This window comes from Bombus affinis, chromosome 16, assembly GCF_024516045.1.
Source record: "Bombus affinis isolate iyBomAffi1 chromosome 16, iyBomAffi1.2, whole genome shotgun sequence".
Taxonomy (NCBI): Eukaryota; Metazoa; Arthropoda; class Insecta; order Hymenoptera; family Apidae; genus Bombus; species Bombus affinis.
In genome coordinates, this window is record NC_066359.1 from 3140791 (window position 1) to 3615133 (window position 474343).

General features: G+C 37.3%; 42 protein-coding genes, 15 long non-coding RNA genes and 4 other non-coding genes across 134 annotated transcripts; 28 read left to right on the forward strand and 33 right to left on the reverse strand.

Moving 5' to 3' along the window:
* Positions 1–20908: 20908 nt before the first annotated feature.
* On the forward strand, positions 20909–23134 carry LOC126925382 (nuclear RNA export factor 1-like). 2 transcript variants are annotated; one of them, XM_050740859.1, is made up of 2 exons: positions 20909–21077; positions 21168–23134. In XM_050740859.1, the coding sequence occupies exon 2, from the start codon at positions 21267–21269 to the stop codon at positions 22839–22841; it is 1575 nt and encodes a 524-aa protein (XP_050596816.1). In that variant the 5' UTR covers positions 20909–21077; positions 21168–21266; the 3' UTR covers positions 22842–23134. The 2 variants fall into 2 exon arrangements, with proteins under 2 accessions (XP_050596816.1, XP_050596817.1); XM_050740860.1 differs by having other exon boundaries at positions 20918–21099.
* Positions 23135–38997: 15863 nt separating this feature from the next.
* LOC126925380 (homeobox protein 2-like) lies at positions 38998–42202 on the forward strand. The gene is made up of 4 exons (XM_050740857.1): positions 38998–39218; positions 39485–39671; positions 39783–41216; positions 41357–42202. Exons 1-4 carry the CDS (start codon positions 39182–39184, stop codon positions 41643–41645), a joined length of 1947 nt encoding a protein of 648 aa, XP_050596814.1. The 5' UTR covers positions 38998–39181; the 3' UTR covers positions 41646–42202.
* Positions 42203–42470: 268 nt separating this feature from the next.
* Positions 42471–44254, forward strand: LOC126925390 (holocytochrome c-type synthase). The gene is made up of 4 exons (XM_050740884.1): positions 42471–42706; positions 42923–43167; positions 43262–43617; positions 43700–44254. The coding sequence occupies exons 2-4, from the start codon at positions 42943–42945 to the stop codon at positions 43947–43949; spliced, it is 831 nt and encodes a 276-aa protein (XP_050596841.1). The 5' UTR covers positions 42471–42706; positions 42923–42942; the 3' UTR covers positions 43950–44254.
* Positions 44255–44394: 140 nt separating this feature from the next.
* LOC126925391 (histone-lysine N-methyltransferase SETMAR) lies at positions 44395–45979 on the reverse strand. Its single transcript, XM_050740885.1, has one exon. The coding sequence runs from the start codon at positions 45977–45979 to the stop codon at positions 45224–45226; it is 756 nt and encodes a 251-aa protein (XP_050596842.1). The 3' UTR covers positions 44395–45223.
* A 74-nt stretch (positions 45980–46053) lies between these two features.
* LOC126925387 (traB domain-containing protein) lies at positions 46054–49652 on the reverse strand. Of its 6 annotated transcripts, none has more exons than XM_050740879.1 (7): positions 49550–49652; positions 48084–48328; positions 47350–47561; positions 47091–47205; positions 46885–47021; positions 46401–46810; positions 46054–46319 (listed from the first exon to the last, which is right to left on the reverse strand). In XM_050740879.1, exons 2-7 carry the CDS (start codon positions 48319–48321, stop codon positions 46151–46153), a joined length of 1281 nt encoding a protein of 426 aa, XP_050596836.1. In that variant the 5' UTR covers positions 48322–48328; positions 49550–49652; the 3' UTR covers positions 46054–46150. The 6 variants fall into 6 exon arrangements, with proteins under 6 accessions (XP_050596836.1, XP_050596834.1, XP_050596835.1 ...); XM_050740877.1 differs by lacking the exon at positions 49550–49652 and adding an exon at positions 48774–49001; XM_050740878.1 differs by lacking the exon at positions 49550–49652 and adding an exon at positions 48701–49001.
* An 812-nt stretch (positions 49653–50464) lies between these two features.
* On the reverse strand, positions 50465–63567 carry LOC126925375 (DNA-binding protein RFX2). 4 transcript variants are annotated; one of them, XM_050740838.1, is made up of 17 exons: positions 63420–63567; positions 58606–58916; positions 58187–58367; positions 57853–57897; positions 57418–57523; positions 57258–57357; positions 56999–57154; positions 56536–56667; positions 56073–56254; positions 55513–55983; positions 55317–55438; positions 55148–55245; positions 54937–55092; positions 54650–54852; positions 54419–54572; positions 54287–54338; positions 50465–54208 (listed from the first exon to the last, which is right to left on the reverse strand). In XM_050740838.1, exons 1-17 carry the CDS (start codon positions 63535–63537, stop codon positions 54165–54167), a joined length of 2631 nt encoding a protein of 876 aa, XP_050596795.1. In that variant the 5' UTR covers positions 63538–63567; the 3' UTR covers positions 50465–54164. The 4 variants fall into 4 exon arrangements, with proteins under 4 accessions (XP_050596795.1, XP_050596794.1, XP_050596797.1 ...); XM_050740837.1 differs by having other exon boundaries at positions 58187–58379; XM_050740840.1 differs by lacking the exon at positions 63420–63567 and adding an exon at positions 59351–61021 and having other exon boundaries at positions 58187–58379.
* A 497-nt stretch (positions 63568–64064) lies between these two features.
* LOC126925395 (uncharacterized) lies at positions 64065–64518 on the reverse strand. The gene is made up of 2 exons (XR_007713919.1): positions 64372–64518; positions 64065–64295 (listed from the first exon to the last, which is right to left on the reverse strand). It is a non-coding gene; the product is annotated as an uncharacterized LOC126925395 (long non-coding RNA).
* On the forward strand, positions 64367–67413 carry LOC126925385 (sorting nexin-7-like). Of its 2 annotated transcripts, XR_007713917.1 has the most exons (8): positions 64367–64618; positions 64777–64932; positions 65035–65145; positions 65255–65419; positions 65494–65689; positions 65765–66039; positions 66118–66536; positions 66754–67413. XR_007713917.1 is itself a non-coding variant. In XM_050740870.1 (7 exons), exons 1-7 carry the CDS (start codon positions 64454–64456, stop codon positions 66475–66477), a joined length of 1428 nt encoding a protein of 475 aa, XP_050596827.1. In that variant the 5' UTR covers positions 64368–64453; the 3' UTR covers positions 66478–67413. The 2 variants fall into 2 exon arrangements, 1 of the variants encoding a protein (XP_050596827.1); XM_050740870.1 differs by having other exon boundaries at positions 64368–64618; positions 66118–67413.
* Positions 66467–71415, reverse strand: LOC126925373 (uncharacterized). Of its 2 annotated transcripts, none has more exons than XM_050740835.1 (10): positions 71238–71415; positions 70718–70836; positions 70367–70612; positions 70142–70257; positions 68682–70067; positions 68392–68601; positions 68199–68308; positions 67907–68121; positions 67585–67841; positions 66467–67520 (listed from the first exon to the last, which is right to left on the reverse strand). In XM_050740835.1, exons 1-10 carry the CDS (start codon positions 71397–71399, stop codon positions 67435–67437), a joined length of 2907 nt encoding a protein of 968 aa, XP_050596792.1. In that variant the 5' UTR covers positions 71400–71415; the 3' UTR covers positions 66467–67434. The 2 variants fall into 2 exon arrangements, with proteins under 2 accessions (XP_050596792.1, XP_050596791.1); XM_050740834.1 differs by having other exon boundaries at positions 70136–70257.
* Positions 71416–71465: 50 nt separating this feature from the next.
* LOC126925381 (vacuolar protein sorting-associated protein 33B) lies at positions 71466–74061 on the forward strand. The gene is made up of 6 exons (XM_050740858.1): positions 71466–71914; positions 71985–72208; positions 72287–72793; positions 72868–73098; positions 73182–73507; positions 73590–74061. The coding sequence occupies exons 1-6, from the start codon at positions 71757–71759 to the stop codon at positions 73851–73853; spliced, it is 1710 nt and encodes a 569-aa protein (XP_050596815.1). The 5' UTR covers positions 71466–71756; the 3' UTR covers positions 73854–74061.
* On the reverse strand, positions 73951–78100 carry LOC126925374 (eukaryotic translation initiation factor 3 subunit C). The gene is made up of 12 exons (XM_050740836.1): positions 77946–78100; positions 77538–77643; positions 77313–77445; positions 76937–77221; positions 76733–76830; positions 76536–76663; positions 76045–76455; positions 75761–75970; positions 75484–75637; positions 75204–75419; positions 74313–75129; positions 73951–74204 (listed from the first exon to the last, which is right to left on the reverse strand). The coding sequence occupies exons 2-12, from the start codon at positions 77628–77630 to the stop codon at positions 74071–74073; spliced, it is 2679 nt and encodes an 892-aa protein (XP_050596793.1). The 5' UTR covers positions 77631–77643; positions 77946–78100; the 3' UTR covers positions 73951–74070.
* A 92-nt stretch (positions 78101–78192) lies between these two features.
* LOC126925386 (dnaJ homolog subfamily C member 7) lies at positions 78193–81543 on the forward strand. Of its 5 annotated transcripts, none has more exons than XM_050740873.1 (11): positions 78193–78326; positions 78447–78514; positions 78814–78905; positions 78975–79099; positions 79177–79365; positions 79440–79558; positions 79627–79945; positions 80016–80181; positions 80255–80401; positions 80474–80626; positions 80716–81543. In XM_050740873.1, the coding sequence occupies exons 2-11, from the start codon at positions 78489–78491 to the stop codon at positions 80802–80804; spliced, it is 1425 nt and encodes a 474-aa protein (XP_050596830.1). In that variant the 5' UTR covers positions 78193–78326; positions 78447–78488; the 3' UTR covers positions 80805–81543. The 5 variants fall into 5 exon arrangements, with proteins under 5 accessions (XP_050596830.1, XP_050596832.1, XP_050596828.1 ...); XM_050740875.1 differs by having other exon boundaries at positions 78823–78905; XM_050740871.1 differs by having other exon boundaries at positions 78224–78357.
* On the reverse strand, positions 81538–84769 carry LOC126925384 (uncharacterized). Of its 2 annotated transcripts, none has more exons than XM_050740869.1 (5): positions 84668–84769; positions 83555–83935; positions 83200–83478; positions 82636–83129; positions 81538–82556 (listed from the first exon to the last, which is right to left on the reverse strand). In XM_050740869.1, the coding sequence occupies exons 1-5, from the start codon at positions 84668–84670 to the stop codon at positions 82406–82408; spliced, it is 1308 nt and encodes a 435-aa protein (XP_050596826.1). In that variant the 5' UTR covers positions 84671–84769; the 3' UTR covers positions 81538–82405. The 2 variants fall into 2 exon arrangements, with proteins under 2 accessions (XP_050596826.1, XP_050596825.1); XM_050740868.1 differs by having other exon boundaries at positions 84445–84769.
* Positions 84770–86083: 1314 nt separating this feature from the next.
* LOC126925383 (coronin-1C-A) lies at positions 86084–91221 on the forward strand. 6 transcript variants are annotated; one of them, XM_050740865.1, is made up of 6 exons: positions 86084–86177; positions 87743–87948; positions 88113–88594; positions 89652–90030; positions 90113–90358; positions 90421–91221. In XM_050740865.1, exons 2-6 carry the CDS (start codon positions 87751–87753, stop codon positions 90598–90600), a joined length of 1485 nt encoding a protein of 494 aa, XP_050596822.1. In that variant the 5' UTR covers positions 86084–86177; positions 87743–87750; the 3' UTR covers positions 90601–91221. The 6 variants fall into 6 exon arrangements, with proteins under 6 accessions (XP_050596822.1, XP_050596821.1, XP_050596824.1 ...); XM_050740864.1 differs by having other exon boundaries at positions 86086–86177; positions 87740–87948; XM_050740867.1 differs by lacking the exon at positions 86084–86177 and adding an exon at positions 86248–86296.
* Positions 91222–91401: 180 nt separating this feature from the next.
* LOC126925378 (glycerol-3-phosphate dehydrogenase, mitochondrial) lies at positions 91402–99932 on the forward strand. Of its 6 annotated transcripts, none has more exons than XM_050740853.1 (13): positions 91402–91582; positions 94186–94314; positions 95515–95671; positions 95743–95965; positions 96040–96203; positions 96276–96388; positions 96481–96674; positions 96766–97154; positions 97228–97478; positions 97554–97901; positions 97991–98089; positions 98140–98241; positions 98771–99932. In XM_050740853.1, the coding sequence occupies exons 2-13, from the start codon at positions 94228–94230 to the stop codon at positions 98903–98905; spliced, it is 2262 nt and encodes a 753-aa protein (XP_050596810.1). In that variant the 5' UTR covers positions 91402–91582; positions 94186–94227; the 3' UTR covers positions 98906–99932. The 6 variants fall into 6 exon arrangements, with proteins under 6 accessions (XP_050596810.1, XP_050596806.1, XP_050596809.1 ...); XM_050740849.1 differs by lacking the exon at positions 97991–98089 and having other exon boundaries at positions 98771–98953; positions 99127–99932; XM_050740852.1 differs by lacking the exon at positions 98140–98241.
* Positions 99611–100866, reverse strand: LOC126925394 (uncharacterized). Its single transcript, XR_007713918.1, has 2 exons — positions 100318–100866; positions 99611–100055 (listed from the first exon to the last, which is right to left on the reverse strand). It is a non-coding gene; the product is annotated as an uncharacterized LOC126925394 (long non-coding RNA).
* A 430-nt stretch (positions 100867–101296) lies between these two features.
* Positions 101297–106521, forward strand: LOC126925377 (transcription factor Sp4-like). Of its 6 annotated transcripts, none has more exons than XM_050740843.1 (12): positions 101297–101436; positions 101998–102253; positions 102755–102952; positions 103038–103352; positions 103430–103835; positions 103908–104092; positions 104174–104263; positions 104340–104630; positions 104717–104954; positions 105042–105519; positions 105592–105886; positions 106005–106521. In XM_050740843.1, exons 3-12 carry the CDS (start codon positions 102917–102919, stop codon positions 106167–106169), a joined length of 2499 nt encoding a protein of 832 aa, XP_050596800.1. In that variant the 5' UTR covers positions 101297–101436; positions 101998–102253; positions 102755–102916; the 3' UTR covers positions 106170–106521. The 6 variants fall into 6 exon arrangements, with proteins under 6 accessions (XP_050596800.1, XP_050596798.1, XP_050596799.1 ...); XM_050740841.1 differs by having other exon boundaries at positions 101302–101461; XM_050740842.1 differs by having other exon boundaries at positions 101302–101461; positions 101998–102249.
* Positions 106522–107129: 608 nt separating this feature from the next.
* On the forward strand, positions 107130–109768 carry LOC126925389 (WAS/WASL-interacting protein family member 1-like). The gene is made up of 5 exons (XM_050740883.1): positions 107130–107458; positions 107630–107918; positions 107979–108271; positions 108333–108978; positions 109454–109768. The coding sequence occupies exons 2-5, from the start codon at positions 107765–107767 to the stop codon at positions 109540–109542; spliced, it is 1182 nt and encodes a 393-aa protein (XP_050596840.1). The 5' UTR covers positions 107130–107458; positions 107630–107764; the 3' UTR covers positions 109543–109768.
* A 150-nt stretch (positions 109769–109918) lies between these two features.
* Positions 109919–113384, reverse strand: LOC126925379 (ATP-binding cassette sub-family F member 3). Of its 2 annotated transcripts, XM_050740855.1 has the most exons (9): positions 113172–113384; positions 112962–113067; positions 112572–112758; positions 112170–112504; positions 111587–112085; positions 111282–111505; positions 110852–111216; positions 110552–110772; positions 109919–110484 (listed from the first exon to the last, which is right to left on the reverse strand). In XM_050740855.1, exons 1-9 carry the CDS (start codon positions 113242–113244, stop codon positions 110338–110340), a joined length of 2157 nt encoding a protein of 718 aa, XP_050596812.1. In that variant the 5' UTR covers positions 113245–113384; the 3' UTR covers positions 109919–110337. The 2 variants fall into 2 exon arrangements, with proteins under 2 accessions (XP_050596812.1, XP_050596813.1); XM_050740856.1 differs by lacking the exon at positions 113172–113384 and having other exon boundaries at positions 112967–113067.
* A 191-nt stretch (positions 113385–113575) lies between these two features.
* On the forward strand, positions 113576–116149 carry LOC126925392 (uncharacterized). The gene is made up of 2 exons (XM_050740887.1): positions 113576–114028; positions 114675–116149. Exons 1-2 carry the CDS (start codon positions 113924–113926, stop codon positions 115281–115283), a joined length of 714 nt encoding a protein of 237 aa, XP_050596844.1. The 5' UTR covers positions 113576–113923; the 3' UTR covers positions 115284–116149.
* A 2169-nt stretch (positions 116150–118318) lies between these two features.
* Positions 118319–129972, forward strand: LOC126925372 (chromodomain-helicase-DNA-binding protein Mi-2 homolog). Of its 4 annotated transcripts, none has more exons than XM_050740832.1 (24): positions 118319–118562; positions 120791–120882; positions 120955–121077; positions 121160–121453; positions 121543–122091; positions 122185–122347; positions 122445–122630; positions 122702–122891; positions 122966–123339; positions 123421–123590; positions 123659–123884; positions 123981–124444; positions 124551–125004; positions 125072–125389; positions 125466–125774; positions 125855–126123; positions 126199–126290; positions 126348–126552; positions 126626–126898; positions 126971–127249; positions 127325–127572; positions 127642–127927; positions 128002–128311; positions 128393–129972. In XM_050740832.1, the coding sequence occupies exons 1-24, from the start codon at positions 118526–118528 to the stop codon at positions 128395–128397; spliced, it is 5916 nt and encodes a 1971-aa protein (XP_050596789.1). In that variant the 5' UTR covers positions 118319–118525; the 3' UTR covers positions 128398–129972. The 4 variants fall into 4 exon arrangements, with proteins under 4 accessions (XP_050596789.1, XP_050596790.1, XP_050596786.1 ...); XM_050740833.1 differs by having other exon boundaries at positions 122185–122338; positions 126366–126552; XM_050740829.1 differs by lacking the exon at positions 118319–118562 and adding an exon at positions 120111–120339 and having other exon boundaries at positions 122966–123348.
* Positions 129973–130304: 332 nt separating this feature from the next.
* LOC126925393 (prefoldin subunit 1) lies at positions 130305–131020 on the reverse strand. Its single transcript, XM_050740888.1, has 2 exons — positions 130891–131020; positions 130305–130692 (listed from the first exon to the last, which is right to left on the reverse strand). The coding sequence occupies exon 2, from the start codon at positions 130686–130688 to the stop codon at positions 130308–130310; it is 381 nt and encodes a 126-aa protein (XP_050596845.1). The 5' UTR covers positions 130689–130692; positions 130891–131020; the 3' UTR covers positions 130305–130307.
* A 1508-nt stretch (positions 131021–132528) lies between these two features.
* On the forward strand, positions 132529–137595 carry LOC126925718 (nardilysin-like). Of its 3 annotated transcripts, XM_050741549.1 has the most exons (14): positions 132529–132931; positions 133006–133094; positions 133228–133403; positions 133504–133617; positions 133684–133879; positions 133956–134161; positions 134236–134406; positions 134681–135024; positions 135094–135594; positions 135658–135808; positions 136101–136234; positions 136308–136686; positions 136765–137278; positions 137350–137595. In XM_050741549.1, the coding sequence occupies exons 1-14, from the start codon at positions 132615–132617 to the stop codon at positions 137517–137519; spliced, it is 3462 nt and encodes a 1153-aa protein (XP_050597506.1). In that variant the 5' UTR covers positions 132529–132614; the 3' UTR covers positions 137520–137595. The 3 variants fall into 3 exon arrangements, with proteins under 3 accessions (XP_050597506.1, XP_050597508.1, XP_050597507.1); XM_050741551.1 differs by lacking the exon at positions 132529–132931 and having other exon boundaries at positions 133205–133403; positions 133476–133617; XM_050741550.1 differs by lacking the exon at positions 132529–132931 and having other exon boundaries at positions 133205–133403.
* Positions 137596–137811: 216 nt separating this feature from the next.
* On the reverse strand, positions 137812–150524 carry LOC126925720 (constitutive coactivator of PPAR-gamma-like protein 1 homolog). The gene is made up of 13 exons (XM_050741552.1): positions 150386–150524; positions 149306–149694; positions 149060–149232; positions 148359–148986; positions 147435–148061; positions 147223–147361; positions 146642–146767; positions 146445–146562; positions 146079–146376; positions 145518–145762; positions 145097–145225; positions 144919–145022; positions 137812–144835 (listed from the first exon to the last, which is right to left on the reverse strand). Exons 2-13 carry the CDS (start codon positions 149511–149513, stop codon positions 144694–144696), a joined length of 2937 nt encoding a protein of 978 aa, XP_050597509.1. The 5' UTR covers positions 149514–149694; positions 150386–150524; the 3' UTR covers positions 137812–144693.
* A 1181-nt stretch (positions 150525–151705) lies between these two features.
* Positions 151706–155459, reverse strand: LOC126925721 (endoplasmin). The gene is made up of 4 exons (XM_050741553.1): positions 155289–155459; positions 155101–155187; positions 153923–154529; positions 151706–153827 (listed from the first exon to the last, which is right to left on the reverse strand). Exons 1-4 carry the CDS (start codon positions 155332–155334, stop codon positions 152171–152173), a joined length of 2397 nt encoding a protein of 798 aa, XP_050597510.1. The 5' UTR covers positions 155335–155459; the 3' UTR covers positions 151706–152170.
* A 376-nt stretch (positions 155460–155835) lies between these two features.
* Positions 155836–159983, forward strand: LOC126925722 (calcyphosin-like protein). Of its 6 annotated transcripts, none has more exons than XM_050741557.1 (6): positions 155838–156036; positions 156395–156761; positions 157777–157933; positions 158733–158910; positions 158981–159190; positions 159470–159983. In XM_050741557.1, the coding sequence occupies exons 3-6, from the start codon at positions 157779–157781 to the stop codon at positions 159569–159571; spliced, it is 645 nt and encodes a 214-aa protein (XP_050597514.1). In that variant the 5' UTR covers positions 155838–156036; positions 156395–156761; positions 157777–157778; the 3' UTR covers positions 159572–159983. The 6 variants fall into 6 exon arrangements, with proteins under 6 accessions (XP_050597517.1, XP_050597514.1, XP_050597516.1 ...); XM_050741559.1 differs by having other exon boundaries at positions 156633–156761; XM_050741558.1 differs by lacking the exon at positions 155838–156036 and having other exon boundaries at positions 156060–156530; positions 156633–156761.
* A 598-nt stretch (positions 159984–160581) lies between these two features.
* LOC126925723 (uncharacterized) lies at positions 160582–162224 on the reverse strand. Its single transcript, XR_007714088.1, has 3 exons — positions 161974–162224; positions 160865–161062; positions 160582–160770 (listed from the first exon to the last, which is right to left on the reverse strand). It is a non-coding gene; the product is annotated as an uncharacterized LOC126925723 (long non-coding RNA).
* On the reverse strand, positions 160701–160771 carry Trnag-gcc (transfer RNA glycine (anticodon GCC)). Its single transcript has one exon. It is a non-coding gene; the product is annotated as a tRNA-Gly (tRNA).
* Trnag-gcc (transfer RNA glycine (anticodon GCC)) lies at positions 161997–162067 on the reverse strand. Its single transcript has one exon. It is a non-coding gene; the product is annotated as a tRNA-Gly (tRNA).
* A 1683-nt stretch (positions 162225–163907) lies between the features above and the next one.
* Trnad-guc (transfer RNA aspartic acid (anticodon GUC)) lies at positions 163908–163979 on the reverse strand. The gene has a single exon. It is a non-coding gene; the product is annotated as a tRNA-Asp (tRNA).
* Positions 163980–165193: 1214 nt separating this feature from the next.
* Positions 165194–165265, reverse strand: Trnad-guc (transfer RNA aspartic acid (anticodon GUC)). Its single transcript has one exon. It is a non-coding gene; the product is annotated as a tRNA-Asp (tRNA).
* Positions 165266–165661: 396 nt separating this feature from the next.
* LOC126925871 (27 kDa hemolymph protein-like) lies at positions 165662–169486 on the forward strand. Its single transcript, XM_050741860.1, has 4 exons — positions 165662–166048; positions 167783–168274; positions 168355–168523; positions 168614–169486. The coding sequence occupies exons 1-4, from the start codon at positions 166003–166005 to the stop codon at positions 168822–168824; spliced, it is 918 nt and encodes a 305-aa protein (XP_050597817.1). The 5' UTR covers positions 165662–166002; the 3' UTR covers positions 168825–169486.
* Positions 169487–170447: 961 nt separating this feature from the next.
* LOC126925299 (interferon-related developmental regulator 2) lies at positions 170448–174364 on the forward strand. The gene is made up of 6 exons (XM_050740680.1): positions 170448–170728; positions 172129–172607; positions 172683–172936; positions 173001–173244; positions 173328–173543; positions 173635–174364. The coding sequence occupies exons 1-6, from the start codon at positions 170695–170697 to the stop codon at positions 173719–173721; spliced, it is 1314 nt and encodes a 437-aa protein (XP_050596637.1). The 5' UTR covers positions 170448–170694; the 3' UTR covers positions 173722–174364.
* On the reverse strand, positions 174356–177537 carry LOC126925297 (uncharacterized). Of its 6 annotated transcripts, none has more exons than XM_050740677.1 (7): positions 177395–177537; positions 176178–176905; positions 175971–176102; positions 175739–175903; positions 175493–175657; positions 175360–175376; positions 174816–174926 (listed from the first exon to the last, which is right to left on the reverse strand). In XM_050740677.1, the coding sequence occupies exons 1-7, from the start codon at positions 177456–177458 to the stop codon at positions 174923–174925; spliced, it is 1275 nt and encodes a 424-aa protein (XP_050596634.1). In that variant the 5' UTR covers positions 177459–177537; the 3' UTR covers positions 174816–174922. The 6 variants fall into 6 exon arrangements, with proteins under 6 accessions (XP_050596631.1, XP_050596630.1, XP_050596632.1 ...); XM_050740676.1 differs by having other exon boundaries at positions 174816–175281; XM_050740674.1 differs by lacking the exon at positions 175360–175376 and having other exon boundaries at positions 174356–174926; positions 175980–176102.
* A 218-nt stretch (positions 177538–177755) lies between these two features.
* On the forward strand, positions 177756–178705 carry LOC126925875 (NADH dehydrogenase [ubiquinone] 1 alpha subcomplex assembly factor 3). Its single transcript, XM_050741864.1, has 3 exons — positions 177756–177902; positions 177996–178119; positions 178196–178705. Exons 1-3 carry the CDS (start codon positions 177850–177852, stop codon positions 178589–178591), a joined length of 573 nt encoding a protein of 190 aa, XP_050597821.1. The 5' UTR covers positions 177756–177849; the 3' UTR covers positions 178592–178705.
* Positions 178706–178719: 14 nt separating this feature from the next.
* On the forward strand, positions 178720–183511 carry LOC126925291 (protein RRP5 homolog). Its single transcript, XM_050740653.1, has 6 exons — positions 178720–178871; positions 179018–179080; positions 179153–179708; positions 179779–183003; positions 183069–183234; positions 183312–183511. The coding sequence occupies exons 2-6, from the start codon at positions 179018–179020 to the stop codon at positions 183472–183474; spliced, it is 4173 nt and encodes a 1390-aa protein (XP_050596610.1). The 5' UTR covers positions 178720–178871; the 3' UTR covers positions 183475–183511.
* A 728-nt stretch (positions 183512–184239) lies between these two features.
* Positions 184240–185134, forward strand: LOC126925877 (uncharacterized). Its single transcript, XR_007714163.1, has 3 exons — positions 184240–184446; positions 184566–184669; positions 184761–185134. It is a non-coding gene; the product is annotated as an uncharacterized LOC126925877 (long non-coding RNA).
* Positions 185135–185742: 608 nt separating this feature from the next.
* LOC126925292 (uncharacterized) lies at positions 185743–201480 on the forward strand. 5 transcript variants are annotated; one of them, XM_050740658.1, is made up of 9 exons: positions 185906–186374; positions 191548–191912; positions 192605–192682; positions 194912–195106; positions 195587–196391; positions 198400–198495; positions 198908–199260; positions 199375–199700; positions 199878–201480. In XM_050740658.1, the coding sequence occupies exons 2-9, from the start codon at positions 191626–191628 to the stop codon at positions 200192–200194; spliced, it is 2457 nt and encodes an 818-aa protein (XP_050596615.1). In that variant the 5' UTR covers positions 185906–186374; positions 191548–191625; the 3' UTR covers positions 200195–201480. The 5 variants fall into 5 exon arrangements, with proteins under 5 accessions (XP_050596612.1, XP_050596611.1, XP_050596616.1 ...); XM_050740655.1 differs by lacking the exon at positions 185906–186374 and adding an exon at positions 185743–185891 and having other exon boundaries at positions 194912–196391; XM_050740654.1 differs by having other exon boundaries at positions 185905–186374; positions 194912–196391.
* Positions 193975–194912, reverse strand: LOC126925883 (uncharacterized). The gene is made up of 2 exons (XR_007714177.1): positions 194669–194912; positions 193975–194572 (listed from the first exon to the last, which is right to left on the reverse strand). It is a non-coding gene; the product is annotated as an uncharacterized LOC126925883 (long non-coding RNA).
* Positions 201481–201763: 283 nt separating the features above from the next.
* On the reverse strand, positions 201764–209637 carry LOC126925886 (uncharacterized). Its single transcript, XR_007714180.1, has 4 exons — positions 209515–209637; positions 209188–209242; positions 202647–202784; positions 201764–202435 (listed from the first exon to the last, which is right to left on the reverse strand). It is a non-coding gene; the product is annotated as an uncharacterized LOC126925886 (long non-coding RNA).
* A 210-nt stretch (positions 209638–209847) lies between these two features.
* On the forward strand, positions 209848–223279 carry LOC126925884 (uncharacterized). Its single transcript, XR_007714178.1, has 4 exons — positions 209848–211272; positions 211614–212620; positions 221722–221962; positions 222109–223279. It is a non-coding gene; the product is annotated as an uncharacterized LOC126925884 (long non-coding RNA).
* Positions 223280–224489: 1210 nt separating this feature from the next.
* Positions 224490–226939, reverse strand: LOC126925298 (DNA-binding protein Ets97D). Its single transcript, XM_050740679.1, has 6 exons — positions 226682–226939; positions 226165–226462; positions 225943–226093; positions 225799–225875; positions 225487–225721; positions 224490–225170 (listed from the first exon to the last, which is right to left on the reverse strand). The coding sequence occupies exons 1-6, from the start codon at positions 226717–226719 to the stop codon at positions 224653–224655; spliced, it is 1317 nt and encodes a 438-aa protein (XP_050596636.1). The 5' UTR covers positions 226720–226939; the 3' UTR covers positions 224490–224652.
* On the forward strand, positions 226933–227522 carry LOC126925888 (uncharacterized). Its single transcript, XR_007714182.1, has 2 exons — positions 226933–227063; positions 227145–227522. It is a non-coding gene; the product is annotated as an uncharacterized LOC126925888 (long non-coding RNA).
* Positions 227280–232948, reverse strand: LOC126925293 (uncharacterized). Of its 4 annotated transcripts, none has more exons than XR_007713865.1 (4): positions 230472–232944; positions 230186–230387; positions 229752–230129; positions 227280–228000 (listed from the first exon to the last, which is right to left on the reverse strand). XR_007713865.1 is itself a non-coding variant. In XM_050740662.1 (4 exons), exons 1-4 carry the CDS (start codon positions 232497–232499, stop codon positions 229852–229854), a joined length of 2436 nt encoding a protein of 811 aa, XP_050596619.1. In that variant the 5' UTR covers positions 232500–232948; the 3' UTR covers positions 229641–229851. The 4 variants fall into 4 exon arrangements, 3 of the variants coding, with proteins under 3 accessions (XP_050596618.1, XP_050596619.1, XP_050596617.1); XM_050740662.1 differs by lacking the exon at positions 227280–228000 and having other exon boundaries at positions 229641–230129; positions 230472–232078; positions 232151–232948; XM_050740660.1 differs by lacking the exon at positions 227280–228000 and having other exon boundaries at positions 229641–230129; positions 230472–232610; positions 232693–232944.
* A 1077-nt stretch (positions 232949–234025) lies between these two features.
* Positions 234026–237097, forward strand: LOC126925868 (solute carrier family 35 member E1 homolog). The gene is made up of 3 exons (XM_050741854.1): positions 234026–234597; positions 235087–235295; positions 235366–237097. Exons 1-3 carry the CDS (start codon positions 234270–234272, stop codon positions 235876–235878), a joined length of 1050 nt encoding a protein of 349 aa, XP_050597811.1. The 5' UTR covers positions 234026–234269; the 3' UTR covers positions 235879–237097.
* LOC126925296 (glutamate receptor-interacting protein 1) lies at positions 237035–240450 on the reverse strand. Its single transcript, XM_050740672.1, has 5 exons — positions 239044–240450; positions 238439–238959; positions 237936–238255; positions 237592–237813; positions 237035–237479 (listed from the first exon to the last, which is right to left on the reverse strand). Exons 1-5 carry the CDS (start codon positions 239561–239563, stop codon positions 237161–237163), a joined length of 1902 nt encoding a protein of 633 aa, XP_050596629.1. The 5' UTR covers positions 239564–240450; the 3' UTR covers positions 237035–237160.
* A 127-nt stretch (positions 240451–240577) lies between these two features.
* Positions 240578–253073, reverse strand: LOC126925289 (uncharacterized). The gene is made up of 6 exons (XM_050740652.1): positions 252924–253073; positions 247160–250833; positions 245113–245246; positions 243454–243948; positions 242984–243238; positions 240578–242850 (listed from the first exon to the last, which is right to left on the reverse strand). The coding sequence occupies exons 1-6, from the start codon at positions 253004–253006 to the stop codon at positions 242644–242646; spliced, it is 4848 nt and encodes a 1615-aa protein (XP_050596609.1). The 5' UTR covers positions 253007–253073; the 3' UTR covers positions 240578–242643.
* Positions 249359–257164, forward strand: LOC126925880 (uncharacterized). Of its 4 annotated transcripts, none has more exons than XR_007714169.1 (8): positions 249359–249500; positions 249566–249607; positions 249696–250325; positions 250428–250902; positions 250984–253483; positions 253571–256093; positions 256236–256472; positions 257071–257164. It is a non-coding gene; the product is annotated as an uncharacterized LOC126925880 (long non-coding RNA). The 4 variants fall into 4 exon arrangements; XR_007714170.1 differs by having other exon boundaries at positions 250984–251306; positions 252098–256093; XR_007714168.1 differs by having other exon boundaries at positions 250984–256093.
* Positions 254810–257075, reverse strand: LOC126925874 (calcium-independent protein kinase C-like). The gene is made up of 4 exons (XM_050741863.1): positions 256326–257075; positions 255340–255606; positions 255034–255065; positions 254810–254949 (listed from the first exon to the last, which is right to left on the reverse strand). Exons 1-4 carry the CDS (start codon positions 256481–256483, stop codon positions 254810–254812), a joined length of 597 nt encoding a protein of 198 aa, XP_050597820.1. The 5' UTR covers positions 256484–257075.
* A 794-nt stretch (positions 257165–257958) lies between the features above and the next one.
* On the reverse strand, positions 257959–261608 carry LOC126925301 (ran-binding protein 3). 2 transcript variants are annotated; one of them, XM_050740682.1, is made up of 5 exons: positions 261265–261608; positions 260930–260976; positions 260588–260680; positions 259494–260341; positions 257959–259419 (listed from the first exon to the last, which is right to left on the reverse strand). In XM_050740682.1, exons 2-5 carry the CDS (start codon positions 260943–260945, stop codon positions 259108–259110), a joined length of 1269 nt encoding a protein of 422 aa, XP_050596639.1. In that variant the 5' UTR covers positions 260946–260976; positions 261265–261608; the 3' UTR covers positions 257959–259107. The 2 variants fall into 2 exon arrangements, with proteins under 2 accessions (XP_050596639.1, XP_050596638.1); XM_050740681.1 differs by having other exon boundaries at positions 259494–260344; positions 261265–261606.
* Positions 261609–261733: 125 nt separating this feature from the next.
* Positions 261734–263496, forward strand: LOC126925876 (acyl-CoA-binding protein). Its single transcript, XM_050741866.1, has 4 exons — positions 261734–261884; positions 261974–262083; positions 262272–262386; positions 262756–263496. The coding sequence occupies exons 2-4, from the start codon at positions 262069–262071 to the stop codon at positions 262893–262895; spliced, it is 270 nt and encodes an 89-aa protein (XP_050597823.1). The 5' UTR covers positions 261734–261884; positions 261974–262068; the 3' UTR covers positions 262896–263496.
* On the reverse strand, positions 263143–278252 carry LOC126925869 (dnaJ homolog subfamily B member 6-like). Of its 4 annotated transcripts, XM_050741858.1 has the most exons (9): positions 278083–278252; positions 268811–268919; positions 268243–268352; positions 267295–267405; positions 266286–266462; positions 266012–266065; positions 265804–265930; positions 265513–265602; positions 263143–264868 (listed from the first exon to the last, which is right to left on the reverse strand). In XM_050741858.1, the coding sequence occupies exons 2-9, from the start codon at positions 268873–268875 to the stop codon at positions 264700–264702; spliced, it is 903 nt and encodes a 300-aa protein (XP_050597815.1). In that variant the 5' UTR covers positions 268876–268919; positions 278083–278252; the 3' UTR covers positions 263143–264699. The 4 variants fall into 4 exon arrangements, with proteins under 4 accessions (XP_050597815.1, XP_050597812.1, XP_050597814.1 ...); XM_050741855.1 differs by having other exon boundaries at positions 265804–266065; positions 278083–278250; XM_050741857.1 differs by lacking the exon at positions 278083–278252 and adding an exon at positions 271430–271666 and having other exon boundaries at positions 265804–266065.
* A 773-nt stretch (positions 278253–279025) lies between these two features.
* Positions 279026–302945, forward strand: LOC126925294 (calcium-binding mitochondrial carrier protein Aralar1). 8 transcript variants are annotated; one of them, XM_050740665.1, is made up of 20 exons: positions 286837–287075; positions 287142–287223; positions 292369–292425; positions 292537–292679; positions 292784–292899; positions 292969–293108; positions 293167–293313; positions 293386–293527; positions 293598–293691; positions 294081–294116; positions 294745–294835; positions 294959–295034; positions 295250–295368; positions 295444–295614; positions 295712–295852; positions 295933–296127; positions 296217–296319; positions 296964–297054; positions 297389–297562; positions 297626–302945. In XM_050740665.1, the coding sequence occupies exons 2-20, from the start codon at positions 287191–287193 to the stop codon at positions 297633–297635; spliced, it is 2079 nt and encodes a 692-aa protein (XP_050596622.1). In that variant the 5' UTR covers positions 286837–287075; positions 287142–287190; the 3' UTR covers positions 297636–302945. The 8 variants fall into 8 exon arrangements, with proteins under 8 accessions (XP_050596620.1, XP_050596621.1, XP_050596625.1 ...); XM_050740666.1 differs by having other exon boundaries at positions 286837–287005; XM_050740669.1 differs by lacking the exons at positions 286837–287075; positions 287142–287223 and adding exons at positions 289779–289943; positions 290023–290238.
* On the reverse strand, positions 280745–281717 carry LOC126925887 (uncharacterized). The gene is made up of 2 exons (XR_007714181.1): positions 281609–281717; positions 280745–281479 (listed from the first exon to the last, which is right to left on the reverse strand). It is a non-coding gene; the product is annotated as an uncharacterized LOC126925887 (long non-coding RNA).
* On the reverse strand, positions 285645–290927 carry LOC126925878 (uncharacterized). Its single transcript, XR_007714164.1, has 3 exons — positions 290786–290927; positions 288111–288553; positions 285645–286514 (listed from the first exon to the last, which is right to left on the reverse strand). It is a non-coding gene; the product is annotated as an uncharacterized LOC126925878 (long non-coding RNA).
* A 133-nt stretch (positions 302946–303078) lies between the features above and the next one.
* LOC126925882 (uncharacterized) lies at positions 303079–304980 on the reverse strand. Its single transcript, XR_007714176.1, has 3 exons — positions 304268–304980; positions 303969–304155; positions 303079–303890 (listed from the first exon to the last, which is right to left on the reverse strand). It is a non-coding gene; the product is annotated as an uncharacterized LOC126925882 (long non-coding RNA).
* A 5565-nt stretch (positions 304981–310545) lies between these two features.
* On the reverse strand, positions 310546–324475 carry LOC126925873 (venom allergen 5.02-like). Its single transcript, XM_050741862.1, has 7 exons — positions 324327–324475; positions 316707–316828; positions 316262–316343; positions 315292–315452; positions 314347–314447; positions 312257–312351; positions 310546–311226 (listed from the first exon to the last, which is right to left on the reverse strand). The coding sequence occupies exons 1-7, from the start codon at positions 324430–324432 to the stop codon at positions 311180–311182; spliced, it is 714 nt and encodes a 237-aa protein (XP_050597819.1). The 5' UTR covers positions 324433–324475; the 3' UTR covers positions 310546–311179.
* On the forward strand, positions 311164–328041 carry LOC126925881 (uncharacterized). Of its 4 annotated transcripts, XR_007714173.1 has the most exons (6): positions 311164–311300; positions 321517–321849; positions 322557–322950; positions 323051–324506; positions 326076–326177; positions 326278–328041. It is a non-coding gene; the product is annotated as an uncharacterized LOC126925881 (long non-coding RNA). The 4 variants fall into 4 exon arrangements; XR_007714174.1 differs by having other exon boundaries at positions 322557–324506; positions 326023–326177; XR_007714172.1 differs by having other exon boundaries at positions 322557–324506.
* Positions 328042–329715: 1674 nt separating this feature from the next.
* LOC126925879 (uncharacterized) lies at positions 329716–331557 on the reverse strand. Of its 3 annotated transcripts, none has more exons than XR_007714167.1 (4): positions 330832–331557; positions 330625–330744; positions 329970–330533; positions 329716–329863 (listed from the first exon to the last, which is right to left on the reverse strand). It is a non-coding gene; the product is annotated as an uncharacterized LOC126925879 (long non-coding RNA). The 3 variants fall into 3 exon arrangements; XR_007714166.1 differs by having other exon boundaries at positions 330827–331557; XR_007714165.1 differs by having other exon boundaries at positions 330625–331555.
* On the forward strand, positions 330163–355987 carry LOC126925885 (uncharacterized). Its single transcript, XR_007714179.1, has 4 exons — positions 330163–330288; positions 350667–352392; positions 354342–354734; positions 354812–355987. It is a non-coding gene; the product is annotated as an uncharacterized LOC126925885 (long non-coding RNA).
* Positions 342809–375386, reverse strand: LOC126925872 (acetylcholinesterase-like). Its single transcript, XM_050741861.1, has 4 exons — positions 375102–375386; positions 363122–363285; positions 352419–352576; positions 342809–346869 (listed from the first exon to the last, which is right to left on the reverse strand). The coding sequence occupies exons 1-4, from the start codon at positions 375369–375371 to the stop codon at positions 346745–346747; spliced, it is 717 nt and encodes a 238-aa protein (XP_050597818.1). The 5' UTR covers positions 375372–375386; the 3' UTR covers positions 342809–346744.
* Positions 375387–474343: the final 98957 nt, after the last annotated feature.

Genomic DNA, 474343 nt, shown 5'->3' on the forward strand with positions numbered 1-474343 from the left:
TTAATATCGATTTCTAGTCAATATTGTTCGAATTACATCGATTTACATACGAAATATTTAGGTACCTAATGGACGATACCTGCAACGTAAAATTTCATTCGACTTTGCCAAAATACATATCGATTTCTAATCAATACCGTTCGAATTACAACAATTTACATACGAAATATTTAGGTACCTAATGGACGATACCTGAAACGTAAAATTTCATTCGACTTTCCCAAAATTAATATCGATTTCTAATCAATATTGTTCGAATTACATCGATTTACATACGAAATGGTTAGGTACCTAATGGTCGATACCTGCAACGTAAAATTTCATTCGATTCAAAATGCCAAAATTCATATCGATTTCTAATCAATACCGTTCGAATTACAGCAATTAACATACGAAATATTTAGGTACCTAATGGATGATGCCTGCAACGTAAAATTTCATTAGACTTTCTGCCAAGTCCATTTACCTTCCACTAAGTGTGTTACGACAGCGCGTGTTTCCACGGCGAGACTATCACGCTGCTATGCATATTGCAATCCATTCAATTTCATTCGATCGTAACGAATGGATCGATGTGAAGAATCTAATTCACGTAGATCGTATAACCGAGATCGGTCGTTTGCTCGTGGCGATCGTTGGCGTTAGTTTTTCATGGATTGATCGACCGTTTTATGGCGTCGTAAATTATGCGAAGGCGTCAGTCAGTCTGGGCCCGGGGCCGGCTCGCATCAGATTCGACGGCTGGCCGGCTGATTGGAAAGGAAGAAAGCGAGAAGGACACTAATTAGCGATTCCGAGAAAGGGGCCCGTTTCGGACGGTGGATCTGGTCCGTGGATCAAATCCACGGGGGAGATGGCTCGATAGATCGGAGGTGTGAAGGCTGCTGAAGAAGTGTAAGGCATTCGAGAAATTCGTTGAAGAAATCGATAAACCTTTCGATCTCCGCTCGTACGGGAACGCCTGGCATTCCCTTGCTTCTACTCTTCCGCGATAGAACTCACGATCGACCGTGTCGACCAATGAAATTGACCAACCAACGAAAAACAAACGAATCTATAAGATCGGTCTGTCGGATGGTACTGAAAATCGCTCGATTCGCGATGAAATCGTCAAGCGGACGCGTCAACCGACGGATCGGAGGGTGCGCGAAGAGGAGGACCGTCGTGGACAAGGATTTTCTGGGAGAGAACGAGCCGGCCATGGGAATAAAACAAGGAGGACACTAATTAGCGATTCCGAGAACCGAGAACACGAACCGTGGCACGGCACACGGCCCACCTCTCTCTCTTTTTCTTTCTCTTTCTCTCTTGTTGTGGGTCTACGAGGCCCATAACACGCCGTGTCGGATCCAGCTGGAACCCGTAGCGATGCGATGCACCGGGAGGGGACGAAAGGTCGAGGAGCCGGAGGAGAAACCATCCGAAACATTCGGGCCAGCTTAGAGTGTCAACTGGTGGAATGTCTTACCCTTGACCCCTCTTCCACCGCCACGGCCGCTCGTTACTTTGTCTCCTCTCGCGAGTCCATATTGTCATCGGCCGGGTTTCTATCCCGAATTCCTGCCTGATCGCAGATAAACCACGGATCTTCGCTGGAATACCAGTGACACCGGAGCAAACTCGGCTACTAATATCGTTCCGATGGTCCTAACCTCGCGGCAACCCCGCGGGGGCAATCTTTTCGATCATTTGACGAAATAACTCTTCCGCCATTCTTCCACAAATTCCTGTCTCGCGAATCGTTGCGCGTGGCGTGAAGATCGTACCGTAAGTATACAACGTGGATATGAGAGATACCGTGTGAGAGCATTCGTCGAATCGATCCGGTCGCTATCTTCCGTATAGTTGGAACGCGCCTTCCTCTTCTGCTGGGCATTTTCGAATTTCGAAGCTGTGGCTCGCGCGTTGTATCACGTTGGATTTCCCAACAACGGTTTCGGGCTACGTGTGTGGCAACAGACACGTTTCCCGTGATCACGACACGGGGCATTAAGATTCATCCGAGTAGGTGTGAAGGCCGTGAAAGTCACGACGGCGGTTCGATTACAAATAAGGAAGCCATCAAGGGACCCTGTCAGGCTAATCAAACCGACGATGATAAAGATCCCACTTTCCCGATCGCTGTCGATTCCTTTCCAAGCGAGAAAATACGAAAGCGATCGGCCCATTAGCCGGGCAGCGAACGTTCCCAGGTGCAAGCAGACCTAATCGCGGAAGGAAAACAGATCCGTGTGAATCGTTTCGAGTAATAGTGTTATCAGACGCGAGCCGTGTACGACACGATGTGTTTCTGATACCAGGACCGAGCTACCTGAACCGTTCGGCCTAGAGAAGTCCTCGAACCGCTGACCATTCCGAACAAACGCGAAACGCATCCTTTCGGGTAGCTTGTTCGGATGCAACGCACGGTCAACCGACAACCTTTGCTCGGGGAATAAATGAAATTTTTCGAACATGATATCGTAAATAATATCGACGCCGATAAGCGTACGAATGAATGGCACCTGGTAGAAGAACAAGGAACAGGGTTGTCGCGTACAAGGTGGCTCGTGGATTTCCCTATGGCAGAATGTTACGGGAACTGTCGAGTGCCGGTGGAACCTACTAAATTGGAAATGCTGAACGAGCCAGGGCGTAAGTATCGACCAGGTTTCTGGTCGAGCAGGCGAACACGGAGATCGTTTCGTTTAATTAAGACTTGTTTTTATTTCTGGTAAACTCGTTCGGGTATTTTAGGAAGCCTCCACTGGACTTTCGATTAATTTATCCAGCTGACTAGCCCGCTGGATTCGGCCGGGCTGTTAAAATCGTGGAAAACCGCTGAAAACGGCCCTCTCGCGATTTTATTGTTCCGGTCGAACCACTGCGTAAAAGTGGTCGCGTCGTCCAGATCGAGGGAACAGCTTCGAATTTCATACGCATTATACGTTTCCAACTTTGCTTCGAGTTATTAAATATTTAAATTACGACAAACAGACAACGACACTTAAGGCGCTTCGCAACTCGATAACTGATATTAACGAACTACGTTCGTCCTTAGCGTTTGATTCCGTTGTCTCTCCTCTTCCTCTCCTCTCATCGATTATTCCCTCGCTCCCTTGACGAGTGACGACGCTGAATCATCTTCAGGTCTTCACAACGAAAAGACACACTTGGAAAGTATCTGAACGTCTAGGTGCCATGCGAGACTTTTATGGCCACATCGTGTGCGTTATACGGTACGTTTAACGACACTTTATTAACGTTACAAACGAATCCTGTTACGATTATATTCGATAAATTTGAAAACCATCTGAAAATGTGCGTAGAAATTACAGTATATCTGGTAACAAATTGTTACAGATACTTTAATCGTGCAACGAGTGCTGACCACGACTACGTAAATATCGAGCTTTATCAACATGTGTCTTATCAACATGTTGAGGTTGACTGATAGAGGAACCAGTGGATGAATTAAATAGAAAAATATATTGAAGTAAGTATAAGTACAGGTATGGTGTATGCTGATCCACATCCTCGCTCTTACAGTGTTACGATACAATAGGAAGATAGGGATCACGTTCATATATTCATAGCAAAGGACATTAGCAAAACGTTAACCTTGATGTGTAGCTGTAGCCGAAGGCTACAAGAAACAGCAATAGAATCTACTTAGAGCTCTTTTCTTTGTAGACCTTGTAACCGAAAACGAAATTTATATTCAAGGCCATAGTAATATGGTCCCCTCGTTATTTTCAATCTTTTACACTAAATTCTATTCTCTTCGTAACAGCAGTCTGCAGGTTACGGATATACAAACGAAAAGGTGTAGAGGTTTTCTTCAAGTAATTACCTTTATGGGGAACAGCATAGAAATTCTCCAACGATTCCAATCAAAAACTCTAAGATCCTTAAAGATGTATCTTGGTATGTCACCAACGAAACAATACATCGCGACCTTAGGATACCCACAGTCAAAGAAAAAATATCGAAATTCAGTAACAGATATAATATAAGAGTTAACGACCACCAAAACCCATTAGTTACTCAATTACTTGACACGACGAATCAGATCCGCAGACCCTTTAGATTTAAGCATTAGATTCAACTGGAATCAAACGTACTATAAACTCTTATAATCCAAGTTATAGTACCATGGCAAAATAATTTACTTATAATTCTAAATGAGAATTGATTGTAAAAGGTCTACCAAATGAAGAAAAAAGTAATTATTTCAACGCGTGTAATGGGCAGTTCGTTGTTTAAATATCTTTCTGGCCTCTGTGAAATATACTATAGTTGGTACATCTTTGGATTCCTTCCAAATTCTATCGATACGACCAGGATATGAAATAAATATAAGGACGCGTGTGTGTACAAGCTGCATAATACAAAAGAGACGTACAAGCGTCCGAGTACTTTCGTGAGGCCGTGTATCTTACCTCGGACCTTCTCTTTACCAAAAAGAAAGAGGAGCAAACGGAAAAGACGAGTTGCTGGTCGTGGCCAGTTTTTTGCCCAGGCAGGTAGCATAATGGCAAGGTGGCGTTTCTATTAATCGTTCAGTGGCTCGAGTGTACGCTCTTGTTAATAATAATTCCGCGGCGAACAGGTTGCGCCGCTTACGACGCATATAAAAGGGAACTACTGGATTAATAATTAGCGATAAGCCTGTCGGCCGATAGTTGCGCGCTCGCCTTAATATCCCGTTGCGAAAACCTCTTCAACCTGGGTAATTAAACTTTTAGCCATCTGCCGATCATAGCGACCGGAGAGCCATTCAGCTCGTTCGTCCCGGTGAAAGAGAAGCGGAGGAAGAGAGAAGACGAAAGGGCGAAACGTCGTCGACCTAAAATTGCGACGAAAGCAATAGGCGAAAAAAGAAAAGAAGAGGCGAAACGATTTGGATCGTTAAGAAAACGTGGACGACGCGTGGAAGGAGGTTTCGAGGGGGCTGGGAACAAGCGTACGGCGCGAAACAATATCTATCCGCGCCTGCCGGCTAGTTGGATGTGAAATACGCGGTGGAATATCGGGACAAAAGGAGAAAATCGAGGGTAGGAGAGGCGTAGAGGGTGGCGGGTAGCCCCGATTCTGGGAAACGTGTCCTGCCAGCTTGTTAGGTGTCCCCAACAGTTCTCTAATATATGACTGGCACTCTGTACCCTTTTTCGAGGGAGGAGGATGAGGGCTGTGCAGGTCCCCAGCGTCTGGTCCCAGAGTTTAGAAGAACGCTTACCTGCTCTCATCGACGGTGAGAGGAGAAGAGTGGTTCTCGAGGCTGATCGACGCATCCTCTCGGCGAGTATTACGCCATAATTAATGATGTTGCCGCGGCAGAGGTCTATTAGCGATCGATCGATTTGATCGAATAAGCGATGCTTCCTGCTAGAGTCGAAAAGAAAGAGAGAAAAAAGGGAAAAGAGAAGAAGAAAGAAAAGAAAGAAAGAAGAAGCTGCGTCTGATTTATACCGACGCGGAGGCCCTTCATTGATTTCCCTCGAATAAATTACCCGGCTAATTTACATCGAGATTACACGCACGCAAACTTTCCAGTAATTACGTCGTTCATTTTCCAAAGTATACGTACGATCGAGTAAAACGGAAATTGCACGCGGAGCCAGAGGCATCTAGCTCGACAACAAAGAACGTGCACGCACGTGGCCACAGCTTCCAAGATTCCTGGACAAATGAAGAAACGGTGAATCGATCGATCATCGCCGGAATCGATCAGACCGGGACACTCTGAGAGGGCCTGATGATGTCTAGTCACAACACCATTGTTTCAATGACCCGCTGCCCCGCCCGGTAGGTGGCAGCCAGGCTTCACATACTAATGAGCCGACCAGTTTCGAACATCATCAACGCACCGCGATGAGAGATGAGGTGTTGAGACGAGCCAGCCTTTTAATGCGGTTACGCCGCTTCCAGCCCGTTATCTCTCCGTTTACTTGTCGATTAAAAACGCAAGGATCACCAACGACGAACGATCAATACCGCTGACCGGTCCAACTGATCGCGCAGATGAAAATTGAACTTGTTGTTGGACTTGAAAACTCGACTTGTTCGAAGGTTGCCCCAAGGTCGAGTCCTGCAGGATCGTCCGGCATGACGCAAGAGTCCTCGTACCGAAAGCTGGGCCGAGGAAACTCGGTGCGCCTGTGCGTGGTCTAAAACGATCCAAGACGAAGGAAGGGAATGGAAATCGGTGACGTGCGTCGAGATCAGCGGTGAATGAGGCGCTAACGACCGGTGATTACGGGCGGGAATCCGTGGCAACACGCGTAAGAGCGGTTACGGAGGTAGGCCAGGGCCCGGCCGGAACCTGCGTGTGGCGGCAAATAATCAGCCGTGTAGGTGAGGATGTCCATCAATCCCGGAGCGCGGGACCTCCCGCGACGTTTCTCATCTTCTCGCCGAGCGACGTCTCTCCCCGACAGCGTCCTCCTTCTCGAAGGACTTTGGCCACGCTTCGGGAGAGCCGGTGCAAGATTGATGCGCCGGCGTAACGGCGTTTTTCGACCGTTTCGTGCCACCATCTCTCTGTCTTCGGCATCGCCAGACGAGAGCTGCTTACGAGTTACAAGCTATCGCCTCTGCTCGAGTATTTCCAGCCGAACGAAAGAGAAGACTAAACTGCATCGTCGTTTTTAAATTCCATAACGAGAGCCAAATGTCTGAGTTGTCCACGGTTACCGAAGGCGCCGACTGTTCCGGCTAAAGTCACGTTCACATCGGCCAACTGCGCTTGCAACGATCAGGCCGCGTGTTGAAAGGATCAGGACCAACGATAAAAGAACGGGCTGTTCCTAGTCGGACGACGAATCGATTCCACTTGGTTGACGCTGTGCTTGCACGACTGAATTTCAACTGTTCGATTGTTTTATCGCTCGGTGTGAACGAAGCTTAAGAGAGAACACGGCTCTCACGAATCGAACGAATCTAGTTCGTATTTGTTGGATTCGATGGCTGAGAGTTGGAGGGTTCGAGCAGATTATAGTCATCTTACGAAACGCGAAAGTAACGCAGAGCCACGTACAAGACGGGAAATATCTATAAATATTAGAGCTTGTACGCATCTAGTGAAGATTGAACGCTTTTCGCTGTCCCTGCTTCTTAATCGTTTTAAGGTAAATCTGTTATTATATTCGCATCGTACGCGCCTTATAATTAAGTTGCGGATATTTATGCATTTACAGGGAAAGTGCTAAATTATACAAGATAGGAAACTTAACAGCTATCGTAATATCAAGGGGAGGCACAACAAATTGCTGCTTAGGTTTATCGAAACCTTATTTAAATATAAGATAAACTTCTCCTTCCTTGTCACAATTTACGCGGCACCTTTTTTACGCGACAAATTACAACACAACTTACGCGGTAAATGTTACGCGCGACTATAATTTACACGGCCAGAGAATAATTCTCCTAGAAGTTTCAAAAGTGACGAGTGCACACAGTAATTTATTATTCCACGATATTGAAACGCGTCAGTGCTGCACGTTATAATGATAAAAGTACATTGCGTCGCGCCAGTCATCGAACGTGTACGCATCTTTCCTATCTTACCGACAGGCTCTATTTACGCGATTTCCGTTCGCGTGAAACGAATCTACGTGAAACGGATACTCCGCGTCAATCGACGAACGAGCGTACTTATCGAAGCCAAAGTTAAGGCTTTGTCGATCAACGTAACGCGTAGGTGCCCCTATATCTATGCAGCGTACGTTCCAAATTACAGAGAGCCACGTCACGCGAATCACTTAGGTTACACCAGTTCAGATATAAGGAGCACGAACAGTTCCATCTTCCTGATATTCAAATGCCATCGAGCGCCAAGCAATCGTTGCCAACGAGGATAACAATTTCGCTGGTGAAATACGAAAGATTCGTCTGGTCAAACAGAGGACCCGAAGGATGAGTAAAGGCGTATCGAGATTATCGCCGGTGAATCCGACGCGGCTGTAAAAGTGAAATTACACCGGCGGTGAAGTCGCTGGGAGAGAGGTTAGCCGAAGAGGGGAAGAAGCAGAACGGGCATAATGCGGGCCTGAAAAGTAGACAATGGACACTTACGGGGCCGAGAATGCGATAACTTTATACGCGATCGAGGTTTCGCTGGGTCGGGGTGGAGGGAGCCACAGAAGAGGCGTGGAGGATCACGATTTACCCATACAAAATCGCGGCACGTATGCCGCGCCGGTAATCAAACCCATAAATCCGAGGCATAAGCAACCTCTGACACAGATTCTCTTCTCTCTGGCTCTTTATCTGTTCGGCGCTGGCCCGCCGGTGGCTTGCCCGATCGCAGCCGATAAACACCGCTCGTTCGCACTCGATTTCCTTGTAATTATCGCTTCGGTGCTCGGTGGACGATGCTCGAGTTCCCGGGCTCGTCGTTTCTGACGATTCAATCGCTCCACCGATAATATTCCACGGTGAGACTTTCCAACTGGCTTCCACGTTTTTTCCAGAGAATCTTCTAACCAGCATCTTTCCGCCGTGCAACGATTAAACGGAGAAACGATGGAGCGAAAAAAAAGACAGGGTTTGCAGGAAATTGCAGGAGCTACGCGGATAAGAGAAACGCGACGTGGGGCGCACTCGTTCCACGTTGTGCTCGACAGACGAGTCGAGTGGAGTCGAGCGAAGTCGAGTCGAGTGTTTCGATGCATGTGCAGGCCGCGTGGTTGGGCGTGGTGATGCACGGCCGCCTATCGAACTGCTCTATCGCTAATAAATCTGCGGCTCAACTAGAATCTGCCTCGAGTTATGCGCGAATAACCACGGATCCGAGCCGTCGAAAAAACTTACACGCAAACTCTGCGAGAGAACCGTTCCGAGGGACGAGTTACGAGCATACCGAGACTCGTTCCTCCAGAGGGGAAGTCTCTAGGGTAAAACGTGCCTTCCGGAACACTGGCAACTTTCTACTCCGAGGTCTTTCGAATTTCGTAGATGGAACGATTCGTCCGAGATTTCCATCCTGATTTCTTTCCAGCGTAAAATTTGTTAAACCAACTTCGAAATTGTCGTTTAACGTTCGTTAAAAAGAGAGCGACCGCCAATTTCTACTCGGAACCATCGGTCTAGTATTATCAATCTGGTAAATAGTACTGGATCGGATCTAGGTATTTACATAATTCGTAATACCAGGTTCTAGAGAAGTTCAGACAGAGACTACTGCTGCCATCTATCGTGTGACGCGGTAACCCGTTCCTACGGCGCGTTCCTATGCAGCGTCAATTTTTAATAAACGAGACTTACCAGTAAATCTGCTCCATTCCAGATTCCGACTCCTCCGTGTCGTTTACTCTACCGTCGCTTCGCCTGGAACAAACGACAAGATTGGAAAATTCATTAATTCGAATGGTCGATTCCGTAACACTACGGCGCGTAATGATATTTAGCTGCGATTATTGCATGGTTTCAGGGTGCACAGGCGGTCCATCGATTCGGACAATTAAAAAGCGGGGAGGCAAGAAGGTTGGTGGATTTGTCATTGATTCCTGGCAGGTTTCGAGCCAGGGTAGCACACCCGCTAGGAAGTGGCCGAAGCGTTTGCCAGGACATCAATACTTCTACGCCGCGGCCATGAACCGGCACATTATTCGTCGATAATGTCTTTGGTCCGCGCCACAGGGAGATGCTAGTGAAAGATAAATTCTTTTCTACCGATTCCTTGTCTACTAATTCACCTAACGCTTCGTGGAACGTACATAATTGGTTTCAAAAATGTATTTCATTCGAAGGCAATCTAATGCAACAAGTAATTATATCGTCTTATAAAGTAAAATACCTAACCAACGCAGCCCTAAATTTAGGCTCGTATTCTACACTTTTGTCAGTCCTGTATCCTCTTGTAATTTATTCTTCTTCCTTGTCTCTTTTAAAGCCATTTTACGAAACGAAACGTCTTACTGCAAGATGGAATAAAATATAATAATATTACTATATAAATTATAATATTATTATAGTATTATAGTATTATTATAGTATACAGTGGTGTCTAGGTTATCCGAACTCCGTTTAACCGAAATTCCGTTTTATCCGAGATACTTTGAAGTTTACCATAACCTCGCCTTTTTCGAAATGTTGACACGAAGAGTAAGAGATTATAAATAGTCAGGTATCGTGAAAGCAGTGAATTAAACTTGCGGTCGATTTCATAATTAATTAAACTTAAATACACGTAGAACATTATATGGATAATAAATATACAAACACCAATAGACTTTTCCGTGTTATCTGAGTTTCCGATTATCCGAGGCAGGTCCGATCGGCATCGCCTTTGATAATCGAGATTCTACCGTAATTAGAAAATTAAATCTCGGTAGAAAATTGTTCTACTTACCGAGTATTATAATACCTTGTTATTATAATACTAATATTATAATTACATTATTTATATTTTATTACAATATACAAAATTATAATACTTTATATTATAATACTATAATACATATATATTACAATATATTATCTTATTTATATACTTTATTTTGTAACTACCATAAATTTGCTAAATTTCATACTATCTTTTCATTATTACTTAATTTACGAATTTAGTAATTATAGCAATAAATATACTAAATATTAGCATACAGGTTATTATGATACTAATACCACAATACTACTACTATAATGTTCTACAGAAAGCACTATGCTTCGGTTATTTCACGTATATTCTTTCATATTCCGTGCCATCTTCCGCCTCGAAATTTCCTATAAATGTACAAACGTCGACAGTCTGAAAAGAAAGAATCTAATAGTTCTGTAACTGTTCGATCGTCGATACAAAAAGGAAGTGGTTTGGGAATAAGTTAGACATATCGGTAACATAGACCACTTCCGTCTCAATATTGCCAGCGGCTGTTTATCGCGGCAATTTGCGGGACAGTTCGTAAGAAACTCGGGGCGATTGTCCCGCGGGCATTAATTGGCTACATTATATCGCTGTGCGCGCAATGCCAGGGAAATCGAGCGTGACGATCGACCGAGGCGATCTGCTCACGCTCGCGTACCACGCATAACCGCGAAGATACGAAAGGAAAATAATTTGGCGAGGCAACGTATCGAGAAATTGAAGGCGACCGTCTCTCGCCAGATACTTTTCCCGTTTTATTCTCCATCGGTATCGATGAATTTATATCGGTTAATTGCCGCAGCCTCGCTGGAACATCGTAAAGCATTTTACCATCTTTCAATTCCCAACTGTTTCTTTTCTTTCTTTTTCAACAAATACGAAGAACATCTCTGTTTTGGCTGAAGGAAACTGCAGCACTGCAGAGGAAGGGCTAAAGATGAAATAACAGAAAAAGAGGGGGCAGGGAAAAAATGAGGCAAAACTGTATCGAAGATAATGAGGGGGTAGCCGTGTGCCATGGTGATCGGGTGCATTCACCGCAGAAGAGGAATAACACGACGAACGACGACTATTATAGACGTGGCTGCAGGGAAGAAGAAATCCCTCGTGCAAAGAAAAACTCGTACTCGGCGCCGATTAAACAAATATTATATTTCTCGATGGAAATAACAAAGGTGGCTGGCTCCTTTGCAAAAAGCTTAGCGGGGGAGTTGAAAAAAAGGAAACGAAGAGAGCTTACGGAAAGAAATTCCTAGCGAAACGATCGAAGGCCTCTCTAATGGTCGCGGATAACTCCTAAAATTACACGATCCACGGGCACGAAAGTCGTGGTTTCTCTTCTATCTTTGTAGGTATACTTGAACGATCGGCTGCGGCGCGCAGCCAATAAATTTTTCACGTAACCTGTACCAATAAAATGAGATAGCGGGAGTAGAGAGAGGGAGGCATCGACGCGATCCTGAAACAACTATACTTATCGAGGATCGTGCCTCGCAGGGTCTGATGGAACCCCGCGTTTTCAGTCCCGCTTCTGTAATTACTATCCTCCTCTCGCGTATATACCATCGTTGCCTCTTTACTCCGGTTCGTGCCAAAAACGACAACCTTGCCCTTCCTTTCCCGCCCTGCCTCCGCCATGTCAATGTCTAATGCAAGTCCATTTCGATCTCTTGCATACGTTTGATCGACGAGTTTCGTTGCTCACGAAAACCATGCGACATCGTTAAGCCTCGTCTCCGCCGAAGCAACGTCGACCGAATTTTTTCCTTGCCTCTTGCTGCTCCACAAAACATTCCCAACAAACATCAACTTTCGGAAGGTGGATTTTAACTTAACAGTACAAGAACAAGTTGCTCCATGTTGCCTGAATGGAGACGAGGTTTTGCTTTCACGTGTGAAAAAACGGCTCGATTTGATGCTGAAACGACTCGTGTCTCAACAACCGATTACTTTAAATTAAAACGCGAAAGAAGAACGCGTGACCATTGGAAGTTTCAATCTGTTAAGAGGCCAGGCCCGAGTCGAGTTCTTCCTTTTCCGCGTATAATTGCTGTATTTAAATTCTCTATATTCTAACGCATGGTTTCTGCTGAAAAGCAAACCTCGTAGTATCTACACCTGCAACATTTCAATTCCACGTAGTTGCGATTGATTTGTTTTTAGTCTTCGTTTCGTGGATGATCCGGTCAACAGGTTAAATGGACTAAACCTAAGCAACAGTTTTCAGAGTTGGGGCAAGGAGCTTACAAGGGGCATAAGTAATTGGTTCCAACGGTGTCCTTACGGGGTAAGAACACAATAATTGTTACAATCGACTAATTTTTATTGATAGTAATTAAAACAGACAAACGAAACGAAACAAACCAAATGAATGTTACATCGCGATAAGTTATATTACTATAATGAAATTCGTATGAAATATATCTTCGAATTGCGAATTAAACGCGTCCATTTTACTGTACCAGAGAGGAGATCTTTACGGCTACGTACATTTTGCTATCTTCTTTTCTATTGTGCTTTCGAAGATATGTCGTATTGCTGCTTCGTAATACGTAGGTGTATCGATACAGCACGGTGTTTTTAACGTTCTTAAAATACAAGATAAACGAAAGAGGCTAGGAAAGTTGGTAGCCTGTCTGTAGCAGACTAATTACACTGTCACGAGGGCGAAACACGTAGCTAAAAAGAAGGGAAAGGGTGGAGGTATCGCAGCTTCTCGTTCGAACGCGCTTCTTTTTCCGCTGGAATTGTCGCTGCGGTCGGTTCGAGCGGCGATCACGATAAAAGCATCGGACAATAATAAACAATGCGTGAAACGACAAGTACAGCCGGGACATTCCGCGAGATGGTATCGCGGAGCGGCGTGCTAGCCAGCGGAGAGCGCAATCAATCATTCGAACCGGATAAAATATAAAATACGCTGCCACGGAACGACGACGGTGTACGCGACGCCCGGTGGCGATGTGTGCCCGCCGTTTTATTTATTTGCACGGTCATGCAAGTTCCGCGGAATTAACGTATTTTTTGCACGCGACCCGGCCACCAGGATGACGGGTCGATCCGCGACCTGAGCTTTTATTATCGCCGGGCTTAATGGAGGTTTCGCGCGCGACTACCACCCCCTTTCTACCCTCCCCCGTCCTCGTCCAAGCACCCCACGACATTCTGATCCTTTTAACAGTTTTCTTGAATAATCCTAGAGACACCGTCCATTCCGCTACTATCTGATTACACATCGGCCATAACCATGATTCGCAAAACGGTCGATACGATGCGATGGACACTTTGGAAAATGAGTTGGTCGACGCGGTGACCTCTCCAAAGTAATTTCAGACTGTTGCGAACTCGTTGCTGAATCACGCAGGCCGAGGATTACGCACCTGATCTTACCAAATATGTATACACCGCTGTTGATAAATACGTGGACACGTCGAGAGATTTGTAGTCGTAACTGGACCGCGGATATTGACGCGTTCATAGGGAACTTGAAAGTACAGAATCGCACAAAATGTGAGTGATACGTAGAAATGTATAAAGTATCCGGAAAGTATAGATTTGGTATGGTTTGTAGGTTCCACGTTTTCGATCATATTCCCGAAAATATTAGCTTCTTTTACAGACAAGTCTTTTACAACAACGCATCTTTATATAAACATGAAAGCTGATCTGCCGAACGTTGTGATCCTTATTTTGATAGAACAACATGATTCATACGTAATTCGATAAAATAATATAAAAGTGCATCCATTATCTCCTTATAAACGAAAGAAACTTTTCGGACGACCTAATATAAGCTTGCATGAAAATGTAGTCTAGTGATATCGTAACAATGTGCGAATTTGATCAGATTGAAGAAATCAGTGCCGAGTTATAATTAGACACTCGCTGTATTTTTATGAAATTAACAGAATGTAAATCTGAGTTATGTTAGGAAACGTTGCAATAATATTTTTTTGCATTGGCTATACAGGGTGTACAGGGAATACAGATATAAACCGATACTATATATGTACATATTTGCTATTTAAATATTACTAGCCGTGTCGCATGAATTTCGTCGTTATGTTAATTAACGTTGGAAGCTTTTCTATCAGTTTAGAACACCTTTGTTGATATCTATGTATCTTACAATTCGAAGATCAGAGAATCTGCGGATAAAGAGCTCGTCAAGCAACAGAAGAAAGGTGACAATTACGCGCGCCAGTCTTATTATTACTTATCGACCTTTCAGAATCAATTTAATCGGCTGATAATAACGTTCCGTTATACGTAACTGCGACGAGACGATGAAAACAACAAAATCATTGCAGCTTTGACTGTAGCTTTCCACACTGAAGAGTGTCTCGTGGAAAATAAACAAGCGACCGGATACTTTCGAGCGGCAGTGTATACATTTGAGCCTGAAAACTAAATCAGAAAGGACTGTTCGAACAATTAACCACTACAATAGTTCTCAGGATAATCTCTACGCGTATACACACGTATATATACGTGGAAATATATCATCACGTTTAACGCTGACTTTACTTGGCTCGATCAAATGACCGCTGTCAATATTTTATTTAATTTAATATTGTACATTCACTGTTATTTCTTTTGTTCGTTCAACTTTATGCAAATTCTTATAGTATTTGATTAATCAGTTTCAGGATTCAATTTAACATTGTACATTCATCGTCATTTCTTTTGTTTGTTTAACTTTATATAGATTCTTATAGTATTTGATTAATCAATTTCTAAATTTTTGTTAAATACACGAACTAATAAAAATCAGCAGTTTCAGAATTGATTTTAAAATTGTACATTCATCGTCATTTCTTTTGTTTGTCTAACTTTATGTAAATTCTTATAGTATTCGATTAATCAGTTTCAGGATTCAATTTAACATTGTACATTCATCGTCATTTCTTTTGTTTGTTTAACTTTATGTAGATTCTTATAGTATTTGATTAATCAATTTCTCAATTTTTGTTAAATACACAAACTAATAAAAATCAGCAGTTTCAGAATTGATTTTAAAATTGTACATTCATCGTCATTTCTTTTGTTAGTCCAACTTTATGTAGATTCTTATACCATGCGATTAATCATTTCCTCAATGTTTGTGAATAAAATGAACTAATAACAATGAGCAGTTTCAAAATTGAATTTAGAATTCTACACCCATTATTATATATGAATATTATATATACAAATTCATATATTATTCGATTAATCAATTTCTCAATTTTTATTAATAACGAATTAAAAAAAATGGTCGATTTCAAAATTGAATTTAGAATTGTACACCCATTATTATATATGAATATTATATATACAAATTCATATATTATTCGATTAATCAATTTCTCAATTTTTATTAATAACACGAATTAATAAAAATGATCGATTTCACAATTGAATTTAGAATTGTACACCCATTATTATATATGAATATTATATATACAAACTCATATATTATTCGATTAATCAATTTCTCAATTTTTATTAATAACACAAATTAATAAAAATGAGCGATTTCAAAATTGAATTTAGAATTATACTCCCATTATTATATATGAATATTATATATACAAATTCATATATTATTCGATTAATCAATTTCTCAATTCCCGTTGATGTAAGAATTTACATAAAGTTGGATGAGCAAAGGAAATAGCAACGAATGTACAATTTTAAATTGAATTTCGAAACCAGTCGTTTGACCGGGCCTGGTAAAATTAATGTCAAAGCACACGGTGCATACACCTAGACAAGTTTCCAAGTTTAATCTAAGGTGGATCATACCCTTAGAATCGAATGTTTAACCGCGTCATTCGGAAACAACCGACTCGTCAATTCGATCTCGATACGTCTCGTTTATTTTCCCTGACACGCGACGCTATAGAGAAATTTGCGTGCTCTGTCTCTATGATTCCGCGAGGGAAGATTGGCTCAGAAGGAAGGCGTGTGAAGCCACTTCGATCGTTATACACCTCGAACAGCAGAAAGCAAGAATTGATAAATTCGCGTATCAACTCTGTCCGTCGTGACTCGCAGAATTCTAACGCGTAACGCGTAACATAAAGAATACGTTCTAAGGAGTAAGATCGAAGATGAAGGAAAGAAGGGAAGAGTAGGTTCAAGGGCGGAGGATCTGCCGGTTCGAAATATTCGTGGAGCATAATGACGACTGGCGAGTGCATCGTGATGGATGGTACTCGGTGTATCTTGTATCGCGGCTACCACTTGCTTATTAAACTGTTCGGTATTCCCTGGTGGACGGGCGCAACAAGCCGACGCGCGGGGCCGGCCATGAACAACACGAGTTTCCAAGGGGAAGAAGCGGAGGAAGATCGATGCTCGTCCCGGCTCGGACCGAAACTTTTAATAAATGTCATCTGCTACCGAGGTAGCAGTCTCTTCTGACTCGTTATAAATCGCTACCGTGCGCTGCTCTGGTCTTTAAGGGCCGAAAATTATCTGATTCCCTGGAACCGACGTCGCCAGTCTACAGCTACGAATCTACTCGTCGACTTTGTAACGCCAACCTCCTTTGTAACGCGTGATCCGCTTCTACAATAACGATCTCGTTCCATTACTACTCGAAAATTGGGAAGGCTCTATATCGGTACTGTCATGGGGCCATCGGTAACGATTTCAGGTTTCATTACTTGTTCTTGGAATTTTTAATTCGATTTGGTCCTCTCGCTTCCTTCGTGGAGAACGTAGGATACAAGATGAAGTCAAACACACCGAATATTAATTTAACCTAGAACAATCGTTATGGTCGTTGGTAAACCAACGGTGCCATTTAAGTTCTATTTAAGTTAACGTTCAACTGCGATCGATATTTTCGATCAAACGTGTTTCTAACTGTCGTCGCAGGAAAATAGCGTAGTCTTGTTAATTTCTTGGAACCGACGTTCAAATTCCCTCCGCTTTTATTGATAAATTTTATAGTAATTTCTCTGAGTTTTGATGCCTATGGACGCGAAGAATCGCGTCTAATCGCCTGCTTTATCATTGCAAATAATTTCAGTGGAACGCGAACGACGCAGGAAGAAGGGAGGCAAGATAGAAAAAAAAGATGGCGTGGAGCGAGCTGCGCGAGAATCGACCGATACTTTTCTGTGGACACCCGGTACGAAACGGATGATTGCGCCTCGCGAACGCAACAGATCGCTACGTTATTATTTTCGCCAGTTATCGAATTAGATGTTGGCTTAACGGCTACGTACAACACGGTCTTCTTCGAGCAGTTTCATAGGCGTATATACGCCGCTCTTCTTTATCGCGTGATAGTAACGAGAGCATCAAACTTTAAAGATCTACTTAATTCAATTCGCCGACGGTTCGTCTCAGCCCTTTTTTTATTCTCTGTACTAGCATCTGATAAGAGAGAAAGAGGATTCTTCCTGGATCGATCGAAGCTCCATCTACTCCAGCCGTTCCGACTTAACAAAGTCCCTCGTTAATTCCCGAAATTGCTCGTAGCTACTTTTTCCTCTTGTCCCCTAAACCATCCAGCAAGAATTCACCGATCTCCGGATGAGCAACGATCTCGATTAGGGTTGCTAACGAAGAACGTCGGAAAATATAGATCGAGCGGGAATGAATCGGTGATCCTTTCCTATCCAGCAGGCAGAAATTCATCAATCGGACGTGATCTACTGCCGGAAGGAAAGGTAGGGACCTATGATCGCGACTCTTGCTCACAGCGGACTTTTGCATCGGCTCGACGCGGCTCAATTTCCTGCGAGAGTTGTAAATTATGCCGATTCCAGATCGCACCATGGATGACGCCCATGGGCTGCTCTCCTCGTCGAGCGCACTGCGCCTCTTCCACGGCATCGCCTTTTCCTTCTCCTCCTTCGCGCGCGCGCCTCCTTCTCTGTCATTCCGTCGTCCCACAGTCTTTCTGCCTTCCTATCCTTCCCTTTCTCGTTCCCTCTCTCGATTCCCACTCTTTTTCCCTCCCTATGATTCCCTTCGATGGCTGCGAACTACGAAGATAGGGGCATCCCCGAGATTACGGCTCACTCGTTACTACCTACAACGTACTTACGTTACTTTTAGAACTGCTTATTACTGTGATTACCGGCGCATAATGCGACGACCGAACGTTCTACAATTTATTATTGAATTGCTATAATACGGGCTACGATCCCGTGTGTATACACCACGTGGAAAACGTACGGTCTGCGAAATCTCCGCGAGATAACCAGCCTTGTCCCAGCTAAAAAGAGAGGAAAACGTGGCCCGTAGTTGAAACGCGAAAACCCCGCTTCCTACTTCTCTTGTGTTTCCTTCCTACGGCCAGATGCAACCTGGTTAAATAATCGCATAGGAAGAGAGATTTGATTATCGAAAAGCAGACGCACAGGCGTCTCCATTAAGATTTTTCTCCGTGTGGATCGTTTAAATCGCGAATTTAACGCAGCTCCGAGTATCTCGACTATGGCCCGTGGCCATTAGCGCAGCTGTCCGAGTCTGCTATACTGAGAAAAATATTCATCCGGTTGCTGGTACACGTACACGTAAGAATCCCTACGCTTCGTAGGAGAAGTACGCGGATCTTACCAGAGCGTACGAATCAATAAATAATTTATAATTATTTACGAACTCGGGTGTTCGTGCAAATTTATATTTTCATGAATATTATTTCGAAAATGGAACTTCGGAAGAAGATTGTTTTATCTAGTAAGTGCTGTAGAGGGTACTATACTTTGAATGTTTTATGCATTTTTCCATATTATGAGCTATCTGCGCATTTTATTTTCGAATTTCCTATAAATGCATGGAAAAGCGCACTCTACTCTAGTAACTAAGACAGGCTACAAATTTATATTATCTGTTGGAAAGCTTACGAATATTCCATTATTTATTGTATAGATTTACCATTTAAGTATCACCGCTTGCATTGTTGTCGCATATAAAATGTTTCTTCGAGGTTTCAATTTAGCTCGTCAATATCATTCAATCTTGTTCTATCGTTAATTATCAATTACACGGTGGAAGAAATTTACTATGAATCGGCACGTTCGATGTTAGAAAGATTTATAATAAAAATATGGAACTTCGTTATCGGTGTATATAGTCAAAATATTCGTATGATTTTCTTACGTGAACTTCAATTTGGAAAAAGCGCCACGAAGGTTTATGGAGAAAGTTAAAACTAGCATTTAAGAAAAGTTAAAGGCGTTTCCTACTCCACCTAAGTAATTTTCTACTACGCGAATTATTTTCAAGAGATTCGTAAATGGAGAAATTGTTCATCAACTCTGTTCTACGACTTTTTGAATTCTAAGATTGGACATTCCGGTTTCAAAATTTAATTTAAAATTGTACATTCATCGTTACTTCTTTTGTTCACTTAACCTTATGTAAATTCTTATATTAACCAAAATTGATTAATTTGATGAAATTGATTAATCACATAATATAAAATAAAATAATATAAAATAATATAAAAATTTACATATATAATACACATACATAATAATGAATGTACAATTTTAAATTCAATTTTCAAACCTGTCATTTGACCGAACCTGGTAAGGTTAGTGTTAACCATCTCGTAACATTATCCGTATCCGTGTTAATTACGAGGAGTGAAATCACCGGAGTTACAATTTATTCGTAATTTTGTAATTGGAGCGAAATTCTGTGAGAAGAAAAAGCTAACGCCCAGATACTTTTGAGCGGTAGTGTAACTAGCAGATCGTTGGACGCGGCGGATTTTTCGTTTTCGGTCTACGTGAAATGCGGAAGAGGATGCCCAAGGCGGCTTCGATGCACACTCACCACACGCTGACTCTGCCCCTCGGTCAAATCACCGGTCTCTCGATCTTCTATACCTCTATTTCAACGCTATTCATTGTTGTATTCGTGCGTGATTGGACGAGCTTCGCCGTGAAATAACACATTTAAAAGAGAAGCCGGACCACGCACCATTTCTAGAGCGGGTAATTCTCTCCCGATAACGTTACACGTTGCCCGGTAATGCATACGTGCTCGTCGACCAGCCATTAACATATCTGGTTACCCTTTCCTCGCGTGAAAATGCTTCGTGGTACCTGTTATTGGTTTTTCAACCTTTTTTCAGAATGATTTCATAAGGTACTTCGACGTCGAGATACTGATCTCTATCTGGATCCAATGTCGTGCACATCTTCACGTCCACGATTTCATAATTCGATTCTATATAGAGTCGGGTTTCAGAATATTTGTCAGGCATTTTTGACGTATGTTCATCGAGCAGAAACAATTATCCGAATTTCAATGGACCTTTTGTTCTCGCGATATCATGTTAACTCTGTAGAGAACACAGTTCTAAGTGTGCTCGAAAATTAAATGAACCGGAAATTTATGAGAAACGGCAGGTTTAACGGCAACTTATGGAAGTTTCTTACGTTCACAACGATATACAGAAATATTTATAGAAAGGTTTTGCAAAGTGTGGAAAATTTGTAAGGTTAATATGTAGTACGAAAATAACAGTTACGATATTTGACTGAAACAGTAGCAGGCATTTTAAACAGCTGAATTTATCGATAACCAGTAAGTGATCCTTTCTCAACTTCTTTCTTACTACTTCAGCCAGCAGATGTCGATGTACGTAACACCTACTATCAATGTACAATAATACAATATAAATTATCAACAATATTTAATAATATTAGTAATGAACATTTTTGAAACAAAAATAAATTTATCTTTTTTACCATGGATATCGCTGAAAAAGCGTAATGTAATTCGGATCTTTATTATGCGTACGATATAGTTTTGCATTGAAAAGTCTAACCTAACGATATAAAGAATAAAAATTTTTCCTTTTCAGGAACGTGTAATTTTCTTGGTATAAAATTAGAAGAATTTACAAAAACTTCATATGGATAAATATTTACTTAAAACATGTGGATGAATATGTAATAAAAAAATGCAACGAACAAGTTTGCCAATTGTGCCAATGCAACTGGATTCCTCCATTGCTATAAAAATAAGTATGGGAGGATCTATGTTCCAAGAAAGGACATTAATGGGTCGTTCAGATGTGTGGCACAAAGTTAAAATTCTGAAAGGAACTCAATACAGCAGAGAAAGCGTATTGAAAGCCATACTGAGTGCTATCGAACCAGCAGAATTGATCCCTGTTAAGTACCAAGCCAGTGGAGAAGATACCTTTTTTTTGGCACGTAATTGTGCTCATGCTCTGGACAAGCTATGCAAGACTAACTTAATAATCAAAAATCCAGATGGAGATCCACTGATCTTGATCGTAACTTTAGGATTTGCATCCATTCAAGATCTGAAATTCAATATTCAGCCATTGATCTTAACTGCTTTGACCAAGATGTACAATTCTAATAGAAAAACTTTAGACTTGTCAGAGTTTCATAAAGACTCTGAAATGTCTAACACCATATATTGTCCGTTATCTCAACAGAGAACTTTTTGTCATGTTTTAAAATTAACAAAGACTTCAATTGCCAAGGTAGAGCACCTGAATCTTCAGAAAAACGAACTGTTCAACCTGATTCCTATAGAAACTTCTGGTTTGACTTCTATAAAGTATCTGGATTTAAGGTACAATAACTTGATATCTATGGAAGCACTTACTCCTTTAAAAAATCTGTGTATACTGAAGTTATGGTTAGATGGAAATCCTCTCTGCGAAAATTACTCTAGTTCTAAACAGTACATAGACTCTGCTATGAAATACTGTCCCAATTTGTTTCAATTGGATGGAGTTTACATTAGAACATCTGGCCTACCATTCACCTATACTAATTACTTTAGAAATGAATCTAGGGAAGGGTTAGTCACCAAATTCGTCAACCACTTTTTCGCTCTGTACGATCAGAGGGATAGAACAGTTCTGAGAGGATTGTATTGCAAAAATGCATTTTATTCCATGAGCTTGGCGATTCCAGCAGCTGTAGCTCATAAACGGAACCTCGTTCAATTTACAGCAAGTAGAAATTTATTAAAAAATGTGGATTCAAATAAGAAACGGCAACAGCATCTTTATTACGGACAAGATAATATTCTAGTTAGTCTAAAGAGATTACCACGATCCTATCACGATAGAAATTCTTTTGTATTGGATATAATGTATGATGATGGCAAATGCTTAGCAATCTCAGTTTGCGGACTATTGAGGATCATTAGCACCACATCGCAAATTCTGTGGTTCAACAGAACGTTCATTATTCAAGCTGGTCCTGATCACGAATACAATATTATAAATGATCAGTACCTATTAGATTCTACTATACAAGAAATTCCACCAAATAATATAGAAGGAAGATTTCACGACGACATCGTACCATCGTGCTTTAGTGTAAGCGAGAAAAAAGAGTTAGTAGCCAAATTTGTAGACGCGACCAGGTTGAACACCGACTGGTGTCAGACTTATTTAGAAGAAGCTAAGTGGGACATAAGAAAAGCAATTTCGAATTTTATGAAGGACTATAAATCTTCCGCCGTTCCTAACGAAGCATTTCAAAAATAATATTGTTTGATATATAACAACGAAATTGTAAATATTATGAGGCAAAGTATAGGTAGGATTTTTATTTTTGCAATAAAGAGTATTTCCTTCTAATTCGTCATATTTTCTATTATATACAATAAATTTTAATAATTATTGTTTACTAATGCTCGCAATTATCTACATTCTCTCTCGTTAGTTTGAATCTGCGTTCAGTAGATGGCTCCACAATGTGAGTTGTGAATGATACAAACTACAAATGCATTAATAATTTCAAGAGAGATTTTATTTTCAATAAATCATTCTCAATTAAACACGCTATTTTTATTCCTACAGATATCCCTAAAACTTACATAACTCGAAGCACTTCCATTAATTAAAAAACGCCCACAAAAATAAGTCATACTGAAACCATCAATTATTCCCAGAGCTATAATGAGAAATGCAACGGCTTCGATAAAAACGAGATATCCTTGATAGAAAAGGACTTTTTCTTTCCCAAGTAGTTCTATGTTAGAATAAACCCAACACCATTATATCAATGAGTATGTCGTGATGTTACTCCTCTGGCATTTAGACAGAGGATGCTCACTGACTTCATCAAAAGGTTATACATTCAAGGATTACGCCGATTGCAGGAGACCCAGTGAATGAGTCAAAGAACTTTTATTCTCTTTCTTTTACCAAACTATTAATTGTTTATTCGATGGCTTATATAATAGTTATTTATTGCACGTTCGTCGGACGCTTGCTGATCATTAGAATGTCCTTTACAATGGCTAGCAGAAGTATCTGCACATTTGCCACAGAAATCTTTTATGTTAATATCACGCGTATTTTATAAAACAATTTGTAATTTCATTAACGCTGTAATGAGACTCTATTGCCATGATTACATTGGCAACAATCTAATCCAACCTAAAGATATATACATATAGAAGTTACAAGATATTTGCTGTTAACTTATATTTAGTAAAAAATTAATATACAGTACGAATAGTCATCTTAAGCGTGTAATTTAAAAATGATCTCACTGAATACTGAGATTTATTAGTATAATGGATGATTGGCTATTTAAATATTATTCTGATCTCCATAAAATATTATACTAGTATCGTCTTGCAACTTCTGTATACATTTCCAGAATCGTTAAAAATTTTTCCAATATTATTATGACAATTGGGTGTCATTACAACGAGCTAATGAAATTTAAAAATGTTTCGTATAACACACGTAATATGTTCATAAAATGTGTACGAATACTTACACGAGCCACTGTACGTTATAACTTAATCGGATGTTCGATTGCAAGATCCAAACGACGGAAAATTCAAATGCTATAGGTTTCAACTTTCAACGATCGATTATGAATCCTTGTGAAAACGTTTCTATGTCAACGCCGGTTAAAATGACAATCTACAGAACAAATCTACGAAGCAAATACAAGCGTGACTGAACTTTGTGCGTGACTTATAGATAGGTTAGAGGCTACTGTAAGATGTTCCTAGATTTAAAGGTTACCTTGACAGGGAGGATGTAACTCATGACCAACAGAATTTTATAATGTACTTTTTACTCAAGCAGTATTTCAGCTACCTATTCTTATTGTACGTAAAAGAAAATTAATTACATTTCAACATTTGAGATATTAGGCGGTATAACAACAGTGGAGAAAATAAATAGAAGTAACCCTGGCTTTCCTATCAGATTCACCGGGAAAATTGTGCAAAAGCGGAACAGGGACAGCCTAAACGAACGATCAGAGCCGGCGAAATAATCGTCCTCGCGTTTTCCTCCAGATCCTATCTCTCGGAGAGTGCTTTCCATTGCGCAACCAGGCTTCGTTTCCTGGTTCCATGGCAGGAAGATGCCACCAAGGAAAAAAATCCGCCTGACAATAACGCGTGTTACGCGATCGTACGTGTTAGTCGAGCAGCTCGCTTTACCAACAATTACGGGACCTGACGGCGCGCATACCTAGCGGTATAATAAAATGATCGTTGTGTGAAACTGCTGCCAGCCTCCCACGAGACTTTTGCCTGGTTGAAAAAGAAGTAACGGCTCCACCATTATTCCAGGGTATGCCCCCGGCCAATTACAACTTCCTTCGATCGACTTGTCTGCGCTGCTTGCCTGGCTCGTCTTCCTCAAGGTTCTTCGATACGAAAGTCTGGCTAAGAACCGCTGGACTGTGCGTGACACTGATCATCAATTTCGTAACGCTACACGGCACGCAGATCATCGATCAAATTCCGATAAGTCGGCGAGGACGGGCGCCTCTTCGTATCTTTCGTTGTCTATCGAGTGTAGACGAATCGTTATTTTGGGAAATAAATTTTCTACATCGCTCGAACGTTTGCATGGAAATTTCATTTTTTCTTTTTCTTTTTTTTTTTTTTTAGAATTAAGTTATCTACATCGTGCGAATCGATAGCGTGAAATTTGCATCGTAGATCCCTCACGATCGGAACTACTTAATTCAATAGGACTCGGAACCTCGCGCAAAGAGAACTATAGACGAAGAGAATCGAGGACAGCACGCGTGCCATTGTCTACGCATCATTCGACTTCACACTCTTTAGGGACAGGAACATCGCGAAAGTAGCCGATCCATTGAAGGAGGATTTTTCCTCGTAAGAGAGGAAAAAAAATCAGCCTGCGAAAGCGGCTGGAGTACGTGACAATGCCTTTAGGGGCACAAACTGTTTCTTAACATCGATAAGACTTCGGAGAAAGTCGAACCGTATTGGTCCCATGGAAATTCGTGTCTGAACAGGGAAGAGGATCGACGCTAGGAGGGAAAAACGAAACTGAAGGATCCAGCCGAGCGGGCAACGCATCCTTGTGCCAGATCCGAGGCTGCAACGACACATTCGTAGCACGAAACCGATGCTGCGATTTCGCGATTGCCACACGGAACGTGTCCGCGGTTCGTTTCTGTCGAAAACACGCGCTATCGTAAAATTCCATAGGATGGAAAATGAAAAAGAAAATCTAAAATACAGAGACGAGAGAGCCGATTTGCCAGACAGAAGCACTTCCAAGAGAACCGTAGGTAATTTCGTGAGATTTTCTGCGAAATGTGTAATTAAAATACAGCAAAGTTGCACCATTTCTCCCAGTAATGAATGAACGCTTCCTACGCTTCTCCCAATTAGCCTTCTGATCCGCTCTTTCTAATGAAACTCGCCTCCGATCACGCAACATCCCGCGCTTTCATCAATTTCCCTCCACTGTTTACGCTCTATTCCGTTCTAACATTTCCATACGGTTTTCATCTCGATCAGACTCGGTGAAACGTTTTGAACCAGACGTGCGTGATTATCTTGAACGACGATTTGCATAGGCACGAACCCCCGATTGGTGTCGTGCAAACACGAGATTAAAAAATCTACAACAAACTTCAATTAACATAATTTTACTTTTCTTAATCGAACGCGCGCTTTGTATCTTAAGCGATCAAGGCTATCAATGGTATCGAAGAACATGTAGAATATAAATTAAAATTCTATTCTATTCTACGAGAAACTTGAATCGAATCTAATGTGAGTCGTCGTCTGTTATATAATATTCGAATATCGATCGAGGGTTAAGGATATTTTTAGATATCGTTAGGTGCAAATCCGATATTTCTAGAGCATCGTTAGATCGAGAAATAATTACAGAGTCTTTCACTCGTCTTCTCGTAACTGTCCATGGACCCCTAGCGGAAATCTGTCACGAGAGTTGCGCGTTTGTCGTAGATTCTCCTACTTCGTCTACTGTCGCATCATTTTGCCCCGGATAGCCGATGGAAACGCGCGCTTACGCAACGGCTGAAAGGCTAATTTGACTAAAAAATGGCCCATTAAAGAGGTTGTAAACGCTTACTTTTCTTGTCGACTCGATATTACACGTTTGATCTTCCTAGTCTTCTAAATTCTACTTTCGAATCGCTCTTTCGGCGGAATTTTATTTTTATTTCAAAAATTTACGAACATCTCGACTTAATATATTTATCTGCTTTTACTTCGAAATGATGATCTAAAAATCACGCACATTATGGAAAAGTATTTCATAATAATTTATGTTACACGCGTACATAGAGTTTCGTAATATGAAGACAGTTGTACGAAAATTTATTGTTAGCCTACAGCGTTGTACAAAATGGAAATCCGATCCCTAAAGAACGTGTTAATATGTTACGCGTTGACAATCGTATCTTTAAATCTTTCAAAATTCTATAACAGTAAAAAGAACTGGCCTCGAGAGGATTACAGGAACACGAAGACTCTGGCCGTATTCAAAGAACGCTATCTTCGACACTCGATAAACGACGTCAACAATCTAGGTGGACTAAGGTTTGAAAAACAAAAGAAATGAATTTTGCAACTATGGTAACTCACGAAGGAATTCGAACACAGAAACGTGTTCATATTATGCACATCTTGAAATTGTATTACCGTAACGAGACACGGCTGTTATAATTATCACCACAGACATGATGAAAACTTGAAACAAATTTGAAATTGTATACAGAAGTCACAAGACATTTATTGGAAGCATTTGGCAAGGATCACCAAAGTATTTGTGCAAAGGATCAACTATTTGGTATATTAAAAAACCAGACAGACCCATGTTTAATCCATTAAGGAGCAGACAATAAATTATCACGCTATTACAAATATTCCAATTTACATTTTTACATTTTATAAACACGAAGAATCTAAGTGGGAGAAATAATGTAGAGAAAGGATATCCTTCTCATAGCCACGATACTAAGGAAGTAGAATTGAAAAGTGTTTGTAAAGAACACTGTAAGTGGCAAAATTAAAAACTTTTGACTTATTACTGAAAAATGTTCTACGTACTAATGAGAATACTGCGTAGCATAGAATTTAAGTGCAATTTCCATCCTTAAATAGCTGTTGCTTATTGATAGTTGTAAATGGTGTCAGAACGTCGCCTCTGTACAGAAAAGTATGAGTTTCATTTAGTCAATTGTTTGTTGGCTTTTGTCTATGCCATCTATCTAAATGAATGGAACATTTCCTCGGGTATTTTCTCCCGAGAAGCTTGTTTCTTCGCACTTGCAGTGTCTTCTACGAGCACACTTCGATCCTATGATATAAATTAACTGAGAAAGATTGCAAATTAAATGTTGCGTTATCGCAACGCTGGCCTCTGATGTATCAAAACCACTATTCCTATTGCATACTAACTTTTCATTAAATTTATGTTTGCAATAAACGTTTCATATAACTGACTTGTAATTTTTGTGTACATTTTCGGATTAGTTTCAAATTTCAAAAACTCATAGCGCATATGGTATATTCACAAAAGAAATCCTGCGATAGGAGTTTAAACATTATATTGTCCCAAAAGCTTCCTTTTACAAGGAAGTGATAGATGCACAAGATTTTTTTGTATCAATAAAACAAAATGGTTCATGTATAATTCAATAAAATAATATAAAACAAAAAATGTCGTGCATCTAACATTTCCTTATAAAGCTTTGCAGCAACAGAACAAAATGGATCGTACGTAATTCAATAAAATAATATAAAATGTCGTGCATCTATCATTTGCTTGTAAAACGAAAGTAAAACTTTTGGGACAGTCTAATATTTCCACGAGGCGCTGTACGTGGAAGAGGTCCAGGCAAACAGGAAGTTGGCGAGGTGATCATTTTTTCCATCCCAAAGTCAAGACTTCCCCACGAAGTTCACCAGCCAAGATCTTGCCTCGGAGGCGGAGGAATCCAGCCGCTCGTCTGGAAAGTCTCTCAGGACCGGCCGCTTGTATAACTTCCACGTTCCAGGCCGCGGAGGCTCCGCGTTTATGCAACTTTGCTCGGGGATTTGCGCACGCACGACACACCACCTTGTCCCCGTGTGTGTCCCGGTGAAAGTTACGCCGACCGACGGCGTAGAGCGCGACGACCCGCTGCCATTATCATATCGGAAGCTGGCCAGACTAAACGCCGTGCCCGTGGATCCTCCAAACGTACCGAACGAATCTCGTGGCGATTTCCAAGTGGAATCAGGTTCCATTAGTGGGAAATATCGATTGTTCTCTTCCTCGGAGAAAACAATATTGGGAAAGAAGACGACCGTTGTGCCAGCCGGCGTTCCCGATAAAAAGTGGAACACTTCCCATCGTTCGCTATTTGAAAATTGCTCGAAGCTCGCCAATAAGGTCGTCGTGTCATGGGAAAAATTTCTCTCGGAATATGATACACATGAAAATGTATCGCAATAAGCGTAACTCGAAATTTCTTCTTATTATTATTTGCTACTTATGGCCGCGTCAGCTACCGATTTATTACTGTTATTAACGACCATCATTTATCATCGTGCTACTCGCATACGCAAGCTTCTCATAATCTCAGGCACAGGGACCTTTGTTTTTCGTCAGCAAGAGACGCTATTAGCGTCTAACGATTCAGCGGATAGTCGCAGAGCGAGTTAGAAATTTCTTTAACCATTCGTAGGTGAACTTGGTCGTTTCTCGATGTCTGTGATGTTAGAACCGCGCTAGACGGTAGCTGGGACCTCATTCTCAATGGGACCACATTTTGAAACTTAAGTTTGAAGGTGCCTCGTAACGGCGTCGCGACCTGGTTCTCTGTCAAAGTCGTGTAAATACAGCCGCGTGTACTGTGTTACACGACGGTTGATTCAGACGAGACATTTGAACGGTAGAGACCTCGCGTGATTTACGGATAGTAGAGTCACGAAAATTTGTTTCAGACGACAAAGCATCGAGCCAAAGCGAGGATTACGTAAGAGAACGGCGACGAGTGGATAATCCTCTTTTTCACACGGAGTTGCACACTCTGTCACAATAACCAGCTACTCCGTAATTAAGACCTCGGGAGCGGCGTTAATTGCGCACGGTACGAGCTTTTCGTCCTGTAAATCGCGTCCCCGCTGTATCAATGAGCCCATTTCGACACGCCGTATCTTTTACACGGTTCTTCCTGCTAGTAAACGGACCTTGTGTAGAGACTAATCGGTTGTCGGGCCTTAAATTAACCAGATCCTTAATTAACCGACTTGTTTTCCGCTGGAATCGCTCGCGAATATCTGTAGACAGGCGCTAAGGCCAGCCTTAGCCGACCAATCGACCGAATCATCGGTCTGTTTCCTCGCAGGCAACCACATTTTCAACCAATAGCAGCGCCAGCCCTTATCAATTAAAAATTCTCTACAAGTACAGCGAATCGTGTACGTAAATGGTGCAACGGTTGGCTCAGGACAGGATCCAGGAGAAGGGTTAGCGAGCCGCTCATAGCTCAGGGGCCACGCGGATTTTCAGGATGATCGCCAGAGACAGACGAGTCGAGATCGCCTCGATGAGGATGCCTCCTCGAGCACTCGCCTTTTGCTTTCACTTTCTCACGTGGCGAAGACTAGAAGAGGAATCCCCTTCCCCGCGCCAAGTCGAGTCAACTGCGAGAGGATCCTCGTGCACGAGTTCGTCGTTCCATCTTCGCCGCTCACGTATGCAATCGTTGCGCGACTGTGTAATTAGCTACACCTTTCTATATGTATACACTAGCGCTCCTATGTATCCGGACACTTTGGTATGTGAATTGTACAAATGAAATTATACAAACGAAATAGTCGGAAGCAACAGGTACTATCTTTTTATGAAATCAACAGGATACACATGTAATCCATGTTACGTACTAAAAAACCTGGCAATTCATTGCGGTATTTATTATACTAGTATTTATTTGTTATACTAATAGAGGCGTTTGCTGTTTAAATGTCAACGTTGGGGGTTTTTCTATCTGTTTAAGGTACCGTTCTTAATCACCGTGTAATTAAAAGATTAAAGAATTTGCAGAAATGATGAATACCTTGTCAAGGTATTGACCATTACAAGCGCCCTTTTTATTATTAGTTTGTCCCGAAAATTCCTTTCGTTTTATGAGGAAATAGTAGACGCACAAGGTCTTTTTATTATTTTATTGAATTATGTATGATCCACTTTGTGGATCCAATGTATTTCCAATAGAACAAAATGGATCGTACGTAATTCAATAAAATAATCTGAAACAAAGAACGTTGCGCATCTGCTCTGTTTCCTTATAAAACGGAAGAAACTTTTGAGACAATCTAATATTATGTACTGACTTTCGAAATTCTATTTAATATTATCTATATTATCTATTTACTATGCGCTTATTATATAATTATAAACTAAAGTATGTATATACTTATTTTATTTATTTTATTATTATTTATTATTGCCTAGTCCGTGCCTTTCGGCTTTGGACGAACTTTCGGTTTTACATCTCTTATGTCTATTTCTCTTCTTATATGTCTACCTCCCCTCTTTTCCACTCTTTTCTATTGCACTCCCTTAATTATTCTATCTCTAAAAACTAAAACTAGAAACTACAATTATATAACGAGAGGTTATAACGAGACGAGGTTATAAGAGTTATAACGAGACGTGATAAAGTGCACGCGTACCGAGCGAAAATTCAAAGTCGATTTTCTCGAAAACAAAGCTTCAAATGAAAAATTTTTATCCTATATTTTCGACTTCTTTTTTCACGTAGAATCACCCCTTTTCCGCTTGTACCACCAGTTACCAACCACCCTGTATATACTTATTATATTATATAGTTATGATGATCATGGTGATTATGAAGAAACAACGTATTGTAATATAGAATACTAGATAAGGTAAATATTGCTCGAGTTTTCCAACAAATATAGTCGCAGATAAAAATAAGTGGACAGATAATGGAAGCTGTATCAATGGAGTTTAATCAAACTGGTACCATTGTTACAGTTATATACGTAAGTTTTATTTATTATACATGCCGAGTGTGATTCCTTATGAAATGAAAATGAAATGAACAAATTTTATTTCATACTTTGTTCCTATTTTATCATAAGCAATCGCCTCGTGTCCGCTTGTGCGTGTTATTCGCCCGCACCCTGTATATCCTTACAGTACATAGATTATTTTTTAAGTAACTGAAATTAACATTCATAATTTTGTGCAAATAAGCTACAGTCAACGAAACTTCATCGACGTCTGTCCCCGCTACCTGTATTTTTGTCTCCGGCTGTGTAACAAGTGGCTTATCGTCCACAGAGTATAACGTTCAATAATGTTAACTTTAAATATTTCCACCAAAGATTTCTCAAACAAAAGATTCTGATTCTGATCCTTTCAGAAGAAAAACTCGATTTGGACGAGATTTGTGAAGATTTTCGCCTCTGGACAAGCAATAAGAAGCTACAAAACGGTGTTTTTTTCCAAGAGGAAGCGTAATTGCGACAACGTAATCGACGCCGAGATGCAGCTGCGAGATAGCAGCTCGCGCACGCGAGAGGAATATTCAAAGAGAGACATTGCAGATAAGATGCTGACACGAGAGCCTTCGTATTGTGTTCGAGAGCCTGCACCACCGAAATTTCTCCGTTTACGAAGAGGAGCAAACCTCCAACGAACGTTGAAGCAAGTTTCGCAATACGTTTGTTCGAGCCGGCTGCAGTATTTAGGACGAGGAAATTAATTCTTTATTAAGTGAAATCTCTAAACAGACATGGGAAAAAGAAAAGTCGTAGACAAGTGGCGAGAATTTTCTCTCTCGGCAGGCGCATCGAATTGCGTAATCGAGGGTCGTAGGTCGGAAACGCGAGGCATCGATTTCTTCACCGACCTTCCTCGCCATTTTTAATCACCGGAACCAAACGATCGGATCGTCTCGTCGCGCTTCCATGTCGTCGCTGATCAAATTTTCTCGTCTTTTCGCGAAGAAACCACGGAAGCTCTTAACACCCGAAATTCTTCGATCCTCTTGGCTATTGTCGTTCTTCTATAGCCTGGAAGCTTCCTCGAAGCTCCAATATCTGGATCATCGTGCGCGATAATTGGCAACTAAGTGATTGCGGATTTTACCATTAGCTGGTATTGACAAAATCCGCAATCACTTAGTTGCCAAGCCAATAATTAGACTAGAGGATTTTTCCACGTTTATAGAAAATTTGAAGCTACAAAATGGCACACAATGCGCATATAACGTGAAAAACTGTATGTATACTCGTAAAATGTAGAAATTACAGTGCTTTCTGTGATACTTGGTAAACAATTCTCTACCGAGACTCCACTTTTTTAATTTTAATTACATTCCAAAATGCGAATTTCCATAAGAGACGGCGTTCTACTAATAATATTAATAAATTGACCGAACTTGTAAGTTGGAAATTATAGATTTCTTTCTTGTGACCTTGTAATGCGTCGCCTAATGAGATAATCAAACGTCCTGCAATCTGTAACATCTACCTGTAAACGATGATGTCAGATTAAATGGCCATTTCTGGACGTTTCTCCGGACGAAAAATTCTCTTGAACGTCCTGCAAGAATTCTTCATTCGCAAGGTAGTTAAATGGCTAGCAAATGTCCATAAAAGTCTACTAATAATATTAATAAATTATTAATTTAAATTATAGATATCTTTCTTGTAACCTTGTAATATGTCGCCTAATGAGATAATCAAAAATCCTGCAATCTGTAACATCTACCTGTAAACGATGATGTCAGATTAAATGGCCATTTCTGGACGTTTCTCCGGACGAAAAATTCTCTTGAACGTCCTGCAAGAATTCTTCATTCGCAAGGTAGTTAAATGGCTAGCAAATGTCCATAAAAGTCTACTAATAATATTAATAAATTATTAATTTAAATTATAGATATCTTTCTTGTAACCTTGTAATATGTCGCCTAATGAGATAATCAAAAATCCTGCAATCTGTAACATCTACCTGTAAACGATGATGTCAGATTAAATGGCCATTTCTGGACGTTTCTCCGGACGAAAAATTCTCTTGAACGTCCTGCAAGAATTCTTCATTCGCAAGGTAGTTAAATGGCTAGCAAATGTCCATAAAAGTCTACTAATAATATTAATAAATTATTAATTTAAATTATAGATATCTTTCTTGTAACCTTGTAATATGTCGCCTAATGAGATAATCAAAAATCCTGCAATCTGTAACATCTACCTGTAAACGATGATGTCAGATTAAATGGCCATTTCTGGACGTTTCTCCGGACGAAAAATTCTCTTGAACGTCCTGCAAGAATTCTTCATTCGCGAGGTAGTTAAATGGCTAGCAAATGTCCATAAAAGTCTACTAATAATATTAATAAATTATTAATTTAAATTATAGATATCTTTCTTGTAACCTTGTAATATGTCGCCTAATGAGATAATCAAAAATCCTGCAATCTGTAACATCTACCTGTAAACGACGATGTCAGATTAAATGACCATTTCTGGACGTTTCTCCGGACGAAAAATTCTCTTGAACGTCCTGCAAGAATCTTTCGTTCGCAAGGTAATCAAATGGCCAAAAACATGATAACATCCTCCTTTCATGTTGTGACTATGTTGTGCACAGCTGGTTTATTGATAATGTAACTTGTAACTTACAACCGAAAACTTCGCTGATAACGTTAGTTCGATTCCACGAGACGGCTGTGATGTTAAAATTTCATAGTTGCAGCAGCTTGGCCGTTTCTTTCCCTTTGAATTCCTCAACCATGCAAAATCGATCCTGAATTCTTTTCCATTGCGGATCGACTTAAACGCGAAGAAAGGAACTTTCTTCTGCCTCTCTTTTTGCCTTTTCTGCTTCTGCTTATTTCTTGCCTTACGCTCATTTCTATGTACGCTATAATTGCCATTATACAGGACGTAGGAGAACGCGTAGAATCCACCTCACCACTTGATCGTACACTTAAAAACAACGAAGAAAGTTCATAGCGAACTTAGCTTCTTTACGGAAGATGCTCGAAATGACCATCTGACTTTCCTTCTGTCGTCGAACCGGTTGCTGGTGTTTTCCAAACTTGTTGAAAAGCTTGTTCCATCCTGAACGTTAGTCTGTCGACGTTTTCATGAGCGTTTGCTCTTTTTACAAAATTCGTTACGTCTCATTAACGAACACAGACACAGCATACGTTTACATGGACTTTTCATCGCTTTTACGTGCTATAATCAGCTCTCCAACTTGTTACATTATATATATTATATATTATATCTTGTATTAGGTTCGTATCTGAATAAATAAATAGGCAAATTTGAATATCATAAATTGTCCGAATATCTTTCGATATTAGTACGTTGACAAAAAGTTCGACGCAGAATTAACCGACTCAGCGGCTGATTTCACCAGCGGAGCATCGACCAATGGATACGATAGTCGTGATGTCGATATATCTGTGCTCCAGTTCCTATTGCTTTCGCCGTTTCAACGCGATAAATCGTCGATTCGTGAGGAGGATTCGAGTGCACGTGCCGGAGGACGCTGCAGATCTTCCAGCCAGCTTTCACTAGCTCGACTCGGGCTGGAAGAGGAACGCGTACGAAGGGAAATAGGAAAAACGGGAGCTCGCGCACGCCAAGGCCGTACATCTAATCGCGTTCGCTCTTTCGTGCCGCCACCTTTCCTTCTTCGTTCGATCGAGCATGAAAATTACAAATACAAAAATAGCTCGGCCCGAGATATTTTTATACGACTACCCGCTCGAATATCTCGCGTGTAACGCGTAAAAAAGGATGCCAGAACACGAAGAATCGTTGAATATTAACAAGCCGATGTCCCATTCGGATTCCACGCTGTACATGGACTCACAATCTGCCATGGTTTAGAGAAAGACGCGACTTCGCGTCACACGCGAAAGTGTTAAAAAAGATAGCGAGACGGTGGCTGGACGAAGAGGTGCACGGGTCTGACGGAAGTCGAGTGTGTTCCCGCATACGCTTAGCACCTTTTTGTATCCGCTTGGGTAACGAGCAACATTCTCTCTTCTCCAAATCGCTATGCAAATCTACGTAATATCATTCCTCGCCGACAGTCGTGTAAAACCGAGCTTTTTTTTCTTCCAGATGTACACAAGTTCGCGAAAGTATTCCAACGTGCGTAGATAATTTCTGAGTGTATCGCGCGTACCGTACGAAACATTCTGAAACTTCTGTTAACGCCGTTAAGAGGCTCGGTCATCGCCATTATATTCGCAATGTTCGAAGCAAATTTGAAAATTGTATCCATCGAAGTGTATATCTCGCGGAGATCGTAGTATACTGAACAAACGATTATTCGTTACGTTAAAATAAACTGGTATTCCATAGGATCATCGTTAATACGCCTAAGATGCTTATCCTCGTTTCTATATATGTATATCTTTGTATTGGTTTCAAATAACAGTGTAACCATGACGATGTCTCGTTACGTAAATTTCAAAATGTTTTATACGACACACGCAGAAGAATCTTTCACGCTAAACGTACGAATACTTTCGTCTATTGCGGTCGTGGACTCCAACTCGTAGAATGATCGACGACGAGTGAATGATCCTCGCGCAATGATCGATACAGACATCGCGCCGGATCGCGAGGCAGACAATGAGCGTCCAGTTCGTTTCTAGATAAGCCTGTTTTAGATAAGGACGCTTTCATTTGCAACAAGTACAATTTAATAATCGCCTATGGAGTTATCAGGTTCGTAGCATCCCTGATAAATATCCTGGCGGGAAAATGGCCTGTCTGTGCACCCATGACCCCGCTTTCTCCATCGGTTCGACGCTTGGCAAAGAATGTCACGACGAACGTTCATACTCGTAGGCGTTCGCGATATGGACAAAAAAGACGGAAGCGTCTTCGAGCCTCTCCTCGTGTGTCTAACGTGTGTCTGATATACAGTGGCCACAAAAAGTATCGACACGCCATCGTATTCGTATTAATTATTATTTATCAATTAGGTGCAGGTATTTTGAATTTTGCATTAAAATTAGGTAATACTTTGGTAGCAAAAATTTGGTAGAAATGTGAAATGTAGAATCTGAGGAGAATGTGCTTCGCACAAGGTAAGGACACGTAGCAGTGTTTTTTACAGCCACCGTATCCGTGAATTTGGTATCGGTATCTGCGCTGAAGACCTTCGGCTTTAAAAAGAAAAGCGAAATCGCATCCGAGCTTCCACCGATGGAACGATAGAAAACTCAAAATTGCGCGAAGGCCGAGATGATCCATGTACGGTTTTTACGATCTCTATTAATAGATATGGAAGATGATGGGAAGAAAGGAAGCCAGGTAAAATTACAAGGAGCCAGCCGATCCATCTCCCACTATGGTCACGTTCCTCCGGCTGTAGGTGCAAATATCGTGCCATCTAAGAACGAGTCGAAGGCAACTTTCGCCCTCCAAGGCTGAGAAGATTCCTCGTCGCGAGCTCATCGCGCGTAATAGAGACGCAGATGGTCATTGAAAAACGGAATAGCCGCTGTCTGTGATGAAACTTTCGATTAACTCTTATTTACAGGCAGAAGATAGATCTCTTGCGAGCAGCTAAAACAGTATAAATCTAATTTTCATCACAACAGAATCAGCCGACGCTAATAAATATATTCGACACTGCTGTCCTTTGCTTATGCTTCCGCTAGTACAACACAGTTTCGCTTCTTTTCCGCTCTTCTACTTGAGATTCCAACAGCGTATGTAAAAGACGACAATAACAATTTTCAAAAAAAGATCCACGTTTATCCAATACGAAATACGAAGCTTCTCTAGAATACATCGACAGTCAGATATATTTGCAGTGTACAGGGTGTCACACGTTCGATGGTACAACCGTGGAGAGGGGATGGTTGCACATGAGAAAATAAGTCGAGAATATGGAATACGTGTTTTTGGAATAAATTTGCTTTCGAGAAAATCGACTTTGAACTTCTCCTAAATACGCATGAGCTTGACTATGTTAGACGGATCACTATTCTCGAGAACAAAGCCTCGAACGAAACAGATTTATTCCATATATTCGACTTATTTTCTCATGTACAGTCAGCCCGTCCACGACTGTACCATCAATATTGGGACACCCTGTATGTATACATTCATATTCGTTATATTCGATCCAAGAGTCTTGCGTAAGCCTGGTTTTATCATCGACGATGTTCTCAAACGTGCCGGAAACCACCTCCGTTTCACGCAGGATAAACAGAATGCGAGGGGAATTGCAAAATTTCGATTGTCGAGGTACGACCTCGATCTTCAGCTTGCCCGTGCTTCCTCTCGATTTCCCTTTATCCCTCGCCGCTCTCCAACCCTTTGATTCCTCTCGGACGATCAGGTTCCAGGCAACGAGAAGTCGGTCCATCGGTGGAATGCGACACAGCACTCCTTGGATGCGCCTTTCCAGGGGTCGAGACTCGATCTCGAGCTGGCAAAGGGCAAGAGACGACCGGTCGCGACGTACACCACGATTCCTGTGTCGATTCCAGCACGCTCCGACCGTCACCGATTTCGATGGTATCGACCAATTCATCCGATCGCAGATCCCTATCGGTATCTTGAACTGTAGACACTTTCGGAGCTAAGATCTCCTGTCGATCGACGATTTTTCCGTGTCCTGGCTGCGTCCCGCCGAATGATTTAATAGAAAGCGACTTTTACTGCCTGTCGCCTTCGTAACCCATCGATTTGTCATCCGAGAGAGTCTAACAGCAACGTCGATTTGTCATAGGAGCAGGTAAACCTTCTCTAAAGATCGACAAGGCTTGTCCTAGATCGGAGAACTCGCAGGTTCGTCAACTTACATCAAATGAATAATCGAAACAATTGTGAAACAATTAAACCACCGTATTGGTATTCTTGACGATATTTGATAGAAATCGAACGCTGTTCCATTGCGTTTATTCCTCAATTATCTCGTCGTAAATCTGTTGCTTTATTCGCGTCGTACGAGTTCCAGTCTTACAACGTGCTGTTCATTCTTACAAAAGTCAAATTTATTAAGTTCTTTTTAGAAATGTAACGAACAGTTGTCTTAATACATAACGTGTAGAGGCACGTATTAATTCACGTGTTTTCATAGTGTCCCTCTTCCTCTTTCAGATTCTGAGCTCCAAAGATCGCCAGGCTGTGCTTAAAAAGACGTCAGCGAGGACCTGAGAATGTTCGAAAAACAAACTCTATAGGAAGATGCGAAGAATGCGAGGTTACGATCGTTCTGCAGCTTTCATCAATAGTTTCTCTATGCAGGTCGTCACTGGCTGGTAGCATCTGCCTTCGGCGATCGAGCGGAGAGTGACGTAACGCTTCGTTACGTCCTCTACCCCCATCAGACACGTGTGCCTTCTCCTGGATAGAGGAGAGCCCCTACCTCGTCCACGGGCCCCAGAGGCGTCCTCCCGTGGAACGTTCCCCGCTGGGCATCCTCTTCTCGGTCGTGGCGTTCTCCTCGACGCTGCAGTCATCTCGAAGAGTCCCTTCGCGAAGGTAACGCGCGAGTGTCAGCTATCTTGTGGATCAACTGCTGTAGTGAACGGTTTAGTCGAAGAAGAAGACAGGATGAAATCGATCGGGAGACTCGTTTGCCTTGTATGGGGTACGTTTAGACGAAACTTTGGAGATTTAACTGAATTTCACGGCTGCTCCAGCGAATTTCTCTATCGCGATCCTTCGAGCGGAAAGAGACGCGTGTCGCGAATACGATTCTGCCAAGATGCCGTAAACGCGCGAAAAAAGAAGCATCAGCGCGAAGCGTGACGAGCCACTGGTTGCCGGGCGATTTTCCCTTCTTGTTGCTGGTGAAATTAATTATGGAAAGCGAAAGTTTACGACCTTTTTTCGATGATTCCCATTTTGTTACAGTGGCTGCGCTCGGAGCCTGTGTCTTCGGGCTCCAACGGCCACCACCCAGGTACTCGCAACAGTACATGCCGGAAACTTCCTTCACTTGTCGCAATAAGATCGTAGGAAGCTATTACGCCGACCCAGAGACTGACTGCCAAGTCTTTCACGTCTGTGTGTCCGTGTCCGGCACTATTCAGGATTACAAGTAGGTTATTCTGTGAGGAAAATTAATATTCCGCCCACCAACGCGTTCAAAACGATTTATTATAAGCATCTGTTGTTTTTTCTTTCTTTCTTTTTCTTTTTTTTTTTCAAGGTTCTTGTGTCCCAACGACACAGCGTTCGACCAAGAAAGTCAAACCTGCGCGGACTGGTACGACGTCGACTGCGAGGCGGCTACTCTGTACTACGCCAGCGATAATTTTGACCTGTACAGATTAGGATCCGGCCTGGAGTCGCTTCACTACGATAGCATACGCAGCGACGCCGAGCCCCAAGACCATCTTCAACGGTCTGAAACGAGTGACCCTGTTCGTTCGTCGGCCAACACTCTCAACAGAGTATCGTCGGGAAGCTTTAACGCCAACAGGGATCTCCGAGGCAGCAGCAGTGGCAATTTTTACAATAATAGAAACGGCAAGGATGAGGATTATGAGAGCGAGAAAAGCTACAAGGACGAGATTGCTCAAGAAAAAAAGAAGACCGGAGTGAGAAAGGTCAGCAGGAAGCAGCAGTACAATGACAATGGCAACAATAATTACGTAGCATCCAGTACTGCTGTACCTGCCGCTGCTCCTGCTAATCAGAATACTTATACCGGTTTCTATAGTGGTAATAATTACAATCAGCGAGCCAATGGTTTCGTATCGTCGACCAGTGCGAGGCCTCTAGAGAATTTCAACAGGAATCAACAAAATACGCAGAGATATAACACGCCGTCTTCGACGTACAGGCCCAGCACCAATTATCAGAATAATTACAACTTCCAGTCTCCTAGCACGACGACCAAAACGACTATTTACAACGCTTACAACACCAATCCCAATTACAATCAACAAAATACCGGTGGCTTCAGTCAGAGTACCACGGTGAAGCCGACTAGCTATAATAAGAATTACAATCAGAATTATAATAACGGCGCTCAGTTCACGCAATCCACAACCTTGCAACCTAGCACCAATTACCAGCCAAACGATTACACAAACTACCAGAGAAATTACAATAATATTCAACGTACAAATAATAACGTACCTTATCAGTCTACCACTGCTACACCTACCGTCTACGATAATAATTATAATAATAACAACAATAATTACAATAACAACAATAATAATGGACAGTACAGAAGTAGTACAACCATCAAACAGGATATCTCTCAACCAACCACTAAATATTTCTCTAGTTTTACAAGCAGCAGTTACGCCCCTACTACATATAGCCCAGCCACAAAGAAGTATATTCCTACTGACAATGCCCAGGCTCAAACAGCTGTGAGGACCAGCGAAAGCGGACAGTACTACGAAAAATCTAACCAACCTATCAAAAGTTCGTCTCAATACTACGACAGCACCAAAGCACCAAAGAAAGCCACGCAATACAACAATTACGATGGAACAAATGGGAAATACTATACCGAAACCAGCACCGGAAATTATGATCTAGCAAGGTCTTCGGTTGGAATTGGTTTCAGCCCTGCTAGTATCAATCATTTGGCTGAAACACCAAGGTCTACTACTCCAGTACCAAGGTATTAGATAGATTAGTACGCAATATGTACTTCTAAACCCGAGCCAACGTTCTCTCTATTAAAGAAAATACGTTTTTACATATTCTTACAGTTTTTGCTATTACTATTATTACTATTACTACTTTACTATTTTTACATAGGAGAATTTCTACAGCCACCACGTACAATCCCAACAATTTCAACTCTAATACCCAAAGATCGCCACAAACACCAACAACTCCTAGGGAAAGTACTTATGTTAGTGGATCCGCCAGACCGTTTTCATCCACGACGAGGTTACCTAGTACCACTACAACGCGACCAAAATCTGGGAAAAAAAATGACTACGACTATGCCTATTATGATAACACTGCTGGACTAGAATACGATAGTCTGGATCTGGAACACGTAACCGGAAACAAGGAATCAACGAAGATCGCAAGGAATTGATTCTTTTTGCTTTAATCGAATCCTTTGAGAACACACATCTATGCCACACGATTGAATAGGTTCAATTTCCGTGAAGCTACGGAACTTGCTGAATTTATGAATAATAGTGGCCAGTGTATTTGTCAAAATCGGCTTTCGATGATAGCAGAAGAAGAATATATTGAAAACCGATTTTGTTGTAAAGAGTAGATCGCCTTAAGTATAATATAAATAGTGATTTCTTAAAATCTAATAATAACGAGTATGTATTTCGATAGACCTGTTCTCTTTCTCTGATTTGTTCTTACAGTATTGTAGGCTAAAGAATTATGCGAGTGGAAAGTCCTTTTGCGTTAGAAATTACTATTTCTAATTTATCGATTATTCTGAAATTATTGTTGTTACTGAGAAAATATTATCTTATTAATAACGCAATTTTCTTATCGAAATTTGATGTCTTTTGTACATATAATGAAAGATGGTTTAAATCTAACGATAACGTCACTATTCGCATACTAAAATCTGCGGACTGAGTGTATATATTATATGTATTTTAATAAAAAAGCACTAAAAAATAATTCACTGTCTAATAAATTCCTTACGCCAAAAATTTCAAATTTGAATCTAAAGTTTTACCAATAGAAAAACGTATAACTTCCTAAAACTTGGTAGAATTATTAATTACATATTATTACAAACATATTACAAATATATTATGTACGGATATGAAAATGGAATAAATTTTTGTTTTTGCTAAAAGGATGCCTCAAATTATACACGAACGTTTGTTGTAAAATCTAAAAAGTTTCCTACTTTTAGGGAAAATTATCGTGACCTTAACAGAGATCACTATTACTAGTACTGCTAGAAATGACAGTGTGAAGTGTGACACAATCTTAAAAGGTTTGAAGAATTCGGAATTAAGATGTTCCAATTCTTTAAAGGACAATATCTCTAATTCCTAACATTTATTTAATATATTTAGAAACATCGTAATTTATTGAAACGTCCCCCTAATTTGATAAAAATAGGTGATCAAATACATTTACTTAAACATCGATATCACATGTTCATAGCTCTATGTAAGTATTAAAATCTCGCTTTTGCTAAAACACTAGTATATTTCACTTACTCTACTATATTTTCACTACTTACTCTAACATATCTAGTTGTGACATTGAAACAACAGAAGATGTAGGTTATTGCATAATCTATTTATAGGTTATACTTCAAATGGTCATAATTTTTATTTTCTTGAATGAAAACATAAGTATTCTAATTTCAAATGCTCGTTGCAGAAATTCTAGAACAAAGGAGAATGGGTAATGTAATGAATTCTGCTGTATTGGCAGCTGATGCAATTATCCCAACGCACCAGCAACAGATCTCAAACGCTCCATATCATGGAATACACAAACCTGATGGGAAACCTCCTCCAGAATGTCCTATGCACAAATCTGCACAGGACAAAACACCATCTACGTATCCCAGCGAATGTCCAATTAATGACATGGCTTCAGGAGACATTAATCCCCTTAATATGGTTAATATCCTAGTTAAAACAATTTAGAGTATCTCTAGAATGCCTCTTGGCATTAGTTCATTTCCTCTGAATGATAATTTAAACAAAATTTTAGATGCCGCCAGCTAATCAACAACCAGCACCAGATCAGCCTTTCCCATTGCCCACAGAGAGACAAGTTTCATCTATACCAAAAGCAGTGGGAGAAGGAGAGTTTTGGGTGTACCCTTCGCAACAAATGTTCTGGAATGCGATGCTGAGGAAAGGCTGGAGATGGCAAAAAGATGACATAACACCAAAAGACATGGATGACATAATAAAAATCCATAATGCCAATAACGAACTGGCATGGCAAGAAGTGCTTAAATGGGAGGCTCTTCATGCAAGAGAATGTTGTACTCCGAAATTGCGTAGCTTTGGAGGCAAGGCCAAGCAGTATTCGCCACGCGCTCGCATCCGATATTGGTTGGGGTGAGTTATGGTTATCAAGAAGAATAATTCACAATTATCCTTGATGAGTTTGACTAATAAACGTGGACCTATTCTTTTTTAGATATGAATTACCATTTGACCGGCATGATTGGATCGTAGATAGATGCGGAAAGGATGTACGATACGTTATAGATTATTATGATGGTGGAGCAGTTGATGAAAAATTTACATTCACGTTACTAGATGTTAGACCAGCTATGGATTCATTAGAGAACATTTGGGATCGCATGAGGGTGGCATGGATGCGTTGGAAATATAGTAACGAGTCAAAAGAATCGGAATACGCTACGAAAAACGAAGAAAAAAAATAGAACTTAATAGAACAAAAAGATATTAGCTTGTTGGTTAATTTTATGCTCGTTCTACGTATTACCTTTAAATAATGTACAGTTTTTAAAATACAGAAAACATAGTTACACAACAAACCAAAGAAGTTCACTAATGTTTAAGAAACGAAAAGAATATTAGATGCTTCTCTAGTGCTTTTCTTACTTACACAATTATAAAAAATCAATTTTAAAGTTAAAATATAAACTTCAATCAATCTCCTAAAGGTCAATTATTTTAATTGACGTATCAGATGTATATTCTAATAAATTGAAAAGATTTTTATAAATCCGAGACTTGTTTTTCTGTATATCACACTCCACTTTATTGTCAGCACTGCACATTATTTATACCTAACAGTATGGAGATTTAAAAAACTGTGTTCAAATATTTATATAGAGTAAAATTACACTATTAACAACATTGGTGTTACTTAAAACGCACGAATGTTTTATTTCGTTGGAAAATTGATATATACTGTGCTTAACTGTTTTGCTATACACGCATTCTTATATAATATGTTTTTAACATATATCAATTATTACAAAAATGTTTGGTACGTATATAACAAAGAATATTAAATCGAGGCTCGAGTAACAATGATATTGTATCATTCTTATTAGTTTTAGTTAGAGTAATATATTAGTACATCACCTTTTTAATTTCACTATAAAATCATGATTTTATGATAAATCATTTCTTAATTATAATTCACGTTATATCCTTAAATCTACTGAGAATCACAATCTTTCTTGTAATGATTTTTTTTTAATTTACAATATGTTAAAGTTAACAATTGTTATATTCACAAAAATATCCCTATCCCCATTATCTTTCCTAATATGTATCAGTGTAAACGAATACACAAGAAGGCTGTAATAGAAAATATAATTATAATGATCAAAGTAACATTCCTTTACTCTGCTATCTTCCTATATTAATAAGAAAAAATTATAATTTTTCTATACTATTAGCACACTAATTTTCTACACGCTATAACAAACATAATATCACGAATTTGATATTCAACTATTCATTTCTTACTAAAAATAAATATTCTTTCAGGATACTAACTTGTTGCAAAATAATATTATATATTTTTTTTTCTCGATAAACGATAAATAAACAACGAATAAATAAAAATTACCAAAACTCTTTTATATTTACACAACTTTATGATCAATCCAGATTCAATTCTTTCCAGTCGTACAAATTTACTGAAGGCTTTTCGATAAATTTATCAAAAGGCTTAACAGTCTTAAATAGTATTATGAGGCAGATAGCCAGAACAGTTGTTGGAGCCACAAAGACAGGGTGTATGACTGAGATTATGGACGGAATTAGTAACTCCGCCGGCATAGTTAAAAGTTATCTCTTCGCCTATCTCTATATCTCTGGATGCGAACAAACATAATCGAGGTACTGGTCCTTCGACTCGAATAGGTACAAGATTAGTATTTGGATCGCAACTATGATTGGAGTATCTTCCGATATTGCCAAAATATTTAGGATCTATGCACGTCACTATTACTCGATCCTCGATATGTTCCGAAACGACAAGAACGTAATTCATGGTATTTTTATTCGCTTCGACTCTACGCCTTGCTTCCTCGATACCTACCACCTCCCCAGCGTATTCGCAAATGAATTGACCTTTCTTAATGGGTTTACTCGTGAACAAACCGTGTCCTTTTCCATCGATCTCTGACACAATTAGACTATCCACTGGACCATTCTGTACCACTCTATTATTACAATTTTCTCCACAAGTACAATGAGGGTTGCACTCAACTATTGGCCCTGATAATTTTTCATCTAGTATACAATCATCTTTATAATTCGGCGAACCACGTGTACAGAAACAGTTGGAACACTGAATTGTACATGAGCAACCTAATGAATATTCTGATTCGAACTCTTCCAGATCTATTCCAGGACCTGGTATATTATGTACTGTGTACAGGACACCAGGTATAGCGTGTTCGTATTCATCTGCACAGGCAGTCGCCTCCATGATTATTACAATATTATATCAATTAAAAACCAGAAGAAAGTTCGACAGGATCTTTAAGGATAGGCAGCACAAAATAAAGGAAACAATTATTTTGTATTTGTTTCTTTGTCCTTGTTAAAAAGTATATGTTATATATCAATAAAGTGCTCTAAAAGTCAAATTCCAGCTATTCTACTTAGCACTGACCTCCAATAATCCTTCAAATGACGATTTGATTGATTGCAACGCATTAGAAGAAGGTAGTGATATAATTTTATATCCCATGTAAATCGTAGCTCCCAATAAGGAGGCTTTAATTGTAAACTTTAATATTTTGCTTGATAAAGGTTGAGGAGGTACTCTATAAAAAAAAAATATGGAAAAGAAGAGTAGGTATCCATAATGATACATCCATGAATACTTAAGTTAACTTTATATATACCGTATAATAGGCCATATATCAGAGGCTTTTACTTTTCCCCAGTTTTCAACAATCCCATCGATATGTCCTATGCCAACAACTCCTACAATTCTTGGTGGTTTTAGTCCTTCTGCAGTGTGTTGTGCTGCAGTAGCCATCTGAAGATGGTATGTAAGATATATATCCCTTTCTGTGACAAACGTTCTCTCTATCGCTGGGTATTCTTCTCTCAATGATGAAATCATTTGTTGTATCACACATTTCCGTTTATAACGCTCTACGTCTTGTTTACTGATACGAGAATCTAATCGTACCATTAACCAAGCCAGCTTTATTATTTCCCACCAAGATAATTGTCTCAACGCACGTTGAAATGTCACGTTAATCGAACGATCCGCTAACTGAATAATGCAATTTGGTACCTTTTTTGCCTGAAGAAGTACCGTGGAATTTATAATTATCTCACGTTGTTATTGAAATTCGGATAAAGTCTATTTTAGTATACCTCTTCGAACGCTGTACGAAATTCACCACCTGGTGGCATCCCAAGTTGCTTAACGACATGACTCACCATGCGGTATAACATAATATGCAACAATCCATTATAAACCCCATAGTGTCTTATTGTTTCAGTTAAACTTTCTGCAAAACGAGGTAAGTGAATGATATGCCAAAAGCATTGTACTTAAATAAACAATCTGGGGAACTTACTAATACTTAAATCTGTTGCATTACGATACAGAGCTTCCTCGTTAATGTTTATAACACCGATTCTAGTTTTACATAATTCAACTACAACTATGTGAGGCTGTACAGCCTGAATGATCTTTAATTGTAAAGAAAAAATATAGTTTTTAATTATCCTACTAGGGGTTTCCTACTATCTTTAAAAAAAACATATTGAAATGATCCTTGAATATTCTGAAATGTACTTAATATATCTAATACATATAAAATATAATTTATTTACCATTGCAACATCATTTTGGCTTTCAACACTGAAATGTGCTGTGCCTACTAAGTATAATTTTCCTCCTTCTGGTGTAGTAAGTAATGTCACTGTCTCTGGTAACTTCTCATCTATGCTTGCATCATATTCTGGTTGAATAAATGCAGCAATATCACTACTTTTATAATTACTTTCATTTTGAGTACTAAATCTCAATTGATGTCCAACAACTTCTAGAGCAAAAACAATCCTGTTTTAAATACAAGCCTTAGAGTACAAAATGTTCATAAATATTTCTAAGAAATGGATTTTTGTAAAGATAAGACCTTCTAGGAACTATTCTATAAGTGATGATGATACCTTGACGCTTTGAAAATTTTGTTTTATTTTTATATTTTACTGGCATTCTGAAAGCACTAATATACTACTGTATCAGATGTGCACTATAACTCAGTCAGTAGCTCAACATTGATTTTATTATCATATTAAAAAGACAAAGAGAGAAAGAAAAACCTCGCAGGTCTCCTTCTATGGAAACCTTAAAAGATCAGCTGTTTTAAAGTGCCTATTCAAGTGACTAACAACATACTTATAACGAATTAAATAGCAAATTCTATTAACAAATATCACCAGAAAATTAAATTATAATGAACTAAAAAATGGCAAGTATTTACAAGGAATGTTTTTTAATGAAATATCTTTGATGATATTATCATCACTAAGAATGCTTTGTCTAATCTTTTTTTTATTATCACCTTTAGTTTGATCCTCTTTAGTATCTATCGAAGATTTTGCAGTATCCAAATCAGGTTTTGATTTATTAACCGTCTTTACATCTATTTGCAACTCACTACTAATTAACTTTTCAAATGGAGTTGGAATATGTAAACTTCTATCATCATTAATATCATTTGCATCAACTACAAAGTATCGTCTAGCAACTAGCATATTTTTATTTTTGCCAAAATCTGTGCTCATGATATCTGAAGACATTTTATACCTAACAATTGAAAGTATATATTAAATTCAATCACTTTTCTAATTGATTTTATAGACTTCTTGAAATTAGAGAAAAATTTACTAATGCCATATGACAACTGATTGCAAAAAATTTGTCTAACATATAGTTAGATTTACATATTTAAAATTAATGGATTATCAAAATAAAAGCATCACTTAATGAACGCGAGAAAGTTCGTTGCAATTCTAAGAAAATCTCGAAGAAATTGGTTAAAAACGCTTAAATGTTTAAATTACTTTTTCCTATAACCTCAAGAACTAACAATATGGTTTTAATAATTGTATTATTCTAACTACCAAAATGGCTCAAAATTTGTTATAAAAATATTATGTTGTAACAGATAAACGATACCTTAGATATAGTTTCCTTTTACCGTAAATAGATATAATAAACAAAAACTATTAAGAAAAATATCTGGAACTACCTTGTTACTTGTAGATGACGTGTCAACAACTATTAAGATTAATTTTACAGAGAATGTTTGATTGATTTTCAATTATTAAAATAAATTGTTCTGCTAAATTTCATGAAGTGAATCAAGCTTATTGTTAAGTTTTCTCTTTTACTTATCCGCAAATACACAAAATATCGTATGAATGTATGAATAAAAGGCAGTGATATACTATCCATGTATACATTCTATACCAATTAGCCAACTATAGACAAACTATCGATTGTTGTCTCAACTTTAATTGCTTGTCATTATTATTGTCGTATAAGTCTAGAGATTTATATTTAACGTTAAAAATTATCCATATTAAGTAATGTGTATTATTCCCCTTTTTCTTGATTTTATTTTAATGCATGAGATATGATGTTAGATATGTTAGATACATATAATGAATAAAAAAAGATTTAATTTTCATACATATAAATTATTTTCTATTTCGAGTATCTGCCAAACTAATAATCGAATTCTTTGAAATTAATCACAATTTTATGGTAAATACAATTTGAAACAAAAGAAGTAAGGTATTGCGCAATGCTGATAATAATTAGGCTGAGAATACTTATTTATTTATTAAAAATTTATATGTGTAAAGATATACAGAATGTACTGTAATATGCAAGGAACACCTAAATGTTTATTATAATCTTTAGACAATGAAATAAATTTCTATTTACATTGCATTTCTTTAATTGTACTTATAAAAATTTCTTTAGTCTAATTATTCAAAATATTCAATATTATCCACTTACCAATGCAGTGAAACCTTGATTGTAAAAAATCAGGAAGATGAAATTCTCCTTGCTTTATGTTATTGTATTTTCTTCTTGAAGATATCTCGCGTTACTCTATCGTCTACAATAATACAAATAATATAACAGCTAGTTTATAATTCTGCTGTAAAAACGAACATCTATCAAAATTCAAATTATAAAAAAATGGTCGATAGAGGGTGCTGTTATGATTCAAATATAACGAACAAACTTAAATTGAATTCTTTTCGAACAATAATTTTCATGTATTATAATCCCTGCCATCTTTTCCTAATTATACTTCATCGTTGATGTAAAAAATTGAATAAAAAGAATAAAATTCTCGACAAATTAACAATGCTCGTGGAATAAAATAGATAAAGAAAACGTATAATATAAGAAAACAGCTTAGCCTGCATTAGTAATGTTTATGTTGATATTATAGTATTTTATATTTTAAATTACTCTTATTTATATCAATACTTACTCTTTAAAGTATACTATATACGAAATGAATAGAAACTAATTCAACTTCTCGAAATTTTGTGAAAAATTTGGAAAATTTCGTTCCACCGCGCACAACTACATAATATACAGACCGCGCGCAACATGGCGACTGAGAGAGCAGCTCACTCGACTCTGGGGTCTACATATGATTCGTGCGAAACGCGGGTAATTTTGAACGAGCAAAAACCTTAGTCCAACATTAATGATTATTGTATTGTTTACGTTGTAGGTATTTCATGTTTTGCAGTAAATATAAAAGTGAAATTAGGTGGTATCCGGTTGATAGATTTCAAGTTTGTTAAGTTATCTTTATTCTTTTAAATGTCCCTCAATGAATTATTTTAATGAAAAATTCTCGTCAACTAAATGGCTTATGATAACATCACAAATTAGATAACAAACGCAATCTTACAAGTTTTAAACATATATTTATTATTCAATTTTTTGTGATTCGCACATTCACACAGTTCTTAGAGCTTCTTACACCTCACATAATTTATATAAATTGTTTATCGTTTTGAGCTGCATTCAGTAAAAATAATCTTATTTAAGCAGTAATGAATGACACTCGACTTGTGCAAATCTGGAGGTATCAAAATATTTTCTTTAAGTTATAAGGAAAACGATACTTTTACTTTTCCTCTCTCAAGAGTATCTTAATTTTCTTCTTTTTCGTTTGTTCTCAGTGTTCATCTCTTAACAACGTAGTAAATCTTTTTTTCTGTCTTACAATTGGAATTATTTAAGGCCGTCTTCTTTCGCAACATAGGAAACTGTGTTAAGTTTGATCTTTTATCATCAACAACAAGACTACAATTGCTTGCACTTTGTGATAATTATGTGAAACTTACGAACAGCGATTCTATCTAAGAAGTACAAAGTACAAGTAAGTATCAATGAATACAGAACCGTGCAAAACATTTCTTTTTGTATAGTATCGTTTTTGTATAATATAATAAGACATTTCTATTTGATTTTGATTTTTAAATGCTGCATTTTGAAAATGAATTCGTTTAACACACATTTCTATATTCAATCATACTTGCCATCATTGCATGAATTCTTATTGACAAAAAAAGAAATATAGAAATTTCTTAAAAAGCCATTCTTATGCTAAGTACACATATCATTAATTTTTACATGTATAAGCTCATTATAGTTATGGAAATATTCTATCCTTTCCTTTTGCACACAAATAATATAATGCGCAACCAATGGTCAATTTACTGTGTGATACTCAATCCCTGTTCTCGACTTAAATCTATAAAAAGTTTGACTAGTGTATATATGCAATACTTTTATACAATAAATAAATAAATATATATATATATATAAATATATATATATATATATATTTGTATCCTATTCTCGTTAAAACTATTTACGAACATCGCAATGTAATAAATTTGATCAGTATTTAGTACCCTTTATTATGACCTTTAACAAAGTGAATTTTACTTTGGAAGAAATCTTTTTTTGCAAAAAAAGTCGTTTAAATAAATTTAAAAGAAATAACCGCGATTTTTTGCTCGATACAATATTTTTATAAAATGCATTCATTTCCTTTCATACATTCATTTAATTCTCTTTTCTACTCCATCACTTTGAAAAAACTTCCTAACTCTTTTTTACAAAATAAAATGCTATAAAAGAAGCCCTAAAGGAAGAGCATAACTATCTGTCCCATTCATCTTGGTCGTTTGGTCTCGATTCTTTATATAATCAAGATACAATAAAAAAATGTTCGTTTCTTTCTTGTATGAAATAAAAGGCACCAAGTTTTGCCAAACATTTAGTTTGTTCATAGGAGTTTCTATCTTTCAATTTAATATTGAATAAGAATATCATCCTACAGTGGATTTAAACATTTATGCAATTACTCATTTCCTACATTTCGAGATACGTTCTGACAGGATTTCTCTTGGAAAATCAAGCAATTCGTATATTTTTACATAATAATTCTCGATTTCTTGTAAAATACGTAACGTGCTTTCACAAAGTCTAATTAAACAATCTATATAGCAATGTTTTGCAATAAAAAATATGTTTACATCATCAATTTTGTATTTGAGTAAACTCGCATGCAGGTAGTAATAATTTTGAAAGATAATCTTTTAATATATTCAATATTCATTTCCGTAAATGTGCAAGCATTAATTGAAGTTTACTTCAGTGCAAATTTCTCAAATAAAGTACTTTTGTTTTATAAATATAGAATTATTGGAGTAATTTTCTGACATTTAGTAATAACCATAATAAGCAAATTACTGAAAAAATATGTCAAAACAAGTACACATCAATTTCATTGAAACTTTGTACTTCTCTCAAAGTATATAATAGTGTGTGTATATATTTGTTCATGTCACTAAATATATGGAATAAATGTACAATATGACATAAAATATGAGAAATTCAGAAATATCAAACTTTTTATGGAAACAAAACATAATAATAGCTATAAGTTTTTATGAACCTACAGTGTGCAACAAATTATACTCTCTCTTTCTCTCTCTCCCTTTCTCTCAATATACACTAAAATGCTTAGAAATAAACATATCAAATTAGAATATAAGTCTTTTGGTATCATATCGTAAGTCATAAATAATTATAGTATATCTCCATTAATTCAACTAATTTCCACATTTAGGAAGTGGCTGTGATATATATAATTAAATCTAATTATAATCATAAGTGATAAAATCATTATGTAACACGAAATCCAATTTCTAGGCCATCAGGCTGAATAAATACAATAAATGATGAAATCATACATAAAAAAAAAAGTATGTGTGTTTTCAACTTTTGTAACAACTTACATATTTTGACATGCTTTCATAAAATAATACATATATAACAAAAAAGTGTAACATGAAATTCACAATGTATACTTAAAATTTAGTTAGTTTTTACTACATAGATAAGTTACTTGAGTGTCTACAAATACAAATCATCTTCTGTAGTTAAATATATTAAAATTATGTAATAAATGCGAAATATGTTTGAAGACACTCACAGTTTTCACTGATACAATTTGCAATTTTATGTTCTTCTTTCTCTTTCGTATTAAATTTCAACAACTGTGCAATTCTCTGTCATACCATTCATATATATACATTTAATGTAAGAACTGTAATGTATATTCTATCAGTAAATCAAAACGATTATATTATACCATTACATTCGCCACTTTTCTCATCGCTGTTTTGTACTATTCGTTTAAAAGTACTGAAAGAATATATATAGAGTATAACACACAGACGGCTTACAACAGAACTTTTTTACGCAGCTTGATGTATAATTAATAAATTGCATTAAAAAATATGAATGTCGGAAATTTTTAAAACTGTTATCGATTATACCATTATAGTAATCTAATTTGAATTTGCTCCAGTAGGAACAGTTACTTTTCTTACTCTTTCTTTTAACAATACCGTCGACGGGGCGGATCTTGTAAAATGTTACTCAATTATTTGTGCAAAATAGAATACGTCGATATGAATTCTAGGAGAAAAAATTTTCTCCATAAAAAAATGTTCTCTTTCCGACTATTTTCTTTTGCACAAACTGATGTTTGTTATTTTAAGCTCACTCGACTTAATTTTCATGTAACATGCTAAAAAGTAAAGTACATTAGGTAGTACAAAGTTCAAGTTATTAGTGGTAAAGTTTAAGAATTTTCGGAATGCTCGGAAGCTTCAAAGGAAACGAAATTTATAGTCGAGTAAGCTTTCAATATTGAATACTATAAGGGCATGATAAGTTCATGGTCCCATACACATTTCAAGGATGTTTCGACTAGATGATACATTAATGTACTAAACATCGTGCCAGCGATACGTTATACTTGCATCATATACTCGTATGAAACGAGATTGCATTACATATTCCTACACATTATATCACACAAACTTACTTAGATTGTATATATCCTGGGTGTTCGTTATGCAAAAATCTTCTTTGTTCAAGTCATAATACAATAAGATCTCATCTTATATAAAATTATAATTTATGGGACTAGTGTGTTAGTAGGCCTGCATGCTCTTGTGCTAACGTTCCATTCTCAGGTGCTACTGGCTTATTTTCAAAACTAAAAGACGTAGGCACGCAGTTAGCTTAATTTCATACGCTTTGGTTGAGTCGTGTTTGACGCATCTAAAAAAACATTTCTAAATTACAAATTCCCTGTAAATGGATAAAATTCATGAAAAGTATTAAGCAAACATAACTTACCTCCATTAGAAGTGGCCCCAAACGCGCTAACTAAAGAGCAATTTTGACTTTTCTGAAAGAAAATAAAAACAGCTATTAATCCAATAATCATTAAAAATATTATATCTTACATTGTCTGACAAGAATACATACATCTCCCATTACTGCTATTGGAGTTGTCCCTGTGGCAACTGCTACTTGATGCTCAATCAAATAAAACATATACTCATCGTATAATAATCGAATTAGATGAAAAGATCCGAAACTTGCTGCGCTTCTTAAAGTAAGGTCACGAATAACCATGGAACTATTGAATGATTAATAAAATAATAATCAAAGATATAAGGAATTAATCGTAATCTTTTATATATTTGAAATAATTACCTATAAAAGGACCATTTGAGCAAAAATTGTCGAGCGGCCTTTGCAAATGTTGGCTTTTCCTCGAATGGTTTAAGAACTTGAGTTACAACGCTCTTTAACCAAATTGCCCAATCTTCCAATGAATTTTGTTGTTGTAATGTTACCTTAAAGTCTGCTTCCAGACGTTGTACCATTGCGTAATCGCATTGGCATACCCACGAAGCCTGTAAAATATACACATATGTATCTTTCAGTGTTAGAAGAGGTACACTTTATATTAAATTACTAAGCCTTAATAAATTAGATACCTGTTCTTGCACATTATGAAAGTCAACGCGATTCAGATCAGCTAGCATTTGATTTATTTGACTAGAATTCTGAAGCACTGCACGTGCAGCTTGAGCAAGATGATTCAATGATGTATAACGCCTTAGTGTCTGAGCAAACGCAGATACAGCAGTCAACTAAAATAAAATATTGTTAAAAAAGATATAATTCTTCATTATTTTTTAATACTACCTTTATTTGAGTCATTTCTTCAGGGCAATCAGCCATCGCTGACGTCAACCACGATTCTAGTCCTTTTGCAAAATTTCGGATAGATTGTGTTAATGAACCTGAAAATTGTACATCAATTGTTACCGTAATGATATTACAAATATATAATGGCGTGATCAATTCAACTCACTCGGTATGGGTCGCAACACATTAGGCATTAGTACTTCAACTAAATTTTGATAAAATGTATAATCAACTTTTCTTATGAAATCTTGAACTTCTGAACATTTACACATCTGATATAACTTAGTCCTAAATAAACAGTATAAAATGTCTTAAAATCTTTTTCAGAAATTTCTTTAAAAAATCGAGTATAAAAATCTTACTTTGATAAATATTTTTCTTCCTCACATTCATCACCATTATTATTGTCCTGGCTACGCCAAAATTCTCTCCAAAGACTTTCTACAGTAGCGAACTCAAAGTTGAGAACAGCATCTAAAAAGGCTTCACAATGTTCTCTGTATATACTACGAAACGTATCAATATCCTCTAACGTGCAATCTTCCGGAAGGGACGAACCATGTCCAACTATTATTTCTGGAAATTCTGGAATAGCACCACTCGCCTCACCCAGATATTGATGATATTGTGGCGGCGAATTGTTCGAAGAAATGTTCGTATTCGAATGCGCATTGTTCTCATATGTAGTATCTTGTTTTTGGTTCACGAATTTGAATCGTTTCGTTTGCGAATTTGTACCATGTTGCTGACGCGGTGTTCCATCTTCATTTAACATGACTAAAGGAGAACTGGGTTTAACACGAATTCCATAATAATGATACTTTGAGTTTCCCCTGTGGAAGATGATAGTGATTAAAACATAATCATTTACAATTAAAATACAATGCAGAGTGTATTTAGAAAAAACAATAAAGTCCTTTACCTTGTGCCCAATCGTCTGGTTCTTAAACCCAAAAAAACGGAACGTATTAATTTCCCAAAACTTGCAGCATTTACAGGATCTAACTTATTTTCGGAACAGTGACGTAGATAATGATTGTAAAGTGTGGATCTTGGAAGAGAAACACCATCTGCTGTTTCATAATTTTCAAGCAACCAATGAACCTGATTACATAAAATTCATTATAAACTTCAGAATCATATTATTAACGAACAACAGATATATAACACTATATACATGAAAAATCAGAAAATAAAATGCTAGTTCAAACTACATAACACCCACACATGCTAGTAGTATTTATGTTAGAAAAAATCTTTCTTGCATTATTGGCGAATCAAATTAAATTTTGAGCTTGTATAAAGCACCTCTAGAGAAGCAGTTTTGCATGCTACAACAAATTAGTACAGCTAAGCTTACAAATAGAGATTATGTATCAGCTTACTGTTGCTTGGGAAACTCTAGTGGCATGCGTCATATTTGCAGCTGCTGCTGCAGCATCTTCCACGGTGACAGCAGTACTTCCTGAATTACCGCTGATCAAGTATGCCCCTCCACCCCCGCTAACCACAGTTTCCTATCAAACACCCAACATACCAATACCACATTAAATCCCAATTTCGAAAAAGTAGCTTCATTATAGATCACCATTCGCTATTTAATATTCTAGAGCAACTTGATACAAATTTATATTATATAAAAAAAGAGTGTATATATATATATATATATATTGTCTACATATATATATATATATATATACATATATATATACATATACATATATATTGCATACATATTATATACATATATATATATATATATATATATATATATATATATACACAGTTTTGCAAAATTATAAAGAAATTGAAAGCAATGGGAACCATAAACATGCATTGCTATCTTACCGCATTTTCTGTCTGTGGACTAGCACGTGCAGCAGCTGCAGATATTAACGCGTGTGCTGTCGGATCCCCATCTACAACACTCTGTTGAATAAGGTACGTGCCATTGCCCTGGGATAACAATTGTCCAGTTGTAGAATTTGAACCCTGACCAGTAACCTACATGCAATGAAATATTATTCACGATAATACTAAAAGCCACACATTACGCTAGAATTACAGTTACATCCATTAATAGCAGATAAGATCTTTTATAAATTACCTGAGCATAAGTTACTGGTGTGGTTGCTGGTGTGTAGTACTGACTGGATGCAGGAGTATACATCGCTCCTGCTTCTCCAACAGCATATACAGGGTATGTCCTATGAATGATGAATTATAAAATTTAGTGGAACGATTGAATATAATATTGATATACTTACATCTGGCCATTTGTCGGTATATACGTAGAACCATCCCCCTCAACATATTGGACATAGGTAGGATGAGAAACCGACTCGGACCCCACCGCTTCCGGTTCACCAGACACTGAAACAAACGCGATATATTTCAATATATTTATATAGACAACACTTTCACACGAATTAAGCTTCGTGAAATGCATAATATTTAGGAGTTACGCAGCTGTATCTTGCCAATCACTAGAAAAAATAGAGTGCATTTAAGTAAGCTCTTCCACTCTTAAAATAAAATTTAATTTTAATTTATTTTTCTTTATTATTCATCCATATAAAAAACGTACTATAACATGCAAAATTAATTAATGCATATTAACAAATAATACATAACTTTTTTACAAGTATGTTGTACATTAGTAATGAAATAAATAATGCATGCTAATTATATTCTGCCCTCACCTACTGCCGTTGTGAGGGACGCGTAGGATGGTGAGTCACTGGTGCCTAGTGTGGTCAGAGTAGAAGAACAGAGGTGCATGTTTTTCAGCAGCATGGAAAGGGCCAAATCTCTACTCAAACACTATAATTTTTTTTCAAACTGATCCTGATACTCACCCCTAACATATACTTATAAGGAGTCTCTCGACAACTTATCACGATTTCTTTTTATATACATCAACGGTATTTTTTAAAACCAAGTTCTCAAATTTGAACATTTTGCAATTTTCGACTCGGCAATCGGCAATTTTGCGACTAACAGCTGAATTGAAATTAACTTTGGCTCAAAACGCACCTGTTACTGTAATAAAATGCGGAGATCCACTGACAATGGTACCAGCAGACGTGGATGCAGCGTCAGAATCAACAAGAGTATGCTGACCAGAATGGGTAGTATTCACTACAACTTGTGCTGTAACATGCGCTGGAGTACCTGTTGAGCCGTTGGAAGAGTCTGCAGCTGTTTCAAGCGGATCCTGAACCAATAACTAAATTATTATTTATAGTATGCATGTTCTCATGATCAACGGTAAATTTCTATATAATAATATAAATATTTAACACAGCTTCTTCATTTCCAATAATATCAAACATATATATAATTGATAAATATAAGGTTCCATACATCATGACAAAAATTTCTTTAAAACTTCTTTAAAAATGGAAATCTTTTAGCAAATAGAGAATTTACTAATACTATGTAGTTGAGCAAACCTGTATAGGTTGTAGATTATTTGGACTGGAAGGATCAGGGCTGGTAACAACAGTAATAAGTTGCTGTCCCCTCGTAGACTGACTCTGTGCTGCATTACCACTGCCACTGGAGCTGGAAGTAGTCACGACAACAACGCTTGGCTTAGGTTCCACCCCCACGGTTGTAGAGCTACCCCCACTGTTATTAGCTCTGGTGGATGCTGCGAGGGCATACTGGGCTCCTGTCGTAGTCATGGCAATCACTCCTTCACCTCTCTCTACTCCCACTGTATCACCACTACTGCTACCTCCCCGTTTATGAAGGGAAGAATCTGTAGACGTATACATATACAAATGCAATAAATATCAATAATGTTCTCCAACAGACTCAGCATAGGAAGAACTGCTATAAATTCTTTCTATATGCTTATGGCCGTTCTATAGAATGCAATCACTAAAGAAATATAATTGATTGATAAATAAAGGAAGCAAAATTACTATAAAATCTATAGATTGTTACAAACTATTCCACTTGATAAGTATTATGTACTACTTTTTAGAAAGTTCTCAAATGAAAATGAGAAAGATAAATATTTCGTAAATGAATAAAAATTTTATGTATATTTTGCTATGTAGATATATTATACAATGTGCAAGAATGTATTGATTATTTTTTATATTATAACAAATACGATCGTGTATAAGTATCGAAAGAATAACAATATAGTAGAGTTAATCATTTTTATTATAATAAATTTCAGAATACATATTGTATACGTTGATAGGCAGAAGCAGGGAACATAATCGAACGGTGATACCCGCGAATCGGATGTTAGTTATAGCGATAGATTAACAGACACCCTAACCTACATATAAGAAGAATCGCCTACGTAATTTCTCGCAGGTGTGTAGCATTCAATAATCTATAGATCAAAGAGAAGCCTCAAAGAGCGCTCGAATGAAACACGGCATTGTCGTTTCGACGTATGTGTAACAAGATGTATTGGTACACCCTGTACCTGTAGGGTGACAGGTACCAAACAATGTTTCAAAGGGAAGAAAACGAAAGGGCGAGGGGTAGTGGCTAAAATGTAGCATACGCGTGGATGGACATAGAACTCTTGTCAAGGGGATTGAAAGCATCGATAGGAAAGGTCGGATCATAGGTGCAATTAGAGAGTATTAAAACTCCCTGCTGATCAATAGCAATAAATTTTATAATTAGCCTACGTACCCGTGAAAAAGTTTCGATGGTACAAAAAAAATAGGATATAGAAATTTTTATTGTATATTCTATTGAAAAAAGATATATTAATTGTTTTCTTTGCAAATATAATATCAACATAAAACTATTAAGACACTATTAATGTAATAATTCATTTGAGAAAAAAATATATGAAAAATATATTATTTGATATCAGGTATTATGTTATTCTAGAAAATGGTGGTTTCATTAGAAAGCATACTGTGTATGCACCTGGCCTCTGTTATGCATGACTGCATGACTGATGCCTGAAAGTGTTCTGTAGCACACCTTATTTGTTATTTTACATTGCATGTTTCCCATATATAATATCACATATATTTATATACTTTCAAATATCTTAATATTACAAGTCTTATCTTACAAACATAATCTATACATTGAACAAGAAACATTGCAGTACTTGAAATTTTAAGTTTATTACAGCATCATTTTTAAAATAATTAGATGGCTGAAGGTGGGCTTTTTCTTTCATGCTTCAAGAAGTACATTGATAAGCCCATTTTAATTAAATGCTACACAGGGTTCCAAATATTAGATATCCCCCAGGTAGGGTGCACAATAAAATCATCAAAGCGTAATGCAATAGGGGAATATATAAAGCAAGAAATCTGCAATGATTTTCTCTGTGGGAGAAATTAATTAATCTTTGCTACAGCAAATACTTAGAAGATATACTGACCACAGAAAATATAACATTTTAAAACAAATGAAATTTTCAAATCAGAGGATTAATCTAATTGGTCCAGAGTCTTTTTCTGTAAATGTCTAAACAACCAAACGATTCATAGTCTTAACAGTGTAGTGTAAACATTTTCAACAAATCTTCACATAAAAAGACTAAACAGTAACGTATGAATGTCCATAGTACGATGACTCTGCATTAAGAAATATAATTACAAAACATGAAAAAATTCTCAGAACTATAAATCGCAGTTATTTGGATAATTCAGCTTACAACTATGAATAATCAAATTGTATCAACTGTCACTATACAAATACATATTGCAGATGATAAAATTAATAATATAGTAGAGTTTGATAAGACGCTAGTACGCTGTATGTTCGAACACGTTACGTTCTGTTTTCCGTAATCGTGTTTGGAAAATTCTATGAACACGCGCACAAACAATAGTAATTAGAATCGTAAGAATGCGCGGTTCATACGTTTCTTTTTTACTCACCTGTCTTCATGAATGGCGTGTACTTTCAACACGACGCCCGGACGCACTTGCGCGACCGAACGTGTCCCCCCACGTATTTCAATCGGGCTTTTCCCGTTCAAGGAACTGCCGTAGTTGTCACCCAGGAAACCACGCGGACAGCCAAGGCACCGTAGAAGTGGAAAAGCGGAGCAGCACACTCCGACAAACCTGTATATTTTGTTGTCGACGGCTGGTCGGAGTGTTGGTTGTCTGCTGCTGCGGTCGCCTTGACTACGGCATCACTGCCCGCGTCACAACCAGTACCGTACCTAATCTTCGTTTACCTTAGGGTGTTATAACTTCCCTATACATATATACAAAACAACCAATACTACAAACTATCACTATCATTTATGCCCTTTCAGAATATACTCTTTTATGTTTTTAAATTTTATTTTTTCAAATCAATGTTTTCTGATTAAGCTCACTATTTTTTCTAAATATTATTAAATTCGCTCTTCTCCTTCTCATTCTCTCTCTATACATACGCTCACAGAAGTATTCGAATATCCTTAGGAACTGTTATGTATATATTATAAAAAACATTTTGAAATTTCATTATTACTACAGTGAAACGTGACTATCGTGATTCATATTGGTAAAATTTGAGACGGATCTAAAAATATGCATAAGAGTTGCAAGATATTTATTGGAAACATATACTTTGCAAGGATGAGCACAGTATTAACAATCAATTATTTTCTATATTAATAAGCCATAATATTTTACCAGACCATCTTTAGCACTAATTTTATGTTTAAGACTACTATTCATTTTGTATACTAATTTTTTACTAAGTGTATGTTTGCAATAAATGTCTTGTAACTTTAATATACATTTTCAAACTCTTTTGATTTCAAACTCTATAATTATAATCACAATAATTGTGTCTCATTACAGTGCTAACAAATTTTCAAAAAGTTTTAAATAATGCGTATAATATATTCATAAAAAAAGTTTTGTGTTCAGTATTCAAATATTTTTGCGAGCTACTATATATATGTAATTCGCAAGATATAATAAGTAAATGTACTTTAGAATAAACGAAATGGTATTCGTCTTTTTTAACCATATTTTATTAAAATTTCGGCCATCTTCAAGTTCAATTTGATAGACAGTGAACTTAATTAGTACTAGCTTTTGTGTATGTTACATGATCAAGCACTTCTATCGCGACCATAGTTAAAATCATCTTATAAGTTACATATCCCGCAATACACAATGATATTTAGTAATTGGACTGCGGATTTTTATGTAAATTTATATTTTTGAGAATATAATTTAAAAAGTAGAATCTCAGTAAAAAATTCTTTTAACTATCAAGTATTACAGAAGGCACTATACTTTGAATACTTTATACATATTTTCGTATTACGTGCATTTTGTACAATTCTACGCTTTCAAATTTTTTATAAATGCATAAAAATCCGCGTCTATTAATAGTCAATTAAAATCGAGTAAAAAATTATTCTTACAGAATAATCATGAACCGGGTCTATAGAATTATTGATACGCCTATGAATAATGTCGCGCGTGCCCTTCTTCTACATTAACAGTCGGACTCGATTAAATCACTAAAATCTATAACATTCGTTTAGATAAGATTTTACTCAAGCTTTTTTTCTATAGGAATCCCCTTTTCGAAAAATGGCAAATGTAACTCATAAATAGAAACTGTGTTACATAGCAGTTAGTGTATGTGTGCGCAATCGCATATCAATGCGTAGCCTATATGTGATACCGACAAACTGCATTATGACATTTGCTTTGCTCCGATGAATAATCATTTAGATTAGCCGCTGATTTTTACTCGATTGCATATGCAATATGTCAGAGTATCTTTAATTCATCTTAATCTGCATTTAATTCGTTTGAATCAATCGATCATACAAATACACCGCGCTTTCACGTGGCGCGCTGTTCGAAATTGTCGAAGAATGAGAAATTGTAAATAACTGACCAATCATGCACAAATATAATTACTAGATTGCGGATTTTTATACATCTATGGGAAATCTAATGATACAAAAATACATCATGACGCACAATGCATATAATGTGCAAAGAAATATAAAATATCCAAAATAGAATATTTACTATAACATTTGATAGTAGATGAAACGAATTTCTATTTAAATTAGAAATTTGATTGGAATTTTATCTCTTTAGTTATGTTCATAAAAATATAAAAATGCATAAAAGTCCGCAGTCTATTATCGTAACAAAAACGAATAACCCGAATAAGATCTTCCTAAAACAATTAAATACGTTTACACTCAATGACAAAGATGTTATATTTTAAATAAACTTTCGCTGCACGTTTAACCTTCTAACAAGTGTAGGAAATATGTAAATGTAAAACTTACTTGACAACAAATTTTGAGATCGATAATAAATAATCGGCAATGAGGATTCTTCCGCCATCATTATGGAATATCTCTTGGAAAAAATGGAATTGTATTCGTCTTCTTCCTGCCACTCCATACTTTCGCGAAGTACACGCCAAAGTTTTAGAGTTTTAATCGCGGGAAAATCTGTCGACTGTATCCCGAGATACGGTTTCCACGGGCGTAAATTATTTGCTCTTTATTCCAGAATGTCGTAAATTTTTTCAACCACGCTTTATAACAACCGAAGATCAGATTATAGTTCTTCAATTACAGAGAGAACAATATACGATTTTTCTCTTATAAGAATCTAGTAAGAGAAAAAGTGCCCATAAATTATAACACTTATAGATTGTAATGTGGAACAATGATTAATTTGATTACGTGAAAATTAATTATATTCAAAAAAAAAGGATGGTCAAAAAATACCAAATTCGTGTTCCTTCAGACATCTAAAATTCTAGTCAGGCATCGGGCAGATAAAGGTACAACCAATATTTTATCGAAGAAATGTCATCTAAATAAAGAAAGGATGAAATATAGTAGCAATTCTTCGTATTCAATATATTCTCTCTTGTTTTAAAAGTAAGTTATAGTATAACTATAAAAACATATTTCATGGAATATTTGCCTTAATTTGTCGCGTTTTATTAATTAACAATTTGAGCAATATGTTTTTACAAATCGTTTGGAAGTTATCATCATTTGAAGTCAGAAAGTTCTAATTCGTCTTTTGGAGCACCGTCAACTTCATCTACATTTCCTCCAGCTTTCCCATCATATTTATTATAAATAATTGTACTTTTATGATAACTTAAAACTTATAGAATGACATCTTATTAGGATTTTAGAGACCTGAAAAGATACAGATTCATCACTTTTTGTTGACCACTCTTCAGTTTTTAAAACATGATCAATGTGCGTATCTTACTCGTGATTGACCTAATGCTGCGCATTGTGACGCAGGACGCAGTGCTGTTAAAGCTGTGTGTCTGTTGCTTGACAGTTTAAAGATGATGACTTCTTCGGAAATCGAGGTAGAGAACTTGAGTGAAAAGAATGTGGAAGATTCTGCAATTTTAGAAGTAAGCACAATGGCAGTCGGCGGTGTTATTAAGCAGGAAAGCCGCGATGTCGATTTTCTTTCGAATTGTAGCACGTCCGTCGAGGGTTCTGTGGTGAGGATATAACCTGTAATATCTTTGACAGTCACTGCATTACAACGATACAGAAATAAAAATCATGAGTTTTGCATAATGTCTTACTGTATACAATTAATAGCTTTAATTATTTACATTTAATATCGTGTTTTATTTAATGCAACTTTTATTTCCAGATAGCTTCTCCCTCCATTGACAGTTTCTCTACTCTACCAGAGCAAGAAATATCAGATTTTCAAACAGATTCTAGAGATCTACAAGTAAAAGTAGACAATCCTCAGAAGCATCTTGAAACGCTTGAAACTTATATTACTTTTCGTATAACAACAAAAGTAAGTTTTATTTCAAGTTTACAGTTATATATCTGTAGAGGATGATAAACCAGCATTGATAAAGAGCATTGATAGAATGATAAACTTTTTGCATCTTTTTAGTCCATGAGACCAGAATTTGAGGAAGGAGAATACATTGTCAGGAGACGTTACAATGATTTTATTTGGTTGCGACAAAAATTAGTGGATTTATATCCTACACATATCATACCAGTGAGCCATTATACATTTCTGGACCATATTAACTCTATGTTTACTTACTTATCCCCAAGATAGTTTTATAACTTATGAGAATGATTAAATATTAATATTATTATTACAGCCAATGCCTGGAAAACATACGTTACTTGCTCAGTTAGATCGTTATTCCAAAGAATTTATCATAGCACGCATGAAGTTGTTACATGTATTTCTTAACAGAGTTGTGAATCATCCAATTCTCAGTTGTGACAAAAATCTGTACATTTTTCTGACTACTAAACCTGCAGTAAGAATATTTTTATCTCTTATATATTTATTTCTTCAATATACTTTTGAATATTGTACTTCGATATCTTTTAGGAATTTCTTATACATCGTAAAAATCGTGGAAATGTTCTTGTTAAAATGACTGATTCTCTGCAAAATATCGCAAGTACATGTACCATGAAACAACGTCATTTTGAATTTGAGCAAATTCGGGATTATTGTACAGCTCTTAGCGAAAAATTAGCAACTGTAGATAAAATAAATCATCGTATACATAAGGAAAGACAAGGTATAACCAAAGATTAATTGACTCGTTATATTAATTACTTTTCATTATGATCTCAATTAAATTATGTTTTATTAGACTACTTGCTGGAATTGCATCAATTACATCCAATTTTCACCTTATGGGCAACTTCAGAGCCAGAATTAGCTTCCTTTCTGTTAGCTATTGCTAAAGCAATAGAATGTAATGCAGTGGCTCATCAGAAACTCTTAGAAAATGTAACGAACGAGGAACGAGAATACATTTCATATGTAGATGCAGTTAGAAATGCTTTATCCCGACGGGACTCAATGCAAATTGAATACGAAATGACCGTTGAAGAATTAGCAAAGAAAAGATTAGAGAAGGATCAGGTGCACTTTACATTTTATTTTTAAATGTATATATTATTAATAAATTGCGATATTTTATGATAGTAATTATTCAAATAGTTAATGGGTCATACGAGCGGTAATTCCTCAACCCAAAATTGGGGTGGATCGCTTTGGAAGGCAGAATCCCGTGACGAAAAATTAGAAAGACTCGGACAGACTATTCCACGACTAGCAAAGCAAACAGAATTATTGCAAGATCGTGTAGAATGTGCGAACGAAAATCTCCGAAGTGATTTACAAAGGTGGAACGTTGAAAAGCAAATGGATTTGAAAAATATGTTAATTTCAATGGCAGATCGACAAATTCGACATTATCAACAGTGTATGAATGCATGGGAAGAAATTCTCACTGGTTTGAAACTGGATGGAATAGGATCCGAAGTTAGCGTAGGACCACCTATCAAGATTCCCGTTTGAATTCTATAATCTTTCACTTTCGTACATACAGATAGTAATTATCTTATGCATTTATAAAGGTAAGAAACTTAAAGCCATCCTTCGCCAGTAATGACAAATATTTTATTGCATTTAAGAAACTGATCTTTCCAGTTTCATCGTCACTGCTTCAGCAAATTAAATAACTTTATCTCTCAAATCTTAAATGTTTTTTGTAGAAAGTACAATCGGTACTTATATACATTACAATACAGTGATTAGTCGCACACGTTGTGCACATTTATATATGTATTTCAGTTTTTCAGATATAAAAAGGTTTATGGTAAAATGGCTTTATAATACAACACGGTTACGCGAAGTTAACGCGAAAACGTAAATAAATGTATTTAATTCTACAAATCTAACTAGGGCAAATTTTAGCATAAAAAATTAATTAAGAAGTATGTTGAGATATATTTTTCCTTTGCTAATTAATTTTGGGACCAAGTACTAAATAATTTGTTACTAGTTATTCCATTTCTTTGAGACCATATACAATACATTCATTGACAATCAGTTCTTAGTTACTTATATCTGGTAATTACCAAAGTTTATCTATAATATATAGATAATCAATATATAGCGCTAGAATATAATTTACAAAGTTCAAGCAATCCGCTTGTAATATTCGTTGTATTATTATTCAGTACCTTTAGTCTACGTCATTAAGTTTGGAACAATCCATTATAGCGGCACTTAACAATCAACTTATTTAGGTAGTCTCGTGAAAAAAGCACAGTAAGAATCTATACAACGTGTTACATCTGTTGCTATTCACGCTTGTAATTAATAATTTTTTGAAATAGTATCATAAGTGTATGGGGTATGTTTCCAATACATTCAGTATATTGTACACGCTATCTTATTGATGATGAAACTCATAGATTTGTAACACTAAATAAATTATTGTTTGCGACATATCGTTTAGTCGATAATTATTTACTCGATCGAAGAGTAATTTGGCATCGGTGTTATGTAAAATTCCACCAGGTTATCCAAATCATAAAGTCTAGTTATAGATTCGCCTAAAAAATATATCATGTATTTTTTATTTTTTAAAATAATGTTTACTTCATTTGGAACGCTTACCTGCCAAAGTCATTTCATTATGCAAAAATCGTACTGTGTGCGCATATGGTTGTTGTATCTTTTCCCTTAATTTTGGCGCTAAACGTCTAGTCGGGTTCCATAATGGACTACGAAAATTTGGAACGTTCATACAATTTGGCTTCCACGATTCGGTTTTTACTTCTTCCAATGGTAATATATCAGTTATTCTATATTGACTTGTATTAATGTTCCATGTGAATTTGCATCCCACTTCATACTGTGTTCTCTCTTGAGAGCTACATTTCACCAAAATAAGTATTTGAGGTATAATGAAAATTCTTGAACATAAACTAGTACGAACCATTGAGTTTGACTACTAATTTCACTAGCCTGTATCTTCATTATTAATAGACAGATAATGTCACCACTTAACGCGCACACATCTATTATTTCTATATCATAATCACTACAGTGCCAATATTTCTTTTTAAATCTCATACAAATCCAGTCTGCAATATGATGAGAGAACGTTTCAATATCGAAACTTAGTTGATTTATCGAAACGCATGGTACTATCTAAAAATTCAATAATTGTTCAAATTTATCGTATCAATAAAAATTGAATAAAATCATTCAAATTTTAAGCATAATACCAATTTTTCAGCTTTGCTATTGCTAATCATTTGCATTTGAACATAACCAGACCCATGGACATGCATAGGAAGCACACATTGGTAACTCACATATCCTCCTGTTTCCTCATCTGTAAAATGTATATATATATGGATGCTTATGCTTGTTTTGTTTTATCTTAATTACCAAAAAATAATAAAAATTATAATATACCTTCAACATCTGTAATAACTGATATCATTTCATCATCAAGTTCTATGTAACTTCTCTTGAAATGTGCAGTGCATTTTATACTAGGATACTGTAAATTTATTTTTGGAACTAATGGCGAGGAATTAACAGAATACTTATTAGAACGATCCCTACTTATGCCTCCATTGGGTAGTTGATTCTGATTCAATGGACGTAGCACATTCTTTTCCGCTAATAAATTAAAATAACATTATTGACTTCATCTATCAATAAGATCGAAGTGCTCCCTCGATATGGACAATTCAGTTTACCTGAATCGATGATTACATCATTCGACAAACCAATATCCTGAGTAACGCTGAAATCATCCGTTTCACTCTGATCGGAATCCACCCAATGCTTCTTACCGTTTGGCAGTGCGGGTGACATTGTAGGAGAGGACGATATCTGATGTATTGAACAGCCACGATGTTTGAATTGATCCCGTATGTGCTTGAAAGGAACTATGTTCTCCGCATCCTCAGTTTCGTCGCAGAACTCGTACTTCTTATCAGCAAGTCTTCGTTTCCGGAATGAGCTAAGCTTTTCACAAGTCTCTTGCGCTTCGTCCGTGAATTCATACGCCTTTTCAGCTTCGAGGATAAGCTTATGCGTAGCTCTTGTCCTTGACTGTGTCGAATTCACAATGGGAGGAGGAGAATGTAAATTAGATCTTTTGCGTGGACTTGGATGACGAAAGGATCGTGACACAGGAGGTGACATTAACCGCGAAGAACATGAAGAGGATGGACTTATAGAGACCGAATGAAGAGGAGAATTAACAGAACTGACATTACTGTCCTTTGAAGCACCAGGTTGAGGAGAATTAGAACGTTGACTGCGCGTGCTTTTATGACTAGACTCTGAATTCCGAGTTCTCAAGATGTCTGAGGGTGGCGTGAGAATTGGCGAAGACCATGTCATAGTCTTGAGATCAGAAGGAAGTCTTTGTGGCGTAGACCGTGGGGAACACGAGGGATGCTTCACTAGTGTGATCAGATCACTACCGATATTGAGTTCCTGGGACATGTCCTCACAGAAGTCCTGTAAGATTTTGTCTCTGACAGAGATCGCTTGCTGTTCGGTTTGTGAGATCGAAGGACTACTGTTTCGACATTTACACTCGATGCTGTCGGAACACTCGCACGGCTTAACACCTACGACGTCAGCAGACTTATTTATATCACAGGCACAGTCGCTTTGATTGCTGCTTGAGGTATTTAATGAATCACGACCTAACTTATCATCTAATTTAATTGGTTCTTCTAAAAAGTCATGTTCTATACTCGACTCGCATCGCGGCGATTGATCCACCGCGCATTCGAGTGTGCCTACTTTCTCGTCGGAACTCTCATAACGTTCCACTGTCTTCGTGTAATCCAATTCTTCAACATCACTCATGTCTAACGGCACTGTGTCGGGAATTACAGTATCCTGTTTATCGCTAGACTTCTGGTTTTTTGATTTTGGAATGTCCAAGTCCACCCTGAGCACATGTAAAAAGTTGCCTGTGTTAACTACCACATGATTCCAGTAATTCAAACAGACAGTAGCACGGAACCTAGGATATGGAGAAATTACTTCATAGGTGGTATGGACAGTGAGTCCATGTTGAAGACAATTACACCGTACACAACCATCCCAGTTTGCTGCAAGCTCTGTAAAAAATTAAACGAATATTTTTTAATTCACTGCAATGCATTTTATATGTGTAATGTTATATTACCTTCACCTTCTTCTTCATAGGACGCTGCTACTTTTAAACAGTCCTTACAATTTTCAAGAGATGGTACTGTAGTTATTGTTAAGTACGCTCTATCTGTTGGTTGAAGGTGTAGCCAATTTGTACTAGAAATTTATGTTTATTAATTACTTTTACTTACTTCATAAATTACTTAATTTACTTTGTAAATTTGAAGACTTATCTAATAAATGAAATAATTAAATGAAATCTTACCAAAGACCATGTATCACTAGTTTATTCCTCTCCAGTGGCCATTGAGATATAACAATACTAAGTTCTCTGTAGATAGTGTAATTACCAAAAAGCGTGACTTCTGCAACTTTACGTGCAACATGATTTGGAGTAAAGGCCCACCAATGTAACAAGTATTTGTACAAAGAGGTAGTGCCATTCACATCCATGGTATATGTGTATGTAAGTAAAAACTGACCACATTGTGTCAATCCCATTACAATGTGTCTTCAATAATAATAATTATTGTTATTACAAGATTCTCAATGAAGGAACATTTTCTCATTTTACTACATTTCCTCTGATATAATTTTACACACGCAATAAACATACCCTGCTTCAAGTGCTGATTTTGGCATTACATGTAATAATGGTAAATGTCTCCATGAAGGTACAGTAGCAAACAGTCTTTCGTCTGAGGCATAGTTGTGCGCTGATAAACAACCTCTGATCTGTAAAAATTAACATTTTTTTATAATACTCTCCTCGTCCTTCCTCTCTAATTAACAAATTTTAAGAAATCACTGTTGCTCTTATATTTTTTTAATTTCTATTTCTTATAGGTATCACATAGTCATTAATTCATTTAATTTACAGTAGAGAACAAACAAGAGAGATTAAAAAACTTCATGAGCAAGAACAAAAGCACATTTTTTCTTGCATCCATAAAATATTAAACACTATGTATCATTTAACAACAAGCATACAACACCAAGGAACAACTTAAATTTTCTTCCTGGACATGTCTTAATTGTTTTCCTTTTTTTTCACATTATCACAGAATTTTGGCAGTAATTTGGAGTCTGTCAATTTCATTAACGCTCGTAGCAAGTTGAAGGTTAAGCAACATTACCTCTCTTAAAAATAGCTTCTGTAATAAATGTCTTTTGCTGCGTCGATGAGACAGGCATGGTTTCCGACCTACTATCACGTATTCCGATTTTTCGGAAGTAATATCAGAGACCCATTCATAGCAACAATCTGAGGTAGTATCGGAAGACGATGCGTCCGCCATTTTTAAATAACCCTACTGAGATACTATACGCATACGCGTGAGTATTGAAAGGATTGGAAAATACGTTTCACTCCGGTTTACGAAGCTCTGCCACATGGGTGCACTAGTCGAGTTGTTTGTTATGTTCCCTATAAAAGAAGTATCAATTTAATGTGATGTGGTTTGAAAATAACTTGCAGTCCAAAGAAATTTTGGTAGATGAATAAAACATTGGAATTCCATTATAGTTTTTAACTTTACATCGATATCATGTCATCGAACAAAAATATGCAGCATCTTCATAACTCATAGTGGTTAAATAATTTTGTTACTACTTATTATCAAATTATCGTAATTTATAATATATATTAAAAAGATATGGACATCACGTTGGATGATAGATTAAATGTATTACAACAAATAAGTCAACGAAAACTTGTTGAAATACTGGATGCGATTCCCGGAACCAAAGACTTAGTGATAGAACAGAAACTTATGAAAATTTTGGACAGTTTTGTAGGAGTTTCTGTACTCAAGTAATTATTTTAAATTAATGTGGAATGTTACTTTCTGAATAAATATCAAATGATATTATTTTTTACTTAGACGTTATGGCGTTGAAAAGATTTATAGAATGGAGCAAGGCTTGAAGCTTTCAAATTCTCAACACATCTTTTTGGTTTCAAGTGATTTGATTGCTTGCAAAAGGGTACTAGATCAGATACAGTCAGAAATTCCTTCAAATATTAAACCACATGTACAACCATACCATCATATTCTAGTTACTCCATCTGTACCCACTGTTCTTAATTCAATAATCGAAGAAGAAGGTGAATATTTTATTATGCAATTAAATAATCAATAGTTGTTTCAGTTCCATTAGGGTAAGAATGCAAATGTTTGTTTAGGATTATCTGGATTGGTTACATTACAGACATTATCTTGGGAATTTATTAGATTAGATGGGAACATCTTATCTTTAGAAAACTGTATGTTTATTGATCTTTACTATCACAAAGATACTACATTACTGCCAGCATTAGGACGTAGCTTATGGTCACTGCAACTTATACTCGGTTCTCCCAAATTAACACTTTCCTTTGGAAAGTACAGTCAGCAAATGTTCAAAATTATGGAGTCAATGAAACACTGTTTAGGCTCCTCTAATATAGAAAATGAAATAGGAGCTTTAATTATAATGGACAGGAATTATGATTTAGTTACGCCACTTTTAACCCCTGTAACTTACGCTGGATTATTACACGAAGTAGTGGAAATAAATGTTGGTACAGGTATTTTGGGCAAATCTCAAGTTAAGCTAGATCCAGATAAAGATCAAATTTACGGGGAAGTAAGAGATACACCATGCAGCGAAGTTTTTCCAATTTTACATGGGAAAGCTAAATCTTTAAAATGTATGTTCTTATATGTTTCTTTTATTAATTTATTTTTCATAAAAGTTAGCAGTATTTTTAATGGTTCATATCAGTGGAACAGAATGCGATACAAACAATGAAGTTATCAGAAATGGAAAGATATGTAGCAACGAGATTACAAAAAACTAGAGATCTAACGCGACAACTTGCTTTTCATATTTCTGCTTGCCAGCTGATAGCAGACACATTAAGTTCTGACTTTCAAACCTTGCAAAAAATAGAGAAATGTATGCTTGAGTGCAGAGAGAGGAAAGAGTGTTTGGGTCATATTGAGAGATATGTAGGTATGTAAATTCTTTTAATAGTCAATAACATTATCTTTTTTCAGATGATTTTATTCATCGCGATCTTACAACTCATTTTTCAGACGATCATCCACTGAGAACCTTACGTTTATTATGTTTATTATCGATTACAAGCGACGGAATTACCCAAAATGAACTGGACTCTATACAAAAACTTTATCTTCACGCTCACGGTTATAAACACATACCGTTATTTTATAAATTGCATAGTATAGGTTTATTGAAGTATAGGTCAGAAAATATTTTACACAAATTACCAAATTGGAATAGTGAATGGAATAATAATGCACAGAAGTTAAAGCTGTTACCCAGTTACTACAAGCAAATGGAGCAAAAAAGCCGTTCGTGTGCAAGTTACGTATTCAATAATGTTTACGTACCATTAATCGTTAGTAATATTATTAATTAAATTAGTTTACTTGATAATGTTTAATATTGAATAGTGTTGACAAAAATTCACATCTCTATAGGCTCAAATATTAAATATTGTTGTGAATCAAGAAAAGGATATTAAGAGTCTTGACGAATTAATAAATTTATCAAACTGCGTCATAAGTGGCCAACGTGGTTCATTATTACCAAAAATGGTAGTGATATGTATCATTGGTGGTATTACCTATGCCGAAATAACTGCTTGTCGGTTTATAGAAAAATCGACTGGGATTCGACTTGTACTAACCTCGGATAATATAATAACAGGTAATAAATTGCTGGAGAAGGTGCAAGATATATGAACATCTTAAAAATGATAATCAAAAATTTGTAACATTTATATATAAAGTAATTATATGCAAATAGTAGCAAACATGGAAGTATAAATATACACTAAAATAGTGATTAATTATTTATATAATGTTATTTTCGACATTATTCACATGAGTGTGTATACACGGTACAATGATAATTCACTGTTAAACGCTCACATAAACAATATTCAATGTTTTCTGATTTTTAATAATTTCGATTTTCTTCTCGATTACGATCCCGATCACGGTCCCGTCTCTGCCGGCCCCAATCTTGTCCCTGTCGATTGTAATTTTGCCTATCACGGAAGTTTCCTTGATTTCCTCTTGAGAAGAAGTTTCCTGTGACGTAAGACGTTCATCATCATCAGTATTTTACAATCATTTACAATACAAATCATTTTACAATTTTACAATCATTTAAAATTGCTTAAAGTTTTAATAGCTTACCTTGTTTCATTTCGAAAATACGTTCATTAGAATCGACAAAGTTGTTTACTTTATCGGTAAGCTGCAATGCTAGAGATTGTAAACGACTTGGTTCGCTACGATGCATCACAACCGTTTCTGTTGGATCATCTAAAGAGGCCATAAGTTCCTCGTTGATAATCATTTTACTAATGATGGAATGAACAACAGGTCGCTTCAGTTGAAACATCTCTGCCAATTTTGGCATAGAAATCGAATCATAGACGTGGGAATACGTGAACAAGTACGTTCTTAAAGCCTCTTCTTTGATTAATCTTGTGAGCATGTCACGAACTTTGTCCGCTTGGTAAAAGAGGTCCCACACTTTAGCATTCATTTTTTCGTTAATGATAAAATTATTGCAAGCCAACCAATTTCCATTGCGCATCGCTTTTGCCGCCGCGACAACGTGTTCTCTCATAGATTCTGGAGGTCCAACCAAAGACTGACGTTCACTTGATCTCAACTGTTGATAAAATGTCTTGGAAATCATTCTTCTCCTCGCATCAAATTCATGTGCAGCCATGTACGGAATTTCAATGAGCATGGCAGAAACTAAATAAACACACTCAAGGAGTTCCAAATTGATATGCATATGGAATGGCATTTGCCTTTGTTTTTCGATTTTTTCTTGTTCTTTGCTGCGTTCATGTTGTCTTTGAGGAAGAAGACCTTGTGCCAAGAGTTCCTTTACTTTACCAGTCACCATTAAATCAACTAAACAATTATGTGCGTCTTTAATATTTGCGTGACGGAATGCACATAAACCCAAATGAGCAATAGTTCTGTTGTATAAAATCTGTAATTGGAAATAGAGGGGAAAAAATTGATAAGAATATGGAAAAGCATAATTTCATTATAAAGGATACAAACTTGTGTAGCTGGATCGGAATGCTGAATGGTTTCTTGTAAATGAGACATCAGAATAAGATCACGTGCTTGAAACCAGTTATCGTGAAGAGCATGATGATAAACATGAGAAAGAATCGCACGAGTTCTAAGTCTGTCTGTCCCGTCATGAGCATAAACGTATTTACAAAGCTTCTCCATAACTTGAACAGATGTTGCAACGTCTAGACCAAGTTCTCCCTGAATATGTATATATTATATTCTTAGATTTTTATCTGTAAAATATTAATAATTATATACTTACTTCTTTTTGTTTAAGAACATTTGGATCAAATTTATAATATAGATGTTCAATTTTACGTAGGTATACGCGGCAAAGTTCAGAAACTGTGCCTTGCCTTTCTAAATATTCTTGAACTTTATCTATTATCATGGACACTTGTTTCTCATCTTTCAACCTAAAAAGATGGTGAATATTTTCGTCTACATTTTCAATTTACTAATTTATTTAACCCCTTCACGTACTTTAATGAGTCATAATCGCTGTACAGTACGGGAAGGGGTTAAATATATATACATACCTTTCTACATATTCATTACTGTGTGGATCGCATTCCTTTAATAACTTAGTAAATTCTTCATCTAAACGTTCTACTAACGTTAGCACACATCCATGTATTTTATAAGGCGGAGTTTCGTACTCTTCTGCATCCTCAGATACCACTTCAGCGATAACCATATCTTTCGTATTCAGAAGCATATCGAGCATTTCTGTGATACGTTCTAATATTCTGCAAAAAAATTATTTATTAATTCATAAATTGGGATGGTTTCATATTCTAAGAATTTAGAATATAATACCTACTTTGACCAATATTCAGGTTTCATTGCATCTGATACTTTTGGGTTATAATCGAAAATAGAGGACACGATAGAAAATTTAATTTTTACAGCTACTGCTGGTCCAAGATTATGAGTATCGGCTATGGATTGCAGTTCGTGTAAAAGTTCAATTTGTTCCCTTCGATCGGTACGTTTTTTACCGCGAGCCGCGATGATCTCAGAAAGTTTCTTCAAGACAGCAGCCACATTAATTTCTGCATCCTTCGCAAACATTTTCGGCTTTTCAGATGGAATGGCTACACCGCCTTTGACAGTTTCCCATTCACCTTCTTCGTCGTCTTCATCTTTCTTCTTCTTTCGTTCCTTTTCTTTACGTTCCTTTCGCTGTTCCTTTCGTTTTGTCTTATCTTCTTCTTCCTCTTTATCTGTCACTCTATTTCAGAATATGCCAATATTAATATTACATTAATTAATTATTACTTCCATCTATTTGTGTGAATGAGTTAAACATACTTTTTGATAAACCGTTCACGTATATTTTGATATTGACCTTCATCCTCACTACTTGTACTCTCACTATCTGAAGAACTACCCCAGTCAGATTCACTTTCACTACCTTCTTCTCCATCAGCCATGCTTTTCTGTAAAAGTATGATCTTGTTAATATAAAGAAAAGGAAGTCACAAAATATTTTATTACATATAACAAACCTTAAATTTAGAAGTATCTGGTTCACTTGCTTCTGATCCAGCCTTTTTGAAAGGAACTGCACTGTCCTCCTCTTCCTCAGATTCTATAACTTCCTCAGCTAGAAGATTTTAAACAATGATTAATTTTTATTTTAAATAATTAATTTAAAACATCAGTAAATATTATTGAATTATTATTGAATACTATCAGTGAAATTGACTCACGTTTTTCCTCCTCCTCATCATCATCCTGATCTGGATTTTCTCTGAATTTTGCTATATCTTCTTCAAAATCTTTGTTATATTTACGAAGTTTCTGACGCAGTGAAGTCAATGACTTTGAATTGTTTTTTGACATATTTTTACGACCCTCGCGATCTTCCCATACTTCATTGATGAAATCTTCCATTTCTACTAAACATCTGATGTAAAAACGTGGTGTTTGACCACCTTCTTCTTTTGCTATTACAGGCAGAGCTTTTTGATAAGCACGCATTAAATCCTCGAAACCTATAGTTACAATATGAATGATTTCAATTAAATGAATACTTTATGAATAATTTATTTTTGTTTAATATCATTAAACTTTGTAAGCACTTACTGGACAACATGCTGCTCATATCTTTGATCTTTTTATAATTTCTTATGAGCTTGATGAGATTTGCAATCTCTTCGTATCTTTTTTCTTTGGTTGATCGTACAACCCTCTTAGTTTCTTCTTCTTCATCACTGAACTGAAAAAATTTTACATTATGTAATGCAAATTTTGTATGTTTGCCATAGTATAAAAAAGGAAATAATGAAATATTATAATGCTTAAATTTACCGTGAAAGCTGTAGTTGGTGCTCGTTGAACCTGCTCCTCCTCGGAAGCACTATCAGATTCAGAATCTGATCCAGTAGCAAAGAAACGACTCATGTTTAGAAAAATACTGTGTCAGAAAAAAGGAACAAATTTAGTAAATGTCTAATACTTGAAAAGGTGATATATAAATGTATATACTTTATTATTAATAAAAATTTTTACATATATTTATTTATAAAATTTCATAATATAATATGATAATATTATGTGAATTGTGCATGTAATTAGAAAATCTGCTCTGTATATGCGATAATTCTTAAGCACATGGTGCAATAGTTTGATTAGTATTAGTTTACGTTGAGCACGCATTGCTATTAACAAAAATGATGTAAAAGTATATAAATTTTATTTATTCATTTATAAACTTACGTATTACAAAATTGATCGTTTTTTTCCCTTCAAATGGTTAAACTGCCACAGGTTATAATGACAACGCCATTAAAGGCTGATACATCATAAAATTGCTGTGATGAAAAGTGTTCCAAAAAAAGTGATGGAAAGTTTTCAAATTCTCCTTGATGTTTTTTTTTATTCAAATTATTATTAGGACAAAAATTTGATTAGTTATCGCACTAATAATTAGTATTAAATAATAATTAATCTAAAATTAAATTGGATTTTTAAACCATTTTGGATGCGTTTTGGAACGTGTATATACTAATTTCCTGGGATCATTATTACAAATGCGGCCCTTCTGTTGGTAGTTTTAAAGGGAGTAGGACTGTTGCACGAAGGGAATAAACCGATTGGGTTAGTACGTATATATTTTTGTTACAAAGATGTAAGTTTCATAATAATATAAAATGACTGTGTATAAACATAGGAATATCATATAATATCTCATGAAATATTACGCTTACTATTTTTCAGTCTTCTAGGAATATACACAAGTATACTTCAAAACATTCGACAATGTCTACTATTGCACAGTTTAAAGAGTAAGTAAAGACCGAGAATATATAATGTCGCGCTTCATTTAATTTATTAAATGTTACTTTTTTAATAAACAGAAATGATATATACCGTGGAATGATCGACCTCTTTCTTTAAATAATGTTCAAAATTCTTAAATATTCTTTATATCTTTTAATAATCGTTTTAATTTTATATTGACCCTATGTTTTTAATATTTTTTTATGGGGTTACATAATTGACTTGGTGAAAGATGATATGGCTTTAGTTTATATGATTATGATTATGGTTTATTAAATTATTCAGTGCAATATTAAATACATAGATGTTTCAGACATGCAAAAATGCAAACTGCCAAAGAACTTTATAGTGGGAAACAATACAAAGAAGCATTAAAAGAGTACAGTGAACTTATTGGTAAGTATTTGTTCAATTAAAAATTTAATGTTATGACCTTATGGATCAATAAAATAAATATCATTTTAGAATTATATCCAAATACACCACTACTTTATGCAAACAGAGCTGCATGTTACATGATGCTTGACAAATATCCTCCTGCCTTGAAAGATGCAAAGAAATGTATTGAATTGGATCCAAAAGTATACAAAGTACGTTAGACATAAAGATACATAAAAATACATTTAAAGAAATGAACATTCTTTTAATTCAATTCATTTACGTTTAGGCTTATGTAAGAATTATAAAATGTTGCCTGATTTTGGGTGACATAGTTCAAGCTGAGACTACTTTATCTAAGTTATTAGAGATTGATCCCGAAAATAAAGGCATTACCACAGAGAAAAAAGACTTAGAATATGTGAAAAAATTTCTTAAAGATGCAGATGCTGCATATAATGCTAAAGATTATCGTAAGGTTTGTGGCTCAACTTCTAAATGAACATGTACTTAGTAATATAGATAATAGTGTTTAACATATACTACTTACAGGTTGTATATTGTATGGATCGTTGCTGTGATGTGAGTAATCGTTGCACAAGATTTAAATTAACTAAAGCAGAATGTTTGGTATTCTTGGGGAGGTATCAGGAAGCACAGGAAATAGCAAAGTAATTGCTTTTTTCATGAACCTAAAGTAATCAAAATTATTTTATATTCAATATCAATGATATTTCAGTGATATCTTACATCTTGATAAGCAAAATGCAGATGCTATATATGTTCGTGCTATGTGCCTATATTTCCAAGATAATATTGACAGAGCATTTGCACACTTCCAACAAGTACTTAGATTGGCTCCAGACCATGCTAAAGCATTAGAAATATATAAGCGAGCTAAGAATTTGAAAAAAAAAAAGGAAGAAGGAAATGCTGCTTATGAAATGGAACAATATTTGAAAGCATATCAATTATATACAGAAGCTTTGACTATAGATCCTCAAAATATAGTTACAAATGCAAAACTCCATTTTAATAAAGCAATGGTTGCAGCAAAGGTATTATATTTTCATATTTTATTAAAATCGATTTTATAAAAATTACTAATATTTTCACTTAACCCTATAGTTAAATCGATTAAATGAATCGGTAACAGAATGTACGGAAGCATTGAAACTCGATGAAAAGTATCTTAAAGCACTCTTGAGAAGAGCAGCTTCTTATATGGAGCTCAAAGAATATGAAAAAGCTGTTCGTGATCTTGAAAAAGCGTATAAAATGGATAAAAGTTCAGGTAAAGAAGATACACATTTTACTTACAAAAATAAACACTTTTATAATAACATTAATTTATTAAATATTGACAGATAACAAACGATTATTAATGGAAGCTAAGTTGGCATTAAAAAAATCAAAAAGGAAAGATTACTACAAAATTTTAGGTATTGATAAGAATGCATCTACTGATGATATCAAAAAAGCATATAGGAAACGAGCGATGGTACATCATCCTGGTGAGCTTGAAAATGCGTTTCTATTCAGTTTATTTTAATTATGTTAATCTGTCTTTACGTCATTATGTACAGACCGACATCCTAACGCAACGGAAGGAGAAAAGAAAGAACAAGAAAAGAAGTTTAAAGAAGTTGGAGAAGCCTATGGTATTCTATCTGATCCTAAGAAACGGTCGCGTTACGATAGTGGACACGACATTGATGATGCTGAAGGTGGATTCCAAGGTACGCACAATCCGTAAATTTATGTTGGTATAAGATTTTAGACACATTTCAGTATATGTGGTATAATAATTAACTTTTTTTCTATATAGATATCGATCCAAATGTAGTGTTTCAAACATTCTTTCAACATGATGGTTATCAATTTCGTACAGACGGTTATACTTTTCACTTTGGTTAACAGCATTCCAAGGATGTTTTCTTCTACTGTCTTAATGTTTCAAAAGATCATTTCATTCTAGAGATGAATATATTGGATTTGTTTATCTTCCATTCATAGCACATCCCGTATTATCAGGTAGCATAAATAATATATATAAAACCTATTAGAGAGATATAGTTTTATATATTTATTTAAATAACTGTAAATATGTCTTATATGGTATTCTGATATATATGTAGAGTTTTTTGCAGTAAGTGTGAATGAATATTGAAAATCATATCAGTGATCTTCAATAGATATGTTTCTGACAAAGTATATACTTGTATTGATATATGTACTTATGAAAATTACGTTATAAGTTATTTTCCCTTACTCTATTCAGTGATGTTAAAAAGTATGCTAAATATCACAGCAATTAATCAATTTCCTCAAGTTACTTCATATATTATATAATGTTTGAATTATCTTTGGAATGATAAATGATCTTATACACGTCTTTCTGTAGAAATATATATTACATTGAATATCGTTATATTAAGCAATAAATTCTTGAAAAAGCATACGATCTTCATTTATAGTTACTGAAGCATAGAGTTAAGGAAATAACTGAATAAAATAAGAAAAATTATATTAAACTTGAGTATTACTTCGGGATTTAAAAAATAAGAAAATATGTTAAATATCTTATTTATTCCTTGACCAAAAAATAACATTGTTTATACAGTATAATCGTTAAAATAAAAGATCTTGCTCGCTATTTCATTGCTTTATTTATGTAGATACAAATTTTATTTTAAAAAAACATTAGTCATTTAAAATAAATTATCCAGTAATGACTACTTTTTTCTCCGAAGATAATAAGATTTCGGACGCAACTAGTTCTTCAGTTGTGTCTGTTATTTTTATTTCATTTTTGCACGCATCTAATGTTAACATCTAACGTGATTCATTATATTCTTTAAGTACGTATATAAGGCACGCTATAATCGTCACAGCTTAAAAATACAAAAAGATACAAAATTCCGGAAATTACATAAATCTGAGTTGGCTGAATCAAATAGCTCAAACTTAACGCACACAACTAAAACACATTTATCTAAAACTCACATAAAAATATGCAATAGCACCTATGTAGTTATACTTTTAACAAATACACGTGTATATCTAATATTTTATTAAAAATTGAAAGTTTACAGTTATTAAACAATTTTTCTAACATTTATAATGCAAATTTTCAATCATCGCTATATAAGATAGCACATTTTTATCTTAAATGTTTTTGGAGCTTTGTATCTTTTATGCTAATATTATTGAGCATGAAAGTACTATTTAAAAATATACTATGTTAGGTTTTTGAAGTACTTCGATTTTAGTTTAAGTAACTGATTCATAAAAAATAAGTAATAAATTAAGAAACTTTCCTCCTCCTGTTATTGTACAGTTTATATACTATAGCACTTCGTACTTTGTAAATCGAATATGGTGTTTGCAATCTTACACATACAGCATAAGTACTTACACATTCAAGCAATACTATGCTTAATGATATATACATATATACAAATAATCTACTAAAATCCTGAATTAATTTTGTGCTATAATAGAATATCATATTGAGACTATTTATTTGATTCGTTGTAGGATGCCCTACCCGCCAATTCAAGTAAGTAACGATCAGGATGATCTTTCCAATCTTTAGCAGTTAGTTTAACGGTCCTCTGCTTTTCTGCTTCCTTCACTTGCCACTTTTTAATTTCCAATTGACGTTCCCTGTAAAATATTTCAAATTAATTTTTTTATTGAAATCTATTCATCTTTATACAAGAGAGAAAACAAAAACAAAAGATACCTTAATTTCATATCTCCACAACCCCAAACTTCTAAGCTAGCAATCGGATAAGGTGCACCTGCTATACTGACTGAATGGAATGATTCATCTATACTAATATACGGCGAGCGGGGATTACTCCCGAACCGTAATCCATGAGGATAACCTCTGATACCAGTATTCAAGTATAATACTTTAGCTCCCTTTTCAATAACCCTATATGAAGGAAACAATTCAATGCCCATCGAATCTTCGTCGCCCCAATACAGATGACTTTCACGCCATTCTATCGCTGAACATATGCAGTATGTAGGACGCGAAGTATCTCCATCTGGATTAGCAATCCGTATGAATAAAAGAGTAGGTCCTCTATATCCTAATACATGGTAAAGAAATCGATTAGCTCCTGTTCCATGTTCTGAGCTATTGTACAATAATGTCCAGTGTCTAGGACACACATTGCCCATTCTCTTAGCTATGAGTGCATGAGTAACATCTTTTGGTGAATCATCTGTCTAAACATATATTTATCTTATTATTTTACAATTCAGTGAAGTATATATCAAATTTCAAATGAAAATATACCTGAAGATAACATTCGGGTAGTGTGCTTGATAATAACCACACGTAGCTCATAGGTAACAAAACTTGGGGAAAACATAAAGAATCTGGTTGCTCCAATATAGGTGTTGGTATCTCCAAATGTGGTTGTGGTTGTTCTTTGGATAAAAGAGCTTTACCATTTCTGTAAGCAGTTGTTAGTACATGTATTATATATCGATGAGGGCCATATATTAGACGTGGACAATGTTGCCAGATCCAGTTGCTCACATAACTCACAGACAAAGTATGTTTGCCATGAAACTGTAATACACATTCTATAGTTTTAGTTTCGTATAGGTTTCGGTTAATAATGCTAATAAATATTAAATTTACTAACACACGATGATACAGCTGAATCGATTATTTGACCTTTATAAATACAGGGAGAGGTTCCACTACTATCCATAGCAATACTATAAGAAATGTTCAATAAAGCCTTCAATCCATCAGGATTTATGCTTCCATCTCCTTTTATATCAGAATACATCTTCACATAATTCTCCAATACAGTTTGATCACTCATTACAGAAAGGAACTTCTCTGCTTGTTGTTTGAAAGAATTGGCACTCAAGTGCGTAGTATTAACATTGGCAGCATGATGGAGATAATTGAATAATTTTTCACCTAACTCTGGATAATTGGGGAAGAGATAGCGTTGAAATATAGATATTGTTATCCCATTTATACGTTCCTGTTCGTGAGTTAAATGAGACAAAATCTGCAAAATGAACAATCTAACTAATACATGCTTTCTAAAATTAATTTTAATAAATATTAAATCTTAATAAATCTTAATAGATATTATTAATGTTGATAAATCTGCAAACTAGAAAGTAATAGTATCTTATTTTATTAACGTGGAAAGAAGTGACAAACAGCTTTATATTTATTCACATTTTTTGGAAAAGACCAGAAATGATCTAAACTAATTTTTGCAACGCAAAAATATTATTTACAAAAAACATATTACATCAGCAACATGACATCATAAGTTATACGAATTATAAAGATTGTCAAAGGAAAAGTGGATCGAAAATAAATTAGTTAAGAAATAATTTGCATATTATTCGTGAACCATACAAGTCAATTTGCGTTTTTAAAATGTGAAACAAATATTTGTGACGATTAATGATTTTCAAAAGACGATCGACATACTTCTGCGATATATCGAATATATCTGTGTCGTTCGATTTACGACAAAATAGTAATTACAAATTGACCCTATACCTTCGCTAGACTTTCAATTGGAAAGAACTGCATGTGCGAATTACTTTCTAATTCAGTCCCTGAGGAACTTTTCGAAAGATTGTTTGCGTTTGCATTATCACCAACATGAACCACAGCATCAGCCTTCTTGGTGGATACATGTCCACCACGTGTTGCTTGATTACCCATTTCTACCAGTTTAATATTAAAGTATTAACAAATTCACTCTCTTATCTAAACATACCATCACTCACAACAACAAACATGCATACAACCATATGCAACTTTTTAGAATATTGTCACGAATGATACGAAAGCAAGTGTTGCATTCGCGACAAATCGAATCCCACCCGCCCCTCCAAATAATTTCCCTTTTAAGTATGTTCTATTAACTGTTCACTAGATTATGTTCGAAAATCGGATTGGTTAGTCAGAACTCAGGGAAGATAAAGCCGAATTTACACCTTTTCACTTTGGATGATTATAGCGAATGATTTATCGAAAAATAATATTTTCAGTTACGTTTTATCGTGAAGTGACCAATCAACAAAGTAAAGCTTATTTGGAATGAATTGAATAAAGCCAAATTTACATCTTTTTCACGGTAAATGTGAATAATGAAAGCCGGAGTATTTATACCAGATCAATGGTTGAATTCATTTCATTAGCTTAAAATATTCTTCAAATTTACTAAGTTGATCCTATAGATCTTGGAACAAAATATGATAGTTTCCTTCCCTGTCTTAAAGAAGACATTTTATTCCCCTGTTCCATTCTCTCATTTATTATTAAGATTTTTAATAAAGGATTGCCCAGAAAATAGTAAGAATCGGCCAAATCCATATTCATTTCGTATGATATATATCATAGGAGCGTGAAATGATTGCATTCAGTATATCGTACTTGCAATGGCATGGTCATAAGATAATGCCGTTTCACTACGAATTAATCATCCATTTAATTTATCAAAAGTAAAGATTGATCATTACTCATTTTAAATGAAACGCGGAAAAAAACGATGTTTTTTAATGAACTATCCGTGATGATCATCCAATATGAAAAAGTGTAAATCTGGCTTAAGAACGTACAGTGGCACGCAAAAATATTTGAGCACTTATCACAGAATCCTTTTGTGGATATATTACCTTCATTATACGAAACTTTTTGAAATTTTGTTAATACTATAATGAGACACGATTATCGTGATTATAATAACAAAGTTTAAAACCAATTCGAAAATGTATATAGAAGTTACATAACGTTTATTGAAAACATATATTTATATAAAAACTAGTATACAGCACGAATAGTAAGTTTTAAACATACAATTAAGGCTGAAGATGGTTTCACTATATATTGTGACTTATTACCAGACTACGAATTTTTATACAAATTCATATTTTTCAGAATATAATAAAAAAAGTAGAACCTCGTTAGAAAATTGTTTTACCTACTAAGTATTATAGAAAGCACTATACTTTATATATTTTACCGTATTTCGTACATTCTGTGCAATGGCAGCTTCAAATTTCCTGTAAATGCATAAAAATCCAGCTTAATGGAAATGTATCAATGACAATGTAAAAAATCAATATGCAGGAGACTCAAAAGTTTAAATATTACGCGCCGTGAGGCGCCATATTGCGTTTAGAAGCGCGCGCATCCATCATCCTCATTAGCGCGTGAGATTTGGGGGGTGGGGAGAGTTCTTTTCCAAAAGCGTGCATCGGCTGTCATCGGAAAAAAATTTCTCGGTGAGGATTCTTTTTACACACGTACTCTGAAAAAATTATCTAGGCACGATAAGTTCGTCGTGTTCACGGAAAGATCGGACGATTTTCTCTACCTCGTGTATATGTAACCCGCTTAATTCGTACGTATACAAGTGCTACAAACAAAAAAACAAGGGGGGTGAGACAAGAAACTAATCATAGAAAATATTTCACAAGTATACAGATTTATAACTGATAATGTGACAGAAGAAGTAGCTTCGGGGGTAGGTATTCACAGGAGCAGGGTGCGCACTTCCAAATAAGGTGCTCTCAAATGATCCAGTCGTTCGTGTCAATAGCGCTACTACGTGGTCGTTCACTGAATTACAACGTTATTGCTAGTCGGCGGGAACGTTGAAATTTCTCCGAGTGTTAATCGAATTAAAAAAAGGGTATTCGTCATCCGATGAATGCAGCTCTGCATTCTTATCTGTAAAATACGATGGTAATAGTTAATCGTGAGTCGTAGTTGCGCGTGAATATCTCTGTTGCGTATGTGCATGTGGCGTATACAAACACGTGGTAGATTAGATACAGTTAGCGCGAGAGAATAGCAGTCGGCGTCAACCCGTTGACGATAGCAGAACGATTAATCGGGACGTTGAAATTATTCCGTTATTTAGCTTTCTATTAGCACGTATATAGAAAATCAGTTTTTAGTTCAAGTTGTTTTAATTGATAAGATTTTCGTTTGTTTCGTCGAACGTACCGGGGTGAGATAAAAGAACGACATTCAGAGGGAATGATAGATGTATTTCTTTAAATAGTCGAAGGTAAATCGCATTTGTAATTGTGGTTTTGCTCACGTATCTGTAAAACAATTCTGCTCTACTTATCTCGTTCTTAAGTTGAACACAGATAATCTGATTTCTAATATGTTAATTCTTTTCACGAAGGATATTTCATTGGAGCACGAACGAAGAATACAATTGACCTAAATGCGTTCTCCAGCAGTGGGGAAATTTCGATACTCCCCCGGGTTGCTCCTCGATATTGGCATAACGTCAAAAATCACGATATCCGTGAATTTAGTGATCAAACGTTCGTCCGAAAATATCGAAATAACGAAGCATTTGGATTGCAATCCATGCCTTAGACGGGACCGGACGGAGTACAGTAATGTAAATTCAGGAACGCTATGACGATCGGTGTGAATCATCGTCGCATAAAAGCGGCGGCCGGTTTATTTCGGGTAGATCAGATCTATTTTTCGTTTGATCAATTATGGTCTATCAAATATTTCCGAGATATACGTGATAATTGGCAGCCCTGAGGTCGAGAAGACTGGGGGAGAAACATTAAACTTATAAACAGTAAAAAGTCGGGATTCGAAAAATATTCTTATTTCAGTCGCGCTCATTTCAACACGTCAAGGGTGGGGAATCTATTTATAAAACGGGGATGGTCCACGCGACGCCCACGTTGGCGGTGGACACGTAACAATAATTTATTAAAATAATCACAATAACCGGCACACGGCAAAGTACCATCCTTATTCTTTAGGTTAATCATTGTTCTCTTTGCTTTTTGTTTGTCACCGAAAGTAGGTGCAGATATGTCTTTCCGTGTGGTGCGCAGCAGCAAGTTCCGCCACGTGTACGGGACGGCTTTAAAACGTGAACAATGTTACGATAATATAAGGGTGTCGAAGTCCTCGTGGGATTCAACCTTTTGCGCCGTGAATCCAAAATTTCTCGCTATCATCGTAGAATCTGCAGGCGGTGGTGCTTTCATAGTCTTACCGCATAACAAAGTAAGTTTCACCCTCGATCTCCCTGTCATTTTCGTTTTTTTTTTTTTTTTTCAATTTCAAGTTAAGCACTGTATTAGTATATTATTTGTTATTTCATTAAATATTTAGCAAGTAATTCTCATGTTAATTTTATTATTTTGTATTTTATCTTTATATTATTATAGGTAGGTCGAATACCAGCAGATTATCCTTTAGTCGGTGGACACAAAGGTCCTGTATTAGACATTGCATGGTGTCCTCATAATGATAATATCATAGCATCAGGTTCCGAAGATTGCGTAGTTAAAGTATGGCAAATACCTGATGGTGGTATTTCTAGGACATTAACTGAATCTGTGGTAGATCTTCAGCTGCATCAGCGCAGAGTTGGCCTTGTATTATGGCATCCTACAGCATTGAACATATTGCTCACAGCTGGATCTGATAATCTTGTATTGATTTGGAATGTTGGCACAGGAGAAGCCATAGTACGAATAGATTGTCATCCAGATATGATTTATTCTGCATGTTGGAATTGGGATGGTTCCAGAGTAGTTACTACTTGTAAAGATAAAAAGATTCGAATTTTGGATCCAAGAACTGGAGAGATATTAGAAGAAGCCATTGCGCACGAAGGTAGTAAAGCAACTCGTGCAATCTTTCTCAGGTATGTAAATTTCTTTTCAGTAGGTATTTATCAATGTGGACGAGCCCTTTTAGCTTTTAATTATACATATATTTAATCACAAATATTTCTACCATTGTGCACATAAAAACCAATAAGTTTCAAATAAATGTTACCGAAATATGTATTTAGGAATAATGAATACCTTGATTATGCAAAACACTATCAACATATCTTCCACATTAAATAATCATCAAACAATATACATCCGCCTTTTTACACAATAAATGTAAGGGTAAATGTGATGTTTATCTCAAAACAGACTATGTTTATAGCAGGCTATAGTATCTTTTAATGACATGTGATTGATACTTCTATTTGCTCACTAAGAATACATTTATTTTTTATTATCACATGGTCTTTCCAATTTGTGTAGTGCGAGATTTGGTATTTTTTAATGGAAAACTTGAAGATTGAAAATGCAACTCGTCAGGGGGATGTCAGCTTAATAAATGCAAATATCAAGGTGTCCACTGTGTAGTATCCGCATAAAAGTTTCAGTAAGTATCGTATATATATCATTTAAAATATAACATTTCGTATATGTTGGCAAACAAGTACAGAATACAGTGAAATAACTATGCTAATATCTAAAAAAATCATTAATGCAGTTTTGAATGCTGGTAATATCTGTTTCAAAAAACGGACAGATCGATTCAGGTATATATATTTTACAAAATTCAGTGACAGAGCTGGTGCACTGATTTCTGCTTAAAATACAAATTAAAATAATTTGTTGCACAAAAAACACTATTTCTTAATAATTATTTTATTTGTTTCGTGTTATTTCACACGTGTGTATTTAATACAAAAGACACAATTTTCAAATGTTGTAACAAGGTGGATGTTATTCGGTTTTGATGATTAACTTGAATAAGATAATTCAAAAAACAGTAAAAGTAAATTATTAAATTAGAGAAGGATATAATATTTAAACATATATTTTATTGATTTGTATATTTTTGTAGGATCTTATATTTGTATGTATGAACATATATAAAACTGTATCCACAAAGATGTGTGTTTAATGTGTTTTCAGGGGAGGCTTGATATTTACCACAGGTTTCAGTAAAATGTCTGAGAGGCAATATTCCCTACGTGCTCCAGATATGTTAGGTGAACCTATAGTTATGGTCGAATTGGATACAAGTAACGGAGTTATGTTTCCTTTGTACGATTCCGACACGAATTTAGTGTATTTATGTGGGAAGGGTGACTCTGTGATTCGATATTTCGAAATTACCCCTGAACCTCCCTTTGTTCATTATATCAATACGTTTCAAACGCCTGATCCTCAACGAGGTATAGGAATGATGCCAAAACGAGGCTGTGATGTTAATAGCTGTGAAATAACTAGATTTTACCGGCTCAACAACTCAGGCTTTTGCCAGGTTATCTCTATGACTGTACCAAGAAAGGTACAATTCATACACAATCTGAATACCGAATAAATAATCGTTTTTCTTTTTAATCGTTTTAATATCGTTTACTCGTTTCCAGTCAGAATTATTTCAAGAAGATTTGTATCCTGATACCCCCGGCGACACTGCTGCGATTTCTGCCGAAGAGTGGGAAAATGGAACCGATGCAGATCCCATATTGATCTCTCTGAGGGACGGTTATCAACCCTCAGTAGCCAAAAACGAATTGAAAGTGCATAAAAAGTCAAATATATTGAGCAAAGGAGCAAAAGTTGCCTCCTCGAATTCTGCACAAAATACTACACAAGCATCGGCAGGCATTACTGTACGTCACTCGTAAGTTTATGCTTGACGAAATTGTTGAACATATGGTTGTTTGTTTTACAGGAAGAACTTTTAAAAGAATTTACGGAGGAAATACGAAAATTAAAAGCGGTGATTGTGAAACATGAGGGTAGGATACGGGTGCTTGAGTCCGCGGTTGCTCTTCAAATGAAAGAAGATGAAAGAAAAGACAAGTCATCTTCACCCACTGATAGAGAAGTACTTGCATCTGATGAAGTGTAATTTTTAGCTCACGTTTTGGGCTCAAGAGGATAATAAGAAAAGAAAGAAAACATAATTAATTGTGTAATAAAAATGATCATATATTTTGATATAACAATTTGTGTAAATAGTAGGTATTAGCTACGCTGTGTGTTTTGATTTTTTTGCAATGATTTTTGCTATTTATTGTACATCCATTCATCATACATCCTGTGCATTTGTACTATGTTTACATTTCTTATTTTGTTAGATTGTAGTCAACATGTGAATTCACTTGTTACTAGCATTAAGATTTCGGATGTTATTTTATGTCTAACTAATACACAAGACTTTTATGTATATTCAACCCTATAATTGTTCAGGATGAAACGAGTGTCTATCGTTTATAGAGATATATCGCTGTAAAATAATGAAAAATTATTTTATTTCTGGTATGAATAATACATAATTCATATGTAAGTTATGCTACATAAGATAACCAAGATAAAAAAATCACTATTTTACGAACTTTTGCGAGTAACAAATAATAAGGAACTGAGTATTTTTGACTAATCTGTTTTTTGACATCGTGAAAAGAAATCATTTGTTTTGTATAAAAAAAAAATGTGAATATAAAACAATATAATTGATTGAGAAAAATTTTATATATCTTTGAATGAAAAAATCCATTATTTTAATGTAAAAGTATATTATGTCATTTTCAGGATTTAATCTTTCTATCCACAGATGAAAAGAGGCGAATAAACTGATTTACGTTTTATTAGGCGCGCCATTCAATAAATAGAAAAATGTTCGAAAGATGTCGCTGAGGCAGTCAGTTTACATCTTTATTAAGTGTCGTTTGATCGTTCACTACGGTTCATTCGCTCGTGCGAGTCAGTGAAATGTGTGCCGGTATTCTCGTTGAATATGTCTATCGTTAATTTTTAGTTTCATATATCGCACTCACCACCACTGTGCGCGAGTGTTTTCAAGACTCTCATAGCTGTCAATTTGTTTCACAGTAAGTAGCGTTATCAGTAATGTCACAAATGTCAATTGCTACTACAGCAAAGAACATTCTATGAACTATTGCATATAGATAATAAACCATTCATTTTCATACTAAATTATTTTACATTTTTTAATGAAAAAATAAGGTGATGTTAATTATGAATTTTTTTTATAGAAATCCTTATAAACTAACTCCTATGATCACTGAAGTTTTAATTAGAAAAAGGTGGTGATACGTTGAGGTCGATTTATGTAACTGAAGAATGGATTGTTTACGAGATTTCATTCATTCATCCATATTGAAATAAGAGAGAGTTAGTGAATATTTTTCTTTTATTCCCACTCATAATATTGTGATGTATATCTGTATCGTATAATGAGTACAGTTACAATACAAATACTGATGACATTCCAAATCATTTGGCACGAGATTCAGATGCTATTTTAAAACATAGCTTTACGACATCGGTCTCTACATTTGCAATATACACATACTTTAATATTTATAAAAATTATGGAAATGTTATGACTCCGTTTGCTTTGAGAAAAACAATAGCATAAGATTCAACTAGTGTTAACTAGTTTCATCCAATCCAATCAGTTTCTCCATTTTCATAAGATATTTCGCATATGTTATATCCCGATATATCTGACATTCATAAAAAAAAGAGAAATAGTCAAAAAGGAAACTGAGAATGTTAGAATTTGCTGATTAATACGGCTTACGTAATTCCACGTGTTTTAGGGGACTGTCAAGGTCTCATAGTGAATAGCATAACGTAAATTATTTTTTTAATACTTGAAAGGCGAGTAACTCTGTGATTAGACAAGTGCCAATTATATGTAATAATTTCATATTTTCTATTTGTTCTTACTTTTTTATTGGAATTACCTTAATTCATGAATTAAGACGAACACGTCATCCGATAAAAAATAGTGCGTCAGAATCACGTGCATCTTGCTGTGTATCATATTTCAATTAAATATATAAATTACTTTTATTGGTTAATTATATTAATATAATATAACATATATAACATAATAACTCGAACATATGTACAAAAATTATTAATAAAAATGTGAAGAAAAGAAGTAATTAAACCGTCGATAGTATAGGGAATGATTATGCCTTATTTGCGTCAACGTTTTTTATTACTATTTAAAATAATCGCTATATTTATTACTAGAAAGTAGAAATGCGTTTTTCTTTACCTAATACATAATATATCTTTGAAACGTGCAATCATAATGCATCTTGCTAAAAATCGGTTAATATATCGTAGTATTTTTTGAAAAAAATTCCTGACATTCGAAGTTTTAACAAAATCGCAGACAAATAACCAATGATTTTAGTGAGCCTTGCGTATTACATCGCGTTATACTACGTTTACATAGTAGCTACATATATTCCGTATTCATTATCAATCATGTATTTTATAACTGATAATTCAACAGAAACCGTTGAATGTATGCAGCAAATTTATCAAGACGGATTTCCTCACTCAGTAAGAGTGAGTTCTAGCCGGTTAATTATAACACCACTATCAAGTAATTCACTTTGCACTCATGGCTCTTAATCACTAGACTAAAGTCTATTACATCATTGTATACGTAAGTAAGACAGTGTAGGTACGATGTCTCGTATGACACATTAGTATATCACATGATCCGATGCAAAAGAAATAAAGAATCGGTATGTCACGTTTAATCAGGACAAAAATATTCCGGGATAACTGCCAATAAACATTTTTAAAACTTAAATCTTTGCAAAGAAGCCAACGAACTATGTAACTCTATGCTTTCATAGCTGTATCAATATTTAAAATCATTGTACATTACATTGCTTTTTACATAAAACACATAAAAATGATCAAACTCAAATTTTGATTTATAAAAAATTAGGTTAAGTCCTCATCAATAACATTCTTGTCGTATTCCTTCTTAATACAGTAGAATTTCGTTTATTCGAACAAACAGGAGAACAAGGCTGTTCCGATAATAGTTCACTGTTCACTAAGTAGCTATTCTCTCCATCTCTTCTTATTAGTTGAAACATATTAGGATTGAAGTATTACAATTTCAACCGTTCCTCCTTTGACATATGGAATTTATTTTGAATAAAAATAAATAATTGTATGTATTAATATACTCATAAGAATAAGTGTTTGTACGTATTACGAAATAGTACGAGATTATGCTTGATCATAGTTCGGATAATGAAAGCTTAGTATTAATTTGTTCGAATAAACAAAATTCCACTGTATTTGTTTCCGTGTTACTGTTATTCAAATTACACCTGTTGATGTATTGCCAAAAAATCTAGATGGTGATTCACTAAATAGATCAGGGGCATTGATTAATCAACCGAAAGATTATATCTTCAGTTTTACAGCTATCAATTCGATTTATCTTATCATTTATCTTATCATTGTATAACGATATTTTTTCCTAATTTAACAAGCACTTATCATTCGTGTAGAAATTTCGCTGTTTAGCAACCCTTTGTCGTATCTTTCTATAATTATTTTTCTATTCCGTTCTCGTCTTACGTAATTTCTAAACCGTGGTTGACGTGAGCAACAGTAATACAAACGTATTTTCGTTTATTTCCAGATCTTTAGAAAAGGGTTGTTCCATCACAACAGACGTAATAAAATGGCATCGCTAAAACTATTAGTGGGTGGTGCAAGTGCTATCGGTGCTAGTGCTCTTACTTCTTATCTGTTAATGACCGATAATACCGTAAGTATAATCGACTTTATTAGATCGCTATTTCATTCTTTATTTGCTGGTTATGATTTCTTCTTTGTAAAAGCTAATCGTGCAAGGGATATGGAATTTTCCGTTTAAAACTCACTCGTGGGATTATGTTTAAAATCGCAGGAACAAAGACAGTGCTATATCAGCAAAGATGGATTTGTTGGGCCCTTTTTATATACAATCTTTGCAATCTGATTCTTTGCAATCAAACGTATTAACTTCTTCTTGTTAAAATTTTGATTATTGCTCTTGAATCTTTTTTTCTTTCTCGTTTCCTGATAATGTACAGCGTTTAAAAGAAATGCTATTTAAGTGCAAATATCGAAAGAGGCCAGCATCATCATCGCAATAAAATTTCAATCGTTTATTGCATTTTTCAGTTTGACTTATAGCTTAACGAAAGCTATTATAACTATAATTTACGCTGGCAGTCAAGGCTGTAGTGTTTCGTGTTACCAAGTTACCAAGTTAGCAGTCACGTGGATACCAAAATTTCATTGCTGCAAAGGTCTGTGCCAGGCCAGGACCAGCTATCAGGAATGCTCGTCTATTTTGATACACGATTGTTTTTCGAAGCTATGGCCCGTCTGAATATAGGATTATTTCATTTTGATTTGACGATATATGAAAAAAAGTTAAGGAAAATAAAAATAAAGACCAACGTAAAATATTTCATTTATTGTATGGATGTGTAAGCACGAGACCGATATTTATCAAACTTGATTATACCCGACAAATCAAATTGATACAGTGACACGAATCGTGATCGCAATTGATTCTATCACGAAGTGACTAAAGTTGATGATATCCAAGACGACACCGGTATAGGGTCATCTATTACGATAATTGCCCCATGCTCCTATACGATGATAAGCGAAGAATAGCTTTCAATCTGTACTAATAAATACGCGGGGAATGCTCTTTTGTTTTGGATGACCCGCTCCATCTCTAACTGTTTTATCGACTAGTATTATGTCATTTATGAAAACTGGTTTATAATTAGATGAATTTTATGGAATTTTATATTTTTATATACATAATTAAAGAAATAGAATTTAGATATAAATTTGTTTCATCCAATAAATATGATAATAAGTGCTCTACTTTAAATATTGTGCAAAATTTAAGTATTGTGCAAAATTGGTTGTAGTTCACGTGATACAATATTCCTTTATTTATTAGGTACACGCGGATGTACAGAAATCACGACCACCGAAAAGACCTTTGCCAACCAGAGAAGAACAAGTGAAAGCGTTGAAGAATCACGAAGAGTACGATGTTCTTATCGTTGGTGGTGGTGCGACTGGAGCTGGATGTGCGTTAGATGCATGTACACGAGGTAATGCGACTTTAAATAAATAAAAAACTTAAGTAGTTATTTATTAATCATGTGCTATTTTTAATTTCCAGGTTTGAAGACGGCATTAATCGAGGCAGATGATTTTGCTTCTGGTACATCCTCTAGAAGTACAAAGCTTATTCATGGAGGAGTCCGCTACTTACAGAAGGCTATATTACAACTGGATGTGGAACAATACAAAATGGTCAAAGAAGCTTTGCATGAACGAGCGTCTATGTTACACAGCGCACCTCATTTGGCTCATCCTCTGCCTATCATGTTGCCTGTTTACACGTATGTTATGACTCTTAATTTCTTTTACCTGTTCGATATGAAATTAATAATCAAAATCCACTTATCTTCAATAGGTGGTGGCAAATTCCCTACTACTGGTTTGGTATAAAAATGTATGATCTTGTTGCTGGAGGCAAGACAGTCAGATCATCGTACTTTCTCAGCAAGAGGGATGCGCTAGAATTGTTTCCCATGCTGAAAGGAGATAAACTTACAGGAGCTATTGTTTACTATGATGGTATTTCTATTGTGCTATTCTTTATCAACTCTTTCAAGCATGCTGTAATTTCATATTACTTTGATGTAACAGGTCAACAGGATGATGCCAGAATGAATTTGGCAGTTGCACTAACTGCCTCACGACATGGTGCCACGGTTGTAAATCATGTTAAAGTTGTTAATCTCTTGAAAGGTCTTGATAAGGTATTGGCATCAATATTATCTGATTATACGTATGTGATAAGAGCCATGTGAAGATAGATTGTTTATCGGAATAAAATTTTTTCTGCACAAAGGATGGTAATCGAGTCCTTACTGGAGCTCGAGTGAAAGACGAACTTACAGGTGAACAATGGGATGTGAAGGCAAAGGCAATAATAAACGCAACAGGGCCTTTCACCGACCATATCAGGAAAATGGATGACCAGAATGTTAAAGAAATCTGCTGTCCCTCTTCTGGTGTTCATATTGTTCTTCCAGGCTATTACAGGTGAATAACTGAATAGATTATAAAACTTGAACTTGGGAAGCATGGTTAAGAAAACTTACATTAATTATATGTATTAATTTCATTTTTATAGTCCCGATCAGATGGGTTTATTGGATCCATCAACGAGTGACGGCCGAGTGATCTTTTTCTTACCGTGGCAGAAACAAACGATCGCAGGAACGACTGATTTACCCTGCGAAATAACGCATAATCCGCGACCCACTGAGGATGAAATCATGTTCATTTTACGTGAAGTGAAGAACTACCTCAATCCGGACGTTGAAGTTCGTCGAGGAGATGTCTTGTCCGCTTGGAGCGGAATAAGACCTCTTGTCTCCGATCCAAACAAACCAAATACCCAGTCCCTTGCGAGAAATCACATTGTACATGTCAGTCCTACAAAACTTATCACGATAGCTGGAGGAAAATGGACAACGTACAGAGCGATGGCTGAGGAAACTATTGATATAGCTATCAAAGGTATAGTACATGATGTACGTGTACGATAGAGATTTGTTAAGTTTTATTTTTAATTTTCATATTATTTGTTAAGCCTGCAATTTAAAACCTGAAAGACCTTGTCAAACGAATGGTTTTCTCCTCGAGGGAGCTCATGGTTGGAGTCCAACAATGTACATCAGATTAGTACAAGATTTTGGCTTGGAATGTGAGGTTGCGCAACATATGGCCAAGAGTTATGGAGACCGTGCATTTGCTGTAGCAAAAATGGCTTCCCTTACTGGTAAAAGGTGGCCAATTATAGGCAAAAAGATACATCCTGAATTTCCATATATCGACGCTGAGGTAAATACTATCAATCAATTATTTTTGATATACCTTTCTTTATTCATTGTAATAATTAATCGCTATTAATTTTAGATTCGATATGGAGTTCGTGAATATGCGAGAACAGCAATTGATATGATTGCAAGACGATTGAGATTAGCCTTCTTAAACGTCCAAGCAGCACAAGAAGCTCTTCCAGTTATTATCGACATTATGGCAGAAGAATTACATTGGACACCGGAGGAAAAGAAAAGACAGCATAAAGAGGCTAGTGACTTCCTCGCTAATGAAATGGGACAAATGGTTAATCGCGCGTCTCGTGACAAAATTCCTATCAACCTCACGAAGGAAGAAATTCAATTGTATATCAAACGTTTTGGAATCATCGATAAAGACAACAAAGGCTATGTTTCCATTAACGACATCAGACGGGGACTTAAGGTTTGCATAAAATATAGTATTAATTTTATGCTAAATTTATTTTTTATTTTCTTTTTGTTTTCATTACACATGTAATTGTCGATGTACAGGTACTTGGCATAAAACTGAAAGAAGATGAGATGCACACTTTGCTCAATGAAATTGATCTCAATTACAATGGGCAAATGGAGTTACAAGATTATCTGCAGGTAAATTGTAAAGCATATATTTAATTGAAACATTTGTTTACCATTCGCAGTTGTTTGGTGACAAGGAAGTGCCTGGTGAAGAGCTTCATGAAATACTACGCGAAATCGACACTAATATGAATGGTCAGGTCGAGTTGGACGAATATCTTCAGGTCTGTGAAAGCTCGCACGCACGGATTTGTCGTATAGTCTTGTAGCCGCTTTCAAATTTCTTTTTTTCTCAAATTTCTTTTGTTGCATTATTTTACACATATATTTACATATCTTTTAACATTACTTAGGACTACTCAGTTTTAACAAAAAAAAAAAATAATCGCACAAAAGATCTGTTGGATAACGATAGATACCAGTAACATTTTTATTCCTTTATTTTATCATAATTTCTCGTAACAAATTTTTTAATATTCTCTTTTTTGTTGCACGAATAGTTTAGACCTGATTACATATTAATAGATTACAATAATCTAATCTAATCAAAGTGTGTCTTGTTCTGATGTTGTGACTACAATATTTCTATGAATATTCGAACCTCTCTACTTCTTTTACTTCTCTCTTTCAACATATTTTAGTATCATGCTGCTCTTGTGCCAAACTATGAAACTGTGATTATCACCAAGTTCATGGAACAAGGTTTCTTCTTGTTTCGAATTTTTAAAGCTAATTTTTCTCAATTTGGCGCAGATGATGTCGGCTATTAAATCTGGACACGTGGCATATTCACGTTTTGCAAGGATGGCAGAGATGGAAGAGGCGCAACACGAGAAAGATATGCTGAAGAAACAGATCAGTGTAGAGAGATCAGGCGGTGGACTGTAGGAGGTTCATTTTCTGTGGCATTGTACAATTTTCTGCACGCTTCTAAAAGTAATTTACACGTTCAAAACGCAGTTCTACGACGAATTCATTATGACAGAATCATTGTTCACTCTGAACTTCAATTGTAGCCCACTCTAGTACAAATACTCTAGGATTACTACTTTGTAGACCTATTTATCTTTTTTCGTACTTTATACAACGACTTTCTACCTTCGTTGCAGTTAGCTTGCAAGCTCAAGATAAACGAGATGAAGATAAGAGGGAAGATTTTAAGCGCGTAAATGTACATTAATTACGGCTGCGCTGAATCTTAACTATTTTAACGATCAACTTCGGAAAAAGAACACGACCATAACAAGAATTTCAATTTTAATATGTAAATATTTTTATGTACAGTGTTTCAGTTTCCATTAAGGAATAGAACAGATATGTTCTAATCTGTATATAAGTCTTTAAATGCATCAATATGATTAAGAAATGTATTTATGACTAGGTATATCATTGTATACTGAGTTGGTACAATTTTTAGAAAATTATATACTTACACGAACGTCGAGCATTTTAAATGCCATAATCATTGAACGTATGCTTTCATAATTACAAAGAGTTGATGTTACAGAAATTAAATTCTAGTTTAACACAATTAGAAAATGCAGTTTGGTATAAAGAAATACATGATGTTATTCTAAGTTTGTTACTTTAGACTTGTAACAAAATCGTCAAGCATGTATTGTGAATAATTTCCTGTTTAGGTACACATTACATATGACATAATCATACACGCCATTGGATTGTAAGCTCGATATTATTTTTAGAACTCTTGAAGAAGAATTTATTTATAAATTACGTTAATTGCTAATGTATATTAGTAAACAGTCTATATGTAGATTATCTGATTACTTAAATGTAACTACTTATTTAATTTATTGTTACTAACATCATGCAATTACGACATACGGTTGATGTTAGAGATTAATTTATTTCACTTGTCATTATCATTGACTTAATAAAAGCCATATTGGACTTATTTTACATCTCAGTCCTTCCAGATAAATATTTTATTTTTTGTCATGTCAAGTGTATACCACTTCTGTATAATACCCATTCCGTTTTATTGAATTAAACCTCATCAATATTTCCAGGTACCTACCTGAAAAATTCCTATTGCTATGCACCAGATAAATTTTAATGAAATAAATAGATTAACCATGAGTTCCATAAAGAGTACAAAATATAAAAAAATATTGATAAATTCATAACCTCAAATTGGAGCAGTATAAGATTATATACTTTTTGTTAAGTAAATTATTTTTATATCGTTCTGTATTCTGTATATTATCAATCTATCGAACTAAACGTAATCGATATTTTCATACACTTTTTAACGAGTACACTTTTTAAGAAGTACCCACTTTTTAACGAAATCAATACGTGAATTGAGTCTTAAGAAAAAGTGTAGAAAATACATATGATTGATCGAAAAAACATTGATTGGATCGCATAGAAATACAACTCACGATGAGCATTCGAATTTCATTATCAGTTTTGAGATGATTCAATGTTTTTTAAGAATGCTGAAATTCGAAATGATTCGAATATCATTCAATACTTCAAAACTCTTGGAAATCGTTCACGTAGATGCATTTCCAATATCTCAAACTTTCTAGATTATCTTTAATATTTTATACCAATGTATGTATTTGGATTAAAGTATTCAAAATGCTCTCAGATATTGACTACACGTTAAACTTTTAAGATTTAGAAGAGTTGCAAAACTTTCAAGGTCTAAGACTTTCATAAGTCTTAGGGTATCGAATCGTATTCGAACTGATTTGAATTTTCGCCACATTCAGATATTCGATGCGACTTGAAATGCTTGAGACAACCCATCACTACTTCCAATTAAAGTAGCCTTCAGGATTGAATCACATTCAACACATAACCTACTCGGCCACTCCATACATGGCCAACTAAAGCAAGAGAGATTGGTTTCGTGAAGCTTGTTTCTGATTATGAAAAGAAGGGCGGCGGCATAGCGAGGGAGTACTAACAGCTCCTCCCTTCTCCCTATAAACGTCGGCATCAGGCGATCTGTAGCGTTTCTATAATGTGATAGAGTAAGAAGGAGAGAGAGTGAGTTTGCTCTATAACAACGATATGCCGCGATGTTCGCGACCCTGCTCAAGCGTGGCCCTGACCGGGGGTATTGGTAAAAAGAGGGGAAGGAAGGCCAGAGAAAGTAGGAGGTGTGCATCGTTTATCCCTCTTCGACGGGGTGGGCGTCCGACGGTTTCTGCGTACGCCCCTGTCTAACGAACCTCTGCTCGGTGCCAACTATCACGAATAACCAACGACCAATCAGAGCTCTGATCCTCGCACTTGGCGTACGGCGACGTTGCCACCTTGTGTACCGCCCCACGGCGAAAGTAGTCCTCTCATAGCGGTATTCGTAGCCCTGTTTTCGCGAGGGACGGCCGACCAACACGTTGCGAGTCTACGTGCACATGTTGAAATCACGTTGAAATCGAATCGTGCGTAAGGTGATACAAAACCAACGTAAGATTGTTTTTTCGTCGGAAATTCTCGGTTATAGAGTATCCGCTAACTAATTTTTTCGTCGATCATCAGAAAGAAAAAGAAGAACATTGGCTTGTCCTATATCTGTACTTTTGGCGGCAACTTTGAACATAGCGTCAATCTTCTGGTGTTACCAAGGAAATTAGTTGAACCACAGTGGCAAAGAATTCGTAGTTGAATCTCGTTTGATTGTATTTCTTTTTGTAAAAAAAACATTTCCACTATAACAGAGCGTGTATCGACCAAAGAAGGAGGACGTAGATAGTCGACCGCGATCGCTTCGAGAATAGTGTGCGCGCGCGTACCACGCAACGCTTGAGTATGCACGTCGGTGTATAGATGTATACATGGAAATGCATTTCTAAAACAGCGAATATTTATATATAATATATATATATATATATATTCTAGCGAATATATGTATTACTTTAGATAACACAATAGTATTGTCCTGTATTTATTTTTCTGTTCATTACCAACTTCTTTGTAACCTACAATATTGTAAAATCTTTTAGGTTGAAGTTTAGTTATCCGTGATGTTCTATTATGGCCGTCTCAGGGACAGCTACGGGGCCGAACAGATGAAACAGGAAGCGTAGCGAGCTCGGAAGGCTTATCATCCTGGTTTTTGAGGGAAAAATCGAGTGGCGGGAGTACAGAGTGGACGTTTCTGCGGAGGAGCCACGTGCTGTTCGCGAGTTAGGTGGAGTCCCATGTGCAAAGTGGGTGGAGGCTGCATCGTGAGGCTGCCTTCCCCGTTATCGCGGGTAGGTGAGTGTGTTGGTGAGGCGGACAGTCGACAAACGACCGAGTGGGCGGGTGTGACGACATACAGTGCGCCTCTGTGTCGGTGGTTATGCGCGTCCTTGCCACGGTGGGCAATATTTCGAGCGACTGCGGGTGGGGCGGCAGGAACAGGGGCGTAGAGAGGCGGTCCTCGATTGGGTTCTCGAGGAGTGCTCTCTGGCCTTCTTTGTCTTCGGAGAGTGGTCTTCGCACGTGTCGATATCGTTTAAGTCGTTCGTGTTTCTTGCTCATTCGACGCTACGGCTTCATTCGCATCATTTTCACTTCATTTTCATTCAGTCACGATGTACCTGGGTCGCAAATGTCGTTTACTTTGACTCGAAATAAAAGAAAACGAAAAACGGAGCCAGATGTGGTGTTCAAGTGGCAGGGTAGTTACGATTGTAGCTATGTCGGTGGAGATTCATAGCTTAAGTAGTTATAAAGTAAAATAGAGCGGGTTTAACCAACTAATGAATTTTTTAGATTAAACGCTCTTCCAGCGGGCGTTTCCGTGTACCACGGACTAAATAGTCAGTCCTGTTTGGTATAATCAAGAATGGATTCCTAGCATAAGGGTAATCTGCATAAATTTGGCGTTGACGACGACCTTGTTTGTGTTAAGAATATACTGCACATATATTTATCATGAAACGAAGTGTGGATGGGAGAAGTATCAGTCAGGTGAGACGATTGAGAAATTTTATTTAATTATTTCTATAGAAGTAAAGTATGCAGAAATAAGGGGAGTGTTGAAATTATTTGACAGGAGGAGATCGAAGATCATGATCTCTTACAAACACAGCAGCAGCAGCAGCAGGATGAAGCTGAACAGCAACAACAGCAATTGGAACAGCAAACTGCCCAACCTCAAATTCGTTTCTTAACCACAAATGCAGCAGTTTTGCAGCAATTGCAGCAGCAACAAGATGTTCAACAACAAGCACAGCAACAACAGCAGCCACAAGTCATTACTTTGCAACAATTGCAAAATTTTGTGCCTTTACAGACTCAGCAACCACAGCATGATCAACAAAGAGCACAAACCATTTCTGTACAATCTTTGCCTCAACAATTCTTGCAGGTGAGAAATGCTTTTAGAAGAATATTAAATGGTTCGCTTTTTTTCTTTCTTCTTTTAAGATGTAAAAATTACTTCAGGGTGCTCAGTTGATCAGTACTCAGACTCAAGCTGCGCTTCAGCAACAGCAACAACAGTCTCAACAACAGCAAACACAACAACAATCGCAACAACAGCAACAACCTCAACAACAACTCAGTTATAGTGTTATACCACAGATGCAAACCGTTAACATTGATGGCCAAGAAGCACTTTTCATCCCATCCTCTGCTATGTCTGCTGCAGGAGGACATCATCAAAGCCAACCAACAATGCAGTTCGCCACTGCTAATGGCCAACAAGTTCAACTTGCTAGCCAACAAGTACAACTGGCTAATGGTCAGACTATTATTACACCACAGCCAGTTAGTTTGATAAAAGCACCCAGTGTCTTTCCTACTTCTATTATACAGAATATCACTGCGCAAACTGTTCAGTTACCAACAGGTATGTGTTCTATTGTTATCAGATTACTTTTATAAAAGATAGCAGATTTCATTAAATATTTGTTATATTCAGGGCAAAGTGTACAAGTTAGACCTCTTCAGTTCCCTATGCAACATGTTCAACAAACTGTGCCTGTGCAAGTACCAGTTACTGCTAGTAATGGACAGACAGTTTATCAAACTGTACATTTTCCAGTTCAAGCATTGTCCAGTGTTTTCAATGTGCCTGCCACGCAGATGATACCACAGATCACGCAAGTATGTTGATTACGCGAATACAAATTTTTGTGCGATAAGAATTGGTATACATATATTATTTGAAATAAAATTTATTTGTAGCAAATTCCACAAGTAGCTCAAATAATTACACCTAATGGACAAATTCAGCAAGTCCAGATTGCTAACATACCACAACTTCAAAGTTTACAAGTAAATATAAAAAGAAATAATACATCATATAACACTGTACGTTCATATAAAATTATCAAAATAATTTTGATATAAGAATCAACAGGTAACACAAGTAGCTCAGCAAGTTGCTCAGCAACAAGCACAGCAAGTAGTGCAACAGCAAGCTCAACCACAGGTTGTACAGTCTGTGCAGCAGCAACAGCAACAACAGGTGGCACAAGCTCAAGTGCAGCAGCAACAACAGCAACAAGTGCAGCAAGTTGTACAACAAGTTATACAACAGCAGCAGCAACAACAAGTTCAACAAGCGCAACAACAATCATCTACACCATCTTCAACTGTAGCAACTTGGAGCACAACAGTAACAACTCCAAGCAACGTTCAGGTGAAAGATTGTAGAAGATATATTAAGAGAGTTAATTATCTTTTATGTCTACAATTAAATGTTTATATTTATCGCATCTTCTATAGGTACTTGGAATCGGTGCACTTGGAAGACCAATGCAAGGAAGCAACAATGTAATTACCACAAAAGATGGACAGAAGATCGACGTACAGACGTTATCAGCATTAGCAAGACCACCAGAGTCAGTCGAGGGTGATATAAAAGTAGCCAGTATTGATGCTAGACAATTAGCTAGCGGCCAAGTTATACATATTCCTGCTGCTCAAACAACACAACCTGCAGTTCAGCCAATTACAATTGCAGGTACATTGACCAATGACTGTTAATTTGAATTTGCTCCATCTATAACTAGGAAAATCATATTAATATTTCAATATATATATCTTACAGGAACGCAAGCACAACAGCTAACTTTAATTCCTGCATCCGCGTTAGCAAGCTTAACTGCCCAGCAAGGTAACATGATGAGGAGCGTTGGTAACGGCAGTATAATGCAACTTCAACCTGCTGGTGGAATGAACGCGACAAATGGTTTTCTTCAGTCGATACCTGTGCAAAATATTCCAGGTCTAGGTAATGTGCAAGTTATACCTGCAAGTGCTCTTCAGCCCGCCACCGTTCAAACGCTACCTGCAACAGCAGCTGCACCGATTGTTGCTGCTCCAACCGTACAATTAGATTCGAACGATCCGACAAAGTGGCAAATTTTACAAACTCTTCAATCGAATAACGCGTTAACAACGCCCACCCCCTCATCACATCAGCATCAAGTAGCTACCGCACCGTCTGCGAATATCGAGACGGATTCTAATAAGCAACATCGTAGGAGGGTTGCTTGCACGTGTCCTAATTGCGGAGATGGTGATAGGTAGGATTTTAAAACTAATCTGTATGTGTTCAAGTTCATAACAATTTTATAAATTGAAATTCATATGAATAGGAATAGAGATATGACTAGAAAACGGCAACATGTATGTCACATAGCGGGTTGTAATAAGGTATATGGAAAGACCAGTCATCTTCGGGCTCATTTAAGGTGGCATACCGGAGAACGACCGTTTGTTTGTAGTTGGATATTTTGTGGTAAGAAATTTACTAGGTCGGATGAGCTTCAGAGGCATCGTAGAACTCACACTGGTGAAAAGAGATTCCAATGTCCTGAGTGTACTAAAAAATTCATGCGATCGGACCATTTGACGAAACATATAAAGACACACACGAAGATTCGGAGTACGGTAAGAAGAGTTGTAATCTGACTGGGATCAGTTCGGTTTAGAGATGAACGAAAAGAATGGGAAGCCGAAAATGTTGTAGGTCTATTATTATTTTTTCATAGTTTTCTCTCTATTGTAGGAAGCAGCTACTTCAACACAGGAGGGTTCCTCAGATAGTCAATCTTCCACTGAAGAAAAAATTATTATCGCTCTGCATAAAGATCCAGAGCAGTCTGATATAGTTATTACTGAACAGATGGATGAAATAAAGCCTGAACCAACGAATCATGTAACAAAGGAATAAAAATAAGAATTATGTTTTTTCCATATGGGATCCTTTACTGGAAGGTTTAGGAATAAAAAAGCTGTTGGTTAAAACGTTGGTTGTTAACAACTTCGATGAAAGATTTAAAAATCTAGATAGTGTTACATTGTTTATGTGAGCTCGCAAAAATTATTGCAATTATTTTTTGCGATGCAGCTAATGCAGAGGGGAAACTTTTTACAGGGATTATCGTAATTCAATATAGTGTATAATCTATTTTTGTATTGATGGGCGAATTTTGTAAATATGTATAATAATTGTATATTAATTGTAAAAAGAAAGATCTTTTGCACAAAATGAATTTTACACTTATAAACAGTTTTTAATATTATGACTCTCAAATATGTTCAGTCTTTCACCTTAATATAGAAAAATTTTATGCTATGTAGAGACAATAACTGTTGCATTCGATTAATCTTTTCAGGCTATTACTTGGATAAAATCATATACAGAATAAAAACCTAAAAGGTAAGATGTTTCATTGCTTTTATTTATTTATATAATGGCGAAAGTTTCTCTTTAAGAAAGAAGCCTCATTCTATCACCTATATTTGTATGTTATTATATACTAATTATATTCCTTATAAATTATAAATATGTATATATTGTATTTCAAATATTTCGTACTTCTTTTATATTTTAATATAACGCATAAAATATTACTTTTTATATAGTAAAAGTCTTATTTTAATACATCTTAATTGATATCTTATTTTTAATCAACTTTAATTTATGGAAATCATTTTGTCGGTTTTTTAATACATTAAAAATTAATGTTTTTACTTAACTTCCGGATTGCATAAACGAATAAGGAAACAATTACAATTGGAATGTTTAAAAACGGATGTGTTTTTCTATAGTGGAAAGCGAGGCTGCGGATCTCTTCTTGGTAGCCAATGGTAACATAGCTACAAGAGAAAGATACTGTTCTCATTTCACTGTTATGAGTTTAAGAGCTCCCAGGTGTAGTGTATTCAGGTGTATTCGACTCGACGTATGCATGTTCGATCGAATATGACTCGTCAATGCTATAAACAAATGGTCGAATTTTATCAAGATGTGCATTAATTCAATTATCTATACGTCTAACGAGTCGATTTTAATTTTTACCCGTAAGAAACATCAGTGCATCTGAATTTTTATCGGCCCTGGAAAAATTTGGAATGTTGTGGATTCTGTTCGTTCATAGTGAATCAGAAACGGATGCAAAGTGCGGTAGTTTCAAAGACTGTTCCTCTGGGGGGATAGAATCGTTTTATCAATTTTAGGTAAATTATTTATAATTTGTCTCATTATACTTACGACATATGTTCCTAAAGTATAAAAATTGCCAATACAAATATAAAATATCGTAGAAAATGTTGAAATTATTTTTTCGCTAACCTAATTGCACTATTTTCTGTGTAGGAGGTCTAATCTTATCTCAAAATGTGTTTCAGCCATTCTACATGCTACAGTTTACAATTTAATTTGATCATAAGGATCGTAATTCAGATTTATTTAAATTAATCGTTTTATTTTTATAATACGATTTTAACAGAGGTGGTAAATACTTTTATAAAAATTGAATAAGGATGCCTGCACCACCTCCACCTCCACCTCCTGTCTTCAACACATCTGGTTCTGGGATAGCAGATCAAGATAGAAATTTACTTCTTCAGTCAATTAGAGCTGGCAAAACTTTAAAGAAAACTATAACCGTAGATAAAAGTGCACCTGTAGTTAGTGGTAAGTTATAAAGTATGTATATTTTTCAGTCAGCGATACTTATTATTATTATCATTTTAGGTAGAGTTAGAGGTGAATCAGGAAACTCTTCTTCCTTACATAGCAAAGAAAATAGTTCTAATGTAGTAAACAGTGGCATTAGCACAAGTAATGGAGGTCCCATAGGACTAGGTGGATTATTTCCTACTGGTATTCCTAAATTGAAGCCTGTAGGATCTCGGATTTCTGGAGTTGAAAAGAACAATAGTAATGTTAATAATACAAACTTTGGTCAATCAACTATCCCTAGCATAAAAAGAGGTCCACCGCCAATTCCACCACCAGCCACTCAAAAACCACAACTATTTATTCAGGTAAAGATATCTAAAAAATTATATGTTAATATAGATTTGAAGATTTTGTGTCATATTTTAGAAGGCAAACTCAATGCCGGGACAAAGTACTGCAGACACTAGTTCTAATATGGAAGCACCTAAGGGATTTGGAAAGCCTACTCTTGCTCCCAAACCACCTACCACATCATCATCTGCATTGCACAAACCATCACCACCTCCTAAGAAATTAAACTTAACTGGAGGAAGTGTGTCAAGAGCACAAAGTATGCGATTGCCTAGATCACCTCCTGTACTTGCTCCAACTCCACCTTCCCTTCATCAGTCTCAGGATTGTCTGAACGAGACCCAATCGAGGCCTACGAATCGAATTCTTAAGCCTCCAGTCGCGAAACCTCCTTCTCCACCTACATCTAGATCAAACAATATACCCTCTACAGCAACTAGAGTGGCACCACCACCTCCTTCTAGAGTAACTGTTAGCGCTCCTTGTATACCACCTCCACCTCCGCCCCTTCCGCATCGTCCAGCTCCTACTCATCAAAGACTGGCCCCGCCGCCGCCGCCACCGCCAACACCTCCCACAAGGAGTTCTTCTATGCGCAACGGACAGACAATGAATGCTCTAGATTTAGAGGTTCGGTTCGCGGATATGTTTCATTCTATTGCGAATTTCCCGCCGCCGGAGCAATTTAAGGGGTTTACGAAAGTCTACAGCAGCAGAAATGGTGAGAACGATATGTTTAAAAGTCCATCATATTCGTTTTCGAATCATACTATTAGGCGGTATACTGCGGAGTTATTTTTATAAATTTGCATATCTAAAAATATTCATCATTTCTTGCATATGATTTACTACTGACAATGAGTCACCATGTTATATTCATATATCATAAATCAACTAGTTTGTATTGTTTCTGCTCATGAATAGAAAGTTTATCTCTTTGCATGTACATTTATGTGGCACAAAGTAAAATTAAGTATGAAAAATAAAGCACGTACTTATTTAACTAATTTAGTTGTTTATTATATATTACAATACAGCAATTAATACTAGGTGCTTATTTAAATACTTGAGCTAATTGCTTGCATTGCGTGATATGCATCTTCAAGATCTAACTGCATGTTAAAGTAATTACATGATTATTGAGCGAATTTAAGTTTTGTCAAGAGAAAAATAATAGAAGTATTTGAAAATTCCAGCTGCAAAACAACAAGCTCCTGCGCCACCCATGCAAATGTCTTCTATATCCAATACAATGGTATCATTAAATACTTCATCCGGAGGTTAACTGTGACAATACAGAACCACTTCTTTGGCACATTCAAGTAATTTGTTATATTTATTATGTTATATAACTAGTTTTAATAGTTTTCGAAATATTATTACATTGAAATGAAAGGTTTAGATGAAAGAAAAAGGAAGCAGAATAAAAGTATTAAAACTACTATGTATTATGAAGTATCATGAACATTTTATGTTTATTAAAAATAAAATGTTGATTTTAATGTTTTTAATTCCACAGCTCTACAAATTTCTCGTATAAAATTTTGATATGTCGTATTATTGAGATAGTACATGGTAAATTTAAAGAAAAGAACTGTGTTTATATTATATATATATCTTGAATGTAATATCCTGAATGGTTTTGTAATAAGGACAAAGTCTTATACTTTTATTTATAACAACGACTTTTTATTATTAACTAATGTACAATATTAAATATCAGAATTTTTTTAGATATAGTTTATTGTAGCTGGCAGTTAAACGATGTGAAACTTTCCTAGTTCTATGTTCTTGTAAGTTAAAGACTCAGTCTATTTTGCAAATTTCATGTTAATATGATGAAATATATATATATATATATGTAAACAATGATTCTTATAATGATCACGATTTTATTTAAAATAGACAATATAATATCCGCGATATCATCGATAAATAAATCAAAAATTTCCATTGTCCCAGTATAAGACAAAACATTCGTTTTTTTCTTGTATCTACTTGAATTAATCGAAATTTTCACATCGGTAACTTGAGTCGGGACAATACACAGACTGATAACGCAATTAAATTTAAACGATCTTTATACTTCAAGTTCCTTTTCAATGATCCTACGATACTCGTCAAAACCACCTTCGATGCATCGAACAGATCCTTCTCCGCATACCCAGAGTTCGGTGCATACCATGCGAATTAATCTTTCGTCGTGTGAAACTAATATAACACCTGCCTAGAAGATTATTCAAAATAGAATTTGCATAACATAAACTAAGAGAAAATTTAGGGCGATTTTTTACCTGACAAGTATTCAATGCTTTGCCTAAAGCTTCAATGGATTCGATGTCTAAATGATTCGTAGGTTCATCAAGTACCAAAAAGTTTGGCATTGCAGCACACATTAGTGCAAATGCTACTCTAGATTTTTGTCCTCCAGATAAAGAACTAATAGTCTGCAAAGCTAAATTACCACTTATTCCAAAGCTTCCAAGCATTCTTCTGTATTCCTCAACTGGTTTACCTGGTAATTAAATGAAGAACAAATTATAGAATTAATCTTTTAATGGTAGCATTTGTACAAATTAAAAATTAATTCACACCTGGAAAATGATTTTGCAATAGTTCAACTGGACACACACGCATATCAAGTTGGTCTACGTGATGTTGGCTAAAATATCCAAATTTCAAATTCCTATGAACATGCACTGTACCTCGCGTTGGGCTTAGTGCACCTGTTATGATTTTTAAAAGCGTAGTTTTACCAGCACCATTCTCTCCCACTATACAAATACGGGATTGTAAGCTAGCAGTCAAGTTCACGCCACTAAATATATACGAATTATCGACTCCTCCAGTATAACTAAAGGAGACTTCGTTAAGTTGCAATATTGGAGGACTTAATGGTTCAACATCTGGGAAACGAAGAGTTACTTCTCCTTCCTTCTCCATTGGTTTAAGTTCTGGTCTGTTAAAAATGATAAAATTTGAGCGTTCTCTGATCGTTCTCTAGATTAGATTTACTGAACTTACAATTTTTCTAGCATCTTAATTTTACTCTGTACACTAGAAGCGCGATTGGCATTGTATCGAAATCGATCAATGAATTCTTGTACATGTGCTCTTTTTGCTTGCTGAGCTTCATATTCTCTCTGTTGATTTCTTTCACGTTCCCCTTTAGTTTTTGCGAACTGTTCATAATTACCACGATACGCTTCAATTTTTTGTCCACGCAAATACAGTATATCGGTAGGAACCTGTTGTAACAAATATCATAAAATTAAACTTATTTATTTACAATGTATGAATAATATTCTTTAAAGCACACGAGTCTTTACCGTGTCTAAGAAGTTCCTGTCGTGAGAAACCACGAGTAACGTAGTTGGCCATGACTGTAAATATTTCTCCAACCAAAGTATGGCTTTAATATCAAGCATGTTCGTAGGTTCGTCAAGTAATAAAAGATCAGGTCTAGAAAACAGTGCCCTTGCAAGTGCTAGTCTCATTCTCCAGCCACCAGAGAAAGCTTTAGTTGGCCACGATTGTCTCTCGACAGAGAACCCAAGTCCTGATAAAATTGCACTAGCTCTAGCAGGTGCTTTATCTACTTCAGCTAACTGCATTGCTTCATATACTCTAGCTAATTCTTCGCCTAATGCATCTCCCGTTTTACCACCATCCTTTTCGATCGCCACTTGCAATTCTGTTTCCTTACTAAGTAACATACTTCTCTCTTGGTCGCATTCTAATACAGATTCGAGAGCAGAAGTATCGTTTCCGGCGACTTCTTGTTCTACATGTAAAACTCTTATATGGGATGGTATTCTCAACTGTTTACTGAAATGATTGAGATAAAACGATATTTAGAAGATTAAGTGAAATACGTAGAATAAGAAATTATTATAGTACACGTTTTAGTACCTAGATATCATTCTTAGTAATGTAGTTTTACCGAGTCCATTTCTACCGATAAGGCCATAGCGTCTACCGAATGCAAGTGTTAAGTCAGCTCCTTGCAATAATATTCTATCCCCATATGCTATATCAAAGTTTTCTATTCTAATGTCCTGGGCTTTATTTACACCACCTTTTGTCTCCATTCTACTATCCTTTTTACTCGTCATTTGACTCGCGCTAGCGGATTCTATACCTTGGCTTACAATATTAATTCGTCCACTTAATTCATTGTTACTTCTCTTTTCTTGTTTTTGTTGCAATTTTGCCTCTGCCTTTTCTAACTTCTTGGCATCTACTTTCTGTAAAAGAATATTTTGTAATCGAAGTACTATTTAAATATTAATTATCCACAGAATTATTTTTTACCATAGCATCATCTCTAGTAGTAACCCATATACTTTTTATTTGTTCTACTTGAGCTTCTAGGGTAGCAGCCATAGTACCCAAATGTACTGGAGCATTTAATACTTTGTTTACCCCATTTTTTCTCCTTTCAACATTTCCGTCATTTGAATTACCTTTTAGCATTTCCAGTAGCTTGACGCATATTTGTCTGCAAATAAAAAATTCAAAAATTCAAAATCAGAAATTTGAGCAAAGATTACGCAAGAATATGATTTAAAAAGTAAATATTGGAAAGAACTGTAAATTGAAACTGTAGCTGTAAGTTATAAAGTCAAACACAAAATAAACGATAGCAATAAAGGGTAATTGACAACATTATGAAAAGTGATAAGTGCGAACACGTTTACAGACCTAACCTCATTCTCTGGTTTTTCTGCAACCTCGTGTAATACCTCCCCTATTGCTTCGTAAACTTCGTCGCCATCCTCAAAGTCATCCTTTGAACTATCTAAAATACCTTTATGAGCACGGATATTTATGTTAGTTAGAAATATACGTACCACTTATAAACGAAATGATAAATATTTCGTATAACTTATAGGTTATTCTTTGGAAATATACCTTCTACATATTGGTATAGGTCGTCATCTATCGTGGGAAATTGACTACGAATATATTCTCCACAGACTGCCATGCCAATTAGCGTGTTTAACGAAAATGTCAAAACGAATTTACTTCGAACGATTTACAAAACGATATGCTTGACAGAACCAGACGTCAAAATTCCTTTGAACACTGCAAACACATGTTTACGCCATTTTAGAATGTAGTGCTGCAGTCAAAACACCATTCAGGCAGATTAATTTAAATTTAAATTACTTCCCAATGTGCTTCGTTCCGGCACAATTTTCTTTGCGATATTTTCAAAATGTGTCTCGTATTAATAATTTACAAAATATTCTTGCAATTCAATTTGGTGATTTTATATAGAATCTAATGGTAAAGTAGCCATTTTGAAGCTGTCAAAACGATTCTTGCCATTTGATTATGTGTGGTATTTGTCCTCTTGTGTTCTAACCGATTCGCTCGTGATTATTATTCAATTTTTATACTGCGATCTACTCACATTGTAAAGACTGCGTATAATCAGAAACGTCGAAGTTATTTCAAGTTAATTGAATGCACGACAAAGATTTATCACTATTATTCAAGAGAAAGATGTCAAAGAAAGTTGGTGGAAGTGATTCGAATTTTTGTAACGTCGGTCAGACTCTTTGCTTGATGATTGTTTAGTAGTACCGTTGTTGGAATTAGTTATTCTTATTTAAGTTGTTTGAAAAGAAAACGATACAGTTCTGTATAAAATAGAGAAAATGGCGACTGACATCGAGGAATCAGATACTGACGATCATGAAAGGCCAGCTCCTCCGAAACGGCAATGTACACGACTTAAAGGCAACGAGACGATTTGGGATATGGTAACTATTACGTATAGTTATAATAAATTAAATATTATATTAAATTATTCTAATGATATATAGAGTGATTCATAAATACATGTCAATACTTTAGAGAGTGAATCTATACATTAAAATAAGTAAAAGACATTATATGCATATATGTCACATATATTCCTTCATTTTTAATTTATGGATCATTAAAGAAAATGTTCAAAGTATCTGTCTTGTGCCTCAATATACTTTACAGTTATTACATACTTTAGCATTGTTATAATTATAATTAAAGCATACCTTGACATTATTTAAAGTTTATCAACTTTATCAATATCAATTTATTAATATTGAATTTCAGTTTTCAGTATTTTATTTTTACAAGTCTACTACTGTTCCAAAAGCGGGAAGATAAAAATTATAAACTTTACATAAATCAAAACGTGCTTCAGCTATATATGCAGAATATATATGCAATATATTAAGGCATGAGACAGACATGTTAAAAAACATGAAAATTAAGATAGAAGAAGAGATAAAACTGTCCTTTATATTAATCATATGAATCATCTTATATATTAATTTTATGTTTTATTTCTCTAAATAGAAATGAACAAAGTGTGATCATTTAATTTCTCAAAATATATGTTCCATTTAAGCATTCATTTTGTAGGAAAAAAATTCAGTAGGAAAAAAAGAGATGGTACAAGAAACAGAAAATGTAGAATATGACGATGCAGAGAGACAAGCAAGGGAAAAATTGAAAAGATGGCAAGCTTGTCAGGTGGCCAAAGGATATGTGGATAATACCATTAATGTAGTATTAGAGAATTACATTATGGTAACTTCATCCTCTTATTCCGTGGAGGAGTCCAGATTTCAGTTGTTTAGAGGAAACGATATGGAAGACACCGCAGTTATGATGGCAATTCGTAATCACGGTCTAGTACAATCTGGACAATCAGGACTTGTTTCTCAATCCAATGCTTTTTACAGTGACAAAGCTCCAGGGTATTGGACCAATAATGAATACACTGATGTGCACTGTTCCTGCCCCCCTAATAACATACAAAATGTTGGAAATTTTGAAAACTCTGTAGCTACTACATCTGCAAATTCATTAAGATTGAATGATTCAAAAAGCACAGAGGAATATAATAGGCTTGACTGGGATTTGGATAAAATTGACGAGAATGACCAACAAGAGAATTTTCTAGAAAGAGCTGTGGCAGAAGCTATAAAGAAGAAAGGACTGAGTGCTTTAAGCGTCGACTATGGTTGAGCAAACTAAATATTCCATCTTAATATATGATTATACAATAGCATTACGTATACCTTTTTATCTTTGCAAATCTATTTTGATTTGTATGGACAACTGCATAGATGACATTCATCAGAAGTTTTGCAAGTAATTGTATTCCATCGAGACAAGAAATTTTTATGATTATCTATTTCTTTATTTGTTACAGACAAATATATATATCTCTAGTTATGCATAGATATGTACCATATATATTCTAGATCGAAATATTTTTGACGAGGAATTAGATTTCATTAATATATAAAAAGATGTAGTACAAAGTTTTGTTCACGATTAATCGAACTGCATAAAATCAAAACTTTATTCATATTTGATTCGTTAAAAAAGCAGTTTTAACAATCTTAAAGGCTTGAATCTAAATATTCCAAATATGTACAATAATTTTCTAACATCGATTGATGGTTATTAATTATTGTTAAAATTCAAAGGTACTAATTCATTCCATACAGTATTGCTTCTATCCATTCCTAAAGACGATTTATTATATCTTTTTGTAAATTGTAATTCAGTGATATACATAAAACATGTTTGTTTTATAAAATTAGTATTACAGGCTTTAGAAAGAAGAGTGAATTTATTATACGTAAGAGTATTACAATTGCTTTCTTCTGACTTTTTCGTTTTGTATACGAAGGCCTTCATAATATGTATGTATTTCATCATCTGTAAATAGATTGTTACGTACGAGACGTATAAATAAAATTTTCATCCTCACGTTATACGACGGTACGTATCTCTCCAGCAGAGCATGTAACGTGTCCTCTATCGGTACACATAATTCATATTTCTAGCACTTATGAATAAAGAGGTGTAAACGCATATAACAACGTGTTATTGTACAGGGATTCTGCAATTTGCGATCTGGAAATGATACCTGTTAATACCTGAAAATCTACTTAATTTTGAGAGTAAACTGTTTAGTAATTCCTGTAGCTACAAAGCGAAATTATACTTGTCTGAGACTAAAACGATTGTCATGTACAGAACAACTCAGAAATCTACAGTATTTCAATGTGTAGGGCCAGATCATTTCTAGGTCATGCCATATTTGCATTCCTTCCCTGTAGAATTTCCTTTGTTAATTTACAACTTAATTTCAATATCAAAAAGGATCGTTACATATTTTAGCCTTTATTAATCTAATTTAATATTTATAAACATGAATCGCACGTATATTTTTCTCACTAGATTTATATATTTCATTTAATAAAAAGTATTATGAAGATGAATTGAATAACTAAAATCAGTTGAGTTATGTTTTTCTGGAACAAAGGTCGAAAAATTAATGAAATTAGATAAAGAATCGTAGATATATATTTAGTGCTAGAATCGTGGACCATACATGGACTATATATTTGATGACAGCGATAATAACTAATTTCCTAATTCAAATTTTTCCGTGGTGTGCTAGTCGCCCTTATTATTTTTCGTATTAATATTAACGAGTAATAAACGAGTAACCGTAGAAAATCGGCGGCTCATGTGTATTATAATATATACGTGCAGTGGCTCACAAAGCTACTCGTACATTTGCTACAGAAAACATATATTCCTATATTGTCCGTGTTATATGAAACATTTAAAAATTTTATTAACACTGTAATGAGACGCGACTGCCATAAGTATATGGACAAAATTTGAATTCAATTTCGAAATATGTAACATATATATATATATGTATATGTTACAGGATATTTACTGTAAACTTATATTTAGTAAAAAATTAATATACGGTATGAATAGTCAACTTAAACATATAATGTATTATATTAAAAGTGGTTCCACTGAATTAAACCTAGATTTATTAATATTGCCTGCTTGAATACTTTTGTTATCTCTGCAAAATATATATTTGTATTGAATATCTTGCAACTTCTGTATACATTTCTAGAATCATTTAATTATACCCATATAATTATCATTATAGCGCTAATGAAATTTTTAAATGTGTACATAAAAAGTATACTAATACATTTGTGAGCTACTATATGTATTTTTCTAATTAAAAATGAATATCATATTCAGGTAAAAAAAATACACATTGATTGCGTTCGGTTATCTTGTCTCCATCAAAAAGGTCGATACACGAGCATACATATACATGTATATATACATGTATATAATAGTACGTGCATGTAACTGCTCGGCCATTAATCATACCGCAAATCCGTATACGCATACTATTACAGTTTGCAACTGTACAATTTATATTGGACTGAAATGGTGGAATTCCAGAGAACTAATCATCAAAAATTTACAATATATTAATTTTCTTAATAGCGGGCATATATCATGCGATATGTATATACATATGTATAGATTGCAGATTTTTATCCATCTATGGGAAATATAATATGTATAAATATATAAAATGTTCAAAGTAGAGTATTTATTATAGTATTTAGTAGATGAGATAAATTTCTATTTAGGTTCCATTTCCTTAGTTATGTCCATAAAGATATAAAAATTCATAAAAATTCATAGTCTACATATGTATGTATACATATATACTTTATGAAAAGGTTGTATCTTATAATGAAGGTAAATATATTCCGAATCGATGAAATTTTTAAGCATCGGCAATAAAAACAACTAAAAACGTAACGAATGAAAAAGTGAGAAAAATAAGTAAGAGTAGGGGTCAGTATAGCGACTAGTACACAGAAATGCATTGCTATTGAAAAAGATCTCTTTTTCTAAAAATTAAAAAGCATATATTCTGCGGAATCAGAAGGGGGTAGAGAGAGGATGAAGGATAGAGGAGGGAAGGAGGGGTAAAAAGAAATAAATGCAACACGGTAGACTCGGGCAGACCATTGGTATACATTCAGCTATAGCGCGTTATATGTAACGGTGGGCGAATGGGGGAGATGAGGAAAAAGAAAGAGAGGGGAAGAAACGAACTCTCTGTGAAGGGTGGGAGGGGAAAGTGAGGGGGAGAAAGATCGCGACGCGATAGTGGGAGGGGGGGAAGAATGAGGAGAACTGACGAATCGCGTGAAAGAAGAAGCGTAGACCAGTAGGTGCACATCGGTGCACGTACGAGTGTGACGGCACGCCGAAACTGAAACGCCGAGAGCCACGAACGTTTAATGTCGCATTTCCGTACTATTTTTCTACGGTGAGCATCTTAGTCAGTGAGTGACTATTAATAATAATCTTGGGTGTTTTCTCGAACGTATAGTTTGTCGAGGTACTAAAGAATGGCATCCGATGAGGAGGTGGACGAGAGTTACGCGGGTAAGTGCGACGAGGGCACACTTGATCACGAATACTACCGGAAAGTTGTATCCTCGAGAGCACGCAGGACGCGCGCTTTTCGTACGATGGCTGCCATGTCAATTGATCCTTCTATGGTTTTTCACGCGCTGTCGCGTGTTGCGCGTTTCAACGTGATTTCTCCAGTGTTTTTGTCTAACTCGATGGCAGGTTAAATTGTCCAGAGAAAACAATTAACCTTTCAATTCGACAGGTCTTACATTGTTTTGTAAAGGAACAACTAACCTTCGAATTGTCAATAATCTCACGAACATGTAACGATATTCTGTTTAACGGTTTAATGTATCATACATATTCGTGTTGTATTTAACTGTCATGCAAATGTAACGAAATAATCATCCGAGTATAGGTTATTGTTTACATTCGATAGTTAAAGAGAAATCACATGGTTCTCTGACTTTTACTTATTTTAGATATTATTACAGTTACAGGTACATTAGTACCAAATTGTTGCCACGATTTCAACAAATTTTCTACAGTAATTACATTTTAAATCATACTATGATTTGATGCATCAATTTCGACAGCTAAATGATTTCTAACGCTTGAGTGAGATTTTTGCTTAAATCAATCACAAATTAAAAACTTGTCAAATATTGAATGTTGCACGGTGTTTTCGCAATATTTCATGACCCTTACATAATTAACGCTACATTATTTGATTTTTCATTGTACAATTAATCCTATGTACGCATTTGAATTTGTTCTAACCGTTGTTTTTTCAATGCGAAAAAGTCAAAAGGGTCACGCTGTTTTCTCATGCAAAGAAGTTTCAGTACAATCTTAATCTACTTCAACTGCGGAGTAATAAGATAATTTCATTCATCGTGTGTTTTTCAACGATCTGGAGGATTCCTATTTAAAATCCAATTTCTTTACAGAAAAAGTAAAAAACAATGTAAAGTGATAATTCTAATTTTCAGCGAAATCTTTGAGTAATTTCGTAATGCTAGCTTCGGTTTTCCGACCATCTGGTACGGTTGTGTGCGTATTCATTATACACACGCACACTATTAATCGTAATATATAAGCGACCGGTGCGAGCTTCTCGAGGATATCGTCTTCCGGGACTTACTAAAAATTGCAGCGGTATATCGTGATCACAGGTTCGATCATGGATTTTTTAGTATAATCAGTGAACGAACGAGATCAGAATCCGCGGCAATATTATGAATATAAAATATAGGCTTCTCTCTCTCTCTCTCTCTCTCTCTCTCTCTCTCTCTCTCTCTCTCTCCAATGTGGTGAGCCCTTTCGAAGAAAATGGCGGACGCATACTCTCTTACAAAGCATTCATCGAACGTGGATTAGTCGAAAATAATTTATACATTTCGACTGTCCAATCTTAATAGCTTACTCAATTTTCAAACGAGACTTATGCATGCGCGCAAACTCGCTTTTGTACAGAGAGCTTGTATTTATGCTGGTTTTATCATTTTGATCGCTTCGGAGGAATAAAAAATCGGTTTGTTATAAAACGTTACTATCGATTTGGCAATTATCAGTCCGCCGCCGTTTTGCTAGTCGAACGTCCCGTCCAATAACATTTGTTCCAATTATATGTTGCTCTCTCTTTCTTTTTCTGACTCAAGTATTTTGTATTACGATTTTTTAAGAAATATATTTTCTAAAGTGAATTGAAGCCGCGTATTACTCGGGTTTCTGGAAAAACGAATGGCAAAACATTTGTCGGTGCCATGTCGTCGCGGTACTGTGATGGAAAATAGTTCTTTCGACGGTTCGATTCGAAATATTTACATATATTTAATATATAGGATTAATTTGAATCCGTGGGATTATATGAAGTCATTCTTTTTAAAAGAATTGATAAATATATGTTTATACACTATTGCAGACAAATTGTAAAGTATTGATTTACATGAAATATTAATTTTGTTGGAAAAATATATGTATACATTGACTATTCTTGAACCTACATTGTAATGAATACAGATATTGATTTTATGTAAGTCAGAGGTAGCCAGTGAAAATGTAGCTTAGTATATCAATCATACATGAAAATCATTATATTAGAAATACTATAGAACATTATTTATTTCGAAAAATTATCTATTTCGTATTATAAATGACTTTATATATTTATTGATAATTGTATCTTAATGTCCTAATTAGTCCTTTTATTTTTTCTTAAAATAATTTCTTTATTTTTTAATGTAATGAACTTTTAGGAGAGGACGATATAGATGAAACTGGAGGTCAAGTTTCAAATATTAACCAACAAGTGGATGGTTCATCCGATGCAGAAGAATCTCAAAGACTAGTTAGTATATTATATACACATTACACATTGATTAAATTATAAACATTGTTTGAAACATTTTTTTTTATGCAGGAAGAAGATGATGATTATGAACCAGAGGAAAGAAAGAAGAAGAAAGGAAAAAAACGAAAAGCTCGTAGTGAAGATAAGAAAGGGAAGAAAAAGAAGAAAAAGAAAAAATCCGATTCTGGAGATGTAATTACTTTTATCTTATTTCCTAAAACATAATTAATTTACTGATAAAAATAACTTAAATGTTCATATTTTCTTTATGCAGGAAAGTGATTTTGGAGGAGGCGGTGAAACTGGTGATGTAGCTGGTGATGATAGTGACTATGCTGGAAATAGAAAAAGTAGAAAATCTTCTTCCAGGAAATCATCTAGTCACAATGCACCTGCTCCTCCTAGCCAGGAACCCACAACAGGAATGCCTACGATTGAGGAAGTCTGTAACACATTTGGATTAACTGATGTACAAATTGAATACACTGACGCAGATTTCCAGAATTTAACTACCTATAAATTATTTCAACAACATGTCAGACCACTACTAGCAAAAGAGAATCCAAAAGTAAATTTTTTGTAAAAGCAATGAGCTCAAGCGATTATTTTTTCGATATTTTATTTACTTCTGATATTTTATGTTATGCTTATTTTTAGGTTCCAATGTCGAAGCTTATGATGTTAGTGGCTGCCAAATGGCGTGATTTTTCTGAGTTAAATCCTCACACACAGCCAGATGCGGATGTATCTTCTGCAAATGTAGATGAAGATAGTAGAAATGCAAGGGCAAATCGTAGTGGTGCGGTCCAGGAAGGCGAAGATGAAGAAGACGATGACGAAGATAGTGATAGAAAACGGAAATCACGAGGATCGAGAGCGAAGAAGGGAAAGAAAGCTTCTAAAGTACCAACACTGAAGATCAAACTTGGAAAACGCAAACGAGGGAGCTCCGATGAGGAAGCAGAGGGTAGTGGTGTTGGTACTGACAGAGATTCAGACATGGAATTCGAGCAAATGTTGGCAGATGCGGAGGAACCTACTGGTGTGGATGGAACGAACAAAGGAAACACAGAAGAAAGTGGGGTTGAACCACCAGCAGAACCACCTGTTCGCAGGAAGGCAAAGACCAAAATCGGAAATAAGACTAAGAAGAAGAAAAAGACAAAAACCACGTCAAAGTTTCCAGATGGGGAAGAAGGTCTTCAGGTATAATTAGATTGCTTTTGACTAATACTGGTTATATTTTCTATGTCAATGAAACTTTTGAATTTTTTATGATATTTATATCTTTTTATGCAGACTGATCATCAGGATTATTGTGAAGTATGTCAACAAGGTGGAGAAATTATTCTATGCGACACATGTCCTAGAGCTTATCACTTGGTGTGTCTAGAGCCTGAATTAGAAGAAACTCCGGAAGGAAAATGGAGTTGTCCTCATTGTGAAGGAGAAGGTATTGCAGGTACCTTCCTTGTAACCCCAAACCTTCCATCCTCCCCAACACGCTGATGTGTATTCAACTATCAAAACGAATCGTGGATTATTAATTCTATTTTCAGGTGCAGCTGAAGACGATGATGAGCATATGGAATTTTGTAGAATATGTAAAGATGGTGGTGAATTGCTATGCTGTGATAGCTGTACTAGCGCATACCATACACATTGTTTGAATCCACCACTTTCAGAAATTCCTGATGGCGACTGGAAGTGTCCCAGATGTTCTTGTCCACCTATACGTGGAAAAGGTACTGTATGATTAAGACAAAGAATTATGCATCACATACTCATAACTAATATTTAATCTTTTATGTGATAGTTGCAAAGATCTTAACATGGAGGTGGAAGGAATGTCCAGAAACACCTTCAGAGGAGCCATCAACAAGTAAAGCTGCTCCTAAGCAACGTAGAATACGCGAATTCTTCGTGAAATGGGCAGATATGTCTTATTGGCATTGCGACTGGATCACAGAATTACAGCTTGATGTTTTCCATCCTCTCATGTTTAGGTATGGCACTTATTGAAAGGTAGTATGCTTAATCCTTTTTTTATGATTGTTTTAAATTTTACTGTGATCTTTAGAAATTATTCACGAAAATATGATATGGACGAACCACCGAAGTTGGAGGAACCATTAGACGAAAGCGATTCCCGAGTAAAACGTTTAAAAGAACAGGACGTTGCAACTAATAGGGATGAATACAATTTAGAGGAGCGATTCTATCGTTACGGAGTTCGGCCAGAGTGGCTTGTAGTGCATCGAGTAATTAATCATAGGCTTTCAAGAGATGGTAGAGCGACGTATCTCGTTAAATGGAGGGAATTAGGATACGATCAGGCAACTTGGGAGGATGAGCATGAAGATATTCCTGGGTTAAAGCAAGCTATCGAATATTACTTGGATCTCAGAGCTGCAAACTGTTGTGATGGTAGTTCGTCCCGCAAGGGCAAGAAGGGTGAGAAGAGTCGGTTAATTTATTTTTTCTTTTTACAATCACCATTATGAGCTGTGAAATGGACACATATATTATATTCAGGTAAAGGCAAGAAATCGAAGACTCGTGAACTCATCGATGACGAAGAAAGAACGCCTAAGAGGTATACTCCTCCACCTGACAAACCTACCACAGATCTAAAGAAAAAGTATGAACGACAGCCAGAATATCTGGATCAGACTGGAATGCAGTTACATCCTTATCAGCTGGAAGTATATATCTTATCTTCATTACAGTATTTATTTTTTAATGATTTTTTTATAATATCGTAATTTTGTAGGGTTTGAATTGGTTAAGATATTCATGGGGCCAAGGTATAGACACTATTTTAGCGGACGAGATGGGTCTAGGAAAAACCATTCAAACTATCACCTTTCTGTATTCATTATACAAAGAAGGTCACTGCAAGGGACCGTTCCTTGTATCTGTTCCTCTATCAACTATCATTAACTGGGAACGTGAATTTGAAACCTGGGCACCTGATTTTTATTGTGTTACTTACGTTGGTACGTACGTATATATGAACTTAATTAATGGAAATGTGTTTATTGATTTTTTCATTGCTAATTAATATTTTATATTAATATATTTATATATTTCAGGTGACAAGGACAGTCGTATAGTGATTCGTGAGAATGAATTGTCTTTCGAAGAGGGTGCTGTTCGTGGTGGCCGAGCATCGAAGATCCGATCGAATCAAATTAAGTTCAATGTACTTCTTACCAGTTATGAGCTGATCTCAATTGATTCTGCGTGCTTAGGATCGATAGATTGGGCTGTATTAGTAGTAGACGAAGCGCATAGACTCAAATCTAACCAGTCGAAATTTTTTAGACTATTAGCGTCCTATAATATCGCGTATAAATTATTGTTAACTGGAACTCCTTTGCAAAATAACTTGGAGGAATTGTTCCATCTTTTGAATTTCCTCTGTCGTGATAAATTCAATGACTTAGCTGCGTTCCAAAATGAATTCGCTGATATTTCGAAAGAAGAACAAGTGAAGAAGTTGCATGAACTACTCGGACCACATATGTTGAGGAGATTAAAGGCTGATGTATTAAAGGTATGTATTATGTACTATGTTGGTATGTAGGTATTATGTAGGATGTATTATATACTTTTTTTCACAAATTCAATATGTAAGTTATACTAATCATTTTTATTCATAGAATATGCCGAGTAAATCAGAATTCATTGTCCGTGTCGAATTATCGCCTATGCAAAAGAAATATTATAAATATATATTGACGAGGAACTTCGAGGCGCTGAATCCCAAGGGGGGAGGTCAACAAGTGTCGCTATTGAATATCATGATGGATCTTAAAAAGTGCTGCAACCATCCTTACTTATTTCCAGCCGCATCTCAAGAAGCACCAACCGCACCAAACGGAAGTTACGAAACGTCTGCATTAATCAAAGCAGCAGGAAAATTGGTTCTATTGAGTAAAATGTTAAAGAAATTAAGAGATGATGGACATAGAGTCTTGATCTTTTCTCAAATGACGAAAATGTTGGACATTCTCGAAGATTATTTAGAAGGAGAGGGTTATAAGTATGAAAGAATAGACGGTAACATTACTGGTGCTCAACGACAGGAAGCCATTGACAGATTTAATGCACCTGGTGAGCAGATAGTTTTATTGTATCTTTAATGAATCATCAACGGAAAATTAATCAATTTTTTTACCAGGCGCGCAACAGTTTGTTTTTCTACTTTCTACTCGGGCTGGTGGTTTGGGTATAAACTTGGCTACTGCCGACACTGTGATCATTTACGATTCCGACTGGAATCCACACAACGACATTCAGGCCTTTAGTAGAGCACATAGAATTGGCCAAGCTAATAAAGTCATGATCTATAGATTTGTAACTCGCAACTCTGTCGAAGAACGAGTTACACAAGTGGCGAAGCGTAAAATGATGTTAACACATTTAGTTGTGAGACCTGGAATGGGTGGTAAAGGCGCCAATTTCAGTAAACAAGAACTTGACGACATTTTACGATTCGGTAATGTCGTTGAAATAAAGATTATAAAATAGAATTTAAAATTATGGAATTTGTCTATAATTTCAATTCGTATTAGGAACTGAGGAATTATTCAAAGAGGAGGAAGGCAAAGAGGATGAAGCCATTCATTATGATGACAAAGCTGTGGCTGAATTGTTAGACAGAAGCAAGGAAGGTATCGAACAGAAAGAAAACTGGGCCAACGAGTATCTAAGTTCGTTTAAAGTAGCATCGTACGTAACAAAGGAAGGTGAAACGGAAGAAGAAGCGGACACGGAGATTATTAAACAGGAAGCTGAGAACACAGATCCAGCTTATTGGATCAAATTATTGAGACATCATTATGAACAACAACAGGAAGACATTGCCAGAACACTTGGAAAAGGTATGTATAATTTATTTCTTTGCCTGTAAATACTCCTCTCCACCTCTCTCTGGTCATTACAAAGTAATAATTATTTTCAGGTAAACGAATACGTAAGCAAGTGAACTATAATGATGGAGGAGTAACTGGAGACCAAAGTACAAGGGATGATCAACCATGGCAGGAGAATCTTTCTGATTACAATAGTGATTTTAGTGCTCCTAGCGATGACGATAAAGAAGACGATGACTTTGACGAAAAGGGTGATGGTGATCTGTTATCTCGCAGAAGCAGACGAAGATTAGAGAGAAGAGACGAAAAGGATCGACCTCTCCCTCCATTGCTTGCCAGAGTTAATGGAAACATTGAAGTAGGTTTACATAATTTTTCTTATATTTAAAAATTAATGAAAGATATATACTATAATATGGTTTTTTAAATCCAGGTACTAGGCTTCAATGCCAGACAAAGGAAAGCATTCCTGAACGCGATTATGCGTTACGGTATGCCACCGCAGGACGCGTTTAACTCTCAGTGGTTAGTTACTCGCTCGAAATGTATTCCGCAATCAGTAAATTTAAAGTACTGTTAAAGTATATTGTCGCATTTCAGGTTGGTACGAGACCTGAGAGGCAAGTCGGAGAAGAATTTCAAGGCCTACGTTTCCCTTTTCATGCGACATTTATGTGAACCTGGTGCGGATAATGCCGAAACATTTGCCGATGGTGTCCCGAGAGAAGGTCTTAGCAGGCAGCACGTTTTAACAAGAATTGGTGTAATGTCTTTAATAAGGAAAAAGGTAAAACATTCTTCAGTTGATTTTTTATTTTCTTCTTTTCCTTTCTTCTAATAATTTTTGTTTTATGTAATAGGTGCAAGAATTCGAACACATAAACGGATATTACTCGATGCCAGAAATGATTCGCAAACCGGTAGAACCTGTGAAAGTAGATGGTGGTGGAGAAGGAGCGACTGGAACTAGCAGTACCAGTGCAACACCAGCTACTTCTAATGCACCTAGCCCGAGTCCTGCTGCAACTCCAACGCCAACTACTATCCCTGGAAGTACGAATACTGACTCCAACAAGTCAAATTTAGACACGTCTGAAGTAAAAGAATGTAAAGAAGTCCCTAAGGATAAAGAAGTTAGTATAGTCTATCGTAAAAACTTAAATAATTCCAAATGAGTTTGTAGTAAAGGAAGAATTATTTTACAGAGTGCTGATGCGAAGGATGTGGAGGAATCAAAAGAATCTAAAGAAGAGGAGGAGAATAATACGGAAAAAGATAAAGACAAGGAGGACATCAAGAAAGAAGAGAAGGATGCAGAGGGAGAAACACAGGATAAAGAAAAGGATAAGACAGATGCTACAGATGAAAAATTTGTGGCGAAACACGACGAAAAAGTGGACAACTCTGAAAGCAAAACAAAACAAGATTCCGAGGAAGATGTAGTTATCGTTAAAGACGATGAAGAAGAAACAGAAAAGCGAGAGGTACTTGCTAGTTCGATGTTAAATCAGTGTAATTTATTTGAAACAATTAATAAGATTTCTAATATTACATTGTAGGAGAAAGATAATAAAGATAAGGACATAAAGGATTGTGATTCAGAAACGATGAAGCCCAAGCGCAAGTTCATGTTCAACATAGCTGATGGTGGTTTCACTGAATTACACACATTATGGTTAAATGAAGAGAAAGCTGCAGTACCTGGCCGTGAATACGAAATCTGGCATAGAAGACATGATTATTGGTTACTGGCCGGCATTGTTACACATGGCTATGGTCGTTGGCAGGATATCCAAAATGATATTAGGTAACAAATAAACAATAATAGGAAAATATATGCTTATTATAAACGTGTTATTTTAATATTATTTTGCAGGTTTGCAATAATAAATGAACCATTTAAGATGGACGTAGGCAAGGGTAACTTTTTAGAAATAAAAAACAAATTCCTAGCTCGACGTTTCAAACTGTTGGAACAGGCATTAGTAATAGAAGAGCAATTGAGAAGAGCCGCGTACCTGAACTTAACGCAGGATCCTAATCACCCTGCGATGAGCCTGAATGCAAGATTTGCCGAAGTCGAGTGCCTTGCAGAATCACATCAACATCTTAGTAAAGAAAGCCTTGCCGGAAATAAACCAGCAAATGCTGTGTTACATAAAGTAAACATATTTCTGTGGATAGAAAATAATCGTCTTCTTTCAGTAATTCCCCTTTATACATTGTTTCACTACAGGTACTAAATCAATTGGAAGAACTGTTGTCTGACATGAAATCTGACGTGAGTCGTTTACCAGCAACATTAGCTCGCATTCCACCTGTTGCTCAAAGACTTCAAATGTCAGAGAGGTCGATATTAAGTCGATTGGCAGCAACCGCACCAGGTGGTAGCAGTTCTCAGTCGGGTCAAGCAGCGCTGTTAGCGCAACAGTTTCCAGCCGGTTTCTCCGGCGGACAACTGCCGGCTACATTCGCTGGTGCGGCTAATTTTGGAAATTTTAGACCACAATACTCAGTACCAGGTCAACCACCACAGGGATTCACAGGTTCGCAACTTTCAGATTGCTAAAATCTAGATATCGGATTTCTAGATATAATGATTGTTACAAAAATAATTTATATTGCAGCTTGAATAGTAAATGGTTGATAAACAGTGGCTCAATCGAGAATTTGTAATAGCGCAAGTCATCACTACCTTTCGACGAGGTCCATGCGCGCTGTATTATTTTTCGTAAATTACAATTTCTAGCTGAATTTTATTAGAAGAGGAGATGCTCTATAACTTGACGAAGTAACGAAGACAAACACACACACACATACATATAGACGTAATACGTTACATCTAAATTACATTATTGCTGTATTTATTATATGTACATTCGGCGTTTAGCATCAAGATTATCATGTTTTTGTATTTATACATATACGGTCCTTGTAGAAAGCGGCATAAATTATTTTCTTAAGCTAATTAAGAGCATGATTTATATTTCTTCATCGACCGGCGTGTGTATCGTATCGTAACGATAAGTACGTTTTACTTAATAGAAACAAAAATAACAACTTATTTAAGAAACCAATATAGGTTTACATAAATTTATGCAGTTTAAACATAAGGTACGCTAATTAATTCGAGCGATTAATCGTTCGGCATAATTTATTCACAACTTCTTTTTGCATCAATATTTTCCTAATGGATGCCGGAAAGACTTAATTAGTTGGAAGCCTATCCCCGCCCGATATGTGTATTTGTGAATTCAGGGATTTCAGTTAGGATTGCATACTGAATACACAGAGTATCGTCATATAAGAGTACCGTAAATATGACGAACAATGGCAATCATCTTAGTTAAGACTGACATTCACGTGATGTATTCAGATTTCATTTCTTACACGATTTTACATGCTATTGTAATGCATGGGTTTGCATACTGAATAAGCAAGATTCTTTACACGTGCAAGCTTTAATCGTCAATTTTTCAGTTCAAATTTTTTAAAGAAACAGATATATCGTATTGTGTAAGTACCACGTTGCAGAGAACAGAGGCACGAAGTCTGTTTGATACTTAAATATTATAATATACACGGTGATACAACTCTACGTAATAAATACGTAATTCGACTCTGTAGGAATCGACAGTTTTATTAAAATGTCACGCCGGTGACTATAAAAATATGATTTAGATTTGAATTTGATAATACCGTGATTGTTTCATAAATATACTTTGTACATACTTGTCGAGTTACAGTCTACTGCACTACATATACTAAAATACATATACGCGTACATATTAATAGCACTTGCGTATAAGGTCAGAAAGCACGTCACATCCCATGCATTATATTAGTAAAAAAAAAAGAGGAAGAATAAGGAACAACTATAAATATAATTATGAAACACAAATACATTAAAAAGTCTTGAGTAAACATATTGTTCAATTTTTTCTATCCCAAGTTTGAGATATGTTAAAGCATTTTAATTTCTGAGTAATTGATCTGCCAAATTACTGCGTTGGCATATAAGATTTTAAGGGTAATTTAGGATTTAGCTAAGAAATTCTGAACGAGACTATGAAGATGAATGAAAGGAAAACGAGCGAGAGGAATGAACGAGTATAAAGTGAATTAAAGATATAAGCTGAATCACGGAATATCGTTTGTTGTATGTATTAATTCTGCTGGAATAAATTAATAATTAGAAACCACATTACTACTTGATGTATCTTTTTGTAGGTTCTTAAATTTTTAAACATATTAAAAGTTATAATAAAAAGTTTTATTAATTAGCATATAGACAATAAATAAAGGTTACAAAACGCTGTAAAGTTCATAAATACAATAGAACGATTAATCATAATTATATATTTCAAATTTTATAATTGTTTTGTTCATAATTTATATATGTTGAAAATGAAACATAATTTTATGCATAAGTTCAAAAATGCAATGATATGGTGAACAATAGTAATAAAAAATTAACATATGAAGCTTTTCTAACGCATATAATAAGGAAATAATTTTGGTAAAAAGGTTCAAAGCATATTTTTAACCAGACGTGTCTTTATTCTGTCTTTGTTGGATCATTTCCCTAATGTTGTTTTCACATTCTTTTAAGTTCTGTTGTAAATACGTTTTATTATTTTCTAAAGTCTTCACTTTCTCATCAGCATTTTTCATTCGTTTCTCGAGACCGGCCTTTATGCTATCTATGTCATCCAAAAGGAACATCCTGCCGACTGATTCGTACGTCTTTGTGTTCTCAGGATAAGAGGTTATCTCTTTCATTGTCAGCTCGGCAAATTGTTTAGATCGTTTCAATTTGTCAATTTGCAAATCTGCTAATTTCAATTTTTGCGTGGTATCAATCATTTTCTCGTGCAATTGCGAGAACGCTTTCCTTAACTCCTCATCCGGTTCCCTTGCCATTTCTCTGCAATAATTTCGATATTTATAGGTTAGAAAATGGAGTTGAATTACAGTTACTAGATAAATTATTTCAGATGATAATTCATTGTCAAGCAAACTAAAATATTTAATAGTTTAATCGAATATAATTAATTTTTCGTTTTTTAGCATTATTTATTTATATTTTCGAGCAAGTTAAAATATGTGATAGAAAACAAAATACCTTGTCAGTTCCACCTAGCGGGTTGATAAAAAACCTTCAAAAATCGTATTGGATTTAATATGCATACATAGAATACACACATACATATTTGGATCTGTTCAGTCGTAATGCCATATAAATATATCAAAAATTGTATTTTTATTTCCTGTAAATTATCGTTTACTTTACATTCTTAAATCTTTAATAAAAGAGAAATAGTTGTTTGAAATATAAAAGGTTATTTAATACACATTATATAAAAAAATAAATAAAATATCTAAAGTATAATGTTTCCTGTAATACTTGGTAGGTAAAATAATGTTCTATCGAGATTTTATCTTTTTAATTATGTTCCCAAAAATATGAATGTGAATAAAAATCAATAGTCTAATTATGATTATTTAATTTATTTCTACATCTAATAATTTATGTTATAACAACATTGATGTTGATATGATTAATAATATTTCAGTAAAAAAACTACTTTCAATAAAATAAATTTTGTAGAATATGTTGTAGTTATAGTAAGTTTTATAGTATGATCATGTTTTTTCAATAGTTATAAAAATACTTTTTTTTTGAAGATATTCTTTTTATCAAAGGAAAGATTACAGAGATATTTCAACATATATAGTTACATAGCTATATAGCATTTTTACAGAAATTCTTTTGTAGTATTATATTCTTCTGTTAGTATATTATATATGTACAGCATGTATTTAAGTTTATGACATTATATCTATTGAAATTCATAAAATGAAACGATTCTTCTTATATGAAAATAATGATCAAAATCTTTATAGATCATGATATAGCACAGTTTTATCGCTCGCTTTCGAATTACCAATAGGCGGCTGCTTTCGGACAACTCCGTGTAGCGCCGCCAATATTCGGCGATGTTGGAATGATTCTGATTGGTTCATTACTTGTTATCGCGAGGTCGGTATAAAAAGCTCACGAATTTGAAAAAATCCATTCATACTATTGCTTTTTCTACATATGTTAACGTTGATTCATTACTACATATAGTCGTTAATTACTTATTACTCCACGACACACTATTATGGTGGTTAAAACTACTAGGCAAAAACTACTAACAATCAGCTGATGCATTGAAAAAATGTTGTCACTACTATTCTAAATCTATTGTGCGCATATTTTTTATCTATATACATATGTACATTGTCTAACTTGAAGTGAAAAATAAAAAGTTCCTTTTCCTTATTCTTTTTATTTATTAAATAAAACAATTGATTTAATAAAGTGCCTATAATTGAATTTTCTAAGTTGTTTTTGAAATTAAATAAATGTATCATCGATACAAAATATTGCCAATAAGACTGTAACTTGATGTTTTTAGATTAACATTTGCAATTCATTCTACATTATTGCAAAATCATTTTGGATTGTAGAAAGTATAAATTGAATTTTGGATAATTCTATATTTCAGCGATTACTTTTAGTTTTAAATTGTAGATCAAGTTATTCCTGTAAAGGGTATTACAAAAAAGGAAATATAAATTGCTAATGTGTACTTTATATAGGAAACGAAAGATTTAACAAAAAAGAAGATTGTAAATATTATATTTACATAATATTGTAAATAAGAATATATATAAGAATACAATAAGAAAAGATTATACATATTTTAAGAAATTTGATATAAGTATATAAGAAGTATAATAGAAATAGATGAAGGTGGAATTAGATAACTAGATAGCTGGAAACATATTGCTCAGTCACGTATGGTAATGCGGTTTTGGAGGCACCTTTTCATAAAGGTTCTCCAATGTAAAGTTAATGTACAACCTGACACAACGATAATGCCAACAAGATCGATACAAGGTCCTCCTGAAAAAAAACTGAAACTGAATCAAGGCTCGATTAATTCGATACAAAACTCCAACATTCCTACCGAACATAACCTCAATATGGTCATTGACAAAATGCAAACAGAAAATCAAACACAGGAAACCTTCGTTTGCGTTTCAAAACAACCACGAGAGAAAGTTACATATTTAGAAACGCCTGTTAAGTCGGAGAACGACAAGAAAGAGTACAGGTAAAAAAAAAATAGTAGTGAAGATAGATGGTACATATGTTGATTATTTGTTTTACTTTTCTTGAATGTTATAGAGTGATCAAATTGGAAAATGGCTTGACTGCTTTGCTAATTGCTGACCTACACTCCTTTTGTACCCAAGATGATGAATGCACCGATAAAGGTAAAGAAAACAAATATATGTGTATTCAAAAGAAAACTTTATTTATGTTAGCACTTTTCTTTCACTAATTTGTTTTTATGTTATTATTTCAATTCATTAATTTATAAAAGTATAAATATTTGGAACTTATCAGAGGATGCAATAAATATTGAAAATAAAAAAGGAGATGAAAATGAAGAGACTGAAAGTGAAGAGGATGAGGAAGAAGAAAGTGGAGAAGAGAGTGATACAGAGGATAATGAATCAGACGATGACAAAGATGCTGATTCATGTGCTTGTACCAAACCAGTAAAAGGAGAAGAAAAAATGGTATCTTTTATTTCGATACACCATATGATGCTTAATCAATTTAAAAAAAATATGAATTATTAATATTCTTAGTGTGCTGCTACGCATATTTCTTACACAGGCAGCATGTGGATTAACTGTAGGTGTAGGAAGCTTCAGTGATCCACCAGAAATTCCAGGTCTGGCACATTTTTTGGAGCATATGATTTTCATGGGATCAGAGAAATATACTGAGGTATCCATTTCGAAAAAGAATCTTATATCTCCTGAAGTTTTATTTAATTTCCATGTATATTAACAGGAAAACGATTTTGATATGTTTATTAAAAAAAGAGGTGGATCAGACAATGCCTCCACTGATTGTGAATCAACAACATTCTATTTTGAAATACAAGAAGAGCATCTTTTAGCTGCTCTTGATCGTTTTGCTCAATTTTTTATTAAACCTTTAATGAGGAAGGATGCTATAACGAGAGAACGTGAATCCATAGAAAGCGGTATATCTTGAAAATGTGAAACATAATGAAATTTATTTAATTTAGTTAGTATAATAAGATTAAATAAACCATATAGAGTTTCAGATGGCCTTACCCTCTGACTATTGTAGACAAGAACAATTATTTAGTAGCTTTGCGCAGCCAAATCATCCAGCTACAAAGTTTTGTTGGGGTAATTTAATTACATTACGAGATAATGTAACTGATGAAAAACTTTATGAGGAGTTGCATAAGTTCAGGGAGCGTCACTACAGTGCTCACAGAATGAAACTTGCCATACAAGTTAGTCTTTTATTTTACTAAATCGAAATTCGTTCTCAGAAGAAATGATATTAACTTACAAAATTGATTTGCAGGCCAGACTTCCACTGGATCTGCTAGAACACTATGTAATACTATGCTTTGCAAATGTACCAAGTAATGGCTTATCACCTGATGACTTTACTCCCTTTAAGGGTACAGATTCGTTTAATACACCAAGTTTTAGAAAAATTTATAAAATGAAACCTATAAAAGATGTTTGCCAAGTATGTCTTCATAATTTTAGAAGTGATAACTAGACTGCGAATTTTTATGAGTTTATGGAAAATTTGAACTTGGAATTTGTTTGTGTAAAAATATACACAATGCATATAATATGCAAAAACATATGAAATGTCCAAAATAGTATTTATGATTAATATTTAGTAGATAAAGCAAACTATTTAAATTCCTTTTTGTTTAGTTACATTCATACAAATACAAACATGCATAAAAATTCGCAGTCTTAGTAATGGCGATTATATTTTATTTTGTTTATAGGTAGAGTTGACATGGTGCATGCCACCTCTTCACGATATGTATAAAAGCAAGCCGCATCACTATATTTCCTGGATCATGGGATACGAAGGAAAAGGTTCTTTGATTAGTTACTTAAGGGAAAAGATGTGGTGTCTTGGGATTTTCAGCGGAAATGCAGAAAGGGGCTTCGAACATAATTCGATGTACGGGTTGTTTAGTTTGTCTTTGATGTTGACGGAGCAAGGACATAAACACCTACCGGAAGTATTAAACGCCACATTCTCATTCATCAATTTAATGCGAAAAGAAGGCCCACAAAAACGAATTTATGATGAGATCCGCCAAATTAAGGAAATGAATTTTAGGTGCATTAAAGTGATCAATGATTGTTAATATAATAATTAGAATGACTAATAGATAAGGTTTCCTTATAGATTTACAGATGAATTTCCGCCAGTAGAATATGTGGAAGATTTGTGTGAAAATATGCATTATTATCCTCCTCGTGATTATATTACTGGCAGCGAATTGTATTTTGAATATAATGCAGAAGCTATACAAACTTGTTTAAATTATTTAACACCTAATGATGTGAACATCATAATACTTGATAAAAAATTCAATGATGAAGAATTCGATAAAGTGGAACCTTGGTTCAAAACTAAATATACAAATATGGAGATTCCTCAAGAATGGATAGAGTGCTGGAAGACTATGGAGCCTTTGCCTGAATTTCATTTACCATTACCCAATATGTATATCACGGATGATTTCAGTTTAATCTCGATACCACCTGGTGTACCAAAGTACCCCACAAAAATCTATTCAGATGAGATAACAGAAGTTTGGTACCGACCTGATCCGAAGTTCGGCTTGCCTGAATGTTATATGTATTTTTGTATCATATCACCAATGGCTGTTTGTTCACTGAAAGGGTAAATATTGGGAATCTTTATGAAAGAAGCATGAATTTTTTACAGAAATAATTACAATTTTAGCGTAGCTATAATGGATCTATTTGTTGCTATATTGAAGCAACTGTTAGTGGAAACATTGTATCCAGCCACGATTGCTGAATTAAACTATGCTATTTACACGAACGAAAAGGGTATTATGCTTAAAATGAATGGATTCAATCAGAAGTTACCAGTAAGGATACTTATAATTAGACTGTGGATTTGTATACAAATTCATATTTTTATGAATACAATACAATGAATACAAAAGAGTAGGACCTAGGCAGAAATTTGATTTACCTATTAAATATTATAAAGAATACTACACTTTGGATATTTTATCTGTTCTTTAATATTATGTGAATTCTATGCATTTTTGTATCTTTAAATTACTGATAATTGCATAAAATTTTACAGTCTACTTATAATAATTTTTTCCGAATAATTGCTATTTTGATTTAGTATTTTTTTATTTTTATTTGTAGCTTTTGTTAATGACTATTGCGAAGTGTATAGCTGATATTCCGACATTAATAACTAAAGAATTCTTCGAAGTGATGAAGGAAGAACAAACTAAGGAATATTATAATAACTTAGTAAAACCCAAAAGCTTAGTTCGGTAGGTAATGATTCTCACAAAGCCACAAACAATAAATTTAAGATGTTCTACATTTTTTTCATAATTGTTTCAGAGATGTAAGATTATCAATTCTAATGCTCGTCTATTGGACAGCCGCGGACAAGCATGCTGCCATTCAGAATGTGGAATTTTCTGAATTTCAAAATTTTGTTCAACACTTTACCGATCATATTTACATTCAATCTTTGGTACAAGGAAACATGACAAAAGAAGATGTGATAAAAAACATTCAAGAATGTGTAAAAGCACTGAAATGTGGATCATTGTTGCCTAATACTATGCCACATGTGAGGGTGGCGCAAATACCAATTGGTTCACATTATTGTAAAGTAAAGAACTTCAATAGCATCGATATAAATTCTGTTGTAATGAATTACTATCAATCCGATGTCTCATCTATTAGATTGTTAGTTATTATCGAACTACTAATTGTAAGTATAAGTTTAAATTATATTACTTTAAATTTATTGTACAATAAGTAGTAAATATTTCTATTAATTTTAACTTAGACGATTATGGAAGAGCCTGTTTTTAATCAACTTAGAACACTGGAGCAACTTGGTTACAATGTCTTCTGTCTATTAAGGGATACCTTTGGTATCCTCGGTTATACTGTCACAGTGTACACTCAGGCAGATAAATACAGCACCGAATACGTGGATAATAGGATAGAAGCATTTTTAGGGATGTTTAATAATATTTTGAAAGAGATGTCGGAAAAGGAGTTAGACAGCGTTAAGGAAACAATGATAAAATTAAAATGGTGTGCGGATATACATTTGAAAGAAGAGGTTAATAGGAACTGGTCAGAAATTGAAAGTGGCGATTACATGTTTGATAGAATAGAAAAGGAATTGAGTGTGATCGAATGTATCAAGATTGATGAGTTGAGGGAATGGATGAAGTCTCACACATTTAATGGGAGCAATTTCAGAAAATTAAGCGTGCATGTAGTGGGAACTGCTAAATCATCTGATACAGAGAATAACGAAGGTGTTGAAACATCAGCAAATGCAGCCAATTGTAAGTGCAGTGATTTTGTATTGTACTATATATTATACTATTAAATGAAAACGTTATCGATTTTTTTTCAGCCGATTCGGCTAAAAGAGACACAAAAGTAGAGAAATATGGGAAGGTAAAGTATTCATTGAATTATGTTCCTACTACAGAAGAGACTGACAAATCTTTGGTGCACATCACTGATATTGAGAAGTACAAAAACCAGCTGTACATATATCCTGTAAATCATACCACTTTATGATACTAAATAAAACTAATAAAATTTATAGTCATATTTAACAAAATTTTGAAATCAGAATAAAGATGCGACAAATAATGACGATGCATTGTTAATCATTCGTTCCATTTCGTTTAATTAATCTGGTACTTAAGAAATTATCAAATAATATTTTTAATAATTCTTATTACAATTTACGTTTTTATAAGATAACAGAGTATTAATTTGGGGAGTAACATAAAATTAAATTGAATAAACTGAATAACACATTGTGACGAAAAAACATGGACATAAAATGGAAGATGAACTCACAAAATTATCTTTTTCTTTTCTTTTATAGTTCTTTTAATTGTATTCAAGACATGACAACACGTTTTAATAAATCATTAAACTTCCGAAAATGTCAGCCAACCATCTCCGAGAACCTCTCACTCGAACAAGCTTTCTTTATAAAACCTCACTGAAAGTTTGTTTCCTTTATTTCGAACCGTGCAGTGTGTCCTGCAAAGCTTTCATTATTTTCCTCTTCAAATGAACAGAGAATCTCTATGAACCATTGCCGTTCTCTCTACTTTGCATGTGTGTCGTGTAATTGCATTTATACAAGAAAAAACGAAGATAAATATATATATTTTTTTCTTCAAAAGAAACAAACTTAAGATATCTGTCATTGGAGAAACTTCTCTGCTTGTTGGAATAAAGAAAAAAAGATCATTCTTTGTTTCCCGATATATAATCATTACCTTTTTAAGTGATTTTTTCAATTCATTTTTATTCTTTAAGAAAGAAAAATATCCTTTGTTCAGTCAGCAGAGCAGTCGTGTTCCAAAGAACAGATTTACAGTAAAATGTCGATGCAATTTGAATACTCTAAATTGTTACAACATCCATTAAAGTGCATTTTGCATTTAGTATTTCGAATAATTGTTGAATATATTGATTTTTTTTTGTTTTGTAGTATTATAGAGTTGCCACTACATTTATACAATGATTACCTCCTACTTTCCAAATATGTATCCGCTTTAAAAGTACTTTAAATGTGACTTTTTTTAGCTTTATAATAATTTTTGGTTGCCTTGTGTTTTCGCCAGCACTGATTCTTCCATCCTTTATTTATTTTTATGATTTGCCATTAACTTTCCATACGCCTGTTTCTAAATTAATCAACAATATGAAAATCTTTAACTTGTTCCATTTCTTTTTAAATATACGAATGGTTAATTAAATATCCGCACTTTGTTTTCTTTTCCTTCTTTTCCTTTTTCTTTTTTTTTTTTTTTTGTTTGGAAACATATTTGTTCTGGTTTTCCAATTAGCAAAAGCATAGAATCAGCTCTGCTTGACACTAGACATGAATGGGGTATATGTTACAACAATAATTTACAAGATGGAATAATCCAACAAGAATACATCGATTTGACTGTGTATTATAGAGAAATACAACAACTAAATGAGTCGACTAGGCAATACTGTCAATACCATAAACACATCTATAAATTACCAACTAATACAGCATGCCGTTTTTGCATACAGAAATCTTGCACACCATTCTGTTTCCAACTTCTATAGCAAATGCATATAAATAATATTCACTTAATTCTTTTCTATATAGATAAATTAAATTATTATGCTGCAATAGTTTGAACACTGTTATACCAACAAATAATAATTTGAAAAGGACTATAAATATATTACATTTAATTAGGACTTTTCTACTGTTGCAAATAATATGGTAATCACCTAGCGACCCATATAAGTTGAAAATAACGCGACCATCGGCAAAAGATCATAGCGCATGTACAATTTTACTCGTTTTCTTCGCATCTTTGTCTGCATAAACGTAAAGTATTCTTCCTGAATGTTTTCCTCATTTTGTTCGCAAAATATTGCTCTATCATGTCATGCGCTATACACTTAATCATCGACTATCTCGTCTTCTTACGCAGTAGAAAAACAAAAAGAGAGTAAAACAGAAAAAAAATTAAACATACAATGATTATAAATTGTAACATACAATGATTACCCTCTGTGTACGCTTGGTATTTTAATCATCTTATTGTTTTTTCATTGTTCTTGTTGCTTCCTTTAGCTATGAAAAATAATAGCAGAATATACGTTATGTAATATTTAATAAGAATATATAAAGACGGGGCCCACATACATTTGCAGCTACATTGATAAGTGTTTAATTCGTTACTTCATCTTTTTTTGGTTTTTTACCTTATTAATACTTTTTTTATTTACTGTATTTGCTACCGTACTTTTAATATATCTTGTTAATAGGGTATGCAAGCGAAAAACTATGGTAAAAAGAGAAACTTAAAATTTATGTATCGAGCATAGTCATAGCAACTCAGTATCACCTTCATTCTTGCCTTTTTTGATCTTCCATCGAAGACACTCTGTATTGTAATCTTTTTTCATTGCGTTGCTATCGAAAGTCCTGTTGTTCTATTAACACGAAGCTATGAGTATAGCATACATTAAAAGGAATGAAATCAGAAGAAAACGTTAAACGTTTTTTTTCTTTTTTTAATGCCTATCGGTTGCGTGCTTCTATCAGAGATACAGTGAAATAATAACATAAACTTATTATTCATTGATTTTTTTTGTGGCAATCATTTAAAACAAATCATTGAAATTAAATGATCCGCTCCATTTTTATGTTATATTTTTTTCCCTATGTACATATACATATATATGTGTGATTTTTCGCAAAAAGTCCTAAGGCTTTACTACAATATGATTACAAATCAAACGAAGAACGAAAGAGTAATAATAATAAAAAAAGAACGTACAATAAAAAAAATGAACAGATAGAGAAGAAGCAAAAGTTTTCATGATCTTTTCACAATGGAAGACATGATAAACCATGTCTGTTTTGAATGTTTAATCACTTGCTGTATCGACACAAAATCGAAATTTAATCAAATAAAAGTACAGCTATAATGTTGATTGAAAATAAGGAGAGAGAACAGTCCACTGGAAATTGACGCTTTCATTTACAATAAAAGTGCTCTTCTACAGATTAAAAAAAAAAAAAAAAAAAAAAAAAAAAACAAAAAAGGAGAAACAATATACATACAGTCGCTTAATTTACATTCTCGTTCGACTGTTTCTCATTTATTAAGCATTTATCATCATCAATATTCCAGCATCATCATCATCATATCATCATTGTTATCATTGTTTTATAGCAAGAGTTTAAAGATGTGCCTTACTTCGAAATATAATTAATTTTTTGTTTACCACAATGACACACAGTGTTCGAAGATCGAGTTTATAAATGGGATTTTTTCCTTTTTTTCCCTAAATACACAAAGAGAGGTTTATTCGTTTTATATGTTGGCTTATTGTGTTCACATTCTCGCACGGATACGTCCTCTATCGTTAAAGTTGTTTCGTGGGCCCCCTATATTTTGCGTGTTTTATCATCTTTTTTCATTTACTACATATTACAACGAAAAAGCAGGCACGAGTCAGACGCGCACCTGTTCTTTTTACGTCGATCATTTTATTCGCCGTTTTTACGCAAGTTTCCACTTCTTTCTTTTGCATTACATATTATATTTTGTTATTTTTGCGGTACTTCTGCTCTGTTGTATTGTTTTCTTTTTCAATAATATGGATTTCATATATATTTGCTTCCTTTTATTTATCCTTTATTTTTCCTCTTTTCCGTTTTTTCATTTTTTTCGTTTATATTCCGTATCGTGGTTTTGCTTGCTTTCGCTTCAATATTTAGTATATTTAAATTATTTCACTTCTTATGTTTATTGCGTTACCTCATATCAGTGCAGCAGCAACTGATTGTGTTTGTGTACCATCATGTTTTATACATATAGTTATATATATATTATGTCTTTTTTACCATTTCATTTTTTACTTTGTTTTATTACATATTTTGTATTCTCCGGTTTGCATATATCAGGATGATCGATTTCTCGGAAAGAAAATCTATCTTTACACGAAAGCGTAAAGTGGCATTTTTACTCTCAAATATTCATCCGTCGGATCTGAAACGTCTCTCTGCTTCTAGTTTAACATTATTATCCTTATTATTATTATTAATATTATCATTATCATTATTATTATTACGTTGGTTAGTCGTTTATGAGCGATTGGCGTCGTTTTAACTTTAAATTGTTCAAGAAAGATATACGGCGATCTTTTTTTCTATCATTTTCTTCTTTTTTTTTTATACGTCGGTGCACATTTTATATATTATATACCGTACTCAGAAAATAATGGATGGTGTGAATGCGTGTTATTAATTGATAATCAAATGATATTCATTTCTGCTTTTTTTAATTTACACAATTCCGTTCATTACGGGATTTGACTTTTTATTTCGTTTCATTATTTTCTTTTTGTAATCTTCAGCCTATTTTTCAAATCGCGTTGAGAAAACTGTTTATTATATGCATACACTGGTATAGCTTATATTGAAGCTGACATTTAGTTTCTTCTTTTTTTTTAAATATCCTTCCTATTTTTCATGTTTTATATTTTTTTGTTTTTTAGCTTTTTTTCTTTGTTTGCAAGCAACTCAGAACTTTGAGAGCTTCGGAGACACAGAAGAATTAATGAGATTTTCTATTAAATCACGGATGTCAAACATGTTCAATATACTATCGTCTCTTCTAAAGCACTTTTTCATTTTTTCCTCTATGCTTTTTTCCCTTTAAATCTCTTTTTCGTTCTCTGTACAGTACACTTTCTTCCTATGATCTTAGTCATTCGCTTCAATTCTCACAGGCTCAATTCAACCGTCGCTCAAATTATATAAAGTTTCTCATTGTCTTAATGCATTTTTTTACGCGATAACAAATCTACAAAAATATAACATTTTTATCTTATCTCTCATTATATTATCTCAATAAATGGTTTTCTCTCTCACAATCGCTTTCTCTCTCGCTTTCGTTCGCTCTTTTACTCAATTTAAATTACCTCTGCATTTTAGACGCATATCCTTTCTTCACGCCATTTTTACCTACTCTTTCTCTTCATGTTTTCATTCCATGCCATAAATAATCGTGTTCTGTCGTGCTGTCTTGTATCTCTGTCGTATGTGTATTATCATACTTTACTGATAAAAGAACCCACATTACCCTTCAAACTTCAATGATCTTTGGTAGAACGTCGTTTCGACTATTCTACACATAAATAGTATTTTTCATCTTCTTCTTTTAACATGATGATCTCCTAATTTGAACCGGTTCTTCGCGCGACAAAAGCGCAAAGCCACCAGACTCCTCTTTTATGTACACCAACCTTACGCTGTTGTTTCTAAACTATTTGTATGTACAATTAAAGGAGGGACACATATGCTTTCGAAAATATGCTACAAAAGGCAACAATACCTAAAATTTTTATCCGGAAAAAAAGAAAGAAGAAATAAAAATAAAAAAGAAGATAACACGTTTAGATTCTTCAATAGAATTATAAAAGATAGATATTTCTCTATGGCGCAACTAGTTATTGCTTTCTTTTTATGTTATTAACTGAGGTACTATCCAACCTGGTAATAGAATTAGAATAATGCATAGTGTAGCATATTTTCCAAGCGATACCGGAAGACCTCCGCAAGAATAACTCTTTCAGAGAACCTCGTCTTTCTATTTTATAAAAATTCAAGCCGATTACTCTCGCAATAAGCCCTCCGTGTGCCCATGAGTACATATCATACATGGAAATTTATAATTCGTTCAAAAGTCATTCATTCGTTTCTTCACCGACACAACAACAAATAAATATATCAATTCGCGTACACGCGCGTTCATTTTCTTATGTACCACGTGTGTGTACGTAAACGGACACGCGTTAACATTCCACATTTATATACATTTCTTATGTTTCTTTATATGTCATTCTCACAGTCACGCGTTTACAACATGTTCTCTCTCCCTCTCCCTCTTTCTCCCTGACACATACCATACACGCACGCACGTGCACACAAATGCACACATACACACGAGCGCACGTCGTACGCACGCACGCAAGCACACACACAAATAAAGCAATATTCTTTCGCGCTTATGTAATTTTCTCGCATATAGTGACTCCACGTACCTCGCACTCTATTGCACACATATTCATACACAATCATTCACAACTTACATATAATATGTAATCTATCGGGAATTTCTAATCTAAATCATATATAAATATATATTTTACCTATATGAAAAGCATCAGTCTCCATTTGCTAATGAATGTCTCAGTATCCTGCCTCGCGTTATCTACGAAACTCAGTAAAACTATTCGTGATACACTGTCCAGTCCAAATTTTGTCCATTCGTCCGTCTGTGATGTCTTAGAGCATGCGATTTCTGTCTCGTGCCTACAATTATTAGAGATCAGAGTACTGAGACTGTCAATGCGAGCATTTCATATAATACCGGAAAATATATATTTTCATTGTAAAAAAAATAATCACACTTCTTAAGAATTAAATACTTATAGCAGTTGACGACTTGTTCTCGTTCTTAGTAAAATTAGCGCACGCATACACTAATCAGTCGAGTTCATCCTTATGGTGATCCGAGCGGAGTAGTAGTAGTCTAAAAGCACGCTCGTGTTAGCACAAGCACGATTTCATTGTTTTTTTTAAATATTTTCTTCTTTTTTCTTAAATCATGTTCGTTTTCGCTCTTATCCTACACGCTGAATGGTACGTTTGGCAGTGAGGACATCGTATCGTGTACGTCGGAAATGGGTCTACATCCTTGTGGTTTTACAATATCTTCACATCGCGTTAACGATGCTTTTTTTCTTCTACATTAGTTTAAATAGTTTGGCCCCATCAGAGCTTTAGACATTGTTGAGTGATTCTGCGCGTAACATTTGAAAAGTTTTCCTCGTCATCCTCATTGTGCGAAAATTCAAGGCAATTTTGTGTATACATTTTTTTCACACACTCTCTCTCTCTCTCTTCCCTCTTTTTCCTTAAAGGGCAAACGTACATGAAAAAGAATTCTAAACCCTCCTTTTTCTTTTTGTTTATAAAAACAATTTTTTGCACGATCGAAAGTAATTGTGTCATATGCAATAATTATGATGCAACTTTCAAATGTCATTGGCGCATCATTACTCGTTTACACACACTTGTTTTTTCTCTAAGAAAATCCTTTTGATTGCAGTCTTGAGTCACATCCGGGAGTGTCTAAAAGTCGATATAAACGTGATGTATAAATACCTAATTCTCTGCGGTGACTGGAGCGACCAGCGACGCGTCACCCTGCCCTTTTTCTATTCCTTTGCCGTTTTCTACAGCATCCTCAAATTGGCCTGGTACTGGTAGTGCGTCTTTTAGTGTGTTCATATTTGAAATCGAGTCACTGGCAATATCAACAAACATGTTCATAGATGTTCAAGATGATTATTATATTATATTATGCATGCGAATATAAAATGAACTCACTTATAATCAGTTATTCCATCAACGTTATTGCCTCGCCCCCTGTTGTCTTTTTTGTTTTCGCATTCTTTGCTCTTCTTAACTGGAGTTTTCTTTTTACCAGTTATCTACACAATAATTCACTTTCACTATCTTTTTTTTAATGGAACAAATAAGTTGTATAATAAAGATGTCTATCTACCTTCATCTGCGTTTTTTTTCCACGACCTGCGATTTGTGTACGGTTGTTCCCTCGAGTTTGGAACGTGGGCCGGCCCATGGGGGTGAAACCACGAGGGAGACCATATTTAAGGCCACCGATTGAAGTCACCTAAAACATACATCTTAAAACGTTACACTGGATAGCTCCAATTTTCTTGAAGATTAATTATGAAGTATAGTTGTTGTCTTTTTTATTTGAAAATCACAATGTAACGCAAAAGTAAAGTAATCAAAAACTTAGAATAATGCTAATATTATGTTATATCAATTCATCTATTATAGACCAATGTCGCCACTACACAACAGACGTCTATCATTTCTGATAATTTTCTCTCACACATTAAAATGTTATCTTACTTTTCTCTTACTCTGTGCAAACTGTGCAGAAGGATACTACCTACCTGTGGCGGAAGCCGCCCGCGAGGATGTCCCTGTAGAGGCTGAGGTAAGCGGCCAGGTTGTCCATAGTTTGGACCCCATTGTCCAACAACAACCCCGGCAATTTCTAACTGTCCACCACGAGACGGTATAGGGCGACGCATTAATCCACGTTGAGGCATAGTTCCGTTACCTCTCCCGCGCATTAAGCCGTCGTTAATTGTACATCCGGCGGCCAGAATATTCTGTGGTACTGACATGCGAATACCTATTCGCAAAAAATGATTGAGTAAAAGGAAAAATATTAAATTAATACATAGTAAATAAAAGAATTGTGTAACAGCTTTGAGATTCGCAGACAAAGTCGAGACATATTAAATCCACGAAGCAATACAGCTGTATATTTCTTTCCTTCCATCCCAAAAACATACCATCAAACATGTACACGGTATGCTAAGATTATTGGAAGGGAAAAAACGACAAACTGAGGATTCGAACTTAAGACACTTGCTTATAAGATTTATCACCGAGCCACGATAGGCTCTAAGGTTTAAGAAATTGAAAGCATCTATTGAAAGATATACCTGGGCCAACTGGAGGTGCCCGAGCGAAAATAACATTGGTACCCTCTAAAATAGCTTTTTTCATCCGTTCGACTTTTACGATGCGATCTATGTGACCACCACAGAGTTCTAGTAAGTTTTTCGCAATCCTAGCACGAGCCAATGTATGGTGGAATAGTTTTCCATCAAAATATAACCACGGGCAGCACATTAACCATGGAATCGGTGCACCACAAGCATCGTTAGCTAAGAGAGCAGTCTCAACACCAGCCATGAATAAAGTAGCTAATTGGACTCCGCGTGACGTTACTAAGGGAAGCTACATAAAGAAGTTCAAGATAATATATAATTTTTATCATTAACTTAGTAAAAAATTATTCAAGTTACCTGGAGATCTTGTAAATACTGAGCGTTCATAAGCTCTGGCGAAAATGCTTGTGCAATAAAAGCGTCTAATTCCCAACGACGTAGAACTTTTATTTTATCCGAAAACGACATAATATATCTGTAATAAAATTAAATGTATTATAGAACAGTAGATTAATGAAAAAAAAATTTTCACAGGAAAAAGAATCATAAGTTACCTTAATACACAAGCCATGACTAAAAGGTGTTGCGGTACATAGGAAGTGTTTAACATAAGTGGTGTATCTGATTTCATACAAGTCAAGAATCCTCGTAAACGACGACGTTTGTCATCTATGCCCGTGCTGCAAATGAAAATTCCGTGTAGACTTCCCTTCTCATCCTCCAATAAAAATAACACGTTTACAGTCCAAGCCGAAAACGTACTTCCTTCCCGTACATCCCAGAAAACGATATGCATATACTTTGCATTAGCTGCTTAAAGAAACAGCACACATAAAAATGTAAGCTGTAACAATTCTTGTTTTCCCAATAATTTCTGTTAAATTAATTATGGTATTCAATCAAATTATTCCTTGTATATAAAACATGCATAATTTAATTATTTATATAATTAATATTAATTAATTATAAAAATTTAAACTCAAAATGTCCCTATATCAAGAGTTATATATTTTTTAATGTTAGACGCTCCTGAACCACGATCGGGTCAACTGACGGATAGGTCGAGAGTATTCTGACCCATATATAAGATACCAGACTGTGAACATGATAATTATGGCACAAAATAATTACATACCCAAACCATAAACGTTGAATCGTAGGAACGCCCCAACCAATTTGTTCTGCCTTTACAGGTTCTGGAGTCAGATATGGATTCGATTTAGACCATACCCACTCCTTTATTACAACATCTGGGACTTCAATTTTTTCACTATCTATTAATTCAAAATAATGTAGTACATATTCAATCCATTTCAAAGTATTTCCAAAAAGAGTTAATTTACCTACCTCCCTTCTCTTTACTCTTGGCAGCTAAATACATTCGGTGATGAAGATTGAATAGAATCGCGTATACCATTTGCCTGACAGGTCTATAAATAAGATGGATCGATGGAAATTCGCGGTGATTTTCGTCTTCGAGAAGAACGGGCAGTTTGATCTCTCCGGCAATGAGAATTTGATAAATATGAGGAGACATTAAGCCTTTTTGATGTCGTTCAGATGCAGTACGCATCACTTCTGGTACCGTACTGGGAATAGTCATCGTTTTCTCCACTTGTTTCGACGAATCAGCTGTCGCGTGAGATGGAGACGTAGCGGAAGAACTACTGCTCGAACTGGACGAACTAATTAGAAGATTGTGTGTACCATTTATAACGTGTCCATTGTTTTGTTCTTCCTCTGTCCTAATATTATCGTCTCCATGGCCCTGGATACCCGGTGGATCTATCACAATTTGTGGCGCGGACTTTGCATTTGCAGTAGCTTGCTTATATGCGTTTAAACTCTCTCGTTCGCTTTCTACAGTTTCGGACGCGAATCTTGAAGTTTCTAAATTCGAATCGGCTTCCGATGTTGACGGTGTTTCGGATAAATTTGACTGTTGCACGTTTTGCTTCGAGTCCAACTTGTGTACTGAAGTAATTAATTTGTTAAGATTAAAATATAGTAGTAAAAATACACTGCCAGGCATAAATATTAGGACACCAACTGATATTTAGTACAAATTACGTGCCTTTTACTGCTTTCTTTTTCTAGGTAGTATATTATAAATCTATTATTTCATTTGTTTAAAACTGTGTTTCATTGTGTAAAATACTAAATAAAATAAAATTTATTAGATAGATCTCTCGATAGTTGCAACAAATAGGCGTCCTAAATAACTATGGCCTACAGTGTTACATTGAGTTGTAAATTGAAGTAAGACTATACCTCTATTTGGTTTTACTGGTTTATAATGCAAAAATCCGTCTTTAGTTCCATTTATATAGTACTGAACTGATTGCCTCAATTTCGAACACCTCGGATCTGACAAAGATCCAAAAACCTTCTGCGAAACTACGTCCAATTCGACAGATGGTAAATCCCGAACAAAATTAGCGATCGTTTTAATCGTGTGTTCGACGTTTACTTTGTTCAGGTTAGTATTGACATTCAGTTTCTTATAAAAATCGGTTAAGTCTTGCTCAGTTAAAATATAATTTCCAAGTAATGCGGCTAGCAAGCATAATCTATCGGAAGGGATGTTCAAAGCTTTTAAAAGTTCCGGAAGAATGTACTCCTTGGTGTCGAGAGAGCCTTTGTACGTAAGTTTTAACTGTTCAGACGAGAAATATCGTGGAGGATCGAACGCAGCATATTCCGCATCATCAGCAATTAAGCCGTTAAAACTGTTCTCTCGACAATATGCGATTACTTCTTGATGATGATCGTCCATGCTACAGAGTACTGTAACATTTAAATGCCGCAACGCCATACGTAGACTAGTCCTTAAACAAACTGGCGGAGTCCACCAAATTTTTGGTGGTGGAGTTCCCTTGGTTGAAATATGTTTTAACACCTGAAAAGATATAGTCTTAAATTATATGAATTTTGACAAAATGTTTTAAACGTTTCAATAAACTATCACTTACATTATTTACTTTAATTCGTACTTGTAATTGATTTAGAACCCAGTCAGCACGTCTAGGAGATTCGAAACATCCATTAAAGAATACAGCTAATTCTAAACCTGACATTTCTGTTGCTTGTATAAGAACAGCTAAAAATTGCAACATTCTATTCCACTGTCCTCCACAAGCCCAATCTGTATGAAAAATTATTTCACGGAGTACTTTACTTAGTGTAATAACAATTGTACAGAAAAGATTTATATATACCTGAGAAGTATCCTCCATATAATCTATCTAAGCAGCACTCTCCATCAAGGACTAGTCTTAATTTTCCAGAATGTAACTGTTGTACTTTACCAACGCGATTATGTTGTCTTTGCGTAATGGTACGTGCTATTTTTAACAGATCCACGGGTACAGATCCACCTTGTACATAATTGCTATCCAAAAAGACTTGCAAATCTTGAATGCCCATTTTGTTCAAGATTCTTTTAGTGACTTACAGTTATTAATTAACCTTGGTTGATTAATCACGTAATGTTATGTTTTTCTTCTTTTTCTTTAATTTGTTAAATGAGTAAATAATTTTTTTATCTTTCGATTTTGGATATTTTTAAGATACGAAGAAATCTAATTTGAGTTTCAATAATTTCAACCTGGAAAACAAACATTATTCATTACTTGCACCTACTAAGCACCGCTTTCTATGATATTCTTAGGCCTAAAAAACAAATTTTTCAAGAGCTACCAGGAATACAGTTTCTAAAATTTATTTTATTTATAATATCAGACTGCAGACATGCTGGACCAGGGACATTTCCTTTTAAAAAAATGCAAATTCAAAAAACAAGTCAATGATTAACGATTGTATTGGTTGGTGAAATTGCTACAGAGAAATCTTCGAATTCATACATTAAATTTTATTCCGATTCGAGAAAAGGAATATCAAGATCGAGACCCTTAATCAAGGAAAACACTCGAGAAGTAAAAATTTGTCATATTCAGAAATACAAGTATGCCGACGCCATTTATTTTGTTTATATGTGACCATCCGTCTCGTCCAGTTTTCTTTCCCCGGTCAAGTCGATCGATTTGGTCCAAGACGATCGTTGCGACACTAACAAACGATAGCCAGCTATGATTTTCACCATCATTTCTCGCTTAATTGAACGTGCTCAAGAAAGAGGGGCTTTATAGACCGGCATGGCGAGAGTCTTCGTTCGTTGTGCAAAACTTACGCAAGGAATTCGCGCGGTTTCGTGACCAGTTTTCCTATACGAACGATACCATGCGAATTCTTGTTGATATCATTTAAACGATCGTGATCTGAAACGTGACAATACTTACGTTAAATTAGCGATAATCATCGTGGCCCCAAAGAAACACAAAACACACGGGCTTTGAGAGTAGGTGACGTCGGATTCGAAAACGGAAATGAGCGCTCGGCCGCGCTCGGATATCTACGTTGTTTGTCCTGGTTCCATGGGAATCGACTCCATCATTGGCTTGCCAACCAGAATTCATCGCGTTTACCGGAAATGAATAACTTAACATTGTTTTGAAAATACGAACTCATCAGGGAAACTGAAATTATCTTCAACAAGGCTATAATATTAGCATATAACTCATTGTACTTTACAATACAATAAGAAGCTAACGAAAATCAGTAAGATTTTCTCCCTCTCTTTTAATTGCAAAAATCATTGTATAAATATAGGGTGAACCATAAGTCACTTTAAACCATTTAAAAGTTGTATAACTTTATTTTTATTGCATATTTTTAAATTTTTGCCCTAGATTTTTAGTTTGTTTTTTCAAAGTTATAATGGAAAAATTCACAAAGTAGCAACGAGTAAATCCCCCCCAAAAAAGTAAAATTACTCTTTACGACATAACATCACACCAAACTGTAATTTTTGTGGATACGATTCACATTGATAAATATATAATCTAACCTTTGGGTTTTCAGTATCTCAAAATATGGTATTCTGTTTATTAAAACATATTCATTAAGGCGAAAAAAAACACATCTCACTAAAACAGCGTTAGAAAAACTGATTTTGAAAATAAAATTCAATTATATTTACTCGTTGCTCTGTTGTGAATTCTTGAGTTTTATAAATTTTCAAAAAACAATCTACAAACCTGAAACAAAAATTTAAAAATATATAATAAAAAATATTATACAACTTTTGTATGGGAAAGTGACTTATAGGACACCTTGTATTTAATTATTATATAATAAATGGCGCCTTCCAACGAGATTTTGCTTCACACATTTGGAAATCGTAAAACTTTTGACAATTGGTTTTGTCTATAAATTATTTTGTTTAAAGATTTTCTTTCATTAGCTAGATAATATCCTTGAAGTAATTACCAATATACCTTTTTCAACGTGTTGAAAATGCGATTTTTGATCCATTTCTTTTTATGAATATAAACTTAATCAAACTTTTTAAAAAAGCAAAAACAAACTTAACAATTGTAAAAGAATCTCGAAAAATTAATAATTGAACAAAATTTTCGATATCTTAGATAGATAGATTATAATTAAAAGATTATAATTATCTTTGATTGATGGAAAATCGTAAATTTCATAAAAAGAACAAAATTAATCGGTAATGGTTTTCGTATAAAGGAACGGATGCATGAACAATATCACAATAATCTTTTTTTAAATATCCTTTATACAAATACATTCATTCACAACACAAACATACTACATATATATATATTTATTGGATTCAGTCAGTAATTCTTTTCGCCTTACTTATATAAAAAGGTGGAAGATCAAACGAAATAAATTATGAAAATTGTTTTTTTACTAAAAATGGAACTTATGAGATTACATATTATTATAACGACAAACTTAATGAGCGATAAATCTCCTTTTTTCACCTTTAAATAATTATCATATCCTTTGATACGCTGTTGCAATGGTATTGGATTACAAAAAACAGTATGAAATGCTGCAAAGTGACATCAAAGGATATAGCTATCATACTTTTTTCTCCTCTGCACAATAGTTCATCTTTACTCGCAACAACACAGTTGCATCTTCAATGATAATTCACTATACATTGTATAGCCATACAACTAGAAAATTATAATCTAATGTGATACAATATTCGATTATAATTCGTCATGTTTCTCTTCGTCTTGTTCATCCTCATCGGCATCTAGATCTATGATTTTCTCCGATTCCTGCTTCTCTGTCGATCCAGATTCTTCTTCCTGCAGCTCTTCTTCTTCAGGAACTTCGTCTAAAGAAATACCCAAGGTCTTTCTCATCAGTTGCTCTACGCTATTGGCAAAACTGACAGTTTCTCTAAGCATGTACCCTGATCGAAGGGTAGCCGTTTTGAACATCATTAATGCGATATCTTTCGCAATCTGATCAGTGCTATCAAATTCAACTCTACGCAGAAGTTCCCTAATAAGTGGATGCCTCGGATTAATTTCCAAAGTCTTCTTCTGGTTTAAGTAGTATGTCTTCTGGGGATCGTCAGTCTTCTGATGAGCATTTGAAATGGCCAATCTCTCCATGTTACCTGTCCACCCAAACATACTAGCAACTAATGCACACGGGGAGTCCGTGAGACGTTCAGACACCTGAGCCTTACTAATATGATCCTTCAGAATATCATTTAACCATTTGACCAGAGGTTCAAATGTAGTTTTCAACTGTTCCATCCTTTCCTTGGCCTTCTTCCCCTCGTCAAGCGAAAAACCTTCTTTAGCTACATTCTGGAACTTCTTACCGTCAAATTCAGGGAGAGCGGAAATAGCATACTCATCGACTGCTTCGGTAAGGTATAGAACCTCATAACCTTTCTTATCCAGTCTCTCCACAAATGGAGATTTTTTTACTTCCTCTTCGGAAGAGCCAGCGATGTAGTAAATATACTGTTGACTGGGCTTCATTCGGGACACGTACTCCGACAATGACGTCACACCTTTCTGTGTAGAGGATTGGAATAGCAGAAGCTTGGATAATCTGGCCCTGTTCTGAGCATCTTCGATCACGCCTAGTTTGATGTTGGTACTATACTCTTTCCAGAATTTTTCATAATCTTCCTTAGGAATTTTTTTTATCATATCCAGCACTTTTCGAATCAGCTTCTTCTTGATTACTTTAATGAGTTTATGTTGCTGCAAGTTTTCACGTGAGACGTTCAATGGCAAGTCATCACTATCAACGATACCACGAATGAAGGACAAATAGTTGGGCATCATGTCTGTAAATTTATCTGTGATGAAAACTCTCCTGACATACAACTTAATATTGTCCGCTTTAGTGCCATAACGATTAAAGCTGTCACTTGGCTGAACTTTAGGAATGAAAAGAAGTGACTTAAAGGTGACTTCACCCTCTGCTACAAAATGGATCCTTGCTAGAGGGTCCTGAGTATCCTTTGTTAGTGCCTTATAGAAATCATTATAGTCTTTGTTTTCAACTTCAGATGGTTTCAAAGACCATATGGGTTTGGAATCATTTAATAGTTCCCAGTTCCAAATAGTCTTATCAATCTTTTTGGTTTTTTTCTCTTCCTCTGCATCTTCAACTTTTGCATCCTCCTCCTCATCTACTTTGTCTTCAACAAACTCTTCTTTCTCGCTTTCATCTTCTTTAGAAGGGGTGTTTTCTTCCACATCATCTTCATCTACTTGGACAACCTTACTACTCCAAAGGTAAATGGGGAAATTGATAAATTGCGAGTATCTCTTTACAAGATCTTTAATGGTATCCTCTTCTAAGAAATCTAATGCTTCATCCTTCAAATGCAAGCTGTAATTACAAAGCAGTTGAAATTAATTTCACGAATTTCGAAAAAAACAAAATGTAAGATCATTTTAAAATCATTGTAAAATCATTTTATTCACCTAACTGTAGTTCCTCTCTTCAATGTGTCTCCCCTAGGGTCGTCTACAATACTGTAGCTGCTGCTATCAGATTGCCAGATATATTGTTTGTCATCATTGTGCTTAGAGGTAACTACTACTGTATGGGAGACAAGAAAAACAGAATAGAAACCAACTCCAAATTGACCAATCATATCGTTCAAATCCTGAGCATTCGAAGTATCCTGCATTTTTCCTAAGAATTCTGCAGTTCCTGACTTTGCGATAGTTCCAAGGTTGTTAATTAATTCATTCTTGGTCATACCAATACCAGAGTCAGTTATGCTCAATATCTTATTCACTTTATCAGTCTTTATCCTAATTGCTAGCTCTGGATTGGTATCCAAGACATTTTTATCAGTGAGCGACAGTAGTCTGATTTTGTCTAATGCATCAGATGCATTAGATATCAACTCCCTCAAGAAAATATCTTTGTTACGATACAAAGAGTTTATAATGAGTCTCATCATACGATTGACCTCAGTTTGGAAAGTGAATTTCTCAGCTTTTTCCCTAAGTTCTTTTATCTGGGCAACATTTAATCCATCTAATTTGATTGCTTCCTCCTCTCTTTGAACTACCTCATTATCTGCAAAATGTATTTTCTTATTAAACCAAATTCCATCCATCACAGAATATTATAGAACTTGCAGAAAGTTATTTTTAACCCCAAATGTAAAGAAAAAAAGACATATGTTTCATAATGAAAGTTATCAGATAAAGATTCCATATGTATACTGTCATGCAAAAATATTTGGACACTTAATGGGATCTAATCAAATCATTGATCTTCTGGCACTTTATAAAATCATTGTAAGATCTTAATTAAACAGATATACTTAAAGTCACTTAACTTGGGTGTTTTCATAGAAGCAATTTTCATCCATTTCAGTTATTGCTTTTTTATTTATATTAACTAGTATCAAACTATTGTCCTTATCAATATGTATCTACTAACTGTATATGGCTGCCTTAGATAAGATTAGATGTAAAAATGAAATCAAAGAGCCTTATTTGAAGAATATTTGAAATAATTTGGAAGCGTCCAAATACTTATGCGTAATAGTGTGCATCTGTTTTATATCATAACTATCATGAATGATTAATCCGTCGATGTAGATGACGACAGAAGAAAAACCAGAATGGAAGAAGTATTTCACCTGTACGAGATCCTTCGCGGCTGGCACCCAAATCATTTTCCACTGTTCCCACATCCTCCTCGACCAAACTCTCTGCTTTAACGAATCCTAGATAACAAAAATGTATGTTGATGCTCTTGTTCGATTAATGGGTGCATTCTAACTTCGTTTTTTTTTTCTTTTGATTACACGCTTTTTATTAAACTTACCTGCTGCAAAAAACAGGACCGATAATAATAATAACGCCTTTTTCATTGTTACCGTGAAATATTCACGAATAATGGCAGGAAGAAAAAGTATATATCTCTAGATTCAATTCAAACACCTTGATCCGCTGTTTTATGCCGACTGTCATGTAATCTGACCTGCGACGCTTTGATATACTAAAAGGTGACTGTAGTAATCCACCAATAAAATGAATCCACGCAATACACGTCGACCAATGGGATACAAGCCGGCTGGAACTTGGTCCAAATGTCTTCTTCGGATTGGTGGATAGATACAACACATGGCATTTACTATTCTAGAATATTCCCTTGATATTTCCGATTTTTAATAATATATTTACTAATTAGTTTGTTTCAAAGCTACGTTCTTTAATATACAAAATAATTTGGTATGAAAACATCGTATTCAAAGAAATTTATAATTAATAAAATATAAAAAAATTCAACAATATGATAGTTACCGATAGGTGGTAAGCGTAATTTCGGCCAGTTGATAACTTATCATCTGTTTCTATGTCGGTAAAATCAATTCAAATTCTTGATCTTGAGGGAGTGCGCATTAGAATTTTATATTTTACTTTACTTATACCTAAATATGTGTTAGCAACGCGATAATATAACAACGCAATAGAATTTAAAATAATTATTAATCATTTTTAATTAAATATATTCTGTGTACAGTAAAAATTATTAATATATGTGCAATTAAAACGGATGGATATTTTTTGAGGTCAGAGCAATACATATTATCGTTATCTTTCTATATATCACAGTGTGATGTCACATCGTCGAGATAATTTCAGACGCAAAATTATTTTCATCATATAATACTGTTTGTCAACGAATAGTAACTAGATACATATTGTTCAACAGAATAGGTCCCCTGGGACAAAGACCGGATATGATCATTACTGTAACCTAATTACGCAATAAAGCAACTTCGAATCATTTGAACTTTAATACCAATTAAAATAACTTTACTTTTTAATAAACTAGTAGTAGAAAATTATTTTCTTACTCTCGAGAATCCAAATGCCGTTTTGGTGCTACACTTAACAATTAGACATAGAGTTTATTGAGGATTTTAGTTGCAGTAATCATGGGAGAGTTATCGACAGGAAATCGGTACTGGTGACTGATCACGCGTGAATTTTTTTCCGATACACATGTTGTGACTAGTCGGTCGTTATGGATACGTTTTCTACAGACTATCGTATGGTTTATGTATGTCGAACACACCTTGTTTTCATACGTGAATGTGTTTTATCTGTTCACGTGTGTAATCCAGTGTGTAGCGTCCTATAGAATGCGCGGATCCGCTTCCAGGGAATCCCTTGTCACTCGCCTTCCGGTTCTCCTCAAAGGAGCTACGAATTCTTTTCACTCTTTTTATCATCACCAGTGGATTAGAATTACTCTAAAAAAAAACAGTACATGCAGCTCCAAGATACCAAAGTAAGTTAAATCAAGATTAAATTTGATAAATAAATAAATTAGTATAGAAAGAAAAATTTCGAATTATTGTGATTAAGCCAGTCATTCTAAGTTACCGACATAAACAAAGTATTTTAGAGATCTTCAGCTCAGCACAACTACTTACAGCAACTGCTTATGTATAAAAATAAAAAAATCAAGATCTCAATCTAAAGGTCAATATCGATATTCAGATTTTAGATTAATACAAGCACTATATACATATTTTAGTGCAACTTGTTCCAAGGATGATTCTTTTTTCTGTATAACTGTTTTTAACGAATGACTCACTGATAATTATCTCACTGGCGCAAAAATATACTAAAATTTTACGGTAATTTACATCGTTCTGTCTTCGCTAATTTTATTACCAGTTATGGTAATTTTCGCTCTGCTTTCACGCTTACAAGTAATTGATGGAATAATTTGGCACATAAAACAAGAATCGTTCAACGATCGATTGTCTAATCGTCTGTGCGAAATCAATCCAATATTCTCATTCCATTTTTTCAACGGATCAGTTTCGACGAGTTAGTGTTCCTTTCTAGCTATTTAGTTAACCAAGTTAGAGCGGGACCTTCACGGCACCTTCGGAGAAATTAAATTGCGTCTAATTAACGAAACGATCGAAGTATGCACAGTGGGGACACGTTGTTGCCACTTGATATAGGGCACTTGATATTGCCACTTCATATAGGGCAAGGAAAAAAAACAGTGCAACGTTAAGAAATTGAAACCAACTTCCACTTCTCTTCCAATTTTCCCACCTCTTACTTATTTCTGTATTTATCTAATTAAGATAAGAAATTGCAAGGATTAATATACAAAAGTATATCTGGATTTTGTGGATAGAGCAATAGCAGATCCCTGGGATAATAGAGGATGTATATGTATAGTAAGAATAATCAGAAAATCCAGATATTGAGTACAGATTTTCTCTCTCTTTTTCAAACACCTGAGTCACAGTCATGAGTCATTGCGCGGATTTCTCTTTCAGAGATGTTCTTGAACAGACCACAGAGCGCAACAACCAGGCAAGAAACTGAGATGATCAATAAGGCCCAACGGGCCCTGTATAACACCACGGACTCCATAGAGAAACTTCGTTTGCTCTGTCTGGCCAGAGGTGCCAATGGCATCCTAGGGTTGGGCAGGTAAGTTAACAATTCCTTTTTTATTTATTATATATATATAAATTATGTAATCCAAAATTCCAAATTCATATTCGAATAACAGTCCTCTTTCGTGTGTAACAATTTAGCATAGCGTTATCCTATAACACTTAACAAGAGCTTACCACAAAATTCCATAGACATATAATTCATTATACAGGATGGTAATTCATGGTACAAATGAGGCCAGGGAGGTCTCAAAATAAAACGAAGATCAAAAATAGCAAAATTGTATTGGGAGTTTCGATTTTGAGACGGAGATCGAATTTGATCATTTGTGAAGTATATATACGTAAATTTGATTAATTCTCGACTGGATAGTAACCGATAATTGGCAGAAGGTTATTTTACATATGGGAATGAGTTGAAAATGAAGAATAACATTTTGTCGTCTAAGGCCTTGTTTTGGAGAAAACAAAATTTCAATACGTTAATTAAGAATTAACTGGACACACATATTAGGCAAATTCGATTTTCTCGAAAATAGGACTTCGAATGAAAAAATGTTACTCTATATTTTTGACTTATTGTCACATTTGGAATAAGCTGCTATTGATTATTACAAATTTTCAAAATCGATTTTCTCAAGAATGAACCTCCTACACAATTTTGTTATTTTTAATTTCCGTCTCATTTCGAGCCTTAGAATCCTTCTCATCTCATTTGTATCATAAATTACGGGCCACCCTGTATTATCCTATAACGCCCAATACGAATTTGTTATAAACTTCCAGAGAAACATGATAATTTATTATACTATACCACAAGTTAATTTATGCAGAGCTTTTCGTCGTATGGACGATGACGGAAACAAGAAGTTGAACCTAGATGAATTCACCAGAGGCCTTCAAGAAAGTGGTCTGGAACTTCCAGAGGAGGATATCCAAAATATGTTCACGAAATTCGACACAGACAACGATGGGAACATCAGCGTCGACGAATTCATCGCTGGCATAAGAGTAAGTGTATTTTCCGAATTGGATAATTCAATGAAGGTACTGGATTTTTAATAAAAAAAATTTTGTGTAGCCGCCGATGTCTCAAAATCGCAGGAATGTGGTGGATCAAGCCTTTAAAAAACTGGATAAAACCGGCGATGGAGTGATCACGATCGAAGATTTGAAAGGAGTTTACAATGTCAAGTGCCATCCCCGTTATATCAGCGGTGAAGAAAGCGAGGACAGTATTCTGAATAAGTTTCTGGCGAACTTTGAGCAAAATAACACCAGAGATGGCACTGTGAGTTTCTTCTTTTCTCTATTGGAAATTTTTATTATGAATAATAGTCGAATGTAATAAAATATAGTAAATTAAGTAATAAGTAGTAATAATGATAATTACTAAAATGATAATTGAATATAATAAAAATTAGAGTAACCAAATAATGATTAGTAATAATAATTATTAAAATAATAGTTGAATGTAATAAAGTAGAGAGATTGCTTTATCGTAACGGTGTAATCATTGCGATTAAAACTGATTTTGGGCGAACTGCAGCATTCATAATTTTCGTTACAGGTCACTGAAGAAGAATTTATGAACTATTACAGCGCCATCAGTGCAAGCATCGATCATGACGCCTATTTCGATTTAATGATGCGAAATGCATATAAACTCTGAATCTTTACACAGTCCTGCAACAAGGTGTTCCTTCAGTTCTATTTATATTGGTTTTAAATTTACGACTGTCGTGCTTAATGTCGACCTTTAAAGTATTCGCGCAACTGATAGTGGCTAATGAAAAATTTATGCGCAAACCCCTAGACAATTTGTGGAATACAGCAAACTGACTTATGTAATAATTCATGGTTACTAGCTTCGCCTACCGGCCGATTTTCACCCAATGCAATTAATTGATGACTAAGGTGTTCCATTAAAAAGCCAGCAAAATAATCCGTTAATCTTCATATCTATAACACTACAGTGTTTCTCAATCTGATCTAAAAACGTTTTTCGTGATTCTATTGTATATAAATTTAATCAATGTTAATTAATGTTCGTAATAAACAGAGAAAGTATTTATACGTTTAAACATTTATACACACGTGACTATTTTTCTGACTAGAATGTTTGGTCCAGTTTGAGAACCACTGCACCAAGTTGGCTATTTATATATTTGTATACACGACCATCTGTGAAATGTGTGCATAGCTTGTAAGGATAGAAGCTTGGTTACAGGGTCCAATGCAGCGAAGCAAGCACATATACTCATACTATAAAATAGTATGGCATTTCATGCATTCTTTGAGTAATACAATTTCACCTATTCAAGCCTTAGAAAGTAATTTCAAGCATTATAATTCTCAATCGGTGATCTTTTTCAATTTCACTCCTTCAATTACATATATTTTAAAGTATAAGAGAGTGTGACGAAAATTGAATACTTAATATTTAGTTGGCAATCCTTATACGAATACCTCAGCCATGTGTCACGATTTTCTTCGATTTCTCAAACGATTTTAATCTCCATTTAGTATCAATCCCTTTCAAAGTACTTCAATTAGCAAGATATCTTTATCCTGGTCAAAATATTTTCTAATTTGATATTTGATAGATGTTCGATAAATTATCACTTTTTGATAATACCAATCTTTATCTCATTTCTTTACTATAGATTAAATTATCAACTATGTTATTGTAACAATTGTAATGTTTGTTTAATAAATCAATAATATATTCTATGATATATGAAAAAAAAAACTGTTAAAATTATAGCATACTATAAAATTATAAAGAAAAAAGAAAAAGCTGCATCGGCCGGGAATCGAACCCGGGCCGCCCGCGTGGCAGGCGAGCATTCTACCACTGAACCACCGATGCTACGGAAAACGATACAAGATATTATGTAAAAATAGAACTAGTATGATCTAGTTTTAGATAATAAATTTTAATACAATCTGAACCAGTCCTCACCTTTAAATACTTTTGGTTGATATTGGCTTCTAAGATCCGTTTGAAAACTCCAGACTTATTTGTTGTATTTACTACAGTGGATCGATGTGCGGCAGACACAGTGATTCATACAAGTTTATAGTACAAATTTGCATTGTGCATCATATTTTTGCAGCAGGCCCTCAAAGAGTTTTCTCAGGCCGCACCCTCGCGAAGGATCTTTTTCGACAACAAACAACATATAAAAGCAATTATTAAAACATACAAACCTACTAACCTCAGGCCTAATTCAAACAGATAATCGATCATGTATATACATACATAAAAAAGATACACGCTGCTAAATCTGGTAATTAGATTTAACAGCTGACTTAATCTCATAACAACGATCATATATTTATGCATATAGGTGTATATATTATCTATGAATATAATAGCCTAATGCAAATAACAAAGTTGCCTTCTAAGCAATGTTATCAAGTTTAGTTATAAGTGCCAGTAAGAAATTTATTATAAGGAATCTTAAAAGAAAAAATTCATCGGAATATTTCTCCTGATTATGACATTGTCAAGCTGGCTTTTTCGCGAAAAGACTATTTTATACGTATTTTCCCCATTTATTTTCTCTAATAAAAGAAACATCAAATATTTGCACTTATTTCGAAGAAACAAGAAAGAAAAATCTGTGTTGCCATTTTCATACCCTAGCATTTGAATGACTTCTAGTTGATACTTAATGTATTATCATTATTATCACCTACATATGTATGTATATATATGCATATAAAAATACGCAGTCATTCAAGTGACTTGAAATCGCAGAGTTGCCAGATACCAAATTACATTATTTAAATAAAGAACACAGATATTATTTCAGTTATTTTACTTAATAGTCGTTATACAGTAAGAGAACATGAAGCCTTAAAAATATTCAGAACAATCGTTCAGTTTTCTATACTAATGGGATCTAGGAAGTGGTAGCGACACAACCTTAAAAGTGTAATAAATTAAGTCTTCTTAGGTATTACATCGTAGGTCACGGGACTGTCTGTTTTAAAATTGCAACACAGAGAATGATACACATAATGGTATAAAATAAAAATAAAACACAGTACGTAATAGAAACTTACAATTAATAAGGCAAAAAGTACTTTGCATCGGCCGGGAATCGAACCCGGGCCGCCCGCGTGGCAGGCGAGCATTCTACCACTGAACCACCGATGCTGTGTTGGAGAGGATAAAATACCTACAATAACTGATGTAATATGACCTATTTTTAGCTATTAGTAAATTTTACTACGAGTCTATTATCATGTTATATTTCAGTGCTTTCCAATCTTTATGCTACTACGCTTCTCCGAAAAAAAATCTTTTTTTGCGCCTCCCTACCTTTTACTTTTTTAATAGATATAATAATATGAACATATTCTAAATAATAAAAATTTTATTACGTAGAAGAGCTGAAAACTACAATTAACAGAATAATAAGATTTTGTTACGACATATACGTGCGTTACGATATGAAATTTTATTTGTTTGTAGATATTATGGTATAAAAATTAATATTTTATTAAAAAATTTTGGCACCTTCCTTGTAAATAGTCTAACAATGGTAATATTTGAGCATTTATTCTAAAACCGCAGGGAAAGTGTTGTATGCCCGTAATACTAGTTGCTGTATTTAAAGTAAAATGAAAATTTTTAAAAATATTTAAAAATCAATAGAATTACATATATATAAAGATAGTACAAAAAGTAAGTTTTCGTAGCTTTTGTAACGTCAATTCACATCAGAGACCAGGCAACACACTGCGGGCAGAATAGCATCCAGATGTCTGCACATCCTTGGCGCGTACCCTCAATAGTCTTAAGTACCCACCAGGGGTCTTGGAATTTTCATAGTTAAGGTCCTTCAGACCAAGCGAGTATCTCTTGCCTTAGATTTCCTTTTACGTTTATTGTTTACTAGGGAAAGCTGGTTTTTCTCACATCTGGTATATTCCGTTAGCAACTTTCTCACGAGGGTGGCTAAAACCCTTCCTTGTTCAACAACCTTTCTATTATCCAGTCGGAGATGGTATCTACTGCCCTCACTTCCTTAACCAAAATTAGCATCAACAAATCCGATAGTCCCGTGTCCTTAGACACACCTACCCCTAGCTTTCCTCCGACAGTATCGACAGTAAGACTCATTTATTCTGTATTCTTAGAATAGTCAAGATATCTTTACCGGTCTTTACCCTTATAACAGTCGCATACTTAACGTATCATTGTAACTAAGTTTTATATAACGTGGTTGGAGTGAATTGTGATTTATGTTAATTCTGTGTATATTTCGTTGTGATTGGTGAATTCGCAATAAAGTTTAACTAAAAAAACAAATTAATAGTTGTGATACGACTCAACTATTTTATTTCACTATCCAACCCTCGACACTAGAGGGTGCCATAAATTAAATCCTCTTCCGTACTACGTTGTGGGTTAACAGTTTTGCGACCTCTTTTCGGTTTTACTTAGAATATTTAATAGGAAACCAGCAGTATGTTTTGGAGAAATCATCTGTTCGTTTCTAGAATCAAAAATACACTTCCTGATATTATTTTACGACGTTCAGTTTCTTTGACTACAATTCAGTTCAGTTCGTTCACTGCTGCAGAGAACAAATGAAACGGGTATTTTCAATTAGTTACGAAATAACAATAATTTTTGTGGCTATTATCTTTTTTATTTCAAAACGACACTTTAATTCCTAAGTTAAAAGGTCAATAAAAAACATCTATCTATAAAAATTAACAGTTTCAGACAGTTCTTACGAAACAAAATAGCCCTGATATGAAAGGCAAAGGTTTCATTATCACGTTGAAGAGACTAAGAAGAGTCTTTCGCCTTCTTTTGTTCGGTATTCTACATTTTTGTATACAGGCTACTTTAGCATAGTATACTCTTACCAAATGTCGACAAAACATAAATAACTTTGCAGGCCGGTACGATCGAGTTACTCTTGAAAATATTTTATCCTTACATTAACTTACAAATATGATAAATTTAATTTAAAAAAAAAACTCTCCCCGGCGGGGAATCGAACCCCGGTCTCCCGCGTGACAGGCGGGGATACTGACCACTATACTACCGAGGATTGGATAAATGGAACTTCTATTTTAATGGTGAACTGAATTACATATATTTATATATGTTTAACATTATAAATTTTTTTATTCTAACAAATTTATATTGTTCACTACATTACTCTTTATGTTGAATTGCTGTTTTATTATTCATATGCACATATAAAGACTATCTTTCCTATTTTTGCAGCATTATCTGCAACAAAGTTCATACAAATATAAAACAGATCAAATGTCACATATCCGAGTCATTCCAATGAACAAATAGATAGAAACTTGAGAAGATGAAGCTTAAGCAAGATCGCTTAAGTTGTTATGTTGTTTACGTGAAACCTTGTGAACTCACCAGTGAAATATAACCCGAACTTCACTCACCAATTTCTTACTAATCGAACTCTCAAAAGATACATCAAAGGTATTCATTCACTGATTTGGTTGTAATCTTTCTATCTACTACTTGAAGAAGTTGCTAGTAAAGCTTTTAAAAGTGGAATATCAAAATATAATTCCTACTGACTTGTTTAAAATGGGATATTTTGATTGATTGAAGAAAATGAAATTGTAATATTTTTCCTGTGACTGTGCCCTACGAATTAAGGCCTAAAGTCACCCCTTTTCTATTGCGGAAAAGCACTTAAAAGGATAACACCACTTTAAGAATGTAGCGATTTATAACCTAATTTAATATTGCATGGACTTTACCATTGGTATAGACGGTATTCAAAAAGACAGTGTGTTGCATGCGGCCCTGATTGTCATTGCACCAATCAGTGCTGTTATTTGATGCTTTAATTTTGGACCTCGTTATATTGTCAAGGTTATTAAAAGCATATATGCTTAAATATATCACTGAAGTCTCTACTATTTATTGTAAGAATCAAATATTTGCAAGAGTAAAAGTATATAAGTATACAAGTATACAGTCGTATACAAAAGACTACAATAACAGCCAGGACACAGAGGACTTTATCTTACGGCGTGACAACGATCCTTGCATTTTCATAGCAAGGCCATTGTGTTTCATAACAGCGAACGAACTGAATTAAATAATTGTAGTCGGATATTAATCAAACATCTCAAAGTAGCGACAATAAAATATAATTTTGAGTATATTTTACGAAATATAGATATTTATTAAAATGTATATTTTTTACGTTATAATTATATAAAAAAGGAAAGAACGAAAACAAGAGAAAGTTATTTGAAAATTATGCAAAAAATGTACCTCCCCGGCGGGGAATCGAACCCCGGTCTCCCGCGTGACAGGCGGGGATACTAACCACTATACTACCGAGGAATCTATATGTCCAATTCTTTAAGTACATTTTATAAATGTATAAATTACCAAATAAATTATATCGATATTTGTTACATATAAAATATCCTAAAGATTGTCTAAATTCTATATCATTAAGGATTAATCCAAACTCTATAATTTTCTATGTAAAATGTCAAACTACTATTAAATTATATAGATATAATTATTTCAGTATAATTTATTCAATGCAAAATTACTTGTTTATTTTCAAAACAGGAAAAATTATGCAAGACAACTAGAATTACATTAGGTGATATATATATATGTGCATACATATACATAGAATCGAATTAAAATTAACACAGAAGCAAAGGTGGTATATGGAGCATATATACATACTATGCATATGAGATTTATATAAGCGGAGCGCGTGCGCTCAACAACTTAGTATCGGAATATTGTTCTCGGGAGTTACTACAGTATATCTCTGTCCTCCGCTTTCGAAATCACTGTGTCTCGCTCTCTTATCTCTCTTCCTTTCACTAATTTTCCGGACAACGCTGACACATCGGCGTACGCTTCTTATAATAAACAGAACAATTCGAATGCGCTCAGAGTGACACTTGTAGTGATGCGTAACTGAACGTACATTTCTATCTCGTTATTTCATCATATAAATACTTTTCTCTACTTTTCCGGATAGTACATAGTGTTCCGACATCGGCAAACATCTCCGCACAATCCCTGGTCGAACATATTTTAGCAACAAAATAGAAATGATCAAATACTCTACCACATTAACTGCCATGATATTCCTCTCTGGTAAGTTGCTACATGGAATTTTCTCCTTCCTATTAGTTAGAAATGATTAGATCGTTCTTTTTTGCATCTTTTTCTCTATTTTTTTTATTGACAGAATTCCTAACAATGATTCATGACACGCGATATCTTATAAAAACAATAAGGAGACTTGCGTGCACGGTCGATCGAGACGGAAGAAAAAATTTGACATACGTAAGATGATCGCATGAGCAAAGTCATGTTTACGAATGGTTTATTTTTTGTGTGATAAATAATGCCTCTAATAGGAAACGTTGTTTTATGAACAAACACGTCAGGGTTAAGTGTTACCAATCAAAACGCAGTTGTTTCCGGTTATGTATTATTTAAAAGAACTGGTCATTGTTCTATATCGAACATAGCAAACAGTCAAATCTCGAATCTTGCTTTCGACTTTATGATCAAGAAACGAAAATGACCTTCGTACATATTCGCGTAATCGATAACAATACGGTCATTGGGATTAAATGCAGTTACAGCGTATCAAATGCTCGTTTTATGGACATAATGTATGATCTCTGTGCAGATATTTAATAAATAAAGTACCTCACATAGATATTTACAAAGATAGTATAACGATCATGGGAATCATGTATTGATGGGAAGTAAAGTTAAAGACTGCATTGTTCTCTCCTTGTACCGGACTACTTATCATTACAGTACACGTGTGACGAACGCACAGATTGCACGTTGATTCAATCCATGCACTTTGTACTCTATGAAACTGCTTCAGTTTTTTACAAACAGAATATGCATAGAACACACAAAAACATATTTAACCTGGTACAAAATATATTTTGTATACTTTCCTTATTATTCAAATCCATTTTATCAGAAATTTTACGTTATCGTAACCTATAAATCGATGGTTTACTGTACAGCTATTATATGTTCACCTTTTGTGAAACTTGTGTTTTTATAAGTAACGAATAGTTCTTGACTGTTTCTTTATGCTGTATAAAAATTACATTTATATCTATTTTATAAATTTGTTAAAAATGATATTTTTGTTTGTTATATTATAGAGATATTTTTGAGGATCCATTTTTGACAGCATTGATAAAAATAAATACAATGCAAAAGGTACTTATTTAGGTATAAAGTGCAATTGAATGTTTTGAATTGTTTTTCTCGAAAACGCTAAAAGTGCACATACAATATTTGCGCTATATCGAAATATATTCGTAAAACAAGAGTAATTAAATTGATTCTAATTCTCACCGACATAAATACTAAATGGCAAAATAATTTAATTACTTTCGGAGATTACGCAGATAAAAAATAGATACTTTGTTGTTACAAGTCGAAGCAACAACCAATGCAAAGTCCACATAACATTTACTTCCTTTCTGAACAGGAAATGCTACAAAACAAGATTTTTAATAGCCGCGAAGATAAACGTTTTGGACTTCAGCATTTTAAAAAGATAATTAAAAGCTATATACAGCAATAAATGTTTTTCTAATCTAGTTAAAGATTTTATTGGGCTGATCGTTAAATGTTTGAACAGAGAATCGTTGGAAATTTACTATTAGTAGAATATTGTATTTTAAAAAAAGATTTGTATTATTTAAAAATTATTTATTTAAAATACATAATTAAAAATTATTTTAGAAAAAGGAAAAAAAGATTTGCATATAAATTAGAATTGCATAAATTTTTTTATACTTATATAAATCAATATATAAATAATAAATTAATTATTTTTCATTACAGGCTTTCTTGGACACACTATTTCTCAACAAGACCTGCCCAACGCGGAAGAAGTGTTAAACAAAGTTTCCAGTGCCATCAACTTAACCTCATCTAGTGGAATCCAGAATATAAATAATATCAACACATCTGGAATACATGTTCTGGAAGAAGCTACAAATGTTTTCAAACAAAGATGCGAGCAATATGGAGGAGACGGCGCATTCGAGAATGTTGAGAATGCAAGGGATAAATTCAAACAGTGCCTTGATTCGTTTGTTAACTACACAGCATTGGAGCAAGAAATGGAACAGTACAAGCCTACTGGAGATTTGGATATAGTGTTCAAAAAGTACTGCCAAAAAACTCCCACTCTTAAGCAATGTGTCAGAAATTTTACCACAGCAGTGGAACATTGTGTACAACCACAGGAACGAAAAAATAAAGAACTTGTTCATAATATTACAGATTCTCTCTTAAATTTTGTATGTTACAAAGAAGGAGATCGTATTGCTCGTATGTATTCTTTTGTTGGATCATTTAATACAGGAAACTAGTATCTAGCCATTGCTAAAAAGCATTTTAATTTCTTGCAGTTTTCATATCTGCTAATGGGCCAGAGTGTCTGAAGTCCAAACAACAGGAAATTCAACAGTGTATAAACTCTACGTTGGGAAGTTATATGATTCAACTAGATTCCAACACTGAAACTTTACATTTGTTAGATAATCTTCCACTCCTTGCCCTTGGAAATAAAGAATGCACGTAAGGATCAATGCATTTACGTATAGTAAATTGATGATAATAATAAAAAAGGCTATAAATATAAATTATTCTTTTTTTATGTATTTACAGGGACATGTTCAAACTTCAAAGTTGTATTGTAAAAGATCTGGAAGAATGTTCAGATCCAACACCAGCAAATATTGTAGATTCTATATTTAATTTTATTCGAAGAGCAACACCATGTCAGAATATGATGGCACCTGAAAGTGCTGCTTCTAACTTCAAAGTTAATTTACTAGTTACAATAAGTCTAGTATTTATGTCATTAAGATTTGTATAAAAGATTTAGTTCTAATAGAGTTTATGTACAAAGAAATTACTTTGGGAGATAAAAAGATTTTTTTTCTACAAATATAAATTTTACTATTCAAAATATTAGGTTTTCAATGAAGCATGATATGTGATACTTTTGAAAGTAAAAGTAACATTCCAATGTATAAAAAAAATAAATTTTTTTATCTTCAAAAATTGTTTTTACTACATTGATTGCAATGTAATAAACAAAATTTGTACTATTCTAATGATTCTGGTACCTCAGAATAGACTGACATATTTGTAAGTGTCCATCTGAATATACAAACAAATGTTAAATATAAGTTATAGCTACAGTAGAATCTAGATCTTTCTTCACTTTTGCTACATTTGGAATATATTCAATTTTGTACCATAGTAATGTAATCAACTAAATTCATACAGACTTGTAATATAACTACTATGAATTATATGCAATAACAAGCCTCATATAATTGTAATCATTTACCTCTAATTTATTGTAGCGTAAATACATTGTATCTTTTTACGTGATATTTAAGGCTAAATCATGTGTATATTCGTTTCTTCATTGTATATACTCTTATGTTATTATTACAATGAGAATGTATCATCGCGAAGCGCTTTTTTATATTCGAAAATATAAAATAATATACAATTTTTCTTATGTGATACAGATCTTTTTACAATAGTACATATTTATATATTCAATAATGATATTCGTACCTTATGATGTCCTATTGATTTTTATATCTCAATGCAGTATAGATTGATGTCTATGGTGCTATAACATTTAAGCAGTTGCTATAACAAAGTATAATGCCTTGTAAACATATTTATACAATCATCATTGAAAACTTTTCATGTATGCTATGTTTATTATATAAAGTAATTTGAAATTATATTAGCACTATGATGAGATGACATAATTATATTGATAAAATTTTAACCTAATCTAAGATATAGAAGTTGCAAGATACTTATTGCAAACTTATATTTAACAAAAAATGAATGTAAGTATGAATAATCACTTTATGCATTTAATAACTATCAAAAATGGTCCCACTGAATACTGAAATTTATTAACATTATAAATGATTAGATATTGTTGTTGTTCAGATGTTGTTGTTAGATGTTGTTCAGATATTTATGTAAAATATATACTTGTACTAAATATCTTGTAACTTATTTACACGTTTTCAGAATCGTTAAAAATTTTACCAATATAATCATAATATTTGGATTTCATTACAAATTAATAAAACTTCAAAATATTTCGTATAAGAGACATAATATGTTCATAAAAGATATTGACAGGTGTACAGATTCTTTTGCGAATCATTGTATTTTTATTTGTATCATGCATGCACTGGGCTAAAACGCCATTCAAAAGTTCATATGAACATTCCTCGAAATACGATACATGCGTTTCACATTATTACGCGCGAAACGCTCGAATAAATAGGGAATATCTTCTACTGAAACTGACAGTATCACATGCGCGATGGCTCAGTTGATGCAAACTGATTGGTCTTATTCCCCTGGTTTCATCAAATCGACCCGCTCATTGGCAAGCACGTGATTTTTATAGAAATATGTACCACATGCGCAATCAGTGTTTTGCGCACATTCGCCTACGTTCGGGTAAATTCGCAGCGCAGGTCGTGAAAGACAGTGCACTTGAGAAAGCCCATCGCAGGCTGTCTCGACGTGTATGTTTTGAACAATTTGCAACATGTTAATGAGTTTTTACCAGATTTTAATTAAAAATTCATGCAGTGTGTTCAGTATACGAAAGAAAATTAATAGTGCAAGACATTTACCCTCTTGATTAAGTATTTCTGTTAGTATCAATTGTGCTATAAAGAAAGTGAAGAACGATGCCAGGCAAAGGAGGTAGAAGGCGAAAATCCGGTGAGGAAAAGCTGCTTTTCGTTTTTCATTTCATTTCCCTACTGATTTATGAATGCAAAATGATCATTTTAAAATATCTTTAAGGCCAGGCGTCGGCCAAAAGAGTTTCGATTAACTTCGCGCTAAACGTTCTTTATTAAATTATCAGCATTTTCCTGGAATGACTCATCAAGCATTGGAAATGTTATTTATTTCGTCTTACGTCACGTGCTATATGGTCAGCTATTCCGATTATTTCAACGATATCATAAATAAAGTCACAAAATGATGTCGTGGCTGAAAAAATTGCATATCGATTTATGAAATTTCTGGCGGAAGTAACATCGTGACATTACCACCTATCCCCATGTGACTTTCATGCTTTTCGCACATGGGTTTGGGTTAGAGACAAAAGGAAAATTTTTATGTTCGAAATATTAAGAACTAACGATACCAATCGCTGCATTATTCGTATTGCATAACGAGATATAGAAAACAATGCGGAAATACTTGTTCTTTAAATATTAAATTTTTCTTTGAATCGCAAAATGTTTAATCAAAAAGAGACATATTTCGTATATTACAGAAGCTTACACGAAAGTTTAGGTAGATGAATCATGCTTTTAATAACAATCGATGCTTTTTTCGCATTATGTGTACTAAATTTAGATCGTCATACGTAGTATTCGATCCAATGTTATTTATCATTTACAGATTATTATGGTAGACTTATCATTTCCTTGATGCGAGTTTGAGCTGTGTAAATGTTACTTTTGCGTTTCATTTTACAAATAATAACGTTTATACTTTAAGAATGTTGATTATTTTTGTGCACATTAAAAATTGAAAGATTATAATGAGAAAAATCATACAATTTAATTCTACGTAATTTGATACAAGTAATCTATTTATACAAATCATACATATCATGCAATTATCAGTATGTGTCATAAACATTTGAAAAGTTGCATTCATCAGAATTGCAAATATCTATAATGAATGTGTAACACTTATATCACACAATGTGTTGTAGTAATTCTCTGGTTTACAATAAGTTATACAGCTGTTTTTTGAATGACTTTTTGTGGAATTATAATTTTATATAGATTGACTAAATTTTTATCTAGACAGTCACATGTGGTACAATTATTTTAGATAGCAACCGCTAACAGCTGTTTAGACTTCACATTATGTAATATGACATTTGCTTTTAATATCTGCTATATTTGACTACTATTATCTACATAAATTAAACACAGATATTGATCATTCATCATTTATATTATTGATCATTTTATCCTTTATCTTCTTTTCAATGTATTATTTTATATAATAAAAATAGAAACAATCTTGTTTCCCTTCTTACAATATTTTTTATTTATTAAATATTGCCTGTAACCAGAAAATCTCTTTGCCTATAGGTCATGCTGGAAAAAGAGCTGAGCTAACATCTGATGAAGATTCGATTAATAATGATGCATGCAGTATATCCAGTAGTCAATCTGACAATCGCAGCATGTTAGATGATGTGAATGATAATGAGGTTGATGAATTCGTGCAGCAAGAAGCGTTCGAGGAGAAACTGAAGGAAGCGATTGACGGTTTAACACAGAAGAGTGCAAAGGGCAGAACAATTTGCTTCAAAGGAATGGAAAAAATCTTTGCCATCAAGTACATTCCAGATTTCGTAGAGGATAGGAAAATGACCATCACAGATTCAGTGGAGCGGGGTTTGAAAAAGGGCCGTGGCGAAGAACAATCTACAGCAGCCAGATTAGGTACCTTGCTTTGTGTTCAACTGGGAGCTTTCGAAAGCGCAGAGGTAGTCTGTCGTGACTTGAAAAGTACTTTGACTCTTATCGCCAGTGACACCACGGCTTCCACACAAGCGCGTTCAGAGGTAAAACAAAAAAAAAAAAAAAAAAAAAAAAACCCAGTTCGATTTACATGCGAATAATAAATTATCCACTTACAGTGTTGTTGGGCTCTAAGCATGAATCAATTCTTATCGGGCAATGACGCGACCGCCACTATGGAAATCGTGCAATTACTGTCTACTATCTTTTCTGGTTCTTACCTAAAAGGGAATGGTGCTATAGCGACTATATCTGTGGAGGTTGCAGCGTTACATTCTGCAGCTATATCAGCGTGGACACTTCTTTTAACAGTAATGCCCCCAGCTGATATATATAATTTGCTTGCGAGCGATAGAACCAATAGTCACATGCCGTAAGTATCTTCAAACGGGCTAAAAAGTTGCGTGAAATAATAAAATTAACCATTTTTATTAAAGGTCCCTGAATAGATTATGCGAGTTACTAGAATCACCGCATTTGGACATAAGATTATCGGCTGGCGAGGCCCTAGCTGTAATATTCGAACTGGGTCGCGATTTCTCTTGTGATTACGAGCAAGATTGGTCGTTAGATCTAATTGAGGTACTAAAAGAACTGGCTACGGATTCGAACAAGTACAGAGCAAAAAAAGATCGCAAACAACAGAGAGCTAATTTCAGAGACATACTTCGTTACATAGATGTACGTTTCACAATAAGAATATTGAAATATTGTACGCAATCACCGTATACTGTATTATTGATGACATCTATGATTTTTATTAGGAAGACATTGTACCAGAAATGCATGTAAAATTTGGTCAAGAAATTCTGTATTTAGAAGGATGGTGTGCACGAACTCAGTACAACGCATGCTGTAGATTGCTTGGTCCAGGTATAAATATTCATCTTGCAGAAAATCAACTTCTGCGCGAAATCTTTCATCTTGGTAACAAAGTTTTACCGATACCATTAAATCAGAAAACGAGTAAATTAGAAAGAGTAAGTTTGCTAAATTTAATTCCAAGAGATTAATTATCATTAACTTTAAAGAAACAAAATAATTGAGTGAATTTTATTATAATTCATTTAGACATTGATGAATGCTGCTGCATTTAAGGCACGTACTATTCAACGTAATAAAAACCGGGATAAACGATCGGCAGCCTTGGCACCGTGATTCTTCAACTTTCTGCTTTTATACGCTAGATAATTTTTTTTCAAATAAGAAACACGATTAAATTTTTTATTTATTATAACCATTCTATAAGGACATTAGAAAACTTATTGCATACTATTCTCCACGATAATCTATTTTAAATTGTAAATAGAGATGAACAAAAAAACTGTTATACTTCAAAATGTCATTTAAATTGGGTAGATAGAAAATTTGTTTTAACTTGTTCTTAATTACAGTTGAATGTTGTTTAATACTATTTCAATTCTGTATATACAATATTAAAATATGTACATGCTACAAAACTGCTTAGTATCTATTATACTTGTTTTTCTCTATTGAATTTAATGATTATTGTTATGTTAGTATAATTTTGTAAAATTTACGGTATAAAAATAATTTTTTTCTAATTTTAATGATTGAATTATTATCGATTATTTTAACTTCTGTAATATTTAGAATGTACACAAAATTATACGCTAAATATTTGTATTAGATGTAACTATTTAAATAAGTTATGTTATTAAGAATCGATATATACAAATATATGAATTGGCATTGTACATAATTACATAAGTTATGAAATATAGGATAGGAATTCTTCATTATATATTATATTGATAAAATAAAGTGGAGATACTTGCAATTACTGTCATTTTATTATTTTACATATTCGACTATTGTACAGATCTGTGTACATAGCAATCCCCCTCAATCATCTTGAAATATGTAGTAAATCTCTTGTTTACATCATCAGTTATGTCAGAAAGTATAAATACATTACACGAATTGTATGTAATACATAAACTATCCAAACGATATTTTTCACGCAAATTACTTTATAAAAGTATAATTACTGCATAATCGCAATTTGTTTAATATAAAACACTTTTTGTAAGAATTTTTCCTTTTCTTCTTTTATGAGAACATCATAAATATAATTTTATCATTTGATCTCTAAATTCGTTTTCATTTAGCATGTGCCATTTGTATTTTAATATTTTAGATACCTCTTTTTCCGTATCTACATAGCTACGACTTGTTTCTTTAATCCACTGATAATGTTCTGGTGACCAATCCATAATTTTTAACCAATCTTCGTCGCATTTCTTTAGGATTGAAAATCTCCGGACGTACAAGCAACGCAAGTTCTTTGCTGTAGACACGATTTCTAATATCGTGGCGGTTGAAATTTTATCTCGAATCATCTACAGAAAAGCATTTATTAAATATACAAGTCTGTTGAATTATGAATTCAAATTACTACTCAAAACCTTTTTTTTGAGTTAGTTATTTGAAAGACAATTTGACAAATGTATTAGCTGAATACTAAGGAAACCAATCCGTGGATTAATGTAATCGTATGAAGTATTATTCGTTCAATAACCAAAAGCCCAGGCAAGTTATCAAATATGTCATGGTAAAATGTATCCCTCCCACTGATTGGCTTCCAAGTCATTGATACAGTAATTGATCTGAATTTAAATCTGTTGCCTTGTGTACTATTGACAAATCATTGATATATTGCCACACAACATATGTATATTAATAGATCCATTGAAGCTGTAAAAGATGTTTTTCATATTTTCAACTGTTTCTTTAAATTCCATTACATATGCAATCTAGTTAGATAAAACTTACACAAATAGAGATAAAGCCTTTTGTATAACAAAAATTCGAATGCATGCAATCACATTAAGAGTTAGAGTCATAGAGTCTGATTTTAAGAAAATCACTATATACATCAGAAATTCGTTCAAATACAAAGTGATACCAGTGTATGAAGATTCGGGCACATTTTGCAAAATTGTACTATTGCTTCATCCAATCTTTGCGAAAAATTTCTAGGCGTAAAATATTTGGTTAGACCTTTGAATGCATACACCCGTATTGTCGATTCGAAAAACGTTCCGTGATTAAGAATAGTTGAAGCTGAAATCTGAAATTTTTAATCTATGTAATTAATATTTGGATTATTAAATTTAACAAATATACGCAAGTAATCACAAAATATACTAACCTGTGTATTTGGAGTATTTAAAACTATACTATGACATGGAATACTCCCATGTTCTAACAAATCAATAGGCAAAAGTATATCTGTAGATTTATAACTTTCCACTTCCAAATGTACTTTAATGTGTGGATTGTTTTTTCTCATTTTTATCCAAGCTTTTCTTGTAGGCTAAATCAATAAAGATCAATTAAATTATTGTATTTGGAACCATGCTCTTTATAAAATTAATATTCACAATTAATACCAATCTCATTGTAGAATCTTTCTGGCTATAGCGATTTTGAAAGATATGAAGATGTTCTAATTTAGTATAACCAATTAAATCTATCACATCTTCATGGAGGTTTTGTGGACTAATGACCAATACCTTTGCATAAAATAAATATTTTAAGCTAAATAATGCATATGAATTGTGTTACATTTTTACCTTGAATGAACTTACATTTAAATTAATAAATACCCCTACATGTAGAAGGGGGCAATAATACCTTGTAGCATTGATTAGAATCAGCTTCGTCAATGTTTGCGTACAATTGGCACAGATATCATCCATTAAATGTAAAGCTTCTTTGGTATCTAACATAAGATCTATCAACTCCAAGCATTTCAAATTACGTAAATTACGCATTAGCCTTTTCAAGGCTTCTAGTAGTTTTCCACCAGTACCAAAAAGTCTAATACTAGCAGGATCATCTCTATATGCCATATTACAAGGAAATGTAAACTTAAGTCGTTGAATGTGAGTACCGACTCCTGCCACTGATGTATTATCTGATCCTTGTTTCTCAGTATACCAAGATATCATGTTCATGAATTCATAAAGATTATAAAAATTCAACATAGGGTTAAAAACCAGAGATCTGAAATTCTTGCCAACTTTATTCAAACATGCAGAAGCTCTCATATGATCTAGCACATATTGCCAACCACTATGATAGTTAAATTTGCCTCTAGTAAGTGTCGCATCCTCCAATGTAAACGTAGACCATACCCTTGGTAATTTAAAGGCACGATACCATGACCTACATACCAAAGATGCATAGTATCTTTCGCGAATAGTTAAGTAAGAAAAAATTTCCTCTAGAAGTATATCAGGCATTTTATCCCAGCAGCTATATACTTTATTTTCTCTATCATCTTCAGTGTCGTCTTCAATATCTATGTACAGCGCTATAAAATTAATAAACATTTAATTTTTATGATGAAATAAAGATTCTAACTAACTATACAATAGGAGCTACTTTAAATTTCCTTAATATCAAATTTATCAGAATGATTAAAATTCTTAATTAATAATTCTATTAATAATTAATCTAAATAATTTTTTATAAAAATTTTATAGATCTACAACAGTATATTTTTGGAAATTTGCATTTTTTATGAAGTATTATGGAAATAAAGAATATACGGATAAAGCTTCGCATTATGCGTATTTTCTTTTTGATTTTTCAAATAAAAGCTTTTACTTTGATCATCGGTAATTCTAATGTTCAAAATGTACGAAGTGTATATGACATATAATTATACGGTTAATAATTTTGTAAATGGATTTAAAAAATAATTATAACGCAATGATTCTATGGTAGTACGTAATTACTTACGTTTCATTTTGCCTTTTGACATTTATCATTCAATAACCTGCCACGTTTTAAGTCTTACCTCGATCTTCTTCGTCAAATTTCCAGCAGGCCTTGCTCATTTTCACTGTCGAATCGTTATCCATATCGTGACAAAATAAGTTAATTATTTCCCTCTGGTAAACTATTTTCCATACAATATTTCTAAAAATACACGAAAATTGAAAGAGGACGTTGCAGCTGATCGAACATCTCCATGATTGAGTTTGAGATAGGATATTGTTAGGTTTTATTCACTATTCTGAACACTATATTTTTGTACCGGTAAAAGTTTTTGATACTATTTGAATGGACCAATCAAATGATATCGATGACAGTCATAGATTATCGACAATATAGAATGGTTATAGTTATTCTGAGATTCCGGGTCATATGTTCATATAAACACAGTACCAGAGAGGTAATTTCCTTTCTAATTGACATTGATTAGTTCACAAAATAAGCAAGTAATTATTAAATATTAATTAGATTATTATAATGGTTTTGACCAAAGCTTTTCCTATCTTAGAGCGATTATTACAAAATACCAAGTATGTATTAAATTATATTTTTCACTATTTAAAAATCTTGCAGGGAAAAAGAATGTGTAGTTTACTTGATTTTCAAATAATTCTTTTTCACAGACTATTCCATACTTCAAGAACTAGCAAAGAATATGATGGACCTGGTAAAACAACAGTTGATATCATTAATAAGCAAGATAGTGTTGAAACACACAACAGATTTTTAATAACCAAATGTTTACCGGTATAAAACAATTTTGTTGCTCTTATAAAACTACTTGATAAAGTTGTATACTTTTAAGTATAAATTACTTTTATAGGTAGGATTTAAATTAAACGATAATTCATTACTATTGGGTCCTATTGTAATTTTTGATGGAACGATTCTGTCTTGGAATATCAGCTCTGCGAAGGACATAAATGAAGCAACTTTATCTTTATTCACTATTGTACATCCAGCACTAGATCTCATAGTTTTAGGTCTTGAAACTAATTATAAATATAACAGAGTTCTAAAAATAAAAAAGGTATTACTGAAATATAATATTAGATCTGAAATACTTCCGGTAAGACAAGCCTGTGGAGTATACAATTTTCTCGTAAGCGATGGGAGATACGTCGCAGCGGGTTTAATACCTCCATTACCTGACAAAACTAACCTATATTGCAGATTACAGCAACTACCGACCAAAAAGCGTAAACTTATAGATAAATAATTAAATAGTACTATGTATATATATATTAGTAATATAATATTTATAGGATAATTTTTATATCTGTATATTAATGTGTTGCGATATTAAATGTGAAATAAAATTTTATTAATCATATGTACAACTTCATTTTGTATTACGAATAGAGGAAAGTTGTGTTTCCGGTTATGTTACTAACATAACCTGTAAATATCAAACGCAACAGAAGTCGCCACAACGACTCACACCGTGTGAGAATGTAGTATTTTTTTCGCAAAAAGATAATTATTTAACACTGAAAAAGGTAAAATTTCAAGAAAATAAATCGTTAAATTCGACATATTATTATCTTCAATAATACTTTAACTCTGTACTTTATAGTTATACTTTTCTACAGTTTTTGTAAATTTTCTTTTTATAATGTAGTAGTAACATAATTATTTTTCATAGATGACGTTGAAAAACTTTCCAAGAGGTGGAAAAGAAATACAAAAAAGAAAACCGTCAGATTTGGTAAATTTATTACATATTTCCATCATATTTTAATATCTTAAAATTACTTATTCAATATTTGTATGTTAATAGTTATTTGCCAAATATGAGAAAATTGGTAAAAGGAATCGTGAGAAACAGAGAGCAAAGAAACAAGAAGAGGAACCAAATTTTGTTCCCAACACTGCAGAACGATTATCATATGCAACAATATCTGAAGGATTAGTGGTATTAGGATGTATTTATGAAGTGACAAACTACGATTTGCTGATATCTTTGCCAGGCGGCTTAATAGGTCGTGCCCAAATTACAGATATCAGTGAATGTTACACAAATTTGTTGCAAAGTTTGGTCAAATCACAAGATTCTCAGACAAACGAATTTAAGTCCCTTCCTGAGTTATATACCTGTGGAGATTATGTCGTATGTTATGTAAAAGCTATACAATCGCAAGAGAGATTGCAAATTTCGATATCTCTTGAGCCCAATCTGATAAATCAAAGTTTAGATGTTAATTATTTAGATAGTGGCTCAAAAATAGTATGTACTATTAGTAGTATAGAAGATCATGGTTATGTGGTAGATACAGGTTTAATAAATGTAAGAGCGTTTATTCCTACTAAGGAAAGTGGCAATGAAAAATGTTTGTGTAAGTAAATTTAAATAGTATATACATTTATGAAAAAAATTAACAGTTATTACTAAGAAGTCTTATGTAGTTCCAGGTAAACAGCTTCTATGCTATGTTAAAGAAGTCAAAACTAATGAGAATACTTCAACGATTACATTAACTTTGAAACAGAAGCTTGTTAAGGCTATTTGTGAAACAGAAATTAAATCATTGGACAGCTTGATGCCAGGCACAAAATTTAATCTTTCCATAAAGAAAGTTTTGTTTAATGGCTTATGTGTTTCATTAGATGAAAACAATGTAGGATTCATAAATCAAACATATTTAGATGAGCCCTTATCTAAATACTCAAATAATCTGAAAATTACTGGGACATTATTATATATTTTGCCAACCATCAAATTTGCATACTTCAGCTCGACGATAGATAAAAATAGAGACAATACTATTAAGCCTGGAGATGTTGTAAAAGAAGCTACTGTTCTATTCAGAGAATCTGGTGGAATAGTACTACAATTAGCTAAGAGTGGAATACGGGGATTCGTTTCCTTTAAAAGAACAAGTGTTGAATATGATACAATCATTGAAAAATTTGCACCTGGTACCACACATAAATGCAGAATATTATCATACAGCTGGTTAGATGGAATTTATATCTGTACCATGCAGCGTTCGCTGTTGGAGCAGAAGTACTTTTCATTGTCTGATTTTAAACCTGGCGACGTGGTAAATGTAAAGATTACAAATATCGATAAAGTGAATGGTTTTGTTAATGTACAATATGGTAAATTTAATGGGCAAATTGCACCAGATCATATATCTGACGAAGGTTTAAGTGCTTTAAAGAAGTTGAAAGTCGACAAAGAAGTAGAAGCAAGAGTCTTGTTCGTTCATATAGGCCGAAAAAAAGTATATCTCACTTTGAAGAGATCTTTAATAACGAGTGACTTGCCCATTTTAGCAAACATACAAGACGCGAAAACTGACTCAAAACACCACGCAACTATCATTCAAATACATAAGCACGGAATATTGGTAAAGTTTTTTGGGGATGTTAAAGGTTGGATTCCACATACTGCTCTCGACACGGAAACATCTAACATAAATTGGAACTATTCTATCGGAGAAACAATTTTAGTAAAAATTCAAACAGTGAACACAGATTCGGGAGAAATAACACTAAGTGTGGCTAATCAGGACATACAAGATGAAAAAGCAACATTCCATATTGGTGAAGAAGTAGCAGGCACAATAATAGAATCATCCACTCAAGGATTATATTTAAAAATCAGTAAAAATGAAGGACAAACTGTTAGTACAGGATTTTTACCAGCTGGTCACATGTCACCTTGTATGGAGATAGCAGCTTTACTAGCATCAAAATATGTTCCTGGTGATACACTTTCAGCTCTTGTATTTGCCACAGTACCTAGTTTAATTTTAACTAGGACTTTCGTAACTCAAGGAAGATACAGGAATTTTGAAAAACTGAAAATAGGAGACTGTATACCTTGTACGATCAAAGATATGGAGCCAGATGGTATAAGACTAATTTTACCAGTTGCAGAATGCACGCCATTTGGATATGTGTCCTATAGTAACGTTAGTAATTTTAATCTACTGCATACAAACCAAATTTTAATGGCAAAAATATATTCTATTAACAAGAAAAAACAACAATTAGGACTAACATTGTCGCTAAAGAAAATATACGATGATCTATCTGATCCTAAAAGTAGAATGGTGGCAGCATTGGATACATTGATTCTGTATTTTAATAAATTAGTAGAACTTTCAAGAAGTTCATATTACAAAAACAGACCAATTGCATCTGTAAAATTAGGGCAGAGAGTTACTGGAAAGATTGAAAAAATTACGGCTGATGGTTTGGTTGTTCAATTGCAGAATAACTTGCTAGGTATAGTGTCTAAGGATCATTACTCTGAGAATAAAAAAATAGGGGACAAAATTTCTGGAACGATTATATGGAAAAATTACGTACATGAGCTTGTCGAATTGACCACGTTATCGTCAATAATGCATAAAATAAGTGCCAAACAAGATAAGCAAATACAATTCCCTGATGGCAAATTGCTACGTGGTAGAATTTTAATGGTGACAAATTGGTTTATCTTGATATTCCTTCAAGGTATTGGTAAAGGAACTTTAGCTGCGATACCTGTACGTCGTCACATAAATGATTTACAGCCAGATCTAACACCTTATACTATTCATTCTAAAATTAAATGTTACGCCTTATTAAATTCCGAAGAATCCGATATTATGCCTCTCTGCATCATAAAATCTGCATTTGAAAAGAAGTATTGTGTGAGAGAGAAATCGGGTGATAATAATAACTTAAAAAGAAAGAAACAAAATCAAGAGAACGTGGTACTCACCAAAAAAATAAAAATTGAAAAGTTACAAGAAGTACCAAAGATGGAAAGCAAAGAGAAACGAAACAGAGAAAAACCAGAGAATGATTTAGAAAAGGAATATTCAAAGACAATGTGTGATGAACAAACAGGAGAAGAAAGGATTAAACTGGAAGATATCAAACCTTCCAAAAAAAATTTGAGATACGCACTTAAAAATGTTAATAATGATACGGATAACGAGCAGAGGTCAAGGACATCTGCGTGTGGATTTTTCTGGGATGACAACCCTGATTTAACTCTCCTTCAAGATAAAGACTCATCTAGCGATAGTGAAGATGAAATAGAGGAAAAACCAAAGCTGAAAAATAAGAAATTAAGCGCCGCTGAACGTCGAGAACAAGAAAGACAGAAGGAACATGAAATTCGTCAAAGAGAAGAAGCGCTCGCCAATAACCTATTACCAAATTCTGTAGATCAATTTGACAGATTAGTTTTAGCTAGTCCAGACAGTTCAATAGTATGGTTACAGTATATGGCATACCATTTACAGACGACAGAAATCGAGAAAGCAAGAGCAGTTGCGAGAAGAGCGGTGAAAACAATTAGTTTCAGGGAAGAGAATGAAAAATTAAACGTTTGGAATGCTTGGTTGAATTTAGAGTCTAAATATGGAATTCCTGAATCATTGAATGATGTTTTTCAAGAGGCAGTAAGGTCTAACGATTCACTAAAAATATACAATCACATGTTGACTGTTCATGTCGAGGCTGGTAGGCAGATCGAACTAGAGAAAACAATTAATACAATGATTGGAAAATTTAAACATATTCCCGAAATATGGTTTAATTGTGGAGAAGCTTTGGTAAAAATGGGTTTGAAGAATAAATCAAGACATATTATGCAGAGAGCATTGCAATCTTTGCCAGCATCTGAACGTATGTACACAACAGAAATAAAATGTTATAAAGAATAAAATACTAATATAATATAAATTTTACAGATGTAAATCTAATGGCAAGGTTTGCGATTATGGAGAACAAATTTGGGGATAAAGAGAGAGCACAAACTCTGTTTGAGCAAATTCTAAGTTCCTATCCGAAACGGGTGGATATATGGTCTTGTTATATTGATTCCCTAGTTAAATCTAATGATATTGATATAGCAAGGTAAACATATTGTTTCAACTATATTTTGTCTTTTTAATTTCATAGAGAATTTACCTTATAATAATTTGTATTTATAGGAAAGTTCTAGAGAGAGCAGTTGCTCAGACATTACCACCTAGAAAGATGAAGATCCTGTTTAAAAAGTTTATCAATTTTGAAGAACAGCATGGTACTCAGGAAGACGTGATTCGTGTTCAACAAATGGCTGTAGAATATGTAGAGAAGCAGTGTACAAAATGATAAAAAATAATAAAACATTTTGACAAGTATTTCATTACATCATGTGAGCAAAATCTTAATTACACAATACCTAAAAAAGTCCAGTTATGTAAAGTTTTCTACCACATATACAAAATACTATTAATATTGATATATATAAAAATGAGAAAAGTAACATAAATTGACATATTTATAATTTCTCTGATTTCGTAATGACAAAACCAGGAATATGTCTAATCAAGAGAAAAAATAAAGGATGAATATATGATTTCAATCAAAAGTTCTTTAGCATGTTAGGGACGCAACTACTCCACTGTACAGCAGTAGTTTTAGCTGACCGATTGTTACAACCGCGCCCGCACTATTGACTTCAGGTCTCGGCGACATTTGAATTGTGCCTGAAATTGTACTAGTTGGTTTTGTAGGTACCCAGGTAGATATCCTTATCCAAGAAGTCTTCGTTTTTGTACTTCCCGTTTGTGATTGTTACGTTTTGCGTCTATCTTCTTAAGCATCTTTGTTAATTCATGCTGCATCCTGAAGACAGTAAATACTGTAGATTCATATTGTTTCGATTCGAGATCTCTATCTGATTCATTTGTGAGACTCTGTATGAAGTGTATCGTCGATCAATTTGAAGAGAAACACGATTTAAATTTTTGGACGAACTACAAATTTTTAATAGCTAATAGCCAACATTGAAAAGCTAAATCAAAAACCGCGCGGTCAGCGTCTACTCCTTCGACCGTTAGGTCTTCGTGGCGCTTTTGACACTGGTGAAATGTAGTCATAAACTATGGATATAGAAATATGGATTATATTCGTAATTCGTAATGTAGTCACACGTGGGTTGCCTCATTGTCTGTTGTCCCGGTTTAGATGGTTCCCTCAGCTGGTTTAGGATCTGTTGCTCGCGGCCTGCGAAGCAGAAAAATCAGAGAGCGATATGTCTCATTAAGTTCCTCAGAATAAAATATTATGCCTATTTGCATGGTAAAGTTTGCATTCGAAAAGAAATACTCTGTATAAGACAAGTTGTGCGATAATAATAACTTAAAAAGAGTTGATATTTTTAATTTTATAGAGTGCTTACTTCATAAATGAATTTGTAGGAAAGTCCTGGAGATAGCACTTCTTTAAAGATTACTATGTAAAAGGATGAGGATCTCGTTTAAAATGTATATCCAGTTTGAAGAGCAATATGGTACTCAGAAAGGTCTGGTTTGTGTTCAGCAAATATTTATAAAATATGAAGATAAGCAGTATAACAAAGATAATAAAATATTTTGACACATATTTCTTTACAGGATGTCAGCAAAAACTTAATTATACAATATCTAAGAATATTTCGAAAGTTTACTTCTATTTTATTTCTACATATGCAAAAACATACTGTTAATATTGATATATACAGTGGCTTGCTAAATTATTTACATTTGTCACAGAAAACTTTTATATTCACATTGTGTGTTGTATATAAAACATTTTGAAATTTTGTTAGCACTATAACGAGATTGCCCTATTTATATTGCCAATTTGAAAAAATATATAAAAGTTTCAGGATATTTAATGTAAACTTATATTTAGTATAAAATTAATATACAGTATGTATAGTCACCTTAAGAGTATAATGTATTATATTAAAAATGGTCCCACTGAATACTGAGACTTACTAATGTTATGAATGATTGTTTATTTAAGTATTTTTATAATCTCTGCAAAATATATGTACATGTACTTGTACTAAATATCTTATAATTTCTGAATTTATTTTCAGAATCGTTTAAGATTTTAAAAATATAATTATGATAGTTGGATGCTATTACAGCATTAATGAAATTTGAAAATGTTTCGTATAATATGTGTATGGTGATCATAAAGGGTCTATCAATACTTTCAGAAGCTACGGTATAAAAGTGAAACAATAATATAAATTGATACGTTCTAATTATTTTTTTCACTTTATGTCAACGTTTCGAGAACAATACAGTTCATTTCTTCAGGTCTGCCCAAGTTACGATTAGAATATGATCGGAAATCGAGGAATTATGAATATGTCATCCAATAATCAGCGTTAAATTTTTTTTTCATATGAACTACATAAATTGATAGTTAAAAACGGGTTTAAATCGATCGTTAGTCGAATTTAAAATTGGAATAATTTGGCGCGATAAACTTGATTGGTAATCAAAATCCTCTTATAGCCGCGAGTGGCAACATTGGCTTCGAAGTTTCACCCTAGGCAAACGCGATGGCATTTTCTTGTGCGCTAGCGCAGAATGCGGTAGTCGCGATAGCGATGACTGTCAACGCGGAATTCGGCAATCTTGTAATCGCCATATTGTTTGCACACACGTTGTGTTAGCGAAGTCAGTGGTGATAATCTCGTGGTGTCTTAAGTGTTTAATAAGCCACGAGAGGGAAGCGTGGAAAAAAAGGTAAATAACTCGAGTAGCAAACTCGGTCGGCGGCGAAACCACACTCGTACCAAATCGTGTCAAAGATTTTTCCAGTAAGAACGAGCATCGTGACGTGATCTACATATAAAACCGTGTTGTAAATCGATCGTGTGTCTCGAGTCTCCTAGCGTCGAGCGACTATTTCCTCAGCTCAGACACATCGAATCGGAAGTTCCGAGTATTCGTCACGGTGTGTGACGTCACCGACAATTCCGAGGGATGGCTCGTGCTTTTCAGCATCGCGACGCATCACCTCTCCTCCCCTTTTTCTTTTCGTAAAATCTCCGTAAGAGCGTAAGCTAAAATTCCTTGCTACTCGATAAACGACGACATGATCGAGGGACCGCGAACGTGTTCGTCTACGTAACACTGACGTTTTCTAGTGAAATCGTGTACACATTTACTTTGGACGAATTAATCAAGTGAAAACCCCTATCTACTTGTGTAAGAGGCATACAGCCCGTGAGTATTTTCCATTTTATAATGAATGGCTCGTATGTGTGAAATATACGATTATATATATATACGGGTCTGTGGATTTTAACTTTGGAACGTGAGAAATGCCAAAGGCTCTGTGTCCAAATCAACGCGTCTTTCTTTCTCTTTCTTTTCCATCTTGTCGTCCTATCACTTTATCCTTGTCTTTCCTCCAATCGTCCCCCTTTCTCTCTTTCTCTCTCTCTCTCTCTCTCTCTCTCTCTCTCTCTCTCTCTCACTTACTCTCACTCTCTATTTCTTCCCTCCTGCGCCCAGTTTACCGTCTCTTTCTCGCGTTTTCTTACTCTCTGGCCTCGTGAACGCGGAGTTAGGTTACAAATCGAAACAGCCTGATAAAAATATTTCAAGTATCCAGAAATGTTTCCCTTCCACACCATCGCATCAGGCTGAAAACTTTACTTCAGGACATCAAGAATTGGTGACTAATCCCTATACGGGGTATCGTAGCATGGGTAGATAAACTTTTGGCGTTCTAAAAGGAAGTTTAACCTTGCTGCGATCCTTGAATTTTGATACTTCAATTTTGTTTTAATTTTAGCAGTAAAAGAGATTTATAGTATTTTAAGAAAATGTTTATCTTAAAATTGAGATGAGTAATTATGCATGCCAATAACAGTCTTCTCATATCTTACCTGAATTTGAAATATTTTTTAACGTCAAAAAATACCACTGGATAAAAAATGATCGAAAGAACGCAGCAGGGTTAATTGAGTCTATGAACTTGAAAATTGTATCGTCCTCGTATCAAAATCATGAATGTGCAAATTTTTCTGTAATTTTACGTTAAATTGTGAATCTCCATAATCTATTGAATCGCATATTCATGGCATTGCTATAAGAGGAACGATATCTTCAAGAAAGATAGGGAGAAATGGGAAATATATAGTACATATACAATGTCGAAAGAGCTGGCAAATCGTTTTGATTGAATTATGATAAGAAAACTTCGAATTATTTTAGATTTGAAAAACTGTCCAAGATTGAAATCTTGATTTTAATAGATTTAAACTCATACGATTGACGAAAGAGAATTCAGAGTTAGGTGAGAGAATAGGATACGTGTTGTACACGATTGTAGTATTTTAGCAACGTTTTCAATTCTTGTGACATATCGTATCGCGTGAATCTATTTGTTACTATAATCACTCATTGTGTTTTATTTCTTTCTCTTTTTTTACTCTCTTGAAAACGCAAAATAGAGATTCTTCATATTATAGTTCTGTATCCAAATAATAAACAATGTTTCTACGTTCCTTATCTTTTCTTTCTTCTTCCTTAGTCCTTTTTTTACTATTGTTTTCGGTAAAATCACATTTTATTCGATCACATTTGAGTTGAAGTTTCTTTTCTCTTCTGCGAAAGAAATTCAAATCAGTCATGGAAGTTTACATACGCTTTACGAGTTTTGTGTTTCCATAATACATTAACGTATTTTCAGAAGGTATTAAAAAAATGTAAATATTTAGCTTATAAAAATTTTAACATAGAATTGTATCAGAAATTACGAAATATTTAACTTTATCAATACCAGGAAGACTGTAAGACTTACGGAGTATTAATACATTACGAAGTCTACTTTTTTCTATAATTTTATGTAAGTATAAGCGTATGCATTCTTGTGAGGCATTGCATCTTCTATTCTTTATTTTATTTTTTAAATATGTGTCATACATTTAATATAGGATTTGATGCTAAAAGATATTGCTCTTAAATTTAAGAGGTGTATGCGGACTTTTGTGACTGGCTGTAGGTGTATGTGTCGCGTTATCTTATATAACCCAACGCGTTACACACGCACGGATACGACGAAACCGGTGTGCGAATAACTAAAGATCATAAGTGAATTCGATCGGTCCTATTAATCGCCTTACAAGTGCAGTTGTACGCAAACTGGAAGCATCGTCACGTGCGAGTGTACTCGTTACGCGCCTCACCTTTCACGCTTCTACTTACATACGTATTTTTCATATGGGTATTACAAATAAAACATGGTTATGTTCATGTTCAACTATGTACATCTTTCCCTCTCTATTATTTTTTGCCATCATATTTGCTTCAAGATGATCCATTGACTGTGAATAACATATCTTCTTTCTTTAATAAGTTTCTACATTGATCACTGAAAAAAAAAAATAGTTGGAGCCTTACCTCTTGTGCATTCTTTTTCCACATTTCGCAGCTTAAATAGGAAGAAAGAGACAAAAGGTATTAGCATAGTGACGTTGTTGTATACTACCTACCGATACCGACATTACCATCGTAGACGGTGATTTGAAATGCTAAAAAAAAATGCTAGGATATGTGTTCCACCTCGTTTTCGTTGCGTAAACGTATAATCTGCTCTGCCAGGGATCCACGTGTACTGATTCTTATGATGTAATAGGCGTGATCCATTGATCGAATAATGCGAACCGTTTTCTGCTCTGTCATCTGCGTTTCGAATTAAGTTTAAAATATTGTCACTTTCGTTTTTGCTATATCCATTTTAAACATGATTATATAAAGACTATCAGAGATGTTGATGAATGATTATTAGCTTAAAAAATTACACAATTTTGATCAATTCTCCGATTATTTACAGAAATATGTTTTTCCAAATTTAAAAAAAATTGCGAAGGATACTTGAGTACATTGAACGTAATTAATGAAATCGCACGCTTCAGGCATTTACTAGCAGGTTCGCATCATAAGATTAGTTACATAATTTCCAATTGTGCTCTTTATCTGATTACGTAACTGCGTTATTGACTTTGTGAAATATAAGAGATGACCCGTAATATCTTTGCCGTAATTTTTCAGCGAGATGCTGTTTTACGCACGCGATATATTTTTTCTCTTTCCTCCAGCATCTGACCTTCTGGAAGTTGAAAGAAAAATACTGACAAACTATTAAGCTCAATCATCTTGCGCGTGGAAAAAAACTTTAAAATGAAATTCGATATACTTTACCAAATGATTCGATCGAAATATTTAAAGGAAAGTAAATAATTTTACATGTTACACGATCTGCGAGGAAATTCAAGACGTTTCTCATATTGGTTTTGCGCGTCTGATGTATTCCGGTGAAAACTGGGATGGTTGCCAAAATCAAGGGAAAAATGTGGTTGCTTTCTTGACGCTAGGTATTTGGCAGAGACGTGGATTTTCTTCTTGGATGTTACGCGCGACTTTTACGCCATCATTCATTCCAGAAACAAAATTCGAAAAATTGTTAATAATAGATTGAAGATGGAATTTACTTAACTTGCGACGGTAAAGCAGTTTCCTACTTTTAATTCTTTTTTGCATTGTTACGTTATGGTCCCTGTCTATTAGGTTATAAATGTTTCTTGTTCTTCCATTTGAGACTTTAAAAAAGTATATACTTACCGGTCACGATATCTCAATCAAATTTTGAATTAGCAGTATCTTTCTACCTACATGTCGATTATCTTCACTGATTAGATATTTATTTTATATTTTATCAAATGTTTTCATATTTTACTCGAATCTTCTGTTCAACATTTGTGTTTCAATTGTTACTTTTAAAAAAATTTTTGAGAAGTTTTAATTCCAGAAAAGAATTAAACAGCTAGAATCTACTGTTAAAATACATTGTAAAGTGACCCAAAAACTATGTAAACGAAAATGAAAAGATACAAAATCTGGGACTGTATATCCTTTATGCGTTATATGTTGGCTATTAGTTAGATTTCTCGGTCATCGATCTTTCATCGAATCAAATTGATCAACGTATAGCAGAGTTAAAACAATAACACGCGTGCTGAGTATCAAGCAGTGCGCGGGTAGTTACTTTTTTTGCCGGCTCAAGGTCAGTTTGCTTTTTTTAGCACGACCCAGTAACCTCTGGCATTTCTTCATTTTGTATTGTCGCTCTTCTTCGCTGAATTTGACAGTTGGAGTATCGACGGTAAAGTTCCTTCTCCATATTGTAATTTATTCCACGTGGAGATAGAACTAATCAATATCCGATTAATCACATAACGCAATGCGGTTTCCGCTTTCAGCGTCCAGTGAGGATCCGTTATTTTTTCACGAACACCGGGTAGATTCTTCTATGGAAAAAAGGGGGACAAGGTGAAATAGCTTACTCGAGTTGCAAGGTCGACGCTGAAGCTGAAAATCGTTCTTGTTTCTCTCGTTCTTCGGAAAGAGAATGCTTATCGATTAATTTTTGGTCTAATTTTATACATAATGTGTGTCATTTGGATTATTAGAGTACTTTAAGCATACCTTCGAGTTTTGGTATGAAGATGTAAGTCTTGCAGATTTCAAAATGGGACAAGTAAGATAGTTTGTGTAATGATTAGATTTTTCTGGGTCAGACTGTTACGGATTGTATGGAACACGGTGTAGACCGGGGTTCGTTATATCTGGCCTCTATTTTATCGTCGTTCAACACTTCCAAAAGTCTTCTTACCTAATGCTCTTTAGTGGCTGACGTTTTATGGATCAGCCACGTCAGTTTGTTCGCGTACAATGTCAAAATCCATTTGCAAAATTGAACCAGTTCTGGTAAAAATCGATGTATTATATGTAAATTCTTTGATTTATGGTACTATAGAATGCAAAACCCTTGGGCTATCTACGATATTCGAATTTTATGACAACAACTAACCATATCTTTAGGAAATGCTCCTATATAGTTTTTTAAAAATGAATCTTCAGATATTCTCTTTACGATGATTATATACATATATATTATATACATGTTCATTTGTGATTTTCATGGCTTACAAATTTATTAAGAATGGTTCGAGGAAGAACAGAATTAAAATAACGTCAAAACTATCTTTATGTTAATTCATAAGAAACGAAATTTCCATTGGTTATTGTAGTGTGGAGACTTTTGCACACTACTTAGATTTACGATTACATTTAAGTCGGTTACACAGGATTCATACTTATCAACAGCTTCGTACATTCTCTTGAAACATGAATAAGTATAGATTAATCGATAAGGAAGAAACAACAGAATTAGAATGGAATAGTTAACAGAGTTAAATTCTTCCTGCAAAAATTAAACACACGCTCGGAATACTCGGAATTCAATTAGCACTCTAGTAATAAAAAATTGTTTAGAAAGTATCCCAGTCGATACACTGACCAATCTCTCCTAAATTGTGTTGGAATTCAGGAAAAGGTTTCTATAGAAGAAAGTCGAAAAGAGAGAAAAGAGAGAGAGAGAGATTGTGAGACTGGTGACCCGGGTGCAATGTCGTATCACCGTGGGGGCCAGGCGGGCGCCGTAGCAGTGTCGTACAGTACCAGTCCAATGGCGCCGCATTCTCCTAGCAGACGATGTTCCAGCGGTAACAGCGGCAACACCAGTTCCTCTATCGGCAACTCTACCTCGAAGCTGAGCACCTACCGATCTACTGCTTCGTCGTCGATCCTAGATCGACCGACGAACTTCTACTCGTCCTCGTCGACATCAGGCAGCTCGGGCTTTCGTTCAAACTATACAACCGAGTACAGGCGATCCTACTGCCCATCAGGCAGGTGAGTCTTTTTTCCTCTCTCGTCACGTTCTCCATCTTCCATGTTCCCTTATTCGGGATTCCATTAATGGATTCCAGGGATCGGCAATCACGTGCAGTTTGTAAAGATCGAAACTTAGGAACAAGCAAGTCTAACCCTTTGCTGCCCTCATATCAAATAGAACTCCAGACCTTTTATATTGTTTAAAGTCTAGAAGCATAGCAATACCCTGCTGATTGGCCACGTGGCTGAATCTGGTCAGTTAGCAAGGCAGTATATAATAAGAATTATGATCAAGCATATTATCTACTTTTTTCGTTAATTATATCTTACGTCCGCAAGGGGTTGGCCCGTTGATGTATTTGGAATATTGGCACTGAAACGATAGAAATTGATTGAAAGAAGTTGATAAAGAGGAAGATTGGTTAAGGGGAGGCGTTTTACTTCCGTCGATACTCCACTGACTGGTCGAATGCATGCTTCTCTTGACTTCTTGTCAATTACTTTGTTTCTTTGGACCGTTCAGGCTTTCCTTTACCACGGTTGGCCTTAGGCAAGCAGCTGATTATATCAAGTATTACACGTACTTCGATATTATAAATAATGTTTAATATTAGAACTAAACTCGTGGTTAGCGTGCTGCCGATCCCGAGCTTCTTGACAATGCGAAAAAGGAGGTTAATTAAATAGTTGATACTCGATCGGCCCTACAGTTTCTACTCGTCGGCGAACACGAGCATCCGCAGGAGTTACATGTCGGAGTACAGCCGGTCTCGCAACTCACCCACAAGGTGAGCAATCTCCGTGAACAGGGATATAAAACAGCCGGGGTCACTGGCTATGAGATCAAGGCCCTGATAAGTTTCCACCGATTCTGTGCAGTGTCTTCCTGGTTTCTCCCACATTTGTCAGCATTCGATTAAATAACTGTAATTGCTTGATGCACAACTAACGTCCACTTTCGGAATGGATTTCCTGAAATGCTAAACAATAGTTACCAGTTAGGCTGTTAACTATAGCAGCGCGGTTGTTGCTCGAAGCTATGGTTGTCAGAGACCACATGGCGGAAGTCCCTTGTCATCGATCTTTCCTTCCTTTTTGTCGGCCGATGAATCACGCTCGTGCCAATTGCGTTTCTCTATCGCGGGGAACGCGACAACGTGCATAAAATGGCTACGGGACGCACGTTATAAATACATCAGCCGGCAACAGGTATCCCAACGACACCCTTTACAATGCGCCAATTACTTTTGTTCGCGTCACAATGATTCAATTAGGAAGGCGCGACGTATGAGTCCCCGTTTCTATGGCATGGTTGAGGCGACGACAAACCTCGAGATCGATAGTAAATGGGCCGTATAGACTTGCACTGGCTGCCAAAGAACTAGTTATACACAGAAATCCTGTCTATCCACTTGCCATTGATGAAAGATGGTAGATATTTTGTCTGGCCTTTGGACAACAAAACTAGCTCCTCTTGCTTACTTGGCGTTAAACATGTGATTAAAGATCATAAGATCTGCCAGTCACATTGTGGCCACCATTTTTGGGAAGCATATCAATGGGATGATATACAGATGATAGAGGAGGCGGTTGCTCGGTAGCCTTGAGTTTTGATTTTGGAGTGGTTATAGAATTCGTGGAAGTGAATGTGACCCTCTATAACCAGAGTTTTGCCTGCTGACTAATTGATATAATTAAACTGCTTGATAGTAGTGGAATGATATAGAAGCTATGTCTGGTTATCCCGTAATACTTTTATACGTAACATTTTCAATATTCATATTCATTTTCACATACAAAATTCATAACAGAATCACAATATTTTGGAATAGTTGGACAACGTACTGTGAAAGATTTTTATGAACACATTTCTGTTAGTTATGTAACGACAACTAGTAACGATAAAAGATATTACTCGACATTATTTTCAAATGATCTGTTGCCACCTAGAGAGGGTGTGCTTAAATATACAACATTTTTGTTTGACAAGTGGTTAATATCTTTGCAAATTTTTGTAAATGTACAAGCAAATAACTGTCGATTTACTTTACATCGCCGTACGTCACTATGAACTGTTGAGAAGCTAGAGCAAAGTTTAACCTCCGTAGGGAATAACTGTCACGATAAACAGCCATGTGGATATAAATATATATACATACAATGTATTCGTGCTGGTCGATCGATCGCGATTGACGTGGTGGAAATGTAGCGAAAGGCCTTGACCTCGCTTCGAATTGTCTTCTGGTATGGTGTGTGGAGAGACGGGAAGAGAAGACAGTTACTTTCTCCCCGACGTCTCGTCCTTAACTAGATATTTAGCGCACATGTGCTCGAACGCGCACAAGAATGCGTGTATATTTTAAATATCTAGTGCGTATTCCCGGTGCTGTGTCCAAATCCACGAACGATGTCACGCGTCTGATTTGGTAACCTCCAAACCTCGAAGAGGATCTGATCAACATGTAGGTCAGCGGCATCGACCTGATCGTCTCGTGTACTTACCAACTTCCTTTTCTCTATTCATCAAGCAGAATTATTCTGATACTATTGCACCTTTCCCCGCTTCGTGTTCTCCTTCTTTTGAAACAGTTTTATGGTTTGAAACAGTTTGAAACAGTTTCTTGTTTGATTATATAGGAGTTCAGAGGATTGCTCGATTTTGTAGAACGGAGTATATTCTAAAAATTTGTTTAGACAAAGTGTTCAAGGAAACGTTCTGATTAAGAAGGAATAGATCGTTAATGGTTTGATAATCGAAAAAAGTCTATACTTACAATTTGATAAATCCAGCAGCCTCCGATTTATTTCATTATTAATTACTACTAACGTAGACAGAAGCGGAGTGCTTATTCATTTAGTTATATATGTGGGTTGCGCGTGCGTGTGTTTACGAACGTGTTTCGCGTATGCTGGCTGATGATTGCGTAATCTGGAGAAAGAGAGGGCAGCCCTTGGACGCGGGCCCAGACGAATGAAAAAGGATGTTCGCAATATTCACATTGGCTGAACGTTTGCAGGTCAGTTTCGTCGTCGACGTACAACAGCACGGGCAGCAGCGGTGGCACGGCCACGAATGTGACGACAAACGGCACCAGCGGCAGCAGATTCGGCTTGTCTACGTCGTCGTCCTCGTCGAACATCTCTGTCGGAAGTTCATCCAGGGATAGAGGGATTCCGGAGTCAAGGCTAGAAATAGCGGCAGATCTGATCAGGTACTCGCCGTCCGGTTACATACCGAATATCCGTCAAACGAGCAGCACCAGCAGCACTAGTGGAGCCCATCATCATCATCATCATCATCATCATCATCATCAGTGGAAGCATCATTCAGCCGGTTCCTCGTTGACGGAATTGTTCGGTGGCGACGATCGTGATATAGCCATCGAACGTAGTACCGGCAGAGATCATCGTCCTGAGTCGTCGCTCTCCTCGTCCTCCTCGTCGTCTTCCTGCGCCGTTGGTGGCGCACTTTGGTCCAGGTCAAAGAGAAGGCCACTGTCCAGCAGCACGGTGCTCAGCAGCGGGCATGCACGCGCAGATAGTGCCGCGTCGCCAGGCGAGGTAACGATTGACGAGCGCGGCACGATCCGCGACCTAGACGAGGACGACGACGATGACGACGATAACGACGACAAGGACAATAACACCGATGACGATCAGCATAACAACAACAGCAGTAATGGGAATATCAGCAGCGGCGGTGGGGACGCCTGTGATTCCGGTCAATATGGGATAATAAACAACAACGACCGCGAGCACGAACTCGATCACGACCCCGACCACGACCACGACCCTGACGACGACCACGACAAGGACGATGACGACGAGGACGACGAAGACAACAAGCTGAACAACCGGCATCATCGTCAACAACAGCAGCAACGCGGTGCTGCCTATCGGATTGACGAGGTTTCACCAGCTAAGCGTAACCTCTTGTCGCCTGTGCTCGGTGGCGGTGCTGGCGTTGCTGGTTTGATCGGTGTTAAGCTCAACTTGTTCACTAACCTAGCCACTAATCCGAGTAACGGCGGGCTGCTGATTAACAACAACGCTCGGAAGAATATCCAAGGGGCAAAGGAAGAGGAGCAGGACATCGATATCGAGGACGAGACTGCTAGAAGCGGTGGTGAGGTAATACACGGCATCAAGGACGTCGTCAACTCCATCGACGTGATTGCCTTCCTCCGTGGTGGTCGCACTGGAGATCCGGAGAGTCTCGAGGACAGTGAGCAGCAACGGAAAACGTCTACTTCGTACGGTATCGATCAGACCGGGTTCGTAGGCGGCAGCACGCCGCCCATCTTGCAAAACGGCGTGGCGGGAAGACCGTCCGGTACCTATGGAGACGACCCATCTGTGCCTTCCACGTCTAGGAGACCGGATGGTCACCTCTCGGGGACAACCGCGAACACTGCCAGTAATCTGACCTCCTCCTCGTCGCCCACTGCACCGTCCACGGCTCACCAAAATCTCTACCGCGGGGTCGCCGACCAGTTTGTGAGTGTCCTTTAGTCATTTCCGTTAATCATTCAATGGGAAGACATCGTAGTCTTGTCTTATGAAACTTTTACTTACTAGAAACATCAGTAAAAGTGTGTCCTAAGAGAACGAAGTATGACTTGCCCAGTGCTACATTGTGAACATCTCAAGATTTATTGGCTTCCGCCATTTCTTTTTTATAGTTTCTTCTGCTTTCCGTTAGTTGCTGTTTTAGGAACCTCGTTTTTATTTGGCATTAATGTAGCATATGCTATAGAATTTCGTTTCATTCTAATGTTCTATTATTAAGAAACAAATATCTGTCATTCAATGGCGCATAGTCTTACAGCAGCTTTAAATGCGGCCAAAAATGCATCCGCCTTCTTTTATACATGTAGAGGCGTGTGCCTAACTATGATGGATCATCGTATCTTGTAAACCGCCATTTTTTTCGACTCATGGAAAGTTCAGTGACTCCTAACGAATTCCTGATGGTATATAGATTTACATAGAATAGTGGTGGTAGATGGAAAAAGATGGACTATGAATCGAAACGTTAGGTTATGCTTTTCCATTGCTCATCTAGTCGCTTGTTACGAAACTAGTCTATGTTTTTCTTCGAGCACACGCCATTCTGTTCGACGGTTAGTCGCGAGAGCTGGCTTTTATTAATAGACCAGAGCTCTTCGGGCAGGGGAAAGAGTGCGAGAAAGAGAGAGAAAACCGGCGGTCAACGGATCTCTCATAACATAACGGTACCTAGTAGCAACGGGTGTTCTTTATGTCGAAGTATAACTATGCGTATGAAGTACACAACGTATTCTGGTGCATTCGCTGCTAAGAGCTGCATCGTTTCTGCAGGAAAGATCTTGAAGATCGACGCGGATCTTCTTCACGACACGGGCAATTTCTGTCATCGATGACAACGAGTAGCCTGCCAGTTTCAGACATCATTTCGACTATGGAGTGGGGAGAGACTATCCGAGTGGGATATCTCTGAATACTTACGAAAAGATTCGTGGTTGGCCGCAGAAACTTTCCTTCAGTTAACATAGATGTGATCGTTTGAACTTTGTGCCATTCTTCATATTCTCGTGAATTCTTGAAAGATACTTTCAACGATATGACGTCTATTTATTCGTTATGTTCATCTGACAACGTACTCGGAAGCTCGAGAGAAATAGAGCGTAGGTTGGTTAACGCAGAGGGACTGGAGGTTCTCGAAAGTTACACCGTGTAAACTGGCTTATACCCAACTGATAGGCTGGGGGTTGTGGTGCGTGTGGGTAGTGATTACTCTGCTGTTCGTGTACGCGTTCCTGTTGGGCGTTGCGGCTCCTCTGACTCCTCAGAAACGCGACTCTTTTGGTGTTTATTCAGTACAGTTCAACAGTTCCGCAGTGACCGCGCGCGCTACTCTACAGCCTCCAGCCAGTCGCACGAAGGTGAGTGTTCGTGAAGAATATAGGTACAAGAGATACGAAGAATATACTTAGTCCCGTTCGAGCACGCAATGATGTCGACGTCGTCGTTGGGTACCGATTCTTTTTCACGACTGTTCGACGCTTTAAATATTTACGCTGTCTTCCCTTTTCTGAATATATTATGTTGGGCGTACTTTCTGTTCGGAACAATCCATACGCTGAGGTTGAACACACCGAAAAATGTACGTACCGTGTGGTATTTCTTTTCTTTCAATACCGGTGATGCACATTACTAATCCAAATGCCGTGTTCTACATAATCGGTCCATAACTAACCGGTCTCTCTCTGTATAGCACGTATCCATCCCCAAGGTCATATCGACTTCGTGGTATGTGTGTGTGTGCGTGCGTATACATATATTCGTGTGAGATGCTCTTTATGCCGCAAGCTAGACACCGCCACCACCAAAGAAGTATAACTAGTCGTGCTTAGAACAGAGAACGCGACAGAATTTGACGGTTTTCGTTCCCCGTAGAGAAGTAGATGCCTAGAAAATAGTAACTCGGTTAGATTTAAAAATGTAACTCTTATCTCTATTGCAGGAAGGAAGCCCGACAAACAAATCAGCACGTAATCGGCTACAAGCGCATCGCGATGAGCGATGTGGACTAAACGGGTTGCGAAATATTGGAAACACAGTAAGTATACACTAATTATACATCAAGAATATGTACTTATGATTACATCAACTTTTATGCTGCGACATTGATCTGTGTTCGAACTTTGCATATAATTATTTATCCACAACAACATGTGTATTTACTAGTAATAGGAAAATGGATTAATTTGCGCCTTTTAAAGTTGAATGTGCTGTATAATCAAAGAAATAATTAATTAAAATTCAAGGGTGCAATATTATGACCATGTTACGCGTTGAAACGGGATATTTCTGTTTCTCCAGTTGAAGTTTCATTACTGCTATGTATAAAGTAGTTCTTAATACATTTCCTTCAGAATTTGCATGGTGCTGGACCCTACTTCTGCACAAAAAATGACATTAAAGACCATTTTGAAAGAACCGGTTTTTTTACTAGTGTTTCTGTCTTGCAGTGTTTTATGAACAGTGTAATCCAATGTTTGAGCAACACGAGACCGTTACTGGAATATTTGCTGAACGAACAGTACCTGGCGGACATAAACACCTCCACAAGCAGTATGAAAGGGGCTCTTATCAAGGCCTTCAATCAGGTGATTCACGAGCTGTGGGAGGTGGGCGGTGATCTCGTGGTTAACACGACGGCGCTTAAATCCCAGATACAAAGATTCGCACCACGTTTCATGGGGTACAGCCAACAAGATGCTCAAGAATTTCTCAGATACTTGCTGGAAGGACTACATGAAGATGTGAACAGGGTGACGGTGAAGCCGCAACCGATACACACGGATATTCCTGAAATGTACACGTAAGAAAACCTTAAATCTTATTTGTGGATACGGAATGTAAGAAAGACAATTATTAAGAATGATGACGTCTAAGGCTACTATTTATATAAATGTTGGTGATTTTTTATGAATAGCGACAGTCAGAAGGCAGTAGAGAGCTGGAAACGCTACCTGCGCAGCGAAGATAGTATGATAGTGGACGTGTTCGTGGGCCAATTACGTTCGTCGTTGCACTGCACTTCTTGCGACCACGTGTCGGTTACATTGGATCCTTTCTGGGATCTAAGCTTGCCAATACCAGCTAGAAGTGGTACAGTGAAGTTGAGTCAATGTTTGGAACACTTCACGCGAGAAGAGGTGCTCGACGGTGATGAAAAACCGACTTGTTCCAAGTGTCAGATGAGGAGAAAGTGCACGAAAAGTTTCAGCATACAGAAGTTCCCGAAGATTCTTGTTATTCGTATCCTTTTTAATTTTAGTGAAGATTAATGAAGATTAAACGTAAAACAGGCCATGGTTAGTTATTATGTGCTGTGAAATCCTATTATGTACTTGTTGAAGAGTAATTTCTTTTCAAATGTTGAAATTTGGATCGCGTCACTTATCTCATCATAGCTTCCTTAATGAAAATTTAAAGATTTAAAACGTTTTTCACCGATGGAACGATTCCGCAGCAAGTTAAACGTGATGGTAGATTTTCCATTGACAGGTTTGGATCTCAGTGCCTTTGCCGCGCCCAGAGTTCCGGGTTGTACGTACAATTTGTACGGTGTCGCGAATCACTCGGGCACAACGCACTCCGGCCATTACACGGCGTATTGTAAGCACCCATACTCGGGGGAGTGGCATGAGTATAATGACAGCCGTGTGTCCGTCGTTCCAGCGCGATCGGTCGTTTCCAACGAAGCCTACGTACTGTTCTACGAGCAACAGCCTCACAGTTCTCACTTGTAACCTTACGCCATGCCTAGAGTATAAAAAAGACGACCATCTTGCCTCTCAATACCTCAGTCCAGCATATAGTATAAAAAATGAAAACAGACAAAGAGAAAAGGAAAGGAATTAATATACTTTATCGCGTGGTATTGAAAAGCGACTAAACATTGAACGATGAGAAACGCTGAGGTCGTTTTTATTGAACATAAAAAGCGGATCGTGTGTGTATTGTGTGACTATTGGCGATAATCATGTTCCATTATAGCCAAATTTTTGTTTTTCTTCGTGGTTAGAGATATTCCACCGTGTTCCAGTCATTTTTATTTCGGCTTCTTCAGAAACCAGATGCTTTCGTGCATTTTTCAAAGAATCGCTGTGAATAATTCTCTAAAGATTAAAAAGATGCTTAGTATGAACAAACATTTTTGGAAGTTAAAGTTACAAACAGAAGGTCTCACCAGGATTCTCGAACCATCGTCTTCTCTTTCGAATCTTCATCGTTTCTCTTTATCTTTGACCTTTTTCTCTTCTAGTTCTTCTTTATATAGTTTTTTTTTTTTATATTAGTTCTTTTTTTATATGAAGTGAATGTATCATGTGTTTCAAGAACGAGATTTGCCAGACGAGTTTAATAGAAATATAATATATAAATTCATAACATTTGGTATTTGAAGAAAAACGAAGAGAAAATCATGACTTCGCCAAAAATCACGTATACGGAATAAAAAAAGCGCTTCGGATGTCTAGTTACTTTTGAATAGACGATATAGTAAAAAACATACATCTATCCTCACTCTTCACTGAACACCTGGCAATCTACAACTATTTACTTTTGTAAAATATTTTGTTTAATAATATCACACAGTCAAGAGTTATTTATTTAATTTATGGAAAGAAAAAACTGATAAAATATTAATATATTCGATATTGACGAATATAATATATATATATAAATATATATTATTATATACGTATTACATACCAATAAAAAATATAACATTAAGGGAAAAAATGAACATATGAAATAGTTTTTCTTGTATTGTACTACGATTTCCTCTGAAAAAAAGAATATGATAATAGCTCAACTATGTCCAGGTAATCGGAAGGAAAGACCTTAAATTAACGATTCTGAAAAAAAAGTCATCTAAAAATTATGCATTTTTTTGATTCTAAAATCGCGTTTAACTTTTTAAAAAATTGTGACATCGTATTTGGTGAGGACTATTGACTTTTGGAAATTACGAATCGGTTTTGAATAATATTGCTTCATTAAATAAATTCTTCAAAAAAAAAAACTAAACAAATTTATTAGTATACATAAAAATTCTTACCAACTTTGACTAATCCGGTTTCCATTACAGCGTAAAAGAAAGTTATTACGAGTGAATTGATGCATATGATCGATCACCCAAATCAAAATGTCCTTTCTATCCTCATTGGCCAATTTTAAAATTACTCAGTAGAAGTCAGTATTCTAAAATTACAATGGATTTCTATCACAAATAAATAATATTTTTAAACAACCTAAAATTCTTTATTATTAAATTGTAGAAAATTTATTATAAGTATTATCGAAGTTGATATTCTATCTCTTTTATTAGTATAAAAACTATACGAATTTGCTATTTTCCAATCGATAATTGCGCAAGCGCTATCCATCAGAAGTACAGAGTTGTTTGTCGGTCAATTCGCGATTATCATGATGCGGGATTCGCGATACAGATGGCGACGTTGCGCTCGTTAAACAAGTCTTGCCACGCGTGCCGGCGAAATAATGGAAATCATCGTCTCGTTGCCGGCTCGTGTACGTCGGCCTTCCCTTTCCTGCACGTATACATTGCGTACGGTGGTGTGCGCTCAACGTGCAGCCCGCATACACGTACACGTGCCCCGGGGGGTAGGGTTTCTGGATCCCTTGTTCTTTCCGCCGCGAAAAGAAGGGGTTTTTGCAATTGGCTGCCAGCCGTCTGTGTGCCGCGAATTCGCGAACGAGACACACGGTTCGAGTATGTGAACAGCCAGTGCACTCCGTCAAAGGATAATCCATCGCGAAAATATTTTCTGGACTGCATGCTCCTTGATCCATACGAGTTTCTGTAAAAAGATTTTGCTAGTTCGTGAGTGGTCACTACGTCAAATGAGAGTTATTCATCGGAACTTCAAGACAGCTCGATAGTCTCGAGATTCAGATTCGAGGGAGGGAAATTTGCGACCGGTAGTGATGGGAACAACGTATTCGCAAGCAACGGCTACGGTATTCTGTAAATAAAGGAACTGTTAACTATCTGAACTTACATATTTGTGAAAGTGTTATATAGTAGTATAGTATTTATTAATTTCAACCAACACATCTAGAAATGAACTTGGTTAACAGAATTATCTGCCTCATACTGCATTCTTCTAATCTAAAGTTCTTATTTGAGTCTTATGTGAAAGTGTTGTTATATAGAAATACATTTGAAATACATACTCGTGTTTCTGATATTTTGCAATGATCGACGAATCGGTTCCATCACTACCTCAAGATTCTGTTCTCCTTCAAGCTTCCCATGATTCTTTACGTTTTTCTCTTTATTGAGGTAGTACTCGCAGTAACTCAATAATGGATCTGAAATTACAAAGTGTGTTAATGAAATTGCTACAAAAATTAGAACAATTCATGTGTATATCGTTCGCGATGGGCACGCCAATTTCGTGGTACGCCCCTGGCTCCCGTCGTTGGGGCAGAGAGACACACGACGACGATCAACCAAAGGAACGAGAGAAGGTACCGGGTGTGCGTGAGGGCAGTGATCTCTCAGGGAGCGGCGACCTAACATACGAACGAACGGTGTTCGATAGATATAGGATATATACATCGTCACGTTCTTTTCTCCGTTGTTTCCTATGTCGTTGGATTTTCTACGGTTAGAGATGTCTACGCACGGGTCCATGGGATGCGGCGACGTTCCTGTTCTCACTGGACTACCGAGGTAAAGAACAGAATTCGCATTTCCGCTGTTTTTCGTGCTGCCGGTTGATTCTGGCACGCGTTCGCAATTGCCGATCAAATGGAACGGGATCAAGTTCAGTATGCGAATCTGACGAATCGACTCTAAGGAGAATAATCATAGTTAATGATTCGAATTATCAAAAATCGATACTTAATTTGATTTGATACTGCACACTTGCCTACTTTGGACAAAATAATTTGTTTGAATGTACACTACCATTCATAAAAATTTGGACGCTTGATACAATTAAAACATTTAAATTAAAACATTAATATTTTAATATTAATATTATATCTTTAAAATTACGATAGAAGTCTATTTCTCTACTGTTAATTCTTTGTTGTTTGCCATACCTGAGGTCAAATGTTTCACCAAATTACAGCTAGAATATTTTTTTTATATAAACTTGTCGAATGTGTTTGTAAACACATACTTCGCTTATTCTATGACTTAGTACGACGCTTATTTTCATTATTGGATAAGCACATTTAACGTCACTTAACTTAGGTTTTACTTTAGGATTTCTTACTTTTCTGTTTATATTAATTAATATCAACTACAGTTTTCATCAATATTTACTAAATGTAAATGGTTACCCGAGATTAGATTAAAGAGCTTTATTTGAAGAATATTTTATGTATTTGCGATTATTTGAAAGCGTTTAAATACTTATGCACGTTAGTGTACGTAATGATTCAAACGTAAGACGAAATACGGACTTTCAACGTTAATTTCCTTCTTTGAATGCTAATTACGTTCTTGGCAGTATTCTACGAGAATCGCAATTGTTTAAGATATCGAAGCGTGATATTAACAGTGCACAGGAATTTTTGAGTTCCGAGATTGATCGATACATATATCGATTAACATATTGACGAGATAACTAAAAACCGATCATCTCTATCGATCTTCTTATCGTCATTTGCAATCCTCGAGCCGATTGAAACGCGGGAAGCGACGTCGAGCAAGTTCAAGCGTACATAATGTTATCGGGCTATTCGATCGTGCGAGGTTAAAGAAGCAAGGAGAGTCCTAGGTTAGGCTAATGAGATCGTAAACCATAGAAGGTCGGGGTCATATGGTCAATTCTATTGTCAATAACAACAAAAGAGGTGATAACATATTAATAAGCAATTCATATCGAAGGTTAAAGGAAAACAGTAAATGACGTAATACAAATTACTTTAAACACTAATGACCACCGGCATGCGAGTACGATTTTCCATAATTAAAATAAATTCATGCAGTTTAGTTAGTGATTTTAAAAGAATAAGAATTTTTTGTAGTTATTTTAATTAATAATAGTACGATGTTCGAAATCAAACTTTTCGAATTCTCTGCAGAACCTCGATTTTGTATTTGGCCATGAATGCGTTAATATAATCACTAACGATAGTAGCGCTGGTCACCCACCTTGCGGCCGTTTTTTTCAATCTATTAAAATTTTATTGCATGCATTGTAATAAGTTTCTTTAACTACATAATTTCGTATTTCATGACTTATTGTAAATAATGTTAAAAAGCCACTCTGCTTAATTCTTCAAATGATACGTTTAATTTTATTACTTTTTTAAACGAATCGTACCTGAAACTGATATACAGTGGTTCACGGAAGTATTCTTACACTTCCAAAAACTTTTTAAGTATGTGCATACACATTACACAAAATATTTTGAAATTTCATTGGCATCATTTCATAACGGGACACGATTATCGCGATGGCACTGATAAAATGTGCAACAGATCTGAAAATGTATACAGATATTACAAGATGTTTATTGGATGAATAGTCGAGTATTCACATATTGGTAAGGCACGATATATGTATAATGAAATCTTTATCATCTTTAAGACTAACTGTATTTTTAAGGTTACTATTCATACTCTATACTAACTTTTTCACTAAATATATGTTTGCAACGAAAATCTTCTAACTCTTTCATACATTTTCGGATCGATTTCAAATATTACTACAATAATCCTGATAGTCGTATCTCATTACAGTGCCAACGAAATTTCAAATAATTTCGTATAATGCACATAATATATTCATAAAATCGTAAAATAAATTCCTTGGTAAGTATTCGAATACTTTCGTGAGATACTATACAAGATGATTTTCAATGGTTCATAGAATCTCCATCTCGAGTAAATTGGCGGACATTGCAATGTTCAGCCTGCACCGTCTATCCTAAACTTTTCTTCCCCATACTCTAGCATACGGGGCGGGGCCGTTGCAGTGCATCGAAAGAGAAATTTTTCCGGCGGTTGTTGGCCCAGCCCCACGACGAACGGATACTAGGGTGTTTCCCACATGAATGGCAGAGCAGTGGAGGCACATTGCAAGCAAGCTGCAGCGCTGCAGTAGGCCTGTGGGCCAAGGTTCTCTCTCTCTCCCTTTTCTTCCTCTCTTCCGTACTCCTTTCTACTTGCTTTTTGTCTTGGATATTCTCTTTATCTCGACTACTTTTACAGATGAAAAACTGCTTGCAACCAGGAACGAATCAACAATCACGACTAGGTATTTCATTATTATTTTTGGGATATTTTATTGAACTCTCCCATAACGTTATTTTGTTATTTTTGTGTCTTCGACGTTCAAGTTGCAGTTGCATTAAAATATCAATATATTTTTTATTGTAGGAAGTTGCAGAAACTTTAAAATGAGAAGTCACCCAATCAGCTGAAATGGCAGTTAGCCAAACCGCCTCATATTCCAGTTTTGTTTAATTGTTTAGCACGATACGTTTTATTTCCCGGATGCAGATGCACTCGGGGTCCCCTCCATTCAGCCACTCTTCTAAGATCTCCCGAAGTTAACAGGCGTGACCCTTTCCCTTCTGGAGTTTTTCATGCGGACCCACCTGGTCTTTCATTGGCCAGGGGCTAAATGAGAATTTTTCCGATATGGCCTGTTGGGCCGGCCCTCTATTTATACGTTTCCCCATCGATGGTAGCCACATTGTACTGCCGCTTTTATCGTTGCAACTTTTCTGTATCAAACAAATTTGTTTCCATTATTATTAATTCTGCAACCTTTCATCCTCTTTATGTTTCGAGTATATTATATTTTAAAATTTGTAGATATGTAAAGCGTTACTCGATGGAAAATCGTGCACTGTTACGGGAAAGAAATACGCCATTTTCTGTCTCTGGTCTGTCTAGCCGAAGAGCATCGAGTTATTCTACATCGGTGGAGGCTCACAAAGCTATGTATATACCTACTATCGATGCTGTGCGCAGTGCACATACCTGCACCGTGGTTACGCAGGTGTGCGTGACCTTTTCTCTTGCCGGGAATCGCTCAACTTTGCAGAAGAATCGCATTTTTCTGCGTAAGCTCGTTTCCCGTGTTCGATGGCAGGTGCATTCCTATACGATGCGTTTCCATCCTGATGTGTCGCTTCCTGTACCAGCTATATTTTGTTTTCATGTGCAAGCTTATTTTAGTTTTGGAGATACTTTGCGGTCAATTTGTATATTAGATGGAGGTTAGATAATACTGAATTCTTAACAATTAGTATCGATAACTTATAATTATTCTTATTTCATTTATAGAAGTCTATAGTTAACTTATAACTATATCTATTTTGCTAAACAACGACTACTAAACAAAGATCTAAATAAACTCAAGAGGAATATGATCATGCAAGAGAAGGAAAGTACAACTGGTCTTCAAACAAAATTTTCTCATAAAAAAAGGGGGAGTAGCGGCTGGTAGCCTAGTCGGTACATTCTGTATCGCTTTTTTCCGCGTCGTGGCAGCATAGCGTGCACACAGAGACGGTAGCGGTTGTCTGTAGCTAGGTTGAGGTTGCCGGAGGCCGCTTCTCGTCGTCTCTCGCTCGTCTAGTCGTGGCAAGGTGCATGCTCGGCATCGTGCACGCACGAACACGCAGAAAGCAATCGTTGGAGCAGCGTGTCTGGTAGGTACTATAGGGGAAACACTGGAGACCAGATGCATTCGACCGGTATTACTGTATATAATACTAAGATCACTTTTGAATAATGCGGATTTTCTCAGAAGTTGACGGTATAGCCGAGCCATACTCGATTCCATGAGTCACCATAAAGTTCTAAACTAAGAGAGACTTGAAAATATTACGAAGAATGTCCGCGATGAAAAATAATTGAAATCTAGATGACGAAATTTGGAGGAAATATACTGTCATAGATATTGATGTATCGGAAAAAGAGTTCTAGAAGGTTAAAACAGCAAAAAGAATGGCCGAAATGCAGTAGTAGAAAGGAATGCCCGTGCGAAGCGGAGATCCAACATGCGATGAAACCGGCCCTGGGAGCGCACAAAGCCGCGGGGGCGTTCATTTTACGCATCGACAGTAATGATGACGTTTTGTGAGCGCAAAAGTACAAATGCGCCTTATTCCACTTTGGTCTAATCTAACATATCCTTGTTCTCCTTTTATTTTTAGACCAGCTTGGAACTTCCACTAACAAAATAATACCAACCTAACCTATACGAACAAGTTCGAAAATCGTGCAATTTGAGGAGAATCATCAGGCGAATATTTAAGAGAGATATTGGAAACTGGTCGAAGAAGGGAGACAGAGAGGTTCCTTTACGTCCGCGGGGCTTCGGTGTCAACAGGTTTTATTTTTGCCCCGCGAAAAGGCCAAGGTCCTCTCCTGCCCCTACCGTGCATACCCGCCAACAGTCCCCTGCCCGCACGCCGCCCCTTTTCCCTTCTTTCCATCCGGATCCCCTCCATCGGCATCGTCGACGTGTCCTCGATAGGTGGGGAGGCTCCTGGGGGATGCTATGAAGAACCTTCTGGATTAATACCCGCACCTCAGGAGAATTTGCTCCACAACTCTGTTCTAAAGGTTCTATGAAGCCAATACTTTGATAACACAACAATTTCCTGTAAAGGATATATCTACTTATGGAATATTTCTTTGTTAATTATTTTAAAGTAACTAAGGGTCTAGAAGAGCGATAGACCGTGTTTGTAGTTTCGTCGTACATATAAATTCCAGGAGGAAATGCACAGGCAATCGGCCGCAATTGGGGTGATACAGGCAGAGTGCGACTGAGGGAGAGAGAGAAAGATAGAGAGAGAAATCGAAAAAAATAGCGGCTAGGGAATGGAGTAGATGACGGAGAGAAAAAAAACGACAGAAAACACACGAAATATAGGGGTATATGACAAAGAGGAAGCAAAAGGCGGGGAGGCGGGCAGAGAAGCAGAAAGAAAGAAAAAGATGAAAAATGAAACGGAAAGAGAACAAGCAGTCTAGCCCTGTATATGTGGATGGATGTGTTTGAGAGGGAGAGTCGAAGGGGACGAAGGAGCATGAGATGTAGCAGTGATAGGTTCGAAGCATCTTAGACCAATTAAGCACAAGAGTTTCTGTTCCTACCTTTTATTATTAATGTTATATTATCTACTATTTTAGAGATCCAAAATCAAAGTTTTCCAAGAGACACAACCTAGATCATCGAAAAATTCCAAACCATATTAAATTTTGAGATCTAGCCACGAGTCGGAATTATTTTTTCCATCAAAAATTGTTCAGAAACTCGACGCAGAGAGAGAAACGAGTGTCCATCACTAGACTGGAGGTTCAGTTGAAGCAAGAAGAACAAGAAGAACCAGGGAGTGCATTGAACAAGGACAGGTAGACAATCAAAAGGAGAGGGGATCAAGTCGTCGTGGTGAGCAGGGGAAGGGTTTTAGGGGGGAGGGAGTAGAGTGCAGCGGCCTGGTTGCCTATACTCCGCGTGACTATAGGTAGTCCGGCTAGGCTAGAGTCCGCGTATAATGTATTCTCGAATATCGTGCACTCTCTCGTGATCAATATAAGCTCCGACGGGGGCCGGAGATGCACGAAGATCCACCTCCTCCTTCCTCGACCCGCCCGGACGATGTTTTTTCGTGCGGAGTGCAACGCACGCTGGATCGCGAGAACTGCACTCGCTCTCCCCCTCTCCACGACTCTTTATTTCTCTCTCTCTTTCTCTTCTATAAGGGCTGTCTGTTCTTGTCCGATACTTACCGACTCGCTCTGCTCTTTCATCCTCGATTATATATCCGTGACAGTGTCGAAGCGGCTTGAAGAGGGGAGAGAAAGAACGAATATTATAATCTTGGGAATTATTTAAGTTCTCTCGTTAGAGGGAACTCATGTTTCTACAGTTAATGAATGATCAGATACGATGCTATGTGGTAGGTGTTGCATAGGTAACATTGCGATTAAAATGGCACAAATGTGGCAGCCATATTGCCTGGTAGAAGATCATAAATTTCTAAGTTTTGGTAGAATTTGTTGATCAATTTTTAATCGCTTTTTGAGAACAATATGTTTTATCTTGAATCTAATTACCGAGGTGTTTGAAATAGGCGTGAAATACCGAATGGCTGGAATACTGGTGGAAGGTGGCAGCGAAGCGTGATGGACGAAATCTTCTCGGCTCGATTGAGCGATATTCACTCATATGAATTAAAGTTTAAGCCTGCACACCTTCACCGACACTTGGCTCCTCTGCTTATTGACTCCTGCTGCCTCTCCGCGGCCCCTTGATCAATCTTTCGAGAGTAATGAAGCCTGTGACGACAAATATTTAACATACTGGGGGCCGAGCCTCTTAGAACCGCTTTGTGATACTTCATCTATGATCTTTGCGTCAATTAATTTTTTGTTCCGATTTAATCTTCGATCGAAGAAGCTCAATGAACAGAAGTCAGGGTATCGTATGTATATTGTAAATTTTATGGGAACAAGATATTCGATCGAGGCCAATACTCTTACGTGCAATTATTCATACTGTTGTTGCTACTACAAACAAGTCTAGTAATCCGATGGATGTTTCTTTTCAATCTCAGCCGGTTTCTTTCCCTTTTCAAGAAATACGAGGGTAAAAAAGAGAGACAAAAGGGCATGCACGGAAGGAAGGAAGAAGATAAAGATTGAGAGGCAGACTGACCGGAGGAAGAAAATTGGTAGAGGCAGGCTCGTGTACGTTCCAGAAAACTGGCCGCCATGTCGGCCTCCACCACCCCCACTACATACCTATATGCAGCCAGCAGCACGAGATATCGTCCATTGCACTTTTCAAGCTTTCATGTGAACGCACTATACATGTATACGCATGTGCTTCTGCCTATGTGGACAGGCGGCAAGCTCACACGTATCCAGCGGTAGCTTCCCGTAAGAGGAGAGTCCGCTCAGTGCACAGGAAAATAAAATCATCCGGTGACATTTTACTGTTACATCAGTCCAACATGAAATACATATTACGAATGTTACAAGATCTGCATATCTGTTAGTATAGCGGGGAATTAATCCCCAAGGTATAAGTATTCTTCGTCATTATGCACTCTAAGTATGAGGGTATAGAATATAATGCTTGACTTATCTTTCTTATAGGGAATTGAAATGATTGAAATAGAGGTAATAGAGGTACATAGAAAAGGACTGACATAGTAGCACATCCTAGTTTATCAATATTTAATATTTTTACTACTGGTAAAGCTCAAAGATGATAACTTACAGTCTTGTACAATCACTCAATACTGGACCTTTCAAAAGCGGTTCTCCGATTCTCCTTGAAAGAGTAACACATATATCGTTCGTCACAGGGAGATATAAAGGGTAAAATCATCAGTAAAAATTAAACAGAATCAGAAGGATGTCGCAGGTGGTATTTTCGCTGCACGCTGGCTGATTTTCTAAGTCGACCTTAGGCGGGATAAAAGGGGGAGGGGGCTGTCTCCCACTCAATTGCAACGAGCTGGCAACGCTATTGGCAAGTGGCAACGCTGGCCGACTGCACGAGGGAGGGGTAAGAGTGAAACTATAGTAATGTGGAGTGGGGTCGATGGTCCCCCACTGGTTACGCCACTGGCACTGAATTTCGCACGGTCTAAACGGAGAGTTGACTGAGAGGAACAGAGACGGAACACGACAGACCACCGACTGCAAGAGGGTGAGAGGGCAAAGACCAGACGGAGAAAGAAAAAGGGAGAGAAATAGAGAGAAGAGGCAGCCATGTGCGTCTCCGAGCAGCCTCGAAGCTCTCTGCAACTATACGAACGTTCGGCTTCGTTCCCGTTCTCCTTCGCGCCGAATTCGTGCTAGCGTGTAAGTACGTTTACCCTGTCGAGTCCTCCCACCTTCCTACCCCTCCGTCCAGCCAACCCAGTAGCCACCCCCTCTCAATCTCCGTCTCTGTTCCTCCACTTTCCACCCCCGCGGAAAAGCAAATTCTCTCCGTGTCACTGAACCCGGCCGTCTGACCCCGTCGTTCGGTTTTTCCGCACGAGATGCCTCGACCTCGTCTCCGGAAGTAGGATGAGACTCTCCTTTTTCACACTTGTGGTGTTTGTTACTACATAATTCTAAAAAAAAAAACTAATTTTTCTATATATGTTATCATTATAGGTACTTTATCTAACATATTTCATAAATAATTCCTGTTGCAGAGATATGAAATCTGGGAAGGTTTGTCACTGGAGTATGTTGCATCACACAAGGACCAATGAAATTCCCGGTGCATCAAATAAGCGGCATCCTTTTTTCTCCGCTCCTCGAGCTCCCAATGAAAAAGATGATGCGAGGGCCGACGCGTGTGGAACACGAAGTGCAGCCGGGACCGTGGTTGATCGTTGTCGGGGAGCAAAGGTGCAAGCTTGATAGTCCGCCGTTCCGTTCGTTCCGCCGTTCCTCCCGTCCGGGTTCCACCGTCCATGTCTCGGTTCGTTCGCTGGTTCAGCTGGCGTCCCACGGCACGCAGTCTGTCGCTGTCACCGACGAAGCTCGCTTCTTGTATAGCCGTATGCCCGAACAACCAGTACGTGTTCCTCCATCCGACGTTTTCCGTCGTTTCTTTATTTTTAAATATGTCTACGTAGAATTTCTTTGTGCTATTTCAAGTCCCTTTTCTACTAATTTTCTGAAAAAAGCACGGTGTTTTAACGAGTGAATTTCAGTCCCCTCCCGCGGTTATTTAACATGGTTACGTATTTTCAGAAACACTTCCGGTAGAGGAAACTCGATTATCGGATACCAACTGTCAAAGTTCTTCGAAAGTTTCAATCATTTTCTAGGGGAATTCTAGTTTTTTGAGATTATTCTGGAAGTATGGTGAATTTAAGCTCGAGAATATTCTTGGATACGATTTTCCCTGAAATCGGTCGCGCGAATCGCGATTGTGACCGTGACTGGAAGGTGACATGGTATCTTCCCATGAGTGACGCGGGTGTCCAGTAAAGTGGCAAGTGTTTTCTTCTCTCTCCTTGGATCTGGAGACGTCGGTTTTTCCCCGGTTAATTGTGCTGTGTGACGGGTGTGTGCGTGCAGTGTGTCCACACAGTGTATGGTCGACGTGGTGAAGATTCAGGCGAGTCCTTATGTAGCTCTGGAATATCTGGTGTAATCGATGAGGATAATTGTAGGAGATGTGCTGCAGGCAGAATCTATTATTTCATAGGTAAGTGAATAGCAAATAAGGCAATATATTATCTATTTACCTATATATTAGGTAATTTGTTAATACTTTAGGATACCAGTCCTTTTTATTGTTTCAATTAATCATGTTCATTAATATCTTATGGGTATAGGTTTTTATTTTGTGCATTTGAGTTTGATAACCAGAAGCTCTGGCTTTGGAAATGAACGATCGATGCAAATGAATGTTAACCCTAACTTCGGTGCACGTGGTATAGAGCGCTCGAGCAATTTATTTTTCCTTCACAATTTTCTGTTTTGTCATTCGGCCATACTTCTAATATTTCTTTAAATACATTTAAAATTTACAGTCGTAAAAATGCAGTTAACGTTTCTACATTAATAAAAAAAAAAGTTGGAGACTTTTGCAAAGAGAGGAGATCGATACTACCTTGCACCTTCCTACCGCTATTACAAAGCTACAAATCGGACAAACTTATAACCGTGTATAACTTCTGATCATCTGTATGTTATATTCTCAACTATAAAATTATTTTAGTTATTATTTTTTTTTAAATTGTTAATATGCAGTGAATTCTAGCGGGTTTTACTAAAATTTTGTAGATCATTTCATGAGGTAAATGATTCCTTTTGCTCTGTAAAGAATTCGCCTTGGTATATGGTGGAACTGCCGAAAGATGAACTTAAATTATCGAATATGATCGCAATTATTTATGCAAGAAAGGAAAGGGTCAGCAATGCTCTTTCTTCAATTTTTGATGCCTGCATAGAATTCCACGTTAATGATGGAAGGAAGTATTTTTCACCATAGAGTGATAAAATTAACCTTAACCTCTTGTTAGATATGTACATGCACTCGGGGTCAATGACATTCCCTGTTGTTTCATTTCCCCCTGTAGCGCATGCGCACGTTTTGACAGGTCCGAGGCGGCGAAGATGTTTCTAAGAGAAGTATATGTATGTATGTATGGACGCCAACATCTTTGTTTCGGCTCGGAATCAAATTCTTCACCTTTTAATAATACATTTGGCCGAAAAATGTGATTACAATGCACAATTTTCTACTAGAGATAAAAGAGATCCATAATCTTGCCAAGATCGTTGCTACGGTTATGTTGGTAATATATACCTCAAATAAAACTAAAAAAAATTCTATTTAGTTTCTCTCCAGATATAAAACGTAATTAATTTTCTTCGTTTACTTTAATAGCTTTAATGTTGAAATAATATATTGAATTCTCAAGCAAATTATTTTCAAAAGAATAGGAAGGTTAATGCATATTTCGACAGGAAACAGCGAAGTTATTCGTTGGTAAAGGTTCCGAGAAAGCATTGACAGGACGTAATTTAATTTCTCTTTCCAATGATAAAGAGAACGACTGGATACAGTCAGCGAGGTAGCCGTAATATTCCATTGTGTCTTGCTTTCCATATCAAGGGGCATTGGCATTGCTTTGTTTCTAGAAACATCACACATTCTTCGAGTCATGCCACTGTGTTGCAAATCATAGCGCAGGAGATAACAAAAGAGACATTGTACCGCGACTTGAGTTGCAGATATTATGCAGCCGAGGAAATTTATTGCGTTTAGAATCGTTTGAATGATTTTGTTTTAAAAACAGACGATTTGTCGTCTTTTTTCAGCTCGTGAGGGAAACAAATTATGCTACATACATATATTTTATCCACACGTTCTACCTCTTCTACTTGAAATTGTATTCTACCGACGCCATATTGAAATGGCGCGCTACAACTGAGCGGTTCCCGTTGAACCAAGATTACAGCAGCAGAATTATTTTTCGGTAAACAATATTACTGTTATATTTATGTGAATGTTAATTCACGTCTATATACCATAAAGCGAAATGTATAAATTACTTAAAAAATGGAAGTTATATAAATTGTAGGTTGCTTGTAATTTTGAAATACTTATAGTTTTTCTATATTTATTTTAGCGTAGTGGTGCGGTGTGGTTGACGTGTTTGCAAATGGCCTCAATGCTCGGCTCCTCTGCGTTTGTTTTCTCCTTCGTTCTTTTTCACCATCACGTGGCTGTGTAGATCGATCGAATCAACGTGCTTTGGATGTAGCAAAATGAGAATGCTAAAAAAGTATAGACCGCTGGAAGACAGATAAATGCACGAGAATTGGCGATTTATCACACTCTTGGAACTCGAAGCGCATTGTCGTTAGTTTCGATAACTTATCGGCAGCGATTGTTTCGAGTGAAAAAGAGACACGGCTGATGAAAATTAGAGGCTGACGGAAAATGCTTCGGGTTTGGACGGGGTTTTTTACAATTTTTCCTCCTTTCCGTCTCTCTAATCTTGTGGCAGTTCGCAACTCATATATATTAGTTTCTTCCCGGAACCAATATTCGATTCCTCTGGACACGCGATGTTTTTTGTTTACGGGACTAGAGACTCATAAAGTACGTTCAATTGATTCCAAATTGGGCCGCAAAGACGATAGGTTTTTTCCATGAATGAGAAGTCGAATGTTTTTTTTAGATTTTTCCCAGTCGGTAAGGTAGGCGAAGGATCGAGAATTGAAAGTTCGAATGGGAAGCTTGTACGAGGGGACACGAGAACCGAAAAAGACACCCGCGAGCGAGATCAATACCTCGCCGGTGCAATGTACTCCCGCGGTCTCCTCGTTGCAGCTCGATTGATTGTTCGCGAACGAAAAACGAGTGGCGAACGGAAAAAGCGAACCGGAAGTGAAAACCATCTATATAAGTAAAGAAGAAGCTGTACTTTTAATCAAACTTTAACACACGAGCTATGTGTGCAATTAATTTGGAGACTGGAGAATAAAGAGAAAGGAGGAAACTTAAATGTAATTAAGATCACTTTAGTAGTTGGTAAAACGTTTGGTTCGTGGAACTGAAAGTAATAATGATCGTGTAGTCAGTTCCCTGATCGGTCACAATGATTTTCACTTATTTTAAAATTATTCTGAAGTTTCTTTATATAATTTTTTAGTTTCTTATCGTATCGTGGAAAAGAAGAATGTAGCCAAGTTGGCGGCTTTTTCCAAATTGAATCGAAGCAAGCGGTGAGAACGCTAGGAAGGGAAGACGGAAACGGAAACTAGTTCCGGCCAAGATCAATACCTAAGTTGTGCAACAGACTGTCTGGCGCAAGCCTTGTTCCTTGCTTGCGTGTTCCCCGTGCGCGGCACGCAGCGTGCAACGCCTCGTTGCAACCGGTGCAACGTGCAATGCCACGATTTACTCGCGTCACGGACACACGCATGGCTACTCTTATCTAGCCGGCTATTGGCTAGGTCAGTGTAATTGATATTAAGACTCGATACTTGCTACACGTGTTTGTTAATCATAAAAAAATTACATTACATATAATTACATGTATCCCCAATAACATAAGATGCATATCCGTTTAATCAGTTGTTAGTTTGTTAGATTTTAATCACAGTAAAAGTTGCGTTCTAATCAATCTGTTTCTAATAATATCTCTTAATTGCGCACTAAAATTGAATTATACGAACGATATTTTAGATTCTTTAAGATATCTCAGTTAGGTCTGTGATTAGGTTCATGTTTTTTCTTGAGGGTGAGTCGTCGTGTGATTCACGAATTGCACTTGCTAATTTCCTATTCAGAACTCATGATACATCATCTTTGACCAGTATTCTAGCTTCGCATGATACTTGTATTTGTCTCTCCCGTTATCAGAAAATGATACTAACAGCCTGCTACGTCTCACAAATACTCCTGTTTATCTGAGCTATTTTTGCTGTTGTCGTGCGTCTGTTATTTTTAGGGAAACTCAAAGATAAAAATATTTTACACTTGAACATCTTATATTTCTATAAAACCAAAGAAATACTTAGATGTTATACCTCATAGAATCTAAAATAATATCAGAAAAGAGGCATGTATATACATACATATATAAAAATCTTAATATATGCCGTCTATCTTTAAATTAATCATAGAAGATAAGAGATTATGACATTTATGACATGACATATACATTTATGTAAAGGACAGTTAACTTAAACAAAAATGAAGATTGATCTAAGCATCGAAGAAATATTCCTGAAGGTAACAGCGATCGGCTGACGAAGTTCTGTAATGTAGCTATGGAGACGTCTGACATTGACAATGAACAATAATCTTGCGGTGTCGCGTTACACCTGCTGACTGTCCGCGTGTTCAAATCGGATGTAATTAACGCGACTCGCCAGATATTCGCAGATAGCGACAGAGCGTTAATTGGCACTGATTCGCGACACACAGTTCAAGGCCGTTGATAATTAGCTTACAGCTCGAGGACAGGTAATTGAAATTAATTGGCAACGCATGCCCTGGTGAGCCATCTTTCCTCTCTTCTTCAGGAACTTCCGCAGGATTACTGCTCGTGTCTCAAATTAAAAATTAAGAACTTTTGAAACGGCAGAAATAGTGGATATTTTTTGAACGATGAGAAATTGATGAATCAACACATCATCTAATAGCAAATTTTGTAATTGCATTATTGCAATTAGATGTTTCCTATTAATGGAATGATGACTGCAACTTTTGCTAATAAATAGCACATTATCAGCTGATAAGCCCAGACTTGTAAATTATATCGACGTTCATCGAACAACGCAGGAGCTCTGAGAGAATTTTCGTTGGTCGCCGACTGTGCGGTTTTATTTTTCAAGTTCGTTGCGATATTTCTCCGCCGATAAAGCGTAATCTTATCTTAGCGTCGGTCGACGGTTACGTAAGCAGATACGAATTTGGATTCTGGAGTGTGTCACAGACAGGATTGCCCTGCGACCATTTACATAATTGCAACAATAGGTCCGCGAGCAAAGAAACGTGCCCGGCATCAAACGATTTAATGGAGATATTAATTTATCGAATCAGGGATGGCCGACCTTGTTCCGATCTGTTTGCTGTCACTGAACCGACTTCGCTGAAAGGGAAACCTTATCTCGTTCGCATTTTTTAAGCTTCTTTCTGAAAATATTTTACTCAACAGCCTTTCTCTATTCTAGAGTTATAACAATTATCTTGTTGTAGGTTTATTTGATGTTACACTGAGGAAGTTCGAAGGATTGCAAGAGATAGAAGTAAACCGATGTACGTAAAGGAAAAAACATAGCGATTTCGAAAAAAATTCAAAGGGCAGGGTAACGATCGAGTCGATCCGATTGTCGGTGTCTCCCCAGGAGGCAAGCTACCTATTCTATACAGAACACCCATCCAGGCCCATAATTCGTGAGTTGAGAGAGGAGCGGGAGAGAATGCACGCAGTGTGTGTTCGATCTAGCCGGTCTCTAGTAGAACGCATGCCGGTCATTGGTCGGTTTGCTCTATATGGTGGGCGGGGATAGGCGTATGGGAGTACTAAATCGAACCATGGTGTCCCTTTTTTCTATCCCTTCCTCACCCCCTCCTAAAACACTCTCTCACCCCTCCCCTCAGCTGGGCCTCTCCCCCCCTGAGTGTTCATTCAGTTCTTCTCTGTCTTCCCCATAGTCGGTGGTGAACATTTGGTTTTATCTTCGTTACGCAAGTTTTCGACCAATCTGCCCGTGGTAAGTCGTTAAATCGAAGTCTGATCAAAATTCGGATCTTCCACTTCCTATTCTATTTCCGTCGCTCTTCTGTGAACTACATAGAACACCAGAATGCAATTCCAATGTTAAAAGATACGATTGTAGTTTTGAGTTACAGAAAGTGGAATCATGATAAAGTTCTCCTAATTCTCTGGATACATAGTACTCGCTACACATATAGTAAAATTGGGACATTTTAGCTTTAACGTATTGTAACTTTACTATGATACTATGTAACTGCAATTCGTTGAGAGCCAACGTTGAGACCAACAATGAAAGAAGCTATAAATTTCCCATTCAAGATATCAAATGCAATATCAAAAGAAGGTGAAGAGCTTGCCGAGGACACTGGAAACACGTTCAAGCGTAGGGAAGGCAGATGGTAGTTAGGAGGCCGAGGTAACGCATTATAACGGCAGTCTAGTTGCATCGGCCGCTGGTCCAGATCGGCTTGATACTCGCCGAGCTGCAACCGAAGGCGAATACACCTTCGGGCAGGTCCTTTTTCCTCGGTTCGCGGCTCTCGTTCCCCCAGGACAGGATTGACCAGTTCTCCGCCGATGCAAGCTCGCAGGATATTCAAATGCGCCTGGTTGGTGTCTTTCTGTGCTTCCTTTGCCATTCGTTTCTCTTTGTTTCTTTCATGCTTTTGGGGAGAATCTTGTGACATTTATTTGCTTAGTTAACAGGAGGATCCTCAAGCAAAAAGGAACTCTGTATATAGATACTGTTGTAAGAGAAGTTTTAGACGCCATATTGCTTTCAAAGGAAGAGATTAAATAACAATGGAATATTCGATAAGCAAAGGTTTTTACTTTCGTTATGATTCTAAGATGACATTTAAATTATGTTCTTTATTTCAGTTAATTCTTTTCCGAGGTAGAACTGAAAATAAATTTTATTTCGTAGGATTGTCGGTACACGTTGGTTCCGTTCCAAGATGGAGGACGCGCGTAGGAGATATTCCACCTGTTCCAGCAGTGGAAGGTCGATTCGCTTTTCAACGGGTTAAATCGATTATCGTTTCCCATTTGGCGACCTTATTCTCCGACTCCACACTCCCATTACCTCTCATGTGTTGCTCTGTGAACGTATTAAGGTGTGCCTTACATATCGGTGTCACTCGCCATGATATTACAATCCTTACAAAAACGCCACCTTTTTCTTTCTTTCGTTCTTTGAGAACTTATACGATATTAATTCTTTTCCGCTTGGACCAATCTATAATCTTGTACAAAAATGTTCGTCTTTCAAAGTCATTGTCAGTCATTTCCACTTCCACTGTACAGAATACGTTTATATCGTTTTTAACGGATTTAATTCATGTAATGCGCACGATTTTTTCTTAATTATCGAAATTTGTGATTATATACAGAGCATAATTATTCGCAAGTGTGTGTGTCTGTATAATACACATGTAGGTTGACTGTACATACGAGCGAGACCTGATCGCATCGTGTTGCTATGGGGACGTTTCTTCTTCTCTTCTTTTACTTCTCGCTCTACTCCCCTTCTCCTCTTTTTTTCTTTTCACCGATTTCTTGCGGTTTGCGGAGAAATCTATCTCCACCGCAACCACATTTTTTTAACCATGACGATGTACCAGCGACGACAATGGGAAGGAATCCGTGTCAACCTGTGTAATTAACTTCATGCCGGTAATTTACGATTTATGAGTGTTTGATTTCCTTCGCTCATACACGAATATATCCTGGTTCAAATTAGAATCGGGATGACTCAGGCTTTTATGAAGTCTAATTATTTTTTAATATATAATTAACGCAATCTTCGAAATTTAGAGAGCAATTGTATAAATGATATAGCATGAAGGGTCTCTACGATGATTGCACGAAGAAAATCTAGATTTAGTTTCTTAAAAAATTGGGAAAGCCTTGCAACAAGTTGTTGTAGAATTAAATAAGTTAGAGAAATGGAGGATGGTGAATTATGACATTAAATTATAATAATATATTTCAATAGACACTTTTCTTTTCAATTAGAAATTATATTTAGAGTTTTAGAGTGAAATTTGTTTCCTCTGCTTGCGATTTTTCTTTTTTAAAAAACAAGGATAAATACATGTACATATTGACGGGTTCTATGAATGTAACGTGTTCTATTGTCAGGCAGCGTTACATTCCGCGAAGCAAGCCGACGTGAAAATGTATCGGCAGAGATAAAGAATCACATGTTGAAAACTGAGTCTGCGCGTAAACAAAGAGGCAGCCAATATTACTGGAATCTATATGATAAAAGCTGTGATTAACGATTGAAGTTCAAAGAGAATACTAGCGGAAAAATAATGGAACACGAAGAGGTACTTGATTCCTTTACATCCTGTTGGGCTGATGTTCAAATGCACCACATACCATAATTTCGTTACTTATCCCAATAACATCCATCAATTTCATTCTCACAGAAATATTTTTCCTTTCCAGAATACGCCATTCCTTATAAAGCCAATTTCCGAAGCTGTTCCGTTTTACAAACTACAAATCTTCCTTTGTTTCCTGGTTTCTCTCTCCACAACAAGCCCAGCGATACTTCAATTACTTCCTGAAAATACTATCCACGACCTTAAGAAAACTGTCATGAAAAAATATTGCGTCCACTAAGTACATACCTGATTGTGAAGAATAGTATGCATAAAATCGTCTGAGGAAGCCACCGTAGCAGAGAATTTCTAAGACAATAAGGGAGGAATTAGATGGACGAAAAACTAAGGGCATCAATTTGGAAGAATTATTTCAAAAATATTATGAGCAAAGTGCGTTCGGCCCTGGGATATGCAGTTCATTCACACGGCTGTGTCTCGCTAAATATAATATGGCGGTGACCCCGGTCCTCCACCGTCGACTCTTCCCCCTCCCACACCCCTTGATCCCCCCCTACTCCATCCGATGCTTCCCTAATTCAACGCCCCTGTGATTACGTCTCTGTCCCCGCGCCTCCTCGTTCCCGAGACCATTCCACTTCGCTTCTTCGTATGTATTCCCTTCTCTTTTCCTTTCTCTTCACTTCGCTTAACTTCCTTTCTTTTCTCCCCCTCCCCCCCCGCCCTCCTTCGTCCTCCCCCTCCTCCCTCCTTACATTCTCGTCTTTTGCCCCTGGAGCTTTCTATTCTCTGTCTCTCGAGGAAGAAAAACCGAGCGAGAAGAGGCCTCTGATCCTCTTATCTTTCCTGTTACTTTTACGGTTGTTCCAGTCGTACCAACCAACGATGATTGGCAGACTTGCTTGCGAGCTTTTGAGCTTTGTATGCTTAACTTTAGTTCTCTTAGAAGTTTTATGATGAAACTTTGGGGATTCTGTTTCAAACGTGCAGTAAATGTTAATTAAAATTGATTGCGGTTAAATTGGGATGAAATCCATTCTTAGTAGATTCCATCGGAGATGGTTTTATGGATTCAGGATCATTTTGAGGAGAAATTACTTGTAGAGTTTAAGAAGGGATGTTTCCATTAATATCTTGCCGCTTTCAGCAAACTCGATGATCGACTATTAGTTACTAAAAGTTCTCTCTTTTCTTGTTTCTTTACATGGTAGGAGGAGACCAAGGATGAGCCGATTGCCGAGGAATCAAGAGAGGAGTGCAGCTTTTCGTGTAGCGTACATAATTCCCGCTCGACTACTCCTGCATCCAGGTCCTTCGCCGTCTTCCAGACCTTAAGATCCGTTCACAACGAACAATCTCAACTTCCCTGTGTTTCTTTCCCCCAAGGAAACTTGGAACTTCGAGATTTACAATTCAAATCCATGGTGAATTTGTCTTTAAATGAGATCCAAGGTAAAATTAATATTATTCGCTATCGTATACATGGGTATTAAACCTAAATAATATCTTTAAAATCGATTACTCAAGCACTCTATATTCTTAAGTATAACGTAACCAGCTGGTCCGGAATACTTTTTAATCTACGGCACATATTTCAGGTCCAGGTTGTAAAACGTAATCAGTCAGTTGGAAACGGTGCCTAACATCCCTTAGGGCTGCGTGAGGAGATGGCAGAGGCCATTCAACTGTCTACGAGGCAGCAGGCAGGGGATTTTTACAACGCCCGGACTCTCTACCTACTCTCCTATATTCTTCTTGCTCTTCTTTCCTCTCTCCATCTTCTTCGTCCTCTTCTTCGTCTTGTTTCTTGTAGGATAGCCCCGGCCCTCTTTTTCTATGCTCTCCTGATCTCTCTACCAGGCAATGGCGCAGTAAACCGGGGGCCTACGCGTGAGAAGTTTGATTCTAAAACTCGAATTATATCAAATTTCATATAAAAAATATTGCCTCTAAATAACAACTGTAGAATATGCTTGTCGATCGATAGATTTATTGATGTTCAACGAGTTTGACAATTATTGATATTCCTTTACACTTGACGAAAATCATGATTAAATCCTTAAGGAAGCAGCGATTTCAGCTGTTAATTCGTCAACTTAAATGAATCTCTTAATTTTGTTAACGTGTTGTTCTTATTATTCTACTTGGCAAACTATGCTTGTAGAAGAAAAATCGAAGAAACAAGAATATAGTATTTTTATTTGTTATGATCAAATGCTATTTTGTTAATTTCCAGATGCAGTCGCAGTATTTATCCACGGACAGTAGGAAGCAGTGAAAGGAAGCTGGGAGCACATGGCGGAACGATCCAGTGATAGCTGTTATCAGCTATACTTGATGATACTAACCCGTAGATCCGAACTTGTGGGCTTTTTTATATGTATACCGCAAGCTCCTATCTACCGGTACATGTAGTCAGGCCAGCATTTAAGCATTTCGACGGAACCTCCTCCTTCTCCTTCACACACCCCTCTGCTCTCCTGAAAGCCCGCAGCACTTTCGGTTATCAACGCGTGCATTTTTTGCCAAGTAATTTTCTCGATTGTATGAAAAGAAGTGAGAAAAGGCGTGTGTGACGAATGAAAGTAGGGATGAAAAGAGCAGTATCTACCGTTCTGTCACTTCCGGTTTACTGACCAATTAATTACGAATAGTAATGTAACAATAGAAGCGTCGTAAGTCTTGAAACACAAAACATGAATGTACTTACTTTGATCGAAGCTGATTTTGTCAAACCCGTGTTCTGAGATTAGATAGAATATGCAATTTGTTGAGGCATTTCTTAATTATTCGTATGTTACATAATTATTTCTTAATAAACATCGATATTATTATGCTTTATTATATTATAAACTACTATATTACTATATGATATATTATACATGAATATCCATGAAGGGATCGATTACGAAGAGGACAGCCACATCAGCGACGACGCCTGGGTGAGGTAGTAGGTTGTATAGTAGGGAATGGAAATTCGCGATATACGAAGTCCACTGTACAACTTGCTAACTTTCCCGGTCGTCGACGCCACAACATTTCATCATCCAGCGACATCTTCAAGAAGACACTAGCCGTATCGTTACTGAAAAGAAAATCGCGAACTTTATATTGAAGCGTGCATATGTTGGTAACCGCGCGTGTGCTGAGTGCAGATAGTTTTGTTAAAGAAGAACGAAGAAGATCTATCACCATAAGCGATGCAGTAATACCCATAGACATTACTCTAAGTTACTACATATATACATTTTCTAGTAGCTGTAACATAACTATAAGACAAGGAGATTATAAAGAAAACCATATAGAAGGTGGTGGCTCCTCTTAGATGATGAAAACGTGAATGCGTGGATATATGTACGATTAATAACGAATAAAAGAGGGAGAAAAGATGAAATGAGAAAAAGGGCAATGGCGGGCGGGCTGATTGTAAAGCCTGCCGCGTCGCCGGTCCCCTGAGACCCTAACTTGTGACGTCGCGACCGATATCTCACAGGCTAGATTCTCTGGTATTGGCGATGAGTGCTGCCTTTTGCCGATCAAAAGTCAGTCCTAGTCATCAGAGATAGAAAACGGCCGGAAACGTCGACGCTCTGTAAGCGGGGAAGTTAAAGAGACTCGACATTCTATAGATCTATAATCCACTATTACATGGTGCATCTTAAAAAGATACTGGAGTTCCCCTGTGAATATATAATGCTTTAACATTATAATTTCGGTATAGCATCAGAATATCTTGTAATAAAAGAAGGAACTATCTCTAAAAATACAGTTATATATTCACGTTAAAGGTAAAATATTTAGATGCATTTCAGATTTCCGGATATTAAGTATCCTACATATAGGAGTTACATACCGGATTGTAATTTCTAGTACTTCTCTTAATAAATATAATTAAATAAATCGTGATAATTAAATATCACGAACGCGGTTTTAAAGTAAGGGTGTATTTAATTAAGATAAATAGAAAAATAAACATCAATTTATGTGTTGATCTCTCTGTATTTCGATATACAATTAGATTGTCTGAACAATAATCTATTCTCCATCTTCTATTTTCCACTAAATATGTACAATTATTGATACAAACCACGCCCGAAGTACGATGATAAAAATTGTTGTGATTATAAAAAAATAGTATATCATCAGAAATATCTTGTGCCCTCTTCCACCAACCTACTTAACTCCGCTGCCGAATAACCTAAAACCTGCTTCAAATCGCATACAAACTTATATACGAATCGTTTCCCATGCACCTTTGAAATCATATCTCCATCGTAATAGTAACGCAACGCACGACTCAATTTTTCGTAATTCATTGATGGTTTGTTTTTACGCGCTCCCCAAAGTTGCGCTACCGCTTCCGGTTGATTTAACTTGAACTCCCCCTCAGTCCCGACCCATTGAATAGCACCTCTGTGCTCGCGATCAGTTAACAACTCCAATAAGAACTGCCATAATTGTATTTGACCACTGTTAACAGAACGACTCGATGTCGCTATAGTAATTGGTGTGGAATCGATGTTTTCTAAAGGAACGCTAACTACTCGCGCTTGTTGATTCACTACTGGTCGCGATTTTGTTGCCTTCTGGTTGCGAATTTTTATGGTTTTATCCACGTTATTTTCCGTAGGTGACGATGGTGGATCCTTCTGAACGATAGCTGCAAAATTGCGGAATGAATTAAATATTCAATCATGATTCGATACCATTAGATCACAAATTTTTATGCAATTTCATATTTTTGCATAAATTTTGCATAATTTGTTCATACTGAGAATATAATTTAAATAGTAAAACTTCAGTAGAAAATTGTTTTACCTACCAAGTATTATAAAAAGCATTATATTTTGGATATTTTATATATTTTTTCACATTATATACATTCTGCGCAATTTTGCACATTTAATTTTCTTTTAAATATAAATACATAAAAATCCGCATTCTAGATATCACTTTTTTTTAGTAAGTATACATACCAACAAATTTACACTTTCGAAGTAATTCTAAATGAGTCCAGAATACTTCCCCTGGGTCCAGAGGCACTTTAGCTTGGAATTCTTCCAGGGTGAGATTATACAATTGTTGACCTGTGATGTTCCAATCTGCTAATCTCACTGAGGCCAAATTAAATTGCCTAACTGCCCATTGAAGCCAGTGCTTAACGTGTGTCTGTGTCCATTCTTTTGGATCAGCTGGAATTTTTAACCGTTCCTGTATAATATATACAAGTGTATAGTCACCATATAAATTGAAAGTAAATTCGACGTTTAATTTTCAACAAATTATACTTGTTCTTTTTTGTATTGTGGGTCAACCATCCATCTTATAACATTTCGTTTGTTATCTTCATTCACTGGTGCGGATGCTAAGTAGTGAAAAATATATGTATTAAAGAAATTTCTACTGGTAATTTATAAATTTTCTCTATATACCATTGCTTTCTGCTAATTCTATATAATCCTCTGCAGGTTTCAAAACATCCACTATATTTATTCTCCTTTGTGTTGCTTTTATCTGAACATTTACTTGAACCAATCCCTCTCCTTGCACGCACTGATCAACCAAATTCTTATGGCTTTCTAGCTGAAGAAATAAATATAAGTGTAAACAAATATGTTACCAAATTCATTGGACTGCTTAATCACACTGATTACCATTTGTGCATCTTGGAGCCAAAAAGAATAATCTGTTAACTCTACTCCGAGTCTTTGTTCTAATAAATTTCTCAAGGTAGAGAGAGGCTCTCTGATATCCATATGTTGCATTAGAACACCTTCATTGCAATCCTCTCCATTTGCAGAGCCTTCCAATGCAAAGCTTGGTTCCACTTCTAAATCAGAACTTTCTTGTTGTAACTGAGCCATTATATCATCTTCCTGTGACAATATAGCTTCTGGTTCCATTTTAATTCGTTTTATCATAGCATAATCAGAATCGTCATCTGTGTCGAAACTGTACAAAACAAACAAATTTTAATTTTCTATGATAAATATCATAAACATTTCTGTAACGATATTATAAACATACATTCATATTGAAGTTTTTGAAACAATTTGCTTTTATTTTAATTACAATCAGATTATTACAAAAAGAAACTGCAAAAAACACTTGTTTATTGTAACAAATGCAATACGTTTTGTAAACTTAGTAAGAAATTTAAAAAAAACTAACCTCTTATCAGGACTTTTACGTCTGCTTTCCAGATCCATCAGAACGAAACAAAGCTGTCAGAGCTTCGTTAGATAAATATTAGATAATTTTTATCTTTACGAAATAATGATGATTTTTCTTACAAGGTTACAGACATTTTGTAACAGGTGTATGATCATAAACTACGAACTACTTCAGCGTCAACTCAAATTTAGAAGCAATTTTCCTATAGATTGCGCTGCAGTAAAAGTGCTGTAGCGGACTTCAGAGCTACTCTATGCCAATTTCAGGACAAGGAAGAACACCAGAAGAAATTTTCTCTTTGACCGTACCAATTTCAAGTTAAAGAAGATCCCAACTTTATCAACCGAAGAAGAAAACTGAATTATCAAAATTATCAATGGTAATACTTTGTTATATTTATACTTTATTACCCATTATTTTATCATAATGTACATATATTTCAATTATTCTATTTTTTTAGCAACGTACTCCTTTTTGTAAATAATTAGAGACGAGAATTTAAAGTATCCAGACATGTCAAGTACATAATGAAATTTGATTGGAATCTATTTTAAAGTTCAGTTTAGCGTTAAAGTTTTAAATAAATAAGTCAAGCTTTTCGTGATAAAATAAAGTTTTATTGTGTTATAAGAATTATTAAATTGTTAGAATTAATTGTCGAGATGCACAGATTGATAACCCTGATGTGATCGAAATTGTCTTTGAAATTGTTATGGCAGTACTTTTTGGCCTGAAGTCGGTGTACAGTAGCTTTGAAATTCGCTACAGTACAACCTTACTGCGTTGCAAACTAGCATCAGGATTATACATTTGGTCAGATTTCATTTCATTTACTCACAGTTGATGAAAGCATTTTAAAAATACAATATTTATTTAAATCTTACAAATACTTATACTATATAGAGACGCATAGCTCTTACAGTATTAGACAGTAATCATTAACCCCTTGCTCTACGATTTAAGTTCTAACAGCGCGTGCTGTAACCATCGGCAGGGTCAGTCAGATGTCGAACTATTTCATGATCTGGCTGAGCGTTCGAAGTTGTGCAAGGTGCAATTAATTTGATCATTGAACAAGATTTTTAAGGGTATCCTTTTAATATTTTTCCAGAAAATACACTTGCACATTCGAATGCGGCCAAGAAAAAAGATGTTTGTCGCATGTAGTTGGAAAGACGTACCACGAGTCTAATTCGTGTTTCTTATGTTTGGGACGAAAGACATACCCACGAGTCTAGCTCGACGTTATAGTTTAATGGGTTAATCTGATGTTAAGACTGCATGTAATATACTATTCTAATTTGCATTTCTTCCATCTAAGTAACAATAAATATTTAATTAGTTTATATTTATTAAATCTTACCCTTGACATACCAAGAACGATTCAATAAATGTTTACAATGATTGGCAGTGATTCTCTTCGCTTATAAAATTCAATTTATCCAAAATGTGTCAACAATAAAAAACAAACTATTGTTTTCAACAACAAAAAAGTATAAATTAACGTAATAAAACGAAAAATGTGATGTATATATTTAATGTGATGTAATATTTTCTAGAATTTTCTATTTTTATCAGAAATTTTATAACTATTTGTATACAATTTAACGGGTTGAATGCCACGTCAATTTTACAAAGTTTGGCCGTGGCGCCACGGTGAATTTTCTATTATGCAATACATATAATATTTAAACATTATCTACAAGAGATATATTACGGTGTACAACCCTCATTAATGAATTTATCTCACTGAGGTCACCGATGACTCTCATGGCGGTGAAGTGCGATTTCGCTCGATTCACTTATTTTTTGCGCTTATCAATTATCTCAAATTGTTTTTTCGAGTTGCTAAATAATTGTCCTATGTTGTTACGTCCCAGGACCTACCATAAACCATAATTTATCCCTCGGTCATACTTATTCAGATCCGCAATAATCCGAAACAACCGTCACAAGATTTAGTACTTTTACTTTTACTTTCAAGGCTCTTAATTGCCATCAAACACTTTTCAAGTCAAAACGTTCCTTAGGATTATTGTTCATTAAGGTAAAACACGGAAAAAGCAGGTTTTTCCTATATTCGACAGTCACTGGTGGGAAGCGCACATAATAGATCTATATTTTATGTATAAATAAAACTATTTTTCTATGTTTTATACTGCATTGATTTCGTCACACCACTGTAGTAACGATGGTAATAATAAAAAGTTTATAACTATTGACATTTGTTCAAATTATGTATTTGTACTAATCTTAGTGCGTCGGACACTGGTGTTCCCCACGGCGCCACGGCCAAGTCGAATGCATTCAACGTGTTAATAAAATAGTTAATGTATGTCATATACATTCATTTTACAAGTACAGTAGTGTTTCGCTAACTGTTTACGGATCGAGATCCTATACCAATTATTGAGACAAATATTTTACAAAATTATACCATATATATATATTTATTTATTTATTTATATATATATATATTTATATTTATATATATATATATATATATAATAGGTCCTATATATATATATAGGTCCATTTATATATATGTATTTATATATATATAATAGGTCCTATATATATAAATACATATATATAAATGGACCTATATATATATATATATATATATATATAGTCCATTATATATATATATATATATATATATATATAGGTCCATTTATATATATGTATTTATATATATATATAATAGGTCCTATATATATAAATACATATATATAAATGGACCTATATATATATATATAGGTCCATTATATATATATATAATATCCATTTTATATTATATATGTATATATATATATATATAGTCCATTATATATATATATATAATATCCATTATATATTATATATATATATATAGTCCATTATATATATATATATATATAGGTCCATTATATATATATATATAATATCCATTATATATTATATATATATATATAGGTCCATTTCACGAAATTCTTTCCATGAATTGGAGGTTAATGATCACTTAACGAAACAAAATTCCGGTCAATTAACGTAACATTACTGTAACAGTCTTTAAATACGTACTTACATAAATCGTGGAGTTAATTCATAAAAGACACTTCATTGTCAAATTTAGTTAAACATTTATCATTATTGACTTTAGAAATAAATTTGCGGCTCTGGTAGGATTAAATTACTATTTGTTTAACTAATGCTTTGAATGAAAGACTTTTTGTTTCATCTACTAAACATAGAACAGATTGCCCAGAAAAGTTTACTATATCCGCCATGGCGCCACATTCTAATAACTTTTGCGCGACTAGCATATGATTATTTTCAAGAGCATGGAAGAATGGCGTTCTTCCTGAGCGATGATCCTTCAGATTTATTTCTGCTCCCATTTCTATCAAAGCATTAATTCCATCTAAATTGCCTTTTAATGCACAATAATGCAATGGAGCCATTCCTTAAAACATACACAATTAGAGATCTTTTTACTTTTTATTTTTGGATATGCCTTACCTGTTGAATCCTCTCTGTTTAGTAGTTCAGGTTCTGTTACATAACTCAAAAGATATGATAAAAATGGAGATGATTGTTTGCAGGCTAAAAGTACTGCAGAGTCATGAACAAGTTCTGATAAAATTGGTTTTGCTCCAGCTTCTAACAACAATTTCACTATGTCTTTAGATGTTTCATTGATAATTGCTAATTCCAAACTTGTCTAAAAAAATATTATATTTATATTATTATATTTATATTATTATATTTGTATACTAATTGTATTAATGATTACACATGGATTTACCCTTCCATCTTCTGTTAATACATCAATACTAGTTTTTGAAGCTTCTAAAATTAACAATAATCTTTGTAGTTCGTGTAATTGGTCATTCACCACAGCTCGATGTATATTCAACATCCCATTATCATCATAATGCTGCATTTCATCATAGTCTCTTTCTATTTGTATAGCAACTTTTTTACATAAGGAATGAGGTGTTGACAATACTTCCTTCACCCTGTTCACATCAGTATTGTTATTAAAAAGTTCATTAAAACAATTATCGAAGTCCAGTGAATTTTTTTCAGATATTGTATTCTGTATACACATGGGGAACAAATCTATGTCGTTGATACTATTATTAAATTTAGGTTTGCACTGTATTTGCCTTTCTGTTTGCGTGTATACTTCTTGCATAACAGGAGGAAGATTAACAGTGGAACGTTCTGTTTGCTTTATTCTTTCTACGGTAGGTATATTTTCTTTCACTAATACAAAACTTTCACTATCAAGAAGTCCAAATACATCAGTTTGAATTTGAGAATCATGAACTGTTCTTAATATTTCAGGTGGAATAATTGGGACTTGCTTTGCTATACCTATTCCACATTCCGCAAGGGCATGCAAAGCCTTAGCTCGAAGTTGATCATCTTTTACACTAATTAGTGCTTCTTTAATTACATTTAAACACTCTGATAATTTTCCATTTTCCTCATTGTCTTCAGTTTCTTCAGCTCTTATTTTATTCTGATTCTTATTTTTACAAAACTTTGGCTTATTTCCTATCTCACTAAATATACCTTGAGTATTCTTATCAACATTTTTGTTATTTACAAGTACTGAAGTACAATTTTTCTCTTGTGTATTATTATAACATTGGCCTATAACTGTATTTTTTTCACATAGAATCATAACATCATCCTTATCATCATCACTTTCATTATTATCAGGTATTTTTGGTATAGAATTTGCTGGCTTTTTTAAAATACTTGTAAGATTTTGAATTTCATTACTATTTGGACTACTAGAATTTCTATTTGATACAATAATCTTTTTTGCAGAATGATTCCGTCCATCCAAATTAGAATGTTTTCTTTTTTTTATCTTCTCAGAAGATACAGTGATTTTATTAGTATTAACTTTAGTTGGAGAGATTTTCAACTTCTCACATCTTACTACTGGAAACTTCGATTTTGCTAATTGAATTATTGAGCTTCTATTATTTGATATATTTGTTTTTCTTGAAACATCATTATTTTCATTTCTTCTACTTTTTTCACTATTTTTGAGAATACATTCCTCTGCATTCTTTTGTTTATTTACTAATACTATATTATTCTTTCCTGCTTCTGTATTTTTTTCTGGGATACCTGGAATATTTTGCAAAAAGTTGTGCCTATTCTCATTTAATAGTAACAATTTGTTACTTTGATCCATTTTATTCACTTTAGCCAAGATATAATGCTTTTGAACTACGTTCTTGCTTTTATTTTGAGTTGCAGGCACTTTATATTTAATAGATGTTGATAATTCATTAGAAGAAACAGGCTTTACAACAAACTGCGTATGTGGTTTTGTGTAGCAAGATGATCCTGTAGTAGATTTCTGTGCTTCTGCATGTAACTGAGGTCCTAATGGTTTTAATAATGCATTTTGTGAAGTGACAGAAAAAGTGGTACCATTATTTTTTATGTAATTTCTACCTTGCTGGACCTTAGTAATCTTTGGGATATTTAGTAATTTCTTCTGAGTCAAAATTTGTACTTTAACTTCTCCCAGATCTTTGCCATCTTTTGTTTTTATCCTCAATTTCTTTATACCATTAGTAGACAATGTCTTCTTATTCTTCATTCCATTCAGACTACTTTGCACTTCTGTATTAGTAATAGTAATCGTTCCGTGATCTTTAAATACTGAACTACATTTAGACGAATTGATCGTGCTTGGAAATTTATGTGGCAAGGTGAATTCCCGCTTGCATTCTATTATTGGGATATCAATACTGGCCTCCTTACGGTATTTTTTTGAAGTTGATGATAGCAGAGGATCCATTTAAATGTAACTATCAGCAGAATTTCGAGGAGTTGTTGAATTCCACGTGGCGAAATAAGAAAATTATTGCAAAGCTGTTCGTATTACACATCGAATTATGTGACACATAACCTGCATACACGTAAATGGTAAAATATTACTTAACCTTGTTTGGCTATACGATCGTTTATGCAATGGAAAAGTTATTTCCTACCACTAGGATCAATCTTCATTCAAAACATCGATAGTATTTGGTTTTAAAAATATGCAACTAACGCCCGCTTTATACAAAACGGGACATCCCTCTATCGAGATTTACTGCCATCTATTTTGTGAAAACTGCGTTTAAGTTTAAGACCAGGAAAAAATCATCTGTTGACCTACTTTTTTAAATAATTTCTAATTATTGCGATTCTTCCTCAAACAAAATATGTGTATAATTACCGAGCATAAAATTTCCTGAGAAAAGTAGATAGATAAAATTAAAGTTTTAAGTAGTTTTAAGTTTTGCAATTAAATTCATATAAAGGTGCAATAATGGGAATGTAAAATAATGAATAAATTTAGTTAATCGAAGCTTCTAATTGAATGCATGCCTTTAATAGCTTTTATAAATAATTGTGTTACTTTTGTTTATTAATAACTTAAGAGCGTATTATAAAATAATTACATTTACATTCCTTTATCTATAGTGTCTATAGGGATTATGTGAGGTAACTACTGGTATTACTGACAACAAATTTTACTATTTTATTGACCTTACTATACTCCATTCAACAAATCGAGACAAGTGAGATAAATAAAACCCTATAACCAAAATCTTACGATAGGAATAGAACTACATTCATAAACTTGAGATATTATAGAAAACTGCTTTTCCGAATATTAATTTCTCAGATAGTAAATTGCCCATTGAATCAAAGTATGCGTATTATTTTCTCTCTGGTATTACATTTATTATATTATGAATAATTATAACAGAGATAAGTAGGGTTATATGTACAGGATGTTCTCAAAATTATGGTACAATTAGAAAGATTACTCCTTTATGAGAAAAGATTGGAAAACATGAAACAAAATTCTCTGGTGGACGGTCAAGAGAGTATAAGTCAGAAAATTATAGACAAAACAGTATAACTCAACTTATGCTTTTTTTTTTTTTTTACATTGTATCTTTGATATATATTGGCGTGTAAAAGTTTTCGATCTATATACTATTAGAATCTTAGATATAAAGCGGAAAATACATGAAATTAATTTGTACTATTAGAATCACAAGTAAAAGACAACAATGCAGAATATATTATAGCGTAGTTATTATTACTTATCGTGTTTTGATCAAAATTTATTTTTGCCCACTCACTAAAGAATTGGTTAGAACAAATTTCTGTTTCCAAAGAAATGGAATTAAATCGCAAAAACATTTATGCAACAGGCTACAACTTGCAACTTCCAAATTCACTAATACTATTAGTAACTTATTTTGCGAGATGACCCAGGTTCCTAAATACTCTAGCAAGTTGTGCGACTCGAGTGAATTGTATGCACGTTGATTGAACATGTTTCATTTCAATTCGAAGCGTGCGCCACGTGTTCCCGTGATATTACGCAAGGAGAGAGGGGAAACTCATTAGGAGGGAGAGAGAAATGCCAGCTGTGGACGCTGTGGTTAAATTCCATCTGTGGCAGCGGCCGCATATACCGATTAGTTGGGAGTATTGTGTCAACCGGCTGCGTAAACGTATGGAGTGATCACTGAGAAAATATTATAAGAGGATCGTTCGCGCAATCATGGACGATCGGCGGAACAGCCGCGAAGTGGTCACCATATTGTTCCTGTGCCTGCTCTGGTATGGAATCTCGAGCAGCAGTAACGTCGTCGGCAAGATGCTGTTGTCGGAATTTCCTTACCCGTTGACAGTAACCATGGTCCAGTTAACATCCATCACCGTTTATTCAGGCCCCTTCTTCAATCTATGGGGTGTTAGAAAATATTCCAATGATATACCCTGGGGATACTATCTACGGTTAATCGTACCACTCGCCCTGGGCAAATTCCTCGCGAACGTGTTCAGCCACGTCAGCATTTGGAAAGTGCCCGTCTCTTACGCTCATACTGGTATGAGATATTATTTTGACAGTCACGTGTTTCGCACGCAGATCCATCTTTAAAAATAAAACAAGCCGACCTTTACTCCTAAACGCGCGCGAGCTAATGCCACACAATCTATACCTTTGCATTGGGATAATGATGATAATTCTGAATGATTTTAATCGCTTCAATTGCTTGTTTACATATATTTATGAATGTTTGAAAAGAAATACTTTAAAACGTCTAATCTTTAACAACTACAACTTCAAGTTTTGCATAGTTGGAATAGATGTTATCTCATGATTTAAGTTGATAAATAATTCATTAATGAAGCAAATTAAAGATAAGTTTTTTTATCTAATTTTGCACTTCTGCCTACTAGATAAATACATGTACTTCTTCTAATTATTATCTAAAATTGTAATGCATACATTTTAGAACTAGTTTTTATGAATATGTTGCTTATTTTTTATTTTATAAATCCCATATATTAACTAAAGTTTGGCTCTGTCCCAGTGAAGGCTACAATGCCCTTCTTCACGGTATTTCTCTCAAGAATCATACTGAAGGAAAAGCAGACTTGGAAAGTATATCTTAGCTTAGTCCCAATCGTGGTAGGTGTGGCTGTAGCCACGCTTACAGAGCTCAGTTTTAATATGATTGGCTTGTTGAGTGCCTTAGCATCTACCATGGCATTCTCCTTGCAGAATATTTATTCTAAAAAGGTACTTAGACTAATTTAGCGCTCATATTATGACTGTGGATCTATGATACTAATGATATATTTGTTTTCAGGTGCTACATGACACAGGAATACATCACTTGAGGCTTCTACTCATTTTGGGCCGCCTGGCACTGATATTATTTTCACCTATATGGTTGTTATACGATCTGTGGAGGTTGATATACAATCCAGTTACTGGAGAATCTGCTGATTTAAGTTACTACATAATATGCCTATTAATATTAGATGGTGTGCTGAACTGGTTGCAAAACATCATTGCGTTTTCTGTACTGTCTATCGTTACCCCTTTAACTTATGCAGTGGCCAGCGCGAGTAAACGTATATTCGTAATCGCGGTAACTTTGTTCGTGCTTGGGAACCCAGTGACGTGGTTAAATATATTCGGTATGATGTTGGCCATACTCGGTGTGTTGTGTTACAATAAAGCAAAGTACGATCAGAGAATAGAGAAAGAGAGTCGAACAGCGCTTCCGAAGTATTATGATAAAGACCGTAACGGCAGCAATAGTTCCTTTATGGTAAATGGATGGACTGGAAAGAAGCATCAATTGCTTGCAGTCTAGTCTGAGTTATATTCGATTCATTTTATATGTGACAAGTTCATATGAGTTTTTTCTGTTGATATATGGTATCTCAGTTATAGTGATTCAGATATTTACATGGGAAGTATAAAGGGAAGATATAGCATTCTAGTTAAAACAATATACACGGATCAAAACTCATATGACGACAAAAATATTTATATACACGTACATATTTTATTAGTATTATTCTGCACAAAAGAGTAATTCATTTAGTACTCAAAGTTGATTGCCTTTTTTGTTCGTTTTAGGGATTATTTTAACCCCTTGCCGTACGACTTAAGTTCCGAATGTGGCCAAGAACAAAATGTGTTTGTCGCATGTAGCCCGAAGAACGTACGTTTCATGCTCGTTTTATTTATGATTGGCCTGAAGGACGTACCACGTTTCTCGCACGTGTCCTTCATGTTTGGCCCGAAGGACGTACCACGAGTCTAACTCGATGTTGTAGATTAAAGGATTAAGATGATTTTACGTTTATGTTATCTTGCTTCTCACAGGCGAATAGACTTGCTGGCAAGGTGGGACTATATAATTCGCGAAATTGTTAGCGTTCATAGCTAATTGCTGGGTCAATTAGCCTTTAAGATCGATTACATTCCCCTGTCGCGAAAACAATGGTGAATAGATAGAAATCGGATTTCAACTGTATCGATCGATATCGGGCGATATTCACACACTATCGATTAGGTTTCAAATTCAATACCTTCTTCCAGCTAGCTCAGGTGTTGTGGTTGAATATCATCAGCTCCTTAGGTTGTTATAGCACTTTAACCCTCTATGAAAATTTGTCTTGATAATACTCCCAGTAGACTTTCGCTTGTATGGACTATTACCACCGAAATAATATTTTTTCTATGTACCGCCCATATTAATATGTGAAGTTTGGAAATATAATTGGCGGAACGAATACAGTAAGGTCTTAAATATTGGACTGCTCCTTTTTGGATGCTAATTTAATTTAGATTCTCTAATTACAGTCGTTAAAACCGCGTAGTGCCTTATTATATTAATTCCAGCAATTATAGCTCCCTCTAGAAACTCTAGAAATAATTCGTGGAGGGTTAAATAAGTGTCACGTTGACGTTCTTCAAACGTGTGTTCAGATATGGTATGCGTGAATTGTATGCAGGAGATGTTCTAGCTGAAAGCAATCTATACATTTATTTTTATAAATAAAATACAGGTGTGTATAAAAATATACCAGATATGTTCACCACCATTTTCCTCGTTACACTGCTTCGTCACATCGATTTGCTCTCTTTTACGGAGTTTTTATAATGTTAGGAGGAGATACCGGTCGGGCTACGGTGAGGTCCAAACGTGGGCCAGCTGCAGCGATTAACGGGACAGCCAAGCAACAGTCGCAATCTTCTGTGCTGGCCTCGTTTACTCGCAGAATTCTGTCATAAGGTTTTAGAACGCCATCGCAGGGTCCTCCAGGCCGAAGACGATTTATATAAACTCCACGTTCATACAGACCATCGGATACGGAGAAGCCAAAGTCCTCGTATACTGGGTCCTTGTGTAAGGAGACGTGAACTATCTGTTGGGGCCTGTCTGAGTTGCTGCATTCCTGTGGCCTGAGAATGGGGAAAAGATTAAAATAAATTATTACTTTTAGAAAAATGCCTTTAAGTAAAAAACTATTATGTAATAAAACAAGAAAAAGAGTTTTATAAGTTCTATTCTTACCCAGGATAAGGAGGCATGTGTACATCCAGTTGACCACTATCCACCGAAGCTGTATCCCAAAGCCTTAGAATCTCCGGACCTGTCCCACTGTTTTCTCCTAGTTCTCCCCAAGAATCCACCGCGCTGTCAACACTGGGTAGACTCTCCCTAGCTGGTCGAAGAATTCCTGAAGGATACTGTTGCACTGAATCGCTTCCTATACTAGACTCCTTGCAGTACTCTCTATAAAATTCAATATTCCATCATTATTTCTCCATGCCATTTGCTCTTTACAACCTTAGGGGAGTAGGAAGCACTGAAGAGTTAAGAAGAGCTTAGTCGGTACTTGTAGGTCATATAGTTACCTGGTTTCCGAGGTAGGGTCCGGTTTCCTCACGGTCAGGGCGATAACCGAGTTTCCTGGTCGATGTAACAGCTGTGCGGCTTGTCTGAGGTCGCCAGGGTCTAGTTTTTGCCCGTCTATAGCTAATAGCCTGTCCCCTGGAGCTAGGCTGCCGGTTCTGTAAGCCAGAGATCCCTTACGGACCTCGGTAATGATCAAATCCTCGTTCACTGTGAGACCTACATCAGGCTGCCCGCCAATAGGTCTCGCTACTCGCACTGTGAACACTCCTGAGCTGGGAACAACTGGTCCACCGACCTTGTACTCCGTTACTAGCTCGATCTGTCGAGAAAAAGGAAACTTTAAATTTAAGAATTGTTCTCTAATAACCTAAAGATTGAAGTAAAAGAAACAGAAGAGGGAAAAGAATAAAACAATAGAATACGAAAAGATTTAGATAAAGTCGGCGCTTAATAAATAAAAATAAAATACGAAGAATCACTACAACGTAATTATGCTAATTACCATTTGAGAAGTTTCCAAAATGCCAGTTACCTCAGCTGGCTGAAGATCTCTGAGCATTCTACGATTAATTGCAAGAACTTTATCTCCAGGCAAAAGGACTCCGCTGCGTTCAGCTGGACCTCCGGCTTCTAATAGACTGACGACATAATTTAGACGATCTTCAGCGAGCTTTAAAGCAAGTCCAAATCCTTTGTGATCTGGTCTAAGGACCACAGTCAGGCTCTCTTTCGTTTGCAGAGTTTGATTGGAGGTTTGTTGCGCTTGTGGCTGCGCCCTCCTCTTGACGGTTCTCTGTGAAGCACTAGGAGGCCTAGGTAAGATCTGTAGCCTAGCTATGCGAGAGTCGAAGTTGTTTCTGAGCAGTTTAGCTGCTGTCACTGCATCCTGGACAGGGGTTTCGTCCACTGCTAATAGTTTGTCTCCAGGTTGCAAAGCGCCACAGCGATCTGCCGTACTTGCTGGTCTTAAACTTTCAATGTAGACTCCGTTTGGTGTTTCTCTTACTGTTAGACCCAGTTCTCCTGAAATTACATATATATGTAATTACATGTATACAAGTTAATTATTTAAGTTGAAATTGGAAATGCACTGTTCGATCAAGGTACCCGAGAGTCCACGTTCCAATTGCACCAGAAGGGAACCGGAAGTAGCTGCCCTGGCCTCTTCCATGTTAGCAACGTCATACTCAATAGTCAAGGAAGCCACAGGAGCATCGGAACTTCTTCTAAGCGCTCTTTGAGCCTCTGCCAAGGTCAAACCTCTCAATTCAGTATCATCCACAGCCAATAATCTATCCCCAGGCCTAACTCTTCCTTCTTTTGCCGCTGGTCCATCAGATTTCACTCCAGTCACTACCAGAGCTCTAGAAACTCCACCCCTAAGGGTAACTCCGAGACTTCCTCCTTCGCGTTCTACCCTAACCTGAGCTACTTTAGAGGAAACACTGGAAGGAGTGGATACAGGACTGTCCTGATCGTCTAGTAGCAAGAAACTGTGCGTATGGTAAGACTGGGATGTGATCTCGTCGGGTCGAGCTGAATCGGAACTGGCGGACGTGGCCACGCTTCCTGGCCGAGCACGGTTCTTATGCGAGCGCATGGTGGTCAGTCTCAGCGAACTGAACATCCTCGGCAGTCTATCCGTGGAGTATTCTACTTAGCACCGATGCTGTTTCCGTATCGAGTTATCATTACCATCGCTGAGGAAGCGCAGAAAAGATTCTGGTCTACGTCTTTTCGTTAAACATCCCTTTAAGGCACGCTTATTATGCAGTGAATGGACCGTCTGGTTTTCCACTTAAATAATTTCCATGGAACACCGACAAGGTTGAAACAACAGCTCACTAGATTCGAATATTTCCACGAAAATTTTTGGATTTCAACCGGGTACCACACTAAAACTATTACACTTCGTTTCACTACGATTAACTATCCATTAGACATCTACTAAATCGCAATAAATATCCATTTTAGAAACGATGAACGCGTTCAGAAGAGTAAGTACAACCTGGAGGAGCAGCAGGTCGTCAAGGAGCCGCTACGATCGGCAGATTCTTGTTGCTCGCGGCGTAAACAGCGCATCTGTGTCTTTGTTCGCGGGTTTGAAGAGCCGTCGACGATAGAAACTCGTCGTGGAGCGGGCGTACGGAGAACTGTAACGAGTAGCGATGCCTGTCGAAAATAGCCGCACGATGTAGGGCCGCAATCGTGGTAGCGTCGAGTCTATTTATAGGGGCGAGAGAGAAAGAGAGAGGGAGAGAGTGTGTGCGGCCCTGCGGGCGCCCCGCAGTCGCTGCACCGTCAAATAAGTCTGCACTTCTCGTTAAAAGCTTCGATTTCGAGCGTCTGTGTTCCCTCGAATACGTCGTAAAGCCTTTCCTCTTGGTTTCCACGCGTTTCAACCGTTTGCCCCTCCCAGATTTCATGGCCGGTATATTCTCTCTTATTTTTAGTTATCGATATCCGCCACGTCGAATGATATCATCAGTACCTAAAAGTTTTTTATGTAGCGGTTCGATGATCGGATTAGAATTTTGATTACCCTTTGCACAGCTTACGGAATTAGACTCTGTTTGGAACAATGAATAACTTTCAGAGGCGTAGGATTTATACAGGATTGGAAATGAAGCAGAGAACACACTTTTCCTTTAGTATTAATTTTATACAAAACTTGATACCTCGAGCGTTTCTAAACCATGAAAAACTTTGTCAAGGTATTAGAAATCCTCGCTATAGTTGATTGTTAACAATATTCGTTATATGAACGAAACTACAGACAGCTATGAGCGCTTTAAAAATCCTGTTCGAAGGTAAGTAAAAAATATTTAAATAACGACACTTTCGAAATAATCTGTTTATAACAGTCGGTCAAAGAGCAGAAAGTAAGAGGCCGCGGATTCAGGGTCCATTGACCGATCCTCTCGGTCGGTCGGTTTTTGCGGGCTCTTCCTACGACGTCTCTTTCCTCTCTAAATCTTTCCTCGTTTCAATTTCTCGAGCTGCTTAGCGTTTCGATTCATCCCCTTCCACCCTCACTGATCCGATCTCCGCTTCGCGGAACTGCGCGCGTACACCTTCCATCGTTCTTCATTTCTCGACCTTTCGCTCCCACGTAATCTGCATTGCAGGCTTCGTTAAATACCTTTTAAATTCGAAAAACTAACGGTCACAAATTCATACATTAACGATGGTTGGATATTCCTACGATCTTAAAGAAAGGTCCATTTATTTAGGCTTTTAAAATAAGAACAGACTTTCGAGTTTATTTTAAGTTTCAATTAAAGATAGCAATGTCCACGTTCTTTAGAGAGTAATTAATTATTAAGTGCGACCGCTTAACTCACCATCCGTGTCGGAATGATCCAATTGAATCAATTAACCGGCTAATGGGTCTATCAGTCAATGCTTTTTCTCCATTTCTTTTGCTATCGACCTCTACCTAACTCTAGGCTCCCTCTATATCATTTTCATGATTATCACTAATGCGATATCTACTAAATATTACGTCAGAATCGATCTTCCTTGTTAAATTATGTCGACAAATATATTATAGAATTAAATTGATTGTATTTCAGACATCTATGTGAAGTGTCCTGGAGTCTTCTTCAACGTGTCTCGACTTCGTTGCCGAATCGTGGTGCTTTGCCAATTCTACCGTGTGCTAAAGTTAGCGTATAGTCAGTGCGGAGCCAAGTGTGCGACCCGAAAAGCGAGAAGGAACACGAGGAAACGTATGGAGAAGAGAAAGATAGACGTGGACGGTAGACAGGATAGAAATAGAAAAAAACGACGAGTGGAGGAAAAATGGAAAAAAGGAAGGAGACATGAAAGGTGTAGGATTCATGAAAGAAAATGAAGTAAAGGTGGCGAAGAACGACGAAAACGAAAAGAAAACGCGGTCCTTTTATGAAAAAAAGGGAAGACAGGAAGAGCGAGAGCAGTCGTCTGTGGGTGGAAGACGCTCGAGACAGTATTTATCGTGGCCAAAGTAATGAGCCACTCGGAGTATTAATAACCTGACCGCGGTGTAACGCTAGAGGTTTAGAATAAACGCTGGAACGCGGTGCAATTAGAGGTCTGCGAGCATCTTCCGGTTATCTGATCGTGATATCTTCTTTCTAGAATATTTTGCTATTCATCACGTTAATTATAATTTAAGGCATGTTGTCTATTGTTTTATTTGAAATGTCATTGTAGCCAACGTCAGTAGAACTTTCGGCCCATCACGATTTTTGTTTAGAAAGAACGCTTTAAAAAACGAAACATAACATCCAATTGAATGAATCGGTTTTCTCGAGGCCGAGCTTGACTCTGTAAACACTAGAACCTCATTTAAGTTCCACGAATGGCTAATCTATGTGTCCTATAAACGCAATGCGGCCTCTATGTTATAAAAACCTAGCATTTATCATCGAGAGCGATTCAGAGATATTGACCCTTGCTAGAACCGCTCATAAAATATCTTCCCTGACGAATGCCGTCATCCTCGATGATTTCATCGAGACTCAGTCAATTGTCCGTCCTGATAGACTCTAAAGTAACATTCAGTTTTCTCCGTTTTCCAAGAAACGAGCGCAAGCACCTCTTCTATCGTTCGAATCAACTTTCAAATGATCATCAGGACCATTAACATCGTAAGGCAAGAACCACGTTGAATACCGCCAACGTGCGAATCTGTGAAGTCGTGGCACGTCTCTGATAGTTTCTTCAGTCTGTTGCATTTGGGTTTGTATAGGAAAACCCACGGAAGACGCCCTGGTCCATGGAGGTGAGGATCTGTTCAGGTACAGGAGTCAGTCGTGGTCTTTCAGCAGTGAATGCTGTGTCAAAGTACTTCGTATCTAAAGTATGCTCCAGGGCTGGCTTGAAAGGTGGTTCCAGTTGCCTCCTTTCTAATCTATCCCATGGCAATTGCTGAAGAAATGAACGTATTAATTGTTTTATGAAATTCACAGATCATACGAGAAGTTTCAATTGCACAGAATGGTCTTCGTCTGTGTTCGTGAATGGAGACCAGTCCGTAAATAGATTCTACAAGATTAATTACTTGGAAGAAAGAGTGCAGCGCAATTTCGTGACCAGGAAGCCTTTTCCCAGAGTCTTTTTCCAGAAGGGCGACCAATATGTCGCTGGAATCTTGGCTCAGGTAACGAGGTATAAACGGTCTTTCGTTGCATATACTCCAAAATAGCTCATCCTCGTCGCAGCCGGAGAATGGCGACTGTCCCGTGAGCATCTCGTACAGAAGCACGCCGTACGACCACCAATCTACCGCCTGATTGTATTTCAGTCCCTTTATGATCTGCAATGCGGAAACAGTCAGTTGGTTAACTTAAAGAGACCAACGAATCGCGGCTCTTTGAGCGTCGCTTTTAGTGTCTTAATTTTGGAACTTGGATTCCTTCGACAGCCAATAATTCCAATTAAATTAAATAGCTCGCTCGTGTTATTTGATAAGAGAAAAATGATTCTATTACACAAAGAATATTTTTTATTACGTTTGTCGTCTTCTTTTACCTCGGGAGCCATGTAATCAGGCGTTCCACAGAAGGTGTCGGCGGTTCTGTCGAGAAAAATTTGCAGCTTGCACATGCCAAAATCAGCTATCCTAATATGCCCGTCGAAATCAAGCAGCACATTGTCTAATTTCAAGTCTCTGTACACTATTCCTTTCTTGTGCAAGAAATTTAAGCCAGACCAAATCTCAGCTGCGTAGAATCGAGCTCTTGGTTCTGGGAAACGACCTGACTTTTGAATATGAAACATCAAATCACCGCCGTTCAGGTATTCCATTACGAAGAACAAATGGGAGTCTGTCTGAAAGGTGCAAAACAGGTGACAGAGGTATGGGTGCCTCGTAGCTAGAGTTAGGACTTTTCTTTCGATTAAGGTACACTCTACGTCGTCGTCTTCAAGAACTACGTCCTTCTTCAGGCACTTTACTGCGTATACACACTCAGTGCCTCGGAGTTCGGCTAACAACACTTTGCCAAAACTGCCTTTTCCCAGGACCTAAAGAAAAATAACAAACGTTATAACTTCTGCGTTTTTTTTTTTTTTTTAAGAAAACCAATTTTAGGAATTTTTTAATTTTCAAATCTTTTAAGTCTCAAAATTCATTGATTAACGTATCGTATTATTGGAAAGGATCTAACTTGGGATTAGATATGAATGAAATATCCACCGGGAGTGATTCTTATGAAATGACTGTAGTGGTCAAAAGTGAGGCAAGGTTCTGTTACCAGGTGGAAATCCAGGTCTGATAGAGTGAAAATGGCACACGGTGGAAAGTTCATGCGTCTAAAGCGAGAATGTCGCACGTGAGAGTGCCTCGGACTCGTTAAAAATAATTCGTTGCGTGCAGCTAATTTAGGTGAGTCTATTTGCGTGAGGTCCTTCGCAAAATTAAATTCGTTTTAAACTTTCTTCTCTATAAATTTACTCACTGATAAGTCACCTGACTATAAAACCCTATTATCTTTCAGTACAAATATTTCAAGATATTAAACTATCTCATGCCTAAAATTTATGCATAAGAAACTCTTCACTGTCGAGGAGATTTAAAGCTTTTTAACATCGTGATGGCGTTGGATCGAGCCTAGATTAGGAGGTCGAAGGTTCGTCGCACCTTCTAGCTTGGATCATTTCGCAAGGACACCTTGTGAATCAATCAAGTTGGGTTCACGTGTTACAGGTATACACGTGACACCGATTGGCTTTCATCCTTGTGAGCCAAGGGAGCTCATATATTTTATGTAAAGTAGGTACATCTACGAATATCTAGGAGAAGCCTGTATCAAATCAACTCATTGAGCAGAAAATCTAAAATCCTCTAAAATTTCCCTTGTTTAAACAATCTCAATTTTCTAATAACAAAAATATAAATGCTTCCCTCTGCAAAATTTCATAAAGTTATTTAGAATTTAAACAATTCTTGTTATTTCAGATTTATGTAGAAAACCCTGAAAGTTACTGACGCAAGTTTTTGATAGAAGAAAGATAATCCGTCGTAGACGAAGCTTTCCATCATCTCGAAGTGAATAATTTGGGCGTTTCGTCAGCCGGGACCTTGGCAGAGGCCCGAGAGTTGCACGCGCCACGGTAAACACGACGATCGTGGCTAAAATCTGTTAACGACCGCTTATAATGATGAACCGCCTTGGGCAGCAAACTCACTTTTAGGAAATTGAAATCCGTCACGGTGTACTTCTTGAACCTTGGAAGATTGGTGGCCGGTGGCGTAATCCTTCCACTAGGGAAATGGTCTGAAGAGTCTGAATTCCTCTGGTTGTCCGACGCCTGCGACGGTGCTGTGAAATTAAAATAGAAATAATATATCAATCGATCTACCGATTGGAGCAATTTATAAATGTCATGGTTAGTCTTATTTTCGCATCCATAAGGCAAACGACATTGAAATACTTGCAGTGCATCTCTTTTTAAAGTCTCAGGTCGTAAAAATTGCCTGTTTGAGATCTTAAACATACTTACTAATAAGTAAACAGGAACATGTAACTATTGGACAAGATTTGTAGAAAGAGAACGATCGTATTAGGTTCTCTTCCGGGCTCTTCCTGGGCCAAAGAACGTCTGGTTGCTCAAATGTTTGTCAAATCTCGATTAATAAGCAAATTAATTATCGATCTGACTTTGGCATATGAACACGCTGGATGTTGGCCGACTAGCATTTCCCAAAAATAGAACTGACCGTTTTATGACGCGAACGGGACACGAGGAACACAACATAAATGATCGATTAAGGGACAGGTAGAAAGATTATAATAGATATAAGCACTAGAGACCGATTTAACCACGGTATAATTTCATATTGCCGGGATCACGGTATCGTCTACCAGACTATTTTCTAGTCAGAGTGAATGGATTTATGACAGCCACGTGGAATTGCGGCAAACTCATAGATGAATACACTTCTTGAACCAGCCAAGTCTGACTGTACGGCCAATGCTTAAGATCAGATATGAAAAAAGTGAGAAATATTTTTTCCAAAGTAGCAAACATTGAAAAATCTTAGTTTTTCCTTTGATCCCTACTTTTAGCGGGTTGGAATAAGTAACTCACCTTTCTTGAGCGCCTGCAAGGCTTCTGCCACGAGTTTTTGGTTCAATCCACAGAGATTTCCAGTCAGTTTCTCACATTTTTTGTGACAGGCCATATCACAATCTATTTTTAAACGTTCTGGGTCTTATTCGTTTGATTTTATAAGAAAATACCTTTGATGCACCTTGTTTGTATGAAAAAAGGTAATTTAATGCGAGAACATAGGTCTCTCGCGGTTCTTCTGCTACTGATACCCAATAAACCCATCGTCCATCTAAATTTATCTCGAAACTCTTGTTTGCAGCATCAACTAATCGCGACTGCATTATAAAGTCTAGAGTATTGTTATGAAACCGCGCCACATCTTATAAATAGAACCACTATGGGCACAACCATGTGCATTAGTTTTAAATCAAGGTACTAAACAATAATTGACCATTTATGACAAATTAATTGTATCTATATCGAGATTTAAGAAAGTTATACATATATATATTTATTTATTTATTTATTGAGATATTGAGACAACGAAGAATTAGTGGAGACCATTTTAATAATTACGGTACTTCCTGTAAACAGACTGGTAAATAGTGTCGTTGACTTTATGACAACGACCTTACATAACGACGAAGAACTGGCTTCACGTTTGTAACAGGAACACGTGATACTGTTGGATCAGAGAATGTATCTGGATGTGGAACGGTTACGCAACAGCTGATTGTTTGCTGATACTCTGACAGCCTGACCATAAGACTTTGTATCTCTCTAGAATTTCATGCAGAAAATAGCTTATAGGCAATAGAGTGAATCACACATTAGTCAGAATAGTTACAAACAATATCTGTTAGTCACAAGTTAGCAAACTGCCATATTCTTAAGGAACTAGCTTTAATATTTTCAACGAATTTAATATATTTACGTTTATGTAAAATGAATCAAAAAGCCAATGGTTATCAAAAAGATATTGAAAACAGCACATTCCTCTGAACATAAACACACCACCCACACTCTGGCAAGACGGTAAATTTCTGCGAATCTGCAACAAACTTCCTGGCAGTTCGACTAAACAGAATCCTGGGATAAGGCAAACGTGAAAAAAATCGAAATTGTGCAATCTGTCTACACTAACAGAACAAACGATCCAAAAATACTATAGAATAAGTACTCGATATCCTTGGCGAACCGTCGAAGCCAGAGTCGTTACTCCTGGTGGAATTCATCCTCTTGTGCTCCGGGTCATCATCCGTACACGTGGATCCACTGCTCTCCGTGGTTGCCGTACTAGTGGTACTTCCGGTACTGTCACTGCTCACAGATGGCGTCCTGGAGTGATGCTTTTTCCTCTTAATCTTGGCTCGACGAACCTTAGACAAGTCTCTGGGTGTAGCAGTTAACAACGCCGATGGAGTCGTGTAAAACATCCTAATGAGATCTATGGGTTTCTGAGTAGGTGTATTATTTTTGGGATTAGGTTTGGCGGTATTCTTTACTTCTGAAGTTTTCAAGGCTTCCTGACTCTTGGCAGAACTTTTCTTGGTAGAACTCTTCTTGGATCCCTTGTTGTCTTTGCTACTCTCTTTCTTAGTAGAGCTTTTCTTGATCGTAGAAGATTTCTTTTTTCTAACCACCTTTTTCTTTTTAGAGGACTCTGGAGTATCTTCTGGACTGCAAATCGCGTTGGCTTCCTTGGAGGGCACTGAAATGATATCTTTCTCTTCGTTGACGTTAGAAAGGTCACTGTGATTGTTCCACTTGGAAATTGTCAATATTTCAATCTCTTGGTATTCGTTGGTCGGTGTTTTGGGCTCGTCCTCTTCATACAGAACCTCAGAACCGGATCTAGTCGGGGTGGGTGTTTCCTCGATGTTTATTACAGGCACAGGAATCTCAGCGGTCGGTGTGGAGACTTCGGAACCCGGAACAGTGGTATCAGGAGTATTCGTCATGGATTTAAAAGAAATAGTCGATGACCGAGAGTCTTCTCTCTTGAAAGGAGCCTTCTTCACGGTCGAGTACGCATCTTGGTCGATTGTTATAGATAGGTTCTTCTTCTTCTTTAATCCTTTCTTAGGAGTGGAATCACCTTTATCAAAGTCTGACTTTTCTGAAGTAGTTGAAAGCGTTCCAGTGCTGGATATTGTCTGTTCAGTCTTGAATTTCGACGACTCCTCCTCAGTCTTCCGCTCCTCCTCGATTACGGCGATATTACTGAACTCGGCTGGCGGAGTGGCGACGCTTATTTTAGGATCAGTCTCTTTTTTCTTGTCCAGCTGCCCGCTGCCGAGGTCCTCGACCGCCTGACCTGGCTCCGAACTCTTGGAACCAGCGAAATTGAATCCCTTGTTGGTCACTTTCGTCACTTTAGGACTTTCCGGTCCCTTAATCTCGCTCCAGAAATCTATAGATTCCGTGGACGTGCTTTTAGATAAGCTTCCAATCTCTCCAATTACCGTTGGTTTCTGTAAAAGCATTTTGATCATCAAATTTTCGTCGACGGATATAGACTGTTTTAAAGCATTTGGATCTATCTGTTCTTTGGTTGAAACAGGCGTAGAATCCACACTGATACTTCTGTCTAAAGCAACACTGCTCTCGCCAGGAGTATCGACCTTGGAAAGTTTAGTTCTCCACGGGATCTTGGGCTCTTTGTTTGTTTGCGTCTCAGTCTTTGTTGCACTCTGCAAATTGGCTTTTGCCTCCGCTTTGTTTTCTATTCTGTTACTCTCAGTCTTCTTCGTTGGCACCTTGAAGGGCAATCTTGAAACTTCTTCGACACCTTTCTTTACCATCTTTTCAACACTCGATCCATTCACTTTGTTGTCCTTGTCATCCTCTACTATATGCTTTCCTATCTTTTCAGCGACTTTTCTCGAACCTTCTGATTTTTGCGTGTCACCTTTGAGACCCTCTGACAAGGTCGTTTTAATCACGAGGTTGTTATTTGCATCGTCAAGGGGAGAGGAAGTCTTCGTTAATAGATTATCTTCTTTCAAGGACTGTTCAAGATGATCTACGTTCGACTCTTCAGTAGAAACACCTACTTTGGAGGCGTTCTTCAAGGTCACAGCTTTGTTCACCTTCTTTCCCGAAGATACGACGTCTTCGTCGCGTTCGGTTTTCGTCGGTTTTGCCAGGTACTGCCGTTCTCGTAACGTACACTTTGGCGCTTCTACGGCATTATTTTCATCCGTATTAATTTTAGACGCTTTTGGCAGCCTGTCCGCAGCCGATGGAAGCGCTTCGCTGGCGCTGCTCTCGCTCGCCAACGGCTCAACGCTTAACGTCACGTTGTTCTCATCAACCCTTGCGGTCATGGGATCGTCGTAGATCTTGGATTCTAATAATTCCTCCTTCTTCGCAGCAGAGACGACAGAGGACACTGGAAACTCTGGAACCTTTTTATCTAGAAATTCTAATTTCTTCTGCTTGGGAATTTCAATGGCTTTTTTCTGTATTACTTCTTTCTTCTCTTTTGGCAAGATTTTATCCTTGGAGGATGTCTTTTGGTTCGTATCCTTATTCTCTTCTTTGACATTTTCAGATGACATCTGATGAAGTATTTTTTCTTTAGAATACTTTGGCGTTTTCTTAACCTCTTCTGTGACATCTACAGGTAAGATCCGATTAATTTTTTTTTCTGCAAGAGACTCTGACGTTTTTTCTGGTTTCAATCCGTTGGTAATAGTTTCTAATTTTTTCAGAGGATCATTTCTTAGAGTCTCCGGTGGCGTCTTCACCGTGAAATACACGCTGTTTCTCGAAGTATCCTTTATATAGGGTTTCTTCACGGGTAACACGATTTCCGTTTCAGATTCTTCTTCATCCTCACGCCTGTCCGTCTTCCGTGTAAGTAATTTTTTAGGCACGGGAATTTTCACGCTTTCCCTGAACTGTTCCACGGGACTACTGTTCACCCAAATGGTAGAAAAGTCTCCGACACTGTTGCTGGCTTCGACCTTGAACATCTGCGGCCTCGAGCGCTTTCGAACTTTTTCCTCGTCATTCTCACTTGTTTGGACATCCGCAGAGGCATCGCTGGAGGTACTAGGCGTACGTTCCCTTAAATTTTCACCTCCCTCAGGCGGTGACGGCTTTTCGGTAGTTTTCTTTTTCTTTTTCACCTTTTTTAAGGTTTTCCTCACCTTCTGCGACGTAGCTTCCTCCTCATCTTGGGAGCCAGGCTCTCCATCAACGCTCCTACAGAAGATATGAACGGTCCTTGGTCCTCCAGGAGCCCCTTTCTTAATCAAAGTCCCTCTACGAACCTCGTTTTCGATCTCAGCTTGTTCTTCAGCGACCAGAGTATCCAATACCTTTGCCTGAACTTGAGCGTAAGTTACCTCTCTTTCTATCTGTTCAGGATCCAACTGTATATCCGCCGATGATCTTCTCCTCGTGAATCTTCTAGTAATTTTATTCTTTATCTGTTGCAGATCTTGACCCTCTTCGTCTTCTTCCGTTTCCAAACTGACTTGATGGAACAACTGCAAACGTTTCTCCGCTTCGTCGAGTTTCTTGTCCTTGATCAAGAACTTCTCGACCAATAATTCACCCACAGACTTCTCATGCCTCTCGTTATGTTGTCTCAGAGCAGGATTATCTTTCAAGGCTTGGCTTCTGATTTTGATCGTGGGTCTGTCACGACGTAGACGATTTCTTTGATGGCTACTCTCCTGAGTCAGGGTCCTCGGTGTCGAGACGTCGATGTCCGCGGTGTCGATGACGCGTCTAGGCCGGCTGGGCACTGACGCGGGAGAATAACGACGCAGAGTGGACAGTGGGGACTCAGAGATGGTCGACAGATGTGGCGAGTATCGGGACAGCGGCGAATGGAGCGGTCTACGCGAATAACTTCATGAAATTCTGGTTGCTAGGCAACGTGGATGCTTCTCTGGCAGTTTTTCTTTGGTATTTTTTTAAATAATAACATTCAAAGACCTTGAATTTGGAATAGAAAGAGCCTGAATATAGCGTATCGTTTGTTTATAGATGAGTCAAACACGAAGAAAGTATGCTAAGCTGGTAAAAATAATTTTTATCGTAAGGAAGGTTGACTGAAAAATAGCAAATCGTTGTTTGGACAGTTACATAATGTTTAAGAAGACTCGGCAATTTTTGTGTCGCGCAATTGCTTCGCACCTGACCTGATAAGCTTCCGATTGCATGGTCTCAATACCAGAAGCTTCTTCTCGCGATGCATTACATTGCAGGGATGGAAAGCGTATCGTGAACACTTGTTACGCGCGTTGCCTCTGAATTTGGCTTCGGCCATGGCCACGAATGATTGACAGATTTCGATTCATGAATCAGTTGTACGTATTTGAACAGTTACACGATGACAAACAAGTAGTAATTGAGCGCACATATGCTTCTACTGACCGATATTAATCACGAAAGGCGATTGAAACCTCTCGTCAGGTTTTTCACCAGTCACTCCTCTACAAAGTTTAAGCTATTGTCTTTGGTATAACATACCTTATTTAGATAAACAATTTTCCAATTATATTTTCTGATCATTTTTACATTCATCTAAATAATTTCCTATTTAAAAAATACGCTGTACGTAAGATATTGATTTAAATTGTTTAATATTTTTGTTGCATTAATTTTGTAAGTTGCTCAAAAAATTCAAAAAGGAAGAAATCTCTCTTAATTATTGTTTTATGACTAAAAATTCTATTTACTAATCCTCGGTATATTAGTATTAATCGTTACTTATAACGATTTTCCATTTATGTAAGAACAATAATTTTATTCCTTGCACATTATTTACCAACGTTTACATTAAACCTTATAGTGTTATAAAAAAGATAACGTAATTGCGGATTTTACTAGAGGATTTTTTGGCAATGCAACGAGTGCGACGGAGTTTTATCACGTGGAAACTACACGTCCAGACACTTGGCTATTTTTAAAGGCTAATATTTTCGATGAGCCCGCTACTCCTGCTGATCCTGATTTTGATTTACACCAATCCGCGGACTAATCAATTAATTGCCATCTCGCGTTTTACTAATAGCTTTGAGATTTGACAGATCGTCTGTCGTATTTATCGTTTGTCAAAATTCCGAGTAACATTCTAACAGAGTTATTCTGATTGCAGAGTATCGTGTGCGTAGAATTTCACGTCTGCTGCACCAGCATGTTCCGATCTATGGAATTTTCCTTTCATTTTCCATTGGCTTACTCAAAGGAAAATTGGGAAATGAGCTTGCTATTTTGGTTGGCTTCTTTATTGCTCCTCGCGCATTCACGTAACTAACCACCAGAGAAGCCTCCGCGACGACGAACGTCACTCCGCGACCAAGAATAATGGTCCGCGAAGGAAAAGCGGGGAAAGAAAGCGAAGAAAGGAATCGCTTCGTGGAACGCTATTTTCGCTTGGATTAGATGGACGATCGGGGCAAACGGGACGAACAAATGCAGCGGAATAATCAAAATCGAAGTGTGTGTTTGCCAGAGGATGGTACAAAATGACCGGTATTCCGAGAAAGTCCTTTGTTCGAAAAAGAAAAATCTCTTTAATTGTAGTGTAAAAGACGATGAACTAAAGAAAGCGCCCAATGAGAAATAGTATACGTATACATGTAAGACATAACAATAAGAAACAGTGTCTGTCATGTCATTTTATTTAGACGTAAAAGAAGAAAAATTGATACAATGAAGAACACATGTTGTGAAGAGGAACTAAAGAGGGCGATGAAAATCAAATGTAAACAGCTTAAGATAGAGTGAAAAAGAGAAAAAATCAAAATTTGTAAAAAAGAAAACTCTTTCATGATGAAACGCAAGAAATATCTCTGGCAGCAAAACAAATAATCAAAAATCAATGGAGGTATCTTTTGCATGAAGATAAAGAAATATAGTATACAGGGTATCTTAGGAGGGCTAAGAGGAAAGGAAAATAATTGGATGAAGAGAAAGCTTACCGTGGAGCACCGGTCATCAATGAACTGTGATTAGAGAAGGGTCCCCCATAGTAATAGGACAAACTGTCTCCGTAGTAGGGCATCGTGGCGATGATTATCCAATAGATTTACGCGTATAGTCGTCGAAGGGCTGGAATTCGAAGAGGAAGCACAAACGGGAGGCGCGAACAGTGAGCACGAGCGGTTCGACGCTCTCGAAGACGACTGAGTGCGGCACGGATCGCCGGCGAACGCGTTCTCAGGTGTTCGACGAGCCGTTCTCACGGTTCAGGGAGCCAACACCGACTGAGTCTAAGCCAGCGACCCAGTGTAATAATAGAAGTCTAGTATATGTGGCTTCCTAGCGTCTAACTATACTAGCTGGACTGTAATAACCCGTACAACGTCTCATTGCTTTTCTACAAATATTTTCCGTGTTGTAGCGTTTACGTGACTCATTGTCAGGACCAGAATTGAATCGTATCAACCGATTGTCAAACCTGATGTAACAAGCCTTTTCCCATGCGTTCCTATGGTAAACACCGCGAGGCATTTTACTAACGTAAAGAGACATAAAAATGGTAAAAGAGGATGATTATTGTTTTTCTATGATCGAACACGATAATACGAATTTTTTTAAATTTTAACGGTGAATGTTTCCGTTTCAGAAAATTGACAAGGACTCGAATACAACGTAAAGAATTGTTGACAGAAATTTTGGTAAAACGTATATTGGTTAAAATCACTCGTCACTATCATGCTGTTAAAAACACAAGAACAACATTGATGAAAGTCGTGAAGAATACCGAAAGACGCGCAATCATGCATCGTGAGGCTCGCGGTATAACATGCACGTCAAATTGCCAGGCGACGAATTTCGCGTCGTTGTCTCTGCAGCCGTGTAAAACGCGCAATGTGTCAGCGGAGCCACGGTTTCGCGTTGTTTTGTATTCGGCTATCGAGACCCGCGCCAAATGTTTCCTTCCTCGGTGCCTATTGTTACTTGTTCAGGGAAACTTAGAAATAGCCAACGAATGGCAACGAATTCTATTTCAAGTCAATTCTGCAACTAACTTTAGTTTCAAAATTTACTTTAGAAGTTCAATTTTACAAAACCCGTGATACAAATTTAAATTGCTATCATGGTGAAACTTAAACATAAGGTGCATCAAGGTGAAAAGGATATACATATGTACAAGATGATTGTTTTCATGAAAATTCTTTGGCTTAAATCTTACTTACCGTCGCATCTGAGACCTTGTCGAAAAAAACCATACAACATGGAACCGCAATGATCACAAAAGGTCGGTGACATGAACGTATAAGGACGAAACCTGTGAGGCACATCTACCTTGAAACGCTCCCTCAAGTACTGCCATCGAACAAGTATTAACAAAATTAGAACGATTCTGTGTAAGATTAGATGTTGCGTTACTTTGAACAAATAGCATAAACAGATGCAGTGTGGGCTACCAGAAATAACACATAACCGCTTTTTATAAAAATAGATATCAGATACTTTCACAAAATTTCAATGTCCTTACTACAAAAAAGAAAACACATATATATATAATTAGATCTGTTTTCAGGGACAGAAATTTGGATTTCGGGTTTTAAATTACTGGAAAATTATGTCTGAAAATATTCGGTATTTGGTAGAATTTACCGTTGCATCACGAGCAAACGTTTGCACACGGATTCTCGACGTTTAGAAATAGACATAAATTTTAGCATACAAGACAACATTAGGAACAGTGTTGTTTTCCATGGTCATGGATGATCTATACATCATTAAGCAAATAAACAAACATAGTTTCCTCGAGATATACATTGAACTTTTACCAAAAAACACCACTGATTCTCATCAAAGGAAATTGACAAACGAATATCAATTATTCTCATAAATCCTAAAGAAGATTTGTCGCTTGTACGGTGAAGTTGTATAAAGCGGATCCACTTACTATCGTGTTTTCGGACTCCCTGCCACTTTCCGGGCACTTGGTTAATAATTTATCATGGCACTTCTTGTGCACCGCTGTTTGGCAGGCTGAAACGCAGGAATGGAATATTAATAGAGGTACAACGTGGCCGGTACAGTCAGAAAAAGTACTGTCTGGGATATAATATTTACCTTGGCATTGATACCCTTGCTTTCCGAATCCCCTGCGACAAAGAGCACATCGCAGATTAATTGGAAAATACGCCGTACTTGAGGAAACCGCTGGCCGATACTTGAGTGATATGCCGAACGGCACAGTGCAAACTATTTTTAGATGTCCGCACGTACATCGTCAAAGCAGCCGTCTTTTACGATAAATCGAAACTCTTCGATTATTACTACGCTGTCTGAGAGCGAATGTTCTCGATAAAACGTGTGTTTGTGGCTGCTTTGTTTCCTCAAGACATATTTGTTTCATTTATGTTTTAAAAACTTTACCAAAGGAAATCCTTGCAAAAGGCGCAGAAGGTCGGTTGTCTGAAGAATTTTGCAACTAGTTTGTGACCTCGAACCACGTGCACCTTGTTATGTTTCACTGCTCCTCTTCTTTTCGTAATTGCTCCACCAATGTTGTTTTTCTCGCGTGCAGGGGACACAGATGCAGCCGCGATATCCCGTCGGGGAACCCTGGTTTTATATACATATGTTTTCCCTGTGGACGTTGTCGGTGGTAGGTCCGTTGGATTTAGTACTGGAATTCTGGTTCTGAAACCGTATCACGCCATTTTCCTTATGTCTTTCGATTATTGCTTTTACACGCGTATCTTTCAATGAAGGCAAAATTTAATTGGATGCTATAAACTCGTATTTCTCTCTTCAAAATCTATTAAAGAGCCATTAAAAGAATTTGACTTTTATTTTCCTTTAGTGTTTGTTGATTCAATTGTAGGCTTGTAATTAAAGTTGCTAATGTTTATTTTGAACGTGGAAATTTTAACACGAAGTTACCTCGATGGATTAAAGTGAAATATTTAATGAAAAATTTATTGCGGTGGACGAGATTCGAATAGCGGCTGTTCTAGTGGCAGATCTTACTGTGCTCTGTAGTAAACTCTGTAGTAAACATTGTAACATTTTTATTACAGATATTCTAGTTATTTCAGTTGTATTCTAAACTTCGCTTATGAATTTGGAAGTGTAAACTTGCAATTTGCCAATGCTAATTCTAAATCAATTAAATTTTCATACGAAGGTAATTCAAGCTTCTAAAATTTGTATATCTGAACTAAAGTATTTCATATGAAAATTTTGTTTCCAAAAGACAATCTGATTAAATATCTTCTATTAAAACAGTGTAAAATTGTGAAATCTATTTAACTATCAGTTAATTGCAGGTATTTTATCTGGAGGGATCGATTAACAACAGAAGATAACATCGAACAGTCATGGAACATTCAACGAGCTTTACCTACCGAATGGCTCACCTGTAAGTGTATCCTTCCGCGCCCACGCGTGCCTGCGGGCTCCTACGAGCCTGCGGACTTCTTCCAGCTCGCGGGCTTCTACGGTCCGCGGAGGACTTCCGGCCTGAACCACCGCCTGCGTTGCGCCTCTTCGCGTGAGCACCACCGGTGAACATCATTTTCCTATTCACCTACTTACTCTCTTTGCCTTCTGTCCACGCTAACTCTTTTGTCATTGATGACGATTCATTCAAATGCTTCGACGTCGAAAAATAACACTAGTAACATGCTAAACGTTCACGAATCAGTACCTGAATCACCGCGTGCTCGATCGTCGATGCTATCTTTTTAGTTTCCCGCCTCGTGACGCTCGAATTCCGGGGCACTTGGCCGCGTAATGCCAGAAGAATTCTCGTCCATCGGCCAGCAACATTTTCCTTTCTGTCCGCCACGAACAAGGCATCGGTCACTTCCAATCGATTAGAACCTACTGACTCTACCTTCGCGAAGAAATAGCGGGCAGAACACGTCACATTGTTAGTGAAATTATAATAGACTGTTCTCGACTAAAGAAATGGGTCATCAGAGGAATTGTGACCTTGATAAGTCAAGTCAGCAAGAAACGAAGCATAACCATTAAATCTTCTAAATCTCGATCATCTCCTTTATTGAGGATTACACTGGACTCCTTAATTGGCCATTTTAATTGTATTAACGGTATCGTTACTCGTCTGAATAAGTTCTGACAGTTGATTAACTTTTTCAGATTCGATGTCACCTTCACCACTGTTCACTTACCACTGATTTCAACGTTTTCGATCTTTGTGCACCAAATAATAATAATAATAATAATAATAAGAGCTACGATTATAATTAAAAAAATATGGCTTCCAAGCGAGAAGGAAAATCCCTGAGGTTATAATAAAACAGAAATTTTTGAAGGAAAAGGTTAGAAGACACCGAGTCTCTTCTTCAGTCTCACTCTTCTCACCCTTGGAAAGATCACACGTTTTTGATCAAATGGATGTATGACTAATACTCGTGAAAGGAAACGGTACATCGACTATGGAAGTGGAAGATGTCTCTTCTTTTCAATTTCCTCTTCTTAACGTGCCGATGTGATACATCGTTTCAACAAGAATGTGTCGCGACCAAAAGTAGTATTAACGATATTCAAACGTCAGCTACACGGTTTGATTGACTCCACACGATATTTGAATGCTGTACTTTAGTAAGTCTCTTTCGTTTTCTGAAAATAACGACTACTGATTGCTGTAATTTATGGAATACATACGATCAAATTAAAAACTATGGATCATCGCGTGGATGTTGATGAACATAGGAACTGGATTTTGACGCCTAAAACGTTGTGTAGCTTTGCACGAAACTCTCGAATCTATAAATATCAGCCTGTTGAATACCGCCCGCCATCGAGTCGAGTAGCGCCGCGCGCGGGAAATATTAGAATGCGCTATCCGGCGCGTTTTCCAGCCTGGAAAAGCGAATGGATTCCAGAAAAACTTCTGGACAGGTTAAAAAAATAGATCCATGTAATAGATAAGAAAAAACTTGTACATTTCAGACAAGCTTGACTCTGGTTGCTTTTTTTTTAAATAAGTTTGAATAGTATAAAAAAAGAAACACACACTAACGATTGATTTTTTTTATGCAAACGAATGTATTTGTTCGATGTGTAATTAACGATGTGTACAATGAGTTCGTTTCCTTACATGTCAAATACAGAAAAACAATTACTCATTATTTGTATCGTGAATAGAATTTTTTTCTACGTTAATTAATATCTTTGCTGTTCCATTACTGCACATTGCATTAAAGAGCAATTTCGTGATTGACTCCCCTCATTCCTCCTCGTGGAACAAACGAGCGATTGTCGTGTTGATAAATATCGTTAAGCAGAAAATTAAAGAGAGAAGCCGTTTTATACACAGCCTTTGAAATACCGCGAGGAAATTGTCCAATTTTCTTCGGTACTATATACATTTAAAGTAAAATACAAATAGTTACAGATTCGATCATGGAATAATCTGAACATTATGTGCTCGTGATAGAACCTTATGTAATATATGTTTCAAACAGGCTCACAACGTTATCTCGTCGATAAACATGTGTAGAGCTATTACTTTCGCTTACGGCGGAACTACATCTTAAATAATGTAACTAATCTTAATTTTCTTAAAAGCTACAATATTTATATATTTATATTTATGTATAGCGGACAAGGAATAGAGAAACCTAAATCGATACGAACATCGCTACGATAAAGATCCAAATGATTCTTATAAAGAGACTGATCACTGTAAACTAAAAACGCTGTTCTTCTTCAAAGCGTACAACACGGTTTCGTGACTGATTTGTGTGTGTATATGTGTATATGTGTGTTCGTATTATGCTATTATCAAAACTCCCTAGCCAGTGGTTTTCTCGGTTCCTTTTAAAAAACGCTCTTTGAAATTCGTGTAAAAGAATTATCGGTTGGGAATGATTAGAAAATATATACCAGAAAGAATTCGGCTTGGTATTTTCGCCTTTTTTGTCTCCTCTTGCTTGTCTGCAAACATTAGTGCACCACGGGATATATCATCGAAGTCTAAGAACTTCCACAAGGGGAAAAAGCGCGAATCATAGCCATAGTTCTATTGTGTATGAATTACTATAGAAACAAATAGGGCCTGATAACTTCGACGTAGTTTCCCGAATCTTGTTCTCACGTGTTAGCAACTTCTGCGTCGCGTACATTTAGATGATAACTAGCAAACAGCTCGCAGGGACGACTGATCGACTGTCACTGGTCAGTAGCTAATTTCTTGGGTTGACGTAGCTGTGCGCGTATTAGCCGCTCTTCCAACAAATCATGGAGTTGTTCCACTTCCTTTGGCGCTGCTTGAATAATGAAGATTCTGATACTTCCTTGAACATCCATCGCCGTTAATCTTAATGATTTAAGTGCCGCTCGTTCCGCGATCATTCCTGGCCATACTTTTGTGTTCATAATTAATCTCTGCGTTCCTGCAGTGCGTCCCACTAATCGAGATTCTTCATCGCGGTCGTTTAGCCTTAAAGTACCTCTACCTCTTTCTTGCCAACCGCTAGTAGCCTGAACAAAATCGGAAATTTATCGTGAATGAATCATTCTGAAAAATTGAAAGCAAAAATAATTCTTATACAAACCTTATCAAACGCGAAGAATTTACAGTTAATCTGAAGAACATTTGTTTCTCCTTCTTCACCAGTTAATGGTGTTATTTGACTATACTTCCTCTTATTAGCACGGTTTGCTTCTTCTAATTTTTGAGCAGCTTCGGTTAATGTTAGACTTGATTTGGAAGTAGTACGGCATGCTGCTGACGCACTGGAAAAAAGAAGCTCTGTGGAACCATTTGCATTTGTGCTTTCCTCCTTTTTTTCCTTTTTCTCCTTGTCTTCCGTTTTGTCGGAATTTTCTGCATCATTTGCAATCATAACACGTTCCTGTAAGTTCTGACCAAATACAAAGTTTGGTTCTGATGCACAAGGCGTTATTATAGTATTTACACTATCTTTTGTGCTTGTGCCTAGCAACGGGAAGGTGGGCTTCACTTCCTCAATTGGCTTGTCTTCCCTTTTAGCTTCTTTTACTTCACTTTTACTTTCTGTTACTTCACCTTTAGTTTCTCCTATTTCACTATTATCATTTTTCTTTTCACTCTTATCATCCTTTTCTTCATTCTTATCTTCCTTTGTTTCTGTTTTATTATTTTCCTTTTCCTTATTCTTTTCATCTAATAATGAATCTGTGACTTTTGCAAATGGATTCTGAAACTTAGCTGGTTGTAGATATACTTTAGTAGTAGGCTGACTGTTTGTCACTGTGCTCAATTGAGAGGGCCACAACGTGGATGACCTTCTTTCCTCAACTACGTTCTTGATGGAATCACTACACCCAAACGTTGTTCTAAACTTTGACGCAGCTAAAACTGGCTTGTTAGAACTCGAGGGTGATTCCTGGGTATTATTTTTTGTCGATGAACTCTCCATTTCTTCTGAAACAATTCAGATTTCATAAACTACTAGTCATAAATCATTACATGCAGGTAATACTTTCACCTATACTTTTCATAACCTATATGGTTTCCAACAAAAGTTATTGAGACTGGTCAGAAATTATGCTACATTGTAGCGAGATAACGAAAATATATCAAATATAGCAATTGTATGTAAATATCATAGAAAAAACTGATGATAAAGTTACGCATGTGGAACAAAAAATAACACTGCGTATTTACCACTGTTGGAATTTTCAGGTGAATCCCCCGGTGACTCTTGTGGTGGATCTACCTTTAAAACATAGGATGGTCGATTCGTCTCTTCTTTATTCTCTACATGAAATTCAAAAACAGATAGTTAACATGATTGTCAAACAAAATTATTTCCTCAATCTGTTGTAACGCTCTAGAGAGTAAATATTGCCGAAAAAGGAAGATACAGAAATACTTAGGATTCAAAGAAGAATAACATGGATAAAAAAAAAACGATGATTTTCTATGAATTTTCAATTATTATAATTTACATAATCGTGCAGAATTTATCGTTAATTTACTGTATAGGAAAAGAATCACAAAACGCACCCTTGCAGTCCGCCATTTTTTACGTGGAAGTGGTCAAGTGTCGCCATCTAGCCATATCCATTAGAAGATAAAAAAATATTCTCTACTACATATAATCCATACACAGATTCATATATATGTGTATATACAGTTATATATTTTACGTAGTAATAATATCAATATCATTAAATTTTTCTTCTTTCAAACGTAAAAACGTCATAATATCTAATCATTATATAACTTCTGTTTTATTTAAATTAGCAAAAGTTGACTAAATGACGTTGTTGCAAGATACAATTAACTAAAAATACAATCCAAAATATTAGTACTAAAGAAATAATTTATTGATTACTTACATTCATTGACTGGTCCTCAATTCTAGTTTATTACTAAACTGTGGATTTTTATGAGTACAATTAAAGAAATTCATCTACTACATATCATAATAAACGCTCTACTTTGAATATTTTATATGTATATTTTTGCATTACATGCATTATGTGGATCTTGCACCTTCAAATAAATGCACAAAAATCCACAGTCTATTTATTACATATTCATATATTGTTTATCCTCCTCTTTTTTAGACTTCATAAAATATTCTTAACGATTTGTATATATATTTAACCATAATCGAAGAAGATGGGAACCATCGAGAACATTTCAACATCGACCTTCCAATTTCATCTAAAAATAGCTTTGCTTTTTACGAAACGTTCGATTACTATTTGAATGAAGGTTTTTAATAATTATTCTTAATATCGTCCTTAATTTCCTTTGCATTCTTATTAGTATCGCTATTCTTCCCGCAATGTGACGTCATCAACTGCCATTAATCATATCAGAACACTATAATGTGCTTGCCACGGATGTAGAATAAAAATATACATATTACACAGGAACCTAAAGTTAAATTGAATAAAAATTTTGCTAATACCATTTTAACATACGATGGTATAATTATTTATTAATCAAGGTCTTGATGACATGAAAGTTTATTGGTTGTCGTGATCGTATACGTAGTAAGTACAGGAGTGGGAGAATGTTAATCGATTGTATTTCCAGGCCAACATTCTATAGATCCGAAACAGTGGTACAGTACGACAGTGAAATTCTTAAAGTTTCAAATCTTGTCTTGACATTTTTGTCATTAAAGCACAATGTCTCTCGATGAAGTAATTAATTTTATATTTAATTACGTTAGCGTAATAACATAAATAACATAAAATATTGTAATTAGACAATTTTTTGTCATAATTGCTTACTGGTTGCTTGAATTCTTGTACATACTTTGAATTTTTCCACAATTTCATTAAAAACAGAAGTGAAAATTATTCTTTTATTCTTGTATATTTTTTGCCAGAGATTTAACAAGGCTGCTGAGGAGGTGAAGGAATTGCGAGCTCCAGCTTCAGATGCTGACCTGCTTGAACTATACTCACTTTACAAACAAGCCACTGTGGGAGATTGCAACACCAGTATGTAAAACAACTTGTGATCATTTAGTATTACTTAATATACTTTGGCTGAAAATTTTTGGATCTGTTTGTATATTAGAAAGGATCTTGAATAGATCTCCAAAATTATAATATGATTACAAGCATGCAACAAGTTAAAATAGATATTTATTGTAATATTAAAATTATGTAACTACACTTTTGTTCTGTGGTCTTCTTAGTTTGCAATTTCAATTGCACAGCGAATGTTAATAGACCTACAGAAACCAAATTCAAAAGTTGAATAAGTGATGAGATGTTTTTAGGTGATTTCAAACTTGTAGAATTTTAATGAGAATTCTGTTACATCGATAATACTATTCTTTTCAAGGAAGATTTTAATTTCTCTAGCCAGGCCAGGCATGCTAGATTTTAGAGGCAAAGCCAAGTGGGATGCTTGGGACAAAAGGAAGGGTATGAGTCAAGATGCTGCGAAAGAACAATACATTCAGAAAGTGGAAGAACTGATATCCATTATTGGGAAGAAGTAATTTATAATACTGAACATTTATTTAAGCATTTTTACCAAATTTTGTCTTTTTTACATACTTATAAATGTGCAATGTATTGATTGTCTTTGATATCAAGGTAGTTGCAAAAATGTTAGAATACATTTTGAACTAATCTTTTTAATATTTGAGGAAACAATTCAATTGTCCATGCTGGGTATGGACAAAAATTGTTGTAAAAAATCATGTTATCTAAAAGGAATTGATATATCGAATTGATGAATCAATATTCTTGTGGTAGCTGAATTTATTTTGCTATCACTGATTAGCTATTTACAACGTCGATGCTGTTGACTTGCGAAGAGTCAATACATGTACTATATTCACTCACCGACATGCAACTGTTAACATATTTATCTTTCGAATACATATACACGAGTTTTAATACCACATCGAAGCGTATAACGGTGAAAATATAAAAAAAGAAGTAATCCTCCCTTCGTTTTGGATAACTTTTACATTTCTCGCCTATCTTCTTTGTATAAATATCGATTTATAAATGAATCTCACAATATGAATATTATAAATATCAGTAAAGCTGAGAAAAGAAGATCAAAATAAAGTGGTAAATACTTTGTTATAATTTGACGTTTTATACTAGTATCCCACCTTGAGATAAGTGTTGTTACAAACAAAAAGAGAGAACATCAGAGACGAGACATAGTGTTGGATATCGATAGAGAGTAATGAAATATACTACCATACATTAATGATGTATTTTTTTTCTTCTCCACGTTAAGTTTTAACATTTTTTTCCTTATTATATATACATACGCATGAAATTAACTAACATAAACAAATAGAATTACGACACATAAATTGCTTGTGAAAAAATATTTCCGTAACAGAAAAGCTTAGCCCTGTATATGTTTCAATTCTTTTCTCACGGATCGATTACAAAGAAAAAAAAAAGGAACACATTTCTTTCATCATGAATGTTTCATTACGAGTAAAAAACAAACGAAGGAAAAGATCCATTATAGAAAAATTTCTCGTAATACAATTTTATTCTTTAAGAACAATTGCTACGGCTGCAAGTCCATCGTGATGTCCTAAACGAATATACGCCTAATGAAATTCAGCCTCGTGTGTACGTGTATGTTTTAACAATTTAAGTTCGATTAAACTCAGTCGAAGTTTCTGTGTGAATGCACGCTCGAAATTCGCGCAGCTTACTTACAAATAAAAATCTAGCAATTATATAACTTACGACATAGTAAATTAATTGTCTAAGGAATCTAGGATAAGCGAAACTTACCGTATTAAACATAACACGCCAGACTTTAAACGGAAACGACGCGCTATCTATAAAACGCAACAGAATGTTCTGTAGTAACAACATCCCTCTGTTCCTTTGCAGAAAGAAGGGTCTTCTTTTTTCTCTCTCTTTCTCTCTCACTCTCACTCACTCTCTCTCTCTCTCAACAGCGAACGAGAATCAATTAAACATGCCACTTTCGATGCAAAATCTTACAATGAATTTTGCAGCGAATTTTTTTTTTTTTATTTATTGATCAAATCGAACATTTGTGATCAGTCAATGCTAATTCACGAAGTTTTTCTTTATTTTTTTAATCCCGATTATTTAGACAATAGCAAAAGCGACGTTGCGAGAAATGATATAATTTACAACATCAGTTCCGTAAATGATACACGTACGTACGTATATAATGTATGTTTATGTATGTATGCGTTTAATTCGAAAAAAAAGAATAAAACGAAGAGACTAAAATGAAAAAGATACGGACAAAAAAACGAATGAGAGAAGGCTGCAAAAGTGTTGCCTCTATTTTCTCTTACTCTTATCGTGCTTCTTAGTGAGAAGTGGATGATGGTGCGTCTTTATTCTGCTAGCCTTCTGATGGTCACCATGGACTGTTCTCGAGTTCTGGCCAGCCATCGAGATATCGCTGGCACTGTCGGTCAGCTGGCGACTAGTCGATGACTCGTCAAACCTGGTAAAACAGAGAAGGTAACAGAAACAAAAGCTCAAATAGCATTTGTCGCGGCTGTGTTTTGTTTAAGTGTTAGTTTTTTGAAATTAAGCAAGTTTTCCTGCTTTCTTTGTTTTAAACGGGCTCGATCGCTCGAGCTTAGAGATCCAATCACTGTCATCGAATTTTGTCGAGTAATCGCTGTTTCTCAAAATCTCGCTGCTCTCTTTCTTTTTTTAAAGTGATAAATAGAACGAATATATATATATATTCGTATATATATATATTCGTATATATATATACATATATGTATGTATTTTATCATTCTCTTGTTGTACAATGTGTGGAGAAGTACATCGACCAGCGGTACTACTACATTTAAACAATATTTTCTAACAGAATATTTCAACAATAAAACGAGGAAGTAAATTGACGAAGAGACGATCTAAATAAGACACAAGAATATTTTTAATTGTTAAATTAGCCGCGGTGCTCTTTTTTCTTTCATTTTTTTATATTCATATCAGGTAGATAGGTAGCAAGAACACAACATCTCGGTAGAGCGCAGAAATATTACTCGCAAACGTGACACGAGGACAGGAATTTCTCAATTGCCGAGCGGATATCGAGCGAACGTTCTTGATAGAGAACTGATTTAACTCTACGTTATTGATTGTGGCACGCCGTTCACCGTCTTCGACTTTAGCACATCATTCTCGTACGACATTACTGTTTCCTTTCCATTTTCGAAAACCCTGTAACAATCACAGATAAAAATCGTTATCGTTTCTGCACATCTTTCAGGTAATATACCAAAATTCTATCATAGATCTCAGGTTGTTTTACAAATATAAGTGACGTCTCATGTCTTGTCTTATGAGATCACCTACATACGATTTAATATCTATGATAAATTCTTTGAAGAACTCTTTTGTACGACGTATTATTGTTCTTACTTTTTGGTGGTGATCTTTTTGCCGTTGATAAATCGAGTTGAAGTACTTGTTCGTTTCACAGCACCTCCACCGCTGGTTCCACCAAAAGTCGTAAACGCATTGAACGAGGTGAAGTTTCCTGACGAACCTTCAAACAAGTTGTTGAATGGTGAGAAACCAAAGTGAGAAACTCCTAACGGGCCAAAGAATGACGTGCTAATGCTGTTACCGCTTGGATGACTATGCCTGTTTGGTCCGAGGCGTACACCGACTTCAGTAAGGTCTTTGGGACAATTAAAACACCAGTTAATCACATGGTTCTTACTACTATTTAAACATCTATTATTCGGTTAATTACTTGAACACGTTTTTATCATTCAGTGGATAAGGTAAATACATACTTATTTGCGTGCTCAAATATTTCATTCTATGTGTCTCAGGGTACATGTAGTTGATACTACACAGATTCACCGATCACAGACTAGCAGGATGGGTTTACTTACCTGAGAACAGATCCTCGAAAGAAGTACCACCAAAGAATTCTTTAAATACTTCCTCAGGGTCTCTAAACATGAAGGTACCAGTGAAGTGTGGATCAAAGTCGTCCTTGTGTCGCCTCTTACCACCGGGCATTTGAAGTCCTTCCTTTCCATATTGATCGTAGACCCTTCTTTTCTTTTCTGAAAAGCATATAAAACAATAAGCGATTATTACTAATTGTAAAATAAAAGTTGAAGGCAGATTGCTTGGTTTTATTTGCTCCAAATTCCAAGAAGCAAGTACTGCAAGGCTTATCAGGTTAGTAGAATACGCTGAATGATTTGTAATATCAATCTGAGGTCGTCCACCGCAAGAGCAAAATCATTAAAGAGGAAACGATCTTGGGAATCGTGGATGAATGAAATGAACGTAGACAGCCTTCGAAGAATTTGTGAAAACTTTAAGAGATCAAATAATTCCAATATTAAAGACTGTTTCTTAGTATAAATACGATGGAACGACTTAGTTCTTCGAAGATCTGCCTTTCATAGGAGGAAATTATTGGTAGCAACTTGATCGTTCTTGTGTTTTCAATCAGTCGAGCAATGGCAAAATTGTTAGAAATGCGGTAAGATTACAGGCAATATTATCTGCGTTTACGGCGACTCATACAAAGAGAAAAAAGTATCTTTCGAGTTTTCCACAAGGACTCGTAGAGAAACTGGTCAGGAAAACCTATTAGAGATTCCTGAGTCCTACGAGTTCGAGTAAGGAATGACTCTTTTAAGGCGAATGAGGGATTAGGGTACCTGACATATGCTGAATTTTTCGTCAGTAAAACATTTGCTATGCCTTAAATAATATTTCTATTCTTTGTTTATGTTCCGTTAAAAAAATATAAAAAAAAGTGAAAGAGAAAAAAAGACAAAATCAAATTCAAAATAAACAATAAAAATAAAATAAAATAAAACTGAAAGAAAACGAATGAAAATGTTTGGCCACTCTCAAAGTCTTTTTTCTCTTAAGTGGTACCGAAATATCGCTGGAAAGGAGAGTCAAAGAAACTCCGGTAGGTGAATCCACGGCCGGGCCTCGAGGATGCCTTCTGATACAATCGTTGGTCGTAGGTTCGTCTCTTCGCATCTGGACATCGAGCACGGTCACGAGAGATTGACCGGAAACAAACATTTCTGATTGAATTTCTCTTTTACTTCCTCCCACGTATGTCGACATGACAGGGTCTGTCAGTTGTCGCAGCGATGCTTCGGCTAAAGAGTTGCTCTCTGTTCAAGCCTGACTCGATTCTCGAGTTTCAACAACGCAACGTTTCGATCGTTCTTTTTACTAAATACAGTAGAAAGTTAACAAAAAGTTAAACTTCAAACTTAAAAACATAAAAACGAGATGGAACTTGCAAATAAACTCAAGAATCAGAGTTTCGGAACTGCGAGTACTCATTCGCAACCCTATTTCTCGTGCAATATTCTAGAATAAATTACTGTCAGAATATCATTTGTCCAATTGATTAAGTTCTAATATTATTGTTGGATAACGATTAATTCTCGCAGCTCCTCCTCCTCTTTGCTAGTATCAAGTGCTGGTTATGAAACAGTCATTCATAAGGGAGAATCGATTCGTTCTAGATTGAACTGCTGGCTCCCAGAATAAGTTGTACTACTTGGAGACCGCTCGAAAGAGATGGCTCATGCGAAATTCGGCTTTGCTGACAAGCAGGAGCTGCCGTCGTTCGTCTCCCGTTGGCATCGCGACGCTCTGTTTTCGTTACTAAAGCTAGCTCTAGCGTCGATTAATCGAAGCCGTAGAGAGACAGAGTCATAATTAGGACTATTATCATTTAGATAAAACGATTTAGAAAAATCTTCAGGTTGAAGACGATCGATTCTTCGGAAAAGGGTAATTTCAATAATAAGGTCCGCTTCGCAGTCGACAATAGGACGACGAGAAACGGTTGAAACTTACCGTCAATTAAGACTTCGTACGCCTCGGATATTTCTTTGAATCTCTTGTTCGCTTCTTCCAGGTTTTCAGGGTTTTTGTCTGGATGCCATCTCAATGCCAATTTTCTATATCTGTAAGGCAATGCTTTGTTTAATCAACCGACCAGCGATGCTTCTTTATAGTAGAACTTAAGAAGTCTCTTGACTCCCTCTAACCGAGAATGCTGATCGACTTTTGGATCAGAGCCAGCTGCCTCAACGGAGTTGAAATAAAAAGCCATTCATTCAGTCTTTCCCCACCTATCGCATTTACCATTCGTCTAATAAAATAGCACCAATGACAAACAAGTAATCACACTTATTTATGATAAGCTAATTCATTTGAACATACATATATATATATATATATATATATATATATATATATATCTATAACACATATCCTCGTTGAACTTGGATTTTTCTTCATAATTTTGTTTTAATACTAATCCAATCTTAGAATATTAAATGCAAGTTAAACATTCGAGTATTCTTGTACATTCTTCTCCGTTGATAACGGGCTGCTCTGCTCTTACTGAGCCATTACTTACGCCTTTTTGATGTCCCCGCTCGTGGCGGTTCGTTGCACTTCTAGTACCTTGTAGTAGTCAACCATCGTTCACAGTGTTCGCACTTGGGTGTTAGGACTTAGGCAACCACCTGTCGAGCAATGCAGAGAGACGGTTATAGTTGAGGTGATGGGCATGATAGGTGCAGAAGAATCACTCGAATATGTTTAACAATAAATAATTATTAGCCTATATTGGTATACACTTATGCATAGAACGCGCGATTACCAGTTCGAACTCGGCGCGGTACGTTTCGCTGTGTGATTCAAGTCGGATGATGATTACCTGAGATGTCGAGAAACTCGGATCCGTTATTACGACCAACTACCAACGATCAATTCGGACAAGCGTCTGACGACAGACTTTCCGTCACGATGCTGCTGCTCAGGAAAACTATGATTGGGCGAGTCTAAGGCTACGAAATCATCGGATTCGTTGAGGAAAGCCTTGGTTCGGATAGTGAGGGAAATGGACGTCGCTGTTAATTGGCTAAATTTTGAGTTGGTGGTTGTAAAAGGATGCTAACCACCCTTGAGAGAAAATTGCTTTACCTGAGGAAAGCAGATTTCTTGTATATTCCCGTAGTAGATGGTATGTATAGGGACTTTTAAGACAGACTATTTGTCTCTTTGGAGGACTTTAGCTATATAAATCCTAAGATTTGTAATGGCGGGTCCTTAGGCTAGCTGAAAATATCTGGTAAGAATGTATTGACATCTGGTAATCGCCTTGTTCGAAGGATAGGATCTTTGTGTAGCGAGCCATGGGACAGAAACCGTTGGAAAGTTTGCTGTCGAGTGCCGCTACATAGTAATTAGCAGACCAATTGGCAACCATGTAACGAGACACGAACGAATCAGAAGGGAAAGATACAGCTTTCGTTCCAACAGTTAGTTGCTTTGAACGAAAGGGGTATCTTTAGAAAAGACAGAAATCACATAGTGTAGTCTTGATAGTATAACGTACGACAGAGGTTTCTAAACTTTCCAAAGATTACGATAATCTGGCCATTATTTTTAGATCTCTTGGTATGAATTTTCTCGAAGAAAGAAGACCTATATACTTCCACATTTAGGATAGTTTTCTATGATGTTAACAAATTGAATGAAATATTGTTTCGACCAGTCGCGGGGAGACGCGATCTCGAAGAAGCGCGTCAACGGGAGTCGCAAATTCCCTTTACGACTTGAATAATCGACACCACGAATAGGTCGATCCCCTATTTCTGTTAGGATAATAGGAGTAGTTGAGGGAGTGTAACGCTGATTTTAACAGATTATAATATATATATTTCCAACAACTACGCACACTTTAATATTTGATACAATTGTGCGTATGTCGATTGTTAAACTACGAATGAGTACGGCCTGAGACTCTTTTCGTGTTGGCGAATGTAATTTGATGGTTGTCTAGCTGAGATTTAACTGTTTACTGCTTGTCCGCTCTCATGCCATTACGGAGGAAAGCTCAGTGTGGGTGGGTATTAGATACGAAGAAAGCGGATTGCTCACACTTTTCGTTAGGAAAGTGAGGGTAACGATCCGCGATGTCCATTGGTTATAACCCACGTTAATGAATGAGAATAGGTGGAGGAAGCCTTCTAACAACGTGGCTTGTGGATGACATTGTTCTGAGAAAAAACTCGCTTTTGCCATTAGGTTACTATCTACTTTCTCCGTAATTTGTAGGAGCACACGATAAATCTAAGGACCATACTGTTCCAAGGACCATTCATAAAACAGAACCTTTACAGGATTAGAGATCCCTGCAAGTTAAGGGGATTGTGTTAAAAAAATTAACTTCAAAGCGTTTACGTTTTATGGTGGGCCCTTAGGTTTATTGAGGTCAGGCAACGAGGGATGGTGTGCGGATTGTCTGAAAAACGTCATGAAGCAGCTGTTATCTATTAGATGATAACTGAATTAAAATTGGCAGATTAGTTGCAGAAACGGTCCTCGTGGATTTGACGTTGGAAGTGATTTCCAGTGGTACTCTCTTGAAAGGAACTTCCGACCACCTGTTGCCCACGAAGGCGTCTCAAAAGCGTTCAATCAACACGACGTGCTTTGTACAGTGAAAAGAGCGCTCGAGTTAATTCCTGGTCTGATTAAAAGCCGGCGAAAGTGACGGATCTCCAACAGGAGTAACAGGGGACTCGACTATTTCTTTGATGTTCTATTTCATCTCGTGGCTCGTCAGTTTCCCAAGGATCGAAGCAAAGAGGAAAAATAGAAAGTCGACGAAATTCTACAGCGAGGTAAAATCGAGATCGGTCCAAGAATCGTTGGAATGCACATCATTGAATGGCGACAGGCTGAGCGCCGGCAAAAAATACGCGGCGGACTTCTAAAATAGTTCCCACGTACTATGTAGTATTCCAGTGAACGCGCGAATATATTCCACCAAGTTAATTTTGCGTGCCATCTTCGAAATAGTCGGCCAGTCTTATATAAATGGCTCCTTTTGCGTCATGGAAAACAAAATTCGCCTATCCACCCAGTTAGTTACGTGTCTCTCTCTTATCTTAAAAGGATGATCGTTAGGTTTAAAAAATGAACTCGTACAAGCGTAAGTCTGCATCAGCTCAAAACTTCAACTTACACACATGCTTCTTCCTTCGCGTCGCACATCTTTCATCACTACTGAACCATACTGAGACTCGTTTCACGTGGACCGATCATCCTCGATAGCGATCGACTTTGAATTTTAAATAGAGCTGCGGTGACAATAGCGGAAGTGATTAAATTGGTACACAAGAGTTCACACAGGAAGTGAGAATGGAGCGCGTGAGAGAGTGCCCGGTGGAAAACTGAGGGCTCAAAGTCAAAGACTGGACTAACGAAAACGCTAAAGTTAGCCGAGACGTGTATCGAAAATAGTTGGAAACACGGAGGTGGAGGTCATTACGTTATCCCACTTCACGGCTCTTCTACGTCCCTCCCTCCACCTTGTGGGCAAGAAAAAGCAGCCTGCTTGCATTCTGCTCGTTCCATTACTTTGATCAACCAACAGGGCTATAGAATACATTGAATCACGTACACCAAAACAATCCATTGATCTCAACATCCAAAAAATGATATATAGAGATCCTCGAGTGAAATTGTGTCATTTTGCAAACGGATTTCTGGGAGGACCAAGTTTGGAAGCGGACCATCTTACGTTTCTAAATGATCGGTTTAAAGAACTACGCAAGAGAAACTGTTCGTTAAAGGTGTATGACTTCAGAAACTAGTTTTTCTGAATCAATGTGCTATGTTCGAGATTCTCGATTCTAATCGATTCCTGATTGTGGCTGGTGGTTCTAGCTGGAGTTCTCGCGTGAAATCGTTGGAGTGTGTTAGTAGGTGAGCAGGAATTCTCTCTGCGCGCCAGGTGGACCGCGTTTCATGTCCATACGCGATCGTCGACGCCACCTCCGCGATCAGGTCGAGGACGTTAGTCCGAGGCAATGCTATACAGGTTGTTTCCTATCTTTTCATCCTCGTAAATCTTCGACGTTCTATATAAAAATTAGACAAATATCGTCGAAACGTTTACGCTCGAGAAATATACAAATTTCGTGGATGCGAGGAAATCATCGGCTTCGATTATTAATATTGGCGAACGCAGTGGGTGAGAAGAGAGTCTTGCCAGTCCACGAATTAGGAAGCATCCTGTAGCTTATAATAAATCTGCAGTGATCACGGGAGGATCGCGAAATCCATGACTCACGCCAGTTTCGGTAGTGATTTTGGCCTGCCTACACGCAAAACCAGCGTCGCAGGTAAAACCACGCGAACAGTCATCGCAACGTGGGTCGTCGTGGGCGTCGTTCCAATAGCTTACCGCGAGAAGAACACCCTTCCACTTCATACGTTGTCCTTACATGATAATTCCATTCTCTATCCAAGCCATTAAGCCATTAATAATCTGAAATCTTAATCCGGTTTGCTTGATATTTTTCCAACACGCCTTCCAATCTCCATTAATTGTAAAAAATCAAAGTAGTTGACTTCTTCAACATTTCGAAGAGTTTCTCGAGTCTCTTCGCACTCTATAATCACAGAAAAAATTCTTCATGCGAGGCGAGAATATCGGGTCAGTGGCTTCTTCCGAGAAAAACAATGCCGTTGATGGAATTTTCCAGTTTCATCGATCGTCTACGTCGAAGTACCATGTAGCGTGGTCGTGTAATTGGAAAAGTAGATCAGCCAAAAGGAGCTGGCGATTTAGCGGCGTGAGGAACGCGGCTGGAAACGGGTCTTCGATATTTAAAATTCACCGGCGCCTCGAGAACTGGACTCGATCGCCTTACGTAACATGCAATTCCGAATGTTTCGGATGCCTATTGTGTTCGTAACGCGGCCGGGAACGCTGTCGGCCTTATCAATCGACGGCCGCATTGGAAAATCTTGTTCCGAGAAGTGTACAGCCCCTAGACAATATTCTTCCAAAATGAAGCTTAAATTTAACTAAAAACTATTCTGAAGTATATCTAGCTGATTCATCTGCTTTAAATTCTTCTTGACAATTGGAAGATGGTACCGTCGAAATTTGGATAATTCTCTTGAATGATTTTCTTCTTGTAATTAATTTCTTCGTGCGATCTGGAAGATACTCAATCGAGTTGTTGCAGTTAGTAATCGGTTTACTATGAAGAAATGAAATGCCTAGGCATCCGTTGATCATTAATAAACGCCACGTACCAGTTTTGGTCTTGACATTCGTCCAAACATAATCGTCGTAGTCGAGAAATGATCCGGGCACTACTCCAAGAATGGAAAGATCGGCTACAAGGCGGTTTCGTTGCTCTAATGCTGGTTGTAAATCACTCTCTCGTTTCAGATACCATTTTTCACACCTTCAAACTTTCACGTACGGAGTATTTACATCTTCTGCGCTTGTATTATCCTCTTTTATATCATACTGTTCGACCTTTGTCATATTTAGCTATTCAGGAAGATACAATGAGTTTTACGAATTTAGAATTCTTAATTTAATATTTCTTCTTCATCTGTGATATACCTTGAAAATTTCAGATTAGTAAACAATATAAGAGGAAGATCAGAGTTCAACATGTAAAATACGATTAATAGGAAGGAAGTTTTTTGTTAATGTGACGCTTTATATTTCCGGTTCGGTACAGGAAAAATTATCGATCGTGAAGCACTGATTGACGCGCAATATTTGCCTGAAAACGTGCCCCCGCAGAAAACGCGCGTGGCAATTATGCGCGAGTGCACACGTATCGTCAGCGTGACACTTCCGTTTGCTAGACTGCTCCTCGTTTTACAAAGTCTCGTCAGGGTTTAAATGACATGTTTCTTTAAAATGACAGATTTCTTAGAAAAAAAAGCAGATACACAAACGCATAAAAACCGTCCTCCATCAATCACCAATTAAAAAGATAGAAATTCATCGTCGAGAATACCAAATAGATATTTGAAGAATGACGTGGTAGATTTTATGAGTGAAAACTATCCTTAGGCAGCCGACAATTTATTTTTTTATCGGTGGAAATTAGAAGTTATAGATAGCTACAGAAGTTCAAGGTCACTGCAGAATACTCCTCTTCTATCACCTCTCATGAAGACTCATTTAACAAAAATTGTGGAATTTTACATGAATAAAAGTTCCTCGTAATCGCAAGCATTTCCAAGAAAAATGTAGCGCGATGTGGGTAGGAATAGATTTACTCGGCAAATTAGTCATAGAAGAGCATAACTAAGCGATCAAATGGAAAGAGCGACGTAAAATTGATCTCTGGAATCGATAATCTCCACGAGGTGTCAAATGAAATATAATCCGAATGTATAATCGATATAAATGAAATATTTGGTATTGCTATTGACAATATATAGTAGATGGCCAATTTAGATTAGATTAAAATTGAATATTTAAGAGTATTTAATTTCAAATTATTATTCTATATCTTCCTCGATGTCATTGATACCTTCCAGCATTTAAAGTACAGAACGCACACGTTGAATTGAGTAAAATGAAATTATGTTAATTGAAATTGTCATGGACATTTAATCTCATCTATAACTAGACGATATCAATTGAGAGATTAAAAAATCAATTGGGGGATGAGGAGACGATCTCGCTCTACGATTTTTATGGAAAACAACGAAGACGTAGGAAAGAGGGAGAGAGACGGTAGGTGTCCTTTTGCGCTCTCCCGAGAAGGTGTGACGTCAGTTTTACATATTCGGGCAGTGTGAGCGACGTATCGAGGAAAAAGGATCTTGAGAGGCTGTTGCCTGTGTTGGTTACCGGCAGAAGGACGATCTCGACCATCCTTGTCCGTTTAAAATACCATTCCGGCCGTTTCCTTTGTCTCCCGTGGCGTCGAGCAAACAATTCCGCAGCCTCCGTGTGACTGAAACGTTTGCTAACAATGTATCACGCTTATTTCAATCTACTTTCTCATCTACTATGTACATTTCAAAATAATCAGTGTGCGTCACCTGGCGTTTAAAAAAGAAATTCAGTAAGAGAAATCCCATTTCTTCTTGATCCCTTACCAATTGATACTTTACATTCGGACGAGTGTACCATGCACCGGCTATTTCTAATTCATCGATTTATCTTCAGATACTATATAAATATACTGAGACATTACTGGCAGCTACGATAGTGGTGCACACAGTTGCGCGATATTACGTAATCGGGTCCATTAAATGTGCCATTTCGTTCCTCCTTATTCGAAGGATCAGTCGAGCCTTCCTCTTCTAGCTTGGTGTCTGCTTTTGGGAAGACAATGCATACGCAACACGTGTTGCGCTAGGTCGCTGTTAGAAAATGTCGGTTAAGTGCCAATAGAAGGGTCTAGGACAACCTCAGAGAGCGCTGTTTAATTTTAGTTGCGTATATCTCTATGGATCCGCGCACCTTTAATATCTTTTATCGCATTTCAATTACATTCTTCGCCAATAAGGACCTTCTTAGTAATTAATGATGTGATGTAATCGTTCCATACAGAGATTGAAAGAGGATGGTAGGCTTTGTTCTCCTCTTCCTTCTTCAACAGAGTCAAACTTAATGCAGAAGCGGTTAGGTGTACTGTTTGGGAGATTGGAAAATACAGTTGTGTTTATAAGGAAACGCTATTGGTCGTTGCGAAATCGTCGTCCCCATTGATAGTGGCAGTTGCGATTAATTATTGAAACACTGCTTTCAGATGTATGCAGATACATACAGATAATTAAGCCAGTTGCCTTTCTAAGTGACACTTTATATTGTTGAAGAAGATTGGACATACAGACAGAGAGATTCGAAAGTGAAAATCTGATAGCGTGTGCCTTCTTGACTCTGAAATATCTTTTGTGTTTTTGTTTCAATATGACTAGAAGTTCTTTATTGTATAAGGATGAATGTATTAAGAAGAAGAAAAAAGATAAAAAATAACCTAACTTCATAAAAAATTCTAATGATTGCAAACTAATCGCAAATCACTTGTTGCATCCTGCGGTCAATAATAATAAGGTGTCTTCATCGACTTTTGTGTAGATGTAATTTGTGGTAAATTGTACAATATAAATACACAACAATATTAGAATACAGAAGTAAGAGAACAGAATGCATAATGTTGTAGAATACAGAAAGGCATAATATAGAAACTGAGGTGTCTGTCCTGTGCTTAAAATAACATGACAAATACAACTTCATGTTTACATGCATACAAATATAATAATCAAAATACCTTAATGCAATATAAGATACTTTGAAGAACTGTATAATAATAGAACATGCATTCGAAAGTAGCTTTTAAAATTATTGCTGAACTGTTATCATTTTTCTCACATTACTGAAACCTATTAGGATATAAGATCTCAGTATAAATAGAACTACTACTGTATTTGATTTAAAAATTGTTTAGCTTCTTTTTTTTAAATGTAAATGTACTATAGTATTTATTATTATATTACTATACAATGACTCATGAAAATATTTCAACAATTACCATAGAAATCTTTTATGTCCATATCGTATATATTACATAAAACAGTTACAAATTTCATCATAACTAGACATGACTATTAGATAAATTTTAAACCAATTTGGAAATATATATTGAAACTACTAGAAACTATAGAAACAAGATGTTTATCGCACACACACATTTAATACAAAATTAGTATACAGTATTCGTAGCCATCTTAAATATATAATAAATGTTAAATATAACTCTATTGAATATTGCTTATCAATATAACAAATAATTGGCTGTTTAAATACTTTTATGATTTGTGAAAATTATATATTCGTACTTAATATTTTGCAATTTTGATATATATTTTCCAGTTTGTTTCAGATTTTACCAATGTAATCATAATATTTGTATTTCATTACAGTGCTAATAAAATTTTTAAATGTTTCATATAACATGCATATATTCATAAAAGATATCTATGAGTATTCAAATACTTTCAAACTGTAATACAGTTAAAATTAGGTTTAAGATTTGGATGTATATATAGATATTCTAACTGAGTGTATTAATTAGATACATTAGAACCTATAGAATCACCATACCTTAAATTATCCCATTAACTTTAACAATACCGCATGGATTGAAAAAATGGCATGAATAATTTTCATAAACACGTGTTATAAATGATAAATAACAATTCGCGCAATACCGTGGGAACCAGATCAATCGGCCAAGGTGCTATAGTTTCACTGATACAGCATAAATCCAGGAAGCTAACGTGAGCGTAATTCGAAAAATGCAACATTGGCATCTAAAACCAGCTTTTTATTGCAGCGCAAATTCTCTCGGAAGGGTGGAAAATGGGGAAAGACTCGTTATGGTGGTTGCTAGGGATGCAACTAGATGTTTTCATGTAGACGCGACACACGTTTCCACAAAATTTCCACGCAAATAATATTTTTCGTGACAATGATTCAGACCGTCGCTCGCTTATCTTTTATCTAGTAACACTAAACCACGATACGGGCATTATCGACGTTAAATGACACGAGTAGTCTTTTTCGTCTAGGACTGTAATAGCTGTGCAAACGTTTACGATACAATTATTGCTCGTAGTATCTACAAATGCGTTGTCACAGCGCCTAAAAGACGTATGAATTGCAAAATTATGAAATCACCAAATATCACGTACGAATTAATACGTTGCAACGTGTTATTCTGGAAATTTTTGAACGAAACCTGTTCCACGACGTTGAAACGGCTGCCCTCGACGACGTAGTTTTCGAGGTGATAAACGGTCGAATTATTTCGAGAAAATACACGAGATCGAATAACTTACCGAAACGTGGCTCCTGCTTTTTCTTCGCTGTTCACACTCGACAATGAATTTTCCGCGAGAAAACGAGTAATTGTTTTCGTTTCGATCGAGAACGAGACACACAGTGGACGTGAAGCGACAATCTCACGAAAAAGTAGAGAAATGCAACTATCGTCTGAAGTTGGCGCAAACAAAGGTCGATATCCAATATGGCCGACCGTTTCGATTTTTCTAGAGTTGTTACGTACTTCTCTTTCAGCTGCATCACCACAATAGACTATCTACGACGATATACGATTTAAAATATTTTATCTCGTCTAGAAAATTTTCAATCTCGTAAGAAGGTTAAAGGTATAAAAGATAATATAGTATTAACAAATATCTCCGTTGGATTGGAGTAACAGATTAATTTGAAAATTCGTAATTGATTCGTTTAATCGTTCCGCGAAATACAACCTTATGGAAAAATAAATCAACTTCATCTACATTTTTTACAACTTTCCCATCATATTTGCCATAAATGATTATACTTTTATAGCACTTTAGGATTTATGACGTGATGCCTTATTAATATTTCAAGTGCCTAAAGGTATACAAATTAAATTTGTTACTCTTTGACCATCCTTTTTTCTGGCGTCAACTACCACAATAGTATCTATTATAACATTCTATTTTATTGTCGACCGATTAAAAATTTTGTTATTCAAACTAAATGGAGATTAAATTTTCAATTTAAACAGTAACTAGAAACGGAACTAAGGTGATTCATTAAAGGTATATAAACAGATAAAACGAGTTTATTTAGGAAAACGTAGATAAACGTAGATAACTCTTGAGAGATAACTCGATCGATAATGAAACACAATATTCAAAAAGTAGCGCGCTTTTGAAGCTCGCCAGTGCCACTAGCGAATGATAGAATGATCGACAAGATGGCGTTAGTTGACTGGTTGACGCACAGTAGTATGGCAGCTTCCGTTTCGTCAAGTGTTTTCAAAGAACAGGTGAGCGTTTCGTAGAGTGCGTCGCGACTCTTTGGATAGATTGACGGTGAAGAAGCTCACTACTGAGTTCCCTCTGGTGTTGTGGCCCGGTGTGTGACTGTGTGTGTGAGAGTGTGTCGTCGAACGTCGATTTGAAAAATTCCAAAGTTGATTTTTATAGAAGCGAGCCTGTATCGTTCTTTAGGTGTCCTGAATCTTTTGTCCTCGAGTTTTGCGACAAACTCGTGCGTGCAGGGACCGATCGAGGTAAAAGCTTCCTGCTGGGAATGTTGATGGACTCGCTTCTCGTTCGAGCATCCTGCCAAGAGGTGGGTAAGTTTTGCCGATCTGTTCACCTGGTTACGCGGTACGCCGTCTCGACATAACGTTCGCTCGAGGTACACCGTCTTTCTCAAAATTGAGATGCTTCTTTCCGGCTTTATTCATGCTGTTTATTGCTTGCACCTCGAACGATTGATTTTCCGGTTATGCCGAATTTAGATCTTTTCACTTTGGATGATCATCACAAATAATTTTTTTATAGTGAATGTGAAAGATAAAAGCTGGAGTATCTATACAGTTTACTGAAATATTCTTCTTTAGGTTGATCCAGTAGAATGATAGATCTTGAAACGAAGTATAGTCTTTTCTATTCTCCTTTCTTAAAAAATACGTCTTATTCTCCTGTTCCATTCTCTTATTTGTTATTAAAATTTGTAATAAAGGACTGCCCAGGAAATGGTAACAATCGGCCAAATTCATATTCATTTCGTGCGATACGTGTCATAGAAATGCGGACTGGTGATCTAGATATGTATTTAGTATAACCGTACTTATAACAGCATGCACGCACATTATAAAATATAATTAAACTTGTCCGAATCGTCTCACTACGAATGAATCATCCATTCAAGAAATCAAGAGCAGAGATTGATTTTAATCTATTCACTAGTCACTCTGGATGAAACATGTTTTTCGATGAATCATCCGTGATGACCATCCAAAGTGAAAAGGTGTAAATTCGGCTTTAGCTTGATTTTCATCGAGCTCTGCCGTAGAGACGGAAGCGGTACTGGCCGAGTGACATCTGCATCGAGTTGGACGTGTCCACGAATGGCGGTGCGAATATCGATCCTCTGGAGTCTCCGGCCGCGAGGCCGTCTTGTTTTCGAGGTCACCAGGACTTCAGTCGCAATCCTCACTCTCGATCTTGATATCTTCGTCGCAATCCCTCTTCTTTCCCTTTTCACGCACCCTTTTTTCACCAAAGCGTCTATTATCATTCCCTTTATCATCCCCTCGCCTTCTCTTCCATCTAATGTTACTGGATGATTACTATGATTGTTAACATCCTGTGTACCACAGATTGCCCGTAGCGATGAATAGACGACATGTACACCAAAGAATCTGTTTTTTTTTTTTACCATTGATAACATGTACGATGTACAGTGACTTATGAAAGTCTTTGAACATAATATTGAAATTTCATCAAAACTGTAATGAGATTCAACTACCATGATTATGTTGGAAAAGTTTGAAATGAATGTAAAAATACAACGGCTACTACGATATACAATACTTGATACAGTATGTGTTGCAAATTCTCAACTAGGCGACGATCAGTCAGGTTGCAATTGATCGGTTGATATCGTGAACGTTATTAACGTTCAAGGTGGAGAGGTAGATTATGCCGAATAATATTATGTTTAGTTGATTTATTTCCACACTGTAGTATAACATGGAGAGTATAACATGACGCCCTGATGAAGACTCTTTGAAGATTGGTTGTAAAAGCCGCGCCTGGTCCTTATATGCTAACTCTCCGTCCCAGGGTTTTCATGAGGAGGGAATCTATTCTTTCCAATCTTGTACTTATGTACCCTCGTGGGCGCATTTCCTCTGGTGTTGCTGATTGATACTAGATGTTTACTTTAGAGCGAACCCATCGAGCACTTAGTGCTGGGTGGGTGTTAACTAGCCTCTCGATGAAATCCGCAAAGTGTAGTTTACGCAGGAAATGTAAAATTCTATTTACCGATTTCTGGGGCCCGCACATTTAGGGTAACAGAATAACAGTTCGATAACTACGAAACTTTCGCTAGTTTCGAAGTTGTTTTGGAAAGATATTTCGAGTACCTCCACACTGCACTGCGGTAGACGATTGTATTATTTAGGTGTTGAGATGACAATCTAAGGTAACTGGGGAATAGTGGAAAAGTAACTAAGCAGTACAGTAACCTCGATGTGTAAGAATTTTGGCGCATAACTTACATAAGTGGTCGAGGAAATCGCTGAAAGTGTCCTATTTCTAGAGATGCAGGAACAAGCGTGGGGAATGCAGACATTCGATCCAAATCGAACGATATATGTACTACTACTTACAATCGCTTTGAACGTGATGAGCGCAATAATCCTTCTGTGTTGTACTTTCAAATCTTATTTTCAAGTACCGATTGATATATGACATTTTGCATCGGAAACAAAATTTATAAATTTCCAAATTTTTATTTTCTCCTATCTTATCGATATATACGATATTTCGATTAATCGATATACGTACTTACATATCGATTTATTTTCTTGCATCAAAAACAGAATTTAGATAAATTATATATCTACATATTCGATATTTTTATTGGTCGATATACACATGTATCGTACATAGCTGTATCGATTATTGATATGTCTCTGTATCGAGCAATCGATATCCCTCGATCATATTAAACATCGAGAATGCGATTTAGTGTTCAGACGTCGCCATAAATAATTTCTTGAATCCAGAAATTCACGTAATAGTATTCTTATGAGTTTGAATGTCTTTTATTCCATTATCGAAGTATCGAAACAAATTGTCGCAGTAGGTTCTTCGATTTCGTATAATTTTTCAAACGAAAAAAGCGCTGTATTACGTATTTCATTCCTCTTACAATAAAACAGAGATATTTTATTTATAGAAACAGTTCGTTATTCATCATATTTCCATCTTATTCTTTTTTCGTTTCAATGAATACCATTGGTGACGTTAAAGTGCGCTGGAAACCAGTAGAAACCGGTATCACTTTAGCGATCTAACGAACTGTATTTTCAGATTGTGCTAGCAGCGTTTGTTGTTAAGATACAGGAAGGAAATTAATTGCAGATTAACAGCCTCGACTATACACGTGACAAACAATTACCAATCTATCGTACTTGCGTAAATTTTAACAATAACAGTAACAATAATATTGATAGAGAAAGACACATCTCTTAGCGTAATATGACACTCAACGAATATTATCGCAGTATACAGTCTGTTTTTCTTTTCTTTGTTGCGGTACTTTCTAATCGCTCGTTCTTGAGTAACACCGTATATTATTTAGTATTTGGAAACTGCGTGCGTTGACCGGTTCGTTTATCGAACTCCCAGCGAGGCTTTTTTATCGTGTCCCGGATTTCACAACACCCGTGTTTATTGTCTACTTTTATCGTGGAAAAACAAGCTGAAATATGACGAGATTCCTTAACATGTAATAATCTAGTTACTAGAGCAATATGCGTTTTTTATCGATTTCTCAGATTTTGATGAATTTTATTTATTTGCCGATTACTTTTATTTTTTAGGATTATTAATAGCGAAAAAAATCGATTACAAAAGAAGCATAAGTTTACTTCCTGCAGCCAGTACACGAACTTTAAGCTTGAATCTCTAAAAAGTCGGCCAGAGAAGGCTAAAGTCGCATTATTTCGCAAGCGATTTAAATCCTGATTCCGCGACCTTCGTCGCCATTTTCCTATCTAAAAGCAGTTATTGCTCGAGCAATTTGTCACTGAATATAAAATATTATTTTGGAAAACGTAAAATGTGCTTATCGATGCATCGATAGTTTTCTTTAGGCTTGATAAAGGTTGGTAAACATCAGAAACGTCACGCACACGACAATTACGATTACTTCAAGGTCGTATTCACATTGGCGATAAACATTCGAGGTAATCAACTGAAATCGTCTACTTATTTTAATTCATTCGCCACGTATGTAATTTGTACAGCAGATGAGTGGTAGCGACTGTTCCTACTGGTGAATCAATTTTATTATCGGTTCCAGGAAGATCTGTCGCGAAGAATACACCGCATTGCCGTAACTGTTTTCTGCGCAAGTCATGATTTTTCTCAAGATAAAATACAACATCCGATCGCGACTCGATAATTTCGTAATACGTAAAGATTTCGTATCGACTTGCGATTTCGCTTTGACATAATTTGATAAATAATCATTGGGCTGTCAGCTGATAATCTATTAGCGGGAAATTATATAATGAGATTTAATATACTGATAAGAATTATTGTAGCACAATTAATGAAGAGATAAGGAGCATTTTAGGTTTTTGCAACTTTAAAATTAGGATAGTAGCGTAGCGTTACAGATAAGAAAATACTGAACTATGTTTTCTGATGATTCGCAGTTTGATATTAATAGTAGTTAGTTGATGAAATGATTTTGTAATTAATATAAAATTAAAGGTAGTTTCAGACGTTTATTGGAACTTTCATAATTGAGTGGAATGTTTTTTTTTGGTCTGATGATGGAGTTATGGAGTCAATAGCCTTTGGTGGCTTACGAAAGCTCGCAGTGGAGCGGTTCGCAGACCGAAAATACTGCGACTCGAGATTTTCAGGCCGTGCTAATTTCGACCATCGTATTTTGCGCGAACAACATTGCGTAAAAACCATGATCATCCAGTCTCGTCTAGTTCTACTTATTTTTTCTTTTCCTCAATTAATTAGATAAAAAAATCTCCAATTTTTTAAATCTGTTTTAGTAAGTAATCGGCGTGGAACGATAGCAGCAATTGCTGAATCGGTTCAACGTTGAATCTGATCGACGTTCTGAAATTTGGAAGTAAAGAGAAGATCGTGATGTAGCGATGAAGAGATTTGTATTTTTTATTGGAATGGTAGTTTTGTCCAACAATATATATTACTGTTGAGGTTATTAGATGTATAAAGAGAGAAAACGCGTGGATAAAGTGTAAGGTAGAAAATATATATTTAATAGAGAAGTGTATTAATAAGTAGGAATACAATTTGAGCTGGTCCAGATCCGCACGCTAGCAGTGTTACCTTATAACTGAAAAACCCCGAAGCCAACGTCGCCTGTGTCACGTAAAATAAAAGGAAATTTTAAAAGAAAGAAGAAAACTTTATTTTTCCTTCGTTTATACACTTATAAGACACTTCTGAGCTCTAGCCGTGACCGTTCGAGAGTGAGACTCTTACAATCTTTTTACTTTCGGTCACATCTGTTCTCTCATTATCCCCACTACCCTGTAGGCGTACATGACCGTTGCTACGCTTCTAGAACATTTGGTGGAAGGACCGTTAGACCATAAATGAATCCTCAGGTACTCCGACAATATACATTGTCGCCAAGGTCGCCATGTGTTTCCCTCATCGGTCCATCGGGTTCGAGGTATGCCGACCGGGACACCATCCTGCCCGCGGTGTGTGTGTGTGTCCTGGTCTCTGATGTGATTTACGTTACACCTGTCTATTGTTTATGGTCTGCCCTCGTGCCAGTCTTTTGTCTATATGGTGTCGATGGCTTCAGCGCTTGAGAAAACTGAAAAGACCAGATGTAGAGTTTTCGTAGAAGTGGTGACCACTTCAACACCCTCCCTAAAACTCTATATCCCTGCAAACAATTATATCTTAATATTTTTCTAACTCTTGTCGCAAATATCTGAACCTTGATTTTGTCAATGTCTTCACAAATACGTTTGCCAGCCGCCTTTCTCTTTTCCATTCCAATTAATTTATTACTAAAAACAAACTACGACAAGACTAAACAGATCATGTAGAGTTTTTTTTTTTTTTAGAAGTGATAACCAACCGACAATTATAAATAATATAGGACGCGAGATTTATATTCGGGGCAGTATAAATACGTGTTCATACTATCTTCTAGCACAAGATACAGTCTACATATACTTTTATACGCTGGATACGTGCCTAAAGGCACCTCTTGGTCTTCGATTTCTGCCGTAATTTCACCCTCTACCTTCACCAATGTCTACCGTTATTCTAGAGTATAGTCATCTATAGCGAATAACTGAACCTGTATTTAATATTCCCTAGGATTCCATAAGATATAAGATATAAGAATAACATAATAATAATAATAAGATGTAAGATATAAGATATAAGAATAACATTCCATAAGAATGTTAAAAGAAAATGAAATAACTACGGTATCTATAACGTTAAGTTTGAAATGATACGAGAAGGAAGAAGAGAAAGAAAATTGAAGATAAAAGTAGAACAAGGGAAGCAGGAACCGTTTATATACAATGAATTGTGTACTGCTGTCTCGTTGAAAAGGCTCGTCGTTGACCTGAAAACGCCGTGGAATTTTTTTCCGAAACGTACAGTTTTCTAGTAAAATGGTATGCGTTTCTCTCACGATTGCGAGATTCATCCTGAGTTCAACGCTGTTCCCTTCGCATTGACCCAATTTCTTTCGCATAACGCGAGGCCTGGATATGGGTATTATTATCCCAGCCACGGCATTATTCTACCGTGAATTCGTTCGATTTACTGACGAACTCGCGTTACCTTTTCAATCCTATCTTCAGATAATTCCCACTTCTTTTTTTATTTTTTAAAATCGATAGAGGTACGTTTCAATTTTATATTTATCGGGACGCATCTGCGATGCGCTTTATCTACAGCTAATTTGTTTCATCACGTTGTTGACATCCTTTGGTTTGACAAATCTTGATCATCTTTCAAAAGAGTTAGACTAATATTTACAAATAGAATCTTCTTTCGAGTTAACAATTATTTTTAGAAATATTTAAAAACTGGCAATTCCGGAAATGTAGATTTGTAATATAGATTCTCTTAAAATTGATGATTTTGGAAATATAGCTTCGTAACGTAGATTTTTGAAAGGTTTATGGCTTTGGAAATGTAATTTGAAATATAGGAAATTTAGTTTGAAATTAGCAAGTAATATTTTATTTGAAAATGTATTAATATATCGAATTACCTGAACTTTTCAGAACTTTTAAGAGGAGATACACGTTCCACAAGAGCATAGTACGTTGTCAAGAAGTCTTATAATTTTCGTGCTCAGGATTTAAGTCAGTTGCGCAGAAAATCGACTGGAAATATGATAGAATTGTTGCATCAGCATCATGTAATCAGGAATCATCACTTTTTTAAGACACGCAAGCGTACTGTTCTGGATTAGTTTCAACCGGTTTCTCATGTTGATCGTTTCTTTGACTTAGATCTGGGTAAGTCCAGGATCCTAGTTTGGCTTGGATGCGCAGATATATCCAGGTTAACCGCGAGACTTTGCATTCCCTGGCTTCGGACACGTTGGACTCAGTCGCAGAATCGGGTCGACCATGCCAGGAATCCGATTTTGCCGCAGTTTCCTTCGACACGTTTCCAGTCCTTTTAGTCACCTTGGTCTTCCAATTGATCTCCTATTAATTATTGATTTTCTAAGTTCTCTATGATTAAATTTATTCGCAGAGGAAGAAGAAGAAGGTTGATATGCATTAAAAAGTAAAATACATACGTATATACATATCAAAAAATTATAAGAGAAAGGATGTTTGTTTTATTAACGTTCCCTAATTTTCATTAACAATAATTAAAAGCAGTCTATTAAATACAAAAAAAAAAAAAAAAGAATTTATTAAGGATTCATAGAAGTTTCAATTTATTCGCAGAAAAAGAGAAGATTATTGGTATGAAGTAAGAAGGAAAATTTATGTATGTCTAAAAAGGATAAGAAAGAGGATGCAGCCGTCTGTTTGAGATCAGCTGGAAAATAAGTTCAGTAACAGTTTTCCCCGTAAGAGGGTCGGGGACCTCGTGTCCACCTCCCAGCGTGAACCTGCACCAGTTGCGTTGTGAAACTCGTGAGGTCGGCCGTGGGCTCACCGCCAGTCACGCCTGGATCGTTCTCGAGGTAACTTCTCTCTGGAGGCGGCACGATCCACTTATATATATCGTCGTCATGTGATTCGGCACCGAAAAACGTATTGTTCTTTTTTTATCGCGTTTATGTGCATTTAATAAAAATAAGTGACTGATTGAATTCTCAGGTGTTGGACTCTTACTCGTTGAACTAGAAAATTGGATGAGGAAGGGAGAATGTATCAGAAGAACAACGGCGTTTACGAAGAGGTCAGCTGGGATCATTTTAAGCCACTTTTACATTGAAATTCGTAATTTCCAAGTCGCTATTAATGGTGCACTATGATTTCTCTAATTATAATTTTGCGAAAAACGGATCGTCGTCAGTGTGAATTGTAAATTGCGATTTGTTGTTTAGTCTAGATATCTGGGGCGAAACAGGAAAACGGAGAAGAGATGTGGGAATAGCGATTTGTTCGAGGAAGTGCCAGTGGGGCTCGAAAAACAGTGAAGTAATTTGATTGGAATGCGGTTGATGGTTGAATGCGAGTTTTGTTACATGATACGTGCTGTATGTTGGAACTATTCCGCTAATAAGTATCTGCTTTGGTGCTAATTGAATCTTATGGTAGGAAAGAATTGTCAGAGGCGATCTTCCTCTTCGATATCCGATATCTGATATCTGAGTTGATAATGTCGTTCTTATCGATCATAAGACTAGAAAATCTAGAGACATTAAAATATGTCCCGAGTTTCTAAAGAGAAAATAGGCTTTTTTAAATACTATTAAAAAAAATATACTTTGAATCTATGTCTAGGGAAGTAAGCATAAAATAGGATTTATTAAAAATTAAAATATAGTCAATATTAGTATTATTTACAGGAGATATGAGACGAGACATTGAAGTCTACGATTTTAATTTCCGAAGGAAATAACATTCTTTAAAAATCTTAGGATCATCAAGACATGTTAAAAGTAGTGCAAACAAATTCCAAGTCAATTGGTCTTCGATTCTCGTGAGAACAAAATTACCAAGGCTAGTATAAAAGCTTGTGTTCCAAGAAAAAGAAGGAACGTCGTTAAAAGGTTGTTAGAGGAGAGGTAGATTATTTTGAAATGATACCAATGATTAGTGTAACTAAAATTACAAGCTAACCAGATAGATAATTGCCAAGAATGACGGTGTAATATCAATTGTTCAAGTCGGTTCATTACGTAAACGTGTAATCTTGTTTTTGTCGAGATTATCCGCAGCCCAATCCATCGGTGGCTCCCGACAGCAGACTGAAATTCCTTAACCGCATTAGATGCCTTCCAAGTTAGGTATATATGTACGTGCCTATTCCGATCCAATACGAGATCTTTGACTCGTACACAGTCGCATCGGATTATCTGTCGTCGCTTTTGTACTCGCTCTTACCTTCTCGAGGCACACCTGTTGCTTCTTTTCCTTTTTTTCCAAGACCTTTTCGACCGTTCCCAGAGATCTGACCGATTAGATGGGAAACGAGGATGGCCCGTGAAGAGGAATTACTGGAATTAGTATTGGAAGCCGTCTAGACTGCCACGGTCAAACGTACCCACCGTTCGCTTTCATATCTGAAAAAGGGAACAAAGAGAAAGCTTCAACAGCGTGATGTAACTGATAACGAGAAGAGTATTTAAGTAATTCAGTGTTAACAGTATCGCGATACGGGCAATCAGATAATACAGTTTTCTTGGTACTGTTAACACATCCGAGTGACCCTGACTTCAACACGCAGCGGAAATGGCAGGCCTTGACATTACGAATTTAAATTCTTCGAAATGTTCAGTTCATGAGAATAATTGTCAGTCAAATTCAACGTTCGTTATTGGCATAAGGAAGTTGGAAAAGATGATGTGATGCGTGTTAGTCACGACTCGCTGTAATATATGTAGGGCTAACATAACGGTCGAGTGGCCTTGGTCCTAATTATAAAAAATGTTCCACGTGATAGAATAAGAAATTGATTTTCTTAAAACGCTGTCAGCATTCTTTCCGATCATTCTTTTTAATTACTGCTATTTTTAGTTAAGTGTTTGCGTATTTTAGGCTCGACTGCAGGCCGCAGAACACACGATGGCAATAAATATGGCAATAAATCGCGCCATTTTGAATCATGTCGCAAGCCAGCGGAGGTAAAACGATGCCCATTAAACTCGACCATCGCTCTAATCAGAGTTCTGTGCACTGATAGAATCTCAGTTGCACCAGGGAAACTTATAGTTTCCCTGAAACGAACACACGCTCAACGCCGATGAATGTATCTATACAGGTCGTTGTAAATCACGTGTTAAACATGGCAGGAAATCCTCTGGGCGTCACTCTTCTATTATCTATTGATTACACAGATCTTTTGCGGAAGGAGGTTGCCTCTGATTCACTTTTTAATACTTTCACGTCGGTGTACTGCCGCATGCATGTAGTTTCACCTTCCGCACAATTTTGCAAGGTAAATATGCAAATGAAAAATACGGCAACGCTTGAAAAAATGAAAAATATCGTTTCCGGTTTGCCGCCGATAGTGCTTGAAAAGCGCAAGACATCGATTCAGGTCTCCCAATGTCAATATGTTGATTAAGCCACGTAAATGCTACATACATGTATAATATCAGGAAAAAGAATTAGAGTTTGTTTCGGATACAAGGAAGTTATCGATATAAAGGTTCCTAATAGAGTTGTCAAGAATAAAATTAGCTCAAATTGATGTAGAATTTCAATTATTAGCAATTATTATCAATTATAAGCTATCTGCTGTATATATTATTTAGATGTTCATTTGGCGTTTATCTTAGGTATCTGATATACGTTATAAGAGTGTGAAAAAATAGTTAATTAATGGTTTCATTAACGTACGTCGATAAACGACACGTGCATCTGCGTTGGGAACCAGTTTACGGGATTATGTAACACGTGGCGTTGCAAAATGGAAGCAACTGATCCGCTGGTTAGCCAAGGCACGCGCTCGTGAGTACACAAAAATACCTGCTCTTGACAATGATCGAGATAACTAGTGGCGTTTAACAGATCTGCTTTCCATTCAAAGAAACAAAGGAAATTGCGAGAAAAAAAGATAGCAGAGAAATTAGGAGCAGAAGAAACGGGAATTCTTGCTGATATATGGGGACTACACGAAGAGAAAATAAAAAGAAGCGTCAGGAGAAGAGATGAGAAATGGACGCGTGCAGTTGGAGGAAGCAAAAAAGAGTTGGAATGAGATTGAGGACATGTAGACAGTATAAAAAAGCCAGGAAGCTTCCATGTAAGTTAAGATGCCAGTAATGGCTTCGACCCACTTGCGATCGTCTTCAACGTCCAAAACGTTTCCACGGTATTTGAACAAGTAGGAAATCATTCAGTTAAAAATATCTCACGCTTCGATATCTGAGTATATAAACAATTGTACAATTTACATGGATTTCTAGGATCCTTTAAGAATGTTATTTGCCGAAGAAGTTAGGGGAGGCGAAGAGGTAACGCGCTATCGCTGAAACCCGAAGAAAAAGGCAATGGTCTTTGAGATAGCCACGGTGGAGGGAGTCGTAGCAACGTTCTCTTTTCGTACAGCAAGGCTGAATCAGTCTCATCGTGACTTCCGCGCGCGAAGCACGCACTTTTCAATCATTGCCATCCTCTCATCGTAACGCACATATGCGTTACACACATACTATTCCCCAGAAGCACCTGCTGATCATTTTTTGTGCCATTTTCAACGCCAGCATGCTGATTTCAAAGAACAGTTAACGCCGTTGCCGTGAAGAGATATTGTACGCGGCTGTCTCACTTTTATTGGAGTCCTTTTTACTTACGGAATCAAAGAAAGAAGAATCCAGAGATATATAATGTGGGGAATGCAGGTGTGTCTTCTCTGGTGTTATGTTCACGTGGAAGTGCCGAAAGAGACGCCAGATCCTTCAGCTTTTCTTGTCTTCATCTTCTGTTACCTTATAGATCACAATGGACACGTATCGTATCGTATATTATCTTCCTCATACATGATGAATATGCGACCTTTCGACCTCTGTGTTATCTGTTTTGCAAAATTGACCAAGAACGTTCACCGAATAAATAATCTGCTAAATATTGTATTTGACGGATGGGTGGATTATTTTTGGGAACCATTCATATTTCCTTGATAGAACGACAGAATTGTCTTCACAATGCTGGCGCACTGGCTGACTGGGTCATATCATTGCATTATTTTCTGCGTCAAGTTCTCGAACGTGGCGCGACCGTGAAAAAGCGAATATAATAGAGGCAGCCTGCTACTCACGCGACCAGTACGTGACACGCCTTTGCATACATTAATGTCAGAAAGATTTGATCGTCTTAACGCGCTTATCTCTGGTTATATCATGTTTGTTTTTTCTTTCGAACTTTCATAAATAGAAGTTACGGTACGTAGGTTAGTTATTTGATAGAAGAGCGAGTATCGCAATTAGTAGCGGAACTCTCTGATAATTGGATGTACGAGCACGTGTAGTTTCTGTCTCAAGGTTGTTATTCGGTAGAGTATGCGAACGTAAAAATCTATGTAAATTTAATTTCCTGTTCAGTCCATGATTCGCTGTCGGAAATTCGCTTTACACACTTTGTGCGTTCCTTCTTTGTTTTTCGGATTTTCGAGCACCGTTTACTTACTTACTTACGATGGCTAACAACCGTTTACTTACGGTGGCGTAAGTACCACATCATGTGCTACTCGATAGAATTATTAAATGACAGAGCCAACCGACATCGTGATCCCTTTTTAGACTGGCGTTTTTAAGTTCAATCTCACCTTTGAACTTTGAACTATACGATTGAATGGCTGTTGTAATGTCAAACGTACATTAATGTAACGTTGGTTATATTATTAATGGAACCAGCTGTGTTTATATTTTGTTATGCTATGGTAGCGCCACTGGTTCGTCTTGGTTTTATATGTGGGATTTCATAAATCGCAGTACATTCTGTGTTTTTGATTCATTATTATATATGTATACTATCTGCGATTTACGTAATTGTACGTGCAACTTAATGCAAATGCTTTTTGTATTATGCGACGGTAAATTCTGTCGCTGATAACCCATGGTTCATAGATGTTATTTGCCTTCACTTTGAGATAGTGCCATTATGTTGTTTGTTAATGTGCTAGCGTGCTAGCGTGTAGTACAAGCCATAATCAAGCTCGTAAAGTTTGTAATCACCAGCGATTATTGCTGAATTCTGAACTTCTGACGTAATGTCTCAAGATTCGCTGTCATTCTTCCTACCTTTGAATTGATAATGTCGATAGTCGACGTCACTCGTGGAACACTTCAATTCTATCGTTAGTTAATCTTAAGGCAATTTTTTGTCTCAAATTATTCTCCTCTTTCAAAAGATTATTAATTTTATATGTAATTTCTAGGGTTCCGGATATTTAAAGCGTGCAAATACTGAACGCCTCCATGAAATATTTAATCAGGTAAATTTTTATTGGTTCTCTTATAATAATTAAGGTTCAATGATTATATCACCATTACACCCAATGATTATGTTATATCGAATGAAAATAAAAAGTAAACGAAAATTGTAGTACGCTTCACAAGAGAAGAATGGCGAGTGGTTCATGACCCCGTCTGACTTTGTCCGGAGTTACCTTGGACTCTATACCAATCCAGATTACAATCCTGACTCCGTTAATCTGCTCGCTGGTATCGTCGATACTAGTAAAGATGGGTTTGTATTAAATCTTTATCCTTTTCTATGTTCATGAAAAATTAAATTTTATAAGATATTTCCTAAATGAAATCCTAAACATAAAAATGTATCTTTTTCTACAGGCTCATATCGTTTGCTGAATTCCAAGCGTTCGAAGGGCTTCTTTGTGTGCCAGATGCCCTGTACAAGACAGCCTTCCAGCTGTTCGATACTAATGGAAATGGAATGGTTGCATTTGGTACGTAGAATCTCCTTCTAAATTCTCGATTAATTAACAACGAGTTTCTAACTTGTATTTGCTCTGCAGATGAGTTCGCTGAGGTGATGAAGAAAACTGAACTCCATCGGCGGATGCCTTTCAACATGGACAGCAGTTTCATTAAACTTTATTTCGGAAAGGATAAGCAGCGACTGATCAGCTACGCGGAGTTCAGTCAATTCTTGCACGTAAGTTCTTGATAGGGAAACTTCCAGTTTCTGAAGCGTTAAGATATTCTATTTTTAGGATTTTCACGAAGAATACGCGGTGGAGGCATTTAAGAAATTCGACAAGGATGGTCAGGGTTTTATTTCAGCGCTAGACTTTCAGGATATCATGCTGAGTATCAAAAGTCATTTGCTGACTAAGGATGTGAGGGATAACTTAGTTGCTGTGAGTAATCGATCTAGAGTGTTCCTTTATCGATGTATAAAGGAATGGTTAATTGATTTACGATAATTATAGGCGGCCAGCACCGGGCAGGGCGGACGGAAAGTCAGCTTCCCATATTTCATGGCGTTCAATTCCCTCTTGCACAATATGGAACTTATTAAACGTATTTACCTTAACGCGACGAACGGCCATAGATTCGAAGAAGTTACTAAAGGTATTTACTTCTTATCCCTAGTAAATATGGGAAAATAAAAGGAATGTAACAAAATGGTCAATTGTTTCAGAGAGGTTCCTTTATTCCGCACAAATGATGTCGCAGATCACGCCACTGGAGGTGGATATTCTTTTTCAACTATGCGACCTGCTACATCAAACTGGGTGAGTATCTCCAATCCCGAGAGCGAGCCATCCTCCTTGGCATCGATAGATCATAGAAAGGTCACGTGGAACGAGTAAAACGTGCGATTACGATTTTCCACGCTGGCCTGGTCAACGAGAAGCAATATGTGAATTATTATAGAATTAAGATGCTATCGTTGCACCAGCAAGCAAACATCGTCATCATCCAAAAAATGTCGAGTGTCTCTTGGCAAAGGAAGGATGGAGATTATCCCTGCTGAAACAATCATTTCTAAAAACCGCCTTCTATGCCTACCAAATAAGAAACTAAAAGCTTTCCACATAATAATTTCCGATCTTTTGTGAACGCCAATTAAAGTTCCCATGATTGAATACATTTGTTTACGTGTTTACGCTGCCTGGATCAGATCTACGGAAGATGACGAGGCAGATTCGCGGCTTGGGTGCGTCTTTGTATTACAAGAATAATCACGTGCTATAAATTCGTTCTAACGCATAAACGCTGGCCTCGCGCGAAAGTAACGGGAATTCCTCTATGATACGGAAACAATGAATTTAGAAAAATTAGTTGAAGATTTCCACCATTTTTAGCTAAATTTCTAATGCACGTTCTTTTCTAAATTCCAGGTTTGGTTTCTTAGAGTGACAATTCCCATTTCTTTTGCCAATGTATTTGTATGTACATAAATCGATAATATACACATTGTCTTCACCTACTTTCTTTAGCATTTATCTTAGGATGATGGTATTTGTAAACGTTTGCACATCGTGGGCACTAACGATATTCCATTTTATCCGATGCTATGACAGACTTAAGGATATGTTTAAGGAACTCTCTTGTATTGACAGGATCTTCATTTTTAGTATCGCTCGAAGCAGTGCCATCGACGTCCTTACTATAACGACCATCCTAGAAATACCTTGTTCTTTTATATTTCTTTTCTTTTTTTAATCTTTAAATTGGAAACGATCTCTTTCATCCTTTCCCCCAAGTTTTTGTTTTCTTAAACTGCTTTATCTTCGCCGTGGTTACGGATCTGCATATTGAGCACGCATTTTCTCGAATTTCAGGAAAATAATGTACAGTGATCTCGTGGCTATTACTCCTGAGCAGTATTTCAAGCAAATCACGAAACGCTTAGCTGAAATCAAAGCGGTGTCGGTAAGTGTGGTGGCAGAAGAATACTCAAGCCAATCAGCTGACACCAGAATTACCGTTGAGAACAATCTATGTTACCGAAATCACGTTAGTTTCGTTGTTCAATAGTCAGTGTTCTTGTTTCAGAGTCCTGAAGACCGCGGCGTGGTAGTGCAGATACTCGAGAGCGGATATCGCTTTGTTTTGGGATCCATAGGAGGAGGTAAGTCCGCCAGTTCCCACCATTTGTTACTTTTCTTCCAGCCACGGAGGTTTTTGGGATACCAGATTTACTAGTTCCCCTAATATTTTGCTAATGAATACGAAGTATTTGGGAAATTGCTTTTTTAAACTTGGAACGTCAACTCTATCAGGAGTGGAATTAAGCAATGGTAGTATTGCAAGTAAAAAAGACTAGATGGAGAATATTTTCTTTAGCTGTCGGCGCTACAGCCGTCTACCCTATCGATTTGGTGAAGACGAGGATGCAGAACCAGAGGACCGGCTCATTGGTTGGGGAGCTGATGTACCGAAACAGCTTTGACTGCCTGCAAAAGGTTGGAATCGAAAAGTCTCGCCACGATACACTGCCTACATTGTTAATTATGAAGTTGGTATCCTGCGTTTGACAGGTGATCCGGCACGAGGGCTTTTTCGGCCTTTATCGAGGTTTGGTACCACAGCTAATGGGCGTAGCGCCAGAAAAGGCCATCAAGTTGACCGTCAACGATTTCGTCAGAGATAAGTTCATGGATAAAAACAGCAATTTGCCCCTTTTCGGGGAAATTATAGCCGGGGCTTGTGTAAGTGATCCATGAACATCCCTTGACCTTTCACTCTTACGGTAGACGATAAATCCCCATGATTCTAGTTTATCGAGAATTTTTGTTTGTTCTCTAGGCTGGAGGATCTCAAGTAATATTTACGAACCCTTTGGAAATTGTCAAGATCCGGTTACAGGTGGCTGGTGAGATAGCAGGAGGAACTAAAGTTAGAGCTTGGACTGTCGTCAAAGAGTTAGGCCTCTTTGGCTTGTATAAAGTGGGTATACGATAAGTATAATCCAATTGGAGCGATTATTTCATATGACGAGAAAATTGGAGAAACTCTTAATATTTCAGGGAGCAAAAGCTTGTTTCTTAAGGGATATCCCCTTTAGCGCAATTTACTTCCCGTCGTACGCCCATACAAAGGCACGATTAGCCGATGAAGGAGGTTACAATACTCCTCTGTCGCTACTAGTATCTGGTGCGATTGCTGGTGTTCCTGCAGCAGCGCTGGTCACTCCTGCAGACGTGATAAAGACCAGATTACAAGTATATTTTCTATATTAAACATTTCTTACTCTTTTATTCTTGAAAGAAAGAGAGAAGATAAAAGATTATAATATTAATTTGATCTTTAGGTTGTGGCTAGACGAGGTCAGACAACGTACAGTGGAGTACTAGATTGTGCAAAGAAAATTTACAAGGAGGAAGGTCCGAGAGCGTTCTGGAAAGGAGCCACAGGTATCAAGTTCTACTTTGAAGTTATATTAGGGTCGGGAGAAAATTCGTAGCAATAGCGGGACATGACATTTATTTTAAGTTCTACATTGAGAAAGTTAGTAATACATCTTTTATTTGGTCGATTGCATGCGCGGGCGTCGGCCCTGCTGCATCATTCGACTATTCTTTTTCCCCAATATGACCTGGCGTCTTACTTCTAAGTGAGTACTTCTTTTTCTCTCTGCCTGTCAGTTATCGTGACTTTTTTCAATTTCCCAGCCAACCACCACTTTCTTGTTACTTTTGTTTAGCCACTTTCTTGTCTTAACTTATCTTTTACTAGGTTCATTGTTTTGTATGCAGAGTGGTCATCAAAAAGCATTGCATTCTCACGGTTTATCCTCATGTAACGTAATTTTTTATTTCATTCTTATCCACTATCTGTTGATTTATGAAACTAATCACGTTGTCAATTTAGTCCTAGGAAGGAAATTTTTCGAGTATATTGAATGTTGAATCTGAAGATGTGTCCATTCATAAAAGGTCATAACATTCATGTTCATATTTGGGATTCAAATCTTTATTCAGACAAAGAGTATGAACCAGTGTGTGAAAATGTAACACGAAGCAAGCGATCGTATTCAATTTATCCTTTCATTTTACAGCACGAGTCTTCAGATCATCCCCTCAGTTTGGCGTTACTCTTTTCACCTACGAGCTTTTGCAGAGGCTCTTCGTAGTTGATTTTGGAGGATCGTAAGTGCATTTATGATTATACTTTTATTTTATTTGCGTATCGACACGCTTCTTCCCGCCATCCATTAATTTTTATTTACTTTCAATAACCGTTTATCCATTTTGTTTAAATTTTCTGTGATTAATGTGCATGCGAATTAAAAAATCATTTGGAGTTCCTTATTTTTTGGATAAGTACGTCTTCCTGAATTCAAAATTCTGTTTCTGTTCGCGTAACCAGTTTGATAGCTTCAACTTCCCGTGAATCGAAGCAGAAACTAACCAGAAATTCATCATCATCCATAACGTGGATTAATATATCTTTTGTTAATATAGTGTAAAATAATGTTTTCAGTCGACCTACAGGATCGGAGCAAAAGGTGCCTGCAACGGGGATGGCAGACGAAATTCGATCGACGAATCCGGATCACATAGGAGGCTACCAGATTGCCTTACCGATCTTCACTGGAATCGAGACGAAATTTGGTCTATGTCTACCCAGGTTCCAAGCAACAACTAGCATCAGAAAGTAACGTCGCCAACCTGCTTCAGCTAGATGAATATGTTTGTAGCGAACCCCTCATCATTACAGAATTCCGTAATCATGTCGTTCAAAACTCAGATTCTCTGAGAAGAATAAGTGAAATGAGCTCCGCAGAATCACGAACTGGATAAAACGGGAACCCGTCGTCGATCGACCTAGCAAATTGCGCTTCTAAGCTGAACCTGGACGGGAAGGAACACCATAAGATAAGATAATCCCGGCAGAATGACGCAGGATATTATATAGGAGATAGACCAAGAAGGAAGACATGAAGAAGAGAGATATTCTTCCAAATTGATACTTGTACTACACACATGAGAGTAAAGGAAAGGTGTTATAAATATGGTGGAGGCTATCGGAGATTCCTTAAGTCTAGTTCGGTTAACGTGTATTTGGAATCGATAATGAAAGAGCAGCGTCAACGCGCACAATCTCCTCGGTGATAGCCTATTTATCGAAACCATGATAACAGAGAACCATGGAAAAAGTCACACACAGGGTTTAGACAAGTTAAACACGGACGGTTTAGCCTAAGACATTGTTAAGACGAGTACTGTCTCTTTACGCTTATGTCATGCAAGCGTGAAGCTCGAATGGATTAGCGATGCGAAGAAGCAGAGGAAGTTATCTTCTTTATATACTTTCTTTTGTCTATAATCTCGTAATCCTCACATTTTCACTCTTTGCACTCTACTTTAAATAGCGAATAAGAACTTCCTCAAACAATATGTGGCAATAACACTCCTCTTTTTCGATATCGCTTTGCTTCAGTGGGATTTCTTGAGATGAAAACGAAGGAACTGATAGTTTATTCATGGAAATTGTGCGAAAGGTGAAATTAGGCGTGTTAATATGTTCAGTCCAGTCTTTTCAGCGAGAGAGAACCGGTTCGCGCTTCAAACCTTGCTTTACGCCGCCATGACCGCTATATTACTTTTTCTACTTTTTATATGTGGATCGAAGACATACTTGTTCGTATACGGTCCCGTGTGTTGAAAAATTTACACTATTTTTGTAGAGTTCTATTCGATTGTAGCGGAAGTAGAGGCTTCACGAGAGGGTTTCCGTTTTTCTAAGGATACCTACAGGTTTCAAAATCGCCTTACCGTTTCTCTCCACTCCATAGAATCGCTTTTAGAGCTTTTTACAGAGCCCCAGGAGGGCTGCACGACTTATTGATCTCTACTTTATCGAACGGCTGTAGAATCCGCCATGTTGTTCGCCTGTTTTCTACTCTTCTTCTAGTCGCAACTGCCATTCGTTTTATTTCTCTCTCAAGTATACGATAAAACAATAGTATATAATAGTTTCGTTTGGATTGATAATTGTAATTTCGATGAAGTTCCGATTTAATAATACGTAACCTTTTGTTCGTTCTATTGCACAGCGAGATCAGAAGAGGCTACGCCCTTACACGTTTCTTCCTTTTTACCGGAAGCTAGTGAAAAATGTTCTGTATTGCACGAGATTCTAACACTGTTAGGGATTACGTCCTATTTTGTCCTGCCTCAGACAATATTCTGATCGGAGACCAGAGTCTCGTATGATACTAGAGAACATCCTGGAATATGTTTCTTTTTGTAAACGTTCTCGTTCGCTTTGTGAAACAATTCAGCGCGGCCTCCACGCGTTCAGTGTATTACCTATCAAAGATAATCGAGTTCTATTTGTAAGTAAGGATTTATCAAGAGCTCGAGGAGTGTTTTAAAACGGTAAAAGGAGGACTGGATCCTCCGTCCATAGTTTCGTTCGCGGGCCTCGAGCTATTTTATATCACACGCGTGGATCGAGGAAACTATATGTGAATTATTTAGTTGATCGTCCAAAATATTCGAAGGGAGTAATGTTCCAATAACTTAATAACTCCGATAAATAAAAAACATTTGCTTCAATTCTTACATGCAAATAATAATGTATAAAAATTTCCTGTTTTTTTTCTTACCGCGATTATGTCTTTGATAATTTTGGACGATCAGGTTGACCAATATCGCGTTGGTTTTTCGTCGAGAGGTCTCAAAGACCGTGAAACGCTCCCTCCCGCAGTTCGATATTGTATACTATTTAACGATACACGTCGGCTCGTACTTGCTGTAGAGAAAATTAGGTCGCTTGGGACGAGCTTTCGACGCTTTCGATCGAACATTCCGAGGTATGTAGGCACAGATTCGTGAAAGTAATATTTGTACCATGCTTCAAAGTCGCCTGACCTTTCATATCATCGTGATATTCCTAAAATTAATATCTAGACATTATTTTCCATCATTTTGTTGAAAGAATAAATACAGTAGAACTCTATTTATCTGAAATTGTCAGGAGAAAAACAGTTTATATAATTGAAGTGCATACAGTAGAAGTTAATCAATCTTCTGTATTCTCTATAATTTTCGTCCACATAAAAGGAGCTTACATTCAGAGTGAATCCAAATAGTAAAAGTGCAGTTAATTGGGTATTAATTAAAATTTCATTTCAATAAATGAAGTATAAATAAATGGAGTTCTACAGTGCTTTAAAGTATTTTAGTTTATATAAATTCATTTGTCGCTTTTTGAGATTAGTTTGTGATCAGAACTGATTCAGGTGACTTTGTAGAGTTATTGAGGATCGTTGTATCAATCGACTTCAGCGAAATGCAACTCACTAGTAATTTTCACTAACAGCTATTGCGTATTCCTCTTTATGTGCATGTCGAAATCCCTTTGGTCAAAATCTCGGGCCATTCCCTACAAAAGCGAAGGGGAAGGAAGAGTTTGTTGTCAGACCTCGATATAATACTTGAGTCGATTTTTTTACATGGCACAGCTTTTCCAAATTCTTTCTACAAAATTATTTGTTTTCTGCAAGAGGGACAGAGAACAGCTGTACAAATTTATGGAAAACAGCAAACATTTCGTGAAGTACATATGTTTACTTTCCCGGTGTAATTTTATGGCAAACTTGGTCTTCCTTTAAAGCGGCAACTTGTAAATTAAGTTCTGGAGTTTAGAATTAGCGTAGATATATCTCAAATACTGAATCTATATTTGTGTAAGATTAGATAATTTTAATTAATATAGTTTAATTAACATAGTACTGACCAAACTAGACTTCAGAACTTAGATAGCTTTGATTATTCTGAAAGTGATAAACAGCGTTCATCATTGAAACAAACTCTCTGAGGGTGTCCCAAATGAAATTATAATTGTTAAAAGCGTCGAAGTATTATCTTGTGAGCTGACATATTGTCAATATGTATCAGGTTCAAATGATTGATATATTTTAATAACTGAACGAAGCAACAGAAAATCATGGGATAGAAGGAGAAGAGACACGTGCTGTGCTCTAGGCTAGAAAGATGTATTTTCTTTGTCTTTCGTGATGTATAGTGATCAATGAAATCACGTGCAAACAGAAGAACGAAGTTGATCATGTACATAAAAGATGACAAGAATGAGTACAGAGATATCTATCGTTTGGGGCAACTGAAATGCGGAAGTGAATCGCTTTCTGGCCCGAAATATCAACTCAAATATCCTGATCATAGTTCGATGTATATACATATGTTGCATATGTAATATATTTGGCCGATATGCATACGTGTCGTGCATATGATATGTACAATGTGCAAATACGAATACTGGAATACATTCTGTTACGTTCGACTCGATTAATCTGTAGTTGATAAAAAAGTGTGTGGTCGGTAAAAATTGTAAAATCGATAACAGGCTTCGTTGGTAATTGGTCGACGATTAATAATCGATTATCTACAGATGAAAAGTTAGAGAATCAACTATCTAAACGTTCTAAGTGCCAAATGAGTATTTTTAAAGCTAAACTTACTCTTTTTTTGGCAGTTCGATCTTTCTTTGCAAGTGATTTTATTTGCTTAGTAATTCGAGTCGAAATGATTGATTGTAGGAAAGTACTCGTAGATGTTCGGGAGCATACAAAATAATAAAAGTTCAGGAATCCGTCGTATGCATTCGCAGCTCAATACACTTTGGTTTTTATACCGCCACATCGTCGAAACGATTTTTCTCGATATTTCTGCACTAATCTCTAATCATCGTTCTTAGTAAGATTTATCTCTTTATTATCGTCGTCGTCACGATTTTTAATGTTGCTACGAATATTTGTCGGGTTTAATGGAAGGACAGAAGATATTCGCCGTCTCACATACATACATATATATACATACACAGAGATACGCAGCGAACGCGATTATCAAGCTTGTGCTAAAGGGAAGAAAAGAACAGGAAGAATCAGATACGCGGCTCGAAGGAATTGAACAATTTCTACTATCCATAAAGCTAGCGTCTTAAACAAGCCAATAAATTTTTTCATTTTTTGTTCCTATTTTACTTTTCATATCGCATTGCTTCATGAAAAATCTGTTGTTTCATTTTAGATATTGAATCGAAGGTTTCTCCAAACGGCCTAAAACGCAAAAACTGTTTGCTTTCGTTCACAGAGCGTTTCTGAAGAACACCTGTTCTTTGTTTTTGCCGGTAACGTTCACGTTCTGTCCCAACAGAGATCGAAATGTGAAATGATGTCGGCAAGAGGCATCAGCCGGTCCCAAGATTATTAAAATAACGAATGTAAATCAACGATTCTCGCTATGGTCAATGATAGTTTAAAAATTTTAAGGAAGAAAAGAGGAGATTTGATATATATTGGAATTTCGATCTCTGTTCACAGGCTTCGATGTTTCGCCTGTTACGACCACTCGTTAGCGGGAGACCTAACAACACAGACAAAATAGTTACGTGATTGCACAAAAGATATAATATCAGAGGGGAACTAAATAAGCGAATTAGGATTAAAGGAACTAATTAAATTGAAAGAAAGCAAAAGATTATTATGTATATTATTCAAGCGAAACAAACACAAGTAATTAAGCTCGCTTCCATGATCGACCATCTCATATCCCAATCGTATAATGATAAAGGAAAAAGTAAAAGAAAATAAGAAAAAAAATGATATAAGAGATAATTTAACGAAACGATTATTATACGATGATGTAACTATCAAATATTATACACTAGGTCTTTCTTGTCCCCGTTGACGTAAATCGAATCGACGTTCTACTGATCTGTGATCATTGTCAGATTCTTGACGGTAAACCGGAAGGCCGATTAGTTAGACGATTTTGAATTCAATTCTTACGAACTATTCTCAGTCGTAATATCTTTGATAACTTAGTTTTACCTCATTGCAAATTGTAAAGATTATATATATATATATATATATACATACATATATATATATATATACAATTGTAAATCAAAAAAAGCAGGAAAAAAAGAAGGAAAGAAAACACCTAATTGTGAATAACACCTAAGCTGTTGTGCATATATTTTAAAATCAGAATAAATATTATTTAAAAGACGCTCGTTCAGTGATCCAATTCACTCATAAGTAGACTACGGATTTTTATGTGTTTATGAGAAATTTAAAAGAACAGATTTGCATAGAATGCGTGTAATATGCAAAAACATATCAAATAGAGAAAGTATAGTATTCTTTGTTCTATAATATTTAATAGGCAAAACAATGCTCTATTCAGATTCCATTAATATTCAGATTCTATTGAGATTAATTATGTTTATAAAAATATATATTTCTCATAAATGTCCCCAGGCTACTCAACAGTATTGGAATCACGACAATAAAAATATGAACAATTACGTCTCGTAATATTTCATAAAACAAATTACAGACTTTTACATTTAAATAAGGTAATTTGTGTAAGGTAAGTGAAAGTGAATTAAATCGTCGTGGTTCCAGATACTCGCGTTATTTAATTATCGTTAATCTACGCTGTGCTTTTATCCCTATTTTCGTCACGCAAATTTCTCCGGAAAACAAGCGTGGTTGTCGGTCGTAATTTAGTTATGTCACGATGGAATAGAGCTGTTAAAAAGAATTTCAACGAAACGTTAATGCCGACCGGCGTAATTTTAAATTCACTTGACTGCGCCCGCTTCTTTACGATGGTCCTCGACACTGTGCGACAGTAACGACCTCATAAAACACCCAACTTCTCGTCGTTTAGCCGAATACTAAAATATTCCGGACATTATGTCCAACATGTTATTTTCCCCGCTAAACGTAGCTCATGCAATCTTTAAAAGCACGCCAAGCTTCCTCCGGTCGGCACCAAATTTCTACTATAAACGTCCTACCATGGCAATTCCCGGCAATTCTACTTGATACATAGCTGTCGGGATTTATGCGAATTTTCAGTATTTTCCTTCTCCTTTTTTTTTAAGAAACCCTTTATCCTCTGGAAGATTTAGAAATGAACTAACATTAAGCCTTGAAGATTTTTAACTGAAACACAATCAAATCATATAATCTTATATATACATATAATTGTAAAGATCATGTTTCTTTTTAAAGAATTATTACTTTTTCTCTTTTTTTTCAGGAACCCTTTGCTCTCTGAAAGACCTAAAAGTGAATTAACATAAAATCTTGAAGATTTTTAATTGAAACACAATCAAATTTAGATCATATAATCTTAAAGATTATGTTCCTTTTTGAAGAGTTATTATCTCTTCTTTTTTTTCTAGGAATCTTTTGCTCCCTGAAAGACCTAGAAATGAATTACCATTAAGTTTTAAAGGTTTTTAACTGAAATGCAATTAAAATCTTGATACAATCAAATCATTTAATCTTGAAGATTGTGCTTCAGTTTGAAAACTTACTCTTATTATCTTTTTTCTTTTCTGAGAAATCCTTTACTATCTGAAAGAGCTAGGAACGTGTAACATTAACATGTTGCTTATCATGCGAATTTTATATATTATACATCTTGTGTCATGGGAGTTACAGTAGATTAAAATATACTACACCATAATATTGAATTTTTGCAAAATATTGTATTGTATTTGTGCACTTTTTCATATTATATATGTCACTCACGTTGTCGAAAAATTTTAGCTCCTGAAATCTATAATACTTGAATGATGCTAAAATATTTAGTAACGTGGGTTACCGATCACCGTCGTGGCAGCAAATGTGTTATGTTCTGAAGATATTTAACTGAAACATGATCAAATTTAATCATGTAAGGTTAAAATTAAGTTTCTTTCTGAAGAATTCTTTTCGAGACCTAGTTTTCTTAAGAAATCCTTGAGTTTTTAATGTAATCGGAGAACGAAAACCACGAAAGTGGAAACCACTCCAGGCATCTTAATTAATTCGATTCTCAATTCTGTGCTGTCGTTTCTCGACTCGAATTCGACCCAATTCGTCGAATATACGCATGTCACTAGCAGACGGACGTTTATAGGGAAATTTGATCCTCGAAGTAGGAGCGCGTCAATCGCGAATCGATTAAACGACACTCGAGTTTACGATACTGTTATCGAGGTTTCGATTGTATCGTGGGCGAGATTGAATTTCCGATCAGGTTTAATCCATCCATTTTCTCCTGTGATAATAACAGTTGATTATAAAAGACTGAAGAAATCATACGTTATGTTAGTACATTAATTCGATAATTTTTTAGTTTTGCTTATCTCTGATAATTATTTGGCTTGTAAATTAATTCGCCACCTTTTCGAGGAGTATTCAAATTTCGCTGTGACGTAAGCTTCAAATCATTAAAATAATTTCTATTATTCGATACACGGTGGATCCACGTAAATATAAATGACATTTCGTTAAAACTGATATGAAACGGATAAACATTTAAGTCAAAAATAATTACTAAAATGGGCGGGCGATTTTTAAATATTTTAAATATAAATATCCTCATTTTTTATTTCATATAGCAATTTAGGAAGAAACGTCGTCTGCATTTACGTAATTTCACATAACTTAGGCAAGTGATGGACATTATATCAACGATTAAGTTTTTATTTATCCATAAATAAAATTTGAATTCTGTTTAAGAAACACTCGGAATTAATTTTCTCGCTTGATAAAAGTTTCTTTATTCCTTTTTAGGACAGACAATCTTTTGTGTGAAAATTTTCGCTTGATTTAGGGTTAGGTTATTTTCGTTATGCAACAGAAACATTCCCCCTCTCCTGCCCTCTTGCTGAACGGTATCGTAAATTTTTGATTTAATTGTATCGTTAACCAAATCGGTTAATTTCGTCATTACGGTAGTCGATGAAAGAAAGTTAATAAATTGATACGCTATGAATTGTCATAATTTTTGCACTAAAAATTTATTACCGTATAGTTAACAGTCATCCAATTTATGGTATATATTATATTTATTCTCTCTCTTATTAAATATTTCGTATTTAATTGCTCTCACTAAATTCAAATCTATTTATTGCTTTTACTAAATATAAAAACATTTTGTAAAATTATGTCTTTTCATATTTCTTATTTTATAATCTTATTTTATTATTTTATATCTTATTTTATTTATTCTTATGAAATATCTGTACCATTTATTTGTATCAGAGAAAAAAGGTAATCGTCAACGATCCTGTTCCTCACCTTCTCGCTAACTGCTGCTCCCGAAGACCAAATTGGCGTCGAATTAAAATTTAAATGCCACGTATATTCACGTCGTATACACGACTGGTTTATGGCTGATTTGAATATTCGCCGAGGATAGAGACGGAGAATCTCTCTCGGTGCAGTTCTGTAAACTTCTCTGAATCAACGAACGCGCATCCATTTGACTAATTAGCATACGTTTAGACTAAAAGCGACCGACAATTCGAGTTTCAAAGACGTAGAATGTTCGTCGCCAGCCTATCGAAGAACCACATTGACTGGCTGACGAAAGGATTCGTATGTTTATCGACGCTACTTTTATGAACATATTACGTGTGTCATACGATGCATTTTGAAGTTTCAGTAGCGCCGCAACGACAGCCAACCATTATAACGACATTGGTAAAACCTTAAACGATTCTTGAAATGTATAGAAAAGTTGCAAGGTATTTAGTAGAAATATACATTTTTCATTTGACGATTTTGAATTTTCAATAACTAAGAAACAAATTATTCCGGTTTCAAGAATCAGCCCTTAAATTTTCTGGCACCTGTAGTTGAACATCCTATATATTTAGCAAAGATGACAGAGGCATTTAAACAGGCAAGCGTATTCGATGATATCATATTCAATAATATTATATGGCCAAGGTTACCATTCATATTGTGTATTAATTTTTTCATCGAATAAAAGCATGCAGTAGGTACCTCGTAACTTTGTATATATTTTCAGATAAGGTCCAAATTTCGCCAATATAATCTTGACAGTGGCATGTCATTATAGTGCTAATGAAATTTCAAAACCTTTTATATAACACGCACGAAAATTTACTTCATTTGACATAAATACTTTTGCGAGCCACTGTACGTACGAGTGGCAATAAATTCTCTGGGCTATAACAGACCCTGTCGAACTGGTTCCAGCGTTATCTTGTCATTTAGGTTTCTCATTCCGGCCGAAAGTTGAGTCAACTTCCTTTCAATTGCGCAATCGTCTTTATCGTTAATAGGTCTGTTAATACGTTTTTTCTCTTTTTAACAAAGTTCATGATTATAACGTTGACCATAAACGGGTGAGACCTCTTCATAAAGAGAACGTTCTGCCGCTTTGTTCGTGCGTACCATTTTCCACGGACCATTTATCTACAACTTTTCGATGTCGCTCAATTAACGCTGATCCTCTTGTAGGATTACAACTTCGACTCCTGATCGACCGTATTTCACAACTGAACAGTGTTTGGCTTTCATGTTGAAGAGCGATGCCCAGGGCCATTGTCCTGCAGGTTACCAACTGTTATTGCAGTAGTTTGCGTGGTAACAACTGTAATTCAAACACAACACGCTCGTAGTCACGAAGATGTTTTGTTAAGGTTCCATATGGGTTTCTGTTCTATGCGTTTTCGGAATTATGCCATTAGACGTGATGTTAAAGTTCCTAGAGACCTCGTCGCTGACACCAACGCCGGAGAAACTACAACTTACGTTTTGTTGGGTTTAACAGAAAGTTTTTGTTCGATTTTCCTAGATGGATACGAGTTTAACATCAATCTTACCAGGCTCGATCAAATGGCCGGTTTTAAAATTTAATTTAAAATTGAACACCCATTGTTATTTCTTTTGCTCATCCAACTTTATGTAAATTCTTACATTAACAAAAATTTAGAAATTTATTAATCAGATAATAAGGTTAAAACAAATCCGTCATGATCGTCGAAGGCTAAATTATTATCTATTAAGGTTTCTTTGGAATGAGAAAATGATAGAAGCAGAGGACCTCGACTAGTCTATACTTTTTAGTTGATCTATACAGGGTGTTTGGCTATAGGTGACAAAAAATTTAAGGAGTGATTCTTGAAGCCAAAATGAGACGAAAATCAGGAATAAAAGATTTGCATTTATGGCTAGTTATTGACAATTAAAAAATCCGCCAAAATACCCCTGCACGCGAGCAAACCTCCATTCACAAAGAAAAGAAGGTCGGCCTAAGCAACGGGGCGCACAGTGATACTCAATCCGGTCAGCTTACCTCGTACAAGTCATAGAGAAGACTATGGTATTCAGAGACGTAAGCTGCGATAGTCCCGTCCGCACGTGTCTATAACAGAATCGTAACAGAAGCACATAGACGACATTTGTACAAGGTTCGCATACGTACAGCGATTATAAAATATACTCTTTTCATGTTACATACGTAGCCACATCAAATTGAATATTACATTCTTATTCGTAAATCTAACTTATTTAGACGAGCATGATAACTAATTAAGTATACATATTTCTTGCACATGTAAATAGCAGAGAATCGAGGCTAGACTTGGTGAACCAGAAACCGGATAGAACAATACGGCGGTCCACAAGCGGCTAACAATAAATCGAGAAGAATTGCGAAGGAAAGCCTGCCGCTCGGATATCCGGGATTTCGCTGTCCCGAATAAGGGAATTAAACTTTATTGCGCGATTTTTGCGTCTGTATAATCCGCTACTTTATCTCACCGTTGTGTTTTATTAAACGATAATTCCGTACGCGATATATACGATATTCCGCGTGTTTATATTCACGTGTCAGCGGTCATCCTGTCCGAGCACGATGCAACGTTCGAACAGAAAATTTGTTTGCCTTTCCTCTCTCTTTAATCCTTTTTATTTTCGCTCGAAACTTTCAAAATTGTTTCCAGAAGAAAAATAGCAGTAATATATTTGGTCGGAACAGATCGCACCGGCTAAGTTAAATCCTTCGCAATTAGACGAGCGAAAATGGTAAAATCGAACCAGCCAGTTGAAAAACGATATAAATACGAAATTAGGTATTTTTAAAAGTTGGAAGTATAAATGTGTGTGATCGAGACAGTCCCTGCGGTTTAATGAGAGTAAAAATAGTATAGAAAATGCGATTAAGTTGATAAAGTATATCTGAAGCGAAGCATCGACATTTTATGAAGACTACTAATCGTACTTGTCAACAAGACGACTAATTCTCTTATACATCGCGCTGAATTTACTTTGGTAATCAACTTGCATTAAATCATTTTTATTTTAATTACTTTTAACGTTAACAGGTACTGCTACTTTTTGCCATTGTATTAATTTGTTTCATTTGCAGATTAAAAATTCTGTTGAGTCGAGGAACGGTGCAAGTCCAATTATTAAATTCATTTTAATTATAAAAGACTCAGGAACGATGTTCAAGCACAGGTAGGCAGATATATGGACGTTTATCTCGCTTAGCATGACCGTGTTTAAATTGGAACAGCGCTATAAAATCAATGACATTGATAATACACATACAGGCACAAAAAGAAAGAAACTAAAGCTATTCTTTGAAATATCTCAAAATGTGGTTTCCAGGGTGTATTGTTCTTCGATTCATCGATTCAATTGTTTTCTGCATTTCACAACTGCAGCTGCTACAAAATTTACAGAGGCAGCTTTTTAAATTGGAATATTTTGTAGCTAGAGGAAACCGGCTCGCGTTTTTCCATGTTATACCGACAATTAAACGGCTCGAAACGAATTGAATTAATTGAGACAGCTTGGAAAAAAGAATGATCGCCGTGCATGGGATGTGAAAAAAACCCGGACGCCGTATCTTTCTGGTCGCGTAAATATTTATACCCGGCGTTTGCAGTTGCAGTCACGTAACGACCGCGATGCAAAATGCATAGGAAGCGCAGGTATCAAATGAGAAGAAACTTGCTAGAATGGTGCACAACTCTCGTTCGCGTAAAATGTTTGATTCCGAAGATGTTCAAATCCTATCGCGAAGATTACACTTTGCTAAAATGGGTAGGAAACGGAAATCGAAAAATTGGAACATAATCGAGGTTGCTTTGGTGGAAGGACTGGCTATTTCTAAGACTACTCCGCACACGTTTCATCTTCGCTTTTGAGATCTTCCATTTTTCTATTCGTGTTATTATTCTTCGCGTTAAACATGGATTAGGATAGTTCTTAATTTATTTATTATAGAAACATTTGTGCCATGGTGACATTGAATAAAATTATGGAACAAAGGATCAAAAAAATAATTTTGTCGATAATGCAGAAGAGTGGATTAACGACGAAAAAGGAAATATTGATGGTTTAAAATGTTGTAAAAAAAAATATATATATATATAAAATACAAAGTTATATTGCAATTAACGTCGATGACTGAGCTCCCTGTTTTTCAATATTGTTTTACAATTTTTATCCTATCTTCAATTTTTTTCATACATATTTTAAATTCCAAAAATGATTCTACTATTGATTTCACTATTGAAACATAATCGTTGCTTTGGTGGAAGGACTGAATATTTTGTATCGCTTAAAAAATCTACCATTTTTCTATTCCTTTTGTCGTTCTTTCGTAGCAGGATGTTGAACATGGATTAGGATAGTGATTTTTAATTTGTCTTTATAAAAAAATGTTATCATGATCGTACATCAACATCAATACAAAGAAGAAGATTAACCCCAACCTAACCCCAATCAACAAGCAGATATTTTTAATTTAGAAGGATTGTAATTAAAATCAATGATCGAATTCCTTTTTTTCCAACATTCTTCTACAATTTGTATTTTATTTTTAATTCTTTCCATACATATTTCAAGCTGCGCGAATAATTTTATCGCGAAACTCTCAACATTTACAAGATTACAAATTTCAACGATTTAATTTTCCACTTTTTTCAATGTTGAATCGAGGCCACGAGATATTAATATTTACAAAATCCTATTACCCTGCCTGAACGTTACGTATTCATATTACATATATCGTCACTTCGTAAAGTTGTATTACACGTGATTCGTAATAATCGTTATTACATTCCAGTGAAACACGAAATCGCTTGGTCTTCGCATATTTCAAATATGGATGCCCGTTTAATTTTGCTTTATGTAACCGAACAGATCTGCCAGCGAGATGATCGAATTTCAGCTTAATGGGTTAACGGAGACTCGCGTAATCGTCGGGTAAACCGCACGGAACGATTAGTAAGTACTTATTATTCTAATAACATTTCTATAGTTTTGGTCTTTACAATCACGGACTATTTTTTAGAGACTAGAATAATCAAGCAAATCGGATAGAACGATCTATCGATCGGCTTTGACGACGCGTGGTCCTTGAAAAACCAATTGAATCACTTGTCTGTTTCTGCATGTGGATATGAAAATCATTAACCATAACTGCACAGTGCTCCCAGATAGTAGTAGTGTTCCGCAGCTGAAAACAAGACAACATAAATTCATTGGAGAAATACTAAATCGAAGAGGGATAACATTCTTCTTATTATCATGGTAAATCGTTTGCAAAGATTTTTCACATGTTTATCATTTATTGAATAGAAGAGATTTCTATGACTCGAATATATTAATATTATCTATGACCGATGTTATAGGTTATAGGTTATAGGTTATAGGTTATAGATTGTAGGTTGTACCAAAAGTTTCTTTCGTTTTATGAGGAAACAATAGATGCACAACATTTTTTGTTTTATATTATTTTATTAAATAATGTATGATCTATTTTGTTTTATTGTAACAAGAGTCTCTAGTCTGTCTAGTTGTCTACAATAGTCTCTTGTTCCTATAGAACAAAATGGATCGTACATTTAATAAATTAATTCAATAAATTCGATAAAATAACTTTTCGTGCAACCTAATATTTCACGCGATGTTGATCTTTGATCAACAAATTTTAATCGCTTTACTCAATTCGGTGTTAATTTTATCTGTTATCTAATGTTCGCGTCGCAAGAGGATAATAATGTTTTATCTAATAATTACGAATTTGTTGTTTTAGTAAAGGTAAATGTCTGCGACGTATTTACATAGCTTTCTTCATGCAAGGATTGACGTTACTACGTGGCTTTAAAGTCGCTACGTATTAACGGACTGCGAATGTTTATGCATTTCTGGGCAATTCAACGATGCAAAAATCTACGAAATGCATGTAACGTTAAAAAATATATGAAATATTCAACGCGGTGCTTATCATAATATTCAGTAGAGAAATGAAATTTTTTTTAAATACGTCCGTAGAAATATAAATATGCGTAAAGGTCCACACAGTACACAACTACATAGCGTCACTATGATCTACTAACTGTGATCTAAATACACAACTACATAATTTCAGTATGACTAAGACCTCTGCAAGATTAATGCTAAATTAATTACTATTAAAAATAGTCGTTTCTTTTGTTCTGAAATTAATCGCGATAACTGGACAGTAATTATTACGTGAAACTCACAACAAAGGCCAGCGTATCGATTTGAATAAAGCATCCCGTAATTGCCACAGGCAGGCTGGCCCGATTGATACGGTTCAAAGCCGATCACGTTCCCGCTGCAATGTAAAATAAAATGTTAGAAGAAAAACGGATATGACTCGTCGCCTGAAGCTTCTTCAAATTGTCATAAATTGTTTACAAAGTGCTATTAGAGTTGTACAGATCTACGGAGAATTATAGAAAGTTACAGTTACGGAGACTTACAGAGAATTATTAGGATCGTGAGATTTATTAGAATCATTAGTCAGGAAGAGCCGTTATATAGAACTGAGTTGAAGAAGATAATTTTCCATAAGCTACTCGAACTCGAGGCATAGAAGTGTAAAGTTTGAGCTTTGAGAAGAAATATTCAGATATTCAGATGGCTTACTGTACAAATGTTCTATGTACACCTTTTCTGAAATTTTCTGTTTCTGTATGTAACAAGTTCTGTTCTTCACTATCTCTTTAAGTAGCTGTATAAGAATCACATTTATACCTACTTGATGAAGTTGTCAAATATAATACTTTTGTTTATTGTATTTAGTGTACTATACTGTACTATATTGCACTGTACTGTACTGTACTGTACTGCACTATAAGTGTACTACTATCTGTATAGAAATATCTCCAAGAACTATCTTCTGATCTATCTTTGTCACTTTATGTTCCTAAAAGAGATCAATGTACAATTTGTATTCAATATTATATAATCGAATTCATTGAAACGTTTGTTTATTTCTTTTACTGGTTTATTTGCTTTTCTTGATAATGCTGAAGATGGACATACGATATTTGTGCAGTAGCAACCATCGACTATCATACAGTTTTAATTACTTCTCCTCTTTTCAATCTTTTATTTTTTGTTGAACTCTTAAAAAAGAAAAAAAAATTCAGAAGACTGAAAAGATTTGCTCATACGTCAATCGAGGGAATCTGAAGCATTTTAGGAATGTATTAAAGGTTTTTTCTAAAAATTCAATCGAACCATAGATTCGGGAAAATTGCGTATTCGAGGAGGCCTTTTCATAGTGGAAAAAGGCGGTACAGACGTGTTCAATTTGTTGACAGTAATAAGCTACCGATCGACGGGAAATACTCGAGAAGCAAGGAAATTTATGGTAGGATTGAATACGCGTGGCGTTTCGTTTGGAAGCTTCCGACTTTTTTCACGAGGAATAATCGGGACCAACCCCAATTTTCGTTCTTTTCTCACACTCTCAACTCGGTTAAAAATTAACCCATAACAAATACGATCTTTGTCAATTGATGTTTCTTTCCACCAGAAAGAAATAAATAATTTTCCATCGATAGATCCCAATCTTTATCCAACGTTTTTGAAGCGAAACATTTCCAAATTAGATCGATATAGCGAATATTCCTTTTTGCACTGGATCTTTTTAATTAATTAAATTTAATATTCTTTAATAATTTTAATATTTTATGCAAAAAAATCATTAATATTCTTCTCCTTTATTTCTGTTATTAGATTAAATCATCTTAATATGGCTGGCTGAGAATCATTGTGTTAAGAGTCAATTTATTGCTATTTTTCATAAAATAGCGTTCTATATATAACGTATAAAAATGTATGTATAAAATATAGTGTCCGATATTATAATTAAAAATAATTATATAAAATAGCGTTCGTTTGTTATTATAACTGATTAAAGTACGAAGTTACTGAAATGATACTTGTGACGATTGAAATTCATATAAAGACTGTCTTGCTGAAAATCTGCACCGGACAAGCTAGATTTTCGACAAACATTATTTTTCTAGTAGAACCAGTCAATTTTTACTCGACGATAATTCAGGGCATAGATTGTTGTTTATGGCACTGCTTCCATCTGTCGTAATTCTTGCTTCTACTGTCGGAATACATTGTTACATAAAAATCGAACATTGGAGAAGGATTGGCTTTGTTATTGATTGATAACAATCGAAGCTGGCCGAATCAGATCTCGAATTTCAAAAGAGTTTTCTTTCTGGCTCTTCCTTGTTGAAAATTTGCGCTCGAATATCGAATGAAAGCAATTGGGCAAAGGAAATAGGGGAAATGGAATTCTCACCTGGGCCCATAGTTACAGACGTAGTTCTTGGTGTAGCCCCGGGCAGGGTCGTAATAGAAGGAGTAGCCACAGCCCACCAGATATGTGTCACCCCAGACGAGCTGCAAGTAATTTAAAACCTGCTTCATCCCTTTGCATACTCGAGATTTCTTGCCTAAGGTCTAAGGTCTCCTAGAATCTTTTTCACGAATTTCTCGAATGCTTTCCCTTGATACTTCCTATTACCTTGCTGGCGCTACAGCTTCTTTCAATTTCTTAAATTATTACGCTAGACAAACTTTTGTTTCATCTCTGTGGTCACATTTTATTCCTTCATTTATTTACTTTGTTGTCTGTGAGTTAGATTAGAATAGTACCTCACTTGTGATACAGGTTCTTTCAGTTTTTGGAATATTATATCAGACAAGCTTTTGTTTCATCTTTCTGTGATTACATTTCATTCATTTATTTATTTTGTTTTATGTTTATTTAATTTGTGAATTAGATTAGCGCGTTACTGGTGCTACAGGTGCTTTCATCTTTTCGATCCAATAGTTGTCCCATTTTGAACTTAATGGTTTGTGGTTTGAATAAAATTTAGAATTTTTAGAAAATCACCATTGGATTATCCTAATCTCTTTACGATCTTTTGAGCAATGCTAGAGCTTGAGAAACTGAAAGTTAATGACATCTAGTGTTGGATAGAAAATTATAATATTCCAAGGCATCTTTCATTACAACCAAGCCGTCGGCGACTTAAAATATCTTAAAAACTCTCTTCGTTGACGTTAGATTCTCTCAGAAATTTCATTTCCATTTAGCGTACCATAGCTATAGTGTACTATAGTGGCTTCCTATAATAGTTTCCTGACACTCACTTTTGCTCGATGAAATCACAGATAGTGACCTTCTATAATAGTTTCAAGGGATTGGATAGTATATCTAAGAGCAGCAAGGACAACTAACCTGAGTGTAATGGCCGGTGGCATCGCTATAGCCTGTTTGATAGTGATGTACCTCGTCGAACCAGCCGTTGATCATCTGGCGCCAGTTTGGCTGGTCGTCGTACGGTCCCGGAGGCCTCGTTGTCCATGCTCGAGCCATATTTTGTCCCACAGAGAACCTGCCTGTAGATCGATCGTTGTTAATCATGATCGATAGCCTGTTTCACTATGGACCGACAGAGGATCGTACTCTCTGTCGGCTAATTTCTTGTTTCACTAATTTATCGATTGCTCTACGCGTGGATCATCGCTGTTTAGGCCACGTCAATAATGTCGTGAAGGGGAAACAAAATCTCTTTTGGATCTGCCGATTTCTCTCTGAATTTGTGTTACGAAGGGGGCCCATCGGTCGTAAAACTTAGCCGAATCGAAATATGCAAGAACATATATAATATGTGTTTGTATGTATGTTCGTTAGAAGTTTAAACGCCTGAGGACATTCCCTACCTTTAATAAAACTTTGGTTTTCTATCGAGTCAAGTATTAGGTTGAGCTATCTTTAACCTTTTCCAATCTTAAAGCAAATATTACAGTAGCTGTCTTAAGATTTTTTAATCTATGATCTTGGAAGATTTTATGATTCTTATATAACAAGAAGTTACTGAGTTGTCATACTGCTTGTCATTTCTCGTTCAAATAAACCAAGAGTTTATATTCGAATAAGCGGATTCAATCGGTTGGAATTCAATCAACCGGTCACTAATTAAAATTTGTTTTTGGTAAATGAAATTCGTATAAAGGGATCTCTATTATAGCTGTATCAGATGCTTCGAATTGTTAAGAGTGCTGTTGATCAATTGTGATCACGTGATTTGTTTCATGCGGATGCCCTTTTCATGCAAACGCTGGACAGCACACGTTGATCTACAGAGTGACTCAAAAGTAGCGTCCTGCTAATTAAAGAGGTTACAAGTAGTCGTAGATCTACTTACGAACATTCCTGAGATCGTCGTGGATCTCAGCGCACCGATTCGTCCACCTTTGCGCCATGGCAGCCAATTCGTCGTCCCAGACCTGAAAAAAGTCCCTATTTCCTAGTAACAAATTTCCAAATCGAACTCTCGTAAAATCGTTTAAGAAGGCAATTACAGTAATTGATTATTAGACAGCGGACATTTATGCAAATTCGTATTTTTATGAATGTAATTGAAAAAATAGAACCTGAGCACTGATTTGTTTCACTTGCCAAATATCACAATGGGTACTATACTTTGGATATTTTATATATTTTAATATATTACGTGTATTCTGCGCATTCTTGCATTAAAATTCTCATAAATGAATAAAAATCTGCAGTTGATCTATTATAGATTATGTACAGACAGTAATTCTTTGCAAAAAGATAAAAAGGCGGGAAGTTTGAACTTTATTTCTTACCATTTCTCTCATATTGGCAGCACTGGGCTGTCCATTGATCTGACCCAAAGCCACTAGTTGTCTCAAGCGATTATGCTCGTCTAAGATGGTCTGTTTCTCCTCGCAGGTTAAATCTGTGGATCCTATAAATAAATCCATAGACAATCAAGTAGTAGATCCACTATACCCACCAATCTACATATCACTGTAAAATGGTGACAAAATATTTCTAAAGAGATTGCAACTGTAATTTTTTTTTTGTTTTAGATTTGTTCATATACAAAAGCAAGATTGGGAAAATCTTTGGTTCTTTCATTTATGTTACGGCGCGTGAGATGGTCCGTAAGGCCCCACCGTAAACTGAATCTTTTAACTTAATCTTATTAGCTTGAAGGAATCTCTGATCCTGTAAGCATCTTCGGTTTATGGATTAACGGATTATGGATTTCACGGGAAAAGCAGGCTCTTCTCATGAACAATGTCACCCACGAACCACGTTGGTCTGACAGTAAAATTTCAAAAATTTCAAAAAGTCGAGTTAAACGATTTAGCCTGTCAACTGCCCAAATGAAACGAGATGACCTAAGAATATTTAGGTTAAACTAAAGCTTCGATATATGTATGTATGTAAGTTTGAAATCACATAGCAAAGACGGAGCAGAATAGGAAACTTATAATTTGCTCCGCAGTTTCCATTTTTGTACTTTCCTGTAGCAACAGGTACTAACTGAATTACGAACTCGATTGTTCTGGACATTAGTTAAGACTGGCAAGTTCTCCTACCCTGTAGGCGGTCTACAGATGATCTAACTCGAATAGAATCTTTGGAGAATAGTTAGAGATTGTCCAGAATGATTCAAAGCAACGTTCAAACAATAATATGAACATTCTCTGGTAGATTCTAATTAAGAATTCGAACTTTTAACGCTTCGATCGATCGTTTTAGTGTTCTTTTTAACACGTACAGGACGTTTCAAACGTTTTGTGCAATTATTCAAACGTAACGTTAATGTAAGGGATTCTATCGCCTTGTTGAAATTCGTCTTTTTTTCCCCCGCTCAGTCTTTCGTCCATTTTCTTGGCCAGCTGGATTAGCCAACGTTCCGGAAAACTTTCCAGGAATCTGCTTTAACGACGTTCCCTCTGTCTTTCGACAGACAACTTTCCTGCTACCGTATTCTTTCGCCTAATAACTTTTAGCTCCTCTACGAAGACGAGGAATGCAAATTTCTATCCCGCTGGGACGCGAATCGGCAATCGAATTTCCTTCTTGCAGCTCTGCACAATTTTTAGTCACTTTCTCGCCTTACTTTCTCGTTTTACCGATTAATATCAGGTTATTCAAAAGGTACATCTAGCGTCGTGCAGATATTTATGCAAACTTCTATCTTTTAAAATATAATTTAGAAACTAGAACCTGGGTAAAAAATTTGGTTTATCCATTAAACATGGCAAGGAGTACCGCAATTTGGTTATTTTATACAGGGTGATCCGTAATTCATGATGCAAATGGGGTCAAGGAGATTCTATGGCAAAAATCGAGAATAACAAAATTGCGTTGAAGGCTTCATTTTTTGGGGAAAATCGAGCTTGAAAATTTGTGAAGTATTCGTGAATTTGATCAATAGCCGGCTGGACAGGAATAGATAGAAATCGACAAGAGGTTATGTTACATTCGAAAATAAGTCGAGAACGAAGTATAAAATTCCATTGTTTAAGGGAAAGAATAGAGAGGGGGGAAACAGGCAAATATAGATTTGAATAATTTTAGTGAAGAAATAGCCCGACATGCGCGTATTAAATAAATTTTTAAATTCGATTTTCTCGGAAATAAAATTTAAGATGAGAAAATTATATTCTACATATTCGACTTATTTTCACATAGTGGAATAACCTTCTATCTATCCGAATAACCTCCTCTCTAACTGGGAATCGAGCAAATGTACGCATACTTTGCAAATTTTCAAACTCGATTTTTCCAAAAACCATGCCTGCCACGCAATTTTGTTATTATCGAGTTTCGTCTTATTCCGCAGCCACGGCCCCATTTGTACCACGAATTACGCGCCATCCTGCATTCTTTGCATCTTCGCCACGTTCTGCTCGTCTTTGTATAAAGCTTGGAATTTTCATTAACGTTATAGCTATTAAATTATAGCAGTACCCGGCACAGAATGGGTCGAACGTAAATGTAGCGTTTCGCTAGTTCGCGTATTGGAATTTTAGATGAAAATATTCGTAGGCGGAATGAGAAACTCGCAAAATCCGAAATATCGTAATTCGCCGGTGATGCGTGAAACGGGAGTTCAGCACGAGTCGTTCGTTTTGAATAACAATTCGCGTAGCATCTTGGCGTTTATTGCACGCGCGCGCCCACAAATTTACGGATTTCCCGTAATTAACCGGCAACTGCTTTAATTCGCAAATGTAATCGAATCTCGTGGCTGCTCGCACGGCTGAATACGGTATTTTTACCGTCGAATCGATGTTCGCCGTTCTATCGAAATGTAATAGATTCCAATTTTCTCCCCGTAAATAATGTACGAGCTGAATTATTCATGAAGCTAGGTCGGCGCACAGCTGGACGAAAACCGGAGCAATAAAGTTACCTTGCTTCTTCTGTCCCTCTTTTTCCACCTTTATCTCTCCCTTGTCTGTTTAATTACGGCGAATTTGTCCGATACTTCCGACAATAAAAACAACGGGACTTTACATGAATTTTGTTTAACGTTTCAATTCCTTCCCCTCCTCCTTTCCTTTCTCCTTTTTTAAATACACCTATCCGCCGTACAAAAGGTTACTCTTACGACACGGATTAGCTGTAAAATGGTCGGAGAATTGGGGGATATCCCCGTACAAAACGGCACGTAATGAGAATTTTTAAGTACAGCCACCTGTCGTGCTTTTTATCTTTCATTCGTGTAAGCGCGTGTGCTGTCGCTGATCTTGCGATATTGAAATTTTCGAACGTACGTAATCTTCGAGTATCGAAATTTCCAATGCATTTTTAGTTCGTGATTTATCAGGGTTTTTCGACTCGTGGAAGTGCGAATGGTTTAGAAGAAAGGAAAATGGACTTACACGCTACTTTCGAAATGAGCAGTCCAATTGTTATTGATTGTTTTAATGGACATATTTCTTTTAGCTATGAAAACGAAATGGTTTACTTTTGTTAAATTTTGCAAGCTATTTTTGCGCTAATTCTTTGTTTCGTATAATACGAATATATTTTAAATGACACCATGTCATTTTTAATAGATAGTTGTTTTTACTTTCATGTCATTTTATATCTATTTTTTATTATTGTAGGATAAATAAAAATATTGGAAATTAAATTTCGATGTGACCTGAACTAAAGAATCGATGTTTCATAGATACCTACGTCTATTGTTATCCGAAAATGTGATTGCGAAATTAATTCTATATCTAGCACGTGTTTTTTCTATTTGTTAACTGTCGCGTCGCTCATAGATCGCATTTCGAAACTGTGCCGTCGATTTTCCCGCCATTTTTACCGAGCAAATATTCGGCTAATTTCGCCTCTTAATAGACACGTTTCCTTTTTTTACCACGAGTCATATATTCTCGGCTTTATCGTAACGACCTGAAATTATTGAAATTTCGAATAGTGGCACGTTCGCTGTACAACATCGGGTTACCACGGAAATTCAAATAATTTTCTTTGTTTCCATTTCCCCCAATTTTCCGCGTTTTCGTCGTTGGAGAGCATCAATGTTACTAGAAAACGAAAAGAACAATGATAAATATATATATGTCATATGATATCACATAACATATTCATACAATATATATTATATAATATATTTAATGATATATTTATATCAATGAAAGTTTTCCATCCGAGAGTTAGTCTGTATAAACGACTAATTGTTTCATAATTCCCAGTCATTTTGTCACTAAAAATTGGTTTCCTTTACCGTTCTATTTAATATTTGATTGACATTTAATTATAATACCCGCGTCATACGATCAGAGCTATAGACGAGGCTCGAGTATTATTACGTAAAATCGGTAGAAATAAAAAACGATCTAGCGCGACAGCGGATCAGTTGGCAGCACTGGGCGCGGGTTGGTTTCTTTTTGCAGCGGAAATGAGCAGGGCTTGGCTGGTACGTAACGATTCGACCGACACCTGCTAACTCCATTCTCTTGTCGTAGCGCCTGGTTAAATGGATTTCGTGGGAATGGACTTGCCAGCTTGTTAAATAAATAGTCCCTGGCTGCTGGCCTCCATTCAAAGTTTCCCAGTTATTTCCATTCCTTCAAGGGAAGGTCTGCCCGATCACTCGACCGTCTCAGTCGATAATTACTCTTGCAATACCGATTCTTCCCGCGACTTTGTTGTCTTTCCCCTCCAATTTTAAATCTTCCTTACTAGAAAATCAATTTTTTAAATCTAAATTCCCTCTTTCTCTCTGCATTTTTCACAGCTTTCCCGTCGCATTTGCCATAAGTACTTTCCTACCTTAAGAACTATAGCGCGATACCTTATTTAAATTTCTAAATTTGGATGCCTGAGAGCGGACAAATTTGGTACTTTTTCGTTATCCTTCATTTTTCTCTAGATAAATAAATATCCCTATGGCAAATATAACGTTCGTTTCTTCGCTATTTCGTCTATTTTCTCTCGAACCTTTCTTTCTTACCAATCAAAGTCTTTGTCAATTTGCCACTTTTTGACACCCCTCCTTTCTGTTTCCCCTAGATAAATATCCCCACGACCGAAATAATATTCTTCTCTTCGCTTTCTCTCCTTTTCCTATTTTCTATCGAATTTTTCTTGGCAAATAAAATCGTTCTCATATTGCAGCTTTTTAATCGAAACAATAGAGGCTGTGGGACAGCGTCCGGACCGGACCGGAAACGAGTCGCTGGAATTGAGGGCAAGGGAAGGAAAAGAGCACGGCGCATCTCCGCGAAATTTCGAATTCGGTGCACAGTTTCCCGATGCTCGTTCTCAATGGGAATAGTCACGAGCGGAACGAGATACGCGATCGTTGAACGAACTTGACTAATTGCCGACTGGAAACTGTTATTCAACGGAGACCGAGCGGTGCGCCTGACGCACCGCACGAACAAAGGAACCTGCTTTTTCCGCGGTAATTGGAGGATCCCTGCTTTGAGAACATTTAAAATGCCCAAGGTGCGGAACAATTACGCGGCCAGAGGAAAAAAAGAAGAAACGTTGAAAAATGGAAAAGAGGTCGAAGAAACGAACTATCGGTTCTTGTCGAATAGTATTGTTATCTACCACCGCCAATCGGAAATTAATTCGGTCGTTTAACCGTCCAGTATCGTAAATATACATGCTCTGTCCATAAATCATCGGACAATTACTCATTTCCAACAAAATGGTTATTAGAACGATGCAACATAAATAGAATTTACTGGCTTCGTGCAGTTATTTAATTTTGTAAGATATATAGCTCTATATTCTACGATTATATCCGAACGTTTAATTAGTACACGTATACGTTAATAATAATTATAATAATATAATAATAATAATTTACAAACGGTACTCCACACCAATTTCGATGACCTTGAAATACACGGTCAGGGACATGATTCCGAATAACTTTTCTCTATACGCGTTATCGTCGTTTGATCTTAATTTTCGAGGTATAGACAAAAATATTTCATTAGAATGACTGTTACTAATATAATGAAAAATTGTTAGTATAGCGAAAGTTACCAAAATCCATAGTGTATCAATTTCAAACTTTCTTTCCTTCGTCACTGTATATAGCAAATTATCAAAACTATATTAGAGAGATATAATGAAGTAATATCGATGATTATATTAAATTGAACAATAAAATAACTTGTTCTCTGTTGATCTGTTCAAAGAAGTTCAAGCACGGTTCGATCAAGGCAACGCAAAACCACCACGTGTCCATCGTCAGAGGACAAAAATTGGTGCAATTTGGATGGCACGTTCTACTCCATCTACCATATTCTCCTGATCTTGCACGCTCAGATCATCGCTTATTTCGCTCGTTAGAAAAATACTTCATATAATGAGAACTTGCCTTCTTTGGAAGATTGCAAAAACGAATTGGTACGTTTCTTTTCCTCGCAAGACTAAGCAATTCTACGCCGATGGAATAATGAAGTTGTTATAATAATGGCGAAAAGTCATGGAAAGGAACGATGCGTACATTGAAGGAAAAATCACACGCTTCAGTTTGGCTGTAAAAACGGAACGAATTAACAATTAACATTCCGGAATTAACAATTGGAGGTAAATTAGAAATAAAATCGTATTGAAAACCTAGATGAAGCGTTAAAAATGCAGCGTATAGTTGCATTCATGACTGGAGCTTGAAATGACTTAATTATAGCTAGACGAGAGTTAAGGATACTTCAAAGTTGCTTATGCCTAGTCACGTTCTTATCACGCTTGCTGAAGAGCGTTAGACGAACTGGAAATCACGGTACACGGTTCCGTGGCGATTATTCAAATTGTGCTTCTCGACGAGATGAATCACCTGCACTAGAAATCCACGTGCCACGGACAAAGCGTTAAAACTGTGGAACAGAGGCAAGTGCAAAGATCGAGCTAACGCTTTCCGGAGCGAATTCTTCGACCCTTACGCAAATTTCTGTTGTTAAACGAGCGTGGAGTGAAGAAATTATTTCGTGACTACTGGGACTGATGATTGTCCAGATTTTTTCTCTAACGATAGAGTGGCTAATTCTTTTCTATAGAAGATTTTGGAATTTTGTGGTCCTTTATGTTAATTCTCATTGCTCTTGGCTATGAAAGATTCGTTGCTTCTTTTATTTTGTATTTTTCTGATCTTTCTCACATAATTAATTATCAATCGTTAAATTAATATGACTAATTTTGAAAATTTAATTAATTTGCACTTTGTCTAATTGTTCTCTGCAAGCTCTCTAGTTTTAAATTTCTTCAATGGGCCATTCATTGATTTAGAGTTTTCCATCTTCTGATTTCATATTAATTTTTCTTATTTACAATTTTCTTAATTCCTTATTCCCTAATGTACAGTTTCCGTAATTTGCTAGTCTTAAATTTCTAGTTTTGTTAATTCGTCAATTTCGAATTTCTTTTATTACTTCCATGCCGAGTTTCTAATTTTCCTAATTTTCTAATGTCCAATTTCTATAACCCTTTAACTTTTCTAATCTCCTAATCCTGAATTTTCTTTATGCCTGATTTTCAATTTCCCTAATTTTACATATCCTAATTTCCAATTGCTCTGATTTCCATTTTACTTAATCATGTATGTGCCAATTTCTTCAATTTCCCATTTTCTCATGTCAACCTTCCAATTTTCCCTTTCTTCTAATCTTCATTTTCCCTGACTTTCCATACCCCAATTTCCAATTACTCTTAATTCCATATTACCTAACTATATATATTACCTAACTATACAATTTCCCATTTTCTCATATCAATATTTTCAGTTTTCCTTTTCCTCAATTTCTAATATTCATTTTCCCTCAATTTCCAATTACTCTGATTTCCACATCACTTAATTATATGTATATGCTCCAATTTCCAAATTTTACTAATTACCCTTTTAACATAACATGCAATAAAATCTTTACCAATTCACTACCGCTTATAAAATCTGAATTATAATCACTTACTCATCATAGTTTTTCCAGAGCACGATGGCCACAGATTGTTGGCGGAGGCCACGGAGACCACGGTCAAGATCAACGTCAGTTGCCTGGCATTTCTATCGAGCATCATCTTCTTCAATTGTTAACTCGCGTCCGGCAGCAGTCAATTCGGATTTTCCCGTGTTGCACAACGAAAATTGATGCGTAAGTCGATAAAATGCGTATGGCTGCCTTAAATATGTGAACATGGGTCAATCGAACTATAAAATCGGCCGATTGACCGGTGAGAACCGGTCGTCGGAAGCAGACGGACTAATAGCTTAGCACGGTCGTGCGACTGCCTTTATATTCACCTGTCTCATGGCTTGGACCGTGTAATTGTTCGCGCTACCAGTTTACATGGTGGGGACCGGTTGCATAGGTCAGGGTGACTGGTTTCAAGGCCATCGAGGGAGCAGCTTTTTGTTTAACAGATCAGCAAAAGATTAACAATATCCTGACAATTTTCAGTCGTAGAAAATTAAATATCAGTTAAGCGGGTATTAGAAAGGTGGGGTTAAAGCCAGTCAGATTTCGATTCCATTCGATTTAAGGTCAATGTCAGATTGAACCATGCTACACGATCATCGAATTTTTACGTTTCAATTCGGCTTTCATTTTAGCAAACGAAAAAGATTCAGAATGTTTTAAGACAATATTTCAATTAAAACGAGAAAGGATACGTACCGATAAGAATGTCCCCATATTTTCTTCAAACTTGAGATATTTTTTAACGCTGGAAAAATAAAATTTAGCCGGAAATGGCAAGATCGAGAGAACAGGATTAGCAATTGGATCTCTGTGTACTTCTAGATCTGAATTTACGTTAGGTTCTATGAGAGTTAGGTCTAGGTCTAGGTCTAGGTCTAGGTCTAGGTTTAGTTCAGTTTATAGCTCTCAGCTTTACGAACCGATATGGCAGCTATAAACAATTATTCACCGCTGGCTCTCAGCACATTTATGAGTCTATTATCATTGAATGGGAGCACGAAACTTATGCTTGCGTCCAATGCTATCTTTATGCGTGGACTTACAATTAGAGATAAGGATGAAAAGCAGTAACGACAAAATGCTTTTTATCATTCAAGTTCAGCCATACCATTCAGGATTATCGGATTTTCCCTCTCATGAATCTACAGCTCAGCACACGTGATTTAACACACACTCGGACAAATCGTGATGTTCTCAGGTAATGAATTTTAAAAATGTAATCTCCTCGTCTCGATCGTAGAATAATTTCACGTGTAATCGATGTATTTTCTTAGTCGACCGAGATTCAAGTTACATTTCATCCAGGCTGCAGTTAGACCAAAAAGTAGAAGCTTGAGATAGGTTTGGATTAGATTTGAGTTATGCACGAGCTGTAGACTTCAGTTAGCTTTGGGATACGCCTTAGTCAAATCAGGATTTTGGTCACGTTTTTATTAAATCTGACTTGGACAAGAATTATGTCACTGTCAGGTGTGATCCAGGATTCGATTATACCTGAGTTATGTAGGATTTGGGTTATGTTTATATCAGCTTTGAACTGGCTAAACGTCACTATTAAAACGGCGAATTTTTTCCCGCGACATTCGCTTGCAGAATTTACCATTTTCCCAGCAGACTGAATTTTTCCCATCAACTTTTCTACCAAACTAACCAACGAGAAGAGAACGTATTGCTGCAATTGTCGTTGCAGCTCACGTCTACGTATTGTAGGATTAACAACGTCTCCACTGATTCGCTTTCCAGTTGATACATCCGCAAGTGAAGATAGACAAGTTTGAAATTTCTGAAAGGATGCCGTGCTCCCCTACAAACGCTGTGATTATTTCCAGCTGTCTAATTGAATCGGTGAGTCGAAGAACAGCGCGTATTCGAAAGCCACGTTTTCAGACATTTCGATGAATAGCGTTAGTTTTCCCTTTTATCATCAACGCTGTTAATTTTACAGTGCACTCCCAATGCAAATACGGTCATGCCAACTCAGACGGACGTTCGTGTCTGTCTACCTGTGGTTCAACGTTATCCGTAAGTCTCTTACAATTCAAATAAAACCATTAGACCTGTGCTGTTCGATACATGTTGCAGTCAAGAAATTAAAGAAAATAATACAGTGGTAAGAGATACTATTTAAAGCAAACTCAGCATGCTGTTAAGAGAATTAGTCGTCATTCTGTCTGTGAACAGCAGCCTTCCCATGACAAATTTCTCGGTAGAACGTCAATTGTTCGCTTGGTGTCAGGAAATTAAAGAAAATAACACAGTGGTAAGAGATACTGCTTAAAGCAAACTCAGCATGCTGTTAAGAGAATTAGTCGTCGTCCTGTCTGTGAACAGCAGCCTTCCCATGACAAATTTCTCGATAGAACGTCAATTGTTCGCTTGGTGTCAGGAAATTAAAGAAAATAAATAAAGAAAATAATACAGTGGTAAGAGATACTACTTAAAGCACATTCAGCATGCTGTTAAGAAAATTAGTCGTCGTCCTGTCTGTGAACAGCAGCCTTCCCATGACAAATTTCTCGATAGAACGTCAATTGTTCGCTTGGTGTTCTTAATGTACTTCGTTAACTTGTTCACATTTTATTTTTCTTTTCGTTAAACTCAAACGACTATCATATATCGTACATGTATTTCTAGAGTATTTTTTCGTCCTATTCTTCGCATTGGCGTGTTGTTTTACACATTTACATTTTGATTTTAACATTTCTCGAAAGTGTCTAATTTGGGACTTCTGCTGTTCATCGACTCATTCGATCGATTCTTTCCAATCAAATATAGTCTGCTGACAACTATCTTCTCGTGGATTTGTATGTAACTTTCTAAATGTCTCATGAATAATAATTTTCTATATAAAGCTTTAATGGTCGACTTTTGATCAGCTGCTGGAATGCTTAAGTAATTATTGAAAGCATGCGTCTAACAGTTAATTAGTCCGTAAAACATTTCGATAATGTTTGCGATGCTTTTAAGCGTTAATTATTTGTCGATGTTGCAAAATGTGTACGCGTGGTCCACGCGTGGACCACGCAACGTCTATCTTTTTCTCTTCTCTCTTTCTTTTTTCTTTTAAACGGAATAAAGTTTCGAATAGGTGTATCGACCGGTTCTAGCGATCGACGTTGGGAAGCCAGCAGACTGCCAGGCTCCAAAATCTCGAATGAATTATTCCTCGTGAAGCTGTTTCTCCGAAACGATTAGGTATTCCAGTCATTTGCATGTCCAGACTTTGGTCTCCATTATTTTTTACTTAATTCCGAAACGAATCCACGATTTATAATACTCTGAGACAATTTCTTCCGAAAACCAGTTCACAGCCGTGTCTTCCTTTCTTCCATCAACAAAAAGACACGAGCGAATTTTTTCTCGCAAAATTTCGTATTCCCTGGAAGAGTTTCAGAGGTATTTTTCTTCGCTTGAAAAATCTCACTCTGCGTAGAGGCAATTTTAAACGCGAGGAGAGAATTTTGCCGAATCTTTATGGGCAAATCGTTGAGATAAATGGCAGTAAGCTAATGCGCTATCAATCAACGTTCTAAGAGTTTCTACCCGTTTGACAAAATTTACGATATTTGATAAATATAAATATGGCTCTTGATCGATGAAAGTACGTTGCTCGTTTCAGTTTCGATTCGCCGGAACATTCGTGGACCGAAATGCTGAGAATTAATAGCAGTGAAATAATTTCCTGTCATAATGTTGAAAATAAAATAGAGATATCGATGTTTCGAATGGATTGGTTTAGGTGTCCAAATACTTATACACGGTTGTATATATTATACAAAATATTCAGAAATCTCGTTAGCACTGTGGCGAGACACGAGTGTCGCGATTGTAACAGTAAAGTTTGGAAGCAATTCGAAGATGTGTACAGAATTTACAAGACATTTATTATAAACGTACGGCTAGTAAAAAATTATTAGAAATTACGAAACGTTCGAATTTTGAAGCATACAATTAGCATGATCTAAAATAGACGGTCTCGTTAAATTATTATTTTATTTATTAATATAGCGAATAATTAATCGTTCCAATATTTTTTTTTTATATTTCCAAACTTCTATGCACGTTTTCAAATTCGTTAAAAATTTGTCCGATATCGGCCATAGTCTTGCCTCGTTACAGTGCTAATGAAGTTTCAGAATGCTTTGTACAGTATACGCATAAAGAGTTCCTAACGGTGTTCGAATATTTCCCTCAGCCACGGTATATACATTTTTCGACCGCTTTCAAATTTTACTACTGCAATCACGATAGTCTCTCGTTACAGCGTCGATGAAGTTTTAAAATGTTTTGTACAATGCACGCTGAACGAGTTGCTGAAAGTGTACGAATATTTTTGCCGGCCACCGTGTATACGTTTTTCGACTGGCTTCATATTTTACTATTATAATCACGGTAAGCTCTGGTGCCAGTGAAATTTTAAAATGTCTCGTATAGTATACGCGTAAAGAGTTGCCAACAGCGTCGGAATATTTCCGCGAGCCACAGTATACACGTTTTTAGGTTCGTTTCAAATTTGACCATTACATAACCAAGATAGTCATCTTCCACGACAGTGGCAAGGAAATTTTTAATGTTTCGTATAACGGACAGAATATGTTGGTAGATAAGATTTCCGTGCCAACAGTTTTGCGAGCTATCGCGGATATTTTAAATGTTGAACGTGAGGTAGAGCGAGCGGTTTGTTAAACCGAAAGTTAGCACGAAATGATTTATTTCGCCTCGAACGTGCGAAAAGCGACGCTGCTAGCGAATGCACGGCGCATCAGGCCCGTGCACTTTGGAATGCAAATTCCTCCGCCACTTTGCGCGCCACCGAGAAAATTTTCTCCCGTGGTACGTGCCCTGAGTTTCGCCTTGTCTACTTCGATTTATCTCCCGCGAACGCCTCTATCGCTTCTCGCTACTCTGTCCTCCGGCTTCTCGGAACAGCGAAGAAAAAATATAACAGTGGCGTAGAATTTCATTTCCTTCCAGTTCCATTTTCCAGCGCAGCAACCTTTCTCTCGGGATTCCACGTCAGTTTCATGCGTTGAAATTTTCGAGAGTCGACGAAGAATACGGAAGAATTTAGCAGGAAGAGAGTACAGGCTCATTGGTTACTTACGTCTCGATACTAAATTTTGTAGAGCGATCAGGATAAAATAAATCTCACAGAGCAAAGGATTCTCAACGAGTAACTTGAATAACAAGTGTCGTAATATTTTGGAAAAATTAAAAGGTTTGGGTGTGCTATGTTTCAATCTGTTACAGCACCAGCAACAAAATATAAACGGTGAATGTGAGTGAAGGAAGATTCGAGCATTCAAGGCAGAATTTTGGAACGATGCAAGATTTTGGAATTTTATTCAAGCCCCATTTAAAAATACACCAGTGACCTTAAAATCTAGCGAAATATGAGCCGCAGAAAAATGTCAGGCCGTCGTATCTGCCCCTCCAAATTAAATAAAGGTTTCTCATATTTGTTCCCATCATCGATAATACGAAATGTCTCAAGTCAGCTGAGACGTCCTGCATATAAAATTACAGAGAATCTGTAAATAAAGAAACTTTTATTCGAATGACGAGTTAATAGGTTGAAAGATCAGGTTCTGTCGTTCATGATTCATGAAACTCTATTCGCTAAGCTAATCGCTTTACCACGAGTTTGTGTATGACGCAACTTGGCGGACCTAGCAAAGGCCAATCGGAATTTTTGTGCGATTTCTCGAGCGATCCCAAGTTTCCACTAACTTTTCGACGAAACGAACATAGAAGAGGAAGAATCATCAACTGGTTGGCAGTAACGCAATCGGGTTATCGATCAGGTTCTAAAAATATCCGATAGTTAAATGTGGTTTGCCGTGTTATAACGGGTTTCGCGGACCACTTGTCCTTGTTTCAATCAAGAAGTCGTGTTGCTCGTGGAAACGGTCAAAGAGGAAGCTGATCCAGAGGAATCCTCAACCTTCCTCTCCCAGTAAGTGTAAAATCGATTTTTCTTTTTTAATTACAACCTTGCATCCAGTATTTTCTCTTCCATTCTTAAACAATTTCAGCCAATACTTTAGAATTTGGCTGGTATCCGGTTTTGTTCAAACTTTGGTATATATATAAAAAGGGTTATTTAAAGAGATAGAGGTAAAGAGGAATGTGAGAGGAATTATGAGAAAAGTGTTGCAAACGATTCTGCAGATCAAGTGGTAGAAAGTAAACAGCAAATGGCTGAAAAATAAGTTTAACGTAAGATTTATTAACAATGAATTCGAATAACGAAAAATAATAAATAGAGAATAAAGAAAAGAATGAAACTTACTGGCCATTTGGCTCGCTGTCGGATAAAGACAAAAAATTCGTTGGAGTGTGTTCACGCTCTTTATTCTTTATAAAGATTTATCACCGTTGCTGATGCCTGCTTCCGTATTGAATAAATTCTCTAATAAAAAACGACAAAATTGAATACGAGTCTTAGGTTAGGTTTAGGTTTAGTTCTAGTATATAAAGTAAAACATATTTACAACACTTTTTTTAATGATTTCTAAATTGATTTTCTAAATATCGACACTGACACTTGCTGGACCATTAAACGAATTTCCAGATAGAAATAACAAAACATAACACGAGTTTTAGGTTAAGTTTACGTTTAGGTTCAGTTTCAACGTTAGATTAGAAACACTCAGAATTGTTGTCAGAATTTTATCTTTTTAAATATCTACACTGCTTACACACTAAACGAATTTTCAAATAAAAATGAAGAAGTTAGTTTTAGGTTAGCTTTGAGTTTAGTTACAATATATGGAATTGAAAGTACATAAAATTGCGTACGACGATTTTTAAAATGATATTGTACCCTTTAAATAGCCACGTTCGATATACCGCAGTCTAAGAAAAAATCGAAATTCTACAGTATTAACCAATTTCAATTAATTTTTCTCGTGCGATTTTAAATTCCAAGCATTAAAATGTATTATTCTCTTTTTCTGTCGTTAACGAAGAATGGCACGTCTATCGACTTCATATCGGATATAAAATCGATTTCCGAGGCAGAAGCGAGGATTGGCTGCACTCTTTTATCGAAAAATAAAAGTTCTACGACTTGTCATCCAACGTCTCGAAACGATCTGAATAAAAATCGACGCGTATAGGTTACCAACTTTCCTATCTCTTCTTTTTCTATTTTCCTACAACCTACAGTGGCGTGGAAAAATTTCCAGATAAATTTTTCGCTTTATATTCGAAGAGCGACGTCTAATATAATTTTAAGTAATATTGGGTTTAAGAGTATGATAAGTAAAAGAATACATATACTACACGTACATATACATATATGATACACACACATACGATACACGAACATTACATTGTCTAGCTATACAGAGTGGCCCATAAGTCATTTGCTCAGTTTAAAATCTTATAACTTCTTTTCTATCGTATACCTGTCAATTTTTCTTTCAGATTCGTGAAGTCTGTTTCTTTGGAAATTTGTAACAGGAATATGTATAACGGAGCAACGAATAAAAATAAGTGAATTTTATTATCGAGATCAACGTTCCATCTTTCTAACGCTGTCCCAACGGAAAATGTCACGCTTTTCCACCCAGATAAATATATCAATGAAGAGGATACCAAGTTTTGGGCCACCGAAAACTCAAAAAATTGTTCATCAACGAAAACTGTAAAATCTGTGAAGATCGCTGTTTGTTATTACGTCGCAAAGAGTAACCGGACTTTATATTTCTTTTTTTCAGAATTTTCACTCGCTGCTCCATCGTGGATTTTTCCCATTATAAATTTCCAAGAAACCAAACTTTGCAAATCTGGAACAAAAATTTAGAAAGATTTAAAAAGATACTGAAGAAGATTTAAGAAGAAAAATAAAGTTATACAACTTTTAAATGGAAAAATGTCTCATGAGCCTGTATCAGATGTATAATATCCCTTAAAATTCTTTACGAAAATTTACCTGGCCGGAAACTTTTCCACGCCATTGTATTTCCAACATTTTACAAATTTTCTATCGTGAATTTAGCGTCGTTTTTGTACGATGTTTTTAATAAACCTTCCTTGTCCTCGCAGGCTCCTTAAATCAGCGTCCTAATTCCAGCTCGTCAGAAGTTCGTTAATTAGGGCCCCCCCTCCCTCTAATTGGACAGGCGTTAATCAAGGATTGTTAATTAGCCTCTTAATAATCAGGTCCTCCTTGGCTGGCGTTTAATTAAGACCTCGTTAATTCGAATTTTCGTTTACGTCAGGTTAATCGGCATTTATTAATCAGGTTTCTAATAACAATTGAAATTTCAAATGGAATACGCACGTGATTCCATTACAACTTCGTCAATTCCGCAATCGATTATCGATCGCAATCTCTCATATTAAAATGGACATATAAATGAGAAAGTACGAGATGATATTAAAAAGAAACCGGGCTGGTTTTATAAATACTTATTAATTATTCAACGAATATTTTATAAATATTATCAAAGTCCCAATCTAAGCTTCATTACCGTCTTCTTTAATATAATGCTTCTCTGTATTGATATAGCGATTAGATTGGCTGTCACGTATTTCAAATAATTTTCGAAAATCATTTTACCCATCTACGTTAACATTCTGTTCTTCAGAAAGGAGCGCTTGCCAGACAAATTAAACCGCGGAGCTTAAATTTCAATTTTGGAAATAAGAACAGCTCGTAAGGGGCTAGATCTGCTAAACCTACGAACAATTAGTTTTTAGATTCAGTCGCTTGTTTCTATTTCTCAAAATGAAATTGAAACTCAAGGAACGATATTTCGAAGGAGATACAAGTTGAATCGCAACAGGCGTTCAAATTTAAACTGTTGATAAAGCTTCTATAAACTCAGACCGATTTCTATTAAAATCTTTTGTGGGTTGCTCGGAAAGTTCGTTCCGATTTCTAAGGAATTTGGTCGACATAAGGAGTCACATTGAAAAGCTTTTCGCCGAAAAATCTGAGAGGTTCTGGAAGGATGAAACGTTCAAGTGGCGTGAAAGATGGAGAAACATTGTGGAACAAAATGACACCTATATATATAATTCAATAAATGTATATCGAATCGAAATGTAAATCGGAACGAACTTTCCGAGCGACCAATAGCACCTCGTACACTTGACAAATTTCCAAACTCGATTTTCCCGAAGGCGAAGCGTCACATGAAAATATTTTCTATTATATTTTCTTCTTATTTTTTCATAAGTGGCCGCGTGTACAGGTTGTTGACGTTGAAGCCTGTGTAATTATTTGGTTATTCGTTAGGGAGGAAGTGGAGGACCGGAAATGAAAGGTGGAGGAAGTCCTCGAACTTGTAGTAATCGTCGTATCGTTTATTTCATTGTAACTACATTAATTTCTCTTATACATAGCATCATTTCTCTGCTCTCTTCCTCTTTCATTTTTTTTCTTTTTTTTTCTTTTTCTTTTTGGTTTGGTTTCGATTTAATTATTACGTACAACGGTGTGTAACATTTATAATATCTTTATCTTTTATTTATTTTTGTTCTTCGTAACCTAACAACGTTTAACGCGACACACAATTTCACTGAATTTGTTCTCCCTTTCTCTCTCGCATGTTTTGCTCTCGTAGTACATTCTTTCACGCATGCATACACACGGTTTCATTCTCACCCTTGCTCTTTATATACTCTTCTACCCTCTTTCGTCTTCTTTCCTTTTTTTTTCTTTGCTCCGTTAATATCCCTTCCTCTTCTATACCTTTTCTTTTTTTGGGCGATTTTTTGTCTTTTTTCCTTGCTCCTTAATTTTCTGACTTTCGCTGTTTCAGCCTGTGCTCCTCTTTTTCTTTACCTCGAATTCTCGTCGACGAAAAGCGAAAGCGCGAGCACTCCGTGCAAGTGCATTGTTACGTACATACATACATACATATATATATATATATATAATATATTTATATTATATATAACATATATCGTTTTATATAATATATATAATATATAAAAATCAGTTATATATATATAGAATATGTCTGCATATGATGTTATATCATTATATATATTATATACAGACATGCACGATTCTGTCCACTATGATAGTCGTTAATTAGCGTACTAAGACAAAGTGAAGTTTCCTTACTTTTTCCTTCATCTGTCTGGAAAACTATGCTGTTCTCCTCTTTCTATCCTGACACGCGACTAAAGCATATATATGGAGAAGAGAGGTTATCTTCGTTGAGCACATTTTATTTTATTTTATTATTTTATTTTATATTATTTTATTTTATTTTCTCGTTTGCTTACACCTCGAAATGCAATGGAACATGGGAACCATAGAAGACGTTCGAAAACAGGTAAAGGAGGATAAAAGAAAATTTTAAGAAAATCACTACGAAGATATATCTCAAGTAAACCTTTCCTTAAATTTTTCGATAAAATGATGATGGTTCTTTGTTTAAAGGGACTATTAAAGGCGTTGGAATTATTGAGCACACAACGATTGCCATGAAAGTCTCTAAAATGTGTTGGCGCGCTGGTCTTGTCTTCCTTTGATTCAGCGAAGAGATTAACGCTTCTTCCCATCCCTTGCATTATTTCCTTACCATCCCCTGCATTATTCGCATTGCACGTGTCCGAAGCTATCGGATGCAAGAGAATCTAATTTCCTTCAGCATGATCGATAAATGAATCTACGCGAACGACTCACTATGCTGGATACGGTTACGATTAAACTATTATACTGCCGTGTTAATTCAAACAGGCGTATCTGGTCAAAGGCTGGTTTCCAGGAAAATCACTTTTACCATTTAACAAGCAATCATCGATTTCACATACGTCCAAAATATAAAACATTGTTACGTATATCTTCGCTTTCCCTATTTCATATGCATATAAATAAATTATTTCTCTTTTATCTGGCAGCGATAACTTCACTTAGTCGCAGATACTCCCTTTTTCGCTTTACACGACAGTACACGTCAAATCGAGACGCGTATCCGGCGCTGAACGTGTCACATTCTGCACGTTTATTATTAAACAATTTGTCGTACTTTTCATTTGAGTGGCAGGTATTCCATGGAAAATAAAGCAGGGATCGTTGTTTGTTGGATCGGAATCCGGGTGTTGGCCCACTTAGGTCGAGTTTGCCCCGCGGAAACGATCAAAGGGGTGGCTTTGAAGCGTGCTCGGGGGTAAGCCAGGTGTGTGCCTGCATGCACTCGTATTCATCTGTTCTTTTCACCGTTTTCATCTTCGCCTCAAAGTATACCGAGCCTCGCGGCTTGCTACGCCTTTCTCCGCGTTTCTTTTTTTCCCTTCTCTCCTTCTTTTTCACTAAGGTGCTCGCTGACGGGAATGAAAAAAGAAGGGAGCAAAAGAGCGAGAAATTTCCTCTTCTGCGGGCGGAATAATTTAGGCGGTTCTCGACTTTCCACGGACGCAGATACGTCAGTCTCTATTTTTAACTTGCGTCCGCGAAACATTCCGACGAAACACTTCTACCACCTTCAATCGCAACTTCTCCTTTCGCTCGCGGTCCAAATTTCTCCTTTACACGCTCCGTCAGTCTCTTTAGCTGTTATCAACTTTCTTCTTTAATCTTATTCACTTTATCCATCGTCAGTAAGAATGCGGGGATTCTTGGCAATTTTGAACGAAATTTTGTGTCGATTTATCAACAATGAAACACTCAACCAACGTTAGAATCCGACGTAATTTGAATTTTCATGTCGTTTCGGAATATAAAATTCTTCTTTTTAATAATGAGATTATCGGGCGTCGATCGTACAGTATTTTGTAGCCGACTACTTCAATTCGCTTGTAGCGTCCTGTGACTTACGGACAGGCGTTTTCGACCGACTACGTTGGTGTTTCCAAAGCGCGAATTTTTTTAAATATTGCTAGACTGCGGATTTCTATGAATTCATAAAGAATTTGGAGATGCAAAAATGCATAGAAAATATACAGTGGCTACTGTATGTAAAAAAAGTCTCTCTACACCTCTGCATTTACGTACTAGTTAATTATTTTCGATTACAATAAATTCCTCATCATTTAGTAACGTTTAATGATACTTCCGAATCGTCATAAAAATGTAGTACTATAAACGTTACAAACCAGAAGAAAAAACGTGTCATTGGAAAATAAGAATTAATGAAATAATGTGTTTTTTAAATTATGTGATTGAACAAATCTCTGCATAGATTCTACTTATTTATACCGAAACGAAGTTATACTCGTAGGAATTTAAACTGCAAAAACATCGACAGTCTGATCATCGATCTTCGCATAGTTTAACTGACTTTTCGTCTGAACATTCCGCGACCGCAGGAAACCTAAGAAAATTTCCGAGAAACACGAGAAACGCGATCGCAGATGGAAAGGGAAACTTCAGTCCGATCTCCAGAAACGATCGATGGAAATAGACGCAGGTACATCTGGTTCCGTTGCTTTTTCTATTTTCATGATATTTTTCCTTCTTTTCGCATTCGCAGTCAGCGTTTCACGCATCCTTCCCCGGCTCTCACCGGTTTTATAGAAAACCTCGTCTCTCTTCCGCTTTTTCCTCCCAGTTTAAGCGGATTCGCTGTGCCGCTACTACTTTCCCAGTGGTACAGCCCTACGCTAGCCTCGGCCTCTCTCTTGGTTAAGTACCGCTCTCATCTTCCTCGTTTTCGCTTTGTCGTTGTCTTTTTTCATGCGAACGGCTCGTTGCTTTCCCCGTTTTCCTTTTTCTCTCGTATTCTGGTAGTACAGGCAGGAGAAAAGTACTATGCCGTACGTTTTAGTCGCTTTACAGCTGCACCTTTGGCTCCACCCCCGCATCACCGTCACCACCACCTGTTTCTCTCACATTTTTTTCCTTTTCTTTTCTTCCGTTTCAGAGCACCGCGCCTTTCCTTTGCTTCCCGCTACTTTCCTGATCGATAGCTGTTAAGCGAGAGTTAGATGCAGTCGGATTAAGATTTGATACAGGAGTTAGGTTAGGTTAAGTTCGACCTAGTTTGGGAATTAAATGATAATTTAATAATTGATAATTTTGATTCTGTTTCGAATTTCATTTGGACCAAACAGTAAGCCGAGAAAAGATTGTGGTAGAAAGACTCAGGCGAAATGAATTAGAATTTAGAACGAATTAGCATTGATTAGTTAGGTTAGGTTAGGTTTAGTTGGGCGGAGGTTAGACTCTTAATTGGTAGAAAGATGCGTTCAAGTAAATGAAGTGTTTTACGTGATATATCGTGACTCAAAATTGGTTCTCATTCGTAGATTAAGTTCCAAATTAGATATATTTCATCTCTTTAATGTGAACGTAAACGATTTCTGAAACTGTACGAGAAACAGAGTACATTAAGAGGTTAGGACATGAACTTTCAACGCAATCAACTAATCCATTATCGTTAAACTATCACGATACGATTATAGGATATAGAAAATCTTGAAATTTATTTTTGTAAAATAGGACAATGTTTTGAAAAAATTGCATGCGACTAAAGTGCCGATTAATTGTCAGTTCAACGCCACCAAATATTAGGCCTAGCCGTGCAAACAGTCGTTCTGTATTTTCGCCGTTCTTCCATTCTCCGTTGACAGGTGAATGAAAAATGAAACATCACCGAATATACCGAATGAAAATTGATAAATTCTTAATTACTCGGCCGAGAGAAAACGCCGAATGAATTCCACGGGATTGGTTTTCACGCGTCCGTCGGCACGATGGTCGCACGTAAATATCGATACACACGATCGAAACGCATCGACGTTGAACGAAACCACCGCCAACCTCCCAGAAATGAAATACAGTGTTCACGTTCACGCACCATCGAGTCATTTAATTAGCGAAATAACCGCGCTCGATTCCTTCATTCTTCTACTTTTTCTCGATCCTCGATAATCCATTAAGGGGCAAACATGGTAAATCAACGCAATGTTTCTTCCTGTCTTTTTTCTTCTTTTTTTTCAATCAATTTACCGTAGATACCCGAGTCTGTTTTTTTATCATTGTGATTATTCAATATCGGCTTATGTTTCTCGACATCGTAATTATAAAAGGAGCGTTTCGAAGAATTCGTTTAACAACGTTTCCATCGCTAGTTTCTTCTCTGGATATTAATCTGAACAGACGCGAAGAAATCGCACACAGAATTGTGTCTGTTAAATTATTGGAATTTTCTTATCTCCTCGGTTGTACAGTATGTGTTATTGTAAAATTGTTTTGTACTTTCGAAGCTCACGAATTTTTTTTTGGAAAAAGAAAGTTTCCAAAGGATTCTTTTGCGTCAAAAGGTTCCCTACCAATTAATTTTGATTATTGGAACCTTTCCCAGAACCAGCTGAAATATTCCTATTGCACCCTGTATAAGTAACTTTCAACTATGAATATCATATTTTCCAATAATATCGCGTCTGTGCAATTTTCACATTATTTTAGTGCTCGGTCCTCAACTCAGTAGACACGTCCTTCGTTAACCCATTGGATCTATTTTCTTTAATTGAAAAGAGGAAGAAAAAAGTTCCCTGTTCATTCGCGGTTTGTTGGCGTTTCTTTACTCTTTTTCCTGTCCTCTCCGTGTTCGTTCTTGCGCTTCGTTCTCGTTATTCGACGAACAGTCAGAAATACGAAACACGGAATAGCTTTGTCGAGTCATATACTCGCGTTTCTTCGAAATGATTAGGCCAGTTCAGAAGCTTGGTCTCTTCGCGAATCGCTCTGTTACGGAGTCTTGTTTGACACTTTCGCTACGTTCATTCTCTACACATATCTTTTAGCGAAGATAATGGCAGAATTTGGAAAATATCGAGTTAAAAATATAGTATGCAAATTTTTCATCCGAAGCTTCGTTCTCAAGAAATAAATTTGGAAAATTCGCTGGATATTCATGCGCTTCACCATATTGGGAAATTTTACTTTATTTTATTTGTTTGCGCCGAGTTGAATACTTTAGACTCTGACAGCCTCAAATGGTAACCGTTATTAACAACTGATTTGATGCAGTGTATGCGTCGGTAACAGCGAAAGTGTCAAACATCTCGTCTTCCGTTATCGACAAGTAATTTTCACTATAACGATATCACGTTACAACGAAACAGTTGTGAACAAGTAGGAGTAAGAGTGCGTGTAAAGTACTACAAGGCTGAAGTGAGAAAAAGAAAAAGAACTTTCTCTGAAAGGATATCGGATATTTGATTGGAGAAAGGCTTGTTTCCGTATACACCGTTCCACGTTAGCAAGGATTCCTGGAACAGCGTGCTTTCAGGGGCATCACCGCGCCCGCGAGTGACATCCTGAACGCATCGATCGCGATCAATTATACACTATGAGCTGCACACGCAGGAACAAACTATCTAAAGACAAATATTGACCCATTTCAGTTCCCAGACTTCCACGCGAACGGCGTTCTACACTTGATTATCATTTTATCTAACGATTCCTGCTTCGCTTGATCTCGAAGGTAACATGGACACGAGTTTGCTTCCATTGAACCCTCCAATTGCAAGTTTCGCTCTTCACCGAGAAGAGATCAAGATTGAACTTCTAACGTCCAATTTTTATCATCGAATTTTTCTCTCGTTATACCAATGAAGAAAGAGACTTTGAGCCCTTTTAGACGAGAAATTCGAAATTCCTTCGTACGTTCGAAAAATAGCAGCATCGATCCAACACTCAATTTGATTGAAATGTTAATCGTTGATCGTATCGTTAATCGTCTTAGTTGGCTAATAGCCGCGAGGACACGTCGATTAGTTAATTTGACGCGAGTAATGAGAACGCGAGGTCTCCTCTTGTGGACAGGGTGTGTGAAATGGGTCGAGCGTGTTTTACGTCGAGGCACTAATCCTAACATTAAGTTTTCACGACAAGACGCATGGGTAATCAGCTAATGATATGTGAGGACGTGCTTAGCCGTTAATGAGAGGGGTGCGCTTGGACGCCGCAGATGCGTATACGGTCCTTCCGCTTACTCGCCTAAATTTCTAACGAAGACACGCCATCGCTGCGAAATATCCGGACGCTCGATTGCCTTCAGCAAATTCTAACTTAATTTCATACATGCACAGTGTTTTGCTGAAAAGAAGACTAGCGGCGCGGCGCAAGAGAGGTTAAGGTTAGGGTTAGTGCTAGGATTAAGTTAGGTTAGGGTTAAGTTAGGTTAGGGTTAAGTTAGGGTTAGGGTTAGGTTGATCCTTATCGTTTATCGTTACGTGTTGCTGTATTGTTTTGTTTTTATGTGAAATAACAGCTCCTTATCCGCATTTCTTACGTTTGACTTCTTTCCAGCAACGCAAAGTATCTCTCCAGGGACGAATTTGTCAAATAAAATATGGGAAGATATCTTTTATCATTCCTATGTCACGGCTTGATAAAATCGTTGACCACGTTTAACGTTTGAGTAAGAAAAATGTATTCTTCTCCGATTTTCTAAGCAGAAAATCCCAGCCATCGATCAATGAAAAATCGATCGAACTGTCTGGATACTTGGGAACGATGGTGCGCGTCGAATTGGTGTCACCAAAAAGGCTACGAATCACTCGCGACAAAGAGTTCTTCGAATAAAAGAGCATAGTGGCAGAGGTTAGGTATTCACGGGTCTGGATTAGGTCCCAAACCAGTTAGATCTAAAACAGGCACCAGTTAAAGTTACAAGCTAGAATCGTAGAATTAGGCTTAGGTTAGGTTTCAGCTTAGGCATCGGTTAGATCTAAGTTAGGCGTTCGGTTAAGGTCTCGCGGGAAAAATTGTTTCTTAGGCCTGTTTTAGGCTTGAGCTTTGTTTTCGTATAGGTGTACCCTGTTGTCTTTCTGATCCTTTGATATCGTTTTAACGAACAATCACCCTACCTCGTGTGGATGGGGCTCGGAATTCGTTTACAATATACGATGCTTGTCGCAAGGGTCGAGCGAAGATTTTTATTTCCTCGACGAAATAAAAATTCGTTAGGCGAAGTAGCAATTTAATCGACGAGTGACACAGTAGCTTTAATGGTGACTGATCGAGGCCCACTATCGAGAAAAGCCTGAGACGATAGTCTAAGAGCCAACAATATCATTTGGTAGAAAATATGGTCGTTCTACTTCTTTGTTTCTTTCTCTCTCGTTTTTAATCAAAATACCAGATCCTTTCTCTCCTTCTGTCATTCGTATTTTCATACACACAAACATACACACACACACACCTTTTCTTCTCTCTGCTCGTGCTTTGTTCTCTGTTTTTTTTTCTTTTGTCTTTTTTTTTTAGTGTGTGCACGCGCTGTCACACGGTGATTAAACGCTCGATGCTCTAACTACGAAAAGATCTCTAACGATAGAATCAACTCTCGCTATATATGATATATTTATATAGGTGATATGTACCAAATGGAAGATTCATGTTTCAGCGTGCCGTTTGCCGCGAGACGAGCACGAGTCCTCTAACACTCCAATTGTTAAGCTCGTTCGAAATCCTTTTTTCCCTTTTTTTTTTTTTTTTTTTTTTTCGAGAGGATTTCACGTCGACAGCGGAAGCTTCCAGATCTTGGAGCGTTAAGCAGTCATCTTTTAAAACGGGAGTATATTTTCTCGAAGCTTATTTTATTACCTGTAAAGTTTCACGCTTAGAATTTCTAACTCGAACTCAACAATTTTTAATTCGAAAAATATTTGAAGAGTATTTCTAAAAAACACAGCAAGCGACAGAATTGAAAAAAAATTTGCTTTTTTTATTGGAAAATGTTCTATATATTAATAGAGAATATTTTAGTATAGGATTGAAGCATAGTTTCCTTTCTAAATAGTAATTAATATTGCTGGAAGATGGTGTTACAATGTCGCCACTATAAAAAAAATTAAAGGATCAATACACATTAGTTGATCGGTTTTTGACTTTTGTCTATACCATCTAATTTATCTTTGCAATTAATAGATGGCATATGCAGGATTCTCTTTTTCATCAATTTGGACTACATTGATGCATAAGTGTTCTTTTCCTCCTGAAAAATTTGTTTCTTGGTATTTACAGTATTTTCTACAAGCGCTCTTCATTTTATTTCATGGATAGTGCTGTAACGAATTTCAATCACAACTAGGTTTGCATTTCTCTGTCGATTATGAATCCTTGCTCTCGTTATTACAATTTATGGTTCGATTACTATTTTATCTCAGGGATTACGCTACGATGGAATTCAATCATAGAAAAAATATTACCAAGACTCGTCTGGGCTCGTCTCGCGCGAACGATCGCGGCGCGCTCTCGCGGCTGTTGCATTGCGACTCGGAAATTATCGGATGGCCTCTTAAAACGTTGTATATATATGTATATGTATATCTATTTTAATCGATCACTGTGTCTAGAATGTCGCTGTGTGGACACCTACGTCACGGAGCAAAAATTACACGGGTGCCTTAAAATTGCCTTACATCTACTTTGCTCGACGGCACACGTAATTACGGCACATATATTGATCCTATACACCCACATATATATGTATAGATCGATATGTATGTATATATACGTTATATGTATATGTATATTTACATTGCTTAATGTATCTCTTAAGTTTCTATCTTGTCTTGTTTAACGTGTGTACGAGATTAATTCACGAGGTGCCATTTTTTTTCTTTTTTAGTTTTTCTGTATACGTGTGTCTTTTCGTGTGTGTCTCTGTTTCTTATCTTTTTGGTTTCGTTTTCTCAGTAATATCTGGCAGCCGTGCGAAGAAGTTGAAAAATCGCTTTCTCCCCCTCTCCCCCCTCATCCTTTCTGAGTTACACCTTGTCCTTTCATGCTTCAGGGGTGCACAAGCCCTTTTTGGTTTCATTTCGGCTTTTTTCTTTTTTTTTTTTTTTGAATTCCAGGAAACCGGACGTAAAAGGTCCGGACAAACGAAACGAAATTATTTGTCCATGTGCTCGTGTTTCGATTCGAGGAAGCGTTCTTTCTTCGTTGCGTTCCTTCCGGTTGCACGTGGGGAGGATCGATACAAAGTTTGTGTTCGAAGGTAGAGAAAATGTACGATAGTTGAGAATTGACTGAAATAAAGAAACTTCTCGTTATTTTCCCACTTTTTCTAGTTTACTTGTTCTTATTTAAAATTCCTCAAGCCTTTCTTCCTCTCCCCCTGTTTCTTTAACGAATGCTGCCATTTTAGCAGTGCACCCTTGACATTCGCTCCGGCTCTCGAGAGTCGTTCGAGTTTGACCTGGACTGCCTCTCTTCCAATGGATCAGAAGATCTCACTTTTCCTTTTCCTCCCTCTCTACATAGATACGACAGATTATTTCCTCACTGCTAATACTCGTGCATCACTCTATATATTTTCTTTTTTTTTTTTTGTTCTTTTGAATATTTTGTAGCAATTTAATTTATCTACGGTTACTTCATCGACTGGTATTGTCATGTTAGCTGTGCCCATCTTGAAAGTCCAGATCAAAGGTGTCTTATGTTTCGTGTTCGTTTTTGTTCTTGCCCATGGTCCTTGCTTTCACCCCTTCTATGGGTCCTTGGAACCTGTAAAACTGCCAGCACTATTATGGGAATCCAACGGTATTTTGCAAGATGAAGAATAATTTCTAGAGGGTGTAGGATAGTTCTGAAACTTGAGGCGCCGAGCTTCGAGCAGAGATTTCCAAGGAATTTTGTCTTCTTTTCGAAATGCAGATACTCTCGCTAAAGATTATCCTTGCTAAAAGACCGAGGTCGCGTTGTCAGACGTCCTTGACGATCTTGGGGTGACAATAATTTCGACATCGCTAGAAAAAGGTAGTGCATAGATCGATGAGAAACGATTGTTCGCGTGAAAGATCCTCCCTTAGGCCGTGGAGTTAATCTTCTTTGTTCAGCAAAGATTTATTGTCGATCGAAAGACGCTCGTCGTTGAAATCGTTCACTTTTCTTCTTCCGGGAACGTCCCGGCGACTAGTTTTTCCATTTTACAATCCTTTCACAATTGTGGTCAAAGTGCTGAGGTGGAATCGAGGGAGCTTCCAACAACGCGACATAAATTACAGCGTGTATAGAGTGGACACGTTACTGTTTAGAGTTTCGAACGACAGATGGCATTAATGTTTGCCTTTCTCCAAAGAACCAACGATTTAATAAGTTTCCACAAATCACATGGACTAATCTCTTTTTTCAACTTGTCCACAATTAATTGTATTCGTTAAAAGCAGACTTCGAGCACAGACAGATGGCGTTAATGTTTGCCTTGCTGCAGAGAACCAACGATTCAATAATTTTCTATGAATCACCATCGATTAATTTCCGCCTCTAATTTATCGAAAATCAATTCTACTCGTTAAGAGCAAACAGATTTCGCATGGAATATTCAACCAGCGACAGATGGCGCTAACGTTTACCTCTCTCCGAAGAACCAATGGTTTAATAACTTTCCAGAAACCACATCGATTAATCTCCTCTGATTACTTATCCAAAATCGATTATTTTCGTCAAGAGCAAGCAGGCTCCGAGTGCAATTTTCAAAAATCCCATTTTGCCACATTTCTGGCCAAGATTAGTCCGATCAGGTGTCGGAGGTCGAAGAAACGGTGGATCGTTTCGGTCGAGCGGATCACGAGACATTCTAAGCAGTGCGGGTTCGATGTGAAAGAACGGCGACTTCCGGCGAGCGATGGTACGCGCCGGCGAGACAGGGAATTTATTTATAACGATGCCTAGGTTGGAAAGGTTGCCAGAGTGAGGCTGGTTTGTCCAATTTTGCGGAGCGGACAAGCGAAGCGTAAATTCCTCGGGAAACTGACACGATCTTTCCCTCTTCTTCTCCTCTTTCCCTTCCCCTTCTCCTACCCACCACTTGCTTGTCTTTCGTTTCGACGAGCAAATGGCACTCCCCGATTTGAAGGTGTTCTTGAGCCACCACGAGGACATCAGTCTGCACTTAACCCGTTGAATTTTCAAGAACCCTCTTCGCTGAATCCTTAAAGCCGGTTTTCAACGGTCGACCGGTTTCGAGAATCCCGATTTAGAAACCTCCTTACGCTTGATTCATGCTCCGTTTGATCACTCGCTCGGATCGAGTGTCTCATTAAGAATTTCACCTTTCCCCGGATTGGTTTCCATTTACTTTCTCGAGTATCGCGTTGGCATCAGTGGTACGTTTTCAAACGGAGCTGTTTCTCGATTCTGCTTTGCCACGGAGGAACTCTTTCCACTGCAGTCGATTGGGGTGGTCTAATTGGTCTAGTTGGAACTGCTGCGGTCACAGATCCACTTCCTCCGCTCTTTTCCATCTTACGAGGACTTGGTCGTTGGTTGATCTGTCTTTGAAGAAACGCCCGAGTGTTCTTAATCTTGATGTTTTGACCAAGGAATTCCCTTCGTCCTCGCAACTTCGCAACCCGTTTGCCGTCTATTCGCAGGAATGCTTCAAAGGTCTGAATTCGCCTCGCCTCTCTCACCGGGCAAACTTTCCGAAGGCAATTTCACTTGGAAACTCCTGGTAAATCGTTCCGTGGCTCTTTTGAACGGTTTAAAAGGCAATAACAACCTAGGACCAAGATGACCGGTCATCCGAGCTTGCGTTCTTTGACGAGCAGAAATTGTCGCCAAGATTTTGGAGCGGGTCCAAGCGATCAGGATGCCCGCGCGGCCGTTCTTATGTAAAACCGGAGCACTTGTTGCGTTTTACTAATGAAACTTTTGTGTCACGAGCCATCGATTGCACGAACAGGTGGTTAATAGCGGCTGGTGTTTACGCCAGCCCTGCAACACGTCCTATCCTGTCACGGTATCGATCCGGCCCGTGTTCCGCTATTATTTATGCAAATTCCATGTCCGTGCGAATGGCCCGCCATTTTTATTCAAATCCCCGCAGTCACCGGTATTTTCGGGACGATCGACAGTTAGCCCAATTCTAAACCACTGGTCCATCGAGAGTTTTCACGCCTGCAGCCATCCTTCGGCTCTTTTTGACCCGACCTCCACGGGACTTGCCGCGGTCTTCGCAAGAGGAATCGATAGTTCAACCTTTTCCACATCCAGCCCCAGTCCCCGGTCGGAGACACTCGAGCGACGTAACTCGTTAGGCTGTCCTCGTTTTCTCGGTTCATCAATCTTCCAGCCCTGGCCATTAAGTCGCCGCGATTCAGGTTTTTTCCACGAAGCCTTAACGAATCTGCTTCGCGAATAGCCGGATCTTGCTTATGCAAAGTTTAGGCAGAAATCCCTGTTCCCTCGAAACTCTCGCAAATCTCTGATTGGAATCTTGTTATCTTCTTCTTCCTCTCTCTTCCTCGATATATAGATATATATATATTTTTTTTTTTCATGTTTTGTCTATGGGAGGGAGAAAAGTGGTCATTCGACGGCAATGGGTCAGCCGGGACCCATTGATCTACCCAAACGATTAGCAGGGTGTTAACCACTAACGAGATCCTGGACCGTGAACGAAGCCCTAATACCTGTGGAACTGTTTGAACCCCGGATTGCTGGCTTTCAGAAGGCTGTCGATCGATAAACGGTCCCCCTTGCATTGTCTTTAAATGACTCTCGACAGTACCAGGATCGACGACAGCGCCGTGATCGCCAGGGAGTTGCCTAGATCCTCCGCACCTGCCGACACGCTCGAAGCTATCGCGCTGTTACAGGCTTTCGGAGTTACATCTGAAACAGAAAGCGAGAGTATAACGTTGGAGGAATACTCGGCGAGTAACGTGATTTCGAACAGCTCCGCTCTTGATCCTATTCGTTAAAGGAGCCCCGTGTCGAACACAGTCCTCTGTTCAAAGGCGATTTACCTGCCTGCTGGGAAATATATATTCCGGCGCCTGGCAGATTGCAACGAACCCCTGACGACTATCATCGATGCTGCGATATTTAGATGTAATACGCGATATAACGAATAATATAATTTTGATAATATAATTTATAACAAATTTTTAATAAATTATAATTTATTTAAAATAAGTAATTCTTATGGAAATTAAGAATCCGCCATCTACCAATGAGAATCACGCGCTCGTAAATTTTCTCTCTAGATACAACCTATATAAATTTGATGCAAAATTCTGCATAACGTAACAACCGATTTTGCAAATTATCGAGACTGAGGAACCGAAGAAACCGATGATCGTCTCTCTTCTCGAGAGTCGGAGGAAGCTTCTCATATTCTTCCTCCGTTGATAATAAACGATCTATTCGATAAATAACTGCGGTGGTTGCTATGGGGAAAATCAGTTTTATTTACAAAAGACTGCGCAAGGATAAAGGACTCGAGGATTGGCGGAAAGTAAGGCAGCGTGATGTTGGTATATAGGCAGCTGTTTTTCAAGTTAGGCGTCGTGAAAAATGCTGCAAGCCCTTGGTTCAGGCTGGTACGTGATCCGTGAGGTTGCCATTAAGCGGAGAAGATCGATCACGAGCCACTCACGCGATTCTAGCTTGCGTCAAGTCCCTTCTGAATTCAGTGTATAGAACCGAGTTTCCGGATCCTTTAAAGGTCCGCATGGACTGGGCTACGTTACGAGGAACAGTGGGTCTTAACAGTCGATCGACTGCATCCTCGTTCGACTGTATCCTGACGATTGAACGATGTCGTCGATGGATTGTGAATCATTGAACAAGCCAACATAGGCTTCAATACACAATAGGGCCATTGATTAGCTAAACATAGCATAGAAGATCATCTCATGATCCTCTCTAGCCCTCTAACTCCCGGACACCATTTAATGCATGGTCCCATTAATTTCAATAGGTGCAACATTTCCTTTTAATTGAATAACAATCAATTAATAGTCGCACTTTCGCCGAAATTCATCGTGTTGTTACCATTTGAGACTGGCCAAGCCAGTTAACTTGAAATCCATATCATAACTGTTCTCATCCCTCGAGGATTATATTTTAGAAGATATTAAATTGAGTATATTTTACTCAGAACTATTGGGTTGGCAACTAAGTGATTGCGGATTTTGTCATTACCATCTAATGGTAAAATTACTTAGTTACCAACCCAATAAATAAAGAGTCCTTTAACAAATTTACACGGAATCTTCTAAGGAGAGCCAGCATCCTAGCTCACCTAACCGATAAGCTTGTTCGTCAGTAGACTACGAATATTCATGCCAATTATTATTGCTATTTACTCTTAATATTTATTACTATTATTATCTACACTAAATACCATAACAAATACTCTGTTTCTTTGGATATCTCGTATACTTCCACATATTACCTAGCATTTTATAAATTGCACCATAATAACCATAAAGGTCCTCGGTGTATTCATCACCGTAGACGCAATCCGAAATACGATTCCAAACTGTTGATCAACGATGTACCTATCGAGTTACGAATCTCACGCTGTATATGGGTCACCATGTCCATTTGTTAACTGTGTCCTAAAATCACCACGGTGACTCGTATTTTTCACCACGGAATCGTTCTATAAACCAGTGTATCGCTAATCTCACACGCTATCGTCGCGCAAGGGGGTTGAAATGTCTTTCATGTTTGTTTTACGACGTCGTTCGCTCTTCTTATCGGGATCTGATGCTTTGAAGAAAAAAAAAAAAAAAAAAAAAAAAAAAAAAATAGCGAAAGGGAAGAAAAAAGTCGATCGGTCACACGGGTCCACGAAAATTGTCCGGGACCGCAGAAAGCTCAGGGAACTCGCAATTCCCAGATTAATATCGGAAAACCGGAATACAGAGAGGTTTCTTCTTGGCGAAGCGGGCAAACGGTAGTCGTCTGACCACAAAATAACGAGTCCACTGTGGCAATGCCCCCATCGATCAGCGCCGCGAATCTAACGTATCGGTTACCCCGATACTCAGCCTCGACAACGATTCCAGGAATCCCCCGCTGCAATTCGACGGAGCAGCAGCAGCAGCCTGTCGTATTCCTAATGCCTGTTTAAGTTTCCGCCGTTAAACCATGAAATAACCGTTGATATTACAACGTCCAACGTACCCACCGATCCTCTAGCCTAACTTAATTAATGGAACGCTTAATTAGCCCACTAGGAGGGAGGCAGGTGTGCAAATTGCCACGATCCTCGTTTCTTTTAATAAGAGTCGCGGCCAACCTTCAGGGTCTTGCAGAATCGATAGAAACACTGTATTACGAGTGGACTATGGGATTTCGTATACAGGGTGGACCGCAATTCGTGGTATAAATGGAGCCAGGGGTATTCTATGGATTGGCAATAACAATTGGGAAAGAGACGTGCAACGCCGTGTAAATAGATTATAGGCGGTTAAGAAAGATTCTATCAGTGAACACGTCGAACGGTATGTCACGAATTCTGTATGTACATGGTTGGTTGAGAATTATACAGGTGCGTGTGAGTATCCCATAAAGCGTGCTACTGTTATGTATTATAGTTGTTCATAAAATAGCGTTTCACGTTTGGAATAATAACGCCGGGGAATAAAGTTACTTACCAAGTTACTGTAACTTAACACTTTACCGACTGATAGCAGATTAATCAGTTTTTGCCGCCGACGCTTACCGACCGATAGCCTACTAATCGGCTTTTTGTCACCGACGATCTTTTTCATTATTTGAACAGTAATTTGTTATTCAGTACTAAGGTACCTTGCTCAGTTGTGTCAATTACGTTGATTTGTAAGCTCCCACAGTTTTATACCAATTTGAAAAACTTATCGTTCGCGATGAACGAAAAGAATGGTATTGGAGAGCCTAAACCGAAACAGAGCCAGCGCCAGGGAGAATCTGCGCCTGAGCTGCCGGTCGGACGAGCGTATGCTGTTGAACCGCTAGCGGTCAGTAAAGTGTTAATTACGAAACCGGCGGGATAGCACGTTTGGGCATCGATACACGACGCGAGCGACTCCAAATTCGGGAAATGTGAAAGTTTGGAAAAATTGAAACTGGTGCAAAAGTTGGCGGGAAAAGAAATGTACCCATCGAGTATACAAAATAGAGCACACGTTGCTATTAATAAAATAACAATCAGTATCACCTGATATTTATTAAGTAGGTAAAACAAATTTCTCTTCAAGTTTCACTTTTCTAATTGCATTGATGAAGATATGAACCCGCACAGATATGTGCATTATTTATTTACAAATATATCTATAAATATACCTACATATACATATACAAGACAAATTTTTTGGAATAACGTTGGTAGCTTAGAATGTTGATGAGCAATCTCTTGAAATTGTCGAAAAAATATACAGAGTGACAATACTTGTTGCACAATTTACAAAGCCGATCGACGTACAACTGAACAACCATGTTCAGGTATACTTGATAAGCTTCCTTGTAAATTAATAGAAATTTAAAAAATTAATAGAAAAATAAATTTTTTTTATTTCTCTAGGTTAGGTTAGGAATCATAACCTTCACGCGTTTACATGTTACTCGGCCGCCCCTGTATATAGTACTATGATTTTCGACTTATTAATTATTAATTATTAATTCTTTGAACCTTGTAGAACAACAAATGAGAAGAAACGATCGCCTGGCCATAGATTAAATCGTGAGACAGGAGGGTTAAATTCGATGGTGTCTTGCCGGTCCGAGCGGCTACTGTTCCGGACTATCGAGTCTTCGGATCGTTCGTTTAAAATAACGAGGGCATGGGGTAGAAGCAATTTCGTTGGAGGATGCCAGCCAGAAAGGGGAGTGGCGACAGCGAATTCGATTCGACCGAATACCAGCTTTAATCCGGAACAATCTCGAGCAAACAAACACTGGGAATTATGCGACGGAATGCGAAACGAGAACACGCGTTGTTCGAGCGTCACGCGACAACAGCAACCGGATAATTGCTGGAAACGTAGAAACATCGAAAATCTCGTTGATATCGATCCTGACCTCCAGTTATTTTTCCTATCCCGCTGACGCAATCTTGATAATTTCTGGACGAAGTAATCGCCAACGCGTTGGGCAGGTCGGGCATCGTTGCTTTAGGAACCCCAAGGTGTTTCGTCGAGCAGATAAACAATGAACAGCAAAAGAATAAATCGAAAAAATGAATGAGAGAGATCGAGGAGAATGGCCCTATTTGCAAAATACGAATCATATTAGGTTGGTTTATTAAATTAATTATTAACTAATTAATTATGAAATTACAGGAAGAATATTCTTTATTGGCTGGCATGAACGATTAAAACATTCGTGAGATTTCCGTATGCGAGTTTCTGGTGAAATTTTACGAAAAGTAAATTATCGATAGGTGTATCGTAGATCGGTAGATGTACAATGGCGGACAGAGGAAGGTTAATGTCTTTTAATCAACCTGTAGTGGTATATCTTACAAAAAGTTAGCAATCTATTTATTAAAAACCGAGAACAAACAGATTTTTGGCCAAGCTGAGTAACACAAGTAAAATAATTATATTTTCGATTTCTGTCAAATGATAATAACATGTAGAAAGAACATATAGAAAATTTCTCATCGTTGGAATATTAATTATTAATTTATATTATATTATATTAATTTATACATCATAATATTATATAGTATTATAGTATTGCTATCATATATTATTACTGTAGAATATTATACAGCATTATAAATTAATAATATTATACATCAGAACGTCATCAGTGAGCTGTCCGTTTCCATACTTCCAACAGTGTTTAATTGCACGCGACTGATCTGTATGGGATGAATCGCGCGACTAGTGGCAAGTGTGAAAGGGGCTTAAGGATCTCGGCACTGTGCTCGAGCGTATGTTTGGAAAGTGGATAGTCTGCGATTCGAAGTCGCCGAGCCATGAGGTGTCGATTACACGACTGTTTACAGAATGCATGAGGTAGTTTACGGGTTGCAAGTGACCCAACGTCTTGACATTGCCAAACAAGTGGAGACTTTGTCTGAAGGATCCGACCATGGAATGAGGAATGCATCGATGTGTTTTTGCTAAACGGAGTGTAAAGGACTGCAGTTACCTCAGAGCCTCGAAAAAGCAGTTTCTTGATAAAAAGATCTAACAGATAGATATAGTATCTATCTGAAAACGGATAAACAGATAGAAAAATATCCAGTACAAAATGCATTAAGTTTATACAAAAAGAAATTTTAAATCCTCTTTCGTTCTTCGTTGTAACGAGGAAAATTCTCGAGAGAGGAAACTTGCAAGCGGGCAATTAACGAGAGAGTCATACGAGTCACCTGTCACAGGAAAAAAGAAGAGGACGTTCTAATGAGGTTAGGTAGGTAGATTAATTTTGACACTGACCTGGCACTCCCTTTAACTTTGGCAGAAAGTCGTTCCAAAAAGCACAATACGTGGTGTGTGGTCCTTTCCCAAGGCCGTTCTCCTGCGCGTTTAAGATGTAGTACTGCGGTCTGTCCCTCGAATATGGCGGCCAGTCGGCTTCCTCGTCAGTCGGTTTCCTGAAAAGCAATCGATCAGTTAGTAGAAACCGATTCTGTCACGAGTCACGTTTAGCGTGAATCCAATGATCAATCTTTTGCACTATGGAACGAACCATTCACACTCGAAATTAAGTTTGGAGAGAAATAGAACACCGAATATATTATACAGGGTGAGTGAGAAATCGTCGTACAGTTGGGCACGAAGCGATTCGTGAAAAAATAAGTCGAGAAAATAGAATGACATTTTTTCATATATGTTTATGGGAAGATCGAGTTTGAAAATGATCAAAAACAGAAATGTCAACTGTACTTTAACTTGGATAGATACCGACTAGGATTTAGGAAATCATCAGTAAAAGATTATTATACATGGTGAAAATAATGTTAAATGATATTTTCTGTTTTAAGAAAATTTTTCAAGAAAATAAAGTGTGAACGTGTTTAATTACGAATTGGTCTGATGATAAATTCCCAAATTTTTTTTCGAAGAAACGAAAGAAAAGATTGTATTCCACATTTTCGATTTATTTTCACACGCGACAACAAAGCTTGGGATGTAAAAATGTTATACCAAATTTTTTTATTTTTTCACGTAGAGTCGTCTCTTATCCGTTTGTACTACGATTCCCATTTTTAAAAATGAATATTTTAGTTTAGATGAAAATTTACCAACTTTTTAAACAGAGTGTGACTGAAAAACGAGATCTTTTTGTAGCGTTCCTTAATGTTCTTTAATCGTATCCTTCCTTAAACATAAACAAACTAATCGCTGACTTCTTCTCACGAATTTGAGTGAAACTTTTTGAAATCATCGAGTCGCTGAGAAAAGCAGCGTCGATGATGCTCGAGTGCAGAAGGTTAATATTGGATATCAAAGATTTCCTATTTCAGACTTGGCCTTATAATCGTTTCTCGAGTCCAAAAGGATATAAGAACGTTTCAAATTTTTTGGTGCAAAGATTAACGATGACCTAGCTGATAGTCTAGTCGGTTTAAAATTTCATCTGCAGCTTAACTACCCTGTAGCAACCAGACGGGGCTAAAAATCCCTAGGAAGTAAGGTCGAGCACGAAACGATAGACTAACGTGAACCAACTACTTAGTTTATTATTTCGGAACTAAACCGCGGATTCTTATACATTCATGGGAAATTTGATAGTGAAAAAATATATATTCTGTCCGCGATTTCGCTCGCGTGGATTACCAATACGCGGAATAATTTTGGAACAGATGAATTTTTACGAACGAAATATCTACACATTTTTTATACCAACAATTAGATCATCCTCTTCCCTAGTAAAAAATATTAAATTATAAGAAGGTTCGGTTTCGGAACAAACTCGACGTAAAGAATAGACGATAACCATCGTTGCTTGACATCTAGCAAACATGGAAGCGCATACAACTCAGATCCCGAACTATTTCTCGGCTTCTATAAAACGGATCGAGATGAAATATACCCTATTTTCTTTCTCAGACACTAAGCTATACAACAGAGAAAAGCTCGTCAAAATTCGTTCAGTAGCTTTCACGTGATGCGAGTGCAAACAGACAGACAGAAATTCCAAAAATGAATTCTTTTCACTGCGTATAGCTTATGAATTATTCTCGGCTGACTGCTTTATTTCTTTCTATTCGATGTACAGACACTATGCTTCTACTGTTTTTTTATTACAGTGCTGTGAATAATTGTAAACTCGAACACATTTTCCGCATCACTTTTTTACATTTCCATGAAACCACTGATTATATCTAGATATGTTAAACGAAATTGTTTTTGTAGAGGTTAAATCGAATGCCACGGGTTACCAGGAGACGTTACTTCAGACAGAATTATTGCTTTTAATAACTACTGAAAGCAAAGACAGAAAAACAATTTTTCAACAAGACAATGCTCCCATCCATACAGCCACTACGATCAAAATTTCGGAATAGAATTATTACCAGGCATTCAGTCCCGATCTGAACCCAATCGAGAATCTATGGGGAATTCTAGTGACAAAAGTTTACGACCAGGAGAAGCCACCTATGGAAGATGTAGATGAACTTAAAAAAGGAATAAAATCCGCGCGGATATTCAAAACGAAATTTCAAACAAATTGATGGACAATGTAACTAAGGGATTAACGGAAGTAATCAAAGATAAAGAAGGATCCACTAAATATCGAGTGAAAAGGTAAGTAAATTAACGTCGAGTTTACGTTGTTTCAGAACGAAAAACACAATTCGAAGAGAAAACTCAATTTTTTCCAGACTTCAAAGGAAGAAAACTCTTGTTCGTTGTACCTTCACAGTTTTGTTTCATACTATACTATGAAATTATATAAACGATCCTGTCAATTTTCCTTCTAATATTACGAAAAATGTAAAAATGGCATTGAGTTTGTGATTACTCGTTGCAATGTATGTGTACAGACAGATATCAAAAGTAGCATATCCAGCACTAGATGAAATAAGCTTTCATTTCTGTCGTTACGTTCATAGGGATATAAAAACGTGTAAAAATCTGCAGTCTCTTCCTAACGACTCAGCAGCGGCGATAAAAAAAAGAACGTAAAAAACAATGGTTTGTTATATTGTTTTTTATATCACAGGTGGATTAATTGGCGATGTCGCGAGGGTATTACGTCGCAGGTAATTAATTCAAGTTACAGATAGCCGGAGACACGAGTCGTGAATATGGACAGTAAACCGGGTCTCGTTTAAAATTAATAACAACCAGCGTCGGTTAATAAATTGGACGTTGACTGGCCTATCAGAGGTTACTTTATTAATTATTGAAATAGCCTGTCTTTTCTACCGTTATCTGCTGCGTATCAATCAAATATTTACACGGTTATCTTTGTCTCGTTAATCAATTAGCCGTCGACAGATCGACTTTCTTCTCGTTCGACCGGATCAATTACAAACCAACAGATCCGTGTAATATGATAAAAAGTAAAAATATGCAGAGTTAGGTAAGAGTCACGTAATCATAATCATTCGTTGGCATTGCACACTCGTCTGTCTTCTCGTTAAATTGCCATATTTAAAAAGCACATCTTTTAAGCGCTGCTGACCGATAGCCGCAATTTTCGCCTTATCGTTGTTGGTTTCTTAAAAGCAGTCAGCTGTTGCTACCTCCTTGAAAACTTTGGAAAGCGTGTGCCTGAAACTTGTGGCAACAAGTAAGCGATGACGAGTATACTCGTCGAACACAGAGCGCGTATGGCTGTTATAATATAGAATTAAGTTGCAATGAAATGACTGTTTAATTTTTACATTTATGGCCGACAGTCATAGCACAAGATATTGCCATTTCTTCATGACGAATATACTCGTCAACAACAGCTAACTGCTTAAGCTTGCGGTGCCTGGTATTTTCAAGCATTCCTTGTGCTTTGATCGTCGACGCGGACGAACGTCGAAGTAAAACTATCGAGTTTCACATCTCCGAATCTACAGGACGTGCTGTAACTGCAACTATCCCGAACTCGCTCGTAGTATTTTCTCACGTTTCCACTGATAGTTCCAAATATAGTTTACACTTAAACATAGTATGCATTTTAATTAATTGGAATTTCCTTAACTCAGCCAGCCGAGAGAACCGGCATTTGGTCAGGAATAGAACACGCTTGTTCCAAGCGAAAACGAAGAGCACAGGGGAAAAGTACAATGACACTTTGACTATGTCTCCTTTTAACAATTTTAAAACATGGAACGCTAGTGGTAGTATCGGTCCCATTTCAAGTATTAAATTGAAATTTACCGTTTGCAATTAAGTGGGAAAAATTATAATTAGAATGAACCCTTTTCGTGATTACTTTCGAAGCGTCGTTTCAATTTTGGTCCGCGGTTATTTACATAAACAACACCGCAGTATCTGACACAAGCATCGTCACACCGACATCAGCAATTGCTAGTTGAAACAAACATCCCTAAGTTTGGTTTCACATGGTGAACAAGATTGATGAAGATAGGTGTTCCAGGAGTTGGTCGAGTTCATCAGTCTGGAAAAGAATGAGACGTAGAGAGATCGAATGACACGCGACCCTCGACGATTGAGCAGTTGTGCAATTCGATCTGAACTCAATCGTCCATGAAACAACATCAGCTGGCACACGAGAGAATCGTGAAATATTTTTATTTTCGACTCTTTTAAATTAAACTTTTGCCAACGTGCTTGTGAGATTTTCCCGATTAAAACAAGATCAAACACGATATGGTTTAGATCACATTTACATACAGACAATGCATATTCACATATTGGACTTACCAGAGAAAAAATCGTGGTCCAGTAACATTGGACATAAATCATTGTTCAAAATGTAAACGTAATGTTAATTTTGTTATCTTCCCATTTGAAATTTAGCGGCTCTTGACTTTTGTTTACTTGCATTAATCCGTCAGTTACACTATCCATCAGTTTATTTGGAGTTTCGTTTTGAATATTCAGCCACGCGGATTTTATTCCTTTTGTAAGTTCAACTATATCTCCACAGGTGGCTTCTCCTGGTCGAAAACTTTTCTCGCTAGAATTCCCCACAGGTTCTCGATTAAGTTCAGATCAGGACACTCAATACTGACTATGGTAATAGTTCTATTTTGAAATCTTGAAGCCACATTTTGATAGCGGCTGTATGAATGGGAACACTGTCTCGTTGAACGATTGTTCTTGTGCCTTCTCTTTCGGTAGTTATGAACCAGTTAGTTGTTTTTGACGAGTATACTCGTCATGAAAAGATTGGTAGTATTTTCTGTCGTGGCGAGTATACTCGTCACGAAGAAATGATGATATTTAGTGTCATGACGAGTATATTCGTCGCGAAGAAATGATGATATTTAGTGTCATGACGAGTATACTCGTCACGAAGAAATGATGATATTTAGTGTCATGACGAGTATACTCGTCACGCGTAAAAAGTAGTTATAATTTGCTGTTTAGATTGCATTTTAGTGGAAACAAGATCATATTCGTAAATTTTAAGATGTTTAGAATATTTTGCCGCCAAAATGAAATAAAAACGAACAAATAAAATATAAATAATTATTACGAAAAGGACTGTATATAGCGCATATAGCCGACATATTTTAGGTGCACACTTTTCAGAGAGTTTGCAACAGCTAACTAAATAAAACCAATGATTCTTTCGTATAACGGCTTTCGATTTACCCTTTGCAAAAGAAATTTCGCTCAACGTGTCCAGACATGATCAGCGGTTTCTTGGAAATAACGAAGTGACGCAGACAATGTGTTCGACTTTATAGTAAATCGCTGTATGGCACTGTAATATACATGAGGCACAGTTTCTAAGGATGTCGCGGAGAATCTTTCGCGAGTCACCGCGAGTTCCTGTTCGCACGACGTCCGCCAAGTTTCATTTCGACGAGCCAGCGAAGCTATTCGTACGAGCAGCGAGAAAAAATTAATCAACGTGCTCCTGTTGCCTGGCAAGCAACCGAAGCTCTTCGATAAGCTGATAATCGGCAGCAACACAGATAACGAAAATAAAAGGGGAAAGGAAAAAAGAGAAATGCCGCGGGCTTGATGGATCATGTCCGCTCGACGCGTGACATATCGGCCTCTTTGTGTCCAGGCGTCGATAAATAATTCTTCAGTTTCCGTTAACCCAGATTGAAAAGCCGTGCCGCGGAACGCGTCGCGGCCTCGCGATTGTTAATATTTAATAGGTGTCGTCAAACACAACGACGCCCAACGTCCGGAATTAATTCGTTGGCTGACTTTCCGTTTGCCCAGGCTACGTCACCGGCCTCCGTAGCAACCTTCTGGAATTATTAATCGGCTCTCAGATATAGATCCGCGACTCTATTCTCGTGTCAAAGGTCATCGTAACGTCGCTTCCGACGGATTTTTGTGAGACCTACAAATTGCACGACTCTTCCATTAGAAATAGCAAGTTTGCGACGAGTCTTCGTTTCAGTGATCCAAAATAACACTGGAAATATTTCTTGAAGGAGAGCTATCGGGTGGAAATGAATTTTTATTTGAATCGAAGCTAGTTATCGACAGATTCAGAAAAGTAGTAATCTTTTATCGTCCTTATTGGGAATAACCGTTGTAAATGATTGAAACTTAACCATCATCGATTAATAATTTATTTTATTTATCGGTATGCAATATAAACGATCAGAATTTTTGTTTCTTGATTATCAGTAATCATTGTCGATAGCCTGAATTTTATTTTGCTTACCGATCAGCATTATTCATGATGAAATTTTCAGTTACCTTCGGTCGATATCGACGACAAAATTTCTTCTAATTACATTCGACTATCGTTAATCGTTATTGACAATACTGATAATTAGTACTCATTGACAATGTAGAAGAATGTAATTACAAAAGTTATTTACTAAACAAAAAAAGATGGTATGAAAATATACGAGACGAAGAATAGTGTAAATGATATTTTAGAACAATACTTCTATTAACACAAATTGTATTGTTAATATTACACTGCAATATCTTTCATCCTATTCTTTATTTCACATATTTCCGCTTTTTTTTTTCGTTAATAAATAGGTTTTATAATTAAGCTTTTTTACGTTTGTCCATGAAAATGAACTAATTATCAGGAATGTTAATAACAATTGAAAATAGCCGAAACTGATCAGAATAAATTTTCTCTGGCGCTAATGATTATCAGTAATCAAAAATAAAATTCGGACCATCGATAATGGCTACTGATAACCAAAGAAAAATTATGCTCATTTATATAGATTACTGGCAGCCAAAATGAAATTTCCAGCATCGATAATGGTTATTAGCAAAGAAAATAAAATTCTCGTCATCGATAATGATTGCCTTGTAATCAAACAAATTTTAATCATTCGCAATGTCCATCCGCAATTAAAATTTTTCTAATTAAACATATCAACTCTTATATCATAAATTTTAAAATTTGTCTTATAACAATTACAATATCCGCTGTTTATATTATTATGTCATATTATTTATTTATTATTTTCTACCATATTTATATATTAATCATATTATACTTTATAGTTTATATTACAGTTTATATTATACAGTCGTCGGGTATTAGAGAAAAGACCAGGCGTTTTCGTCGCTTCCTGTGGGAAGTTCTTCGTGCAACGTTTTAGGACACGTGACATTCTTCCACTTTTTGTTCCACTTTTGCTCTACTCAGGTTTCGAATCCAAACGCGAATACCAAATGCAATTTTAAGCAACCGTGATATTCAACGCGGTCTTAAATAACTTAGCAGGGGAATAGTAGACAAACTTTTGAGAAAATTTCTTCGGATATGTTGAGAATCTGAAGAAATTTTGCTGAAAAATCAATCTGCTAACGTATATAGAAATTATAACGAAATTATATAGAATAAATTATATAGTATCGGTTTCGAACAAATAATTAACACAGTTTCCTTAAATATTCTAAGCTACTAATATTGGCTTGGCAACTAAGTGGTTGCGGCTTTTGTCAATACCACCTAACGCCAAAATCCGCAATCACCTAGTTGCCAAGCCAATATAACGAGCAATCAGCTGTTCAAATATTTTGACGATCCCTGCGAAGTTTATACGTTCGCGATAAATATCTGCTAACATCTACGTACATTGTCCAATTTGTTAGAAATTTTATCAGCACGGTGAGTGACAGTCGTAACGCTTTATAGCGTGAGTGAAATTTCCGAATGTTTCCTATAACGTACGTAACGTGTCCATAAAACGTTGCTACGAGCGTTCGCGAGTAAATGTCTCGACTAATCCGAAGGAATAAAAAATCCGGAAGAATATTTCGAAGAGGAAGCGAACGACGGTTTCAGGTTGTTGGATTTGCTGAGCCAGGTGTTGCGGTCTCTGGCTGCAGAGTGAAATATCAAACGGCGCGTCCGTGGAACTTCGAATGGAAATAAGAAAATAAGGAAACTGGAAATTTATCTGCCGATGAAAATCGTTGATTCCAATTCCCTTTAGCATAGACTCGCGCCACGACCATCTTAAATCTCGATAAATTTATCTTGCCCCGCCCGGCTCGCGCAGACTTTGATTTACGAGCGAATAATCCCACCAGGATGAAATATCGTTCGATTCTTATCCCATTAAGTGAGCCGCCCTCGCCGAATGGCTGCGTTTAATTTATTTATAGAGACGTCGCGAGAAACCTTGTATCATCCTAATGCAGCCGATAGCTTTGCGTCCGTTGCAAAGGCCTAGCTAGCTAGCTGATAGAGGCGCAGGTCAGGCGACCGGGTTTCGCACGATTCCACGCGAACTGGATAATAATGCTGTTACGTCCGGTGACTCTCTACGGTCGAGGCGTACACCAGCTGTGCATATAGAATTAAGCGGGTCGCAATAATCCTAAGGAACCGTCATAAAACGAGGCTTTTTGATTTATCTTTAAGTCCGTCAATTGGCATAAAACATCTTCGAATCAAGAGGTTCTTTATGGTTATTGCTCCATCAGGTAAAAACGTGGCTTTTCCCATGTTTCCCAAGATTCCAATCACAGGCGATCACCACCGAACGAGAGTTTTCCTTTGCAACAGCATTGTCACCGGACTTCACTGATTCATGGTCCTTAGAACGGTCAACATCTCTTGACCGGGTTTCCACCCTTCAATCATTCACCTAGTTCTCTTATACCTTACGCAACAGCGTAACTATCTTCTCTACAAAGTTGTTGGAACTATATATTGTAACCTGTTAACCTCAGTGTTACACTTGTAGCGGCACTCGACACCAACTGGAGTTTGACGACAGCAGCGCAGTAGTACTGTCCTGTTCTTGCGACCAGGTTTTCAGAACAGAGATAGGAAGAAAAAAATAATATCGTATATAAGCACCGCTCTACAGCAACTTAAATCTAATTTAAAAAATAGTAAGCTAACAAATGTAATTTCGACACACAAAACATTGTATGGCTATGCCGTACCGTCACGTATCGCTACTTTTGCCTAAACCACCCTACAACCGAAGTTCATTGTTTATTGTGAACAACATACAGATGTAATACTCGTCTACTGGTCAATGAACGTTATAAAAAAAAAAAAGGAACGACGGCAGCGCAGTGGTTAGCGCCTTAGGTTACGAACGTTCGGGACCCGGGTTCAAATCCCGGAACCCGTAGTCCGATTTTTCTTCCACGATACAAAAATGAGAAGAAAAGCGGCAGTACATCAGCAGCGACATCTACATCAGCAGCGACATCTACACCAGCAGCGACATCTACATCAGCAGCGACATCTACATTAGCAGTAGCACTATCACCACAACAAACTACTATAACTATACCTCTACTAATTACTATTAGTCAACAAACTACACCTCATACTAATTCAACCACCCCTATTGTCCTAACCGAAGTAAGGGATCGATCTGTTCGTGGCGTCGATTAGCTAATCATAGCGGGAATTTACGACTCCTGTTGACGCGCTTCCTCGCGATCGCGTCTCTCCTCGACTGGTCGAGTAAACAAATGCAGCTTGGTAAAATCGTGTGCCGGGTAACGAGAAATGCATACAGCGCAAACAAGGCAACGATCGATAGTTTCATTTCGTTAAGAGGCAAATTGATTGTCGTCGATGGTTCATAGGCTCGACCACGTTGCCAACTTCTTGCTGGCAGCTTCTCGCACGGTTGCGAAAATATTTGGAGAATTCCGACCACGTGCAAGAGAAACCTTCTCTACTATCTGCTATCTTCTATTTCTGTAGAAACACGCAGGACAATTTAGTAAATCTCTATGAATTTTTCACCAACCTCCGTGAGCAGCTTGTTATTTCTGCAACGTGAAATTCCACGTACACGCGTCAGGATTCAGCTGCTCAATTATACTACGTATGGTATGGTTGATTGGTTGCTAAATCAGCTTCGAGAAAGTCTCGTCCGATTGGAATTATACGCCGTTTTCTCGAGGGAGAAAAATATTCTCGAAAGTACGGTACTATCCGCATAAATAAGCAGAGCCGTGCAACAGCCAGGACAATTAACCGGAGATGCAGCTTTTCATAAATTACCTGCTGTTATCCGAGACTGACTTAGTTCGCAGGATACCGACAAATTTCTAACTAAACCGCAGATTTCCGTAGGAAATATTTTCATAAAGCCAGCCGAACAAATGGCATCCAAGTAGAAATATATTTCATCCCCTGAACATATCAAAAGTATACTATACGCTGTTGAATATTTCGCGTATTTTCCCATGTTGCGCTCATTTCTGTTACTTTAACTTGCCTCGCGAAATGTACAAAAATCCCGTATTCCTAAGTTCTTCAGACAATATGAAATACCAATGGCGAATAACACGGAACAAACAGTTGCTCGCTTGCCATTTAAATCACCGAGGAGGAGCAACTAGTTTGACCGAAAACGCTATTTACTAACCTCTTCGTTTCGTGCTAGCAATTTTCAGGACACGTGCGTTTCCACGCAAATCATTGCTATACAAATACTGCAGAGTTTCCATGTTATTTGCTCGTGAAATTGTTCCACGGTTACACGTTAAACTGTTTCGCAGTTGAGAAAAATTGGCCGGATAAGCTGCTCCTCAACGTCGATATGTTTATGTCTGTTATGGCTTTTACGCAAACTTACCCCGTATAGGCAAACTTGGAGAAGTAGAGTATCATCCTCAAGGACAGGTCTCGTTCCTTTTCCGTGTACTCGAGAGTCAAGTTGAGAGGATGGCCGAACACGTACTCCACCTCGTCGCCGTGCATCACTCCCATCCACTCACCCCATAGGTTGGTGCTGGTCCTCTGAAACACACAGCAGCTCGGTTATACCCGCGTTAAACGCGCTCGTTCAAATACGTTGCCGGGGTTGTCGTCATGTATCAGGCCTCCTCCACCTCCTGCTGCCCCTTCCTATCTCCCACCCTCTCTCTGCGTTTCGTGCCAACCCCATAGATCGACCCTCGTCTCTTCGCTGACGCGATATCGCGTTGCTATTAACCGCTGGCCATCCCGCAGTTTGTCAGTTTTCATTTCAGCCGTGCCACTTGCTCGCTGGAAACGGCCTCTCGCCGGGAAATTGATTCCTACCGAGCGGAAAAAAAGAGGGAAAAAAGAAAAGAAAAAAAAGGGGAACCTGGCCGTATTTTGGAGAACGCAGTTTCGCAAATGGGCGAAACTATTTTTTATTCTCGCGTTCGACCAACAGGATTATCGGAGAAAAGCGGCGGAACGTAGAACGAGACTTTGTTATCGAAATGTAAGCGAGTTACGCAAGAGGAGGACGCGGATTTCGGCGAAACTTACGGCGAACCGAGAATCGCGCGTCCAATGTTTGTCGTTGTGTAAAATAAAATATTCTGAAAATATTGAGATGGTTGGCAGTTCACGTGTCTCCGATAATTCACCTGCGAATGGAGCGTAACGTTAAGTAAGAGAAATTAACAAATTGGATTGGAATTTTTCATACCCTGTTCAGACAAATAATTTCTGATAAATATTCGTCACGCGCCAGTTCAAAGGAAATTTTTCCCTATAACCCCTGGAGACGCCACAAAATGTTTATGTGTAACCATCAACTTTGAGGAACATCATCATCCCTTCAATGTGGACGATATAAAAAAATACGTGTCAAATATTTTTTTGACATCTGCCATACATGTAAGTCGCATGAAAATCATCAAACTCGTAAAACAAGTTACGTTAGGTTTGTGTTAAGTAACGCGCATAGACAGAGAAAAGTAACGGAGTCGAGCTGACACACAGAGCAGCGAGACAGTTTCGCTATGAGGGATTCGTCAATCGATCGCGTGAATATTTATGGTATCGCTTTCGTCGTTGTAATAATGTTGCTCTCGTGGCCGATATGATATTGGCGGAAGCAATTCGGAAACGATATATTTTTCAATAATGCAACGAACATTTTTTCGAAATATATCGCGCTGCTTTTCTGGCCGGAAGTAATAGTACGAACCGAAAGCTTCCTGAACTCGACACTGACATCGTTGAAATATGGCGGTCCTCTTAGAAAACATGGATATCGATGGAAATTTTTTGACGTTCCAAAACGAAACTCCGACCTAACGCAGACCTAACCCAGATACCATTAGGTCAGCAACCCACATTCGCCTCTTCCTGTAATAATGCAAACAGGTTACCCAGTTATCAGACAGGATTAAAAGATGGATGATTCAACGCGGGAAGAAAAATTGCGAGGAGAGAAAACAGCCAGCCTTTCGAAGCAATATACGCGGAATTAGAGAAATGTAAGGAAAATTGAAACGGGGATGCTGAGAATGGCTGAGCAGTTTATCAACTACCACTACCTTGAAGAATTTCTTTTATGGATTTATGCCAGTTGTCTGTTTCTTCCTAGCTGTCATTTTAATTCGGGTGTTCCCTCTAAAGGGACACGAAGAGATTATTGGTGATTGTATAGCACGAAATTATGCAAACTCTAAATTAAAAAAAGAAAGAATATATATATGTATATAAATATATAATACGTAAGATAAATATATTATATGAATATATATATATATTATGTTTGACTACAGGTGTCGGAAAATTTAAGAGAAAATTCTTGAAGCCGAAATAAGACGAACACCAAGAATAAAAAAATTGCGTTTTCTGCTTTGTTTTTCTGTTATTGACAGTTAAAAATCGGCTAAAATGTCCCTACATGCGAGCAAACCTCCTTACACGAACGAAAGGAGGTCAGCCTAAGCAGCGGGGCGCACAGTGATCCTCAAACCGAACATAGGCGGCAGCTTACTTTGTACCAGTCGTGGAGAGGAAAACCACGATATTCAGATACGTAAACCCCGTGTGACGTTTTGCGAAAGAAATGGTAGATCAAACATTAAACCTGCTTACTCATGGAAATCCGTAAAAGTATATAGAAAACCGCCCTGTGAAATTATATATACACCATATAGTTTGCAGCATATTTGCTTACTTGGTGCCATTAACCTATTCTCTTTCGTTTATTAAATGATAATAAATGAAAAAAATGATGATAATTAGAAAAATCTCACGACACACGTTAGTCAAAATTTAATCAAAAGACCAAAAATAAGGAAGTTTCATCGTTATCTCATTATGGATAATTGGCATTTTTTTCATGTACGACTGAATTCGGATCAGGTTAGGTTATTCAGCCGTCAAAATTCGCCATATATCAAACGATATATTGCGATCCCCTGGGAACAGGCAACCAGCCCCACTAGTGAGGATGACGACCGGTCAATTAAGGGGGAAAAAAGGCGGCCATTTACGGACACACTATCGTAGTTGTAAGGTTAATTAAGAATAAAGATGAAGGGAAGAAAATGGCGCGGTGTTACGCGAAGAATAAGTATTAAGGGTGTTCGAGACGACTGAGACGCAGCCAGGTGTCTACTCGAGACAGAAATTATTCTAATATAGTAGCTACACTGAAATACAGAGTCTTTAGAGGATCAACGAAGCGTCAGCAGCCTGTGGAAACCAGCGAAGCTTCTTGTCCCGGGACACATCTCGCGTTATGGTTATCGTCTCGATCCCGCCTAGGTTCTAGCCTAGGGAAAATTAAGGCCCGACCCGGAATCGTTGGTAATTGAACGTTCGTCCTCGTGAATAGCGTCTCCCGGTAACGTACAATACCGGCTCGTTCCTAACTTTCGTCCCCTTCCTTTGCCAGAAGCCTCCATCATCCTCCGTAATTCAAAGTTACGCGGAAATTTCGCGTTTACTCGGTCGCATCTCTTCTTCGTCGAGGTCTTCCTACAGTTACGACGTCGGCTTTTAATCCGCGTTTAAATCTGCTCAGCTTGAACTGATTTCAGAGTTCTGCGCGAATTCTTTCCAGCAAGTTCACAATGGCAAGGTCGCAAGTTCGGGTGCACACCTTTCGAAGGTGGAATTAATGAAGGCGCTGGTTAATCTGGCGCGATCGAATCTCGCCAAACTGACGTCTGGATTCACCGTGACGTTACAAGAATTGATTACACGTACTTTTCTGCTTTAACTTCCACGTGTCTGCCATTGTTAGGCGTCGTTCACACTGCGACGAACCGCTTTATTGCCGAATAGGTAAACTCCGCAAGATAGAAAGCGGAGAAAATCGATGAAATTGTATAAGAAAAGCATCGATCTGATGCTGAAATTTTCAAGATTTCTAAAGTGTCGAACATTTCGAAAATTTAGAAAAGCAGAGTAAACCAGTTTGGCCTTTGAACGACCCACGTTGGAAAATACATCGTGCGCCTCATCTTCACATTTTTATACGAAGAACTCTCATCGAGTAATCAGACGACGATAACTGTGCGTGTGATGCACAGTTAAGAATATTGAGCGTGGAATGAAGGTATGCGCAACATTGTTTCGTTATGGATAAATTGTGTTGCTGAGAGCGGAAGAGAGAAATATGTACTGGCTGTGTTGGAACTCGGTTCGTTATCGGATGACGATTATAAACAGCAATGGTTAGCTTGTATTATATCGGTGCAGGTCGTTGGCAAACACGGTAGATCCGCGTTCCCGTTGCAAACACTGCGATTTAAACAACCCCCTGCCTCTACCCACTGTGTTTGCTCTCCCTTATCGATGATTAACAGATTCACGGTGCAGCAATTTCAAAAATACAGCGAGCGTTTCGTTTATAAAAAGAGGAATACCCGTTATTTGATTATAAGGAATGGGCCATAGATACGAAGAGATACATCGATATTTTGGAATTTTAGACTGCGGTACGTCATAGAACGCTTAATCAAATTTGCGCAACGAAGATTGCTGACGTAGCGCCAAATTGGGATGCTCGTTCTGTAGCGCAGGAATTTGAAAAATAAGAAAAATGATACGAACGAGTAGATGGAAATAAATCGATCGATACAAAGTAGTCTAAGATCCGAAACTTCTATTTTCAGGGATCTTAGAATTGGTCCCCGCAGTAGACACCGTCTAACAGTTGATCAAATTTGTGACAGCAAGAACCCGATCCACGCAATTGCAAATTCGGATACTCGTTCCGCGGTCTACGACTTCGAAAAACAAGAAAGACGATACTAGTCGATGGAAATGAAGTAGCTAAAGTAGCGAGCTAAACTAAGGTGCAATTCTCGAATCGTATTTTCAAGGATTGTCGAATTTGAATTTTCCTTGAGCTTATCGTAGCGCAGATTTTTCTTTTTTTTTGTCGAAAATGGTAAATTTATATAGCTACAGAGATGTCTAGAAACATAGAAATTTCTAGAAACGCCAGGAATACACGTATCGCGTACTCTTGAATCCATAGACTGACGTCACGTTTTCTGCTGGATTTGAGTACAATACGCGAGCAACGATGTGTTATTTATACGAAACCTCGCCAATTCTGTGTCAATTAAGGATCAGTCGGCAATTCGGTCCGACCTCTAATTCGGGATTGAATTAAATTTCATGGAACGCGGCCCCCTATCGATCGGCCCGGTTCGAGATCCTATTGTGTCGGTTTTCTTCTCTTCTGTCCTTTTTAAAAGTTCGTCGGGACGTCGTATTATGCACGGATTTCCAGTTATTTCCGGCGAATCCGGCCGGGATTTAAGAATACACCCGGCTGAATCAATAAATGGCCCAGTTGATAAGACGGCTTCCGTCAGAAGATACAATAAAACCGCGGCTCTTCCGCCTCTTCTCGTCTCCCCCGTGCCGAAATATAACGAAATCCGGCGAGATCGAATCCCGAGCAGCCAGTTTTCCTTATTGGCTTCTCCAAACCTCTATTTCTGTCGCTCTAGTTGCACATCTATTTACACGTTTATTTACCCAATCAGTTCTTTCATACAGCCTTGACACACTAATTATTATTACTATCGTAATTGCTCTTGTTGTTGTGCTTGTTGTTCTTGTTGTTGTTCTTGCTGTTGTTCTTGTTATTGTTCTTGCTGTTGTTCTTGCCGTTGTTCTTGTCGTTGTTCTTGTAGTTATTCTTGTAGTTACTCTTGTAGTTGTTCTTGTTATTGTTCTTGTTGTTGTTCTTGTTGTTATTCTTGTAGTTGTTGTTATTCTAGTTCTTGTTGTTGTTCTTGTAGTTATTCTTGTAGTTGTTCTTGTCATTGTTCTTGTTGTTGTTCTTGTTGTTATTCTTACAGTTGTTCTTGTTCTAGTTGTTGTAGTTGTTCTTGTTCTAGTTCTTGTTGTTGTTCTTGTTTTAGTTCTTGTTGTTTAGGAGCATCGGCCAATAATGTACATAATAATTATAAAGAATGCATAAATACATATAGTTACAAAATATAATGTAATATTAATATAATAGAATATAATATATACATAGTCATTAGAAAAAGATATAATAATTACGTTATATTCATCGTTACGCGTACATGTACCCTAAAATAGAATTAAAAAAACGGAAAGAGAGCCGAAGAATTATCTAGCAGTTTGAAGCTTGCGCTTAAACGAAATTGAAAAATCGAATAAAAGCGCAGAATATTGCCGTAAGAATTGGCTCGTTTCGTAATTCGACCCACGGTTAGTTGGAAAAGGTAACGTGCCTTCCAAATAATATGGTTTTCTGACTTTTTCTGTCTTGGCGGTACGTAAAATCCAATTTGCCTGAAATTTGGACGGTTCAGTCGACCATTGCTAATTACTTGTAACAATTAGCGTTAAATCGATCGTTGGCCTTAGCCAAGACCGATTCTAATGCTCGTACTTGGTTTTCAATTTTAATTTTCAACCTCGATTTTCTCAATAACGAAGCATCAAAGCGAACAAATTTCATCCCACATTTTTGTCTTATTTTTCCACCACCAATTATCTGGTGTTGCGATCAAGAAGATTCCCTAACACCGATAGAATAGAATCGCGTTGCTTCTCGAATAAACCAAATTTTCTAGATCTTCCTTGTGACCAGAAACTTTCGGTTAGTTTAGGTTTTAGTTTGCCTTCAGCAAGATTCCTCTTAGGTTTCCGATCCGCTTGGCCCTACAGCCGCGAAGAACTTCTCCGTGAGCTTCCCAATGACGTTGTTTTCCCGAGAACTTATCGAAAAGCTCGGATCGCTGTTGGCTGAGGACAGATGAGAGAAACGTACGAGTTAGAAGCTACGTTCTCGACTAGGTTTTCAATCGCTGACGTTCTCGAAAGCCACGACACAAAGTACATCAGCAAACGTTCAGGAATCAGAACCTCGTGGAATGATCGTGCCGCCAAGTTTTTCCCAAAAACTTGCGTCGTCTCGCATTTTCTGCGCACATGCTCGAGCAAAGTTTAAGGAACGTCTATGCGGAAGTTGATAGAGCGGAGGCGTTAAAGTTGAGAGGTCGATTTTTCGCCGCCCGAGACGTCGACGCGATGTTGCGCTGCTTCTCCAACTGTCGACGGAGAAACATCGTTCCGTTTGCTCTTGGCGACTTGTTCGTCCTCTTCTGCCCCGCAGCTCTTTCAAATGACATTTATTACAGCGATCCATGGTATTTGAAAACTGGCGGAAAAATTGGTTACAGAGGGTAATGGTCGAGGAGTAATGTTTTCGAAAGGAAGGAAGAAAATTGTTTCGTTGGAATTTCCACGAGTCTGTTGCAACGAGGCAAAATTATTAATCAACCAAGAAATACATGCATTATACAATTACATAATTTCTGACAATTTCATGGGATTTTCTATTAATATGAAACGTAATTATTCAACCGAATATTGGTAAATATTCATCGTTTGTCTGGAGCAACCTGTAACGTATAGCTGACTGCTGAATTTTACGATTGCTTATTACGAGTATAACGCATAATTATTCAACCGAATGTTGATAAATATTTATCGTCTGCCTGAAGTAACTCGTGGCGTACTATTGAATTTTGAAATTGTTTGTTAATTATGCTCCTTTCTCGTTTAAAGTCTGCAAGAAGAGACTAATTGTAGTTTTAGAAACGAATTGTAAAAAGCTACTGTTCGACAGACCAACTACATGCTACAACGTTGTACTGCTACTGCTATTACATTTTCCTATATTTTATAACAAATATTTGTCTTCTAACAAAAAAAAAAAAAGAAAAATATTCTGTCACCGATATAACAATAAATCTGTGTACACATCTAGGTCAGAGAGACAATCGAACTTGATTTCTGTTGTTAGATTGCCGTCACATTACGTTGGAAAGGGAAACGAGCTCCGAAGGAGGGAAGCTGCGAACACGGCGTTGTCATAATGACAGTCGTTTTTGTTCGGTAAACGTCGTTAATTTTAACGATCCTTAAAATTACAAAGGCAACAGTAGAAGGACAGGCCGGGGTGGGGCCGAAGATCGACCAAAGGGAAGCCCAGGGGCGAGCATAATGACACGACGATCGATAATGCTCAACGGAACTCGATGGACGCCAGGAATTTCGTTACGCTGCTTTAATAAACGCCGTCGAACGACATTTCTTAATTAACTTGGCCGCGTTTCACCGCACGCCGCGTTAAAATCCTGCTGCTGCCCTTTATTCCTCTGCGAGATGAGCTATTCGAACGAACAGTTTTCTTCCCTTTTCCTTCCCTTCAGAAATTATTCGAGATAAATAAGAAGTTGCTAAGAGCTTCTAAGAACCTAGGAGATTCGATATTCCACGAGAAATTTACGATTTTTAACCGCGCCTCGCTTATCGTTGATCTTTACTACTTTGTACCTCTATAAAACTAATTCTTAATCTCTTGAAAAATTTTTTCGCGGCGGATCAAGACCTGTACGAATGAACAGAACGAGCTATTCGTCGAATAATTCGTGATTTTCGATCGTGGCTGATTTATCGATGATCTTTACCACTTGATACTCGTCCACGTCTGACTAATCATTGACATATTCTGTTTGAACGTGTGGATCTTTAATCGATTCGTTACAGGTGGCTTGAGAAACAGTTGTTGCGCGTAACAGGGATTAATTCGTAAGAAATTAAACTCATTTGTTTGAAGGACGGCGTTTGGTTCGGTGGTAACCAGGCCAGTCAATGTTCACGCGATGCAAGCAGCTTTCCGCAGGATTTCTTTTCATGGGACGATTCCTCTTCGGCGCTGTCAATAGCCACGGAACCATTGGATAGTCCGATTCGTTCCTTTCAGCCGCGCTTTTAACGTGGCCAATGAATGGCCCCGCGAGAAATCGTGGAGCGCGATCCGGCTCGGTCGATAACGAAGTTTAGAGAGAAAAAGCAGCGCGTGAAAAGATTCCCGGCGGAGTAGAAAGGGTCACGGGCTGAAAGGAGTCTTTCAGAAGCCACGAGCCTCGTTTCCATTAATTCCTTTAGCTAATCGGCCGCGCGATTCATCGCTTAACGAATCGGTCGGTTTATTTCCGGCTGCGATTATTTTTTCGACGTGTACAAATTATTCGACGAACTATTCGATTTTTTCAATACCCGGGTCTTTCCAAGTTACTGCCATAGAAACATAGACGTAGCTAGGGGATACCCGGTCGATAAGGAAGGAAGTTTCGGATTTATGTCAGGAGACACGTGCAGTGTGAGAAAATCAGCGTACTCTGATGGACGAAATGTGTTTCGAGCTCGCGGCGGAAGCGTTTCAGATATCTATACACGTGTTCTCTCCAGCGACGTGCATTTCCTCCCATTTCTTTTCCGCCCCAGCGTTAACCCGTTTCTGACCCACTTCCCGGCTTTGAACTTGTTTCGTCCCGGCCCCGAAGGGAAACTTACGACTTCTTTCCAGCGTCTCCTCTCTCCGAGTCATCTTTAATTTTTTCCCTCGTCTGTCCACCCTCGGCTGCCGGATGAACTGGAAACGCGGAGAACATGTTCCTGCCGCTTTTATTGCTCCTCCGGCGAGTAAACTTATCCGAGGGAAATTCGAGGACGGATGAAAACCGAAAGGGACAAGAAGGGGCGACCGGATGTTCTTTTGTAGTCTTGCCCTTCTAATCAAGATCGAGCCAGCTAGATCTGAACCCTTTAGGAGACCGTAGACCGACCAATTAACTTGGTAACCGTGCCATTCCTGGGAGAAAGAGATGGTATTAAGGATCGAATGGAAAGGATGAAAGTTTCCGGGAAAACGCGCGTAGAATAAGGCCACGGAAGAGAGAGAGACAGAGAGAGAGGGAGAGAGAGAGGCTAAAAACGAACGCGAGTTAAAGGAGGCTGCTTTAACTGGCTGGCGAAACCGTTATTAAGATTACGGTGGGCGCGCATGAGTAATGACATCCTCCTTTGCTTCCACCAACGCTCCCTGATAAATTACCTCCTCCGCTAATTACTTGGGCCTCGGCATTCCGCTTACAAGCATTTCACGTCCTAGTTAGTCGGTGGCGAGAAACCTCGCAGGATCCAGCCTCTATATGAAAGTGAAACACCCTGAAGCTTCAGCGGTTTTTTATGGGATGGCCGCCTTTCAATTTCGTTTGCTGGCTCTACATGAATTTTAGAAGAGACAAGGATGCAGTAAAATGCGGGATAGTTACTTCTACGGCTTCAGGCTAAGTTTGGATTAGATCGCATCTGGACCTGGTTCAGGATAGGCTCTCCATTACGTGTACTTTCCATCTTTTACTGGTTATTCCTTCAGTTTGCAGTTAGGCTAGGATTCGAGTCGGACTACGTTCAAGTTAAAACTCAGTTGGGCCTGGTACTTAATTCCCTGGAACCATAGAGTTTTAGGGTTTTGTGCTAGTTAAGCTTCAGTCAGATTCGTGTCAGACCCTGGTACTCTTTCTGCTATCTTGGAATGAGGCTTGCTTTTGCTTCAAATTGAGCCACAATTAGACCTAAGTCTCTAACCTACGTCTTATTCCTCCGCCAACCTTAGAATTGGGTTTAATTTTGGTTCTCACCTGGTTCTCATCTCAAGTTGGACCTATTGTTTATTCTTTCCCCAATCTCAAGATACAGTCCTACTGGAATTTCGCTTGAAATTGAGTCTCAGCTAGGTCTAATCTTCATCTATAAGGTGAATTTGGATTTGAATTTGGCTTGAACCTCGTCTTTCACTCTTGATCCAAGTTAGGCCTAAAATCCTGCATCTTCTTCGTTTCTTAGGTTGGAAACTTGATTCGATGAAACCTGCAGCTTCCATTTATTTCTTCCTAGAGCTCACAGCTTGCCTGTTTCCAAGTGTCTCAGAAGAACTCGTAAACGTGGCCCGTTCTACCATCCATAAATTGTGGGTCCCTAATGTCCTCTCGAGCTAAAGAGGCGATGAAAGTTCAAGAGTCTTCACGACTTTCGCTTATATGCCCTGTTTTATAACTTCAGCGCGGGAATATATATCGAGAAATTTCGTGATAAACTCGAGGCCAGATAGGATGGAGCGGCCCGTGGAACAGCTTAACCACGTGGAACGAAGAAATTACGGTGTCTTACGGTGGCGGAGTCGCGAGGCACACGGCAAGAATCTAATAACCTGGAAGGATCCTAGAATCGTCGTGGGTTTCTCCCTTTGAGAGCCTCAATTATTGATTTATACCACTGCGGGGTAGGATAAAACGCGGCGATAAAGTCGACAAAGTCCCGGATCTGAAAGGGTAGCCTTTCCTAATATCTGGTCGACCTTCGTTCCAGTATAACGCCGCCTCTTAAAAGCTCGTCTTCGATACTATTCACTCTAATGGCGTCGCTTTTTGTAGAGAAGCATTCGCATGGAAAGAAAATGAACACGATCAACTTCAACCGGGTAGATCGATAATGAAAGAAAAAAAAAAAGAAAAAAAAGAGAAAGGAAGAGAAGAAAAAGGAAAAGCGAAGTAAAGAATTAAAAGGAAGAAAAACGGATGAAATTTGCCGAACATACATCGGCAACGTTGGTGTAGCTATAATTTACGTCGAGTAGCTGTTATTAGTCAATCATTCGTCGACGTTGCAGCTCGTTTTTCCCTGCCACCCACCGTACCGTGTAAGCGTGGAAAAAAGTAAAAGCAAACCCTGGCGAATTTTTCATAATTTCCTCGTAATATGCAACGATTATTATTATTCTTCTCGACAAATTTTAACGACTGCATATTTAAAATGTATTCCTCGTACGAATTACTGAATTTATTGTAATGTCTATGATCTTATTAGCCCCATCTAAGTCCCTAACTCTCGTACGTTGTACAAATTTCACCCAGTTTCGCTCTCATTCCACGAATCGTCGATTTTTAACAATCAGTCGAGCGAAGAGTATTTGTCGATTAAAAATTTGTCCATTATGGACTCCAATCGTTTTAACAAGCCTATACAGGTCTAACGTTCCTCATAAAACTACGTCTGTACGTTATTAATCTGTCGAACAAATGTTAACATCCCTTTGTCTTTTAAATCGACTGGCCAGCCTTGAACGTACTGTCACATTTTTCTCCCTCAGCAATTTAGATTCCAGCTTTTATACCACAACATTCGAATGTAATTTAGACATTTAAAATGTCGTATAGCGGTTCGACTATGAAAAATGCCTGACATGCTCGAAACACTGAAAGCAATCAACGATTCATCTTGGACAGGACGATAGATGTTACCCTGATCGTTGCAACAAACGACCAGAAAAGGGAAGAATCACGAGCCGCGTTATCGTCAGTCGCCACGTGACTATCGTCCCGTGGAAATGTCAGACTATAACATAATAGTCCCCTATCGATCGGTCGCGTTTCACGTGACACGTTCCCGCAGTCTAGGCGCACGTGACGATAAAAAGCGCTACCTACTTGAGTGAAGAAGTAATAGTAGACCTTCATGCCGCGCTCCGCAAACAGTTGGGCAAAGTGGATCGACGGACAGATGAAGAAGTAGTCGCCCACCACGTCCGCCACCATCTGCTGGTAGATGTAGCCGTCGTACAGGTTCTCCCAGTTGGTGTACTGCAACAGAAATAGTTTGTTCCTTAGTAGCGATGATCCCTCGATTATTAACACTTTACCGACCGCTAGCGGTTCAACAGCATACGCACGTCCGACCGTTAGACTCTCCAGTACCATTCTTTTTGCTCATCGCGAGCGATAAGTTTTTCAAATTGATATAAAACTGTGGAAGCTTATAAAGCAACGCAACTGACGCAACTGAGCAAGGTACATTAGTACTAAATAACAAATTACTGCTCAAATAATAAGAAAGATTGTCGGTGACAAAAAGCCGATTTGTAGGCTATCTGTTGGTAAAGTGTTAAGTTTTTTATATTTACATTCATGGAATGCATATTTCTGTGTACACAAGTAACACACAACGAATAATTTACCAAGGGACAATGAATTTTCTAATCTGCCATTTGGACAAAATTAGTTATAGAAACTAATGTTACAATAACTGGACAACGTAGCTTGAAGATATATCTCAGGTATATCATGTCCATTCTCGATAAAATACATAAATATATATATTAATGTGTATTAAATAATGTAATAAATAATGTATAATTTTATTCGAATATGTTATTCGATTAAATGTTTATTCAGATAAATTCTTACAGCAATAATTTTTTAGTCGAGTACATTATTTTATTAGTCAGATATATAGTTGTTAGATAGGACATTCATTAGTGGCGAATATAACATGATTTTGTAGCTTTATCCGTCATTTGTTATTCGAATAAAATTTTACCCAACAATTAAAAACGTTATATCTACTAAATATCATAGAACCATAACGAGTACTGTATCATGCTTATTTTATATATTTTTATAAAATCTCCGTATTCTATGTAGCTTTGCGTTCTTTTATTTCTTAAAGTGTATACAAGTCAGCAGTCTGATTGCAAGATTCTTAATAAGGCACATAGAGATGATCAATTATTCTGTAAAATATTCAAAGTAGTCCAAATCCTAGGCTATCTAAAATTGTCCGATGTTTTCGAAGAATCGATGGAATATTACAAATTTTCCACCTGCAAGCCTATTTTTACGATATTTACCTGATAATATAGTGTAACTTATAATTACCATACACGTGAGTCGATCTTTATCAGATTCAAAGCCTCGACATTTTGAATAATTGAAAAATCCTGACAACGTCTGCTCCGTCGTGAGACGATAACTTTTTGCAAAAATGTCTACGTCAAAGTTACGGTAAATTCGGAAACTAGCAGAAGAATAATCCCGTAGAATGGAAAGGAGAAACTTGTTCGGTCGATGATCAAGGGAGCAAAGTTCGTTTATGGCAGTCAGTCTGAGCGGAAGGTTCAGGAAAGTGGCTGGAACAATTAACACAGGCTGAAACAATGGGTGTAGTTTATATTTTCAGGAAAGCGAGAGCAATAATCGGCCGAGTATCGATCGTCCTGGTGTTTATACTGCGGCAGTGTAACCGTGATAAATGGAGCTCGATAGGTGGAACCGTGAATTTCACTGCGCCGTAAAGAATCAGAAAATTGTTCGCCGTTTAAATGCGCGTTTGTGCTTTCAAGCTGCAGAAACACGAGCCAAAGGTATCGTCGTGTTCTGCTTATCGCAGCCTTTAAATTCTTCAACGGAGGCGTTAAGAGAGGAATAAAAAAAGGTGGAGAGGATACACGGTTGGCTACCGGATTTAACATCGGAGCTAAGTCCAGCTGGCATAACCCATTTGGAAAAAATTCCTCCAATTTGTCAGGTTCGTCCGTGTCTAAACAACTGGAACGAGTTCGTTCGTCGACGATACGAGCGACGAGTAATTTGCACGGCAGTTGCGGACCTTTCGAAGGGCAAAATTTCATCGCAGACCTGTTGCAGGGTGCATTCCGTAAAAGTGGGGACGGAAGCGCGTGACAAGTTGAAGGCAGGCGATTATTCAAAGTTGTTCCGAGAACGGCAGAGAAAGTTGGTCGTTCGCGTGAAAGCGGTGACCCCATCTGCCGAATGGATCGCGTTCCGGTGAACTTCCGGTCGAGTGACGATTATCGATTGAATCCGCGTGTGATAATACAGGCAAATCTGGCGAAAAGATTGTAGGCGAGTTTGTGCTCGTGACGCACTATGAATGATGAGATAATGGTTTGATAAAACACAATATCGTGACAAATTTTCTGTTGTTGTAGGGTCGTCGCGTTAGGCATTGCAGGAAGTTTGAAAGAGAAAGGAAAGAGGACCTGCAGTTTCTATTTCGTCCGGTACCTGCTGCAGGATTTACCAGTAAGACTATCAAGCAGGCCCGTGTCTTACACATCGGGATAGGAGAGATTATATTGGAAGTCGTGTTTATGGAAACACGTAGTCGAGCACCTGGAAACAGGTAGTCGAACCACTTGCGAGAAATCATAGGAGTATCATAGTCCTCTGGCAAAGTCTCAAGCGTCCTACATTGTTAAGAAAACATTTGGTGCCTCGTTTTTCTTATGTTTCATTGGTGAAGATGAGATAGGTGGGACAACTGGCTCAAAATCTTAACTGTTTCATCAATTCCGATCAAACAGATGTCAGACTGAGCCAGACATTTGGTGGCTCCTTCTTATGTTTCATTAGAGAAGATGAGATAGGCGAGATAATTGGCTCAAAAGTCTTAACTGTTTCATCAATTCTGATCAAACAGATGTCAGACTGAGCCAGACATTTGGTGGCTCCTTCTTATGTTTCATTGGTGAAGATGAGATAGGTGGGACAAGTGGCTCAAAATCTTAACTGTTTTATCAATTCCGATCAAACAGACGTCAGACTGAGCCAAACATTTGATGGCTCCTCCTTCTCATGTTCCATTGGTGAAGATGAGATAGGCGAGACAATTAGCCCAAAGTTTTGTCTATTTTATTAATTCCGATCAAACAGACTCTAGATTGAGCCAAACATTTGGTAGTTCCTCCTTCTCATGTTTCATTGGTGAAGATGAAATAGGCGAGACAATTAGCCAAAAGTTTTGTCTATTTTATTAATTCTGATCAAACAGACGTCAAACTGAGTCAAACATTTGGTGGCTCCTTCTTATGTTTCATTGGTGAAGATGAGATAGGTAGAACAACTGGTTCAAAAGTCTTAACTGTTTCATTAATTCCAATCAAATAGACGTCAGACTGAGCCAGACATTTGGTAGCTCCTTCTCATGTTTCATTGGTGAGGATGAGATAGACGAGACAATTGCCCCAAAGTTTTGTCTATTTGATTAATTCCGATCAAACAGATGCTAGACTCAGCTAAACATTCGAAGGTTCGTTCTTCTTATGTTTCATTAGAGAAGATGAGTTAGGTGAGACAAGTGGCTCAAAATCTTAACCGTTCCATTAATTCCAATCAAATAGACGTTAGATTCATCCGAGCATTGCATGGTACTGGCGACAGCTGTCGGAAACTTTCTGAGACGTGGAGACCTATGACATTTCCCATATTAAACCCAATTGTATAAAACCCAAGAAGTAATCAGTGGTAGAAGCAGTCACGTGGAAGACACGATCTGTGCCAGACAGCTCTTATTGCAGCTTCTAGAAATTACGAAAAATCTACAAGGAGATGCAGCGTAGAACTTTCTTTTTTTTTAAACTAATCGTTTTTTCCACTCGAATACCTCAATATCTCTTTCCAGAGAATTAAAAAATACATCGAATAGAGTACAGAAAAGTGTATTGTTTCATCAAAAAAAAAAAAAAAAAAAAAAGAGAGAGAGAAAGAAGAAAAATAGAAAACTTTCCATCGAAGTAAAACCTTTTCGAAATTCGTAATATCGTAATCTGTAGTCGACTGAAAGCTGATACAATTTTCGTTCGAAATATATTTTTCTCCGACTATCGAAAGTGGCTGAAAAATTTGATTGTGTCTAGCTTTTAGACGACTCTGTGTACAATGGAAAACTCAGGAAAACTACACGATATATTAGAACAACACAAACGTTTCACGCTTTTGCCTAAAAACGACACGCGTTCTATACATTTCCTAGGTATTACAATATAAAATATCGACGTTTTACACATTGCCGGCAACATATACTCCGAATAAAGGGAATTACAAAGTAGCCTGAAGAAGTTTTTGGATGAAGGAAAAGTTTCCGTGTTCCGGAACTGCAACTGGAAACTCGCGAAGCACTCGCTACGAAACGACTATCGACCGGCATTTTCGTGAATAATGGAACACCGTTAATTGACGACCGCAGACTTAAGGAGAACGATATTGGGAGCAAGACGGTGGAACTCGGAGAGATTTCAAGAGCTTCCTAACGAATCGACACTGGTACAGAACCAACCAGTGGCGAAATCGCCGGATCCTTTTGCATTATCGAGGAAACCCTGGAGGACACATTCCGGTCGCTTTGCATGGACTGCACTTTGTTCGTGATCGGGATAGATGGAATCGAGTAACTTGCAAATATAAATTCGAATCTGATTAGAAAATTTCCTCTGAGGAAAATGTAAAACGATACTCTTCCTCTCTCTCTCTCTCTGTCTCACAGTAGATTATGTTCTAGTTAGATTAGTAGAAACTGCCTTTTTTAAACGGGTCAAATCCACGAGTAACGATAATTAATTTGGGAAAAATTGCCTATGAAAAGGAAATGGCGAAAATAGAGAGGAAAATGGTAGAATAAAATGTAATTTAACCTGGTTTAAGGTCTCATTTTCAACGAAATAAAGGTTCGAACGTACGGGTATTCAACAAGTTTCGAATGTAATTTTCACGAGAACAAAGCGCCGTATAAACAAATTTCCATTCTACACTTTCGACTTATTTTTTCATCTGAAATTACTCCATTGCGCTCGATATAGCTAGTTAGTTTGCAGAACTAACTAAATTTGCAAAAGCAGATTGTACTCGCATGGGAACACACCTACCAGAAAAAAAGTTTATTTAAATAATTGTTATAGCACCTTAAAGTTTATTTTCTTTAAAAAAAAACACATTCTTTTTTAAACCCGTCAAAATTTTTAATTTCACATTTTCTTCTACTGTTGTTTAGCTCACCCGGAAGAAAAGTACATAATAATTCAATCCTTTTTTGGTTGTTTGTTTCAGTCAAAAATTACGAGGTGGCGACAAGACGCCCATGAAGTAGGCTTAGAAGTCTGTTACAATTTTTCTTTTTACTTTAACAAAAATTTTGTTCTATTCGTTAAATATATATAAAAGCATACCTCAAAATTCAATAACTTCATTTCTTTCCTTCCCTTCTAAAAAAAATCACAAAAATACGCTGCTTTAGAACATTCCAATTCAGGACAATTCCAAACATCATTTCGCCAGTGATTTGTACAACGTTTTGCGTGCGTCGTGTCGATCAGTTTCGTGGCTTAATATCTTTATTAACGAGCTTGTTATATCGTTTCCAACGGATTATAAACTCGCAACCGTAGACAGGTCTGGAATTAACGGTTTTGCCGAAGACAGAGCCAGCAATATGATGGCGTTGTCTCGGAGTTCTGCTTCGCGACGCTTTAATCGAACTTGCAGCCGCGGCTATCTCCGCGGCAGGACTCGCGTAATTTGCGAGGCTGGTTCTTATCGAGGAAGAACGTGCCGCTGACAAATTGCTACGCTACTGGAGCGAGAGACTCGTTGATCGAACCGAGCCTGATAAATGAAGATACGTTTCAACTGGAACAATCTGTTGGCCTTCGAATGGAATTACTTTTGGTTTTATGGGCAACCTCCGGCCTCATCGCGCGTAGCAAAGTCGCGAAATCGATTCAGAAACGGGTCGACCCGATTTTTCTCCCCATTTCCCGTTAACAATCTATGTAGCGGGTATTTTGCGCTTGTTGGTTCCTTTTACTTTTAAAGCCACGATATTTTTACCATCTGTTGTCCTTCTTTTTACTTTGCTATATCCTTCTCGATTGAACGAATTCGAATTTGGAACGAAATCTGGCGATAAAAAAGATATGTATATTCTCGAGGGTTTTGCCATTCGAGAAAAGTGTGTTTTATTTTACGACCAGATATAACGAGTGACAAATAAAAAAGACGAAGAAAGTGATCTCTTTTGCGAACACGCAAAATTTTCAATGCAACTTATCACGAAATAAACAGGTCGATACGAGTGGTAAATCTCGTTCCGTATTTTACGTAAATTTGTTGAATTTTAACAGCCACGCTGACCTCCTCCGTTTCTCTGTGAAATCCTGCACCGGGTCGATATGCTCTGGAAAACCTTAATCCGGCCCTGACAAATGGCAGTATAAAAAAAGAATATTGTTACAGGTATTCGGTAGCTACACGAAACGACGGTTTATATCGCAGAGAAAATGAAGAAGACGGTCAACGATGTTCGTTGATATCCGGGTTATTGATCAGGCAGAAAGGTTTCCGGAAAACCTGCGAAAGTATTTCACATCGCGTATAATTAGTCGCGCGACGTACTATACGCGTGAAAGCCTTCTATGGTAGGTGGTTCGGACATTACGAGTCAGCGTAAAAGTCAAAGTGTTGGGGATTAAAACGCGTAAACCTCAGCGTCTGACCTCATAACCTCACCGTGCCTCTTGCAGGTGCTATATTCGCAACAAAGGTTGGAAATCGGAGCAGCGGAGGCGTGTTAGGGTTAGGTCTATTCACAGGTTTCATTAACGGGCGGGATAGCCGAAGCTGTGGTAATCGTTCGGAAAATGATAGTGGAGGCCCTGTTCATTTGCATCTGTTTTAATCGACACCGGAGCCGCCATATAGTTGGTATGGTAATTGAACGAGATTTCCCATTAAAATGTATGACCGGGCGACGCGAGCCAGGCTGTGATTTAACGTTGGAAAAGAAAAAGGCACCAAGGAACGTATTACACCCAGTGGTTTTCTCAAAGGGAAACGCGTGCAGGATGTTTGTAGGATGGCCCGTAGCTCACAGAGGCTCTCTCCATGGCAGGAAGAAACGTTGCAGTTACGCGGACCAACCGCAGCCACCAGCTAATTACACGCGAGTCCAGGTTGGTTCGTTGGTCTGTAGAACCTGGGCATGATAGAGAGCGAAGGCATTTCACCAGCTAGAGTTTCATTTCATTAAAGTTAGCTCGACCCGGCGAGCAATCTTTCAGCAATCAAAGTTGCGTCTAGACTCGTTCAGTCTGACTGGATACGCTTCTTTCCACGATTCACGTCGTGTCCAACTTCTTGCTTGATCGCTACAGCTGCGCTGTCAGAGTCGATACCGCGAAACCTGCAGATTCCAGCTGTTTTTGTCCAACTTACCAGCGTTACTAGTGTTAATAAATAGCGCTTCACGACGTTAACGAGTTTCCTAATGGAGCAAATTTCTAATTACGCGAGTATCTGGATTATACAAATTGGTTTCAGGCATCGTACACATAGCCAAAGTTAGGCAGTTCATTGTTTCCAAATCAATTCCAATACAAAAGTTCCTCCGCTTGGGATTTGCATTAGAAACCATAAGAGGTTGGTCCTTGGTCTTCGTGTTAGCAAAGTATTTCGATTATGCAAGTTGCTTTCGGATACCAAATAAAATGTCTGCAAAGTCCGATTCTACTTCTACCAACTACAGAATCGTACAACTGTACAACTTTAATTTCAACCACGGACTTTTGTATCGTATGTTATGTACACGCTTAAGATTCTTAAGATTCTATAGAGTTTCTATGAAAATTCCTATCTGTCAATAAGTATCTGAAGAAAACAAAGGAAGAATTAATGGCACTGCGAAACGTTCATCCCTGCGCTAGATCAAATTACAGTGGTAGGTTCAACCTTAGAATTTGAATCACAAAGTTATCTTATCTAAATGGACTCAGTAGGCTGTTAAAATTGCTGCTGACTAATAGAAAAATTCCTATGTGTTCACATGAGATTCAAGAGAAAGTAGAGGAAGAATTAATGGCACTGTGAAACGTTCATCCCTGCGCTAGATCAAATTACAGTCAGAGGTTCAAGTTTAGAATTGGAATCACAAAGTTATCTTATCTAAATGGACTCAGTAGGCTGTTAAAATTGCTGCTGACTAATACAAAAATTCCTATGTGTTCACATGAGATTCAAGAGAAAATAGAGGAAGAATTAATGGCACTGTGAAACGTTCATGCCTGCACTACGTCAAATCGCAGTTGGACGTTCGAGTGGATTGTTCCTATAGAAGAAATCTGTTCATGTCTAAATAAAAATCCTGCGGGGGCGTAGGCTGGCGCGATTTAAAGGGTAATCGTTTATCGAGATCTTGAAGAGCAACGTGTTGGCGTTGAGTAGCGAATGGTATGACGGTATAACGAGCGATATGCGTGTCAGTGAGAAGCCGTATCAGCGTGGGACTAGAGTGGCTAGAGAGAGAAGTAGCCTGGTGTCGTTTGGCAAAAGGTCGGTGCTCGTGACAAATCGAAATCACAGAATGGAGCCGGCCGCACGAATTAATGGACAGAACTGGCGTGTTCCGAGATTGCCCTGTCTCTACAATAAGACGACGATAAATTTTTAACGAGGCCCTCCATTTAATGAATTGAATGAAATATCGCTATACAGGCTGTCGCAAAATATTTCACCATCCCAGAAGCACAGAAACCGATTGATCCCGCTTTTTGTCAATTTCTTCACCTCATCAGCGACTAATTATCGTTCAAGCACTCGCAAACCATCTACTTCCATAAACTTACTTCTCACTCGTTGCGAGAGAACGTCACAAATAATAGCAAGTTCGAAGGTTTTGAAAGACCGTGTAACATCGTTGCTTTCTTCTCTTCGTCTGCTTTTCAACTTGCTCAGAATGGAGATCCATTTGTATCGTTTGACCGATACTATCTTCATCGACGAGATTCCATCGGCAACAAACTTCGCTGACATCATACTTCGCTTACTTTAAATTTTATCGACGACACGATTCTCACCGACGATAAAAATCGATCGACACAGCGTTTAACCAACTGTTACAGGATCTGATCCACAAGATCTACATACAAACGTAGATACGTATGCTCGCTTTTTCACAGGAATAAACCTGTTCCAAGCCAATACCAATCCACTTGCGAGCAAATTTCAAGAAAAGTGCCTCTGCCAAAAATCACACCTGCCACTTCGATCGCTACTGGTTTGGACCAGGTTTCAGCAAGACGTATCAGTCAATGTTGCTGCAATGACGTGCTGTTAATGTTGCAGATACAGGCAAAGGATAAAACGTAAGTTGATACAACGCTGGAAACCGTACTCTGCCCAAGTTTCATATAAACTGAATATAAAATGAACGATCACCTGTGCCTCGATCGCTGTTGCTTTCGACCAAAATTGTAATCGACGAAGTGTGGCGTCCGCTGTGGATGAAATCTTGTCGGTGAAAACAGCGTGAATGTCAGTAACAACAGTAACAATGAAGTAAGTGGCTGATTCTATAGGGTCGATCCTGGACCTTGAGGCGATCCAACATATTCGTTTACAAGCACGTGCTTCGAGTTTCGCTTTTCAAGTTGCCAACTCCCACACACGCTTCATGTTACTTCAGGAACCAACGCGAAAATGCATACTTTGTCACAGTCTGTACACACAGGAGGAGAAAACTTGTTTGGGAATGATAATAATTGACAGAGGGTCAAAAATTGACGAACCACCACTCTTGTCACGAGCTCATCGATCATTGCAACAGGCCATTATAAGCAAGCAGACTAACAGCAAGCAAGTAGACCCGCCTCTGTTTGACGATCACTCGGTCAACCGTCTATTTGCGACTACTGTTGAATTTTAGATTAGTATTAAAAGGATGGAGAGGCGTTACGGGGGTGGGAAATTAATTCGCGTTGAAGACCGTGGCGCTGTGATTAAGGGAATTCCTAATTTCGTGATAACTCTCTTCATGTTTCTTCGAAAGCTCGTTAGCGGCGTTGCATTGGAAACGCACAGCCAGTTTATTCGATTCGACGAAGGCTTTGAAGGCGGCTCCTCGCTCGAGTAATTGGAAATAATTCGATTCTTGAATTTTTTAGCAAACGGTTGCCGGAAGTCCTTTAATTTCAGACTCCTGGTGTTTAATTCAGCCAACTCTCATCTCCAGTGTTCGATGAAAGCTTCCGCGGTTTCGCCTCTTCATTTCTCTTCGCTTATTTATTTATTTATAAAAAGTATACGAATAGAAAATAGTCTGTAAAATAGTAGAGTGCGCTGGGGACTAATGTTTTAGTAAGTGGGGACAGAAACTGATGAAACAGATCGCAGGATGCACGAGCGAAATTGGCACGTGTTATTATTTCACGAACATACGACGAGCTCGATGATAATCAATTCGCAATGGGCGAAGATTTCTTGTAGACGATACTGCAAGTGGAAAAATACAAAAATATGGTTTTCTTAGCGTATAATGTAGTATAGAATTTCAGAGCAATTTCCATTTGTAAATAATTAATAATATCGTTAAAAAATGGTATAAATATATATAAAACGATGTAAGTGCCATTAAGCGATAGACATAATCGAACACGTGCACGCTGAACGTCACTAATTTTATAACAATTCTTGCTCGGAGCATTGTAAAATATATCTTTGCAATAAAAGTAAAAGGAATATCTTGAAAAAATATATTTCTTGCTTTTTTTTATTATACGAGTTACCCGAGAACAAAACAAAGGATTGGCACTTGCTCGTAAATTGAACAGAATGGTACGTTCAATTTTCTCTGCGACTAAGAGATGGCCCATACAGGCTTTTAGACAAATATAATTCTTTTAAAAAATGTAGAATATTTTGCCATACATTCGGATCATCATACGCTTCAGATCTTATAACAATCAAAATGAATGAAATTTCGGAAATAATTTCAGAGAAGTTCCCTTCTTTCTTCTAAAAAATTCGACGTCTGTCACCTACAGCCAAATGTCGTCTACGAGATGTATTGGCTTGGCAACTAAGTGATTGCGGATTTTGCCGTACCACCTAATGACAAAATCCGCAATCACTTAGTTGCCAACACGATATACAATTTCGACGACGTGTGTTTTCGAACGAGACTTTAAATCTCAATTTTTCTATAACGTTCGACCAGATGATCAAGTCATCGAGTGTGTCTCGTGAACGAGCAAGACGTGAAATACTTTCCTCCTGTTCCTTAAATTTGCCAAGTTAACACTGAAGATAGCAAATGTTGGCGATCGTGACAGGTTACTGGTTTCTTCCCTATATTTTCTCTTCTCTACACATTTTCGAGAAAAGTAGGCTTCTTCAGGAATGAAAGTAGGAAGAAACGCGCTTTGTTTCAACGCGAACCACTCGCTTTTCACCAGTTGAACATGATCGTTCAGAATAGTTTCCTTCTGTTTGTTAACCGACGAGTTTCTTAATGGCACGGTACTAGCATGCAACTTAGGAAAACACTTTGCTCAAATGGGACGACATGACATTGTGTTTCGACCATTTCCAATCCCAGACACGATCTTTCAAATGGTAATGTTATACTACTTTTATCTTGTTTCTTAGCGAATGAACGAACGTCTCAGGATCTTCCTTTTCTTTTTCTAATCAATTTTCCTGTCTCGTTTGATAATAATGTCATTTTCCTAGGCTTTATCAGGTTTCAAAGCCTTCAACCGTTTTCTTTGATTTTTAAGGGTCTCTTTTTTCTCCTGTTGCTTTCTATTTGTCGCTTTTGCTATTTTCACGTTTCACGAGCAACTCTTTGTTTTTCTTGTTTAAAGGTCCTTTGCTTTTACCACTTTTGGCTTCTACGACCAATTTTTTTTCCCCTTTTTACTTTGTTTCTCCCTTTTTTCGGCCCTTATAAACAATTTTCTTTTTTCCCATCCTTATAAACAATTTTCCTTTTTCCTTTCCACTTTTTCGACAGTCAATTTTCGCTCTGGAAATCCAATTTTCTTTCTTTTACCATTTCTGTTATTCGGTGGGTCCTTGTACGTATAATGTACTTCCGAAATTGTCACTTTTCGATGGAATTTGGATGCAAGGTGTTTTTCCATATTTCCTACCCTCGAAATTTTTCCATTTCGAAATCATCGCATACATACATAGCACCTGGAACGTTTTCTTTGACGTCTCAAATATATGTCACGTTTTTCTTCTTCCTCGATTCTGCAGTTTCCTACAATTTTCTCTTTTTATCAAATACCGTCTTTGATCTATAAATTCTTTTTTCAGTCACAGATTATGAATCGCCAAGATATCCAGAATATCTTTCTGAAATATCCAGGGTTCTTCCAAGCATATTTTATATTTATTCCTCCTTTTCAATCTTTTTTTTTTTTGGTCGGAAATCACCCCTTGGCGAGCACTTCACGTAATTTGATGGTCAACAGGAAAATTTATATCCTTTCAGACAGCTAAAATACCTAAGCTAAGATATTAAAAAAGTACAAAAAGTTTATGGCGAATGTGATGGGAAAGTTACGAAAAGTACAGATGCATTTGGCAGTAACACGTAAGAGGAGCTGCAGCTTTCTCACTACAAATGATCGTAAGTTTGAAATGAATGCACGAAGTATAGAAATTCTAACGTCACCTCATAAATAAAACTCGATATTTACTTAGTATGTAAATAAATAAATAATTAAATAAATATATATATATTGCTGAAATTGTAAATTAATAATAATAAAACGAGACAAAATAAGATAAGGTACCACGATGCAAATATTACATAAAATATATTCCTAATTAGATGTACCATAACTTCTAAAATAAGATGAAATGGATTGAATATGTACAACCGTTATATTTCGTCCTACTTTTCTTCAGATGACATATTTACGATAAAATATTGGTTGTACTGTCATGATATCTTATGATTTATAGGACGATGCTTTATTAGAGTTTTCAAGCTACCTTAGTAGATATACAAATTTGCTATTTTTTGATCGTTCGACGTCGTGAGACACCATGGCACAACGTTGGATGTGGGCGTTTTAGCTTTAGTTGGAGATAAGGTAGATACCTATGTGAAATGAGCCCATTCTGTACAATGATACTTATCCATCTTGGAACGAAAAATAAAGATCTCTTCTCTCTTAAGACTGTCGCTTATCACATGTAAAAAGTTGTTGCACGATATATGTTTATTTTCTAATTTATTTATAGATAGATGGATAGATGGTCAGTGACGCATGCTTATTTTTAAGTTTCAGATTTAAATAGTAGTTTTAACTCTCAGCTTAGACAGTCAAGGTGCGTGGATGCGTGTGTATTATTTAATGTAAATTATTAGCGTGGGACGCCGTTTAATGGCGCGATTTAATTTTCATTAATTATAAAATAGATACACGCAAGCCATAGCCTACGATATATGGATTTTTATGTATTTGTATTATTTACGTATTGTACAAAGATTGTGCAATAATACTATTGTACGATAATATGCACTAATTATACACTAATTGTATGTGTGTAATTGTACGCTAATAGTACAATAGTACTATTGTACAATCTTAAATTGTACAGCTAATAAACATTACGAAGATTGTACATAGTACTGTAGTATATAGATAGTACAATAGTATTAGGTCGTCCGGAAAGTTTCTTTCGTTTTATAAGGAAATAATAGATGCATAATATTTCCCGTTATTTTTATTATATTATTATTATTTTATTATTTTATCGAATTACCCATGATCCATTTTGTGCTATCAAGATAAAGATCACAAAGCTCGACAGATTAGGTTTCATGTTTGTATAAAGATACGTTGTTGGAAAAGATGTGTCTGCGAAAGAAAGATACTTTCCGGACAACCTAATACTATTGTACAATCTTCGTAATGTTTAGGTTGCGGATTATTATGAAATACAATGATACAATTGAAAAGGTATGCACACGATAGAGAATTGTTTTACCTGCCAACTGTTCTACAAAGAATTATGCTTCGTATATTTTATGTATTTCTTCGTATTACATGCATTGTGCGCAACTTTGTACTTTGAAATTTCCTACAAATACATAAAAATCCGCAGTTTAGTAATGACGTACGTAATCGTTCTATGGCAAACAGATGTTGCGTGGTATATGCTTGTTTCTAAGTTTGTAAAAATCTACATGTAATCTACATGTAATCGTTCTGTGGCAGATAAATGGTGCGTGAGACATGCTTATTTTTAACTTCTAGATCTAAGCATTAGCTTTAACTCTCAGCTTAGATAGCCAACGAGAAATTTGTGTGTGTATATGTGTGTGCGTGTGTGTTAGCTTTAATTAATCATAAGATAGATATATACCATAGTAAATTATTAGCACGCGTCGTAGGACGCCGTGGTATATCACAGGGACATCGTGCGATGTGTGTATTTTAGTTTTAATTAATTTTAAGATAAATATATCTAGGCTAATTCCATTTTGCGCGTTTTGTGTACGAAGACACATCGTCCAACTTAGGGCGAAAAATTAAATGCTCCTTTACCTAATCCTTCTAAATATTACATTAAATTATTATTATTATTGGATACAATTATGTTATACGATTTATCTATATTACTATCGTTATACTATATTATACTACGCTATTATTATTATTATTATCATTATCATTATCATTATTATTATTATTATCATTATCATTATCATTATTATTATTATTATTATTATTATTATTATTACCACTACTATTATTATTACTATTATTATTATTATTAGAGTAATTGATTTAACCAAACATTTATAGTTTCATTTTTGAAATTTGCACTCAAGTGTTTGGTATGAAAAAATTGCCAGCAGAACTGTGATCTAATATATTTTAGATTAGTATCTATCTATTAGTAACCATCTGTAGTTTAGCTCTACTTTTAAGTAGGTTTCAGTTCTGAGATCCTAGATTAGGTTAATCTTCAACCTCATTGTTGGACGATGAAGGACAACGAGGGACTTGTTGTTGTACTTATCTAGGGAAACACGATTTTGGTGATCTTTTTGCTCTTTTCGTTTCTTACATTGGGCTTTTGTCTTTTTCCCTTCAATTCGTCTGTTTAGGTCATCGACAAATTGTGCTGCGAGATTTTGAGTCGGTTTTTGACCTGAGTAGGTTTCAATCTACGCTTAATAATTTATAATTAATAATTAGTTTGGATATACGAAGATAGATCACATCTTTATATTTTCGATGTATGAAATTACATTTCTATTTAAAAGTGATTAAATTAATCGTTGATCTACTGTACGCTAATTTATTTATTTATTGCGCGGTAATTTAAGTAACTTGAGCGTATAATGCCTTTTCAGGTATAAAATATCATATTTCGTTGCGACTATAGTATATCCTGTTCTATATCTTGTTCATCATTACATACAAGATTTTAGTTTTAATTCAAACCAGTACCGTACAGGATCGATAAGGTCGCATGTGACACAAAGATGGTAAGTGAGTCAGGTGACCCCCAAAACGTGGCACACGAGAAAGCATGCATGCCATCTATTCTGTACATCGTCTGTGCTTGTACTTCTTCATTCTCGTTACAAGTGTAATATTTCGCCAACATCGGTTCATTATTTTCGCAGCCAGCTCTTGTAGAACGCTTAGCTTATGCGCCACGTTCTACAGTTTCCCATTACTAATAATTTAAGGTCTAAAGCGGCTAATGATCTCCGTATAAGGGCATTAGGTGCCACTAATCTGCATAGATAACAAATATAACGAGAGTTTCCTACGCTTCCGGGATAAGGAAATTTTTATGAATCTTTAAATTTTGATTTTTGCTCACGCTGTTCCGCTTAACGGAGCTTTCAGCGGCCTTGCCTGATCAAATTTACAGCGGCTTTCTGGAAATTCGACCGCGTGAAATATATTCTATTTATATAGAAACTCAGGCTGGAAAATACGTTCGTACTAAATTTTATCTAGCAGGAAGCACACGCTGTGCTCTAACAAATATTTATTGCTCTAATGTTATGTAGGTTGTTCCGTTGTTTTATCGTTTTTATTACTGAAATATGGATGTTCGTGATAATTGAAATTTTTATGAAATACAACTAATGAAATAGAACCTACGTAACTTTGTTTAGCTAGCTAAATATTATACAGATTACTATGCTTGAAATATTTTATGAATTTTTACATAATACTATTAACTTTCATAAATGCGTGCAATTTGCAGTTTACTCGTTGCAACGATAATTAAAATGTTTTGTATAACAAATATGCCTAATATACACAGGATGGTCCATAATTCACTTTTTCATCTAAAAGTTGTCTAATTTTCTTTCTGGTGTATTTGAAAAGTATTTTTATTTCAGATTTGTAAAGTTTGCTTTTTGGGGGGAAATTTATAATGGGAAAACTCAGAGCGCAGCAACGAGTAAAAATAATGGAATTTTGTTTACAAAATCGATGATCCGTTTTGCTAACGCTGTACTAATAGCAGATGTGGTCCATTTTCACCTCAATGGGCATGTTAATAAACAAAATAAAAACAGGTTTTAGGACACTGAAATTCCAAAAGTTAGATTATATTCATCGCCGTGAATCCTAACCTATAAAGACTAAAGTTTGGTGTACAGGTTATGTCACAAAAAGTAATCGAGGTTTACCTTCTCGACGATTTATACTCATTGTTCCTAGCTTAACCTTAAAATCCCGAAACAGAAATTCAAAAATACGAATTCGTTCAAAAATTCGAAAATACTTATGGGCCATCTTTGTTACTAAACAGTGTGTCAGCATTATCGGTTAACACGTAAATAGTTCGAAGACTATGGATGGTATAAAGAAACGTTGGCAACAAATGTTTTACGATTTCGGGGAGAAAATATCATGGCGACGCTTACTTTATCTCACGGTAACTTTGAAAAGCCCTGTGAAGGTTACAATTATATTTTTAAAACCATATTTTTGTATTCCATATTCTTATGGTCGACGTCGGAACATTTTAAAAACACTTGTTACTTATATTTCCTGTATGGAACACTAGCAAAATATAAAATTCTTAAGAGCGATGGAAAGTTGTACTAAACACATAGAAGGGCAACCGACTATTCGTTTTAGGAATATCATTTAGTAAACACACGTGCAAAAATATAGCCGGCTCTATTCACAGTCATCGACGTACGTTGTAATCATGTAATTACATAATAAGACCTTTTATTTCCTTCTACTTTTACGGTTGCTTCCATTTGCACTACAGAACAATAACCATAAAACTTTCGCGTTAAACAGACACACGTTAAACAGACAACCAGAACAATAGACAAAACTCCTAAACGAAACCACGTACGTAACAAGTAAGTCGTAAGAATAATCGTAGCTTAAGCTAAACTCTGTTGGTTATACGAACAACTCTACCTACACCTACATCTGTCGTTACAATAATTAAATAATTATATAAAAGAAAAAGCATTTCGATGGTAACTGTCGAGATACTTTAACGAGCCACTGCATGTTAACGGAATATTCATTATGAAGGAAGTTTGGTGGTGGATGCACCGCGAGAAGTTGTTGCAGGTTGTGGGGCTCCTCGCCGGATATTGACGTCGCTAATTTTACGGTGATATTAAGGAAAGTTTATTCGATGGGGCCGCCTGACCCGGTTTCTTGTCGTTGATCACCGTTCTCGGTTAATCTGATTTTCAATCCGGTCTATAATTACACGTGACAGGCAATTTTCATGTGTTGAGTACCATTAGCTCGCTTCTTAAGCACCGTGAGCCGTGGCTTAAATTCAACCACGCGGTTAGCTTATCGACTTAACTCCCCGCGGAAGCATTCCGCCTCGTGGCTGCCTTTTCCGCGCTCTGGAATGTGTCGCCCCGCGAATTTGCATTCAGGGCTTGTTCGCTGCCGCAAATCGACCGATAAAAAACTTCTTCCCTCCAACGCCAACATAGGGGGACTTCTATTCGTTTCGGTAATAAGATTCGTTCGCGCTTTTTTGCGCGTTTTTTTTCTTTTTGCCCTGCATTTAATACAAGGTAGGCATTACGTTCGAGCAAAGTGATAATGATCGACCACAATGCCTTCGGTATAATTTATAGCATTTATGGCATCGATCATTCTTCTTCTCCTCGGTTTCGCGTAACTTGCAAAAGAAGCGAAACCTGGTTGAAATTTATCGTGTGCAGGCTGACTCCTCCTCTGTAACCGCGTCACGTTGTGCGATTAATCTCGCACGCGCGTCTATTTTGTAACTGCAAAGGGACAAACGATTGTACCGTGTTACAGGCGAAGATGGCAGACGATGAAAACACGGGACTGATTTTTAGCAGAATCCGCGTTCACGGGGAAAAATGTACAAAAATGTAGCAGATGTACAACATGCGCAATTTAAAGCTCTCGATGTAACGTTTAATAGGTGAGAGGAGCAGCTGTTTAGTTTGCATTTTACGTGTCACTTCTCATCGTCGTACCTTCCCAGTGTCTCTGTATTTTTCCAACAATTTTTATCATCTTGCTCGACGTGTCACATAAGACGGCGGACAATGAAAACACGGGTCTGATTCTCCGGACATCGCTTGTTTCCGGGCGAAAAGTACAAAATGTCCAATTTGAATCTCTCGGTGTAACGTTTAATGGGCGAGAGAAAGAAAGTTATTTAACTTGCATCTCGCGTTTCGCTTCTCATCTCTCGTATCTTCTTTTGTCACTTCGATGTTCCTGCATTTGCCGGGTAATTTTTACCATCTTAATCACCGGTGTTTTGTCGCGACCATCTAAACATTCGAGAAACCGTGTAAGAAACAGAAAGGCGTTAACGTTCCGAGCGTTAAGTCAGGCTCTAGTTAGAACGTTAAGAACGTCAAGCTAAAATAACGAACTCGTGTTTATTGGATGTTCCGATAGAATAACACGTTACGTAATGTTACGTCGAATAAGAAATAGATGAAAGAGTATTTAAGCTTCTCACCTGGTATCAAACTTTCAGATTTCTGATAAATTTACCGAGTACTTAGACGTTCGGGTAAATTATAGAAGAGACAGAAGCGGAGTCTAATCAACCTGCGAGCAGGTAATTGGAAACTCGGCGAATTTAAATCGAATCACGACAATTTTCATCGAGTCGTGAAAGGAGCCGATAATTTCACTTGTAATTTAACGCGAGTCTCTATTGCTTTATTAATTTCTCGCACAATAGGCGAAAATTTGCAACGTGACTCCGCCACCTCGCTATTTCCTGTTCGGCCGTGATTGGACCCGATTTACTACAGTTGTCGCTAATTACGGAAGCGTGACACACGCGGGCCCAGTCGATGAGCGTTGTGTCCATCGATAATATAATTAAACGTGGAATCGCCGAATGAAACGAGCCCGGAGAAATATCTCGCCAGTGCAGCGTGTATATTCGATTTAATTGACTAGTATCCAACACGATGGCTGCCATCGCGATTGCTCCTCAACTGAGAATCAATGGGGAAGCGCTTGTTTCGTATCAGCATCGTAAATTTTTATGCTTTCGAACGGTGAATTGGCTGAACAAAATTTGACTGGCAAATGAAATCTAAAAGATGGAAAGATCGAAAATAAATCCAGTTCGTTGAATATAAATTCTATTTGAATTTATTATTGCGAGAGATGAAATGAAATGAGATTAAAAATAACGCTATGGGGAAATAATAATATTTATTTCAGATAATCATTTATCTACTGATTTTAGAGATCGGGATAGAATAGTAAACTATTTTAGGAAATTCGTACGTTTTCAACAATTGATTGGTAGACAAAAATAGGTAGCGGCGAAACGCTTGTTCCAAATTATTTCGCTAAATTTTTATGATTTGGAACAGCGAATTGGGCGACCAAGTTTCATTCATAAATGAAATCTAAAAGATAAAAATAAATCCTCCGATTCGTCGAATATAAATTCTATTTGAATTTATTATTGTATAGAATGGAATTAAAATAAAAGATGAAATGCTATAGAAAAATAATGAAATTTAATTAAAATAGATGATTATTTGCCTTTTCATTTTAAAAATTACAGAATGATAAATTCCCGTTTTGGGAAATTCCTGGCTTTCCTGAAAATTGACAAATTGTTGTTGACAAGTGTTCTCAATTAATATATGTGTCATATTGCTGTTTTTTTTAATCAGAATCTCGACTTTAACACTCTGTTAATAACAGTTATACTACTTCATGGTAGTAGAAGTTACAAGTGATATCAAAGTAGCAGTAGTTTAATGAAATTCTTCTACGTTACAGGCGATTGAAACTTTTACAAAATTGTCTAACATCATAAAATTAAGTACGCTAGAAGCTCGTACGAAGTAATTCGAAAGAATTTATTATTAAAGTAAATTAAAATAATATTCAAAATAAATAAAAATGAATTAACGAGAGATTTATCGAAATGATCATTAATAAAACTACTTAACAGATAATAAAATTGCTTGAGAGAAAGACTATATTCAACATGTAATTAAACATTAATTCCATAAAGATATCTACGTTTTTCGAATAAATTTTGCATAATCGAATTTATCAAGATAGATTTTGTTACGAATTTTTTCAACAATCTTCTATGTTTTTATTCGTAGTTTATTACTTAAATACGAATTCATTCAAGAAACTTTGGTACAGTAAGAGACTTCAATCCGTCTATTTTATGGTTACAGGGAATAGACAGATCTATCTACTTTACACAGAGTTTCAAAGTGGTACGTTACGTCGTGTTTGCTAAAATTATGGATATTCTTACGAATGGCACCGGTGGTTGATCGAGATGAAACTTGGCGAGTGTGTTGGGGGAAGAAGGTGGCTGCGAAATGTAAATCTCAGCTTCGACGATTCATTCGTTCGGAAGATACATCTTCATATTGAAGATTTTCAACGGTACTGGACGTATTACGTCCGGCATACTCTTGAGATATCTATTCTTCAGATTCTTCAGATTCTAAGATGTGAATACTACTATGTGAATACTATTTCATATTACTTTGTTACTTTTCTTTTTTTACGTTTATTACTTTTCTTTCTTAAATTATCATAATAGTAAATATCTGAAAGATTGTTCTTAATTCACGCGCTGTTACGTGAATATACACCACTTACTATGCTTTTGATAGGAATTTAGACAGATTGCTTTGTTGATTGCTGATTCCATAGATAATATAGTAAGGTATGTATTATAGTATGTTACTATAATTAATATGGTAACATAGTAAGGTATAGGTATAATATATTATTATAAGTAATATAGTAATATAATGAGGTATGTCGTATGGTATATTAACGTAAGCAATATAGTAATGTAGCAAGGTATGTAGTATGGTATATTGCCATAGGCAATATAGTAATATAGAAAGGTATTACTATAGGTAATGTAGTAATACAGCAAGATATATAGTATGGGTCATTACCATAAGTAATTTAATAATTTAGTGTGGTATATTACCATGGTAATATAGTTATGTAGTAAGGTATATAGTATGGTATATTGCCATAAGTAATATAGTAATATAGTGAGGTATGTAGATGATATATTTGCATAAGTTATAGTAATGTAGTGGGGTATTAATTGGTATTAATATGGTATATTAGCATAAGTAATATAGTAATGTAGTGAGGTATGTATTATGTTATATTACCATAAGTAATATAGTAATGTAGAAAGGAATGTATCATGCAAATTATCATAAGTAATATAGTAACGTAGAAAGGTATGTAGTATGGTATGTTAGCATGCATAATATAGTAATATAGAAAGATATGTAGCATGGCATATTACTATAAGTAATTTAGTAATACAGCAAGATATGTAGTATGTACATTACCATAAGTAATTTAGTAATTTAGTGTGATATATTTCCATGGTAATATAGTAATGTAGTAAAGTATATAATAGGGTATATTACCATAAGTAATGTAGTAATGTAGTGGGGCATTAGTATGATATATTAGCATAAGTAATATAGTAATATAGTGAGGTATGTAGTATGGCATATTAATAATATATTAAGCAATATAGTAATGTAGCGAGGTATATAATATGGTATATTGCCATAGGCAATATAGTAATATAGAAAGGTATGCACCATGGGAAATTATCATAAGTAATATAGTAACGTAGAAAGGTATGTAGTATGGTATATTACCATAGATAATATAGTAATGTAGACAGCTTGTGATTACTAATTTACTATCAATTTGTACCCTCTGTAACATATTAAATACATATTTGAAACTGACCGGAGAGAAAAGAAGGTGGCACAAAGGAACTAATAAAACTTTAATCTTCTTCAATATCGAGGAGGCAGACAGAACGTTGGAAGCAAGAAAGTAACGACATAGTTCTTTTATGTTCCGACGTTCGTTACTTCGTACACAATCTAACGAACTGCCTATGCATATATCAATGGAATTCTTACTCCGCATAGCCCGAATTCGATTCGTTTCCAGGAAAATTGCTGGCACAGAATATTTTCGCAGGAATCTCGCGAACCGAATTGCTTCGGCGGAACGTTCGATGGTCTCTTCGACGTCGGGAAACGAGTCTCACGACGCACGATGCGCGATACAGCTTTGGCCAGACATCAAAGTGAAACGTAATTTCATCTACATAAAAATCTATTGTAACATCGGACGTGTATGTCTGGAGACGCTGGATATAGAAACGCGTATTCGCGATTTTCCTTCGATTCGCTATCGCTTACGGTTCTCAGAGAACGCACGCGCGGAACAGCTTGCGTTAGAAACGGAGACGAGGAGAAGGATTCTTCGCGAGAATATCAACGAAAGATCGGAATTGGCTATTAAAAGTTCGCGATAACTTTTCGAAGGGGATAGGCGTGGGAGCTCCCTGTATCGGGAATCAGTTTCTCCCTGTATACTCGGTGTCTTGAAAGTTGTCATCGTTTTACTCGCTTCGATTTCAGTTGCCTTCTCCGCTTTGTCTTTTCATCGGAGTTAAATTATTTCGAAACTTGGGCTCTTTTACTGACTTATCATATAAATTAATCCTGTTTCTATATATACACGGTGTAACAGAATACCTGGAACACCGTTTATATTGCAGTATAATATAATAATTTATATTATCATCATACACCATCACCACTATTATTTAGACTTATTTTGCCATTTGCTATTATTTGTATCCTGATCTTGCAACGATTAATGAATTCGTAATAGTAAGTAATTTGTTGTTAAGAATTGAACCACTTAATCGTGTGTTTATATAACGAAATCTAAAAAAGTGGAATTTTACAGTTCGGCTTCTGAAAAACTCGTATGATATTGTTAGCAAACGTGTTACTAGGTTTCACGTTTTTCTGTAAACGCGAAACTCAAAGTTGGATTCAGTTTCAGATTAACAAGATCAAAATATCTGATTGATAAACATTCCTCCGTATAGAGAAACTGGCAAAATGTGCAGTTGCAATGTTTGCCTTTTCATCCGTACGATATTGTTCGCGAACGATTGTTCGTCGTTAATAGCTTCTACGTTTTTCAATAAACACGAAACTCAAAGCTAGATTTTGCTTCATACGAATAAAATAAATATTCGTTGCTATAAAGAAATTGGCAAAAGAGAAAAATAGTGTTGCACAGTTTGCCTTTCGAAGAGCTCGCAAATACGGCATTGTCAGTTTAACGTGTTAATATTTAGCTTCTAGCCTTTTTCAATAAACGACAAAACTCAAAGTTAACTTTGTTTCCAACCGAATAAGCTGAATATTCGCTCCTATACACGCGTACGTATTTAGAAAGATATAAGGGAGACTTTTAGAGCACCCAGTAGATACAGGTACTTGGCGTGGCGAGATCGCGAACTGTGGCGAACATTAGAATCGAAGTTGATCGCCGCCGGTGATAATTCTACTATCGGCGGGCACGAGGTGTGCCTGTGAAATTAACGGCCTTGTAATTAAACTTAACTCTATGGCTGCACCCGGTGCACCGACGTGCTGTTACTACGTTTTTGCAACACACTACTATCCACACGTATTGTCCTCCAGGACAATCCACATAGTGCTACGTGCTCCGAGAAAAACCTAGCTTGCTACCTATTTAAACACGGAATCGACGCCACCGTACGTGTTCTCTAACGATTCGAGAACGTGTTCCCCTCTCGCATGACTTTCTAACAAGAACAAAAGCTGTGAAATAAGACATCAGCCATGTAAATTAATTGGAAGCCCTCAGATGCATCTGTAGAAACACATGAGTTACAGTCAGTTGTCGATCAGTTATCAACCAGTTATCAGTGATCTAATTAACGAGTCATTAGCGATCATATTTTACGACTTATACACTGTCTTTGCGAATCGGTTAGTACGAGCGTCTTTGCGAACATTATCCGTACACTAATTTATCATTTCAAATATATTCGACGGTTTCAACAACAAACAATCTTGTCCATTAATCCTCACCGACTAATCTTGCTCTATACATAAACCTCTACACATCAAACGATGGTAATTACCGATTTTTAATCAGCAATTCTTTTACGTTTATTTATTTATCATTAACATTTATTATTATCCGTATCCACGACTACAGTTAAACGTAATTATATTTCACAGGTTTGCACGATATTAGATTAGACTAGTACGTCAGTCAGTTCGACCATAAATATGTAAAATATGTCAATCGCATTAGCGGACGTATTATTTATATATTTATGATCAGGGACCAAGAACAAACAGTTATACGAACAATTTCGATGAACAAGATCAGCCGTAGAAGCTTGTTTGTTATTTGAGTCGAGGATATTAATGGCGATATAAACGCGAAGAAAATTTTTTGAAACAACCACGTGATTAGAAGATTTTAATTTTTAAACGTTCTGGCTACATAAGTGATCGAACATTTTGTACGATGATGACAGCAATTATCGATGAGAGAAGCTGTATTTCGGTTGCTCAGAATGGTGTGAAGTCATAACAACGCTGAGAATTGCTTTACTCGTACTACTGGGAGGAAATTCAAAGTCGATTTCCTCGAAAGCGAAGCCTCAAACGAGCACAATCTACTGCATATTTTCTCATGTACGATTATCCCCGTCAATATTGGGACACCCTGTACATAAAGATATAAATACAAATAAAATAATGGAAAATTATATCTCTATCGATTATTTTATTTGAATGAAAAGTTTTGGCAAATACGCGCAAAAGCGATTCTCAACTCCAAGCTCGTTGAATTTCGAATATATCGCAGAGGGTGATCGGTTCACGTGTGAATTTGCCGGGTCTTCAACAATTCATAATTCATAATTCTTCAACAATTTTGAAGAATATGAAACATCGAAGTAAATGAATGTTCGTTGCCTTTCTGTGTTTTTCCGCACAGAGTTTCACAGCAACTTGATTTTGCGCTTTTCATGGCTTCGAAGTCGTCCTAACAGATCCAGTTGTTTGATGTTGAGTTGAATGTAACTCGTTGCAATCGTATTCTCAGTAGCGTTCGCGTTTCCGGAGATTGCTGTTGTTTTACCGAATGATGTTTCTCAGATTTGCATCTTTTCGTTGTTGTTCTTCGTTTCTCATAGAATTTCCACGATTTCTTGCACTAAAGGATTTTCCTTGTTCGAATTACGGATGGTGATTATGTGGATTTTTTCCGGGTTGTTAATGAATTTATCATATCTTGATTCCTTGATGTATATAAAGGCCTCGAGAACAGCGTATAATTTGCAGAGAGCGGTGGAAACCAGCAGACTGTGTGTATACCTAACCAACGATTGTTTTATGGATTTTATGGTAATTTTAGTATAATTTCTCACATCTTGGTTTGTGCATTGCTATTCGTAAGTAACGAGGACGTTTGTTTACTCGTTTCGTACGAGCATATACCAATTAATATGAGGTGCAATATAGTGTGGGTGATCTGCTAGTGTAGATGTCACTGCTGAGATATTGCTGCATTTTCTTCTCATTTAAGAATTGTGGAAGAAAAATCGGATTACGGTCGCCGGGATTTGAACCCCCATCCCGAACGTTTGTAACCTAAGACGGTAACCACTGCGCTGTTGTCGTCCAACGATAGTTGCTGTCGAGTGCCGCCACAAATATAAAGTGTAAAAGAAACGATTGGACGATCGGAATTTTGTATTAGCGCAAGATCGTATCCATGAAGTGAAAATTTGTAAGAATATTCAAAATATGTATAATTTTGTATGCTAGACTAGATTAGTCGCGTAGTAGTGACACACGTATGTGAATATGAATGTGTGCAAGTATGTGTGCGCGGCGTCTCGAAAAACAGATGAACGTAACTGTTGCGTTGGCAGTGCGGTATGGAAGATGGCGAGACAAAGAAAGTGCTGAGACGCGTGCAAATGTATATCGTCGAAGATCCTGGAAATCGTTTAACAAATAAATCTAGAACTATTTAATATGAATTCTAAGTGTATCCTTAATGTTCCTTTACATTTATTTAATGTAATTAAGATCCACAATTCTCAATAACAGTATATAATATACTAAATTATAACAATCATATGTGTGACTTTCCTTCACAGTTTTTCGTCCTATCTTCTATATTTCTATATTCTATGCTTATTATATGTTATATTTCTATCAAAAAAAAAAAAAAAAATTCAACAGAATTGGATAGGAAGAAATATAATATCGAACGTATAGAATTCAGACGAGAAAATAATTTGAGAATTCGATTAAATTTCCTAATAATTTTTCAGCTATACTTAAGTTTACGCAGGTGTTTTAATGCTTACGAAGGTGGGCGTGCATCGTGTATTCCTCTGGTGCGTAAATTTTGGATTTCCCTCAAAAAGACAGGAAATTAATTTACGCTTCTCGTGTAATATTACGTGACACGAAGCTGAAAAGGTTAATCCGTTAATTGGACAAGGCAAGCTTGCCAATACATCGCGGCTACAAAACAGACATTAATTCGCGCTTATTCGTTTTTCATTCCACGCTGAATTATATTGAGATTAAGAAACGACCTAATTAGCAGGTTAACGACGTTCATCTTTTTGCCGTTGAAATCCGGATATTCTCGACGAGGTTGGTTCCACTGTGAAAGATGGATGTACGCGATGGTGCACGATATTCAGCCAAGTTTACGAAAATTTCATTAACGACGAGCTGATGTCACGAACAGTTCGTGACAAAAATTAATCAAAACAGATTCGCGTTGCGTTCTCTTATCCTGTTTTCGGGTATAGTTCGCGCTGGGTACTTGTGTAATCTCGTTGTGCAACCTTCACGACTGTTCCTTTACTCAAAATTGTGTAGGACATTGTGGAAACGTTTTAACAAACCGAAACGAGACTTACACCCGACCATTTCGCGCGAGCCGTGTCAAAGGAAAAGCTCGTCAGCGGTTTGAATTGTTAATCACTTTGTGTTACGTTGGAAATGTACAAGCACACTTACAATAAATGTAGGGACTCTGTGCATGAGGTTGACATGAATAGAGTATGCTTAAAATAAAATAAAATAAAATAAAATAAAATACAAATTTAGTATTTGCAGAAGATCAAAGCTATCGCTTATGTTTTACATAGGAAATTTTTTAATCGATAGATAACTTGCAAGGAAATTGGAAATTTAGAGAAACTGCCAGCTGCGTTACGAAACATTTGCAGCAGATTAAGAATATTCCTGATATTTCAGATAGAGAATTTTTTAGTCGATAAATCATTTTAACAAAGATTGCAAATCGAGAAACTATAGCAGCTTCATTGCAAATATTTTTGAATTACTTCAAAATTTATGCGCTGTATTAATTCTTAAAGTTTCTCAATTATCTTAAAAGAAGCTATATCAGCTTCATCCCAAGTATTTTTGAGTTCAAAATTTATGCACTATATTAATCCTGGAAATTCACAAATTATTTTAAAACCATCTACGGTAGTTCCATTCCGAGGATATTTTTAAACTACCTGAAAATTTATCCTACATAGCAATTCTTAAAAAGAAAAGAAGCTATAGTGGTTCTATTCCAAGGATACTTACAAGTTACTTCAAAATATATCTTCTTGAAATGCACAAATTATTTTTGAAGAAGCCACAATGGCTCTATTCTCAGAATACTTACAGGTTACTTCAAAATATATCTTCCTGAAATGTACAAATTATTTTAAAAGAAATTACAATGGCAATATTCCAAGGATACTCGCAAGTTATTTCAAAATATATCTTCTTGAAATGCACAAATTATTTTAAAAGAAGCTACAATGGCTCTATTCCAAGGATACTAACAAGTTACTTCAAAATATATCTTTCTCAAATGTAAAGATTATTTTAGAAGAAGCTACAATGGCCCTATTCCCAGAATACTTACAGGTTATTTCAAAATATATCTTCTTGAAATGTAAAAATTATTTTAAAAGAAGCTACAATGGCTAACAACTTATCCAATTAATTTACCAAATTTACCAACTATTTTAAAAGAAACTATAATGGCTGAATTCCACGAAATGTTCAACTCCTAATGGTCTTTGAACCTTCGTTCTTTTATGAACGTTTACTGTTTGCCCACGTTTACTGACTCTAAGGCGTCTTCGTTTGCTTTGACGACTACCATAATGCGTACTCGACGTTTGAAAACTCAGAGACAAACGTTCCATCGAAGAGTGATTATTTTCGATTGCAGTGGAAAGAGAAGACCACCACCGTATACGTATACAGTGACCCACATTTTAAGAAGATGGATACACCAAACAGGGTGGAAAAGAAGAAAAGACCCCGTACCTTCTGTGTCACTTTGTTCAAGTAGGTCGAGCAGAAGAAGAAGAAGAAGAAGAAGAAGAAGAAGAAGAAGAGGAAGAAAAGACAGCAGAGGAAAGCTTTTCTTTTCCTCGATAGAGTGACGGGGATCCTTGAAACCAAACGAAGGCGAGAAGAAGAAGATTATTTAAACAAAAGTTTGCCCCGGAGGCCAGCGTGTGCATTGTCGTCGATTCAATTGGAGGCTCACTTTTGTTTCCGGGGATATATCGCGGAAAAGTCCCCCATGGCTGGACTATCCAACCCCTGAAGCTTCTCTCTCAGACGGTTCTTTTCCTTTTGTTTCATGGCTCGCTTGCCTCCGCGCGAAATAACGACGAAACAACGTCTACGTGAGGGAAAATAATTCCGGTTACGAATTCCTTGCACGGCTAAGCCTGCACGCTCCTGCTCTCCACGTTTTTGTCCTTTAGCGTGTATCGACGTACGGTAGTCGACGAAATCCTTCGTCTGTTTGTTTCTTTATTTATTTATTAACGCTCGTTAACTCTATAACACAGCAGAGTAAATACGAGAGTTAGGCGAGTTATAAAAATTAAGTTACGAGTACCACGGAATAGGAATGTGTAATTAGTTCCTAGAGGTATTTCATTGTGATCGTTTAAACGCTAAATATCTTTGTATTTTCCCTCGCTTTACGTCTTTTTCACATTTATTTTAAATTGCGAACGTTTACGAGATCCGGTGCAAGATCCGTCGAGTGATTTCTCTCGTTAGGCTTGTGGAAATATTAAATAGCAGTATGGACACGCCATTGATCGCTATCGATGGATTGCCAAGCTTATTCAGACTAAATTAAACCTATATTTCTTCAAGCTAGACCAAGTTTATATTTGTTAAAGTATAATTAAGAAAGTACAGTTTCAATAGAAGTTTGCTTCGCTTACTCGAGACAGTACTGTACTTTCTATGTTTTATTTATCCTTCCATTTCATATCTGTGACATTAAGCACTTTCATTATTTCCTGTAGATGCATAAAAATTGCCAGTCCACTTGTTAATATTTATTGGTACGTGGATAACGTCGTTGGGATATCGCTAAGACGAATAGAACTGATCGAACAGAACACAACGCGTACACTGAGGGTTTTTATGCATTCATAGAAAATTTAAAGATGCAAGACTGTAGAGACTGCACGTGACACGCAGACATATAAGGAAATATGCCAAGCAAAGTAGTCTAATGGGTGAAATAAATCTTCAGCTACGCTGATAGAAATATGAAATTGCATAAAAATTCGCAATCTAACGATGTATAATCAATTCAGTCGATCGCGTACACATCCTTTCTATACGGTGTATACTTTCCGAGTAATGTGTGTATGGATACTGTGTACACAGTACATAGTACACTGTGTACAGTACTCAAAGAAATTCTCTGTATTTCCCGTTGCTTCACTCCTTTTTAACGTTTCTTTTCTTTCACCTTACGAAGGTCCCCTTTAAGTTCGTTTCCCTTCGTCTTCGAGAGCCGAGGAAAGTATTTGTTGCTCGGGCTATGGGAATGTTAAATTGCACGCTAATCATCCGATTAACTACTGTCGATAAGTTATCGGCATTAGCTTATTAATATTTAGTAGCAGCTTATTAATATTTATTGGTAGATCGATAATACGATTAAGATATCGATAAGAGGAAGAGAAGTGATCGACGAGAATATACGCGATGAATTAATAACCTTCGCAACTAATAGTCTACAGAGTCCTCTTATAACTCTGCCTAATTAACCTACTCTATATAGAGGTAATTTAGGGTGATTTTCTTTCTGCGTGTCGACGTAAAACGTCCAATGAAATTCTTTGTGTTTTCGTTCCTCGATGCCATTCCTGTCACGTATTTAGCTTCAAAGCCAAATGGCAGGACAATTTCGATAACACAGAGTCGATCGATCTATCTTCGTATCTTTGCTCTGTACTCTTCGTACAAATGTCAAGTCTGCTGATCATTATCGAGCCGATCGTAGTTTTCCAACGTTTCCCGATGCGTCGGGTCTCAGCTAATTTACGAAAGAACCGTTTCCTGGTGTACACGAATTTTCACTATAAATTTTATGGCAAGCATTTCCTTAGAACGTTAAAGGTATTTCTATTTATCGGAACGAAGAGTAAAATCGAAGTATAAAAATTCGAGGGTCGTTTCAGCGAAATGAAGTTTCGAACGGAAGACGTCTGAGACCACCGCTACAGATACTACGATAGACATTTTATACTAATCGAAAACAAAAATATACGGCCAACGTACTGACCCAGTATAGCGCTCGACGGTTGAAAGGGGTAGTTTCCACCCTCGTTCCTCGACTACTCTCCACTGAACGCCTCGATTTCACCTGCGTTTGTACGTAATTTACGACGGCCGTAAAACGACAACCGCGAAGAATCAATATTCCCGGCGTGATTATCTCGTGCAATTGAAATGCTCGTTTCTGTGCAACCCTCTCGTTCGAGCAACGAAGCTCGAGTGGCTTTCGCGATCGCCAGCCTGTTCCCAAGGGAAAACAGAGAGTTTAAGAAGGTTCCGCGCGAACTTCAGAGAAACAGGCAGAGAGAAGTCGAGAGGCGGTGAAGGACGAGGCAGAGAAGTTAGGTGTAAGCTGGGGTAGATTCAAGGGGTTGCGCCACTTATCGAGGCAACCGCGTAACCACGGCGCCTGATTTACTGGCTCGATAACTGTAGGCCATTAATATTACCAGGCAATCGTCCCACGTGCCACTTGCTCCTTCGCTGACCATTTTCTGACACTGATTCTACCACGTCGTTTAAATCATCCTTCTTCGCGTTTAAAACTTCAAAGACCAACGAGTTCTCGCCAATTTCCGATCGTGTTCGGGGCGATGTTGTTCCAAGTAGACTCCGAGGCGAATCAGCGCGTTCACAACGAGCCTCAACCACCGTTGAGATGTTCGTGTTTGTCGCAAGGGACGGGGTGCGCCACCGGTGGTACACGCACTATATCCGCGACATAGCGACTGTTCCATGTGCCACGTGCTCCTTCGCTGACCATTTTCTGACTCTGATTCTACCACGTCGTTTAAATCATCCTTCTTCGCGTTTAAAACTTTAAAGACCAACGAGTTCTTGCCAATTTCCGATCGTGTTCGGGGTGATGTTGTTTCAAGTAGACTCCGAGGCGAATCAGCGCGTTCACAACGAGCCTCAACCACCGTTGGGACGTTCGTGTTTGTCGCAAGGGACGGGGTGCGCCACCGGTGGTACACGAACTATTTCCGCGGCATAGCGATTAAAGAACTGATTACCGCAGTTGACAAATGTATCTGCGTCATTATATACGTAAGAAAACCATTTATCTTTGCGAATTTCTTTAAAACGTTGTAGGAACAAAGACGAATGAAAGTACGAAAAACAAGAGCCTCTCAGCTTGGACGCAGAAGATCGCCATCGATATCAGCTACCTCGATTCACTGCTAGGATTTCCATTTAATATTTCCAACAATTATTTATCAAAATCTGTGGAATTAAGCTGTCAAACAACGCGCTGTTCGCTGTTGTAGCGATCCATTCAATCGCTGTCCGGCAAAGATTGGACCTTGGACAATTTCGTCCTTGGCCAAAGCATGGTATCGGATGACGTCAGGATTAATTATTTATTCACGTCGCGGAAGACGAGGAGGCCGTGGGGCAGCTTGAAAAATTGAGAGAGCCTGGCGGTGGATGGGGTTGGCGATCGATCCTGGCCAGGAGTTTCAGGGGCTGCACGGGCATTCGCAAACGCGTGTTCATAATTACCGACCCAGATCCGCGTTAACTCTGGTTTTAGGGTTAATTATAAATTTGCTATGCGGCCTTATCTCGGCCACCCGTTGCAGAAGCTTCGGCGATCGAACCCCTCGATTTCGTCGCTACGTTCTCTTAAATGGCACGCGTTCGCGTCCTCGTCGTCTCCGCTCGACGCTCTTCGAGCCTAACATTTCCAACGTGGCTAGCAGCCTTTCTCGTGCTTTTTGTGAAGTTTTCGTACCACGTGAAACTTCATGAACTTGTCCTATCGTGGCGATCTTGAACGAACCCTTCCTCTGACGACTGCCAAGACAGTTTTCGTTCGAAAGATGCGTTTGGAAAAGAATTTTTTCTGTACTTCGAGAAGCTGAATTTTTATTTCATTTATTGATAATGTGACGTACTATTTTTACGTGGGCGGACCAAGTACAGCGAAGTGCGTGCATCGATCGCGTTAACCCGGATTTTAGTCCGTGGAAATTTGATCGCCAATCGTCGTTAACCATAGGAAAAATTACATTTCCATGCGAGTGGAGAAATGGATGGAAAACTCAAAACGGCCCTCCAATTTGGGGAATCACGAGGGTCGTGAAAACGAGGCTCGCCCCCTTCTCGCGCCAGGTTTTTGAAATTCGTTTCGAGAGCTTCGACAGAGAAAATTCCTATTTACGAAGCTGGTCGGTGATTAAACGCCTGCGACAATTAGTGAATTCGTCGTCAACGACCGCCACGTTCGCATTTTGAATTTCTGCGCTCGTGTAATCCACCGCGGAAGCCTCATTTTGCTAAGGACGCGATTGAAAGCCTCGGTGTCTCGTGAATCTGCTTGAAAAATGGTTAAAAATCGAAGACTCGACTTCAAGTTGCTGGAATCATCGCTTTGAAGAAAGGAAGGAAAAGCAGATTTTCACAAATTGGCGAGTTACGTTCCGAGAGAATCAGTCGAGCGAATTAAAGAAATTAACGCGAGCTGGTCGTGAGATTTGCTTGGAACGCGGCTAAAAAGCGAGGATTTTTAATTCTCGCATCGCTTTAAAAAGCAGCAAACTCGTACAAATTGGCGAGCGACGTTCTACGAGAATCAGTCATGCGATTTACTCAAACGAACAGACCTGGCAACGATTAACGCGAGGTCATTGACGAATTAGCCCGAAGAAGATTCTACTGCGACTTCGTACGGCTTTTTAAAAAGGTTTTTAAAAGACAAATATTGGCAAATTGGCGAGTAACGTTGTGGAAGAGCCAGTCAAGCGAGACGAAGAAATTAACACGAACCGATCGAGGGAATTTGCTGGAAAGACGGCGAAAGAACGAAGACGCGACTCGAACGTCGCAGAATCATCGCATTTAAAAACAAATTTGTACAAATTGGCGGACCACGTTCTACAGGAATCGGTCGAGCGAATTAAAGAAATTAACGCGAACTCGTCGAGGGGAAGGGGGCTAAAGACCGAGCCGTTCGATTCTCACTGCATAAAACCATCGCTTTTAGCGCGAAAAAAAAGAAAAATCCTTTGCAAATTGGCAAGAGCCAGTGAAGCGGAACGAATAAGCTTCGAAGAAACTAAGTCATCGACGAATTCGTTCGAAACTAACAAAGAACAAACGTTCGATTCTGACTTCCTACGGTGGTAGCTTAAAAAAAAAAAAAGGAAAAGGAAAACAGATTTCCACAAATTCTCGCACAAAGTTGCAGAAAGTGAGGTTCGCAACGAGTGAGTGGCGCGGATTCAAGAAATTAACGCGAATTCATCGAGGAATTTGCCTGAAACGCGGCTAAAAAGCGAGCGTTTAATTCCCGCTGCCTGCGGACCATCGTTTTTAATAAACAAACTTTCGCCAGTTAGCGACTAACGTTGCAGAAAAAGTTAAGTAGCGCAAGCCTAGCTGACCAGGCAACCGGAAAGCTTCGAAAGCCAGGCAAACGATGAAAAGTCGTGGCCGACTTTCGCCGAACCAATGTCGCGGTTCCGGGGTAGTTTTGTAGCGCAGTTTTGCTTCGATCGAGTGGAGAAAAAGCCTGAGACAGAAAAAGAGAGAGAGATACAGAGAGGGGGAGAAAATGTCAGTAACGCCGCAGGCCTCCGCAACACCGTCCATTACCGTGTGGCTAGGTGCTTCTTTTTAATTATGCAGCTATCCCACTGCGAGCCTGCCTTTCTCTTCCGGTTTCGTGCCTCCTTTGTGTCGAGATAGCGCGCATGGAAGACCGACCGTATTGTCCTCCGCGTCTCGAATGCGTCTGGCGACTTTATGCTCCTCGTTTTCCAGTGCAAACTCTGTGTTACTCTCGCGCGTCTCGCCAATCCTCGCCAATACGATCAGAAACGAAATTAACTGCGGATAGACTGGTGTTACGTCGGGCGACACTCTACCTAGATCAGGTCACACACCGTGGGCAAGATGTCCCCGCATCCTTACTGCGTACCCTCAATAGTCTCAAGTACCCTCCATAAATCCCAGAAATTTGCTAGTAAAGATCCTACAGACCGACCAAATATTCTTTCATTGAATTGTATTCGAAAGTTTATTGTCCATCATGGCTTGACACGGGAAAGTCTTCCCACTAGCAACTTTGTCTCGAGGGCAGTTGGCATCCTTCCTCACCCACCAACATAGCAAATAACCAATTAAGAACGAAGCCTATTTTCCTCGCTCTTGTAGCCAAAATTGACATCAACAAATCCGATGGTCCCGTGCGCTGGACACACCCATCCTTAGCTTCCCTCCGTCACGGCATCGTCGCCGAGCTTCACTGATTTTCCACCTTTCAAACAGTGAACATCCTTTTGACCGGGTTCACACCCTTCGATCAGTCACTTACTTAACTCATACATACGCACCAGCGTAATTATCTTCATTACAAAGTTGTTGGAACAAACAGTGATTTGTAACTTATCAGTGTACAAGGTTGTGGAAAATATAAATTGTACAACCCTGTTAATCGCAGTGTTATACTACATCAACCACCCCTATTATCCTAACCGAAATAAGGGGATCGATCTATTCGTGGTGTCGATTATTATAATCGTAACGGGAATTTACAACTGCCGTCGACGCGTTTTTCAACTGAAGAATCTCGTTGCATTTGGAAAACGCGCGGCTAGAAATGGCGGTGATGACACAGGATGATATATTGGCTTGGCAATTAAGTGATCGCGGACTTTGTCATTAAGCGGTATTGACAAAATCCGCAATCACTTAATTGCCAGGTCAATACATTGCAGCGAGGATTACGACACGGTCAGATTGTTAATTTCGCCAGAGGTTGAAACGTTGTTGGCGTCGAATGGAAGAGATCGAAGAAAATCTCATTCAGATTGTAATTCTGAGATATTCTTCCCATCTTTCACATAAACGCGATGCTAAACTGTGCCTCAAATTGAACCATTCCTTCTGCTTTCACTTGTAATCTTCGCCGATTCTGAAAACCCCCTTGGGTTTAGGTATCGCGACGCTCTTTCAATTTTATGAATCGTTTAAGAGCGAAGGAAGTCTGAGAACGCGTTTCAAGAACACGCGAGAAGATACATAGAGTATGAAATATATTGGAAACTCTGGAATTTGCTAAAAGCATCGATAGACCAGGCAAACTCATCTGTTCGATTACGTCTACAAAAAGGTACCAACCTGTCTGAACATTCGCAGTCCGGTTGTTCGGATCGAAATATCGATTATGTGAATTTGTGTCATTTCTTCGGTAAAAAGAAAAAAAGAAAAGAAACTCTTCGATCACTATTATTATTTACGTGTATTTCAAGTACACGTCGTTCCTTCCGTGAAAGGTGGAAATAAAAAGAGGCAGATTGTCGAAATTCCTCTCGCATCTGGTAATATTTTCAACGCACCGGCTCGTGCAAGTGTCTGACAAAAGTCAGAGCCCGGGGGAATGCAAATCGCGCACCGAGACGAATGCACCGAGACAGGGGCTGGTGCTACGAGGAGCAGCGGCGGGGTGGGACAAGGGGATGGACTATGTAAATGCGGCCACCTTGTCGGAAATCAATTTTCGGCGCTCCCTTTTATCTACGGCCCGGCCTTTGCCATCTATACGCGGCCACCTGTGGAAAAGCCTCTCCAATTTCTTGCCCTACGGCCGAGCAAAAAAGAGAGAGGAAAAAAAGAAAGAAAAAACTAGCTCTGTTGTTGCAAAGACCACGACGTGTGCTCGAGGATGTTGGTCGCTTGAATTTCAATGGAAGCAGGCGAAATGAAAGGCTCACTCGTAGAAAGAAGCTCGTCGAGAGTGCAGCTTTATTTGTCGTGGAGGTTTAGAAAAAGAAATTTTTGGAGCTGGTCCAGAAATAACGCAGCTCTGGCTACGTAGACTTAACCTAGATTTACGATAGATCGAGATCGCGTTTGATTCAGGCTTAAGTTTGGATCCGATGAAAAATTAAAATAGATTCAAATTGCCATACTTTTGTATTCGGAATTTTGTAAATAAAAGGCAGATCCGACAGGCACAACGTGGCACAACAATCGTGGTACAACCGGCCGGCTATTGATTCTACGTGCAAAAATAAGTGGAAAAAGAAGAATAACATTTTTTCATTTGAGGCTTCGTTTTCGAAAATAATTAGTTTGAAAATCGGTCGGCTAACCGTGCATTATATGCAAGAACCATCATCTGACTGGTTTTACCACAGTTCTGAAGACACCTTTAGTATTTAGAAATTGAGAGGTATTTTTATATAATTTTTATAAAAATATTTAATCAATTATCTATAATATTAATAAACTTGAATATTTAATGAACCCATGTTTAACAACTATTTAGCTGTTTTAGCATTTTGTGATACTAAATACTAAATGTACGTTTGCAAGAAATATCTCGCAGTTTCTATACACATCTGCAAATTGGTTTCAAAGTTCATCAATAGAATTATGACAGTGCCAACGAAGTTTAAAAATGTTTTAATATATCACGTACAATATGAATACGAAGATTTTCTATGGTAAGCGTTCACTTTCGTGAGCAGGCGTATTTGATTAAAGCCTAATCTAGATGTAACGTAGACTTAACGCAGACTTATCAGAAATCCTGAAACCAAATATAACTTACACTTACCATAGATGGAAATCAAACTGAATCTACGTTGGTGTACAAAATAGATTTAAACCAGTTGATAAATCAAAAGCTACGATCCAATCTAACGTAAACCTATTGTAGCCCGCGCCTAACGTACATTTATGCTAAATGCTAAGATACATCAAACGTAACAGCAGTCTAACGCGGATAAAGAGTTTCTCGCGTTTAGTATAATATTCCAAGCTGAAGCTGGATCGTGTCTTGAAAAGAATATTCGAATAATTTTCCCCAACACTGGATTTTCCTTTCCCCAACGCTTTCCTTTCCCTGGGGTATTACGTTTTCGCAAGGTGCGTACATTTAGTTGAAAATTCGGCGTTCATTTTTCACGCTTTTCCCGTAGATGTTTCGGCGGAAGTATCGCGGGGCAACAAGAGATTAGGGTGAAAGGATCGTAACTTTTTATTCCGGACGCCTCGTATATGTAAAGCTCGGTTCCTTTTTCGAATATTTTCCGACCGTTTTTCCACGTTCGTAGGAAAAATTCGTGGATTTAGGTCGCGCGAAAATATCCTATAACCTTTTAATTAATCCGGCAATGACGTCTCTCATCATTTTTTTCTTTTTTACTTCATTCTCAAACACCTTCGTCCTTGTTATTCCTCCGATTCTTTTCCTCGTGCTCGATCGTTAAAACCGCGGCGAACTACAAAGGGAGAAACGCGAAGAATTCAATTGCTCGCTGGTGTCGTGGCTGATCGACTCATAGATTTTTAAGAAATTAATCAGTGGAATATTCATAGCCGATGTCGTAGAGCGGCTGCCTCGAAGAATCCCACACGCCACATACATATTTACGCGGATCGTATCCGATTTTCCTAGAAACATTGGAAACGTAGTCCCCGTATTTATGGAACGAGCGAAGATAAACATTTGCATTTGTATGATCGACCATCGGACGGCCAAGATCCCGCGAGGGGCGAGAGAAAAACGGTCGTACAAAAGAGAATATACTTCTAAAATACACACATCGTCGCTAGAAAATTGTATCCTCATAGAGGATTATCGTTGTTGGAAGAAACGGAAAAAAATTAACAAACGTCCTTCAAGGGACGAACGACGCTTTCGATTCTTCAAAGTTCTTTCAGCAATCTTTTTCTTCGATAGAAAATCTGTTTTATCGCATTTATCATGTAATTTTCAATGCGTACAGAGACGCACTTTGTTTTATTTATTTCCGACAAAATAGTGGCAGGGAAGACGTTGCGCACTGAGTTCTCTAAAATTGACCTGTCGATCGGTGTTGCGCGATTCTCAGAACTAGTGTGAGACACATAGATAAAAAAAAAAATCAATAGCTTTCATTTTCCGCATAGAAAAGGCACAAGGATACACGGGAATTTTTAAAAATAGCGAGCATTTTTATGAAAATGGCGCGTGTCCGAGGTTATTTCTTGGACAAACTTTGGTTGGAGAAATGTCCGAGCAAACAAATATTTTACTGCTTACTTTTGTAGCTTGTATCGCGTAGAAAACTGGAATTTGTGGTTTCTTGGTCTAAGACACGCCAGTTCTGGGAAGCGTGCAACGCCATTTTGTTGGAAAGAAATAAATGAAGAAAGATCTCCCGCCATTTCTTAACGTTTATACAAAAAAGACATAAAATAGAGTTGCCATCTCATCTAGGAGGAAAGAATCGCTAAAAGAAAGTATGATTTTCATGCGCGCAAGCTGTCACCTCTCCTTAATCATCAGGTCGTCCCTTTACCATCGAGAGAAAGCTAGGAATTATTCGCCAACGACGAAAAAAAAAAAGAAAAAAAGAAAATGCAGAAAAAAATTGTTTCAGGGAAAGCTTAAAAGTTCGTTCCCGTTCTTCATCGTCTTCTAGAGGCGTGCTTTTTCCTGCCAACGGAGGCAAACCTTATTTCAAGGTGTCCCTCCTCTTTTCTCTTCTTCAATTTTTCCCTTTTTTTTTGAAAAAAGTGCAAGTTTAGACCGATTACATCTTTGCTTTTGATATAGCCCTTTCCAATTTCAATTTTCCACACTGGTGCACCAGCCACCAACCCCCACCATGGCCACCCTGGCCACCCTGTCTGCCACAGGGTACTGCTTAATTAAATGGATGCTCGAACGAGGGTTTTACACTGTCTGATCCCTGACAAAGTGACTTTGACGCGACGTGCCGGCGACGGGAAGGTAATTAGCGGTGACCACGTGGAACGTGCAGATGATTTTCGAGGGGGTGACATTGACCGTGTACACAGCGATATTGATTAGCCGATCGGGCGCCCTCTTTTTCGGACACTTCTCACCCTCCAGACTGCGGTCATGACCACTGTTTGTCTTGTCAGAAGGGAAACTTCCGGTGAACCCTCGAGACCCTCAACCCTCGACCCCGAACATCCCTAGTGCTTTCTTCGATCGATTTCAATGACACTTTCCTTTTCTTTGTGCTCTTACGACGGTTTCTCAGAATTCCGACACGAAACGCCTTCGAAACGGTCTCATACTTTCGAGGAGCTCGAAAGGGGTTAGGTTCTTCCAAATCTATGATAAATTCGGTGTAATAATACCGTGTAGAAGCATCGATTCGTCTTCCGAATGGGAACATAAGTTTTCTTTTTCAGAATATTTAATATAGAGTGTACTCTCTTTAAGATTGATGACAAGTATCATAGGGATATATCATTTAGTATACACGGTGTTCGGCTATAGGTGTGAGAAAACTTAAGGGGTGATTCTTGAAGCCGAAATAAGACGAAAATCAAGAATACAAAAATTGCGTTTTCGGCTTCGTTTTTTAGTTATTGACGATTAAAAATCGGCCTAAATACTCCTGCACGCGAGCAAACCTCCTTACACGAATGAAAGGCGGTCTGCCTAAGCAACGGGGCGCACACTGATCCTCAATCCGAACGACATATGAACGGCAGCTTATCTCGTACAAGTTGTAGAGAAGAAGACTATGATATTCAGAGACTTAAACTGTCAGTGTCCAGAGCAAAATGGCGCACGCACGGCGATTGTCCCGTTCACGAATGTTCACAAAAAATACAATAAATTATAACAAATGTTCAATGTGTCCTCCGTTTTCTCGTAAGCAGAGTCTAATTTTTCTCTTAAAATTTTGCCGTATTGTCGGTTCGTGTGTCTTTAGAAGAATTGAAGTGTTTAAATTTGAGGATCAAACAGGCCAAAGGCTAATGTTGCGAAGGAGTATTAATCTATTTACTGAATAGAAATATTTTAGTTTTTAGAACAGAGGAAAAGGATCGTTTACGTCGTCCACTAATCTTCAACGGAAGTAAGAATATCAAATAATTATTCTACGTCTGAGAATTAGGTTTCAGTCGTATTGTGAACTTTCTTTATTCCATTCGGTGGTCTTGAAAATTTCAATTTTATGAAATTCGGCATTGTTTATTTTAACGAGATTGTGTGGAAAATTTTAAATATTGTTTTATTATAATAGCTACTATTGTATGGTATTAACATTTAATATTATCGTAAATATTACTATAATTAGAGGATCTCGTGAAATTCCGAATTTTAATAGAAATCGCACAAGCTACTGAAAGACGTAAGTATTTTATGACACACGTTATATCTCTATACATAGAAATTAACATCGTTTTAATCCTATTTCCTCATCTCTTACGAAGAACCAGATCGAAAAGTCAATAATTGTTAAAAAAATTCAAACCTCTTCTTTCTCTAATTTTCAGGAATATCGTCGAATAATTGTTCTACTATAATTCTGTCAATTCTGCCATTCTACATTAACTTTCTATCAGAAAACTGATTTCAACAATTTCTGAGTGTTTCCTCCCCTGTCTTCCTCTGTTTTAAACGATCCCGTACGTACTTTGTACGTTCGTTGCCTCTTTAAAAAAAAAAATTTGTAAATGAATTTAAACTGAAAATGAGCAGCGCTTTAAATGAAATATCTGGGAAGATTGCTATAAATTCAGCGAGGTGGAACATTCCAAGCGAATCGGACGAAAAAAAGGAAAAATAAACAGAGGCAGATGAAGACGGTGAATTTAATGGAGGGTATTTTATCGAGGCCAAGAGGGATAGTTTCGCCCCTTAAACTGGGTAAAAAAGGGCTCTTTTCTCCACCGTGATCCGCGTAAATTCCTGCAAGAGATTAGGGCTGCGTGACCACTTTATATTACACCCTTAACGTTTTTACGGCACGGGGATGATCGAGGGTTGTCGATTCAGCGATCTTCATTCGGAAACGCCTACCCGGTAGAATTCCAACCACGTTGACGATCAGTTCCAGTCGGTTTCCTATAGTTTTCGAATTTATCGTTTCGCCACGTCGATACCAATCACAGAGACGGTGCACAGAGAGTCGAATTATTCGAATGCGTGTTCATAATTGAAATATCAAACGATCCGTGACAGCTGACCAATATTTACAACGCCTGTTTGACTGTACAACAAACGCACAAATTAGCGTTGCGAAATTTCCCAAGGGTCAGGTTTCGCCTACGTGCTGGAACACGCGTAACGAAATCTCAGTGTTTCCTATTAAAAACCCTTCTATTGATATTTCCAGCTATGGTTTAATTGTACGAGTACAGCTTGTGCTAATCTGCTGTTAAGAGCACGCGATTCTCATCAAGACAGAAATGCAATTGGATAGTTTGATCGTACAGAGTGAAACACGTGGTATGACAGTTTATCATTTTGCATAAATTATAAACACCACTGATATTTACTGTTATTGTTTGATTTTGTAATCGTTCGATATATTCAAGATAGCGTTAGCGACGTTACGTTCCAAAAAGCAAAACAAAGTATCGTTTAATTCGTCAATATCGTATGATCAAATTTTGGAAAAATAATATAATAAAATAAAATGATATACTTTTTGCGTAGGATTATTATACCGTTGAAGTGATTTGATCATTGAACGCAGAATCATATCGCGAAGCAGTCGTAATACTTGGAACTACCTGGTTCTGGAACTCTTCTGGCCATAGCATCGTTTTAGAGAAATCGATGGCTCGTTGTACAGATATTGTACGTCGACAATTTTCGTGAAATTCGACTTTTTATACGTAACGTACAGCTCTTCTTCCTTTATACTATATAACTATCTCATAAATTTTGTTTATTGTATTACGTCTATACAGAGATACCTTCCAACACCACGATCCACTCTTATCATTTTATACCCCCAAAAGGGGATCAATACGCGGTTTGAAAACCAACCCTATAACGACATTGATAAAGACAAACACAACGCTAGAAGTATTTATTCGAGTACAAAGTACCATCGAATTCATAAAACTGTTTCTCAGAAAACGCCAAAAACTGCGCCTGCGACGTAGTGAACGTAAGAGCTAAAAGCGACGATCGAAATGCTGTCTCGTTTATTTCAAATTCGATAGCTGTGGAACCTTCTTTCGAGCACAGATATCGTTGTTATCTCGTGAAGAACGTAAGCAGACTGCAGCATTATCGTACTGGAGCGTTGAGCGTGTCCGATATGGTCGCGATGGACGTACAAAGATTAAAGGACACAGAGATGTTCGTAAAAATCCAGCGGCGAATGGAGGAAATATTTCCTCTTGCGGTAGCAAGAAATACCCTCCCTTGAGTGTATTTTGAAATTCCAAAAATTGTTCAATTCTTCCAACGTCGAATATAACGCGGTAGCTTCGCGTGAAATTTCGTTGCCAATGTCGTTTTCATGAGAGGCGAAACGAGGTGGAGGGTCGCTTTGAAACATCGTTTCAACGGGGGTAACTGCACGTGTACCTGCACTGCATAGTGTTCCATAGTGTTCCATGGAAGTTTTCCCGGCCTTTGGCGGCCGCCATTTCCGCTCTGATATTAACGTGTCAAAGGGGGTGGCAAGGGGGTGACTTTCACTCGGGCTTACGGCTGAGAGATTGCATCGTATTTACTCCACTTGAATCTTGTCGATCTTCCTTATCGTCCCTTCTTCTACCCTCCAGTCGCTTGGCTTAAAAAACGTTTAGAGGGTGGCTTCCTATAAGGGTTGAGTAGCTATCTGCTAGCAGTTGATCTCCAATGATCTTTCTCTCTTTCTTCGACTATAAATGCTAATTAAATCCACCCTACAACAGCTTTACTTCTCTTCCCATTTCTCTACAGACATAGTCATTACAGCAAGGGTTGTTTCTCGCGTCAGCTATATCCTGTATTTTACGACCATGATATTTATTACATGATACGAAACCAGATAGGTGATGTAGTTGAAGCTGTTACGCGTTGCTTATTACGATTATTCAGTCGCTACAGGGATCAGATTACCGCTACAAGTGCCATTGTACTTGTAAGGGGACGACGAAGAAGCAAAAGAAAATGGGGAAGGCACTTAATCGGTTAATAATTCGAGAGAAAGATCGCGCTGGATCAACCCTTGTCGAGAGACAAGGGTCGACGTCCACGCTGCACCCTCTCAGGCAGAAGAGTTTCACCATACACAAGCATGTCTAGTAGTATGAAAATTCAAGGGCCCCGTGACATAATCACGCGACTAGAATATTTAAGTCCCACGTGTCTGACTCCTGCCTTCCATTACCATTTATTCCTGTGAACACGGTACAAAGTGTGCAGCCCGTTTGACTTGCGCGCTCCATTACTACTGCAGCCTGCGTCTTATGCTACTCATCCGGCCGTAGATGTCTTGGAGCGACGTGACCGGAATATCGACTATCAAGCCTCATTCTTAACGCCGATGTAACAAACTACACCGCTTAAGACGACTGTACAATGAAGTCCTCCGCGGCGACGAGCAAGTAGTATCTGGACCCTGGGTAACCGTCGAAGAAATTTCGCGCTGTTCCACTGTCGTTCGACGTTTAACCCACTAACGACCAACGTTGCTTTAATATTTCGTTTGCAATTTTTTTTTTTTTTTTAGCGATACTATGATCACTGAAAGGGATTCCTTGAATTTGCTCGATATTTTTTAATCGCTGTTTCCTCTTTCATTTGGATTTGCAACTTTGAAGAAAACGAGATTCTTGTCCAAAAATAAAAATTTTGTTTAATAGAAAAATTTCGTAAAGCGTAACGAGCAAGTAGTACGTGGGTCCTGGGTAGCCGTCGCAGAAATTTCGCGCTGTTCCACTGTCGTTCGACGTTTAACCCACTAACGAACAACGTTGCTTTAATATTTCGTTTGCAATTTTTGTTTTAGCAATACTATGATCACTGAAAGGGTTTCCTTGAATTTGTTCGATATTTTTTAATCGCTGTTTCCTTTTCCATTTGGATTTGGAAGTTTGAAGAAAACGAGCTTCTTGTTCGATGATAAGAAGTTTGTTTAATAGAAAGATTTGGTAAAGCGTAACGAGTATTATCTATTCGCTGGTTGGTTTTTTAAAAAATCTATATTTAAGTCGAAATTAAAAGTAATATTATTACTTCTTATATACATATATATATATATATATATATATATATATATATTAAATAATTTTAAATTAAAGCCAAAAAGAGGCATTTTATTGTTAATAAAATCATTGAATTATATTATTCTAATTTAATTTATATAGTTTATAAAAACATTATACTTTCAATATAAAATTATTAGTAAAAAAATAATTAATTATAAATAGAAATAAATTAATAGTCAGGTTAGTAAAATATTTTTAAAAAATCCTCGTTCGCGATTAGTACAATTACGTGCTAAGGTAATTGTAATTACATACGACGGTTAAAACGAGACTGGCAACAAATTATGGAGTCAATGAATTATCCCTTATCGCGAAGGAAAAAGGCGATTACATGCTGGTTCGCGCCTCAAAGACCCCTTTATGCAAAAACCATTGCCGGTGCCGAGGCTGCTTTTCATGTCGACAGGCGGTGCAAGGTTTGCCAGCCTCGAACACGTAGCCAAGCAACATAAAAGATCTGCTGTCGAACCGATACTATTGCCCTGTCACGGTATTTGCTTTGTAAATGCTTCGCCCAAAATCCGTGTTCCCTTGCCTTGTAGATGACGTGCACGATCCAAGCATGAAATATGACCGCTCTCCGATCGACAGATCGCGATAGCTTTCTCGATTACTTCGCCGTAGAACCTACCATTGATCCATACCACTTACTGTCTTTTCAACAAATATTTCAACAAATTCGTGCGTTCCTTCGATATTTTGATCAGTTTCAGATTTACGTGATTCGATACAATTGCGTTTGATAATTAGACCGCGGATATTCGTGCAAGCTCGTACTTTTACGAACATAGCGAAGGGAAGGAAACCTACCTATTTAGAAAGTTACGCCTCCAGCAAATATTACAGCAAGTACACTGTTGCGTGTAATATTCCAATTAGTTAAGTAATTATTATCCGATTAATCAATTACCTTCGTGTCGCCTGACGTCGTCTCAACCATTGACCCATACCACTCGAACCAAATTATTTCATTTTTCTATCCGAATCTGCCGATTGCCAGAGGTACTTAGCGAAGCTCGCGTTAACGAGCACGTGTTCCCTAGCAGTTGGATTAAAACACTGCACCGCAAAGATCACGTTCTACGTCCCCAGTGATAGAGCTTGCCGCTTTTTCAGACTCTCGGTGGAAAATCGACGAGTAAGCGAAAGCAACCGATAGCCGACGAATCTTATCACAGTTGCACAGTCGTGAGGTAGTCGGTGAACGGTTGATAACGCGGATCCAACATCTCCTGGGTGTGCTTGCGGATTTACCGCGAGCGGCAACCATTCGATGCAAAAGAACTCAATTACCAGCAGCTCCCCGAGGACATTCGAGATTCTTAGAGACCGGAGGAAGAGTGTTGGCGCTGGCGGAAGAAAAGCTGCGAGAAGAAGCAAGTAGAAAAGACGGAAATTGAAGAGGACAGAGGCCGATGAGACTAAGGGCGAGCCTAGAAGATACCGCGAGTTGAAAACGAACAAGACTGACAGGGATGGAACAAAGTGAAGGATCCGAGTGGAGAAAAGAGAGGGAGAAAGTGGAGCCGCCAGGGAGACGGAGAAGTTGGCTGGATCGTGGAAAGGGGTTGGAGAGAAAAAAAAGGAAGAGGTCGCCAGGTTGGACGAGTCACACCTCGACTCGCTCGTCTCTATCGATTCGACGTTAGCAACTTGTTGGCCACCCCCAGACCCGACAATTTTTACGGGAACCCCCTGTTCCAGCACCGGAGGAAGTCGACCCTCGTGTCTCCAGCGACCCTCTACTTTTCCACGTGCTGCTCCGAGAGACCGTGTGTTAAGGAAGTTTTTCGACATTCTAAAAAAGCAAACGAGCAGCTTCCTCGTGGACACCAGCTGGTTAGCTAGACGACGAGGGTTCCTCGGCAGTCAACTTGGCCTGGAAGCTGAACAGAAGGCAAAATGGTGGGCGTTGATACATTGATAAAGCCGGCCAAGTTGGATGGGGCGGTTTTCCGGCAAATGTATCGATTTTGCCTGCAAGATGGCAGAGTTTAAGGGCTTTGGTCGATCGGTGGGGAGATAAAGGAGAGCTTAGGTACGAGAAACGGGCGTACGAAACCGCGAAACAGGAACCACGGGGGTTCGAAAGTCTCGAGCAACTCGCATTTGCGGTTATCGACTAACTTCTAACCCAAACCCCAGCAGAAATTCAGAAAATCTTCCGACAACGCCTGCGAAGATATATTAAGCAATAATAGACAGCGAGCAACAGTGCGAGGCAGACAGAAAGAAACCGACGAGAAGTTAGCGGAGAAAGGCCAACAGTTGCTCCTACGTGATCCCATTTTGTCCGATATCCGCCAGAGTAGAAATGTTCTATACGTTTCGGCGAAGGGTAGATGCATAAACGAAGAAGCGTAAATCTTTGCATCGCTAATACGAGAGCCCGTTAGAATTTCTACTGTCGTCAACGGTACAAAGAAATGACGCTGTTAGTTGGCTCAAGTTGCAGCCGGAGCTTCGCTAAGAAAGCTTGAAATAAAGCATTCGCGTGACGCGCGTTACATGCATATTGCATGACGGGGCGCGAGACGTGTTTCGTTCTCATCCCACGTGCCCGGATCTGACGCGACAATCAGCGTCGCTGCTCTCTGGATTTCTCACTCCCTGCGTTCAAGCGTCTATCTCTCACCGAGTATTAACACGGCGAAACTGCTTAGAAACCGTAGAACGGCAAAAGAGCGCAAGTAGGAATTGACAGTGTTGCTGAGAAATAGTTTGACGCATCCCAAGATCAGACGTTAGATATTCCACGTATTATTACAGTGTCAGGTCAAAGAGAAGTGAAATTCACTTTTACCAGAATTATAAACAATGTTGTCGTATGGTGTTTAATGCACTTTTGCAATAAAAAATATCCAGTCGTAAGATACTTTTCAGCGCGGATTGTGAGGATAATGAGCGCATGCATCAATTGCATTGTCAGTACACTGCGGATATTTGAGGTAGATAGCTCGTCATAGTGTGCTGCTGCTGCTGTTATATAGGTCGTGATAGTGTGCTGCTGTTGCTGTATAGGACGTGATAGTGTGCTGCTGTTGCTGTTATATAGGTCGTGATAGTGTGCTGCTGTATCTGCTGTATAGGTCGTGATAGTGGGCTGCTGCTCTATAGGTCATGATAGTGAGTTGCTGCTGCTGTATAGTACGTGATAGTGTGCTGCTGCTGCTGCTGTATAGTACGTGATAGTGTGCTGCTGCTGCTGCTGTATAAGACGTGATAGTGTGCTGCTGCTGCTGCTGCTGTATAAGACGTGATAGTGTGCTGCTGCTGCTGCTGTATAGGTCGTGATAGCGCGAGATAGAAACGGCGCTAACCACAGCTTTGCCGTCGTCAGGTCGAGGGTAGGGTCTTTGTGTAGCAAGCCACGGGACAGAAACCGTTAGAAAGTTTTGCTGTCGAGTGCCGCTACATATTTATGCAAATTTTTATTTTTATGAATACAGCTATGAAGAAATGCAACCTAAGCAGAGATTCGTTTCAACCGTTAAATCTCGTAACGAGTACGCTATACCGTTGATATTTTCTTCATTGAGTGGTCGCATCTTTAAATTTCTCATAAATACGTAAACATCCGCAGTCTAGTTATCGGTGTAGGTAACGTAGGTAATGTAGGGTAATGTAGGATAATGTAGCAAGGAGGAGCACCGAATAAGTTTATCGGTGTATTATATCTGAAACATAATTTCGTTTAAATATTCTGTCAGATATGTGTGAGCTAGCTCGCACTGTACAGCCTAAGAATTTGGGTGTTAAGAGAGCGCATAAAGTGTCTAATTGGGAGATCAAATATAGCGTCTTGTACGGCTGGAATATCCATCAGAATATGTCTGTACTTTACATACGTCGATCCGAGTTTGTTATTGAGTTATATGTCTAAGTACGAGGCTTTGTGCAGAGACCTCTTTTATGTCAATTTTGCCTGGTTAATCGAGGCTAAGCGTTAAATTAGGCTCGCGTAAATCCAAGCAAGCTTCACAATAAGAATTTTTAGCGTCTGTTTTAATATATTAGGTTGTCCAAAATTGTCTTTCTTTTACAGACACGTCTTTTACAACGACGCACCTTTGTACAAACATGAAACCTAATCCGTCGAACGTTGTGATCTTTATTTTGACAGAACAAAATGAATCATACGTAATTGGATAAAATAATATGAAATGGAAAATGTTGTGCATCGACTATTTCCTTATAAAACAGAAGAAACCTAATAGACCTAATAGAACGTCATCCTGCTAGCCATTGGAGCTGTCCTATCAACTGTCTTTTCCGAGAATGATGATACGAAAAAGACAGTAACCTAGAAGACATCGACTTATTCTACTGACCAAAATTCCACTTACGCTCTTTTAACCGGCTATCAGAGGTTTAGAAATTAGTTAAACGCACGACGTTTGTAAATTAGCTTTGCCAATTCTCTGCTTTGGTGGAATACCAATATTGAGATATGTATCATTTTCTGTGGTAGATCAGATTAGCTGCATAGTAGTGGTACATGTTTATGAATATGAGCGTGTGCGTCTCGAAAACAAAGGAATGTAAACTGTTCAGTCGCCTAACAGTTGGTAAGGAAGAAGGTGGGACAAAAGGAAGTGCTGAGACGCGTGCAAGCGCGTATCGATGAATATCCATGGAATCGTTTATCAAATAGATATATAACCATTTGAATATAAATTCTAAGTGTAAATTTAGTGTTCCTATACCAATATTTCGACGATCAAGATCCAAGATAATTCACAACAACCAACGACCATGGAAAGTTGCGGGAAGAACAGCGAAACGTTGGGAGCATCTTAAGCGAGTGAAAAAAATGTCCGTTGCAAAATTGCCAGCGGTGGAAAGCGTCTTAAGTTACCCTGTCTACCAAGTACTTCTAATTTATTCCTTTCGATGGTTCGTAAATTGAGTTCCATTGTGTTTTTCCCGAGACTCGTTTGTCGCGGAAATTTCCTTCTAGCGCCAGGGGATGGCGAACTCTTTATTCCGATTTCATCTGCGGATGTCATCCCTCGTCGGCGGGGCAAGCCTAATTGTTCTCCTCTTTAAGCTCGCCTCGACGAATTATTATTCGATTGTTGGCGAAGGACAGCGCGGAGACGCGAGCGGTGAATTATTCTCGGCGAGTATTCGGTGAATTTTCGGTACCGCGGTGGAATTCCCAAGAACAGTGCAACTGGAACTGCGGCAGGAAAATGGTAGCCGATGGTTTCGTACAAAGCGAAGCGAACGTTTCTCACCGGTTTAATAGTCAGCCAGGAAGAACAGAGATCACGCGAACTCGCGTCTACGTCATCGGACGCAAATTCAATCTACCGCTGGTTGGCGGTGCACGACTGGCCAACGTGCGCGTCTCCAATATCGTCTTGTTTTCCGCGCCGATGAAACCGGAGACAGCGAAGATTGTGTAACCTTGAGATTGGAAAGTAAGGCTGAACAAGCGGAGTATAACGTCGAATGGAAAAAGTTATCTCGGAAAATGTACCGAGAGAGTCTCCTGCTATCAGAAAATAGGTAGCGTAGTACTCTCTGTTGGTTGGGATCTTACGGTTCAGTTCAAGACGAAGCGGTAGGTTAATTCACATCTTGCACGCTAAACCTCATCTAATGATCTAACTTTGACTAACCAGAACACAGTAGCCTGGCTTAGAGTTGTTGGTCTAACCCGACCATGGTTGCCACGGCTAACGTACTGTCCTAGACTAACAGACTAACCTATAATAACACGCTGGCTCAGCTTTGACATCCTAACCTAGATCTGACACACCTAATCCTCTAATGCACGCTCAAGTATCAAACCTAACCTAATCTACAGTGTTAATAGATTAATCCATCTTAATTTATAGCGAGATGGTCCAATTGTAGTCTGAGTCTACGTCTAACTTTCTTTCTAGCTGCAACAGTTTGATTTAATCTTGACTAAGTGCTGATCCAACCATGATGGAATAATTCGGTCTAACGTCTTAAGCGCAAGATTCGACTGTTTAACCAAAGCCTGAGAAACTAATATATTAGCCTGATTCATAGTCGAAGCAGGATCCAGCGTTTTCGATTTTGATCCCTAACGAACAGAGTCAGGCATAATACCTTGGTTCCGCCCTGACGCTATAATTCAGTCATAACAAACGAATGTACGGCTGAATCAACACCATAGCTCAACCTCGTGACAGCTTATCTGCGCGTTGTCGACCTGACCTAACGTTCTAACGCGTGGCCAACGGTCTGCTGCAACGCCCTAACGTCCTAAAACTTACATCTATCGCGGTAATTTTGGCATTAACTAATCGCAAGTAGTTTGACCGGAGATTTGGCAGACAAATCTGCGTGCAGTACAACAGAGAGACAGCGGATCGGTAACCGTAAGTCTGTGTCGATAACGACGAGATTGACATTCTGATCGGTCATTAACCCATTTGCATCCAAGCAATCAATTAAATGATTAATCCGCGCGCTACGACTGTCTTCTATCACCAAGCGCGGATTATTACGCGATCTGCGTAATTTCCATTTTAATCTAAATAATTTCTTTTTAAAATAAATAATGTTTACCTTTTTCCTCTGTTATGAAGAATGTAAGATACGATGTTTGCGAGGTAACACTATCGTTTGAACAATAAATTTTCGATAAATTCCATGAAGAATTCGGATGTCATTTACTGCACCTACGTGATGGGGACTAGTCGTCAGTTGAACGCCGCTGATGCCTTCAAATGGCCCCTTAAGTAGTGCCATGATGCAAATGAGTTAAACTTAACCAAGGTGGGATTATAGTCTTCAGCGCGCAAACTTTACGAGCGTACTATCGAAAGATTTGGTGTTCTCAAGCTCGGCCAAGCTCCATCCACTCGTCCTACTTTGTTGACCAACGTTTCGATAAAAGGATCCCGATACCAAACAACTTTTTCGAACGAAGATAGAATACAGAGTTGGCCGTGTATATCTGGTCGTAAATCTGGACGAAGAGATTATAAAGTGTCTTGTAGCCGTGTGCAGAGCGGCGATATTAATCGCAATCACGTTTCGTGCTGGTGAAACCAAGTTTTAGCCGCTCCTCGCCAGTTCCTATTTGTCTAGTTCGCCTGGAAACTCTCTGCCACCGCTGTCAACCGATCACAACCCTCCATCGGTTTATGTGCATGTCGAAATCGGACAAGTTTCGGGAACTCGATGCAACGAAACGACCAAATTACGTTCGATTACCATTTGATCGTTCTTTGCCAACGAACGGAATAAAATACCGGGAAACCGATGTAGTCTAATTCAAATCTAACCCAAGGCCAGCGACGCGTTCATCCGATCGCCGAGTCAGCCCTCATACCACCAGCTGCGACAGGGTAATTGGTAACATCGAATTTCCTGATAACCTTGATGGCGATAATCTGATGAACCGATTAATCGAGGCTCTAATTAATTCCTCCGCCGCGAACATCGAGCACGTTTCCACAAGTTTAATTGAAATTTTCCCGCCGGTCCTTGGTAACCGCGGATCGGCAAGTCGCCAGCGAAATATCTCGTTTTCAGCCCGGCTTGGTTAAATACAGTGTGGACGCGTGGCTGCTTTCAAATATGCGAAATTCTTGCCACGGCAGACGAGCTGCGCCGCTGTTGCTCTTTGTTCGAAATTCCGGTAATTTCGGGCGAGCCGTCAGCGCGCACGAGAGCGATGGTTCCCCGGCGTCGCCGGAACGTCAAATTTTCTGTCTGCTCAACCAGTTGTAACGCGAAATTTCCAGCTTGGTTGCAGGTTAAAACGGCAGAAATATTTCCGGCATGATACCCAAACGCCATCTATGTCGATCGCAGGTCGCGTTTGCAAGCTTCTCTTCCGTTGCAAAAATATTTCATTGCCAGGAAATTTAGTTGAAAAGCTGTAACAGCAATTTTTTACCGGCAACTAAATATATTTTTCGGCAACGTCCCCACATTGAAAATGAACTTGAAAAAGCTGTGGTATCTGTAGGGTAACGAATTTTCAGGCCGTGGTTTCTCCGGGTGTTCTCGAAATGCTACGATAAACGAAGCACCGGACTACGTATCATGAAACTTAGAAAAAAAAATACAACCGGGGAGAAAACCAGTGAAAAATGCAAATTTGATTTTTTTGCAATATCGAAAATACAGAGTTGCGAATAGTACGAATCGAGTTTGTCTAACTCGTTGAGTTAGAATATCACCGCGAGTACCTTTACCAAGATAACGACGAAACGAAAATTTATTTCTCCACAATATGTAGACTGTAGATGGAGATAAGAAAAACTGGAGATAGTATTTTTCGAGCGATATATATATCAAGCTGACAAGGGGAACGCAGGAGAAACGCTGACTCGATTTCCTGCCTCGTCTTCCGGGTAAATCGAGATTGAAGTTCGAAGGAGAGCTCACAGCGATCTGGGTCGACCAGGAATTTCACTTTTCCATGCCTAGAGTATTCTTTATTACCTGGAGCACACGCCGGCAGCCACTTTCGTCATTTATCCGCGGTAATTTATCCGGCTTTCGACCCGACTCCCTGTGCCAGAGACATCATTCTTCGTCGCCGGAAATGAAATCGTGCGGCTCTTGTCACGCAGACGCTGCAACCCCACCCTCCAGGTGCAAACGCAATTTCCACAAGCTTCTTTAACATTCAGCCGGCGGTTAATGTCATCCAACGTTTCTAGAAACACGTCTCTAGGAAACTGCAGTTGAAATACAGGAAAAAGATGTGCCACGGCAACAGACAAACTTAATTTAACGTACAATTGGATGCTACGAATTTTTCAATGTACGACGGTCGATCGTCTGTCGCCAAAATGTACTCCGAAGATCGGAGAAGCTTTGTAAATTAGCAAACATATAGCCACAATGGTCTCCTCTAAAGTCTAAAGTCTCTAAAATCTTCCCTAAGGATTTAGAGAAGACTACTCAGTCAGACTCAACCCAGTGCTACACATTTGACAACCACTCACAATGTTGTGAACGTGCTCAAAATTACTAACAGTCCATAGATTATTACGTGGCCAAATCGCTCGATCCACGTTAGATTTCAAAGTTCTAAGCTGAGTGAAGCTTAGATCCTCAGCAAAGAAAGCTACAGCTCTTCTGATGGATTGGTCATCCTTATCGTCCCCAATGTCTCTAAAGTCTTCCCCATGAATTTAGAGAAGACCACTCAGTCAGACTCAACTCAGTGCTACACATTTGACAACCACTCACAATGTTGTGAACGTGCTCAAAATTTCTAACAGTCCATAAATTATTGCGAGGCCAAATCGCATGATCCACGTTACATTTCAAAGTTCTAAGCTGAGTGGAGCTTAGATCCTCAGCAAAGAAAGCTACAGGTCTTCTGATGGATTGGTCATCCTTATCGTCTCCAAACTTTCTCAAACTATCAACAAACCTTTGAACAAACAAACAATCTCCTAACTACGCGACGTCTAGAGTATAGCTATGTAGCTATAGAACATCTGCACATTCTAACTCACACAGTTTCAATAATCCTATATATATAGTCTGATTAGGCAAAATAGCGTACAGATTGTCTTCGACAATCCATGGAAAAATCGTCGTGAACAGACAATTCGGTTTAGAGAAGTTGGAGGAATTGTTCAAGCGGAACGTGGTCGATATTTAAGTCCAGCTGGCCTAAATCGCCAAGCTTGGTCAGAATTTAACGCGGATAACGAGGAAGAAGTTTCGTACTCTGGAAAGTTGGTCTGCATCTGGACATTGCGAGTCGTCTGTGCGGTTCTAATTGACCGGGAAACAGTCGAAGCTTTGTATTAGTCAACGACCATCCCCGTGGAATAAACGCGTCCACTCTCGGAAATGGAATTGTCGGATCGCTGCTCTTTGCTTGACCCAAACTCGACAAACAAGGCGTGTTTTCGTTAAAACTTTAGGCGACTGATTAAAGCGATACTCCTGTCTGGGAAACGTTTTCCAAGCAGAAAATCAGGCTGGGACGTAGCTCGGCCTACTGAAGAAAGTTTGCGAAAGTTGCTGGGATTCGATCGAACAAAGAAGCGACTAGTATAACGACTAGTATAATGGTGATTTTAATTTGACTTGGTTCATTTGAAGCCGTGGAATTTTGAATCACCGTTAACACGCCGTCGATGGTAGACTGTGAAATGTAAATTGTAGGCCAGATTCCGTACATTTTTCGAAAACGTGTCAAATCAAATGAAACGAAAAACGTCGATTCACGTCTGCCGTTCTCAACGATTGCAAAATGGAAAACGTCGATTCACGTCTGCCGTTCTCAACGTTCACGAGATTAGAAACGTCGGTCCACGTCTCCTGTCAACAATGTGCTAATCGAGTGACAAAGGTAAAAGAAAGCGAAATAGTGGAATGAAACTGGAATGTGTTAACGTAATAGGTGGAGCAGTGGTTAACTCGCTCGACTTTCAAACTAAGTGGGCTAAGGTTCGAATCTTTCCTACCCTATTTCCATTTTCTTTCCATTTTCTCGCATTCCACGCAATCATTGAGGCTCCATTCCCCCGAATTTTCCATATTCAACGGTCGAAAGAAGAATCAATATCAATTAATTAAAAAGAAAATGGAAAATCCATTTATGGGACGATCGATACGTGCCAATTGAAAAGGAATAAAGAAAACGGAAAATCACATAGAGGTGGTAAAATGAAATACTACGTACAAGAAGAAAGACCTCTCCAACCTTATACTACAGCTGAGCCGATGCTACAAGATAAATGGCTATTGGAAATTAAGGGAAAAATCCGTGTAAGTAAATCTGCCGACTAAATCGAATTTTTGGGCTTGGCGATTGTTTGTTCCAAAGCAATGTTTGAGGCCGATGTAGGTACACACGGGGTGGGCAAAATGTTTACATTAATTTGCAGTGGCTAGATTCCAGGATACGCATCTGGGGGTGCTCGCTAGCTCAGCGACTATGGGGCAGGCGCGCCCCTTCGACTAGCTGCGTTATTAGGGAAGTTTCGATGATTGAACCCGGAAGTTTTCAGCTGCCAGGCAGAGAGAGAGTAACTTCTCCGAGACTCGTTTCGAATACGTTCACAACTCGCAACGAACCGAACCCCTTGGTTTCATTAACTGCCGTTTCGTAATATCGCAGAGACACCCCACCAGTGTTCGTTTGCGAATTTCCCGACATTACGCCAAACCGTCGAGCGAGATTTCCTGGTGGCCGCGTCACGTGCACACCAGAGGACTCGATATCTCGTATCGGAGCGGAAACGGGCCAGATTCGAGCAGTAACGAGATCTAACGGAGCCGCAGGCAGAATTAATTGCGCGCAGTTGCCGTTCCTGCTGTCTGTCCGTCGCCTCTTTGCGCGTTAGCCTTAATCGAACCCGCTGCAACCCCGCAAACACGTTTACATCGTGTTTACACTCGTCCGTGAACACGTATGCATGATTAAATAGCGGTGTCAGCTTCGTAGATGGCGCGCAGCAACGCCATTTACCCTCGGAAACCATCCATTCGCTCTAGCTTCTCATCCTAACCTAAAAAACACTACCACGAAACGTAATATCTCAGCGAGGTGTACCATTTTAATCGAAGTTCGTTCATCGATCGGGCGAGTTTGAAATTGCCAGTCGTCCTTCCAAGAGAGAGAATGGCTCGGAGGATTAAACTTTCCGAGAGGAAATGTGATCAACGGGTTGAGACAATACGTATTCAGGGCCAATCTGTGCCGGCCTCGATCAGTTAACAGACCACAATAGACCGCTGCTTGCTCTCTCCCTGGCAAGATGTGATTTGTGAACCGACTGGCAGACAGGATCCGGTCAGCTATTCTACGATTTATCGCAAGAAGTTTCCAAGAACTCTGAAATTTCGCAACGTCCATATCTCTCGGTTGACGAATTATCGTCGAATCGCAGACAAACTACTTTTAATTCCTTCTTCACGCTTCCCAAATATCAAATAAAAAATTCATTCTTCTGCGAAATTTGTCCACTGCAAAATTGATGAAGATCCGCGAGGTCCAGGCACCCAAGGTAATTCGGTGAACAGAGAGGGGAGGATTTTTCGTAAACTTTCTACCTCCCCTCGTTATCACAGGGCTTATTTAACCGTAAATTCGCATCGATCAGGCGAGTAAGCTTTCAGAGCGGCCCTAGTTTCGTACTCTAAGCAGGTTTTCCCTCTGGAAGCGGTTAATCGACACTCGATAATCGAGGATTCACCGGATGATTCCTCGACGAGCTTCGTCTCTGTAAACCGTATTCCAGAAGAAGTAGTTGAAATAGTTGAAACAGGTAGATTGAACGAGGTATCGAATTTTCCGAAGGATTTTAGTCGACGATTTGGTGGAGAAGGGAGTAATAGTGGAAGGAATCGAAGTGGGCTACAGTCGATACAAGGCGTTTAACGAGATTCGGCCACGGTGGAGTCATGAATCAGCATGGAGCAGCGGCCGTGGAAAATAAAGTTTTCCGACTGATTGGATCTCGGCCGGAACTTCCTCACCGCGAACCACCGCTCGACTTTAATCTCCCACGAGCGGCTTGGCTGCCTTTCATTTCGAGGAGAAGAGGCTCCTGTTCGCGTGCCATTTGGGATGCCTTCTGATTTACGTCCATTGATTTTATCCGAATTCTCGAAGGGATCGCTTTAGCTTGAAAAAACTTCCCACGTTCCTCTCCCTCTCTCTCTCTCTCTCTCTCTCTCTCTCTCGCTTTTTCTCTTTCTCTCTCTGGGAATACAAAGGAGGGAGAATTTGAGAGGAAAAAGCAGAGGAAAGATAAAAGTTAGGAATATGACAGTTAGTCAGACTGCGAGGTCTTGCGTATTTATGAAAAATTTAAGTCTCCAACGATGTATAAACTATGCACGACGCGTAAAAATATATAAAATATTCAAAATGCGATATTTGATAGGAACAAATCTCTGCTTAGATTCTACCCTCCAAGTTATTTTCACAAAAAAAGGGGGATGAAAAAATACTACATGAAAGAGGATATGAGAAAATTGTCTATAGATGTTTGCAGTCCGATAATAATTAAAAGCCAGACTAAGGGAATTATAAGGTTCCGTTAGGATTCTCGACCGTTGAATCACATGGGAAACATCGGAAATGGTGGAAACGCAATAACACAAATTGTCAGGCTCCGAAGCTGAAGATCTTAGGCCGATAATTTTTTCTTTCTGACGAGTCTTTTCAGTTACAGTTACGATTCATTACTTTGACGCTGGCAGCTCGTTTAAAGAGCCTTTTACGAGCCTGGTTGGAACGGGAAACAGCGCTAAGCTCGCCGGAAGCTGACAGTTGGCAAGTTCGTATGGGTCCGAGAGGACGAGCGCAGCTGTGGCTCTCCTGACCGAGTTTCTGAGAGGACGGACGAGCAAAGGAATAGAGCGGAGAAAGCGGATGAATAATTTAGAGCTACGGCTTGCCGCGTAATCGCGGTCGTCAGAGACCACGGGGGAAAAAGTGGAGGGTCGAATATAGCTTGGTCCTTCCGGCACGAAGTATCTGGCTCAAGGACGAGGAAAGGTCCTGCGAAGGTGTGGTTTTATTTACCGCGTTAATTGCACCTTGTTGCTGGATAAACGATATCCCTCAGCTAAATAAATATTAAGGAAGGTGGGGCAGCCAGTTGTTCGCTCACAATTTTGTCATTTCCTTCGAATTTCCTGTCTAACCTTTGTGCAAATTTGAAGTTTCTTTTCGAGAAATTAGCGTTTCCATAGTCGACTCCTCTACCTTCCAAACCAAAGTTTCATGAAAATTCGTATAACCTTCCCGAGGAAACTTTGCTTCTTTCCATTTTCCGCGTTTCCTACGTTTCCTCGCGCGTTTCTCGAAAAACGGTCGAGTTTTCCTTTCTTTGCCAGGGAAATTAACGTCGCCTTGTATTTCCTTTGTCGAGTAAACCGCGTAAAAATAACGCTCTTCTCGCGACTTGCACGAAAACTGGCGCTTCACCGCGAGTACCAGACACCTTGCCGCGCGTTAGCTTCTGCTTGTACCGTGGCGATGCCGTGGAAAAGTTAATTCATTACGTCGGCGGCATTTCGTGGCGACGCGGCGGACTGGCGTGCGTCAGAATCGTTTACCCGTTTCGACCGCGACGAAATTGGGTCAGATGTCCCGGGATATAAGTCGTCCTGCTGTTTCTCACTTTTTATCAGCCTACACAAAGCGCGATATTTATCTCGGTCTTATCGCAGCACCGGCGTTCCTCGTCTCGAGTTTCGCGATTTCCAGCTCCGAGATAATCTACATCGTCGTCAGATTTTCCATCGTTTCATTAGTCAACCGCAGAAACTGTGACCCGTTTCCAGTCCTTTCGAGAATATCCACTTGCACGGGACGTGGCCCGAGAACTCCACGATTTTCGATGAAATTTCGTTTCGCTTGGCAACTCATTGTAACGATACATACACCACCGCCACCAAGAAGAATAGCCACGATCGTTAATTCAATCTTGTAACTGGCTGTGCGTTCCCATCGCCGTGGGGGAACAGATCGTAGAAATTTGCCGGCCAGTCGATACAAGTAAATTAGTTTTAATTGCCCTCTCGCAAAGCTGAAACTTACTGGTACAGTTTTCAAGCGAATCGATATTCGATTCTGCGTGTCTTGTTCCCGACCCTCCACGATTATATCGATTACATCAATAAGCGGCCGTAACGAACTCCAACGAGCGTTTCCCTTCGTTCTTTCGTCCAATTCCTCCCTTTTCCCATACTTTCTTCCTGCTATTCAATTTGCGCCACTGTACAAATTTTTAGATTCCCTTTTAAACAGCTTTTGTTTCTCCATCCTTGGAGTTGCGATCTACTTTCTTCCGTAACGTGCTTCGTTTAATCCAATCCTCTGATTGTAGCTTGTCGCTTCGTTTGTTTCATGATTGACCTATATATATTAGCTTGTCCGAAAAGTTTCTTTCGTTTTATAAGGTGATGATAGATGAACAACAATTTCTGTTCTATATTATTTTATCGAATTAGGTATCCGTTTCGTTCTGTTTCTGTTATTATGTTCGTGAATAATTCAATAAACTACTATGGAAGAATAAACATTGTGCGTCTATTATTTCCCTATAAAGCGATAGAGACATTTTGCACAACCTAATACATACTTTTCCAACTTTTATTCTTATTATTATTTTATTATTATTAATGATGTCGATACGCGAAGATCATAATAATAAAAGAAGAAAGAATAGACACAGCAGCGATTTTACGTTATAATCTTCCTTCCATTTAATTTTATCGCGTTCTTATTATACGATTGTCTCATTGCCCTCTGATTAGCAGAATTCAATTGCTACGAAATTATAACGTGTATTTCATAAAGTTTATGCCATTGGGCGTAAAATTTCCATTGCTGCGGTTCCTAAAAGCTGCCACGATTTATTGTATTATCTAGCCGAGTGAATAACTCAAGGTTTCGAACGCGCGAAACTTTGGCGATCCGGGTCGAGAGAGAATTCACGACGAGCTCGCTTTTGTTCCTTAAACATTGGCGGCTATTACGCGGCGACGTTAGAACCGCAACGAAGGAGCAGGCAAATCGCGAGAAACGAGCCTAGCAAATTGCGATTTCTAACCCAATTGCGCGTCTGAAAGGGGTTAACGATTTCAACGCACGCCAATTCGCCAACTCAGCGAAATTTCATAAGCCACGAATACGCCATCTGCTCCGATTGCTGTCATTTTAGTCGTCAAAGTCCTCCAATTAATTCGCCATTAACTTCGCTTCCTTGTTAAATTATTCAATCGTCATTTTTCCACGGTTACTTCCCTCCACCAATTAACCGCGAAAGTTCGGACGAGCAACGCGAGCCAATTGACGATTCAAGTGGATCCAATTGCGATGGACCATCGAATTGGCTTTCCGATCCTCTTTCCGGGCTATTGGCTCAATAAAATAATAAACAGCCACCGGTACCACGAATATTTTATTAATACATAATCGCACGTTTCCGGCTGACTCGATAAATTCCATTGGAAAATATAAGCGGCCATGGAATCGCGACCGAATCACGAAGACGACCGCGATACCGCGCTTCTTTGAATCGGCAACAGTGAAAAGTGTCGGTAATAATTGACTCCGTCGGTATGAGCAACTCGCATTTGGTCAGAAATCATCGAGATGTTTGCGTCGTTAAGCTGTCAGCAGGTAGATTTATCGTCGCCCGCATTAACTCGCCAGTCAAACAATAGGGGTGTGTCTGCCGGGCTGTTATAATTTATATTTCGCCTCGTATACCGACTACAGCGTGATACCGCGTAAAGGGGAACCGGACAGACGGGGCAAGACCCAGTAGAATTCGAAAACTTTGGTCGTAAATCGTGTTCACAGTCGTATCTCAAAAAGTTGTAAGTAAGGAAAACGCAGAAGCGATGGATAAGGCGTCTCGATTCTTTGCAAAGTCTTCCTTTAAAGTCTTCCCGTAGATTCATAGATTTTCTATGTTTTACGATCCGCTCAAATTTCCCTTGAATTTGGTCAGAAGTTGGCCTCTCATCCATTTACTAGTTAGGCCTAACGCAGTGTCTAATGTGTATGAGATGTACTACATCGACCTAAGCTCGGATTAGCCGCTGAGCCGTGATTAGGCGTGCGAGAGGCGACGTCGAAAGAGAAATACCTCACACCCAGATCCAGCAACCCAAATTTGTCGATAGTTTCGATTTAAGGAAGGAAAGTCTGCGTCAGATCGCATTCGGGTGCTAGGTCAGGTGATGTTCACATTATATCTGCTCTGGTGGATTAGATCTACGTTAGGTCCGATTAAAGTCCAAGCTTAATCTAGATTCCTGTTGGTGAAAGATCAGGGTAAATTTGCTTCACGACGTTGGTCATAAATTAGGCTCCTGGTCTGGTCTGTCGACATGGTCGAGTCTACATTAGGTCCTGGTGAGTTCTATGTTCGTTTCAGATTCAGATTACGTTCCCTTCGGATCCTGCATCAGGTTAGACACGGGTTATATCGCTTTTAGACTGGTCCTTGGATTTCACCAGGTTAGGTAGCTGTTAGGTATGGATCGAGACGAGGTCTAACCTAGACCTAGATTGCTGTCGTGGCAGGACCGTGCTAGATCTCCGCTAGAGGCAACAACGTCTTTATCAGGAGCACGACGAAAACTTTCTTCGGTCAGGTTTTCATCAGGATTCCCATACAACTGCGAACAAACATCGACGGGACGAAATCGAATCGAGGCGTTGGATAGCGTCCGTCAGTTGGCGCGATCCTCTGGGAGTCGATCGGACGTGGTGCAGCGTGGATGCTTGCAGGTGTGCCGAATTATTATAAGGCGAGATCGATAAGCGTTTCTCCCGTGTTTCGGCTGATTTCATCACTGTTCCGATATTGGAATCGACAGTGTCCCTTGTCTGCTCGTCAGAACCTAGCCTTACCTAGACCTAGCTCTCGATACATACGCCGGTCCGACACGGACAGCCAGTTAAACGCGTTGCAGGGACGCAGCTGCCGAGCAAACGCATCTTTCCACGTGACGTCAAGGTTGAACAATGCGCGTTGTGAAATTGTCAACGGGAAAAAGGCGGAGAGAAAGAGGCACAGAAAGCACGGATCTTTATGAGTGTCATGGATGTAGCCTAGCCGAAAGTGATTCCAGTCACGTAGCCAGGCAACTCTTGAATAAAAATTCGATCTCTATGGAGATGAGATATCCGGCTGGCTGCTCATACATAGACTGCTGATTTTATAAACGACGCGGGATGCTGGTAGCGCTGGTCTCTCGCTCCCTTTTCGCCTAACTCTAATTGCCAGATCTCGTTTTCTAGCGAAATTTCTCGAATATTCCAATCTATCGGTTTCCAGCGTCCAACCGATCCAAGTTTTACCTTGAACGAAGACACGCACGGTTCTCGGGATGGGTGTTCGTGCGCGACGAATTTTCTCCGACGATAAGACGACTGGCTCCGAATTCGAGCTTTGCGCGTTAACGAACCGCAGGCAAAAGGGCGAAGATTCGATTAAACGCAGTGTTTCCTCGCCGAGTTCGTCATTGTGGCTTCAAGTTATCGCTAGTTTGCGAATATCGTGACGCCACCGATGAACTACACGCGCCTCCGCACCACGCCCGCGAGTTTCTCGAATTAATTGCACGGCTAAGCGCACTCTCGACGATCAACTTCTTCCAATTTTAAATTCCTCTTATCGACCGATCCGATCTGACTCGAAGCCTGATTCGGACCAGACGAGTTACCTCGATCCGAGCAATTTAAATTCAAGCGATTCGAAACGTTTGCATCGATACGAATTTATTGCTTATTTCGCTTGAAATGTGTATCCTTCTGTATCTAGCGATTTTGACTTCCTAAACCACGTCGATTTTTTCTAATCTTTGGATCAGATCGAAGTTGTCCAAATCATTTTTACATGATTTTTATATCCAGCTTTATCTTCTACGGCTAATTTCTGCGGCCAAGCGTTTCGACAGTTTCAGTTTCAGCTGTACCAAAGCGCTCTCATAGCAAGATTTTCTTATTGAAATTCACGAAATTTCTTTTTGATGGTGTTTTACCAAACTTTCAGCCATTCGTTTCAAATTTCTCTGGTTATTATACGACTTTAGGTGTCCATTACCGATCTGTTCGTCAGGTCTGTCGAATTCGCTTGCAGCGAAGAAACTTGATCAATTTGAGCAAGACTCGAGTGAAACTTGAAAGTTTTTCGTCGCTGAACTAAGAAGTTTCACGGAGAAAAAATTACAGATCGACCAATGGATCGAGAACGAGGAGAAATTCCGACTTTTTCAAAGATCTCCGAGATTTCATCGGAGCTGTCTCCCGCTTGAGAAATATGTTTCAATTTTCTCCACTGACGAGATCCCTTTCAGACAAAGGAGCTCGCGACTCGGTCGTTTCCACGAAATGGAAGCCCATTTCCGCTCGATGATTCGCGGCGGAAAGACTTTCCAACGATTTCTCCGTATTTCCGGTGGAAACGCGGCAAAGAATTCCGGCAACTCGAGGATTCTCGTCGAGAAGTCGTCGAAAAACTGGCAGAAATTAAAATTTGTATTGTCTCGCGGCCCTCGAATCCGCCATTCGAGCGATTTCATTTTACCAGAAACGGAATCCACGGTTTTAATATTCCAGAGATCGAAAATTTCGGTCAACCTACGTAAAACCTACGCAGAAATAATTTCCAGGCCAAAGTGCTTTCCCTCCTCCCTCCTTCCTCCCCCCCCCACCCCTTCCATGCTCGATCAAACGTTATCGAACACGGAAAAATACTAGTAAATGGTAGGGTAAATTGAATTCGCAGCTTTCTGCAGCAAAATGTGACGCTTTTAACCGACCGGCGACCAATAATCGAAGGTTCGAAATCGTAGATGAAATGCTGGAAAATGTGGTACCATTTCCGGAAGACGTATCTATCGGAAGTGATTTCGGTGTGCTACAGCAAAGAAGATGAATTTTTATTATAACATTTTGTGGCTTCCCTTCGTTCAAGGATTTTTTTTTCTTTAATGTCGCGATGTTATGTCGGATTAATCGATAATTTTATAAAGCTTCAGGATGATAAAAGTTATGGGACAGTAACGAATATTTTTATACGAATCCGGAGGAAGAAAGATCCTGACTCTGCGCGATATCGTGCACTCGATATCGATGATACCCAAGTTCTTCCTCGATACGTTTCACGTACGTCCTTTCAATGGAATTTTTCCTTTTCACGATTAGGTCAACCTGTGCTTATTTTGTCAGAAATTGGCTGGAATTTTTTAATATTCAGAGTTAGATGAGACACTCGAGATTTCGCTAAGATGCTTCCTGCTCTCTCGGTTGCGCTACACATTTACGATGTGTTTTTATTTCACCGAGAATCTCAGGACAAACGAAATGCATGGAATACGTAATATCATGGCGGGACGGTTGACGCAATTTCGTCCAGGCAAAAATGCCGGTAAGCACTGGCAATATTTCGTTTGTGTTCTCACGTTTATTTCGGCAAGCTCCATTTTCATTCTCCCGCGGTTTCCTTCTCGGAAACTTTCATCCCTTCGCATCTTTTCTGCCACATCAAACCGTTCTGTTCTTCCCCTTCAACTGCTTGTTTGAAAATGCCCAATTCTTGCTTTCTAATTTCTTCTTCCCCCACTTTCCCACCTTCCCTTTTCCACCTTCCTATTTCCCCACATTCCCATTTTCCACTTCCCCATTTCCCACCTTCCTATTTTCCAACATTCCCATTTTCCTACCTTCCTATTTTCCAACATTCCCATTCTCGAGATTGTTCATAATCATCTTCTCTCTCGCAAATTTCCCAGATTTTCAGTGAAACTACATTCGCTGCGAGGTATATCTGTTCTGAGAGAATATCGCTCACATCCGGAAGCTCACCGTTACTTTGATAACTATGAGATACCGAGCTGCAAAAGTCTAAAATCTCTGATTAGGCAACTTTACGAGGCGGCCATTCTTTAGAAAGTTAAATCTTTCACGAAATCTCGCAAAAGCGTACGTACGGCCACAGTGCAGTGCGGCTATTCGGCTCGGGATAGTTAAACAGCGTCGGGCATAAAGAAAGCAGAGGAGAAGATGAGATTTATAAACGGACTGAGGATGTTAATGCAGATATATATTTTTATGAGGAAAGTTTAGAATCTATGAAGAAAGTTAAGCATCTACGAAGAATCAAATTTGAAACTTTCGTCTCTAAACTTCAAATCTTATGATATTTAAATCTTAACCTCGCCAATTCTTTGTCATTCACTTTCCCATTACAAAATGCAAAATCTAAATCAGCCACCTGCTGACTTGTAGACAAGTCGATGTTTATAAAAATAAAGTTGGTAAAGAAAGGTTTATAAAAACCTGAACCTGTATAATAGCTGAATACAAAATTACATATAACATGCAAAAATGTATAAGGTACAACGCTCGTTAGAATTTTTAACAGGCAAAGTGATGCTTTACGTAGATGCATTTTTCTAATTATATTCATAAAAATATGAATTCGTGAGAAATTACGCACGGTCTGCTCGCTACGTTTCTGTAAATATTACGTCTCATGATAACGATCATTCGAAAGCAAGTAGCGCATATTTCGCGCGTATTACCAAGACAAAACGTTCCCATATTTCCTCAACCTTCCGTGTTTTGTCAGCGATACTATTTTTGACAGACTGTTGATTATTTTACATTTAAAAATCAACAGACAAAATTGCTTTTATTGAGATCAACGATTTATAGCTTTAGTTTAGTTCAGAATTCGATGGTCTAACGTAATAAAATAATCCCCTATCAGAAAGCTGTGCTTTCTTTATATTTAAAAATACTTTCCTTTATGAACAAGAATTTGATGAAGCGTAACTCTGCATAATAACAACATTTCGTCTACGAAGAGATTTCAATGTGATTGTTAACGCGAATGCGAGGATTGCTACGCTCGGACGAGAGTCAAATTTTGTTTCGAATTTCCACGATTTTCTCGTCTTTTCCAGTTACTACTTCTCGATGACAGGAAATTAGACGAGAGACAAGACGTCGTTGCCCGAAGTGCAACCCCAGTTTCTTTCTTTCCTCGCATTTGTTTCACCACGCATGGTGTTATCTTAAACGATATGAAGGTTATGCGTCTTTCTTTTTCTGGCCGGTAAATTTGTAAGTTTGTTAGATTGGCAAAAGGTTAAAAAGGTAAGGAAGAATGCCGGTGACCTCGGATCGGTGCACGGTTATTCCCTGTTCCGGGCTCAACTCAAGGATCGTCATCGTTTTTAATGGGCAGGCTTCTTTGTTGTTCCACGACTCAAGTCTGCAAATATTAGCCAGGTTTTCCGAGAGGTTTGCAGGTCACTTGGAAACGTTTGTTCTGCCGAGGGGAATCCCGCGCGAGAGAACTCCCCTCCGCTCCAATTAATTAGCTCGTTCTGATGGGACGAAAAATGGCTATGCCGCCCTTAAGCGAGCTAAATATACAATTTCAGAGAGAAGACCGCCATTTAAAAGTTACCTCTATGAAACAATCGAGCTTGTCGATTCCCCGCCATTTTTCACAACTGCCAGAAAAATGGCATTATCTTCTTATTTCCTGGGTTCGCTTTCACGCTCCTCATTTAAGCTAATCATTTGCTTTTAACAGATACGTTTGCAGATGGTACAAGCACATAGCTTGCATTCTCACGTATTTTTTTTTATTATTTAATAAATTATTGAGAAGGTTGAAAAAATCATTAGGAAATGTAACATCTAATAATAATAATATATATATAATATACAATATAGATTTACTTAGATATTAGATATTATATATATTATAAACATTAAGATGAAAAAATTAAACTCTTAAAGATATAGTAAACTCTTAAATATATATTCTAAATTAAATAAAACTTGAAAAAAGTATCAGGAAATATAACATCTGATAATAATAATATATATATAATATACAATATAGATGTTAGATATTATATATATTATAAACAATAAGATATAGAAGACTAAACTCTTAAATATATATTCTAAATGAAATAAAATAAACTATTACTACAATACTAATATTAACTCTAATTAAATAAAATAAACAATTTTTGCGATGTATTCGACAGACTGATCTTCCATTTCTGGCTGCCTCCTCATTGCCAGATGAAAGGCTTTCAAAAAATTGTTTGAATATCGATAATGGTTTCTTATTACTCAAGCGTGTAATGTAAAAATACATTGATAATATTTCATTTACAGCATTTGTTTAGTGTTTTATTTAACAGTAGTTAACATTTTTGATAAGATACCCCATGAAGTACGTCAGCAACAGTTAAAAAATTAAAGAAGTCGTTGATGTATTAACTTGGAATCTCCGCATTCGGAGGAAAGAACGAGCGAAAAAACCGACTATTCCTGATGCCTCGCTCCGTGGAACTGAATTTGGTAGCAAATGACAGCTTACGGTGAGACATCGATCGCGATAAATTTTCAAGTTGAGCCGGAAATTGGTTTCTGAGCTAGAACGGGCGAAAGAAGCCCCTGTGAAGCCGATGTATGGACTTTCAGGCTGATCAAATAATTTTCCATCTTTCTTTCGACGGTGTTACCGACTGTCGAGGATGAATTTAAACTTAGATTTTCAGAATTCGAGATATCTAATTACCGACCGATACTGTGAACCGATACAAGTTCTTAGATTTTCAGAATTCGAGATATCTAATTACCGACCGATACTGTGAACCGATACGAGTTCTTAGATTTTCAGAATTCGAGATATCTAATTACCGATCGATACTGTGAACCGATACGAGTTCTTAGATTTTCAGAATTCGAGATATCTAATTACCGATCGATACTGTGAACCGATACACGTTCGCGAAAAAGCAACGACGCAAGGACGAAATTTCTCTATGTGACTATCGATGGAACATCATCAGACATAAGAGTTGAAATTTGTCCTTTCTACAGATACACGAAACATCGAGTTTCTTAAAGAGGATATTCCACTACGAAGAGAGGGAGAAAGAAAGAAAAAGAGACAGTTTGCAAAAATGTAGGGGCAAAATATCTATGAACGAAATAGCTTCCATGACACGGTAATATCCTCTTGACCGATCGACGATGTTATTCCCTCAACGACAGCTTTTTTATACCGACTAATAATATTATATAAGCTTTTTTTCCACGACGCACCTGATGCGTCGTCACTGGCTCTCCTTATATAACCGATATGAAACGACACACCGGCTGCGTCATCGGCTATGAATTAATTATTTTCCCGCTCTGTCGTCGCTTTGTTGGGAAACGAACTTTCGCGGACCGTCGGCGCGTTTCCATTAAAACGTGTTCTTTTTTCCTCCCCACCGACGAAAACAGGGTTATTACGAAACCCGGGCGAGTGGAGGGAATGGCCACGATATTTCGTTGGAAAGTTTTTCAATTTTAATGCGAATAAAAGAGCCGCGCAGCAAGTTGTTTCGGGCTTATAATGATCTCCCTGCTGATCCTCCACCGCCCGGGAAAATATCGTTTAATCGACGGGGGGGAAAAACGCTTTTCCCTCCAAGAAAATGGCAAGCTTTTAGTTTGCGATAAGCTCATTAGAGTGGCTGTAAGCGCATTATCGGCACGGGGAAAAATGTTTTCGATGGCACCTGTATCGCGCTCTGTCGCCCCTAATTAACCGTGGATCCGCCTTTAATCTTCGTTCCTGCGTGAAATCGCGTTTCGACGCTTCCAACGCGTGACACGGAAACCATGAGAAACCTTGGGCGACTGCAGGATGACTGATCCTTGGATTTTCTCCGTGAGAAGCGTACTTGAATAGTTTCCGATGAGAAACAGACAACACGTAATAATCTTCGACGATGAAGAGACAAGTTTAAAATACAGACTCGTGGGTCGCGAGAGGATTAATCGGCCTCTTCATTGATGAAGGATCGGTTATTAAGGGCGTGAGCTGACGGCTGAAAACACGGATACCCATGAGCTGTTTGGGGAAGCTTATTTGAAGGCCGTAAGCGTATTATCGGCTGGCAAAACGTGCCGCGCTTTATCACGTCTCGCGTTTTATCGCGCCGAGCGTGAATATTCATCTGACGTTGCTCGAAACGAATGGCAAGAAAATACCAAAGACTCCGTAGAATGTTGATTTTAACGAAAAGATTTCCTGTTATATTTTACAATGATTCTTTGCATTTTCTAATTCCCTATTTTCGTTTCTTTTAACTTTAGTACTCTGCAATGTTCTTAATTTTTCCCGTACGTCTCAAATCTTTCAAATCTTCCAAACCTTTCGTATTTTCCAATTTCCCATTTTCCATTTCCCTGTCCTTTCGTTTCTTCGTCCCTCGTTCCCTAATTTTCCCGGCCTCAATTTCAGCATTACCCATTTTCCATTTCCCTGGCCTTTCGTTTCTTCGTCCTTCGTTCCCCAATTTTCCCGCCTTTGATTCCAGCATTTCCCATTTCCTTGGGCTTTCCAATTTCCAATTTACCAATTTTCCTGCTTTCCCTAATTTCCTAAATTCTCATTCCCCGATTCCCACGCCTCTCGAGTCAAAGAAATAAAAGCTTGGAATTTTTTTCAATCTCGCTGGATTCTGTATGTGAAAAGGCAAGAAGCTAAGTTGGACGTCTCGTGGCTCGTAAATTACCGGTCTTTTTTGTCGAACAAACGATCTTAAAGGGGCGGGAACGCGGCGTAGGATGGTGATATGTAAAGTGACATAGTATTTACAGTCACGTAGCGCGACTGCCATTTACCACTTGTCACGGCTGCTAGATAGTTACGCTCGCTGTCCGCTCCGTTATCTCGAGAACTTCCTGGCCCGTGCTTACAATTACAAGTAAAAGCCCTTTGCTCTTTCGCGATTTATTTTTCTGCCAAGAAATCTTCCACAGGAAAAGTAACTCGGATCCAGAGATTTTCGTTTCGAACGAGCATGAAAAATCTGCAACCTGACTAAAGATCTCTCTACTCTGCCCAATGAGTCGATTTATTGTCAATGATGATAAACGTGATTCGTCACGTGATGTGTACAATACATAAAATCTCGTGAATTATGATATTTAAGAATTGGCATTGATGTGAGGAATCCGCAACGTTTTTTTACATAAATTAAAAATATCATGTTATATTATATACAGGTTCACGGTATTATTGGCCAATGTTTGTCTCGTAAGCGACAACTACGAGGGAAAAATGAAAGAGGAAAAAGACGAATGGTTCAAAGTGAACTACATATTCGCGGTAGTATTTTTTCCACGATTGCAAAAATGCTCGTGTATTTTACAGTTGCATTATTCTTTTTCTCTCTGTACACGTCCAATCCTCGCCTCGTTATTCTACGAAAAACAGTGTTACGTTGACAAGCAAATTAATTTGAAAGATATTTTAACTTTAATTTCGTAAAATATCAGAGAAAAAACAAGGGAAGACGTAAAAGTAAGTAACAAAAGTACTCTTGTAATTACGTTTCCTTTGTCTTACGTCTGATAAATTTTGCAAAATTAAAGTTCAAGTATCTTCTAACGTAATCACTTTTCCACCATGTTAGCAGAATATCTTTTCTCGTAGAACAACGAGAGAATCCGATGTATGCGAGCAGAGGAAGGTTTCCATTCAAACAAAGAAATTCGTCTGCACTTTTGCACTTGCGAAAGAAATATTACCACGAATATGCAGTTCACTTTGATCCGTTCATCCTCTTCCTCTATTTTTCGTACCTCGTACTTATCGTTTACGATAAAAAAGCTGCTGATGGCGTGAACAACCTATATAAATTCGCTAATTTCGTCCCAAATTTGCCGTAGTATCTTCTAGATTTCTATCGGACCAGTCGATTTGTTGGACAGTTACATTGTTTTCAAAGAAGGTATTTTATTTAACGGAGCACGAGTAACCTCAACATCGAAATCCCAAGCAACTATTTCGCTTAGAGAACGGAATGCAGGAAACGAGATAAATCGCGCGCCGGTCGAGTGGAAACTATTCTTAAACGTTTAAACGGAATCCGTTTTATGATTCAGCGGGGCCATAAAGTCGATGGAAATTCACCGTCTGGCAGGGAATTTCGCGAGACGCGGCCGCGATTCCACCTCGCCCCGGCAACCGGCGATTTCCTTTCGCCCGGGAACCACCAGGCCAAAGTTCCCTCGTAAACCGGAACACCAGCATGTTTTCCAATAAGTCTGACGTTTATGAGACGAAGTCGGCCTCGATCGCGGCCAATTCGTCGCGGGAATTGAAAACACACTGGTTCGAACTGTCTTCCACAAGAAAATAACGCTCTATGTATGTACAGTGTGTCCGCTTTAGACGAGAGCTGCCGGCCGACGTACTGTACTCTCGTGCATTTCACCTTGCCGTGACCTTGAAACTGACTCCTATGAGGCTGACATTAATATTTTGAGACAGGAGCCTCGACATTTCATTGTACATTTTCGTAGCTGAGATTCGGCTTAGGTTTTCCAAATACCACGAACTTGCGTTTTTTCGCTCCATCCGCTGTCCTGACATTATTTTATTTTTTTTTCCTTTCCAATTTTACCTAAAAAGCGACTACTTCGAATCGACTGACTGTTCTGCAAGCATTAGAAAACCGAGAGCTCGCACATCGCGACGATGCTATATCGATAGCAGCATCACGAGAAACATTTCCATACGTGTCCGTGGTGCATATCGAACGACGCCGACGCCAACGACGCAACGAATTTTAAAGTTCGTGTCTCGATAGCGGATGCGGTTCAAAGGACACGAGTTCGTAGCGTTTTGAAAACATCTGAATGTCGCTTGCAGGAATACGTAATAAAAAAGTGTAGGTATCTAGCGGAAGATTTTAACACGTCCCTCGCAGAAAGTTTCAAGGTCAACGCAACATCGAATACGCAGGAGTACAGCATTATACAGCGACGCGTCGTGTATGCGATATAACTAACTCGCTATGCAACAAATTTTCTCAGCAGGTTTCTTGCAGCCCAGATGCGGCACTCAGTGAAAATCCGTTTTATCAGAGGTCGGTCTTTGGTCGTCTTTTCGCTAGAAAAATATCACAAAGTAATGTCCCGAAGGATCCTCCAAAGTCCAGATACTCAGTACCGGGCCTAATGGTTTTCTGTGCTTTTCGATCGCGAGCTTCGACCTGGCGGAATCGCCCTAAATATATACGCAGAGTGTTCGGTCACAGGTGTCAGAAAATTTAACAGGCGATTCTCGAAGACAAAATAAGACGAAAATCAAGAATGAAAAAATTACGTTTTCGGCTTTGTTTTTTAGTTATCGATGATTGAAAGTCGGCCGAGATGCTCCTACGCGCGAGCAAACCTCCTTACACGAGCGAAAGGAGGTCAGCCTAAGGAGTGGGGCGCACAGTGATCCTCAAACAGAACGACGCATGAGCGGTAGTTTAGCACGTGCAAATGGTAGACAAGAAGACCACGATATTGAGAAACGTAAACGATACAATACGTTCAAAGATACATCACGTTACACTGGACGACTCATTGGGGGAAGGAAAGTGCGAAAGTTTGTCGCCCTTTAGAAATAAGTCAGTCAGTTGTTAATCGTGATCATTAGTTGCTAGTTGTCATCCTTAATGGACATTCTTCGTCCGTAGCTAACAGTTGCTTGCTACTTCCATCTCGTTCTTGTCATTGATGATTTACTTGTTACTTTTTAGTTAAAACGCTAAAAACGATCGAGATATTCGATCTCGGTATCTCCCTCGGTACGATGAAATTTTTCTGCGAAATATCTTTTCGTATTCGTTCGCGTGTATCATGATACTCGAGCGGTTCGAGATAAACCGGACACACGTTATGTACCTCGCTGCGCTACTTCCTTCGATACAAGGAATTTCTCCTTCCTTTGCCACAGTCGTAACAATTACCGAGAGAAGCATGGACGAACGAGCGAGATTAGGTGTACGCCACGTTCTTTGACTCGTTCTCCTCGATTTTACGTTTAATCCGCTTGTTGTAGACTAGATGGGGGAGGGAAGGTAACTGGATGTCGAGAAGTCGAGCAATCAGAAATCCAACGATCCCCAAGACGGAATAATCTGACGGAGAAATGGCTCTCCCTTCGGATAGAACCGTCGGATAAGTGTTTTTAGAAAGAATTCGTGGACTTTTACGAGATTTCCCGTGGAAACTTCAGCGAGACGGTTTCCACCGTAAGCGAACTTCCGAGTGGTTCGAGGGAAGAATTAATGGATAAAAATTTCCAGTGGCGAGCACGCGGCGCGCGTCAGTCGATACGAGAGCAATGGCAGGATCACGAACTGCCGTACCAAGTAATAAAAAGATTTCCAGTAAATTTCCACCGGGTAAGATAAATTGCAGGGCGAACACGGCTAAGCACATAAACATGTAGCGTATTTATTTATCGCGGAAGAAAGATCCGCTTCGTTGCCGACAATCGGGAAGATTTTTCCAGCCTAATTACGGCATACGCTTCCCTTAACCTTCATTCGCCGACATCAATTCGACGCGAAAGGCTGCCATGGAGTTGCGAAAAGGCGGCCGCTAAATTTTCCCAGCGGAAGATAAATCAGTGGGCAAGCAGTGTCTGGTAAATTCCTGACCGGCGTATAAGTCTTGGCGAAAAGAGAATGGAAAGGAAATATACGTGCGCATCTTCTCTGGAAACTTGCGAAAGAAAGCAGTAGAAGCAGCACGCTGAATCGATGCGCTCGTGTAACAATCTCCAGGCGATATCTGTCACAGGCAACGAGACAATATCTTTCGCTATCATTCCATTCGATTGATCTCTGTTTCCTAAGCGTGTTATTCCTTGGACCCGATTTGTACATAGGCGCGAGAGGATGCTGTGATTGATACACTTTGACGAGTAAGGAACTTTACGGTGGCTAGGCTCGCGTACATATAACACGCAGCAGTTGCTAATCACGCCTAACCCAATGTCTAGCCATACCTAATCGTACGTCTAACTGGAACCTAACAATAGCAGATTGTACTTAATCAGAGCAAACAGTAGACGCACCTAAGCCACGCCGCAGTACCTAATCGTACCAAGTGGCAATAGTATCAAACCTAGCAACAGCAAATCGTGCCTAGTGCAAACTAAACAGTAGTTAATCGTAAGTAATTTAAATACAATCTGTAAATACAATCGTATGTACCCGAGGTTAGCTAGTCCAAACTTGACCAGTCGCGGTCGGCTATCCTGTCTGATAGGACGCTGCAGATCTAGCAAACAACTCGCATGTCCCCTTTAAGGGAACACAAACATCACAGGCGATCACACGGTGGAAAATTATAATTTTAATGACGAGCTGTAAATTTGATAAAAGTATACGTCTCCTTCGAGTTTCGCTATCGCGTTGTACGAGGAAAATAAAAAAATACAAGAAGTGAAAAACATACTCAGACATATCGAATGAAAAAGAATTAATAATACCAGGATCATAGGAAACAGCGTGTACTAGGAAATCGTAGTATCGGTTAGGTCAATGAGAACATTTCTCTAATTCCTTGTTCAAATTTCCTAAATTACTTTTCGGCAATTTGTAAGCGAAAGCAACGGCGGATCTCTCACACAGGCGGATCTTGAGAAATAGAGAAAGAGAGTGAGTGAGAGAGAGAGAGAGAGAGAGAGACTGGCCGAGTGGAGCGCAGCGGCGAGTAATATTCTCAGCGAGGGGAGAGGTTGTCAAGGCCGGCGGCCTGCCGACAAACAAGAACGTCTGGGGCGATCATGAGAAGATGTAGCGGCGTAACAACCGCGAATCTACGTTCGACGTCGTCCAGCCATGACAGACAATTGCCAGCCATCAACGAAATTGCCAGAGATTGCTAGATAAGTGTCTCTCCACCGCCTTATCGAGTAAAGACGTCGATTATCTCGACGCAGCTGTCTGCTAATGCCTCGTTAAACGTTAAATCTCTCTAGACTAATGTTCCCTTTACGCCGTACGGATACTCAAAAATATGCATGCTACGGGCCTGGAGCGCCGCTGAATAAAAAATCCCCTAGGCAAAATTTAGCATCGAGCGCAAATGAAATTTCGTCGGTCCCATTGCTCGAGATCGTCTAACCAATTAGCTGATGCGACCTGTTTGAAAAGCGCGCACCTAAAATGTCTACTCGTTGTCGTAAAAAATGAGCGATGACGAGTATACTCGTCCAACACAGATTACGTGTCGCTGTTGCGATACAGAAGTTGTAAGGAGTTGACTGTTTTATTTCTTCGTTTTATTATTGCGATTTAAACGACAAGTTGTAGCTACTTTTTACGCACGACGAGTATACTCGTCGTGACGCGAAATATTGCCGTTTCTTCGTGACGAGTATACTCGTCAGTAAGAGCTGACTGGTTAATACCGGGGAATACCGATACTCGAGAGCAGATTGCTTGCCGTGGATCAAAAAGGAGAACGGAGCAGTCCGGATAAACAAGCGAGTACGACGCTCGCTTTGCTGATAACGTAGCGCTGATAATCACGCTTCCCTTGCAGCCAGCTGACGTCGCCATTATCGGGCGTCATTAGGGCGCATAACGGCGTACGGAACAGCCGAAATTCTCAGTCTAAATTCCCGGCTGGCACGCGACCTATTCCACGATAAGCATCTCGCCTCGTTAATCCCTGCTGGCTCCTAGGGATTTTTGGCTGCTTTCTGTAGGAGGAAAGCTCGAATCTCTTCGACTTGTAACGAACAACGGCCGTGAATCCGCTGGCGCGGAAACGCTAGGTCGCAGGTTATTACTCATTAACGTTACGACGACTAATTGCGACACGTAACTTACGTATCAAGATTGCAGAGAGGAAATTTCAAAAATTCAACAACCTCAAACGTTTGCCAACTATGAAGATAAATTATGGAATTATTAAATGAATAAATGAAACACGTGCAGTAACTACGCGTATGGTATCGTAGCGAGATTGCAGAGAAGAGATTTCGAAAATGCAACAATTTCAAATATTTGCATCGTATGAAGGTAAAGCTAATAAACTATTGAAGAAATGGATAAACTATGAAATTATTAAGCGAGTAAATAGGCCCGTACAATGACCACAAAAAGTGTGCTCGTGCGTAATTACATTTATGCAATAATTAGATGTAAATATTCACAGATTATATATATAAAAGTATCAAATATTCAGAAAAGTGATGTAATCTTTGTAACTTTTAATGAGATAGATCTCTATGTAGGTTCCATTCCCTTGGTTCTATTCGTAAAAGTATAAAATTGCATAAAAATGTGACCAGTCTACTTCTGGTATTTACATGTCGATTAATTGGTTTTGTCGAGTATATTAAATTTCGTGTTATCTAGTAGAGCCTCCCTTATCCAAACTAAGAGAAAAACAAATCTGTTCGAATAACGGAATTTCCGGATAAATAGAACCATCGTTTTTCTGATATGAAATTTTATTTTATTATTTTATTAGCTTCTCTAAATATTTATGGAGCTCGTATATTTCGGGCTGCCAAGCCGCATAATTCTTTCAACGCAAGAAACTGCATAGAGTTACATTCTTTTTCTACTTCGAACCATCGAAACCCATTTTTCAAACGTCACGAAAGCTTCGATACGAGAAGAAACCTCTTCTTTAACAGTATCGTTTGCTGTTTCCATTTACAGGATCGTCGTATTATTATCGTTTTCATCGCGAAGAAACCATTTCGTCGCATTAGCTATATATTTATGGTTTGCCTACTGTTGCCAGCATCGGACGAATCTACGCACTTTGGATCATTTTCAGTTCATCGTGTTTTTTAGCGTATTTTTGACAATTCCGTTACACTGACACCGTTTTCGAGTTTGTTCATTATGTCGTCTGGGTATTTTTATCTCGTCAGTTAACGATAATTAAGTTAATAATTAAATTACTAAGTAAACTTAAGTTACGCTAAGTAATGCTAACTAGGTTACTTAAAGCTAATTAAAACGCTATTAGTTTCACGTTAACTTTCGATGATGAGAATTCACCAGATAAATAAAATAAACAAAAAAAATAACTGTACCTTGTGCGAATAAACAGAAGAACTGTACCTCGATACAGCTACAAAAATTTGATACTTGGAAATGAAACGTGCAATGTGACGAAAAATTTAGGAAATTAGAAAATTTTTATAAAATTCACTGGAAAACAAGGATACGCGCGAATATCCATCTATGCAATTCGCTTCTTTCAGATTCTGTTTCTCCGATCCTCCTAACTTACCCACGATTCACACAGCCTGTGCTGCTTCTCGATCAAACGACCTCCTCAAACAAAAGAAAAAAGGAAAGGAAGAAAGACTATGGTCCCGGCATAAAATTTACTAGTCGTTCGTTCGAACTCTTCGACGCCACGTACACGACGAAAGCGAAGGAACGGTTTAACGAAAGCTTTCAGAAAGCTCGAATGGAAATGTGCGCGAACGAAGAACACCGCGAGATCTCGTTTCACTTTGGCTGTCGGGTCTTTGTCCTCTGGCAAAACACGAACCGCAACCGCATGGGATTTCACATAGAAACCGAACCGTTTCCCAGATGGCTTCGTCTGTTCTGATCGCTTCTATCAACAAAGGATACAGTCCGCGAATATCTCGCGTTGAATTCAGTCAAGCATTCCAGCCAGAGGTTTTTCCTGCCAGGGATCGAGTGTGGGTTTTAAAACAGGCAAAGAGAGAGAGAGAGAGACAAGCGGCGCGAAATTGAAGCTTCGATCGAACCGAACACGCCGCAATTGGAAATGCTCGAGTGGGTCGCGAGCGACCCCGGTCGACTCTCGCATTCCGTTCACGTGAAACTTGTTGCGTCGGCTAAGCGAAAGCAAAATAATTGCTCGTTGCGTGTCACGTACGATAACACCCGGCTGCCTATTTTTTCGCTCCTTTCGGTGCTTCGCCCCTTTCTAACGGGGGGCACTGGAAAATTCTGCAGTCCGACAATCGCGTCGTCTGACTCGCCGCGTGACCGATTTCCCAATAAACTCGACGACATCCTCTCGTTCTTTTATCGTTAAAGCTTCTCAATTTCCCACCGGCGCTTACATATCTGCAAAGTGCAAGAACAGGCAAAGTGATCGCTGCAAGTGATTGCCTTTGCTTCCTTCCATTTGTCTCGCCTTTGTACACGGTCCGATCGTTCGCAACACCTTGGCCAATCTAATTGTCAACTTCTTTCCGTTCTTGATTGCGGAGATCGATACATAGCGCGCTTGCCAGCAGATCCTTTGCGATTCCTGCGGTGTCGCAGGTTTTACGGTGTTCGTCATCCTTGGCCAGACTGATGGCGCGACACATACATCGGTGCCAATACGATTGGATCACGTGTTACCATCACTGAGGCAAACATCATTGTGACGCGAGGCAGCGCATCAGGTTCGTGGAGTCGCCACTCCCCAAAGGACTCGCGAGAACAGGAATCGGCCTCCGTGGACATCACGGAGGCTTGTCATCCTGTCGGTCCCCCTTGCGATATGGAAAAAGGTTTTGCCATGTGGTACACGCCGTGGCCCTTGCTTAATACGTTGACTGCCACGACACGAAGGACGAAGTTTCGTCGTATGTATTTGAAAAGATATTCCAGGGGAAATAATAAAACTATTGAATTGTTATAAAAGTAATACGAAAATGGTTTATTAAAAAAATGATTTTACTCGCATTACTAAAATAGCAGAGAACGCTTGGTACTGCGACACGCGTGGCCTGACGGAGATTTCAGTGAAAACACATGGCAGTCAACGTTTTAAGGTGAAACTAATTAATTAAGGTCACTTGAAAGCGTCAAATATCTGTTCGAGGAACAAGCTGCAGTAGAATCTCTGATTTTCTGAAAAAGAAAGATTCCTCAGGTACATGAACTCCTAGGCGAGTTTCTATTATCCTAACTGAGGTCCAGCATGTTTTCGATTATACGAACGTATATTCCGTAAGGATCGCGATACATTTTCCTCTTACATAATTTTTCCAAAATATTTATTGAGATGTATTATTTTATTATAAAAAGCGCGTGTCTGTTAGTCAGATATTATAATAACAAGTTTTTCAGTAAAACATTTCTATTTCGACGAAACCTGTGAAGTGTAAGCTTCTATTGTGTAGGGTAGCAGGCAAACTTTGGCGACCTCTGGATTTCGAATGGTACGCCATCTAGTCTATTCTTAAATTGCGTTAGTCCAATTATCAAACTTATTCTTTTGCAATTAATTGATTTTGTTGATATGCAAGTTATGGTTCCACCGGAGTAGCAACAAAAAGAACAAACGGCATACACGAATTATTTATAAACAACTTAAAGAAAATGGGCGAAAATGATTAGAAATAGCATTTCTACATGTAGATTCTCTTATTTTCATATGGCGGACATAACGTGAATACCATAGTACAAACCTGGACGATACATAATAGGCATGCTTCGTTGGAAAGAACTATTGCAATTCTGAAATAAATTAGAAATTTTTGATAATTATTAGCTACGAAATTTATATGTTTTATTTCACTATGAAAGGCACGTGCCTGTTAGTCAGATATCGTAATAACAGCAAGTGTTCCAATAACACATTTCAATTTTGACGAAACCTGTGAAGTGTAAGCTTCTATTGTATGGGGTAGCAGGCAAACTTTAGCGACCTCTGGATTTCGAATGCTACCTCATCGGCATCATCGACTGCCATTTGGTCTATTCTCAAATTGCAATTAGTTCAATTATCAAACTTGTTCTTTTGCAATTAGTTGATTTTGTTTAAATGCAAGTTATGGTTTCGCCGGAGTAGCGACAGAAAGAACAAAGGAGTTTGGGCGAAAATGATTAGAAATAGTATTTCTATATTGCCTTATTTTCATATCCCAATTATGATGTTATTGAGATATGTATAATTTTGTGTGCTAGATTAGATTAGCCGCGTTATAGTGACACACGTATGTGAATGTGAGTGTGTGGAAGTAAACGTGCGCACGGCGTCTCGAAAAACAGATGAATGTAACTGTTGCGTTGGCAATGTGGTATGGAAGATGGTGAGACAAAGAGAATGCCGAAACGCGTGCAAATTTGTATCTATGAAGATCCTGGGAATCCTTTAATAAATAAATCTACAACTATTTTAATATGAATTCTAAGTGTAACCATAGTGTTCCTTTACCATTATTTCGGCAATTAATGTTGAGGTTATTAGATGTATAAAGAGAGAAAACGCATGTAAGGTAGAAAATATATATTTAATAGAGAAGTGTAATAATAAGTAGGAATACAATTTAAGGTGGTCCAGATCCGTACGGTAGCAGTGTTACCTTATAACTGAAAAACCAAGGTTGCCTGTCTATTATTTATGGTCTGCTTTCGTGCCAGTCTTTTGTCTATATTCTGTCGATGGCTTCAGCGCTTGAGAAAATTAAAAATACCAGATGTAGAGTTTTCGTAGAAGTGGTAACCACTTCAACAATTAAGATGCACAATTCTCAACAATATTTACCGTATATACGTGGTATAATATTCAGTGATACAAAGTACAAAATAATAAATCAATTCTTAATAGAAATAAAATGTGTGGTTAAGTAACACATCCCACGGCTATGCCATTTTACGTTGTAGGTTTAAGAAATTTCAAACAGTTTTCCTAATTCCAAATATCGTCCGTAACGTTGCTACGCTTTCAGATAAACGCGCATTAAAAATGCAATTGTCCACAGTAATCATCTCACTCTGCTGTCTAAATCTAGCTAGTTAATTAGCTCCCGAACGAAGGTACTTCGTTTTCTGTTTCTCCTCTCTTTCCATCTCTTAACACTTTCACAAAGTGTGTCGTTTTCCTATTATCTCCCTCGTTATCGACAGAGAAACGCGACCTTCTGCTATTTCGTAGAAACGTTTGGCTCTCACCGCGGCATTTTCCTGCGTTCTCCGCTGAACTTGTTAAACGTTTTAAACACTTCGGTGCGCCTCCGCTTTATCACAATATCCCGCGAACACTTGTTTCTTGTTATAACTGGTGATAATTTTTCAGTGACTCGGCGCGCCATTGCAAGCCACAATCCCGCAAACACCTGTTTCATTTTTTCCAATAAACTTGGCTCGTACACGCGACACCTATCGCGAGAATGTTAATCGCAGCACGATGTATGACGTATTTATAAGAATTAATCGGAAATTTCCATCCATCGTACAGAGAGCACGATATTTGCCCGAGTTTTCAGAGCCGTGGCGCTCGTCGTTCGCTCGGCTTCCTAGAAAATCGCGGAAATGTCAGCGCCGTGAACACGTGTCCGGCGTTAGAACAACGTGGCAAGCGGAAGAAGATGGTTGAAAAAAGTGCATAGACTCGAGGAAAAGGCGAGTGCCGACGCTCACGGCCCAGGGGGAAGAGCTAACTTCTCGACTCCGCCATGTCACACGGTCTCGTTTCTTCTCTTCGACTCTTCTTCGGCCAAAGTTTTTTCACGCTCGCGGTGCACGTGAGCAGCTGGTCAAAGAGACCAGCCACAGCGACAGGGAAAAGAACGCGAAACTCGATTAATTATGCAAAACGTGACTCATGCGCGGCGATCGATACGCCTGCTACGCCTATGCCACTCACTTGTTACAATGTTGCCAATGATGGTCGCTCGATATCTGTCCACCGCATCTTCCTATATCCATCGATCCGCGAATCGACCTTTAAGTCTCGTTTAGATTAGTCAAGTTACCTGAATTCCAGCTAGTTCCAACTAACTTTCCATCAACGCGAAACACTCTGATTCGAAACGTTCGTTTAATTCTTCCTACGTTCGTCCCGGTTAGACGAGTTAACTCGTCCAATTCCAACAATCTGCAACTACTCCGTCGAAACTGTCTGCCTTTCAATCTGTTTCTCCTGTCTTTTCAACAGCCTGGTCTCCTACGTATAACGAAGATAAGAGAGTCTAACAAGAGTTAGTATTAGAAGAGTGTGCAACGTAAATTTCTAAGATTCGTCTAACGAATCGAGTACGTCGCGTCACGATCGCAATTCGATTTCTGAACGACTAGGAATAAAAACATTGACAGGTGGAAGAAAAATAGTCGGTTCGTCGTATTTTCGCTAAATTGTTAATAGTCCAGCGAGTTGTGTTAATCTTCCCAGTGAAATTGGCTTTTACGTATCCCCAAGACGCATCAGGAAAAGACATCCATTTGATACACGTTTTACATTTTTAAACTAGTCACATCGATGGAATAGTAAAGCCACATAATTCTTACTACAACATTCTCCACTTTTCTTACGATTCTCCAATTTCATTTAAGCGCAAGCTTCAAACCTACGTTATTAATTATGTATAATAACAATAATAATAATAGTAACGATAATAATCTTTTTTAAATTTCTACGCGTGTCTGAATTCGAGAAACTTCAAATTACCCAAGCGATGGGAAGCGTTTATTATTCGCCCGATTCGAAATATTCTTTCGAGCGCCTCTTAGCAATTTAAATCTCGCAGGCTCGAATTTTTGTGAAATCCGAGGAAAATATTCGCATGAAGCAGAGGAAACTCTTTCGTTCGTGAAAGACGATGCAACGACTTCTCGTCGGATTTATCAGGATTAATGGAAAGTTGCTCGTCAGGCAGCTCCAGCTCCGGGCTTTTTTAATTGAGTGCGAGGATCAATTTCCACGGGTAAACAGCTAGGCGGTAAATAAGAGGCAGCAAGATGCTAAATAGAACCGGCCTTTGACAAGGCCACCGTTCAACTCAGACGTCCGAATCAAAGCGTCGACTCACAGCAGATTGAACTAAGCCAGAAATTTCTACGATTCTCGAAGAACCGATAAATTCCATCTATCGTCGATTATTATATTAGATTGTCTGAAATGTTTCTTTCGTTTTATAAGAAAATAATAGACGCACAATGTTTTCTGTTTTATATTAGTTTATTGAATTATGCACGAATGTAATAATAAAATTAGAACGAAATGGATCATACGCAATTCGATAAAATAATATAAAACAAATTGTTGTTCATCTATTATCGCCTTATGAAACGAAAGAAACTTTTCGGACAACCGTATACTCCGTACGTAACAAAAATTTCATATGTACAAGCCAAACATTTTTAAACAAGAAATAAGGAAAATTGAACTAAGCCAGACATTTCTACGATTCTCGAAGAACCGATAAATTCCATCTATCGTCGATTATTATATTAGATTGTCCGAAATGTTTCTTTCGTTTTATAAGAAAATAATAGACGCACCATGTTTTCTGTTTTATATTAGTTTATTGAATTATGCACGAACGTATAATAAAAATAGAACGAAATGGATCATACGTAATTCGATAAAATAATATAAAACAAATTGTTGTTCATCTATTATCACCTTACGAAACAAAAGAAATTTTTCGTAGCAAAAGTTTCATATGTACAAGCCAAGCATCTTTAAACAGATACTTTAGAATACTATACGTTGGGTGAATTGTATGCTAAAACATTGCGTATACATCTATCGAAGTGAAAAATATTGAATATATTGACAGACGCGATATTAATTTCGAATTAATAACAGAGATGACAGATGATAGGCGAGGAAGGGCATAAATATATTTCTACGTCTCGAACATGCTAATATCCACATATGATGGATATTATAAATGTTTAACGCATCCATCAACCAAGGATTTCAATTACTCGTTTATTTCACCACATTGTTCGTTTAATTAACTACGCAGTAATTCATTTTTATATCCTGTCACAGCCAAGGAATGCTCGCGTTTCGCCTCATAATCGCCGATGATATTCGTCGAAATAAATTAAACGCTTACCGGCATTTAAGACGTAGCTATCTCTACCGAAGCCAGTGGAAATGACTGGTCTTTAAAAAATACGTAATAGTAGAATATTTATATATTTATCGATCTATTATTATCTTAGAAAAGGAACTTCATGTTCTGAGATCATAGAAACCATATAATAACAACTTTAATAATAACAATAAGTACAATAATGTAGAACATTCAGTACCAAAACCTTTGGTAACAAGAATGTTAGATATTGCGCCTCGGATATCTGTACCATTTATTCGTCAAAATGAGCGAGGAAAAATTGTTGTTACCGATAGAGACGAGACACGGGTCACCTATAGCGTTCGTAACGCAATTCTCCGAATCATACGGAATGGAAAAGCACGGAATATCGAAGGCAAGGGAGGAAAATATTGTTGGAGAATCGGAAGCCAGGTCAAAGGCGAAGGATTAATCGTTTAACGTCGCTGCGAGCGACTTCCGCGCTTTAGCGCCGTGAGAACCGGCCCGAGAATTTATTGATTGCTTGATTAAAACATGACGGTCGAGGTATGTAGGGTAAGCTGTACAGCTATCGACCCCCAGACGGTGATTCGTTATCGGACTGAACTGCCGTGTCGTGGAACACTCGTGGATGAACTTTCGTGCGCCAGCCTCCTGTCCGCGGCTAAGCCACGATAAATGTCTAGGCGAACGAGCCTGCCAGCATTTCCTACTTTCCCTCGGAAACCTTCTAACCATACACGGAGGATGGTCTCCTCTTTCCCTTCTTCTGGCCAACTTTCACCGAAAGTAACATAAACTGCGTTTACTTCGAGAACAAACTAGTTTATCCGATAAGAAACTCGAAGAAAAGAAGCAGGCAATTTCTTCTGCTTAGAGCGGTATCCATCGTCTCTTTTCCGGTCATACGAGGATTCGGGTTCCCGACAATTCATCTGCAGTTCTACATTGTTCAGAACCCAAGTTCGATGATGGATTCGCGGTTCGAGCAGCGTTGCTTAATGAGAATCGCCGTCCTCCACGTCTTCTCGTCGTGTCCAACCTCGAAACCGTAAAGTTTGCTCCATCTTCTTCGCAATTAGTTTGCGACGCCGGACAAAATCACGGTCCCCTTCTCGTCGGTGAGAGGATCCTCGATTGGACGAAGGTGTTATCGTCGTAGCTTCGTACATAGTTTTTTGTTTGTCGAGCTTATGAATTATTCAAAGTGTAGCCTAAAATCAGTAAGTTCTAATAAGGTGTGTTGAACAATACTGGCCGGGGCTGTTCTTTTACACGCAATAACAAATGTCTGTTGGCGGGATCTCTTAAATTCTGTATATGAGGTACTAAGGGGGAAATATGGCTCGTAAAAAATCCGATATGCTTGCTTACGGGCGGAAAAACGATCAGGGGAAACGAATAGCGGGGCGTTTGGTTGGTCAGAGCAGTTGGAATTTCTGTTGGAACTGTTTATTCTTTCTTATAGGGAAATATCACGTATACGTATAGAGTGGTTAGCGACAACTTTTTACGAACATGTTACGCGTGTTACACGAAACATTGCGGAACTTCATTAGCGCTGCAATGACCACTCTAAGCGTTATCGTTGTATCGGTAAAATTTTAAACGTTTTTCAAGATGTATACACGGGTTGCAGTAATTATAAGTATAAACGTATTTTGCAGGGATCAGAAAAATATTTAAACAGGCAATCACGCACGATATTAATAAAGCTCGATATTCAGTGACACCATTTTTAACACTTGTTATATGCTTAAGGTGACTATTCACACTGTATATTGATTCTTTACTAAATATAAATTATATAAATATCTTGCAACCTCTATATCTGTATATTTTCGTATTTTTCGTTTCACCTTTAATTACAGGGTTAATGAAATTTCAAATCGTTTTATAAAATAAAATATAAAGTTTTCTGTGGCAAACGCATGAATATAATCGCGAGCCACTGTTGTTCGTTTCTCCTTTTCTCTTCGTGTTAAAATATTATTGAAATTGTTTCGAAGAATCGGACACGATGTCGTCTCCTCGATAGAGAAAATCGAAGCAACTTGGTAGGCACGCGTTTCCATTTTTTATGATGTTATGACAGAAAACTTTAATCGCCCCCAGACAACAGTTTTACTCCTTCGAGAACCGTTTTTCCACATTCTCGGCTCTGGTCCGCGTTACTAAACTTTCCATCCGTTTTCCCCGCGATCGTCTTACTCCATGGAAATCCTACCCGCTTTCCCGGCGGAACTTCGCAATTTCCTTAAATGCTATTGCGAAGTCCATTCACCCGGTAACTCCGTAGACGTTTAAGCCTGAAGCATACTTTCGTTATTGTAAGAAGTTTCATTTTTCCAAGAGATATTTATATAATAACGTCTCGTGTTCCATTTCCGTGATTTTTACAATATTCTCACGAGGAATCGTCTCTGTAGTTTTCCTTCTCGTCCTTTGAGTATCCTGTATTTTTCCATTTCCTGGTTGATGACCTTTTTACCACCACTTTTGTCATTTTCGTATTCTCGGGTATTTAATTCTCTTTGTTATTTTCCAGGGATCTCGCGCGAGATCCGTTGAAAATTGATATTTTTCTACTTTCTTAATTTCTTCCATTCTCCACGGGTTTTGTGAATTTCCCTCCTCCGTTCTTTTCCCTACTTTTAACGTCCAACCTTTCCCTTTCAATATTTTTCGACCATTTCGGAATTTCCTTTATACAGCAACCCCACATTTAGTTTCACGAAGAAAATTGAGAAAATAACGCGTGAAAAATTGTCAACCCCTCTGGTATTCGAACCCACGTCCTTCGCGGTGACAGCCAAGTACACAGTCACCTCCTTTTTTTTTTTTTTTTTTTAACTTTGTTTATTAATTCCAGGTTTTACATATTTTTTTTTTTTACATGATTTTTTTTCCAGAATAAACGCTGAATTCTAATTGTAGGGTGGTACAGGCAAAAGTACCGATACGCGACGGTACGACGTAGCCATGCATTATTACATTCTTTTCTCTTTTTTTTTTTAAGATTATTATTGTTATTGTTAAATAAAATAAAATTAAGCCGCTGTTGCGCTGTGCTTATGTACGATATTTTAATTTATGTCCTGAAAGCCTGGACGCAAAAACAGGACAGTTCGCTAGCCTGTTAGGGAGGGGCTGGGAGGGGATGGACTGGGACTGGCGGGGAGGGGTGGGGAGGGGGTGGGGAGGGGTGTTCTGTGGGATTAGTATAATATTTGTTTATCTATTTACATATTTACATATTTACATATTTACACTTTTATTCGGTGAGCGTTGCCGTTCTGTGGCTCTTTATCTTGTTGTTTTTTGTTATGGGTTCCGTATCCACCAATATTTTTTTGTGTTTTTTCTGTGTTTGTCTTCTGTATCCTTTTGGGGGAGGGCCATGTTGTATCTCCACCTAGTGTCTGCCGTGCGGCCATCTAGGTTTTCCTCGTATTGAATAGATTTCATTCCTATTTTCCTTTGCATATGATAAATTATGGGGATGTTGTTTTGGTCTTGGAGATAGTTTCTTTCGTCTAGGTATAGGAAGGCTTCGGGGGGGATGTAGCCTGTTAACAGAGTGTTTTTGAAGTATGCGTCGTTTGGGTATAAGCAGCCGAAGATTAGGCTGTTTTCTTTGATCTTCGCGGCTTGCGAGAAGTGATTTCTCGTTAGTTTTAGGATGTGACAGTCGATGCGGTGGATGTTGGCTAAGTCGTATATTTTTTTGTTTTTTATGTATTTTCTGTATCCGCTGTGTTCTGATCTGTAAATGCTCAGGCAAGCTCTGATGCATTTTCTTTCAAATATGCGAATTTTTTCCATTATTGACGCTGGTATGTTGTACCATATTGGGCAGCCGTAGGTTATAATGGGTCTTATTAGCGATTGGTAGCACATGATTTTTACTTTGCTATCGAGAATTCTGGAGTAAAACAGCCTTTTTGTATTCCAAAAAGCTTTGCTGGCTTTGGAGAGTTGGATTTCGATGTGTTGCTTATAGTTTAGTTTTTCATCTATATTTATTCCTAGGTATTTTACGCAATTTTTGTGTGGTATGAGGTTCTCTTCGTTTGCTTTTTCTTTTAGGCGGAATTTCCTGACTTGTTCCCTTTCTGCTGGGCCGATTTTGCTTGTCATGGGTCTGAATAGTATGGTTTCGCATTTGCTTGCGTTAATTTTTAGTTTCCATGTATGATAGTAATCGCTGATTTTGTTAAAGAGTTCTTGGAGTTCTGTTCTTATCGTTTTGGTTTTGCGGCCTGTTACGTAGATGATTAGGTCATCCGCGAAGGCTATGGAGCGTTTGTGTGTGGATGTGTTGAGGTTAAAGAGGTTTAGTAAGTCGTTATTGTAGATGCTGAAGAGTAGCGGGGAATTTACTGTTCCTTGTTGCAGGCCGTTCTCTATGGAGAATTCTTTGCTTGAGGTGTGCGAGCCGTCGGTCATTATGAAAGTTTTGTTTGTTATCATGTCCCATACTATTTTGATTAGGTATTCGGGGAAGTTCTTTTTAGTCATTTTATAAATGAGTCCTGGGATCCAGACGGTGTCGAAGGCTTTTTCGATGTCTATTAGGCAGGCGGCTACTCGCTGATTTGCGTTAAGTGCCCAGCAGATATCCGACGTAAGTTTATTTATTGCGTGGATTGTGGAGTGTTTGTGGCGGAAGCCGAATTGGTTTTCCGGGATTATCTTATTTTTTGAGCAGAAGGCTGCTAGGGGGTTGTTTATGATCATTTCGTATACTTTGCTTATGTTGGGGAGGAGGCTTATGGGTCGTAGGTTTGCAGGTGATGAGCCGTCTTTATTTTTTTTTGTAATGGCTATGAGTTTGGCTTTTTTCCATTTTTTGGGGAAGTACGTGTTGTTTAGTGCATTATTAAACAGTACTGTGTAGTACCATTTTATTTTGTTTGGTAGGCGTTTGAGCGCGATGTTTGGGATGCCATCGAAGCCGGCGGATTTTTTGTTGTTTAGCGTGGAGAAGATTGTACTTAGTTGGTTGAAGTTTGTAAAGTAGTTTATTTCTGGGTCGGGCTGTTTGGGGTCGTCCGATGTGTTTTCGTTTGAGAATGTGCAGACTGTTTTGTTTAGCGCTATGTCTTGTTTTATTTTATTTTTTAGTATGTTTGTTTCGGCGATGATAATTCTGTTTAGTTGTTCTCGGCCCATGTGTTCGTTTTGTGTGTGAGTTTTGACGAAGTGGGTACCGATAATGTCTAGTTTTTCCGTTGTTTTTGATATTATGAAGTTGCCCTCTGTGTCTTTGTTGGTGTTTTGTATCTCGATGCCTGCTTCTTGGATGAGGGAGGCTTTTTCTGGAGGCAGTTTGAGGGGCGGGATGGAGTTTTGTTCCTTTGGTCTGAAAATTTGATTTATCTGCGGGAACATGTTAGCAGAGTCTTTTTTGGAGATATTTTTTATTTTATTTGTCCAGTATTGATTTATAGAGTTTGCGAATTCTTGTTTTAGTTGTGATTTTATTTCGTGTAGCAGGTATTTTAGGAATTCTATGTCTTCTCTTTTGTTGTAAGAGTAGTTGAGTCTTAGGTTGTTTAATTTCGATAGTATGTAGCTTTTGTCTCGTTGTAGATTTTTTATTTTATAGTTTATATATGGCTCGCAGGAGTCTTTTTTTTTAAATGTCGGTACGGATTCTTGTAGGGCGATTTGTATATGTTTTTCTATTTCGTCTATGAACGAGTCGATTTGTCTGTCTGTTAGGTTGACATTGTTGTAGATTTTTAGGTCGCAGTTCTTTTCGAGCAGGTTTTGGAACTTCTTCCAGTCTGTCTTTTTGTAGTTGTACCTGGGTGTTTCGGTCTGCGTTTCGAGTGTTAGGTCGTCGGATGTGTTTTTGCTTATCTGAAATACTATGGCGTTATGGTCGCTGTCGTAGTCTATGGTTTTGAGAGTGTTATTTGGTCGTAAGTTTTGGAATTTTATTCGGGCGTCTGCTAGGCATATGTCTAGGTAGGAGCGTCCTTTTGGGTAAGAGGGTAGCTCGGAGCCATAGAGGTTTGTTTTGTAGAAAATGCTTTTATTGTCTAGCCAGGTTCTGACGGAGTTTCCTCTCGTGTTGTTTATTTCGTTTTTCCAGCTGGTATGTTTGACGTTAAGGTCACCGGCTATTATGTAGTAGTTTTCCTGTTTGTCGAGCTGTAAAAGTTGGAAGAGATTGTCGAATTCGTCGTTAAATTGTTTCTGGTTTCCGTAGGCTGCGTAGGCTGCGGAGATAAATAAGTTTTCTTTATTGTTTATTTTTATTTTTATGATCGTCGTCTCTAGGATTTTGAAGTTTGTTATTTTGTCGTTTTGTATTGTTTTGAACTTCAGGGGGTTTTTTATGAGGATTGCCGTTCCTCCTCCTTGGGTAGCGTTTGGTCTGTCGTGTCTTATTATAGTGTAGTTTTTGTATTGCACCTTATGTCTATAGTTCAGTTTGGTTTCTGAGATGAGTACTATGTCGGGGGTTTCTTTCTTAATTAGTGTTAGCAAGCTGTATCTTTTTTGGTTTGAGATTAGTGAGTTGGCGTTTATTGATATGATTTTCAAATGATTAACTTTTATCTGGTTTATTTTCTGCTGTGATTGGTGGGCGGGTGTGATTTTGGCTAATCTTCGTCTATATTTTCGATGATGTTGAAGATGGAATCGATTCTTTCTTCATGCGTATTTAGTGCTTTTTTGATTTCGTTTAGTTGTGTTTGTTGGTCGCTTAGGGCTTTTAGGATGCTTTTTTTGAAGTCTTCGATGACATTTATTATGCTTATTTGGGGTGAGTCTATTGTCGGGTTAGGGTTTTGTTTGGCTTGTGCCGCTATGTTTGTTACTTGCGGACTTGTTTCGTTTATACTTGTTCTTTGTTTTACTATGTCCGCGAACTTTAGTTCGGGGACGTACTTACGGCTTATTTTGGCGATTCTTTCCGTTTTTGCTGCTTTTGCTTTGGTGATTTTTTCATTAATCTTTTTCCGTAATTCGACGAGTTTTGGACATCCTTTGTATGATGCAGGATGTCCGTAGTTTTTGCAGTTTACGCAGTAGATTTTTTCTTTGCTTACTGCTGCTTCTTTTTTTATTTTGCACTCGCCTGGCCCGTGCGGTTCAGTGCATTTTACACAGCGATAGTTTAGGTTACAGTTTTGTGCTGTGTGGCCTATTCGCTGGCATTTGTAGCACTGCGTGATATCATTTTTTTTAATTTTTTCCCAGGCTATTTTCAGATAGTTAAGTCTGTTTATTTTTAAAAGGTTCCCAATGTTGCTATCGGGGGAGATTTGGATTATATAGATTGGGAGCAATGTGTTGTTCTCCCTTGATTTTCTTGTTGAGAAACGCGTCACTTTGGTGAAGTTAACTTCTTCTATTTTCAGGGCTTTTAGGTCTTCTAGAATTTCCGCTTCTGTGTAGCTGTTTCCTAGCCCTTTTAGAAGGTATGTGTGGGGTTTTTGAGATTTTGGGGTGTATGTGAAATAGGCCGTGTTGGCTGCGGTCAGTATCTTTTTTGCGTTCTCGTGGTCATTTAGGTTTTGCAGATAAAGTACGTGCTTACCTGAGTGGATTCTTTTGATATGGAAGTTCTTGATTTTGAGGGACTTTTCCATAAGTGCTATTGTGTCTTTTGGGTCTTGTAACGTTATGTTGATGGGGGGTGGCCTGGCCCCTTTCGCTGATGTGGGGGGGTCTGCCTGGTCTTCGGCTGGGTGGCTGGGTGGCAGGCCCTTGTGCGTTTGGTTTTTCAGTGCTGATGAAGGTTGCGGTGTTGTTTTTTTCGGCTGGGCGGCGGGGGGGGGGGGTGCTTGTCCGGGCGGTGTAGCTTTTGCTTGTGGTTATTGGTGTCGTGATCGGGGGAGTGGGCTGTCTGGTTGCCTTTTCTCTTAATACGTCGTTTCTTTTTTTAATGTTATCGATAATGTTTTCATGCGGTTGCGGTGTGTTGGGGTCTTGTGCTTGGAGGGCATCGAATCTGTTTCTTAATGTGATAGCCATTGGTTGTGGTTGTGGGCTTCTTCTTTGTTTCATATTTTCGTTTTTATCGTCGCGCTCTTCTTGTGAGTCGCTTTCTTCTCCTTTTAAGTTTTCTAGTTTGGGGTTTGTTTTGTTCCTGGTTATCAGGTTTGGGGGCGGGTTGAGTTTCCGCGTCTTTTGTGTAGCAGTTCTTATGCTGCTATCTTTAATTATTTGTTGTTTTTCTATTTTTCTTTTGATTCCTTTTTTTGACGAGTTTATGGCGGATTCCGCCTCCTTGGTTTCGAATTCATTTCTTTCTTCTTCTATTTTTAACTTGGTTCTAAAGTGGTTGATGTTGTCACTATTTTTTCACTGTTTAGCACTTTTTTTGTTTTTCTTTTTTTTTTTGCTCTCTCACTGTCTACTGTACACTGTATAGCTTGCCGCGCTCGCTGTTAGGGCCTACGCCTGTTTATCCCTTAGGGCCGAGAGGTCCGGCCTGCTCGGAGGATCACGGTCAACACACAGTCACCTCCTCCATCAACATCTTCGTATCGATCATTGTTATTGCACATATTTGTACACTTCGAATCAGTCGTAATAGCAGTGTATTACTATTTTATAGCATTTCCAAGGTATAGCCGCGCCAGAAACTAAAAGAACATTGTTCCAAAGCAAGTAAATCTAGTTAAAGCAAGTTTTAAGTTGGAGAATGTACAAATACTAGTATTTAGTATGGCGCTGTAGGCAAAGCGGCCTCCGCGAGGCAAAGGTCCCTCCCTAGCGGCGCTCTAAACAGCTCATACATTTTAATGTCCCATCAAAGCGCATTTACAGCACACGCGTTAGCGAACCCCTCTATTACCAAGGCCTGCTGTCGTGATTGGTAGAACTGACTCCGTAATAATCGTGAAACCGATCTCGACTACCGTTTACCAAGTGAGGCCCGGTCATAAATAGTAATCCATCGTTGTAAACAAGTTGACACGACGTCTCGTTTAACCGGACTTTTTCCATTCCTTCAAACCTTGTCGATCCTCGGCGATTCTTCTTGAAAGTTGCAAGAGCAAATAACGTTAAAGAACTCTCGGGCGAATGCAAATTAGCGCGGACGTAAGACGACAACCGTCGAGAGCCCGCATAACCATTTACAAAGTTGTTGTTACGAAGCGAATTCCGTCTAAATTGCAAGTGCAAGATCACAACTGGCCGAAAATACAGCGTAACAAGGCTGAAGGGCTCTTCACCCAATTTTTGTGAACTGACTTAAAGAGCAAGGGACTCGTTTAATCAACCCTCTTATTTACTCTACCTCCTTCTTCTTCCTTCCACTCGCAAGCAATTTGTACATTGAGCAAGTTACCGTCGAGTTTTCTTTGTTACCCGTGTCCGTTAGTTTTCTAATTCCCCGTAACGAGAAGAATTCCAACCGTGGAAGATTTTCACCGCTGCTCCGTAATCCATCTGTGAAGCCATTTTTCCCTCGGAAACTTCTTAACCCTTCTTGTCAGCCGGACCAAGGAAAAATTCGAAAAACTCTGGCAACGACTGCGATAATCGATGCTCTTCGACACGTAGGATATGCCAGGAAACTTTCATCCCTGAAGAAGTGCAATTAAATTCTCGTATACTTTGGAAGCGGAATGATTTGTAAAATGGTGTCGCTCGTTGAGAAGAATTTTAAGGAAGCAAAGTTGACGGAATCGATGTAACGAGGTTTGTAAATGAAAGAATCAAGCGATCGATACGAATCAGTATACTTGTTTTGCACGTGCAAGTAGATGGAAAGAGCCACCCAACATAAATCAGAGGCAGTAGATCATCGTAAAGCCACAGAATTGGCAAGGAGCATGCAGCCGATTTTTCTGAATCTATGTTTTTATATTACTAAATATCTATAAAACCCTACATATTGCTTTTATATATTTCTTTATTCAGTTTTGTCATCAGTTCCCAAGGCTCCTCAGAACTTCTGAAAACTTCAATTTTCTCAGATTATACATTTTCTCGTCCGTATCATATTTCCTCTCAACTTTGAATCTTCCGCGTGCATTTCAAGGTCTTTGCAAAAACTATGGCTTGGCCTAATTTCCTGGGACACTCCGTACATTCCTAATTCCTCTTGCCACGTTCTGAGTATGCGGGTTTCAACGTCTGACCGATTTTACAAACCCCTTCCACCGAGTCTACGTTAATTACATTTCGCATGTCTCCGGCGACACCAAACGGCAAAAGTTGAGGGAATTCTCAATGAATAAAGCGATTCGAACGATATAATGGAGAGATGGCGCAATAATTTCGAGCTTCGCGTAATTCGATCTCATCCGCAGTCGTCTCCCGACGGAGATATCTGCAGATTCCACTTGTCGTTCGAGCAGAGGCTGTGACGTTTTCCTGTAGCTGTTCGTCTCGTTCCACTGGCCACATGCTTTTACGTCTGTCTGCATATACACGCCATCAACGATTCCAACGTATTCCCATGTTCCACAGGATTATCCATCGACGAAATTACAATGGATTAATCGAGAAAATGCTACTTTTATCCATCCGCCTTCTGCCTTTCTCAAGACAGCAGACGCTGGTTTTTCGCTAGTTGCAAGTGGATCGAAAGACTCTTAGAGTCCTAAATCCGCGACCAAATCTTGTTCTATGGATCTTAGTCGAACAGACTATTGCAAACTCGTAGAATTGTGGAAAGTATTAAAAGTAATCGCATATTTTAGAGATATATTAGACATATGAGATATTTTCTTCAGCTTTTAATTGATATCATTGTACCTGATTAGATTACTTAATTTTGCAATTTGTAACTTCATTTTATTATCAATCTCTGTCAAGGAGAATGCGAAATGCAAAATAAAATCAAGTAATTTGAGTTTTAGCAGTCTAACGTAGTGTATTAGGTTGTCCGGAAAGTGTCTTTCTGTCTCAAACGGGTTTTTTACAACAGCGCACGTTCGTAAAAACGTGAAAGTCTGTGAAATGTCGCGGTGTTTATCTCAACAGAATAAAATGGATCGTACGTAAGTCGGCAAAATAATATAAAACAAAGAACGTTGTGCGTTTATTATTTCCTCATAAAACGAAAGAAACTTTTCGGACAACCTAATACAATATGTCAGATTTCTAATCTTTAGAGCTTTTAATTGTATTTCGCATTTTAATCGGACATTCCTCCGTGATATGGGTCAGTAATGAAATTAAAAATTCCAGAATTAAGTAATTTAGCTGTAAATTGGTACGGTCCCCAATGACCCAATACCACTTAAGAATGGTCGTGCAACGAACTATCATAAATTAAAATAAACGAAGTAAAAATGAAAAGAGAATTGAAATTGAAATAAAAATAAAAATGAACATTACAGTTGAAATTAGAATTAAAATCAAAATTGAAATAATTAATATTAAAATTACAATAGTAATAAATCAATGCTTCATAAATCAACTACGCTTTGCCCATTTCCATTGCTCGTGGTCCGTTTCCTAAATTTTTCACGTAACACTTCTGTATTATTTTCCTCTTCCTGCCGACTCCCTCTCCATATCCAACCATCTATCTCAATTTTTAAATCCTTCCTCTAAATCTACGTCATTTCCATTCAACATTCGGCAAATTTCATGGAATTCGATTATCCTACTTATCCGTAAAAGATGGTCTTTCAATCTTCATATTTATCATTTTGTATTCCCATGCTTCTATACTTTTCTTTCGTCGAATGATTCACGAGGTATTCGAGATATTCGTTAACTTTTCAGATTTGGGGGCTCTTTGCAATATGATTGATTTCATCTCTAGTAGATATTGCAGTGGAAAACGTGACACGTTTCCCCGAGAGGGATTCCATGCTCGATATAATATTAATCGACACAGGTGGCCTAGCTTCATTTTTCTTTCCATGCAGTGCATCGCCGCGGCACGCTTGCAATAATAAATAACAAGTGTGCCTCGCCCGTTCACGTCCGCTGGGTTTTACGTGCTGTATTTTTAATTAACAAGAATAACCGGCAGGTGTTTACCGATTACCTGGCATAAACAAGCTTCCAGGATCGCGATTCGATTTTACAAGCAAGAAACGCGCACGGTAATGTAGTGGTCAGAATTCGTTGGTGTGGACTGAACTTTAAACGAAAAGGAATTTGATGCATAAAATGAGCTGTTAACAATAATTAGGAAAATGGACAAAAATGATCTATCAAAAATTCCTGTAGCGATATTCAGTTTCTGGATTGTTTGTTTCATCCATAATTGGTTTGATGTACCGAGAAGTAGTTTGTTTGGTATTGTATTTCTACTTGGCCCAACATAGTCAAACATGTTCCAACAAAAATTCCTGTAGCGATATTCAGTTTCTGGATTGTTTGTTTCATCCATAATTGGTTTGATGTACCGAGACGTAGTTTTATTTGGTATCCTAACTCTATTTGATCCAACATAGTCAAACATGTTCCAACAAAAATTCCTGTGGCGATAAATAGCGATAGTTTCAGTTTCTGGATTGTTTGTTTGATCCATAATTGGTTTGATGTACCGAAATATAGTTTTATTTGGTAATGTAACTCTACTTGCTCCAACATAGTCAAACATGTTCGAACAAAAATTCCTGTAGCGATATTCAATTTCAGGATTGTTTGTTTGATCCATAATTGTTTGATGTACCGAGACGTAGTTTTATTTGGTATCGTAACTCTACTTGGTCCAACATAGTCAAACATGTTCGAACAAAACTTCCTGTAACGATATTCAGTTTCTGAATTATTTATTCGAGTCAGTTATTTTAAGCTGATTGAGTTAGTTGATTTAACGTGTCGAGTCGTGGCTTTATTTGGTATCGTAACTAGTTCAACCAACTCTACTTAGTTCAACATAGTCCAACATAGTCAAACATGTTCCAACAAAAATTTCCATAACGATATTTAGTTCCCGAATTGTTTGTTTAATCCACAGCTGTTTTAATGTATCGAGTCGTAGTTTGTTTCATTTAGTATCGAAGTTCTACATAGTCCAACGTGTTCCAACAAAAATTTCTACAGCGATATTTAGCTTCTGAATTGTTCGTTTCATTCGCAGTTGTTTTAATCCCTCGAATCATAGTTTTATTCGGCATCGAAATTCTACGTAGTCCAACATACTCCAACAAAAATTCCTATAGCGATATTCAGCTTCTGACCTGGTTTCAAGAGTGTTTAACGGAGGAAGTTTTGCGAGGCAAAGTTCGTCTGGCCTGAGCGCGTCGACGAGATTCGATGTACGATTAATTCCTCGTACTTTCGCTTAATGAACGCATCCCGACGCCTTTCACGGGAAAATTGCGGCTGACGAAGTGCACGAAGAGAGGCACAGGCTTTTATTTGTCGCGTCACTTTGCACGGGAAAGCACTTCTTTCCACCGCGAGACGCGGTTAAAGCGTCCCCTTTGAAGCTCCCGCTTTCACAAAGCTTTCGTCAAGGCAGCCAGCCCTTTCCTCACCCTCCACTTTTTTTTTCGGACCACAAGCGCAAAAAAATGGCTCCTCCTGTCCGAAAAAACAGACGACATTAAGGCAGGGAACAAACACGCGAGACACGTGTTCCTATTATTAACCAGCTGCTCTGGTTTCTGCCTTTTTTCTACGTCAGCTCCTGAAAATGGTCTTTTAATATACAAACTAACCGAGTTTGTAATTCTTCACGTAATTGGAGTCTATAACAAATGAATTTTTCGTGTTTTTCCGTGACCGTTCGTAAAGTATATGAACAAAGAAGTCTGTTTGTTTCGATTTCTTTCGTCGTTGATAGTTTCAACGCCAGCGAAAATTACTTTTTTCCATCGAAAGCCAAAGCAGCTTCGTCAAAAAGTGGGAAAATTGTATCGCTTCGGGTACCTAAAATTCTAATAAGGCGTCGTCCTATTATGAAATTTGGTGCCTTTTCACTCATTCTCAATGACTCTCTCCTTTTTTCCTAATTTTCCACGATAGAAAATTCGGAAATGAATTCGCCCGAATGAAAAATTATCGAAGAAACCCGGGACTCGAGGAAAATTAGGATTCGGTCTCGAGTTATTTCGGTGACAATCGAAGAGTGAACAAGCTCTTCCACGGCTCGACTCCAAAGTTATTTTCCGCGAAATTTGCCTAACACCGGGAAAGTTTCGTTACAGCGTGTCGAGCGTTGTTTTCAAGTAAAACACCAGAGTTTTGGAAATTCCGTGCAAACCGGGGCACAGGTGAAAATTGAATTTCCATGCGAGGCCAAGCCGCCGCCGGATATCTCCGGCTAAACGCGTTTAGGATATCTAACAATGCGTATAAATTGATATCCGGCGATTCGAGTGTCCTACACCGTCCGCCAATCGCCGGCCCACGGACCACAATTCGGATAATCACTCGTCAATGCGTCGATCGACCTGATTTCCTCGGCTTCCAACTGATTTGCAACGCATCGATGGCCTCGTCCGATATTTTTCCCGTGAATTTCGGCCGGAGATCGCGTTTCCGCGTCCCGTCCAATACAACTTCGCCGTTTTCAAAATCCTCTTCTCGAATTCGACCCGTGAATTATACTACGGGACACTCGGCAAAGGCCGCAGAAAACCTAAAATCTGCCGCAATAAATTTGAACGAGGTCTGACCTGGGTTAAATCCAGGGATAGTTCGACTTTGCTTTGGTTACACGTGAATGAGACTGGGCTGGGCGGTTGAATGTAAAATCGAAGACTATCGCTGTTAAAAAATAAGGCAAGTTCTTTATGGGGTACATGAATGGGGTACGGCACGATATAATAATAAGTTGACTGAAACTTTTGTTCCTTCGAACGGTTAAGACAGGGTAGGTTTATTTCGGGTAAACTTAAAATTTAGCCCTCAACTTTTTTTCTTCTTTTCGTACTTGCTATTTTTATTAGAATTATTTTAATAAACCTATAAGTCACCTACGTTCACATAACATATTTTGCTTGGCTGTAACCCGGACAATAAATTGACAAAGTTTTGTTGTTAAATCAGATGACTACAATATTGGAGATATTATGAGATATTATCAGAATTGAGACATTATCGTGATCATTGAATTTTTCATATTTCAAACTTGTTGTTGCCTTAGCGATAATAATAAATTGTTGCGTATTAAATGGAAAAATTATACCTACAATCAACGATTATTTTGTGTCTCGCTGGAACTTGAAATATTTTTTAATCAGTTAGCTGTTGCGATCACTTTGAAAAGTGTGCAACTAGAATGTATGGCAAAAAGTAAACGATGACGAGTATACTCGTCAGCAGAG

Excerpts from the sequence above, each read along its gene's own strand:
- LOC126925382 (XM_050740859.1), top strand. The coding sequence starts at position 21,267 with ATGCAACGAACAAGTTTGCCAATTGTGCCAATGCAACTGGATTCCTCC.
- LOC126925380 (XM_050740857.1), top strand. The coding sequence starts at position 39,182 with ATGAAATCGATCGGGAGACTCGTTTGCCTTGTATGGG. Across the intron at positions 39,219-39,484 it reads ACTCGTTTGCCTTGTATGGG|TGGCTGCGCTCGGAGCCTGT; the intron begins GTACGTTTAGAC and ends ATTTTGTTACAG. Across the intron at positions 39,672-39,782 it reads GGCACTATTCAGGATTACAA|GTTCTTGTGTCCCAACGACA; the intron begins GTAGGTTATTCT and ends TTTTTTTTCAAG.
- LOC126925390 (XM_050740884.1), top strand. The coding sequence starts at position 42,943 with ATGGGTAATGTAATGAATTCTGCTGTATTGGCAGCTGATGCAATTATC. Across the intron at positions 43,168-43,261 it reads ACATTAATCCCCTTAATATG|ATGCCGCCAGCTAATCAACA; the intron begins GTTAATATCCTA and ends ACAAAATTTTAG. Across the intron at positions 43,618-43,699 it reads CGCATCCGATATTGGTTGGG|ATATGAATTACCATTTGACC; the intron begins GTGAGTTATGGT and ends ATTCTTTTTTAG.
- LOC126925391 (XM_050740885.1), bottom strand. The coding sequence starts at position 45,979 with ATGGAGGCGACTGCCTGTGCAGATGAATACGAACACGCTATACCTGGT.
- LOC126925387 (XM_050740879.1), bottom strand. The coding sequence starts at position 48,321 with ATGTCTTCAGATATCATGAGCACAGATTTTGGCAAAAATAAAAATATG. Across the intron at positions 47,562-48,083 it reads TAAAGAGGATCAAACTAAAG|AAGTTGTTGGACATCAATTG; the intron begins GTGATAATAAAA and ends TTTTTGCTCTAG. Across the intron at positions 46,320-46,400 it reads GATATATGGCCTATTATACG|AGTACCTCCTCAACCTTTAT; the intron begins GTATATATAAAG and ends TTTTTTTTATAG.
- LOC126925375 (XM_050740837.1), bottom strand. The coding sequence starts at position 63,537 with ATGGAGTGGCAGGAAGAAGACGAATACAATTCCATTTTTTCCAAGAGA. Across the intron at positions 55,093-55,147 it reads AAGAAATGACTCAAATAAAG|TTGACTGCTGTATCTGCGTT; the intron begins GTAGTATTAAAA and ends ATTTTATTTTAG. Across the intron at positions 54,209-54,286 it reads TGGGGCCACTTCTAATGGAG|ATGCGTCAAACACGACTCAA; the intron begins GTAAGTTATGTT and ends ATGTTTTTTTAG.
- LOC126925385 (XM_050740870.1), top strand. The coding sequence starts at position 64,454 with ATGATGACTTCTTCGGAAATCGAGGTAGAGAACTTGAGTGAAAAGAAT. Across the intron at positions 64,619-64,776 it reads CGTCCGTCGAGGGTTCTGTG|ATAGCTTCTCCCTCCATTGA; the intron begins GTGAGGATATAA and ends TTTTATTTCCAG. Across the intron at positions 66,040-66,117 it reads AAAGATTAGAGAAGGATCAG|TTAATGGGTCATACGAGCGG; the intron begins GTGCACTTTACA and ends TTATTCAAATAG.
- LOC126925373 (XM_050740834.1), bottom strand. The coding sequence starts at position 71,399 with ATGGCGGACGCATCGTCTTCCGATACTACCTCAGATTGTTGCTATGAA. Across the intron at positions 68,309-68,391 it reads AGTTATTACAGATGTTGAAG|ATGAGGAAACAGGAGGATAT; the intron begins GTATATTATAAT and ends TACATTTTACAG. Across the intron at positions 67,842-67,906 it reads ATTAGTAGTCAAACTCAATG|CTCTCAAGAGAGAACACAGT; the intron begins GTTCGTACTAGT and ends GGTGAAATGTAG.
- LOC126925381 (XM_050740858.1), top strand. The coding sequence starts at position 71,757 with ATGGACATCACGTTGGATGATAGATTAAATGTATTACAACAAATAAGT. Across the intron at positions 72,209-72,286 it reads TTCAATAATCGAAGAAGAAG|GATTATCTGGATTGGTTACA; the intron begins GTGAATATTTTA and ends ATGTTTGTTTAG. Across the intron at positions 73,099-73,181 it reads TCATATTGAGAGATATGTAG|ACGATCATCCACTGAGAACC; the intron begins GTATGTAAATTC and ends CTCATTTTTCAG.
- LOC126925374 (XM_050740836.1), bottom strand. The coding sequence starts at position 77,630 with ATGAGTCGTTTCTTTGCTACTGGATCAGATTCTGAATCTGATAGTGCT. Across the intron at positions 77,446-77,537 it reads CACCAACTACAGCTTTCACG|TTCAGTGATGAAGAAGAAGA; the intron begins GTAAATTTAAGC and ends AAATTTTTTCAG. Across the intron at positions 76,831-76,936 it reads TGATGAGGAGGAGGAAAAAC|CTGAGGAAGTTATAGAATCT; the intron begins GTGAGTCAATTT and ends AAAATCTTCTAG.
- LOC126925386 (XM_050740873.1), top strand. The coding sequence starts at position 78,489 with ATGTCTACTATTGCACAGTTTAAAGA. Across the intron at positions 78,515-78,813 it reads ACTATTGCACAGTTTAAAGA|ATGTTTCAGACATGCAAAAA; the intron begins GTAAGTAAAGAC and ends TTAAATACATAG. Across the intron at positions 79,100-79,176 it reads TGGATCCAAAAGTATACAAA|GCTTATGTAAGAATTATAAA; the intron begins GTACGTTAGACA and ends ATTTACGTTTAG.
- LOC126925384 (XM_050740868.1), bottom strand. The coding sequence starts at position 84,612 with ATGGGTAATCAAGCAACACGTGGTGGACATGTATCCACCAAGAAGGCT. Across the intron at positions 83,479-83,554 it reads ATTCAGCTGTATCATCGTGT|TTTCATGGCAAACATACTTT; the intron begins GTTAGTAAATTT and ends TGTGTATTACAG. Across the intron at positions 82,557-82,635 it reads TGTGGAGATATGAAATTAAG|GGAACGTCAATTGGAAATTA; the intron begins GTATCTTTTGTT and ends AATATTTTACAG.
- LOC126925383 (XM_050740865.1), top strand. The coding sequence starts at position 87,751 with ATGTCTTTCCGTGTGGTGCGCAGCAGCAAGTTCCGCCACGTGTACGGG. Across the intron at positions 87,949-88,112 it reads TAGTCTTACCGCATAACAAA|GTAGGTCGAATACCAGCAGA; the intron begins GTAAGTTTCACC and ends ATATTATTATAG. Across the intron at positions 90,031-90,112 it reads CTATGACTGTACCAAGAAAG|TCAGAATTATTTCAAGAAGA; the intron begins GTACAATTCATA and ends ACTCGTTTCCAG.
- LOC126925378 (XM_050740853.1), top strand. The coding sequence starts at position 94,228 with ATGGCATCGCTAAAACTATTAGTGGGTGGTGCAAGTGCTATCGGTGCT. Across the intron at positions 95,672-95,742 it reads GTTAGATGCATGTACACGAG|GTTTGAAGACGGCATTAATC; the intron begins GTAATGCGACTT and ends TTTAATTTCCAG. Across the intron at positions 96,675-96,765 it reads GTTCTTCCAGGCTATTACAG|TCCCGATCAGATGGGTTTAT; the intron begins GTGAATAACTGA and ends TCATTTTTATAG.
- LOC126925377 (XM_050740843.1), top strand. The coding sequence starts at position 102,917 with ATGAAACGAAGTGTGGATGGGAGAAGTATCAGTCAG. Across the intron at positions 102,953-103,037 it reads ATGGGAGAAGTATCAGTCAG|GAGGAGATCGAAGATCATGA; the intron begins GTGAGACGATTG and ends ATTATTTGACAG. Across the intron at positions 105,887-106,004 it reads ACACGAAGATTCGGAGTACG|GAAGCAGCTACTTCAACACA; the intron begins GTAAGAAGAGTT and ends TCTCTATTGTAG.
- LOC126925389 (XM_050740883.1), top strand. The coding sequence starts at position 107,765 with ATGCCTGCACCACCTCCACCTCCACCTCCTGTCTTCAACACATCTGGT. Across the intron at positions 107,919-107,978 it reads AAGTGCACCTGTAGTTAGTG|GTAGAGTTAGAGGTGAATCA; the intron begins GTAAGTTATAAA and ends TTATCATTTTAG. Across the intron at positions 108,979-109,453 it reads AGTCTACAGCAGCAGAAATG|CTGCAAAACAACAAGCTCCT; the intron begins GTGAGAACGATA and ends TGAAAATTCCAG.
- LOC126925379 (XM_050740855.1), bottom strand. The coding sequence starts at position 113,244 with ATGGCAGTCTGTGGAGAATATATTCGTAGTCAATTTCCCACGATAGAT. Across the intron at positions 111,217-111,281 it reads ATTAAGATGCTAGAAAAATT|ACCAGAACTTAAACCAATGG; the intron begins GTAAGTTCAGTA and ends CATTTTTAACAG. Across the intron at positions 110,773-110,851 it reads ATTGCAAAATCATTTTCCAG|GTAAACCAGTTGAGGAATAC; the intron begins GTGTGAATTAAT and ends TTTAATTACCAG.
- LOC126925392 (XM_050740887.1), top strand. The coding sequence starts at position 113,924 with ATGGCGACTGACATCGAGGAATCAGATACTGACGATCATGAAAGGCCA. Across the intron at positions 114,029-114,674 it reads ACGAGACGATTTGGGATATG|GAAAAAAATTCAGTAGGAAA; the intron begins GTAACTATTACG and ends TTCATTTTGTAG.
- LOC126925372 (XM_050740829.1), top strand. The coding sequence starts at position 120,276 with ATGGCAAAACATTTGTCGGTGCCATGTCGTCGCGGTACTGTGATGGAA. Across the intron at positions 122,892-122,965 it reads TTCCATCCTCTCATGTTTAG|AAATTATTCACGAAAATATG; the intron begins GTATGGCACTTA and ends TGTGATCTTTAG. Across the intron at positions 126,291-126,347 it reads GACGCGTTTAACTCTCAGTG|TATATTGTCGCATTTCAGGT; the intron begins GTTAGTTACTCG and ends GTACTGTTAAAG.
- LOC126925393 (XM_050740888.1), bottom strand. The coding sequence starts at position 130,688 with ATGGCAAGGGAACCGGATGAGGAGTTAAGGAAAGCGTTCTCGCAATTG.
- LOC126925718 (XM_050741549.1), top strand. The coding sequence starts at position 132,615 with ATGGTAATGCGGTTTTGGAGGCACCTTTTCATAAAGGTTCTCCAATGT. Across the intron at positions 135,595-135,657 it reads GCTGTTTGTTCACTGAAAGG|CGTAGCTATAATGGATCTAT; the intron begins GTAAATATTGGG and ends TTACAATTTTAG. Across the intron at positions 137,279-137,349 it reads ATCAGCAAATGCAGCCAATT|CCGATTCGGCTAAAAGAGAC; the intron begins GTAAGTGCAGTG and ends ATTTTTTTTCAG.
- LOC126925720 (XM_050741552.1), bottom strand. The coding sequence starts at position 149,513 with ATGGGCATTCAAGATTTGCAAGTCTTTTTGGATAGCAATTATGTACAA. Across the intron at positions 148,062-148,358 it reads ACCAGTAAAACCAAATAGAG|TACACAAGTTGGACTCGAAG; the intron begins GTATAGTCTTAC and ends TAATTACTTCAG. Across the intron at positions 146,377-146,444 it reads AGTATTTACAAGATCTCCAG|CTTCCCTTAGTAACGTCACG; the intron begins GTAACTTGAATA and ends TTCTTTATGTAG.
- LOC126925721 (XM_050741553.1), bottom strand. The coding sequence starts at position 155,334 with ATGAAAAAGGCGTTATTATTATTATCGGTCCTGTTTTTTGCAGCAG. Across the intron at positions 154,530-155,100 it reads CCGCGAAGGATCTCGTACAG|ATAATGAGGTAGTTCAAAGA; the intron begins GTGAAATACTTC and ends TACATTTTGCAG. Across the intron at positions 153,828-153,922 it reads AAGAGAGGAACTACAGTTAG|CTTGCATTTGAAGGATGAAG; the intron begins GTGAATAAAATG and ends TTGTAATTACAG.
- LOC126925722 (XM_050741554.1), top strand. Across the intron at positions 157,934-158,732 it reads GGCATCCTAGGGTTGGGCAG|AGCTTTTCGTCGTATGGACG; the intron begins GTAAGTTAACAA and ends TAATTTATGCAG. Across the intron at positions 159,191-159,469 it reads ATAACACCAGAGATGGCACT|GTCACTGAAGAAGAATTTAT; the intron begins GTGAGTTTCTTC and ends TTTTCGTTACAG.
- LOC126925871 (XM_050741860.1), top strand. The coding sequence starts at position 166,003 with ATGATCAAATACTCTACCACATTAACTGCCATGATATTCCTCTCTG. Across the intron at positions 168,275-168,354 it reads AGAAGGAGATCGTATTGCTC|TTTTCATATCTGCTAATGGG; the intron begins GTATGTATTCTT and ends AATTTCTTGCAG. Across the intron at positions 168,524-168,613 it reads CTTGGAAATAAAGAATGCAC|GGACATGTTCAAACTTCAAA; the intron begins GTAAGGATCAAT and ends ATGTATTTACAG.
- LOC126925299 (XM_050740680.1), top strand. The coding sequence starts at position 170,695 with ATGCCAGGCAAAGGAGGTAGAAGGCGAAAATCCG. Across the intron at positions 172,608-172,682 it reads CCACACAAGCGCGTTCAGAG|TGTTGTTGGGCTCTAAGCAT; the intron begins GTAAAACAAAAA and ends ATCCACTTACAG. Across the intron at positions 172,937-173,000 it reads AGAACCAATAGTCACATGCC|GTCCCTGAATAGATTATGCG; the intron begins GTAAGTATCTTC and ends TTTTTATTAAAG.
- LOC126925297 (XM_050740673.1), bottom strand. The coding sequence starts at position 177,458 with ATGGATAACGATTCGACAGTGAAAATGAGCAAGGCCTGCTGGAAATTT. Across the intron at positions 176,906-177,394 it reads ATTTGACGAAGAAGATCGAG|CGCTGTACATAGATATTGAA; the intron begins GTAAGACTTAAA and ends TTAATTTTATAG. Across the intron at positions 176,103-176,177 it reads GGGTATTTATTAATTTAAAT|GTATTGGTCATTAGTCCACA; the intron begins GTAAGTTCATTC and ends TTTTATGCAAAG.
- LOC126925875 (XM_050741864.1), top strand. The coding sequence starts at position 177,850 with ATGGTTTTGACCAAAGCTTTTCCTATCTTAGAGCGATTATTACAAAAT. Across the intron at positions 177,903-177,995 it reads CGATTATTACAAAATACCAA|ACTATTCCATACTTCAAGAA; the intron begins GTATGTATTAAA and ends TCTTTTTCACAG. Across the intron at positions 178,120-178,195 it reads TAATAACCAAATGTTTACCG|GTAGGATTTAAATTAAACGA; the intron begins GTATAAAACAAT and ends TTACTTTTATAG.
- LOC126925291 (XM_050740653.1), top strand. The coding sequence starts at position 179,018 with ATGACGTTGAAAAACTTTCCAAGAGGTGGAAAAGAAATACAAAAAAGA. Across the intron at positions 179,709-179,778 it reads TGGCAATGAAAAATGTTTGT|TTCCAGGTAAACAGCTTCTA; the intron begins GTAAGTAAATTT and ends AGTCTTATGTAG. Across the intron at positions 183,235-183,311 it reads AATGATATTGATATAGCAAG|GAAAGTTCTAGAGAGAGCAG; the intron begins GTAAACATATTG and ends TTGTATTTATAG.
- LOC126925292 (XM_050740655.1), top strand. The coding sequence starts at position 191,626 with ATGTCGTATCACCGTGGGGGCCAGGCGGGCGCCGTAGCAGTGTCGTAC. Across the intron at positions 196,392-198,399 it reads GCGGGGTCGCCGACCAGTTT|GAAGGAAGCCCGACAAACAA; the intron begins GTGAGTGTCCTT and ends TCTCTATTGCAG. Across the intron at positions 199,701-199,877 it reads CCCGAAGATTCTTGTTATTC|ATTTAAAACGTTTTTCACCG; the intron begins GTATCCTTTTTA and ends GAAAATTTAAAG.
- LOC126925298 (XM_050740679.1), bottom strand. The coding sequence starts at position 226,719 with ATGGATCTGGAAAGCAGACGTAAAAGTCCTGATAAGAG. Across the intron at positions 226,094-226,164 it reads GGCTCCAAGATGCACAAATG|CTAGAAAGCCATAAGAATTT; the intron begins GTAATCAGTGTG and ends TTATTTCTTCAG. Across the intron at positions 225,722-225,798 it reads CACAATACAAAAAAGAACAA|GAACGGTTAAAAATTCCAGC; the intron begins GTATAATTTGTT and ends TATATTATACAG.
- LOC126925293 (XM_050740661.1), bottom strand. The coding sequence starts at position 232,499 with ATGGATCCTCTGCTATCATCAACTTCAAAAAAATACCGTAAGGAGGCC. Across the intron at positions 230,388-230,471 it reads TATTAACAGAAGATGGAAGG|ACAAGTTTGGAATTAGCAAT; the intron begins GTAAATCCATGT and ends ATATTTTTTTAG. Across the intron at positions 230,130-230,185 it reads AAACAGAGAGGATTCAACAG|GAATGGCTCCATTGCATTAT; the intron begins GTAAGGCATATC and ends GTATGTTTTAAG.
- LOC126925868 (XM_050741854.1), top strand. The coding sequence starts at position 234,270 with ATGGACGATCGGCGGAACAGCCGCGAAGTGGTCACCATATTGTTCCTG. Across the intron at positions 234,598-235,086 it reads CGTCTCTTACGCTCATACTG|TGAAGGCTACAATGCCCTTC; the intron begins GTATGAGATATT and ends GCTCTGTCCCAG. Across the intron at positions 235,296-235,365 it reads AGAATATTTATTCTAAAAAG|GTGCTACATGACACAGGAAT; the intron begins GTACTTAGACTA and ends ATTTGTTTTCAG.
- LOC126925296 (XM_050740672.1), bottom strand. The coding sequence starts at position 239,563 with ATGTTCAGTTCGCTGAGACTGACCACCATGCGCTCGCATAAGAACCGT. Across the intron at positions 237,814-237,935 it reads GACCCTACCTCGGAAACCAG|AGAGTACTGCAAGGAGTCTA; the intron begins GTAACTATATGA and ends TGAATTTTATAG. Across the intron at positions 237,480-237,591 it reads CACATGCCTCCTTATCCTGG|GCCACAGGAATGCAGCAACT; the intron begins GTAAGAATAGAA and ends CCCCATTCTCAG.
- LOC126925289 (XM_050740652.1), bottom strand. The coding sequence starts at position 253,006 with ATGCCCTACTACGGAGACAGTTTGTCCTATTACTATGGGGGACCCTTC. Across the intron at positions 250,834-252,923 it reads TTGATGACCGGTGCTCCACG|ACCGCTCCATTCGCCGCTGT; the intron begins GTAAGCTTTCTC and ends TTATTCGCGTAG. Across the intron at positions 245,247-247,159 it reads CGGTTCGCCAAGGATATCGA|CACCGTCGCAGGCGTCGGAC; the intron begins GTACTTATTCTA and ends TTAATTTCACAG.
- LOC126925874 (XM_050741863.1), bottom strand. The coding sequence starts at position 256,483 with ATGATGTTCACCGGTGGTGCTCACGCGAAGAGGCGCAACGCAGGCGGT. Across the intron at positions 255,607-256,325 it reads GCGGAAGGATACACTTACAG|AACCAGAATTCCAGTACTAA; the intron begins GTGAGCCATTCG and ends ATACGGTTTCAG. Across the intron at positions 254,950-255,033 it reads GCAAGGGTATCAATGCCAAG|CCTGCCAAACAGCGGTGCAC; the intron begins GTAAATATTATA and ends CCTGCGTTTCAG.
- LOC126925301 (XM_050740681.1), bottom strand. Across the intron at positions 260,345-260,587 it reads ACCTGAAAATTCCAACAGTG|AAGAAATGGAGAGTTCATCG; the intron begins GTAAATACGCAG and ends GAATTGTTTCAG. Across the intron at positions 259,420-259,493 it reads AATTCTTCGCGTTTGATAAG|GCTACTAGCGGTTGGCAAGA; the intron begins GTTTGTATAAGA and ends GATTTTGTTCAG.
- LOC126925876 (XM_050741866.1), top strand. Across the intron at positions 262,387-262,755 it reads TGTGGGAGATTGCAACACCA|CCAGGCCAGGCATGCTAGAT; the intron begins GTATGTAAAACA and ends TAATTTCTCTAG.
- LOC126925869 (XM_050741855.1), bottom strand. The coding sequence starts at position 268,875 with ATGGTTGACTACTACAAGGTACTAGAAGTGCAACGAACCGCCACGAGC. Across the intron at positions 266,463-267,294 it reads TCCTTTCCAGCGATATTTCG|AAAAGAAAAGAAGGGTCTAC; the intron begins GTACCACTTAAG and ends TATGCTTTTCAG. Across the intron at positions 266,066-266,285 it reads TTTCGAGGATCTGTTCTCAG|ACCTTACTGAAGTCGGTGTA; the intron begins GTAAGTAAACCC and ends ATTGTCCCAAAG.
- LOC126925294 (XM_050740663.1), top strand. The coding sequence starts at position 279,332 with ATGTTGATGGACTCGCTTCTCGTTCGAGCATCCTGCCAAGAG. Across the intron at positions 292,426-292,536 it reads TCCATGAAATATTTAATCAG|TACGCTTCACAAGAGAAGAA; the intron begins GTAAATTTTTAT and ends CGAAAATTGTAG. Across the intron at positions 292,680-292,783 it reads GTCGATACTAGTAAAGATGG|GCTCATATCGTTTGCTGAAT; the intron begins GTTTGTATTAAA and ends CTTTTTCTACAG.
- LOC126925873 (XM_050741862.1), bottom strand. The coding sequence starts at position 324,432 with ATGATGCTCGATAGAAATGCCAGGCAACTGACGTTGATCTTGACCGTG. Across the intron at positions 316,344-316,706 it reads CTGCCAATATGAGAGAAATG|GTCTGGGACGACGAATTGGC; the intron begins GTAAGAAATAAA and ends GACTTTTTTCAG. Across the intron at positions 312,352-314,346 it reads GTCTGTAACTATGGGCCCAG|CGGGAACGTGATCGGCTTTG; the intron begins GTGAGAATTCCA and ends TTTACATTGCAG.
- LOC126925872 (XM_050741861.1), bottom strand. The coding sequence starts at position 375,371 with ATGGTACTGGAGAGTCTAACGGTCGGACGTGCGTATGCTGTTGAACCG. Across the intron at positions 363,286-375,101 it reads ACTATTACTTCTTCACTCAA|AGGACCAGCACCAACCTATG; the intron begins GTAGGTAGCGCT and ends TGTGTGTTTCAG. Across the intron at positions 352,577-363,121 it reads TCCAAGTTTGCCTATACGGG|GAAACCGACTGACGAGGAAG; the intron begins GTAAGTTTGCGT and ends ATTGCTTTTCAG.